The 492,149-nt window shown below is 35.5% G+C and overlaps 7 protein-coding genes across 8 annotated transcripts; 5 read left to right on the forward strand and 2 right to left on the reverse strand.

Moving 5' to 3' along the window:
• Window positions 1-1,559: 1,559 nt before the first annotated feature.
• Window positions 1,560-1,958, forward strand: LOC145661707 (uncharacterized). The gene has a single exon (XM_081727039.1). The coding sequence runs from the start codon at window positions 1,560-1,562 to the stop codon at window positions 1,956-1,958; it is 399 nt and encodes a 132-aa protein (XP_081583165.1).
• A 692-nt stretch (window positions 1,959-2,650) lies between these two features.
• LOC145662883 (inhibitor of Bruton tyrosine kinase) lies at window positions 2,651-80,193 on the reverse strand. The gene is made up of 18 exons (XM_081728847.1): window positions 80,007-80,193; window positions 69,589-70,864; window positions 68,891-69,112; window positions 67,193-67,396; window positions 59,944-60,177; window positions 57,835-57,965; window positions 54,317-54,478; window positions 49,945-50,096; window positions 40,781-40,926; window positions 38,973-39,095; window positions 36,840-37,048; window positions 33,713-34,169; window positions 30,373-30,689; window positions 28,034-28,233; window positions 18,547-19,138; window positions 16,039-16,254; window positions 8,280-8,466; window positions 2,651-6,136 (listed from the first exon to the last, which is right to left on the reverse strand). The coding sequence occupies exons 2-18, from the start codon at window positions 69,940-69,942 to the stop codon at window positions 6,005-6,007; spliced, it is 4,038 nt and encodes a 1,345-aa protein (XP_081584973.1). The 5' UTR covers window positions 69,943-70,864; window positions 80,007-80,193; the 3' UTR covers window positions 2,651-6,004.
• A 26,263-nt stretch (window positions 80,194-106,456) lies between these two features.
• On the forward strand, window positions 106,457-225,473 carry LOC145661709 (uncharacterized). The gene is made up of 7 exons (XM_081727040.1): window positions 106,457-106,645; window positions 137,141-137,236; window positions 140,122-140,319; window positions 147,161-147,223; window positions 154,089-156,186; window positions 201,055-201,244; window positions 225,162-225,473. The coding sequence occupies exons 1-7, from the start codon at window positions 106,532-106,534 to the stop codon at window positions 225,316-225,318; spliced, it is 2,916 nt and encodes a 971-aa protein (XP_081583166.1). The 5' UTR covers window positions 106,457-106,531; the 3' UTR covers window positions 225,319-225,473.
• Window positions 225,474-244,583: 19,110 nt separating this feature from the next.
• LOC145662884 (uncharacterized) lies at window positions 244,584-246,679 on the reverse strand. The gene is made up of 2 exons (XM_081728848.1): window positions 246,475-246,679; window positions 244,584-245,748 (listed from the first exon to the last, which is right to left on the reverse strand). The coding sequence occupies exon 2, from the start codon at window positions 245,744-245,746 to the stop codon at window positions 244,970-244,972; it is 777 nt and encodes a 258-aa protein (XP_081584974.1). The 5' UTR covers window positions 245,747-245,748; window positions 246,475-246,679; the 3' UTR covers window positions 244,584-244,969.
• A 16,011-nt stretch (window positions 246,680-262,690) lies between these two features.
• LOC145662885 (uncharacterized) lies at window positions 262,691-306,047 on the forward strand. Its single transcript, XM_081728849.1, has 7 exons — window positions 262,691-262,965; window positions 266,781-266,876; window positions 271,782-271,979; window positions 288,076-288,138; window positions 295,816-297,238; window positions 299,631-299,820; window positions 305,740-306,047. The coding sequence occupies exons 1-7, from the start codon at window positions 262,852-262,854 to the stop codon at window positions 305,897-305,899; spliced, it is 2,244 nt and encodes a 747-aa protein (XP_081584975.1). The 5' UTR covers window positions 262,691-262,851; the 3' UTR covers window positions 305,900-306,047.
• A 51,101-nt stretch (window positions 306,048-357,148) lies between these two features.
• On the forward strand, window positions 357,149-416,577 carry LOC145662120 (uncharacterized). Its single transcript, XM_081727455.1, has 7 exons — window positions 357,149-357,417; window positions 368,784-368,879; window positions 374,716-374,913; window positions 386,077-386,139; window positions 397,155-399,078; window positions 404,883-405,072; window positions 416,336-416,577. The coding sequence occupies exons 1-7, from the start codon at window positions 357,304-357,306 to the stop codon at window positions 416,493-416,495; spliced, it is 2,745 nt and encodes a 914-aa protein (XP_081583581.1). The 5' UTR covers window positions 357,149-357,303; the 3' UTR covers window positions 416,496-416,577.
• A 12,866-nt stretch (window positions 416,578-429,443) lies between these two features.
• Window positions 429,444-474,455, forward strand: LOC145662886 (uncharacterized). 2 transcript variants are annotated; one of them, XM_081728850.1, is made up of 7 exons: window positions 429,444-429,735; window positions 433,786-433,881; window positions 438,693-438,890; window positions 442,259-442,321; window positions 457,534-458,908; window positions 462,984-463,173; window positions 473,984-474,455. In XM_081728850.1, exons 1-7 carry the CDS (start codon window positions 429,622-429,624, stop codon window positions 474,141-474,143), a joined length of 2,196 nt encoding a protein of 731 aa, XP_081584976.1. In that variant the 5' UTR covers window positions 429,444-429,621; the 3' UTR covers window positions 474,144-474,455. The 2 variants fall into 2 exon arrangements, with proteins under 2 accessions (XP_081584976.1, XP_081584977.1); XM_081728851.1 differs by lacking the exon at window positions 462,984-463,173 and having other exon boundaries at window positions 473,984-474,126.
• Window positions 474,456-492,149: the final 17,694 nt, after the last annotated feature.

Below are 492,149 nucleotides of genomic sequence, written 5' to 3' on the forward strand. Positions count from 1 at the left end.
TGGCCTCCCAAAATGGTCCTGTATCAGATACAATTTCCAGTACTTATAAACCAGAAACGGCTGAGTAGAAAAAGATGAAACAAAATATGAAAAAGGAAAAAGCCATAGGCAACGTGGAATGGTGTTGTGGTGTCCCCAGGGCCCCCATCATGGGGCCCCGGGACCAACTTGAAAATTTCAAATGGGAATATAGTTCGAGTGATACCTTGTTTGGTAGATCGTGGAAAACCAAACAGCTTAGTACAAAATTTGTTTTGATTTCGGGCAAGCCTGTTTCAAAATGGCCACCAAAAATGGTTTCCCATTCAGATACAAAGCACAATGTTCAAACTGAGTGTTACACGCCAATATCCCGCGAACTATGCATCAAATAAGAAAAGTGTTAAGAGTTAATGTACAATACAGACGGCCTAAAATATGGGTTAAACACAAGGTTCCCCGCCCGCATTTTGGAGGGAGGGGTGTACGTGGAATTTTCAAATGGCAACATAGGACGAGTGATACCTTCTTTAATAGATCGTGAAATACCAAACAGCTTAGTAAAAAATTAGGACCTCGTGTTTGACCCATTATTTTTAGGCCTTTGTATCTGAATGTGGAACCATTTTCGGCGGCCAATTTGAAACAGGCTTGCCCGAAATCAAAACAAATTTTGTACTAAGCTGATTGGTTTTCCACGATCTATCAAACACGGTATCACTCGACCTATATTCCCATTTGAAATTTTTCCAGTTGGTCCCGGGGCCCCTTTTTCATTTTTTGTTTCATCTTTTTCTACTCAGCCGTTTCTGATTTATAAGTACTGGAAATTTTATTTGATACAGGACCATTTTTGGGGACCATCTTGAAAACGGTGCCCCATATCAAAAATTGTTTCCTACAAAAATTGTTCAATTTTCCAAGCTCTTTCGAACGAGGTATCACTCGACCTATGTTCCCATTTAAAAATTTCACGTACACCCCTCCCCCTAAATTGGGGGGCGGGGGAACCTCGTGTGTGACTCATTTTTTAGGCCCCTCTGTTTTGTACATTGACTCTTAACATTTTTCTTATTTGATGTATAGTTCGCGAGATATTGGCTTGTAACACTTATTTTGAGTCACCCTATATATATATATATATATATATATATATATCTACACGTAGTTTTGCCATAAGATACTGCCCCAACTTTTCAGGGTGGCTGTACTTCCGCCCGTACAAGCAAGCGACGTCAAGAGCGGTATCGTGAAGCGTGAGTCATTGCTGGATGAGCTGAAGAAGTGTAAAGCTGTTTACTTGTAAGTGATCAAGATGGAATGGGGCGAGTATGAAAATCGTGTGGCCATGGTACTGTTGCTCAAGGTAGACATATCACTAGCGGAGATTTTCAAAACCCTCCAGAAGTTGCAAATTAGTTAAAAATAAATAAATAATAATGCACTGTCCAGCGCTTTGTTGAGACTAGAAGAGAGAAAGATCGCCCGTGGAAGAAAGACCACACACAGTACGAACAACGGAACTTGTGAAAGCAGTAGCAGCATGTGCCTGACGAAATCCAGTTAGAAAACAGTCAATTATGGCTCGTGAGCTAAAGATATCGAAAATGTCTATGTCTTGTACGTTAAGCAATGACCTGGAACTCCATGCTTACAAACAACGCAAAAGACATCTAACAAATGAACTGAAGCACCAGATGCTCCTAAAAGCAAAGCGTTTACTTAAGCGTTATGCAGCAAAAGGGGACCGTCCAATCATTTTCATTGATGAAAAGATTTCCAGTGTTGAGGAGACTTTCCATGCCCAAAATGACAGGATATATAACACATCGTCTAGAAAATCTGATGAAAAGGTTCTAAGGATTCAGAAGAGTCAGCATCCTGCCTCAGTTATGGTGTGGCAGGGTGTGCAGAACGGAGCTCCATTTCTGTGGAAAGGGGATCAAAAACCTCAGCCAAAATGTACCAGGAGAGATTAGACAAGAATCTCACCAACACTCTCTTCCATGGACACCACTGGAGCTTCCAGCAGGCCCAGCACACAAGGGGCGGACAACCCAGTAGTGACTGGAGGCAAATGTTCCACATTGGCCTTCTCCAAGTCCGAACCTAGACCCTTTGGACTACAAATTGTGGTCCAAGCTTCAAGAGATGACTTGCAAGAATAGACATCCCAAGGTTGAAAATTTAGTGGTCTCTTCGGAAGACAGCTGCAGATTTTCCAGTTGATATGTTGCTTAATGCAATTGAGTGGCCACAATGACTTAAAGACTATGTGCATGCTATAACTTTCATAACTTTCATGTCATGTCATAACTTTCCTTACATTGCGCACTTTGTCTTCTGTCCTCGTATATTTTTATTGTTATACTGTTGTGGTAATGCTGTGTAAGTGTGATCTTAATTCTTCCATTTATCTTCTTTCTGTTGCAGATATATCATGGCTGCTCCATTAGAAGTTTGCACCAAAGAGGAACAACGAGCAGTGATCCGATTCCTCTGGTCGGAGGGTGTCAAAGGGTCAGACATTCATCGCACACTATCATCGCAATATGGGAGAAGTGCACTATCACGTAAAACTGTGTTAATTTTTTTTTTTTTTTTTTTTTTTTTTTTTTTTTTTTTTTTTTTTTTTTTTTTTTTTTAGCTCGAGAAGTTTAATAGCAGTCAAACAAGTGTAACGCATGAAGAGGGAGCAGGACGACCATCAACCTCCACTATAGATGACAACATTCAGCAAGTTCGAGAAATGGTTCTGGCAAATAGGCGAATCACTATCAATGAGGTAGCAGCTGTTTTGAACATCAGTCATGGCTCTGCCCATCAAATCATCCACGACGAGCTCGGTTTTCATAAAGTCTGTGCACGGTGGGTACCAAGAAAGCTTACTGCAGAACACAAGCTCACTCGTGTTAGGGTTTGTCAACGCTTACTCACTTGCTTCAACAACGAAGGTGATGCATTTTTAAATAGAATAGTCACCGGCGATGAAACATGGGTTCATCACTGAGCCAGAATCAAAGCGCCAGAGTATGCAGTGGAAACACACTGGATCTCCGACGAAGAAAAAATTCAAAACTGAGCCATCCGCAGGAAAGGTTGTAAACTTTGTTTTGGCTCACAATGGCGGAATTGAGTTGATTTTTAGTTTAGCGTCCCTTTCAGCAGCGAGGCTATATGAGACGTGGACCTACTGATTAACGTGGAATCCGAACCACATGAGCTCCCGCCGGGAATTCACAATGGCGGAGTTTATAAAAAAGGGAAAGACGATCAACAGTGCGAATTACAGTGAAATGTTGGAAAAGAACCTGAAGCCGCAATTCACAACAAACAGCGAGGTTTGTTGTCGAAGAAAGTTTTGTTGTTGCATGGCAATGCACGGCCACACACGGCTCATCACACCATCAACAAGCTGAAATTTGAGTTATTGGAACACCCTCTCTTCAGCCCAGACCTAGCTCCACTTGTTTGGGCCACTCAAGGATGCTTTGCGTGGTAGCCGATTTGCCTCAGATTTAGACGTGCAAAATGCGGTGCAAAAGTGGCTTCACGACCAATCGAAAACCTTTTATTTGGAAGGAATACGTAAGCTCGTTGACCGTTAGGCCAAGTACATTGATGAGGAGGGAGATTACGTAGAAAAATGATGTGCATAATATAACCCTAGTTTCATGTAAATAAACTGTAGAATGAAAAGTGTAGATAATTTTTGACTCGCCCTCGTATATATTTCTACATTTAACTTCCTTCAACAAACGGGAAAGAAGTTCGGTTTCTGCCCATTCCAACATGCAAACAAGGAAGTAATTTCATGACACAGTTCTATGTTTTGAACAGTTTATGATGCGTGTGTGTTATTGCCTCTTACTTTTCACGCATGGAAGAATGAATTAAGAACACTCTTGAACTGCTCACACATTTATTATTGGACGATAAACCATTTCTTTTTTATTCGTCATAGCGTTTTTGAGATAAGTCTGAGAAGCTGTAGATTAAACAATAAAACTGAAGAAATAAAGTCAAAAACTGAAACTTATTTGGTAGTGAAACTATTAAATACTGAAACGCATTAACTATTTAGCAACTTGGTTTACAACTTGCTGATTGATATATATCTTTCAAGACAACTTCAATTAAACAGTAAGAAATGTAAAATTATACTGTTTTTCTTGAATTCCCATTTCACGATAATCAATAATGAACACCTTAAATGTTTACCTGCATACACACCTTAATGTACTAGAGTAGTTAACTGTATTTACACAAGTTACAATTACAATCAATCTGAATTGATCTTAAGACAATATTGAATACAAAATAATTCCTAAATGCACCAATCAACAGACTGTCTCCCGAAAACAAACCGCAGCCAAGAATGTTTGGTCCCATGCTTCCTAGTTAAAAAGCATTCCCACGCATTTGTACACTATCTTGTGCAAAAATGATTCCTGTTGAGTTATCCATTACAGGATCTAACACTTACTGTGCACGCAGCACGAGGCTATTATAATGGGTATATATTTTTGTAAATTAAGTACTTTTTTTTTTTTTTTTTTTTGCTATGTGTCTACATTATTTTTCTAATGCTGTTATCATTAATAGGAACAAAGAAGAAAAATAAACTATTAGCTAACATGAACTATTGTTTCGAGTCATTTGACCAGTTTTCATAATATCTGAAAAGAGTACCTATTTACAAATATGAAAGCAAATATCCTTTGGTACTAAACAGATATATTTACAGATCAAATTAACAACTAAGCGTAAGTTCTCACATGTAGTAGGCTACTACTGTACTCATTGTACAGTCACAACAAAAAATATATACTTTTAAAAAGGGAAAATAATAAGATCTACATTGAAACATTATAACAACAAATGAATGCAGTATGCATGGCAAAAAATACAAAAAAATAAATTATTTAAAATTAAACGAAATATTCTTCCATTCTTAGAGTATGCGTGTATTTAATTTTATTTTGTAAAGTTCTTCTCTAAAGGGATTCAGTTCCACAAAAAGAAGTACAAAGTATGTCGCTGTCACTAAATATTTGGGTTGGCTTCAAACTTTAGATTTTTTATTTTTTTATAATTAAACGACGCAAATATACCTGCTGAAACTTCAGTCGGCAAGTATTAACAGGTCGAAGAAATAACCCAAATCATATTTTCTGTGATTATAACTTTCCTTCCAAAAAACCGATTAAGAAAAAATAGACAATGCCCTTTCTTCTTCATTTACACTTGTCACATTGAGCATACACAGTTTTTGGAATAAACAATTCAAATCAAACATGCTGCTCTTATGTAAGATCACACTGTACTAAACTCGGGAAAAGCAAATTAACTTTGAAGCTAAGCTCAAATTAAGTTTTAACGTATGAACGAGTCTTCACATACAGTATACTCTAAGGAAGAAAGAAATTACAAAAATAACCTCTGAATATCACGTAATCTCTAAACACTACCTCTATAACTACCTGCAAAGATAAAACTAAACTATTAAGGCAGAATACGATCTGAATATTGCTCATACATCATTTACACTAAACAAATTATACACTGTATATACATAAAATAATATAAAGGAAAATTTACAACCTCTTATTATTTCTACAATCACGTTTGACGAGCACGATCAAACCGTTTTTAATTCACATTCCACCAATGTTGATATGTTTTAATTAATAAAAAACAAAACCCTGACACAATAATCCTTGTTAGGAAGCCATCTGGGACCAAGAGCTCAACGATAAAGAAGAAACATTTCAGCAACTATGAAGAAAAGAAAGACATACACAGTCATTACAATATAGGGATGATATTCTTTTATTAACCATGATCAATCACTCCGCGGTCTCACATTATAATTAATGTTAACAATCCTATATGTATACGAGAAGCCTGATAAACACCTATTTACGGACGAAAAGGAAGGATTTTCTTGAATAAAGTAACGCAACTTAACACAATAAACAAAAAATGTCATATTTTTCCTGAAACAAAAAATTCTATGCAAAAATTAATGATGGGAAGTAATCCACACTGGTGTAGCAACTGCTCCATGTAAATTACGCCGCACAGTGATGCGCTCCTCAGTAGCATTTGCAGCATTATAAAACTGCAGTAAATCTTCCATGGCTTTGTCTTCCATCTGTAACAAAGCAAGAAATATCTAAATTGAAATACTACAGAATTTGACCGTCTACATCTTATTTTTTTATATCATTATCATTATCGTACAATATAGTTCATGATTATCTAAAATTTCTTGAAATCCTAGAAAGGTTCTTTCTCGATTTGCATTTTAAAACTTATTTCATACATTACAAGACACAAATCAATGTATATGTCCATTACGAAACAAACAAATAAATAAAAAGCTATTTTACGTTTAGTGAGAAAAGGTTCATAGTAGTCATAGTAGTCCTTATTACAATATACATCTTAGCTGCTCACAAATCCCTTGTAAAATGCTTTCTATGTCACCATTTTAAGTTACCAGAGGATACATCGAAAAGTCTGCACCTACTGATTTATTGCAAGATTACACACTACAAACGATGTATATAATATTCTATGCACTTTTGTCTATTTTCCCACATAATCACCACAGCTGTTGGGGTACTTGTCCTACCGAACTACAAGTTTCTCGATTTCCTATTCGTAAAAGGCGGCCCGCTGAATACAGAACCAAAGACGAACTCTGTGACTTGGTGCTGTTCGTGAACCTCTTGTTTTGCCAGGAACTGCTTCAATGGAGAAAAAAAGAAAAAAAAAGTAATCACTAGGGACAAGGTCTGGATGTAAGGGAGATGCTCCATAATCTCCCAACCTCAAGAGTGAAGTTTGGCGATTGTTTTGTTCGCTGTGTCAACACGCGTAATGTCCGGTGTCAGCGAGAATTGAAGTTTCCCCGATCGCTTATTGTTCTGGTCATTTTTTGGGCCATTTTCGAACTCCCTGCACCACCAATGCACACTCTGCACTGCTAAACATTTGTCCCAATACAGTTGCTCTATTTTCCTGTGGATATCTGTGGCTGTCTCTCTCTTTGTGTGTTAGAAAACGAATAATACATCACTACTCACATGGCGTGAACGTCCTAAGTACTCCGGCCATCTTTGCCAACTGATGTGGAAAAAATTGGAAGTTACACTGAGACCGTTTGAAGAAAAGCCTATTGCATTGTTCGAATTTATATTAAAATGTATTAAAATAAATAAATAAATAAATAAAAAAACAGTCTTTTCGAGTTTTCCTCGTATTACATTTACACAACTAAATACGGCAAATATCTTTCCTCAGTACCGGCATTATATAAATGCTTGGACATGCCAGCTGACCTATCGTTCGTGGCATTTATATATTTTCTTACAATTTTTCACAAGATATATCCATATATACTAAATTGGTCCAACATGGTCATAAAGCGGATTTTGAAAATTTAATAGAGAAAATATTTATACGAAGGTTGAAGCTGATTGTAGATGTCCTCTTATTGCCTAATATTACTGTGTAGTTAACGAAAGCTGGCCTCTGACAGATAGACGTGCTGTAAACGAAACAAAAGGGTGGTAGTTCGCAAATCACTGCACTATGCTTTCATGCTGTTCTAGCCAACCAAGTTAGTGATTGCGCTGTTGCCAGTAGTTGAGAGCTGAATCTTGTGCCAATAGTTATTTGTGGTATGACATAGTAGTGTCTGGTTAATAGTTGTTAGCACATGCTGTTTTAAGTGTTCTTTCCGAACTACTGATAATTGTTAATTGTGAATAGTTCAGTGTGTGCTATGTTTACAACAGAAAGATAAATATGACAACTGAAAATGCTGGAGCAACAACGGATAAGGCAAGTGGTAATATATAGAATTCAGTCCCTGGAAATGACATGATGCATCATGCTATGTCGAATATGAGAAAGGAAATAAAGATCCCCCTTTTCCCAGTAAAACAGACGCTCAAGCGCACTTCTAATGTTTTTGAGTCAGTGAACGAAGAAGAAGAAGAAGAAGAAGTAGTAGTAATAGTAGTAGTAGTAGTAGTAAAATAGTAGTAGTAGTAGTAATAGTAGTAGTAGTAGTAGTAGTAGTAGTAGTAGTAGTAGTAGTAGTAGAAGAAGAAAAAGAAGAATATATTTCAATCTCTTTTCAAGGAAGATCGATACGGTTGTGAATAATTCACCGTTGATCAAATTGTTACTGACAGTGTGTTCATATAGGTCAAATAGGATTCTGATACCATAGAAGTAACAGTAATTGTTAAATACAGAAAAAAATGTATGTATTAATTTCTTACCTGAGTTAGTTCTAAAGGTTTTGCTTTTACTCGCCGCAAGTTTTCCCTCTGTTTTTTCTCATCTGCAACAATGTCACTGAAATTCATTTGAGTAGGTGAGGTGGGAGACATGGAACTGCCTCTTAGCCACGGATTGGCATTAGTTTGTGTAGGACTTTGATTTGTTAAGCCGGACATTGATCCTGAGCTGTAAGAACAATTACAATTAATTAAGTTCTAGCTTACTGCCATATGAGAACAAATCTGAAACTAATATGGAAAAGATTCCAAATACTAATTTTTTATTAAGATTATTATTACCATATTTGGTCATGTAATTTACACCACCGCGTATTTTACATACATAATTCTTAAAGGATGATTTTGAACTTTATTTATGCTTAGTGTATTTTACACACAATTTTCGTAACTTATTTTCAATTATCCGTACACTAATTAACGGCTTATACTCATAGAGAATGCTACGTTTATAAACTTTGCATTTAAGTTATTATGATTATGATAAATCTAATTGTTCAAAATTCAATATTAGTCCTATTTCAAAATTATAATAAAATAGAGACGAAAGTATTGTATTTTAATTACTATGTAGTAGAATAAACAGAATAAAAACGAAATGAGCAGAATAAAAAATAAGCCTATTTTACACACCCTGCTTTTACAGTGATCAAAATAAAAAGTTCAATAACTCGAAGCACTTGCCTAGAAGCAATTGAAATTTTGTATACTCAGGTTATTAAATTAATACGGTGTATGGTAAACATTCTACTTAAAGGTTTATGTGATTTCTGAATACCACTTGCACTTCCAAGCTTCCGACTGTCCCATGCAGTCTTGGTCACGGAGGATTAAAACGAGACAAAAAAATAAATACATCAGGAAACATAACATTGTGATCAGATTATCTGCAGTGTGACCTAGGGTTTTGAAAAAAAAAGTGTCTCCTGGATCGCTTTACCCTGGGTAAGTCCGTTCTTGTTATTCTACCTGATGCTTTTATTTTTCTATTTCCTGTTTTTACCTTCCGTGACCAAGACTCCACAAGAGAGTCGAAAACTCAGAAGTGCAAGTGGTATTCAGTTATCGCATAAACCTGTAAGTAGAATAGTTATTAGAATTTCTGTGTGTGTCATTATAATACGGTAAAGTTCGTAACTGACACGTGTTGTTATGTACAGGGAACTTACTGAAAAATGAGTCTTACTTATTAATGCTGACATCAGATGTGAGACGCATTTAGCTTTTTTAAAGTTTCCACCGCAACCGTTATGGGATATCAATAAAGCACGACGCACTTTTGGGCAAGTTCATTTTGTTATTAAATCAATTATAAAGTCTTGGAAGAAGAAGAGATTCTGCAGTATGCAGATTTTGCAGGTCAATCGAAATGCACAAATGCTACAACATATTAATCCGGCCCAGTGCGAGAGCATTAAAATTTAAACACATTATAGTGGTTCGGATTCCACTTTAAACCGTAGGTCCACATTTTATATAGCCTTGGTCCTGAAGAGACGCTAACCTTCCACAAGCCATTCAAAAATACAATTTGAACATCGCGGACGAGCAAACTGTCATCCTGCTGCTTTGGGAACCCGCAGTAAATTCCTCTTGAGATGATGCACAAAAAGACTCCAGCAGCAGTATATAGCCCTTCTCACCTGCTAGAGATTAAAAATAAAATACCAAAAAGGAGCCATCGAATCGACCTTACATTTGGTGAATATATAGTGTACAATAGTACGATTATTAACAGTGAAGTTCCGCTACGAATTACGTGCTGACAGCAACCGGATACATGCCAGACAGCCATAGTTCAGTAGAAGGCAAGTGTTGATGTGATGTGTATGTAAGGACCGTTGAACAATGCCTCGTCGTCGAATAAGGCAACAATTCCAGCACCTATCGGTCTTTCATCGTAGAGAAATTGTGTAATATACTTCCGCAAAACTGGTTTACGTGTAGGACGGAGTGCAACCACAGAGACGTAAATATCGATTCGATTGCTTCAGTAAGGCAATACAAACTACGTGAACAACCTAACGGCCGAGTCACATACTAGACCAAGAACAGTGACGTAGGACACTTTTGCGGGCCCCCCGCAAAGTATTGAGAAGGGGCCCTAGTTGTAAAGCCGATAGAAGTAAGATTGAAGTTCTACTTCTTTAAATCTTTATTCATAGCAAGACTTCCGGGCCCCCTATACCTCGGGGCCCCCCCGCACTGCGGGGGTTGCGGGGGCAGCTGCTACGCTACTGACCAAGAACAAACTTTCTCGCTGTGATGGATCGGACAGCAACATCCTGAACACCAGCGTACGTACGAATTCGGGGCTAGAGCGGCTGGGTATGTCTATTACCGTTTCTCCTTTTGACTGTACAGTCGAAGTATGTGGTCGAAACGGTGATGCAAATCTCATGCATGAAAAACCGAATCGCACATTTTTTATGAACCCTGCTTCTGTTTGCAACATTATGATGGTCGCATCCATGTTTGGCTGTACTGTGTTAGCATACTGGGCAATCCACTGGCCCGGCAACAGGCATGCCAGTTGAGAGTGCCATTGGATTCGTTGCCCGCTAGTGTGTAATAGACTTTGAACAGGTCTCTGTACCGTCAATGGCACATCTGTGAGATGTTTCATAAGGTTGTCTCTTCATTGCTGGTCCTGGATAGTAGAATAACAGGCCACACCATGTTCAACAAAAGTTACTTTGTGAATGGAAATGATGTTCCACTGCATATCTGGCCGTCTACTGCTTTACCTAATCGTCCGCAGACTGAACCCTTTGGCATCTCACACACCAGAAACCTCTCTCAGCTACAGTCTACAAGTTGCAGATATATCTCTAGAAGGACATCCAAAGCTCATCTCTATACTTGGTCGTGTCTCTATACTTGTCTTGTACGTTCTGTAACCCCATGATGAATCCAGGTGAGACTGTCCTCTGGAGTTTCTGTTGCACATACAGACCTTTTTATGTGCTTTTGTTTATCAAGTTTTCGTTTAGTGACGTCAGGGTGTGTGACGTGTATTACCTTACGCCCTCTAGTGACACACACACAGTTACAGTTCATGTTTTGTATGAGTGCTGTGAGCTGGAAGTTGCTGCTCTGTAGGAAGCAGTCGTATGCAACTATCGTAGAGTGCGGGCAACACAGATCGTGTACCTGTCTAACACATGAGTTTAATAGTAAGTGAAGTGAGTATAATTACGTGCTCCGGTGTGATTTTTATAGCTACTGAAAGTTAGTGCTGCAGGAAGTTGGGACGTGTATAATATTGGACTTTAGCCTGTGCACAGGACTGACAGACAGTGTGAAAATCACGTAGAATCTTCTAGAAGATAGGAAGATCAAAGGGAGCATTACCTATATATATATATATTTTTTTTTTATATATATATCCAAGACGACGAACGGAAACCACGCTTGCGGAAATTGAGGTAAGGTACTCACGTATTCTATTTAGTTTTTTTTTTTTTTTTTCTTTTTGTAAAATTTCCAACATACTGGTTATGGGCCCAGTGTGCTTACTGAAATTTTCCGAAACTGCTGTGTCTGGTTTTAAGTGCTTGAATAGTGCGACGAACGGCTTACGCATTATTTTAGGCGTGCTAGTGACATATGCATATTCTAAGTGTAGTGCAACTAGTGTGGTGTGAAGTGCAAATAGATTTATTGCATTTTACGTTTCCTAGTAGTAAAAGTCGAGACGTTTGTATTCAAATACACCTAGTAGGTTAGTTGGTCTGTGTCAGGTTTGTTTTCTTTCTTTAAACACGAAGATGGATTTGTTAAAGAATATAAAGCCGTTATCGTGTGAGAAAGAGTGGCCCGTATGGAAAAGAAAAATTAGGGACTTATTAGAATACCATAAAGGGACACTAGAAGTTATCGATGGCAAGTTGCGAAAACCGGAACCGTTAGAAGATTCCGCTTCAGAAGCTCAAAAGAAGAAGTATAGAGCAGAGGCTGACGTTTACCGGAAAGCTAATAGTTATGCGAAGTCGATGATAACTAGTGCAGTAACGGACGAAGTCTACCAGAAGATAATGGAAAAAGATACGGCTGAAGAAATGTGGTTAGCTTTAAAGAAGCTATTTGAGGCAAGTTCCACAGATCAATTGTTCAAGATTTGTATGGACTTTTTCGCCTTTTCTTGGAGTGAAAGTGAAGATGTTTCCACACACATAGCTAAATTGAACAGTTTGTGGATGGAACTTAACAGTGGATTGAAGGACAAAGGACATACTGAATTACCGGATCTTTTGTTGATCTGTAAAGTGTTACATATCCTACCCAGTACTTTTGAAACTTTCAAATCAAGTTGGATGTTGCTGACCAAAGAAGTACAACGTTTGACGAATTGACTACACAATTGTGTATGTTCGAAAGGAACTTTGTACAGCGGTCACCAGTAGGCAAGTACAAGGGTGCGCCTTCAGAGCAAGAAGCATTAGTAGTGAATCCGCCGAAGCAATTACAGAAGAAGGTGAAGAAAGACGATATTTGTAATTACTGCAGACGTAGAGGGCATTGAGTTCGAATGTGCAAAAAGTGGATTGCAGATGGGAAACCGCCTAAGAATAAGAATAAGAAGAATCAGAAATCTAGTGAAACCAAGTTGACAATTGTCTATTCTGCGAACGAAGAATGTTCTACAGAAGAAAATGGACCTTTCGTTTGGTGGATTGACAATGGTGCAACGAAGCATGTAACACACACACCCGATTTCTTCCTCAATTATCAGAAGTTTGAGAACCCGAGTAGTATTTCAGCAGCAGGTAAAGAGAAGCTGCTTGCATTAGGGAAAGGTGACGTCAAAGTGCTTTCAAAAGTGAAAGGCAAGAAAGTTGACTTAATCCTTACGGATATGTGGTACGTTCCGAATATTACGAAAAATCTGTTCTCAGTTTTGGCCGCACAGGATAGGAATAGGAATAGTAAATTTACGTCCTCTACCACAGAGTGTTTGTTAGAAATGGACGGAGTTGCTATCGTTCATGGCAAAAGAAAAGTACAAGGGGCATTGTTCAAAGCGCAGTTTGAACCAGTACCCTCAAGTAATAGTGAAGAAGTGAATGTTGTGATGTCTGATAAAGCTCTTTTACAATTGTACCATAGCAGATGGGGACATCAGGACAAGCAACATATCAAAGATTTAATGAAGAAAGAGCTGAATATTTCTGTGAAAGATGAAAATGTTCTCTGTGACTCTTGTGTTTACGGAAAAGCGCACAGACTACCGTTTAGTAGTAGAAAACCTTCATCTTCAGTGGGACAGTTATTATCAGCAGATGTCTGTGGTCCCTTTAGTGAATCGTTTCAGAAATACAAGTACTTAGCTATATTCAGAGACGATTATTCAAAGTACAGGTTTGGTGTTTGACACAACATGAGTACCTTCTTTCGATAGTAATTCTGGCAACAAGTATCGATTGCGATGTTCACCAGTGTTGGTATTCATATGACATACCTTCCTATATATCAAACTTCTCTGATGCTGTAGTTTGACACGGTCATATGCAATAATCCATTTTGCTTATCATTTAGTGATGTCTAGTGTGCGGTTCGTTCTACCCGAAGCAGAAGACACAGCGTTTGTTATAACCCACTATTCGTCCGCCGATCTTGTATCTAATGTCCTGGAGTTAACTACATGACATGTTAAACTGTATGCTTAGCCACTTTAGTATATATGTGTTTAAAGGAAAGTAGTGAAAGTGAAGTCACACACACACATATTATATTATATATATTATATATATATATATATATATTATTGAAAGCGACTGTTTGTGACTCTTAATCTCTTGAACCGCCCGAACGATCTCGATCAAATTTTTAACATAGATGCGGTTCTGGCCTGGGAGTGTTTTTAGCTATTTACTTTGACGGTACAACTTAGGGAAGGGGAGGAGGGGGACAGACAAAAATAAATAAAACTTAACTCTTGAACCACCGGACCGATCTTGATCAAATTTTCAATGTAGATGAGGTTCGGGACTGGCATGATTTTTATCATTTCACTTTGATGGAGCAGCGTAGGGGAGGGGGTGGAGGGAGATATACAAAAATCAATAAATATAAAAATAAAAGTGACTATGTTCGTGAATTAATTACTTTTGAAACACCCGATCGATCTCAATCAAATTTTCAAATATATGAAGTTCAAATCTGGGAAGTTTTTTATCTTTTCATTTTGACAATAGATCTTAGGAGAGGAGGGGAAATATATGACAATGTCTAAAACTTAATAACTCTTGAACCACCTGACCGACCTCGATCAAACTTTCAACATAGATAAGGTTCGGGCCTGGAATGTTTTCTTCATTTCACTTTTACAGTGCAACGATGGGGAGGGGGAAAATATATGTTTAAAAAAGTAAAAATAAAAGTGACTGCCTTTGTGACTTCATCACGTTTAAAAAACCCGACCGATCTTAACCAAATTTTCAACATAGATGAGGTTCAAATATAAGGTGTTTTTTATTGTATCAATTTAACGGTAAAACTTGGGGGAGGGGAGGGGAGAAATCTATAAAAAATAAGTGAAACTTAACTCTTGAGCCAAACTTAATAACTCTTGGGCTACCAGACCTATCTTGATCAAACTTTCAACATAGATAAGGTTCGTGTCTGGGATATTTTCGTTATTTCACTTTTACGGTGGTACCTAGGGGAGGGGAGGGGGAGATAAATGTAAAAAGAATAAAAATAAAAGTGGCCGTCTTTGTGACTTAATCACGCTTTTACCACAGGACCGATCTTAATCAAATTTTCAATATGGATGAACTTCGGACCTGGGGTGGTTTTTATCATATCACTTTGACGGTAGACCTTGGGTTAGGGGGAGGAGGGGGAACAGATATATAAAAATAAATAAAACTTAATAACTCTTGAACCACCCAACCGATCTCGATCACATTTTCAACATAGATGACGTTTGGGCTTGGGACAATTTTTATCATTTAACTTTGACGGTGCAACGTCGCAGATATATGTAAAAAAAAAAAAAAAAAATAAAAATGAAGGTGACTGCCTATGTGACTTCACTCTTGAACCACCTGACCGATCTCGATCAAATTTTCAACATAGATGAGATTCGGCACTGGGATGGTATTTATCTGTTCACTTTGACGATAGAACTTACGGGAGGAGGTACGAGAGGGAGATACGTATATAAAAATAAATACTTAATAACTCTTGAACCACCGAACCGATCTCGATCTAATTTTCAACCTCGATGATGTTCGAACATGAGATGATTTTTGTCATATCACTTTGATGATGTAACTTAGAGGAGGGAAAAGACATTTACAAATGATCGAAAATGACCGATATTACTGTCGAATCTATAGTTTTTGAGGTCGATGAGATGAACAGTGACACTTCTGATAATCCAAATTCAGCCCCACAAAAATTGTGGGAGGGTATATATATATATATATATATATATATATATATATATATATATATATATATATATATATATAAAATCAAAATGACCAATATCAGTGTCGAATTCATACTTTTCGGGGTCGCTAAGATGAACAATGACACTTCCGATGCCGTGGCCCGCAACATGGAGAGGGGAGGCGATAGAAATATATAACAATCTTCGAAAATGACCAATATCGTAACAATAGTAAAAGGTTACTGACTAACGAAACATATTACTATTTTTTCTTAATTTAAACCAGCGAAACGGAGAAATTGATACTAGTACTATCGCATTGTTTTTAACTAATTTTACCTGAGTTGCCTAGGAATTTCTCTGGGAATTGGAGATGGCTTCCTTGCATTTTCTATTTCTTTCTTCATAATTTCCGAAACTGATGAAACTGAGCTCTGAGAGAGATTTCCCCACGCAGACTTCGGTTGCATTACATGATTAGTTTTATCTTGTTCTTGTTCAGCTGCCAATTTCTTCCTTTGCTTCTGGGATAACTTTGTGCCTTTCTTCGAATCACTGAAACACAATTCAAAGAGCCACAGTCTGAAACCATTTTGTAGATTTTTCGAGCAGCATGTACATAAACTGTAATTTCCCTAACATGCTAGAATACTTTAAAAGACTGATTTTTAGTAAAATGAAATTCATAAATACTCTGTTTTGGTACGAGAGTTACATTATATTCATAAAAATTCTAATCAAAAGTTCCATAACATTTATTACACTACATAAATAAATTTACCACTGAAATTTATCGCTTTCTTTCCTTCTTGGTGGAAAAGTTAGTGATTCTAAAAAATATATTGCATAAGTTTAATGTTGTAAGTAGTAGGCACGAACAATAACTGGAGCCATATGGTTTAGTGGCAAAAAAAAAGGCCAAGTTTAGAGTGCCACTGAATTTATTGGTTAAAAGGACAACGGAATAATTATTGAATCATAAAATTTGTTATTTGATGGATACCAAGACAAGATATTGGATGATACAGTAATCTGGATATTTCTGTTAGAGGATCGAATGTCTCGAGTTACTAAATCAATGTTACAGACTCCCAGTCGTACGTTGTTATAAGGAATTGTATCAGAAGAGTACATGAGTAGCACTGGAAATAATCTTATTTTCTAAATGGTAACAATGATAGGTATGGAAGACATCTTTTCGGACACGTTAGTTAACTACTTTATCAGTAATATCAAAACTGTTTTAATTTTTTAAAATATAAATTTAGATTTCAAACTGTAGAATTTCTCCATATTTTTGGTACCTTTGAACTTCGTAACAGTATATATATATATATATATATATGCTTATTAGTTTCATAATAAACGCTTCGGACTTATATATTAATAATTAAAATATATATTAGTTGTATCTACTGTATCTGGTTTCGAAGAACTTAAAAGCAATTGGAAATAAATCGGTTTCTGATATTATCTCAACATCACGCGGCAGTATGTTTTCTTCTGGGGCAGTACAAATTTGCGTATTCTGACTTTTGTCAGGGCACATAATTTTTGTTAGAATAAAACTGTGCTGAGAGTTCTTTCGAAATACCTAATTTTATTCTACTTATTAGTCCACCAATTACGCATTTCAAATAATTCATTTGCCTTTATCATCGTCTCTATTTGTTTAAGATGCATGCTTGTGTGTCTAGATTCTTAAGAAATATATTCTTTCAATCATCATCAGGTTGGATTGACAAAATCCTGGAATATACTCACTAGTAGAATTTGAATTAATAGAACATACCGTATAACACGCTATTATTATTTTAATAATTGTATTCTACCAACTCACATAATAGCAAAAAAATCGAATATGAAATTTTATAGTTTATCAACGTGTAATTTTTAAAAACTTATGACGGGATTAATACATAAAAATTACACCTGCAGACTATAAGTGAACTGCATAGATGCAATGCTTCATAATTATAGAATAATTCCAGACTACGAAAACTTTGAACTTGTTCTCATTTACACAAAGAAAGGGGTGCTTGTTTCACGGTGGATGTATCTCACAGCAATTCAAGTACTGACGGTGAATTGTTCCTGAAGAGCATTCGCCGGAGCCAGAAAGGATGTGATGCTGTAAACATCTGTGTGAATCATCCTATTATTACAATTTCTCTATACTGTAAACACAAAGATCAAACTTTACACACGATAGATTTCTGTGACTGACTGACCCACTCACTCCAGAGGTGAGCGGTCTACCACTTAGCCACCGCAGCCCCACTGATTGTTCGTTACCATAAGCAACATTCTTTCACGACTGTTACACACTGTTGAATTGTTCTAACAGTCATGCCTTTAATTCAAGAAGATGGGTGTTCAGAGAATAACAGCACCAGACTTTCATTCTTGTTCACTATTTTTATACTTTCCAAAATACGCCTGAAATGTAAGCCTCTTTTCAACAATAATATCAATTTCTTTTATAAGCCTTGAGAATTGAGAACTCGAGGTGCAGGACTGAATTTAATGACTTACAGGTGTAATTGTCATTCTGGTTTTATAGTTTGTAAAAAGATGATGAAATTATATCGGCTAAAACATAGGTCAATATAATAAAGTTCATAATAAAATGTTCAAATATCGTATTTTGGGAACTTTGAGTAAGAATATACTAGTACTTTCAATTTATGTATCCTGAATGTTAGTCCCGACTGAAAACTAAGAAATGCAGATTGGGGTTTTATTTACAAATTAACACAACTACGCATTCAATAATAATTTGTCTTACATTTGTACACGTGATTTTCATTAACTTTTAAAACAATAACAACAATAAATAATACTAACCTTTGTTTTATTGTCGGTCTCGTTATGTCTTGCAGATCTGCCGTTTTCTCATACTCTGTTTGCTGTAGAATATTTTTCTTCAATCCAGATACCCTATACACTTGATCGAGAGAAGGAAAGGCATTCTCAATGCAACTTCTTTGGGGACTACCCAGATGATTTGGAATTATCTGTGTGAAGGATGCAGCATATGTTGTAGTAGTAGGGATGTTCTTCGGTATAATTACCTTAGGTTTTGACTCTTGTTGCTGAAGCTGTTTGTTGACCAATGCTTTGGCCCATGGTGATTCTACTTTGCTCAAACTAATACTGTGATCTTCAGGGGACGATAACATCCTGTTTAGTGAAATTAATTCCGCTGAAGTTGGTGATGCAGCTTCAATACTGCTGTCATGATAAAAATCCCTGTCAGTTTTCTCCTGCAAATCCTCGAAGGAAAGAGCATGAACGCTGTTATCCACATCATCTGAGCATAATGAGGCGTTAGAACTTACAGATTCGTTTCTTACTCGAGGTGTTCGATTCTCTCCAGCACTGCTTTTCCTTGTGCGTTTCTTCTTCACTTTGTTTTTTCGATTGCTTACATCGTAACCTGTAATCAAGAAAATTGTAATTTAAGAACACAGTATGTCGAACTTTAGAAAATCATGGTAAAGACTATTTTACATCTGCTGAGATCAGATTATCTGACAAATCAGAAGAAAGTAAAATTTGGAAAACTTTTTAACTCAAGCTGTTTAGCCACATCAAAATCTGAACTCACCTCGCAATTGTTACCTGACTCTCCTGTAAAAAGAATAGTGATTACACAACAAAAGTTACAAGAATGGAACTAAGTTTACTGTGCATGGAACAAAGAATTTTTTTTCTTTTGCAATATCATTAATGTAGTCTTTGAAGCTCCAAGGTACGAGAAAAATTAGTCAATTTTATAATACTTATGAATTAAATATGTTTGAGATAAACCGTGTGTAAAGTTCCTGATGGCAGTTTCCGTAAATGTGGAGACAAGAGGAAGAACATCAACGGCTGCTTGATTTCTATTTTTTTTTCTTTTTTTTTTTAAAGTGAATTGTAAAACGAAGAACAGAAAAACTACTACGAGAAATGACATGCATTGCCAGGAAGAAGTAATGATTTCTAACAGGATAGTGAGTATGGAGATACTGACAGTTACCAAGCTGGTGCAAGAATTGAAAGTAATGACGCTTTGGATGGAAGAAGAGGTACGGAGAGCAATAAAATAATAAGTTTACTCTTATTGTGGTTGAACAGAAATGAAAGAGTTCAAATACAAGAAAGGAATATTAATATCAAAACGACAATATGATATAATAGGCAAAAAGTAGAAAATAAAATAAGACTGTTGAAAAGGATTATTATTCTTACAAAAACGTAGAGGATTTGTCTATGGAATCCTATTCTGCCTCGACATAAATAATATTTAGAAAAAATGGTTCTTCTTTACACAGTACTAAGATACATGATTGAAATTTAAAAAAATAGTATAAAAAGAAATTTTACAGTGCTAGTTCAGTAATCAACAAAAATTTCCCAAATAATTGATAATACATAAACAGTGTCTGATAATAATGATAAACAGTCCTTTATTCTTAACCACCATTAGAATGTGGCAAGTGTAGAAGGAATCTACTATATCTTCAGTTTTTGGAATTCTGAATGAATGAAAAAGCAATCGAAGAGACAGCCAGACACGAATTACTGCGGGTCACGTACGTAATACGAAGTTGCTGTTGATAGATTTCAATATTTAAATTTGACTAAACCAGGCCTTTTTAGTGAAGAGAAGATAATTTTGTGAATGAGTGTGTATAGTATGTTTTTAACGGATGGTTCTGGACTAATTGTAAATTGCGTGAAGTTGTTGTTTCTGAAAGGAAAAAAAAAAACAAAAAACAACAACAGTTACTTTGTCTTACACTACAAAGCACTAAAAAACACAAATCTACACGCAAATCTGTAGTGTAAAGGTTCAGAACCTTCTTCAAAGATTCACGAGTTCTGTATCGCGTGAACAAATTATCTTTGTAAGGCTCTAATTTATATTATTTCTTCGTGAAGTTAAAACAGTACTTCTTTTAGAAATTTTCTCGAGAAATAAACAAAACAAACAAACAAAAATTCTAAGCGAATAGTCCTTGAGAAAGACTTACTATGATAGAAATATATTGATTTCAATTCATGAAATATGCTATATGCATTAATTATAGGGTGAATGTGCCAATAGTCGTCACTTTTTGATTGCAACTTTGCCTTTTACTTCATAACTTTTAACAGATACAGGTGAATGCTTAAATTGTACATTGGTTCTAATATTTGTAGCTTATTGTGTGATACAGGATCATTACGTTTGATATAAAACACATAGAACAAAGTTTACAAATAAAACAATCCAAACATGCGAAAAATGCCTATAGTCGTCACAAAAATTCTCAAAGTCGTCACCTTAAACTTCCAGTGTTCGTCACTCTTATAAATTCTTATAGTTCAAGCTTATGCAAGTATTAACGCTTAAGATGAGTGGCTAGCATGTAAAAGACGGTCAATATCATCATCACTATCACGCACATCGAAACAATTTTCGCACATAAATTCCACATCTGAATCAGAATCATCCACAACTGGGAAAAATTCTTTGTGTGATTTGCTAATACAATTAGCGTGAAAGATTTTGTTGCATTTGATACATGTAGGGTTATCAGTAAGTATTACTAACTCATTACACTTGGCACATAACTGAGATTCATTGCGTGGCTTTGTAATTGTTGTTTTCTTTCTTGTTTCAGCTTCGAGTCTTTTTCGTTTTCTTGTTTCTTGAGAGAGAGATTTTTCTCTTTTCTCAGCTTCCTTTTTCTCATAGAATTGCTTCCATTCACCAGACGAAACAGCTGATGGGAACTTCTGAGTTGATCCTCTGGTCTTCTTGCGTTCCACCTCTCTTGGCCACCAGAGATGTTTCTTAAACGGAGAAGGAACAGCGACTTGTGATTTGACAAGAGAATCTCCATTAGAACTGCCTTTCTTCACGGGAGTTTGCGATGGTTTAGTTAATATTGGCTCACTTCCCACACTCACAGACACAGAATCTTTGAGCAGATGATCGCTTATTTCTGCTTTCTTCTTAATTGATTCCCAGATATTGTAGAGCTTTTGGTCTTCAGGGTCGAGAGTAGATTTTCCTCCCAAGACGTCGTTAAATTTAACAACTGTATCATGACCGATTTCATTCTGTAAAACATTAAGAGCCGTGTGATATTCTTCGATACTATACTTCTTAGAGATGGTGCTTTGAAGTTCGATAGTTTCTCCCCGTGTGTGGTGATCCAAACATTTCGAATAATCAACTGCATCTACATTTAAAGGGACAAGTCCACACACCCAAAAGCTATTCTTTATCGTCTCCGGTGTGGCTTTGGTTTTTACAACGTCCACTACAATTGGTGCACAATCTGCTTTGGTCACTGTTCGATTTGGATTAAGCTTCTGCCAGTCATAAACAGCTTTTCTCCAATGTTGTTTTATTGGTTTATAAACCCCTACATCTGTAGGCTGGATTATATGTGTGGCATTTGGATGAAGAGCATAAAGAACAATTCCATTCTTGCTGCAGAAATCAGAACACTCTTTGGTAATTTGAGATTTATGTCCATCAATGAAATATAGAAAGGGAAGTCTGCTAGTTTATTTTAAGTAGGGATACAAAATATTTGCAATGTATTCAAAAAACACATCTCACTTCATCCATTCAGATTCAGAGAGTCCTATTCCCCACGATGCCGGAACGGATTCACAAACTTCTTTAGGTGGCTTAATGTAAGGGTAGACAATCATTCCCGGTAAAACTTCTCCATCCGCAGAAAATGAGCACATAACTGTAATGGTTTCCTTTCCGTTTCCGTGTTTTATTTCATAAAAGTTTTTCCACCCTTTTACTCCAATAACAGTTCCACTTTTGGGGCATAGTTGGAAATTTGTTTCATCCCCATTTCCAACTTTCCTTGGAAATCCTTTCTTTGCAAGATCTACCAACCATTTAACAACAATGTCCTCTTCTTGTGGTAGTTTTTGGGCCCATTTTTCTTTGTTCAGGCACTTTTCCACTAACTTTATCTGATAACGTCATTCGAGGAACACCAAAAATTGCAGCAGCCTTCTTGATACTCATAGACTTTGACCGTACTTCAGAAATGGCTTTGTGCATCGCATCTTCAGAATATTGTAAAATCTTCCGTCTTTTGGTATTTTCGTTCATAGTTACAGCATCTGAAAATATAGAAAAAAGAATATTAATATCGTAGGTAAGAAAAAGTCAGGTTCTAAGACGTTTCACCAACTGCCAATAGCTCATAGATAAGCGAGGTAAGATCTTTAAATAAAACGGGAATTAAATTCAAAATTCTGGTACTAATGAAAACATGGCAAAATGAAACAGTTAATTTGCTTTTCTTAAAATATTATCTCGTTATAAGACAATTTTAAATTTATACATTTGAAAATCAGTTACAGATATGAAAGTTCTATAGTTTAGTTACCCCGGAGAGGAAAGAAGGCAAAATTATCCAAAAGAAATAAATTATTCCTAATTACTCTGTAGTCGTCACCCACTCAACCAGTGTTCGTCACCCCTATGACGCCCTTTGGAAGGATACAAGATATTAACCCCAAAATTTTGTAGCTGATACCTTTCACCCCAACAAAAAATTTAAAATGATTTTGAAGCTTCTACTAACATGTTCGTTAAAAAACCCAGTCTTCGGCATATCTGACGAAGTAAGGAAGATCACAAATTTTCTTAAACCTATAGTCGTCACCCCACTGTTTTTTGTTCAAATATGAATTTCAAAGACAAATGAATGGTAAACATTTAAAAGAGACTTAGGTTGATAAAAATAAATAAATATCTTACCTTTTAGAGCTTCAACTGCGCCGTCCTCTGCTGTTTTTCAACCGGCAGCAACAAGTTTTTTAATTTTCCAAAAACTGCAATTAGCACGCAAAACAACAGCCTTTGCACTTCAACTGAAAACAGAAAACAAAAGACACCCGACTCGGTGTTAACGCAAGGCGGGCTAAAAACTAAAACCATAGACGTTAGAGATGAGCCAGCTTGTATTCGTATAACCATGACTTACGGCATCTTATGAACGAATTAATTTGGCCATGACGACCATTGGGGGTATGACGAAAATAGGCGCATTCACCCTATCTAATAGTAACTGGAACTTCGAGGAAATGGGGGAAGCCACAAACACGTATATGATTTTATCAGAAGTTTTCCAAAAACAGGTAAGTGTATAGGTTTTTACAAAATCCATGCCATTCTGTTTGAATTTTGTAAACCAAGAAATTTATAAAACATGAAAGAGGTCTTCTTTTTAACACACATAAAGCCACATACAAGAAAAGCGAACCAAAAGCCCTTAAAGGTTTTATTTCCAAATATGTTGAGTGTCACCTTTTGGCATATGCGCTATGTAGAATTTCGAGGAAGTGCGTTCTCATTTTCTCAATGTTGATCTCTTGTCCAATACGAGAAAGATATTTCTGAAACTCCATTCGCGAATCATCGTCTTTCGTGAGATGGTCCCTGAACTTGCTTCCACCGCAGACGTCTTAATGAGATATGGTACATAGATTAGAGCTGCTCTTTTTTATGATAACTTTGAACCAGTACAACAAAATAAACTTCTAATGAAAACGACACGTCCTCAAAATTTACTTAAAAATCTTTGAAAAAGGACCTAGCTTTTACTTCTACATATTTTACTGAAAAAGAACCTTGCTTTTATTGTTACATATATTACATTATGCTGTTACGTCAGGCACTATATCCAGTGATCGTTGATTGTTATACGTGGTGACAAGGGTGCGCATATTCGGCAAAAGTGTGATTGTGATGTAAATGCTGATCCAGATTTGAAAGCAATGAATATTGTTAGTCACTCAGGTGTTGTGTTTCGATGTTATGTAATGTTTCGTTTTAATAGGTCAGAGGTGCAAAAGTCCATGGATGATGCATCTGGTTATTTAACAGAGATGTGTCTAAATGGAATAGCATTGATACTTGTTTCCTGTTCCATACAAGCCACGAAGGCCATTGTTGTTTTGGTGGTATCACTGCTATAAAAAGCAGAGACAAGTTGGTGGTATATGATATCTAGGACGTGCTGAATATAATAAGCGGCATTTACCTTCACATTAAATGCTACTTTGTGTATAGGAAGCTTCACCTTAGTACAGAAACATGCCACTACCATAAACCCTTGGGTAACTTAACTTGCACGTACATATTCACTGTGAGTGCTCCTTCCCATCAATAGGACTTTGGTAAAATCGCACGCACTAGCTTTCACCTGCTCATAAAGAATCATGCTTCATTTAGGGTGACACATACACAGTTGCCCGGAGAGCGAAAAAGACGGACAAAATTATTTGCAGAATTAACTAAAGAAATGGCAGCATATAATTAAAAATAATAACTTGTAATTCGCTACACTAGTGAATAAGTACTCACGCAAACTTGAAGTCTCTAGGAATTTGGTCTAAGTCGCATTCGGAAGCAGGATTTATTGAGTTCTCATTATCTTTTTTCTCCTTCACCTCTTTAGATATGGAGAGAACAATTACTTCGAAAGGTTGTCTTCTATTCTTTATCTTTAGAATTTCAACTCAGCTTCACATTAGTGAGCTAGAACTTAACATTAACCTGTGAAAGAGGTCCAAATTGGTGTCCCTTCCTGAATCTTCACGTAACCTTCTTTATATTTTCTAACATCTTTGTTTCAACGAAGTTTAATGGCCTCTTCGGAATGCTCTCCAATTTGTACAATGGGTGCTTGAACAACTACCGGTTTGTCGATAAGAATTTTATGTACTGTTGGTAGCATACACGAGGAGGCAATCTGACGAATAACTCAATCGTTTTCATGTGTTAGGTTTGGAAAACTGTTGTATTAATTTTGTGCCCACGTGAAATTGTTAACATATTCCGAAAAGAGATTAGCTTTTCATCTATTTGTCAATTTTAAACCTTACATTTAAACCTTCAGGTTTCTCAAAGAACCTTTGAGCAGTATTGTCATCATTTGTAATACAATTACCAAACGTAGGCACATCCATAGCCCCATTCTACTCTTAAAGGTATCTTGGACAAGTTACTTCTTTCTTTCTAACATTTCTCAGACAGTGAAGGCATGGGATATTTTACCACCAACTATTGACAATGTTAAAGAATAATGTAAATCACATTGTTATTTCTCTGCTTTTACATGTATCCCCTTTCTACTTCGATAACAAGAGTACTTTCATGAACCCACTGGAAACAAATAGGTCTACAGAAACTGATTGATGATGGGCGTTCCTTCTTCCATGGATAGTCTTCCGTTTCATTATCCGATAATAAAGAAACAATAGATGTCAAATAATTTTTCGTCACCACTGCCATTTTTAGCCCATATCTCTTGATATCTGGAAGGACTACAGCTACCGTCAAAACACCATTTGCAATATAAAACGTTCCGTTGTTAGCTGGTCGCTCGTTGTCCGGTAGAAGTTTCAAAATTCTGGTTGCTACATGGTCTAATAAAAAATAAGTAAATAAAAACTGTATTTTAATTTGACATTCAGTCACTAACATTATTTTTTCTCTTTTCATGATAGGTTGAATCTTACCAATAACTATAAATACATATCTGGATATGGGTAAATAACGTTTTGTGTTTCATTGGAAGTTTTCTAATCGTCATGTACTAGTGTTTTGTTAAATTTACAAATGTAATAATGAATAAAGCTTCTTGTTTTGATAATTTCTTTCTTCTTTCTTTCCAGTAAACATGTATCGTGAATCTTCTTATCTCTTGCACGTGTTATTGTCGTAACTTCTAACAACAATTTGCTATATCTTTATTATCTTCGGCCCTCAAATTCAACATTGTGAGTTCAATTGCACTCGAAATTCTCCCCGGGAAATTTAAATTTTCATCTTTAACGTTCGTTACTAAATTCCTGAAATTCTTTCGATGGACATATGTGCCTCAACATATGTAGAGGTGGGCGTGTCATCTATTATTAGTACGTCCCTATCTTTCTATAACTAGTTTACATGTTTACGATCAAATGCATATTCGGTGCTGTGATACTTGTCCCAGTGGTGATGATATGGAATTAAAAACGCATTCTTAGTACATTATGTAGAGATTTTGAACTACTGCTATCTGTGTTTAATCATAATTTGTTATTACATATTGCTCAGCACATTCTTTTCGTTGGACATAGTCTCTTTCTTTTAATTGTGTCATGAAGTTTTTCGCGAGACAACCAAATTAGTTTTTATTCATTACACTACGCAATGGGCAGAAACAAACTATACAAAAGATAGATCTTCACAAATTAAAGTACTCGAGTTCCTTCCATGTTACAGTTACGTAGTCTGTTTCACCATTAAGGTAAACGTCATTGTCCGAAAATGTTTATCGTACACACTTGTTGATGCGAGAGGTGCAAGATGATGTTTCCAAGATCTTATTTCGTAAAGCTGACGGATGCTGACAATGTAACCTTTTGTGATTTTTTTTCTACCGATTTACTGTTTACAATGTGTAAATTTGGTAATATTCTTTTGTATCCTTTAAATAATAATAATAATAATAATAATAATAATAATAATAATAATAATAATAATAATAATAATAATAATAATAATAAAAACATTTTTCGCGAAACTTTGCTACATATTACATTATCAGAGGCTTGGATGCAATGAAAATTGCTAATTATGTATAATTTTGTCGTGCATACATACCATAGCCTAAACATAAAAATATTTAAAATTCAATTACCGAATACGAAATTGTTGAAAGGAGTTGGGCTACTTCGGCACGCGTAACTACAATAACCATTACAAAATTGCGAAAACAAACAAACAAAATAATAATAATAATAATAATAATAATAATAATAATAATAATAATAATAATAATTTCATTGTAATAGACTGTAGCAATGACTTCTACAATGAATTTGAGTTTCTAATATATAATTCGAAAAACGACTTTTGTCCATGTTTTTAGCGATTCGTATCGCTGTGTGACTAACACTATTTATCACCCGCTAGGAGCGCTCACCCAAACGTTTGTATGAACTTTTGTGCATTTGGCCTATTAAAACGGAACATTGCAAAAACGCCGAACCACAATACGTGAGGGACTCTGGAAAGTATGCAAGAACGAATGAACTAAACTGGATCATACTGTGCTAAATAAGAGTTCCCTTTAATCGAAGCTCCGATGTCGTGCAACTGTTCATTAACCAAGATAGGTATTTTGAACATGATCGGTGGTGGAAAAGGAGTTTTACAGCCTAGGCGGCTGTAATTCACCATTAACATTGTTGGTGAAGACGAAACTATCTTTCGTATCAAGGAAATTCTAAAAAATTAAAGATCTTAAATCATTTCATCAATACGTACCATCTTTCTTAGGTGGCTCACTCAGTTCTTCACCTGCTTCTTCATACGACACTGGGTGGTTATCGTAGACAGACTCTAATTGCTCAAATGTTGGCCCATCCGAGTATGGGGTAATTATTCTCCTTGACATAACAGGATTTAGTTCACAATAAAATTTGGTTAATTCTTCCATTACTTCATCACTCACAACGTCCAAGGTTCTGAATGAAAACAAGATAAAAGGAAAGTCAATTTATTTATGTAAAAATTAAGTTGCTCGAATGAGCACTTCCACCATTTTGAAGTATTTTATTAATGCATTTATAAGAGTATTTGCTTAAAGACAATAATTGACACATACTTAACCTAACTAGCTGTTCTCCCTAAGCCTTCGGCTCACTGTGCACAGGTTAAAATCGTGCTTAATTACACACTAATTGTTTATATTTAACTTTTTAAGTTCCCACAAATCACCCCTAATCCCACACCATAACTATGCAATTGTTAAAGGACTTCGTTACACACAACACTATATTGGTTTAAATTATTGAGTAGCAAGCAACATCTATTACGACATTTATTAGTGTGACTGTTTACTATTACGAATTAGCTTTTTATTATTAAGATTGTTAAGAAAATAAGTGAAACATCTACTTCGTTGATTAAGTCTATCAGAGTTGGTCTTGTATGGTTGTTCTGCGCTCTTGTTTACCAGGTTAAGTCATTCACATGAAAATCGAAACATTTTCTGAACACATTTTGCATAAAGTGTTTAAAACTGTATAGGAAGACTTACAGCGTCACGATCAACGAAGTAAACGTTTCACTTATTTCCTTAACATTATTTAGAAAAGGCTAATCACAGTATTGAAATCTTCACACTAATATGCAAACCGTTTGAAGAAAGATATTTTGAAAGGGTTTTGTACTTCGACGAAATATACTAAGGAATAAATAAAAAAACTTTACGCATATTAACATTTTAAAATAGTTTGAAATTTTTGTGAGGAAAAATGGGTTAATTTTCAAAAAAAGAAAAGTACTTGGATGACCCTTTTGAACCGACGTGAAAAGATTCCTGTTCTCCATTAGTGGCGTGTTAAAGTGTTATGAGCCTTTATCAGTTCTTCCACCTATGCAACCGACCACGTATGTCCATGCCATGTAACTTCGTCGCGGACTTTTATGGGTGACACAAGCTGCAGAAGTGCTGCTTGAGTCCCTCCGTCACTTGCACTGCAGTTGCGCGACGATTCTGAGTGACAATCCGCTTTGCTCGGAAGAACCTGTCACTGAGGGATTTCTTCCGACCGTGTATTTTTCTTCGCTGATGTGGTTTTCCCGTGAGTTTCGTAGTGCGTCATCGCCTTGGACATTGTTCCTCGCGACACAACCAACACACTTGCCACTTTCATCATGCTCACACTATGTAACGAAGCACCAACTAATCAGAGAAGGAAATTAGCTCTCTTTGCAAACCAGAGGTGACCCTTTACACTATCACCGTCTGTTCAGTTCACTGCACACTGCCGTTCTACTGTCTTTCATTTAGTACGAAGTTTGCCCTACACACCACCACCAACAGTCCTATGCTGGGGTCGCCGCCTGATTGTGGCTCACCCAGACATCTGACGTTTCCAACTCTATATATTTTCATTGATAAGTCTCTCTCTCTGTGTATATATATACCTAGGTACATAAATGACGTTTTTATTTTGTCTATGATATTTCTATTGTACATAAATGCGTACATTTGTACACAAGCCTGCATATGATGTAGTATAATACTTTATTATTACTGTTTATAAAATTGGAACATGCTAATGTCTGTATAGCAATATTAATCAAGTTTAGTGACATCGTTCAGTCTTCAGTAACTTCAATACTTGCATCTTAGTGCAGCAATAATATTGTCGTTTGATCATTTTTATTTTCGGGCTTACACATTATAGCTTCAAATATAACACGACTGAAAGTGAGCTGATTTTAATGAAAAAATATCCAGCATCCAATATTATATACACACACTTTGAAAAAAAAGGAAAACTTACAAATATACACCTCTTTTTAAGATACTTGTATAAATCTGAATCTTTATTGTATCTTCTTCTTCTGGTGGTTATTACTTCCACTACAGTCCTGTGTGTTATATATTTCAGCTGTAAAGGGTGGGATGTGAGTATAATACGAATATATTTTACAAATGTGTTTTTGCACTAAAAATATAGCACTATATTCTGGCCAATACGGTAATTAATCCTAATACGAGTGGGCTAATGATTTTTATACCTTCATTTAGAACAAGCAAAAGGACGATCATAATACTATTATCGAAACAGGCAATACTTAATGATACCTACCGACTCTCCAGAACTGCCGATAGATTTAAACAGATATACTGCATACAACAAGCTTTCAACTGATTGGCATTGTAAGTGGCTGCGAATTGCATGATTTCAGAAACATTCTTCAAGGTGAGTAAATTGGCTAGAGTAACTTCACAGATTTCTTTCAGGCGTTCAATGAAAAGCTGATCAGCAACCACCAAGACATTACATACGAACTCTATATCTTCACTCTGCTGAATTATGGGAGACTCGTCCTGATAGAGGTAATTAATAACAACCTCTAACACATCTCGAGGAAGTGGAAGAGAGAGATTACTGCTAGCTGAAGTCTGGAAATAATGTTCAGAAAATTAGTTTTAAGTACTCTGAAAGTTTAAAATGGTTTCTTTGTTGGAAGTTAACAACCTCTTTCCTTCCTTACTCATGGCGGAGATCCAATCAGAGAATCACTCGGCTATTAAAACTGGAATTTAACATATAACCAACGGTACTACATATATCAGGGCACGATATTTCCGGCCGCCAGGTCATAATTGGCGACCAAATATTTTAGTGTGCAATAGACATTTGATCTTTACTTTGTTTACCTTAGAAAACACTCTCCCTAATTTGACTACTAGAGTAAGACCTGAAATTTAATGCTCTGATGTGTACCGTACAGATATTTTATTAATAATTTTCTTTTATTAATAATAATTAGTATTCAATTCTTCATAACAAAAGCTATAGCAATCACTTGAAGCATCTCAGTAACAATTCAATCGCAGATATTTCAGCGATAAATTTTCGATACCATTTATATGCACACACCTTACGTTACTCGAAGATGTATACTGTTTCAACGTTTATTCACTGTACGTCTGGATAGAGGTAATGAAAAGACATCATACTTTTTTTTTTTTTTTTTTTTTTTTTTAAATATGCACTGATGAGGCAGAAATTTATTGCTGAAAGGTATGCAATTGAATTGTTAGTAGGATACTTTAGCTGAATGTTGAGCTTTCGTTATGAATTTATTTGCATCTTATTACTTCATTAATATAAACTATGTTTTAATTACAACGTCGTAGGCGTAGACAACGGACTGGGCAAGAGTGAAGATCATCTTCAGTTCATTAAGCAGTATTTTTACCAGCAGCAATAACGCATTCCAACATCGATGGGCAAAATGTGTTGACTTGTCAGGGGACTATTTTTAAAATAACACCACCCATAAACTATCTGCTGCCCCGTCCATACGTAGGCTTAGAATTTTTGTAATAACCCTCGTATATAAAAATCAAAAATACATGAAAAGTCTAATGAATACCTTTAAACTTCAATTTTCTTCAAGTTTACTGGCTTTGAGTATAACATTTTCCCATTGTTTGCCAAATTTCAAACAATAATACGAAAAAGATTTTTTTCGTAGATATAAATTAGTAGATTGATTTACTCTCATGACTGTGAATCCTATTCCTCAGCAAAGTGTATGCTAAGATTAATGACTGTTTACTTATGATATAAACATGAACAACGAAGATTAAAACCAATTCTGTATTTGTCGTCTTGCCTTCCTAGCTGGTTTAGTGGCTAGTACGCACACCTTTGATGTACGGGGTCACGGATTCGGGAAAGCTTTGGAATTTGAATGCATTTTACGGGCTTCAGTTCCCATCTTACACTGTAAGTCCACGTCTCATATACCCTCTGTGATGAAAAGGGACGTCAACTCCAACCAACGTCTTGTACTTGGTTCTAATGTAAATCAAAGGAACGAAAGAATGGATAAATAACAATAACTTTGTGAATTCAAGATTTCGTTATGATCCATTGAACGGCACGTGTGCCAAGCCTTTGAATTAAAAAAATGAATGATTAACAGACAAGCGAAAGGACAAACATGGAACATTCACTTATTTGAGAACATATCTAAAGCCCTTTTGTATTACAAAGATAGTGAGTTAAGGTTATTATGTATAATTCACATTGTAACCTCTTAATCTTTTAAGTCCCGGATTCGATCTTCGGCCAAATAAGTTTGTGGTTGAAACATCGTATCTGTAGGTTTTCTCCACGTACTCCTATTTCCTCGCACTTTCTCATTCTACTAATTTTTTCATTATCATTCATCCTTACCATTTTTCCATTTGCCTTAATCATCGTCTCCCTTAGCCTAAACAGCATAAACGTGGGACGTTAAACTGAAATATTTCATTTCACTTCATTTCCTTTTATCTAATAATGTAATTAATAATTCTGAATACAAAAATTTCGATATATCAAAAGACAAACAAATGTTCAGGCATTTATATTTCTATATTACACGTTAAAATATAGAATATACTTTTTTTTTGGGGGGGGGAGGGGTCCCTCGGTCTTGTATTATTCGACAGTACTTTACAATCTATCTAACAAAAATGAAATTAAATATTTCAGTTTTACGTCCCACGGTTATGCCAGCTAGGCTACAGGAGACGGTGATGATGAGAAATGAATGAAATGGTGGAATGAAGAAAGTGGGAGGAAAAGGGACAACCCCGAGATAATCCACGCACACGGTGTTTGTCCACCACAAAGTTCACTTGGTGCAATCTAGGATCGAACCAGGGATCCCATGCACCAGAGGTGAACGCTCTACCACTAAGCCACAGCGGCCCCAATCTATCTTACAACCCGATATTTTTTGTACATGAACGATGGAATGTTTACGTATCAACAGTAATACCTATTGAAAATTCTTCTCGCCAAACTTATTATTATTATTAATAAAAGAATACATATACTACAGAGAAAGAAACAAATAGCATCTATTTATTATTTCCTATATAGCGATATTTAGGAAAAGATTACACACAACAGAAATCTATCACAGAGAAGACATTGTAGGTTTGAAGATATGATTATTACAGATCTTCACATTCCTGCACAGTTAATGCAAATACCTGGAAGATTTTTTCAGGGTATATCGTTTCACCATTTTGGATCTAGATTAGAAGAAAGAAAAAAAAAATATTGTAGAATTAGGTGCATTAAGTGACCAAGGATAAGATCACGAGCGGTTCTCGAAATCATATCACTGGAATGAGTATACTGCCATTGTAAGGTATTTAGTTAAATCTTTTCTCTCTCTCTCTCTCTCTATTGTTCGAAAGCAAGGATACCAAAAGATAAATGTGCATGCATTTATGTTTCTATATTACATGTTACAATAAAGAATGTAATTTTTTGGGCTTCATCTTGCATCATTCGATGGATGGATTTTACAATCTACCTAAGTCGCTTAGAATTCCCCAGTGGTTTGTGACCACGAAGTTCAAAATAGCTTATCGAAATCAATAATAGTACATAAAATAAAAGAATAACTACTTACCTCAATCCAGCCTCTGCTTAGCATGCTATGGAAATATTCTAGCCTAGCAGCTAAGATGCATTTATGTGCTCTCAATTCACATCCATCTTCACATCGAATGTTGACATCATAAAGATCTTGGTGCTTCTTTGGGTCAAAGAAGATTCGTGCTACTTGAGGAGTGCCACTGTGTTTGGCTTTAATATACCCATCTTCATAAATCATACCATCTAACTTTTTACTAAGAGCATGGATTCCAAATTTCCTGGCTGCATCTTGAGTCATTCGTACAGGATCGGAAAATGTAGGCTTCTTCTCAATATTATTTGATTTCTTCCCTTTTGTCTTATTTCTCTTTCTATTGTCTGAATAAACCTCAAAGGCTGACAACGATTTCGAATTTTCATTGGATAAGTCAAACAAATCATCTACTACTGAGGAATCGTTCAAATGTTTATTGTCTTGTAAGTCTTTTATCCTACAAAAAAATAAGTGAAATTAATGACAGCAATAATAATAATAAAAATAATAATGCCACTTCATTTAGATAAATGGAACACACACACACACACACACACATGCATATATATATATATATATATATATATATATATATATACACAGGGTGCGGCAGCGTTTATAGTAGGATATTAAAAACACACTATCAGGCAGTAACTGTAATTTATTTATTACTTCTTATGTCATTTAATAGTTAAAGGTATGCCATTTACTAATGTGTAAGTCATTGTCTATTGCGTGGATTACTTTTTGAATATGACTCCTGTCAAATGATGCCTCCTCTGCATAACACATTCATCCAGGCGGCGTTGGAAGCTTTCCATAACTCGGCGTAACGTATTCCCTGGGACATTGCCGACGGCAGTTCTGATGTGATCCTTCAACTCAGGAATGGTGGCTCAACGTGTTCGGAACACTTCTTGCTTCAGGTAGCCCCAAAGGAAAAAGTCTGCACATGAAAGATCAGGTGAGTGAGGCGGTCAGGAAATGTCGCCAAAACGGGAAATTACTCTACCTGGAAATGTCTATCGCAAGAAATCCATGCAAATTCTGACTGTATGCGAGGTCGCTCCGTCTTGTTGAAACTATAATTGTTCCACATCCACATCGACCATACCTAATTGGGGAAGAACGTAGTCTTGCAGCATCTTTAGGTAGCATTCACTGGTGACAGTTACAGTCACACCGCTGTCATCCTCAAAGAAGTATGGGGCAATAATCCCAAAGGAAGCAACTCCACACCGCACTGTGACACGAGAACTGTGCAAGGGCTTGATGTGCAGTTCATGCGGGTTTACATCACTCCACTAACCCATATTCTGTTTATTCACTGAACCACATAACTCGAAACGAGCTTCATCTGACATCAGGATGGTGTGCAACATTTGTGGATTTTGGCGAAGATCACGCATGGTTAAGCAGGATGTTTCTCGTGAAACCCAATCGCGAGGCCTAATTTCCTGAACAATCTGCAGCTTATATGGGTGAAAATGGAGATCTTCGTGCAATATTCTCCTGAATGAGCGATCGGACATATGCACAGTTTGCGAATGACGACGAGCAGATCTTTTTGGGCTACGCAGTATTGCAGCACGAACAGTTTTCACGGCTTCTGGTATCCGCACAGTTCTTTCACTTCTTCCCGGTTTGCCATTGCAAACAGAACCTTTTGTTCGAAATGCACGTACCCACCTCACAACGGTCCGTCCATCTGGAACTTTCCCATGACGTCCCAAGTTGAAATGTTGCCGAAATAGACGCTGGGTAGCAATAACAGAGTCGTTATTCTTGAAATAACTTTCAACACCAAAGGCACGACGCTGTGCACTCCACCGCTCCATATCAGTCACACTCGAAATGGCAGCTCATTAGTACACGAATGCGGCACGAGCTGGCGCGCATTCATGCAGTGCGTCATTGTACTACGCGAGTCAAATTACGCTATGAACGCTGCCGTACCCTGTATATATATAAACTTTCCTGCCGTAAAATTGATAAAAATTGGACCGTGAATTCGATTCTTTAGTTAGGGAAGGGGGGCGCAGTTAAAAGTAGCCCTCATCCCCTTTGAATGCGAATGCAAATTTAGACTTCTGAAAATGAGTACACATCTACAACAATGGACAGTTTATGACATTATCGATTGTTAGCATTCTTCAGTCAGCATTTCAGTTTATTCCATCAGTGAAGTTAGATGTTTCTCTTTGCGGTCTGCAAAATGACTTCTCGATAGAAGAAACAACTGAAATTGTGGAAGCATATGTGAAAGCAGGTTCGATTAAGGAAACTCGTGAAATTTTCGGGGTCAAGTATCCGGATAGAGGACCACAAGCAAAGAGAGCAATATAGAGGCTGTACAAAAATTGGCGCACCTACGGATCTGTGCACAATGTAGAATTCCTTCAGTTCGCACACTACAAGTCATTGCAGACATTCGAAGAAGAATTATTCAGAACCCAAAGAAGTCTACATGTAAACTGATGCAACAGGCGCATGTAAGTAGGAGGAGTTGCTCTTCGTTTCAGTAATTTCACTGCATTTCTTTATTCTTACACGAGTTACTTTTATCTGCGCCACCTTATATATATATATATATACACAGCCAGATAGATAGACGTAGATAGATTACTGAAGTGAATGATTGTCAAATTAATTTGTGAATGTGCTTACCCAAGGGAAATCGAACCCGAGAGCACGTGCATCAAAGATATATGCGATATATGCGCTACTCATTATACGAGTGGGTAGGGGGCTAATATATAAAGATGATGCACGTATTAACAGTTAAGAGATTGTTTCACTTAAGATAATTTAACCCATATCGCAGACGAGGCTCCAGTCATAGCACAATGCCATGTTGACATGAAAAATTATGAAAAGGAAAGACATTGTGTATCAGTCTGTCTGAGAAAAGTGATTAACCTAATTTTACGGTAAAAGGATGAATACTCCCCCATTCCAATTATTTACACAAAATACTTCAATATATAATATTATGAATCTATTTCCAGTTGATATATTTTTATTCACGAGAGACGAAAATTACATAAAATTAGAATTAATATTACAGGAAGAAATATTGGCACCTAACGTAGGGTATGTATTACTATGCTATATTTCAGATACTTACTTGACAGGACATTTACCAGGCTTAAGTAAGCCGCAGCTATTTGTATATATAAACTGAAGAATCTGTTCAAATATCTCTGGTTGAACTTGATTCAATTTGACTACAGGAGTACCATCATACTTCGACATCTCTTCTCCAATCATTTTCATAAGTGGTTCGCTTCTCGATGCTATGATACACTGATGTGCTGCAAATCGTCGATACCCAACCTATAACAATATGACATAATAATATACTGTTATATTCATAATGTAAGGGTGTAATTCACTGAGAACAACTACTGTATTCATATTATATCTAATATTGATATAGGCGATTCAGTTAAAATCACCGAACTAAAAACGGGAATACAGTAATGTCAAAAGAACAACACTACTAACAACACTACCCAATTCGCGAATCTCAAATTTTTAGCTTTGTCCAAAACAAAACAGAGAAAAACACTTGAGGTGGTCATACAAGTAAAAGTCACCTGATGATTTAAAAAAAGTGATCAGCGCTAATATCCCGCCTTATGCAGAGTCGTTTTGACATATGATTAGCATGATACTAAACATCTGACTACCTGCAGGAAACATATCTTAGTCGAACTCTTTAGTATGCCGCTAATCGCTCGTCATTACGACTCTGCATAAGGCCCATCGAGTCCAGTATGTTCCGTTCGCTAGCCGAGAGACGCCTTCCCTTAGATTTTAAAATTTAAATATATAGATTGCTTCATACCTTACTACTGGTTTCTTCTTAAATATCACTTGATTCTTTAAAAAGAGGCATGTTTCCCTGTTTCAATATAAATGTTCTACTCACTAAAATATCCATATACGAACTTAGAAAAACTCTCAGCATCATTTCCTCTGTCCTGTAAAACGTAATCGCCACTTACTTCAGTGGCTACTATTCATTCCGCTCTGTTGAAATTATACAGAATCACATCTGAAGAACCGAGTTTCCATTTGGAAAATGGCATGATTTCTTCCACTAAAAGGATGATCACTCAACTAATATGTCAACCAAATCATTGGAAGATAAGAAGAAATGTTCTTGGCTTCCAAAATAATTCTGTAAAAGCGCCAGTGTAATAACTGAGTGGCTACATTTTTGAATGACTGCTTCCATTATCAAACTTGAAAACAAATTTTGAAAAAAAATGAAATGAAATCTTTAAGTTTTACGTCCCAAGCTTATGCCGGTTAGGCTAAAGGAGACGGTGGTGATGAGAGATGAGTGAAATGGTGGAATGAAGAAAGTGGGAGGAAATGGGAGAACCCCGAGAGAACCCACGAGCAAATTTTGATTTATTTGGTAAATTCCTTTAATCAATTATGTTTATAATGATGTCCTGGCATCTTACTTAACTGTAGGTACATGTCTGTATCCACATATAAATAATTAGTTTATGTGCAAACACTTCTTCTGCATTTTCACACACACACGCACAAAATAGCACAGTTTCAATATTTATGTGTGTAAAACTATAGATGTCAGTGCATAAACTAATTGATCTACGACAGTTGTATTTGGCATGAGAAAGAAAAAAAAACTGTAATAATGTATTATGAGTTGCACGGACATTTTATTAAATACACACAGCACAAAATCTCCAACACTGTGATTGGGCAAAATGTTTATTGTGCTGACGAAATAAACAAAGACGATATTTGAATAAACAAGGGGTTGTGTCGTACATACCCCAGATCATGATATATATATATAATCACCACGAAGTTCCAATACGCATTCCTACCAGGCGCACACACCCTCAACTCTTTGAACAATGCTCAAGTATTCAGACTACACGAAATGTATCAAACCCCGAAGGGCTTAAGCCGACCACCCGGCGATTTGAAATCAGACTATGAGTAGACAGAACATCGCTAGTCCTTTTGCCGCTGCTGCTGGGTTTCCTTGGTCGAAGTCCGCTATCTGTATCCTTGAGGTAGCTCTCCAACTGTTCACACTACTCTGGATGAATGCCGCAAAACATCTGATTTTCCCAGCGGTCGTGAAAGCAATTGGGAGCTATCTGAAGAGAGGCAGCGGACAATGAAAATAAGACAGAATGGAATAAATTGCTCGAATATTCGCAACAGTGTACTTCAATTCAAGAAACAAAGATTTATAATTAGATCTTACCTCAAATACAACGTCATGGATTGTATCCTCTTCATGTGACTCTTGTAATAAATCAAAAAGTTGCTCTCTCATTTGTGAACTCTGCACTTGGGGGATTTCCCACAGGGCTGATTTTGGATGTGCCTGCAATGATAAAAGAGCTCAGTTGCATACTGTTTCATGTCTTGATTGCTTTTTGTCGTTCTTCATTATTTTTCAGTCTAAACAAAAAATATGTAAGGAAAATTAAAGCCATAACGTATTTGTGTGGATACTATTTAAAGATTTTCTCTAAATTGTAGTAATGTTCTGTTTCTAAATATCATCAGTTGCAGAACAATGGTATCTTCTGTTATTATTGATTACCCACACATGCTTAATAAAATAATGGAAACACCTGTAGTTTGCAACGTGTGTAAGTGCTAATAATGATGTGTGTGTGTGCAGAGCGTGTCCGTTGTTAATGTGTGCTAGAGTTAGACAATCGTCTGTATCATGCCAGGTGGGATAGAACAAAGGCGTGTATTGAAGCGGACAGGCGGTGATGGTGTAAAATAAGAGAACCTTCTGCGTTCTAAAGAGGCGAAATTGTGGGCGCAAATGTATCTAAGGTGACCAATGTATTACGTGTGTCGCAAGGAACAAAGTCCACGGTGATGATGGTCTATAGCCTGCAGAACTCATGGCAAAACATTGGCAAAGAATATTAGTGGACGGAAAGGAAGTTTCAGTGACACGAATCGCTGAGCATTGAAGAAGACTATCACAAAGGAATGTTCAGCAAATACTGTTAAAAGTAAATGCATAACTCAATTAACACCTGAAACAGCCTATTACAACAATTTACAGTTCGACTCGGGTTGCGTATCATTTTGCAATATCTGGGGTCGGACTGCAATTTCCAAACAGTTGTTCAACGCCAACAAGAGGACCGATGATCAAATTATTTCCAACAAGAAACCGTGTTTACGGTATGTACGGCAGATGGCCAAAGGAGCTTATACTAAGTCCAATCTCCTCCCAACCGTGAAACATGGTGACGGCCCTGTAATGCTGTGAGTTATAATTCCTTGGTATTCCGTGGATCCTGTAATGACGTTCGCACGATATTTTACTGCCAGTGAGTACGTGAACATTTTAGGTGACCACGGTTTCCTATGGTCCAGTTATTGTTTATAGCCAATGACAATTTTTCAAGAAGAGAATGCGCAAATTCCCACTGCTGGAACTGTTTAGGCGTGTTTTCATCAACATCAAAATGAACTACAATACTTCCTCTACTTCGGCATTATTGAACACCTGTGCTCAGTTCTCGAATTAAGTCTTCGGAGTACACATCCTCCTCCATCCTCGGTGACGGAACTGAGTACTGTACTGCACTTTCTAAAGGGTTTCCATTATTTGGTAACGATATTTTATATTACGTATAGAAAACCAAGCTTTCACCTTAGCTTCAACCTTTTAATTCTAATTAAAAACAATATGACTAATATATAATATACTATATATGTTGTTTGGGAAAGGAATTCTCGTTCGGAGACATAAAGAGTTCACTTTAAGGTATTATGATGATTTGTGCAAAGGGAAATATGTACACACAAAATAAACTAGTTTAATATTTCTAATAATTATATGTGCAGTCAGAGAGAGAAAAAATTGCAATCACCTTATATGTGACAGTTGATTCAATAAAAAAATAATTTCAAAGAAAGAAGTAAAAAAGCGTATTTTACGACTCCAATGTGATCGATGAAAACATTATATTATAACCAGAAACTGATTTACATTACACGATTTGTAACAACTGAAATATTTTAAAGTTAACTAACCTGGATAACTGCGAAGTTTTTGCCCTTTGGATCACTCGATATAGCAACTGCTCGATGCACATGTGGGATTTTCTTTATTCTTATCATTTCGCATTGATCCTTATCTAAGAATTCATGGAAATTGCTCGACTTCTGAGAATTTACAACTGTAAAAGATAAAAGACAAAGCCATATGTAGTTAAGCCGTCAACTTAATATAATTATCGTAAAACACTGCTTTAGTTAACAAAAAGCAGTAGTGCAATTGGAAACAGAATATGAGGGGAATATTATAACCCATCAGACGTTACTAATGTTGAAGAGGTGAATCAATATAATAACTTGGCACATATGTAACAAATGAAAACAACGATGAGGAAAGAGACAAAATAGATTAATTCCTTCACGTACTGATTATAAAATTTCATACATGTAGTAGTAAGTGGCAACGCTCCTAGACTTCTTTTCCCTATTAATTTCAAAAAAGTCCTAAGTCTTGAAGAAAAAGAAATTACCACAAACTAGAAACTTTCGGTAACTGTATTTTATGTTAAAAGTGTTTGGAATGACTTATGCATATCCTCGTAGCGTCTTTTTTCTTTTCTTTTCTTTTTTTTTTTTTTTTGTGTGTGTGTGTGTGTGTTTGTAAGAACTGTCGCTACACTCTTGATCAGACAGATTGGGGAAGTATTTAAGAGAAAAGATCAATTAATACATCATGTTAGAATGCAGTAACGAGATTATGTATACTTTTGTGGTCTAAGTTGAAGGCAACTTTGGCATTAATCTCGCTGCAGCATAACCCCAAGCGCCTAAATAAAAGCAATTTTATGAAAGAACACTATCTTTGTCACATCCTTCTTTGTTTCGTTTGCACACTGTGTGAAGCGCACGGCACCTTGTGTAGTGATCTCCAGACTCGGATAATTAGAATCGAGTTAATGAGTCATTCTTTGAGACCATTATGTTTCAAAATATAATCGTTCTGAACAATAATAATAATAATAATAGTTTATTAGGCAGCAAACAGCATATACAGCCACAGGTTACCCACGCAGTAGGTACACTCATGTCCAAAATGATTGTCGCATATCTATAACTGTCTTCTTGTACGAATATAATATGATAATGATTTTCCAGGGTACTTTTAATACTGATACTATATGTATAATCGGGAAATGTACATTTGTGATAAATTGCATAGGAAAAGAATTATAAAAACGAAAATTAGAATGAGTAAAACAAAATGTTTCTAAATGGATTAGAAAGTTTTATTTTCGATTTATTGTTCTTATTTACTGCTCTTTTGACATGAAATTTGCCACATACATGTCATTGGCGATTATACACATACTAACATTGTAAGAAATAACGGGCGAATTCGTTATCAAATTATATTCTTACAACAACATATTTATAGAAATGCGAAAATAATTTTGGACATGAGTGTACAAGACACATGTAACCAAACCCATACAACAATGGCACAGAATATATCTGACAACAGGCAAATTACACTTGCAACACATAAGCTGCACATGCAGTCGAAATCATAAAAATCAACATACACGAAATGATTATTCTGGGATAAAATGACATATCATAAATAAAAAACTCGTATTAAAAAAGATAAAATGAGGTCATTCAGTATCCGATCATGAAAAAAAAACTTCCACCTAGAAGAAAAGGAAAAGACGAAAAAAAAAAAAAAGAGAGAGAGAGAGAGAGAGAGATGGTTAAAATTCAAAACCAACAACTCTTACAAAGAAAAAACTCAAATACCATCACACTAAATCACATAGGTAGCATTAAAAGTTCTTTAATAACTGAATAAGTTCTGAACGAACTTTAATAAATTTAGTTTGGAAAATATCTAGAATAGAATGCAATTTATTTACAGTAACAATTGTTTTATAAAAAAATATTTCAAAGCAGAAGCTTCAGAGACAAAAGGAACAAAATTTCTCATGTTACAGTAAGGAGTTCTTATGGAATCCCATCAATAAAGAATATTTTGAAAAGAAAAATCGAATTTGTACTGCCTATCGGCTAAAGGCAAAAGATACAGTTCTTTGGATATACTAGACAAACTCATTTTTAAAAAAAAAAAAAAATCTCTGAATTTCTACTGTAACCAGAATAGGAAGTTATTCTGAATAAACTCAACAGTATGTACAAAATATTTGGCTTCATTGTTTCAAATCACCGTACCATGTTCCAAATGAGAACGCACATTATACTTGTGGATGATTTTGCAAGTATTAATATTTGAAAAATTACGGAGCGGCAAGGTTAATTTTTTTCAGGCCTTAGATGTAATTACTCGTAAATGTTTTTCAAATAATAATTTGTTATCTAACATTATTCCTAAATCGTTAATGTAAGTTTATAAGACAAAGGATCAGTTTTCCCGGAAAAAAGTTATAACTTGAGTTTTGGCAATATTCAAAGGTAGGAAATTATTCTCTGACCATTTAGCTAATAAATCAATGTTTTCTTGCAATATAACTTGATCTTGAACAGTATTAATTTCGTTAAAGACTTTAATGTCATCAGCACACTAAATTTTTACAGGTTAATTTATCAGATAAATTATTTATATAAAGTAAAAGCAGCAAGGGACCCAAGTTGAAACCCTGAAGTACTCCAGATGTTACGTTATAAATAAAGGAAGTACAGCCATGATACCTAATTCTGAATCACCTGTTATTTAAATATGAATCTAGCCATTTTATTATATGATTAGACAATTTATATTTGAACATATTAATAAATGATGAGGCAATTTATCAAATGCTTTTGTAAAATCAAAGTAAATAACATCAGTCTGTCTACCAGATGAAATAACAGAAATGCCAAGTTTGTAATAACTGATTTATATTTATAAACCCACATTGATTAGAATCCAACTTATCATAGATAATGCTCTATACAAGAAATTGCACATTATTTTTCAAAAATTTTAGGAATAACATTCATTACAGAAACAGGGTTATAATTAGAGTCTGGATTTTTATGTAATATCAACCTCCTAAATATGTAACAAAAATCGCTTAAAATGTAAGAAATATGTAATATTATATATGTTACATATTTATGAAAACGTAATATTAACACGCGTATGGGTATGCAATATTTAAACGAATTATGAAAATAAAAAGGAAAATCTACTACACTTTTTCCTGCCTAATGCAAGTCCCCCAATGAATGAAATGCTTGAACAGCTGAGACAGCCATACGTCACTGACGTGACTGATTGCAGGATAATAAAAATCAGGCGCGAATGAAGGAAGATGTGAATCGGCTAGAGAGAAATAGGAAAGCCCCGAGAAAAGCAATGCATACGGCATTTATACGTCAGAAATCTCATGTGGTGTGGTGTGGTCCACTTTCAAATCTAGAACCTTTTACACTAAATGCGCATCCGTCACCACGGCCAAAAAATTTAAATACTAAAAGCAACTTAAGACGAAATGTATTGTTTTATATATATATATATATATATATATATATATATATATATATTTCATGCAGAGAAAAGCAGTCGTATATCTTTTAAACAATACCAGCTAAACTAAGATTGAAGAACATTTCCACTAATGAACATTTTTAATTTGAAATAAAGTACTTACAAAAGATGTGCCTGCAGTTCAACTGTGTGTTGTTGCACAATGGGTTACAAGGTGCATTTCCAAATGAACAGAAGTAAAATTTTGTCGGCGTTCGGATAAAATATTTTTATATGCAGAGAATGATCTCTCCACATCACATGAGGTAACAGGAGCGTATTTCAACAGGGGAATGTAGTTGGGGGAAATATCTTCAGGGGGGGGGGTTCTTGTATCATCACTGAGAATCTCAAACACTGCCAATAGGCTGTCGTAACCCGGGTTTCTTTCCAGCACTGCATTTAGTTTCTTTCAAACTTTTTCTCCTACATCTCTACACACACCTTGCAGCAGTCTTTGCATCATCTATTATTTCCATGGATTCCGGAAGAGGCCGCCCAACAGTCTCTAGCTTTTTAATGCTTGTAGGTAGCCAACCAAAATTGCTGTCTATGTATGCGATATCACACGCTACTTTTGAGTCATTAAACAGTTTCTGAACAATGCCAACTGACACAGCAGACTCCGATGGAAATGAATGAACAACAGGCTTAATTTTTTGAAAATGTTCATTGTAGAAATGTATTGCCTGTATCGAAGTGCCCCATCGCGTTAGCACAGGCTCCGGAGGAAGTGGCACGTCTGGCAGTTGATCTCTGTAAACTGGAACACGTTGTGGCGCCTTAACAAACATTTTTTTCGTGGAAGAAACTAGTTCATTTACTTCGTAAAAGTTCTCTCACCTCTTCAGCAACACGCTGAGGAGCAATGGGCCATACAGGTGAAATGAATTAAGTGAGGGTAAAAAACTGTTAAGTGCTCTAGCCGCTTTTAACATGTACGCTGCACTGTCTGTATAGAGAAAAAGGACTTTTTCTTCCTGAACTTCTCCCGGCCACAACACTTTAAGACCTCGTTTACAAAGCGTGCAATCGTGGAATGATTCGTGCGTTCCAGCAATTTACTCGCAATAAGATAGGATTTAGATGGAGCATCTTCACTTAACTTTCCAATCATTAAATTTGCTACACAACGTCCCAAAACGTCTGTTATTTCATCCACAGAAATCCAAATATATGAACTACCTATTTCTGCCCTAATGGTATCTATAGCTTCCCCATAACAAACTTCGAGATAATACTTTCGAAGAGTGGATTCGTCAGGAATTCGACGACCGCAGTACTTCTCCAGAAAAGCATGGTATTTTGTCACTTGAACTTTGTTCCAAGGAATGTTTGCTGCTATCATTGCTTGGCACAAGTCTTTGAATAACTCACACACTGAAGTATCTTGATGCATTTGTGCCAAGAGTACTTGTTTTTCTTGCAGTTCGCAAATTTTTATTTCTTGCATGGAGTGCACTTCGTACATGTTGTTCTAACTGAGATTTCATTGAACATCCATTTTTTTTTTTTTTTTTTTAAATCAAACACTTGGCACAACACCATTTTACCGTCCGTAGTAAACGCATCTTCGATAGTTACCCACGACCGCAATTTCAGCGGCTAAAGTTGAGGCAACCGGAGCCATTTCTAACTTCGACGGTCAATACAGAACACGCGCGTTTTGCAACTGCAATACTAGAGTACTGTCCTCCTGTCATTTAGTTGAACAAGCGAAGTTCTTTGAAAGCTTAGGTTACTTGCTATGATATTGCCATTGTCGCCAGCTTCTTAGAACGAACTTTTGCAGTAAATTCCTGGAAGCACACTAACATACAGTTTTAACTTGAATTGCAGTCTTTTTCATGAGATCTTTTTTATCTTATCTTGCTTTTATCTTTTTTTTCCCGTCCGACCTCCGATAACAATCAAATAGGCTTCATTTTAGAAATTTCCTGGCCAGTCGCCTGTCAGGCACGTGATCTGTCTTCCTCCAGAGTTGAGAATAAAGAGCGCTGCTGATGTACCTCAGAGGGAGGATTTTTACTTGTTTCTTATATTTCTTTTGTTATCGGCGAAAATTCTCCGAAACATGGTATGACAAATAATAATAAAAGGAGATATTTCTCTTCCGGTAAAGAAACGAAAAGACACAGTTGGAGTTTATTTATTTTTTAAAAAAAATTTTAAATTAAAATTTCAGTAAACGTAAAATTTTAAGACAGTTTTATGTAAAAAAAAAAAAAAAATGTAGAACCAATAGAAATATGTAATATTGGTCAAAATATGTAAAAATATGTAATACGAAACTTGAGTTGAAGCACCCTACAGGTGTGAATCACAAACATTTAGGGATTTAACGAACCTACATATGAAGGAAAAAATATGTAATTACATACAAATCCGGACATTACTTATAATCATTGATATTATCACCATTAGTCTTGGGTATGCGTTTTATGGCCAGGACAAATATTTTCCTTTAAGATCCAATTAAACACGGGAGAAATTACTTCGACCACTTCTTTTGTAATGAAAACACGTATTCCATCTATTATCAGATGCAGATTTGATCTGTAAGGATTTAATAGCATCTCTTACATTTTTAGTTATAAACAGAGATAATTTCTCTCACAGAAGGTTTCCGATGTCAAATAATTATTCGTATTATCAGTAGTTGGAAACGTTTGATAAACTGATTTAAGTAACTGTGCCAAAAACCTACAAGTAATCAAGAAATTATTTTCACCAATTCCGGGTGAAATTTTGTTAATACTTTTCGATATATACAAAATTTCTCAGGATCACTATTTAACTGATTTTCTGTTCTGCTGTGATAATTACGTTTGTCATCTTTGAGTTGAAGCTTAAAGGCTTTATGGAAACAGACAAATAATAAATGGTCTTCATAATGGGAATAATAATAATCTTTTTTTTTTTTTTTTTTTTTTTTAAATCTTTTTCGACTTATCTAAAGTTGGCGTTCCTGATGAGTCTTCTCCTTAAAACCCTGGCCCGGAATTTTTCCCTTGTTAACACTCAAGCACACGCGCATATTTTTGGGCGTAACCACACGCGGTGCGGAATTTCCTCACTCTGTAAATAAGTACCCATAGATTTCTACTTTAAAGGTATTTCTTTTAGAAATGTTCACTACAGTATAACATATATACGGTATCTATTTGTTAAAAACATAAGGAAGTTTCGTAACTGTTTCTGTGCGAGCGCAAAACAATCTTTTACAAATATATATATATATATATATATATATATATATATATATATATATATATATATATATATATATATATATATTTTTTTTTTTTTTTTTTTTTTTTTTTTTTTAAGAAAGCTAAAATTCTTAAAACGTAAGCACGCGCGGTAACGAGGATTCCCCGCACTTCAGAAATTTATTCTCCTCGTAACATCTAATGCTGTTTTCCAAAAGCTGTCTTTATTCTTACTTGAAACTACGTATGCAAAAGTAGATTATACTAAATGAAAACAAATGAAACATTTCCATGTAAACACATTTGGAAAATAAATATATTTGTAGGATCATCCACATCACTACACAATCTGCATCATCTTCACGATCTACCATAGGAAAAGATGGTTTTGATAGTTCAGCTGTCTTCACCTTCATCTTCTCTTATTGAGTTAAACAGTTCTAAACCCCTTCTCTGTTCTTCATACTCCATTCTGATCACTGATATAAGAAAAACGAGTGCAGTATGATCATAAAAAAATAGTAATGCATGCCTTTCCCCGCAAAACCTTTTCTTTCCACAACGAAAGTTCACAGAAAACTGAGTGTGCCATTTACACACACAAGAAAACAAATTAGGAAGATGTCAAGCGCTTCAGCTACGAGCATAAAGCCATTGTAAAGCAATAACTTTTTTTTCTTCAAATGCGGGAAATTTCCGCTAGCGCGTGTGCTTAAGTGGTAAGATATTTCTCACTGAAGTAATTCTTCACTATGTCCATTCATTGCCTTATAGTAAGTTTTTTCTAGCAACTAGGCAGGACTATCACGAAAAAAATATATTGCTGCAGTTATTTTTGAATTATTTGCTTTACAAATTCGTAAAAAACCTTGAGAATTGGATAATTAGGATCTAGTCAGTAAGGCATTCTCTTCAGTATTTTAAGTACTACGGGAAACTTTTCAAAAATTATTAAAGTACAAGGTTCAAACTTGTATCTTTCTTTTTCGTGGAGTTACCCTTTACTGGAACGGCGTCAGTTTCCAAAAGCGGAGAAGCTAGAACCTTCATTATTCACCTTTTAAAATTTTATCACATGACCTAGTTATTATGCTGCTACTTACAGGTTTATACAATTCCTGAATATCACTTCTACTTCCGAGCTTTCAACTCTTTCCTGGAATCTTGGTCATAGTGGACAACAAAACAAGGAAAAATAAATGACCCAGACTTAAAGGAAAATGATGAGAACACAAATTATGAGAACTCATATGACGTGTGATTTTGTGTTTAAAAAGGTGACTCTAGCACTGCTCTACCCTAGTTAGTCCGTTTCTTTTATTTTTCCTGACTTAATTTTTCTTGTGCTCTTGTTGTCCATGTGAACAAGACTCCAGGGCAGAGCCGAAAGCTCGGAAGTATAAGTGATATTCACAAATTGCAAACTTGAAGTAAAATGATAATTAGATTTCCTAAGCGTGTCATTAAAATGTCTGTAATTATTACGCGTCATACGTATCTCTGTGCAGAGAGAGGACTGCGAATTCCTTTCATTACTTACTGTGATGTCAGACATTTGGCAGTGTTGCCCGAGATACTGCTTTTTAGTGAAATTTCTTACGTATGCGTAAGTTTTCCAAGAAAACACAAAAGGATAAGTTGAACCTAATCAAATTTGTGTAAGAGCAGTCATGTATATACTTTAAGTAGTTCTGCGTTGAATATGTATAACTTATTTGACACGGGATAAAGCATTAAACTATCAAGATGATGTGAACTTAATTGTCCTGTATGAAGAAAGAACTTTTTAAATAATATTTAAAAATTGCATTAACATTAATACGTCGGGTTTTATTCTTGATAACATTTCTACACAAAATATTCTAGAGAATATTTTTACAGTATTGGACCAAATTACTTTATGTAGCTATGTTTCTGGCGTTTCCATTTTTTCTTCAAATAATAATAATAACTTCTACAATCGCCTACAGTAACGAAGAAGGGACAAATGATCTATGTCTACTGTCTTTGTACCCCCCCCCCCGACTTCTTGGAACCCCCAAACGAGCTTAAGTTTTTCCCATGGAATTTCGGTCTTTGGAAGAAGTCCAAACAAGGAAAGTGAGCGAAATATCAGGAACAGTAAACGTTTGTAAATTGGAACGACAATTCTCTTAATATTTATTAGATATTGTAAGTATTGTATTGTAATCCACGCGACAAAATAGATGAAAAACTACTTTTCACTGTATATACTAGTTGCGTAAAAAATGTATTCTGTAACATTTTATGTTACGTATATGTACATCTTGGCCCAAAGCTTCTTAAAAGAAATATACGAATTAGTAACATCTGTATTTCCAGAACACTTCTCGTTAAGCAGATGGTGGGCGATGTTGCAAATACATAAACTTAAATTACTGGTATAACCGACTCTTACATTCAAAGACAATAGGAGTCTTGTATTAAATTCATCAGTATTTTACCTTTATCTGAATGGGATTCGGTGATACTTTTCTTCTTCTTGCCTTGAAATTCTCCTTGAAATGCTTCTCCATCGCGGGTGACAAAAAGTAACTGGTTTCTATTGAATGCAAAATCAGTAACTATAAGTAGTCGATTCATTGAAAATATGCACCTGCAATGACAGAGATTGTTATGAGACTTTCTGAATGAATTACCGGTACACCAGCACTTTACTGAACACGTCAAAAACATGTAAACTAATGTTAGAAGCAAGAACCATTAGCACAGAATCTATTAATCTCAGCAAAATAACACATCTAGCTCTTTATTAAGACAGTAGGTTATATTTACAACCGAAAACAGATAATGTACACTGGCCGATCGGGAAAGAATCAAGGCTGTAAAATATTTAACCATCTAGTTAGATTATATCATTTCTTTTAGTTTCAGGACAGAGGACTTATAACTCAGATATATAAAAAAAATCTTTTTTCAACTATCTTACTTTTTTTTTCAATATTCATCAAGGAATAAAATACCAATAGGAAAGAGAAGGAATACTAAGTGACGAGAATCATTTGTATCACATAGCAAAAAATGGTTGAAAAATTAAAATAAATGAAGAAATTATCAAAAAATAATACAGAATAATAACTAAAAAATTAAAAACAATATGAAAATGAAATAAAGATGGGAAATAAGACCAAATGAAAAGTGTGTGTAGGAGAAATAGTTATAAATAACAATATGTAAATAATAGTAAGTCTGGGGAGAATGATTTTAAGAATATAGTTGTTCCCTTAAGCTTTCGGCTCGTTCTATGCAATAGGTTAAAATCGAGATTATTTAAAAAGTTGTTTTTGAGTTTGCCCCTCTACCTTGCGGTTACACAAATATTAATGCTCGAATCTACATAGGTAACGGCCTGTTAATGGTAGTATGCTTGATGTGTACTGGCGGCAGAGCTTATTTAATATTGCACTGTCCTAAAGATAAACAAGTAACAATTGTTTGAGTTTATATACTATGTTCACGTTGCGCAGTTAATAAATTATATTGTGCTCAACATGGAATTAATACTTGTGGATTCTATGTAAGTAATTGCGACCTTATTTACATTTAATATGATCCTTTTCTTAATCATGAACAGCAAATTTTCAAGTAAAGGCAGACAGCGAATGTAGGAGAGCGGTAGTCTTAACTATTCAGAATTAGCGTTATTCACAGAATGAGACGAATCTGTATCATAAATAGATACAGGTTCAAGAAGGAGTAGTCAAATGCATAGCTGTGATGCGTTCTGGGACAAGTAGATGGAGAATTTGAGCGCTGCGGAAGTATCAATACTTGCTTATGCAAATCGAAAGAGGAATTTCGTCAATCTAGAAGGATGAATTTGTGAATGTAAATTAGGTTGAAGGAATCAAAACTATAGCAGTGAGAGAAAAGGGATGTAACAAACGATGGCACAAAATGAATGTAACACACATATAAACAATTACACACTATAAGTACACTATAATCACATTCGCTAAATCGGTACATCAGGAACGGCAAGATTGGAAGAAAAATAAGAAAGAATTGTGAAATATCTAGGTAGGCGTCATTTTAGAATTTAGGGTCCCACTTCAACATGGTATCAACCTCCAGCCTCGACGCTTCTGTTTAATTTTTTATTTCATTTTTTCTTTTTCTTTTTGTCCTTATCTCATGAAGAATTTTAACAGACAGAGAGAGAGAAAAAATTATTTTCACTATTTTCTGGTACGTAATATACAGTCCAATGCCAATGATTTGACCTAGCAAACGACAAGCAGATTCTTTCAGACATCTCAAATGCATCGCATGCTGTTATAGAGGAAAAGTGACTAATCGAGAGAACGTCATACAAATGCTTGCAATCGAAATGGGCGGACTGCGGGAGTTAAGTGCAGATAAAATGGGCATGGTTTGGACTGAAACCCTTGGTGAGGTGCCTGCCAACCCAATATACGAGGGTCATTCGGAAAGTAAAGAACGTTTTGCGCTAGCGCGTGCGCGTGTTCCCCCACCCCCGCTGCCGCTGGGTTATTGACCTGGGCATGCTTTAGCCTCAGTCTGGCACCAGCTGCGATCCGCTACGGTCCGTTAATTCTTCGCTGTGTGACTGTAAAATGTGCGATACAACTACTGATCCCGCCAAGTGTGAGGTTCGTGGTGTGATAAGATTTTTGAATGCAAGAAAAGTGCGTCCGATAGAAATTTATAGACAAATCACTGAAGTGTATGGAAATGTAATGAATGAAGCATCAGTTTGTAAGTGGTGCATTATGTTTAATGACGGACGGACGAATGTGCACGATGAGGAACGCTCGGGCCAGCCTTCTGTTGTGACTGACGAACTCAAAGGAAGAATTGAGCGGAAAATTCTAGAGGATAGGCGATTCACTATTGATGGGCTGCACGAATTCTTTCCTGAAATTTCAAGAACTGTGTTGTACGAGATTGGTGATGATGAACTTAAGGAAGCTGTTAGTGATTGGTTCAACAGTTTGGCGGCAACTGTGTATGCCGAAGGCATAGAAAAACTTGTACCACGGTATGACAAGTGTTTAAATTTACACGGCGACTATGTCGAAAAGTAACTTAAGTATCACATAGTATGTAACACAAATTTCGCCTTTGTATATCAGTTATTAAAGTGTTTATACAAAAACGTTCTTTACTTTCTGAATGACCCTCGTAGATCCTTCTGCGTATTCTTTGGAAACTATTTAGTAGTGTACCGTTTGTGTTTCAACATGCCATGCCACCACAGAGAGTTTTGAGAACATGAAGATGGAAGTACTAGACTGGTCGGTTCAAAGCCAAGATCTAAACCCTACTTAACCTTTGGGATTAGTTGGGGCACTGGTTCAGCGCCCAACCACAATGACCCAAAACTATAACCGGTCTGTTTGCCAGTTTGCAGGAAGAATGGAGGACAATACCTGGCGAAGTCTACCGCAACCTTGTGGAAAGTCTTCCTTAAAAGATCAAAGTTACTACCATTGGGAATGGCGGACGTAAGGCATCCTAACTTCTCAGTACAAGATGAACAAGTTCTCAGCGGTGTTCGGTCATTTATTTTTATTTATTTATTTATATATTGTTCTCGGCATTACCGGCATCCATACTTTTAAGCCCGTCACGTATGACGGATGACGTCCCTCAGCAAGCAGATTATCTGAGGAAGAGAAAGGAAGAAAGTGGCCTAGGATCTGTAGATGAGATATAAGGATGGCTGACCTGAAATAAGAGTGGATCAACAAAGCAAGTTCGCTAGCAGCAGAAATGTACACTGCATTTCTTAAATAAATAAATAAAATTTAAAAAACCGACACCCTCTCTTTTGACCAGCGAACAAGAGGATTTAACGTCAGTTGAAGCTGTCGAGTAATTTCCCTAGACAGATCATACAAGCTCGTTCGAAAGCAATAGTCTACTTAATACTGCGCCCTTTGACGCATGCCATCCTGCTGAAAGTGAAATTTCCATACTCTGCAATACAAATCCTGTGAGGTTGGACACATGTTTATTATTCCTTCTTGGTGCTGCAATTTTCACAAACAGCAGTGTAGGGAGGAAGTTTCACCTCACTATATCCTCTGTATATAGGTAAATGTAATATATATATATATATATCGGCTCAAAACTGTCAGTCTTGATCACGAAGATTTGACGAGGTTATTCACATTTTTTTCAGCTCAAATATAAAATAAATAAATAAAATTGACGTCTCATGATTATGTTCTTTACGCTAAAGGAAAGGAATGATAATGAAAGTGAATGCTTATAAAATTCTACATTATTATTGGTGATTAATGAAAAAGAAATGCCCAAAGACGAAATATAGATATCATTAAGCTGAACAAAACGATATAAAAGCTCATGAGTAGTTTTCGAGGAAAGCTATTATTTTTGTAAACATAAAAATTGATGTACAAGACCCTGCCAATTATTCAGGTGAAACTGACCTAAAGTAAACCCTCATCAATCTCTTTATTATGACGCTAGCAAGATGACACTGTCTACAGTACTATTACTGAGATAAAACCAAAAATTTTCAATTCTTAAACTTTAATTTCTGTTGAAATAAAATATACCCGGACCTCAGTCACGCACATACTACTATTAATTGGTGGAATGAGGAAGTGAAAAAAAAAAAAAAAAAAAAAACAAGGAAATCCAACGAACGCGATGTTGTCCACTCCCTTACACCTAAGTAAGCGCTTTATTACTGAACTATCATGCCCCATTCTCCCTTCAAATATTGGAGAAATTACATACAATCGCATATAGAAAGTATAGTGAAGTAAGATGGTTCATCGATTTTGCATCTTCATTGCGTGTAATGAGTTAAATGAAAGTTACCTTGTTAACTGCTGTGTGGATTCTTGCCATAAAGTCATTATTCCAGTTTTTCTGAGCACTAGTATTTTGAGTTCATCTCCACCTTTCTCTTTTAGCACATCAGTGTCAAGACGAGGATCTAAGTGTCCACCAATGACTGCAATTTTCTCCACATCTAGTTGCCTGGAAAAAATAAAATAAACATTAAATAAATCCTATCAGAATATGATCAGACTATTAAATAGTAAACATTCAATATGGTTGACCGTGACAGATGACCAGATTTAGTGTCATTTTCCTTTTTCACTTCTTTGTACACTAGTGGTTCAAAACCTGGTGGGCACAAGCTACTGACAAATAAACTGTAAAATTATGAATAAAGCCCACTTGTAATGACCATTTACAATTTAGCCTTATCAAACTTTACAGACACTAGGACTACATGTTTGATATTTTGTCTTTGTCACGAGGAGGGGAAGAGGGAAGCGAACATGGGGGATGGACGAATGTTCGCATACCTCATTTACTTCTACACAAGTAAATGAGGTATGCAAACATTCAGTGTAATTACACAAATATTGTACAAAAGTTTCATCGTATATCAAGATACAAAAGAACCATTAAAATGCATTACAAATACAAAACTGCGTATATGGTTTAACATAAAATTTGAAAGGGTTGTTTGTGAACATTTTGTAGCTAATAATGACACAACGATCTCTTTTAAGCGTCTTGGATAAAGATTCTTGTTGTAGACTCGTATGTTGTATCTTTTGACATTACGGTTTTCCTTCTTTCTTTCTTCAGAATTCCACGATAGAATGTCAAGTGGACAAAACTGAGTAATTCTGAAATTTGTTATTGTTAGGCTTCAAAGACTCCTGAAGCTAAAATAAGCACTCGAGGTGTCATACAAGAAGCTCTTAGATAATTCATGAATCGATAATGTTTAAAATGCTCACCAATTGCTCTACTTTTTTCATGCAATCGAGAAAGGTAAAAAATAGGTGAGCGAACGCCTTACGCTTTGTATGCACAAACGGTGAAAGGTAGTGTCACCACTTCTACATCTACTTTCATCAGGCATCGGCGTGTTCAAGAATAACGTCAACCCCTTCTGCGCCACCACATCGTAAGAAAAGAACAATAGTAAATTATATCAATGTTGAACAATATAAACAAAAGCCTTTCTTAAATCATACAAAGCATTATTGGGGGATGAAATACACATCACGTGATTGGATAATCATAACCTTTATCTAAGAGATTTAAGTTTTTTATGTGCGGAACATAAAACAAAACTGAACGAGAGAAATTTTTCCAAGTCCAATAAACCTGAAACAGACAAAAACGTGGTATAAGGAAGTTGGATCATAGAGCAAAAAAACTAGAGAGAATTAGCTTCTACACACAAGACCTTTGTTCAATCGTATAGCGCTCACTTCATATGCGTGCTACGACAACCAAAATATATGGAATATTCGCTTTAATCAAAAATATTTCAGAAAAATCGGAAGAAAAATGACATTTTATAGTCTCCGTTTCATTTTCGAATTATCTGTAATATTTTGCTTAAACTTTCTTTCTTCTGTAAAAATTGATGATAATGTAGTCTAGAAATATATTATTATGCACCTTACTGAATTTAATTGTTACATTGGAGGGGAAAAAAAAGTACAAATAACATTTCCGCAATCACTCGTCCACACTTTGTTTTCTTGCCTTGGTTTAATTTCTGAAGTTTCAACAAGCAGAAAAATCTATTTCTCAAAAATTTTTAAATAGATAAAGTGATAAAGATATAATTAAATATGATTTTATAGTTTTACTTCTACTAGCTAAATCCACTTCGATTGTTATATTCGTAATTTCCTGTGAATTACTTGCAGATAAATTTCCCATCAATATTAAAATCTTTCAAAGCATGAGAATTTTTTCAAACACAAATATTCTTTGTTCAAGCTAAGTTGTAGTTAAACGATGAGTTTTTTCGTCTTTTCTAGGGAGTATATGCATTAGATTCTTGTTAACTATACTGTGGTTCGCTTAAACTGTATTAACAGCATGGAAACAGAAATTATATCTTTTGTTTCAGTCTATGAATAACGCGGTTAGATGTTGAACATTAGACTTTCTTCTCCATCAACTAAAGGTCAAAGCATACAACTCTAGCGCATGAACCAAAAATTTCTAGGAGCCATTAAGACCCAAACGCAGTACAAGACAAATTTGCCTTAAAGTTAAATTTCGTATACTGTGTATTGATGTTGGGTAAAAAAGTTACCGTTACAATCGTTTAGAGTAACTATACATTTGGCTCGAAGTTATGTTAGTTTTCTGTATCTCAAGACCTGGACTTCAAACACAAACGAAGGCTAACTATACCTTGGTTCACTACGAATACCTTTCAATTTTATGTGTAGAAATAATTGCAAAATGTTCTTTTACCCATTTGGTACCCTTAATGAAACCACCAGGCATAAGGTTACTCAATGTTGTCTTATACCCGTTATTTCACTGTTGAGAATGAATCTGCGAAACTCTGGAAACGGAGAGAAGTGGTCTCCGAAGTTAGCTCTATTGATTGATTGGGATGTTTTTCATGTAACAGAAAAAAATGTAAGTAGTGTAACTTTAAGACTACAACTTACAAACAAACAGTTGGCAATTACTTGACTACGTCTGTACTTTCCTCAACGTAGAAAGATTATTGCTGGTTGTGTATCTTGTTTTCTGATTAGAAGAACAACTTCCCAGAATGAAGACTGTTTCTCTTGTTCTTAGATTAGGAGTTTTAAGGTCATATTTATCTGAACTTCCTTCCTTTATTTCAATTTATGAAAATTATCACCTCTACTGCACATCGTATATCCTGCCCTCTTAAGCGTTTAAAACAAAATTATAGACACCCATCACTCATATACATAATTAATATAAACAAAACTGCTTTTATTACTGACATCTGAAAGCATTACTATTACTGTTAGTGTATATAATATTCATAATTATTTTCTTCTTTTAAATATGCCAAGCAACTTTACACATTCATTTCCTTAAATGGTCCCTCACAATGAGTCTTGACTTCTTATCCCCTTTCAACGACTCTATTTCGAACTTCAAGAGTTAAGTTACAGAGAGAAGGGAAGAAGTAAAACACACTTTGCTGTTTGTATTTCAAAATTCCAATCGACAACGAAGTTACCAAGTGGATGTTGTTAAATATCGTTTGTAAATAAACACTTAGAGCATGCAGCCAAACCACGATAAAATATTCATTATTAATTATTATATTAGTGGCCTGACAGCGCAAACGCATTATTGTTAATAATAAGCTTTCCCGAAACTCGAAAACAGCATAAACAACTGATAAACATCTTTTGTGTTGCTCATAGTACAAGGTTAATAGTGCGGAAACACATACCTCAAAGCCAAAGTTCCAACGTGTATCTGTAAAACATAACGCTATGGACAGAGTCCAACTCAATCCAGGTCCTTCAAAATAATATGCTAGTATAGCAAACTACAATACAAATAATTACCTCGAAGCTATTTTCCGACACTGGTATTCATGTAACGCATAAATGTCGCCCTTTTTCATGACCACCACAGTAGCTCCATCACTTGCTGCAACATTAGTTATATAGCATTCTTTATGTTGAAGGGTTGAAACCTAGTGTGAGAGGGGAAAAAAGGAAACAATAAATAAATAATAAAATGAAAACAAACATGGTTAAGCATGATGCGAATCTGGCACAGAACCAACTACAATGAACTCATTCCCTGTTCTGAATTTCCGAAAATATTCAGTTGACCTCTCACATTCGTCTACCGGATTATGAAAACTACGAATGGCTGGTCAATTTCGGAAAAGGTAAAGGTGAGTTGTATTGAAACAGAAAGGTGACTGAAGTTCAGTTAGTTTCATAATTACGTATACATATAAATATCTACATCTGCTTCTTCATAGCAGCATTTACAATTTTATATGCAAACTAGCCTTTGGCTAGCTGGGGGCTCCACCCCCAGACCCCCGACTCTGCACGGCCTACGGACTCGCATTTCTTATCTGTCAGCCTTTTTATCAACAGTGAATTTCGTGAAACTTGCTCTTCATGTTTCCTGAATCTGCCCATCCGGGGGCTTCGCCCCCACACACTGTCTTTGCTCGGTCTATGGCCTCACACCTCTTGAACCTACAATTCTATCGTTTCTTTTCCTATTTCAACTATCTAAAAGACAAGATTTTGTATCCCAAGAAAACGCCCTTTAAATAGTATGGGAATTTCTTCACCCCCTTTAGACCTTTAAAATATTAAAAATATTCACTTTTGGCAATTTTCCTGTCGGTTAGTCCTTGAAGGCTACAATGTTGCTAAATTTCATAATTCCAATGATGTTAGAAGTGCCTATGGGGTAGAAGACGTCCCATATAAATAACATGGGAAAGATTTTTCAGTTTCCCATAAAACCACTCTACGGTTGGAAATTTTTATTTCTGATGATTCACTTAGGTAACGCTAACAAAAACGTACAAGCATACCGAATATCAAGTTTTCATTCCAATTCTAAGTACCTAAAACATGAGATTATAGGGCCAATAAAAGGCCCATTTAAATAACATAGGGAAATTCTTCATCCCCTCTTTAGACACCCTAAAAATTAAAAATATTCACTTTTGGCAATTTTCCTGTGGTTTTGTTCCGAAAAGCTACAAGCATGCCAAATTTAATCATTGTAGCCCTACAGGAAGTACTCAATAATTTGGGGGTGTAAAAGGTGTTCCATATAAATAGCATGGGAAAGATTTTTCAGTTCCCTATAAAACCACTCTAAAGTTGGATTTTTTTATTTTTACTGATTTACTTAGGTAGTACTAACGAAAATGTACAAGCATACCGAATTTCAAGTTTTTATTCCAATTGTAAGTACCTTAAACATGAGATCATACGTCCAAAAAAAGGCCCATTTAAATAACATAGGGAAATTCTTTACCCCCCCTCTTCTTTCCCCTCTAAATGTAACTGGTAAAATCACTACTCACATTGGTACCCAAAGAGTTAACTGTTCTTACAGCCATCGAAAAGGTTGACTCAGACATTCGTCAATTACGGGTTTCAAGTTGAAATGACCCAGTTTTCTTTAATGACACAGGCATATATATATATTAATAGTACCACAATTTATTATTTTATTTATTATTATTATTATTATTATTTTTTAATGTCTAGAAGTAGTATTCTGGGAGACCGTTTTGAATGTATATAGTGGAAGAGAAAAATAAGTTGAGCTCTTCTTTCATACAACTCTACCTCCCTCCAGATTACTCCAAATAGATGAGTTCTTTTTGTCTCCATTAGGTTCTTTGCGTATCCCAAAGTATTCGTTAATTCTCTTTTAACGTAATTACTTTATAAAGCAATAAGAAAAATAATAAGCAATTATGAACAATGAAAATTAAAATCTGTGAAAAGTGAAAAGATATTACACAAAATAAAGTTTACTATTGCGGACCATTTAATTGATTGTGGTGTAATTTATTCATATTGTGATACCCAGAACACTTTTTTTTTTTTTTTTTTTTTTTTTTTTTTTTTTTTTTTTTTTAAACTTCAATATGAATTACAGAAAATATTTAGTCTATAATTTACCTGTTTTGGAATTTTCTGTGTAGGTTCTCCTTGGTTATGTCCTAACTGTCCAGCATTTAATCCGCAAGTATAAACAGCATCGTGAGTCCAGATCACTGTATGAAACCGTGTGGCGCACACACCAACTACCTCGCCTTTTATTAATTTCTGTGATATAGTCCTCGGTGATAGAAGAACATTTGGAGGTGGGTTATGACCTAACTGATGGTATGTATTCATCCCACATGTTGCCACCTGCAGAAGTACAATATATTATAGATCAAGAGAAGTTTGTGAACACGTTATGGGGATGTATGAAGAAAGAAAAAAATCACAGATACTGTATGTATTGTACAGTTAGCATCAAAAGTCTATTTGCATATATCCTAAATACACGAAAAACAACACAACACAAGGCAATTAATTTAACGAGCTGGTAGTGAAAGGGGAAAATATAATAGTATGCAGGAAATCAGTACAGCAATATTTCACACTAGCTAGACACAATTTTAATGTGCGTGTTGTAGGTTCGATTTCAGTCGAAATCATCATTAGTTTTCATTGAGATGTTTCCCAAGATTTTGTTGCTGTAAATCATTACATTTATATAAAACGTTCATGATTTCATTTTATTTTACGGGACATATACTGATATAAAATGAAACTATTTTTCCTTAGAGTTACGTGTTCCTTTCCTATTCAGACTTGAATTTGTACTTACTATATTTCACACGCTGAAACTTCTGCAAATTTCTGAGCAACGCAATTTCAAGTAGTAATGCGCGCGAACTTCCTACATTTTATTTTAATCCAACTTATTTTGAACTACATTTAGCAGTTTCAGTACAAATTGATTCCAAACAGAAAAAAGTATGCAACTCTACGGTAAAATATTTTCATTTTTTACGCATTTTTATAGCTCTTTGAGAACAGTTGTGCACAAAAAATATTGATGAACATATTTGGTTAAACTCTCGTAGTTATAATACTTGCAAATTCTATAATAATCGATTAACAATATTAGTAATAAGGAAGCGATATCACAATCCTGCATTGAACGTTGAAATTAAGCACTCAAAATCCCAACACAAATTATATTAATATAATGAACACGAGTTCTACTTAGAGCTTATCCGTGGCTAAGCGGTTAGCGTACGTGCCTTTGGCGTGGGAGACCCGCGTTTGATTCCCGGCGGGAGCTTATGTGGTTCGGATTCCACGTTAATCAGTAGGTCCACGTCTTACATAGCCTCGCTGCTGAAAGGGGTGTTAACTCAATCAATTCAATAAGTTCTCTTTACAAATTATCCGAAATGTCAAGGAAACCAATTCATTGTAAGACACATCTTCCAGTATATTGTAAAACTGTCGGTGACATTTTCTTTTAAACCGACTATGTTGAAATGAAAACTCAAGTCATAGGATGAGGGACCGGGGAGATTATGATTTTTTGCCGGATGTTTAAGGCCTTCTAGCTACAGTGGTTATACTCTTAAATATGTGCACTTGTGTCTTTCAAGTAACTCAAGTTTTGCCCTTATATTTCTTGTAATTACAACTTCAACACTAAGTAGAAGACTAAATTAAAAAACAAATAAATAAAATACGTAAATTAATTATAATATACACTATAATGTAAACCACTTGAAGAGCCGTCTTATCCATAAATTCAAGGGTACTATTAATCCTTTAAATTCACATACAGAATACATCAATGTATGTATATTAACGCACATAAAAGAGCGAATATTGTTATCTGCTTGGTAGTCAACGGTTATTACTTTTCTACTACTAAGCATATATATATATATATATATATATATATATATATATATATATATCCTTCAGCTACTTGGTAAAGTCAATCGAAATAAACCACAGCCATATTCCTATTTGTGCCTTCCACTAGTCGTATCAGGTTAAGAACAGCTTCTGTTAGAACACTAATATCTGAATTCTGTCAGGATTCCTTCCCTTATAAATGAACGCGTTACCCATACAAAAAGTTTTTGAATCACAAAGTGCTAATATTTTGAACCCTTATTTTGCAGATTTATTTTTGATTATGTAAATTTTAATTCCTCATTTATTCCGAAAAGACACAAGTATCTCATCAATAGTGGCGTTGTCACTGGGAGCAAAATCTGTCTGACAGTTGACCATGAAATTATTCCACACATCTGTTATTGCTTCAAGCTTTTTTTTTTTTTTTTCACTTCTCTTGTAACACCACAATCAATGCGTAAACATGAAAGTATAAAAATAAACCTGGACATATTCATAATATACCGAAAAGTATCTCGTCCTGTTTTATCTGAGGGAAAGAAAATAAATAAATAAATTAATTAATTAATTTTAAAAAAATACTTGTACTGCCCTCATTTCATCACTTCTGAATAAAGAAGACCTGTAAATGCTCGCAATTTTATCACACAATTTGCGTACGAGGGCTTGGGATCACGAAATGTTCCATGCTATTCTTCAATCTTCACATTTGTGTTTCTCACAATGCATTGTAACATATTCTGGAGAAAATTGGTTCCCAACAACCAACATGTGTTCTGAGAATACACTACTTGCACGCTCTTTTGTTCCAGGTACGTGCACAATTATATTCCATGACTGATACATCATTTGCTAAAAGCACTTTTATTCCATTTTTAAAACTTATTCTTTCCATAAAACAAGTTGGATCATTCATCGTTGTCATCATCAGGTGATGAACTGTTTTAACTTTGTTCGGCATGAGAAGAATGATAGCTTTTAGTGTTTAACTCACTATCTGCATTTGATTCAACTTCAGATTCTATCTCGTTCTCAAGACAGTCGTGATTTCGCTTTCATCTACAAGCTTAATATAATGGTAACCATATGCCATATTACCGGTGCAAATGCAAAAATTTATATATTACAATTCAGGCAAACAAATACTTAAAACAAGAGCGAGTTTAATGTAGAAAAAAAACTTGCGTAAGTACAGGGTGTCCACTCTCAAAGCGTTTTGAAATTCCCGGTTAATTCCCGGTTTTCCCGGCTCTACTAGATAAATTCCCGGTTATAACAGGCATTAGTTCCCACCCGAACAACATAAAATTATACTATCGAAAGAAATTATATTTTCTTACCTGTTTTCATTACTTCCCGATAAGTGCATTGATTTTTTCTTCCAGAAGAGCAGCTTCTTTTTTTGCCTCAGCAATTACCTTTACCTTTTTAGCTTCCAATTCCAGACTTTCTCGCGTCACACGTTTTCTCTCTCTTTCCATCTTTTCCTTTTCACTCAAATCCTTCGCCTTTTTCTTCAAATGTTCAGTATACCGAGCACGTGCATTTCTGGCCGCATGTATCATATCTTTGTTTATTTTAATTAACTCCAATCCACCTAATGCACTTACACCATCATACACTTGTCTCATGGCAATAAGGCTCTCCTGTTTGATTCTCAAAAATGCATTCAGAATTTACAGAAAATCTTCTCTCTACTGATGCATTTCCGTGTGACAGTATCAAAATACATTGTATAAAATCATTGAATTCTTGTACACTGTCCTCACTGAATACGCTAAGAAGTTCAACATAAAATGCATCCAGACGCTTCTCCTTTCATAAACGTTTTGCACTGATGAATAGATTCAGCTGACGAAAATACCTTCCAATATTGTCCCATAATTTTATCTGTTTTGCTTCCGTAAACCATTGTTTAGCTATCATCTCCTCCAAAGATAATGTCAAACGCTTCTCCGCTAGTGTCAAGTTGTGACCAATAAGCACAGGGTCGAGACACGAAATAGCTCGAGTAAGTTTGTATTTCAATGGTGACCTATCCATTATTTTACTAATCATCGCTGCGATAGCTTCTCTGCACGTTCGTCGCAGTGTTAGCTTGTCTAGATCCGTTATTTCCTTGATTCCACACATGGCATCCCTAGTTGCAAAGCCTATGTCCACATCTCTAGCAGGAAGAAGATTGTTTGGATCTGATATATCTATTTTTTGAACAGATGCACCTGCTTTATTAAGAACATCACCCTTCACTATTTTTTCCATTAATCTTTGTACGAAAGAAGTGTGCTCTTCATGCAAAAAGGGTCCCATGGGTTGGTCTGTTTGAAATTCGGTCAGAAATGGTTCCACCAATAGCTGAGAAAAATGCTAATTTTGGTGCTAGCATTTTGTCGTGCAATTTTTTTCTCTACAAATGAGAACGTTGTAGAGTTAGGTGTTTTCTTGTCCTTCTTGACACACGCAATATTATATATATAAATGAGGCAACATTAATAAGGCTCGAGATGCAACGTCACTGTTTTCTACCCATCTAACAGCACAAAACTTCTTTGGGAAAATATCAGATTCAGTGTAATAAGCGTAGTCCGACCTTCGCGCTGGCGAGTCTTTGAACAAATAAGACAAAGCACGTAAAAACCCCACTAAGTCCCAATCTGTCTTCTGCATGTCGGTTTTGAACGCCCCATTAACTACATGAAGACCGCAACTACAAATGCTTAACAATACTGGACTTCAAATATGTTGCAGTTCAAGTTGCAAATCTGACAATAGTTTAAAATTGACACTTGGCCCATCCTGAATAAGTTTCACCTGAATGAGTTTCTTTAAAACGTTTGAAGATACCTTTTCACTGATACCTTTTAACACATCTGACGCTGTTGAGTATCCGAGAAAAACAGATGTAAACATCTTGTTGTAACAAGAGATTTATTTGAATCCCAAAATCGTACATGTAAATCCATTTGTTGCCTCTAAAAACTTTATTCAGTGATTCGTCGAAACAGATCATAACGTAGGTACAGTGTTTTAATAACTTCTGAAGTTCTCGCTCGAAATAGGGTGCTAATCCAAACACTACTGTGTACCCCACTTTAGTTCGATGCTATTGCATTATTTCTGCAATATCACTGTCAGAAAACATCAATTTAAATGTTGATGCACAACGCTCAGCTTCTCGGAGAGACATATGGTTCATCACAATTTGTAAACACCAAAGCACTTCAGCTTTAGTAACTGAATCTGCTAATAGGTAACGTTTAATAGTCGGTTAAGAAGTAGAATGAATACTGCCTGACTGACAAGAAAAAGATGTGTCATTCTCAGTCGAAGAAGCAGAAGCTGACGCTTGACAATGATCAGTGGACGAACTTTGCTTACTATTAGTGTCGGACGAGTTTTTATGACAGTGATCGGTGGATGTACTTTGATGACTATTAGTTTTGGACGACTTCTTAAACGCAACATGAGTTAATCCATTCACAACGCAAATGAAAGTCCTCCAGCTGATTTTTCCACTGTATTAGGCAATAAAAATAATAAGAAAGCATAATAATATCTCAGCATATGTCGGCCTGATAGGGGCCAGAATTTCTTACCCAAAAAAGTTGCTTTTTTAAAAAAAAAAAAAATGCCTAGTTTTGGTTACATAAGGTCAGTTTTGGTTAGGTTGGGTTAGGTCAGGTCTGGTTAGGTTAGATTTGTTTCGTTATTTATGTTTGTACTAACTATCACAGTTTGTATAGATTGGCCCGCAAGAATTGGTGCAAGAAACTTCAATATTTCGCTTACATTAAAGTGGATTATTACCGGGACCGGAGTGGCGATTGCTCATCAGACGCAATCCCACACTCGCTGTTTCATACATGTTCATGAACAATTTATTTATTTTCTGTGGTGTGGAATCACTCTAACAAAAGCCTTTCTACTGTTATTCCATACTGTTAAGAAAATAATGACCATCAATACGTATTATGCTCCCTTGTATTTATTGTGCTGATGTTACCACGCGTGATAAAAAAGTTGGATTAATGACTTTCTTACTGACTATTTTATCTTTTTTAGTCACTTCTTGATGCAGAAGTAACTTTTACCTAATCTAGAAAATTAATGCCCCCCTTTATTTTGGCATTCCGCACCTGAAAACTGCTTTCGTTTTACATATTTGCTCACATCCGTACATTTGAAGTATTTTTAAAACCAGTTTTAAAGATACTCAATAAACTTGTACGCCATCAATAAATGTTTTATGAGAACCAGTCCTACAATCTCCTGATGCCGCTTAAATGTCAGATAACGGAATGATCACAATATTAATATATTATATAAAATGAGAACTACTGCCGCAACATCTTGCTAAAAGTTTTAAATTACTCAATAAAGTTGTATACCAATAAATATTCCCTTAGGGCAAGCCCTACAATTTCCTGAAATCTCTTAATCGTCAGATAAGATAATGGAATGATACAACTTACCACAGTACTAATGTGTTATTTTACGTAAAATAATAACTACTGCAGCATCATCTTGCTAACTTATCTGGTGGTTAAAGATAGAAGATTGTAGAACCAGACCTATTACTAAACAAGCAATCATAACTGCCAACTAGACAATCTCATTCCCGCCATTTACTATTCGCATTCATCTTTACATTGCTATTTATTTTAAACAAAAATAATAAAGAATATATCAAAGAAACAATTCGTGCTACTTAAAGTTGAATTGTAGTTAAATAATTATCCATATTCTTTTTCTTAAAAGACCAAGGCCAAAACAAAAGACCGCACACATGATTGTTAACTACAGCACAGCGCTCTTTCAGGTTTCAAACAATCCCTTTTCACGCATCAATACTCTATTCTTTTTTTAAAAAATACAAAACATGGTCGATACGCGAACCACAACGTAGGATTCAAGCGAGCGCCTGTTTCACCGTTGCAACGTTGCGATTCATCATTGATCTGAATTCGGACGCCCCAAACGGTGGATACGGACAGGATGACGCTGGAACCGACCCAACGAATCATGAATTCAGAAGCGCCCAGTGACTTATCGGTAGAAAACAATTGAGCTACGCCTTGCGTTTTTAAATTTCGGCCTTCTTCGGCTATTATCGTCGTGTTTCCCGGTTCTTTGGAGAAATTCACGGCTTATTCCCGGTTCATGAAATTCCTGGCTATTTCCCGGTTTCCCGGTTTTTTCCGGTGGGTGGACACCCTGAAATATACACTTGGGATATTCTCGAACCTCAATAACGTAGTACTGTTACTTAAAAGTATGCATGTTTGAATGTAGTATCACATAAACAAACACTGTAAAGTAAAATAACCATGGACGACGACAGCATGTCAAAAGCAAGAAAATGTACGTTGTGGGGTATTTATATATATATATATATATCACCATTACAGTTAAGGGTTAATACAATCTTGGAGAAGTGTATTTGTTAAGAGTTTATTAATTATTATATACATTCAAAGTCACTTACCTGTCCACTCTCAAAAAGAAGCACTGTATGATCCCGTCCCACACTCGCCTGTACACACATCTCATTACCTGGAATCTTCATTTGGCGAGGTGCAAGGACAGCTTGTTCTACATCAACGCCCAATCTTCCTCCTTGTCCATGCCCACAGGAAAAAACACGACCATCATGAGCTACGAACACCGAATGGAATTTATGCATTGCAACCTAAAATAAAATAACACAAAATACTTTACTGTAGCAAGCAAAATATTTTTAATTTCGTTAATTACAAACGCTTTCTTTTGAATGCAGTGGTTATATTTTTAAAGCAATCCTCTACTTCTAAAATTGTCTTCAACATTTCAAAGTCTGAAAAATAACATTACGTTGTTTTTCTTTTTACAAAAGCAGAATTTTCCACCATCTTATCACCGAGTATACTCCAATTAGGCCGTTATCTTCAGATTACTAAGAATTACCACTTTTCATTAGTATCTAAATAACTTAATTTTTTTTGTGTTGATGTCTTATTCTTAATTGGAATGTGCTCACGAAGAAGATATTTATATGGTTTTAGAACTTAAAAGTTATCAATTATTGGAGTACAATTATTAATATTTCCCTCCAGTTCAGAGTAAAGCAAAACTAATATGAACTTAACCATCTATACCTTAAAATCAAGCGTTCAGATCACAATATAAATTTGGAGTAACCGTGTAACTATCAAGCTCTATTAGAATGTCTATAAGGTTAATTGATCATCGGTTGTCTTACAATGATCACACTCATTATTACTTCAAGTCCATTGATATATTCGTGTTAGATAAAATCAATCATGAATTAACTATATTTCTTCACTAAATACTCAGCGATATACCTTTTCTTACATTATAGTAAAATATTAATATATCCTAAGCGTCATCAGATTACGAAGATGTATTGAAAAGCAACGCTTTCACAGTAAAGATAGAGTAAAAACTGCATACTACAAAAAGTGTAGTTCACTTAAGTACTTCTCAGTAATACAGTGCTTATGTATTTCAGCTAAGCAAACGACTGAAGCAAAGAGTTCGTTAGTAAAGACAAGAATTCAGTTCAACCGAGCTTGGAGGAGCAAGAACGGAGTGTCATCAGAGTCATAAAATTTCTTCATAGATGAACTAGAGAAAACAGATAATTCAAATAGACTGACACTCATACTCTAGAATTTCACACAGAAGAATGTATCACGTTATTTGAAATGTCCTGAAGTACACGAACATGCGTGTGCCCGCGCGTATTGGATGCCATAAATCCTTCTTCCCGATACGACGAAAGTGCCATCTTTCTCCACAATAGGAGTGCCCGCAAAGAGAATTAAACGCAAAGATCGTCACTGAAATATATATATATATATGTAAACCAGTCAGAAACTAAAAACATGTATAAAACGTATTACAAGCAATATTTTCTTTCTTCATGAATTATAGAAAAATGGACACCACTGCTAAGATTGTGGCTGGAATTTTCTTGGTTCTCCATGCCTATGAAATATCTCAACTGTCATCGTTTCTCTTAGGTAACTGTAGCAATAGAATTAGAAGATTTTAAGATATCAGTTCACAATTAAATCTGTGGAATCTACGATCTTTCTTAAGCAATGAAAGCACTGTATTCCAGTATACGCTTTTGTATTTCCATACTTTCTTTTATATTATAATACACAGAAAAAGTACTTACTTGTTTAATACTAATATTTTCTTTTCTGAAGTGCTCGCAGAGTTCAGGATACTGTCTATTTTCCTGATTAGCTTGACCTAAATTGTAATTTGTGTTTACGCCCCACACATACACTTCGCAAGGTGGAGATAAGGTATATTCCACGATTGGCAGATGGTCTTTCATTGCATGATCAACTGGTGTTAAATCGTCATGGTCTAATGACAATAGATTTGCTCCCATCTGAAAATGAAAAATAATGAATGGCAATGAAATTTATAGCCCACCGTCGACACTATTGGAAATATGTTCAAATAAAATAAAATAAAGTAAGTTAGAAAATCCCAACTTTACTGGAAATATACTTAAAAATAGTTTCTGTCAGTCTGAGGACAAGGTTTATCTCCAGATATATATAGCAGTAACAGAAAGAAATTCTCTTTCATCTTGTTTGGCTAACAACGTTTTACACTTCTTCGAAAGCAAAATTTCAAATAAACGTGAGTTTCGCTTTTATAGACACTGACATTATGTTATGATATCTATTTTTACATAAAGACCAAGAACAAATGATATTATTAAAAACTTAATTTCGTTCATTCAACTATCAAAGTTCCTAGACGATGGTAAGCTCAAAGATCACCTATTCGAAACATTGGCACAACGTATATTCAAAAGAATAGACTGATGAACTACTTAAAAGTAGACCAAAATCTTACCTTGATAAGAGTTCTTGCCACATGAAGTTGTCCATAAAACACGCTGCGATGAAGAGGCGTGTAACCAGACTCCATGTCTTTAGCATTGATAGGGGCATCTTTGCAGCGCACCAGCCATTCAACTACCTTGCGTTTTCCACAAGCAGCCGCAACATGGAGTGCATTTCTTCCTAGAGAATCTGTTATATGACTGTAATTCGAGCACAACCATTCTAAATATGACAACACTTGATCATCTGTTCCTCGTGTGATAGCAGCCATTATGGTGGCACCATGAAGTTTGGAACGGCATCGTCGAGTACACTCGGGTTCGTGGTGAACCGCCGTTGATGCACTTAAACCAGACTGATTCATTTTTGCCACACAACACTCCTGTAGTCCCTTTGAATCACACCCAACCAGTGACCGTAAACTACTCAGTTTACACTACATGAAGATAAATAACACAGCACCATACGTAAGAATAACATTCACTCACCCCACGCTGTATACCAAAAGAAGAACAAGGGTACAACCAAAAATCCATACTTTTAGCACGAGAAAACGAATACAATATGGTTCTACTGCTACGCAGTTATTGGTGCAAAGCGTACATTTTAAAGTTTTCGATGTATAAAAAATACAATTCCGTCTTTCTTGATATTTAAAATATATTACTCGAATATCACAGTTCAAAGCTGAAATATTTCAGCTACACTCTGTTGGAAGATGTTCTGAGACTAGAAAAAGCACCAAAAATTTGTTTTTATTATTCTGTTGCACGAACATTAAGTCAATGAAACGAACGAAAAATAGTAATAATAATAGAAGGTTGATGTGAATTTATACCAAACGAAACACACGAAAAATAGAATTACTGCACAAAAAAGTAAAATTCACAATAAACAGAATTATACAAATACGAAGAAATAATAAACTTCCAAGAAGTTGTCCATGCAACTCTTTTGGGTTTTATCTACCTCAAAAGAACCTTCTATCGGACTTGTGTTGGAACACGGCCCAGAAGGTTTATATACAAAATTAACTCTTACATGGGTAGATTAGGCCACTCAGTCTTCAAGGATTTGCTCACCAAGTGAGATGTCATGTTTCAAAAGAATATTACAACCTGTTGATTATAATTAGAGGTCCAATGGAGTCTATTTCAAATGCACAAGGAAGCAAAATTTAAACGTTCAGCTGCTTTCGCCGACTCGTGTGGAGCCCCCTATTTGCCCCCAAAAAGGGGGGCAAAAACACCAATAGAGTTTAAGCGGCCATTATCAGTAAACAAAACCTGAAACGAGAGAAAATAATAAATATAAAAGGAAACGAAGAACTCACAATAATAATGAAGCTACATACTCAGGTAACTCACTATCATAATTAGCATGCATATTTGTAAAAATCTAGAAGTCAATAAAGTTTCTTGCCCTGTTAACGCTGTCAACGCAACTGTGACTTCCTATATTCTAGTCCACGCTAAAACGTATGCAGGATATGTGTGTGTTGTTTCCTTTTCTGCAATAATTATCTTGAAACCATTAAGTGTCATCAACATGCATACACACAAATATAATTACAAGCGTACTTCCTGTAATATAATCTCTAACGAAGTATATAAAGCTCCGTTAAAAAACTGAACACCCTTTTCCCCTTATGATTCGCATTTTAATCAGGGTGGATTGATTTAAATCAGTCTGATTTAAATCACTTGATTTTTTAAATAAAAATCGTTGATTTAAATCAAATTCCGAAATAATTTAAAGTGAAAATAAGTAAAGTTTCGTTTCTCTTCTGTTATTTCTTCTATTATGGAAGATGATAATCATAATACAGTGAGACTCAAATGTACAGTATGTACAGCATTGTACGAAAACAAGTGTCATGCAGAGGATGATTAGAGAAAATCTCGTTTTGAACGGGTAACTGGACAATCCTGTTTTCTTCTCTTCGTAACATAGGGTTTATATTGTAAATCGTTAACTATTCCAACGGGCAAATCACCATCGACATTTAAGACGAAGATTCTTTTGTGTGTGCGTCTATATATTTGTTCCCAAATAATAGGGCGTATCTAGAAGTGTCCTATCCCTTCTCGAATTTTTTTTTTTATTTTATAACTTTGGGCAAAATTTATGTACCGCAAGCTAGTTACAATTTCCTTAAAAATATGCCCCTGCCAAATATCAGTAACTTTTGTGAAAAAAAAAAAAGTGTCACTTTGATAAGCGTTGCTGTACTTTTTCCTTAACGCTTAAACTTTTAAATTAAATTATATGCTTTCACGCCTCCTGCGTCAAGACATAGGATGTGATGACGTCATAAATTTAAAAAAATATATTTTCTGTTGTGCCTATTTTAAATATTTTTTGGCGGGCCTACGTTTTGCATCAGAAGACAAATTCTCCATACTCGTTCAGTTCACCCTTAGTATTTTTTTTTAGATGATTTCAAATCTCTGCATGAAAACAGGGGGGTCTAGAGGGGCAAAAATGTAAAAAAAAAAATGATATTTTTTAACAAAAAATAGCTTTCTTCGCGATTTTCCCGCCTAAGATGGAGACATGTGAATGGTACCATCTGAAAGGCTGTTCTATTCTGAAGAGAATGATGTACGAACCATGATCTTAGGATAAATAGGGATGTCTCAGGAAACTGTTACCTGAGATTCTGTTTTATACGGGAATCAGGAGATATTATTTTTCGCGGGCTTGATTTTGCGTCTAGAAGTTTGAAATTTTGGACACTCATTCACTGCACCCCTTAGTATTTTTCAGATTTGTTTCAGAACTTTGCCTTTAAACAGAAGCGGTACAAAGGGGTAAAAAGTAAAAAATGGGATATTTCCTTTCCTGAAATCCCTTTTCTCGTGATTTTCCACCCCCAGATAGCCTACACGATGGAGACATTTGAATGGTACCGTTTGAAACTTTGTTTTATTCTGAAGAGAATAATGTACAAATCATGATTCTAGGGTAAATAAGGATGTCTGAGGAAATTTTTATATTACATCCGGGTCATCTGGGGTATTGTGCGGATGTTCTTAGCTCATTGTTAAATATTTTTCTCGTCCTTACTATTCAATATAGAAGCTTGAAATCTTGTACACACATTTACTACACCCTTAGTTTTTCCGTTTTTTTTTTTTTTTTTTTTTTTTTTTTTTTTTTTTTTTTTTTTTTTTTTTTGAGATCTGTGAGTTAACATAGGGGAGTTCAGAGGGGATCAAAATTTGAAAAAAAAAAAAAAAATCAGAAAAAATCCCGACTTCTCTCAAAATTTTCCGTTTCAGGGACATGATAGGGAAAATGTGAATGTTATCGTTTTAAAGGCTGTTATATTCTGAAGAGAAGGAGGTATGAACCATGATCCTAGGATAAATAGGAATGAAGATTGACTAAAAGTCTATAATTTACAAAAAAAAAAAAAAAAAAAAAAATGTTAAAAACATTGTTTGGGATTGATATAGGTTAACGATTGGGGATTAATTCAAAATTCAATCCCAATACTTTCACTTAAATGGCATAATTAACATTTAATACCTAATGTTTTTTCTTCAGTTCGCGACTTGTATTATACGAGGAGAACGATTTGATTTAAATAAAAAAAAAATCGATTTAAATCAAAAAAATCATCAAAAATGATTTTTTTTAAAAAAATCCTGATTTTTTCCACACTGATTTTAATCAATGTGTAATGATAAAAGTCAAGATGGCAGGGTTTGCCCAAGTGGGCCCAGCCCGAAAAAACCCACCGGGTTTTTTCGGGTTGGACCCACCTGAAAAAACCCACCTGGGTTTTTGAGCTTTTTGTTAATATATTATTGATACAACTAAGGTGATCATATTGAAAGTGATTTTTATCAGATTTTGGACTTTCCTTGGGCGAATTGAATGCTTTCACGTTAAAGTATGCAACAACATTCAACAAAAGACCTTTATAAAGTTCTGAATGCACTGAATGAATAAAAAAAATTAATAAATAAAAAAAAAAAAAACTTACCTTAGCTTGAGATAATTAAGTAACAAATTAATGTATGGATTATGCTTATAGCCTATTTGAAGGGAAAAAAAATGCAATTTTATACTTTAGAAAATACTTTCTGTGAACAGTGTGCTCGCCAACTCGGCGACGCCGAGGGACGCTGTCCCTCATACGTTTAACGCGTTTAAAGCCATAGACGCCAGTATTACCAGTAAACATGTAGTGCATTAGTAAAACTATTAGTATTATTTCTTACCTTGGATGGTAACGCAAGTATTCTTCAGTAAAATTTAGTTTTCCAACAACAGTTTAGTGCAGTTATTTGTAGGTACTCTTCAAATAAGCATTCTGTAGAATCAGCACCAACAAAAGCGTAAAAATTCGTCAAATTTAAAAAACTCGATGCTCAGAGTTCCGAACTACGTACAGCTTACTATTTCAAGTACTGAATTCGAACTTTCGTACTAGTGGAAGTTTCGATGTACAGTAAAGGGAGCTGTATTTTCGAGGGAGGAGGGAAAGAAAACACGTCCCGAAAGAAGTTCTCGGGAAATTCCCCCAATTGAACGCACAAAGCATAGGAACTGAATACTTCAACAATAAAACTATTAATAAAATAAATTTATTTTATGCTGGAAAATATTTAATTTCATTTAAGATTCTGAAACATCCTAACTATATATAAAACTACATGAGCTGACAAATTATTGAGCACTTCCTGTAGGGCTACAATGATTAAATTTGGCATGATGGTAGCTTTCCGGTACTAACCGACAGAAAAATTGCCAAAAGTGAATATTCTTAATTTTTAGGGGGTCTAAAGAGGGGATGAAAAATTTCCCCATGTTATTTAAATGGACCTTTTTTGGACCTATAATCTCATGTTTTAGGTACGTAGAATTGGAATAAAAACTTGAAATTCGGTATGCTTGTACGTTTTCTTAGCAGTACCTAAGTAAATCAGTAAAAATTTAAAAATCCAACTTTAGAATGGTTTTATAGGAAACTGAAAAATTTTTCTCATGTTATTTATGTGGAACACCTTTTTACACCCCCAAATTATTGAGCACTTCCTGTAGGGCTACAATGGTTAAATTTGACATCATTGTAGCTTTTCGGGACAAACCCACAGGAAAATTGCCAAAAGTGAATATTTTTAATTTTGAGGGGGTCTAAAGATTGGATGAAGAATTTCCCTATGTTATTTAAATGGACCTTTTTTGGACATAATCTCATGTTTTAGGTACTTAGAATTGGAATAAAAACTTGAAAATCGGTATGGTTGTATGTTTTCGTTAGCGTTACGAAGTGAATCATCAGAAATAAAAATTTCTGACCGTAGAGTAGTTTTATGGGGAAATGAAAAAACTTTCCCATGTTATTTATATGAGTCGTCTTCTACACTCCAAAATGCTTAGGCACTTCCGGTAGGATTAGAAAGATGAAATTTTGGCATGACTGTAGTCTTCCACGACTAACCGACAGGAAAATTGCCAAAAGTGAATATTTTTAATTTTGAGAGGGTCTAAAGATTGGATGAAGAATTTCCCCATGTTATTTAAATGGGCGTTTTCTTGGGATACAAAATCTTATCTTTTAAATAGTTGAAATAGGAAAAGAACGAACGAACGAACGAATATATAAAAAATAAATAAACGAATTATTTTGGAACTAAGTTTTTGTGTTGTATTCAGAAAACAAACAAAAAGTTTCTGCTAAATTGCGGTTCTCAAATTAAAATATCGCAGACATTCGTTGATACAGTACATGTTGGTTACCAATCTTCGTAGAACTTGGAATCGTTTAACATGAGTTTTACGGAAAGAAACGCATATCATTTAGAGCAAATTTATTACAGTAACTCAACCTCCATCAGATAAGAAAACGACCATACGAGCTCGTTGCAAAACGTGTAAGAAAGAAATAGTTGGTTTAGCTCAAAGAATTTTCAATCCTTACGAAAAATGCAAGGGGCTGTGAAGAAACTGGAAACCCAAACAAAACAGATGGTAGAAGTGTTGATCTGAAAATTGCTTCTGATGATTCCAATGTCAGTGATGTGGTTGAGATGTAACCGGGAACTGTTGTATCATCAATTTCTTTCTCATTATACAGTATTATGAAAATTTTATTTCATACTCTCACTCACCTCCGTTCTAAATTTTCTTAAAAACTCTATACCTTGGCACACCTTGAAGGGATCAGGTAAGAAAACGCAAGGTACGGCAGTTACCCCTATTCCATAAAGCTTGTCACATCATTGACGAAGGTCAGTGAGGCTCATGGGACGACTTGATTTACATTTGTTTGTCTGTCTGCATGTATGTACACTCATGTTCAAAATGATTGTCGCATTGTGTTCTTGTAAGAATATAATTTTATGCACTTCATATTTCCTGAATCTGCCCACTCGGAGGCATCGCCCCCCACACACTGACTTTGCTCGGCCTACGGCCTCACATTTCTTGAGCCCACAATTCTATCATTTCTTTTCCTATTTCAACTATTTAAAAGATAAGATTTTGTATCCCAAAAAAACGCCCATTTAAATAAGAAGTGAATCTCTTCATCACCCTTTAGACCCCTAAAAATATTTAAAATATTCACTTTTGGCTATTTTCCTGTCGGTTAGTCCTGGAATGCTATAATCATGCCAAATTTAATCAACCTAATAATGCCGAAAGGGCCTAAACATTTTGGGGTGTAGAAGACGTCTCATATAAATAACACGGGAAAGATTTTTCAGTTCTCCATAAAACCACTCTACGGTTGGAAATTTTTAATTTCTGATGTTTCACTTAGGTAACGCTTACGAAAACGTACAAGCATACCGAATTTCAAGATTTTATTCCAATTCTAAGTACCTAAAACATGAGATTACAGGCCAAAAAAGGCCCATTTAAATAACATGGGGAAATTTTTCATCCCCTCTTTAGACCCCCCTAAAAAATTAAAAATATTCACGGCAAATTTTTACTTTGACTCCAACTGTGACTTCAACCGATTCATGAGATCCGGTTCCCGGAGCAGTTTAGGAATCATTCCTAAACTGCTCCCGGAACCGGATCACATGAATCGATTACAAGTACTAACACAGTGAAAGTAATGTACGATGTTAAGAATTATACTATAAGTACAAGGGCCACAATGTTACTATACGATGTTAAGAATTATACTATAAGTACAAGGGCCACAATGTTACTATACGAAGTTAAGAATTATACTATAAGTACAAGGGGCACAATGTTACTAAACATCAATTCAGGTGAAGCGGTGACTATGAATTTTGAGATCTAAATGGGGGGCTACCGCCCCCCAACCCCCCCGCTCAAGTACCATAAAAACATCCAAAATAATAATAAATAATCACACCACTACTATAAAGCTAAGCTAAGAAGGGAAAAATTAAAAAAAAAAAACACTCGTCTCTAATCATAAATCAGTGCATGACAAAGAAAAAAAAATTACATCTCAACAAGACAATAGGACAAGCAGCAGCAAACCAAATACTTTGCCTAATACTCAAATGCAAAACAAATCAAGAATAAAAATAATATGAATTAAAAAAAGAAAACACTCACCATTTCGCCATAGGAGAAATCTCATGAATAATGAACTCATAACTGCTGATTCCACACACGAAAAAATAAGATACCAAGAACACATGCACAATACTCAACATTACTGAAAAATGTTCCTTTCCGCACACACGTCGTTTTATTAAACCGAGCACACTTGCTATTATTACAAACAAGAAACCAATAAACGTCCACTTTTAGAATACGTCGAAAATATCTTCAGTTTAGACCACAACTATGATAGGTTTTCTCTAACTCAATTCAACCAATTCAATTACGCGCTCCCGCATGCCACAAACAGCAGCACACACATACATGCACACAGAACATGTGACTACTAACCAACTACCATATGACTACACAGACACCTAGTGGGAAAAATATGAACTAAGCCGTCACACCAAAGGCACGAACAGTTCTAACAAGTGACTCACGCACAAACAGTTCCAGGAAGTAACTGAACCTATAAGAACCGATTAAAGTCACAGTTGGAGTCAAAGTAAAGACTTACCATATTCACTTTTGGCAATTTTTCTGTCGGTTAGTCCCGGAAAGCTACCATCATGCCAAATTTATCATTGTAGTCCTACAGGAACTGTTCAATAATTTATGTTAGCTCAGGTAGTTTTATACATAGAATGATTCAGAATGTCTTAAATGACGTGTTTTTTCCCCTCCTCCCTCGAAAATAGTTGGCGAGCACACTATCACGGAAAGTATTTTCTAAAATATAAAATTGCACTTTTTTCCTTCAAATAGGCTATAAGCATAATCCATACATTAATTTATTGCTAAATCATCTCAAGCTGTGAGGTTTTATTATTATTATTATTCATTCAGTGCACTCAGAACTTTATGAAGGTTTCATGTTGAATGTCGTATACTTTAACCGGAAAGCATTCAATTCGCCCAAGAAAAGTCCAAAATCTGATAAAAATCACTTCCAATGTGATCACCTTGGTTGTATCAATAATATATTAACAAAAAGCTCGAAAACCCAGGTGGGTCCAACCCGAAAAAAACCACCGGGTTTCTTCGGGCTGGGCCCGCTTGGGCAAACCCTGGTGAAAATCAGGTGAAGATAATAGCTGAACTCAAGAAAATTTCTGTTGTTAGTTGTTCTAGATGTTGTATGCGGCACTATATATGGATGCAGAAAGGACTATTTGGCGGAAAGGTACACTTGTTATGTAATGGGAAAGGCAGTGTGGAAATAGTGCGTAAGTGACAAGATTGTGACATATCGTGTTGGACTTTTATCTAGTCATACAAAAATAAAAGAGCATCAGTTGTTGAAATTGTGAAAGGCAAAGTCTAGTAAAGACGCAGTTTGTCACAATTGTAGTAACGAACCGAAACTACAGAAAAGAAGAGGAACATCTAACCAAACCTAACCTAATTTAGTACATTTCTGTACTTGTTTGAATGGCATTTAGTATCTCCCTCAAAGCTGTGCAAACACATAAGAAAAATACTTTATAACATATAAAGTGTTCTTCCACTACTCTTCTTTATGCGTATACCCACCACTGCTGGCGTGCCTGCTCCCTAAGAACTCGCTCGAGCATCTCTGCAGCGCTTGTACTCTGACTCCGTTAGATAGCATTCGTGCCTTTTGGTGGCCACCTAGCACAAGTTGGTTCGTGCTTTATGAACTAGTTTTTATGCAATACGTTCACACTGTATTTGGAACAATAATCACTACCAAGTGAGCCACAGCCACAACGTAGTATTTTGGGGAAGAAGCTAAAAGCTATTCCTTTCTTTTAATTTTTTTTTTTTTTAATTTTATTCTCGAGTAGTCCGGCATGGCAATCCGAGTCTGCTGCACTGAATGGCAATCCGAGTGTCTGTTCGCTAACCACATTGCCAAAAACAAATTACATTGTTATTTACGTGAATAATAATAATATGGAAACAAATAAAACCTTAAATGGTAATAAACACGGTGTATCATTACCGGTAATGCGAAGCGAGCCCCTTTCATGCTCTTGTGGTTCTGATTCTTGGCAGGAGAGTTTTGAAAAACGGCGTTAGGTTGGTTTAGATTCCACCACAAACTGTAGGTAGTCTACGTCTCATATTAGTGCCCATTAGTGTAATTACGATATTTTGCTAGTGAGGGGAATATGGCCCCGTTTCAACAAGCAAGAAATTATGCACACTATTTCCATAATGTCATCATTCGAAAAGGGCTCAGTTCGGATAAGTATAACCGGGCCAAACTTATGCACTAAGTGAAAAAAAAAAAAAAAAAACCTGGCCTAACATAAAAAAAAATCATAATTATCGTACTATGTCGAACGTACACGTCCATTAATAATTATTGCCATGTTGAAGAGCTGGTGGGGTTTAACGGGATAAATGCTTTCGAAAGTGAGGTACAATGCCAAATTAAGCCCGTACAGAAGATCCAATCAGAAGTAGGCCTATAATAGAAACGCTTAACTCATACGGAAGCTTCCTCCATCAAACCGGTCCTGTTAATTACGATTAGCAAGTAAGCTGTAAGTCAATAAGTTTATTTTCCGCCAATATCAAGATTCAGAGAACTGTTTAGCACCCTAATATAGAATTAGGTTCCAAGTTTTAATTAATAAATCTTGGTGATCTCTTATATTAATCCCATAATCCACTCGTACGACATTCCAACCCACTCATTTCCCATACAAACCAACCACTTCCCACTTCATACATTTTAACATATTTAAAACCCAATCCCAAATTATATTTAAACGTATTCTTAATGAAACAGAGTCATTAAGTCCGAAGTTCAGTTGCACATCTTTGCACGTCAACAATTATGAAAGTTGTTGTGGGGACCTGCCAAATTAGTGACAGATGCTAACGAAATGACAATTCTTTAAAACTTACCTTCTCTAGTGACGGTCAACAGTACTAATGTCCTCCAAAGAACAAGGGTGTTCAAAGTACCGACCAAAAGAACTAACAGCATTAATCATGATGATAATTATGCTTTGAATTACCATAACAAACAATTTACAACAGCCAACCTACTAATATGGCGTTGTAGACGACATTCACTGGGTTACAGGTTTTCACCAGTAGATAGCAGCACTAGTCGTACCTCACTCCGCGATATCCACCGTTAGAATTGTATAAATTTAACTTTGATAGTAAAATTAGAACATTTGCATACACGATAAAATGTTCTCAATGACCCCTATGTAGAGTCGTTTTCAGTGTCGTTAAGAATTTACTAACTTCTGTATTTAACAAGATGTTAATGAAAAACGACTTTGCGTGTAGAGGTGACCGCAAAACTATTTACAACTTGTTGTCAAACTTGTATGGTTATTTATGTTTCATTGTAAATGTCAAATATATTAAATTTAATAATTAGACGAAAGTGTAGCAAAAATTCTTGTTAATTTGCTCATAATGCATTATTATATCATATAATAATGAGAATATCCACTATTTAAAAAAAAATAATTTAAAAGAACATCGTTCGAAAAAATAAATACATTTCTATCTTTTTTTATATATGAATTTTATAATTTGCTTTCTGCCACCTGTTAAAGCAAAGTCACTCATGGCGTTAAAATTTTAACTATAGCACTCATGACTGACTTGGGTCTATATATTATCTCAATGGGTCCAGGGTGCGAAATCATTTGAAAATGGTGGGGGGAAGAAGTTCAGCGATCCACACTAATGCTTCGTGGAGCCTCAAAAAAATGGAAATTTAATGGATTATTATTATTATTATTATTATTATTATTATTATTATTACTACTACTACTACTACTACTACTACTACTACTAATAATAATAATAATAATAATAAATGTTCAAACTAGTCGTCATTGTTATTTAAAAATACTGTAATGTTATTTATTCATTTACCCAAAATTGGTAACTTATCTACTGCATTTAATATACACTTCGGTGCGTATGGTCCAGGGTTAGACTCTCGTGGGAGCACAGTACCCTTGTGTGTACCATCATATTGAAGACTGCATTCACGAGAATAGCGGTAGAGATCTATAAGTCAAATATAATAGTCCCTGAGAACCGATGTCCTAACCAAGCATTAGTACTACTAACTCGAAGCGCTCCATCTGGCCAGCCATAGATCCTCATGAGCTGTAGAGTCAGAGTATAGTTATTATTATTATTATTATTATTATTATTATTATTATTATTATTATTATTATTATTATTATTATTATTATTATTATTATTATTATTATTTTATGAAATTCTCGTTTCTTCGCTCCGTATGTAGTGTTTCAGTTTGGTCGTTCAGATATACGGTCACCTTTGTAAGTTTAAATAATACTATGTATCTATATTGTATTATTAGCAACAATATATTATTAAAAATAACAGATATGATTTCAAAACAAATACTTGATAAACAAAAAGCCGTGTTGCCTCAGTGGTAGAGCGCTCACCTCAGGTACGTGGGATCAATGGTTGGATCCTAGCTCGCACCAAATTCTGCTTGTGGTATACAAATAATTGTATGGGGGTTTTCTCGGGGTCCTCCCGCTTCCTTCCACTATCTTAATCCACCCATATAATTCATCTCATCATAACCGTCTTCCTTAGCCTTACTGAATATTCGTAGGACGTTAAACTTTAGAAAATAAAAGCACGAACACTATAATACGATTGATTTGCTGATTTAAATTTAGTGTCCCTTTTCAGTAGCGATGCTATGAGATGTGGACTTACAGTTTAAGGTGGAATCCGAACCACGGTAATCGTTCAAATTTTTGTAAGGCGCTCCCACCGGAAATCGAACCCAGGACCCCGTGCACCGAAGATGGTGCGCGCGTGCTAGCCACTAGACCACCGAAGAGAGCCACAATATTACGAGTATTGAATGATTGTGTTACTGTATTTCTAGACCTAAAATATAGTTTGCAATAACGTATCTTACCTTAGAGAAAAAAAATTTAAGATTAAACTTCACTTTCTTTCTGTGTGTAACGAGAGTTGAACATGTGATGGCCAGAAGAAGCCCACGTATGAGCAGCAGTAACAGCATCCCATAATTTTAAAGGAGATCCACTGAGTTTAATTGTTAATAAAGATTGAAAGGTACTCGCCAACCTACGGGTTCTTTCGAAACTTTTAATATGAACAACACTGCATCCACGTTCACAGGCAGCAGTTGATAATGGCACAGAACGAAGTTTCCGCGTTAAGCTTTAAGAACTTGAAAATCATTTACCGACTTAGAACTTGAGTTGTACTCTCTCCATTCTGACACTGTAGAACCCCCGCTTGGTCTATTGGCTAGCACGTTTGACTTCGGTTAGCGTGGCCCCTGGTTCCACGGTGGGATACAGTTGAACAACCAAAGTGATTCTGATTCCATTATAATCAGTAGATCCACGTCTCCTTTAGCCTAGCAGTAGGGATGGTACCGAGACCGAGACGGACTTTTATATACCGAGACGAGACCGAGACCGAGACAGACCTCTATAAATCGAGACGAGACCGAGACCGAGACAGACCTCTATAAATCGAGACGAGACCGAGACGAGACTTAGGTCAGTCTCGGTCTCGTCTCGAATATTGATATTGATAGATACTAAAATTGCCTTCACTCAAAATGTCTTTCGTTGCTGTGTTAGATAATATGAGAAGAGTTGACTGATGTACAGTGGCGTATTTAGGGGGTGGTTATCGGGCTCAAACCCCTCCCGAAATAAATTTGTGATCATTTTTTTGCATTGCACATACAACGTAAATGTTTCTTAGTCGTTCTTCAAGCCTCTCCCGAAACAAAATCCACTGTTGATGCAAATAGAATTCTCTATCTATCTATCTATCTATCTATCTATCTATCTATCTATCTATCTATCTATCTCTCTATCTATCTACCTATATATATATATATATATATATATATATATATATATATATATAGATAGATAGATAGATAGATAGATAGATAGATAGATAGATAGATAGATAGATATAGATATGGTCGCGGTGCCCCCCAGGGCCGCCTTGCATAGGTTCCCGGGGCCCAACATTAATTTTAAATGGAAGCAAGTGGTGAGTGGTAACTCGTTCGATAGATCTTTAAAAACTAAAAAGCGTTGTGGCAAAAGATCTTTCATATCGGGCACTGTATTCAAAATGGCCGCCAAGACATGTTGCCTCTATCAGATACAGTAAAACGTGCAGTACCACTAATATGAAAACGATTGAACATAAATGAACCGAACAAAAACTTAAATAGAAAATGTCATGTGGCACATTGATTGATATTGTCGCGGAGGCTTCCAGGGCCATCCTTCATGGGAGCCCAGGGCGCAACTTCAAAATTGTAAATGGAAACATGGTGTGAGTGATATCTCGTACGATATATCTTTAAAAACTAAAGAGTGCTGTTGCAAAAGATTGTTCAATGTTTTCAAAATGACCACGAAGACATGGTACCTGCATCAAATAAAACGTCCAGTATCACTAATATGAAAACACTAGAACAAATATTCGAATAGGAAATCACAGAGGTATTTATCATTCTTTAGCTCGGGAATGTTGCAACAGTCGAAAAGATGATTAGAAGAAATCTAACTTTTAGAAATTTATCCTAACCTCACTCCGTGAGTGAGTGAAGCGGAAAGGATCGGTGAAAATGCAAATGAGAGCCTTAGTTTTTGCAAATTGTATCTACGAAACAAAGTTATTTGAAATTTGTTTTTATAAGAGATAAATAAAAACTTACATACTTTTGTAATGGGATAAGGTATGTAAAATTCTTGTTAAATGGTATCTTCCATTTTGATTGCAGGTAATGGTATGATGCAAAAATGAATCAACTGAAACGCGAAACAAATTTGTCGAACAATGCAATTTTAGAACAATGTTTACAAACGTTAGTTTTGTTCAACTGTCGTCTGCATGATATTGTTTCGCTCCTTTTCCTTCTATGTCTTCTTGCATGTGATAGAATATGAGTTTCACTGAGATGTCCACAGTTACATTCCGAATAACTTTCAACGGTAATTTCAGTTTTGATCCTTTGTAACGAAACGGTACATACTGATGCAGATATGTCCCAAAAATCTTGCACGCATTGCGTTAAATTATCAGGGGTGGGCAAAATGTTGTTAAACTTGAATTTCACCTTGTTTTTATTCACCTTATTTCACTTTATTTTTATTCATTATAGTACCAGTCATTTGTACACATAAGTGTTTCAGACAAACCATATCTATTGCAAATAAAAGTGAGGCTCTCATTTGAGATTTTACCATTCATTCCCGCTTCACCTACTTATGGACAAAGATCGGAAAGATAATTTTCTATCATTTCCTCCTTTGCATCATGTCAATTACACTTTAATAATCTTTTTCTCCGTTGCATTATACTCCAGCCGTGATGTGATAAATACCCTCTGTGCTTTTCCTATACGAGGTTTATTCTGTTCATTTATCTCCAACTATTTTCATATTAGGAGTCTAGTGGTACTGGACGTTTTATCGGAAAACAGGCACCATATCTTGGTGGCCATCTTGAATACGGTAACCGATATGAAAAATCTTTTGCCACAACGCTTTTTACTTTTTAAAGATCTATGGAACGAGGTATTACTCGCGCCATGTTTCCATTTAAAATTTTAAAGTTTGGCCCTGGGACCCCATGAAGGGCGGCCCCGGGAGGCACCGCGACAACACCATTCGGTGTGCCCCATGGCATTTCCTATTTGAGTTTTTGTTCGGTTCATTTATGTTCAACCGTTTTCAAGATATCTCCGTGGAAAGATTAAAATGGGCCATCCTTTATATACATATATATATACAGCCGTGGACCCAGAATATGATCAAGGGAGGGGCTAAACCATGGTTTGCCGCTTTATCCAGTGTAAAGAAAGTAGGATTGAAGCTCATTTTATCCAGTGTATACCTGAGCGTTAAGGGGGACTATAGTCCCTATAGCCCTCCCCTAGGAACTACGATATATATATATATATATATATATATATATATATATATATATATATATATATATTAAAAATGCTGAAATTTCGTACCAGTTGGGAAATTCTTCTAAATACTCTGCAATACCACTAGATAAACAAGCAATGTTGCTAAAGCAAAATGAAGTTGTATTTTCTCAAATTGCGCTATGTAAAGTATTACATATTTCTAATTTAGTTATTTAACAAAACTACAATAGCCCATACATTATTTAGTGTAACAAAGGACAACACAGTATCACTAACATCAACATTTTGGAGATCTCTAATAACTCAAATAGCATATCCGGTGCAATCCGCATCAACTGTATCTTAGCCAGTGATGTGCCGTAAACTATAATTTTACGTCTACGCGATTGTCTACTGTAATCTATACGTAATCTACATTACACATTTTCTCGTGTAGACTATGTAGACAACCACGATCAAATGTAAGGAAGAATTTCGTTGCTCGTTTGTTCATATATCCTCATTCAGTTGTTTTACTTCGGTGCAGCGAAAGATTAGGGAAACGACTAACATATAAAAAGTAGAGGGAATTATCTAATCTGAAAGTGATACGGATGACAACGCTGAAGTTGCGCTGTCGATGCTGCTGTAGTGTTTAAGAAAGGTAGAATAATGAATCCTATATCCTTTGTCTTTGCATACCACTTCCTTAGATTTTCCACTTCGAGCACTGCTTTTATAATGAAACGTACAAAACTAATTCTCACCTGTGGGCTTTCAGTCTTGAAGCTGCTGTATTTGCCAATTTTTTCTTGCATATTGTACAAAATGCATAATATTTGTTATTTTCCTTCATCAAGACGAAACTAAGTATTCGAAAGTTACTATTCGCTGGACTAGGTATTTTATTTTGTACGCAATTTCGCAAGGTAACGACAAAAGAAAGCTCCTTTATTGTCCACGACGCCATATTAAATTACGTGTTGTTGACATATTCTACATAGTCTACGTTGTTTACATTGTCTACGCATTGTTGACACGTAAACGTAAACTATCGTTTTTTACGCGTAGACGCACATCTCTGATCTTAGCGTCAAATACTATGATCACGGAATAATATATTTCGAATGAAGGAAGGAACAAAGTTACAAGAAACGGAAAATTTAAATGTTTCTAAAGACTTTACTTCGAAAACGCGCTGACATATCACGTCTCATCATGTAGATGCTTCCAAAAGACTTAAATGCTTATAACGCCCTTTACAACAATTATTTCAAATCGTTTCAGAGATACCAAATACATTGGTAGTGATTGTTATACTGCTTAAAATGACGTATTTGTATTAAATTTTTATAATGATTATTGCTTTCCTTTGCTTCTATAACATTACAACAATAGTTTTTGGTGGTTTTAATTACAACAAGTCGCAGTTACATTATTTTAAGCAGTGTTGCCCATTTAAATATATTGCTAAATATTATTCTAAATATGCGCAAATAACGTAGATAACTGCAAAATATTTTAGAATTACTCGTAATTTGTTTTATGGTGCAAGAATGCTTTCAAGAGACGACGTTCTTCATAGTCTTTGGGCTACTTATAATGTTAATGTTTAAGTCTTCGTTCCAGCAATACATGTAAATGCAAATTGTAACTGAAATTAAATGTAACTGATACATTTTCAGTAACACTATTTGTTCCCCCTAAGCCTTAGGCCTGGTGTACACTTTATATTAAGACCGTCCTTAATTAAAGGTTCTAATTACACCCTAATTATATTTCACTTGTTTTAGTTTGACCACCAACCACCTCAAACTCGATCCATACCATATAGCTATATGCAATTATTCAAGGACCTACAGTTAGTAATACACAGTGTTCATTCTTGTTTTGTTTTGTTTTAGTTTAACGTCCCACAGTTATACTAGGGCGGCTAAAGGAGACGTGGAGCGAATGATTATAGTGGAATCCGAACCACTTCGGTCGTTCAACTTTACCCCTACCAGAAATCGAACTTGGGACCACGCGAACCGAAATCAAGCGTGCTAGCCACTAGACCAATTGGGGTTCCTCACATTGTGTTGATTTAAATCATCAGTCAGTGTTGCCAGATCCGAAGATTAAAAAGTAGCGTGTCTGTGCTCCGAAAGTAGCGAATTCGAACTATTTGTAGCCCAAAATATAGAAATGAATACTGATGGTGCTAATGAAATAATTTAATATGAGCTGGAAGATGTGCTGGACGTATTGCAAGAAGAAATTATGATCGACGGACGAAAACAATTCTAGACTGGATACCACGAGACAAAAACAGACTAGGAAACCTCCGCATACAACAAGGTGTGACGAAATCAAGCACCACTGAGGAGTAACCTGGAAAAGAAATGCTCAAGTTAGATAGTTGTTGGAAAAGACTTGGAAAGACCTTCATCCAGCAATGGATTGATAATGGTTTATTATGATGATGGTGATGATTTTATTATATCTGGACCTCGGAGGTAAACTAAACCAAGTCATAATTTCGTAATTTTAGAGAAGCGAAAAACCGGTTTCTCAACTAAGACCTATAGTACTGTTTTTGAAACTTACTAAGTAGTTACAAAGTAGTAAGATGCTTTCAGAGTTACATTATTACACCACTAGAAAGAACATAGTCTATTAAAAAAGTATTGTTAACTCAATTTCAACCAAAAAGTGACCTTTACTAGGTAAGGTAGGGTAAAAATGGATCCAAAATTTAATGAAAGTCGTAGAGCGAAAAAAATATGACTATTCAATCCATCATATTGCAGCAAAACTACGAAAATTAATACAAAAGAAAACTAGAAAGTTAAGAATCACTTGTTTTGGCAAGTGAGAAAAAATAGATACAGATAACTCTATTTACCTATATACTTATCTAATATGTATGTTCAAGTTTCGCAAGTAATTTTCAATCAATATAAAATTTCAATGTAATGAACGCACGATTAGTTTTCTCGAATAAAGATTACATGCACCGTTGAGAGCTCAGGAATAAGATTAATCTATGTTACGGCACTGGATATGTGCTTACCTAATGCGTTACGCCCTTATGAACTTGTATAAGAAAGAGAATGCACTTAAAATGAGACGCGAACTATGCGAAACATCGGACTTTGAATCTAACTTGTTTTGTGATCCAACTTGAGACCTCACATAGCAAAGATGAGTGTAGTAGCTCCAACCACAAAGTTCAGGACGTTCGTGTTATAAAGTGTCAATTAAACACGGAGATGTGAAACGGTAATAAAGCATTTCATCAATTTGAAACAAAATACGTATATCGTAGTAATAATCTACCCTATTTGTTAAGATAATGAACGTTATATTCTGTTTTTAAAATGACAGTCAAAGCAGAATCTATTAAATAATAAATGAGAAATTGTAAAATTTCAATTTCGGTACGATTTAATACATTCGTGCTGCAATGTGTTGTGTTATCCGTTAGGAGGTATTGAACAATTCTGATTAAAAGGAAGGAAATAACCTACTGGATAGTACTGGAGTTAATTTAATAGAGTTTAATTGTATAGGCAGTTCTGAGGCTATATGAGACAAAGTCTATTGCTGAAAGTGAAATATGGGTTACGATTTGGGTTTTAGGGTGATATACCCACTGATCATTGAATCTGGAATACACACATGGAAAGCATTAGCACAAGCAAATTAGCTATGAAGAGGTACACCATACCATAATTCTAAGTCAAAGTGAAAGGAAAAAATGAACGAAAACGACAGACCATACGAGAATAATACTTTCACTATTTTAATTTCACACTATTTATTTCGAGACTTTCGAGACGAGACCGAGACTTGGTACTCAAGACCGAGACCGAGATCGAGACAAGCATCTGTTGACCGAGACGAGACCGAGACCGAGACGGTGATTTTTTACCCGAGACGAGACCGAGACCGAGACCGTTATTTATCAACCGAGACTGTACAAAGCCTCGTCTCGTCTCGTCTCGATACCATCCCTACCTAGCAGGCATAACCTTGGGACGTTAAACTAAATCAAACCAAATCATTCTGACACTGCAGTATCAAGATTCAATCCAAAGAATTAAGCTGCTTTATATACGTCTACGTTACCGTATAAACCACTCAGGCTGTTACGATCTTTATTTTCAAACATTGAAAAGCACTTTAGCTCATCATTAAAAGGAAATCTTCTTTCCACTTCGTCTATTAAACCCTGGATTACCTGCCCCCTTATTTGATCAAACTCATTATCATCACTCCCTGTATCAGATGCTTGTCTGCAGTGCACTAAATACTTATCTTTACAAAAACTTTGGTAGACATCATCTTTCATACGCATTTCTCTCAGAGCTTGGATTGTAGGGTAAATTTTTTCTCTATTTCACTGTACGAAACTGCTTCCTTTTGCATCGTTTTACTAATATTAGACAGAATGGACGCAATATCCAGAAGAAAACCGAGCAATAGAATGTTCTTTTTCCCCGACTTTTTTTTTTTTTTTTTTTTTTTTTTTTTTTTTTTTTTTTGTAAATACCACTCAGTTTAAAACTGTCTCTGTTGAAATGGTCAGTATTTTCATACTCCAAAAGTAGGAATTGCATTATACAAGAAAATTATGTAAAGACTGCCAATAATGCATCCTTCTCATTTGAAATCCAACGTATGTGGAACAATCTTTTGATTTTCAGCAGTCCTGAGGCATCTGTGACTGTCGCGATACTTTTAAGTGTTGCAGATGTAGATGACTTACTGAACACCTTGTAAAGTTCGCCTAACAAACATTCAAAGTTGTGAACAGCATTCACAACACCAAAAACTCTTTCAGAAACAAGATCAATTCGATGTGCCATGAAGTGTACGCTAATTAGGCACGGGTTGACATTTCTTCTAATTTGAGCAGCAACACCTTCGTTTCTCTCAATAAACACTGCATTCCCGTCCGAACTAAATCCAACAAGTTTTTCTTTAAGATTAAAAATATCTATGCCATCTTCGGAAAATGCTTGAATAATTTTCTTTTCAAGGGATTTTGCATCGGTATTTTCTACAGGCACTAATTTATAAAAACGATAACAAGGCTTATTTTCTTCGTCCACATATGTTCATATAACAGCAAGTGCTTGTCCTCAAACCTGTTTGTAGATTCGTCCACTGAAATTGAAAAACAATCTGTTTGTTTGAAAAATTTTACCAATTTTGCATGCAACTGGTACGCTAGAGAATAAAGGTCTTCATCTCGTCAACAACCGAACAACCGAAAAAGTTAAACACCTGATCCTTTTACAAATAAACTACTTTTTTAAAACAGCATGCATTTAAAGTTATTGTTTCTCTGAAAATTTTCATTATAGACCTACGTACTTATATTTTCCTATTAAGGTGTCCCCCCTTACAGATTTTGGTGAGGGGGAAACGCAAGTGTAAAATTTTTGGTGGGGGGAAATCTCTCCCGTCCCCCCCCCCCGGGATTTCGCACCCTGAATGGGTCAGTTTGATAGAATGAACTGTTCTCTTAATTTTACGGTTACTAACAAGACAGGTTTAAGTTATGTTACTATACAAATTGTTGAATACTTCTCATTGTAGCTATGCAATATGTGATTATTGATCATATACAAACTGTAAACATTGCCGGATCAAACTTATCACGAACGATTTGTTAACAAATTAGCTTTGCACTATCACAGCTATAATTTATATTGGCTTCCATTTTAAGCTGTAATTTCATGAAATATAATTTAAATGAGCGGTTCTAGTTTACATAATGGTAAACGCCACTTACAGTGTATTTAATTTAATAGGTGGAATGAGTTGGGATTGAACCATAGAATAGTATGTAGATCGTGTAATTTTAGAAATGCACCTACAAATCATATGGGAAGCTTGTTTGGTATGTCATTGCATTCAATTGAATAGGAATGTTGAAGCTTCTTTCCTAGTTTACCCGAAAGTTAGAAAATGAGACATACGATTGTGTTTCCCTGAGTCTCTCAAATCATAAAGACCACAATTACTACTAGTAGTGCATAGCTATAAGTTTATATTATGCATCAAGTGCAAAGGACAAACACACTACTTCACTTTCACATCACGCACATGTGTGTTTCAAGTATAAGCAAATTTTATATCGTAAATTTTCGTGAAATTAACTTTATTCACGAATTTAAAAGAAAAGTAGATTCGTCCTTAAAAACCTATTACTAAATTCATGCAGAAAATGGAGAAAACGAAATAACTCCGAAAAAAACTCACGCACACGGTGTTTATCTACCACAAAGGTCACTTTGCACGAACTAAGATCAAAGCAAGGATCCTATACAGCAGAGGTGAATGCTCTGCCGTGGGCTACCGCGGCCCTCCCAGAGATTCGAAATATAAAACCATATTACTCGATTATCAAATAATAATTAATAACATGTATTTGAAGTTGTTTTTGAATAAATTCTAGATATAGGTAGCTGGTTCACTTATCTCTTCGTAAAAACGGAACGAAATTAGTTTAACGTCTCATGGTTATGCCTTTTAAGCTAAGTGAGACGGATGATTGTTGAAAGTGAATGATGATGAAATTAGAGTTTTGCATTCTCTCACTGAGAATCGAACCCGGGACCATGGGCATTAAACGCACACGCGATAGCCACTAGACCAGCAAGGGGGTATCTGTTCGTCTTTCAGTTCAGTTGAGTTTAGTTCATCATTCTAATTATGAACAGTTCTTAGCGTGGGTAAGAAACTCAATACATCTGCTTCGATACCCACCGTATTTTTTCCTATTTAAGCTCCACAGTAATCGGTATTGCGATGAATCAGTTTTTAGAGAAATTCTTTTATCCTAACTAGATGCAGTATCATATAAAGGTATAGTTATGCAGTTTTGCACATTGTCTATTCTTGGCAAAGGTAGGCGTTGATTGCAATATTATGACGTGGACCAACAAAATTGCGTTCTTTTAGAGAGAGAGAGAGACAATTCGGACAGGATTTCTTTCCGAGATATCCACAAAAATTGAAAAGTGTTAGAAGAAATATATTAAGGGACATTTGTATCAATGTTTTACATTTATTTTTGGATTTAAATGTTAAATCCGTTTTTTTTTATTGGCGACACTCTTGCAAAAGACATCACTTGTTTAAATCAAACGAGTCCTTTTTGTCTGTTGGATGGATACTGCTCAAGAACCTGGTTTTAAAATTCTTTACTTGGAATATCCTCTCCATCAATAAAAATTCTCATGCAGAGATCCAATGATGAATCTCGATTTCTTATGGTATCATTCTATTAATTGTGTTGAAAGATCTTCCAACGGAGTTAAGACATGCACATTTACTATTTTCAGGGGCGGACTGGCCATAGTGAAGTTTTGGAGTTTTCCACAGGGGCCGGTCCATTACAATTTCAAGGGGCCGGTAGATCTAAAAGACTTTCAGAGAGTACAGTATGACCAAATCAAAAGACGTAGGCTATATCTGTAAAACATTTTAAAAATGTAGGCCTATTGAACAGTCAAACTCCAAAGCAACTCTATTTGGGCTTTTAAATGTTGCAGCATTTTTTACGAGATTATTCTCCATGAGTGTATGTATGGGAAAACGCAAATGAAGGGGTTGAGCATCGAAAATGTTTGAATCTCATTAGAGAAACAAGTGGGCAAAGGATAGCGCTCTGAAGAAAGTTTTCGGATCAAAGGGCAACAAGGTATCATCTCTTTTTGTTACTCTGTAACACTTGACCCAATCGAAAACAACAACCTAATGTCACCAGACACTAGACGAAAAGCAGCATCACATAAAGAGAGTAAGTACTCAAAGTTGACAATATTTTGACAGCTTTTATTTTTTTGTACATTTTTGAACACACATCAATTCTGTCTAAATATTTACAAACAAATGGTATGGATATAATGAAAGCATTCAACATGGTAAAAGTGACTTCCAAAAAGTTACAGGAACTTAGAGAATGTCTTGAAACAATCAACAAATGAAGCGAAAGAATTCATTGAATGGACAAAAGCTGTTATTTGAAGATCTTATCATTGCTGTTACTAGAGGAAAGTGGGTGAATACCGCGCACTTAAGGCTTAATCGCGAATTACGCAGACATTTTGGGATGAAAAGAACAAAGAAATCAGGAACATATAATCACATCCTCTAACGTTAAAAGCAGGAGCGTCATTTCAGACTTCGCTTAGGGTGGGCAAGAGCAAAACCGACATAAGACTAACGTTTATGTACTAGTATATTAGTAGACAATCGATTAAAGTATATGTATTCCTCAAACTCTTGGGGGGGGGGGCAATTGCCCCATCCTGTCCTCCCTAAATGACGCCCCTGGTTAAAAGTATATATGACAATTGCTTTACATTGTGAGGAAACAAGCAAAAAAGTGAGTGAGGCAAATACGTGGTATTCAGCAACCCCGTATAGGGTAATAGCGCACAGATAATTTTCTATATTAAATAATCCAATATAACATAGAAACCAAACAAATGTTTATGTATTTAATAATCTACTACGTACTGTAAATTTGAAATACTGAAAACAGAGACAATAAACTTGAAATACTATAGTTGAAATGAAATAGAAATACTTGAAGTAAAACTTGAAATAGGGTCTACTGCAATCATTAAGACAAATTATTGTCAAGTCTACTTGCACAATGCTTCTTCTGTCCAGCTTTTGCGTTTAGTTTTCCTTAAGTGCTTTCTCGGCATCTGCGAAAATAAGAGGGGAAGAAAAATTAGAGTATATTTAGTACCCTAAAAAAAATAAGGGGGAAAACCGCACGCTAATGTAATACATTGCGCGCCATTACTCCATATGCACTTTCATACACACACACACACACACACACACACACACACACACACACACACACACACACACACACACACACACACACACACACACACACACACACACACACACACACACAAATAACTGAAAATAAAACATGGTAATATCGTCGTGTAGTTTTATATATTTTAAAAGAACATAGAATCCTACTTCCCTTAGCAACACAATTTCATTCTTCTTAGAAACACGTTCAACACACAACGTTTTAGTCCCCGGCTATTTGTAGCGTTTGCAAAGCGATTTTATTGCTCCTGCGTATGCTTGAAATACGCTGACCATGTATTTAAATCTGAGCGGCTAAACATGAACGCGAAAGCAATAAAATCGCTGAAAAAACGTCGGCTCGAGCGTATTTGGTGCAGGTCGGAACAATAGACCGCCTGCTGTTTAAAAGATTTCAAAAGGAAGGACAAAAAGGAAAGACGTGTTGCCAGGCAAGGGGATTGTAACAAGAAACAGCTGCTTGGAAGACGCTTTGTGCAGAGATTGGAACTCTGCTGTTATAAAGTATGTGTGTGTATAACAAAAGAAAATTCACAAAAATAGAAGGAAATTCCGAAAAATTAGCTAATTACAGAAAAATCTATGTAACACAATAGGGTGATTTCTCGTGATACACTTGATTGACAGTTAGCTGATGCCATGGTAATCTATAAGCAAAATATTTGGCTTTAGGCAAAAGATGAAACAACGAAATAACTTGAATTTGAGCCCCTATCTCCGAAGCTCGAACTCCACCCCCAAACAGATAACCACAAGTGTAATCACAAAGAGAAATTTTCAGTTGTGTTTGAAAACGTGTCCTGTGTACATATCCAGTCATGGTTAGTGTGTTTAACACAGAGGCGTTTATAATCGAAATACAAAATAGGCCATGCCTATATGATTTAAGAGATCCGAACTACATGAATCGTGACTTAAAAATAAAAATGTGGAGAGAAGTGACTGCGATATTTGTTCCAGACTGGAAGGGAATGGAACGGAATTCTCAGAATGAAGAAGGTAAGAATATTCTTATTTTATGATTTCATTTAATACTATTAAGTAGAGCTACATCGAGCCAAATTGATGTTCACTATGAATAATAATAATAATAATAATAATAATAATAATAATAATAATAATAATAATAATAATAATAATAATAATAATAATAATAATAATAGTAATAATAATAATAATAAATACTTTGTTAAAGTTGTGCCAACTTCCAATATACCTAATATATACCAAACCTTCAGGCGCAACAGTCCGAAAGGGCCAGGGTCGCCTATGCGTCATTTTATGGGGTAGATGATGGAACAATTGCCCTTAGATGGTCTAAGCCATAGATGTGTGCACAGTAGAAAGGCGGAAAATGCCACCTCTAATAGTTTGGTACTTAGGTATATCGAAAATGTTTTAAACAGCAAAGACCATAATTTTAAATTGGGATTCAATACATCTTATTCTCTTTCCAGTCTTTGAAATGACCGAAAAACTACGTTGCCAAATTATTTCAAAACTTAGTTTTGTAAAACAAACACATAATGTTTCAGTTTCCAGACATTTCTTTCCATGCAGCTTAGAAATATTCCCGAGAAAGATATGTTTATTTTATTTTATTTATTTATTTTAACTGTAACTGCTCGTGTTTTATCAACTTTGTTCTGAAACTGAAAATAAGGTGCTAAAATTGGAAGAGAGTAGGAATTTCAGAATTAGCCAAAATCATGAGAGGAAAAAAATTAAAAGATTAAACCAGAGAATTGGTTAAAAATATCATGATGTAAATTTTATACTTGGTGGTTTGGAATTTAGCGGTCCTTTCAGCACCGAAGCTATACAAGATGTGAACTTACAGTTTAAGGTGGAATCTAAACTACCTTTATGCGCTGAAACTTTTCAATGATCTCCCACAGGATTCGAATCCGGAACCCCATTCTCCAAAGGCACGTGCATAGCTAGTAAAGTATAAAGTAGTGTAAATGTTGGAAGTTATTGATTGGGGTCTAATATTTGTTTTCGATACAGAGGATATCTTTAAGAAAATGCCTCTTGCTTCGTCTCTTTCGACTATATCAGCGAGGCTACATCAGACGTGAACTACAGCTCAACGTGGGACCCGAACCACATAACCTCCTGCCTAGAATCGAATCCAGGTCTACCACTTCTGGCGCGGGAAATGAAAAGAAAAGACCTGGAAACCCTGACTGGCTCATAGTATGATTTACAACTTTGGTGAAACTAAAATTACCGTGTAGCCACTTAGGCCGCGTTCACTGTGGGGGGTAACGCTTTGTCGACTAGCCTAGTCCTTAATGGAACCCTAACGCCACTCTGCTTAGCCTGCTACGGGGCTCTGTGGAAATCCTGTCTGCGACCTTACGGTCAAAGACTACCTATATCTCACCGTGCAAATTTAGAGAAATTATCTGTATAGTATTTTTGTAAAATACTGTTTATAGTGGAAATTTTATAATAAAAGCCGGTAGTGCGAGTCGATTCCGGACGCTCTTTTTTATTAACGCTCTATATACACAACCTATATGGGACAGTTTTACATGGTCGAGGCTTTGACCGGTTCAGTTTTGATCTGAATACTCCCCTACCGGACGGTATTTTTCAGTGTTGCCACACTTGGTACAATTGTACCAAATTCAGCCCTTTTTGTCAGTCATCGGCCCGTTGGTACCACGCTGGCATTTTCAGCCCCTTTTGTGAAAAAGTTGGTACAATTCTACCTAATTCAGCACCATTTAACAAATACTGTCACATTTTCTAAAATGTCAGTAAGCTTTTTCCTACATCTCACGTTACTTATACTGTGTGTTGGACTCGTAGAAAAATACTGTTGAACTTGCATCCTGTGGCATTTCACCGCTTAACACTTAGGAACTTTGTGTAGAAAATTCGTAATTCGAACTATACTGGGATACAAATGGTGCTAGGTGGGCGCATGCGCGTCACGCATGAAGGAGACGAGGAGGAAGCAGTGTGGTGGAAACATTATCTTCAAACCTTAAAAGAAATAGAACCATACAAACACGTTGAATCAAATGTTGAATATTCCGAAGAAGACCAGCGTGTACTCAAATACGTCTATAATGTATGTCATTACAAAGATTCTACACCAAAAGATAATAGCACGAAAAATACGTTGACATAATTGCTGGCTTAGAGGGCTAAGTTGTTTATTAGTGACGCCATATTGATGAATATAAAGATATCTGAACATTTCTGCGTTTTATAGATCTATATCGACACATTGATTTGTGATCTTGGAAGAGGGGGGTTGTTCTAGAACATTACCTCTTTCAGTTTAGAGCCGTGTATTACACTGGTATAAAATTCAGCCCTTTTTGCTTCAATTTGGTACTATTTTTCAGCCCACTTCAGAGCTAGGACTGTGGCAACACTGGTATTTTTATTAACTGAAAGTGATTTTTTTCTCATAGGTATGTGATTTTCTTATCTGTGAAATTAGTGACTCGGACTTGACTATATTATAGTGTATGCCTCATGCTAGGTCAGGGGAAAACACTTTCCGAAGGACAGTGCAAACATGAAACAGAATTCTCGCCCTCCTTTCAATATCCCACATATTACTAAACACCCGGAACACGTTACGGAAGACCCTGATAGGTTTTTTTATGCTACTTGACAATTTTGTGTTATTGAATTCATGGAACGCAGATAAAACAAAGAACTGTTACCTATGTATTATACCTTCAGAACGTGGCTCTTGATTTAGTGTTGCAGTTAAAAGCACAAAACCAATTGGATTCACTCAATTACTGTATGAACAATTAAAGACAAAATTAATCGATTTAAGTAGGCCACCTGCATATAGAGCTGAGTTTGAAATTTTTTTATATTCAACAGGGCGAAAACGAACCGGTTGATGCATATTTTTAAAGAAAATTAAAAGTTATTCGTCAAGTTACGAACAGAACTTCCAGGCCACCAACGAGCAGAAAATAAGCACACGATCTAATGAAAAAACGTGATTATGTAGAATTACAGCAAGCAATCTATTCGCTTTGTGATCAAAATCCGCAAGCCAATAGTTTAAATTCTTCGGTAGTTGCTAGCGCTTCCTTTCCCACAAATCACCAACAACCAGCTATTATCCCTTATGTAATCAGACACCCAATTGGCATCACTACCAACAGCCTGCTCCAGTACTTCCTTTACCTTCAGCACCACAACTACAGGGTGCCTTACAAATTCAATTACCTTCAAATCCTCCCTCCCAACTTGGTAATACGCAACCCCCACCCGACCTCCCTGCGCTTAGCACATCTAATACAACGAATACCAATAGTTCATTAGAATTTAGTAAACTTGCTAATCAAGCTCGTTGATACAGGGAGCTCGTTGATTCTGTGGCCGAAATCGATGATTCCCCCAAACACACAATTAATTCCTTTTAACACTAACCTTAGAGGAATTGAGAATTCCATCCTAATTTGCGTTACATAAATAGCTCTAATCAAATTCAAAATTAGCTCAACATTTTCTCATTACTTCCTAATTTTAGAACACGGAGAATTCTTACCTTTATTTGGAGAAGATATTCTAAATCGTTTGAAAGCCAGAATTGACTTACAAAGTAATACATTGTCAGTATATCTATAGGAAACCACGGCCACCGCCGCCGTATCTAACTGAAGTTAATGCTCAGGAAGAATTATCGGCAAGTGCGATTCATTCAATAAAGCAGGATAAGTCGGCTAATGTATTTACCACTCGCAAAGTTACCATACCAGCTAGGACACATTTCTTTCTACCCATTAATATCAAGAATCGATAAATGGATACGGAGTATTTCATTGTCTCTTCACTAGAAAATCTATTGGATAAATACGGATTGCAGACTTTACCTAGAAATAATTTCACACTCCTAATATCTAATCCGACTAACAGGCCAGTAACGTTAGCAAAAAATACACCGATCGCATATGTTGAGGAAGACTTGCAATAAGTCGATATACAGGGAGATCAGCAATTAGACGAACAAAAGGACGAAATTTTTATAAATCTGAACAGGAAATTCAAGATAGACTAGACAAAACTAAATCACTCTTTGATATCAAATTATTTGACTAAACCCGGACCTACCAATGTTTTACAATATATATATATATATATATATATATATATATATATATATATATATATATATATATATATATATATATATATATATATATATATATGAAACTTTAGGGTTTATATGAAGAGCGAGTACTAAAATAGTAATAATAAAAAAGCCAAAAAAATATGATTGATGCAAGGATGTTTTAAAATAGATGATCTGCCTATATGTATCTTCATCCTATAACTTAATTAAATCTAAAAACAACCATCGGCACTTCTGATTGGCTACTCTTGTTTCCGCTATGAATGTTAGCTCAAAACATTACGATCTTATTAGGTGGAGCGGGAATAGTAGGGGGTGGTGATGTGAAGTATTGCTTCACGATTTTGTTGTATAGACCAGAACCCTGCACGGGCCGGCGCGCCCAATGCATATTGAAGGATTGACTTGACTTATCAGACTTGGTTGTTCTCAGGCCGGTTAGAGCCCGGCTCGTTTGTGCCAGCCAGTTTAGGTCCGGCCCGTTTATGCCCGGCCCGTTCTCCGCCCGGCTCGAGCTTCGGGCCGGGCCGTCTTCGGGCCTGGGTTTGCAAGGCTCTGGTATAGACAGGTCCTCTATTTTATAACATTCTTGCATGGATCACACTCATCATAGAACATCATAGCAGTAATACCTCTTCTGTGGATGGAGAGGCTGTTTAGAAACCGTCATCGATGTTGATCATGATCCAGTCATTTGTCTTGGCCGTTTACGATTGTGATAGCAAATTCACTTGTGAACTGAAGTTGCAATCTAATGCAGAAAGCTTTTCTGTGTATTCTTTATACTCACAGAACTAGCCCAGACGTTGACGTTCCTTGACCGGTGTCAACTGATGTAGCACCCAATAATTCGACTTCTTCACCTTACCGAGTTCACGGTGCCGCCTAACGACAGTTATATGATACATGGCTAATTCTTCTGCAGCTACACGGTCACTTTGCCAACCATCCATTTCTACGATATTCCTGACGAGCTTATCCTAAGATGTAAGTCAATGTCCATAGCGATCATATTGCAACGATATACGAGGGTCGTTCAATAAGTCTTTAGAAAAAGATAAAAAGCAAATTATTTTGGGTATCAACATAATCTCCTTTAAGCTCGACATTTTTGTTCCAGCGTTTCTCCAACATTTTTAAGCAATCCAAAAAGTAGGATTTAGGGAAGTCCTCAAAATAGGCATCTGCTTGTGCAGTGACCTCCTCGTTCGACAGGAATCGTTTTCTGCCGAGCCATTTCTTCAAGTTTGGAAATATAAAAAAGTCACTGGGGCCAAATCTCGTGAATATGGTGGATGTTGTAATTATTCGAGTTTTAATTCCACAATTTTCGCCATTTAAACTTGTTTTGATGAAAGAGAATTATTTTGTTTGCCAAATGAGGACTTTTTAAAATTGATTTCTTCTCTCAACCGGTGCAATAACGACGCATAATACTCTCGATTTACGTTTATCCTTTCTCCAAGTAATCAATGTAGATGATCCCGCATACTCCAAAAAACTGTGGACATCACCTTGTTGGCCAATCTCACTGTCTTCTTCTTCAGAGCTGGATCGCCTTTAAAAACCTACCGTTTCGACTGTTTCTTTGTTTCTGGAGTGTAGTAATAAAATACATGTCTCGTTCATTATTATGTATCGAAGCATAAACTAGTCAGGATTAAGACGAAAAAGCGCCAAATCTGCCTCCAAATCGGTCATACAATTGCGTTTAATCTCCACTAAGAGCAAACACGGCACCCATCTTGCCGAGATTTTTTCAAACCCAATTTCTCGTGCAAAATTGAAAACCTTGTGATATGCCTGTGGTCAAGGGCGCCGATTTCTCTGTATTTTTTTTTGGGGGGGGGGATTCAGATGCAAAAGGTATATATATGAAAATTTTAAGACAAATTGCACCCGAGATCGGCGCCCTTGCCTGTGGTCTCAACTATTTCGCGCACTTTGATTCGTCGACTACTCAAAACCATATCGTGGATTTTGTCAATAATTTCGGAGGAAGACACTTCCACGGAACCGTCCCGAACGATGTTAATAATTTGTGGATATACGGCGACGTTTAAACCCATTTATCCAATTGTAAACAGTCGCAACAGGAGCAGATGTACCATGAACTTCATTCAACTCTGTTTAATCTCTTTCAGTGTTCAGTCTTTTAAATAGAATTGTTTAATAATCACACGAAATATTTTTTTTTCATTTTTCTAAATAAACAGAAATTTGTTTCTCCAATCGACAATGACAATGAAACTAACGTGACGGGTATAACGGAAACTTTAACAAGTCTTGTGAGGAATGACGTTTACTAAAAGCAAACCTTTTTCGATACTACGAGTGTCATCTTTCGGACTTTCTAAGGACTAATTGAACGACTCTCGTATCATCGGGAAAAAAGCTGACAAACCAAAGGCGAATGGTATGTTCACTTGCCATTTGTAGCCCAAATGCACTGTTAAGCAGGGGCGTAAGTAAGGGCCCCGCTGACTCCGCATTGCGGGGGGGCCTCAAGTCATCAGGGGCGCCCCGAATCGTGAAGTGGGATGTAGAGAAGGAGCCGCACTCCACGCTGCCTGTGGGGATGCTCTCAAACCTTTAGTTACGCCACTGCTGTTAAGGTTCCTTTCCCCTCAGCTTGCTGTGTGGAATGTCCCAATTCGAATTCCTAAAGTACAACGCTTGGTTGGTTTGGAGTTTATCGGTCTGTTTCAGCACCAAAGGTTGTAGATTAAGAGCTACCGCTCACTGGCAACATTTTGTCGGGCAACTATCTTGATGCTCTGGCTAAATGCATTGAGTCTTATTGGAGTCCGCTCACTGAGGCTACGGCGACAGAAAAGTTGCCGAGGTGTCGCCAAGCAGGGAGAGAGCAAGGCAACAGCTTGGCAACGGAACAGTTGCGCAACATCTAAAAATGCATTGAGTCTTATGGGAGTTCGCTCACTGCGACGACGGCGACAGAAAAGTTGCCGAGGTACCTCCAAGCAGAGAGATAAAAAATAAATGTTTTCTACAAGTTTTCCACATAAGTTTGTTCCGTGTGTAGCGCGTGAAAAGAAGTGTTCGCAATTGAAGCTAATACATGTATGTCTTTAATTATTGATTAAAGATAATGAAAAATTAATTGAGAAAATAGAGAAACGCCCAGCGTCATATAAAAATTAGTATGAGCTTTCCAGCCAAGAAAAAAAAATAACACCGCTAGGTAAATTCGATAATTCGGTAATTGGGTAATTCGATAACTACATATGGCTGTCACACTACGAACTACTATTTTTATCGAATTCCCACAACTAGAAATAATAGAGATAAAATTATAATTCTCAATTTTCTTTGCACTTGAAATATAAACAAGGAAAGCCAAGTTTTATTTTATGGCTATACGCAGAACATCTTAGAATATAGTCATAGTGCAGTCTTGTCGGGCTGCAGCTGTTTCGTTTTGTTAATTAGTTCCAGTCGTTTTATATTTTCGTTGTTATTGTTATATTTTGATTCGAATAATCGTTCCCGTTCGTATTGTAGTTCTTTACGATATACAATGCTGTTATTTTTTGTCGCTCATTCACGCTACCCAGCGCCATAACTTAGATTTTTTCTGGGGGGCAAGCATTAATACGCGTATTTGGGCCCTCTACAAAAATATGTTTTTTCTAATTCTTGGACCCCCTCTTTCCATCTTTCTCTTACTCTTTATTGGCACCCCGGAGCCTGCGGGCCCTCCCGCACGGCAAGATCTGCGGGGACGTTAGTTACGCTCCTGGGCCCGTTTCATACAAATTAATTAATGGAACAATGTTGACAAATATCAAAGCCATATGAATAAATATTATTTCTAGGCTCCTAATAGTTGACAATTTTTACTGAAATGGGCCCACGACTCATTTTTGTTTTATTTAGCTTTTGTGTGTTGTTTTGTTTATGTACTGTAGTGAACCTGTTTGATGCTTCATTTATAATTTCATGTTCATATGGTATACAGACTAAGAAAATTTTGTGTTATAGTGGGTCCTCCCTCGAACGGCGGGCCCCCCGCACATTTTACGGCCCTGATGCTACCTTCAGAACTTTGATAGCATTGGCGTATTTAGGATAATTTTTTGCTTACTTCCAAAAATTGCAAGAACATTGTAGAGATCTTGTTACAATAATGTTATAAATGCCGTCTGAGCCCCTCCCCCGCCCTCTTTGTTAATCTCTTCAAATTATTTATTTCCACATTTCAGATGGGTGCCCCACTGTCGATGAAATGATTCTCAGAACTCTCATGTCCTGCTTTGAACTTCAACACACCCGAAAATATGCAGGCTTATTCCGAGTGTGAATTGACAAAGAACTACCTTTTATGACCATGTTAAATGTGCCCACTCTAGGATAAATGTCTAATAGACCTTTTGTACTAATTTGAGGAAGCTCAATCCATCCAACTTTGAGATTATTTTTCTCCAGACGCGTGGATAGACATGTTAAGAAAAATAGTTCTATTCACTATATAGCGTGTAAAATTTTTCCTTCAGCAGTCTCTCACTGTATATAGGATGTACCCAGTATTTCTTTTTTATTATTTTTTCCTTCTGAAGTTCAGCATTAGCGCACAAATAATAGCATATTCTTTGAAATTCATCGTATTGTGTCTAATCCCGCCAAATTGTGATGTCAAATGCCCGGCAACTTTTCTGTTGCCGTCGCCAGTGAGCGAGGGTGTGGCAATAAAAATGTTTTGTCGCCGTGAAGTTGCAGACTGTAAGCGACAACGACAAGATAGTTGTATGTACAACTGTTTCGTCGCCAGTGAGCGGTGGGCCTAACGTGGTGTCCGACCGAACTACACGAGCTCCCACAGGAAGTCTAACCCTAATCTTTCACATCGAAGGCGTATACTGATCATAAGCCATGAAAGAGCTAAAAAATAAATCAATCAATAAATAAATAAAATGCAATTGTGAATTCTTCATTACACACTTTCACATGGACCTGTTAAACAACGCACTGACTCCTAACCATGTGGGTACCCCAGCCTGTTTGCTGGTCGTTTACAGAACTTACAGAAGATCCGTTTCTACAGCGACCTTAATCCATGCTTGTATTGTGTCGCTGAGGTAGTATCTCACCATATGTCAAAGCGGCCATTTCATTCACACAAACCTAACACAATAATTTTTAATTGTAGCTCATAGTTTTGTAGAAATCAATATTAACATATGGACAGTTCTTCGTTCATTGTTCCTCAAGAATACGACCGATTTCAACCACCTTACTTCGAAATTTATCCATGCTATCATCGTTCAAAATCTGGTCCATTTAGTTAAAAAACAGTCTTGCAGGGAACGAAGAGCGCAAACTACACACATATGAGGCTGAATTGATTAGCACAAGAGTAAAGCCTAAGTATTTATTTTAAAACTATTTTTTTAATCAGAAAGTTGAGAATATTGACTTTCTTTATATTTACACTATGGATTATATTTGCATTTGCAAAAACAGAAAATTCAGATAACTAGACTGAGGGGAAATCGAACCCAAGCCACACGCTTGGCGGACGGATGTTTTCTATAGAGTGATAAGGGACAGTTTATTTATTATATTTGTTGATTATTATTCTCATTAATGACCAAATGGATTCTTGATATTATTTTCTAGAGGTAAATAATATTCTTACAAGTAAACCTTACGTTTGGGTGAATCGAGTTGCTGACTGAGACACATATGAGAAAGTAGCACTAAATGTGGTCAGTATTTCAGTGAAGTTGTAGGTGCGAAGCTCCAGGGGTTTAGGAGATACAGCTACCAGAACATCACATGGAAGTACAGAATAGTCTTCATACAGTTGGAGGTAAAAGCCCTGTAAGAGCTCTTGTAACGACAAAAGGTGAATAACAAATATATGGGTACATATTAGGACCAGGGGAAAGTCATATAGTAAGGGTATACCTGACGGCGGCCATCTTGAAATCCACCATTTTGAATTAAGATTAAGTTTTTAAAATAGGAAAAGGGTCATGTGATACATGATGTAAGGCGCAAATTTAATCAGAAGAACAATAGTGACGCTAATTTTGATTTACGCGCAATTGGTAAAAAGTTACAGGGAAATTAAATATTGTTGCAGCATATGTATTAGTCCTTTACCCCACCTTGTAAATTTTGTGTTAATGATATTAAATAAAAAGCAGCTGGATAAATATTAGGTCTATGGTAAGAGTTGCCTTGATGGCGGCCATGTTCAAATCCGCCATTTTGAATGTGTCAAGTGTAACTCGATTGCCTTTGTCAGGTGTGCTCACTGTGAGCAGAGCATTTGTGCAAGTCATGCACTCTTTTCTGAACTACATATTGATTGTACTAATTGAGGACTTTTCTGGAAGAAAGACCGAAGTTCAATTACGACTCAATTCCACTTTGGTCATTTTTCCTTAAATTAGCAACTTGTTTATGCGATAACAAATGCTGGTTAATGGTAAAGCAAACATGGTTATACCGTTGGATTTATGGTAAAATTTGCTATTAATAAGGTGTCAATGTTATGCGTTTTGTTTAAAACTTTTGTCTGTTTCAAAATGGCGGATTTGAACATGGCCGCCATCAAGGCAACTCTTACCATAGACCTAATATTTATCCAGCTGCTTCTTATTTAATTATTATCATTAACACAAAATTTACAAGGTGGGGTAAAGGACTAATGCATATGCTGCAACAATATTTAATTTCCCTGTAACTTTTTACCAATTGCGCGTAAATCAAAATAAGCGTCACTATTGTTCTTCTGATTAAATTTGCGCCTTACATCATGTATCACATGACCCTGTTCCTATTTTAAAAACTTAATCTTAATTCAAAATGGTGGATTTCAAGATGGCCGCCGTCAGGTATACCCTTACTATATGACTTTCCCCTGGTCCTAATATATACCCATATATTTGTTATTCATCTTTTGTCGTTACAAGAGGTCTTACAGGGCTTTTACATCCAACTGTATGAAGACTATACTGTACTTCCATGTGATGTTCTGGTAGCTGTATCTCCTAAACCCCTGGAGCTTCGCACCTACAACTTCACTGAAATACTGACCACATTTAGTGCTACTTTCTCATATGTGTCTCAGTCAGCAACTCGATTCACCGAAACGTAAGGTTTACTTGTTAGAATATTTTGAACTTGGTTTGCTTTCATTTTATTATTATTGTTATTATTATTATTATTATTATTATTTTAGAAATTACATTGCACCATCTCTTAGTAGTGAAACATATTCTTAGCATTTGAAAAGCCAAGGATGTTATTCCAAATCCAGTTTTACGAGTAAAACATGTACTGTAACAACAGGCAGGCAGATAGGAAGTTTTCCCTGATATCTCCCCATGACGTCATAAACCGGGAGCCAATTAGAATGCTAAACGTGAACTGTTATTTTAGGCCTATTACCTTGTTGGGAGCACTTCTTTAGCTTTTGCCGTTGTGGAATACTAGGGGCTTGTTTAAACTTAAGTACAAATTTACTACTAAATGGATAAATTAAAAGCCAAAGTTCGTCTTGGACGAGTGAAGAAACCACTTGTTTATAAAATCTTTGGACTTGTAACGTCAGTGGCGTTTCAAAGGGCCAAACGCTGTGCGCAGGTAAAGTATATTCAATTTTAGGCAATGTTCAGTGTCAGTGATAAAATACAAGGTAGACTAAAAAGGTAGAAGCTATTATTGGGTTAAATTCCAAAGTTGGGCGTCCGTTTCCAGCAAAATTTTTAAAATTTACAGGAAAGATATGGATAATTTGATCGTTTGTGTGCTTGATAATATATAAGAGTCTCAAAAAATATGTTTATTTGTTATATATAAGCGGTTACAAACATAGGACTATACGGCGAGCGGAGGGAACTACTTGGCGCAAGGTAACTGAACAGATGCATTGTGGGAAAGAAACGAGCATTTATGTTATCAACATGGCGAATGTACAAGGGCAATGAACTACTAGTTTTAACATTTGTGAAGGAATACGTTGATTACGAGCAAAATCTTTTAAAAGTTTGTGAAGAGCACGGATTAGTGAACCTAATAACAAATTGCAGAAAGTGTGGAAAGGAGATAACAGCGAAAAAACGTGGCGAAAGCGGACGCCCAACTTTGGAATAAGTGCCCTATTATTACTTGAGCGTCAAGTATTTCATTTTTACCTTGTGTTATCTCAGATGTAGCTTAACTTTAAAGTGCCCTCCAGTTTCAAACCTACAGAAAGCTCTTAAATGATTAAAAATTGTGGTAAGAGTGCAGTTTGAGCAGAACAAGTGATTTTGTCACAGGATGTGGCATTGTAGGAATTGAATCAGTGTTATTTAGGTTAGGTTAGGTTGAGTACTTACATAATTACAACTCAATAGATGCGGTATGAACGTTCTGCTCAAAGTGCATTTTTGCCTAAATTGTTAGTAGGTGCTCCTCCAGTTTCAAACCTACTTAAAATCACTTAAAAAATTATAAAATGTTAGTAGGTTAGGTTAGCCTGAAACCATCATTGAGACAATCATATAACTTACAACAGTCTAAAATGATTGTTGTTCCTAGTAATATTCGATCCTTTATTATATGTTCAGTAAGTTTCTTGGTCTCTTCTTGTTACTGGCAACACAAAAAAACTTCCCTCCGAACTACGTTCTACGCCACCAAATATTCACTGACCGTCACTCATCGGCCTCTATTGAACTTCCTTTCCCAAATTTAGCTTCCTCTATTTCAACGACTTTTTAGGACCACTGATGTTCGTTGACTTTTTTATCGCCCAGTCAAGACACTCTTCCCTACCACAATTACTCCAATCAACCACTGTGCTGAGGACAACTTCAATTCATGTTTCATGAATGAAAGCCTGTTTGTCTCGTCTTAGAAGGCACCCAGAGCCATAGCTTGATATTTCGGCACCCGGGGCGAAGTAAAATTCGGCGCCCCCTACACTCACCACAAAGCTTTCCCCCCTTTTTTTTGCATAATAGGGAAGCCGCTTTTGTTGTTGTTACATTATATTGATTTTCTTTTTTTATCAAGCAGCTCGGACAGACTATTGCAACAGCCAAAACACGATCATAACGTATTCTTTTACAAATAAGAGCTGTTTTCAAGAGGCGTAGTTTGGACTTCTTGTTAAACTTGACAAAATTACCTTTGATTGGTATGCAGATCACTTATGGAAACTTACAGTACAATTATCTGTAACGTTTCATACTATCGATAAGAAATGAAATTTCAACACATTAGAAACTATGTGCTTTTAAAATGTTCGAAATGGGTGACAGCATTAATTTCCAGTAATAATTTCAAACTTTTGTAATTTTATTCTGCATGTGACCACACAAATAACATTTTAATTTCGGTTATTTTAATATCAGCAATTAAACGGGTTGAATTTGTTATTGATAGACTTTCTTTTATTACTTTTAAGGGTCGGTGGTGTGATATTGTTTTAAATGCACGTGCACCAACAGAAGATAAGGATGACGATATGAATGACACTTTTTAAGAAGTATCACGGGTATTCGAGCAAGTCCCGCGATACCTATGAAAATTCTATTAGAGGATTTCAATGCGAAGGTAGGGTGACAGGATATTTTCAAACCGGTTATATGAAAGAAAGTTTGCATAAGGAAGGTAATGACAACGGCGTTAGTGTCATGAACTTTGAAATATCCAACAAACTTATCGTGAAGAGTACAAATTTCTCACATCGCGACGTTCATAAATACACATGAACCTGGCAAGATGGTGGTCGTTCAGAGGACCTGACTGACACTGATCACTACCTGGTAGCAGTTATCGTTGAATAAAGGAAATATTCAAAATCTGAAAACTAAGAGGGTTAGTTTAAAGAAATTAGGAGAAAACCAGTCTAGAGGGGACTACAAGATTGAAGTGTCGAATAGATTCTCGGTTTTAGAAGGTTTTGAGAGCACTAGTGTTGAGGATACTTGGGTTCAAATTAGGGATAACAGTAAACTTTCAGCAAGAAAAAAATAGAGCACGCGTAAATATGTAGAAACAAACCGTGGTTTGACCAGGAATTCATTAAGCTAGCGAAGGAAAACCAGGCGAAACTGTGCTGGGTACAAAATTCGAACGATATCACTACACAACATTTCGTTGAAATCAGATGGGGAACTTCCAAAATGTATAGAACAAAGAAACGCGATTTTTGGAAGGCTAAAAATAATGAACTTGAAGATTCTAGTAAAAAAATCGAGACATGTGTAAGGGCATCATCGAATTTAAGAAAGGGTATCAACCTCGCGCGTATAATTTAAAGAGCGATGACGGAACAATTCTCACTGATACAGATGGCACCTTGAATAGATGAAAATATTTTTTTGACGATTTGCTTAACTCACAGCCAAAAACTAATGTCCGTGGGGAAAGGAAAATGCACACAGCAGAACCATCGCTATAAAGAAATTAAAGAAAAACAAATCTCCTGGTATAGACGGAATTCCGGCTGAGTTAATTTTAGATGGAGGGGAAAAGTTTGGGTCATTATACACAAACTCATTCTCCTGATCTGAAACAAGGAGGAATTACCATAAGAGTGGAAAGAATGAATCTTGTTCCAATTCACAAAAAAGGCGACAAAACAGCTTGTAATAATTATATAGGCATTTCTCTTCTGTCAACATCCTATAAAATTCTCTCAAATATCCTATTAGCAAGATTGATCCCATACGCAGATGAAGATTATCAGTGTGGATTTAAAAGAAATCAATCAACTATCGATCACATACCTACCATTTGACAAATACTCGAAAGGCAATGGGAATACAACACTCCTGTACATCAATTATTTATTGATTTTGAAAAGGCTTACGAATCTTTTGGATAAGAAACATTAACATTTTTACAGAATTTGGAATATCGAAAAAGCTAGTTAGAGTAATTAAGATATGTTTAAATGAATCCCAAAGTAAAGTTCGAGTAGGAAAGTTCTTGTCTACGTCGAGAATAGCATGAAACAAGGAGATGCAGTGTCGACATTATTATTCAACTTTATTCTGGAGTAAGTGGAAAAATTGTAGAAAGTGGTGCAGGAACCGGATGAACTGTATATCCTCCACTTTCCAGACTATAAGGAAATTTAAAGATAGCGACCAGGGCCTACAGCTAAATGGTATTCACTAGGTTACGGCGTATGCTGATGATGTAATTTGATAGCAAATGGTAGGAGAACAATATAATAATGTAGAGGCCTTATTAAACGCTTGCAGGTTTAGAAGTAAATGCAGAAAAAACTAAATATATGGAAGTTTGCTGGAATCGCAATTCTGCAAATTATGGATGTGTCAAAGTATCAAATATTTTTTTTTCTAATACCTTCGATAAAGTGGATACTTTCAAGTATCTAGGATCAAAATCATATCCACGAAGAAATTAAATGTTGACTGAAAGCAGGAAATTCCTGTTATTATTCAATTCAAAATCTTCTGTCATCGCAAAATTCTGTCGATGAATTTGAAGCTTAAAATATATAAAACGATAATCATGCCTGTTCTGTATGGTTGTGAAACATGGTCACTTGCTTTAAGGAAAGAATGCAGACTGAAAGTATTTGAGAATAGTAGATAGATAATGGGGATTCTGCAGACAAATTTATTATTAGCCCATTTTAACTATATGTCACCCTATCATCTCTAATAACTTCTAATCTACCCCCTAATAATTTGCAGCGCACTCCCTATCCCAAATAACTTCTATCACATCTCAAATAACTTCTATCTTACTCATAATAACTTCTAATGAATTCTATCACTAAATCTAGTTACAAAAAATCACTAAATATGGTTAAAAAATAAAAAATCACTAAATCTAGTTATAAAAATCACAAAATCTAGTAAAATAAAATTAAAAAACACTTTTATGATATTACCATAAAAGTTAACTAAATTCTACATAATTACATAATAGTTACAAATTAGTATATTGATAGTTACAAGTTCGGATATTGATAATGGAATCTTCTGCTAACCTCGTTCTCAATAGGAAACAATGACTTCTTAAACTCTGTCCACTGATCATAATTCAAGCTGAATAGACAACCGTTAATATCAAAAACAACTTGAACTTCGGTCTGCACATTTTTCACAATTACATTGAAATTATTAGTAAGTATAAATTTCTTTTGAGGATCCATTCTATTCACTCCATTTTTTACTTCTGACAACATATTTTTGATCATTTTTATTATTTTTTGGATTCACATACAGAACTCAACAGTTGGATAGTTATCTTTTAAACCAGTGTATTTGATTTTTATTCCATCTTTAACGATCTCATCAATCATTTTATCTGTTAAGTGTTTTGTAAATCTAGGTGGAAGAAATACCTTAAACTCTTCACATTCAACTAAAATACTCTTTCCAAACTTAGTTTTAATCTTTTCCATTTTCACAATCTTATATTCTGTATTTAATTCTAATTCTCTTAATCCAATAACCTGTTTTTGTTCAAGACTTCCAAGTTTATTTAAAAGTTCAATATGACTCGCCATCGTATTTATTATATAGAATTTTTTTCTAATAATCTCGAATTTCGTTAAGTATGTCATTGATTCTGTTAACAATATCTCTTACATTTTCATCTGTTAATTCACCATTCATGAGCTTAATTACATTAAGCTCATCTTTAAACAACCCAATTCGATTCACCATATTTTTATAATATTCTTTCTTTGAAGCTATATTAAACCGTGTTGATAGACCAGTGATAACAGCAGAAGCCGAAGCAAATGCAGTTGTAATAATTGAATACACTGTAACAGGAATAAATACATTGATGAACCCTGTAGAAGCTGATAATAGAATTGATAACGTAATAAGAGTAATATAAACACATTTTATTCTCTTAAACTTCCTTTTGTTTTTCATTAATAACTTCTCAAGATTTAATATAGTATCTTCAATTAACACAATTAAATTCTCACGTGGAATGTTATCTGGAATAGTCATTTTATTAAATAAGTTTTTATGATATTATCATAAAAACACTTACAAACTAAACAAATCTAATAAACATATAATTGGTTTATATCTTCTCAATTATTTTTTCTTTCTCAACATCATACTCTAAATTTTTCTTACCAATCATAACAACATAGCAAATTGTTTTATCTGGTACATCGCTTTCAAAATTAACAGTCAGTTTCAAATTAGTTTTATCACTTACAGTTACTGATTTATGCTTGCTTGTGTTAATTACGAACATCGGCCTATTTTCTAAAAATTCTTTAGGATAATATAACATCTCAGTATTTCCAATTGTAGCTCGCTTATATACCGTATACATTTCATAAACTTTCAAATACTTATGTTTTGCAAAATCTAAGTTTAAAGATTCTAATGGGAAAGATTCATTTCTAGAATTACGAAAATGGATATTCTGAACTTTACAATGATCAAAATAGCTTGAATCTCTTTCTTGATTATCATTTCTATCAGTTTGGAAAAAGGCAATTACAAAATTAGGCATATCAAATTCACTTGAGTTAAATTGTGTGGTTAAATCGAATTCTAAATATTTACCACTAACTGATTTCTGTAAACATTGATACGTGTTAAATGAAATAGGAATCTTACCTTCTTTTAACATATTAGATCTTAACAAGGTGGCATAGTTAGGTTCATAATTAACAATAGGCATTCTTAACTCCATATTTGTAATCTTAATTTTACCTGGATGTGGTTGATCATTCTCATATGTTCCATCCTGCTTTTTTGTTTTCCAAATAGCAAATGCATTATCATCAGAACCACTTCTTTTAAATGTATATTTCAATCCTCCCTTCCACATAATATCTTTAAAATCTGAACAAAATCCTGGCAAAAGTCTTAGCAAAAACACTATTTCTTCATCTGTTCTTGCCCACGTAATTCCTTCCCATCCACATTCATCATAGTGATTTGCCTCTGGTCTTGAAATCGTACATGTGTTTACAGCTGTTGAAGTTAAACCAGGATAATCAATAATATCTAATATCTGTCCATGCTTACTAACCTGAATTTGAGAAAACAAATGTGGGAAGAAATTATTAATAAGTCTAATATTTTGACCAGTAGTATATTCTCCATCAGCATCTCTACCTCTAATTTCAAAAGTTACATAAATATCAGCATAATAAGGATGTATGAAGCCATCACCCACGTCAATATCTAATTCAATAGACCTGTTAGGCTTATTTAAATTCTCGATTGTTTTTTGATTAGGTTTAAAGGATTGTAATTCATATGATTCTATCTTATCCATATTTATTATAAAAAATATTTGTAATCGTTTTATGAATTAAGCCCATAAAATAAACCCATAAAAACTTAAATATAACTTCTCCAAATATCCTTATTCCTATTCACTTGACTAATAATTTCTGAAAAACTATACCCATCTGTAAACATTTTTAACACTGTAATGCATAAATGTCCACAAATTACCTCGTTAAAATGTTGTATACGGCTGCTATTGTACTCTATATTATGACCAAGATATTTTACGAGTGTTTTTGGCGGATTACCTCCAAATGAATCAAACACATACTTTCTATTTCCTTTTTTCCAATAACAAATCCAATGCGTTCCTATATTTTTAGACGTATCAAAATTAACAATACCACACTCATTCTTCCTTGGTTGTTTAGGCAATTCATCACTCATAAATACACCTCTAAAGTTTCTTATCTTAAGTTTTTTAACACGTTGTATTAGGTCTAAATTACTTAAAGGTTTAATTTCTTCTTTTTCTTTACTGTTTTGGAGTTTACGTCTTTTGAAAGCCTACCACCTTGTTTTTCTTCCATTGCTAAGTTATGTCGCTTTTGTTCCTCTAATTCCATTTTATTCTTTTTTGCATCATCTACAGTCTTAGCAATAGCAGCCGCACCTCCAGCAACAGAACCTAGAGCACCTATTAAAGCTAAAATCGTTGGAATAGTAAATATAAAACCACCATAATGAACTTTATTATCATTTGCCTTCATTTCTTTGTTTATTTTCTTAAGTTGTGGTATAGAAAGAGATAGAGACATACATTGTCCTTTACTTAGTTTTGCTTCCTTTTGTTTAAGTTGTTTGTTAGTTAAAATGTGATCTATATTTAATTGTTTAAGTTCCTGATTAGGAATCGTAAATGTAAAACCTTTTAACTGCATATTTATTATCTAATTAAAAGCTTTTTATGAAAAATGTCCATAAAAAGTACATATAAACCTAAATCTAAAAAATACTTATAAACCTAATCTTACTTTCATTACTTATAAACCTAAACCAAATCTTACTTTTGTATTCATCACTAAAGCAGTTCCAAGAGCAGGTAGTTTTTTCAGTTATTAAATTAGCATCTTTAGCAAAAACTCTTTCCCAAGCTTTATTTTCTAATTCCTTATCTGCAATATGTCTTGATTCTGTATCTTTATTATCCCTATAGTATATATCATGTTCTTTACAAGCCTCATCTAATGGATTAATACCTTTATCACCTCTTTCTAATCTTTCTTGAAGTTTTGTACCCGGACCACAATATTCAAATCCTGGAATATGCAACTCAAATGGAAGTTTATTAATCAAATCATTTACTAATCCTTTTCCATACTTTTCACTATTCCAAAATTTTGGTGGCAGCGTATTCAATATCTTTATCAAATAACCTATACCTTTTGGATCATTAGGTATAAATTGTGCAAGTTTAGAATTAATCATATCCACTATGCCTACTTTCTCATTATAAAAGTTATCATTTCCAGATTTTTCTTCCCCATCAATAACAATCAAGCGATCAATCAGTTTTCTCACATCATCCATCCATATGTATTCTTTCGATAATTCGTTATATACCTTTATTCCTTCTCCAGATTTTGGTGTCTTTTTTGAAGGTGTTGTTGGTTTTATATATTCATCCCAAATAGGTTTGATAATTTCTTTATATTTTTTACCTTTACTAGATTTTTGTTTTCTTGTACTTGGATCATTATTATGAAATGCAACACTAGAATCAATTACTATTTGTTTATATTTTTCTAGATCATCATTATAATTTGTTGGATTATGTTTTGTCAATAATTCCCATAAACCTTCTGTTCCTGTATAATGTCGATTATTAATAACTAAATCATCACCATGAATTTTAACTTCCGCATTTCCTATCATATGTACAATTTTCCCATCATCATCATATGGCTGTATTCCAAAACTTTTATCATCTCTAGTTGCATATCTTGAAGCAATATTACCAAAATGAGTTGTTGCTAAAGATTCTATTCCTTCTACTTTATATTTAATTTGTTTTTTCATGTGTTATTTCTTCTGTTATAGGCGTATCACTTTCATTTATAGGACTATCATACATAGGCGGTGTTTCTAATAAGCTTGAATCCACTCTCGTACTTTTATACACAACTGGAACTAACTCTTGAATTAGATTTTTATTTTCTTCTGCTACTTTTGATATATCTTGCCCTAAATCTTTAATTGCATCAATAACAGGCTGATCTTGTTCTTTAAATTTTTCATACTTACTTCGATTACTTTGTTTAATTTCCTTAAATCTTTTAATAAGTTCTTCTTTTAACTTAATATACTTCTTAGCTTTATTAACATCCATTTATTATATAAAGAAAAAATAAAAACATAACATAACATAACATAACATAACATAACATAACATAACATAATATATACGTTCACCTGCATTCATATACGTTTAGTTTACACTTTTAGAAATTCTTTAATTTTATTTCTATATTTACCATTATTCGCCTTCCTAGTCATATCTATTGTTAAGAATCCATGTTCTTCCCTCCAACACTTGCTACATAATAATTGTAATTTTTCAAACGACATATCAGATGCAACAAATTCATCATATATATGTTTTAAATTTACATTGTCCTGTCTAAATATACAAAGAAAGTTTAAGTTGTCCCTAATTAATTGTTTTGGTACTTTAGAATATGTTTGCCCAAGATAGAAACAGTTCAAACCCTTATGACGACCTCGAGTAAAATATTCTCTAACGTGGTTTTGTTCTTCTAATATGAAATCATCAAATACTACCACAGAATAGTCCTCACATTCATCTAATGGAGTAATCTCTTCATTGTTTCCTTTTATTATTGCTACTGTGTCTTTAATATTACGTTCTATATCTCGAAAAAGTTGTATTAAGTGTTGGTATTTAGGTTGATTTAAACTTTTAGAATATATATAAACATTTGCATATTTTAACCATTTAGGTGCTAACAAAAAATTATCAATCATTAACGTCGTTTTACCACAACCACTAGGCCCAACTATTAAACATCTTATATCATCAGGTAACAACTCACCATTCCTCTTTCTCTTCGCCGCTTCTTCTGTTAACCTTACTTTAATATCCCAATTATCCATATTAGTTATTTATTATATAATAAATGAAGGTATTTAATTTAAATGGTTATTCATCTGTATTAAACATGTCATTGCATTACCCATTTGAAAACGATTTAGAAGTAGCTGTTGCAGGATTTTACACAACATACTTAACTCCAAACATTACAGAAAAGAACAACAAATTAACATTTTGTAATAGTAACACAAAATTTACAAAACAACTCATAATTCAGCCTGGTCAATATAGTTTACAAGAATTAGAAGAATATATTAAATCAAACCTTCCATATACCAACGATCCTTTTAAAAATATTCAATTTACTGAGGATAGAAGGAAAAATAGAGTTAAAATATTTAGCCAGCAATGTAATATAACCTTAGATACCATTAATACTGTATTAGGTTTTAGTGAAAAGAACTTGGCTGAAAATATAGAACATGTTGGAGATAAGGTGCCAATGTTTCATCCGTTTGATACTAGAAATATTCACTGTGATTTAGCAGAAGGTATGATTTTAAAACACAATGATACAACACAGAACGAAACAGACTTAATTGCAACATTTAGAACAAATGCAGAGTTTAGAGAACCAATTATATATGAACCTAATGAAAAGATATTTTTCCCAATACATCACAATAAATTTAATAATTTCAAAGTTTCAATTAAAGATGAGAATGGTGATTTGATTGATTTTGGTGGAGCTCGTATAACTGTTTTACTTGCTGTTAAATAACTCAAATTATTATATAATAAATATGGATATTTTTGGTAATATTAAAAGTAAGGTAAGTGATATTAGTGAAGAGCAGCTGAAACAGTTAAGGAATTTAGATAATGTTGTTAAGAATGAAGAATTTGAAAAATATAAAAGAGAAAATTATTACACACATGAAAATTTAATGAGTCGTACAAATTTTAAATCTGAACTAAATAAAATTTTCACAACAAATTATAGATCATGGATTGATTTTACACAAAAAAGATTAGTTAATATAACTAATGGTATTGATCAACAAGATGCTATTACGTTAAACCAGCTCGAGTCAGTGAAAAGCGATATTAACAACCAATTAGAAAGTGATAGAAACAAATTTGAAGATGTATTAAAATCGTTACAAGACACACATATAAAGAAAGATGATATTGAGGTTTTAAAAGGTGAATATATGGAAGAATTTAAAAAGACCAATAATAATGTTACTATTCTATTTAAAGCAAAAGTTCCTGTTTCAGAATTTAATCAATATAAGTCAGAAATATCATCCCAATTAAATACACTTACAACAAAAGAAGATTTCCAAATGATGAGGAAGGAAACTTTTAATCTAATTATGCAAAAAGAAACTATAAATTTATTATGTCGATTGAGAACTAGAAATGTTCCAAATCCAATCTTCAGAATATTTAATTTATCTAATGATTATGAGTTTCTCTACAATGGAAAAATAATGCATATGGAATTAAGTTTGGATAGATACTTTTTAGATATATTTTTGAACAATACTTTAGTGGTAAATCTTCCTTTAAACATTAAAAAGGGTGATAAAATTATGTTTCAAGCACAAAAAAATTCAGCTATGGAAGAAGGAAAATTATTGGAAGTTATTATGTATATAGAAAGAGAACCTTAATTATTTTCTTTTAATAAATAATGATGTATTGTGTTAAGTGTAAGAAATCAACAGATACAAAAATAGATAACATTAGAATAGAACAGACAAAGAATGGGAGATATGTTAAGAAAGGTATATGTGTTGTATGTGGTACTAATAAATCCCAATTCATTAAAAAGCGCGATTGACTATATGAAGGTGAAGGTATTAGAGAAGATATTATAGAAGAAATTCATAAACCATCTAGAAAAAATTATCCTAGGTTAAGTGTTATTGTTAAAGGTATAGATGATTTATGGCAAGCGGATCTTGTGGAAATGGATAGTGGTGTGTTAAAAGGTATTTCCAAAATCAATAAAGGGTATATGTATTTGCTAACCATTATAGATGTGTTTTCAAAATATGCATTTGCTGTTCCTGTTAAAGATAAGAGTGGTAAGAATGTTACAGAAGCATTTGAATCAGTGTTAAAAGTAAGAAAACCTAATAATTTACAAACTGATCAAGGTAAAGAGTTTTATAATAAAGAATTTGAAGATTTGATGAGAAAAAACAATATCAATCATTACTCAACATATAGTGGTAAAAAAGCTTCTGTTGTTGAAAGATTTAACAAAACACTTAAACAAAATATGTGGAAGAAATTTACTGTTCAAGGTAATTATAAGTGGTTAAAAATATTGCAAGGTTTGGTTGATGAATATAATAACAAAGTACATTGAACAATTGGCATGAAACCTGTAGAAGTGAATAAGAAAAATGAGCATGTGATATTGAAAAAAGTGTATAAGAAAGAATATAAGTCTGTTAAGTTAAAGTATAAGATTGGTGATTATGTTCGTATAAGTAAAATTAAAGGTTTGTTTGAAAAAGGATATACACCAAATTGGTCAGCAGAAGTGTTTGTTATTAATGAGATTATACCATCTAATCCACCAACATAAAAAAATTAAAGATTTAAACAATGAAGAAGTTAGAGGAAGATTTTATGAACCAGAATTATTGAAAACTAAATATAAGGATGAGTATTTGGTTGAAAAAATATTGAGAAAGAGAGGTAATAAAGTGTTTGTTAAATGGTTAGGATTTGATGATTCACATAATAGTTGGATAAACAAAAATAATGTAGTATTGTAAATGTTATATTTTATGATTATTTCATAAAAGGTATAAATTGTTTATTAAATGGTTAGGGTTTATTAAATGGTTAGGGTTTAATAATTGCATAATAGTTAATTAAATAAAAGTAATATAATATTATAAATGTTATAATTATAGTATAATAATTCACATAATAATTAAATAATATACTATTATAAATGTTATATTTTATGGTTTAATAATTCACATAATAGTTTGATACGATAAGGAAAATGTTGTAGTGTAAATTTAATGTGTAACTTTTATGGTTATTCATAAAAGGTAATAAAGTGTTTGTTAAATAATTAGGGTTTATTAAATGGTTAGGGTTTAATAATTGCATAATAATTAAATATATAAAAGTAATATAATATTATAAATGTTATCTTTTATAGTTATTTCATTAAAGGTAATAAAGTGTTTGTTAAATAACTAGGGTTTATTAAATGGTTAGGGTTTATTAAATGGTTAGGGTTTAATAATTGCATAATAATTAAATAAATAAAAGTAATATAATATTATAAATGTTATTTCATTAAAGGTAATAAAGTGTTTGTTAAATAACTAGGGTTTATTAAATGGTTAGGGTTTAATAATTGCATAATAATTAAATAAATAAAAGTAATATAATATTATAAATGTTATTTCATTAAAGGTAATAAAGTGTTTGTTAAATAACTAGGGTTTATTAAATGGTTAGGGTTTAATAATTGCATAATAATTAAATAAATAAAAGTAATATAATATTATAAATGTTATCTTTTATAGTTATTTCATTAAAGGTAAATAGGATAAGAAGGTGAATGATAATTATGAAAATGATTCAGTTTTTATCATATTAATAATGACTTTGATGGGGTGATCTCATAAAAGCCCTATACTAACACAACACACTAATATATGTAGACAATGGCAGGAGTGTACAAGTATTAGCAGTTGTGTTAGGAAAAATAAGTATGCTAATGTTGGTATATATAACATGAGAAAAATATTATGAAAATGAACTAAAAAATTTGGTTAATATATAAATAAACGATACAGTATTTTTTCATATAAGATGAGTATAAATAATGTTAATTTTACTGGTGAGGAGATGAAGGAGATGTCGATTACAAAACTAAAACTAATATGTAAAGTCAAGAAAATCCGTAACTATAGTTCTTTAAATAAGAGTGAATTAATCAAAAAAATCGAACAATATCAAAATGAACCAGACGAATTGAAAGTTATATACACAATGAAAGTTGATGAATTAAAAAACCATTGTAAAAGGAAAGGAATAAAAGGTTATTCTAAATTAAGAAAGGCTGAACTTATTGACCGTATTAAAAAATATGAAGATGAACAGAACAGATCACAAATTAGAAACATATTTCCATTTAAACAAGATGTTTTTGAAGAATCGAAACCACAACGAATACCAATTAAAGTAGAAACAAAGGAAACAGCAATACAGAAACGATTACAAACTATCACAATTGAAAACATAGGAGAATATAAAGATCCAGTGAAGTTTTTAAATATAAGTGGGAAAGTAGTTATTAACAAAATCAAGGAAGAATTAAAGCACCACCCATTAAAAGTCAACCTTGTATTCATTTGTGATTATATTAAAGATAAAGAAATACAAGAACGCAATTTTAAAACTATGAATGAAAGAATATTACAATCTACTGACTTAGATGAATATATAACCCATGCTAAACAAAAACTATGTAGAGAGATGGAAGAATTTCAAGTTAGAGGATCAGGATGGACATTACATCAAATTAAACATTTAGAAATCAGACTAAATAAATATGTACCATTACGAGCTTCTTCCTATATTGACCTTCCTAAACCAATTAAAGATAAGAAAGCAGTAATCAATATTAAAAATCAAGATAATAAATGTTTCTTATATTCAATTGCAAGTTATTTAAAACCTATTGATAGATGTTCTCAATATCAACGACCTTCACACTATACAGAAATTGTGAATGAGTTACAAGATAAATATTGTAATGGTATTGAATTTCCTGTACAATTAAAAAATATAGTAAAGTTTGAAAAGAGAAGTAACATATCCATTAACGTGTATAGTTATGATGATGAATATAATATATACCCACTTCAAATCACAAAAAATAAGCAGGACAAACACGTCAATTTATTATATGTAAAAGATGAAAATAATAGTCATTTTTGTTGGATAAAGGATTTATCGAGATTAATAAGAAGTCAAGTAACAAAACATAAGGAAAAATTGTACTTTTGTGATAGATGTTTGGTAAGACATTTTAGAAATGAGGAGCAATTACAACAACATGAACTATATTGTAAGGAGCATGAATCTGTTAGAATAGAACCATATAACAATCAAATACAGTTCCAAAATTATAATAGATCATTTAGAGTACCATTTACGATATATGCCGATTTTGAATGTTTGTTATGTAAAATGGAAGTAGAGCATAATTGTTCTAAAACTGTGAAGTATCAAAAGCATTTACCAATGAGTTTCTGTTATTACATCAAATACTCAAATGGTGTGTATAAAAGTCCTGTTAGTTATATTGGTTTAGATGCTGCAAAGGTGTTTGTGGAGAAGTTAAAACAAGAAGCAATAGAAATAAAGAAAATATATAACAAAAAAGTTGAAATGAATAACCTAACTAAAGATGAGAACGAGATATATAATAATTCCAATAGTTGTCATATATGTGAGAGAAACTTGAATGATTTACCACCAGCAATTGAAAAACAAATAAATATGTTAAATAAGAAAATACAATTCGCTAAAGATAATGATAGCATGATTGAAAAGTTAGAAGAATGGAAACATGAATTAGGAAAATGTTTAAAGGATATAAATAAAAATAAAGCAAAAGTAAGAGATCATGATCATTTAACTGGAAAGTTTAGAGGTGCAGCTCACAGTTATTGTAACTTAAGCTATCGAAATCCTAATTTTATTCCAGTATTTATTCACAACTTAAGTGGTTATGATACTCACCTGTTTGTTAAAGAACTTGCTTATGATAAGAATGAAATAAAACTAATTGCAAATAATGAGGAAAAATATATAACATACTCAAAATATGTGAAGGTTGATAAAAAGAATGGAATTAATTTACGATTTCTAGATTCATTTAGGTTTATGCCAAGGAGTTTAGCAGAACTAGCAAATAACCTTACAAAAGAACAATATAGAGAAACGTCAAAGTACTTCCCTAATGATTTGTTAGATTTAGTAATTAAAAAAGGTGTGTACCCATATGATTATATTGACTCAATTGAAAGATTAGTAGAAACAAAACTACCTTCAAAAGAAATGTTCTTTAATAAACTTACTAAAACCCACATCAGTGATGAAGATTATGAGCATGCGAAAAATGTTTGGAAGTTATTCAATATTAAAAATCTAGGTGAATATACAGAACTTTATAACAAGACAGATGTATTAATATTAGCTGATGTATTTGAAAGTTTTAGAGATGTGTGTTTAAAAGCATATGGTTTAGATCCTGCTTGGTATTTCACTGCTCCTGGTTTATCGTGGGATTCAATGTTAAAGATGACTAAGATTAAACTAGAAATGTTAACTGACTATGACAAAATATTAATGATAGAAAAAGGTATAAGAGGTGGAATTTCACAATGTAGTAAGAGATATGTAAAAGCAAATAATAAGCATATGAAAAATTATAACAAAGACGAACCTTCAAAGTATTTAGCTTATCTAGATGCAAATAATTTATATGGATGGGCTATGAGTCAGTACATGCCTTACAAAGACTTTAAATGGGTTCAACCTTACATGAACATAATGAATATTCCAAATGATTCAGAAACTGGCTACATATTAGAAGTTGATTTAGAATATCCAGAATACTTACATGATAAACATGCAGATCTGCCATTAGCTCCAGAAAATATGTGTCCACCAGGATCGAAACATTCAAAATTATTAACAACGCTTTACAATAAAGAAAGATTTGTTATTCACTACAGAAACTTAAAACTATATATGTCACTTGGGATGATATTAAAGAAAATTCATAGAATATTGGAGTTCAAGCAATCAAACTGGTTAAAGGAATATATTGATCTAAATACAAATATGAGAACAAAAGCTAAGAATGATTTCGAGAAATATTTTTACAAGTTAATGAACAATAGCGTATTTGGTAAAACAATGGAAAACATTAGAAAGAGGCCATCTATTACCTGAGAATGTGATCCAATGAGGGTGGAGAAGTTAATAGCGAAACCGAACTTCGATTATAGAACAATATTTACTGAAGATTTGTGTGCGATACATATGAGAAAAGAAAAATTGATCTTCAACAAACCTATATATGTTGGTATGAGTGTGCTAGATTTGTCAAAACTATTAATGTATGACTTCCATTACAACATTATGAAACCTAAATATGATATTGATATAGGCTTATGTTATATGGATACTGATAGTTTTATATATGAAATTGAGACAGATGACTTCTACAAAGACTTAAAAGAAATGGTTGATTTATTTGATACAAGTGAATATGGAAAGGACAATCAATATGGAATACCATTAGTAAACAAAAAAGTATTAGGAAAGATGAAGGATGAAAACAATGGTAAAATAATGACAGAATTTATTGGGTTAAGATCAAAGATGTATGCCTTTAAAGTTGAAAATAAAGAGAAGAAAAAAGCAAAAGGAATAACAAAATGTGTAGTATCAAAAGAGTTACAATTTGATGATTATAAGCAAACCCTATTCAATGATGTGAAAACATACAAAAATATAAATCTAATTCGAAGTTGTAAGCATGGTGTATATACCATAGCTGTAAATAAGTTAGCATTAGATTCAAATGATGATAAAAGATATATACTAGAAGATATTGTAAGTACATTAGCTTGGGGGCATTATAAGATATAGTTAAAATGTATTTATGTGTAGTTTAGTTTTAGGTCATATTTAATTAACTTTTATGTATAGTTTAGTTTTAGGTAAAATTTAATTAGCTTTTATGTGTGGTGTAGTTTAGTTTTAGGTCATATTTAATTAACTTTTATGTATAGTTTAGTTTTAGGTAAAATTTAATTAGCTTTTATGTGTGGTGTAGTTTAGTTTTAGGTCATATTTAATTAACTTTTATGTATAGTTTACTTTTAGGTAAAATTTATATTTTTGTCATAAAAGTTGTTTTTATAATTTTATCCTTAGACATAGGCAACCAGTAACGTGTTAGAAAAAATTATAAGAAAATAGAAACTATTTACCGTTTGAATTTTTAAAATCGGTTAATATTTGACGATGTTATAGCCAATTCAAAATTTCGGGATTTTTTACGGGTTTATTTTTGAGTTTTCGGGAAAATGTTATTCTTTAAAAAAGTCTTAAAATTTTATTTGAATTATGGTAGTATTTTTATTTTTTCGATTTGTTGAAATTTTGTAGAGATATTGAAAAAGGGAAACATATCCTGTGGGTTATGCAACCATCTATGCATTTTAAAAAATTGGTTATGTTATTAGTATTCATTTGCCTTTGAATTTTTGAAATCGGTATTAAATAATAACGTTATTTGGGGGTGGGACTGCAAGTGTTGCCAACTCACTTTTAACAATTATCATATTTATTAGTAATGGGGTGAATTCATCCCTATATGTTTTAAAGCGATATCTTGAAAAATTAAAATCCTGGAACGTTCCGAAAAAATATATTGAGTTGGAGACACTGCATGGTAAAACATTAGTTTCGTTGGCGGGTTTATTTAAACAGTTTCTCGTTCATGCTAGCTAAGTAACACGGAAAGTTTTTTAATTTGCATAGTTGAAGTTGTCCGATCAAAAATTTTCATGAGCGACGATTGTGAATCAAGAAATCGAAGACAGACACTCCGGCAAAGGTTTCATCTGGGTTAATGCTGGCGGAGTTAATGCTGGCGGAGTTGCTTCTAAAAAGAAAGAAAATATGTTGCTGGTGCTCCGGTTGACTGAAGAGAATGTGAGTGTGGATGAGTGTATGATGATGTAAGCAAGTCACGTTCCCATGTTAAGAAAGAAAGAAAAAGAGAGAGGCTATATAAATCTAAATACATGCATGTATGCTGTTGCTTCTCTCAAGCAAACTGAATTGTAAATGTGTGTGTGTGTGCACAAACCTTCTGTGCTGTGTTGGGTTGTATAAATACAGGCGGCAAAATGCTAAATTCGTTATTTTTTATCCGATTTTGATAATTCAAACGACATTTAAAAGAATATGTATCAGAGTTTAAAATGCAATTGTTCATTATTGTTAAATGTTGTTAGATTTAGTAATTTTTTTGTTTTTGTAACTAGATTTAGTGATTTTTTGTAACCAGATTTAATGATTTTTGAAGTCAAAACCGGTTATAACCAGATTTTGGGAACCAGATTTAGTGATTTTTGAAGTCAAAACCGGTTATAACCAGATTTTTATAACTAGATTTAGTGATTTTTGTTTTTGTAACTAGATTTAATGATTTTTTTGGTTTTTGTAACTAGATTTAGTGACTTTTTTGTAACTAGATTTAGTGATTTTTTGAAGTCAAAACCGGTTATAACCAGATTTAATGATTTTTGAAGTCAAAACCGGTTATAACCAGATTTAGTGATTTTTTGTAACTAGATTTAGTGATAGAATGCATTAGAAGTTATTATGAGTAAGATAGAAGTTATTTGAGATGTGATAGAAGTTATTTGGGATAGGGAGTGCGCTGCAAATTATTAGGGGGTAGATTAGAAGTTATTAGAGATGATAGGGTGACATATAGTTAAAATGGGCTAATAATAAATTTGTCTGCAGAATCCCCATTATCTATCTACTGAGAATAAAATCCTGAGACGAATATTCGGACCAAAGGGAACAAGAATGGGCAGTGGCGAAAACTTCATAACGAGGAATTGCATAATGTATACCTTTTACCAAATATTGTTAGTCATCAAATTTAGTAGCCTCAAGGGGGCAGGCCATGTAGCGAAAATGGAAGAAACTAGGAACGCTTTCAAAGTTTTGCTTGGAAATATAATAGGACGTCCATGAGGAGGGCCTAGGCCCCCTAGGCCGCCCAGATGGGAGGACAATATTAGATGGATCTCAAGAAAATATAAAAAAGTAGAAACTGGATCCAGTTGGGTAAGAATAGAAGTCACTGTAGAGGCTTTATGAACGCGACATTGAACTTCCGGGTTCTATTTGCCATTAAGTTAGTTAGTTTTTTTTACGGTAAAAATATTTTGTGAAGTATATCGGATATAGATAAAACACAACTAGATACGTATGCACAGAAAAAATAACCCCTCGATACAATTAGTTGATGGAGAAATGATCCCAATAAATTTCTTTAAATTGGAAGCATTTTAGATGTAAATGGAATAAAGAAAAATCACTAGTAGCTATCAGTTTTTGAAAAAGATAAAATTCGTTGGGTTAAGTTCTGACCCCTTAAATCCCTATTCTACAAGTTGCAAAATGTTATTACTACCCTTCTTTACGTTCATTTTTAATATTCCCACACAAATACTCGAATTCCGGTACAGATTGCGTCTCTTCACTTCTCTCATTTTCATACCTTCATTCTCACCATAGTGATTAAACCGATTGGGTAGAAAAGCGTGGTTAACTAACGAGGAAGGTCCATAAACCGTGAGAGTTGAATTTTGATGAAAATTTGTGACAAGATTCAGTTCGAGTTGCTAAGTAACGTAGTAATAGTCACTCGATGCGCAAATGCTTCGTTGAGCTGCTGCACCGACGCCATCTTGAAATCCTGTAGGCAATGTCCAAGAATACCCTTTTAGCACAAAAATGAAAAAGCTTTTGAAACATCTGACTTCAGTATTGTAAACCAAGGTAGATCATCTATATGTGAGAGTACTTTCAGTGCATGACCGCCATCTTGAAAGGCGCCATATTGAATCGCCGTCAAATATGATAAATGACAAGGGGGTCATGTGGGATATCATATAGCACTGGAATTTACTCCTGAATTCATTTCCGTAACCAAAATTTAGATATCTGTTTTCACTTCAGAGTTAAGAGCCCTCTTACCCACAGGAACATATAAAAACTGTGCGAGTTAAACTTGTGTCATGAAACACGGTCGTGCGAGCACTTGCATGATTTTAACTAATGCAATAGTTAATGCAGTACAATAGTAACTATACCAAGCAGATCTTGAGACTAGTAAGAGAAATCGTTAATTAAATTGAAATTTCTGTCGTGAAAAATGGAATATCAGCATGCTACAAGTTATACCTTTTTCAAAGTGCGATGGAGTAAACTGTTGGTCGATGAAACACATGCCTAATAGTACTGACAAGCAGAGAATACCAAAGGGATTGTTCGGATATATATTAGAAAAATTATATAAACTGGTACATATTAGTTGAACGACCAAAATGGTTCGGATTCCACTATAATCAGTAGGTCCACGTCTCTTTTAGCGTAGCAGGTGTGTGGGACGTTGAATTGTATCAAAACAAAAATCTCTTTTAGGCAATTTTACGTGGTCCATTATAATGTGTTAAGTTTTATTCTCCAATCTAGAAACCTTACGCAAAGACCATCATTGTTGCAGAATATTGCATTCCTTTCCAATACTCATATTTGACGACCTATAATTTACCGTGCATATTACGAAGTTAAAATACTTTAATGTATTTATTGACAGTTTCTCTAAAAACAATCGATTTATTGCTGCCACATTGAACAATGAAGGAGATTTAAATTATCAGTTCACAGCCAATTCTTAGAAGATACACCTGGAAACTTAAAATTCACTTTTCTTTTGTCTGTTCTGCTATTAATGATAAGAGAATGCATGTACAACTGCTAAGAATATGTGGGAGTAAAGATTATTACAAGATTCAATTCCAAGTTGCAATCCATAAAACAAGCCTCTTTCTTCCTTTGCCCTTCAATATAAAATAATTAAATATCTGCATCTTTCCACCTTTAACGATAAAACACTTGCTTATAATAAGGGCAAGACTAGTTTTCATATCAAAACTGTGATAAATAACTGATTGTAGCAGGTGTTCACTTGTTCGGTGTACAAGTTATATGGCAGAATTTTCATAAAGAAAATGCATTCTGTTGTGTATCATCATTTTTGTGCGCCAGTCCTAAAGGACATACTTGCATATGCATAGCAGAAATGTGAGTACGTAACAGGAGCAATAGTTGAGTCATTTACAAATGTTCTGAAGACTAGTAGAAAATAGTGTCTGTGGTCATGAAGATTGTGACAAAAGTGCATTTGTTAAGTGTTTGCACTGCTCCATGATGCTGTGTGCTAATCACTTCGTTTTGGATCTCCATCATCACAATTGAAGAGCAAAAGGTTAGTAGGTTAATATTTGCTTATGTGCAATAGTTTATTTTATTTTTCTAATTTTTTTCTATTAATTTTCTAATAACTTCAAGACAGATTCTTTAAAACCATATGTGCCGTTCCACCTAACTTATATTACAGCATTTAAATGCTATGCATAATCGCAACACACACAGACTCATATATATAGCGATTTTGAAATAGGTATAATTTGTTACAGTGCTGCTATTCCATTTTTCACTACAGGCATTTCAATTTAATTAACGATATCTCTCACTAGTCTCAAGATCTGATTGGTATAGTGGCTATTGTAGATCAAATAACTACTATTGCATTAGTTAAAATCATGCAAGTGTTTGCACGACCGCATTTCATATTACAAATTTTACTTGCTCAGTTTTTGTATGTTCCTGTGAGCGAGAGTGCTCTTAACTCTGAAGTGAAAACAGATATCTAAATTTTGGTTACGGAAATGAATTCAGGAGTAAATTCCAGTTCTATTTGATACCCCACATGACGCCCTTGCCATTTATCATATTTGACGACGATTCAATATGGCGCCTTTCAAGATGGCGGTCATGCACTGGAAGTACTCTCACATATAGATGATTTACCTTGGTTTACAATACTGAAGTCCGATATATCAAAAGCTTTTTCATTTTTGTGCTAAAAGGGTATTCTTGGACATTGCCTACAGGATTTCAAGATGGCTTCGGTGTAGCAGCTCAACGAAGCATTTGCGCATCGAGTGACTATTACTACGTTACTTAGCAACTCGAACTGAATCTTGTCACTAATTTTAATCAAAATTCAACTCTCACGGTTTATGGACCTTCCTCGTAAGCAAACTCATCACCATCACAACGCCGAAAGTAAAAACTTGTTGTGACTCTTATTGAAACGTGTGAATTGCGAATGGAAACAGCAAGAAAATTTTTAACAAACTACTTTCTTTGCAGACCGATAACAATATTGATTACTAGGGCGCTAATACTCATACGGGGCGCTGCGTCGTTTGCTTTTTTCCAATACTTTTTCTCTGTTCTTGTTCGTTCGGTGCCCTTGCTATAAGCAAATAAGTAGGATGGGATTTAGGATTTAGATTTCTGGGCTTTCGGCATCTAAGGTCATTTAGCCCATCACGTTTGAGGGATGACGTCCTTCGGTGAGCACACAATCTGGGGAAAGGAAAGGATGAAAGGATTGGGGAAGGAAGGAAGCGTCCTGGGACCTATAAGTTAGGTACCACCCCGGCATTTGCCTGGTGTGAATGAGGAAAACTCAGGAAAACCTCATTCAGGGTGGCTGGACTGAAAAAGCCTTTTACACTTTTCCGACGAGTGCTCCCACCGGGAATCGAACCCGGGACCGCTCGCACCGAAGATGGAAGAGCAAATAAGTAAAAACTTGTTGTGACTTTTTGAAACGTGCGAATTGCGAGCGCAGCGAACAAGAAAATTTTTAACAAACTTCTTTCTTTGCAAACAGACAAAAATATTGATTAGTGGGGCGTCAATACTCATATGGAGCGCCGGTCGTTTGCTCTTTTCCAACACTTTTTCTTTGTTCTTGCTCGTTCGGCGTCCGGGGCAACCGCCCCGCTCCCCCCCGTAGCTACGGCTCTGAAGGCACCACAAACTTTACGAAGAACAGCACAATGTTCCCTTTGTTGCTGCCTTTTCCCACACACATTTTGTATCTCGTACACCTGCATTACAACGGTAAGTTTCTCTACGCTTCTTAATTTTCACTTTCTTTCTTCCCATACTTTCTACAATGTGTTATCAAATTCAGTAATTCGAGCGCCTCACTGAAATTCAATAAATGCTCTTCATTATTCTTATATAAATCAGTAAAGCTCAACGCAGAAATATCACATTCAAAGCACTGATTTGCCATGCTGTACGACATCCATGCTCCTCAAGCTTCGAAACCTTCTGTATCTTAGAAATAGTAACATGTACGTACAACTTCTTGTATTAAACATAGCTTTACTCCCAACGTTATACACCTAAAGATATAAACTAAAAATATCACAATCAGTCACCATTTCGTACCTCCTTTCCCCTGTCAGTCACCATTTCGTACCTCCTTTCCCCTGTAATTTTTTCAAATTTTAGTAAAAACGGAGGGGCATCATTAAAGTTAACCGATATTCTTAAAACACAGTGAGCCTTATGCAGAGTCATTCTGACGCGTAATTAGTGCCATACGAGTTTCAAGCAGTAGTAATACCTTAGTATGACGCTAATCACACGTCAAAACGACTCTGCATAAGGTGAACTGTCTCTAAATTTTACATTCGGTTTCAAAGTACTGTAACTTAAAAACGGTTAAACATATTTAAATGAAACACCTATAGTTTAAATGAGTGAGTGTTCAAGTTTCATTTGGTTGGAAGGAGATACCACTACTGTGCAGTGGGAGGGGCCCGCTAGTGACATCTCCCGCCAACTGTCTCGCCAAATCCCGCCAGTCTTTAGTGTATGAGAAACACTAGCATATGCAAAGGAGGGAGTTTTTAACCCCCCCATCAACATAATATTATGAGGAAATAAACATTTATCATATTATGGGTTAAATCTTAATCCAGCGATTTATTGTGATTTCCATCAGAAGATTTGTTTCTTCACCAGAACTCGTTTCCATTGAATGGTCACATCATCCTCTGACCAGCTAGTCATGTTTATAATTTTTTCCCCAAACCGTCCACTTTCATGTGTTTATCATAGTTGTTTACCATAGATGTTGTCTTGCCCGAGGCGATAAGATTCACACGATACAATTACAATTATTGATTTTGGCTAAATATTTATTATATATAAAGTTTAAGCGTTAATGATACCTAGTCCAAGTGCTCCCCAAGCCTTCCCACTGACTGCAAATTGACTTCACGCTAGCGACATCTCTTAGCATCAGGAAGAGACATTGCAGATAGCGACAACTATTATCTGGACATGTGAGCTCTTAGAAAATTTTTATGGCTGACAAACTATGACGGCTTGTGTTTATAATAAGATTAAGATAATCTAAATACAAGGCTGTTGTAAATGATCTTCCTGATTTCAGAGTTAAATAACTCACGTTTATTTATTCACATTGACATACGACTTATGTTCAATGAAAGAAAAACTGGAGAATTTCTTTTCTTAAATACATACTTGTTATGTTCTACGTCAAATATGCTCAATACGAGTGCCTCTTGTAATTCTCACACATCAATTTGATAGTCTAATTCTTTTCAGCATCTCAGAGTCAATTGATGCAATGGTTCTTGAATGCGTAATTGATGTTCAGATAAATTGTTAGGTAGGGGTGGCTGATGTACTTGATTTTTAACGTAATTCCACATACATACACACACAAAGACGTACAGAATATCTAGCAATTGTGGGGGCCAAGGAAGTAGAACCTGATCCTCACGGTTGTTCATCTTATCCATTGATTTGGTAATCTGTTTGAGTTCCCTCCTGACAATACAATGTCAATGGGACGGCGCCCCGTCCTGCTGGAAAATAAACTTTTACATGTCCTCTTCCAGCTGCGGCAAAAGCCATATCTGCAGCATGCCAAGGAGGATAGTACGTTTACACTGTTACCCTCGAGAAATATAGGGACTTATACTTTTTAACGAGTGACTGCACGAAACACGTTCATCTCGGGGGAATCGCGGATATATTCTTCATAGCCAAGGGATTTTCCAAAGTCCAGATCCTCACATTTTGTTTGTTTACTTTCCTCGAAAAGTGAAAGATAGCCTCATCACTAAACATGACTGTCTCAATGAAATCATTATCGCAACTCATAACTTTTATTCTTATCAGCAGATTTAAATGAGTGCAACAATTTCAATCAGTGTTGCCAGATCTACTGATTTTGCAGGAGATCTCTTGCTTTTTCTACGTTCTACTGATCTACTGCGACAGAAAATGAAAAGTGAACAATCTCCTGCTTTTTCCTTACTTCGAGAAGTTAAATATATATATACTATTATTAATATTGAATTTTCAATGTTTCCTCACATGAAAAGATGAAATTTCTCTATATTTAATACACAAAGCTCTGTAGAGCATATGGCTATAGAGCTTTACTGTATACAATATGAATCCAAAGAATACAACTGTACGTCATCTTCTATATGCATTATGGTTAGCGTTTTACAAGTAAATGTTGTTTAGATTGGAACTTAGGTTGGAAGAGTGGCTTAGATCATTTCTCCACGATCGTCACCAAGAAATCGTCTTATGCCACGATCACGTGTGACTGTACTATATAGCTACGTTATCGCTATGTGAATGGAAAACATTTTCCCACTCCACTTTGCTCTTTCACTACATTTTACTTCCCACACGTGTGTATCAAATAATATTAATATAAATCGGGACTTTTCCCTTTCATTTGCTCAATGTAGTTCATTGGAAATGAATTCTGGACTGCTTGTTTTGACTACTGTCCCTTAATAATGGCAAATTTTATTGCCTTCTCCCCGGATTTACATTCAAACGCCACCACTGTATGTCTACTGCTTTCTCCTGTTTTTTTTTTAATCTTCGAATTTCCTGCTTTTTCAATTGACTGGTCTGGCAACACTGATTTCAATCGGTATGCGTGAAATTTTAACGTTTTCACAGAATCTTCCACACTGTTGTCTGATTCAAGTACAATTCTTTACTTGTGTGAACCGTTGATTTTTGTGGGCTTGTGTCGAAATTCGCATGCACACGATCAACTGTTTTCGCATCAACTCCTAGCCGATTTGTTAATTTTCTTCTGCAGATATATCGATGTTCTATAAATTATTTGTATCAGTTCCGAAGTGAATCCTCGCTTGGTGGATCTAACCCGAACTTCGTTGAATACTAACTACAGATCATATTACATGAAATTCGAGAAAACAAAATGCTCTTCAGTCTTTCTTTCCTGCCATGTGTTTATTATCACCTTGCGTAACTAAACATCAGCTTTGCCAGCTACTGAAACTTTTTGAGTTTTTCTTGAATTTAGCATAAGTTGCAAGTTGTTGTGAATAAATGAACGTTGAGTTATTAAATTTTTTTAATCGGGAAGATAATTTACAATAGCCTTGTATTTTCGCCTAGGTGTTTATGCAACCTGTAGCGCTTAAATGTTTTGAAGTTTTCATATTAGCTTAACTCAGATATACTTCTTTTATAAATAGGACGAGCCTTTGGCTAGCTGGGAGCTCTGCCCCCAGAGCCCCGAGTCTGCTCGGCCTACGGACTCGCATTTCTTGTCTATCGGCCTTTGCATCAACAGTAAATTTCGTAAATTTGTTCTTCATATTTCCCGAATCTGCCCATCCGGGGGCTTTGACCCCACACACTGTCTTTGCTCGGCCTACGGCCTCCCACCTCTTGAACCCACAATTCTATCGTTTCTTTTCCTATTTCAACTATCTAAAAGATAAGATTTTTATCCCAAGAAAATGCTCATTTAAATAGCATGGGAATTTCTTCATTCCCATTTAGACTCCTAAAAAATTAAAAATATTCACTTTTGGCAATTTTTCTGTTGGTTGGTCTTGGAAGGCCACAATCTTGCCAAATTCTAATGATGCCGGAAGTACCTACAGATTTTGGAGTGTAGAAGACGTCCCATATAAATAACATGAGAAACATTTTTCAGTTCCCCATAAAACCACTTTACGGTTGGAAATTTTTATTTCTGATGATTCATTTAGATAACGCTAACAAAAACGTACAAGCATACCGAATATCAAGTTTTTATTCCAATTCTAAGTACCTAAAACATGAAATTATAAGTCCAAAAAAGGCCCATTTAAATAACATCGAAAAATTCTTCATCCCCTCTTTAGACTCCCAAAAATTAAAAATATTCACTTTGGCAATTTTCCTGTGGGTTTGTTCCGAAAAGCTACAAGCATGCCAAATTTAATCATTGTAGTCCTACAGGAAGCACTCGATAATTTGGGGGTGTAAAGGGTGTTCCATAAAAAAGAAAAAGAAAAACATGGGGAAGATTTTTCAGTTCCCTATAAAACCACTCTAAAGTTGGAATTTTTAATTTTTACTGATTTACTTAGGTAGTACTAACGAAAATGTACAAGCATACCGAATTTCAAGTTTTGATTCCAATTCTAAGTAAGTATCTAAAACATGAGATTATAGGTCCAAAAGAGGCCCATTTAAATAATATGTGGAAATTCTTCATCCCCCCTTAGACCTCCTAAAAATTAAAAAGCACTTTTGGTAATTTTCCTGTGGGTTTGTCTCGAAAAGCTACAATCATGCCAAATTTAATCATTGTAGCCCTACAGGAAGTGCTCAATAATTTGGAGATGTAAACGGTGTTCCATATAAATAACATGGGAAAGATTTTTCAATTCTTTATAAAACAACTCTTAAGTTTGATTTTTTTTATTTTTACTGATTTACTTAGGTAGTGCTAATGAAAACGTACAAGCGTACCGAATTTCAAGTTTTTATTCCAACTTTAAATACGAAAAACATGAGATTATAAGTTTTAAAAAAAAGGAGGCCCATTTAAATAACATAGGGAAATTCTTCATCCCCTCTTTAGACCCACTAAAAATTAAAAATATTCGGTTTTGGCAATTTTCCTGTGAGTTACTTCCGGAAAGCTACATTCATGTCAAATTTAATCATTGTAGCCGTACAGGAAGTGCTCAATAATTTATGTCAGCTCATGTAGTTTTATATATAGTTAGTATTTGGATGTTTGATGCAATAGACGTGGGAGACCTGAGAACACGCACTACGATGACGACCTGAAAGCATTAGTTGAAGCCAACCCTGTCCATAACTGTTCGAGAACTTACTGCCAATAAGAGTAGCCAAAGCAACAGTTTGCAAACACCTTGCAATTCTTGGAAAAGTGGAAAACCTTCTTAAATGGGTTTCTCATGAATTGACAGAGAGGCAGAATCTGCAATGTTTGGGGAACTGCAGATAATTGAATATTAGACAAAAAAAAAAAAAAAAAAATCCGTTTCTAACTCGTCTGATCACATGTGATGAAAAGTGAATACTCTATAACAATCGTCGAAGTTCAGAGCAATGGCTCGATGCTCAAAAACCAAGGCATATGGTACACCCAAGGAAGATAATGATAAAAAATTGGTGGTATCAAAGTGAAGTTCCTAGGGATGGGAGAAACCATTAATATATAGTATTACTATCAGTAAATTCATACAGAGTGGCCCAAAAGTAGGTATACACACCTACATATATAAAATATACGGGACTGTATACCTACTTTTGGGCCATTCTGTATTGTACATCAAACCTTATTTCATAGAACAAGGCTTAGTAAACAGAAAAGACGTAATTGTTCTCCACGATAATGCACGTCAACATGTTTCGCGTGTAATCCTACAGAAACTGAAATATTTGTAGTTTGAGATTCTGCTTCATTCATCACACTCACCATACTTGTTCCCTTCTGACTATCACGTGTTTAAACATTTGGATGCTTTTTGATGAACAAAGAAATGTTTGGGAATTTTTTAATCAAGAACCTGTCAAAACAGCCTTTAAAAAATTGATTGACTCTAAGTTTAAGCTGTTCATTGAAACTGGCATAAATTCACTTTGTAATGACAAGGGAAGTGTATTGATATAGATAGAGCACACTTTAATTAAATATTTTCCGAAGTTATGTGTTTACAATATAAATAATGCCTATGTGCTAAAATGGCCATACTATGTGGAAGAACCTTACACTTGATAGTGTGAAAATACGCTGTAAGATTTTAAAGTTTACTGAAAGCAGTACTGCTAACATGTGGCTTCAAAAATAGCTAAATTGTGCGTAGAATCTAGCCAAAAATGTCAAAATTGATCTAAAATTGTAGCTAATTTATAGCTAACAGAATTTGACAATAAATCAACCAAATTATATCATAGTTTTGCTCTACAGCTTCTGTAACATTGCTGCTGGTATTTTCAAATCAAGTACTGCCGTATGTAATTCATACTTAAAAACTAAAATATTTACAGCACACTTTGCTTACGTCATTGAGAATTGCTATACATATCTTGAATTATTTTCTTCGTCCCCAATCTTTGCGGTAATTTCGATCACATATTAGTGGCATTACTGTTCTAGCACAACATTAAAAATGCACCGTCCACACAGAACATACCGTGACCGTCCACTCAAAAGACTCACTGAAATTAGCTGCGGGAAGGCACACTACTGATTTGGATTCATGACAAACATGAGATCGTGCTAATAAGCGAGAATGATAAATAAGATACTAGATTGTGGTGTGGCAGAGTAAGTACTACTACGAGGGAAGCATTATCAAAAAGCAAATAATAGATCTATTTTTATTCTGTTTTCTTCATAACTTAAGAGAAATTTTGATTGCTGGAAAATATTCAACTGCTGCTAAACACAATTGCTAGAAACTGGCAGGCTAAGTTTTTACTGGCTAAATACCATGTGAATGGCTAGGTTTAGTCATAAAATGGCTACATTGGCAACACTCACTGCAAGCAATTCATGGAGAACTTCCAAATGCAAGAGTCTAAAACTCAGATAAAATGTAGATTTATAGATATCGTAGTATATTTTGTTAGCGTATGCACACTCATGTAGGCTAAAATGGATTACATTCCTTTTTTTACAACAATTAGGTGGTGAGATTGCTTCACTCGAAGGAAGTTGGTGAACCCGAGATAACTCCATTCTTAGAAAGAGATTGGAAGGAGTTTCTGGATGAAAAGAGAAGGGTAATTAACTTTCCGGTAGTGTTTAAAGTAATTTAAAAAAGCAGCTGGTAAGAAAATAATTTTAGATACATGTATAAACATTAATGTTTTTAATGGCTTTGTCTTAGAATGCCTAAATATTAAAATTATCTTTAAAATATCGTTGATACTCAATTTTTAAACAAGATGATACTTACGTACGTATAAAATAAGCATATGGCAGTTTCTATTACATATTTGCTATATATATTCGTCGATTGATCTAGTTATACACAGTCCAATAGAAGTATCATAGAAAAGTCCAATTCACCACATTAATGTAGCGTTGGACAAACTTTCACCTTCAGAACATCTCTGATATGACGTAGAATGGAGTCATAGTGGTCATAAATGATAGCAAGTGGAATATTACACCAATCCTCGTACACTGCATCAGAGAGAGGATGGAGGCATAAATCTGCGCCGGATTCATGTCTTCGAAACGGACCACAAGTGTTCAATTGTGTTCAGGTTTCGGGATTGGGCTGGCAAGGGCAAGTCTTTATCTTCTTCCTAATGTTCCTCACACTATACCGCAACAGATCCAACTGTGTGAGTGGATATGGCGTCATTACCTGGAGACAAATGTATGCAGTCCCATAAATTGGTGAGTAGCATAATCACCGGCAGTGACTCATCCGTTAAGCATCAGCTAAGGAGGCACTGAAAATCAGGATATTGCACAGAGCATCACAGAGCCACCAGCACGTTTCACGATTGGGAAGAGGCACTGTGAACCATAGGCTTCTTAGGACACCCGTAGTTTCAATAACGTGAAAGATGCCTCATCCGATCATATCACACGTTTCCAGTCACCAGCGGTCCATGTTGCATGGCGGCTGCACTATTGGTGTCGTGCTAAAGCATGACGGACCCTCGATCAACGGTGTCACACGTGCAACTCAACCTCGTGTATCCACGTTATGCAAGTCGCTGCTAATAGGGATTGCTGGAACAAGTTCTGAGAGGTGCCGCTTGAACTCCTCCGTCAATCGCACAAAGATTCGGACAGACAATCCGCTCTAATGTTCAGCTGGATCTGTCGCAGAAAGTTTGCTTGCGACGACTGTTTCTCTGCAAGTTTTAATGTGGTTTTCCCGTGAACTTTGTAGGCTTTCATAACTTTGAGAACTGTCCCCTGCGACGTACCCAAACCACTTGTCACTTTCGTTGCGCTCGCACCACATAACCTAGCGCCAAGAATTTCTCATTTTTGGAAACCAGAGAGCTCGCTTATTTTACACTATCACACTGTCTGCTGAGTTCACAACACATTCCATTTTACTGTTTCTCTCGTACTATGAGTTTAACTTTACACACCACAACCAACATCCTGGCAGTGAGATTACTGCCTGACCATTGACAATCCAAACATCTGGCATGTTTAAGGCTTTCTGTGTGTTCCATTTTGAGGTGTCCAGATCTGTGGTTACAGTGCAGCGTGAGTTCTGTGCACGGTTTGGGAAAGGTCCACCACACAAGAATAACATAAATAGGTGGTACCGACAGTTCATGGAAACGGGTGCTTGTGTAAAGGAAAAGTTCTTGTCGGCTTCGTGTGTGTCATGCAAACGTTGAAAGAGTGCGCCAGGAGTTTCACCGAAGTCCTCAAAAGTCACTTAGTATAGCAAGCAGGGAATTGGACATACCAAAGAATATGTTGTGGAAGATGTTGCGTAAGCGGCTATGTTTTAAACCGTACAAAGTGCAATTAGTGCTGGCTCTTACACCAGCAGACAAAGTGAAAGTGCGTGACTTTTGTGAAGAGATGAAGTTGAAAATGGAGGAAGATGGTTTTGTAGAAAGACAAATCTTCTGCGATGAGGCCACTTTCCGTGTAAGTGACAAGGTAAACAAACACAATATCCATATCTGGGGAAGCAAGAAACCACATAACAGATAGAGAATCAGCGTGACTCTCTAAAACTGAACGTTTTCTGTGAAGTGTCCCACGAGAAAGTGCACAGCCCATATTTCTTCGAACAAGAAACTGTGACCGGTGGCTCATTTCTAGGCATGTTGGAAACTTGGTTGTTACCTCAGCTGAACTCCAATTATGATTATTACATTTTGTAACTGACGGCGCTCCGCCCCATTTTCACAGGAATGTACGAGTGATTCTTAACCGTGTTCTTCACGACCGCTGGATTGGACGTGCTGCAACAGAAGACAACACCCTGTTCACCGGATTTAATATCATGCGATTTCTTTCTTTGAGGGTTTATCAAAAACAGAATTTATGTACCGCCAATGCTTGTGTGCCTTGAGGAAGTTTGTGATTGGATAACGTCTGCATTGCAGGCCATTACGGCGGATGATCTAAACAGAGTGTGGGAAGAATTTGATTACCTTGTAGATATGTGTATTGTGACCAAGGGTGCACATACGTAAGGATTGTAATTAACCTCTTCCACTACGATTTATTTTTTGAATTGAACTATAATTAATTGAAATATAAGTTATAAAGGTATTATAGATGGTTTATCATTATATAACTTTCAAAACATCAATATAGTAACCCTACGTGATGCTACAATAGTTTAAATTTTATGACGAGTGTAGCTCATCATTGTGCTATTTGGCACCGGGAGGACCTGACGAGCTAGAGTCGTCATTTCAGTGCAAGGAGTTAATGCATCAGAAACTTGGATATTTGCCGCTACTTATGCTGCAAGGTTTGTCCATATAAAGTAACAAATAGATTTATTAATTTTTTAAACCTCACCATTCATTTATAAACAACTTTCTTGCTTATTATGTTTCAACAACATAACAAAGAGGAATCTGGAGGTAACTAACTACATAAAGAATATGTTGTATCCATAAATAGGATCATTCTTTGGTTTCACTATTTTTCTTTCCTGTAGGAATTTGGCGGCAAATTTTGGGAGCCAGTAAGTCCAGTTGCTGTTTTCTTAAAAGACAAATACATCGGGAATGATGTACAATTCATTGATGCTATGCGGAAGAAATTTAGTTATGATGATGAACAATATCAATATTCAGCAGAACGTTTAGCAAATGAAGCTACTTTGGAGTATTGCAGATACCTAACTCAAAGCAAAGTATGTGAATATTAGTCTATGATTATTTATTAAGAAAACACCAAGCTGAACTAGCAATGTCAAAATCGGAATAGTTGAATATTTTTTAAAAAGAACAAATTCAACATACAAACCATGTTCTTAATACACCATTATTAGGCCATGTAACGCAGACAGCAGTAAATTTTATGAGAAGTAGATAAAGAAAGCAAATAGTATGTTTCCCTATTGCGGAAAATTTTCTTTCTTCATTGATTTTAGCAAATCTTTATTATAAGTAGACACTGTGTTTACAACATAGCAGAAACAGATACATTTACATTTACTTCGTAACTCAGATTAACGTTTAACGTATTTGTTCCGTGGATATTTGTTCTAAATAGCAATTAGAGATTTTTTCAAAAATCCAAACTCCAAAATTGGTGCCCAACATTCGAGAACCAAACACATGGGCAGAAAATATTCCATGTGTTTATTTAGCTGGTAAAGGTCTGCAACTACACAAAGTTTGATAAAAATGGAATGAGTTCACCAGAGAACATATGATTTTTTAGAAGAATTATCATGGAAAGCACTAAAGGACAACACTGTAATGTCTCTTAAGGTAGATAATATATAATATGTTACTTAAATTACTTTCTAAACGTTGAAGATGCCACAATGAAACGATATACCGTATCTTTTGTAACACCGTGAAAGTCTAGGAAAGTTATTCCTTCCATAAGTCTCACTATGGCTGAAATGTATGACACAATGAGACAATATGTGTCATACATTATTCATAAGCAAATTTTAAACATATTATTTATTAATTAATTTTATACTTTCACACATTACGAAGAAATGCTAAAGAGCATTAGGTCTTTTTTGTTTCACAATCAGAAACTCTATGTTTATAATTCGGTGACCACTTATCTTACTTAGACTGTTCAAGGCTTTTTCTCATTCCTCCTATGCAAATACTCGACAGCACCATTAAATGTAGATCCTCGGCGGTTTTCTTCCTCTTCCTTTTCCATTGTTTTTGTTGTCAGTGCTGTTCAGTTATTGCTATATTAAAATGTAATTCGGCTGTATAGGTTATATTAGCGAGTTTTTAGTTAATAAAATAAACAAAACCTTTCCTACTAAATTCCAGGGCAAAACAGCAATGAGAACATCAGCGAGGAAATATATTGATTTTTGCAATAGAGGTTTACTTCCACTCGTAGCTATAGTTCTTGTAAATTATGTCTTCTGTAATGTTTGTTATCAATTTATTTCTCAGTATTATGCTTGTAATCTCACGCACCTAGGTTCGAATCCCCATTAAGGTAGAAATTTTTAGTTTTCTTTATGTAATGGAGCAGTTTTCTACGATTTACGAAATATTGACAAAAACAAAATCAGCTAAAGTATCGGAGCTCATAGAATACGTAGGTAAAACGAAACACATGGTTGTATAATAACGCCAGTCTCGAACCTACAACACTTTCCATTGCTTGATATGAACATCCGCTTTACATTCGACTCAAGCAGAGTGTGGGCATTTACTGTTACTTTTTTTTAAAAAAAATAATTTCTTTCCTTTACGGTCTTAGGAACATTATTTTATAGAGTAGATAAATAAATTTGTTAATTTCTTCATATAAAATATTGGTATATACTAAATTTCATATCTTTCGGGGCTGGCGCTCATAAAATGAAAAAGAAAAATATTCCCATTTCCACCTTAGTGGCTACATTTCTGTAATTATTAGTGAATAACTACATCCAAAGTGTTCGAAATGTAATATGTGCCAGGAATTCACTACTTGCTTATTTAATTAAATGTTTTAGACTGCTGCTAAATTTTTAAAGGTTTCCTAATACAAAGTTAAGTAATTTAATAGTGTCACGAGACAAGACGAGATTGTAGGCTGTCCCTCTGGTCTCGTGCAAAAGCTGTTTCACCTCGAAATTAATATGTCTGTCTCGTCTCGAAGTCTCCGCCCGTTATCGAGACGATACACAATAAATATCTTGTATCATGTCCTGTACACGGGACGAGACACCTTAAAGTATCAACTCGTCTTGAAAATTATATGACTTTCTCGTCCCGAAGTATCACTACTTAATTAAATGCATTATAGAAACTTTGATCTCAATAAATGTTTTCAGAGAAAATTAAACATTTAATAGGGACGTTTGTTATGAAACAAGTAGATAGAGGGGGAAGTTCTATAATATATTTAGTTAAGTAGTGATACCACAAGACGGAGACATCCATACAATTTTCGAGACGATACGTAATGTGAAAATTGATTATAAAGTTTCCTACATTACTGCTTTTAAGAAATACAATTTATCGGAAAACATTCTTTATGCACCAATGAGTATACAGACAATATCTCTGAAACCTTTGCAAACAAAACTGAACAATAGTAATACAGGTGCAAGAATGGCATTTTTTTCTTACTTCGATATCGTGATGAGTTTTAAACATATATAGTAAGTAGTTTAATTGTTTCTCACTTGTTTCTCACATACAAAAAGCAACAAAATAAACAATTCCCAGTAAGCAAGCACGTCTACAGTAAATTTAAGTTTGCTCTTAATTTTCCTTGATAGGCTTAAAATTAGAAATCCTCTCTGTGTATGGCTTTCCCAAGTGTAAATTTGAAGTCATGCTTGGAATCCTGATAGCTTTGACGTATAAACCTATGTGTGCTTAGATCAGATGAAAGCATGAAGGCTGCACAAAAATGCTTGCGTGTTAGACTTAGCCTTAGACAAGGGTGCCGATTTCTCTGTAAATTTGCGGTCTCCATTCAGATGCAGAAAGCATATATGAGGATTTTAAGACAAATTGAATTGAAATTATGCCAAATATTGTATATTCATAGATGTAATGCGGGAAGCACACGAGCTTTGGGGGTCCCGGGACCTGAAGCCCCCCCCCCCCCCCCAAGGATCGGTGCCCTTGATCTTAGAGGTTCTCTCTGTGTAAATTTTACATCATGTTTTACAGGTGTGTCAATTTAAAGGGATTTAAGGCTAGCCTTATATTATGTATTATTGTCAAGTCTGAAATAAGCTTATAATTGAGTAACTAGCAATTTTGGTATAGTCTTGGATATGTCTGCAGCAATGTAAATGCAAACTTATGCAAGCCTATAGACTTAACCTTGAAGGTTTGAGTAAGACTATTAAAAATCTAGAATGCTATTAAGGTTATAATTGTAAAAATTCTGCGTACGGGGCTCGAACCGCCTTCAATCACTTTTATTGATTGGTTTTATGCTCTCACGCTAACCAACTGCACTACCGATTTCTTATACGTTATACGTTTGTTCTACTACAAGACGCGATTTTCATTATCATCATGTTCCAATTTCTCCCTTTTCATAGATAATTTCTACTGTTTCCTTTATTTATATAGAGTCTGCAGATATAAGAAATGTTGGAACTATTTGATTACATGTTTTGTCTGTGGATATGAATTCGCATTGTTCTCACTGTCAGCGACGTAGAGGTCTCAATTTTAAGTTGAATAGCAGAATTTCCTCCCGGTCTAGAAAAAAATCCTTTTTCGTAATTTCGGCTAATTTAAGGGTTTCTTCTCCTAACTTCATTATTTTGAAGTAATATTGAACACCAAATAGATAGACAAATGTTTGTCATTTTAGCTCTTAGTTACGCAAAATAGTTTTTACGTGTATAATTCTGAGTTAAACCATGAATTTGTACTGCTTTTTGAAAGATAGACCTATATATATATAATGTTGCTAGTCTTGGATCCTGTTAGATGTTAAGAAGTAATGTAAAAATTTAAATTGAAACAAGGTTAAGAAAAAAATCTTGTTATTGTGATACAGGGCCGGATCCAGGATTTTCTGACGAGTGGTGCACCAATAACTACAAGTTCATTTGAATTAAACTTATTTTTTTTAAAAAATGCCTTTAGGCATCCGTGGTGTGAATGAGGAATTACCCTGGAAATGCTAAATGTTTTCTTTCGATGAATTCTTTTCCTTCAACCTTCAGAAAGTTGACTTAAACTATTGATTTCGCAAAACTTCGCCTTCTTTTAAGGCCAAATGGAAACATGAGAGCAGAAATTTTCGGAAAGTGATTCTATTTTCACTAGTTTCTCAATTTAAGTAGTTCATATTTAAAATCAGGGGGGCGCAAGTGCATCTTTGCACCCCCCTAAATCTGGCCCTATATATATATATATACAGGCGGGGATCCGAAGGAGGCTATAGGGGCTATAGCCCCACCGTTGACGCTCAAGTATACACTGGATAAAATGGGCTTCAATCCTGCTTTACAGTGGATAAAGCGGCAAGCAAACTATGCTTTAGTCCCTCCCTTGATCATATCCTGAATCCGCCACTGTATATATATATATATATATATATATATATATATATATATATATATATATATATATATATATATATATATATATATATATATACATATAGGTATAATGCTGCGGGAATTGGGAATTCTCCTACTTAATACTTTTGGAGCAAAGCTCCTACTTAATACTCTCTGGGGGTGTGTGAATAAAATTATATTATTATCATCAAAATCTTACAAAATTAATTAGAGTAATTCAAATCTTAAAACACATAAGTAGGCCCAATTAATTAGTGAATTAACGGTAAACCTAATCTTACTTAGCTTAATAATAATTCATGTTTAAATATGTTAATTCACCATGTCGAATATATATATATATATATATATATATATATATATATATATATATATATATATATATATATATATATATATAAGGTACGATCAAAAAGTAAGGTTTTTATTTTTTCAGAAATCTTTGTCTCGGTATGGTGGCGGGAAAGAGAGGGAGGGGGCGAAGGAGACTACAATTAATGGATGATATTAAAGTAGAAAGATCATACGCGAAGACGAAAAGGTTAGCGGAGGACCGTGGAGCATGGAAGCTTCTCAGCTGCGGCAAGTGACCTGCCAATAAAGGCAGAATACCTATGATAATGATGATGATTTGTCTCGATTGCCTATATTGTTACAGGGTATACATGACACTGCGAACTAACATTCCACATAGTCGTTCCGTATTTGTCTAAACATTGGTTCCAGCGGATGCCCAATGCATCAATGCCACTATGGAAGAAATCTGTGTCAAGGCTGTTCAACCAGGTTTTCACTGCATCCTGTGCCTCTTGCACTGTGTTGAAACGTTGCCCTTGAAGATGCTTCTTCATTGGTCCGAAGAGATGAAAATCGCTGGGTGCAAGGTCCGGCCTGTATGCAGGGTGTTCCGAAACCTCCTAATTGAAACGTGTGACATGGTCAAGTATGAGATGGGCTGTGTGCGGTCGAGGATTGTCGTATAACAACAAGACACCCTCCCCTAGTTCTCCAGGTCTTTTCCGACGTATGGCCTCTCTCAGTCTGTCCAGCGTCTGGCAGTAGGTCCGAGCAGTGATTGTGGTAGCCGGTGGAAGGAATTCCAGGTGAATCACACCAAGGTGGTCTCAAAAGACAGTGGCCATTGTTTTCCTTGCACATATTACTGTTTTAAACTTTTTGAATGGGGCGATGAAGGATGTTTCCACATCATAAAGGAACGTTTCAATTCAGATGTCCACAATGAGACAGGTGTTTCATCACCCGTAATGATGCGATACAGAAATGAAGATCCTTCTTGTTGATAACGGATCAGGCGGTTCAGACCAATCCATTCATCTGTTTTGTCCGTTTCTTTGAGATTCCGTGGTACCTAATGTGTGCACTCTTTGCGGTAGCCAAACGTGTTGTGAACAATGCTGTGAACGGAACCACACGAAATGTTCAGTATCTCTGCAATGTGTGACTGTGATTTGAGTATTCTCCCTAATCACCCCTGAACCTGACAAATGTTCTGGTCGCTAGCAGACATTGACGGTCTGCCACTTCGATGCTCATCAATGATGTCAGTCCTCCCATTATCAAACTTCCTATACCAACACCACACTTGTTTCCTCGATAATACGTTGTTGCTATAACACCTCCACAAGTTCCCGATGGATCTCGGCTGGTTTCTTCCCCTTGGCATGCAGAAACCTTATGACACTTCGCACTTCAACATTTGACCATGTTTTAAATAGCCTTGCCATCTTCGAACTGGGATTATCCGCAACTGCGTCACCGTGCTGTGCTATAGCGGTCACCAGGGATATTACCCATCAATACCTACAATACACAAAAACGGAGTTACTAGCATATAGTGGTTCATTTTAGGGCACTTGTTAACTTACTTTTTGATTCTGCCTTATATATATATATAATATATATATATATATATATATAATGTGACCGAGCGAAGTAGCTCAAGTGGTAGAGCGTTGGCTTCGCACTCTGGAGGTCGCGGTTCGATTCCCGCTACCGACCATTCTGATTGCGGTTTTCAGGGTTTCCCCTCAATCCTACCAGGCAAATGCCGGGATGATACCTACTAAAACAGGCCCTGGCCGATACCTTCCCAAATCCTTTACATTCTTGTTGTTAGATATCCAGTATAAAATGGTCTCTGAGCTGTATCTGGTGATTGTTAATATATATTGTTAATATTGTTAATATATATATATATATAATATATATATATATATATATATATATATATATATATATATATATATATATATATGTGTGTGTGTGTGTGTGTGTGTGTGGTTGGTTTCAGAATATGCAAATTCATAACTTCAGCACAAGTTTGAATTTGATTAGCCTTCTCTATACAGTGTACATATTTTTTTTCTCTTTCAGTAATTTTTTTCTGGAAAATAGTTTTGTGATTTTACACCGTTTGCATAAGTATCCGATATATCGAATTATTGTAACATTTCTTATTGAGATTTTTGTATTGCAGAAAACTTACGTATTCCTAGAGATTGGAATCAATTATGAACCAATTGGAAAGATGCTTCTTGAGGTGAGTCACACTATTTAAAAAAACAAAAAAAATGAAAGAATGCATTATAAACAGTAACAAGTGAGTTTCGTTACACAGTGTGATATTACTATAGACTTTCAAATTATGGGAATTCAGTAGTCAAATTTGAAACAGTAAAACTGTAGCTACTAGTTGCAATAGATTAGTAAGATTAAAGATGGAACCTTTTCCTCGGACGTTCAATCCATATCAGAAAACTATTACTCGTCTTGCTTTACATTTTTATTCTATGGCGATAAAAATTGGAACTGGAAATCGTTAATATGAACCACTTCCGTTTGAATAGATGGTTAAAAAAGAAGATGGAACCTAATCTTGAGAAGCTGAATGGGTTGTAAAAAAAACTGCATTTCGATATTTCTTTACGTTTTTGCCCTACGGAAATCAGTATTGAAACCAAAAGTAATAGTAAATTACAACCACTTCCAGTTTTAGTAGAGAGATACGGGTTGTGATGGTATGCTCCCTTGAGACCATGAATCGATAGCAGGAAACCACTTGTCGCTATGTGCTACATTTTTATTCTGTGGCGATAAATGTTGAAACCGGAAATTGTTAATTTTAATCACTTTCGGTTTGAATATAGGGTTAATGGAGAAGGAGGAACCTATTCTTGGGAAGCAGAATTAATTACAAGAAACCGCATTTCGACATCTCTTACCGGTTTTGCGAAATGGAAATCAGTATCGAAACCGGTAGTAGTACTACATTTCAACCAGTTGCAGTTTTGGTAGAGTGTTCAGGATAGTCACGGTACGTTGCCCTGAGATGCAAAAGCGTTTAGGGGAAGGCGTTGTACCTTTGAAACAATGTACCTTTGAACACCTGTGCTTTCTTCGAATTCAGAGTTATCTAGGTGCAGTGATTAAAATTCGTTTGAAAGATTAAATAATAAAAAAGCACTACAAACGCGTTTGGCTGTTGTTTACTGAGTGTTGTGCCAAGTAATGTTCCTTTTAATTTTTTCACCCCCAAAACGAAGATTTTTTTGTAGTTACCTTTTGAGTTTTGTGCTCTTCGGTTTTCGCAACTTGTGATATTTATTTGTCCGAACTTGGGGTAGAATCATTGGTGAATACAGTAATATTTTTAGTTTTAACATCTGTTCAATATTTAAGCTAGTGAAGAACTTTTTTTCGTAATGATGACCTTCTTGTACCTATGAACATTAATGCATCGTGTACCTTTGAACGATAAATAATACTGTTTAAAGCTACACAATGTAAGTAGTTAAAACAATTGATATATTTTATATAGGTTATGTTAGGATATAAAGTTATTAATTATAATTTTAAGTAGTTTCTATATATTCGCTTATTGTATAACATAATGTTAAGAGCTGTATATGCTCAACTTTATTGTTCACAAGTTTTTGTTAGAACTTCTCTTCAATTTTTAATTTAATTAATAAAATTTCAATTCTGGGGAACTTTTCATAGCTAAACCTTTTATTGCAATTTATAACTGTTAATATTTACGGCTTCTTTCTATATTATTGCCTCAGAAACGTTGTAATTATGACTTTGTTCAAAGGTACAAGAGGGTCTGTTCAATGGTACACGACCATAATGTACCTGTGAACAAAACGGATATGCTCTTGTTATATTCCATAAAAGCTAATGTAATTATGTAACACGTTTAAAAAACATCCTATCTGATAGCAAAGAGATGGCACTTCAAATATACGACAAAAATTGGGGAAAAAGTGCTGAATATTAGCACCAAAATTTCGAAGACTCTAAAAGTGTTTGCAGGTACAACGCCTTCCTCTAAAGAAAATGCTTCTTGTTATTTGTTACCGTTTAAGTTGGATGGTGATAAACGTTGAAACCAAAAATGGCTAATTTCAACCACCTGGCTTAAGTGAATGGTTAATGGGGGAGATAGAACCTATTCTTGGGACGCTGAATCGGTTGCGAAGAAACACTTCTCGATATCTGTGATCTTTTTTGCTCTGATACTTGTCGACAGACGAACGGACGGACAAAACCGTTCTATGAGACTTCAACACTTATACATGGCATAGTTTGGAAGTCTAAAAACTAATCAGAATCAATAAAAGCATGTTTTTCTCAGTGGCAGGTCACACTAGTAAATTTGTATTTACTTCTTACAAGTAAAGCCCGGAATTAATATTAAAATGCCATAAGTGCCATTATTGCAATTTTCATATTTCCAGGAAAAGTGCAATTTCACAATTTAGAAGCAATTTGTTGCCATTGGATGATATCAATAAAACGGAGAAGTTACTTATTATTCCCAATTTTGTAGTAGGTACTCTCAGGCCCGTATCCACGGGGGGGGGGGCAAGGTGAGCCGGGCCCCTCCTAAACTTTGGCTTGCCCCCATACAATTTCACGGTAGGCTTGCAAATGAACTATAATATGGTGATGAAGTATAATATGATTGGTTCGGGCCCCCCTAACTTCTACCGCCCCCCCCCTAAATTTTTGGGCTGGCTACGGGCCTGGGTACTCGCATTGATATCAATAAAAGAGAACTGAGCACTACTCGTCACAAACGCGAGTGAACGTTCATAAATCTGGAGCAGTCTAGACCTGAGTAGTGGCTTGTTTTATTGATACGAAATTGAGGGAGGAGATTACTCCAAGTGTAGTTACTCCGATTCTCGAGCAGGACTTCTCACGAGTAGTTACTTATTTTTATTGATATCACCCATTGTCACAGGTTTTCTCTACCACTACTCTTTATTTACTCATGAATAACAGCATACCACAGATCTGTGTCGCTCTTATCTGGCTAAGCGTCTCTGTGTCTGATAATAACAGGTCTATTCCCTTTGGAATGTGACAAGTGGAGGGGCGGGGATGCTAGCGCGTATTCAGTTCTTGGAATTTTGAAGCAGTGTACGGTTCTTGGAATGACAAACGAAGATGCTTACTTTCAAGAAGTAGCCAGGTGGGCAGTTATTGTGAATCTTAGGCGTGCGTGATACAGAACTGGTATTTGTGTGCGTTTCAGTATTTCAAGATGCCGAAAGTTGGTCTTTCTAGGCAACAGAAGTTAGAAACTTTTGTGAGTGAGTTCGGGCGTACTGTGTTTTCAACAGACGGTTCTGTACTGTTTTGTAAGTTATGTGAAACTGTGGTTTCTGCTGAAAGCGCTATTTTGTAACACACCATATAGGCACTGCAAAACATAATTCTGCTAGGATACGCAAATCAGCTGGTGAAAAGGTTCAAAATCTTCTTGGAACAGTCACGAATCCCGCTTCGCGTACTAACAGTTTTGCGAATGATCTGTGTGAAGCTCTAATTAACGCAGACATTCCTTTATGGAAGTTAGAAAATGTTTCCTTTAGAAGCTTTGTCGAGAAATACACAAAACAAAAAGTTCTAAGTGAATCATCTTTGAGAAAGACTTACGTTGATAGCGCATACAGCAGAACTATTGATGATATCCATAAAAGTGTTGCTGACAAAAATATATGGATTTCAATTGATGAAACTTGCGATATCCTAGGACGTTCCATTGCCAACGTTGTAATTGGAACTTTGGGAGGGGAAGAAGGCACACAAATATTTTTGATTGCATCAGAAGTTCTGGAAAAAGTAAATGGCACGGCAACTGCACAGGTTGTTACAAAATCGCTGAGTATTCTGTGGCCAAAATGTGTAAAACACGATAAGTCCTTCTTTTTGTCACAGACGGATCTGCATACATGAAAAGTGCAGCAAAAGCCCTTAACGTTCTATTCCCACGTATGCTGCATGTCACCTATCTGGCACACGCGCTAGAATTGCGGAGAAAGTTCGATCTCATTTTCCGGACGTTGACCTTCTTGTGTCAAATGTGAAAAAGGTATTGCTGAAAGCTCGCTCGCGAACAAGTGCATTTCGCGAATTAGCCCCTGAACTTCCGTTTCCACCACAGCCTGTCTTAACGAGATGGGAATATGGATTACAGCTGTTCTCTATTATGCTAACAACTTTGAACCCATCAAAAGAATCATTGCTACTTTTGATGAGGATGATGCGTCTTCAATTAAGGTTGTTCAAAGTTTGCTTAAGAAGAATTCCTTGAAAAAGGACTTAGTCTTCATTGCAACACATTTTGCAAAGTTACCAGATGCTATTGCCAAGCTTTAAAAAAAAGAACAGACTCTCGCTAGTGCTCTGAAAAACTTCAATGATACTCTCAACGATCTGAGTGTTGTACCTGGTGACAAGGGCGAGTACATTCGGCGTAAGTGTGGTCGTGTTGTAAGTGCTAATCCAGATTTGGGAAAATTGAAGGACATCGCTAGTGTTATGAAAAGTGATGCTGATACAACTATTGACAGTGACATGGATCCTTTCGAAATTACATATTTCAAGTATGCTCCAGTGACATCTGTAGATGTGGAAAGATCATTTTCACATCTAAAGCGAATTCTTTCTGACAGGAGAGAAAGTCTTTCCTTTGAAAATCTTAAAAATATGTTAATAATTTCAGAGAAGAAAAATATGGAAAACCTTTCGTAAGTGAAAATAAACTGCTAGTGTAGTGTAAAATGACTTCTTCACTTTAGTATTTCTAGTGCTTTGAGTGTTTATGCTAATGTAACCCCGTGTAACTAAAATGTGATAGTGTTTTTAAGTTATTGTTTCATTGTTACTACTGAAGAATGGCGAATAAATTGTTAGATGTCGTCCCTTCACGGGTTGCGCAAGTTTCCAGAATTTTAAGTGGTAAGTACAAAGTGCAAAATGAAACATTTTATTCGATTAGTAAACGAATTATAGCCTATTATAACTTTTACATATTTTAGTTTCTATTTTCCCCCAAACTTCGTGATTGCTTGTTTATTTTATTTTGCCAGTTTACCTGGTATTTTTGGATGTTTATTTCGCAATTTTGCCAGCCATTTTCGGGCTTTTATTTCACCATTAATTCCGGGCTTTACTTATAAACTTGTAAACCTTGAAACCTTTGAGTTTTACGTCCCACGTTTATGTCGGTTAGACTAAAGGAGACGGTGATTATGAGAAATGAATGAAATGGTGGAATGAAGAAAGTGGGAGGAAACGGGAGAACCCCGAGAAAACCCACGCACACGGTGTTTGTCCACCACAAAGTTCACTTGGAGGGGGCTGGGATCGAACCCGGGACCCCAAGCACGAGAGGTGAACGCTCTACCACTGAGCCACCGCGGCCCCTTATAAACTTGTGACAATTTGCTAACGCTAGGAGTTAGAAATTTCGTACCTTAGATTGGAGTATCATGTGATTCTTCGTATATGAGGTATGACTAGGAAAATTCTGGGAAGAAAATTGACAAAAAAGATAATCTTGCACATGATTAGAGTCAAATCAACTTTCTTCAGGTTATGAGTGTTATGACATGCAGACACACTTCGATATGCTAGATTTACACAGAAATTGTATTAGTTTCCACAGTGAATCGAACCAAGAAGTACCCATAGTACAGCAAACATACAAACAAATTGTTTGCGTACTCTAAGTCCATATAGTATTTTCAAGATTATTTTTTTTTAATTTTCGTAAGTAGAATTATATTAGGTACGTCAAAGGAAGTTCTGTCGGATTTCCACGCACTTTTCGTTTGAAAGGAAATAAAAAAGAAAGAAGATAAGACATTTTAGAAACCTATTATAACCTGCTTGTTATGGTCGCTATAGTTAAACAGAGACATCAGTAAGAGCAGGTTAACCACAGAAATCCAGAAAAAAAAACATTATAAGGGCTTGTATTTTGAATTTAAAGTGGAAACAAATCTTTGTGGAACAAGTAGGAAAAATGCCATGCATTCGTTAACTGTAGTAAATGATTGGCCAACACAGTAGCGGTTTAAGAAATATGTGAATCCGCGATAAAGCTCTGCAAAATATACAACATGTGGATGCCACAACTCACAAACAATTGACACTCAAGGTGGCTCTTGAGACATAATGGATAAACATGTGAGACATTCGCATGACTACTCTATTCTAGTATAGAATAGAAACCATCTGTCATCATCTCTACCGGCTAAGCAAATAGCACAAGATAGAACAATGAATTCCACAGAAGTTAGCTGCGGCTCAGAAAGATACATGACCAAGTGCCTCTATTACTCTGTTGTCTCATTAGGGAAAGGATCTCTTCCTGAACAAAATACTTACTACGATGTTACTCTACGTTATCGTCATGAATAAACTCTCAAATAGTCAAAACTATTACTGGACCAATAGGTCGTGTTTGCGGAGCTTCTCTGGGTACCACACATCACGAACTGCTGCCACCTGCTCAGGTAGGCAACACAACTGTGTACTTTCAGCACTTGAAACATATGGATGAATAGCTGAAAATCAGGAACCAATACTTGATGCCATATCGCATCAGGGGTGTTTATTTGCATCACGACAACGCAAAGTCTTATGTTGCTAAATTCACACAAACTCCATTACCAGTTTTGTTTGGGAAACGCAAATGAATCTCCATATTCCCCAGATATTGGCCCTCGGATTATCGTTTCTTCCATTCGTTTTGCAGTTACGATGATTCCAAACTCTCGACAAGGTGATCCATACCCTAAAAGACTTCCAAGTTTAGATTCCACTGAGCTCTACTACTGTGGAATCTATAGAATAATCTTGCTAAACGTTACAGACAGGTTATTTCTGCTGACGGACACTATATCTGACTTTGTACATATTGCATCATGTTATAACCTTTTTTCATAGGATCAAAATCTAACAGAAATCTTTTGGGTACCTAATGCTCGAATTCGTGTATTCTCAAATTGTCATGTGAATCGTCTGTTTACGCAAGTTATTCTTAATTATATTTCAGTACAATTTATAACTTCTGTAAAGCCGATACAAGAAAACTTCTTTTACAGCTTCACTCAGACATCTTGCCACGTACTTGCGAAAATTTTCGATCTTTGTGTGCATCAGGGAAGGAGAAGAAAGAAAAGAATATGAGTAAACTGGAGAGAAAGGCAGCATGTCTGAAAGGACTTCGAATAGCAGAAGAAGAAGAAAATGAAGAAGGTATTGAAGAAGAAGAAGAAGAAGAAGATTTAGATGAACGAGAGTCCCTTCTCCGTCAAATTTTGAAAGAAGAACAATATATAATTGTTCAGGAGCAGATGGAGGAAGAGGATAAGCTTTTTGAGCTTCTGGAGCAACAAGTCCAGTATATATTAGAAAAGGCTAAAAGGGAGGAGAAAGAATTATTAGAACAAGCTGAATCCATAAAGAAGGCTTTGGAGGGAGAACAAAGTAGAAGAAATAGTCTTTTAGAAGAAGAAGAACAAAAACTAATGTATTTGTTGGAAAAAGAAGAACGCGAAAAGGAGGCTATTTTGGAAGAAGAAATTTGCAAAGCGAGATCACTAATAGAACGTAGAAATGCAATAGTAAAAGTGCTGAAGACAGAAACTGATCCTGACAAACTGCAAGAAGAAGAACAGCAAATGAGAAATGTTATCTCCCAGTTAAATGACAAAAGAAAATCTATCATAGACGAGCTAAGAAGCAGGCGGACTACCATCATTTCAGATTCAAGAGAAAGATGCCAAAGTGTACTCGCGCAATGTCACGAGCGGGAAAGTGAGCTATACACTAAGTATCAAAAGCAACTTGAGATAGTAGAGGATCACAGGAGAAAACGAACAGCTCTTATTTTTGAGCACGAGCAGAATAGAAAATCTATTGCAGCTGATTTTAAAATGGCAGAAGCTGCGTTACTACAAAGAAGAGCAGCTTGGACTGCACAGAGACTTGTAAGTGTGGCAGAACAAAAGATCGGTGAAGAGACAGTATTACAATGCCAGTGTATACTTGAACTCGAATTAGCTAAGCTGAAAGCAAGCCGAAAGAAATTGCAAAGGGATACTCCGTCTATAATAGCTCTTCAGGAATTGATTAAACATGTAAGAGAAATAAATACTCCATGTATGTGCTGTTACGTAGAACCAATAACAGAAACAGGTGAACAAGTAGAAGAGGAGAGTGGGAAAACGAGGGTTGGAAGAATGGGAACTGGGAAAAGTGGAGAATGGAGAATTGGAAGAAGTGGAGAATGGGGAGCTGGGAGAAATGGAGAATGGGGAATTGGAAAAAGTGGAGAATGGGAAGCTGGGAGAAGTGGAGAAGGGGAAATTGGAAGAAGTGGAGAATGGGAAGCTGGGAGAAGTGGAGATTGGGGAATTGGAAGAAGTGGAGAAGGAGGAATTGGAAGAAGTGAAGAATGGGGAGCTGGGAGAAGTGGAGAAGGGGGAATTGGAAGAAATGGAGAATGGGGAGCTGGGGAAAGTGGAGAATGGGGAATTGGAAGAAATGGAGAAGGGGGAGCTGGGGAAAGTGGAGAATGGGGAATTGAAAAAGGTGGAGAATGGGGAGCTGGGGGAAGTGGAGAAGGGGGAATTGGAAGAAGTGGAGAATGGGGAGCTGCGAGAAGTGGTGAAGGAGAAATTGGAAGAAGTGGAGAATGGGAACCTGGGAGAAGTGGAGAAGGAGGAATTGGAAAAAATGGAGAATGGGGAGCTGGGGAAAGTGGAGAATGGGGAAATGGAAGAAATGGAGAAGGGGGAACTGGGAGAAGTGGAGAATGGGGAATTGGAAAAGGTGGAGAATGGGGAGCTGAGAGAAGTGGAGAATGGGGAATTGGAAGAAGTGGAGATTGGGGAATCGGAAGAAGTGGAGAATGGGGAGCTGGGAGAAGTGGAGAAGGGGGATTGGGAGAATGGGAGTTCGGAAAAGAAGAGTCAGTAGTTTCTGGTATGACAGCATCAGGGACATGTTTGGCGCACGTATGCAGCTTCAAATTAGACGAAGATTTACTTTCATATAGAGAAAGAAGACTCAAGTCCCTAGGAACATTGTTTGCTACAACATTCTTCAGTAAGAGTACCAAGAAGAAACTTTCTCTGCTCAGCTATAGATTCTCCCCTATTCATCGGATTGCAAAGCGTGGTTGGATCGAGGGAGGATGTAAGTATCTTACTTATTTTTTTTATCTATATCTATGATAACAATGTTTTTCTAATACAGGAAAACAAAAAACATTCTTTTTCACCCGAACATATTTTTTCTAGGAGGTAACAAAAAATAATACAATTTATTTTCGTAAAATACCAGGTATCGTATATCCGACGACATTGTAAATATGGCCATTTGGGAACGAAGCGAGTAATGCTAAGGAAAATTAAAGCCGGCAAGTCTAATTTCTCTTAGGATTTTTCTTATTGCTTGCATTTTGTAAACCGACTCGCTGATTAAAATCAGCAGTTAATTTATGTGTTTATTCGAGATGTCTCTGGATTCCTGTGAAAATGGTAGGTAGCAGACGTGTTTCTTCATGGGCGGATAAATGGACACAAATCACTGGTAACAGCTCGGTTACCTTTGGAGTCATATACTTTAAGCCATATCTGTAAACTGATAGAGACTAGAATAGATGACTCCCATAGGACTATTTGGGTTTGAACAATATTGGATCTACCGGCGATTGTCATTGATAGTTTGTGTCGTAGAAGCAATTTTCAAATGAAATGTATATAATGTGAGGCCAAGCGCAAATTTCGAGACCGTAGAAGTAAGTATAGGCAGTAATTACGTAAGGGGGTGGTATGGGGAGAAATTCAGCCCGGGGCATATCTACGATCGTGCTCACATAGGTTACCAATATTCTCGCAGTACTATTTTCACCTTCCCCGTGTACTGAATGTTCTCTCCCGGAGGAAATCTTCTAAACTTATTACGGGTAAAGATACCTGGCGGAAGTGAACTAACATGTTACAACAAACTAAGTGACTGGCATCATGAATATTATGTTGGTGTTTCTCATAAAGGTGGAAGGAGTTGAGAGTGGGATTAGTATGTAGTCAATTGATATTTTATAGCTGTCATTGCAAAAGTTCCTACAATAAATACAAACCTAATTAAATCGATATAGATAAGTGCAATTCACCTACTTTCCAGGCAAGAGAGTGTTTATTGCACTTCAATCTATCACATTACATGCACTGTGCCATTTATGAAATCATGTGCAGTGAAAATGATCCACTGCCTTAAATTCACTTTTCTCTACATTTTCTGGACAAGTACAGATATTGTTTTCCTTTACAATTACGATTTTTATAAAATGGGATATATATTTTACGTTTGAAAATGTATTTTCAGAGTTCACAGTGAATCCAGAATTACAGAGTAAGGAGATTGTCTACTTGCACTCAGGCTGGTCACCATCGAGGATGATCTTCTTATAGACCGGCTTTATAAATGTGGCTAATTCGTAGTGTTCACAAGACTCCAGTAAAAATGCCTTAAGTCGTCAAATCCTCAGTATTTCTTTTTTCCTCAGCCCTTACGATAAAATCGCCCCCTAACGTGAGTGCCTACCATAATACCTAATGACGGCGTTATAAGACAAGCTCACCTTCCCCTTGGTTACCGAATTTCACAGTGTGACCGCAGATCAGGAGAGCTCAATCCAAACCAAGAATCCCAGGATGACCCAGGGAATAGAATCCTAGCCATGCTTACCTACTTTTTGTTCAACCAGCAGCAAGAGGTACCGCGCACATACCCAACCAACCACTTACCAGACTCAAAGGCACGTCTTACTCGCAAAATTGGGAGGTATCCCAATGTCTCCCCTTCCCTAGTAGGGATGACAGGGTCCCATTCCCTGGCTAGCTCATTTTACCGAAGAGCTACGATGTACATTATCGATATTGTTCATCTGCACCAAGCAGATATACCCACTTAGGAAGCACCAATCGCCCTCCTTCGGCGGGAGTGGCTACAATAGCCTACCTCACATAACAACGTTGTGAGGTACCAGGTACACTCCTCAGCCCAATAGTTCCTGTCTTTGATCCTCTTGGAGGGCTAATTGTCTTTTCTGGCTTTTAGGTTAAATGGTTAAAAATGATCTTAAATTATTAAAAATGTTTTTGAGTATCGTTCACTCTCCATTGGTCCTCCCGTGGTCCACCTTGAGCCTTCTCCTTGACTTGGGAGTCATTGATCCCTTGTCTTGGTTCAGGATGCACACCCCTTCATATAGTAGAATGACTATGTAGAATTTTGTTTACTTTAGCACCATTTACCTAATTTTTAAGCTCCCTTCTTCATATGATAGGAATAAGTTAATTAATTTTTTTTGGAACCTATTGACCCCTCTCTTGGCCCACCACGCACCCGTCCTCCGTGGAAGAAGTGGCATGTTAAATTTATTTTTTTGGGCAGGAAATGCCTCCTCTCTTGGCCCACCTCGCAACCGTCCTTTTTGGTAGAAGGGTTAAGTTATACATATTGAGTCCTCTCTTAAGTTTTCGGATTTTGTTCATTCTTTCCTTGACTCCCTCTAACCCCTTGTCTTTCCCTTGAAATACAGTTTTGCTTATTTTGTGACGTCACAGTTGGAGGATGGGTACGAAGTGGATCCAAGAAGGGGTTAATGGTAGAAAAAATTAATAAAATAATGAATCGGATAATGTCTTAGTCTGAAAGGCACTAAGAGGAACGCATACACACCCCTCAATATGGTAGAAGAACTATGCTAATTTTATTAATTTTTGTATCTCATAGCTGAAGCTCACGTGCATCGGATTCTACGTTAAGTTGTAGGTGCACGTCTCATATCGCTTTGAAGTTGAAAGAACGCTCGAGGCTTCACCGGCGGTTTTTGGGCGGTACAATAAACAAAACATCGTCCCCTATATTTATACGAAATGAAAATTGATTCAGTGGCGGAGCCAAGGGTGGGCCTGGGGGGCCAGGCCCTCTTGCTCAAAATCTTGGCCCCCCTAGCGGCCCCCCACACAGAGTGATACTGCTATAGGTCGACAAACGGTGAGTTAATAGTGGCCGCAAGTGAAACTACTACCGAAACATATCTCCACAACCAATTTACCAACTGCAGAATATCATATGTTGCAATAGTCTGCGTTCCGAGCAAAAATCTTCAGGCTCCTTTTTGTTTGTAGTACAGCAAGATCTAATTTATCTAAATCTGTAAGGTGCATGCATTGACCTCAGCATCTGAACGTTCCTTTTAACCTCTGTCCCTTATCTGGTTGTCTTCTTTGTTTTCGACAAAGAACAAAAAAAAAAAAAAAGAAGCAAAATCGGTTTCCATCGATTATGGCGACATAGAACAAATGCATAGCATCCATTAAATAATTTGGTATTATTATTATTATTATTATTATTATTATTATTAAATAATATCGAGAGGTCTTGTTTAATATACAGTAAAAGAAGAGAGCAGAAGTTTTTATTATTTATGTCATTCTCTCTGCTGTTCGTATCCCAATAGTTCGAGAAAATTAAGATACTGAATACTACCAACACCTACTATTTACTACTGGTACTGGTTCTCCTTCTCGTCTACCTTCTGGTCTTGTCTCTAGTACGTCTAATTTCCTAACGCTCTTGGCCGTGGCAACTAAGTAGAAACCTTCTGCTGCGATGTTAATAAGGATACTAGCGATCTCCAAGGAAAGCGGAGTCAGCGCTTGGTGGACCTATTCTACTAACTAAAGTTTGGGGAAATGAGGCTAACAAAAATCAGTGATTCTTTATAAATAAATCTTTCAGAAGTATTTTCTTTTAAACTATTTTAACTCTAGTTTAATCCCAAAACTGCTACTACTAGAGAAATTCCAAAATTTATCACAGAGCCAGTGCTACAATCTCCTGATTACTAACCATCAGGTAAGATACCGAGATGATACAACTTGGTCGCGGCAGTAATGCTGTTTTGTGTAAAAATGTAATTACTCCCTTGACCAGGTTGTATCATACTATTATCTGATGTTTGTGGGACTGGTCTACAGATATTCCATTCAGTAAGTTCAATCAGTGAATACCAATTTTTATAACAGATTTATATTAATTCTGCGTCAAAATATGCATTTCTGAGAAAATCACATTGTAGGAATTATGCAGAACAGTAAATCAGTGGTGACATGGATTTTCAACAAGATATACTAATTAATGACCCTCCTTCAAATCTAATCTCAAAACTTACAATATTAATTTAACATCGACTACAGGATAGTAGCGTTATTTCAACTATATTTTAATTTATTTTAACGCTTTGAATCATCCGAGACTCAGAGGATAGAAATAAGGAAAATTAGTCAATAGGGCCACCGAGGAAGAATCTTGGTAATCTCCTCAGTTGAAATATTTATCCCCGAGGGATAAATCACACCATCTTCCGAATCTTAAGCTGATGTTCTACCGCTGAGCTTTGGCCATTCGGTGTGGGTGTGAAGTGTTTGTGTATTTGAATTCACGTCAAATTCTAAAAAGTAGTGAAGGTAAAGAAACGAATGAAAGAAAAGGATCACATATACTTCTTTTGCTGTAAGGAGTCCCGATTTAAATGTCTGTTCTAACACTGTTTGATATTAGGGAAAGAAAAACATATTTCCTCTTTTTGCTTCAAAGAGTACTCACTTCATCATTTTAATAACGTAAAGGCACATTCATTCTCAGTTTCAGAGCTCAAGGGTAAAAGTAACCAAAAGTAATTGAACTACGGCCAGATCAAAACAAGATCCTGAAACCGGGGCAGTTACCCGGGCGCCAGCAAGCTAATATGTGTGTTTATTGGTGTGGATGTAGATGAAAGGGGTACTAATCGCAAAATTTGCCCTGGGCACCAAATGTCTAGTTTCATTACTGATTAGGCTACCATTTTTTTAGAGCGTGAAATGTTGACATTTTTCTGAAATATTAAGAATACATGATAATTATTGGCAGTTTACTTTAGAGTGAAACTTAAGCTTCAAGAGCAAGGCTTATAATTTAAAGTGGGATGGAACGGAAAATCAGTGTCCTGTTAGAGTTCAGTTCCTGTTTCTGTGCGACCTTTGTCTCGTAAGCACTTTTGTCCTCATACATCACATTTTACTTTATTATTATTATTAATATAGTTTAACTACCAAACAACTATTTATATTATTATGCGGTATTAAACCAAATCTGGAACTTAAGATATTTATTTACTTCCATCATTCCATCTGGGAAATAAATGTCATCTATACGAGATGGAATGTTTTCGGGTAAAATTTAATATTACTGCTGCCTTGCTGTAACTTTGAGCTTCGCCTTATTTTAAGTAGATGCAGACATGTCGGAAGGTTTGATTCTTGTAGATTCACTAGTTCAAACGCTGTCGAAAATGTGGTCTGGAGAATATGACTCTCAACGAACAACATTCGAACAAATTTATAAAGAATATTTGTGGATATGCATAGAAAATGGTCCTGAAATTCCAGATCCGGAAACAGATAGGCTATAGGGGTTCCTCGTGGAAACGAATTAGACATTCCCCATCGAAATATTACAAATTCATTTTGGATTAATCTCTTCCTTCATTGGAGGCAGAAAACGAATTTTCTAAAGATAATATACTAAGAGACATTTTTCTGCCCTAATAAAGCAATTACTGAGACGGAAAAACGCTTTGGATCATGTAGCAAAATCATTAGATCAATCACCACTCTACATCCAAAAGGTGAAAACTTTCTAAATTACAACATTGTGGAGCATATGGACCAGTATTATGAAAGTGATCTGGAAATATTTAAGTGTAAACTCAAAATTCTCCCAAACACAATTAAGTTGTATGAAGACGAGAGAAAACCAAAGTTGATTCCTTGGTGAATTTCGTTGATCTTTGCGTCTACAAAAACGCATTCCTAGAAACCAACAAGTTAGATATAATCTCTGCGACTATATCAGTTTCTAGTGCTACGTGTGAAAGGCCATTCTCATGTTTGAAAATATTAAAGACATATAGGCAATTCATTGACTGATGATAGGTTGAAAAACTTAGGATTATTTTATATTGAAGAAAATTGCTAAATCGTTAGATCTTGAAGAAGTTGTTGATAAGTTTGCTGCTGCCCACAAGAATAGAAAGATCTTCTTTTAAGTAGGGGCATGAACCTCTAAGTTATTTTCTTGACCTGTAAAAGTGTATTTCTCTGTTTCCATTTAAATCTACCTGCCACACATATTTTAAATGCAGTGATTAAATTACTACTTACTTATATTGGAAATCAATTGTATTAATGTATTCTAGTTGTTTGAAGTAATAAATTCATACATTTTCACTGTAAAAGAGTAAAATCATGAACAACAAAGATGAAAACATTCACCTTGAAAACACACACACACACACACACGTATTTTTATATATATATATATATATATATATAATATGAAAAAAATTCATTCATTGGAGATGGCCCCCTTAAAATTTTCTTGGGCCCTTCATTGGCCCAATCTGAGAAAAATTCTAGTTATGCTACTGAGTTGATTACACAGTTGATGATTACTTGATATCAAAGTTACTCTAATAATAGAATGTTTTCGTTGAATATTTGGAAAACAAATAAATAAAAGGGAATGAACATAAATGTAGGAAGAGAAAAATATGACTTTATTATAATAATTTCATTTATAGACTAATGAATAAACATTACACATAATATTTTGGAAATTTAATTAACGGAACCATTTATTCACCTCAAGCGTCACTTGTCACTTGTCAGATAGTTCACCGATATTTCTAAGAGTAATGTTAGAGTACCTACAGCCTACTCTAACCTACTTAGAACAATAATAACTAACTATAACAAGAACAAATGAAGTTTAACTATCACTATAGCTGCTATTATAGATAATAAAAATATGGAACATCAGAAAAGCGAAGGCTAAATCTAGAACTACTGTTCTGAATACAAACCAGGGCCTAAAATTCAACGAAATCACAGCTCCAGACTGGTAAAAATTTTATATAGTATAGAACAACTACTTTAGTCAGCATCTGTTTTGACATGTAATCAGCGTTCTGTCCAGTACATCATGTTACCTGCGACCAAACATTATTATTATTATTATTATTATTATTATTATTATTATTATTATTATTATTATTATTATTATTATTATTATTATTATGTAGAAAAATTTTGGCATCTAGAGCAAACAAAAGGCACATTAGGATACACATTTAATTGTATTTTATTAAACCATAAAATACAGGAAACAAACTGGTAAGAAAAATAGTCACACTGGAAAAAAAAATAACTTTTTCTTACATAAGAATTTCACCGTCATTTTTCCGTGATCATCACGCTGTCTCACTCTGTTTTCTGCCGAGGCAAATACACCGTTATACCAGGGCTGTTCCTTTGATTTCCTACCAGCTTCAAAACGCCTTTCCTTTCTGGCCAGCCATTTCATAACAGCAGGGGTTGGGCTAAAATCTTCCAACGGACCCTTATTTATATTAACGTGAAGGTAATTTTTCACAGTAGTGGGAGCCAAAGAGAGTCTGTTATCTGTTTTCAATGTGTTGTAGTCACTTATAAGTCTTTCAACATCGAAAGAAGATGGTTTCGAAGCAACAACTCGGGCTAGACTTGTTGACAGAGCATGAAATGACTGATTTCCACAGATTTTCATGAGAAGGCTTTTAGCGTCCAGACCTTTCAACATACTGCACGATGATGCCTCTCTATATTGCAATGCGAACTGCAAAAGATCTGTATCAGGACAAATAACTTTGTGGCATTCTCTTAGAGCATCATCAGTTACATCCTCTTGCAAAACACGCAATGGCTTCAAAGCAAGAATACTGTCGTCATACAGCAAACGCTGACTAATAAAGTTAATTATGGAATCCAGGACTTCGTAGCGTACTACAGTAAAATCTCTTTTCTCCCTGACATATTTGTTATGGGATTTATTGCGACGTGTGTTACGATGAAGTTTAATACCATGTAATGAGTACTGTATTTCTTCGTTGACGTTCTCTTGCACACGTTCGTTTAAAAACGTTTTTTCCCACCCGCCTAACAGAGGTTTCTCTTTCATACTCTCCAATTGTGCTACAGTTCTATTTTTATTTGTTATTATGTCCAAAATAAACATTTCATCATTCTCAAACTTGTGCTGGCAGTTCTTGAAAACATATAGAGCGTCTGTTACAAGACACAGAAGATGAAGGCGATCTACTTCTAAACATTTACGCAGATGACCATTGGCTTCATTACATCCATGGGTTTCCGTTTGCAATTAAAGGCAGCTTGGATACCAATTTTTTTAGGAGAGTAGTGAGCATACTGAATGAAAATTCTGTCTACCTGACGTCAAAATATTCTGGGTAGTGCAAAACTTCTAAGTTATTTCCTGAAGCTACCATCGTTAAACTTTTCGTTCGCTGCCCTGAAGAGTGATAGAAAGCACACAGTCCAGATGCTGCTTGTATGACAGATGAAACTTCTTGGACATTCTTGGTGACATCTTTCCATGCTAAATTAATGCGATGGGCAGCACATTAAATGCGGATGCGCATCAAATTGCGTTAATACGTGAAACGAATAAAAATACTCCGAGTTAGTGAAGTATTTCTCCACTGACAAGACCATGTACTCATTTACCCAACATGCCCAACTTGGCCCAAATTTACTGCGTTATAGGCTACTGCCTACTGTACCTGTTCATACTGCTGAATGTGAGCGCGATTTCTCAAAACCGGGTAATATTTAGTCAGTAATGGGTGCCTTTACTAAGAAATTCCTGGAGGGATCCCTGTATAATTTTACTGAGGCTTTGAATTCCAATGTTCCACATAAAAATAAATAGACCTAATGTCCAACGCCCAGCAACATGGAAAATTGAATACCGGTACCCTATGCTGCTTGTATTCACAAAGTACCGGTAAATCAACTAGACGAGAACCATGTGTTAGGTGTAGTGTCTGCAGGCATAAAGACGAACTAAAGGAACATTGGCTTCCCTTTTGTTTCTTTATTTCCTTCCTCTGTTCCATTTTCGTTATTGTTTCTAAAGTAATGGAATTACTTTACCAAAGACAACAATGCAGCATCGTCACCAAACAGCGAACACTAATCTACAGAAAAAAGAATTAACCCGGGCCGGCTAGCGAGATTTTTTTCTTATGAAACTTACGAACGGATAATATTTTCTGGGTTATGATTGGTTGTTGAGAGTCTACCTTACTTCGTCTAAATTTTTGGCGGTTATTGATGTATGTTATCTCTGGTAGTACATATTTCTATAACGGATTCAAAGTATCGTGTAATTTTTATCTACAAAATAACACATTTCATTATGTCGAAAAAGTATAATGTCCTATTGAAACAACAGATAAACGTGTAGTTAGTTGCATATTTTAAAACTATATGAATGTAACCGAAAACGTGTGAAAACTGAATATAGTTAAAAAGTTCCTATACCTCAAAATTGGCAATGGTTTTCCCTGCCTCTAGGAGACACCTATACGTATTAACTCTGGCTTAAAGTCATATACTGGCAGTTATATGGAATTGAGTAACCCATTGCAAAATGAATGTATTGAATCAGTAAGACTTAGTTTGACACACTAAACGCGTTTAAATGCATAATCCAAGAAAAGTAAGGTACTCACATTAATACTACTCCACACTTTAAGAATTATAGTTCCACACTCCTTTCCTACAGTTCCACAAAGTGTGGAGTACTCCTGATACAAACTACAAGAAACCTAGCAAAGCAACTAAAAGTAAGTACACTATCAAGCAAACAACTATAATAATATAACAAACTAGCAGCGTTCACCCCGCTTCGCTGCGGTCACCCCGGAACGCAATAAACTTTGTTACTTAGATAATTTTTACTTTTTCGCTTTCAAGTGATATGATAAAAACCATAGAAGATTGCATTAAATGTTAACATTATATCGCCTGTCATTTATGTTAACCCGCCCCGCTTCGCTGCGGTCACTCCGGAAGTTTTCGCTTTCAAGTGATATGATAAAAACCATAGTAGATTGCAGTAAATGTTAACATTATATCGCCTGTCATTTATGTTAACCCGCCGAGTGACACGGTCATGCGGGTTGCATATAAATACGTTTATTTTTACCTATGATGAACTAACAAAGGATTTGTACGTTATGGACACTTGAATGGTCAATTATCTCAAGACACTGGTAATTAAAAATTAAAGTGATATGATAAAAAACATCTAGGGTCCAAATCCTAATAACCCCCCAAAAATAAAAGAAATTGGTTCAGCCGTATTAGCGTGATGAGGTAACAAAGGATTTGTGCGTTCTCTTTTATATATATAGATTACAGAAGACTAACAACTAAAAATAAAAACTTTTCGATGTTTGCCTATTGATACTGTTTTCTTCATTGGATTGCTACTAATGATCTTGTTCTGAAATTAAAAAAAAATAATAATTGTTACTGAAACGTTGTTATTTAGATTAGATGTATGTGTAAATACTTATTGGAACTTACTTTTATATGTGCTAGTAACTTTCTCTGCTGTAAATATTTTATGTTATAATCCTGCGATTGCTTGTTGAAGCTATCCAATGTTTTTGAATAAATCTTTGTTTTCAGAGCATTCTATAACTCATATTTATTGCTGTAGGTCGAATATTTCGTTTTAAATCATTTCATGAATGTTCAAAAATCGATGTTTACATTTATCCCTCGAATAAATTTCCATAGATGCTCTTCCAGGTAGCACACGTCTTTCAGTCACTGTATCCTGGATTTTTCTGATAAGATTTTAGTTTGATTTTTCCAGGTCACAATTCTGGTGGTGACTCAGTTATAGTATACTTTCGTTAATGTGTACTGAAAGTAAAAGTCTTATCAACGTAATCATTTTATCAACGTTGCGTAGAAAGATCTACAATCAACCTCTACCACCGGAAGAAGGCACAATACTTTAGTCTACGTATCTACTCACAAGGGAAGGTCAGAAATGGGCTCTGATGAGATCCGAACGAGACAATTGTATTTCTATTTGATATGTTATAACTAGACGAATTCCAAAGTTATACCTCCCACCGGTTGCGGTATTATGAGTTAGAGCATATTTTGTAATGTAAAAGCTATTAGCTGGCAGAATACTTTGAACTAGGTCATTTGTTCGGAACGGTTGAGTAGATGGAAAACTCGGTGAACACGTATCCCATCATTTTCAAGGCACACTTTTGGGGTAAAAAAAAAAAAAAAAAAGTTTGCCTCAGAGTTCCCACAGGGTCCCAGATGGGATCCAACTCAAAAGATTCAAATGGCAAGGGGGGTTGAGTAGCACATCATTTGAAAGTCGTTGTGAAATGAAAGAAGATGGAGCAAGTCTCGACTCTCTATGACAGCCCTATGCAAAATTGTGGCGGGTCAAAATGTAAACAAAAACTTAATTGAAAAGTCTATGGCCACTTTGAATTCAAGATGGCCGCTTAAAATCTCTGTCGAAAGTATTGGCGCTCCAAAACGCTGAAGTTAGGAAAACTAAATTTGGTATGAATGTTGATCAGTAAGCGTAGGAGACGAAAAGATACAAAATGTTCAAAAACGTGACACCTTGAGTTCAAAATGTCGCATTATGTATCAGACGCATGTACAGCTCAACTGCTGGAGCTGGAGAAGCGAAATGTGGTATTTATGTTTATTGTCAAGTGTTATCAAACGGTCGGGTCGGGTCAGGTCACTCGGGTCGGGTTGTCGGGTCGGGTCAAATCACTTGGGTCAACTGAGTTTAGGTTGAGCTTAAACTCGGCTGGAGTCGAAAGCTGCTGTTTTTCACTAGCTGCCTAATTAAAAATAGCAATTTTAAATTGATTTTGTAGAAACCATAAATCTATTTTGAACACTTGCGGCTAGTGTTTTTATGGTAAATGCTTATTTTTGTATTTCTGTGTACTTTAATTTTTAAATGTGGAAGATTGATTTTACCAATCGACTGTAATATTAATATCTACGCCAATATGGAGTCTGGATTTAGAACAAATCTAGAAGTTGTTTAAGCAAGGCCAAAAGAAAGATTGGATATGGAAGACCAAGCTCAAGCGGGGCTGCGGTGTCTCAGTGATAGAGAATTCATCTCTGGTGCCTGATGTCCATGATTCGACCCCAGCTTGTGTTAAGTGGGCTTTGTGGTGGAGAAACGCCGTGTAGTGGGTTTTCTCGGGGTTCTTTTGTTTCCTCCCACTTTCTTCATTCCACCATTTCATTCGTTTCTCCTCATCACCATCTCCCTTAGCCTCGGTGCAGAATCGAGGGACCTTAAACTGAATATTTCATTTCATATCACCAAGCCCAAAAACATCGATACAAGACCAAGATAAAGATTGGATATGCAAGACGAAGTGCATAGTAATCTTGCTCTTGGCCTTGTTTTGGTGATCACCAAGTAACGATGAGCGTATTTTCTTGCTTTCCGTATAGTATGAAAGACCATAATAAAAATCACACTTGGTCTTCATTTGTACTGATGAGGCTAGCATTCTTAGCTCTTGTATAGCATGAAAGACCACCAAGACTACGGAATGCAGGACCAAGACTTGACTGTGCAAGACAAAGAATAAGACACAGTATTGATGACCAAGACCCAGGGTGCGAATTGTTTGAATTTCATTTCTTGGGCTGAAAGTGATGAAATAAAATTAGTACTTTATAATTAATTATCATACTGTATTTTTAAATTTTCAGTTACAAAATTCATATTATGTATCTTCTTACTTGCAACTATATATACTGTAAAATACGTTTTAATTACCGAGAAAGAAGAATCAAAGTGGCGCGGGTCCCGGAATCATAAGAACCAGCACGTAGCCAGGATTTCGTAAAGGAGGGTCCGTGGCATGAAGTACTGTAGATTTTACTGGAACATATATTGGTTCGTTTAGCCAGGATTTCGTAATGTGCGAGGGGGGGTAACATGAAATACTGAAGGCCCAGGAGCTCCATCAATCTAAACTACTTTACTGGCCACGTATATTGGTTTGTTAGGACAATAAAATAAGGGTATGTTAGTACGTATTTTAATAAGAAACTATAAAGAAATCTCGAGTAAAGGAATGAAAAATAGTATTGAAAAAGATTTTACAATATTTATGTTCCTTCCTCTGTTAATTCAAATATAACAATTTTCCTTTCATTATGACCTCAACTATTATAAAAAGCACATATTCACTGTTATAAAAAGTACATAGTCAATAATGTCTTGCAAAATATTTTAAAATATTTGATGAATCAAAGTTATCAAAACTTTCTTTTCACATAACTTTTTTGTTTTCATTATTCCGTCAAAACTACTATCTGCTCCAAATGACAGGTTAAAGGAGCAATAGAAAACTGTTTCTGAAATAACATGGTTGATACTGCAGAAAAGCAATATCGAAAACTTATGATAAAAAAATGTCTACGCTGTTACAGAATGGCACTGTGCTTTCGAAAGCTTGAAATAACCCTGACTAGTAGCAGAAATTCTGAAAACTTTTCTAGAAGTTTCAAATTCCCTGACTTTTCAAGGATATCCCGCTCATTCGCCACAACGTATTGCAAATGATACAAATCTCCTCATAAGAAAGAGTAACCTAATGCTTGCTCTATCTTTCTATTTTTAACGTTGATTCTCCTTTCTCTCATTTCTTTTTGTTTCATCCTTCCTTATATTTTTTTCATTTCTGCTCTCGAAGGGGGGTCCACACCCCCGCACCCCTTGCCTACGTGCCTGAAAGAACCTATTTTGCAATGAAAGTTGAAGGGTTGGAAAAAGTCACAGGTATTATCCTATTTCCTCAACCCTTATCATTGTAGTTAAACGATTTCCTTTTGGTTACTGCCTTCCGAGAAGACCCCTTGCCTTCCGAGCAGGTGAGAGCACTGACTTTCAAGAAATATTTCGTCACATAGAACTAAAGCAAGAACAAAAAACAAATTTCTCCCACGTCGGACATTGGTATCAGTTATAAAAAGAAATAACCAAACCTCAAAAGTGCCAAATATTCCCTAAGATGCAATTGGTCAATCCATGCAAAGTGATCGAGAAAAAAGAAAAATTGCCACTCGACCATTTCTAGTGCTCTCAAACGGGTCGGGTCATTCGGGTCAGCTCGGATCGGGGTTGTTAGGTCGAGTCACTGAGGTGGGGTCACGGGTCGGGTCGGGTCGGTCTTCAACTCGACCCGACCCGACCCTTGAGAGCACTAGTAGATATCCACAAAAAGTCAAAGAAATCAAAAAGTAATTCAATATGGTTGCCATCGTGAAAAATGAGTTTGTATATAAATGCTGACAATTATGTTGCATCTGACAAACACAGCTGACAATTATGTTGCACCTTCGTTCATTCGACCCGCTGAAATAAAAAGACCCAACCGAAGTACATACGTTTTGACACCATTCAACAGCTCTAATCGCCGCAGCAGACGATCATAGAACGGAGACTACTATTGTTTTATTTATTTACCATTTGATTATTTCTGATTTCTTTGTTATTCTCACTTTCATTTTCTATCCTGTTTGTATCATACATAAATTAGTCCGTCATTGTGAACTCATCTTCTTTCATTTCACAACAGCTTTCAAACGATGCGCTACTTAACCCCACTTACGTTCCAAACTTTTGGGTTGGACGCCACCTGGGACCCTGCGGAAGCCCTCGCGGAAGATATTTTTACTTTAAATCGTTGTATTTTGAAAATAATGCCACGTGTGCTTTCCTGTTTCTTCATTTGTCTCACCGTTTCCGATTTATAGGGGTGATAATGGACTTTTAAATTAAGTTTTTGTTTACATTTTGACCCGCCACTATTTTGCATAGGGTTGTCGTAGAGAGTAGAGATTTACTCCATCTTCTTTCATTTCACAATGACCTTCAAATGATTTGCTACTTAACCCCACTTGCCACTTGAAAATTTTGAGTAGGACCCCATCTATGACCCTGCGGAGGACCCTAGGGCTGTAACTGCTCCAAATTTTTGCTTGATATATCTTTCGCTTCAACGCAAATTCTGCGTTAGTGTATTTTGTGACGTTCGTTAGAATTCGTACAATTCGTGAGTAGATGTCCCCGCGTATAGAAGGCCGAGTCATCAAAAAATTATCTTGTTTTCCTAGAATTCGGTGTCATTTCCTGGAATTGGGAGGCAAGTTTCGACAAGCCTTTGGTTGCTATGTTCATAGCCTTTTACGGGTAGTACAGAAGCGCGTGGGAAAATTTTGGTTTATTTGAACCCCCGTTACCCCCTACTCCTCTTTAGTTGCTATGTTCATAGCCCCTGGAATTGGGAGGCAAGTTTCGACAAGCCTTTAGTTGCTATGTTTATAGCCTTTTACGGCTAGCACAGAAGTTATCATGATCGAAGCTTCCCAATTGATTGATTGATTGATTTTTGTCTTCAAAGAGCATAAGCGATTTAGCCCCTTGGTCCTATTCCCACGAGATGTCTGGAGAATATGAACTGAAAGCATGATATTCAAATGATCGAAGCTTCTCAGCAGATTGTATGAAATTGGTCTTAGTTGCTAAGGTAAAGATTATATGTCATGATTTTTTTAAAAGCGTGAGATGAGACACACTATATGAGTCTCATAACGAAACACATACTCATGCAAAATCATGTTGATTAGCCCCTTGGCCCTATTCCCACAAAGTGTCTGTAGAAGACGTGATAGTCAAATGATCAAAGCCTCTCACGAAATTGGCTTAGTTGCTAAGGTAAATATTGTATTTCACAATTTTTTTAAAGACGTGAGACATGAAACCAGATATAAGTCTCATAACGAAACACATACCTATACACTCCTTTCCCCCACACCTCCTGCGAATGGATTCCTTTGATTGAGCAAATTCTAATAATGGAAACTTCTCATAGCATATCATATTGTTTAAAACGTAGGGTGTGAAGTGTGTTATATGAATATTCACAGGATGATATCTGCTATGCTAAGTAAATCGATATCACTTCCTGTTTAGTTGTTATGTTCATAGCCTTTGAGAACATCATGTTGCTAGAAACAAGATGAAACATGCCTTTTAGGGTTACCATCAGCTATAGGTTCATGAAAAAACACGCCTTTTCTAGTCGCCTTGTATTGGTTAGCTAATTTGAATTCCCAAGCCCCGCCCCCCTCCCGCAAAGACTCTTGAACGTCTACCGGATCTTCATCAGAGTCCTTTTAGTTACCACGATTGAAACCTACCAATTGATTGTGTTTTCAGCTTAAACTGTAGTGAGTGTTTTGTGCTTTAAGTTCTTAGGATTAAATCCTATCAATTGATTGTGTTTTCAACCTAAAACTGAAGTGTATGTGTGTTTTGTGATACCGCTCGTTCTTATTAAAATAGGTAAGTAAAATATATATGTTCTTTCTTCATTTAGTTATAAAGGCAGTTGAAAGAACAAGTGTATTTATTCAAAGTTCCGTTCATGTTCTAACATTTAAAAAAAACACACAGACACATATGTGAATGTCTGTTTTGTTAGTCTCTTTCTTCCTCTGTTTTGTTAGTACATTGAACTTCATCTTAAAATGGTTTAGTTTCAAGAACAACAGATAAGATGCCATTGTCAAATGTTTTGATGATACGTACTACAACGAGATAACAAGACTGCCCTAGTTAAAAACACATAAGCGAACTTCTATGAAGCTTCTAAGAAAAATGATAAGATGGAATTCTTGAATGTTTTCTGGTTCGCATTGCAATTGTCGCAAGAAGTGTCTGTAGACTTGGTATTTTAATTTTGATAATATGATGTATACGTCTGTCTTTCTGTCTGTAAATGAAATCTTTTAAACAATGAAGAGATTTACGTCCAACAATAAAGCCAACAAGGTCTGTCTGTCTTTCTATGTCGGTTATGCTAATGGAGGCGATGGTGATGAGTTGAGTTGATTTTAGTTCAGCGTCCCTTTCAACAGCAAGGCTATATGAGACGTGGACCTACTGATTATCGTGGAATCTGAACCACTAAGTTTTACGTCTTACAGTTATGTCGGCTATGCTAATGCAGGCGGTGATGATGAGTTGATGAGTTGAGTTGATTTTAGTTTAGCGTCCCTTTCAGCTGCGAGGCTATATGAGACGTGGACCTACTGATTAACGTGGAATCCGAATCACATGAGCTCCAGCCGGGACGATGGTAATGAGAAATGAATGAATGAAATGTTGCATTAAATTCACGTACACGGTGTTTGTCCATCGAGTTTTACGTCCTACGGTTACGTCTACTAGGCTAATGAAGGTGAGGTGATAATGAAAAAATGAATGAAATGATGTAATGAAGAAAGTGGAAGGAAACTGATGAACTCCGAAGGGAAATCCACGCATATGATGTTTGTCCACCACAAAGTTCATAGGGCACGAACTGGGATCGAATCAGGGACCCAAGCACTTGAGGTGAACGCTCTACCACTGAGCCACCGTGCCCTCTGGAACGTAAAATGAAATGATAAGGACGGTTTTCCGGGGACAGTCAATAGCATCTTTTCGTTAAGTTGTAAAGGAAGCAGGGAATTTGTGGTCGCTAAAATTAATGACAAGTATATAGAAAAAAAAGACGTGATTTGAACACGGGGCCTCATGCACCAGAGGTGAACACTCTACCACTGAGGCACTGAAGTTAATTTCATAATTTTCTAATGTTAATAAGAGTGAAATCTAACGTTAAATACACATACACAAGTCAACGAACTGAGAGAGAGTTTCTGTATCTGCAATGTCTACTTGCAAAGAGCAGAAAAATAAGATAACAGAACATGTTTTGTATTTCAATGTTGTTCTCCAGCTGTTGCGTCAACATTATCTTAGGTCATGGTTTCAGACAACACGAAGCGAAGATATGTATGTGTGTGTGTGTTTTAGGTAATATTAAAACAGTGTTTGAGATCTAAAACTTTACAAAACTAGTGTTGCTTATTCATCTCGGATGTCGTTACCTATGTCATATGATGTTGATTGATTTTTGAGTTTAACGTTCCGTTCAGCAGCGAGGCTATATGCACCACAAAGTTCACACGACGAAAGTTAGGATTGAACCAGAGACCCCAATCACCGGAGGTGAACGCTTTACCACTGATCCACAGAACCCCACGATTTCAACATGGGGCACAAATCTTCAAGTTAAAACAATTGTCTATTCTCAAATAAGAGAACATTTCTCCATTTCTTTAAGTTGATCTAGGAAGTTGGACTTTATACAGTTTTCTCCATATTATAGTCTAAGCTGTATGTGATATTACTTTAAAAGGACGAAAGTAGTTAAAATATTCCCTATTATTATCATCAATTTCTTCTAAAAAATGCTCAGAATTCCGTCATAGAATTCGTATATTAGCTATGTACACAGGCGTGCATTAAGAAATTTTTTGTTGGGAAAGGTCCAAGCTTTGGGCGACGGGTCTCAAACACTACAAGCCTCTGTGTAGTATTGAACGCGTATTATTTTGCACTCGAAAAGACAATAAGTACTTGTAAAATACTTTCATCTATATTGTCATAGCGTCCCTTTCAGCAGCGATGCTATATGAGACGTGGACACTAAATCACCAAGGTCCCCTATCGCATCACAAGTGTAGAATTCGTATACTAGCTATGTACACAGGCGTGCATTAAGAAATTTTTTGTTAGGAGAGGTCCAAGCTTTGGGCGACGGGGCTCAAACACTACAAGCCTCTGTGTAGTATTGAACGCGTATTATTTTGCACTCGAAAAGACAATAAGTACTTGTAAAATACTTTCATCTATATTGTCATAGCGTCCCTTTCAGCAGCGAGGCTATATGAGACGTGGACACTAAATCACCAAGGTCCCCTATCGCATCACAAGTGAACGCTTTACCACTGATTCACCGAGTCCCCTTAGATCAAAGTACAGTACTCATGTAATAATATTATGTAACATAAAGTTCACTTGTCGAGGGGCTCCCTGGGGGTAATATTCATACACGTAAAATATTTTAAAATAAACAATATTAGTACCGATTCCATAGTTTTCGAAGGTGCTGTATTCAATAAAGACACTTTGAAAATAGTAACATGACATCTAAGGGGTAAAAAAAAGTGGTGAGCTCACGGGGGGTAATATTCATACACGTAAAATATTTTAAAATAAACAATATTAGTACCGATTCCATAGTTTTCGAAGGTGTTGTATTCAATAAAGACACTTTGAAAATAGTAACATGACATCTAAGGGGTAAAAAAGTGGTGAGCTCACGGGGGGGTGATATTCATACACGTAAAATAATTTAAAATAAACAGTATTAGTTTCGATTCCATAGTTTTCGAAGATGTTGTATTCAATAAAGACACTTTGAAATCAGTAACGTGACATCTAAGGGGTAAAAAGTGATGAGCTCGCGGGGGTGATATTCATACACGTAAAATAAACAACATTAGTATCGATTCTATAGTTTTCGAAGGTGTTGTATTCAATAAAGACACTTTGAAATCAGTAACATGACATCTAAGGGGTAAAAAGTTGTGGACTCCCGGGGTAATATTCATACACGTAAAAAATAATATAAAATAAACAATATTAGTATGGATTCCATAGTTTTCCTAGTGTTGATTCCATATCGTGACAGGATTCCAATCTGTGACTTCCCGTGCACTAAAGATGAACGCTGTATCACGTAAGAAAAAGAGATGAAATCTTTTAGTTTAAAATGTCTTCCATCCCTCATTCACACGTTAAGGGGAGCATATGAATAAGACACATGTAGGAACGGTTTTCCGGGGAAAGTCAATAGCATCTTTTCGTTAAGTTGTAAAGAAGATAGCATTGAATTTGTGGTCGCTAAAATTAATGACAGTATAAAAGAAAGACATGTAGAGAGGAGGAGGAGGAGGAAATATGGATTTCGCGTTCACTAAAATTAACGATAAAATTCTAAAACAGAATAAGTATAAAAGGCCGTGTAATCTACATATCTTCATTAGTTAATACATTTGAAAGAGATTGTGAGCATACATTTGTTTCACTCCTCATTCCGTGGAATAGGAAGAAAAGTTAAAAATATTTAAAAGGTATGATGAGAGATTATTTCATTGCCATCATAAAGTTCTGTCTTATATAGTATATATTTATATATCTAATATATATTGATTTATAAGTAACAAAATTCATTTCTTTTTTTTTTATTTTAGGTTGCATACAAATAAAGATAAGTGTAATCCTTTTTCCTATTCCTGTTGATATTATTATTATTCCTTTTTAATTACTTATATATTACATTTTTACTTATTCGTATATTCTTTTAAACACTTATATATCCTTTCAAAATATTTATATACATATATATATATATATATATTCCATTTAAATAAGATTTATATATCCTATTATATATCATATTCATATACCATTTACACATATTGCATTACGTATATACATCTGAGGAAGAAAAATGGCAAAAGAGAGTACGCAAGATTTACTGAAGGAGATTACGGTCTTCATTAATGACATTGAAGAAGAAGAAGAAGAAGAGGTAGTGGGCGTAAATAACGAAACGCAAGTTCTTTTAAGTGAAATAAATGCCATAATCGGGATAGAAGAAGAAGAAGAAGAAGAAGAAGAAGAAGACGCAAAAGAAGAAATGGAAATAGATCATCATGAAAAAATGCAAGAAGAAGAAGACGGAGAAGAAGAAAGAATAGAAGAAGCAGCAACAGAAGAAGAAGAAGAAGAAAGAGAAACTATTGAAATTCAAATTCCAGTAGAAAAAGAAGAATATGATGAAGAAGAACTATTACAAATATTGAACAGTGCTAGCAATAGAACGATAACAGAAGAAGCATCAGGCCGTATTAAAGAAATTATAAAGTGGTTACAAGAAGGAACAGAAGAAGACGTCGAAGAAAGGAGAAATGAAGAAGAGCTGCTAAATCTCACGTTTTCTCAAATAATAGGAGAGGATTACAATAAAGAAGAGATGAAGATAGAAGAAGAAGATGATAAGTTTTACACGAATGAACTAGAAAATTGGATTAACAATTTGTTTCCCGATCCCAGAAAAGAAGAAGAAGAAGTAATATATCCCTCAATTATGGAAATATTAGCAGAGACTAGTGTAGAACACGAAGAAATGGAAGTCGATTTAGACGTCATAGAAAAAAGAATGGACGAATTGCTAGCCGTATTTCAAGCACAACGAAATTCAAATATACAAGTAGGATTCGGAAATAACAACCGTAATGATGGACCCAATAGATTTCATATAATAGAAGAACGAAGAAGACAATACAGAAGATACAATATGGAGGGTAGAATGCTACGATTCCGTCTAGCCCCCGTACGTGCAGATGAAAACCCTTTTACGGCAATTGAAGCAAGTCTACGGGCACTAATAGATTATTTACTACGTAATGTGGACCAGCATGATTACGTAGGAATAACAATTACAAATGAGAGAGAAGGACATCGTCCATTTTGGTTGTCATTCAGAGAAGCAAGAAATCTCTCAGCAGAAGTTCTATGGATAAGTTATGAGAAAGTACTGCAAAGTAATGCGGCTTTTCTTATAAATGAAGATTGCATCGTGAATTTTCATCATGTACGTATGCCAAGAGGACAAGGTCCTTTGAAACAACATGTTATGAATACTGAAGAATATGTAAAGGCAAAACGTGGTATTATCACAATTAAGAATAAAGACACAAGATGTTTAGCACATGCAATCGTCGTTGCCATAGGACTGAAAAAATACAAGGGAAGAAATCAAACTGAATATAATAGATATGTAAAAACTCAAAGTAAATATATCATAGAAAAAGAAGCAGAAGAACTGTGTGAAGCTGCCGATGTAGATCTTAGTCATGGTGGTGGAATTCCTGAAATTCGTAAATTTCAGGAATATTTAAAGGATTATAAAATCACAGTGTATAGGGGATTTTCAGGAAGTGATGTTATGTTTGAAGCACCACCAAGTGATAACGAGAGAATTGCTTTAAATTTACTGTTTATAGATAACCACTTCAACGTCATTGAAAGCTTGACAGCATGTTTTAGCTGTAAATTTTATTGCGAAAGTTGTCATAAGAAATATGAAAAAAAGCATGAACATTTGAAACATTGTACAGCTGTATGTTTTCGTTGTCATCAGAAGCCACCATGTGATTTTAAAGAAACCCATATTACATGCAATGATTGTAATCGAGAATTTTATGGCCAGTCATGCTATGACTATCACAAGTCAGCGCCGTATCAAAATGGAAAGCCTTTATGTTCCATTGTGAAATGCTGTGCCCAGTGTTTGAAAATTTATGTAGTGAAAGAGAAAGGTTCTCACGTATGTGGAGAAACTTATTGCAACATTTGCTATGCTATAGTACCACCCAATCATGAATGTTACATGAAAGTGAATGAAAGAAGAAAATCGAAAAAAGCCAATGAAAAAATCATCATGGAGAAGAAAGCTATGATTCTGTTTTACGATATTGAATGCACACAAGATACGAAAATAGAAGACGAGGACGCAAACATATATGAACACATACCTAATGTTTTGGTTAGTCAACATGTATGTTACCAATGTTATGAAGATAACAACATCAAGAATGATTGTGTCATTTGTGGAAAGCGAGAAAATATTTTTGACGGAGAAAATGTAATAGAAGATTTTCTAAAACATCTTCAACAACGTCGACCAAACATTAAATCAGTAATCTGTGTTGCCCATAATTCAAAGGGATATGACGCACATTTCATCATTAAGACCATGGTTGAGAAGATGAATTGGACTCCAGAAGTAATCATGAATGGAGCAAAAATTCTCTCTCTTAAAATAGGAAACGTAACCTTCATCGATTCACTAAGCTTTCTTCCTATGCCCTTAAGTAAATTAAGTGGTGCATTTGGGCTTCAATCGTGCAAAGGATATTTCCCACACTTCTTTAATCGACGTGAGAACCAAACCTATGAAGGGCCGCTTCCAGACATTAAATATTATGGAGCAGATACTATGAAAGTAGACGAAAGACGCAAGTTTCTCCAATGGTATACCGAACATCAAAACGACACCTTTAAAATGAAAGAAGAACTCATCAAGTATTGTGTACAGGATGTCGAGGTATTACGTCAAGCCTGTATTTCATTTATGAATACATTTGAATCTGAAACTAATGTCAATCCCTTACTTGAATGTATTACAATTGCCAGTGCATGTAATTTGGTATATCGTAGAAATTTCTTAAAGGAAAATACAATTGGTATCATACCAAAGAACGGATATCGATGGAGAGATGTACAATCAGTTGAAGCAGTACAATGGATAGCTTGGGAAGAAAAAACCAGAAACATCCAAATTACCAATGCTGCACGTAGTAAGGAAAAACGAATAGCATCAATGAAAGTAGATGGTGTATGGACAGATCCCAATACAGGAAAAATACACGTCTGGGAGTATGAAGGCGATTTCACACATGGTTGTATCTACTGCTACCCTAACGACAGAGATAAACCCATCTATAACAATACTACAGATACCATGGAATTTCGATATGAAGCAACAAAGAAGAAAATCCAAAAATTAAAAGATTTTGGCTGTGAAGTGCATGAAATATGGGGTTGTGAATTTAAAAAACAATTGGCAGGAAATGAAGAGATGAAGAAGTATGTTAGTAATCATCCGTATACAAAGAAAACACCATTAAAACCTCGTGACGCTTTTTATGGAGGACGTGTGAATGCCATACGTTTGTATCATAAAGCACAAGAATCTGAAGGAGAGACCATAAAATACAAAGATGTTATTTCATTGTACCCATTTATCTCTAAGACTAAGAAGTTTCCAATTCGTCATCCTACTATCTACCTGCCTGGAGATTCAAATATTCCCACCATTGAAGAAGTAGAAGGATTAGTTAAGCTCAGTATTTTGCCTCCAAAACAACTGTTTCATCCTGTACTCCCTTATAAATCAAATGATAGATTGATGTTTCCACTCTGCCGTACATGTTGTGATGAATTAAACCAAGCACCTTGTAATCACAACGATGAAGACCGAGTGCTACATGGAACATGGGTAGCAGATGAAGTAAGAAAGGCATTAGAAAAAGGATACAAAATAATAGATATTCATGAAATATGGGCATATGACGTTGTTCAATATGATGAAAAAACAAAAAGTGGTGGCTTATTTGCAGAATACATAAACACCTTCCTGAAAGCAAAAACAGAAGCAAGTGGATGGCCAGCATGGTGTGAAACAGATGAATTAAAGAAGAAGTACATTCAGCAATTTTATGAAAAGGAAGGAATACGTCTAGATGAGAACAAAATTAAACATAATCCAGCACTTAGAAGTTTAGCTAAATTAATGCTAAATTCATTTTGGGGAAAATTTGGTCAACGTGAGAACATGGGTCATGTCAGCATTATTAATGAACCCAAGGAATTATATGAAAAATTAACATCTCATGATATAGATGTTCATCAAATATTCCCAGTAAATGATGACATGTTATATGTATATTGGCAATACACCGATGACGTTCCTGTTTCACTACCAACAGTAAATGTTGTCATAGCCGCATACACAACAGCACAAGCAAGATTAGAATTGTACAAATATTTAGATCAGCTACAAGAAAGAGTATTATATTTTGATACTGATTCCGTCATTTATACGCAAAAACCTGGTGAAAGTACAATTCCAACTGGTGACTTTTTAGGCGATTTAACAAATGAAGTCCTCGAATATGGTAAAGAAGCCTATATTTCAGAATATGTATCGGCGGGCCCGAAGAATTACAGCTTACGTATTTTTGATCCCAGCACGAAGAAGGAGTTTCAAGTATGCAAGATACGAGGCTTTTCATTAAACTATGAATCTTCAAAACACCTAAATTTTGATGTAATGAAGAAAATGATAGTAGATAATGAAGAGGATGCAGAAGAAGAGGAAGAATCTCGTCCCACGGAAGTAAAAATTACCAATGAGAAAAAAATTTGCCGCAGGAAAGACCATACTATCGTCAGCATGCCCGAAACAAAAATTTATAAGATAAATTATATTAAACGCCGTAGAATACCAAATTCATATGATACTCTTCCATATGGCTACACTACTTCCAACAAAAGAAGAAGAGAAATGTAATAAGGCCCTTTATAAATATACGTATGAAGAAAGAATGATCATATTCTTTAACATGGACACGACGTGGAAACATCCCTTTTCATGTATTGTTGCCGGACCAAGTGGATGTGGAAAAACTTCCTTTGTAATACGTTTCCTGTCCAATTTACCACGTATGGTTAATACATCGTTTCGTCATATTTATTGGTACTATGCAGAATGGCAAAATGCATACAGAGAAATTTCGACAAAAGTACAATTTATTGAAGGATTACCTCGAACAAAAGACTTTTTACCTGAAACTGGACCACATCTTATTATTATTGATGATCAAATGTGTGAAGTGAACCGCAATATAGTTGATTTCTTTACAAAGGGTTCTCATCATAGAAATCTTAGTGTACTATTTATTACACAAAACATATTTCATCAGGGAAAAGGAAGCAGAGATATGAGCTTAAATTGTTCTTATCTCGTATTATTTAAAAATCCAAGAGATAAATCACAAATTAAACATTTAAGTTATCAATTAACTCCTGAGAATCCAAAATTTCTTCAAGAAAGTTTCAACGACGTAACAAAGTTACCATATGGATATTTCTTTATTGATTTAAAACAGGATACGCCAGATGAACTTCGTTTTCAAACAAATATTTTTCCTGATGATATTTATCATTACGTTTATGTTCCATCGAAATAGAAGAAGAAGATGTGTTTATAATGTTTGTTTTAAACTGTGTTTCTTCATTCTGACAATATGTCTCCAAGAGTAAAACACGGAGATCTTCTTCGTACACTGAGCAAAGCAAATCCTAAATTACGTAAAGCTATATTGGCCAATGCAGACTCTTCAGTGATTCGAAGTATTTGCGAATGTTGTTATAATGTGTTAAAAGGGAATGTACCTCTTACAAAGACACAGAAAGCAAGATTAAAGCGATACAAGAGGACGCTTCGATATCTTGTGAAGAAAGGAAACTCCATCCAAAAGAAGAAGAAGCATTTATTAGTACAGCAGCAGGGTGGATTCCTACCGGCATTATTAGCTCCTATTTTAACTGGTGCATTATCAAGTTTACTATTCCGTTAGTACAATGGAACACGCAAAGAAGATGATTTTAGTTCCACCTGAAGTTCTGAATCGTATACAAGCACCAACATCATCATCATCATCAGCCCTGGAGAAACGTGAATCTAATTTGGATCAAGAAATGCAAGAGATTTTACAGTTATCATTGCTTAGTGATGAAGAAAAGTGGAATCAGTATAATAATATTCTTCAAAAATATTTACATTTAATACGAAAACAAGAAGAACCTGTGACACTTTCAATTACGTCAACTAAATCAGAGAAGCCTGAAGTAGAAGAAGAAATATTATTATCCATACCCAAAATGTTTCGTAAAAGAGCTGAATTACTACTACATAGAATGAAACATGATGATAATATCACGTGGGATAATAAAGGAACTGTTTACATCAGAGGTGATAAACTAGAAGGATCTCACATTGTAGATTTAATTTCTGATGTGTCGCGACCCCGGAAACACACAAACCCACCGGGATGGGAGAAATTTTGTAATTATTTATCTTCTAATAACACACCTCAAGAACTTATTGGAAATCCAAAACGTTTGTCATATATTTTACGACGAACTAAAGCATCACCAACAGCATCATCGTCAAGGGAAAAAATACCTCTGAAATCGTTTGCAGAAGACGACGAAGAAGAAGCAGAAGAAGAAGAAGAAAAGGAAAAAGTAATATCTCCTATAAGGAAAAGGAAACGTGCCTGTAAACGTCCAGTATGGTCAAGGTGGAAACCGTAAACAAACAGTTAAGCAAGATTTACTACAACCCTTCACATCCTGCCTCGTTTTCAACTGTTAAAAAATTGTGGATAGCTACAAAGAAGAAAATTCCTATACATTGTATAAGAAGATGGTTACTGCAACAAACAACATAGATAAAATCATACGTACAAGAAGAAAAGGCAGCAGAAAAGAATATCTTGTTCATTGGAAAGGATATCCTTCTTCTTTCGATTCCTGGATACCTGCATCATCCGTAAAGAAGATCGAGAAGTACAATGGAACCTGATGGAGATTTTTACGTTACGCTTCCCAGTAATAGTTCTATGGAATATTTTCCTGACAACACCTTAACATCATACACTACGAAACTTCATCAAAGAATGGAATTCCATGAAAAGTGGGAAGTGGCTATTGTTGAAATTCATTATCCTCATTCAATATTAAATATTAATGACGAAAATAATAAAATTTTTTACAAACCTGCAAAAAGTGATGAATGGAAATTTATAACTATTCCTGTACGTTATTACACTGACATATCAGAATTGATAAAAATAATAAATACGTACAACAGATTCACAAATTTACATATTTCTTATACTCGTGAGAGTAATACCTGTTTTATACGACGTCTTCATAAAGACATAGATGTAGACGTTGCATTATCACCAAGTGTTAGTGCGATGCTGGGGTTTGATCCAAGCGTTGATTTAAAGGATATGCAACAAGGCCAAAGCATTCCAAATTTACGTTTAGGCCTTCCATCTACAATGTATGTGTATTGTGATATAATTCAATCTGTATTTGTTGGAGATACAGTAGCACCATTATTACGTATCATAAATATGAATCCTGTGAATCATACATTTGGAAGTAGTGTTATAGAAATTTTTAATCCTCCACATTATGTGCCTATAGAGAAGATGCATTTTGAACACATCAAAATAGATATAAGAGATAGTACAGGCTCTCCACTGGCATTCACTTTCGGAACTGTATGCGTTAAACTACATTTTCGACCAGTGCGTCAACATCGACAAATATGAATAATCCATATTTACAATATTATCAAAAACAAGCTCTTTCTGGAACTGGTAACGTCTATGTTGGTTCCCCTTATCAAGTTGGACATGGTATTGGAAGTTTCCTTGGAGGATTATTTCGTTCTGTCATGCCACTAGTAAAACAAGGAGCTAAAACAGTAGGAAAGGAATTATTAAAATCTGGAGCAAACGTTATTACTGATGTCATCATCGACAATCAACCTATTAACGAATCCTTTCATCAACGAATGGGTGAAGCGAGATCCGTCTTGCAAGACAAAGCAAAAAATAAACTGAAATCTATGCTAGGATCTGGATATCAACGAAGGAAAAGAAGAATTACACATCATTCCATCTTTAACCCTTCACCATTACACATCATCAAGCGCAAGAAGAAGAAGGAGAAGGGCAAGAGGAAACGTACACAGAAAACAAAGAAATATCAGTCTTATAAGAAGAGGAAGTTATCACACGATATCTTTGATTAAACCATCACCATTATGGCTTTCTTACATCATCAATCCTGCGAGTGTGTAAAAAGTGAACTAGATATTTTTTCTACAAAACCAACGCAAACCAGTATATTGGATAATCATGTCGTTACATACAAACCAATCAGTTCACTAGCTGATAATGCTCCTATAGAGTTTGTCATCCCAGGAACAAGTGATGAATACATAGATCTACCACATACTCTTCTTTACATCGAAGCTCAAATCGTTAAGCCTGATGGATCGGCATTTGGTGAAAGTGATAAAGCTGTGGCTCCTATTAATGACTTTTTAAATTCTATGTTCAGCGAAGTGGAAGTGTATTTAAATAACAAACTGATTTCATTTCCATCTCATAATCATCCATATCGATCATACATTGAAAAACTGTTAAATTATGATGATTCTGCTAAAAATACTCATCTTCAATGTGCATTCTGGTTTCAAGATACTGCTGGACATATGGATGCAACATCTAGTGGTAATAAAGGATTTCAACAACGTTATGAATTAACAAAAAAAAGTGCAAAATTCGACATGCTTGGACATCTTCATTGTGACATTTTTAATCAAGATAAATTTTTAATCCAAGGAGTAGAATTACGTCTCAAGTTAATTCCTGCAAAGCCAAACTTTTGTCTCATCGCTAGTGATGCGTCTGTTGAGGCTAAAGTGAACATTTTAGACGCTGCTTTACATATTAAAAAGATTAATGTTAGTCCTACAATAAAACTAGCACATAACAAGCTTCTACAATCAACAACAGCCAAATATCCTCTCACAAGAGTGCAAATGAAGTCGTTCGTCATTCCAAAGGATCTTCAATCAAAAACAATAGATAATTTATTTATGGGAGTATTACCAACTCGAGTGATTGTGGCGTTTACACAAAATGATGCCTATACAGGAACAATAACTTCAAATCCATTTCATTTCAAACATTTTGACATCAATTTCTTCTCTCTATACATTGATGGAAAACCTGTACCTTCAAAACCATTACAACCAATTTTCGAAAACAACCTCTATGTTTCCTCATATCATACCTTATTCTGTGGATCAGGCATTCACTTTTCCAATCATGGCAACAATATTCCTCGCCTTGACTTTCCTCAAGGATACACTATCTTTGTTTTCGACATTACTCAAGATGGAGAAGCCAGCGCTGTGCAGCATTGGAATCTTATACGTCATGGGTGTGTTCGTCTGGAAGTTCATTTTACGAAGCCTCTACCAGCACCTATCTCCTGCATTGTGTATGGAGAATTCCAATCTCTCTTAGAAGTGGATCATCAGAGGAACATCATCATGGATTTTTAAAGGTACGTTATTTAAATATCATATCATATATGTACATGTCTGCATTTTTATACATGATGTCCTCTACACTAGATTTATTGAATGCTTTGCAAACAAATTCTTTATTTCACAATCATTTCGTTGGCGTATATGCAGCCAATGAATTACCAGTACATGTTCCACTACCTGCAGCTATCATCATAAATACAGATCCCTCGAACAAACTTGGCACACACTGGATTTCCGTATATATTCATACTGATGGCCGTGCCCACTACTTCGATACATTTGGATTTCCTCCATATGTAATGCATCATATTCAATTTCTACGTAGAAATTCCACTTCTTATACATTTAATAATAAACAAATTCAAAGTGTAAAATCATCCTTATGTGGGCATTATTCATATCTTTTCCTATGCTTCAAAGCTAAAGGAAAGTCCTTAAATGAATTTCATTACACTTTCTCATCAACTCCAGAAAAAAATGATCGTCGTTTGCTGTATTTACTTTTACAGGTAATCATGTCTTCATTCTTCTTCTTCTTCGTTTGTTTTGATTACTTTCTTTTTTTTTCATATTATTGCAGGTAGCCATTTCTTCTTCTTCTTTATTATTATAATGTGTTTGTATGTATTATTATTTGTTCATGATTATAGATAAAATAAATTTTAAGTTTGTTTTTTCAATTTTTTTTCATTTCAGAGAGTAAAAGATCGTCATCGTGTGTATGGACATCATCTTCAATGTTCAGATTGACTTGTATCTACGTTTCATCATCAACATCAACAGCAGTAGTATCATCAGTGAACAGTATATGGCAGTTGTAAAGTTATCATCACAGGAACAATGGAAAGAAAATCTAACGTTCTTTTAAAATGTACTATACTTACCGTCGTTTTAATTGTGTAAATAGTTTCATCAGCAATAAACAATTTGTATTATTTTTTCTCTTTGAAAACAAATGTTTTATTTCTTATTTTCTCCGTTTCCTAATAAATAAATATGTTTTATGATCAGTTATGTAATTAAATACACATATCATAAAACATGTTTTTAAGTCATTGAATTAAAGAATTTCATAGTGATTTAAAAAAAAAAGATTCTAAAACTGATTTTTAATTCAATGATGTAATCATATAACTACATAATAATAATAATGAATTCAAATACTTAATCAGTTATTCTTTCGTAAATTAAATCAAGTATGTGAATTCAATATTATTATTATTATTATGATAGGACTTTTGTTTTTTAAAATTTTAATATTAATTATTTGAGTTCCTTTTTTAAAAATTAAAAAAAGTCTTATCATACTTAAGACAAAGTTGTATAATAATAATAATTTCAAATACTAATTTTTATTTTAACATTCATTTCAAGAATTTGAATTCATTATGATTATTATTATTATTATTATACGTATCACTTATAATATACGAGGAAAAAATATGTTAGGATTTTTTTCTTATAAAAAATTTTAAAATCCTAACATATTGAGGTGTATGAAACGAACACAAAACACACACACAAATAAAACATTTCACTTTCCACTATATATATATTTTTATTACATTTAATATTACGTTGTTTCGTATACATGAAAAACAAATCAATTTCTCCTTCTTTATGAAGAGTCGTTCACTTCATTGATACCCTCCGAAGGTTGAGTTTCGGTTTCCCCCCACCATGGCTGTGTCGATACACTATCAAATAAATCAGCCATTATTGAATCTATGAGTTTTTGTTTGCAAAATACTTTCATTTCCAATTTTAATCGTTCACCATCAATGTTCACATCACTGTTCTTATCAAGAGAGACACTTGGAAAACTGATGTTCATACCATTAATAATACTCTGTTCATCTACACAGGTATGGATTCCGGCAAGTCCTCTGCATGTAAGACACTGTAATTGTACATGATTACGAATAGTATCTGTACACAAGTCAAAATATTCACGTAGCACAACACTACAAACTTTACTGTTTTTCACAGCATGTTCAATACACGGTAATATTTCCAAGAAATAAAGCCAATCACTTGAAGATAAGTACACAGTGTTTCGAGGAGCATGAAGTGTTCCTTTCTTCTCTAACATCACTAATTTTTCACCCATTAGTTTTCGTACCACCAGTTCGTTTTTTCGACCAAGAGATTTTATAAATGTAATTTCCACTTGAGAATTTAAATAGTCCGTAACAAATGGGGTTAAATGTACAAGTTTCTCCCACTCTGCCAAATTTAACTCCACTCCAAACACAAGTCCTTTGCCAACACGAATCACTGGTTCAAATGTATCACTATCCAGACCAATGCAAATTAATTTGGTTTTCATTGAATTAAGTCCATATTCAACATTTAACAAGTACTCTTTCTTGGTATCCATAGTTGATGCACAAGCACTCAAAGACATGTTACTTCAGTCGCTGGTCAGCACAGAATAACGACACTATGCATACAGATGACTGCGCATGCATGAAGAGGAGGGGCGAAGAGGAAAATTCATGTTTCATCTTGTTTGTACATGTCACCATACACTTACGATGAGTAAACCAGTTCAGTAAATTCAAGATCGTGCATGTTACGTCCAGATACATTAATCTTCATTCCTTTATATATTAAACAGACATTCCCACTTTGTAAATACGTTAATAATGCACCATTATCTGCTTCCAATTTTTCAGTACAACGTCCAGGTAAAATCACTTTTTCACCTCCTTCAAATGTCACACAGGCCTTCCTACCATATACCGTTGTAATTATCTCACAGTTTACAATACGAAATGGTACTCCAATCTCCAAATCTCGCATTTTTGTAAAGGGTACCATTGATGGCTTATTAAGCTTATCTAATAAACTCATTGACGATGACATCTTTAAAATTTTTGACGTTTCTTCCTTTGCAACAGCTGCTAACAGAATGATCTACACAAGCACATACGTTCCGCTTACGCTCTTCGCAGGAGGGGTGAGGGGTTTGGGGATTCAAATTATTAACCAATAAACGACAAGAACACGAAAATTCATGTTTTATCTTGTTTTCTACATCTAGCAGGCGTCCAAGACTATGAGCATAGCAACAGCAAATCAACATTTTCCCACGGGCTTCTGTGGTAACCGTAAAAGGCTATGAACATAGCAACTAAAGAGGAGTAAGGGGTAACGGGGGTTCAAATAAACCAAAATTTTCCCACGCGCTTCTGTACTACCCGTAAAAGGCTATGAACATAGCAACCAAAGGCTTGTCGAAACTTGCCTCCCAATTCCAGGAAATGACACCGAATTCTAGGAAAACAAGATAATTTTTTGATGACTCGGCCTTCTATACGCGGGGACATCTACTTCGTGTGGTGTATGCCTTCCGTTGATTGTGCTGCCACCTGGTGATACTAAAAGAAGGAAGAGTAGGAGAAAAGGAAGAAGAAAACAAGGAGAACTGCAGACATGTAAACTAAAGTTGGTGTGCAAATGTGTGTGTGCGAAGAATGACTCAACAAAAAAATTTTGAACGAAGTCGAGCCTCAACGCCAGTTTCATTTTTAAAAATATATGAATTGCGCTATGCTTTAGAAAAGCTATAGGTGTATCCAAACCGTGAAACGTGGGTTCCTGTCACCACGGCATGCCGCGTCCTCAGGTTGCGGATCGAGGAGAAGGCCTCTAGATATAGAGGTTAGCTGCGAATATACTGAATAAGCAGTCGCGGACAGCCGACTAGGAGTGGTCCTCCAGCTTGGGGGTTTGGGTAGGGCTAACAACCTCATCCTGTGAAAAAAAAGCACTTGTTCAGAAATATTCACAAAAGCCTCGGACAAGGACTGATAACTTGGCACGACCTCAGCAAAAGAAAATGAACACGAGATTTGGAAATTGGAATATTAGGAGTCTTTATAGGGCAGGCGCGTTAAAATCCGTAACGAGTGAGTTAGAGAAATACAGGATGGACGTAGTAGGAGTTCAGGAAGTTAGGTCGGATGGAAATGGATCTGTGAATTCCGGAAATTTTACGTTCTTTTATGGGGAAGGAAATAAAAATCACCAGTTAGGAACAGAGTTTTTCGTTCATAAACGTATATTACCAGCAATTAAACGGGTTGAATTTGTTACTGACAGACTTTCTTTTATCACTCTTAAGGGAAGGTGGAGTGATATTATTGTTTTAAATGTACATGCCCCAACTGAAGATAAGGATGACGATATAAAGGACAGTTTTTACGAAGAAGTGGAACGGATATTTGACCAACTCCCGCGATACCATATGAAAATTCTATTAGGGGACTTCCATGCGAAGGTAGGACGAGAGGATATTTTCAAACCGATTATAGGGAACGAAAGTCTGCATACGGAAAGTAATGACAACGGTGTTAGACTCGTGAACTTTGCAACATCCAAAAACCTAATCGTGAAGAGTACAAAATTCACACATCGCGATATTCATAAATACACTTGGACATCACCAGACGGGAAAACACTTAATCAAATTGATCACGTTTTAGTAGATAGAAGAAGGCAATCTAGCATAATTGATGTCCGGTCGTTTAGAGGGGCTGATTGTGACACTGACCACTACCTGGTAGCAGCGATAATACGAGAGAGGTTAGCGTTGAATAAAGGTAATATTCATTGTCCGAAAACGGAGACATTCAATTTAAAGAAATTAGAAGAGAGCCAGGTAAGAGAGAAATACCAGATTGAAGTTTCGAATAGATTCTCGGCTTTAGAAGATTCGGAGTGCATTAGTGTTGAGGATGCCTGGATTGAAATTATAGATAGCATTAAAATTTCAGCAAAAGGAAAATTGGGACACGCGGAAATACGTAGGAACAAACCATGGTTCGACCAGGAATGCATAAAACTAGCAGAGAAGAGAAAACAGGCAAAATTACGCTGGCTACAAAATCCGAATGAAATAACTACACAAAATTTCGCAGATATCAGGCGGGAAACTTTCAAAACTTTTAGAACAAAGAAACGCGATTTTCTGAATGCTAAAATTAAGGAACTTGAAGATAATAGTAAAACTAAAAACATCCGGGACATGTATAAGAGAATCAACGAATTTAAGAAAGGCTATCAACCTCGTGCTTATATATTAAAGAAAGATGACGGAACAGTTCTCACTGACACGGATAGCATCTTAAATAGACGAAGAGATTTCTTTGACGACTTGCTTAACACGCAACCGAAAACTAGTGTGCGTGGAGGAAAGGAGATACACACCGCAGAACCGTATATTCCAGAACCCAACCGAATAGAAGTAGAAACCGCTATAAAGAAATTAAAGAAACACAAATCTCCGGGTGTAGATGAAATTCCGGCTGAGCTAATTTTAGCTGGAGGTGAAAAATTGTGGAACAAGATACACAACCTCATTCTCCTTATCTGGAACAAGGAAGAATTGCCACAAGAGTGGAAAGAATCAATCATTGTTCCAATTCACAAGAAAGGCGACAAAACTGACTGTAATAATTATCGAGGCATTTCTCTTCTGTCAACATCCTATAAAATCCTTTCAAATATTCTATTAGGAAGACTGACCGCATACGCGGATGAAATTATTGGAGATTATCAGTGCGGATTTAGACGAAATCGATCAACTATCGACCAAATATTTACCATTCGCCAAATACTCAAAAAAAAGTGGGAATATAATACTCCGGTGCATCAGCTATTTATTAGAAAGGCGTACGACTCGGTTAGAAGAGAAACATTATACAACGTTCTTATAGAACTTGGAATACCGAGAAACCTAATTAGATTAATTAAGATATGTTTAAATGAATCCCAAAGTAAAGTCCGGGTAGGAAAATTTTTGTCAACGAGCTTTCACGTCGAAAATGGCCTGAAACAAGGAGATGCGTTGTCGTCATTATTATTTAACTTCGTTCTGGAATACGCTATAAGGAAAATCAAAGATAGCAACCAGGGCCTAGAGTTGAACGGTATTCACCAGGTTATGACATATGCTGATGATGTAAATTTAATAGGGGATGATAGGAGAACGATAGAAAGAAATGCAGAGATCATATTATACGGTTGCAGGGACATGGGTTTAGAAGTAAATGCAGAGAAAACTAAATACATGGAAGTACGTCGGGACCGTAATACAGCAAATTATAGATGTGATAAATTTTAAATAATACTTTTGATAAAGTGGATAGTTTCAAATATCTAGGATCAATATTAACAGAGGAAAATCATATCCTCGAAGAAATTAAATGTCGACTAAAAGCAGGGAATTCGTGTTACTATTCGGTTCAAAATCTCTTGTCGTCGCGAATTCTGTCGAGGAATTTGAAGCTTAAAATATACAAAACGATAATCATGCCTGTTGTTTTGTATGGCTGCGAAACATGGTCACTTACTCTGAGGAAAGAACATAGACTGAAAGTATTTGAGAACAAAATCCTGAGACGAATATTCGGACCCAGGAGGAATGGGAATGGGGAATGGCGGAAACTTCATAACGAGGAACTACATAATTTATATGGTTTACCCAACATTGTTAGGGTCGTCAAGTCTAGGAGGCTTAGGTGGGCGGGTCATGCAGCTATATAAGCGCTTTCAAAGTCTTGCCAGGAAGACCAATCGGAAAACGACCATTAGGAAGACCTAGGCGCAGATGGGAGGACAATATTAAGATGGATCTCGCAGAGATTGGAATACAAAGTAGAAACTGGATGCAGTTAGCTAAGAATAGAAGTCAGTGGAGAGCTTTTGTGAACGCGGTATTGAACCTGCGGGTTCCATAGGCCATAGAGTTAGTTAGTTAGTTAGTTATAGGTGTATCCAAAAGTTTATAAATAATCTGTAAAAATTGTAATGGAGATATTAGTGTTTTGACAAATATATCGTAAGTTTTTACTAAACTAAATCTACCCCATGAAGTACTTTATAACAAGAGGGGTGTTGTGAACGAGACAGTAAGTTGAAAAAAGGACTCGACGAGGTGTACCGTAACGGAATGGACGTCAAAAAACTTCAATTAATATGAAGGATTATTGATTAAACCAATTTCTTCTATCGAACTCACAATATAATGTAGTTATCATGTTCACCAGGGAATCCTGCTTCATAAATCATCAAAAGCGAAGTAAAGGACAATTATTGCAAGAAGATTCATCAGATTTTAAATGGAAATACTCTAGAGTTGTGATCGCGAACGATAGTGCACTTCGATGGACTAAGACTTTGTTCTTGTGAGAAACGTCAAAGTACTTCTACGAACCAACTACGAAATTGGGGTAAGGTAAATTGTAAAATATGTACAATGTTACAGGTACGTTCAATTAAGCATAATAAATGGCACTGAAAATATTTAGGTTTGTTTGTTCTTTTTTCAGGTTGCATGACAAGGCGAAAACGTGGTTGTTGAATTACTTGTAATTGATCTGTGAAAGTGGGTGATGTTCTCACCTAATTTCTTTATCCCGCCTTAGGTCTCCTCTCAGGTGATTCCGTCCGATCTGGACCGTTACGGTAAGGTGAACCGTGCCTTCCTGGACTATTAGACGATTGTCGAAGGGACAAGCTTTCTGAACCTACAAGTAATATAGTACAAAGCTGTATTATTTGAAGGTAAAGAGTTGTGAGTTCTCTACGGTAACCGTCTAAAGCTGGTGCGTACCGGGCCGCGCGAAGCTGTACCGTAATAGGGCAAACTTTTTATCCCAAAAAGTGTGCCCTTGAAAATGATTTGATTCGTGTTCGCCGAGTTTTCCATATACCCAACCGTTTCCGAACAAATGACCCGGTTTAAACTATTCTGCTAGCTTTGTAGCTTTTACATTGCAAAATATGTTCTAACTCACGATATCCAGACCGGTGGCAGGTATATCTTTGGGATTCATCTAATTATAACATATCAAATAGAAACACAATTGTCTTGTTCGGATCTCATCGGAGCTAGTTCATGAGCTTCCCTTGTGAGAAGTACAGTACTGTGGATGACAGGTTTTATATGCTTGCTCTTCCTACCACCTCGTTGCAACTTTGAACTAGAGAAGAGGCAAGAGTGAGCCACAAGCGACTCACTGCACGGGGTTAATTGTAGTCTTACTACAAAAGGTGTTATAGAATCATTGAAATTAAAAAGGTTGTAGTTTTCAAACCAGCCAATGGCAAATTACTGTAGTTTGATCGCATATTACAGTTTTTTTTCTAAATTTTCAACCTGGTAAAAAAAATTCCATTGAGAAAGCATACTAAGCAAGAAGTGCGATTACAACCACAAGATTGGGTAGGGAGAGAAGGATGATTGTTTTCAATACATAAAATTTATAAATTTAGTTGTGTGAAAAACTAGCACTTCGAAAAGATAGCATAAGTATGAACCAGAACGATACTATTCCAAAGCAGATAGTAGTGTGAAATATTGATATCAAAAGACTACCACAGAAATATCGTCGAGCAATTTTTTGTTCTAATGTGAGAACACATTCACAATATTTCTTTAAATGTTTTGAGTTATGAACTACAAATCTTGTCGGCACGTATTCTTTTTTAAATGTAGATTATTTTTAAAGGTTATGATTATTCGCATGTAACTAAGGAAATCGAAATTGAACATACCATGTGCCTCCCTGTAGCCAAGCGTTAAAGTGTGTGATCATAGGTCCAATTCCAAGTGTGAGCTAATGTATTTTGATCCAGTGTTAAGGTGTGGAAAAATGACAAATGAACCCAACCCAACTAATCAGTTAAACTAGAAATACAATATTACCAAGGGATTGAAGATACGTTATTAATATTGGATTGGATCGACTGAAATGTTCAACTGACATGTATCACTTTCAAAGGTGAAAATGAATACCAGGTTGGTCATTGGTATTGGTATTGGTATAAACTTTAGATATTGTTCAACCACACGTCAGACTTTCTGACGAAAAAAGTCAGTAGTCTATGAGGGCAAAACATGTTGGTAACCGCAGGTCGCACGGGCCGACATCAGAGAAGTTCTTCCCTCCCAAGAAGTAATCGAAATGCGAGAAGAGGTAGTTGGTTGAATAAGAGTTTAAAATCTCTTTCAGCAGCAAGGGTACATAAGATGAAGACCTATAACTTAACATGGATTGCAAACCTGATTAGCTCCCGCCTTGAACCGAAGTCCGTCTCCCGCGCCGGAAGAAGAGAGAAAATGTGAGGAGAATACCTTAGGTGAGGAAATATTTTAAATGTAGATCATGTACAGTCTGCACCATTCTTTTAGGGCATGCATTGAAGAAAACTGAACAACACATATGGTGAACGTCATTGCTAGATCCTTCGGACAGATTTGCAGGCATATGACAGAGTTTAACATTGTAACGATCCGCAACGGTGGTTTCACCTCGATTGAGAAAGATATGATGCTAGCATAGATCAGGATAATAGCAAGAAAACCTTCTGTGGATGGAGGAATGGTTTCGGAAATCATCCTTGGTGTTGATTACGATCCAAAAAACTGTATACAATTGTCATAGCAGATCCATTTAACCAGACGTGACAATGCAATGCAGGATACTTTCCTGGTTATTACGTACATACAGGGAATTGCACAGCTTGAGACAGCGGTAGTCCAGTAAGCTGGTTCAACTTATGTGGAAACCATCATTCCAGGTGTTTCACATTGCCGCATGCACAGATCCGCCGAACAACAGTCATATGGTGTATATCTAATTATTCTGTAATTTCATGAATACATTTCTGAGAATCCGCTCCCGCAGTGTTCTTCAAGAAGTAATGAGAACATGCTGTTTGTTGTTAGCTGTTGGCCTCAATTTTCATGTCGCGTCACGGGCTCGAAATTTTATAAAGCAACTGCGTATTCACTATTATTGGTCTAATTCCACTCTTGAGTTTTGTCGCATTTAGATCTACAGAATAATCCAGTTTGAACTCCTAAAGGAAAAACATTCGGAATTGTGTATTCTTGACAGAAAGCTTTATATGACCCTTGAGAACAATACGGTGGCTTCTGAATGATTGGGCAGCCCAGCATTTTTCTGAACTTGTACAAATCTTGTAACATAATATGCGTGACCTCAGTCCATCCATTGGTTATACTATAGAAAATGGCTTCTCACTAGATGTAAATTGGACATTCAAGTGGCAGCAATCCAATTATGGATTATTTTATCAATTCACAATCATTGATCTTTCTTATTTTGTGAACGTGTTATAACCAATTCTCTTTTACACAATAAATCTGTGTATCTACTAGTGTTTAAATAAAATCTTCCTTTTCACAAGTCACGAATGGTTTAGGATAAGAAAAGAATGTATCATAAATGGGATAGGGAAAATTCAGAGGACACATCGAGTTGAAACCTCTGATTGCCCTAGAACCCCAGTATCATGGAACCCCGAGGAGACACCCAATACTTTTAAATAGTGGGGATTATATATTTTTAAATCATTGGATGGATCTCCATTTGATGGACCTTCTGATATTTCCTATCTCACATTTTATTTTATCCTTTCATCTAAATCGTTTGCGATTTATAATCAATGAAGGTTCTATCTATATCTGCAAGAACTCACAATTAAATGGTGACTACTTCATAAGTGGTACGAGAAACAAAACAAAAAAGTCTACAAAAGTTGTTTTTCTCATTATCTTTTCAATGATATAAAAATGCCTTATTTTTAAAATTTCTGGGAGGGGCTATGTGGGGCAGGCAGAAGTATCCATCTGATGCACTCTCTGATATATTCCCGTCTCATTTTTTGTTACTTACTTGTATCTCCAACTATTTGTGATTTATAGAAAATTGACTTTTCATCTGAAGCGCCCAATGGAAAGAATGCAATTTTTTATTTATTTATTTATTTTATTAATTATTATTATTATTATTATTATTATTATTATTATTATTATTATTATTATTATTATTATTATTATTATTATTATTATTATTATTATTATTATTATAGCGTGACAGCGAATTGATTAGAGACAAACCATCGTTCCTGAAAGCTTCTAATCTTGCGATAAAGGAAAGCAAAATACGTATGATGAGGCTTGGTTATAAAGACATAGATATGGTCTTATATTTATAAGAAGAGCAGATAATAGGTTATCGGAACTTTCTGTGAAAGAGAGGGAAAGCAAGATTAACATCATTATTATAGACTGCTAAATATCAGAAAGTTCCGACGTCCCTATCTGTAACTATTATTTGCTCTTCTCATAAATTTACGACTCTGTCCGGAATTTACAATCCACACTAATGTATTTTAATAGAAGAGCTTAAAGTTGAAATTCGACACTTCTGTTCTATTTAGGAGTAATGTGGAACATTATTTTGAAATATCTTGAAGATCAGCATCGCTTTGTGAAAGGGAGTTTTCCAATGTAGACACCAAAACTTTTCCGAAAGAATATTTTGTAGAAATTATCGTATAATAGAATATATTGAAATCTCTGATTATATAAGAATCTAAATGAATTTTACACGTAGGACAGTAACGTAGATTTATGGGAAGTGGAGCGAAAGTGAATTGTAGGAACAATGATATAGGCCTGACTTCATATCAAAAATGATATATATGTATATATATATATATATATATATATATATATATATATATATATATATATGTATTCGCCAACCTTGATCTTTTTAATAATATCCAATATGGCGGTATTAGTCTCCTCTTATTGAAAGTTGGGATTATGCTTCGTAATATGTTAATTTCTGTTTACAATTTCTGTCGAATTCATGTTAATTTCTGTTTACAATTGAACATTTTGAAATTTACAGTTTACTCCTTAGAGGAACTCTGATTATTTCGGGAGTTTAATACGATAATCCAACGCTCTTCATCAATTACGGCTGAAGACCTGACAAGACCTTTCAATAAGCCTTCTTATATAATTCAGATTTTATTCCGACCGCTTTTCAACTGACTTCCACAAATCATCTTGTGTGGTTGGAGCTGGTGAATGTTACATATTTCTTATTATCCTCTTAATTTACGACCATACATTTTCGATTGGATTCTGAGTTCCTCTGGAGGCCAATCTAGGACACCTAGATTTTCATATCAGAAAGTCACCCTTCTTTCGTCAGAGAATCTAATGATTGGTTGAACGATGTCTAATGTGTGTCGCTTTAGCCTGAGACTACTGACTAATATGGTATTGTTGTTTTCATTTTTCACCTTTGAAAGCGACACCTGTCAGTTGAATATTTCAGTCATCCCAACCCATACCTTAGTAACATTTTGTTTTTAGTTTGACTGATTACTTGGATTGGGTTCATTTAGCACTTTTCTTTTCGACGATGTGATACACACACCATAACTCAGGGTCAAGATACATTAGCTTACACTGTGAATCGGACCCGTTATGGCACACTTTACCCACTTGGCCTCAAAGAGGCACATGGGATTTTCAGTTTCAATTTTCTTATTCATATTGCGAATAACCTTAAACATATTTAAGAAAGAATACATATCGACCAAATTTGTAATCCATAATCCAAGCAATTTAATGAAATATTGAGTTGAGTTTGAGGTTAACGTCTCTTTCAGCATCCTACAGATTAACGTGGAATCCGAACCACATGAGCTCCCGCCGGGAATCGAACCCGGGTCACCCACGCCAAAGGCGCGTACGCTAACCCTTAGCTATGAAGGAGCTCTTAATGAAATATTGTTAATGTGTCCTCACACTACAACAAAAAGTTGCTTACGACATTATGTGGTAGCCTTTTAATGTGAGTATTTTACACTACTAGCTACTTCATAGTAGTATAGTTCTAGTTTTTACTTAGACTATCCTTTCGAAGTACTCGTGTTTCACGCACCTAAACCTATAAATTTTATGTATTAAAAACGGTCTTCACTTCCTACCCAAACTTGTGGTTATGGTCATACTTCTTTCTTACTAGTTAGTATGCTTTCCCAACGAAAAAAATATTTTTCAACATGCTGAAAATTAAAAACACGTAACTACAGTAATTTGCCATTGGCTGGTTTGAAAACGTTTTCTATTTCATTGATTGTTTAACACGTTTTGTAGTAGAACTGGAAATGATCCTGTGTAGAGGGTCGCTTGTAGCTCATTCTTTCTCTTTCTCATTATCTGAGTTCGAAGTTGCAACGAGGTGGGAGGAGGAAGCATACAAAACCTGTTACCTATATTAATGTGTTCCTAAGTATATACTGTATATATAGGCTTAAGGAATAACTGAACAAAAGTTACTTTCTTATTATATTGTTTTAGTTCCTATGAATTTGAAAACCTTATGAGTATCAAACTATTCTAAGAAATACAAAAAGAAAGGAGAAAACAGAGAATCGTATTCGATCTGCTGTCAAAAATTAGGCGAGTTTGCAAGTTTGTAGTCTTTCATTCATTTACCCACTGTGACTTCATCGGATAAATCCCCTGCTTTTTATACCAGTATTCAGACTTTCTACCCATAGCGTGTCGCTTTGAGCCTTAAAAAAATGTTCTATTTCTATATTTGCGTAGATTCTAGATACTAGATTTAAACCAATAGTTTCAACATTTTACTCCCGTCCCCCTCTTCCTTGCGTTGCTTGTCATCTCCTGTAATAGAAATTTTGAATTTCCATTCGCTACTACAAAAATCCCTCAAAAAACACACCGCCATTGTAAATATCTAATCAAAAATTCGAAACAAGAAGAAAAGAGAGAATGAAATGGTACTTCAACAAGTGCAGTGATGGATGTTATGCACAAGACAAACACACATGGTCTGAGGGTCAAGTTATCAATCTTTCTTACCATAGCTGTGTACTCTAGCATAGTTTGTAGTTTTCCAAGTCACACATGCTCTGGGATTAAACAAACTCCCTTTCGCCTTAGAGGTGAGTGCTTTAATTTGATTTTTGGTAAAAAGGGTACCGTACCTAAAGTTAAAAGAGGTTTAATTTTGATGACAGTGAACTTAGATTTTGAAGGCATTACGATGACTTCAAGCCAAAGCCATATGCGTTTCTAGTATAGAACATCATGTTTATGGATTTCTTCTTAGATTTTTCTTTTCCCTCCCACATTCCCATCTCACAAAATACGTATTTCGTATCATAATCTTTGTTTCGAGATGAGTTATAAGAACTGTGAATGCGTTAAATTAATACCGTATTCATTCCGAAACAAAAGCCAAGGAAAAGAGCTTTGAGTGGGTGTCCATATTAGACATTATAATCTCTCAGATCCAGCTGTCGCGAAAGTGTATGCTTTGGAAAGGGATACTCTTAATACACAGCAAAGAAGTTAATGCTCCAAAATAGAAGATCTACAGTAAAGTCTAATCTAAATCTGAGGCAATCTTAAACTTTTACCGGTACTGTATTTCTGTATTTCCCCCCTCATTCTTTTTATCCTCATCAAATTATCTGTTCCTTTTTTTTTTACTTTCATCTCTATCAAGTCTCCCTACTCCTCTTTTATTTCCTCCTCCTCTTTTCTTAGTTCCTCTTCTGATTCTGTACTCTAATTTCTTCTTATCATATCCAGTTCCATCTAACTGTTAATGAAAAATTTTTACATCATCTTCCGCTCTTCCTTTAATCCTCTATTCTATGTTGCTCACGGAGTTTCTTTACGTCAAGTAATCTATGACACTATAACATGACAGTAGTTAGCAGACGTCCAACTTTTATGATATCATTCCATGATTATCCTCCCTTCCTTCTTCCTTATCTTCATGTCTATGAATACTATGCCCTCTTGCCTTTCCACTTTTAGCTTAATTTCATGCTTTTTACCTTATGTTTAACTTGTTTCACAAGTTTCTCAAGTTGTCGCTTTGTCCCTATTAACATCTCTACTGTCTGATAAAGCCAATGGGCCTTATGCAGAGTCGTTCTGAAGCGTAATTAGTGCTATACTAAAGAGTTCGACTAACATATGTTTCCTGCGGTAGTCAGGCTTTTAGTATTCCTCTAATCATACGTAAAAACGTCTCTGCATAAGGCGGAATATGTTTAGTTGGTGAAACTGTTACATCATATTTGTTGATAATCAAAGTAGGTTTGCTCTGCTCAGCGATTAGTTTATTAAATTAAAAAAATCATGTTACCATATTTGTACTTTCATATAACATACTTTCAATAATTATTTATTTATTTAAAGGAACAACATAATATATGATTACCGGTGAACATGCAAACTATGGTTGATTCAAAGCTGTAACAAACAAGCATTACGTTTAATTATTTATTTCAGTCTTTATACATTTGAATGTACTACTATCTGATTTTGACTATGTGCTGTATTTGAGCGAACGATGTTACCATTATGATGTTTATTGATCTTTTGTTAATTTCAGATTTGTATGACATAAACTACCGAGCAAGATCCATCTATGGTCCGGCATTTGAAGATGAATGTTTTGCGATTAAACATGACAAGGCTGGAATTATTGGTATGTCGAATGAAGGAAGGCATACAAACTCTTCGGTGTTTTATATCACACTGAAGAAATCACCGTGGATGGACACAAGATACGTAGCTTTCGGGTAATTATTATATTTTTCATATATAGTTTTTTGTCTGATTATTGAGTATAAATTTATTGGTTACTAGCGATACTTCACTAAAGTCCTAGTTACCCGAATTGGCGTAGGTATCAGCCAATAAGCTCGCAAGTGCGCAGTTACCAAACCATCAGTGACTAATCTAGTCATTTATGATTGTCCACAAATACGAAGAAAATCAATTAGGAATTATAAGATTCCTCCCTGAAGGTTTAGTAACAGCGCGCTGCGAGCTTGTTGGCTGATGCCATACGCAAATTCGGGTGACGCAGACTATAATCTTTATCTATACTAGTACAAAGAATAGAAGTGACTGGCTGATCATTATCTAGGCCGTACTCTCATAGTTAGAAACATGAAATTTTGGTAGAATACCCTCCTTGTCACGGAAGCAGCAGGTAAGAGAGGATTTTTTGAAATATGTTTCCTAGGAGATATTAAAATTTTACTGCGAAGACTGTAACATCTCACGAATACCTGAGGTTAGGGAATTGAAACTTGACATATAAACTCTTCACGTAAATAGGAAATACATGTTTCAATATTTTCAAAATTCCACTTCTAACAGGCTACATATATGGAGTATGCTAAAACTGGCGCCCGCTATGTGTGGATGTTTACGGTGTGGGAGCACCTGGAGCAAGAGAACTGTCAGAATAACACCCCCTAGCACTCTATGGGGGAAGAGGGTGATATACCTAGAAATGATAGAGAATGAGCTATATTACTGTCGAATCCGTAGTTTTTGGGATCTCTGAGATTAACAGTGACAATTCTGATGCCTTTTAAATCCAAATTCAACTCCTCTTAGTACTCCCGAGTGAGGGAAGGTGACATGTAAAAATAATTTTAAAAAATGACCGATATTAGTCAAACCCATAGTTTTTGGGATCCCAAAGTGAATTGGTGATAGTTTTGGCGCCCTTTAATTCCAAAAGTCAGCTCGCAGTTGGGGTAAAATTCCCTAGAACTCCTAGGGAAGGGGAAACATATAAAATGATCTAAAACAATCTATATTAGGGTCGAATTAATAGTTTTCAAGTCACTCAGAGAAACAGTGACACTCTGGATGTCGTTTAACTCCCATTTAAGGCTTCATTGGCACCGGGGGTGTTTGAAATGGTGATATGTAAAATTATCGAAATCGACCGATATTAGTATCGAATCATTAATTTTCAGCGTCGGTAAGTTAATTAATGGCAATTTTGATACTGTTTAAGTTCACGTTTAGTCCACAGTGGGGCAAAGACCCCTGAGCACTCCTAGGAGGAGTGGAAGGGGCAAACATGAAAATGATAAGAACCGACCGATATTTGTTTCGTATCCATAGTTTTCGGGATTTGCTATATAAACAATGACATTCCAGATGCAATTTAAGTACAAATTCAGCTCCATAAGCACCCTGGGGGCGGGCGAAGTTGTGGCATGAAAAGAAAAAATAGTTGAAAATGGCCTATTTTAATGTCAAATCCATTGTTTTCGGGGTCGCTGAAATGAATAGTGATGTTTGCCGTTTGAGTGCAAGTTCATTATCATTTGCAAAGAAAGGGGTAGGAGAGATAACAAATAAAATGTGAAAAAGAACTTAGATTTGTGTCGAGTTCATAGTTTTCCGGGTCGGGAAAACGTCTGACCTGTTTTAAATGACTTTTGAAAGATAGCCAGTACCATTTCAAGTTGGTTTGTTTTAATCATAGCAATTTGACTAAAGATGTATTCTGTGGAGGTAGGTTGATTTAATATTTATGCCAAAAGTAGAGTACCGTAAAACGGGGCTACTTTGACATTTAGGGTTACTTTGACATAGAGTGGGGCTACTTTGACAGATGAGCAATTTGTGCTTCCTGTGAGAATTGTTGCATATACTTTCATAGATAAAGGCTGATATGGTGTCCACGGTGCGAATTGCCGGAGGGGATGAGAGATTTCTCCCATTGTATTTCTACCCCCTCTCAATATCCTTCCTGTCCCTCAATATATAATATAAGGACTTCTAGATCCGCCACTGTTTATTCCCCCCAAAATGAATAATCTAATTCGCACTCTGACGTTATATATCAACGTGTTGTGGAAGGGTGGAAGAGAGTGGATTCAATGTGTCCTGTGCAAAAAATGGGTGTGTGGGTTTTGTAATGGTGGATCAAAAAATCCTCAGTATGCTTGTTACGACTGTGATGTTGACGACTAAGGTTTTTCTTTCCATTGTTACATTTAAAGATAACATACGGGTACATATGAAATTATGTTAAAAGTAGAGTAAAGTAAGAAATAGAATAAAAAATAAAGTAAGAATGTAAGGTAAAGCACCGTGATGTTCAAAGTAAAAGATGTTAAAAGTAAAGCTTTAGAAAAACTTGTATAGTGATGTATAATGATGTACCACAACAAAATAAAGATTTCGTGCTTATCAAGTATACAGCATACCGTACCTTACACGACCAAAACCGCGTTTTATACACTTTACATAAATTCCATGTCAAAATAACTCCATACGTTGAGTAACTTTGACCTTATACAGTAAATACATAAGATGTCAAAGTAGCCCCACCCCCGGGGCTACTTTGACCGGTATTTCTTGATTTATTCCCGCCTAAACTTACTTGTAGAGACTTAGGTTTAGTAGTGGATGTGATAGCCTAGATACCTATTGTTATGATGAGAATAGTATCATTCATTGTTTGCAGAAAGTGTCCCGTGTACACATCTAAACTAGTCCAAAACCTGTCAAAGTAGCCCCGTTTTACGGTACTTTTGTATTTTTATCACTACACTTTTTTTAAAAATAAATGTTCTAAGGAGGAAAGGGATTCAAATATTTCTCGTAAACCCATTCTCCCCGTGCGAAAAAACGGGTATTTCAGCTAGTTACTAACAAAACTGTCTTACACAGGAGGGTCCCACAAGTTGTCGCTAAAATCTGATTGTCACATAGCACATCTGATAGAGCATCATGAGAAATGAAAATGAGCAAAATTTAAGGTGCTATAGACCAGAAAGATAGGAGCTGCGGGACTTCAAAATTTGAATATCCAAAGAATTATATCATGGAATTATGTAGGTTAAAAGTAAATATCTTGAAAACCCTTAAAGCAATCGAAACAAAAGTTGCACAATATAATGAGAACAAAATGCCCTATCGAAAACCATAAACAACGTTTCCATAGGTGAAGCAGTGTTGCCAACTCAGCATAAAATATTTTGTTTGAAATAGCACTATATACAGATTTAAAATGCAGTATTATCACAAAACATAACAGTGAAGTGTAGTGGTACAGTGTTGCACCCTATTGGAGCTATGTGTGCTGAAAATGTTCAATGGAGAATTCTGATATGTGGCAACAAAAAGTAATAAAGGAATGCATTAGAAAAAAAATGAGGATTTTGTATTATACTTCTGTAGCCCCAAAGAATAAGCAGACAACTCACGAAAATAAAACGATACACGCGAGGAAAGAAACACGTGTTTTCTAATTCTGTAAACTGGTTCTCAGAAATGGCTTTAGGATTTTAATTTTGGGTAGGCCCGCTCCTTCGCTTATGGATACATATACATATTTGATTGATTAATGACAGTATAATGACAGTAGGAAATTATTTTTACAGTAGTAGTTGATGACATTTGTTAAATAATTATCTACCATTAATATAAATAATGGAAAATATATTTACTCTTTTTTGTATCTTTTAACGTTCTCTCCAGTCGTCGTCTTCAGTTTTCAAAATTTTGGGGTAGGCCCGTGCCTATCGGGCCTACGCGTTAAAACCACCACTGATGATTTTCCAGATTATCTTATCAATATTTGGAAGAGTACTTTCTTGGTTTATGTCTTTCGTGTTAAGTGACATATTCTTTTACTTCCTCTCCTACATACCATATGATTATGTTTGTACACTGTAATATTACCATATTCACATTGGAAATAGATGTTATTTTATGACTACCTCATCTCGTCTTTAGTCGGCCCGGATGGCGGTGTGGTCTAGAAGGCATCGCGGCATATTAGGCATCGCGGGTTCCAATCCCGCCTCGGACATGCCTTTGCTGTACTTTTCACCTTACATTTCATTGTTATCTTTCTTTTTCATAGTGAATCGGATCTCACTTTACACTCCTATATAGCTTCGGAACTGACACAGGACGTAAAAATGGTATCACCCAATTTCGTTTTTCAAATACATCAATATTTTGTGACACTGCTGACATTTTGCTATGTTATACTGTCAGTGTGATGCATTTGAACGAAATTCATAGTATGGGATCCAGATTCCTTTATTATCATATGTTGCCACATATCAGACTTCTTCATACATTTTCAGCACACGTAGCTCCAATAATGTGCAACACTGTACCACTACACTTCACTGCTATGTTTTGTGATAATACTGCATTTTAAATCTGTACACACTTGTGTATAGTGCTATTTCAAACAAAATATTTTATGCTGAGTTGGCAACACTGCTTCACTTATGGAAACTCTGTTTATGGTTTTCGATAGGCATTTTGTTCTCATTATATTGAGCAACTTTTGTTTTGATTGCTTTAAGGGTTTTCAAGATTTTTTCTTTAAACCTACACAATTCCATGATATAATTTTTTGGCTATTCAAATTTTGAAGTCCCGCAGCTCCTATCCTTCTGGTCCATAGCACCTTAAATTTTGTTCATTTTTATTTCTCATAATGCTCTATCAGATATGCTATGTGACAATCAGATTTTACCGACAACTTGTGGGACCCTCCCATTTTAGTAACTATAACAAATATCCCTTGTACCAATTCTTTCAAAAATTATTGATGACTGTACGAAAGAACAACTAACGCAGCACTTTGAAAATTATATTTCAATTAACAGCACATAGACTAATACTGGCTTCCGAAAGATATGTCTATTATCAAAGCTGTTGAAAAAGTTGTGTCTGTGATGATTAATGACTTTAAATACGCTTTATTCTCTTGCACAACATAACTAAACTTAAGTAAGGAATTTAATACTTGTAAATATATAACACAAAAATATTAATATTGTCCCCGCGTAGTGTTGTCGCTAACGCTCTTGTCTTTGGTTCAAGTGGCCCGGGTTCGATTGCTAAGGATGCACTCGGTCGGAAAGACGTAAAAGCTTTTTCAGGCCATCTATCTCAAGTACGCTTTTTCCTTGGAGCACATCAGGCAAAAGCCGGGATAGTACCTAATATAAAGGTGTCAGGACGCTTCTTTCTTTCTCCATTTCCGCGGTTCTTGTGCTCGCCGATAGACATCATTTCTCATACGTGACGGACTCGAATGATCACAAATGCCGGAAGCCCCGAAATATAATTCTAATTCCTCATTCCTAATGAAATATTGATTAACCCAGTAAAAATAGATTTGAAGGTGGAAATTTGGAATAACAAGCTGAATTTTTCAGCATTAATTCTCTTGTATCTATAAATAAACATAGTAAAAGTCCCAAAAATTCCATTTTAGTAAACGGACGTCATCAATATGGCTGCCAGCCGAACTAGTCTCTCAAATTTCAAACTATAATAACTATAGATCATTTTAAGATAAGAACTTTGCTCTTGTGCTGTTTATGAGACAACATATCGGAAAGTGTTTTCCAGGCAGAAGTGTTTTTATTTGTTGCCATCATTTTTAAATATGGCGCCATAAAATGAAAAAAAGGAATATTCTCCGCTACGAATTCTAAGAAACAATGTGAAACAAACATTATTGGATATTTTAAGAGCTTTCAAATGAGGTATGTATCACTGATGTATCTTTAAAACTAACGTAGCTAATAGCTTTTATATAAAGGAATGTGTAATGCATACTTTTCCGTGATGCCAATAATAGTGATAGAATCAGATTCAATAATTTAAAAATTTCGAGGAGTTTTCAGCAACATTCTGAATATATTCTATAATATCTTTATAGTTATGACAATATTTTATTGTTACAATTCTGTTATAGTAAAAATGATAGTCTAATTACAGTTGTAATACAGTAATGGAAGCCTCTATCTTCAGGTATGCATTGCAATTTAAACATTTACACACTAATAAGAAATTATACTACATTGATCGTGCAGTTTACTCTTAATTATAAATATCGATAGGTAATAATCACTTCATCAATAATTAATATACATTTTAAAAATAGAAATACTAAATTCTCACTTGTAGGAAAAACTAACATCTTCATTGAAGCTCTGGAGTTCTAAGGAAAGAGTTCTGTGCTTCAATCAATTCTGTGACGGCGATAAGATGGTTCAGCAGTCTCATTTTCATTTGCTTCTTCATCATCGGAAGAAGGTAGATTAGCTAAGTCTTCCTCTTTTACCACATCACGATTACTGCATCTATAGGCAGTACAATGACCACAAAAGTTGATGCATATAAGCTGGCGTCTCCAACACCTGTATCTGAAGTTGCAATCTTCTTTCCAATTACATGATATCAAATTCAAGAAATCGTCAGGTGCTGGCTTTTGCTGAGACATAACAGGCTGATCACAATTTCCTTCTTACTTCTAACTCCTTTCAGTTGGATCTAGTTTCATATCTCTCCACTCTTGTATTCGGTAATAGGCCATGAATGAATGTTCCCATGTAGCAGCAAATGTTGGAGAGAGGTAAACAAGGTTGAAATTAGTATTAATTAGTCGACGTCCTATCACTCTCATGTACATTAATTATCTCTTCTTATTTAATATATCATTAGAATTTCCTGGGTGCATCGAAGATAGAAGCAATTAAATTACGACAGGCAACAGGACTCTTGGAAATCTCCACTGTTCTTTGTAATGAACCCATTTGTGTCAATTTCTTGAAAGCTTTTCTTTTCCTCAACTTGTAAGGTGCAGAATTTGTATCACATGAAGGAAAAGAATATATTAGTGAACTGTCCTTAGTGCTTCCTGCAGAAATTTGCAGCTAAAGATCTTTTTCGGGATTAAATTTGATCCAGACATTAAATAGAAAAAATCTTTAGGTATGATGGCAATGGGAAGTACCAGGAGATCTGTATCCTGGCCAAAAACTACCTACCAGCCTCCGCTTTTTGTAATTTCTTCTACTGTTTGTATAATTCACCAGTAGCCTGATTAAGAGCTACATCAGCTTCGTGTTAATTTGTGATTAGCAGATTTACAAACCTGCCTTATTATTAGCATGTGTAAGAAACATTCTAGGTCCCACAGCACATTCATTTTCAACTACTATATCTGGACTTGTCCCTTTGCCTGAACGACGAATATGTTCCACGTAGTTTGTTGAGAACTCTACATACTCATCAAACACCATTGCTGAGTTATTGCCGTATTTTTCTATAACGAGGAGAACAAAATCTTTACAAATGTTATCAAAGGTATCTGTTCCTGCCCAGTATCCACAATCGATTATGTAGAGTGGATTTGACTGTAACTCAATGTCAGGCTGTAAAATTTCTAGTTCTTTTATGAGCTCTGATTTATTTTCTTTCCTCAATGTATGTTCATCAAATAAAGCAGGTAGAAGAGTTGATAACTCATATCTGAGATAATTTGCAAGTCTCCATTGCTTTTGTCAATGCAAATCATGCGATGGAATAGCTGGTTTGAATTAACTGTTCCTAGTTTTTCTCGAATAAATAAACCATTCTTTGTCCTAGTAATTTCATTTTCCGTGATAAACGTACGTCACTGCAGGGGCGGATCCAGGGGGGGATCGGGGCAATCGCCCCCCCCCCAGAAGAGGAAACTTTCTTGTTTTATATATAGCTATAAATAAAACCCATCCCAGAGTTTGGAGCCCTTAAAAGTAGCATTATGACAACCCACCGCCCCCAGAAGTCGGTTCTGAGGCGGATCCGCCCCTGCGTCACTGTAAGATTTTCCTCCCATTAAAGTGACAGATCTTGTGCTTTCTTTTAAGGTATTGTTACAATTTACTTTTACACTTGCTATGACACCAGTAGTTTGAGATACAAGGAGCACGGTATTCCTCTGGAAAGGATTGTGTAGCCAAAGCCAATCAACAAATGCTCCAATATTTTTCATATTTCTAATTTGGACTTCTGACCAAAACAAAGAAACAGATGCAAATTTCTTCATTGCGTGTATAACGCTGGCAGTCAATGGGATAGACTGTACTCATTTTGCTAGTGTAGAGTTTCCAATTCCTCTCCCATGGATGAGTCCACCACTAGTCTTGACATCTCTCATGTCACTCCAGAACTTATTACTACGCCCTATGCTGAAATATCCTTGTTTGGTGAATTTCTTGAATCCTTCAGAGGGAAGTTGTGCCACATAGTTCCCATAATTAATATGTCCAGAAGCATCCAAATATGGAAGCATTTGCTAGACACTGTATAAATGTAGATCCCAGTCACCTGATCTCTCGGCTCTTATAGAAAGATGAGTTATATTTACTAGCTTGAAATACTGAGCGAAAAGTTTTCCTTGGCGAAAATATTGAAATTAAATCTTTTAACTTTTACGTTTCACGATTATGCTCTTTAGGCTAAGGGAAACAGATGATTAAGGTAAGTGAATGATGGTGGAAGAGCTAATAAAATGAGAATGTGGGAGAAAACGGGAGTACCCGAGATAACCCACGGACACGATGTTGTTCTCCACAAAATTACTTGGACGGGGACGTTAAATTATACGTAGCTACCGGAAGGAGGAGGCTTTCATTATCCTGTTCAAGGTAATATATCCCAAATTGTAACTAGAAAATCTTATCATAACTAAAGATATAGAATCTATTCAGAATTTCAAAGCTATTTCTTCGAAATTTTTAAATTATTAAATCTGACGCTATCACTACTATTGGTGTCACGGAAAATTATGCACTACATCTTCCATTACATAAAATTTATTACCTACGTTAGTTTTAAAGATACATTAATGATATATACCTCATTGAAAGGTCCTTGAAGTACGCAATAATGTTTGTTTCAGGTTGTTTTTCGGCATTTGAAGGGATTACGAAGCTATTTGAACTTAAATATCAAAACCAAAATGAAGGATATTCCACTTTCCACTTTATGGCGCGATATTTAAAAATGGCGGCAACAAATAAAAACATTTTAGCCTAGAAAACACTTTTCCATGTGTCCTGTAATAAATGGCGCAGAAACAAAGCTCTTATCTTAAAATGACCTATAGTTATTGTAGTCTGAAATTTAAGAGATAAGCTCAGCTGGCAGCCATATTGATGACGTCATATTTCCATTTTCTCAAATGGGATTCCTTGGGACTTTAGTATGTATATATAGGTATAGTAGAATTGATGCTGAAAATTTCCACCTTTAGCCCAATTTGGAGCTAATTTTACTGGACTAGATAGGTGAGAGGAATTAAACTGTTATTGATCAGGTCCTATTTAGAAAGTAGAAAACAGATGTACTTATAAAATAAACATTTAATCATTTTGGAGGTATTAACTGCAATGCCTCAGAGCACTAACGAATAAGGATCGTTTGGAGGGGGCGGTTCGCTTCCTGAAAGATGAGCGTAGCCTCAAGGTGACCAGAATTTTAATTTGCAAGAATGGAACGCATATAAATCTGGGGCTGGAGTGGGGTGTAAACCTAATTCCCAGATTCCATTTTGGAACCCGAACTTGTAAGCTTTTTTTTTTTAATGAAAATATATTCTTTCTGTAAATTTAAATTAAATATGCACTTCCGTTTCGGAGGTGTGGCAGTGTTATGATTTACTTCACATATAATCATCGCGATATATCAGATGAGTTGTTTTACACAGTACTTGCACAAAAGAAAATACTGTATTGAATATGTCGTTCATTTTAACGCAAGAGTGTATAATTTGCTCTAATCAGTTATATTTTGAATAGCAATTGCGGGACGACAGTTGAAAAAAAAGGCTCGGTCTACGCAAAAATAGATACATGCATAAAGAATGACACAAAATATCAACAAATAACAAATTATATGATATTTCTATGTACATTTCTTGGTAACTTAAAAATCATACAATAATTAATTACAGTGATGTTTAATTGTATATTGTACACAGTGTTCCAAGTAGACCAAAATATAAGGGAGCAATCTTTATATATTGCTTTCTTTTCTGTTTATGTCAGGATATAATTCAGCAAATTGAAAAGAACAAATATAATATTCAAACTGAACTCCAAGGATTTTTAGTGGCTCCGTGATTATTCCAGCGGTAGAGATTGTCAAAACATGAATTTCGTGGCCTTTCCCGAAATAAGAATGTTATGTTTTTTCTCTTAAAAGAACTGGCCTGCTCACTCAAGGGCACAGAACAAGTACAGGAGAATGAAGTGGATACACTGTCTAATACATAATACATAATACTGCATTTAAACTTGTGTTGTACTACTAACAGAAACCCAGAGCGACGGTTTGAAGTTAAACTACAGCAATAACATATAGAGAAATGAATTGTGAATATAAATCCTATAGCTATAGCCAAATATAATATATTGCAGTACTCCTTAACCATATAAATCACTACGAAGGTAAACGCACAATTTATTCAATAAAATACTGCAAATAATGTAATAACAAACGTCAAAATCTACTTAAAAAAATACATTTACTGTGCTATAAGGAAATTGATAATGCCTTCGAAATATCGGAACTTATAGGTATAAGACCGTAAAATCCTACAATTGCTTTATTAACTGCATCATGGAATACTACTGGAAATTATTGATGTAAAATCGTGATAATCTCTTTGTCACAGACTATGAATTCCGTCTAAAGCTTTAGATTCATACATTTGGAGATGTCTTCACTTGCTGAAAATGATATTTAAACAAGGCCTTCCTATGATTAAATGATCTACTTTATCATTAACAATAATTACATTTAACTAACTTGAAAACTGTTCCGTTTCTACCCGAACAGTGATTTGATCATATTATCCAAGGTGTGTCCTCTGCCGCTTTTAATGAAACCGCTGTCTGATCTAAATTGACGTTAGGAAAGTGTTGATATATGAGTGTTGACATTTGAAATTGCTGTAGCAGCTGTTCCGGTGTGTACTTCAAACTTCACAGATACGTCATTGCATGTGAAGTATATCCAACATATATTAACTTTCTTGCTATTTTTGTTTTTGTTTTGTGGTATTCCAAATGTGACTAGTCCCAATCCAATTATTGCAATTTTACTACCGATTCGTTACTTGTTTTACTAGTTTACACTGCTCGTAACGGGGACAAATACCCTTGTTGTTGACGTTGCCAACAATTCATTCATTCAGTGCTAGTTACACCGCTAGATTCGATCATATAATTATCATCGCTAGTTAAAAATATGCAATATTTGAAGCAGTAATTTACAAATAAGGATTAAGTTAATATAAATGTGATGCCCAGAAACACGACAACTACGGATATGACTACATTAATAAACAATGTACCATTTCACAGCAATAATCCCAATTCTACAGAACAAGTCATTTTCTTCATAATTTTATGCTTATTGAACGTTATATCCACTTTGCATCATTAACGTATGTAATCGTTACCGGGGATGCAAATAAGTAACAAAATTTAACTCGCCCAAGAAGAAAGTTACTAGCCCACATCCCACAATAGAAATCATTTTCTTACCTTCGGTATCATATTAAGTACTCGCTCGCACCGATCAACTACCGGTACTCGCCGCGGGCGAATGGTTATTTGCATCCCTGGTATAAACATTAGGGACATGTATAAGTTCATCAATGAAATTAAGAAAGGCTATCAACCTCACGTTTTTATGTTAAAGAAAGCTGATGGAACGATTCTCACTGATACAGATAACAACTTGAATAGATCGAAAGATTTCTTTGGCGATGTACTACTATGAGCAAAATTAATGACGCGTCTCTTTATTTTGAAGTTTTTTGAAAATATCTCCGTTTTCTTTATATGTTCGAAATTTCGGAAGGTTTCCCCAGCAGGACAGGTTAATAACAAACCCGTTTTTAATATTTGTGTTAGATATTAGCTTAAAATAAATAAATTAGAAGCAAAAAACATTAAACCGACAGAAATCTCGAGAATTACCAACTCTGCTAAAGTGGAAAATTTTCAAGAACGCGAGGGAATTCTGCAGTTCAACACGAAGCAGCGACATCTATGTCATTGAGAGAAGCATGGATTAGATCTACAAACGAAAATTTTAACGAAATATTTCTAGTATGTCTTATTATATGCATTATCAGCGAACTCCAAATATATGAATCTATGCTAAGTATTAACGTATAGATAGTGCAAATAGTGGAAATTACCTATGGAAAAAGACGAATTGTTAGCCCAATCGTAATGAAAAATCGTCTTTACTGTAGAATAGGTTCACCTTACGTAAGAAAGCAAATAGCTCAGTTAGATAAAGCAACGAATCTGTATACCGAAGGTAGATGGTTCGAATCCCGTGGAAGTACTGTTGTCATTTTTATCACTAAGGTTATTTTATTTATTTTTTATTTGGGAAAGAATCAAATTGTAACATATGTGTAAAACTCATGACGATACCAAAAAAAAAAAAAAAAGAGAGAGAAAATATCGTCGCATTTGCATTAGTGTCTCTAATTTTTGTTTGCAAACAGATTCGTAATTATTTCCCCTGTGCTCACTGATGCATAACGAATATTTTCCAGTAAATGTTAATTCTAATTTGGAGAATTTTATAGTTTCACAATGTTTCTCACTACATAGTCTTCTATCTACGTGTTTGGATATTTTGATAACAGATTTCCCTATTAAATGTTTAATTTTCTCTATAAATATTTGTCTTAAATTGAAATTGTTTTGAATTTACTACATAAGCAAAGTTGCCCGAAGGAGGAGAGCTCAAGTAATAGATATTCTACGTAAAAGCAACCTATTGTAGAATGATGATGCTTCTTACCTTCAGCACATAATCTTAACATTAGAGAGTCAGAGAGAGAAAAATCCTATTTTTCCTCCCCTATGACCACTCATCTTAAAGCTCTACCTATAATGATTCGTGTCACATAATTTCGGCTCTCCAAAGACATTCATATATTATTATTATTATTATTATTATTATTATTATTATTATTATTATTATTATTATTATTATTATTATTATTATTATTCCTGAATATGCCACCCTTACATAATGTAGTAACTTTAGACATCTTAGTTTAAAATGCTTTCTTTAGTAATAATTTGAGCAACCACGTCACAAAATTTAAAATGTATGAGGGGGCACGACGTTTTATTTCCCCTCCTCTCTTTTCAGCACCCTCCAACAGAAGGTATATAATTTCTGAGAAGCAGGGCAGACAAAATGAATAAGAAATATGTTTAGAGCATCCTTTCCTCCTTCGTGAATGGAATATCACGTAGCATTTTTTATTCTACTGAAGACGACCCTAGGCCGTTATGGTTAGGTAACAAAAGAAATACCTAATATATTTATAGCGCCTCTTAGCTGTAATATTACCTCTTCTTTATTTGTTAGAGGCTTCCCTACACAACCAAGGGTGACAAAAAGAATAGGAAAAGTGTCTAAAGATTACAAAAGACTTTATATTTTGTCAGAAACAAGGCAGTATATACACAACATTGCTTTCGTTAACAAGTGTTTCACCCTTAAGTCGCTTATAAAATTAGGCAGAATAACTTTTGCCGATCATTGTTCTAGAGGGATTTGTCCAGGATGGTTTGGTGTCGAGCTAATAAAGATGAGTATGTTTATTTACATCACTGTTAAAGAAATAGCAAACTTTCTGAAAGGAACTTACTTAGGAAACAGATCTTCCTTCTACTTAGCCAGAGTCCACTCTGAAAAATTGCATCTGGCGTTCTGAGTGAAAGTTCTATGGGACTATTAGAAAAATATATTCCCGTTTCCACGCTGATGGTAGAATTTCTTAAACAGTTATTGAATTACGTTCGAAGGGTAGGCGTAAATAGCGCCCCCGCAACAATGTGGCGTGGGGACCGCACAAGCTGCAAGGCCAAAAAATATACAGAAAGTACGCAGGGGCGGAGCAGGTCAAATTTTCACACGGGCAAAGTGACTTTTTGGCGCCCTTCCCCTAGTAGTAGCCTATATTTTACATTTTATCATAGTGTTTTTAATAGTTTAAACCAGGAGCGTCATTTCAGATTTTGCTTTGGGGGGGGTAGACTCTTGATATAAGTAAAATTTCGCGTTTTTCACTGATTTACTACTATTCTAATGATAAAATCTATATACATCTCAAACTCAGGGGGGGCAAATGCCCCTCCCTGCCCTCCCTAAATGACGCCCCTGTTTTAAACCCATTTTCAAAAAGAAATCCATTACCTAGGAAAACTTCACAAAGAATATGGCCCGCTATAAACAATACCAACTCCACACCCCTGGTCTAGTGGCTAGCACGCCTGCCTTCTGTGGTACCGGGTCCAATTCCCGGTGGATTACTGTTGAACGATAAAAGTGGTTCGAATTCCACTATAATTAGTATCCACATCTCCCTTGCCCATTAAGGCATAACCGTGGAATGCTAAACTCAAGCAAACAAACAAACAATACTTAATTCCCGGCACTCTTTATTCTACATGCCATCTCTCCATTTTTCGATACAGGCCCCTTAGTACTATGAAACTCTCTTCTTCCATAGTGAAATGGAAAAAGATCATATAATTGCCACTACTTTACAAGAATATAAACCAAAAACGTCAGTAGAAAGCACATTATAAAATTTACTTTTTGAGGCGCGTTTTGGTGCCCCTCTTTCTCTGGCGCCCGGGCAGTCGCCCGGCCCTTAGTCCGCCCTTGAAAGTACGGACGCATAACTAAGGACTGCGGAGGAGAGGTTAACCTTCATGTTATGCCACTGGCTTGACATGTTTGAAATGTTCAGTAAGTGATCGGTTAGTGAAATAATTTCGACGGTTACTGATGTTTAAAGTTTAGCTAAGACAAAGCTACCTAATCAAATACATTTGATATCGCGATGTCACAATTTGATTTTTCCTCACATAAAAAAGATAAAAACAATAGTAATAAAAGCCCTTCCTCGTACTGGGCTCCTAACTAACTAACAACCTAATTCGTACAGACTAGTTGCTCTGACCAACTGAGTTTCGATTTCTTACGCGAAAGAAGTCTGTTATATTAAGAGGCATGCTTTTCATTATCAAAACTGTTCGAAGTAATACGAACATGGCTTAAGAACAGAGACGGAACTGAATTACCACTCGATTGACCTTGAGGGCAAATCACCAAAGCGTAGCTATAAACGTAAGTTCGGCATGCATTTCTCTGGAGTTGTGTTCAGTATTCCTATCTGCCAGTCATGCTTGTTCGTAGGAGTAATATGTTACAAACCTAATCTTTCGATAGCGCACAATAGCAGAGAATCAGAGGAAAGGAATTCTTGCCATTGTGAGCGTGGGATACCACCATGTGCAATAAAACTGACGCGTATCTTTGAAGTGATATTTCATCGAAAATAACTCGTTTTCCTTTATATAGTCTATCCGAAGTTTTTGAGTGTTTCAAAATGAGGAAACGTTACTGACAAACAAGGACGCATTTAGGGGTGGGTCCAGGGGGTCCGGACCCCCTCTGAAACCCCAACTTTTCTGTAAATTTAGCCTAATTTTGGGGATTATCTTTTAAAATTTTAGTATAATTTATCCTAATATTGAAGTCGGACCCGTCCCGAAATAAATTACTGCATACGTGTCTCTGACAATTTTCAATATATTCGTTAAATAATAAAGTAAAATAACTAAATTAGGAGCAAAAAGCTTCAACACGGGCTAACTTTTGTCCGCTGCCAATATTGCTAGAAGGGATATTAATAGCAAAAACTGCTAGTCAATGCTAAACCTTGGAACGTCATCCCGAACAACAAGTCTATTATTGAGAACTACATATGAAACATGTTATTAAAACTTATCCAGCTTTTTTCTGGCATGAAATTAAAATGCACTCTCCTAAAATGTGTATCTAAACATTGCTCTACGTATCTACGAAGCAATGAAAATTTTTTATCGAAATATGTGAGCAGGAAACTCTAACAGCCAGCCAATTTATTTAAATCGTAATAAACCCTGTAACCGTACGTTAACGTGAAGACAAAGCTTGATCCATTGGTAATGTGTTTGAAGAATAAAAACTCAATGTTCGTAGGTTCGAATCTATCCAATCACCACATTTTATTCTTATGTGTAACGATGAAATAAGAAAAAAAAATGTATAACCGTTAAGACAAAACTTCAACCAAGTCTGAAGAGAACAATACTAAAATAGTAACACAATGACGTCAACCAAAAATTATTTCATGTAGCGTTTGGACGAAATTACAGCTGTTAACAATTGCAGAAGTAAAAACAGGCTGATGGCTGTAATGCAGTCTAGACTTCTCGTCATTAGTATGCCGTTAATCATTGTAAAACCTTTCAAATGGAAGTGAAATGACACAAACTAAAACAGTTTTAAATCAATAAATGTCTATGTGTAAAAGTAGGTGTCTCTTATCTGTAGTTCTGAGTTCCCTTTACTTTGAAGTGACAAATGAGAGAAGAAAGTATGGTGTTCGAAAAAAAAATCAAATCTGAGATTTCAACGAATTTACACGTATTATAGCCCCTAACACCGAAAAAGTTATTTTTCGATACATGTCTATCTGTTCGTCCGTCCGTTCGCTACACTTTTCTGTGCACTCGCCTAGAGGCCATACCGTTCAACTTATCTGCACCAAATTTTAGTTTAAGATTTTCATAGTATTTCCTATAGTTTTTTTTTATTTCCCTCCTACTCCCAAAACAAGGGTAGTTTCCTGTACGATGAAAATAGAAAAAAGATATTTTCTCATAACTGACTCTAACGATCTTGTTTTCTTTCTTTTTTTATCAATCAATATTTAATTAGTAACCCTATTTTGTGGTATAAGGCATTTATCTGAGAAAAATCTACAAGGGGTAGTTTATACTAGGGGGTGAGTTTTTTCTCAGTGATTTTCTCAAAATGGACTCAACTGTTTTCGTTCATATTTCATAAATAAAGATTTCATTAATAACTTATCAATATGGCATAACTCGTTTGTCCTAAAAAAAATGCGAGGGGTAGTTTATTCTTGGTGGAATGTTGTCTGGGCGATTTTCTCAAAAACGACTCAAAAGAGTTTATTCATATTTCAAAAATAAATATTTCGCTAATAACCGAACAATATGGCAAAACTCGTTTGTCCTGAAAAATATGCGAGGGGTAGATTACTCTTGGGGGTGCTTTTCCTCCACGGTTTTCTCAAAAATGAGTCAAGCAATTTTGTTCGTACTCAGAAATAAATATTTCATTAAAAACCTAGTAATATGGAATAACTCGCTTACCCTGAAAGAATCCTCAAGAGATAGTTTATTCGGGGAGTAATTTTTCCCTCACGATTTTCTCAAAAATTACTCGGACAATTTTATTGATAATTCATAAATAAGTATTTCATTAATAACCCTATATTTTAGTATAAGTCATTTCTATGAAAAACAATTACAATGGATAGTTTATTTTTGGGGTCAAGGTTATTTCCCCGACAATTTTCTCGAACGACAGGCGATTTTGTTCAAATTTCGCAAATAAATATTTCATTAATAACCAAAAGTATATCTTAACTCATTGTTCGAAACAATTCACAAGATGTAGGTTACTCCTGACGTGTTCTTTTTGAACGACTTTCCCAAAGTGACTCATTTGATTTTTTCATATTTCATAAACAATGATTGCATTAATTGGTCTATTATATGTCTAATGAAAATGTGCTCAAAGTGTGAGTTAGTTTTGTAATGTGGATTTTCTTCAATCGAAGTTTTTTATTCGATAATCTGACATTCGATGTATTTGAATAGTACGATAATTTTATTCGTATTATCCAAATACACACTTCAGTAACAACTGCGGCCTAACACAGTTAAGAAATTGAATTGAAAAAGTTTAGTGCGGTGGCCCTGTAATTGAATATTTTTTGAGAAACTCCCTAGCTTTTTGTGGTAAACTCAGGCTTTTCTTTTTCGAGCGACAAAAGAGAGAAGAAAATATAGTGATTGTGAAAATAATATCAAATTCAGATTTCAACGGATTTACATGTTTCATGGCGTCTACATACCGAAAATGTGAGTTTTCGCACCCGTCCTTCCGGTACGTCCGGCACACTTTTATATGCACTCGCCTTTAAATCACAAATGCCGTTATTAATTTTAAGGCAGAGAACTACTTCTGAGAGAATAGATCTTGAAAAATAATTTTAAAACTTAGACTTTTGTTTTCGAGACATTCCAGACAAGACGAGACATTTTACAAGCTATCTCGTGTCCAAAACATTTGCCTCGTATTATCTTGGATGTCACAAAGCGCGTCTCGTCTCTTTCTCGAGACATGTCTTATCTCGTGCGCATTCGTTAACACTTGGAAAGGATTATCTTTCTACTCAAAGCATTGTTGTTATAATGGTTGCATATTTATGATAATTGCTGTCCACATAAATTACAGTCCTTTCAGTTGAATTAATTATTATTATTATTATTATTATTGAAATTGCAATATCTAGTTTAACGTTGGACGATTATGCACCTACGCTAAGGGAGAATGATGATGAATGAAATGGTGAAATGAAGAAAGTGGGAGGAAAATGGAAAATCTCAAGAAAACACATACCCATGCACACGGTATTTGTCCACCTCAAATTTCACTTGGCACGAAGTGGAATCGAGCCACGGACCCCCTGCACCAAAGGTCCCTGCAATGCTTTATTATTATTATTATTATTATTATTATTATTATTAATAGAAATAATAATAATAATAATAATAATAATAATAATAATAATAATAATAATAATAATAATAATTGAAGCGAGCTTAACGAGTTTCAACAGTATGACTCAACCAACGTTTGGGTGCCTGTTCGTTCGTCTGCTCCTCTCATAAAAGACATTTCATTTTAATGAAACTAGTAAGCGCCTTCTTTTAGCTCTGCGAAGTAACTATTGCTTGGAATATGAATCTGCAAAACATAAGAGTTAAAATTAACCAAATGGTGCAAGTTTCCACTCATATATACAAAACAATTTTGCAATATCAACTACGTGAATCTTGTCAAATAAAGAAGCCGAAACCCCTACACCGAAGAGCCCTCCGAGATTTGATCATTGTCCACACGGACTGAAATTGTCATTTGAAGCCAAGACTTTAATATGAAGCCAATAATTTCTTTAAAATAGACGGAAAATTCGGAAGTTATAAGCATTTTCATATTTTTGCCTTTTCCCATAAGGGAGCCGTAGCCCCCTATATTGAAGAGCCCCCCCCCCGCAGATTTGATCATTGTCCACTCGGACTGAAATTGTCATTTGGAACCAACACTTTATTACGAAGCAAAATATTTCTTTAAAATAGACGAAAAATTCGAAAGTTATAAACATGTTAATATTTATGCCTTTTCTCATAAGGGGGCCGTATTAGCCTACACTGAAGAGCCCCACGAGATTTGATCATTGACCACTTGGACTGAAATTCTCATTTGAAAGCAAAACTTTAATATGAAGCCAAAAATTAAACTTTTACATCAATTTAAACTGACTGGGTTCCGGTTCACCCCACTATTGTTTAGTTTAGTTAAGTGGTAATTTGTGACAGCTTCACATCATCAAAAGAATGTTTCACTTCCCCGCCCCTCCCCTCCCCCAGGAGTTCGTGCTGGATCCACCACTGGAATCAATAGACACTCTTCCTATTCTTTTTGTCACCCTTGATTGTGTAGGGGCTCCCTCGTACAAATAAAGAAGCGGTAATATTACAATCAAGGGGCGCTATATATTTGATATTTTTTTAGTTACCTACCCCTAACCGCACAGGGCAATCTTTCGTAGTATAAAAAATATTACGTGATATTCCAATCATGAAAGGGGAGAGGATGCTGTAAATATATTTCTTATTCATTTTGTCTGTCCTGCTTATCAAAAATTACTTTCTGTTGGAAGGGTACTGAAATGAGAGGGGCAAAATAAAAAGTCGTACCCCCTCCTACATGGTTGCTCAAATAAGTACTAAAGAAAGCATTTTAAACTAAGATATTTAAGATTTAAACTAGAAAACTAAGATATCCTTACATTATGTAAGGATGGCATATTCAGGATTATTATTATTATTATTATTATTATTATTATTATTATTATTATTATTATTATTATTATTATTATTATTATTATTATTATTATTTGAATGTTTTTGGAGCACCGAAATTTTGTGAGACGAACAATGATATGTAGAGGTTTCAGATGGGTGGTCATAGGGGAGGAAAAACCAGGATTTTTCTCTGTCTGACTCTCTAACGTAAAGATTATGTGCTGAAGGTAAGAAGCATCATCATTCTACAATAGGTTGCTTTTACGTAGAATATCAGTTACTTGAGTTCTCCTCCTTCGGTTTACTTACCTTATGTAGTAAATTCAAAACAATTTCAATTCAATACAAATACATTGTAAAACTTTTCCGTAATTAAACATCTAGGGAAAATTAAACATTTAATAGGGACATCTGTTATCAAAATATCCAAACACGTAGATAGAAGACTATCTAGTGAGAAATATTGTGAAACTTTATAAAATTCTCCAAATTAGAATTAACATTTCCTGGGAAACATTCGTTATGCGCCAGCGAGCATATGGTGAGCAGTGAGCACAGGGAAATAATTACGAAACTGTTTGCAAACAAAATTAGGGACGCTAATGCAAGTGCGACAACGGCATTTTTTCTTTTTTAGGTATCGTCATGAATTTTACACATACGTTACAATTTGATTCTTTCCCAAATAAAAAAATAAATAAAATAACCGTACTGTAGTGATAAAAATGACAACGGCACTTCCATGGGATCGAACCCGCTACCTTCAGCATACAGACTCGCTACTTTAACTAACTCAGCTATTTGTTTTTTTTTTTCGTGAACTGAGCCTGTTCCGGTAAAGACGATATTTCATTTCGATCGTCCTACCAATTCGTCCTTTTCCATAGATAATTTCCACTATTTGCTCTATCTTTATGTTAATACTTAGCATATATTCATATATTTGGAGTTTGCAGATAATGCATATAATAAGACATACTAGAAATATTCGTTAAAAGTTTAGTTTGTAGATTTAATCCACATTTCTCTCAATGACATAGATGTCGTTGCTTCGTGTTGAAATGCAGAATTCCCTCGTGTTCTTGAAAATTTCCCACTTTAGCAGAGTTGGTAATTCTCGAGATTTCTGTCGGTTTAATGTTTTTTGCTTCTAATTTATTTATTTTAAGCTAATATCTAACACAAATATTAAAAACGGGTTTGTTATTAACCTGTCCTGCTGGGGAAACCTTCCGAAATTTCGAACATATAAAGAAAACGGAGATATTTTCAAAAAACTTCAAAACAAAGAGACGCGTCATTTATTTTGCTCATGGTAGTACCTAACAAGTAGCCAAATACTAGTGTTTGTGTAAAAAATGAAATGAACACAGCAGAAACATATATTCCATAGCCTAACCAAACAGAAGTAGAAATCGCTAAAAAGAAATTAAAGGAACACAAATCCCCGGGTGTAGACGAAATTCCGGCTGTTAGCTAGAGAGAAAAAACTGTGGAACAAGATACACAAACTCATTCTCCTTATCTGGAACAAGATACACAAACTCATTTTCCTTATCTGGAACAAGAAGTAATTATCACAAGAGTGGAAGGAATCAATCATTGTTCCATTCACAAGAAACGCGACAAAACTGATTGTAGTAATATTGATGAATCACTCTTCTGTCAACCTCCTACAAAAGCCTCTTTCTATTAGAAGATTGATTGCATACGCAGATAAAGTTATTGAATATTATCAGTGCGGATTTAGGTGAAATCGATCAACTACCGACCAGATACTTACCATTCGACAAATATTCGAAAAGAAATAAAAATACAATTCCCAGGTAGATCAATTATTTATTGATTTTAGACACCTACGACTCGGTTAGGAGGGAAACATTGTACGACATTCTTACAGAATTTGTAATACCGAAAAATCTAGTTAGATTAATTAACCCTACAATGCATAATGTTACATTTTGTGAAAAAAGTAGTTTTGCAAGAAAAAAGAAAAATGAGTAACGGAAGTACCGGTACGCTTAAAGTGCAATTTAAGAAGAAACTGTGGAATTACAAGTAGCTTCGAACGTTCCCAATCTGGTTCAACATGCATTAGCAACTACACACCCTTATGTAGGAAAGCACAGATTACATTACCTACTATGACCCATATCTATCCCACTATGCATTGTACAGTTAAGATGTGTTTAAATTAATCCCAAAGTAAAATCTGAGTAGGAAAATTCTTGTATACGAGCTTTCAGGTCGAGAATGGCCTGAAACAAGGAGATGCGTTGTCACCATTATCATTCAACTTTGTTTTGGAGTATGCTATAAGGAAAAACAGAGGAAAATTCAGGGCATAAAGCTGAATGGTATTCTGCAGTTTATGGCGTAATCTGATGACTTAAATCTCACAGGGGATGATAGGAGAATAATAGAAAAAGTGCAGAGGTCTTATTAAATATTTACCGAGACGTACGTAGGTTAGAAGTAAATGCAGAGAAAATTAAATACATGGAAGCTCGCCGGGATAGTTATGTTGCAAATTATGGATGCCTCAAAATATTAAATCATACTTTCGACAACCTGGATACTTTCAAATAACTAGGATCAATATTAACAGATCAAAACTATATTTACGAAGAAATTAATGTCGACTAAAAGCAGGGAAATCGTGTTATTATTCAGTTCAAAATCTCTTGTCGTCGCGAATTCTGTCGGGGAATTCGAAGCTTAAAATATATAAAACGATAATCATGCCTGTTGTTCTGTATGATTGTGAAACATGATCGCAAGAACGCAAACTGAAAGTATTTGAGAATAAAATCCTAAGACGAATATTCAGAGCCAAGAGGAACGGGAATGGGGAATAGCGGAAACTTCATAACGAGGAGCTATATAATTTATACCGTTTACCAAACATTGTTAGGGCATCAAGCCTAGGATACTAAGGTGGACAGGTCATATAGTCAGAATGGAAAAAAGCAGGAATATTTTCAAAGTTCTAACTGGAAATCCAATTGTAAAATGATCATTAGGAAGACCTAGGTGCAAATGAGAGGACGATATTAAAATGAACCTCGCAGAAATAGGAATACAAAGTAGAAAATTGATCCAGTTAGCTAAGGACAGCAGTCAATGGAGAGTTTTAGTGAACACGGCATTGAATCTCCGGATTCCATAGACCAAAGAGTTGGTTAGTTAGTTAAGAGTGCTGTATAATTCTGTCTCAGTGAGGTCCATCGTATCTATATAGTTATCGGTGGAGAGACTAGGGTTCGGTTTCCGGCGGGAGCTCCTATGTTTCGGATTCCACGTTAATTTGTCCACGCCTCATATAGTCCTGAGACTCAAAGATATATTAAATTCTAATGCATCCAATTCTGTGTCACTATTGTGGAAATGTTGACGTTAAAGTGCATGTAGGAAGGAAATGTTGTATTCTTGTTATTCGTATGTTTTATCAGATAACAAATCAAGTATAAGTAAGACAAAGTACTAGAAAATTTAGAATGCTTGTGTGTTACTGTTTTTGTTTTCGCTAATTAAAAGAAAAAAGTGCATTTCCCCTCTAAGAGATCTGCGGGAATTGGGAATGATCTAGGCTCACACTTAAGGACTTTAAAACTGAAAAGTCTTCTAGGGTTTGTAACTAGGAAACTTTGTTTCTTTACGTAGTTCGAATGCAATTTAATATTTTTCCGACTTAGATACTTTGAAAAATAATCTAATTTCACATCTCAAATATTATAAAGCTTCCAGGGACAAATAGTACCCAGCTGTAACTTGGAAACAAAACCAATTGATCGTATTATTATTATATTTCCAGACGTGTTGTAGAAGGAATGGACGTACTTTCTGCAATTGAAGCTGAAAAGACATATTACGAGAAACCAGAGCGAGATGTCCGGATACTAACCTGTGGTGAACTCGATGTTAACGCCATTCTAAACTCTATTAAGTGTCCTGCATTGGAAGAACAATAGTGATATAAATTTTCGTTTATTCTGGCGTTAATCTTCCTGAATAGAACAAAATTTATATTTAAGTGCAGTTCCGGTTTTACGTTATTCAAATAATAACGTAAAAATGTTGTATATATATTTTTTTTTAACTAAATAAAGTAAGAAGAAAAACTTTAGACGAAGAGTGTCATTCTATGGTAAAATGTTTAGGGCCTACGTATATATTCTTCAGTATTTCTAAGTTAGTAACATTTTTAAATGTTGTACGTCAATGTGCATGCAATTGCAATATTCTACATCAGTGAGGGAATGGATCCGTAACCTATGAGACCCAGAGGCAGTCAGACCCATGACACACCAGACCGAGTGACCTGGAGTGACTCAGTTTGATCCGGATATACCCATGACTCGGAGTGACCCCGATGTCACCTGCATAAACCCATGGCCCGGAAGCGAAAAGTCGTTATGCAAATCGGGAGTATGTTACTCTACTAACGCAATTCTAACAAACATAATTTTCTCCTCTCTCTCTCTTTGCCTTTTAGCTAAATATAATTCTCTTTCTCGCTTGTTATTTGCGTCTCTATCAAGCATTGCACTAAAATGTATCTACAAGTTTTATCAGAGTGCAAATACATCAGAATCATAGAAAAGGTGATTTGTATGTTTTTCGGAGCTTAATCGACCTGCAAAACTTGTCGCTTAGAACAGTGCTATTTAACCAGAGCTACTCGAAGATGTTTCTGGGAGTACGTAATGCTGCTTCAGGGGGTCTGCTGAAAATGTCCGTCGACAGTTCACTGCAAATGAAATTCGAAATCAATAAAATATCAATCAATCAAATCATCAATAAAAACAAAGCACAGAAATGGCTTGAATCCACAATCAACTCCGATTCTTGCACTCTCGAAGATTCGACCAAGAATCGAGGAGTTGGCATTCCGGAAACAAGCTCAATCATCTCATTAACAGGTTAGTTTTAAAGTTACTCTTAGTTTTTGAATTTTTCACATGGTCCTTAGTGTGTGAATTATCAGGGAGGATGAGGGGAAAATCCCCCTCAGTAGAACTGGATGTCTTCCATATGTTTTGAAATTTCCCATGTTAATTTTTTTGGATGTGCACTTTATCGCCCTGTAAATAGTTTTTTGATTGGCACACTGATTGTTGGGTCTATTTGTCCCCGTTTATAATTAACAGAACATGTGTATTAAGTTTAATAAGATAATTTCGATTTAATTTCTTTGAAACAATTTTAGGAGTACACAATTGAATGGCGAACTGTGTTTCGAGGTCCGCGAGAATAAATGATTCTAATAGCACTGTCTTAGAATATAAGTTATAAGATACCATTGAGCCTAAACAATATTTTGTTAATTCTTTTTGTATAGGCTATGTTTAAATACCACCTATGGGAAAACAAATAAACATTAAATTATATTTTTGAAAGCATGAAATATTCAAAACTGGTATATGTCACACCGAGAATGAAACAAATGAATGTTGCAACTCGAATAGTGAACATGATTAATCAACATTTGCAGTAACGTTGCAGAGATGCTATTTGGGCTGCTTCAAGGGCGCCGATTCTGGGGGGAGGGCCCGGACCCCTCCAAAGCTCATGTGGGCTCCCTATTGTATTTACGAATATACAATATTTGGCATGATTTGAGTGCAACTTGTCTTAAAATCCTCATATATCCGCATCTGAATGGGCTCCCCCAAATTTAAGAGAAATCGGCGCCCTTGGGCTGTTTCCGGGTCGTCGGATCTGTTCGGATCAGCAGGTCTGTCTGGGTCTCCAGATGAGTTTGAGTCAGTGAGTCTGAGAAGAAAGAATCAGATCGGCTGACCCGGACAAAAGTCGTGACTCAAGTGACCCGGTGACCCATTGTGTGATATTTTGCAATATTCATAGAAGCGCACCCATTCAACTAGAAGGATAAAACTAGATAATATAAGACGCTTCAGGAGCATTCACTTTGCCCTGCACCCCTCGACAGCATCCTGTATCGGTATGGGAAATCTTCACTCCGACAGTCTACGCACCGTGTCATTGTCAGGGCTGTACTCGAGGGTACACGGCGGTACAAGCCGTATTTCCTCTGCATAATCTTAATCATTAGAGTGTACCTTCTGCTTCAAAGTGTATAGTACTTTCTACTTTTGTTTCGTTTATATTTATTTATTTAATTAATCGGGCCATGACTCCAGTGATAAAGTGATTACACATTTTTTTTTCATATTCTTAACACGTGTTCAAATATATGTCATTTAAAAAATCCGGCGCGACCTTTTCTGTTCCTTTTCGGAGTGAGTTAGTTCCTTCTTCATACCTACACCCATTTATGTTATTAATAGTGTGATTGAAGTAAGGAGTGTTATCAAGGAAATAGCATGAAATTATGCTTTTAGACCAGGGATGCAAATAACCACTTGCCTACTCGCCCGGGGCGAGCGGTTCGTCGCTGCGGGCGAGTATTTATCATATCGAAGGTAAGTAAATGATTTCTATTGTGTGATGTGGGCTAGTAACTTTCTTCTTGGGCGAGTAAAATTTTGTTGCTTATTTGCATTTCTGTTTCAGACTATAAGATAGTAATGTATTCTTTATATTTTAATTGAATTAATTAATACATACAACTTACATTTGTTCATTAAAATGCCTTCAAGTCTCTTACAACAGTCATAAATTATCACAAAACAGCGTATACCCTCTGAAAATTTTAGAGACTAGAGCAGTGGTCATTGTAGTAAAACGCACTACATCTAACACAATCGTATATGAACATGGAGTTGATTGAGTTGATTTTGAGTTTAACGTCCCGTTCAGCAGCAAGGCTACATGAGACGTGGACCTACTGATTGACGTGGAATCCGAACCACATGAGCTCCCGCCGGGAATCGAACCCGGGCCTCCCACGTATATGAACATGGAATCTCACGAAGTAGGAATAAATAAAATCGAGCGAGGTGAAATGGGCTCGTCGCCATCAGAGCTAACTGGCTCTGAAAATAGAGTCAGATAAAACTATCACGAGCTAATACGTGTCCAGGTCCTTGACGTCGTTACAACAGTTCACGAATTGGTTGTAAATTAAATATTCGCCGTACACAATTTCTATATACAAGATAACCAAAAACGGTCTTGCAAGAAACATCTTCCGAACGGAATTTCTGGAACCAATGCCTGTTGGTGAGGTGCGTTCATTTACGGCATCCTCCTCAAATCCTGGTATATGCGGAAATTTGATGCGGCAGCTGACAAGCCTACCACACACACACACACGCACACACACACACACACACACACGCACACACACACACACACACACACAAAACGCGAACAAGCTTCTTTGATTCCTCCATTTCTCTTCGACACTGGGCGAGCTATAACTACTGTAGATGCGCAACCTGCCAGTATTACTGAAATTTGATTGTCAGACTAACTCCTGATCGCTTGGCAGCCATGTTGGGTCATTTCATTTCCTCTCTGTGAGCGCAAGATTAATGGGACATCCAAAACGACAAGAACTTTTTTGGTTACCTTGTAACACTAAACTTAGATTGACAATGTTACCACAAACAGAACATACTCGAGAATATAATTTAATGTAAGCATATTATCTAGGGTAATTCCAGGAGAGTTGCCCCAACTAAGGGATATTTGTTTTAAAAAGAAATATTCACACTCAATTGTTTTTAAAACATATCACATTCAACCTTTGGTATGGTGGCCACAATATACAATCAAACAACTTACGTTTAAGAATGAATAGCCAAAGTTATAAGTCTTCACAAATATGCTGCATTTGGGCATCTCTCCTAACAGTCAAGGTGAGATGCCCCAGAGGAAAAACAAATAATATTTCAAAATTGATGAGAAACAATCTTACTACTACTAAAGCAACACTTGTAATACATAGTGACATGTTCTAAAATTTACTACGTTACTTAGCTAATAACAAAAGATTAGGCGTACAAGGTATACCTACATGTTAATGTGTACAATTCGGCCCATAACTTGTAGAAAATTAAACAAAATATTTCACAAAAACAAACCAAAGTTTCTGTTTCTTTAGTTTTCATGTTCTTTATCTTATTCTTTCTTCCACACACATTGCATCTAACGTACATACCGTGCATCTTACAATCAATGCACTGAACCAATTCAACAGTAGAGGGTGTTTTGTAATATTTTTTTAGACACTCTAGGTATGTATTTTCATAATTCTATATAAAGGGTGTCTCAAAATTCCCATGATATATGGTAACTCTGTTATTATCAAGAGTTACAACAAAATGTAAGAGAGGAAACCGTCTCCAAATATGATGTTTTCAATCTAAAGTGAAGGATTTTTTTAAATCGGACTAGCCGTTTGGGTTGTACTCTCTTTATGTACCCAATGTTAAATGAAAATGCAACGTTGCCATTTACTTGGACTTGGACATTTACTTGTCGGGACTTTTGAGACACCCTGTATATATGTCTGTATCTTCATTTATGTTCTATAATGTCTATATAGTTTCTGATGAAGGATATGTTAGACATCCAAAACTGTATCATATTATAGTTTAAAATACAGTGTGTTGAAGCTTTAGTCAGTGTTTCTTTTGTTACAATATTCAATTCAAGCCATGGATAGTGTTGTTATGTAGTTTCATCTTGAAAGGAGTCGCTGAGGAAAGGTTCAATTTCAAATTCACGTTCACTGTCACTCTCAATACTGATCTTCTTTCCTGCTGTCTTCTTGGTTAGCGTGGATTTCTGTTGAAGTGTAATTTTCTCAGGCCCGTATTTATATATTGTGCTCCCCCTGTACTCTAAATAATTTCCGCCCCCTCTCCCCCCGAAAACGACCAATATTAGAGTTGAATTCATAGTTTTTGGGGTCGCTGAGATGAATAGTGACAGTTTTAATCCAATTCAACTTCAAGGTCATACTCCACTCCCAGGGAAAGGGGCGAGATTTTAAATATAATCGAAAATGACAGATATTAGTGTTGAATTCATGGTTTTCAAGGTCGCTGGGTTTAACGGTATCAGTACATTTTATTGGTTATGAGTTGTTCAGCAGATAATGCGCTGAGGCAATTCAACAGTGTAAATCACCAATTCTATCATTAGAACAGAGGACACAAGACAAGACACAGTAATTTCAGTTTAAAAAAGACTAGAATTTTCCTCTTCGTTTGTTAATATAGCTAAATGGATTTTTCATAAAGGTAACCAAGAAAGTTCGTCGCTTTTTGTGGAGGTCTGTGTTCCATTGGCCCTCACATCATGAGTTGAATGCGAATGAAGATAAGGCGAAGGTCAGTTGATGGTGTGGGTATATCCAACATACAACCTGGCTGTGGCAGTTTATTTACACCTGAACTTGCGTAAGGACAGAGTGAACATGGGACCTCCACAGAGCATCATAAGGGCATGTATGCTGTACAAGTTCAAACTGAAGTCAAATGCCGCTGCAGCGGGACTGGAGATTGAGGGTGTCGTGAGTACGCGGACAGTGCAGCGGTGGTTTAACAAGTTTAAGGACGGTGATGAAACACTCGAAGACGGACCATGTGCTGGAAGACCAACACATGTACACAATGAAGATCTTCAGGCAGCAACTGAGGTGAACAGTGCCCAGACATGTGAGGAACTGGAACTACAATTCAATGTGAATGAAGAAACCATTCGGCAGCACCTCCATCCACTTGAGAAGCACTACAAGTTGGGTCGATGGGTTCCACATGATTTCACTCCGGAGCAGAAGCCAACGCGAGCAGAGACCTCTGATTCTTACTGTCTCGTCTGAGGAAGAATCCATTTCTGGACAGGGTGTTGACATGTGATGAGAAGTGAGTTCTGTACAAAGCTCCACGGCTGTCATCATTGGTTAGCATCCAATAAACCGGTTCCAAAACAGCCGAAACCAGCACTGCACCAGAAGAAGGTCCTCCTGTGTGTTTGGTAGACTGCTCGCAGTATCGTGCATCGAGAACTGCTACCAGCTGATCAGAGCATCAATGCAACTGTATACTGTCGGCAGTTTAGCCGTGTTCAAGAAAAACGCAAAACTCTGGAGCCAGCACTTCTGAATCGCAAAGGGATCTTCCTGCTACAGGACAACGCTAAGCCCCACGTGGCTAAGATGGTCTCGGACACCATTCTACGCCTCGAATAGGAAACACATTCCATCCACCATACTCCTCGGTCATTGCACCGTCCGATTATCACCTGTTCATTCCTTGGACAATCACCTTACGGGATACCAGTTCAAATCCATAGTAGAGGTACAAAATGCCCTTGATATTTTCTTCGCTTCATGGCCCACCAAGTCTGCCGCGATGAAATCCATGGCCTTCCGGAACGTTGGCAGAAGGTCGTCGATGTTGATGGGGACTATTTTTGATCTTTCAGGTACGTTTTAGGTGACATATCGATGTTCGAAAGTAGTAGGTGAAAAATGGAAAGAATTTTGTTAGTTACCTTTATAATTGCAACAGCGAGTATACTCAATGTTTCCTTTGAATTATAATCTGTGACGGCAAAAAGTTTCGGAACTTTCTGTAGAACCGGTTGCTCGCATTATTTGCAAATACATTTTTGGGAGAGATTGGCAACTTTTGCCTAAGGCCGTCATATTATCCCCTCGCCCTCTACACAACTTGGAAAAGGCAGCGGCCAGGGCTATTTCAGTATATGTACCACCCCAGCATTTGCCTGGCGGGACCGAAGAAAGTCCCTGTCAGGATGACAGATCCGGGAATTTAACCCAAAACTGCCGAATGCGATCCAATACTTTACCAGTTAAACTGCGACCGATCGGTACCGTTAATATCAATGCCATTAATGTCCGCAAGTAGAGAGAAAGATGTCGCTAAAATGATACGAGAATTTTCAAAAATGCATCAGTGCTTTCCGCTCTTATAAATTAATGGAAGCACCGCTATTAATGTTTGTCCCGGGTGCCATGGATCCTGTTTGCGACTCTGATATCACTTCAATATCTGCAGACCGCTGATCCTAGTAACTGTAAACAAATACGAATGATTATATTGATAGTACAGTAGGACTGAGAGGTGACTGACCTTGAGAGTTCGTTTTCGAATCTCCCTTCAGGACACTCTTTGAACACGAGCGTCTCATGTGAGTCACCTCTATCACATGTTGGTTTCATAAAGTATTTCTTATATTTATAACTTGATCTATGTTGTAGATTTGATTCGGAAAAGTCGTCTATGTTCATCTCTTGTATTTGTAAAATGTTGCTTGTGTTTTACCTTACCTCATAAGCTTGAGTTCCTTTTAGACCAAAGCCCGGCCCTTCCAAAGCTTTACAAAGACCTTCACGCCGCCAGTAAGTAGCTACTATAATTAAAACCTACTTGAGCTTAAAACAAACACTTTTTAAGCTCTATCCTGTGGAGTACACTGATTGAGGCCTCTCCAAGCCATTGACAAGTTCCTCTTGCTCCTTGTCAGACAAAATTTCTAATTGCACCATCGTACTCGAAAGGATTTCTTATCCTTGTATTTTCTAAATCTAAGAAGGGAAGTAATCTCTGAAATTAGTCCCCAAATCAATCAGGTTTCAGTGTTAGAAAGGTGTTAAGACTACCATCAGCTTGTGTTGCCCACAGATGCATTTTTTATAATTGAAAGGATTAGAGGAATTCCTTCAATTATAAACTGGTCAACAGTTTTCTTTTTTCGGTAACATGTCCTTTGATCGTTTCTGAATCTTTTCATCCAGACAAGGAGTCTCTTAAATTAGCTTTGTGTAGCAAGAATAACACATAACAGTTTCATTCACGACCAGATCTAATCGTTTTGAGAAATGTAATATGATAACTTTATCCTCTAACGCCTTCAGTTCTTTCTTAATACTGTCTATAACATTAACAATGTTCTACTACTACCTTGAAGACTAATATTGAGTGCTTCAAGAATGAAAAAATATCTGCTAAGTACACTATTCTACACAATCGATACAATTTGTTCAACTGATTACACGGAAATTTAGTATCACTCAGAATCAGTCATATTTCAGTGTTAAGCTGCAAAGAATCGCTGCAAAATGTTTCCTCTGAATAGGCAACGCATTTCTGCAAGCGAAAGTAATTGATTACATCGGCTTTGAATTTATTCACATAATTTTGAGATTCTGAAATTCAAGAGTCGAGATTTGATTTCATCAAGAACTTTCTTTCAATGGTTATGGTATCTTCTTTGTAGCCAAGGCTTCTCGATGAATATAGCACTGGTCCTTTCGCATTAGGCATCACTTTTCTCACTCGAGAGACAAGTTCAGTTTTTATGCCTGACAAGCATGTGAACCATATGTAGGAATAACAACACCCAAATTTCTTCTATCCAGTGACGACGCCAACTTTAAATTCTTAGGGGGGCAAAGGAGGGGCAGATACATTTTCGGGGGGGCGGCTTTTTTCCACACCAAAAATGACATTTATTATGTTTCACGTACTTTACATTACATTGTGTATTTCGTTGTTGTTTTTACATTAGACCTATATGATTTCAAGTAAAATTTGTAACCAACAAATAAGTAACGTCTGCACAACTAATGCAACTTTTGAAGCCTAAACAAATTGAATTACTTTCGCGTATGCTACAAGTAACATATTCGTCTAGTACTATATGCTACGCATATATATAGGGTGCGGCAGAACCGACTAAGCAGTTTCTATCGATTACCGCGAGAGATTAAATTAAACAAAAATAATTTAAACTATTGTTTATATACTTTTTAAAGTGTATAGTAAACTCACGATATACTTATTATAGTCTGAGGTCTGGCTGCAACCCCCTTCCTTAGTTTTTACCGTCTCAGCAAAACTTCTGTCAGAGATTGTTGTCACTTCTTTGGAACGCGTCGGTATCATAGTTCAGAATGGCTTGGGTATGTGCAAGTTCTCGACATAATGGGTTCCCAAGAAATCTGTCAGGAGAATAAGAGTGACGGCATTAAGAGAAGTATTCTTCCAATTTGACTGTAATGCTGATCATTTCGCTCACGAATAGTAACCATGGACGAAATATGGTTGTACCACTATGATCCTGAAACGAAACAACAGTCAATGGAGTAGTAGCACTCATTTCTCCCTCGCCCCACGAAGTTTAAGACACAGACGTAGCGGAAAATGAAAAGAAAGAAATTATGTTCCTTCAGGAGAATACACCTGTCCGTCAAGTCCCTGCGAACACAATTGGCATTGCATAATGTAGGATTTGAATATCTAGATCATCATCCTTATTCCCCAGATTTAGCTCCGTCTAAATATTGTCTGTACTTATTTCCCAACTTAAATAACACTTGAAAGGACGCCATTTTAGATCTGATAAGGGTAGTGCTACGAACAGTAGTGCGAGGAAGTCTCCAGGGTTTTTTTTTTTTTTTTTTAACTTTTCTGCAAAAAACTGGAACACTGTATAAGGCAGTATATTGAACTCGGGGGAAGTGTAGAAGACCACGTGCACTCCTTCAGGATTGGGCTACGAATTTTTCAGCAGCTCCTCGTACATTTCTAGTCAATATGGTAAACGTCGTCAGTACTTTGAAACTAAATAAGTAAGGGAGCACTAGTGCATACCAATTACTAACTAAAGATCAGCACTCTGACAATACCTTTTTTTGGGAGCTAAATAAATAATCAATTTAATTCCTACATTTATTATTGTTATCATTTGCAGGAAGGGAAAATACAATACAACTCTTTTTATCCTCTTCAAAAAAATAAGCCCTGGTAGTCGCAAATGAAGCTGTTATAAGCCCATCCTCTGAATATTGAAAGCCGAGAATAATGTTTCAGGAAATAGAAGTATAGGACCTTTAAATAAAACAAAATATGAAACTGAAAACTTCAAATCTCGATAAATACAAACAAGTTATGTAATTGGTTTTACCTTTCTTTTGTTTCTAACCGAAGTTGATCCAATGAGAAGAAAACAAATGGACCAAATCTGCTATTGTTCGCTAGGCACAATAATTAAAATTCATAAGAAAGAACTATAACTAAAATTTACCGGAAAAGGCGCTAAATTAGAAAACAGAAATATGCGTGCATACTCAGACGCTCAAAGAAGGAAGCTTGAGGACTAATCTGCTACATAGTAAATACGTAGATAGTACGATCTGACAATGAGATTGGTTATGAAACTGATATAAAATACTACATGTAGAATGTTTTATGATTGTAGGAGTCGGAGGGGCAGTCTGGATGGCAGTCAGGGGGGCAGGAATAGCCACTAGGGGGGCGCTCGCCCCCCTTGCCCCCCCTCTGGCGTCGTCACTGCTTCTATCAAATAGAATTCTCCTAACAACAATAACAACAACAAGATATTTAAGATCATAAAAATGCACTTTGCTCTACACTGCAGGAGTTTACTTGAAAACAAGAAAACTTCCATAATTCTGTTCTCCCATAACTAGCATATGAAAACTAACAGGATAGATTTGCTTGTGATGTCAATACTTTCATCTATCTGCAATTTTAAAAATATGTTGCAAATATTTAACCTTGAAATGATAGTGTTAACAGACATTTTCTTCGATTCACTGTGTTGTCTGATAGAGGCATTTCTCTGATTTCACTAGAGCCGACTCGCCAAGTATATACATATTTGCAAATAGCTACACAAGCAGAGAGTATCAGTTTCTCGTCTACAGTATGATCTATTTTTTGTTTGGAAATTAATTTTGAAACGTCGTAAGAAGCCAATGTCTCATTCTCTTGAGTATTCACAACAAAATGTTTTGCTTCCTTTTTCTGACCTTTTATCAAACTCTGTTGTTTTTATCTTGAAATTTTCTGGTTACTTACTGTTGTTATGAATGTTGAGTTTCCAGAAGTTACCAATCTGGCTTCCTAGATTCATTAACAAGGATATGATAGAATAAATACACATTGGCTTTGGCTTTAAAAGTAATCTTCGCTTAGCTTCAATGAAATCATGCTTAAAATAATCATTATCGTACTTACATACTTCAGAATTTTTCTGTATTTTACATGTAATAGAAATCGATATACTGGTGGTAAAAAACTGCACTTGAACAACAACAACAACAACAAAAAACAGTTCAGACTCCTCTTCTTCTGCTGCGGATTGCTTCGTCTTTTTAAAGAACTAATTTTCAATTATGTTTTCATGTTAATAAGAGATTAAAGACAACTGCCTGTATAATGAATGTGATGAACTCAAGAACCATATACGAGTAAAGGTTCTGTCTCATATGAGGGACACTATGTACTGACCAACATTAAATTTGTTTTGAGCGTATCTTAGTTCATCGGGCTAAGGAAGTTATGCTGGCTTTAATAGTAACTTTTTTTAATGAAAGACTAGCTGAACCTACGCTCTCTACACAGCGCATCATTCACATATGAGCATGAATCTCCTTGTCATTCCTCACAACATCTGTACACGTCCCTTTACAAACACAAGTGAAAGACGACTTGATAAATATCGGCAAGGGTATAATAAAAGGGGATATTTTTCGATTATTTTTTTCAATATTATTCACCGTTTGCAAGATTTGGGCCTTCTTCCGGTTGGAGTTTCTATTTCATGTATTTAAATATGATCAGTGTTTTCTTTCTTCTTGCTTGGAGTTTGAATGAGCAAATACATTACACACACAATTAATTATAATGTCAGTGATATATGATGTTTATTGGGCAAAACACTCCAAACAGAAAAGATTCGTCTTAGACTGGAGAAATAGTTAACCTTCGTTTCCCATTATCATTTGTCCCTGAAACAAACGACTGACACATATACAATCTCTGTAAACAACTATGTGGTTTTGGAATGTAACACTTCCAGTGTACTCTTAAAAAATGTAATAAAGAAATAATGGTCATATTTTTTAAATATTCAATTAGAACTGGACAATTTACACAAAATTTGGAATGGACCAGTGAAAACGGTACGTTTCTAGTACTTGTGGTTTTCGAGATTTTGTCGAAAGGATTGGGGACAAACATACAGGTAGGCCTATAAACCTAGCATTTTAATACATAGACAAGCTGAACTTGCGCTGTCTACTCAGCGCGTCGTTCTGTTATGACCAGAAAACTTGACCCACGACCCACTGACCCACCACCCACCGTGACCCACTGTGACCCACCAGCCACCATGAACCACTCTCATCCACTGTGACCTATTCTGACTCACCAAAATCCATCGTCATCAACTCTGAACACGATTCACTGCCTCTTCTGTACTGACTAAAGAGTTTACACTTGTAATAAAACAAGACTGTGAAATTGTAACTAATCGGAGTTTGAATTTCTAGTCAATCGCTCAAGCACCGCTCTGTCAGAATAACTGTGGATCTGATCTTTATGATATAAAATGGTAAAGTGTTTGTCAGTGAGAAAATTGAAACAGTTCGAGGTGAGGGGAAATTAGGGTGTGCGTAAAATATACTTGCTTTAAGATAGTATTCTTGCAAGTGCTAATTTCTCAACGCATTCCACAAGAAACTTCTATTCGCAGGAAAATACCCCTGTACAATATGGAAAAGGTTATGGTTTCTCAGTTCACAGTATTTTTCTCACAAAAGACTTGAAAAATCAGTTTTTCATAGTGTATAAAGGTGTTCGGGTACCCTATGTGAGAGCATCTCCATAAAGTATGCTCATAATTGTAATTTGTGTAATCACTAAACACCACGTTAAATTTAAGTTACAAATGTGCATAATTGCAATTATTATGAATATTTATTCAAAGTAGTTTACCTAAAGTAAAGAAGAGACTTACTAAAAAATAGGTACAAAGTTGAATAACACAAATAAGCCATTAGTAATACAAGTAGGCCTATACATTTTCTATAACTTGTAATTTTCCACTTTAAAACAAATCTGAAATCGGATTTATTTCCTGTTGGTAACTTTTTCGTGGTAAATCATCCGCAGCGGAATAATGTCCATCCTTCAGCCAAGAAATAAATAGCTCGTCTACTTTGAGCTTGTCTAGCGGTGGGCCATTAACATTGATGAACAACAAGTTAGACAATGTTTGAGCACTTAGTTTATTTCTGATATCAGTCATCTGTAAATTCATAAGGGGAAGTCCCCGTTCGCACTCTGTCGTGGAAATTGATAATACTTCTACCCGATTTCTGCAACTCCTTATCGACAATCTGCTGGTTAGAAATAAGTCTGATAACGATTTTTCTTGGCCAGTTTTGAAATACTCAGCAAGAAGTATCATCTCTCTATCACCATACAACATCTTTCTAATATCGACCATGTCAATTGGCAATGTCGGCTTATGGAGAACAGAAACTTCATCTACCACGCCTTCAATAGGGAATCTTGTGAATAAATTATCAATTAAAGCCTGATAAACTGAAGATTTCTTATTTGTTTATAAATTTAATTTTTGTAATTACACATGAAGGTTTGATGCCATTACGAAGTTCCCTCTCCCGTCTAGAAAGCGAAAGAGAACGTGGTTCCTAAAAAGTGTTCAGAGGTGAATGGGAATTTCTCTCCTTCTTCCCCTTCAATTACCACACTGATGTTTGCCATGTGCCAAATTACGATGAATTTCAATTAAATTATCATAGTATAATTCTTTAATTCTTGAATTATCATAATATAATTATTTCCTTGCTGAATTATCAATACTTTTCAGTGGAAAAAAGGATGAAATTTGAAAGTTCCAAATCAAGGGAAGTAAACCAACGTAAATGGAAAAAAGTGTCAAGTTTTCCATATAATTATGCGTACAATCCAAACTTAAAATTTCCGTGTAATTAAGCTTACAGTACAAATTTTATACCTATTTTAGTCACAAGTTTTTGGGTTGATTGCCCTGTGCTGTAAGCGCTCCATATAATAAACATAAGCTTCAGCAATTATTGTAGTAGAAAGCAATGGATATATGAAGCCAAGCACTGTAATTTTTGTTTCTGATTTTCTTTTCTTAAATAACAGCGATCGTTTTCGATTATTTTTACAAACCAACTCACTACCAATTTTCCATATATACAAAGTGCCCCCCTCCATAAAGGAGAATTTAAAAATATGCTAGAACACATTCTGTTTATTTTCAATAAAGAGTTAATACACTGAATTTCAGCTCCTTAAGTTTAACGGTTTGCGAGATACTAATTTTTTTTCGCTAAAATTCGGATCCTCACCCTCCTTAGGATATGTAGCTATTATAATGAAAGCAATACAACATCCCAATTTGGATTAAGGCCTAACTACATACCAAAAGTATTTTCATTTGACTTTGCAATTCGGCCGTGATGATCAGGCACACATAGTTACCTTCAATTTTTTATATAATAATTTATATATTACAGTGATACAAAAATGTATTTTTTCCAGTAGTTAGCTCCTCTAAAAACTCAAAGATCTCGAAAGCCAAGTTGTAGTATAGGTCTTATTGTTATTATTACAATTAAAAATATCAATATCGAAACGCGCCTGAAGTTCTTTTTTCACTTGGTTAGATATACTCACCTCAGGTAAGTAGACAGAAACAAGTGAAAAAGGAAGGGAAATGAAGGTCTTGGAAGTAAAACGAAGACAAATTTACCAGTCCTCAGAAGATACTGTCTACAATGCAGTGAGCAGACAGAGTCGGTAGATCATACTGAGTCGGTGGGTCAGGTTTGGGTACAAAATCTCGCGGCCAGAACCTCGCGGCGACAACCTCGCGGACCAAAACCTCGCCTGGCCAAAACCTCGACTCCCAAAACCTCGCGGCCCAAAATCTCGCCAGGCCGAAACCTCGCCTGGCCAAAACCTCGCCGCCCAAAACCTCGCGGGACAAAATCTCGCCGGACCAAAACCCCGCCTGGTCAAAACCTCGCCGCCCAAAACGTCGCGGGCCAAAATCTCGCGGGGCCAAAACCTCGCCTGGCCAAAACCTCGCGGGCCAAAACCTCGCCGGGCCAAAACCTCGCGCCCCAAAATATCGCCATACCCAAAATCCCGCCTGACCAAAATGTAAATGTTTCAACAGATGATAAGGATGACGGTATAAAAGACGCTGTTTCAGAAGAAGTATCACGGGTATTTGACCAAGTCCCGCGATACCATATGAAAATTCTATTTCTGTATTAGAGGATTTCAATGTGAAGGTAGGGCGACAGGATGTTTTTAAACTGGTTATAGGGAATGAAAGTCTGCATAAGGAAAGTAATGACAACTAACGATGTTAGTTCCGTGAACTTTGGAACATCCAAAAACTTAAAATTTTAACAAAAATCTAATAATATTTATGAAAGTATGAAATAATATATGAGTTTTTACGACGTCCCTTGATTATGTCCTATAGGTTAAAGGAGACGTAGATGACCAGGATGAAGGAAATGATCGAATAAAGAAAGTGGGAGGAAACGGGAATAACCCGGGAAAGCCCACGCACACGATGTTTTGTATCTTCTTCTTCTTCTTCTTCTTCTTCTTCTTCTTATTATTATTATTATTATTATTATTATTACTATTATTATTATTTGTAATGTGGAATTGCATATTAGGAAACACATTGGGTAAATTTTAAAGAAAAGTTTCATTCGCGGCGAGGTTTTGGCCCGGCGAGATTTTGGGCGGCGAGGTTTTGGCCCGGCGAGATTTTGTCCCGCGAGGTTTTGGGCGGCGAGGTTTTGGCCACGCGAGGTTTTGGCCCGGCGAGATTTTGTCCCGCGAGGTTTTGGGCGGCGAGGTTTTGGCTACGCGAGGTTTTGGCCCGGCGAGATTTTGTCCCGCGAGGTTTTGGGCGGCGAGGGTTTGGCCACGCGAGGTTTTGGCCCGGCGAGATTTTGGGCGGCGATGTTTCGGCCGCGAGATTTTGTCCGTATACCGGTGGGTCATGGTGGGTGGTGGGTCGCAGTGGGTCACATGCCGTTGACCCACGACCCACTGACTCACTCAGAAAACTTGACCCACCAACCCACTGACCTACTCAGAAAACTTGACCCACTTGACCCACTGACCCACTCCATCTCTGGTTATGACCATGAATCTCCTTCACATTGTGCATGTCTCCTTACTCACACAAGTAAAGGATAGGAGACTCACAAAGAAGTGAATTGCTATCTATAAATGTTGGAGTGAGTTTGTAGCAAATTTGGATCAAGTGGACACGAAATGAAGTGAAAATACTTTTTTCTAATAAATCCATATCTGTCCGAGTACGATTCGCTACGTCTCTTGAGGCCTTTGAAGTTGCCAGTATGCAATAGTTTTGCCATTCAGATTTAATCAAAGTGCCTGCAATGTTCGTCAACCTTCCATACGTAACTTCTCTACTGATTGCCTAACACCATAGTTCCGGCCTAATGGGATCAAAACGGCCCTAAAATGTTGAATAGAACAATAACGACACGGTTTTTGATAATTTTAATTAGAATTAGACAATCTACACAAACCTAGCATTTTTAATATTTAGAGAGCATTTCGAATGAAAGCAACAATGTTTTTACATCTCTTGGAACGGTTTAGTGACCCTAAATCAAAACTTTGAATCCAGGGTTTCAACCTCTTTTCTCCGCTAGCCTATGTGAAAACTTTTTCATTGCAATATTTATTTTCTTGATTTTGTTTATCTTAACATTCTATTCATGTTAAGGAGTCAAGACAACGAGCATTTGGTTGATCATAGGCCAAAGTGAAGCCATTGAAGGTTTTTAATTTGTAATATATATATATATATATATAAAATTGAAGATCACTATGTTTGTGACTCTAAATCTCCTGAACCGCCCAACCGATCTCGATCAAATTTCTAACATGGATGAGTTTCAAGACTGGACTGGTTTTAGACTATTCACTTTGATGATAGAACTGAGGGATGGGGGAAGGGGAGAGGGTATAAAAATATAAATAAAACTTAATAACTCCTGAACCACTCGACCGATCTTGATCACAATTCAACATATATGAGGTTCAGGCCTGGGATCGTTTTTATGATTTGACGGAGCAACGTGGGGGAGGAGAAGGAGGGGAAGATATATAAAAATCAATTTGTATAGGACTGAAAGTGACTATTTTTGTAACTTAATAACTCTTGAACTATCTGACCGATCTTAATCAAATTTTCAAGATATATAAGGTTCGGATCTGGAATCATTTTTGTAATTTCACTTTAACGGTACATCCTAGGGAAGGGGGAGGGAAGGGGGAAGTATAAATAAAAACTAATAAAACCTAATAACTTTTGAACCACCCAACCAATCTCGATCAAATTTTCAACATATAGGAGGGTCGGGCCTTGGGTGTTTTTTCACGTTTCACTTTGACGAGCCAACGTGGGGGAGGGGGAGGGGTGAGATATATGTAAAAAATAAAATAAAAATGACTGCCTTTGTGACTTCATCATTCTTGATCCACCTGACCGATCTCAATCAAATTTTCAACATACATGAGTTTAGAAGCAGGGATTACTTTAGACTATTCACTTTGACGAATTAACGTAGGGGAGGAGGAGAGAAATTTAAAAATAATCAAAGATGACTAATATTAGTGTTGAATCCATAATTTTCTGGGTCGATGAGACAAACAGTGACACTTCTGATGCTGTTTGAATCCAAGTTCAGCTCTAATACTTGGGGAGAGGGAGGGTACAATGGAGGGGAGGGGTTAAACATTTAAAAATGATCAAAAATGACTAATATTATTGTCGAGTCAATAGTTTTAGGAGTAGCTGAGATTAACAGTGACAATTCTGATACCGTGTGCCGCAGCACGGAGGAGGGGGAAGGGGAGCTATATATAATAATAATAATAATAATAATAATAATAATAATAATAATAATAATAATCGAAAATGACCAATATTAGTGTCTAATCCATAGTTTTCGGGATCATTCTGATGAACTGTGACATTTTCGATCCGGTTTAAATGCAAATTCAACCCCACAACTTGGGGGAGGGGGAGGAAGAGATATTTAAAAATTATCGAAAATGACCGGTATTAGTGCAGAATCCACATTTTTCGCGGGTCGCTGAGATGAACAGTGACACTTTCGATGTCATGGCCCGCAACATGGGGGAGGGGGATATATACATATAAATGACCGAAAATGACCAATATTAGTGTCGAATACATGATTTTTGGAGTCGCCGAGATGATCAATGATCTTTCCGATGCTGTTTAAATCGATGCCATTAGAAACGAAAACAGCATATTTCACAGGGTACTAAACACATGAAATACGGAATTGTGCATTTAAATTTTCATTTCAACCCAGCGAAGCGGGTAATATATGCTAGTGTTCATCTAGATACTCTTTCAATGTGATCCGTTAATGTAAAGATTTACAAAAAATGTTGAATTGACGTTGACCTCTTACTTCTTTCGGTCGGCCATAGACCTACGTAAAACCACAGAAAGCTTTATGAGAACTTTGAAGGACACTGTAACGCATTGATTAACACATGTCTTGACTAGAGGGGCACATTATATTGTAACGTAAGTCAAAAAAATTAAATATTAAAGAAATCAAGATCAAAATGAAAGAGTGCAATTAAACTAATGGTTGCAATCTCTTGTTGTCATAAAAAGACAATATTTTATTAATGAAACAACTGACTTACAATGGTAGTATAGTGGATATTTTTGTAACAATATAAATTATTTAACAGTGAGCATCCAAGAGTACTGAATTCACAACCAGACATAGTATGTCAGATTAATTGTATAACAGATCATTATAATTCTACTCAATGCTTAACCAAACGGAAATAAGTTAAATATTTAAACATTCAAATCTGCCTGTCACTTTCAGAGTCCTCCTAATTTCATGTCACATGCAAAATAGACAGTTAAAGTTCTCTGTAGTCATACTTTATCTCATTGCATAATTCGCTTGGTCTTGGCCGGACAATGGTCTTTCTTGCGGTATTTGTAATTTCGTATAGACCATTCCATTGCGATTCTGGATACAGGACCCAGAATGCAGAATGCAGAATCATTTTTACTTGCAAACTTTGTCATTTTATATGGACTATTGTCCTTGTTTGCCTTAATTATTTTTTCTTTTTATTTTGCCAAAAGCCAATATAAAATTTTACAAAATCTTAGGAAAGTCCTAATTACATTTCCTGACAAAATATTGTTGTTATCTAATGATGTAAAAATAAGTATTTTTGAATTTTAATTTACCCTGAGGTTTTCTTTAATCTTTTTCGTGATTTTATCCGAATTATTAATTACTACTGACAAGCAATGTTATTTGACTACAGGTGATTCTTGACTATTTTGCTTCTGCTTCCAACGATTTTTTGATTACAAGTACTGTCCTTGTGAGTTTTAAAAATAATGTGATGCATGTATCCAAAAGTTAAAATATTACAGAAAACTTAGTTCCATCTTCACCTACCAAATTGCCATTATAATTTTTATGAAAAAATGATTTTTTAAATTCTCAGTTCATGGTTTCATTACATTACCCCACCAACTGGAAGAAAAATTCCTGAACAGTACCTTTAGCGTATGTCATTAGTTTTTAAATTCTCAGTTCGAATAAACATTGAATAAATTGACAAACACTAAACACTGTGGAAAAACACTGGGGGGGTGAACATAATGTCCACCTGAATGATTGTGGTCTCACTTCAGAACACTGGGAGTTTGAAAAACCGAGTCTTCTAATTGTCCTCATTGTGGCCATCGATAAACGAAGAATGTCCCTAGTCACTCCACAGAAATCGAAGTGAAGACTGAATGAAATGGTAGATGATGTGAACTGCAACTGGGCCTCTGTAAATGCAGACGCTGAGAACTGCGACTGACAGTAGGCAACCGATGAAGGTTCCTATAGAGGGTCCTCTTCTTGATATGTACTCGGGACCGTAGTGAAGGATGATGAACAGCTACACATTTGGTGTGGCATTTGGGCGTCACCTTTTGCTGGGAGCTGCGAATTAACGATGTCCTGGCCAAACCAAGGACCCTTGATGACGGATGAAAAACAGCTTGGCGTCTCGGTGTCCGTCGTGTGGACTGGAGGCGAGCTAAAGCTGCGGAGATTGGTTTTCCGAGTTCTGGAATCGAACCCTGGACCTTTATGATGATGGTGCAGTTGTGGCACTGGAACATTTCAACAACAACTGGAGCCAAGGTGCTGCTGAATGATGAAAGTGACGATGTATCCGTGGTGAAACAGGAACGGGAGGAGATGCTGGCTGTTGTGGTGGTGATTCTGGAACAGCTGACGTAGAAGCTCGGCATAACTGCAAGGACTAGTTGACCATTAGGTGTTCTGGCTCTGGAGAAAGATGGCTGGATCTGCATGTGAGAGGCGCTGGAGAAACAGAAGCGGGCAGGCCAATGCTGGTACAGGAACGTCTGGAAGATGACCCTTGTAGAGGCTGGACGTAGCATCTGGAACTGGACCATCTCGAAGAAGGATGTGCCCATGCTGGTGGACTGCATTGTGCTGGAGAAGGAACTGGCCTCTTGCAGTGACATCTCTTTGCAGTTGCATAATGACAAAAGAAATTGCATTAGTTTTTTTATTTTTTTATTTTTTTTAAACTTTTCGTGTTTTTGTCGTATTGCAATGTAAGGTAAAGTCAAACAATATCGAAAATTTTGGTGGAAATATGTGTATAACATTTATATTAGTATTATTATTAAAAATATATTCTTTCTGTAAATATTATATAATAGGAAAAAGGAAATTTTCATAGCAACTGTGTTTGTTTACTTGTGGTTAATGACCCAGAAACTAAAGAATGACACTCCAACCGTTATTAGATGGAATGTTATGATTAGAATTGTAGCGGAAGAAAGTGTGTTTTTCTGAAAAGTGAAAAGTGTCCTATGATGTTATGTCCTCGTGAGAATGCGATTGCCTGTGCGTAAATGTTATTGTTAGTGATTTAACTTGTGCTGATGTGTCATAAAAAGACAATATTTTATTAATGAAACAACTGACTTACAATGGTAGTATAGTGGATATTTTTGTAACAATATAAATTATTTAACAGTGAGCATCCAAGAGTACTGAATTCACAACCAGACATAGTATGTCAGATTAATTGTATAACAGATCATTATAATTCTACTCAATGCTTAACCAAACGGAAATAAGTTAAATATTTAAACATTCAAATCTGCCTGTCACTTTCAGAGACCTCCTAATTTCATGTCACATGCAAAATAGACAGTTAAAGTTCTCTGTAGTCATACTTTACCTCATTGCATAATTCGCTTGGTCTTGGCCGGACAATGGTCTTTCTTGCGGTATTTGTAATTTCGTATAGACCATTCCATTGCGATTCTGGATACAGGACCCAGAATGCAGAATGCAGAATCATTTTTACTTGCAAACTTTGTCATTTTATATGGACTATTGTCCTTGTTTGCCTTAATTATTTTTTTCTTTTTATTTTGCCAAAAGCCAATATAAAATTTTACAAAATCTTAGGAAAGTCCTAATTACATTTCCTGACAAAATATTGTTGTTATCTAATGATGTAAAAATAAGTATTTTTGAATTTTAATTTACCCTGAGGTTTTCTTTAATCTTTTTCGTGATTTTATCCGAATTATTAATTACTACTGACAAGCAATGTTATTTGACTACAGGTGATTCTTGACTATTTTGCTTCTGCTTCCAACGATTTTTTGATTACAAGTACTGTCCTTGTGAGTTTTAAAAATAATGTGATGCATGTATCCAAAAGTTAAAATATTACAGAAAACTTAGTTCCATCTTCACCTACCAAATTGCCATTATAATATTTATGAAAAAATGATTTTTTAAATTCTCAGTTCATGGTTTCATTACAATATTATAAATACACTCCTGAAAAATGTTGGTTAAAACTCACTAATTTGCAATAAAGAATGAATAAAAAGGCGTTCATAAAATCTTGGGTTTGATTCCTAAACCAATCATCATACAATGTACAATTTTGGTTTCTCACCTTAATTGCAGGGACCTCAAATCATTGACATTTCCTTGTGTTGAGAAGTATGACCAAAGTAAATTCCGTTCCGTTTGATTCTGTTGCTTCCGTTCCGTTCGATTCTGTTTCTTCCGTTCCGCTGTAATTGATTCCGTTTGCTTTTTATGATAAATCGCCTGGCCAACTATAGCTTTTTAAACCGAAATTTTATTTCTTAATGACTATTACTCTTTTGTTATCATGAGGAGGCTACTCAAGATCAAATGTTTAAAGTGCAGAGATGGAGTGGGTCAGTGGGTCAAGTGGGTCATGTTTTCTGAGTGGGTCAGTGGGTCGTGGGTCAACAGCATGTGACCCACTGTGACCCACCACCCACCGTGACCCACAGCGACCCACCACCCACCATAACCCACTGTGACCCACCACCCACCGTGACCCACTGCGACCCACCACCCACTGTGACCCACTGCGACCCAACGACTCAGTATGATATACCGACTCACTCTGCTCATTGCATTGTAGACAGTATCTTCTGAAGACTGGTAAAGGAGGGGTGGCGAAAAGGGCCAAAATCGGCCCCCTTGATTTTTCAATCCATTTATGCTATAATGGTAGTACTAGAGCAGATATGTATGAAAAACAGAATTTTAACCAAATATATTTTGCAATTAAGGTTTTACACAGCATCATTTGTTAACAAAAAATGCACAATCGTATTATATTGTAGGTAACATGGACAAGAAACTAACATTACTGATGAAAACGAAACAAAATAAATATTAAAAAGACAAAACGTTTCCTTTTTTTATGTTGTCAAAACACTATTTGTGGTATCGCCTATTAGAACTTCCTGATACTCGTATAAGCCTACTACAGAATGACAATATCACAATAGTCATTTTATTAGTTTGTTCTTCACAGACCACTCAGTGCCGTAACACAACATGTAGAGAGACACACGGTTCTATTTTCGCTTTCCTGTCAATCTGAGTCACCTGCTTTGTCATCATCAGCATCTTCGTCATCAGACCAGCCAACTGCAGCATCTTATATAAAATCTTGATAATGTGCGGAGTGTCTTTCTTGTTGTTGATGAAGGTGTCGATAGTAACCAAGAAACCACAAGACAGAAGCAATGTGAGCGCAGCATCCAACAACACCTGCTCCAACTTTACACTGGCAATACCAAGATCCAACTGTAGCTATATTATACTGTATCCATAGAGTGTGTATCTTGGATGATGTGTGTCGGCTCTGAATTAAAACTCTTATTACATTTGAACATTCTCTGTGTGAGAACAACTTGTAAAGGCCTAGTTCATCTCTATGTTCAGCTGTATAAGAGGTCGCCTGTTTCAGCTGATATATGCCCAAAGCCAGTTGTTTAAGTTCTTCAAGTGTTAAACGAGGGAAGTAGGTCAAAGTGTCAGCAGTCATTTCTTGCCAAATAACACTTTTTCTTAACCACTTTTCTGCAGTCACGCGGTGTTGCAACTCATTGGGATGGAAGTGCAATGCTAACATTCTTTCTCCAATTATTTTTGCACTTTCATCATCTTCCATTATTCGAGGAGGCCCAAATGCATTGCAGATGCTACTTACAATTTTGGCATAGTCTCCTATGTATGGCACTTGAGAATTGGGCATGACGTGGACTAGTGCTTGAAAAGTTTGTAGTAAACCATTTGAGGCTTCTACTACCCATCTCACTGATGTAACTAATCTCGACTCATTAGCCTCTTGTGTATTATGTTGACTTTGTTTCTGTAGGAAATGTGGCATCTTTACTATTAGATTCAAGTCTTCCAAAAGATTCACACTGTCTCGGAATCCTCTATCTACGATGATGACATCATCCTTATTAAACCAACGTCTTAAACCCTCTGCTTGTTGTCACATATGCGCTGTGATAATAGAGGCATCGTTGTTCTTCCCAAGGGGGTGGGTTTCATTTTCACTATGAGCGCTGTGGAGTACTGTGGCCATTTTTACAAATGTTAACGCTCATCCACTCCTACACAACATACTTAAAAATCATTTTCGTACTCCGTTGCGCTATATACGTAATAACTTAGTAAATGTCGAAAAACATCCCCTTTTCAAGGATTTTCTTGCAACAAGCCTCCTTCCACAAATATTTTCCTATAAACCACTCTGCACTGTATGAAAATGCTTATTATTTTTTGACGTTTCATATCTTATAGATTGCTCATATAGGTCAAATTCAGTCCGTACTACTACTTTAAAAACGACCCGCTGCGGGGGCCGATTTTGGCCCTTTTCGCCACCCCTCCTTTGTCTTCGTTTTACTTTCAAGACCTTCATTTCCCTTCCTTTTCCATTTGTTTCTATCTACTTACCTGAGGTGAGTATATCTAACTAAGTGAAAAATGAACTTCAGGCACTTTTGGATATTGATATTTTAATTGTAATAATAGCAATCAACATGCACGGCAGTGCATGGCAGCCAAGTTCCGCGAAGCAAATGAAAACTGGCCTACACTGCCGTAAGCACATTATACACGAACAAGAGTTTTGGGTAAAATCGCTGATTTCGAGGCTTTGTAAAAACGATTCTATTAAGGGTAGAAACATGAAATTTAGAATATAAGGAGATACCTCACAGATGTACTCATATGCCAAATCTCACGTTTATACCTTCAACCATATTCGAGTACTGGACCTCCAAAATATGAAGTTTTCAGGCTCACTGACTCACTCATCAAATTGATTAGGTACTTCCCAATTAGATAGAAACGTGAAACTTTGCATAAAGGTACCCTATAACATTTTGAGTGTGGAAAAAGTCCAAAATCTCAGGAATGTCCTATGGAAAATATTTTATAGGCAAAAAACTGTCCTTAGCCAGGAAAAAAATAGTTTCACTCACTCACTCATCAAATTGATTAGGTACTTCCAAATGAGATAGAAATCTGAAACTTTGCATAAAGGTACCCTATAAGAACCTGAGTTTGGAAAAAAATCTGAAATCTGAGGAATGTGCTATGGGAATTCTTTTATAGGCAAAAAACTGTCCTTAGCCAGGAAAAAAATCGTTTCACTCACTCACTCATCAAATTGATTAGGTACTTCCCAATGAGATAGAAATCTGAAACTTTGCATAAAAGTACCCTATAACAATTTGAGTATCGAAAAATCTGAAATCTGAGGAATGTGCTATGGGAAATTTTTTATAGGCAAAAAACTGTCCTTAGCCAGGAAAAAAATCGTTTCACTCACTCACTCATCAAATTGATTAGGTACTTCCAAATGAGATAGAAACCTAAAACTTTGCATAAAAGTACCCTATAACAATTTGAGTATCGAAAAATCTGAAATCTGAGGAATGTGCTATGGGAAAATTTTTATAGGCAAAAAAAACTGTCCTTAGCCAGGAAAAAAATCGTTTCACTCACTCACTCATCAAATTGATTAGGTACTTCCCAATGAGATAGAAACCTAAAACTTTGCATAAAAGTACCCTATAACAACCTGAGTATGGAAAAATTCCGAAATCTGAGGAATGTGCTATGGGAAATTTTTTATAGGCAAAAAACTGTCCTTAGCCAGGAAAAAAATCGTTTCACTCACTCACTCATCAAATTGATTAGGTACTTCCCAATGAGATAGAAACTTGAAACTTTGCATAAAGGTACCCTATAACAACCTGAGTATGGAAAAAGTCCGAAATCTGAGGAATGTGCTATGGGAAATTTTTTATAGGCAAAAAATTGTCCTTACCCAGGAAAAAAAATGTTTCACTCACTCACTCATCAAATTGATTAGGTACTTCCCAATGAGATAGAAACTTGAAACTCTGTATAAAGGTACCCTACAATAACTTGAGTATGGAAAAAGTCCGAAATCTGAGGAATGTGCTATGGGAATTTTTTTATAGGCAAAAAACTGTTCTTACCCAGGAAAAAAATCGTTTCACTCACTCACTCATCAAATTGATTAGGTACTTTCCAATGAGATAGAAACTTGAAACTCTGCATAAAGGTACCCTATAACGACCTAAGTATGAAAAAAAGTACGAAATCTAAGGAATGTGCTATGGGAAATCTTTTATAGGCAAAAAACTGTCCTTAGCCAGGAAAAAAATAGTTTCACTCACTCACTCATCAAATTGATTAGGTACTTCCAAATGAGATAGAAATCTGAAACTTTGCATAAAGGTACCCTATAAGAACCTGAGTTTGGAAAAAAATCTGAAATCTGAGGAATGTGCTATGGGAATTCTTTTATAGGCAAAAAACTGTCCTTAGCCAGGAAAAAAATCGTTTCACTCACTCACTCATCAAATTGATTAGGTACTTCCCAATGAGATAGCAACCTGAAACTTTGCATAAAAGTACCCTATAACAATTTGAGTATCGAAAAATCTGAAATCTGAGGAATGTGCTATGGGAATTCTTTTATAGGCAAAAAACTGTCCTTAGCCAGGAAAAAAATCGTTTCACTCACTCACTCATCAAATTGATTAGGTACTTCCCAATGAGATAGAAACCTAAAACTTTGCATAAAAGTACCCTATAACAATTTGAGTATCGAAAAATCTGAAATCTGAGGAATATGCTATGGGAAATTTTTTATAGGCAAAAAACTTTCCTTAGCCAGGAAAAAAATCGTTTCACTCACTCACTCATCAAATTGATTAGGTACTTCCCAATGAGATAGAAACCTGAAACTTTGCATAAAAGTACCCTATAACAATTTGAGTATCGAAAAATCTGAAATCTGAGGAATGTGCTATGGGAAATCTTTTATAGGCAAAAAACTGTCCTTAGCCAGGAAAAAAATAGTTTCACTCACTCACTCATCAAATTGATTAGGTACTTCCAAATGAGATAGAAATCTGAAACTTTGCATAAAGGTACCCTATAAGAACCTGAGTTTGGAAAAAAATCTGAAATCTGAGGAATGTGCTATGGGAATTCTTTTATAGGCAAAAAACTGTCCTTAGCCAGGAAAAAAATCGTTTCACTCACTCACTCATCAAATTGATTAGGTACTTCCAAATGAGATAGAAATCTGAAACTTTGCATAAAGGTACCCTATAAGAACCTGAGTTTGGAAAAAAATCTGAAATCTGAGGAATGTGCTATGGGAAATCTTTTATAGGCAAAAAACTGTCCTTAGCCAGGAAAAAAATCGTTTCACTCACTCACTCATCAAATTGATTAGGTACTTCCAAATGAGATAGAAATCTGAAACTTTGCATAAAGGTACCCTATAAGAACCTGAGTTTGGAAAAAAATCTGAAATCTGAGGAATGTGCTATGGGAATTCTTTTATAGGCAAAAAACTGTCCTTAGCCAGGAAAAAAATCGTTTCACTCACTCACTCATCAAATTGATTAGGTACTTCCCAATGAGATAGAAACCTGAAACTTTGCATAAAAGTACCCTATAACAATTTGAGTATCGAAAAATCTGAAATCTGAGGAATGTGCTATGGGAAATTTTTTATAGGCAAAAAACTGTCCTTAGCCAGGAAAAAAATCGCTTCACTCACTCACTCATCAAATTGATTAGGTACTTCCCAATGATATAGAAACCTAAAACTTTGCATAAAAGTACCCTATAACAATTTGAGTATCGAAAAATCTGAAATCTGAGGAATGTGCTATGGGAAAATTTTTATAGGCAAAAAAAAACTGTCCTTAGCCAGGAAAAAAATCGTTTCACTCACTCACTCATCAAATTGATTAGGTACTTCCCAATGAGATAGAAACTTGAAACTTTGCATAAAGGTACCCTATAACAACCTGAGTATGGAAAAAGTCCGAAATCTGAGGAATGTGCTATGGGAAATTTTTTATAGGCAAAAAATTGTCCTTACCCAGGAAAAAAAATGTTTCACTCACTCACTCATCAAATTGATTAGGTACTTCCCAATGAGATAGAAACTTGAAACTCTGTATAAAGGTACCCTACAATAACTTGAGTATGGAAAAAGTCCGAAATCTGAGGAATGTGCTATGGGAAATTTTTTATAGGCAAAAAACTGTTCTTACCCAGGAAAAAAATCGTTTCACTCACTCACTCATCAAATTGATTAGGTACTTTCCAATGAGATAGAAACTTGAAACTCTGCATAAAGGTACCCTATAACGACCTAAGTATGAAAAAAGTACGAAATCTAAGGAATGTGCTATGGGAAATCTTTTATAGGCAAAAAACTGTCCTTAGCCAGGAAAAAAATAGTTTCACTCACTCACTCATCAAATTGATTAGGTACTTCCCAATGAGATAGAAACCTGAAACTTTGCATAAAGGTACCCTATAACAACCTGAGTACGGAAAAATTCCGAAATTTGAGGAATGTGCTATGGGAAATTTTTATAGGCAAAAAATTGTCCTTACCCAGGAAAAAATCGTTTCACTCAGTCACTCATCAAATTGATTAGGTAGTTCCCAATGAGATAGAAACTTGAAACTCTGCATAAAGGTACCCTATAACGACCTAAGTATGAAAAAAGTCCGAAATCTAAGGAATGTGCTATGGGATATTTTTATAGGCAAAAAACTGTCCTTAGCTAGGAAAAAAATCGTTTCACTCACTCATCAAATTGATTAGATACTTCCCAATGAGATAGAAACTTGAGACTTTGCATAAAGGTACCCTACAATAACTTGAGTATGGAAAAGGTCCTAAATCTGAGGAATGTGCTATGGGAAATCTTTTATGAGCATAAAACTGTCCTTAGCCATGAAAAATATCGTTTCATTCACTCACTGATCAAATTGATTAGGTACTTTTTAATGAGACAGAGACGTGAAACTCTGCACAAAGGTACCTTATAATTACTTGAGTATGGTAAAAAGTCCGAAATTTGAGGATTGTTCTACGGGAAAATTTTTATAGGTAAAAAAAATTACCCTTAGCCAAGCAAGAAATCGATTCACTCACTCACTTATCAAGTTAATTAGGTACTTCCCAATGGCATAGAGACGTGAAACTCTGCATAAAGGTACATTATAATGACTTGAATATGGAAAAAGTCCGAAATGTAAGGAATGTGCTATGAGAGTTATTTATGGGCGAAAAACTGTCCTTAGTCAAACACAAATCGGTTCATTCTCTCCCTCATCAAATTGATTAGATACTTCCCAATGAGATAGAAACGTGAAACTTTGAATAGAGTTACCCTATAATGACTTGAGCATAGAAAAATTCCGAAATGTGTGGCATGTGTTATAAGAAATTTTTTATTGGCGAAAAACTGTTCTTATCCAAGTAGAAATCGTTTCATTCTCTCAATCATCAATTTGATTAGATAATCCCGAATGAGGTATGGACGTGAAACGTTGCATAGAAGCACCCTATAATGACTACAGTACAGAAAAAGTCCGAAATGTGATTAATGTGCTATGGGATTTTTTTATGGGCGAGAAACTGTCCTTAGCCAAACATAAATATGTTCGCCTTCTCACTCATCAAACTGAATAGGTACTTTCCAATGAGATAGAGACGTGAAACTCTGCATAAAGGTACCGTACCTTATAATGGCTTAAGTGTAAAAAAAATTCCGAAATGTGTGGAATGTGCTATTGGAAATTTTTCATAGGCGAAAAACTGTCCTTAGCAAAGCACGGTTCATTCAATCACTCATCACATTATTTTGTTAGTTTCCAATGATGATGACGTGAAGCTGTGCATAAAGGTACCTTATAATGACTTGAGTGTGAAAAAAGTCTTAAGTGTGAGGAATGTGTAATGGGATTTTTTTATGGGTGAAAAACTATTTTTAGCCAAGCAGATATCGGTTCATTCATTCACTCGTCACATTGATTAAGTACTTGTTTATGAAATATTGACGTAAAAGTCTGTATATTGGTACCTTATAATGACTTGAGTATGGAAAAGGTTTGAAATTTAAGTAATGTACTAAAGGAAATTTTTATGGGTGAAAACTGTCCGTAACCAAGCAGAAATCGGTTCACTCAATGATTGACTCATTCATAGCATTAATTAGGTACTTCCCAATGAGATAGAAGGATGAATCTCTGCATAAAGGTACCTTATAATGATTTGAGTATGGAAAATGTCCGAAATTTAAGGAAATGCTATGGAAAAATTTTATGGGTGAAAACTGTCCTTAGTCAAGCAGAAATCGGTTCACTCACTCGCTCATCACATTGATTTTGTATTTCCAATGAGATAAATCGTGAAACTCTGCATAAAGGTATCTTATAATGACCTGAGTATGGAAAAAGTCCGAAATGTGACGAATGTGCTATGGGAAATTTTTTATAGACGAAAAAAAATGAAATCTTTGAGTTTTACGTCCCACGGTTATGCCGGTTAGGCTAAAGGAGACGGTGATAATGAGTAATGAATGAAATGGTGGAATGAAGAAAGTGGGAGGAAACGGGAGAACCCCGAGAAAACCCACGCACACGGTGTTTGTCCACCACAAAGTTCATTTGGCGGGAGCAGGGTTTGAACCCGAGACCCCTAGCACCAGAGGTGAACGCTCTACCACTGAGCCACCGCGGCCCCCTTTTTATAGACGAAAAATTGTCCGTAGCCATTAGGTACTTCCCAATGAGATGAAGATGTGAATGTCTACATGAAGGTAGCTTATAATGACTTGAATATGAAAAATATCCGAAATTTAAGGAATGTGCTATGGAATTTTCTATGGGTGAAAATTTGTCCTTACTCAAACAGAGATCGGTTCATTTACTCACTCATCATTTATTAGGTGCTTTTAAATGAGATAGAGATTTGAAACTCTGCATAATGGTACCTATCTTATGTAATGACCTGTGTAAATAAAGGTTCCAAATTTAAGGAATGTACTATGGGAATTTTTATGGGCGAAAAACTGTCCATAGCCATTAGGTACTTCTTAATGAGATAAAGATGCGAAACTCTCCATAAAGGTACACTATAACGGCTTGGAAATGGAATTTGAGGAATTTGCTACGGAAATTTTTTCATTAGCAAAAAAAAAAAAAAAAAAAATGTCCTTACAATCAGAAATCGGGAATGATTCCATTATTGAACACATCATGTGCATAGTGATAATGTTGTCAATCGTCTGAGTGGTCGAGTTGGTGCCCTCCTCGCTGGTGTATTGGCTATACTTAACATACGTTATCCATATGTTACATACGCACTGCCCTCTTTCCCGCCCAGGATGTCTGATATCTAACAGTCATCCGTACATTACGTACGTCAGCTATAAGTTACATACGGCCATCTGTATGTGAGATCCTGACCGCCTACATACAGTCTTTTCGTTTGTGTGGAAAGTACGTTTATTCGGAACACTTATACGGAAAGTACTTTCAAATATACTTTTTCAGTATACGTTTAGTGTACGGTAAGTCCAACAACTACAGGATTTAGACATGTAACAAACGTTTTTACGTACGCCACATACAGTTTTTCTCAGTGTGCGAGTAAAATAAGGGAAAGCTAGTAATAAGTAGTCAAACAAGTTAATGAGGCACGTTCTGTGAATCAGTTAACTTTTAAACCGTGGGCTAAGACACGTACATACGGCCGTAAATTTCGTGGTTGGAAACCCAGACAAGGAAAGTCAATATTTTGTCTTTTTTCGGTGAATATTTTTCCTTTATTGCAGTCATTCCTATTAAATAGATATTGAAATTAATTTGATAAGTAAGATAATGTAGAGGTGAGAATGTTTAAAATTAATGAAGTTTTCGAAGAAATGAGAAATCCAATTGTTCGAATTTATGTGAGACCAGCAACAAAATGTAACCGATTTCGTAAATATATTGGTACCAGAGTTATATTATAGTTACCACAGTTGTTATGTAAAAATGTTCTTGATACTTCGTGTCTCTATCTGTGAACAGTGTGAGAATCTCTTACGTATCAGACTTTTCATCAACAGTGAATTTCGTGCCTTTTGCTCTTCATATTTTCTGAATTTGCCCTTCGGGGGTTCGCCCCCACACCCTCGCCTTTGCTCGTCCTACTTCCTCACACCTCTTAAGCTTACAATTCCCGAATTTCAAGTTTCTTTTCCTAATTCAACTATTTAAAAGATAAGATTTTGTATTCCAGGAAAACGCCTATTTAAATAACATGGCGATTTCTTCATCTTCCCTTAGACTCCTTAAAAATTAAAAATATTCAATTTTAGCAATTTTCCTGTTGGTTAGTCCCGGGAGGATACAATCGTGCCAAATTTCATCATTCTAACCCTGCCGGAAGTGCCTAAACATTTCGGAATTTAGAAGACGTCCAATATAAATAACATGGAAAAGGTTTTTCTGTTCCCCATAAAACCACTCTAAATTTGGATATTTTCAGTTTTACTTACTTACTTAGGTAATACTAACGAAAACGTTGAAGCATACCGAATTTCACGCTAGTATTTCAATTTCAAGTACCTAAAATATGAGATTATTTGTCCAAAAAAAGGCCTATTTAAATAGCATGGGGAATTTTTTCATCTCCCCTTTAGACTCCCTAAAAATTAAAAATATTCACTTTTAGCAATTTTTCTGTCGGTTAGTTCCGAAAAAATACAATCACGTCAAATTTAATCATTGTAGCCCTAAGAAGTGCCGTATAATTTTTGGGTGTAAAAGGTGTCCCATATAAATACGTACCATGGGAAAGATTTTACAGTTCCCCAGAAAACCACTCTAAATTGTTTATTTTTACTGATTTACTTAGGTAATACTAATGAAAACGTACAAGCATACCGAATTTCAATTTTTATTCCAATTCCAAGTTCCTAAAACATGAGATTATATGTAAAAAAAAAAAATTAAATAACATGGGAAAATTCTTCATCCCCCTTCACCATTTCAACTTTCCACGTCAACCGGAAGCACCCCTTTAATTTATGTCAGTTCATGTAGTTTTATATACAGTTAGGATATGTTGGTGGCAAATATTATAAAGTTTACAAGCTATTTGAAAGGTGTATATCATTGGAAGGAAAGCTCGAGGCAGTATGAAACTGCGCAACATGCGCGTCATGTAATGAACTCCGCAATTTCGCAATGTGAAAAGGTACAGAACAATTAAGTATATTGAAACACCAGCTATGTCTAGTGATGTAGCAGCGAGGATTCAGCATCAAGGGTTTTGGGCCCTGTTGATACTCTTCGTATTTAGGTAATGAAAAATGAGATGTTAGCGATCGTGATTTTGTAGTTCGGGTAAATGAATTGGAATCTCGTTTGGACATAACGCTCTGACAGATATTTGATAGAATAAATCCTCCCGGCTGTTCTAGTGGCTAGCATGTGCGCCTTTCTTGTACAGGTCTTGGGTTCGATTCCCAGTGGGAAAGCCCTTGGGAACTAATGTTGTATGTGGCACATTATGACTCCTTTAAAAATGTACAATTTTAAATTTAAATCCAGCAATATGCCACAATTGAGAATCCCAATATACGATATTGACATGGCGAACTACAAAAAGAAGTGAAATATGAACAAAAACACCAGAGGTGCAAAAAGTGCAGCCAAGTTCGTCAGCCTTAAAAAGTGTTGAGATGAGGATGGATGAGCCAAGTTTCTTGGCCACTGCATCTGAAAGGAACACTGGAACTTGGCGCGAGGTGTCAAGGAAAATGATGTTAAGGAACCTTAGGGATAGTGGTGGTGGGCATGGTGGGTTTGGGACTACCATCAACCTTAGGAATATCAACTTTGCTAATAAGCTAAGGCACATATACAGAATACTGCAGTAAGATTGGTGGTTCGAAACCCAGACAAGGAAAACTTATATTCCTCCACGAAGTGTCAAAGTAAATGATGTTAACGAGCCTTAGGAATGGTGTTTGTGAGCGTGGTGGATTTGGGGGTCACCACTAGCCTTAGGACTGAAATGTCCCGGCCGTGAAACTAGGAACAGACATCTTAATGTATTCGAATATGTTAGACACCTCGCGCCAAGTTTCAGTGTTCCTTTCAGATGCAGTGGCCAAGGAACTTGGCTCATCCATCCTCATCTCAACACTTTTTGAGGCTGACGAACTTGGCTGCACTTTTTGCACCTCTGGTGTTTTTGTTCATATAGGACTTATACTGCTACTTGGCTTTCGAGACCTGTGAGTTTTCAGAGGAGCTAACTACTGGAAAAAATACATTTTTGGATCACTGTAATATATAAATTATTATATAAAAAATTGAAGGTAACTATGTGTGCCTGATCATCATGGTCAAATTGCAAAGTTAAATGGAATTACTTTTGGTATATAGTTAGGCCTTAATCCAAACTGGGATGTTATATTGCTTTCATTATAATGCATAATATCCTAAGGAGGTAGTGAGGACCCGAATTTTTGAGAAAAAAATTGAGTATCTCGCAAACCGTTAAACTTAAGGAGCTGAAATTCAGTGTATTAACTTTTTATTGAAAATAAACAATGTGTCCTAGCATTTTTTTAAATTCTCCCTTATGTGGGGGGGGGACTTTCTATATATGGAAAATTTGTAGTGAGCTGGTTTGTAAAAATGATCGAAAACGATCGATGTTATTTAAGAAAAAAATCAAACAAAAAATACAGTGCTGGGCTTTATAATATATCCATTGCTTTCTACTATAATAATTGCTGAAGCTTATGTTTATTATATGGAGCGTTTACACCACAGAGCAATCAACCCATAAAATTGTGAGAAAAATAGGCATAAAATTTGTACCATAAGCTTAATAACACGGAAATTTTAAGTTTGGATTGTACGCATAATTATATGAAAAGTTTTACACTTTTTCCCCCTTTACGTGGGTCTACTTACCTTGATTTGGAACTTTCAAATTTCATCCTTTTTTCCACTGAAAAGTGTCGATAATTCAACATTATGATAATTTAATTGAAATTCATCGTAATTTGGCCCATGATAAACAGCAGTGTGGTAATTAAAGGGGAAGAAGAAGGGAAATTCCCATTCACCTCTGAACACTTTATAGGAACCTCGTTCCCTTTCGCTTTCTAGACGGGGTAGGGAACTTGGTAATGGCATCAAACCTTCATGTGTAATTACAAAAATTAAATTTATAAACAAATAAGAAATCATCAGTTTATCAGGCTTTAATTGATAATTTATTCACAAGATTCCCTATCGAAGGCGTGGTAGATGAAATTTCTGTTTTCCATGAATCGACATTGCCAACTGACATGGTCGATATGGAAAATATGTCGTATGGTGATAGAGAGAGATACTTCTTGCTGTGCATTTGAAACTTACCAAGAAAAATCGTTATCAGACTTATTTCTAACAAGCAGATTGTCAATGAGGAGTTGCAAAATCGAGTAGAAGTATTATCAATTTCCATGACAGAGTGCGAACGGGGACTTCCCCTTATGAATTTACAGATGACTGATATTAGAAATAGACTAAGTGCTTAAACATTGTCTAAGTTGTTGTTCATCAATGGCCCACCGCTAGACAAGCTCGAAATAGACGAGCTAGTTATTTCTTGGCTGAAGGATGGACATCATTCCGCTGCGGATGATTTACCACGAAAAAGTTACCAACAGGAATTAAACCCGATTTCGGATTTGTTTTAAGGTGGAAAATTTCGAATTATGGAAAATGCATACTTGTATTACTAATGGCTTATTTGTGTTATTCAACTTTGTACCTAATTTTTAGTAAATCTCTTCTTTGCCTTAGGTAAACTACTTTGAATAAATATTCATAATAATTGCAATTATGCACATTTGTAACTTAAATTTAACGTGGTGTTTTAGTGATTACACAAATTACAATTATGAGCTACTTTATGGAAATGTTCTCACATAGGGTACCCGAACACCTTTATACACTATGAAAAACTGATTTTTCAAGTCTTTTGTGAGAAAAATACTGTGAATTGAGAAACCATAACCTTTTCCATATTGTACAGAGGTATTTTCCTGCGAATAGAAGTTTCTTTTGGAATGCGTTGAGAAATTAACACTTGCAAGAATGCTCTCTTAGTACAAGTATATTTTAGGCACACAGTAATTTCCCCCCACCTCGAACTGTTTCAATTTCCTCACTGACAAACACTTTAGCATTTTATATCGTAAAGGTCAGATCCATCGTTATTATAACAGAGTAGTGCTTGAGCGATTGACTAGAAATTCAAACTCCGATTAGTGACAATGTAAGTCTTGTGTAAACAATTTAGTCAGTACAGAAGAGGCCGTGGATCGTGTTCAGATTTGATGACGATGGATTTTGGTGAGTCAGAGTAGGTCACAGTGGATGAGAGTGGTTCATGGTGGGTGGTGGGTCATGGTGGGTCAGAGTGGGTCACGGTGGGTGGTGGGTCAGTGGGTCGTGGGTCAAGTTTTCATTGACCCACGCCAACTCTGGTATTGAGATTCCTAGTTGGGACAATGAAAGATAATCAGTATTAATGAAGTTTTTAAAATTAAAAAAAAATGATATAGCGCAGATTGAGAGGTATACAGAGATTAAATATCAGTGTCCTTGTACACACGGAAAAGAAAGTATTTACCAGTTGATAAATTTTCTTTCGCCAATAACTCGGAAACAACTTAATTTAATTTGGATCTTTTTGTTGTTGTCCTTAAAATAGTTATAATTTGATAACTTGCCAAAATCAGTGCTCTAATAGATTAATTTATTGTTTAGTTATAAGGAAAAGAAATTTTGTCAACTGAAGAATACTTTCTTTCGTGAATGTGCTAAACACTAACACAATAGGCCAGTTACTTTTTTTTATTATTATTAAATCCAGGTACCAAATCCAAACTTAAAAAAGATCGATTGGTGAACGAAGTAGAGTCAATATTGAATATATCAATACAAATGCCAACTAAAAACGTTTTGCATACACTGAGAAAAAATGTAGGGGGCGTACGTATTTAAAAAGGTAAGTTACATGTTTAATTCCTGTAGTTTTTGGTCAGCAGACGTATAAATGAAAACGCATGTTTTATAATACTTTCTGTTATAAGTGTTGCATCTATACGTCTTTCCGTGTGAAACAATAAAGGCGGTAAGGATCTCACGTACAAATCAACGTATATAACATATAACTGACGAATTTTACATACGTATATACGGAAAACTGTTAGATGTCAGACATTCTGCAACGGCATGATATAACATCTAATGACAGTACGTATATAGCGTATGGATAACGTATACTCCATACTGATTTCTGTAGTAAGGAAGACGATTCCGTATACTTGTACAATATACCGCTGTCCGGAGAACGGTTTCTCAGTGCATCGCCGGCTACGATCTCTTAAGAGATCGTAGCCGGCGATGCTCAGTGTAAATTGAGAGAAACTTACCACATTATTTTGGTCAGCATTGCTCTTGAGGGGGAGGGGGAGGTAGCTTTCCGGCCACCCTGCATTTATTTCGAAACATTAGAAAATTGATATTGTTTAGTATTGTGTTAATTTTATCGTTTTGTACAATCAAAAAACCCACGTTTTATTCGCCACCTTGGAAACATAATGAGAAAGCTGTCTACAAACAATGCTCACATATTTATATTGAAGAAATTTATTTCTAAGGTTACAGTGTACTACACTGCAAAGCAGAATATACATCCCTAAGGAGGTGTGAAAAGTGAATAGCGAATTGAAGCTTCGAAAGAAGAAAGAAACATTCGTCATTTATTCCATCGAATAAAGTTTACAACTTGCGTTTGTTCCTGTATCTAAACTTAAGTGCAAATTTAGCACTAATGGATGAGTTAAGAGCTAAAGTTCGTAATCGAAAAGTGAAGCGACCACTTGTTTATAAAATCTTTGGACTTGTAACTTCAGTGGCGTTCCAAAGAGCCAAACGCTGTGCTCAGGTAAAGTATGTTCAGTTTTGGGTAACAGGATGTCTCTAAAGTTTAGATAGAGTATTTGAGTCTCATTTAGTTTGTGCGAGATGTCGCTAGTGTACGAATCCTAGATGTCCCCGAGGAAATTTTTCGGAACGCCAAAATGTCCTGGTTTCTCTCCACAACATAAGTTAATATTCATGCAATGTTAAAAGATTCATTGGTACTCAACTGATATAAATAAATCTACTTAGTTCGTAATATTACGAAGCGACGTAGTCTACTTACAGTACGCGAATAACAGTTCTCAATGACAGTTAGTGGTGGGTGGAAGCTTGTTATGAAATCATACTTTAAAAATATAGGTTATTGTAACCTTCACCGTGAAAATAACTTTAAAGTATTGACAGAGTTGTTCTCACCGTCATGCCGAGAAGACGGTAATTCTTCAAGCAATTTAAAAGCATAGCATTAATACATGAAAGAGTTCTATCAAATTAACTCAAAAGTTAAGTGCATTATTCGCAGAACAATATTTAGCATTGATCGCTGAAGTAAGTAAGATATTGTGGACCATATCAAAAGTAAGAAGTATAAACTTGCTGAACCTGCGAAATGCTGAAATCAGGTACTGTCTACATTCTTTAAATACAAAAGTTATAATTAATGAAGAAAAAAACTATTAACAAATATAAATTGTAAATTTTCATACTGTCTCTCAAAATTTTAGCCTAGAAACATGGAAGCCTAATTATTACTATACTGTAAATTTTCATAGGGCGACCATTTTTTTACTGTAAATTTTAGTAGGATTTTATTAAAAAAAAAAAACCCTGAGAGTCCTATGCTAGTGTGCAGGAGCAGTGACCACTAGTGACACCTCCTGCCAACCATCAGTCAATTTCAATAGTCTATTAATTTTGACCGTACAGAACTTGGCTTACAAAGTTTAATTTTGTGTTCGTTTGTACGTATCATATTATTTCATTAATTGGCTGCATCAGTACAGTACCACGTTCAACAGAACATGCGCGCACATAGTTAATGTAAATATGTTAATGGTTATTAGCTAAGAATTTTATTTATTTATTTACGTAATGTGCATTCACACTAGTTGAGTAAGCTCGTGTTGTAAGTGTACCAAAATAGCGAACTAGCAATCGGAATCTAGTTGTTTTCATCTTTGTTTAAGTTGGATCTAGTTTGATTCCACTTTTCTTCTTTTTACGTATATAATATTAATCCAGAGTCGAAAAAGCCACAAAATTATCCCATATACCCAGTGAAAATATTTGAACATTCTGAAGTTTATATATATACTGAAAGCATAGTTTTAATTTAGCTATTGATAAAAACATTAAAAATAACATAATACAAAAAGAACGTGATCGCTCAGGAAAAGTGATGCAATATTTCAAGCTTAATTTATCTATGAAATATTAACAAAATTTCCTGAATTGTTTTTGACAAAAATGGTCCAGAAAAACACCCCTAAGAGTAAGCAACCCCTTCTGGATTTTTTCCATGGAAATGAATTTTAGCACAATATAGGGATGTTAATAAAATATGAATAAAATCTTTACAGACCGAGACTGTTCTCTAGAAAATACCGTTTTTTAATTTGTAATCATCTTTAAACTATCCTTATTTTTGGAAATAGAAAGAGCTTTCTTTTTTAAAATAAAATGAGAATCTTAAGTTTAAAATTTGGTGTCGATACATTGAACATTATGGCCTCTGGGCAAGTGACATCTTTACATCGGAACGAATGAACGAACAGATAGAAAAACATTCAAAAATCATTATGTACTGGCAAGGGCGCCCATGTTGTGGTTTCCAAGGGGGAACAAGTATAAGCGAGTTCAAGTTTCCAAGGGGAGGCAAGTTTCAGATATAGTTTCAAATTTTGGTGTAACTAATGTAAAAATTCTATTGGGTTTTCGATATTCCCAATTGCCTTTTAGGGGGCAAGCGCCCCACCTTGCCCCCCCCCCCTGATGGGAGCCCTTGTGTACTGGCGTCGAAGGCCTTGACTGGCGATGAAACGTGTAAATCCGATGAAATCTCGAATTCGATTTTTTCCACAATCACCATAGGGTGTATCAAAAATACTTTACAAGTTTGGAAACTCATATTAATTTAGGCCTATTCATTTATATTACAAACATGGTTTTGGTGTCATTTTGTAGCAAAATACATCAAGTTTTGACTCACGTGGTACACTAGTTCAGAAACAAGCCATCGCAAGCGTTAGCGGAAGTTGCAGCAAAGACGGCTGCCTTTACTGGTCCCGAGCGTGTTAGCTGTGTTTTGATTCGAAGAACCCAAGTCTGCAACAACCATGCAACGTAATTTTCGCACAAAGTGTAGTAAAGATCCTCCCAGTAGGCCTAATATTTATTAGTAGCATAAGTGTTTTGTTGAAACTGGATGTCCGGTAAGACACAACAAATCTTCACGTCGTTCCTATACGTCTGAAGACGTTGTAGAGCAAGTGAAACTTCAGATGTTATGTGTGCCGCATCGCCAGTGCAAGCCAAATTGAACCTCTTTAGGTATAAGGTTAAAAAGGAAACTTGATATATTTTACTACAAAATGACACCAAAACCATGTCTGTAAGCTAAATAAATAAATCAATATGAGTTTTCAAAGTTGTAAAGTCTTTTTGATACACCCTGTATAGTTTTTATAGTAATGAAAATAAACTTCCGTTTCCCGTTAAGTCCCCTTGGCTACGTACCTGCTGCTGGGAAATTTGTCTAAAAGAAACCTACAATTACTGATACTTCCACTTAGCTCTATCTTTGAAGAAATTAAGAGTCTTCATCCCGGCGAAATTAAAATACCGTTAATTTTACAGTAATTATGTGATATCTTCAAATAGATAAAAGGTAATTGAAATATGGAACAAGAGCGCCCTAGACAATATTATATTGCGTGAGGTACCGTTATCACAAGTCACCTAGCGGCTTTCCGTTTCCAGTTGTTTAGAAACTCGAAAATAAATGCCGATCTTCAAAATGGCTGGAAATCGAAAGCAGATAAGTGAGTCGTGATAACGGTTTCTCATGTAAAATAATATTGTCTAAGGCGCTCTTGTTCCACATTTCGATTACCTTTTATCTATTTAAAGATATCACATAATTACTGTAAAATTAACGGTATTTTAATTTCGCCGGGATGAAGACTCTTAAAAAAAAACTACACACAGCTGATAAAATAAAAATTGTAAATCTCCTTATTGAGCATTCAAATTTACTATTATTCACATTTCATTGTCTTGCATTGGCTATCGTACTCATAAACATAAATAGCATAACACAAACACATACACATTACTAATGTTAGTAAGATATTATTTTGTGGAGAACTTAATCTGTATACAAAATACACTGAAACTAAAAGTACAAATCGCTGAGAGAGAAAAAAATATTAAAAAATAATAAATATGTTACAATTAACTGAACTGTATTTGCTTCATTAGACTCAGACTGTCTCAGTGTCTGATGAAGCCAACATATTCAGTTAGTAGGCAAAACTGTTTCACATTTATTATTTTTAAATAAACTTTTTTTTTTTTGTTTTGTTTTTCGCTCAGCGGTTTGTACTTTTATTTTAAGTTATTTAAGACAGCAAAGCTAATATGCAGCAGTTAGTTAAAATACACCATTATAAGATTTTTAAGTTAACTTTGCAAGCATTACATCGAGGTCCCGTAGGTGCAAGATAGTAAGACTGAGATAAAATGTAGATTTTACTGGTATTGTAGTACATTTTGTTAGCATAAGTACACGTACAGACACAGTTAAAAATGAATTATATTCTCTTTCACAACAAACAGGTGGTGAGATGGCTTCACGAAAAGGAAGTTGGACAACCGCAAATAACTCCACTCTTAGAAAGAGATTGGAAGGATTTTCTGGATGAAAAAAGAAGGGTAATTGAGTTCCCCAAAGTATTTAAAGTAATTTTAAAAATTCAGTTGCTGAAGAATAAGTTTAGATAGATGTAAAGAAAAACAATGTTTTTAATGATTCTGTTTTAGAAAGCTGAAATGTCACAAGTATCATTAAAATAGCATTGGTATTTAACTTTTTCAGTGATTGTAATAATACTTACGTAGGTATCTGCTGTGTATATAACTTATTTTAACACGCACACATTAAATTATAAATATAAGAACCATGCAAGGGCGACCATCAGGGGGGCAAGGTGGGGCGCTCCCCCCCCAAGAGGAAATTGTACTTGGGAATATAGAAAATATAATAGAATTTTTACATCAGTTACAGCAAAATGTGAAACTATATTTGAACGTTGCTTATACTTGTCCCCCCTTGGAAACCACAACATGGGCGCCCTTGCAACCATGCACAGTTTCTTTAAAAACATTCCGTTATTAACTAACTGACTAACTAACTCTATGGCCTATGGAACCCGGAGGTTCAATGCCGCGTTCACAAAAGCTTTACACTGACTTCTATCCTTAGCCAACTGCATCCAGTTTCTACTTTGTATTCCAGTCTCTGCGAAATCCATCTTAATATTGTCCTCCCGTCTGCGCCCAGGTCTTCCTAATGGTCGTTTTCCGATTGGTCTTCCAGTCAAGACTTTGAAAGCGTTTCTACTTTCTTCCATTCTAGCTACATGACCCGCCCACCTAAGCCTCCTAGACTTGACGACCCTAACAATGTTGGGTAAACCAAATTATGTAGTTCCTCGTTATGAAGTTTCCGCCATTCCCCATTCCCGTTCCTCTTGGGTCCGAATATTCGTATCAGGATCTTGTTCTCAAATACTTTCAGTCTATGTTCTTCCCTCAGAGTAAGTGACCATGTTTCGCAGCCATACAAAACAACAGGCATGATTATTGTTTTGTATATTTTAAGCTTCAAATTCCTCGACAGAATTCGCGACGACAAGAGATTTTGAACCGAATAGTAACACGAATTCCCTGCTTTTAGTCGACATTTAATTTCTCCGTGAATATGATTTTCCTCTGTTAATATTGATCCTAGATATTTGAAACTATCCACTTTATCAAAAGTATTATTTAATATTTTAACGCATCCATAATTTGCTGTATTCCGGTCCCGACGCACTTCCATTTATTTAGTTTTCTCTGCATTTACTTCTAAACCCATGTCCCTGCAAGCGTTTAATAAGATCTCTGCATTTCTTTCTATTGTTCTCCTATCATCCCCTATTAAATTTACATCATCAGCATATGCCATAACCTGGTGAATACCGTTCAACTCTAGGCCCTGGTTGCTTTCTTTGATTTTCCTTATAGCGTATTCCAGAACGAAGTTAAATAATAATGGCGACAACGTATCTCCTTGTTTCAGGCCATTTCCGACGTGAAAGCTCGTGGACAAAAATTTTCCTACCCGGACTTTACTTTGGGATTCATTTAAACATATCTTAATTAATCTAATTAGCTTTCTCGGCATTCTAAGTTCTGTAAGAATGTTGTATCATGTTTCTCTCCTAACCGGGTCGTACTCCTTTCTAAAATCAATAAATAGTTGATTTACCGGGGTATTGTATTCCCACTTTTTTTTCGAGTATTTGGCGAATGGTAAATATTTGGTCGATAGTTGATCGATTTCGTCTAAATCCGTACTGATAATCTCCAATAATTTCATCTGCGTATGGGGTCAGTCTTGCTAATAGAATATTTGAAAGGATTTTATAGGATGTTGACAGAAGAGAAATGCCTCGATAATTATTACAGTCAGTTTTGTCGCCTTTCTTGTGAATTGGAACAATGATTGATTCTTTCCACTCTTGTGGCAATTCTTCCTTGTTCCAGATAAGGAGAATGAGTTTGTGTATCTTGTTCCACAATTTTTCGCCTCCAGCTAAAATGAACAAAATTTATTCTTTCTTAAATTTTATGTAAAGCTCTATAGTAAAATTATAAGGAAAAGGAACACTGAGAGAAGATGTGAAATACGCATTTCTAACGCACAGTATTCGCTTATTTTTATAAGAGAAAAGCTTCTTCATGCACATTTGGTAGAAACAAAACTAAAGAATTTTGTTGTCCACTCGTACCCTTGAAAACAAAGTTAAACGTAATATCATTGTTGTCTCCTCTAGTTAAGAGTATTCTAGATTCTTGTCCTCTATTCACATTGTTCTTCTTGCTTCTGCTTCTAACTTTTTCTAAACACTGTCATATTTTCTAGCATGTCGAAGACCTGAGGATATGTGAAGGTAGTTTCCATCGGGGCTTTAAATATTCATTATCTTTCATTGTGTCTCTTACACATCTTACCAGTCAATCTTTTTTCTGAGTTTATTTTAGTCATTGTTCATTGCCGAATACACGGAACACATAGCACCATAAAAGAAAACCTCACACTCAATGAATATTCAGTTATATATATAACTGTTATAATTTTTTTCGTGTCCTCTTGGACTTCGAATTAAAGAGACTTCACTCTATATATATACAGTGAAGTCTCTTTAATTCGAAGTCCAAGGGGACACGAAAAAAATTCGAATTAACCAAAAACTCTCATTTTTAACTAAAATTAAGGAAACAAATGGCCTATGTTTAGCAGAAGGGGTCCAGCTCTTTTCTATAAAAAACGTTACAATTTTGGTAATTTCTCTTCACATTCGGTTAGTTTAGAGTAGGGTTGGTTAGTTTAAGTTAGGTTAGGCTAGTTTAAGTTACGTTAGGTTAGTTTAGTTCATGTTATATTAGTGTAGGCGTCCCGCATAATTTCCTAAAAATGATAGAATTTCGCTTATTTCTACTAATATTACGTTAGTTTAGGTTAGTTCAGGTTAGCTTACGTTAGTTTATGTTATGTTAGGTTAGATTTGGTTACGTTATGTTACGTCTAAGTACTTGCATCACTCATTTCTCCTGTAAATTTTGTGTTTTTTACGTGCTTCTGGACCCCTTGTACTAAACATACCCCAAACAAAATAATTGTTCTGTATATGAAAAACTAATTAAGTAATTAACACCTTACCTTTAAAGCACCACGTTTTTGTACGGAATTAGAATATGAGCTGCGATTCGACATTGTGCATAATGCGCACCAATAGATCACAAACGAATCTTGTTACCTTTTTGACACTGCTTTTAGTTCAGTTAAAAAGAATTGCATAAATGTCTCGTACAAGTGATTTGTTAGTAGAGGACAAGGTTTAAGGTAGTTCACACTTCTGCAGATGGCATGGACACTTCCAGGTTATTGAGGAGGAGGGGAGATGCATACCAACCATCTTCTGTCGGATTCTCTATAGCAGGAGGGAGTCCAGCGGAGATGGTATTAACAAACGAAGCTTTCCCTTACCCACGGCTGCCTCTGGGTAAGATAACAGATAAACAAGAACCAGTTGAAATTGCATTGTTCTGTTTCCAATCTGTCGGACACTGTAATTTTTTTCGTTGTAAATATTTCGAATTATCCAAACACAAGGTTCAAAAGTTCGATTTATCCACGATGAGTGGTTTGGCCAGTGCAACACGACCCCGTAAGTTCATGTCATGTAATTCGCGGCGGACTGTGATTGTCGAAACAGGATGGGGGAGGTGCTCATTGAGTTCCTCCGTCACTTGCTCCGCAGTGGCACGACGGTTCTGCGTGACAATGCGCTTTAATACCCGGCGTGACCTGTCACTCATGATTTTCTTCCGCCCACTGTTCCGCTCCCCGGATGTGGTTTTCCCGTGTGTTGTGTAGGCCGTCATCACCTTCGACACTGTCCCACGCAACACACCTAACACAATAGCCACTGCCGTCACACTTACTCTACATAACCGCGCACCAACAATTTGCCCTCTGAAAATCTGAGAGGTCTCCCATTTTACACTACCTCCGTCTGCTGCAGCCACTGGACACTGCTGTTCCACTGCGCCTGACGTAGTATGGAGACCGACCTCACACACCACCACCAGCGGTCCGGCGCTGCGGGCGCCACGACACCACTGCCAACCCATACATCTGACATGTTGCCAACTACAGGTGTTTCCATTTTTCTGATCACCATCTGTATATATATATATATATATATATATATATATATATATATATATATATATATATATATATATATATATATACCTACATGAATATGAATATCTACATCTATGTACTTTCCTATGAACGTCTGTGTAGATATATCAATAGATAGATAGATACAAAATAAAGATTGGATGAAAACGCTTGTGAGTCAAATTTAAAATTTTCTTTATCAATAGTTTGTAGATGTGCCGAACGATGTAAAGATTACATTTTCTTATATTCAGAGGAAAAATTGTACCATTCATTTGGAACTTATTTAGAAAATAAAAACAATTATCTGGGAGAATTAAAATTTGTACTGGACTGTGTACAACAGTACATGGCATTCTCAAATTTGGTTCATTCTGACATAAGTTATGTTTTTAGTGTGCTTCTACAACACACTAGAAGTAATTACCTCTTTTTCACCCTTAGCCAACATTCATATTCTATCTCGCAAAGTTCATTGTTTTATCTTTTATTGAGAAAAATATTTAATGATTAAAATCAAGCATCCTTCAACCTTCTTCAGTAAACAAACACCATTTCATTCATTTACGAAACAAATTTTATTTCTTAAATTTAGGTACAATACGTGATCTTTTGGGTATTTTTTGTTAAAATGTTACTTTTTTTTCCCTTTTTATGTTACCAATTTACGTTTGGTTTTTGTTTACTTTTCCTCTTGCCATGTTCCTACGTAATATGATAAAGCGAAATATGGAATCAATAACTAACTAACTATACGTTTAAGAAATAAGTTAATTCAATGAAGAGTAATTGACTTTAGTTTCACTATTTTTTCTCTCTCGTAGGAATTTGGCAGCAAATTTTGGGAACCAATGAGTCCAGTTGCTGTCTTTTTAAGGGACGAATACATCGGGGATGATATACAATTTATTGAAGCTATGTGGAAGAAATTTAGTTATGATGATGAAGAATATCAATATTCAGCAGAACGTTTAGCAAATGAAGCTACCTTGGAGTATTGCAGATACCTAACCAAAAGCAAAGTATGTGAATATTAGTTTATTAATTACCACATAACTATACATCATTCGGCGTAAGCTCTAAACTGCGATAAACAAAGCCACGTGAAACTAAATCTCGCTGATTTGCTGTTGTACTACCGACGCTTGTACTCCTCCGCAAAATAGTTCATGTGATTGCATTATTACTTTTACTATGAAGCTTCATATAAAACTGCTATATTATTATAAATGACAAAAAATATAATACGGATTATCTAATAATACTGCAATCGAGTGTGGCTAATGAAACAATAGAAATAAACACTACGCATGCGCAGTAATTATGGCGTCAACTCAACTGTGAAGGCGCGTTCTGCTTTTAAAGTCTGAAAGATGACTGGCATGAATCCCAGTTCCGCGAGTGTTGTGGTGAAACACCAAGGCAAGCCTTTACTCACTAAGCAACAATTGTTTACGAGCGAAATTCAAATTCCTTTTTTTTTTTAATCTTTCGAGTTTCTTTTTTTTTTTCTGCTGCTGCTGTAAGTATCTGGACAACACGAGACAGTATTGTCAAAATGGACGTGTATAATTTGCTTCTCCCCGTGGGGAGTGGGAGTGATACATCATTAGCCAATCATATTTGTGACAAGCGGAAGGATACAAATATTTTGTTTATCGGAATTTAGAGCTTACGCCGAATAATGTATAGAAATACTGAAAAAAAAGTTCCTGAATACTCTTTAAAATATACAACACATGTTCTGAATGCGTTCTTATTAAGGCATGTAATGCATACGCAGTAAAATTAATGAAATTATGTAAAAACAATTAGTAAGTTTTTCTATTGCAGAAAAGTTCCTTCCTTCAATGATTTTACGAAATGTTTATTATAAGCTCACACTGAATTTACAACAAAGCTGAAACAGATGTCTCATTATTTTCTTCATGATCCAAATTAACATTTGTCATGTTTGTTCCGTGAATCTTTGTTCTGAATAGCAATTAGATGTTTTTTTTTCTTTTTTTTCAAAAGTCTAATTGCCCTATAACTCGGAAACCAAATACCAGTACAGAAAAAAAATATTTACTAGGATGGTCAAGGTCTATCACTTATTAAGTTGCATGAAGATCTGAAAATGTTTAGCGACATATTTTTTTTTTTTTTTTGCCCAATTTCCACTAAGTCGAAACCTGAACTTTGAGGCACTACCTCGGCAACCAAAAGTTTGGTCTGTAAAATATTTCATATGTGTATTAAGTAGGTTGAAGTCTAAGGCAGCAAATGACTAATATAATAAACACATTGTTTTAAGTAAATAAGTGAATTCAGTAAAATCATGCTTTATATAACTAATTAACTAACTAACTAACTCTATGGCCTATGGAACCCGGAGGTTCAGTGCCGCGTTCACAAAAGCTCTCCACTGACTTCTATCCTTAGCTAATTGGATCCAGTTTCTACTTTGTATTCCTATCTCTGCGAGATCCATCTTAATATTATCCTCCCATCTGCGCCTAGGTCTTCCTAATGGTCGTTTTCCTATGGGTCTACCAGTCAAGACTTTGAAAGCGTTTCTACTTTCTTCAATTCTAGCTACATGACCTGCCCACCTAAGCCTCCTAGACTTGACGACCCTAACAATGTTGGGTAAACCGTATAAATTATGTAGTTCCTCGTTATGAAGTTTCCGCCATTCTCCATTCCCGTTCCTCTTGGGTCCGAATATTCTTCTCAGGATCCTGTTCTCAAATACTTTCAGTCTATGTTCTTCCCTCAGAGTAAGCGACCATGTTTCGCAACCATACAGAACAACAGGCATGATTATCGTTTTATATATTTTAAGCTTCAAATTCCTCGACAGAATTCGCGACGACAAGAGATTTTGAACCGAATAGTAACACGAATTCCCTGCTTTTAGTCGACATTTAATTTCTTCGTGAATATGATTTTCGTCTGTTAATATTGATGCTTTATATAACAGTAGAGTTAAGTTGACTTTAACGTCTCTTTCAGCAGCGAAGCAGACCCGTATCCACGGGGGAGCAAGAGGGGCCGGACCCCCCTAAAATTTTCTTGGCGCCCCTAAAAGTTTCATGGGAGGCTTGCAAAAAATCTCGATTAATTCTATGCGTAAACACTAAGAATAAAATGCAATAAAAAAGAGATTATTCCAAGAATTTTTACATTTTAACTCTTTGATGAACACTTCTAAACATATTTTAAAGGAGTGAAAGTGTTAAAGTAAAGTTTATCAGTCTTCTCGAATCTTGATATGAAATGACACAATACATATTGAAGCAAGTTTTTACGAAAAGAAGGAATATGTTCATAATACTTCATACCACAGTTGTAATAGCGATCTGGGAGGTAGGAAACGAAGTGTGAAGTGTTTGTTGCAAGCCAAATCATAAAAACAGGAGCATGAACAAAGAAAGCGTTTATCTTTTGTCGATTGCAGTAACGGCGGTAGGTTATTGTTATTCTATTGTGTAGTTGTAGTACATACATGCATTGCAAAATCCTCGTCAACAGCAAACCTTAGATTATCTGTGGAACAATTAGTTGTGAATTGAATTAAGAGCTCCGAGTTCCGTTAAAGACGATTGATTCTAGTAGGGTCCAAATTATTGTGGAGTGATATGTAAAACAAGAACTGTGGTGGAACATTCACCGAAAAAGTAATGATTGCAAAGACTTTCATATGTTTGTTCTCGTAGAAGAATAAAGTTAAGCTAAATTACCTTAATTAGATGAGTAACTGAGCAAGTGAACATATTTAACATTTAAGTTTAAGAATTAAATTCCGGGTTGTGGAGCCAGGGCTAGTAAAAATTTGCAAGACTTAGAGGAGAAATTAAGTAGCAAAATGTTTTGTATTGTAGGTTTACTTGGGGTGGCTGATCCCGTGGAAGTAGCTAGTTTTCACATAGAAACGTTGTAAATTGGAACTATTTCTTAGTTGCGTACGCGTAATAATGTTGTAATTCAACATGAAAGAAGCAGTGATGCTTTTACTCGATACTAGATGGGTGTAGCGTTTTACTTACATTGAGAAAAATCCGTTCTCCGGACAGTGGTATATTGTACAAATATACGGCATCCTCTTGCTTACTACAGAAATCAGAACGGAGCATACGTTATCTGTATGCTACATAGGCACTGCCCTTAGCTGTTACATCATGCCGTTGCAGGATGTCTGATGTCTAACAGTCTTTCTTATATTATATACATATATGTATGTTACCTTCGTCAGCTATATGTTATATATATGTCCATTTGTAAAAATGAAATGAAATCTTTAAGTTTTACGTCCCACGGTTATGCCGGTTAGGCTAAAGGAGACGGTGATGATGAGAGATGAGTGAAATGGTGGAATGAAGAAAGTGGGAGGAAACGGGAGAACCCCGAGAAAACCCACGAGCACGGTGTTTGTCCACCACAAAGTTCACTTGGCGGGGGCTGGGATCGAACCCGGGACCCCAGGCACCAGAGGTGAACGCTCTACCACTGAGCCACCGCGCCCCCCATATGTCCATTTGTATGTGAGATCCTGACCGCCTATATTGTTTCATACGGAAAGTATGTATAGGTGGAACACTTATACAGAAAGTATTATAAAACATGCGTTTTCAGTTATACGCTTGCTGTATGCAGTGTTGGGAAGTAACGTAACGCAAGTAACGCGTTACTTGTAACGCGTTACTTTTTAAGTAACGTTTCCTAGTAACGCGTTACATTTTTTCCAAAGTAACTGTAACGGTAACGCGTTACAAATTTTTAAGTAACGTACCTAGTTTGCGTTACTTTTTCCGCGTTACATTTCGGATGAGTAACTACAATATATGTATATATATTTTTTTCGGAAACGTTTCTTTCCTGTAAGTGAATTTCTCAGAATGAAACAATCGAGCATGAACTACGTATGTCAATGACCGACAGTCACAGACACACAGAGAAACAGATAAGTTCGTAGTGCCACTTGCTGTTTTCTGAAGATGAGGACAGCCTTAGGGAAATCACGTATACTGATTGCAAGCACCTGGAAGATTTTGTCGTAGATTTTGACAGCTCCAAATCAATATCTTCAGTGAGTGAACTGTGAGTGCAATGATACCAGTAGTCTATTTTACTTTGATTGGTGTTCTTTTTATAAAGATGGAGAACGAAAATATTTTACCGTTCGAACATTTGAAAGAATACTTTTTTCTTAAGAGCTGAAGATGATGGTGGACAGAATTTAAAAGTAAAGTGTCTGAAGTGCCCCGGCGGAAAATATTTATCAACAACTTGGGTGCCATAATTAACGATTTACAGTAAGGGGTTAATATGAATAAACCGTGTTTTGATGAGCAGGCCTACTTTATTCCTAGAAAATAGTTTGTTGATGGATGTAATATTGCAGTTCTTTCAGATCAGTTTGCTTATCCTAGAGTCCCGTTGATTATAGAGTAGTGTAATGTTTCTCTATATTCTTTATTTTTAATTTTACATAAAACATTGTTATTATTATATAATTAGTTTATCAGAATAATAATAAGCAACCATTTTTTCTAACGCATAGGGATGAACACGAGTCAAGCTAAAACTCGACTCGACTCGAATTCAAGTCGAGTTTCGAGTCAAGTCAAGGGTAATATCCTCGAGTCGAGTTCCGAGTCGATTCAGTTTTTCGCATCAAGTTTCGAGTCCAGTCAAGTTTGATAAATGGCTCGTTCGTTTTAAGTCGTCTTGAAATCATGGCCTGATTACACTGGAAAATGAAAGCCATGGAATAGTTTTAGTGTTGCTCCCGAGAGGGAACACTGCTCGCATCTCGTCTCGTCTCGATAACGAGACCACAAGAGATTTTTTATAACAAGCTTAGCTCGGCTCGGCTCAACTGAGAAGATGGCTCGAGCTGGCTCACTTGGGGTGAACCATCGGCTCGAACTGACCTGGTAGGGATGAGCCATTTGCTCGGTTCGGCTCAACTAAGACAAGGGCTCTAGCAGAGTCGGTTGGGTGAACTGTTGGCTCGGCTCACTTTTCTGTTAGGGTCGATAGTGAATGAGTTGTGAGCCGTGTCGCTCGAGTCGTTGACAATTCTAAACCCGGACCGAGCAGTTTTGAAGATATTTGGCCAGTGCCCTATAACTTTTAACAGTATCTGGCTCGAGCCCGAATACTCAACCTAGACCCTCAACCCAAATTCAGAAGCTCGTGAACAATGTCCTTGACTCCTAGACTTCACGACTAGCGAAGTTGGCAATCAACTAGTTTTTAGTATTCAAATACAAATCGCCTATCTCTCTTTTTATGTACAGTGTTGTTATAATTAATAATAATAATAATAATAATAATAATAATAATAATAATAATAATAATAATAATAATAATAATAATAATAATAATAATAATAATAATTGTAGTAGTAATAGTGTCATTGATAATAATTATAGTGTCTATGTAATATACTTGAAGAATGTACTCGAAACTACACACCGGATTTGGCTCGAGTCGACTCGGAACTCGACCCCAATTCGAGTCGAGTTGGAAGAAATTTTTCGGGTCGAAGATGACTGTTTCTAGTCGAATCGAGTGTCAAAGAAAACTCGCTCGTGTCCATCCCTACGAGTAACGCAGTATGGCATTTTATCAGTTACATTATATGAAAATGTTCATATATCAAGTAAAAATTTGTCCTTGCATTTACATATAGCGATTCAGAACGTGCAATAATAATAATAATAATAATGATAATAATAATAATAATAATAATAATAATAATAATAATAATAATAATAATAATAATAATAATAATAATAATAATAATAATAATAATAGCGATAGTAATAGTAGTGCGGAAAATTGAAGTCAATTTTTTTCCACATTTTTAAAGTTTCGGATCTAAAAGTAACGCGTTAGTAACGCGTTACTTTTGAAGTAAAGTAACAGTTACTTTTTGGGGGCAAGTAACGCGTTACTAACGCGTTACATTTTAAGATAGAGTAAAGTAACTTGTAACGCGTTACATTTTTACAAGTAACTTTCCCAACACTGGCTGTATGTTAAGTCCAAAAACTACAGGATTTACAAATGTAACCTATGATATTACGTATGCCGCATACGTTTTTTTTTCTTAGTGTAGCTTTGAATAATATTATAGTATTTTTTTTCTAGCTGTTTTGGTATGTGTCTTCTTGGTATTGTGTGCAGGTGGTTCATTTATAGAAAACAAGTTTAATTTAAGATATTAAACAAGAACTTAGTATAAATATTAAAAAAAAAAAATACAACTGTAATTGTAAACAAGGGAATTACTTCAAAGTTACCCGTCCGCCTAATTTTCAACAAAAACCATAATAAAATCTACAGTCTTCAATTTCTACTTAAACTTTACTCATTTTGTGTTCTGTTATGTTACCTCGAGGGTGTGAGTACGGGGGAGGAACCACAATTGCATATGAAAATCCATTATTAACCTAAAGGGATGACTGGCGGGCCGCGCGGACCATGGTTGTGGGTAGTTAATGGGGAGTGCGGAGTTGAGAGGGAAGAACGAGCGAAGCGAGAAGCCGAAGTAAAGTGGGATAACGCACTACTAGGTTACTTAGGTTAGGTTATGTCTACTTCGCACTTACCTTAGTACGTACTTAGGTTTATAGAGCTCTCCTATCTCAAGCAGAAGCTCGTGAACGATTGTTGGTGCTCTTTGTTCTTTCATTTATTAAGCCATGAATATTCAAAAGATTAACCTCATTATTAACATCATGTTTTACAAATGTTAGTACTGTCAATTCACATCCAGCGCAAAGACCCTGTACTAGAGACCTGCACGGGCCGGGCTTGGCCCGAGGCCCGAAGCCCGGCCCGGCCCGCGGGCCGGGCTTGGGCGGGCCGACTCTGTTATTTCTTTGGGCCGGGCCGGGCTTGGGCGGGCCGACACTGTTATTTCTTTGGGCCGGGCCGGGCTTGGGCTGGCCGACACTGATTTTTCTTCAGGTCGGGCTGGGTTGGGGCCGATCAATTGCAATTCTTTAATAATCATTGACTTTCGTTAAACGATAATTGGAATAAAGCCAAACGTTGAAGAAGTGTGTCCGTGAAAAATGTTACAAAGAATGCAATAGCTATTTACAGTTTGTGTTGCTTAGCAGCTCCACTTTCACTATAGAGGATTGCAGGCATTATGCGCTAAATTGAGCTCTGACCTTGACCTTCACTGAACTCAAAATATAACAAGAAGGGGTGGGAATGGTTTGCCTGTCCAAAAATCAATTAAGTTAGATTTTTGTTACAGGGAATGGAGTTTTTGTTCTCTCGATGACAGCCAAAGTTCTAGGAGGCAATGGTACCATTCGGGAGGCAAGCGTTAGGTTGTAAACCAGAGTTTAGAAAATGTTTCTAAGGTTAGGTCAAATTTAGTACTAAATTTTGAGAAAGAGTGGGGCTTGAGCTAATTTTTTAAAAAAATTATCGGGCCGGGGTCGGGCCAAAAACTTTTAAAATTTATTGGGCCCGGGCCGGGCTTGGGCCAAGAAATTTAAAAAACTTATCGGGCCGGGCCGGGCTCGGGCCGAAAATCCCCAAAACTTTTCGGGCCCGGGCTGGGCCGGGCCTAGGTACGTTCGGGCTGGATTGGGCTCGGGCCGAAAAATTCGGCCCGTGCAGGTCTCTACCCTGTACACTTGCAGGCATGTTTACTCGAAAATTATCGACAATCCAACCGTCCTGAACCTAGAGACAAGTAGTTCCCTCTATTTGTGAATTAGTCCCGTCTTTATAACCGCTTATCAAAAGGTATTACACATAAATTACGCTTCACTTACATGTTATCAAGCACAAAAGCAATCAAATTATCAATTTCTTCTAGGTAAATTTTAAAAATTTTGATAAAAACGGAAGGTCAACTTCGCAAGTTAACCCTAAACAAGAGCCTAAGTAAAGTTGAATTTCCTTATTTCACAGTAGATCATCTATCGTTCTTGATCTTAATGTTAGTATTACATGTGGCACTATTAAAACATTTATATTTTAATTCTGATTCGTGTAGTTAGTAATACCCATTTAATAAAATTCACGTTTTTCTCATGTAGATTACAGAATGTTAACTTAATGTGTGTGTGTGTGTGTGTGTAGAGGGGGATAATAGAATTAAGTAGAAAAAATACTTAAACATTCAAGAGCAGATATGATGAATTACTGATGTTACTATTTGATGAACTATAATATGGTTGGCTCGGCCCCCCTAACTTCTACCGGGCCCTCTCTATATTTTTGGGCTGGCTACGGGCCTGCAGCGAAGCTATATAAGACATGGACCTACTGCTTAATGTATAATCTGAAGTACGTGAGCTCCTGCCAGGAATCGAACCCGGACACTCCAAGAAGAAATAAGTCTTGTACAGATCCACAAAAATGGGATATTTTAACTCTGAAAACACTGTGTCCATACTCTTCGCACGAACACTTAAACTACCACCGCAATAGATCATATAATACAAGTATAATTGACTGTATACAATTTTCCGTAATAATTTTGTAATATGTCATAAAAAAGTATTTCAGTTAACATTCTCAGTGGGTTTAACATGAAATTCACTTAATAAGTAAAACTCATGACGAATTGGAATAATACTGATAACGGACCCATTATAATGTAAGATATTTAAACGTAAAGTCACTTTCGTATTTTAGTTGTTAGCCGTTTAGTGGTCAGATGAGTCATTGTTCACCTTATTTCAACCACGGGTCATGTTTAAATGTGACGAAGGACCAAAGAATTATAATGTCCCTTTCACATTATCCGGCGATTTGCCGGATCCGGTTCCGGCGAATTGCCGGACGAGGTAGAAAGACATTGCAAGCAATGAAGCTCTTCACATATGTGCGGCGGTCCCCGGACATTCATCCGGCGAGCAAAAACAGCCGGATCTCCCTGCTAGAATCCGGCGCGGCAAATCGCCGTGTATAGCCAAGCGGGACATTACAAGCAATGAAGCTCTTCACATATACGCGGCAAACTACCGGATGGGTGTTGGGGGAGGAAGCAAGTGTTGCCAGGAAAGAGCAGAAAGTGGCTGCTATAATATGGGAGCGTGTGGTTTTGTGTGTTATTTGGAGTGTGTTTGTGTATGTGGTTATGTTCTAGCCCAGTACATCTGGACTAATTAACCAAACCTGTATATACAATATATGGGGAAAGATGACATATAAAATTAATTGAAAACGACCAATACTACCGTAGTGTCGAAATCAACATAAATTATTATTTTTCTATGTAATAGAAGATTGGGAGATGTCCGTGTAGCACTGGACAAATGACCTTCTATAAATTTGTGGTGATCCAAAATTGAAATATACACTATCAAATATTTCAGCAATACAGTCTTTTGCTATATATTTATGTACTATTTTGCTACGCAAAGCAAGAGAGAATTTATGATGTGATATTTGATAAATATACCGTACTTTATATATTTTATAATTATCTGGCTGTAATTTCTTGAATAGTCCTCTGAATTCAGAGACTAGAGCAGTGCTTTAAAGAGACTTGAGTCAATAGTCGGAACGCTTAAAACAGCCGAATAAATCCGAAATTGTATAATAATAATAATAATAATAATAATAATAATAATAATAATAATAATAATAATAATAATAATAATAATAATAATAATAATAATAATAATAATCTAATATAAATAAAATAAAGAGTTTATGTGTCTGTCTGTCTTTGTGCGGCCTAGGGACCATACGAGTGGACCGAAAGTTACCAAAATTTGGTCACGGGTACCTTGGTCCAGGCTCCAGATCAAACCGATGCGTTTTTTTCAAAATTCGAAACAGGAGGTCTCAGGAGGGCGTTTACCAGAACATGTAAAAGTAGTAGAAAATGACCGATATTAGTGTCAAATCCATAGTTTTCGCGGTCGCTGAGATCAATGGTAACACTACCATTAACGATGACTTCAGCCACCATTTGTATGCGGGCCGGGGATCACCAGACGGGGGGGGGGTAGAATTTCGAGACATGTAAAAATAATCGAAAATGACCGATATTAATGTCAAATCCATAGCTTTCGGGGTCACTGAGCTCAATGGTGAAACTCAAGATAGCGTTTACTTTCACATTTAGTCCCCATCAGCTAAGGAACTTGGGCCAGGAGATCACCAGAGGTGAATCCTCTGCCACTTACTCACCACGGCCCCCTCGTTTTATTAAAGTGAAACAATTTAACATTAACTTATTTCTTCACAATTCTTTTAACCCAACAAATGTTCGTCGAAAGTTATTCGCGTACTGAATTGAAAGAGAGACAGTATTTAAAACAAAATATTTGATTAGGATTTAAAACTTTAATTTATAACTCCTTTCATCGTAACTTAGTCGTGATAATCGGTCCTGACTCAAAAATACGAATTGTAGGGGGGAAAATATGACCTAAAATGTGTTAAAAGGTCTTTCTAAGAAAATATTAAAAAAAAAAAAAGGTTGCTACCCATTTTTCCAATTTGCCTTTTGCAGGTCAATTTACGGTCGAATCTGAGGATCATGTAGTATTTGCTTACTTTCAACAAGTTTGGACCTTTTTTTTCGATTGGAAACTTATTTTGCCCTCAAGAGTAATCCAAAATGGCCGAGTCTAACATTTCTAACTCAAAAATACGAATTGGGGAGAAAATTATATTGACCAATCTAAAAAAAGTAATAATAAAATAACAAAATCAAAAATTTAGAATTAAAACAAATTGAATGAATTGGTCCCGAAGTTTTGAATTAGTAGACCTAAGAAAAAAGTCCCCTTTTCAAGGTGTCGTCCCACTTGCGACATTTCTATTAGCGACAGGAACTGTTAACTGTCCCATGAGCGACCGATTCAATCTGTTAACTGCTCTATGAGTCGCCGATTCGTTCATACTAAGATAATGGAAGAAGACAAGGTTCTCTCTTCTTTAGCTTGTTTCATGCTAATGTGATTTAGAATCTAACAAAATGTACTATGAAAAATTTCGCTCTACCTGAATTTAATACGTGAGAATGCTCTCATTACATTAACAATCTTTTATACGTTTTTCCTAATATATTTTTGAATTAATTTCTATGAATACATTGACTATATTAAGGGGAAAACTAATTAAATATTTAGAGTAGCCTTTGTCTATGATTCTAATATAATTAAAAATTTCATGTTAAAATGATACGGAGCATAAGTTTAGATTGAATGTGTTTATGGCATAAGAAAGAAATCAGAAAGAGATAGGGGTGCCCGAAGAAAATTTTCTAGGGAAGGGCATCTCCATGGTTGCTGTATCACGTCTGGTATATCTGGTATTTCATATACGTGGCTTGCTATATTACGTATACATTTTTGTGAGCCAGGGGGGGCGACCCCTGCCTTCCCATCGGGCGCCCATGGAAAAAAGGTGTTCACCATTTGAGGATATCAAAGAAATCTAAAAACACGGTGTATTCGAAGAAATTATTACATAAGTTACAAATCTCTCGCGTATACGTCAAAACAAGTGGAAGGCAAATTACGCAATTAGTTTACGTTTTGGTAGCTTACAACAAGAGGAGGAGGTAATTTAAAAGGTTTGTTTACCTTTTAGATTGTTTAGACTGTACTGCATTATAATTGGTGGGATTAGTTGGGAACAGCCAATCAAATGTAAGAGATCTCAAATGCTGTCTTTTATTATTGAAATGTTTTTGTCATTTTATTCAGAGAACCTTAGGAAGTGTAAAAAGTGGATGGTTGACGAAAGTGTTACACGTTTAAGTGTTCTAAAATAAAATGCATTGCTTTGCTTAGTGAGTAATTAGACTTGAATCAAATTAAGTACAGAAAACAGAGCTTTCCAAGAAAGGGGATATTACAACTGGATTTTCAATAATTACATAGGAATATACTTTTCATGGAAATGTACTTGTTGTCTCGCAAAGTTATTTGATATGTTTTATGTCAAATCTAACTCAAAATTAAAATAAGTTTTATTTGCACTCACTGTAGAGGGAAAATATATTTGATGAACTGTATTACTGGCACGTACATTTTTCGTAGCAAGGTTGTTCGGGCGCTAATAACGCCAGAGGCAAACATATTTCACGAGAGGGAATCATATCATCTTCCATCATTTCAATGTAAATGAATCGGTCGCTCATAGGACAGATAACAGTTCCTGTCGCTAATAGGACTGTCGCTTCTGGGACTAATTCCTTTTCAATGGTCTTTGAAAAAAAGACTTTTTGGCGTGAAATTATTCCCCTCCCCCTTAGAATTCGAAATTACCACAAGGAAAAAGGGGCCCCGGGAAAAATGTTATAGAAATGTTATACTCTGCCTAGCCATACATTATTATTTTTATTACTAATTTAGGCTAAATTCAGTGGCGGATCTAGAAGGGAAAACATGGGGGGCTGCCAGAACCCAAGCTATCACAGATATATCATGAGTTTACTATAAACTTACAAAAATATATAAATAATATGTTAAATTATTTTTGTCACTCAAAAAACTGGGGGGCCTAGGCCCCCTGGCCCCAGGCTAGATCCGCCACTGGCTACATTATTTTATTGATTGCAGAAGGGACCTAGATCCATCAGCTTGGAAATTCAGCTGTGAATATATGTAAAGTACTATTGATAAAGGAATTAACTTCTTGTGTTGAGTGTTTCGTCTCGTATATTGTAGTGAAATGTTTTAACATGTTTTTTCTTCAATATCTTATGACTACACGAAATTGACTCAGATCCTTTCTTCAACCATCTATTCAATTACATTAAATTTAACGTTATTTATGTGTATAAAAATACAAATTATCTTACCTTAATGTTACAGCCAACATTTCTAATACAGTTCTTAAATTTTGAATTCTGCCTCTGCAGCTGGGTCCGTACGCGATCCAACAACTCATCAAAAGATGCGATAGACATACGAAAGTAATTAAAGAATTTTCCTTCGTCTTCCCTTAATTGTGGAAACAGTATAGAAAAATCTCCTTCAAGATACCGCTTCTCTAAAAAAGGGTGAACCCATATGTGTCTCTGACGTTTTTTTTTTTTTTTCTGTCTGTGTCTTAACAAGGCGAGTAGAAAAATCATTTTGCGTCTGTCAATTACAACCACCACAACACGACAAGAGTCACTGAGTTTTGTTTCTTCAGTTGCACAGCAACCCTGCTCGCATATTTTTCATCCACGGCAAAACGCCGGATAATATGAAAGGGGCCGAAACCGGATCCGGCAAACAGCCGGAACCGGATCCGGCAAATCGCCGGATAATGTGAAAGAGGCCTAAGATCCGCGCTGTCTCCCCCCAATCTCGATGCTGGTGGCCGCTCTTTATTTCTTTTTCTTTTTTTTTTTTTTATACGTGTTGCAATTTCTGTTTTCCACACTTTTAGACGGCTTTAACCTTCAAGCAGGCGCGCATTACGCCATAACACCAGCTGGCGCGTTGAGCACTTTCTGAGATATACGGTAATACTGACAGTATCAATTAATTTTAACAGAAAAATATGTTTTTTGTAGGTCCCAACTATCTATGTATTTCTTCACGACAGTAGCATAGAAATATTATACAGTGAAACCTCTCTAAAGCGGACAGCCGTGGGGAATCAAAAATTGTCCGCTATAGAGAGGTGTCCGCCTTAGAGAGGTTTCAATATCTTCTTACGTAAATTAGTAGGTCTACAAGGTACTATGGAATTAGAAAAAATATGTTTACATGAATCATGTATTTACGAATATTAGCAAAATGTTACTCTACCTGCATTATCTTGCGCCATCCAATACTCTTATGTTCGAAGTACAACATGGAAATAAGATGTTATAGATCTCTGCACTTTACACTTATCGCTACTTACTACGTTTTTGGTATGTTGCTTTAATTTGTGAGTTAATTGCAGTCCAATAATGACTTTTGAGACAATATATGCGTACCCGCAGTCAAAAAGTACCAAACTTGTCTGCTTGGTTAGAGATTCCAGCGGGACAGTAGAATAACTTGTCATCCCAAACGGCGGGCAACTGTCAATCACTTTTGTGTCTAAAACAGGTTGGGTGAGAGTGAAATGCAAGCAAAGGACATGAGGGTGTTGGTAAACGGAGACCTTTCCTCTGAGTTGCAGAACATACAGTTGAGGAGACAGAATGTTGTCACACCCTCATGTGTTTCCTTGCTGACATACGTATTAATTACAAAAAATGTATTTTTACATTACTTTTCAAGTTGTTTAAGAGAAATTGTCCGTAATACGGAGGTAAATAATACCTATAAAAGACAGAAAAGACTGTCCGTGTCCGTACTAGAGAGTGTTCGCTTTAGAGAGGTTTGCCAATATGCTTTTTCCTATTACAGTGTTTGGGAATTACAAAATATGTCCGTTATGGGAGGTGTCCGCTTTATAGAGGTGTCCGTTAGTAGAGGTTTCACTGTATATGACATTGAAAATTAGTATATGAACACAATATACTAAGTACTTGATATAAATTTTTAATGGAGCTATATTTCAGAAAACATAATTATATTTTCACTGAATATTCAGCTTAGAAGATATTATAATATGATAAAGTTCGATGTACACTACCTCTTTCCTTTACTCGAAGACATATAACCTATTCTGTACACCTCACAGATTATGAAAGCTGATGTTCTCTTGATTGCCCTGTATTTATGCACAATCCGAATCATTTGCATTGAATTCAACAGAAACAAGGACTTTTGGTGATTGCTTTCTGCAGTTGAATGAAGAGCACATGGTGCACTTGACTGTTGTAGAAGTAGATCTTATAGCTTGGCAGTGCTCCAACTATCTATAGATGGTAAATTTCCATATTTAGTGTCAGACACTTCTAGTTCTGAGTTACTGTCATATTCATTTGATTTATATATTTTCATCAATTAGGCCACTATTACTATCAATTTCATGTTCTACGTCATCATATGACAGTTCTCCAGAACCCCTCGCACATCACTCGCCAGTAAATTCTTTTCCTCCATCATAAACACGCATTTACCTCAGACGAAAAACAGAATACTACGAGCGGTCGCCCTGTGTATTATGTGCGATACAATTCTCTTCTCTCCAATAACACGTAATAAACAAAAATTAACGCACAGAATGACAACAAATGACTACTAGGATACGTATCTAAAAACCTCTATGAGGAATAAAAAGAAAACATGTTTCGTCCAAACTGATGAAATAACTGCATTTTTTAAAATTACATTTGTCGCACTTTTTGCGCAAGCGTTCCTGCTCGTGAGTTAACTCTGAAACTATGCACTTTTCTCCACAGGTCCGTATAATCGTTTCTGTCTTTCTTATTTTGATATGAGAAATCATCTCTTTCAGCTTGTTGGTGTGGTTAATTAATACTCTGTGTATATATGTAATATACTCAAGACTACCCGAGCTAATGTGGCGAAAGGACAGACAGAAAAACAAAACGTCGAATAAGCTAGAACTCTATAAATACTCACTTTTTGCTCCACCCATACCATTAACACAAAGTTTTATACCGAAACCCGTTCTTATTCATATTTGTTGACCTCTTAGTATAAGCCAGTGCTTCATATGTATTTACTATGGATTGAAGTGTACGTTAAAAAAAAAAAAAAAAATACAGAAAAAGGAAATGCAAGAGTAAAAATATTGTACACATTTTAAGATAAATTTTATAATGTCTACCTTAATTGCAGGAAATATAACGTGATGTACATTGTATATGCATACAATTTTAAAATAACAAAGCATTAATGTAAATGAATTCCTAATTCTTAAATACTTTAAATGATTCAAATTCTTCTCATGTTCATTGATAAATTACTACCAAAAAAAATGTGGAAAGGAAGGCCCAAAGAGTCAAAATTTATAGCTTTTAGTTTTTGAAGAATTTCTTGATAGATGACTGCTTTTCTTTGGTAAAGTCGCGGGTTTATGAAGAAGTTACAAGTCGAGAGAATCGTTCAGAAAGAATACAAGTATTTTATCATTTTATTACGGATTTTTTGATTTTTTATTTTTCTTTCTTCTTATTTTTCGGAACATAGTAGGAGGTCCACGAGCCGGATAATCGAAAGTATACTATCATACATATAACAAATTATAGGTTAGTAATATTTCATATTGAGACATTTTCTGTTACAGAAGACTTACGTATTCCTAGAGATTGGCATTGACTATGAACCAATTGGAAAAATGATTCTTGAGGTAAGCGTACAAATCATTAATATTGAATATTTTATTTAAGAAATAATTCACTATAAACAATAGAAATTAATCAGAATCAATAAAAATTTATTTTCTCAGAGTGGCAGATCACGTGAGTAAATTTACGTCTGGCAAGTTTGTGACAATTTATGAATACCAGGGTTGAAAAAAACATGTTTAAAAAAAACACAAAAAGAACATTTTTTATGTTTAAAACATATTTTTTTTTTGTTTAAAACGTTTTAAACGTTTAAAACAAAGTACTTTGTTTTAAACAAAAGAACATGTTTAAAATGTTTATTTTGTTTAAAACAATGATCTAAATAGGCATACCTCTATATATTACATTTTTACACTCTTAGGTATTGCTTGCCATTTATATTCAACCGCTAGATCAAATTTCGGGAACTTCCCTAATCTCGATCCGCCCAAATGTTCAATTCCGGAGAAAGAAATCGGGATTTTCCCAATCTCCGTTCACAAAATATGTAGTTTAGTTTCTTTGTGTTACGTTCTACTGGTCGTCTGGATTCTTAATCTTTAAACGCCCATTGACGCAGCTGCTGTGTCAGGGCTTTAAACCTCAATGGCTCAGTCTTAAACCTCAAATTAAGGCTGGAAGATGGTTTTGGTACCAATTTATTCCTGAAAGATGCAGCTTTGCTGGTGTGCATTTCATGTATGTGGGAGGAGGGTAAATATCGTGTTTTTTTCAACAGTTTTATTGGGGACCATTCCCCTTCTTGGGGGATAGATTCATAGAAATTGTTACGTGAAGCAATGAAGTAGGCCACTACATGGTAATATCGTGTATTTGTACTTCTTGCTTATATGGAGAGCAGGGAGGGGGCAAAGTTAGCCAATTTTTTGAGCTTTGGAGTTTAAGTTTTTTGACGTAAATAACATTTATTTTTACAACAAACATCAATAACTCAGTCCTTAATTAAGCTAGAAAGATGATTTGGTACCAAAGTATTTTTGAGGGATAATGCTTTCCGTCAGTTGCATTTTATGTATATAGGGGGTATTTTATGTATATATGTACGGCCGAGAAAGGGAGGATGAATTCGTTTTTTAATTTTTCATCAGGTTTTGGCGGGTATTCCTCCCTCCTTTGTGGTACATCCATAAAAATTGGTATGTGAAGCAATGAGGTAGTCCCTACATGCTAGTAACCTGTATGTGTACTTGTTGTTTATAGAGGAAGAGGGGGTCAAATTTGGTTAATTTACATTTATTTTCGGGACGGTCCCATATAACACAAGACATATTTCACTGAAGTGGTCTAGAAGCATAATTCTTGTTCGTATACATAATGTGTGCAGCAAAAATGATTTGCATATGGACGTGGTACTATAGTGGGGGAGGGGAGAGAATGTCTAATTCAATGAATGTTTTTTCTGCGCATATTTTTTAAAAATATTTCCTACATAAAACGAATTCATTACGCAATGGCAGCGATGGCTACCATTTCTTATATTATTGTCACAAGTATGTGGCCTACACATTAGCATCATTTTGTCATCGTAAGGTGACTGCAAGGGTTGCCAGGGCCCCACAAAGTCAATATTTTCATATTTTTAATGATTTTTATGTCTGTTCTTTTTCTACGAATACGGCGGGAATTTCACGAATGTTACCTCGTTGGAATTTGTGGTCTATAAGCTTTCCAATGGTGTATAACTCATGACTCTGTGATAATTAGGAGGGTCACCAGAGCCCCGAACGTGAGAGTCTACCATTTTGTTAAAATCCCTGGCGGGTGTCTAGAGTTAATTGTGTTGTTATGCCGTAGACACTAATCATTATTAGCTACCCATGTTGCAGATAGAGATGTATCTTGAAAACTATTTAGTTAAAATAAGTCATTTGCTCCTTGTAGGCTAGTCACTGCTCTTTTCTATGAGTTGATTTGTCAGAGCATTTCTTCTAGCTTATGATGTGAGAACTGTTCATTATTATGGAAATAATAGTGATCAAAAAATACCCAAGTTTTGAATTTGTGAATTTGGATCTTAGAATAGTGTATAGTGTGTTTAACCTCCGTTATTCTTGGAAATTAAGAAATGTTCAAATACTTCACTTGAATCTCTGATGGTTTAGTTATACGCACACTGATGTGCAGAATTTCGTTCAGTAATTGTTATAATAAGAATATAACTCTGCTTGTAATTTACTTCATGCACAAATCCTGCGGAGGATTGGTTGTTTGTTAGAAAATTAAATTAGCTTCTTCAATCTGATATTTTAGTTGTTTTAAACATGTCCAACTAGCATCGAAAAAAAAAAACACGTTTAAAACAATTTGTTTAAAACGTTTAAAACAAACAATAAAACAACAGCCCTCGTTTTAAACATTTTGTTTTAAACATATCAACCCTGACGAATACTAAGTGGTAGAAATTCAATACTGTAGAGTGGAGTAGTGCATCATTCTTCGTATATGAGGTATGACTAGAAAAATGCTGGTGAGGAGGGGGAATCAGGAAGGAAGACAATCTTCTACATGATCAGACTCAAGTCAACTTTTTCAGACATACTTTGAGATGTTAAATGTGCACTGAAATTGTATTAGCTTCAACAGGGAATTTAACAAAATAGTACCCATACTAAAGCGAACATACAAGCAAACTATTTGCACACTCCAGTTCGAGGTTTTTTCGAGATCTTTCCAATTTTATTTTTGTAAGCAGAATTATATTAGGTATCCCAAAAGCAATTCTGGCGGAATTTCGTCCTGTCTGCGTAACTTCGTTGTTTCATTAGGGAAAGAAACTGCTTTTGAACGTTGACTGCGATGAGTCTACGTTACCATTATCATTTGTTGTCACCACACAAATAAACTCCCAAATAACCAAAACCTCAACTGCATCAATAGAAGGTCATATTTGGGGGACTGCTCGGGATGTCATGCGTTACGAACTGCTGCCACCTGAGCAGGCAATCAACACAGCTGTGTACTGGCAGTAATTGGAATATGTGCATGAGTAACTGAAAACCGTGGAGTCAATGCTTATGAATCTTAAAGGTATTATTCTGGTTCAGGACAACTCAAATCTTCATGTTACTAAGTTCAATTGCACCCTTTACCAGCCTTATTTAGGAAACACAATTCCATCCCCATATTCCCTAGATTGCACTGTCGGATTATAATTTGTTCGATTCGTTGTGCGATTACAATGATTCTGAACTCTTTGTCACTACGATGACTTCTTGGTTCAAGTTCCACTGAGTTTTACTACCGTGCAGTGGCGTCGGAAGTATTTTGCAGCTGGGGGGGCAAACTGTTGTCTAGAAAATAGACACGGGAATGTAACATAGGTAAGATAATACGATTATATGTTTCTAATGTAACAATAATTTGATTTGATTGGTTAATAATAATAATAATAATAATAATAATAATAATAATAATAATAATAATAATAATAATAATAATAATAATAATAATAATAATAATAATAATAATAATAATAGTAATAATAATAATAATAATAACATAATGAAGCTGTAAACAGTTTCGTGAGAGTGAAATTTCCATCTATTAGAGGCATCTCAGTTTATATCTTTAGATTAATTATTCCCGTATCAGTTTTGTGCTGGATTTTGGTCTGGTGCAGAAATTTTCAACCACTGAAATCAAAATTAGAAACATATAAAATTGTAAAATTTGTACTGCTCACAATGACTGTTTGTAAGTACAAATTTTACTATCTTATATACTGGTACATACTTTTAACTGTATTGGACATGGTCACACGGACACTATTAAAGAATCTTAAAGCTACTTAAATCACTTGGAAATGAGGAAATTAAAATTATATTTTTAAAAATCCAGTTCTAGTGTTGCAGTACACTGTAATGTTAGAAATTGGTATTTGGAACTACAAACTTTGTAGCACCTTGTAGTAGAAAGTAACTTGTAAATTATAAAACAGGCTACATAATCAAGTAAAAAATAAGAAAAAATATTTTTCTACCTACTTGACTTCGTACCAGAAATGGAAAAATGGAATTTTTACTAAAGACTTTATAAAATTTATATTGAAAATTCAATTACACTAATTAACCAGAGTTATTTGTATTTTTTACTACACTTATTTGAGTATATCCAGCTTGTTATTACATTCATTTCTCTTCCTAATCTCATTATATTCACTTCACTTCGCACTAATGAAGTACGACACAACTAATAAGAAATAATTCAAGTTTATATTGAATTTTAAGTGCTATTTTGTAATTTAAATAATTGGTTATAATACGCATAATATTTTCACTTTCGTAATTCTACATTTATTTTTTTTTTCAAAATTGACCAATAGTATCTTTTCTTTCGCTTGTCTTTGATATGAATTCTCTTGCAATGCTGTTTAAATCTGGTCGCTACACATATGCAACAACAGCAGATGAGCCAATCTTTCCTGCGTCATGGACGTCCTCAAATATGTCTTTAGACTACGCAAACAGTAGCTTCATTTCAGATTTGGCTTGGGGGGCAAGACCCCTTGATATATGTAAAATTTCGCGTTTTCCACTGACTTACTACTATTCTATTGATAAAATCTATATAAATCTCACTCAGAAGGGAGCAAATGCCCCTCCCTGCCTCCCCTAAATGACGCCCCTGTACGCAAATAGCTGAATGATCTTTCGCAAATGCTCAAGAAGCTGGCATAGTGAGAACGAAAGTCCCTAGACGAACAACTTGGTCGAGAAGACTGCGAACAGTTGGGGTTTCAGCACTAATAGTTTTTAATATTCTGATGGTCATCAGCGACTCAGTCGTCATCAAGGTGGGTGGAAGCAGCCTGAGTTGAGCTCATAATCTATCCAGGTTAAAATCCGACAAGTGAACTCCCAATTCCTGCTTCAAATATTCTCTTGAGAGAGACCCACCAGCACATATAGCTCCTCCAGAAAGTATCTTCTAGAGTTTTATGAGTTGTTTGAGGCGTGGCTGATTGAAACGACGCTGCACTTCATTCAACAAAGAGTCAATGATTTCGAAGTACATTTTTCGAAGATCTGATACAGGTTCTAGGGTAGCTGCTATAGAAGGATTATCAGTCTCCTCCAACCTAATTGGTGTTCTCTTTGATCTTGATGAAGTGGGCAATTTTAAGTGTAGTATGTCTGCATTTTCCTTTGCTTCCTTATAGATGTTTTCAAATGCACTGTCCGTTCGTAGGTTTCTCAGTGTGTTGCTGCTCTTTTAGCTCCAGAAGCAGAAGCTTCAGAATTTTGAAACACTTTCGCCAGTTGTCCGCAAGGTACAAAAGCACGTATACTGACTATCAGAAAAAATATCATTCCGAATTTGTTCATTCTTTTCAAATGTCTTTTTAGAATTACTTTTTGATCATCGTTTGGACCACTTGTATTACTGATGATTCTTTTCGAACGTGATTTGAATTCGTTTGTAGTAGATTGAAATCTGATTAGAGATTTTCGCCTAACACACCAGCGAGTAGGACAAACAGGCAATAAATGTTTAGGATTACTTTTGTTGATAGTTTTACAGGGTTCAAGAACAATGCCGGCGTGCGTATATTGTCTATCGTTTTGCAGAATCCAGGTTGATGTTTCAAACGTCTTTGACTATGGCCCGCACGTCACACAAAGGTTCGCATTTTCGTGCTACTTCTTGCAATGGAAGATCTAATGCATGATTATTGCAATGAATGTATACAGCTTTCGGATGTTGAGTCGAAGTTATCTTCTGCACACCACTCACTCGTCCTGACATGATAGCTGCACCATCATTACACTGTTCGCGTATATTTTCTGCATTCAGGTTAGGTTTCGTTAGAATATCTTGGATCGTGAATTCTGTTTCCGATTTTGTGCCATGTGGGGTGATCATTTCCATAAATATTTTGTTGGGTTTCATGAATCAGAGTCAATACAGCGCACACAGATACAACTGTTCTTTCTTTGAAATATCAGTCGTGGAGTCGGCTATGATTGCATAAAATGGAGACTCTCTAACTTCTGCTACCAAGTCTCTCTATATTGCATGTCCCATAATCTTTAAAATTTTTCAATCAGCACTAAGCCAGTTATCCTGTCGATTAATCCATTGGTTGAGAACAGGCACATCCATTTTTCTTTCATCCAGGAGTGACATCAAATTACCCGTACTATGCAAATGTCCACTGATTGCTTGACCACTGCGAGCTAAATATCTAACACTACTAGTTATTAGAAGCAGTGACTGTCTTTCTTATTGTTGTTTACAAACTTGGTCTGAAAGGAGAGCTGAAATAGAGGTTCTGTTTCTGCACTCATATCTGAACCCTTTCATTACCACTGGGATATATGTGTCCCACGATACATTCTCAGAGAACCCCTGTAATTTACCACATTTTATTGCTATGAAGCCCGCTAATGGTTCACAGAATTCTTATTAACATTATCAAATATACAGTAGTGGAAGTGAACGTGAACAATGAAAGTGATAATGGAACAGATGAAAGTGAGGAACAGTGTGCTAGTGATAAAGCAGTGGTTGCATGTACTGTAATTTGGAAAAGGATTCCGAAATGTAAAATATTTCTAATCATAAATACGACCCAATTGTTTTTCTGACGATATACATTTCATAATTGAAGATACAAGATGATCATTCATGTCAATACCACTGGGACATAAAGGTCCCACGTAAAAATATCAGAGGGATACATAATGTCCCACCCTTCCCACATCGAAAAACGAAACGGTGGAAAATATTTTTTATATATATTTATACATTTGAAAACAACTTAAAATAGCCATATATTAATGTTTATCACTCCGAAAAAAATGGTAATGAAAGGATTAAACGAACGGAACGACAATAGAGTTCGCATTTTTCATATGCTCTGAATTATTAGACCCTAATCCTACCTTATACATTTTTCCTCCTCACTATAAATCTTACTGCACTCTGCATATTGTTTGTAAGAACATTAATTTAACTTTATGGAAAATGTATTTAGTTCCTAAATGTCCTGTTACTCATTTAAACTGTTATATTTTTCAAACTTTAAAATCTCGCTCGACGACTCGTTTCATATTGCAGACTTACGATTACTTAAACAAAAAAATTAAAAGAATTTACAGTGTTTTGAGAATGTACACCAATGGAAATAGATAATTTTCAATTCTTTTTCCTAACTCTTTCTGTCTAACATAGGGGCAGAAAAAGCGCCCGGTCTCTTGTTTCAAAGAGAAAGATGAATCTGGAATAGATATTTTTTTTTCACATTACTATAAAAGGCAAAATTTAGTTCATACAATCAGTGTTGTGTGATGTTTCTACAGTCAGAAAGTGAGGGGGCAAAAAGGGTATCTTGCCCCCTTTGAAAATTTCAGGAGGGGCAACTGCCCCCCTTGCCCCCCCGGTTCCGGCGCCCCTGCTACCGTGGGATACAAAATCTTCTTAAGCATTGGACACAGGTTATATTTGTGCTAATGGAGAATATTTCTAACATTGTAGGTATCACTGCATCTTACTAGCTTTCTCTTTGTAAGATCAAAATACAATAGAACTTTTTAGGGTATCTTACACTTGAAATCGGGTACTCTAAAATTGTCACCATAAAGCTTCAGTTTACCCAAAATACTCTTAACTGCATTTGAGTAAATCGTAAATGTTATAACTTCTGTGAAGTTAATACAAGAAAACTTCTTTTACAGCTTCATTCAGACATCTTGCCTCGTACTTGCGAAAATTTTCGATCTTTGTGTGCATCAGGGAAAGAGAAAATAGAAAAGAATATGCCGAAAGTTGAGAGAAAGGCTGCGTGTCTGAAAGGACTTCGAGTAGAAGAAGAAGAAGAAAGCGAAGAAGAGAGTAGCGAAGAAGAACAAGAGAAGGATTTAGATGAACGGGAGTCCCTTCTTCGTCAAATTTTGAAAGAAGAAGATGAGATAGTTCTTCAGGAGCAGATGGAAGAAGAGGATAAGCTTTTTGAGCTTATGGAGGAAGAACAAGAACGACTTCATTTAATATTAGAAGAGAGTGAAAAACAAGAGGAAGAACTATTAGAACAAGCTGAATCCATAAAGAAGACTTTGGAGGAAGAACAACGTAGAAGAGATAGTCTTTTAGAGGAAGAAGAACAAAAGCAAACATATTTATTAGAAAAAGAAGAACGCGAAAAGCAGGCTATTTTGGAGGAAGAAACTCGCAAGGCGAGAATATTAGAGGAACGTAGAAATGAAATAATAGAATTGATGGAGACAGAAACTGACCCTGACAAACTTATGGAGCTACAAGACGAAGAACAACAAATACGAAATGCTATCTTACGGTTAAATGACAAAAGAAAATCTATCATAGACGAGCAGCGAAGAAGGCGTGTCACTATAATTTCGGATTCAAGAGAGAGAGCCAAAAGTGTAATCGAGCAATATCGAGGCCATGAAAGTACGTTATACAGTAAGTATCAAAAACAGCTTGAGATGTTAGAAGATCACAAGAGAAAACGAATGTCTGTTATTTTTGAGCACGAACAGAGTAGAAAATCTATCGCAGCTAATTCAGAAATGGCAGGAGCTGCGTTTCTCCGCAGAAGCACAGCTTGGACTGCGCAGAGACTTGTGAGTGTGGCAGAACAAAAGATCGGTGAAGAGACAATATTAAAATGCCAGTGTGTACTTGAACTCGAATTATTTAAGCTGAAGAAAAGCCGAAAGAAATCACAGAGAGATACTCCGTCTATAAGAGCTCTTCAGGAACTGATTAAACACGTAAGAGAAATAAATACACCATGCGGGTGCTGTTATGTAGCACCAATAACAGAGACAGTTGAACGAGTAGAAGAGGAGAGTGGAAGAATTGTTGAAGAATGGGGTGTGGGAGAATCGGAGCTCGGAAAAGAGGAATCAGTAGTTTCTGACTCACGTGCGACAACATCAGGGACATGTTTAGCGCAGGTATGCAGCTTCGAATCAGATGAAGATTTAATTTCGCGTAGACAAACGAGACTCAGAACTCTGGGATCGTTGTTTGCTACAACATTCTTCGGAGAGAGTGCCAAGAAGAAACCTCTTCCGCTCAGCTACAGATTCTCTCCTATCCATCGGATTGCAAAGAGTGGTTGGATCGAGGGAGGATGTAAGTATCTTATTAAGTTTTATCTCCATATTTTAAATATGCTTAACAATCTTTCTGTAATACAGGAAGACAGGAAAAACAAGCATCCTATTTTACCTGTAAAATTTTCTTTTTCTAGGAGGTATTAAAGAAAGTTAGTTATAGCGCAGTTTATTTTCGTAAAATGACAGATATTCGACAACATTGTAAATATACCACACGAAGTTTAATTAAGATTAACAAATTTCCTGTGCAGAATCAAGGTTACCTGTTGAAGTCGGGGAAGGATATCGAATAATGAATAAGAACGCAGCTTCCTTGACGTTCATGCCTCTACTATACGTAGTTGTCAACTACCAACAGCATTATTTTTGCATTAGCTTTATTATTAATTAATTAATTAATTAATTAATCTTGAAACTAATGATCCTTTGCGCACGAGGCGATGTTAGTGTTAAGAATCTCAGGGTATAATAATAGTAACGGGTCATGTCTAATGTCATTGGACAGCTGACAGTTGAAGGTAAAGCTGTACAAAGTATTCTTATATTCAGACGAAAGTTATTGGTCTGTGAGGATCAGCAAACTTTTCGAAAAATTCAGCTACATTTTACAATTTTATTTCAATAAAGGTATAAATTCTGCGCAGGGCCGTGAAGAAATTTGAGATGTTTATGAGCAAAATGTTACCAAAATCAGCAGTCTAAAGATGGTTCAGTCGTTTTCATCTTGGAAATTTTTTCATGTACAAGATGTTCCTTGCAGTGGACAAACAATCAGAAAAAAACGGATGATAAGCTGGCAAAAGTTGAGCAAGACTGCAATGTAAGCAGTCATGATATCGTCAATGACTTAAACATCAATCACGAAGCAGTGTTAAATCATTTAGAGAGAACTGACTGCAAAAAAAGCTCGACGTTTGCGTGCCAAATAAACATATACTACATCGAATTAGTGTATGAAAACATCTACAGATAACGTAACGATCACGAGTAATGAAAAGTGGATAACCTGCGATAACAATGTGCTAAAAGGATCGCAGGAGATGCTCAACATTTTGTGACAAAGCCCATACTTACGTCCACGAAGATTATTCTCCACTTTTGGTGATATTGGAAATGCGTTGTGTATCTTTAGCTGCTGCCGCCGGGAAGAACGGTAGACTCGGACCTCTACTATCGACAATTAGTGCGACTACGAGTGCCAATTCAAAAAGAAATGACCAAGAACAGCTCAACTTAAAGGATGTTGTATACCACACTGATAATATACACTGCATACATCTTTAACGACCCGTCAGAAATTGAGAGAACACGGTTGGAATTTTTTAAATGCATCCATCGTGCAGTCATCAACTGGCACTGTCAGACTGTTATTTGTTTTGATCTCCGCAGGACTCATTGAATGGTGTTAAGTTAGTTACAAAAGATACCTGTGAGAAACACGTGTCACAATTTCTTTGATCAAAAACCACAGAAGATCTGTAGTGACGAAATTATGTGTTGCTGGAAAAAACGGCAGATCACCAAATAAATTAGTACATAAAGATTTTATAATATTACTTTCAAATACAATAAATTAATTCTCAATTTTAACCTTCAAAGGCTTAATACTGTTTAGACAACCTACTATTGTTATTATATAATACAAAAAAAAGGTTTACCAAAACCAGTGGTGGATCTAGACCAGGGCCTCAGTTTTTTGACTGACGAAAATAGCCTAATTGAAGCTATTATTTGTATATTTTTGTAAGTTAATAGTAAAATCGTGATATACCTATCATAGTCGGGGATCTGGCTGCCCCCTAGTTTTTACCTTCTAGATCCGCCACTGACAAAAACACTTGTTTTAACACTAGATACAATTTTACCTTATGAATAATAGAAAATATTGTTAACATTTAGTTTATTGAAACATAGACAAATGCTACTTAATCGGACTCTACTACAAAATTTGGGCACAAGTACAACAACAAAAATAGTAGTATGAAACAAAAATATAAAATTGTTCAGCACTTACATAGTGCGAAACTTTTAATTGAAATTCCAAATGTTAGAACAAGACAAGACATGATGTATGTCAATGATATATACAGTAGGTCCATTATAGGTAGGTGCAAGAGAATAAAAAGTTGAGAAAGCACCTTTATCAAAATTTTTAACAAATTACCAAAATTTTCCAGTAATTCCACTTACATATATTTGAAGGAACATATATTAGCGGTCAACATGTAGATTATGATTTATTCAAGCCTGAAACAAGTAAGCGAACATTTTATTTATTTATTTACTTCAGTATTTATACATTGGAATGTACTACTATCTGATTTTGACAAATTGCTGCATTTGGACGAACCATGTTATCATTACATCATGAGTGGTTATGATGTTTCTTGATCTTCTGTTAATTTCAGATTTGTACGACATAAACTACCGAGCAAGATCCATCTATGGTCCTACATTCGAAGATGAATGTTTTGCTATTAAACATGACAAGGCTGGGGTTATCGGTATGTCCAATGAAGGAAGGCATACGAACTCTTCAATGTTTTATATCACATTGAAGAAATCACCGTGGATGGACACTAGATACGTAGCTTTCGGGTAATTATTATACTATATTTTTCATATATTTGTTAGATAAATTAAATATGAAATTATTGGTCTCTAGCGACATTCTAGATTCTACTGATAGTTCACCTATATTATTATATAAAAGAGTAGAAGTGACCGATCCATCATCGCCTAAGTCATATTAATATACTTAGAAACGTGAAATTTGGGTACAATTCTCTCCTTGTCACGAAATAAGATGAGAAATGACTTTTTGAAACACATTCAATAAGAGGGGTAAAAAAGAAGTTCAAATTTTCTGCCAAGATTGCAGTCTGATGATTGCAGTCTGCAATCTGATGAATCTCTGAAGTTAGGGGGATGGAACTTGACAGATAAACTCTTCATATAAATAAGGGAATAAGAGTTAAAATAATTTCGAAAATTCCGCTCCTAAAGGGAGAAAAACAGATATATTCCTTAATTCTGGTACATAAAAAACAGGACAAAGTCTGCCCTCATAACTAAAGATCAGTATCTCTTATACCAAATTATTAAAATATTATTGGACACTGCAGTTAACCTAATATAAAATACCTGACATTAAAAATTTAATTGATTATGTACACTACTGAAAGGTACGTCCACAATCAAAGCTTTGAACAAGTTATGGCTGAAAGAGTTGGTTCCTTTGAAAACGGTTCATTTGCTTGCAGAGCATTACTTGATTTAGGAAAGGCATTTAGAACTCTTACACATGTAATACTGATAGGAAAATTAAAATAATATGCACAGAGAAAAATCCGTTCTTCGGACAGCGGTATATTGTATATACAAATATACGGTATCCTCTTGCTTACTATAGAAATCAGTACGGAGCATACGTTATCCGTATGCTACATAGGCTCTACCCTTAGATGTTACATCATGCCGTTGCAGGATGTCTGACATATAACAGTTTTCCGTATATTACATACATATACTTATGTTACTTTCGTCAGCTATATGTAATATACGTCCATTTGTATGTGTGGTCCTGACCGCCTACATTGTTTCATACGGAGAGTACGTATAGATGGAACACTCATACAGAAAGTATTATAAAACATGCGTTTTTAGTTATACGTCTGGTGTACGCTAAGTCCAAAAACTACAGGAATTACGCACGTAACCTATCTTTTTAAATACGCCACTTACAGTTTTTTTTTCTCAGTGTGAGGGGAAAGAAACTGAACTATTACTGATGAAATTCTATTTGGAGAGTAGGAAGCAGATAGTGTGCTTACAAAATAAACAGTCAAGCATTATGTTAACATACTAACAGGAGTGTCGCTGGATAGCGTAATTGGTCTCTTTCTTTTCCTGATAAATATCAAAGATTTACCCGATTGCTTGCTAGAAACCACTGTTATGTATGCCGATTAAAAACATACAGAATTAGTAATAATAATAATTTACAAATAAGGATTGCGATCATGTAAACGTGACACTCAGAAACATAATAAGTACGGATTGCCACTACTGACTTGACCACATTAATGAACATTATACCGTTTCACAGTAATAATCCCAATTCTACAAAACAAGTTATAGTCTTAATAATTTTATGTTTGTTCATCGTCATTTTCCCTATGCATCATTAGCATGTGCGTAAACCTGAAGATGATTAATTTAAAAGCAATTATACACGTCCTACATAATGACGGCTCGCTTACAACAAAAGAAACTTAAACGATTTTTACAGCTTCTTTCTCTTCTTAATTCTCTATTCGATTTATGCTAAATACTAATGTCTTTTCCATCCCTAAAAAATTCCCCCCATTTTCAATTAATCTTAGCACGGAGAATATCAATCAGGTCACAGTATATGGAAACTTCTAAATGTGTAGAAGTGACCTACTGCACACTGGTTCTACCTGTACAAGCAGTGGTGCTATTCTAATTTTTTAACAACCGGTTATATATATATAACAACTTTTTTTTTTTTTTTTTTTTAAGATTTTCACTTTTGCTTAGCAAATTAATTTGCATCGCAATTTTGAAGTTTTGTATCGCACTCTCGGCTAAAAGGAAAAATATTATTACCGGTATTATTTCATACAGTGAAATAGTAAACATTTTCTATACTTCACAAAGAAGTATGATAATAAAAATTCAAGTAAAGGAAAAGTAACAGCAATTATATTTTTTAAAAGTTTTAACTTTGACATTTTATAGATTGTTAAAGCTGGTAACTGTTTCCGAAAGTGTCCATATACATTTTCCTTTAATTCGTAATGACTTGAAGAAACGGGTAATTGCAATTATACACCACGAAGTCAAGTTCATTTTTTACGATAAAACAAAATAACTTATTTCACACAAAATTCAGTTCCTAATTCTAACCAACACCTACTCGGGTCCAATTCATTTTTCATATTTTAAACATTTTACCGAACACTATTTTTCACCGTAACTTCAATGTAAAATAAGCGAGCGAAGCAAAACAGATATATCTATATATTTCTAGGTCAATAGTATGTAACAAATATATATATATATATATATATATATATATATATATATATATATATATATATATATATATATATATATATATATATATATATATATATAGGAAGACAGGAAAGAGTATTGCTAAGGTCCCGTATTTCAGCTAGTAATCTAGTTTTGAAACGTAAGCTCGAGTCTTGGATTTGGAGAGTCGATTGAGCCACTTTCTTTACAAATAGAGTAAAGTGTGGAAGAGAATATGGTCTCTGTCATCAGTTCTACGATCTGTTTCCAATAATTTGATTTGTAGTCAGTAGTAGATTGTGTTCTTGACAGCCAACAAGCACCTAAAGATAAACGTCGGGTTTCCAAGAAGATTAATAACTGAGCTTTAACTGTACCGTATGTAAGATCGAAAGCGAACCATTCTGTCATAAAGGAAAGGCCACTTCGGTAATAAATTATGATCATACTGTAGATGCATCGCATTTTGCGACACAATTTTTCGTTTGTATCGCATTTCCAGGATTTTGTGTAGCAAACTACGATGCGATACCGTTTAAATAAAAACGCTGATATATATGTATGCAGGGTGTTTTAAAACAACACGACAACATTTGGGAGGTGATTTCTGACAGCACGGTAAGATAAAAAGTATAGACCAACCTGAGTGCACAAATGCTTGCTTTCAGAGTTGTATGCTGCCGAAAACATGAAAAAATGAACTTTAAAGGTCCATAGCTTCAAAACTATGGGACCTATCATTGTCGGCGCAAGACTTCACATAGGAACTAGTATGTGGCCTTTCCAAATATCCAAGTTTCAGAATCCTGCGGCACTTCCGCAACAATTTTTGTAGATGTAGTTGGTGAGTACTTCAAATTTATGCCTGTAACCAAATACCCTCTATAAAATTGTTGCGTGAGTATCTTAGGATTCGGAAACATGTATTTTTGGATAGCGCACATATTAGTTCCTAAGTGAAATCTTGACCCAACTATGGTAGTTCCCATAGTTTTAGAGCTATGAACCTTTAACGTTCATTTTTTCATGTTTTTGGCAGTCTATAACTCCGAAAGGAAGCATTTGTGCACCCAGGTTGGTCTATACTTTTTGTGTTATCTTGCTGTCAGGAATCATCTCCCAAACGTTGTCTGTGTTGTTTTGAAACACCCTGTGTATATACATAGAGTAGTAGATAGATATAATTCTATTAGGAAACAAATCATAACAAGGTAGACAAAACCAAAGTTTTTACTGAATACCACAAGTGACAAACAGAGACCTACACAGCATCCTAATACAAGGTGTTGTGATGAACTTATGTAGCATTGCGAATATATTGAAAATGAATTATCCAAGTTAGTTGATTGTCCAAAAGTATTGGGAAAATCTTCATCCAGCAATGGGTTGACAATTGCTGATAATGGTATATATGTGTTTCAAATACAAATAATGCTCACCACTTCACTCATATAACCTCAATTCTCATTCTTGATATCTCAGCATTTGAGATTAAGGAATAAACGCTTATACCTTGGTCTAAGAGATCATATGTTTAACCCTATAGATATAAGAATTTTTAAAAACAAACACACTTAAAAATGAAATTTACCGTTCCCCACCCCGCCATTAATCTTCTGGTATGTACAGAGCAAAGGGAACAATTTGTATCCAAACAATCTCTCCCTTCCAGCTGCATGTATGCGTAAATTCGACTTGGTATAACAAATGGTTCTGCGAACTCGAAATGTTTTAACAACCGGTTCTAGCGAACCGGTACGAGCCGACTGAATAGCATCACTGTGTACAAGTAGTTGAACGATATTATAATTATTTGTTCTAGTACCATAGTTCTAGTGATCGTAGGAAAGTGTAACATGGAGAACACACAGGTGTAGGTGATTTTTCTTTACGAATTCAAACTGAAACATTCTGCACAGCAAGCCGCCAATAATAATAATAATAATAATAATAATAATAATAATAATAATAATAATAATAATAATAATAATAATAATAATAATAATAATAATAATAATAATAATAATAATAACAGTGCATTTGGGGCATGAATGGCGAATGAAAGCTTATTTTTTTGTTGGTTCATCAAAATTCGTACTTCAAAATGTGCCCTGCAGGGACCAATCAATTTCATGTTTAGATGAGCTTCTCGGGAATGACGTGGAAGCACATCTTTGGGAAACTGTTTCTGCCCTTGCAGACGAGTTATGCAAGCATCATACCATTGTCGTTCGGCGACTCCGTGCAATTGATAAGGTAAAAGGTAAAAAAGTCAGACTCATGGATGTCACATGAGTTGATACCGCCCAATAAGAATCGCCATCCAGAGGTATGTAGTTCTCTAAGTGTAAAGTTTAAGCGGGAAACTTTCCTGCATTAGATTGTCACCTTTGATGAGAAATGGATCTGCCACAATTATTATATGCAGTTAACACAGTGGCTGGATCTTGATGAAAGTCCATACATCATTAAAAAACATTTTCGTAGGTGAGTCATTTTAGTTGAGGAGTTTTTCCTTAGTCACATCAGAAGAATTCTGAGATATGGCCTAAACATACACATCTTTCCATGCTGCTTATTTCTTGCCCTTACAGAATGCTCAATGAGGTACGTTAGGTCAGAGTTGAGATAGACTTAAGTCACATACAGTTCAGGGGAATATACACTAAATAGAAAGGTTCATTCACAGGACCATGAATCAAATTATACTATTTGATAGTACCAGTCAGTTCTCCTGTTGCCTTTTGCTAATGCGTTTTATAAATTCAAGAAAAGCTTAAAGCATTTTCCTCGTGGATATTTAGGTGTAATAAGAGTACACTATAATTCAGTTTCAATGAGCTTCCTCGTGCCTATGTGGATAGCATACGTCTGCGGTGCAGTAGAACATGATTCGATTTCCTGCAGGAGCTTCTGTAATTCAGATTCCAGATTAAACTATAGTTCTCAGTCTCATATTGCCTCGATGCTGAAAGAGACGTTAAACTCTAATGCAGCTAATAATCCTGACTCACTCATGTGGACACTTTGATATTAATATGCCGTATTCGATTTGTGTGTTCTATCAGACAACGAATCATGCAAAAGTAATTTGATTGATTTGATTTTGAGTTTAGCGTCCCTTTCAATAGCAAGGTTATATGTGACATACACCTACAGCTTAACATGGGATCCGACTCCAAGAATCAAAAGATATAGAAGCAAGACAAAGTTGTTGAATATTCAGAATGAACGTGTTTTACTTTTTCACAAATTGAAGGGAAAACACATTTCCCTTTGAACAGATCTGTGGGAATTGGAAACGAGCTAGGCTCACAATTAGGGACTTTAAACCTGAAAGATCATCTAGAGTTTCTGACAGGTCTGTGCAAAGAGTACTTTGCTTCTTTATTTAGTTCTAATACAATTAAATGTTTTAATACTTTCTGGTAACAAGTATTATTACCTTTCCAGACGTGTTGTAGAAGGAATGGATATACTTTCCATAATTGAAGCTGAAAAGACGTACTACGAGCAACCAGAGCGAGATGTCCGGATACTAACTTGCGGAGAGCTCAAAGTCAACGCCATTCTCAATTCTATAAAGTGTCCTGCGTTGGAAGAACAAGTATGATATCAGTTTTCGTTTAATTTGGCGTTAGTCTTCCTAAATGGAACAAAATTTATTTTTTGTATTTCTTGTTTTACGTTATTCAGATAATGACGTAAATATATTGTATATGAAATTTCTTCTAGTAAATAAAGTAAGAAAACAAAGTTTAGATCAAGTGTATCATTCTAAGGTGAAATGGTTGCATTCAGATTTGTTAATACTTCTGACTAAGTTTGTAACGTTTTGAAATGTTGCACATCAATTTTGCATTGCAATTGCAGTATTCTGTGTTATAGTGAGAGTTTTAAATAAACAACCTGATTTGAGCTAGCTCATTTTCGAGATTTCTATCATAAGCCAGCTCGATTTAAAAAATGTGAGCGTGAGTTGAGTTTAGCTCTAAATATACGTAAGTTTGAGTGTAAAACTGCGCTCAAATCGGGCTACTTTTATTTCTACAAAGCATCGTAATCAGTCACTTGTAGCTTTGCTGTTGTCCGAGCTTTGAGAGTGAACTATAAATACTAATAATGCCACGAACCAAGTTGCGAATGGTTAGAGAGGAAAGAAATGGCTCGAGACAACTGGAGGTCTACTTATCTCATTTAGTTCAAGTGATATTTGTTTAGTTGGTGGAATTTATTATAGATTATTTATGTTTGTGCTATATTGCGCAAAATTATAAGACGATAATTATTTGAAAACCAAAGACAAGGAAAATACATTGGCTTGTGTATAATAAAAAGGGCATTCAGTAGGTTTTGCACAGATCGTTATTAGTTGCAATATAATGATGAAATTTTAGGTGAACATACGTTGATCCTTTGGCTACAAGACTATGTCACTCAATGTAACATCCACCTGCTTTAACACATCTCGTCCAACGTTCTTTCCATACCTTGAATGTACTTTGGTAAAATTCAGGTGTCTGACTTTTACACCATTCTTTCATACAAGTAATGAGGGCCTTGTCACTATCAAATGTTTTTTCCCGCAGGTGGGTCTTCAGACAATCAAACAGGAAAAAAAATCGAAGGAGCCAAGTCCAGTCTATAGGAAGCCTGAAAGATGACTTTCCATTTCATTTTCATAATTTTCAGCTGTGTCATTATGAGTATGAGGCTTGGCATTGATTTGATGGAATTTGATAACCTTACCTTGCAGCTCCGGTATATTGGTCTGGAAAGCAGGTAGTACCTTATCCAATAATAAACAATAACGCTCTTTGTTAATTCTGGATCAATGTTCCAATAAGCCTATGAAAATGATACCGAACTGATCCCAGAGAAAGTAGGTCATAATTTTCTGGCCTGATCTGGAAAGTCTAACCAACGTTGGATACTGGCGCGGTTCAATGTGTGTTCCCCATGAACAGTAAGCAATTTTCTATGAATTGATGTGGCTGATTCATCAACGGTTTTGAACAGGAATTCCATTATCGACCGTTGTCAGGTCGTGATGCCTACTTCAGTGTCCATTGTGGTTTACCTGTGAACAATAGGAAACAACAATTACTACTATTTTTTAAGCCAAAGGATCAAAATATGTTGGCTTAAAATTTCATAATCATATTGCAACTAATAAATATATTAAACCTATCTGTGCAAACTTATTGAACGCCCTTTGTGGTTTTTAAAGAAGTCAACAGAATGGAGGTAGTTGTAACCTGTAAGTTTTGCGTGAAAAAACTCATTTCAGTGTAAAAATTTCATATTGATATTTCATAAAAAAATCAATTGACGCACTCAGAATCAGAAGTTGCTAAGTCATTATTGCTAGATTTTACAGGAGTGCGCTTTGAAGTTTATAGAACTGCGTCGAAATACCAATATATAAATACAATGAACTGAAATTTCGTATGTTGGTTCGTTTCGATTGGTGTGACATTGTATTCAGGGGTAAAAATGGATCTGAAAAGGTAGAGGGACAGTGGTAGCGATATGACGTCACGCCATCCCCCTGTCTATCTTTGTCTATAGTATTTTTTTTTTTTTTTTTTTTTTTTTGGAACTGGGGTGACACCGTGCATATTGTTTGGAGGTTGGGAAACAGCGCCCCCCGCGTTTCCCTCACTTTTACCCCTGGTTGTATTACAGTACCAGATGCGTATAAGGTAAGGAGAATGTTTGTGACCAAAATTTGAAACCTTGACTTAACTTTTCTTATGAAACGAGTGAAAAGTTGGTCAGTCAGTGTACTTAACATCTTCTGTCCCTCACTGTTAACACAGATGCCACAATAATAAAAAAAAAAAAATAGATAAGTAATACGAGACATAGCTACGAACTTTATTTTTAACAGCCATTTGTATATTCATTCTACATCACCATTAACATCTCTAGCAGATACCATTGCATTGTAAAATGTAGTCCGTTCTGGCAGAGATATATGTTCCAGCAGCAAATGTACATAATCACATTTCTCTTTCTTAACCGGTAGCAACTGATCTGGGGTCTGTAGAGCACCGTCATATGCATTTTGCAAGGCTTGTAATCGCACTCCGCGTTTCAAAATTGGCGAAAAAGAGTTGAAGACATTTTGTGAGGAACTTCTGGTACACCTCCTCTTTCCAAACATACACCACGAATTCCAGTAAAGTCAGGAACACTTTGAATAAGAATGTCATTAAAGGCCGCTTTGAAATGAAATACGTCAACAACTAGAATGCTATCATGTTTCCTATTATCAGTAAGTGGTTTTTTGACATACACAGTAGTGCTCTCAACGGGTCGGGTCGGGTCGGGTTGAAGACCGACCCGACCCGACCCGTGACCCGAATTGACTGACCCGACCCGATGACCCGACCCGACTGACCCGAACCGTCATCCGATCTGATTGACCTGACACGATAACCCGACCCGAGCTGACCCGATTGACCCGACCCGACCCGATTGACACGACCCGACAACCCGACCCGAGCTGACCCGATTGACCCGACACGACAACCCGACCCGACAACCCGACCCGAGCTGACCCGACTGACCCGACCCGACAACCCGACCCGAGTAGCCTGACCCGACAACCCGACCCGAACTGACCCGACTGACCCGACCCGACAACCCGACCCGAGTTGACCCAACCCGACCCGAACTGACCCGACCCGTTTGAGAGCACTATGGTCACGACACTGGGTGAACGCCAAAATGCACTCACATTGGGAAACTAGTTTTAAAAGCATAATTTTAGAAAATAAAGCATAAAGCATAATTTAAAATATATAGCACAATTCTTGGAAAATTCTCTTTAACTGAAAGTTTAACATACTGTGTTAATATTTTTTAAAGCCAATATTTACAATGCAAAATCATTGAGAATATAACAATGCAACAATGAAAAGCTTATTTTCATTTCTGTAAACTTTTCGGTGTAATCCTTTGATGTGGAGAAAAGAAAGTAAAAGAAGAAATTTTTCCTCCAACAATGAATAGTATGCAAGAACTCCATACTTAATTGTTACAGTGACGACGCCAGCTTTAAGTTCTTAGGGGGGCAAAGGAGGGGCAGATACATTTTCGGGGGGCGGCTATTTGCCATACCAAAAATGACATATTTTTTACGTTTGACTTATTTTACATTACATTGTGTATTTCGTTGTGTTTTTATGTTAGATTTATATGATTATAAATTAAACTTATTTCAAATAAAATTTGTAACTAACAAATAAGTAACGTCTGCACATGAAATATTTTTCAATGAAACTTTTGAAGCCTAAACATAAATTGAATTACTTTCGCGTATGCTACAAGTAACACATTCGTCTATATGCTACGTATCTCTCGCTCTCTCTCTCTCTCTCTCTCTCTCTCTCTATATATATATATATATATATATATATATATATATATATATATATATATATATATATATATATATATATATATATATATATATGTGTGTGTGTGTGTGTGTGTGTGTGTGTGTGTATGTAGAGAGAGAGAGAGAGAGAGCCAGAGAGAGAATTTACGAGGTGCTGCTGAAAATGTCGTAGTCCAATCCAGAAGGAGTGTAGGTACTAGGTAGAAAAATGAAACCGTAGTTTAGAAAAACATATCTCTGTATGTACAAATATAAATTTTCATATTAATAATGAAATTCTTATTGTTTCTCAGGCCTCTGAAGTGATTGTGTGTGCCCAAACAGATAATTTCACGAACATCCAGATCCTTACTGTTATAACATTTTTGTTCCACCAAGGAAGGTCACCGAAGTAAATTAATTAGGAAATCAGTGAAACACCACGGGACTCTCCTCCGTTATATATAGTTGTGAAGAAGTAAGTGGCTTAGTATAAACGTAGCAATTCCTCAACAAATTATGCTTTACATCCAGGATGATTAAAAGCAATGACTCTTCCTGGAATCATGGATGCAATTTGTGACATTATTCTTGAAAATTGCTGCATTTCAGCCAGTGGTGGATATAGCCCTGGGCCGGAGGGCCTATGCCACCCCAGTTTTTGTGTAACAAAAATAATTTAAGCTATTTATATTTATTATAGTCTGAGGTCTGCACCCCGCTTTCTCAGTTTTTACCTTCTCAGCAAAACTTGTGTCAGGGATTCTGGGCATTTCTTTGGAACTCGTCGGTAGCATAATTCAGAATGGCTTGGGTATGCGCAAGTTCTCGGCATAATGGGTTCCCAAAATATATGTCAGGAGAATAAAAGGGTAACGGCATTAAGAGAAGTATTCTTCCAATTTGACCGTAATGCTGATCAATTTCGCTGACGAATAGTAACCATAGATGAAATATGATTGTACCACTATGATCCTGAATCGGAACAACAGTCAATGGAGTAGTTGCACTCATTTCTCCATCGCCCCAAGAAGTTCAAGACACAGAAGTAGGTTGAGAAACTGTTTGGAACATTCTTCTGGTATAAGTATGGAGTGGTAGACTACCTCCTCAATGGTCAGATATTTAATCCAGAATCTCTACATTACTTACAAAACTGAAAGAAAAATTCAAAGTTCAACGCTGCGGAAAATGAAAAGAAAGGAATTCTGTTCCTTCAGGAGAATACACCTGTCCATCAAGCCCCTGCGAACATAACTGACATTGCATAATCTAGGATTTCAATGTCTAGATCATCATTCTTATTCCGCAGATTTAGGTCCGTCTAACTATTACGTGTACTTATTTCCCAAACTTAAATAACACTTGAAAGACGCCATTTTAGATCTGATAGGGGTAGTGCTACGAACAGTGGTGCGAGGAAATTAGATTTTTTTAACTTTTCTGCAAAAGCTGGAGCACTGTACAAGGTAGTATATTGACTCTCGGGGAAAAAGAAGAAGAAGTAAAACTTCACCAATCCACGTGCACTCCTTCTGGGTTGGGCTACGAATTTTTCAGCAGTTCCTAGTCAATATGGTAGACGTCACGTCAGTACTTTGAAACAAAATAAGTAAAGGAGCACTAGTATAAACCATTACTAACTAAAGATCAGCACTCTGACAATACATTTTATTGGGAATCAATTTCATTCCATAATTTTATTATTATCATTTGCAGGAAGGGAAAACACAACTCTTTTTATCTCCTTCAAAAAATTAAGCCCTGGTAGTTGCAAACTAAGCTGTTATAAGCACATCCTCTGAATATTGGAAGCCGAGAATAATGTTTCAGAAAAAAGAAGTTTTAAATAAAACAAAATATGAAACTGAAAACTTCAAACCTGGACAAATACAAACAAGTTACGTAACTGGTTTTACCTTTCTTTTGTTTCAAATCGAAGTTGATCTAATGAGAAGAAAACAAGTCGACCAAATCTACTATTGTTCGCTAGGCACAATTATTAAAAATCATAAGAAAGAAGTATAACTAAAATTTACCTCAAAAGGGGCTAAATTAGAAAACAGAAATATGCGTGCATTCCCAGACGCTCAAAGAAGAAAGCTTGAGGATTAATCTGCCACATAGTAAATTCATGGAAAGTAGGGCCTAGACTACAATTTGTCAATGAGATTGGTTATGATACTGATATATAATACTACATGAAGATTGTACGAGTCTGGGGGGGCAGTCTAGGTGGCAATCAGGGGGGCAGAAGTAGCTACTAGGGGGGCGCTCGCCCCCTTGCCCCCTTCTGGCGTCAGCATTGTATTGTTATGTTTACTTTTTGAACTTAAGCACTTTCTGTACTTTTTGGTGGCATCTTTTACTTTCCCTTTCTGTATATATGTACCTGTAAGGCGCACACAAATGATAGAAAAATTTATTCGAGCAAAGCACATCTCTTTACAATGAATTAAGTAGAAAGTTCATTAAATATGAGAGAAACTAGTTGCAAAAAAATATCAATAAATAGATCAAGATATTTAGAATATTTGATGTATAATAAATATACATTATACACGATTAATGTAAAATAATCACTGAAATTAACAATAAAGCATAATTTAAAAAAAGCATAATTAAACAAGAAATAATGTGGGTTGCTCTAACAATTAAGTTGTATGAAGACGAGAAGAAAACGAAAGCTGATTCCTTAACGAATTTCGTTGATCTTCTTTGTGTCTACAAAAACGCATTCCTAGAAACCTACAAGCTAGGTATCATCTCTGTGATTATATCAGTTTCTAGTGCTACATGTGAAAGGTCATTCTCTTCTTTGAAAAGATTAAAGACTTGTATACGCAAGTCAATGACTCATGATAGGTTGAAAAACTTAGTGTTACTTTATATTGAGAAGAAAATTGCTAAATCGTTAGATCTTTAACAAGTTGTGGATATGTTTGTTGCTGCCCACACGAATAGAAAGATCCTCTTCAAGTAGACGCATGAACCTATAAGTTATTTTCTTTACCTGTAAAAGTGTATTTGCTTCCACTTAAGTCAACCAGCTACACATATTTTAAACGCCATGATTAAATAACTATTTACTTATATTAGAAATCAATTGCATTAATGAATCCTAGTTGTTTGAGGTACTAAATTCTTATATTTTCACTGTTTTCCAAAGAGTAAAATCATGAACAATAAAGATGGAAACATTCACCTTGAATACACACACACACACACACACACACATATATATATATATATATATATATATATATATATATATATATATATATATATATATATATATATATATATATATATATACTGACAGAAATCGTCGGTGAAGGGCGAAGTGGCGTAACTTGAAAAATTACGTTTTTGAGTTATGACTACCATTGATATATGCCTAACCACCTCTGTTATCTGTCAAAATTTCGTGGCTGAATTCCCACTGGTTCCGGAGATAAAGCATCTAGCTCTTGGCGTATCTTGAAATTTTCGATATAAAAAAAATCTGCGAAGGGGCGTAAGTAAGATAAGCCCGTTCGCCATTTTTTTGTTTCTTCAGTAGCTGCTAAGAAATAAAACCGCGTACGGGCGTAAGCTTATATTCGTAAAGTCTTTGTCGGCAATGCCGCCACAGAAAGAGAAAAAAACATATTTTTCAAGCTTTGTTGACAATCCGCCAAGGTTTCTTTTGTTTAAAAGTGCGGAAACAATTCAATCAAAGTAACAATAGAATATTTACGTAGTAGTTTCCTTCAGTTTTCTGTACTGATGTATGATCGTATTCCAGTTTTCTTAACTTAGAATATAGAATAATAGCATTGTGCAGCTGGCTTTTGTTGGAGGAAGTTGTTACCAAGATGGATGTGCTAGTAGAGTGGGATACTGGAGGACTGAACGTTGTAGCAGATAAGGAATTGGTGTGTGTTTCAGGGAAGGAAATTACTGTTGGTTGTCGTGTGAAAATGTATTGGTTACCGGATAGAAAGTGGTATTGTAGTGAAAGACACAGAGTGTTTCGACGTGTCAATGAGGAAAAATGTAACTGCAACAAGTGGTGACACTGAAAGTGAGAATTCTGAAGATGATGTTCCCCTTATACAATTAATACAAGGAAAGAAAGTAAACGAAAATTTAAGTTTAAATCCCACTGATATTCTATATTGTGATGGGGACAACTCTGACCTTGATCCAACATATAAAGCGGAGTGTGAAGTACGAGGTTGTGAAAGGGAAGTGTTTAGTGCATGTCCGTTGTGCAGTATGTTGTTGTGCTGGAGACATTTCGACAAACCATTGAATTGTGAAAATCAGCATGAACTCTTTGAACATTCGTGTAATGTGAAGACACAAGTGAGAGAGAAATGCGGAGGTGATGTAAATGTGGATCCACAGGCAGAAAGTTACGAAATGGAAGGATCTCCGAGAGAAGAGGAGCATTTATTGAGTGAAGAAAAAGGTTGTCGGAAGAGAAAAAGAAGTATTGCCAAGGATTTACGAAGCAAGGGTGAATCGTATGTTAGCCCATACACAAAGAAGTTAGTTCCGGGAAGAAATGTGAAAGCAAGATGTGATGGAAAATGTGAAAAGTTTGGTAAAGAATGCTTTAAAATCACAGATGCGGAAAGACAAAAAATTTTTCAGGATTTTTATGCGAGTGGTGACCTTCAACTTCAGCGAGAATTTATCAACAGATATGTAAAGATTTCTGACGTTAAACACAAAACTGCGCAAAATGAAGAATCTCGAAGATCAAAAACAAATCATTACTTTTTACCAAAGATGGAAGAAGAAGTGTCCGTGTGTAAAATCATGTTTTTAAACACAATTTCAGTATCAGAGAAAACTGTGCGAACTGCTCTAGCTAAAAGAAGAGACTCAGGTATCATTGAAAAAGAAAAGAGAGGAGGAAGACGTCAGAGCCAACTAGAAAGGGATAAACTAATAGAGAAAATGATAACAGAGCACATAAAGAGATTTCCAAAAGTCGAATCTCACTACTGCAGGAAAGATACGAAAAGACAGTATCTGCATTCAGATTTGACAAAAAGTAAAATGTATAGAATGTTCACTCATTATCATAAAGATGAAATCACTCCTTTGCCAACTTACCAGACATACAGAAAAATCTTCAAAAGCATGAACCTTTCTTTTCATCGACCGAAAAAGGATACATGTGGTCTGTGTAGCAACTTTCTGGAAGGAGATGAACAGAAGAAAAGTGAACTAGCTGACAAATATCAAAAACATATCGCCGAGAAGGATGCAGTAAGAAGGAAGAAAATGGAAGCTAAATATTCACTGGACTTCCAATGCAAGACTGTTGCTGCAGTGTTTGATTTGCAACAAGTCATTTATCTTCCAATTTCAAATGAAAGCAAACTATTTTATAAAAGACGACTATCAACATACAATTTGACTGTGTATGATCTGAAGACAAGTGAATGTCAATGTTTTGTTTGGCACGAAGGCTCAAGCCATAGAGGTGCATGCGAAATCTCCACTTGCCTACACAATTTTCTTCGTGAATTTGATGAAAAACAAGTTGAAGTTTACTTGTTTGCTGATGGTTGTACAGGGCAGAACAAAAACTCAATAGTTGCAGCCATGATGCTCTACACTGTTACTACGGCGCAGCATATCAGAGTAATAACTCTAAATTTCTTTGAATCGTACCACGGACAGAATGAAGGAGACTCTGTTCATTCAACCATTTCGACGGCACTAAAAACAGCTGGAAATGTCTTCATTCCAGCACAGCTACTACCAATTTTTAGACTTGCACGATCTGCTAAACCATATACTGTGCATTCTCTTGGATACAATGATTTCTTGGATTTCCGAGATGTCGCTTCTAATCTGAGGATCCTATCTGTAAGGAAGGATGATAATGGTGAAGGAATTGACTGGACAGGCATACGAGAACTAATGGTGAACAAGGATCAACCAGACAAGATTTATTTCAAAGACAGCCATTTAAATATGGTTTATCGAAGCATCTCGCTACCAAGGAATGTTATATTCACCAAAACTCCGAAGTGTCTTCACTCATATCCCCCCAAGATTCCACCACAGAAGTATGCGGATTTAATGTCTTTGTGTGAAGGAGATACGCCTCTAGTGAGAGACCCCGAGTTTGCGTCTTTCTACAAAAATCTTCCACATTGAAAGTTTTTTTTTTTTCAAAAAAAAAAAACTCTTTAAAATTTGCTATTGTAACAGACTTTACAGTAATATAGTTTTTTCTCAGTTTTCATGTTACAATTGTACTAGTGTTACTATATCTTGAATTTCGTTATCCATTATTCATTTATTTCAAATACTGTGTTCAGCAGCACTGGTAATAGATATGATTGTATGAATCGCCAATAAATAAATGTGTGAATATAATATAATTATTATAATAGTTATTACAATAACAATTATAATAAAAAGTTATAATAATAGTAAAAATATATTATTATATTATAATAATTATTAAATGCTTCTTATTAACGGAGAAATTTTAGTAAAAGTATCTCTACATACCAGACCAATCTTATTTTTTACATTTATTTGTGGGCGTAAGTGATTCCAGCACATTCCAGCAGAGTTTTCCAGTAGAAATTAAAACATTTTTAGCACGTAACTTTTTCCTTAGATGTAACAATAATCATACTCTTATTGTATAAAATTTGAAATTTATATAATAAAAATCAAATGAACACGAAGGTATTATGTTCAACAAAAAACTTTAAATCGTTCTCCTGAAAAATCGCAAAAATCAAGATACGCCACTTCGCCCCTTCACCGACGAAATATGCGTATGTATATATATTGGAGATGTCCCCCTCAAAATCCTCTTGGGCTCTTCATTGCCCCCCCCCTGAAAAATACTCTAGCTACGCTACTGGACACCATGCACCAGAGATGAATTCTCTACCACTGAGCCACCGTGGCCCTGCTTGGGCTTGGTCGTCCATATCCAATCTCTCTTTTGGCGTTGCTTAAACAACTTCTAGTTTTGTTCTAAATCCAGACTCCATATTGGCGTAGATATTAGTAATATTACAGTCGATTGGTAAAATCAATCTTCCACATTTAAAAATTAAAGTACACACAAGTAGAAAAATAAGCATTTATCATAAAAACACTAGCTGCAAGTGTTCAAAATAGATTTATGGTTTCTATAAAATCAATTAAAAATTGCTATTTTTAATTAGACAGCTAGTGAAAAACAGCAGCTTTCGACTCCAGTCGAGTTTAAACTCAACCTCAACTCAGTTGACCAAAGTGAACTGACCCGACTGACCCGACCCGACAACCCGACCCGAATAACCCGACCCGACAACCCGGCCCGAGCTGACCCGATTGACCCGACCCGAGTTGACCCGATTGACCCGACCCGAGCTGACCCGACTGACCCGACCCGACAACCCGACCCGATTAGCCTGACCCGACAACCCGACCCGACTGACCCGACCCGATAACCCGACCCGACCCGAACTGACCCGACCCGAACTGACCCGACCCGTTTGAGAGCACTAATACACAGTCAATGGGACTTTTGCGTAGAGTTTGTCTCATCAATGGAACCCATGCGGAAGGCACGAGGGTTTGATCTTTTGATCGCTTCTTCTTTTCAATATACCCAAAAATTATGTCAAGGGTCATGAAAGAATGTCCTGGAGTGGGGAAGTGTAAATAAACACACTGAAAACAGGCCTGCGAAAGATGCAGTCAAAACGCAAACATATATCTGTTCTCTTGTGCTGCACAATTATCCTTAAAAACATGTAGTTCCCTGACTGAAGTAGGCACGTTATTATCAATATACCATTTCATACAGCTCATAACTTCATTTCGTGTTTTGATACTAAATGTTTCCGAGTACCTTAATATTGTCGCATTATGTCGCATACACCAAAACAGTGCAGCCATAGTTGCCTTTTATAATATTCTTTCCAACTATTAGTTACTGGGGGACGAAGATTTTTCTGATAATCAAAACAAATACCCTGCATAGAGGAGTTCTTCTGCGATGTTTCCTTCACCTCCCTTAAGTAGGTATAAAAGTGTTCGGGTTTTTGATAATGCACTGTCTTCTCTAAAAAGAGTTTTCTTTTGTTTCTCTGTGCGAGCAGCCTTGCGTTGTGCATCCATTTGCATGCAGTCATCATACATATCTTTCATTGATTGACCAAATTTTAAATGAAAATCATGTTGAAATACGTAATTAAATAACTTATATTTGACATCGAGACGCAAAGCTGAAGTTTGCACTCTAAAATCTTTATGTGTCAGGTAGATATTGGTCAGTCGGCGATTTAGCACGGTAGTAATGACTTTTCCTTGTGGTGGAAATGTTTGCAATAAAATCGCGAATATTTTGGCGCACATACTTGGGCTTTTTATGTTCCGGCAGAAGCTTACATCTCTCATCAGTTGACGAATAACCCAAACTTCGAACTTTCCGATCCAGTCTTCCTCGCTTTATTTCATGCAGCTCATGAAATGCCTTCATACACATTTTAACTTGCACCGTATCACATATGATATAGCATTCATAGTACTTTTTGGCTTCTTGGCATTCAGCTTGCGAGTATGACGAGTCTTAACAAGCTTTTGCAGAAGGCACCCCTGGAGATAAACATTTTGCTGCTCGTGACAGCCCAATTTATTGAAATTGGTAAATATCCTGTCTTTCTGTTCCCCAGAGAATATTTTTGCATATCCACACTTACCTTAGAAATCTTGAATTTGCATACGCGGGCTCCTTGCGCACATTACGTTTCCGTTTTTCCGGAGCTCTTCGTGTCTTCCTTCCACAGGCGGGAGTGTTCATTTCATTAGATGTTGATTTTGACAGTCCAGTCAAAAAATGATTTAACGATTATTTTTTAAAATTTTCATTAAACTTCTTTCATTAAAATAAGATTGCCCTTGTACTTATACAGATCCATAGCAAAAGTAATAATAATAATAATAATAATAATAATAATAATAATAATAATAATAATAATAATAATAATAATAATAATAACTAGGAATGCAATGTATATACCCGATTGCAATGAAATGAGCTGAGCGAGCTTAAACTACGTAATCAGGAGGCGTTTTTCGGTGATTATTCCTCGATGGTACATCGGATTTTTGATTTCGACCTATGTTGTCACTCAGCACGACATACTCTATCAACGTGCTAAGTTTGGTTGAGATCGGCCAAACGGTCTAGGAGGAGTTCGCGGACAACCAAACGGCTAACCCGAGTATAAGAGCTTCGCTTCGCTCAGCTCAATAATAATAATAATAATAATAATAATAATAATAATAGTAGTAGTAGTAGTAGTAGTAGTAGTAGTAGTAGTAGTAGTAGTAGGAATGGGTTAGATTGCAATTCAGCATTCATTTGTTTCCGTGCGATGTTGCCAAACCTAATGCCTTCTGGCTAGGGCTGAATGTATTTCGAAAATATGCGACTCGTACACACCCACGAAACACACTGCGTTCGTTATTTGTCTTCTGCCCACACGACACTCCAATCATAGCAGTGTTGCCAGTTCGAGTTAAATTACCCTCGTAATCACCTGTCTTTTCCAAATTACTACTCACAATTATTCTATACACAGTTAACACAAATGAAGCCCCACATGAGACGTATAAAGAATGTGAAAGTTAAGAAAGAAGAGCTGCCTAGCCCTTATTACAAATTCCGATTTGTTTTGCTTAACAGGTCCTAAACATTGCGCCAATTACGACACGCCCTAACATTTATGATATATATATATATATATATATATATATATATATATATATATATATATATATATATATATATATATATATATATACATACTTTCTTCTTCGTTGCGTCACAAAAATTTAGCAGTTGGGAAGGAAAATACATTTACATTTACGCTAAATTCAGAACGATAAACAAAAAGTAAATCTCTTTAAAGACTTACGCAGGCTCTCCAAAAGTTAGACAGAAAAAATATCCGATATCAAAATTAAACAGACACGCCTTTATCTGTTTAACTGCCACTTCTTGTGCTAGAGTAAGTTGTTACGGAATTTTAACCTGAGAATACTGAAAATCTTGTCAGAGAAAGAAAAAATATAAATGCAAAATTATTGAATGTTATGCATAGCATCTTTAGAAATATTTATCTACACATGGGAAAGTATATTAGACAACTTTGTTCTGTAATCGTTGAAGTGGGATTTCAAATGAAACTTCGAAAATTTTCCGTTTTTATATGAGACATAGGCTACTAGTTCTTGCTGGTTGAATTTTTTCGATCTGAAGAACGAAAACCGGGATAAACAGGCGTCCCAAAAGCCTTTTTCGGGATAGTTAATTCTTTCATTGAAAACCAGGATTATCCCAGGAAACCGGGACGTCTGGCAACCCTACGCTTGGCAGCCATTATGGGGGATGCGGCACAGGATCGACACGGCACAGGATCGACACGGCATACGACCGACAATTCAGCTCAGAAACCTGTTTCGGTCCTGTGCCGTGTCGATCCTGTGCCGTTTCGGTCCTATGCCGTGTCGATCCTATGCCGTGTCGATCCTGTGCCGTTTTGCTCTCACGCCGCTGCTCTGAAATAATTTAACTTTTAATCATGTGCCTAAAAAAATAATATTTTTATTATCTGTTTAATCTTTGCTCTTACAAATTATAAACTCCTGTCGATTCTATGCCTGTGCAAGTTATATGCATAGAATACGTACGATCGAAACGGCATAGAGCCGACACGGCATAGGACCGAAACGGCACAGGATCGACACGGCATAGGACCGAAACGGCACAGGATCGACACGGCATAGGAACGAAACGGCACAGGATCGACACGGCATAGGAACGACACGGCACAGGATCGACACGGCACAGGATCGACACGGCGCAGGACCGAAACGGCATAGGACCGAAACGACGCACGATCATCCCCACTGCATAGTATCTATAAAACCAAATATTTATTTCTCATAAAAGCAATCAGAGACCTGTCAATTGATTTTAAAATATAAGAATTATAAGATATTTACTATATGAATATTAATAATTGTGAGTGACAAAAGAATGATAGTGCTAAATGGACAAAATATAATTTCTTGTGTGCTTGGTCAAAAGCATTTCTATATGTATGGAATACTTATATTTATTATTATTATTATTATTATTATTATTATTATTATTATTATTATTATTATTATTATTATTATTATTATTATTATTATTATTATTATTATTATTACGTTTTAACTCGTTTTGAAATCATGGCCTGATTCCACTAGAAAGCGAAAGCCATGAGAAATGTAAGCTAAGTAGTAATATGGAATACTTTTAATGTTGCTCACTAGAGGAAACATGCTCGCATGTTTTCTCGTCTCGATATCGAGACCACAAGAGACTTTTTTAATAAGAAGCTCAGTTGGGAAGTAATAACTGAGCCGATGGCTTGAGCCGGCTCGCTTGGGGTGAACCATCGGCTCGAGCTGGCTTGGTTGGATGAACCATCTGCTCGGTTCGGCTCATGTGGGCCGAAGGCTCTTGCTGACACGGTTCGGTGAGCTGTTTGCTCGGCTCACTTCTCGGTTCGGGTCCATAGTGAGTGAGCTGTGAGCCCAGCTGCTCAAGTTGTTTACAATTGTAAACCCGGGCCGAACAGTTTTGAAGATATTTGGCCAGTGCCCTATAACTTTTAACAGTGCCCGAATACTCAACCTAAACCCTCAACCCAAATTCACAAGCTCGTGAACAATATCCTTGACTCCTAGAATTCACGACTACCGAGGTTAGCAATCAACTAGTTTTTTAGTATTCAAACACAGACCGCGTTTCTTTCATGTTTAAACACAGTGTTGTTATAATTATAATTATAATTATTATTTATTATTATTAATAATAATAATAAAAGTTGTACTAGTAGTAGTACTAGTATCATTGATAACCTATATTGTCTATGCAAGATACTTGAAGAGAATACTCGAAACTACAAACCAGATTTGGTTCGACTCGACCCGAATTCGAGTCGAGTTGGAGGAAATTTTTCGAATCGCGTTCAAAGATGTCTGTTTTTAGTCGAATCGAGTTTCAAAGAATACTCGCTCGTACTCACTCGTGCCCATCGTAGGATGACCACATCCTAACAATCGAAAAGTAGAACACAAGTATAATAGTACTGTATATGATATCTTACTGTGTCGGCAATACGCATATCATTATTTCAATTAATGTTAACCTTAAGTTAATGAACATTTTTGTTAAGAAGAAGCACTGAACAAAATTATTAAAGGAATTAAACACAACTCCAAATGCTTTGATGAATAACAAATTGGTTTATTTTATGAATGTACAGTCAAAGTTCGTGTTGGGCTAAATAATAATAATAATAATAATAATAATAATAATAAATTTCGAAGCGTGGTATTATTTTAAGAAATGAAAGAAAATTTAGACCGGCACAAAGGAACTTCTATTTAACTTGGTTAGCATCACTGTCATAAGTTCAATAAGAAACCTTTCCTACTTTACCGATATCTCAACAAGGCCTTCTCAGTAAAAGCGATGTATTGTAAAAAATGGTTTGTTGATTGTTCTCCATCCCTAGTCTTCTGAGGAGTGTTAAAAAACACAGCGGTTCATCATTCAGGAAAAGAGTGTGTTTGATTCAAAATATTGTGAATAAAGAATGAAACATTAAGATATTGCAAATAAATTAACTCTGGACATTTCGCAGGACATTTTGAAGAAGAAGGATATTTCTCGATTTCCTAGACATCTTCGCAACACGCAGGACAGCTCTTTGAAAAACAGTACTGTACTGCGAAAATCAGTACGTCTGGTTACCCTAGCCCATCCCTACGAGTAACGCAGTATGGCATTTTAGCCAATGTTACCTTATATGAAAATATTCATAACTTATAGCTGTCAAGTAAAAATGTGTCCTTGCATTTACATAAAGCAATTCAGAAAGGGCAATAATAATAATAATAATAATAATAATAATAATAATAATAATAATAATAATAATAATAATAATAATAATAATAATAATAAAAGCGATAGTAATAGTAGTACGGAAAATTGAAGTGATAACATTTGTTCACATATTCTAAGTTTCAGACCTAAAAGTAACGCGTTACTTTCGAAGTAAAGTAACAGTTACTTTTTGGGGGCAAGCAACGCGTTACATTTTAGGGAAAAGTAAAGTAACTTGTAACGCGTTACATTTTTACATGTAACTTACCCAAAACTGTCCATGGGAAAATTGTTCACTGCTCGGGCCAAGATTGTTTCTGACTGTCGACAGATGGATGCCGTTTATGGCAGACCTTTGCCTGAAGTACTGCCCAAAGTTTGTAGTCCAACGGGTTAAGATCCGGGCTGCTAGAAGGCCAATCAGTGGTAGAAATGAAGTGAGGGACGTTCCGCGCCAGCCAGTCCTAAGTTGGTTTCGCTGTGTGGCCTGGAGCGGAATCCTGTTGGAAGGTCCACCTTTCTCCAGGGAACATGGTAGCAGATAGTGGTTACACTATAGGTGTTAGCACTGTGTTCTGGTATACCTTGGCAGATGTTTTAACACCTTGTTCGCAAAAATACAGCTGGGTTGTGCTTGAGTAGCTCACTCCCCACCAAACCATCACTGAGGCAGCATGATGTGTCGGGTGTCATCCAGAAGTCCTAAACGGCAGAACTCCTAAAAATATAGGCACTAGACCTGAATTTTAGTACTTCTGCAGTTTAGGACTTGTGGCACGGTATGATTTTTAGGATTTCTGCCGTTTAGGACTTGTGCCGCGATATGATTTTTAGGACTTCTGGCGTTTAGGACTTCTGCCTTTTAGGACTTGTGCCGTTTAGGTCTTGTGCCTTTTTCATTCACTTGCTTTAGTTCTGAAATTCGCCACCACCCCACGAAATTGCGACGATGCAGCAACTAGTTGGCAATAATGTCACGAACGTAGCTAATTCCAACAATAACAGCTATATTTGTACTACTAAGATTATTATTATCACTATCTGTTCTGCACCTATACGTGAATTACATAATACAACTTATTTCATTCTAAGAATTAATTACATAATTAGTTAAGAAATTCGTTTCTTTCGAATGGAGATACGAGAATCCCAAGACAAATTCCTAAAACAAAAATAAATAAATAAAAAATTGAAGAAATGTTTAAAAAGCATATTTTACCAGACTTCTGAAAGCAAGAAAACATTCAGAATTTCAATATATACTGTGTGGAGCGAATTTTATTAAGAGTAAGACAAAAATCCACCAAAGTTTACTTAATTAAGACAAAAGCTCACTAGACATTTCACGAGTGAACATTAAATACCAACGGTATACATAAAGAACGCAGTAGATTTAAAATTGAACAAAGAACATTTACTATGCAATACATTGGGCGACATTCATAAGTTCTAAACGGCACAAGTCCTAAAAATATAGGCACTAGACCTAAATTTTAGGTCCTGTGCCATTTTTGCAGAAATTACTACATAGTCATTTAGGGGTGTAGCCTGCAATTTTTTCTAGGGGAGCTTGATTTTTATATATTAAAAGCAAATCAAAAGTTTATTTTCAGATTACGAAAGCTTCAATAAGGCAATAAATTTATACATATTACACATGTACATAAATACATAATATTATTGTATTTCCAGTTACTTCCTTTTTGAAACCTGGACCTTGACAGAGCGTAAATTTAAAACCACAGCTTGTGGGAAATGTACGAATAAGTTAGTTATAAGAAATCGGAAACTGTTCATGGAAGTCCATTTGTTTGACTGTATTTATCTTCTGTACTCTTATATAAAAGAGTAAAGATGAGTGATTTTTGGGCATACTACTACAAGTAGAGTCGATAAATTTTAGTTATAAAATATAATTTTCTTATGAAAGCAGTACATAAGAAAGAATTTTTGGAAATAAGTATCGTAAAAAGGGTGGGGTAAGATTTTTTTAAAGGGTAGTGTATCTCGCAAGTTTCTAAAGCTAGTAAAATAAAACTTGGCATATAAGCTTTCCTATTTAAAAAAAACAAAAACTGAAAATTGAAAATTGAAAATTGAACACATAAAAGGGAAACAGCAAAGGGAGCACATTTTTTTATGTTCGATTTCCCCATTACTTACTCAGAAAATATGTAAATAAATTAAGGAAGGATTTGTTTAAGCTAGATGCGTGAAACTCGGCATTTGAACTTTTAACTAAAAGTAATAAAATACTATATGTTTCAGCGTCTTGAAAATTACACTTCTAAGCGAAAGGAGGGTCAGTTTCTATAATATTAAAATATCCCACTGCTTATGAGATTTGGGCAGAAAACTCTTTTTCCTTTAGGCCTCGGTTCATCCAGTTAAGCAAACGAGAGTACAAAGTGGCTGATTAATTAGGTTCTTTTAATTATTTTAACATGTTGACGTAGTTTAATTCTTTTAAAACTGTATTCTTTCACATTCTATTATAAACATATTTCATTTGCTGTAATTATTAAACACATTTAATAAACATAAAACAGACTAACCTCCGGTCCCGGCCAGAATATGTTTTTGGTATTAAGCCATCATTTGCCGTCCGTAACATAACCTTTGATTTAAACTTCACGTACTATCAAGACTCAAGTCTCAGAAATGTAGCATATATGAAATATACTACTTCTACTACTACTACTATACTACTACTACTACTACTACTACTAAATATTAATAACAATAATAATAATAACAACAATAATATAATAATAATAATAATAATAATAATAATAATAATAATAATAATAATAATAATAATAATAATAATAATAATAATAATAATAATAATAATAATATGTACTTCTGAAATACATATGTATCTATGTGTTATTAATTCTTTCATAATCTTGAAAGAAACTTTTGATTTGTTTTTAGTTTGTAAAAATGAAGGTCCTCTAGAAAAACTTGCTGGCTATACCCTGAATGACTATGTATTGGTTTCTGTACACGTATTGTGTTATCACTTACTAGTCTAGTGTTATTTTTAGAACAAGACAATGGTTCTTGTCTTGGAATATTACTAGTTTGGTTTGGTAGTACAGTGATAGAGTGTGACCTATGATTTTATTTCCCTGTATGGTATGCTATCTGCAATGCAATAAACTGTATATGCTTCTTCTTCCTAACAAGGCTGGGCGATAAGCCCCTGCATTTCCATTACAAATAAGGACGATATTATTTTATAAACTACTTGGTGAACCTTTGTTAATATAACGCTATTAGTTCTTACAACCTTTGGTTAATCTTATTTAACAATTGCAAAATGGAATAAGAGAGAAAATATATAATGATGATGATAGTTTATTTACATAAGGTATACATACAACAAAAGGGAATCTGTTGGTCACTACTGTGTATCTGCTAAACCAGGGTCAAACTCTGTGTGTCACAAAGGTTAGTTTAACAGAGTTTAAAATAATAATAGATATTTTGTTTGACTTACAAAGATTATCATATTAGCAAAATGATTTGAAATAACACGCCAGACATAGGATAAGCCTTGGGCTATATCGCTTAGAATTGTTTTAAGAGTAAATATATCATTTATGCATTAAATTTCATTACTGGCTACTTACACGTTTCGGCCTCGTATTGGAAGTCAGCTTCTCGTGTTCTTTTCATATTCCACGATAACTGTTTTAATTGCACACTCCGCCAAATTACCTTTCCGACCTTACAATACTTTCTTGGAAAACTTCGGCTAACATATATCACCAGACGTTTCGAAAACCGACATCCTTTACTTCAGGATACAATGCGTTATTTAGCACTTCACCCAACACCTCACCGTTACTATCATTCTCCACTTTCGCTCCTATAATCTACCACCGTTAGATCCCTCTTTACTTATCATCGCCGATTATGTCATTCATGAACATCTTCCTCTCATTCACCCATCATTTCCAGCACAGTGATTACCATTATTTACTAACATGGGACTCATTCATTTTCATCATTGAATAGAGCAGCCTCTAGGCTAAAGATAAGCTCATTTGTCTAACTAATATCACCCACGTGTTGTCCTGTGTATGCATCTCGCCACATCATTCACGCCCATTACTATATCATACGTATCGTGCATTCTATACCTAATCCTTCGTTATGATCATTAATGTTATTTCCTTATAATATACTGCCTGATTATTTTCTTATTTATCTTCTTACTAATAACAATCATATATATGTAAAGTAACTTGGCTTCAGTTATCGCATCCTTATTGGTATGCAACCGTGCACATCACATTGCATCAGTTTGAGGGAATATTATTGATGAATTGGCAATGGCTTTCATGTTCTTGACGCTAATCCTTACATTTCCGACGATTTGAACTCACGTTTACTGAGTATGAGTGCATTCTGGGGATTTTTCGTAAAGTGTTTCCACACATTTGAATCACCCTGTTTCACTGTTATGCTCTACCGACACTGCAGATGTCTTTCTAGAGCATTTGAGTACAAATTCGCTATACTTAATACTCAGAACATCACTGTTGTCCGGCATCCATACCTGGCGATTATGCAACCACACACAACGGGCATGCTGTCCGCCATTTTATATTTGTTCCAGATATCGACTTAATACAAGCGAATTATTGTTACCTGGTACAAGCCTATCAATTCATATCCATTTAGACCAAGTTTCACTTGGAAGATTATCCGGGACTCCCTACGTTCCTTTGGGGAACCCTTGCGCGTGCATGGTAGGATTGTGAAACATGCAAAATTCAATGGAGCAGGTATGACTTCTTCAGTGAATTTTTTACCCGCCCTCTTTATGTTGGTTAGTTTCCGAACTATTGGCGTCCGAAACTCATTTTTCCACGCTTTGTAGATCCGAAACTATGTCCGATAGCCGAAAGTTCAAGAGAACTTTTTTTCTTGTCTCAGTGGCAGGAGTCACCTCTCAAGAGTTGTAACACTTATTTTGCAACACTCGATATCTATCTATCTATCTATCTATCTATCTATCTATCTATCTATCTATCTATCTATCTATCTATCTATCTATCTATCTATCTATCTATCTATCTATCTATATCTATATCTATATCTATCTATCTATTAGGGATGCGCTCGAGTCGAGACATGTCTCGAATCTCGACTCGACTCGACTCGAATTCGAGTCGAGATTCGAGTCGAGACACACTTTGTAAAATTCGAGACGAGTCGAGACAAACGTATTTCTCGACTCGAATTTTCGAGTCGAGTCGAGACGACTCTTAAAAATCTCGACTCGACTCGAATGTCTCGAAAATTTTTCTATAATTTTTAATATTATTTTGAAGAAAGTATTCACTCAGAAACAGCCTTGAAACTAATTCCAGCTTTTATTCCTTCAGAAAGGTACAGAACGCATAAAATTAATAGTTAATCTTTAAAGATCAAGATTTAATTTTCAGCTCAATTCAGTTAATTAGAACTAATAGTTAATGTTGTTGTATTTGGTTGTACTGCAAATATAATGATAATAATAATAATTGATTATCTAGTTTGTATAAAACTATTATCCGTAGTTTAAATCTAGTTTGTATAAAACTATTGCGATAAAGTGAACTTCATAAATTCTCTGAATGAGCAGTTGATAGTCTATAGTAATTTAGCATAGTTATAATTATTGTTTTTATTCCCATGAACGCAATAGGGTTACGTAACTTCTGGATTATTCGCTTGCCCAACTATTTTGAGGCTTTAATATGTTGCAGCATATCAAGAGCTACGGATAATATATAATGAAACATTTGTTGTACATCACATATTGTGATACGAGACTATTTTACATAGTATATCTTATCTAATATAAATAAAATAAAGAGTTTGCTTGTGAGTTTGTCTGTCTGTTTGTGTGCGACCTGGGGACCAGACGAGTGGACCGAGAATTCCCAAAATTTGGTCACGGGTACCTTGGTCCAGGCCCCAGATCAAGACGAAGCGTTTATTTTTAAATTTCGAACCAGGGGGGTCTCGGAGGGGACGTTTACCGGGACCGACCTGGGGACCAGACAAGTTGACCGAGAGTTACCAAATTTTGGTCTCGGATACCTTGGTCCAGGTCCCAGTCTAAGGCAAAGCGTTTTTGTCAAAATTGTAACCAGGGGGGTCTTAGGGGGGCGTTTACCGAGACATGTAGTAAAAGTAATCCAAATTGATCGACATTAGTATCAAATCCATAGTTTTCACGGTCGCTGAGATCAATGGTGACACTTCCATCAGCGATGACTTGCAAATTCAGCTACCACTGTATGCGGGCCGGGTGTCAGCGGGTGAGGAATACCGAGACATGCATAAATAGCCCATATTGATTGATACTAGTGTCAAATCCATAGTTTTCGCGGTCGCTGAAATGAATGGTGATACTTCCACAGGTGTTGACTTCCAAATACAGCCCCCATGCGAAGAATGGGTATATTAAGCTAGTATTACAATAAATGGACTGCTTGGATGCCAAGAACTAGTACAGATAAGTACCTTTCACTTCTGTGAATAGCAGGGTTGAAAAAAAACATGTTTTTTTTAAAAAAAATCATAAAAAACGTTTTTTATGTTTAAAACATGTTTTTTTTGTTTAAAACGTTTTTAACGTTTAAAACAAAGTACTTTGTTTTAAACAAGAAAAAACATGTTTAAAACGTTTATTTTGTTTAAAACAATAATCTACATAAGCATATATATTACATTTTTACACTCTTAGGTACTGCTTGCCATCTATATTCAACCGCTATATCAAATTTCGGGAACTTCCCTAATCTCGATCCGCCCAAATGTTCAATTCCGGAGAAAAAAATCGGGATTTTCCCGATCTCCGTTCACAGAATATGTAGTTTAGTTTCTTTGTATTACGTTCTACTGGTCGTCTGCATTCTTCATCTTTAAACTCCCATTGACGCAACTGCTGTGTCAGGGCTTTAAACCTCAATGGCTCAGTCTTAAACCTCAAATTAAGGCTGGAAGATGGTTTTGGTACTAATTTATTCCTCAAAGATGCAACTTTCCTGGTGTGCATTTTATGTATGTGGGAGGAGGGTAAATATCGTGTTTTTTTTTTTTTTTGTTTTCAACAGTTTTTGGGGGCCGTTTCCCCTCTTGGGGGATAGATTCATAAAAATTGTTACATGAAGCAATGAAGTAGGTTACTACATGGTAATATCGTGTTTTTGTACCAGGGTTGGCTGGTTTAAACCAAAAAACGAAAAATGTTCCTAAAAGTGTAAGTGTTTGTAAAATCTTTATGAACACACGTTTGTGGGTTATCACGTTTCACTCCCGTATATTATTCGTATTATATTCAGACCTAAATTCCCCATTCATTACTCAAAAAGATTATACTGCATAAGCAACTTTATATATATTTGTAGTTGTTATTATTGTTTTTATTTAATTGCAATCAAAGAAAAATTCTAAATATTGTTTCGTTTTAATGTTTACTATTGATAAAATACATCGAAATGCCGTACTTTTTGTGTGGGGGGGAGGGGGGTCAGACCCCACGAGAGACATTTAGTGAAATGAGAAGTCTCTTTGGTATTTATTTATGTATAAATGAGTCTGAGCCAAAGTGGACTCAAATAATTCGTATCTTTATTCACTTTTCTTACTAATATGCAAATTAAGTCGTTGTATTTCTTTAATTTGGACCAATAAAAGTTGTTGTTAACTAACTCGAACTAAATTAGTTCTTCTGTACTCCGTAGTACTTTGAAATTGTCCATATGTAATTCTGTATAATGCTTTCACTTGTGCAACTGTTTATCTTTTTGTCCTTCTGAAATGACTCTTGACAGTTATATTAAGAAGCATGTAAAGATCAGTACAACGTATTTTTATCAGGATTCCTTCGTGAGTGAGTCGGCAGACGTATCGCATTTGTGGCCAATTAGTCCTGGTTCCGAGTTCAAATGGAGGACAATTTCTCTCGGATGTAACTCGAGAAACGATTTTTATTCCGCTTTAAGCTTATGTGATCCCTTCCAGCATAACCCGGTAGTTGCAAAATAACATCAAGGCGAAACAAACTTATTTCTGTCCATATATGATATGAATATATAGAGCAAATTATTTAAACCAAAAGAACCTGGTTTAAACCAAAAAAACGTTTTTTTGTTTTTTCAATAAAAACCATGGTTTTTGTCAACCCTGATTTGTACTTCTTGCTTATTATGGGGAGCAGGGAGGGGACAAAGTTAGCCAATTTTTGGAGTTTCAGTTTTTTGACGTAAATTACATTTATTTTTACAACAAACATCAATAGCTCAGTCCTTAATTAAGCTAGAAAGGTGATTTGGTACCAAAGTATTTTTGAGAGATAAAGCTTTCCGTCACTTGCATTTTATGTATATACGGGGTACGTATGTACGGCCGAGAGAGGGAGGATGAATTTTTTTTTCATCAATTTTTTTTCATCAGGTTTTGGCGGGTATTCTTCCCCTCTGTGTGGTACATCCATAAAAATTGGTATGTGAAGCAATGAAGTAGTCCCCTACATGATAGTAACCTGTATGTGTACTTGTTGTTTATAGAGGAAGAGGGGGTCAAATTTGGTTAATTTACATTTATTTTCGGGACGGTCCCGTATAACACAAGATATATTTCACTGAAGTGGTCTAGAAGCATAATTCTTGTTCGTATACATGATGTGTGCAGCAAAAATGATTTGCATATGGACGTGGTACTATAGTGGGGGAGGGGAGAGAATGTCTAATTCAATGAATGTTTTTCTGCGCATATTTTTTTAAAAAAATATTTCCTACATAAAACGAATTCATTACGCAATGGCAGCAATGGCTACCATTTCTTATATTATTGTCACAAGTATGTGGCCTACACATTAGCATCATTTTGTCAGCGCAGGTAACTGCAAGGGTTGCCAGGGCCCCGCAAAGTCAATATTTTCATATTTTTAATGATTTTTTATGTATGTTCTTTTTCTACGAATACGGCGGGAATTTGACGCATATTATCTCGTTGGAAGTTGTGGTCTATAAGCTTTTCAATGGTGTATATCTCATGAAATGTTCAAATACTTCACTTGAACTTCTGTTGGTTTAGTTATAAGCACACTGATGTGTAGAATTTCGTTCAGTAATTGCTGTTATAATAAGAATATAACTCTGCTTGTAATTTACTCCATGCACAAACTCTGCGGAGGATGAGTTGTTTGTTAGAAAATTAAATTAGCTTCTTCAATCTGATATTTTAGTTGTTTTAAACATGTCCAACCAGCATCGAAAAAAAAAAAACACGTTTAAAACAATTTGTTTAAAACGTTTAAAACAAACTGAATAAAACAACAGCCCTCGTTTTAAACATGTTTTAAACACTTGTTTTAAACATTTTGTTTTAAACATATCAACCCTGGTGAATAGGTATTTTTTAAAGGATTTTTGTAAACACTAAATTATAAAACAATGAACTACATACAGTAGTTATGGTTTTGGTTCCCAACATAAAAGAAATATGAATTGTTCATGAGATATTGAACTTTAACTTTCACTCCTGGAAAATTTCAATTTTGGAGTTAGGCCACTTCGCATCGAAGCAGTTCACTGTAAGATAAATACATTCCGCACATTAGTAACATAGTTGTTCAGGAGCCTTCGATTTCCATCCTCTCAAATGAAAGCTGAACGATTGCTTGGTACATGCTGACTATATAGGAGAAATAGTGTATTAAGTTTTCGAGCTTTGGTGCGTATCCGTATTTACACTCTGATATAACTTTAAGTTCACACTCAAATCGAGCTAATTGTTTAATACATTTCGAAAGCTTTTGTTTATATGCAGCTCATAAAGGAAAATCTATTTCATAATCGTAACATTTATGTACTAAGAAACTATGAACGTAAAATGGACTCGACCTAGCCTCGTGGCTGCTGTGACTCAGTGGCACAGCTTTCACCCTTGGTGTGTGAGGACTCTGTATCTGTGTGTGTGTGTGTGTGAACTCCGTGGCTAGTGTACGCGTCTTTGTCGTGGAAGACTCGGGTTCATTTCCCGGCGCGAGCTCATGTAGTTCGGATTCCACGTTAATCAGTAGGTCTACACTTCATATATCCTCGCTGCTGAAAGAGACGGTAAAGTCAAAATCAACTCAACAATATATATGTGTGTGTGCTTATGTGAATTTCCTCGTGGCTGTATGGTTAGCACATACACCTTGATCGCGGGGGACTCTGGTTCGATTTACGGTGGAAGCTCATGAAGTTGTTACCGGTACCCCACTTTAAACTGTAGATTCATGCCTCATATAACCATATATATAATATATATGTCTTTGATACACTTATTTTCCGACTTGGAAGCCATCGAAAATTTCCGGACACAGAGTCCCGTAGACCGAAAATGAGAAACATGGCTACAGAGTAAAACTGCCATAAAAATTTAAGCTTTTTAGGCTAACTTAATCCTTATATATAATGCAACTAGCTTGGCCAAGCTATAATGAAGGAAATGCTATCATTTGCAACACTCTGAGAATAGAAAATGTTCGCCAGGTATTACTATCCTCCCCTCTCCTGCAGAATGAAAACCCTGACTAAAACTCAATATTATATATATATATACAGTGGCGGATCTAAGGGGGGCTATAGGGGCTATAGACCCCCCCCCTGACGCTCGGGTATACACAGGATAAAATGGACTTCAATCCTGCTTTACACTGGATAAAACGGAAAAATATGGTTTAGCCCCTCCCTTGATCATATCCTGGATCCGCCCCTGTATATATATAACTATTTTGTGTAATGTAACAAACAGTGGCGGATAGTATTCATGTTTTCTTGCAGAGGTCCTTACGAGGGTTCGCTTCCATCTTCCTCTCCCCAAGAACTAATAAATTAAAAAATTGCGATTACTTGTTAATCTTGTAAAATTGCGATTACTTGTCAATCTTGTACAAAGGACGCAATTAAAGTCCCAGTGTAACACCCCTTCACATTTAGATTTTTGCCCTGGAAGAAAACCAGTTATTATTGTTTCTTGATTTCTCAGTCTCACCTACATAAACATACGAATAGAATTAAAGGATAGGACATGTTTAGAGTGCTTGCACGTGACATCTAACTATATTTCTCATCAAATGTGTCACAGATGAAAATGTCCGTTTGTACTGCCTCTATTTTCTGGTACACATGTTTCATTTATGTTGCTAAAATTCGTTAGGAAACAAGTACAGACTGCGCCTGTGTGCCTGACAAAACATAAATGTACTGGATAATTATTTCTTCACTTTCTTAAAAAAAAAAAAAAAAAGTAACCCAAAAAAAGTAACCCATCTCATGTCGGCTAACAAAAGGAGGTAGCGGACCAAAGATAGCCGTTGTTTACCTAAGGCCGTTACACAGCAGGGGTTTCACTCAGTCAGAGAGAAAAAATAATAATTTAAAGTTTCTACATTTGTTTTGAACTGCAATATACTTCTTCCTTTTATTTTAAGAACCATTTCCTTGTCATTTGTCTGCATCAGAAAAAAATGCAAAAAAATCACTAGAATGTGCCTATTTACCCAAAGTACGTACTAGATCACTAGTTCAATAGTAAAATCACTAAATCTAGTATTATACGAAATCATAAATGTGGCATCCCTGGGTTGGAGCGAAAGTAATTGTTGGAGTAAAAACTAGTCCGTATTTCTACTGCGTTCTGTTGTTGAATTCACAGAAATGTTCAAAAATAAATTCAAGAAGTAAAACACGATCCTACAAAAGACTGTTTACTTGCTCACTGGTTTTAGTATTGTGAACTGAAACTCAAGTCGCAGTCATGTTGAATACTTCCGTCCCTTTCTAGTAGTTTCTACTTTACCACTTGAGGTAGGATGAGGGTCGAGTCGGAAGCGGTATGTATTGTTTATACTACTTACAATGTTACCCCCCCATAAAATATAAATTTACTCTTTCTCCCTTCCCTTTTTCGAATACAATGAACCGACTCTTTTACTGAAGAAAGATGCTAAGAGAAAATTGAAACATCTGTGTCTAAACTTTCTTTGAAGCGCATTCTTTTGTATTTGTAGGGTTTTGCGAGTGTTTTCACGTCAATATGAAGAGATAGTTAGCCAAATCTTTTACCATGGACTCCTGCTGCGAACTGACCGTGAGTAAACATAAACACCCGATCTCGCTGTGCTCAATTTCTCTCGCACACGTGAAATGGGTGTTGTTGTTTCCAAAACAAATAGGAAGTTATCTTGTGCTTTTGCATTTCTGCACGCACACAGGTACCATTGCTATATTTTAATGATCAGAAGAAATATCAAAACCATCCAATATATATGATACGAAACAGCTAACAGAGGGAGGCAAAGATTATAGTATACCAAGTTTTCCGCGTGGTACCATTATGGAGAATAAATATTTGATAAAGTCACGTAGATGCGCTTAAACCTATTCCATCTGTCCTTATAATTTTTCTGGTCTCATCAATTTCTCAGGAAAATACGTACAACATATGTCCAAATTCCATATATACTATTTCTAAACTAATGAGTAAACTCATTAAGAACACCAACTGATATCAATAAACAGGAAAGAAAACAATACTTTATACTTCTATCATTTGGTACACATCTCTATGAAGCACAGCTTGTTTCTTTTCGAAATAGCTCCTTCGTGTCACAGCTGTGGTTAGTTTTGTTTTGTGTTAGGATGAAAGAGAGAAATGCAACATTTGCTTTGCGGTGAAGTTATATATATTATTAAGATGAGCGGTGATAAGCGAGGTTTAACAAAGAGTGCCTTTCGGATGCACAATTTAACGGGTAGTTGCAGTCCGTGTTGAGAATCGAACCAAAGCTATGTAAGACATGTCAATATTGAGCTATTTTGTGGTAAAAGTGAACTTCAGAAACACACAAAAGACTTGAAACATCAAGCTAATGTAAAGCAATTGAAAAATAGCCTACCTATCGCTGCATCTTTTCTGTGGCTAGGAACATGCAGTGTGTAGCAACAAGAATCGTGTTTAGGACTTTTTTTTTTCGAACATAACATTCCCTTCCACACCATAAAAGACAATATAATGTTTGTTAAAAGAAAGTGCACATAATATTTTTAAATTTTGTTTGTGATCCTATCATGCATAATTATAAATAATGCCTTTCATACTACGAGAATGAGTTCAACTATACGTCATGGCCCTTCTAAAGCGGGGCCGCGGTGGCTCAGTGGTAGATCGTTCACCTCTTGTGCTTGGGGACCCTGGTTCGATCCCAGCTCGCACCAAGTGAACTTTGTGGTGGACAAACACCGTGTGCGTGGGTTTCCTCGGGGTTCTTCCATTCCTCCCACTTTCTTCATTCCACGATTTCACTAATTTCTCATCATCACCCCTCTCCTTTAGCCTAACCGGCATAACCGTGGGACGTAAAACTCAAAGATTTCACTTCATTTTTTCCTTCGAAAGCGATATCTTTCAAAATTATTTATTGTTAGATATTGTAAATTTACGGTATCTATTTTAGTGGACGGGAAACTTTGCATCTAATCGGATAATTTCATGGCTTCTAACAGGAATTCGCAGTTACGAAATTTGCATCACTCTCTTTTGAAAGGATGCCTAGAAAAAATACTACTAGAAAATAACTGAAAACACAAAATGGATTTGATAGCCAAATTCACGTCATCTTGGTTCGTCATCGTTTTTCTTTAAATATTTGTATTTAGTATTAGATTAGAGTTTAGTGTCCCTTTCAGCATCAAGGCTATATGAGACGTGAACTTACAAATTAACGTGGGTTCAGAACCATAGGAGTTCCCATCGGAAATCGAACCTAGGTCTCCCGCACCAAAGACGCGTACGCTAGTCATATGGACAAGGGTGTTCGATATTTAGTAATGTGTACATAAAGTTGTGAAATTGCGCTTGTATAATGGAATGCAATTCCTTCTACTGACATAAACCTTCACAATACTTAGCTGGACAAAGTATCTTTAAAAAGAAAATGTCACTCTTTATGTTTCAGTTCCTGGTTCGACTGAAGGATGGAACAAATTGCAATGAGCGTTTTTGGATCCTACTTTGTGTAGTTGATTCATCATAAACTTGGTATTTGATACGGATATGAACTATTACACTTATTTGGTGTTTATTTCTAAATAAGTCCTAATACAATTTCATAAAGTTGTAATTCTTCTTTAGTTTGTATCACTTTACACAATGACAAATCCAAAAGGTGTGTTGTATTGGTGCAGTGCAGTTTTTCACGTTTTTCAAAATGTTCCAAAACCCAAAGAATAATCTTTAATTTCTGATATTTTAGTCGTCACAAATTACAATTTTATAATGTAGTCAATGTAACGTCCCGTTCAGCAGCGAGGCTATGTGAGACGTGGACCTACTGATTAACGTGGAATCCGAACCACATGAACTCCCACCGGGAATCAAGCCCAGGTTTCCCACGCCAAAGGCAAGTATACTAACCGTTAGCCACGAAGGAGCTCCACCATAATTTTAGTGGGCGATAAGAAATATTTCGCCAGTGCTTTTACAATAAATAAAATTTTATAAGTATTAAAGAATAGTGGTAAGAGATTTTATAATAGCTCTTTTATTTATGAGATATGAGTATTTAAAAAAACAACAACTAAAGAATAGGTTGGCGGAACCACAAAAGACTCGTAAAATAAACTTTCTTATAAATACATACGCACCGTACTCACCTTTTATAATTCCTATGCTTACGTTCTCCATAAAAATAGAAATTATCTTTTAATGATACTTTACACAAGATCATGAAGTGGGTTCAAATTTAATTAAAGGCAAAATACAATACAATAATCCACAAATATTGCCTCAAGTGAGTTTAAAGATTTCTAAACACTAGTGCGAAACCGGGCTCTGCCGTTGCGATCGATTTACAGGTCTTGAGACGAAAGTAAGAAGGGACTTACGCACACAGTAAGTAAAAACAATTAATATGCCTGTAACTTTCCCCCAAATGGGTGTATCTTAAAACTAACCTCACCATTATTTTTCTAATTAAATTCTAGCCCGAAATCATGTATCATATTACCCTATTCCCATTTTGAAAACTTGACTTTAATTCAAAATGGCTGATTTCAAGATGGCTGCCATCAAGGACATATCTACCATACGACTTTCCCCCAGGACTTATATGTATCCACATGGTTTTTCTTCACTTTTCTTCATTAACGCTCCGTTTACAAAGGGTAGTAAGGGACTTCTGTAGTAATCTCTAATAACCACATCACAACTCATAAAAGTTATTTAAAAAAAAATAGAAAACATGCACCATGGCAAAAATTTGTCATCACAAGTAATGATGCATACATGCCTTCTATCAGCAAAAAAAAAGTTTCATTGAAATTGGAGCCGTACATTTGAGTGATGTCCCTTGTGGGATGTGATTGAACGTGACGTCAGAACACATCGCCCCCCTTCCCGGAATTTACGGGAATTAGGTGACCTGAGTGAGCACATGTGGTGCCAGCTCTCTCCAGCGACCTATCAAGGATCATTGCGTGTATGCCAAGACGTGTCGCCGTTTTTATCCATGCCAAAAGTCGACATACTGATAATTAGGTAGGTAGTCATGATGGTCTGGCTGATGTGTGCGTATATTTTAACTCGTACATTTTGTCTCGACTCGAATTTCGAGACGTCTCGACTCGAATTCGAGTCGAGTCGAGACAGAGACTGTCGAGTCGAGACACGAGTCGAGACAGAAACATATTTTCGAGTCGAGACACGAGTCGAGACAACATTTTCTCGAGACGAGTCGAGACAGGCTTAAATCTCGACTCGACTCGACTCGAATGCATCCCTACTATCTATCTATCTATCTATCTATCTATCTATATATATATATATATATATATATATATATATATATATATATATATATAGTAAAGATCTAAGGGTTTACTTGTCCCTACCATAAATCCTTCATTGTAACCAGATTCCGGCGTTGCCGCTCTAACTCAGGTAGAACTGTATAAAGCTCTCAGTATGGCTAACCCCATTACGGTTATCATAGTAGCCCGAGCCCGTGCAGACCTATAAACACATTACCCCACAGAAATGAGTGCCATAAGTCCATGCCTTCTAAAGGCTGTTGCGCCATGAATTTAGTTATCATTATTATTATTGCTAATATTAATATGTAATATTAGTAATAGGCTTAATAAAGATTCTGCCTGTTTATGTGCTCTGCTTGTAAGTATATTATTTCTAACTTTAAGATATAGTTATAGAGGTCACTATATAATTGATCAGTTTCTTTCTAATGTGATTCGTCACGTATATAAAAACTGGACAAACTACAAATTAGAATACTATACACAGGAAATTAATAATGATAGCTTTATTACTCAGATATTAACCTGCATACATTAATACATATGAGATTTAGATACTTAATAGAATGCTTTTTAATCATTTCTTTCTTTAAAAATAAAGTTTTAAATTGTCATTATAGACAGATGGCCTGTCGAATAATAATAATAATAATAATAATAATAATAATAATAATAATAATAATAATAATAATAATAATAATAATAATAATAATAATAATAATAATAATAATAATGTTTTCCCAGGACATTGAACAAAGCTACCGTGTCTTGCAAAATATTTTTGTTGGAGACAAAGATCATGTTGTCATCGAGATAGTTCAATCGTCCTCAGAAACTGAGGAAAACGAAAACGAGGACATGTTTTGAACTCTTGAAGTGTTAAGTTCCAATTGTTAATTTTATCTATTTATATGAGAATTTTCAAAATAATGTTCAATCAGGTCTGATATAGTACTTTATGTGAGATTGATTCTAAGTTGCATGAAGGGCATAAACAAATAATAATAATAATAATAATAATAATAATAATAATAATAATAATAATAATAATAATAATAATAATAATAATAATAATAATAATAATAATAATAATAATAACATTTATAAGACTAACATTAGTGCATCACGCTAACTCCTAATAGTAAATCACATTGATGCTCATTGCAATAATATAATACAATAATTTAGATTTGAGCATTTATATTTATGTATCCTCAAGTTCGTTGGTCGGCTACCTAAAAAAAGAAAGAAAAAAGTGAATGCAAACAATTAGAGCTCTTAAGTATTGACTTTAACCTATAATTAGTGCTTGAACTTTTCGGGTAAACTGTATCCGCCCGATACCGATTGCGTTTGGTATACTCGATCCTTAGACCTGATAAACCCGTTTGACCCGTGTTTGTCCTGTTTGGACCGTTTGTACCGATAGACTCGTTATGAGTTCGTACATGATAATTAGAACAATTTGTGTTATGATAATAAAGTGAAACAACACATCATTTACCATAATGACAGACTAAGCTTGTTTTCATAAAAACGGGATTATCAGGTCATTCCTATTCATACGGTTCAATCGGGCAAACCCGATTCATACGGGTAAAAATATAATATCGGTCCAACGTGCGGTCCAGTTTCTATTCTATTTTCCGAGCATTACCGCAAATGCACAGTACCCGAAATGGCTCGGACGTAAAAACTATCATATTATTATTATTATTATTATTATTATTATTATTATTATTATTATTATTATTATTATTATTATTATTATTATTATTATTATAGGACAACAGTGATGGCTTTTTGCTTGCAGTGCCTAGTAGTAGTTGTTTCCTTTCATCTTCTCAGTTAGAACTTCAGACTGCAGGTCAAAGTGAGCTTCATGGATCACCTGCAAATGCATCTAAGAAGATAGTGTAGAATCCTTCAGATGATCTCCTGAACATGTATGGTTCTATCCAAAATCTGGAACTAGAAAACTGACAGCTCGGAAAAGGAAGAGATGTGCTATTCTCACAGACACTCTAGAAAAAAGTACTTTCGAAATGAAAAAGAAGCATCTAAAAGCAACCGAAAACGTAAAATCATCAGCTGAGAAGAATTTATTCTCAAGTCGTCTGTTTGGTTTCTGAAGAACCGTACGAAGAACAGGATACAGAAGAAGACTGGGTACTGTGTTTATGTTGTGAGAAGTGGTCTCATTGGTCGTGTTCCGAGAGAAATCCGTGCTACATCTGTATAGATTATAGACATTGACTGCCACAGTGAAAATGAGTGAAGCGATGTTCAAGCTGTAGATTTAATAGCATTAAATTTCTGAATCAAGTCCGATTGTTGCAACTTACCCCAGATGATGTTGCAATTTACCCCATGGGTGGGGCAAGTGTCAACAGTCGGACTTAGTTCAAAAAGTGGATGCTATCAAAACTGCCGTTCGATGTTTTGCACTTCTCTTTTTTTGGTATGTAGTTAAGGCATGTACCTTTTAGTACACTCAATATAGTTTTTATATCTATAATAATTTTCGAGTAAAAAAACAGACCTGAAAATTGTTGCAACTAGCCCCATCTTCCCCTACAATCACTTTTTCAAAAAAAAAAAATGTATAAAGCCAGTAAAGCAATTAACATGTAGGTCTATTTTCGAAGATAATATAGGAATTTTTCGTGCTGCTAATTATTTATTTTTAAAAAATCAGATGCTGAAACCAATCGATATAGCGCAGTTTAAGCAATTCAGTTTGTTTTATTTAAAAAGAAAACTCTCTATTTACAAATTTGATTGTTCCTATGTATTAGAGCAGTCTTCGAAAAATCAGTGCCTATTGTATTTCTAAAATATAGCTGGAGCCGCGGTGGGTCAGTGGTAGAGCGTTCACCCCTGGTGCATGGGGTCTCGGGTTCAAACCCTGCTCCCGCCAAGTGAACTTTGTGGTCGATAAACGCCGTGTGCGTGGATATTCTCGGGGTTCTCCCGTTTCCTCCCACTTTCTTCATTCCACCATTTCATTCATTTCTCATAATCACCGCCTCCTTCAGCCTAACCGGCATAACCGTGGGACGTAAAACTCAAAGATTTCATTTCATTTTCTAAAATATAGCTGTATTGATTTATTGGTATATATTTACCTTCAGTTTGTTTGAGAGAAAATTATTACAAGAACTAAAAAGTGTTTCTCTAGTAAATACGTTTTCATAGTTTAGCTATTTACGTTACTAAACAAATTTGGTTTTTTAATACATAAAATGGCGCCCGTATATATATAGGGTGTAACTTAATTAATATAACAAACGTTGTTAGGTGATTCCTGACACCGAAATAAAACAAAAACTATACAACAACCTGGGTGTAACACCCGAAAATTTGTCGGAAAAATGTATAAACCGCCATAACTCATGAACAAAACGTCGGATTGAAGTCGGGCAAAAGAATGTCCATTGTTTTTAGTCGTAGATTCGATTAGTGTACAGTGACGATGCAAGGATGACTTCCAAATAAACTGGAGTATTCCTTTGAGTATTTTATCAAACGTTGAATGAAGAAATGATCAATCAAGTACAAGATTTAACATTAAAAAATAATAGTGCATCGTTCAAGTTAGAAGAACACTCAGAATTCGAAAGAAAGAGAGATACACATGTGTGATTCATCTATTTTGTCTCAGTACATAATGACGTCTCGGAAGAAGATTTTAAATGGAACGAAGTCTTTAACGTATCACACTTATATCTTCTAGGCTAATGGTAACGGATGATAAATGAACGGCTTCCTGTCCAAGAGTGTGTGAAAAAGGAAAAATAACTTTGATCCTGATTAGGTTTAAAACGACTGTGCATAGGACAGTCAGGCGGCATGTAAATAAATATAACATCGAAAAATGCAAAGATCATATGTGAAGAACGAGTGTACAAGGAATTCTCCACATGACCCAGGGATTCCAAATATTGTGTGAATAGATATGGGGCAAAAGTAAGCTGCATTAAACGGTTTCTTCCTCGTAATATGTAATTCCGTGGAATATGGTACTTCTGTGCACTGAAGCAACAAAAGTGGAGAAACAAGGGATGTTGTACACGTTGCATAACGATACCAAGAAGTGCGCTGGAATAGTATACTTGATTTATCCGTTAGATGAATCTTCTCCCAGGAATACTTTTGATGGCGTTTTCCCCTTCCTTCGAGTTGGCAAACCTCAACTTTTCCCTGAGCTATGAAAAACTTCATTGCTATTGTGAATATACCAAAATACTATCCTAGTGTAGACCACTTACATTTTGATTTTATCATTGCCGGAGAAATTTTCTCAAAGGAAGCTCGTTGAAAGTACATTTAAAAAAAAGGATAGTCTTTTTTCGACATTCTAATGTACATACCTTAGAGCTGTATGGAATACCTACACGGAGGAATACCTACGGAACTATCGTCCCTTGTGTGCCAATTGCGAGTGGCTTACAGAAGGCTGTCTTGAAGTTTTATTGTGGAATGGCTTCAGTTAGCATGGTTGAGTTGTAATAAGCATCTACGCAACTTGTGAGTGATATACATAGTCAGATGCTCTACTGTTACACGTGTAATTGCTGTATAACAGGATGGGAAATGTTGTGTTCAACGGTAGAGGGTTGTGTTCAGGTATTTAAGGTCGTGTAAAAGTGTAGACGTTGGTGTTTAAGTAAAATTGATTGTGTTAACCTGTACACGCCTGCGCGATGGAAGATTACCCTGTCCACGAGCTGGCAGATATGCAACTCATTTATGGAGTAGCAAAGGGCAATAGCCCAGAAGTGAGGCGTTTATATAGTGACCGTCGCCCTCAAAAGAGAGTAACTTTCCTTGTATTTTTCCACGCCTCCATATTCGACTTCGAGAGAGGGGTCCCTTCGGTTTCTCGTACGTGAAATCGGAGGAAATAGCCCCATATGGACAGCTGAACTTGAAGACAGCGTACGTCGAATGATCAAAACCGTCTCGAAACTATCATGTGTATGGCGTAAAAACCCACATGCAACTCTAGTAAACGATCAGCAGTAGAAATTTGGTGTGGTGTGGTGGATAATTTTGTGGTAGGATCTTATTTATTATCGGTCTGCCTGTGTGGGAGTACGTATCTTTTATTTTTACGTAATTTTCTCCCAAAATTGATAGAACATGTGCCCTTGAACATAAGACAGCAGATGTGATTTCAGTATGATAGTACACCTGCACATTTTGACAGGAATATGCAGACTTACCTAAATGAAACATTCCCAGATTGGGAGAGAAAAACCTGTGTTATGACAACCTCGTTCATTCTACCTCACGCTGCTTGATTTTTTATTTCGGGGATACGTATGAAACTCCGGCCACGACAGTCGAAGAACTTGTAGCTCGATGTAATATAGCTGCGGCAATCATCTACGAAATTTCAGATGTGCTTGATCACACGCGGAAAAATTTGCTTCGCCGATGTCATCTTTGCAATGCGGTCAACGGTCGACAATATCAGACTGTGAACTGTTATTCTTCATAGCTGTCTCGTGTACACATACTGCATTGCACAAATACTGTACAAGGTACCTCTGAGTATTTCAGTTATCCTACCTTCTCCGAAACAGAATAAATCGATAATTTGAAATTGTATTTCTTTCTTTTCTTGTGCAACACGCGCAAAACCTTGAGTATCGTCGAGTTTCATTCCTTCTGTACTCGTAGTTATTATCTTCCACGAATTTACGCATTACGGGGAGGAAATCTTTTAATCTAGCTTACTTTGGCTCAAATTATATTCACATAATTTGTGGGAATCACTGTTTTTATGTGAAGAATCCCTTATACTCTAGTTCATCGTACATGATCTTTTGCCCCTGACTGTCTTATGCACAGTCGTTATAAACCTACTCTGGATCAAAGTTATTTTTTTCTCATTTTTACACACTCTTAAGTTGAACAGGAAGCCGTTGATTGATCATCCGTTACCATTGGCATAGAAGTTATAATTATGATAAGCTAAAGACTTCGTTTCATTTAAATTCTTCTTCCGAGTCCAGGAATCACCTCCAGACGTTCATTACATTAATGAAGTTACACACTATATATATAATGATAAAAAATAATACCGATATTAGTGTCGATGAAATAGTATTTGGAGTCACTCAGATGAACAGTAACACTCCCGATGCAGTTTAAATCCATACTCAGATTCCATTGCCCTTTATGCTCAAAATGAAACTATTCTCCCCGTGCGAAGAACGGGTATTCTGTTAATAATTTATTATTAAACATCACACCATAAAATACAAAGTGTATCACGTAATGTACACGTTATACTGTTACTTGCTTAATGCATAAATGGAGGATGAAGGACTATTATTGGATCAAAAGATCCAATATATTTCAGACAATAAATTTCTTGTAGGCTTTATATCTGGAGAACAACATATAGTGTACCCAAACCTAAACTATGACTGAACTCAGTATGATGTGCTTAGTGCCTGAATAAAACGAAAGCTCGATTTAGGGGCCATTCAAAAATTCTGTTGCCCTTGATCCAAAAAATCTAATATATTTCATCCAATAAAAAAAAAATCTTGTACGTCTTATATCTGAAGAACTACATATAGTGCAGCCAAACCAAAACTATCACTTAACTCAGCATGATGTGCTTATTCCGAAAGTAATACGAAACCTTGATTTAGGGACCGTCCAAACGTTTGTAGCCCCTGATCCAAAAAGTCCAATATATTTCATTCAATCAATAATTTTATTGTATGTCTTATATATGGGGAAATACATATAGTGTAACCCAACCCAAGATATCACTTAACTCAGTGTGATATGCTTATTGCGTAAAAAATATGAAAAGTCGATTTAGGGACCGTCCAAAAATTTTGTGGCCCGTTATAAAAAAAAATCCAAAATATTTAATTAATCGAAATTTTTCTTGTACTCCTTATACCTGGAGAACTACATATCTGGAGAAAACTCGATTTAGAGACCGTTCGAATATTTTATGGTAACTGATCCAAAAATTAATATTAGCCAAGATCATAATACTTTGATCCATTTTTTAGATCATTCCTAAAATTCTTGTTTTTATCCAATCTTTCTTTTAAACAGTATCACTCTCTTTGTTCTCAATTTGAAATGTATCAAGCAATTATAAAGCATTGCTTATTATCCAATTTGTATTCGGTGTAGAGCTTCAATTTTCTCAAAGTTTCAAATAAGATAATAAAATATGATTTACTATCGGAATTCGTGTCAGGTATTATTATTACTTTTATTGGTGTTTTCCTTTCTTTCAATTGTTAAAACAAGAAACTACCTTGCACTGTCATAAAATATGTGCTCTTTTCCAATAGCATAATAAGTGCTCATATAATTTTGAACTTTAAAATTAAGGATTGAATCAGTACAAGAAGTACAATTTGGATAACGAATGACTTATAATTGATGTTTAGTGGCGTACTGAAGTAAAGGGATTAAGGACTTTGAAACCCCCCTTGAGCAAGGTATTATGCAAAATTAAGCACGTTTATCATATTAGCACGTTTATATATATAAACACTTGATATTATATAAACTTGTGTTCCTAAAGCCCCTGAACCCCCTAAACATTTGCGTAGAGTACTGATTGTGTTTCTCTTATTATTTTAACCGTTTTATGCTTTGAACGAAATTTGAAGTACAGGAACCCTGTGAAGGTGACCACCTTTACTATAAAAATTTCTTTAATGGTTCTTAGTTTTTCTTCAAAACAATCAATAACGAACGAAAAATAAATGATTGAGTTTGATTTTAAATCGAAATTTGAAATACCACCAAAAAGTTGGCCCACCCAACCTTATTTTGTAAATGACTCTTAATAATTTTCAAAACAAACTATTTCCTCTTCAAACCAATCAATAAGAAAGGAAAACATGTTATTAGCTTGAGTATTGAATCGATATTTAAAAGCAGAAAAAACAGTATGAAGTTGACCACCAAATGTATCCTGGAAATAGATATATTTTACTGGTTGTTTTGAAACAAGTGATTTTTTCTTCAAAATAAGCAAACCGCCCCGAAACAAATCACCTTCATCAACATTATTTCTTAATTATATTCTTATGTTTTTCGAATCAAATTACTTTTCTTCCAAACAAGCAACAACAAATCCATATCAAACGATTGATTTTGGTCTTGAATCGAAATTTGTAAGTAAAGGAATCAGATTGAATTTGATCACATTCTAAATTAATTTTGTAAATCTCTTTCTCTATTTTTTCGAAACAAGCGATTTGCTCTTAAAAACAACCAATAAGAAACGCTTGGCTTCGGTTTTGATTCGAGACTTTAAAGTGGAGCCAATATGAAATTCCATCACCCATTTCTCTTGAAAAGACTCTTTATGTTTTTCGAAACAGACTATTCTTTTTTCAAAATAATTAGTAGCATACGCATATCAAACAATTGATTTTGATTTTCAATCAAAATTTTAAGTGGAGGAACAAGGGTAAATTTGGCCATATACCAACTTTATTTTGTAAACATCTCTTTATGTTTTAAGAAAGATACGATTTTTACTATTTTTCTTCAAAAAAGTCAATAACAAACGAAAAACAAACGATTGGCTTCCGATTTCAATTCGAAATTTGAAAGGAGGCAACTTAACATAGGTGCATTGCTTCGCTTAAAAAAAAATCCAAACGCAAATTCTAAGCCTACAGTTTTAAAATTGCAGTTACATGTACATACTTCAACTTAGTATACATAAAAAATTACAGCATTATAAAAATATCAGACAAATAATATTATTTATTCGGTATTGAAAACCTCGAATCAACTATTGGAGTTATTTAGGGTATTTTTTTTAATATCACAAAATTAAAGGTGTATTTATTACGGCATGGATATATTACGCACAATATTTTTATACAATTTGTATATATATATATATATATATATATATATATATAATTTTTTTAAAAAATAGACCATTTAGAATTATTTATCCTTACAATTTTTTATATCCACAAATTCAAGGTGAGGGATATGCGATATTGATATTTTCAGAAAGTGTTGACCACCCTACAGAATGTCGATCCTGTGCCGTGTCGATCCTATGCCGTTTCGGTCCTGTGCCGTGTCGATCCTGTGCCGTTTCGGTCCTATGCCGTGTCGGCCCTGTGCCGTTTCGGTCCTTTGCCGTGTCGATCCTACGCCGTTTCGTTCCTATGCCGTTTCGATCGTATGACGGTTCTCTCCTATATATCCTTGAGAAAATAATTGTTACTTAATATTGCGTAATTATAAAATAATGTATTTTTTATTATTTCGATCGTATGAAAGTTCTGCTGTCGATCCTATGCCGTGTCGATCCTGTGCCGTTTCGGTTCTGTGCCGTGTCGATCCTATGCCGTGTCGATCCTACGCCGTGTCGATCCTATGCCGTGTCGATCCTACGCCGTGTCGATCCTATGCCGTGTCGATCCTACGCCGTGTCTGTCCTGTGCATGTAACCCGCCATTATGATCATTACCTTCACATTTGCGGGTTCTTGTTTCAGTTCATTTGTGTGTAATGAATTCATTCATTTCAATTCAATTTCGTGGGATCCATCCCACGTTTCATCAATTGCAATAATGCGACAACCTTGTCTTAACTTTCCTGGTGAGTGCGTGCAGATTCCATTCTGCGCCACTTTCTGCACATTGGTATGTTGGTATGGTACCCTTTTCGCTGATATTTTACGCATCTTAACCTCTGGCAAAATTTATAGTGAAGTGTTCAATATAACTTCTAATTTTTATATGTCTATCGGTGGTCATATTCGAGCAAAGTGTGTCCAGGTGATATGGGCATGTTACAGTACGAGGGTGCCATTCACTGCGTCGTAGCCACTTCGAAATAGTCTTATGGATTTAGTGTGGTACAGTGGCCTCACCACAAGTCTCCTGCAATATCTTCTGAATTACAATGTGCAGCTTCTTACTTTACGAATATTCGCTGTCCCTGAAATGGAAACATTATTTAGGATAATCACACACACACACACACACATACACACACCAGTTTCACTAATAATACGCTAATACGCTCTAATACGCTAATACAAAGTTATAAACTGCAAAAACCATGTAAACACTATCGCGGAACTCGTTCGTAACTTGTCACTGAACCACTACACGAAATATTCAAACAGTTCCAGATTAAGAAAAAGTCCCCCGTAATTACAGAAAGGAATCTACTAAAATAAGCCTTTAATGGTACGACCAAGGTTGTAATAGAAGTTTCAGGGTTTGAGTCCCGTAGTCAATCATCCTATTTTTCTCGGTTATATAGGGTGAATGCGTAGATAGTATCTCTAAATTTAAGCCCTGACCGACTCCCATCCAAAAGTTTCTTTCTGCCTTTTCATTGTTGATTTTTCTAGTGTACAATGGACTAACACAAACTCTGCCTAGTACAAATTGTAAATAGTTTCTCATTTAACAATAATGTCTTCAAAATAAAAATAATTTAATACATTTAGTCATGAATCAGATAAACAGAAACAATGATCATATTTAATATTTAGAGTTGAATCTTTATTATTATAAAGTATAATAGTTAGTAATAAACATAGTGTGTATACATGTTAGTTTAAGGAAAACTGAAAGGTGCAGTACACTTTTTAACTCCACTGTAGTCGGTCCTCAGCCCGGTTGAGGAAGCAGAAGAGGATTTGTACTGTCAAGCATTTGAAATAACTGAGTGGACTACTGTGGAAGAGATTTTGTCGCAGTCTTCATAAAAGTTTCGCAGCGAAAGTACAATCATCAGCTCTTTAATACAATGATTTTTTAAAAATAAATATCTATGATCAAATTGTGAAAACCATTCTTAAATATCTTACCTAATTCTATTGAACTGTATCAGATAGGAAAGATACAAAAGTAAATGTAAAATATTCATGGAGCAAGTATCGATGGAAACAGGATAAAGAAGAGTAACTGAAGAAAAATTGAATAGAGTTTATTATCATGGAAAGTATCTACAGTGTGAGAGACTTCGTAAAATATCAAGGTACAATTTAAATTTAAGAAAGCAGAACAAAAAAAAACTTAAATTATATTTGTTACTAGACTTCAAAAGAGATCATTTGAAATTTTATGAATTCACAAAAAGATAAATCCTGACTTCTAAGAATCCATTCTTTCAACAGATGAATGGAAAAACAGTATTTAAAGTAAATCACCTCACCATAATTATTCTTATTTGGATAACAATAATAAAGTAACTTCGCCGACTGCCTCGAAATATTAAAAAAAAAAAAAAACTGTTTTCTGAGATATATAACCATAATTGTATATCTCATGTAAACAGGCCCGTATTTAAGTAAGTGCTATTCTGGGTTTGAGCACAAGGCGGCAGAATTAAGGAGGCGGCAAAATTTTAGATTTTTTTTAAAGATTCACAATAAAGTAATATTTAAAACTAGCAAGCGCGAGAAAGTATGTTAATGTGTTTAATTCGATGTAATTATAGTAGTTACTAATTAACTAGCGAATCTGATTATTTTTAAGAAGTCATCCTCTCCTACTCCCACCCCAAGAGGTGAAAATGAACTTGAACATCATGAAAACTGATACCGTTAAACCCAGCTATCTCGAAAACTATAAACTCAACAGTAATATCTGTCATTTTTGATTACATTTAAAATCTCGCCCTCTCTCTTGGGAGTAGAGTTGAATTGGATCAAAACTGAAGTTGAATTGGATCAAAACTGTCACTATTCATCTCAACGACTCCAAAAACTATTCAACTCTAATATTGGTCGTTTTCGGGGGAGAGGGAGGGGCGAAAAATTATTTAGAGCACAGGGGCGCACAATATATAAATACGGGCCTGCATGCAAGTACTGTATGTATTATGTGTTTGCATTTTAACATAGGGACCAAAGGTAGAGCGCTCACTAGAAGTTTCACTATATTTTCATTTTTAGATTTTAACATACCTTTTCATCGCAGTAGAATATGAAGTGATAGTTTAATTGAAGATCCAAACTTATACAGCAGATGCACGGGTAACATTGGTAACACTTGGTAACGGTGTTCGTGAACCAGAATTATCTTTCCCGTGAAATTATGTAAATACAATTAAAACGTTATAGTCATAGAAATACGGTATCAGATGTACTTTCCACATTTTTAAAAGTTTTTTCTGTGATGATGAATGTAGAGCAAAAATAGCACAACCAAATATCACTAAATTAAACAAAGCATTATATGAGTTAAAATACACAAAAAATAAAATGAACAAAAAATAGTTTTCGAACAGAACACTTTAACAGATAGTGTTTACGGTAAACGCACAAAAGCACTACTTGGTATTTACAATTGTGAGTGCAGGCATATTTGTGCGTTTGTACTCTGAAATATTGTTCGTAAGCTGAGGGAAAAAATGTTCACAAAACTTCTTTATAAACCTATCTGTTCATGAACCGCATGTTTGTACTATACCACAAAGAACCTAGGACAACTTGTTCAGAAAACACTAAGCTAAAGGATGAGTCAAAATTACTTTCTACAATTGGATCGCCTCGTATATAGAAAGGTATGTATGTTTAAAACAGTTTTTATAATAAGTGTGGTAATAAAAATTCACCTCTGAAATGGTAACAATGGAAAGTAAGTGCACGTAAAATGAAAACTGCAAGTAATCAGATTAATCCATCATTGGAGTCAGATTTAAAAGCCCTGCTGTAAGCACATGATAGCATATTTAGAAGCAAATCCGTAACCCAGTTGTCTCTTCTGTAGTAGAAAGTGAATCCAAGAGACATATCTCCAGAGGGAACTGCACTACTTTCGTTTATATTGACCGGCTATACTTTGCGATTTCTGGTTGTCCCATGGTTTAAACATTTAAATACTTTGTGTACACACAGTCATAGTGCACACTTAGGCATGTGATTTCAGTGGTTTAAATATCCTAATACAATTTTTCATAACGAATGATCAGAATTGAGAAACTATCAGAAACTCGACATGAAATTCATTAACCAAGCTCTAACATCGTATAAAAAATTGGCTGTATTAAATACAAACAGCCGTATGGTTGACATTTGGTGATCTGCATCACAAAAAATAGCAATTAGAAGAGGAAGATGACACAAAATTCGTGCTTATCAACTCCACAAGCCGCCGTTCGAGTTAAGACAAACGAAAAGCTGGAATAGTGTCAAAAGTAAAGGTACTTATTCCATTATACAAATTGAAAAAAAGATAGATGAGCTGTAAGAGGATCTGTAAATTATTATTAAAATTAATTCAGATTCCATTCTCTGTGATACTAGTCAAGTTCCATGAGACAGTTCTGGTGTAATGTTGACATCACTTGCTTTTGTGTGTTATGTGTATGTGTGTATGTGTTTGGTGTTCGCTATTATTATAAAATATTGACCTTGTCCTGAAGAGTTTTTAAAATTATTGTAAAATTCACAATTCTACATCTAGTCTCGTAGCCAGCCTGACTTTTTAGGGAGGGCAGAAATGAATACTAAGAAAGCAATGACAAAGACATCAAAGATCACCATAAAATTGTACATTTACTTATTATTTACAGAATCTGTATTTATTTTTGAATTATTGAAAACGTAAATTTTTGTTGCATTTTTTGTGCATAATACAAGCTCTTTGCGAGGAACTTTGTTTCATATTGATAATTAAAATTGAAGTATTTATTTTTTAAACATTCGAACAAAATTATATTACAGCAATTTTAGATTATATCAAAATAAAATAGAAGTATATGCTTTATTCAACGTTTGCACTCAATTTTCTACCTTCCAAAATAAGCGAGGCACTACAGTTTATTAATATTCACAACTAACGTTGTGCTTGTGGACTATGATACTCTTGTTTGGAAGTGCATCTGGTATCCTTGGATGCTTGTCATAGTTGCAATAATAAGGTACGGTTTGAAATCCTTGAAATGAGTAACGGCAATGGAAGATATTTGATGCATCTAGCAGGCACGTAGCCAGGATTTCGTGAAGGGGGGGGTCCGTGACATGAAATACTGTGGTCATCACAAAAGGTGCTCGATCACTCTAAACTATTTTACTGAAACATATATTGGTTAGTTTAGACAGTATTTCGTAACGGGGGGGGGGGGGGGGTGACATGAAATTGTGAGGGCCCAGGAGCTCGATCAATCTAAATTACTTTACTATCAACATATATTGGTTTGTTAGGACAATAAAATGAGGATATGTTGGCAAGTATTTTAATAAACTATGAAGAAATTTCGAGCAAAATAATAAAAAAAAGCATTGAAAAAGATTTTGCAATATTTACGTCTTTCTGTTTATTCAAATATAACAATTTTCCTTTCGTTATGACCTCAATTATTATAAAAAGTACATACTGAATACTGTCTTGTAAACTGTCTTCTAATATAAATAAAATAAAGAGTTTGTTTGTGTGTTTGTCTGTCTGTCTGTGTGCGGCCTGGGGACCAGACGAGTGGACCGATAATTACCAAATTTTGGTCAGAGGTACCTTGGCCCAGGCCCCAGATCAAGACCAAGCGTTTCTTTTTCAAATTTCGAAACAGTGGGGTCTCAGGGGGCGTTTACGGGAACCGGCTTGGGAACCAGACAAATCGACAGAGAGTTACCAAATTTTAGTCACGAATACCTTGGTCCAGGCTCCAGACCAGAGTTAAACGTTTTTGTAGAAATTCCAACCAGGGGAGTCTCAAGGAGGGCGTTTACCGGGACATGTAAAAGTAGTAGAAAATGACCGATATTTATTTGTTTAACAATCATCAGATACAGCTCAGAGGCCATTTTACATTGAATATCCAACAACATTAACAATGGAAAGGATTTGGGAAGGTATCGGCCAGGGCTGTTTAGTAGGTACCATCCCGGCATTTGCCTGGTAGGACTGAGGGAAACCCTGGAAAACCTCAGTCAGGATGGTAGGCAGCGGGATTCGAAGCCACGACCTCCCGAATGCGAAGCCAACGCTCTACCACTCGAGCTATTAGTGTCGAATCCATATTTTCGCGGTCGCTGAAATCAATGGTGACACTTCCATTAGCGATGACTTGCAAGTATGCGGGCCGGGAGTCAGCGGGGGTGGATACCGAGCCATGTAAAAAATAGCCCAAAATGACCGATATTAGTATCAAATCCATAGTTTTCGCGGTCGCTGAGATCAATGGTGATACTCCCACAGGCGTTGACTTCCAAATACAGCCCCTGTGCGAAGCATGTGTATATTCAACTAGTTTTACAATATATGCGTTCCTTTCTCTGTTGAATCAAACGCTAACAGAACTTTCTTTCAACATAATTTTTGGTTTTTATTATTCCGTCAACTACTGTCGGTTCCAAATGACAGGTTAAAGGAGCAACAGAAAATTGTCCTTGAAATAACATGTTTGATACTGCAAGGGTGCGATGACGAAAACTTATGATTTAAAATGTCCACGCTGTTACACAACGGCACTTATGCTTTCGAAAGCTTGAAATCTCCCTGACTAGTAGCAGGATTTCTAAGAATTCCATAACTTTTCTTGAAATTCCAAATTCCCTGACTCTTCCAGAATACCCGCTTACCTCGCCACCATATTGCAAGTAATACAAATCTCCTCATAAGAAAGAGTAAGCAAAAGCTTCCTGTAGTTTTCTTTTTAATTTTTAACGCAGGTCCTTCTTTTTGTCATTTCATTTTGTTTTATCCTTCCTTAATTTTTTTCATTTCTGGTCTCTAAGGGAGGGGGGTCCGGACCCCCCGGACCCCCCCTTGGCTACGTGCCTGCATCTAGTAAGAAACATATAATTTTACACAAAAATGAGTAGAATTCGCAAAGTTGAACTTAATTTGGTAAATATAATTGCAAGAATTTCACTGGTTTTGGGTCAGTTTGAAAATTCGCTTCAGCGTTATTTTATAGAGGAGGCAAAAAATAATTTATAGGGACAATGCCCCCTCTAGCCTCTCCCAGGCTACAGGCCTGTCTAGATCAAACAAGCAACAATAGAGATTTTAAAAAAATGCTAATTTATGAAAGATCACGTTTCAAGGCTGGTATTTTGCTCTTTTGTGTTTCACTAAAATCAAATGTTAAGCAAAGTACTGAATGTTTTCTCATGAGGTGTTTCGTTATTGTCTTGTCTTTTACTATGAACATCGATCACTTAATTTATATTTTATACATAGGTTAATTCGTTGATCGGAGTTAAGCGCCTCTTTTCAATACTCGGGCTAAATCGCACCTCTGCTGCAATACCGTCACAACTTAACTTTTTACATTGTGATATATTACCGTTTGAAAGTTTCAACGCGGAATTTGAAAGTAGAGTGACAAGAAATATATAACTACAATATAGCCTCTAAATATTGAGACAGACTTTGAGTAACTTCTGATAATAAAAGTAGGCCATTCAATGTGTATTATATCAAAAAAATATCATTTTTCTATTCTTTTAAGTTGTGGTATTGCAGCCAAAATGCGACATGTGATATCGAACTACAGTTTAAAAACGAATGCATTCTAGAATTTAAGGATCATAAATCTTTTCAAAGTCAGGTGAATATTTAAGTACGATAGGACTGTACACAACTGAAACAAAACGGTTAGTTGTATCTGAAATATATCTTCGCTACAAATAAAATACGAGAAGTTTGGAAGCTTTCCAACTATATTACTGAATTAAAATCAATGACTTTCAAAATACACGATTACAAAAGAACATTAATTGTAAATCTTGACTTTTATGATTAGTACAGAGATACACCGGGGTTAATACAAGTCAAAAACTGTCGAATACTTAGTTACATACATTTTTGAATAGAAGAAACAATATCTCTATCTACTGACATAAAAGATTTAAGCTAAATGCATTCACTACGACACAATTTGAAATTTAAACGGCCTCAAGTAAACTTTTTACGGCTCTGTTTGAAATTTGAGTTTCCTTTCCATCATGTTGAATAATTTTGATCCAACAGTAATCATGTTTACCACCGAAAGTTAAAACTTAAAGTTAATTACATTACATATTCTATAGATGTTATGACTCGAGACTTCTACAAACTATCCAAGTTACCTATAATTTTAGTGACTGAAATAAATTACAATTCTTTTCTGCTAGGATCAAATAATGCAGTGCTCGGGTTCGACTCCCGGCCCGGCGGGATTTCATGTAGTTCGGATTCCACGTTAATCAGTAGGTCCCGCTGCTGAATATAGCCTTGCTGCTAAAAGGGACGTTAATCTCAAAATCAACTCAACCCAACTCAAATCAGGATAGAATAGTATTTAGTAGGAAAATCCGTTATATAGGGAAATCTGCTTCTCACTATGAAACAGGTAATCAAATAGGAAAATCGCAAACACCATAGGCTCTTAGTCTCCATCACTGAATAGTAAGATTAATTAACTATATCGGACAAGGCGTATGCGAAAACCTGCCTTCTTAGTGCTCGAAACCGAAACCTAGGATTCGTCAACAAGTTCACCTACAGCCTGCCTTACTAAAGACCAGTCTCACTCGAGAGCTTAAATACTCTCAGAAACGTACAAAATCCAATGTCCATATTAGGAGTAGGATTAAACATTACAAATCTCTAGATCTCTCTAAAATAATGATCTAAATTCAAGGAAGAGTCTATCAAGGGTAATCCTTACTAAACCTATCTTTGAAGAGAGCAGTCTCATATTACAAAACTAATACTCTTAACTCAGACCTACTCATCTAAGTTCTACAAAATTAAAGTTACTAGGGACCCTATAATTCCCTACTACATGCATCATTAAGGCAACAGTCAGCAAAAGTGCTGTGGATCGATCCAACAAGCAGTCTTTACCGAATGATTCTCTAACGTCAATTGAAGATATACTGAATAGTTCCCAGTCGCTCATATACTCTCCCCAGAGGGGATGCCTTCTACCCTTCTCTAAGAAAAAGCTAGTCAAGAAAAAAACTACATAGTATAGCAAGGAAGAAGTTTTCCTGGACGGAAAGCAATATATTCCATCTCTTCCTCCTATAGGCGAATGGGCTGGCTTTGCTTGAAACAGAATCTTATTTTTCTAGATGGATAAACTAAAAGTAGCAAAGAGATTCTTTAAGCTAAGTAGGAGAATAAATGCTCTAAAGGAAATACATGTAGAATATACAAAGTATATACACATAAATAATAACTTATAAACATCTTAACTCGAAATAAATATTATCCAAAACTAGAATTACTCTGTATAGGCTACCCTTAATTAACTTTATGCTAATTTTCATGTGTATTTATTTAAATTAACTATTAACACTAATAAAATACAAACTGTCACTTACAATCCATAATTCTACATTGTGAATCAGCAATCGTTAAATTAGGAATGTATGTAAATAATTTATATTCACAATGTGAGGTAAATTAAAATGCAAAGCCTTTTTAGAAGATACAATTTTACGTGCCTCGTATTTATTTTAAGATAATACTGTTCATGTTTCGGAACATTAAAAAATTAGTATTGTTCAGTACTTTTTAATTTTATCGTTATACACAAACTGAAAATTCACATTTTGTTCGCCAACTTGGAAACAAAGTTCAAGAAATAATCTACAAACAATGCTGACATATTTTTATTGAGGAAATTAATTTCTAAGACTACAGTGCACTAATCTGCAAAGCAGAATATACTTCCACAAGGAGGTGTGAAAAGCGACTAGCGAATTGAAGCTCTGAAAGAAACAAAGAAAAATAGAATTATCCCACCGAATAAAGTTTGCAACTTGCGTTTGTTTTTTGTGTGTCTAAATTTACAAGGAAATTTACTTAATGGATGAATTAAGAGGCAAAGTTCGTCTTCGAAGAGTGAAGAGACCACTTGTTTGTAAAATCTTTGGACTTGTAACTTCAGTGGCCTTCCAAAGGGCCAAACGCTGTGCTCAGGTAAATTATATTGTTCAAGTAAAGTATATAGTATTTTGAGTATTGCTCTGTGATGAAACATAAGATAAAGGTAGAAACTATTACTCTGGCTTCAAGTGTTTCCATTTCTAGCTCGACCTATTTTAAGTAATCTTAAATTATGATCGTAGTACAGAGTGTATTTAAAGTCTTCATCCAATTTAAAAGTGTTGTAGCTTGGTAACGACTAATCGTACTTGAAGAGAACACTTACAGTTCGAAAGAGAGAGTTAAAGTTTCACTTAGTTAGTGAGGAACTGTCGCTAGTGGTAAGAGCGTCGCGCGCTGGTGATATCTCCCGCCGACTATCAGTCAACTCATCCCGCCTTATGCAGAGTCGTTTTGAAGTACGATTAGCGTCATACTAAACGACTGACTAGTGCAGGAAATATACGTTAGTCGAACTCTTTAGTATGGCACTAATCACGTATTAAAACGACTCTGCATAAGGCCAGTTTTAGACGAAAGCATTTATCGTAGCATTTCTCGTAGCAGATGTGCTGCCAAAAATCTCGTATAATGTTCTATGGCATCAAAAGTATATTGTGCTCTTACACGGTAGCATTTTGATAAGCATTTTGTCGTGACGTAGCAAACAAATCACTGGAGAAGAGCGCACTTATGGCTCCAAAACTAAAAACAGATATTTCAGTCACTATTTCTTCTAAAGCCCTTTTTCGCACATGGTTATTATGATACAAAGGACTTTTAACGGTGCAGTTATACTATACAGATCCATAGATTTTAAAATTTACAGAAGAAATTTCTAATGTTTTAATAGAGTAGTGTATAAGTAATGGAAATATGGTGTGCACTTACATCTGAGATGCGTATTTATGTGAAAATATAGAAATTAAAGTCGAACCTGAAATGCACGTAATTTTCAATAAGCTGCCATAAAATTTTGGCAAGTCTGTAATTTCCCCATTTTGTATCGAAAACAGAACCCAACCATCCCCTTCAGGGCTTCTAACCCATTCCCATTACTGCTGCTACTACTACTGCTACCACTACTACTCCTATTCCAACTACTACTACTACCCGTTCCTACTCCTATTCCTACTACTATTACTACCCGTTCCTACTCCTACTCCTATTCCTACTACTACTACACCTACTGCTACTGTTACTATTACTAAGTACTCCTACTGCTACTACTTCTACTACTATTACTCTTACTACTACTACTACTACTATGAATACACCTACTACTACTTACTCCTCCTCCTACTACTACTACTTATACTATGGATCCGTATAGTAAAACTACACGTTACCACCTGTTAAAGTGAACCTGCACCGGAGAATGCAAGAGCACACCTATAAATGAAACGAAAAAGTTTTTTTTTTTTTTTAATGAAATTCTGTGTGTATCCGTATAGTGAAACTGCACGCTTTTAACTTTGTACAAACAAGGATGTTTCTCATATTTTTTAATCAACATAATAATAGTATCCCTACTCCAACTCATTTATCTTTACTACAATTCAATTTCCCACACATCGCTTCCTTTTAACACACCACGGCGCTGCAATCGGAGCAGAAATGCTGGGGAAAATGCTACGAAATAGAGCAGGTTCTATCGACAAGAAATGCCATAGGATATGCCATGGCATGGGAAATGCTATAGCATTTGCTACTTTACACGGTAGGATGTCGATGATACGATTTTTGCTACGAGAAATGCTACGATAAATGCTTCCGTCTAAAACTAGCCTAAGGCCCATCAAGTCCTGTTAGTGTAAAATACATGAGAAGAGTGTGACTATTGATTGATGTGTGCCGGAGAAAGTTACATTGAACATTTGTGAACTGAGAACTTGTAATTACAATTATTTTGCATTTTATAACAAGTTTGTATTATTTCCTTAAAGTGTCAATATTGCACTTCAAAATCGGATGATACGAACTTGGAAAAACTCTCTCATTCGAAACTATGTGTTTCATTCAATCACTGTTAGCTGTTTACAAGCTATAACATTTTGAGATCAGATCAAGACCTTAGAGGTCCTGTATTTCCCTCCATTAATGTCATACTTAAATTTAAAATTAATTAACTTTAACACAGCATGTCCTATATATGCTGTAAATTGAAAATTTCACATTGGTTAGTATTAGTTGTAACCAATCAACATCTGCTGACCGGCAGGTCGTGAGGTTTAAATTTTTAAGGCTGGCGATCACAAGAGTTTCCGTTGTCAGTTAGAATCTCGTTCAGGACATGAGTTATGTATCGTCCTTTCACTCTTCATTACACGATAGGAGACCGCTGATACAACATGATGCCGCAAACATGCAACATGGACCGCTGATGACTAGAAACGTGTGATATGGTCGGATGAGTCGTCATTTACCTTATTTCAAACAACGAGCCGTGTTTTTACGTGGCGAACGCTCAAAGAAGTGTACAATCTGCAGTGTCTCCACCCAATCGTGAAATTAGCGACGGCTCTGTGATGCTGGTTTTTCAGTGGATCCTGTGCTGATGCTTACTGAGTCTTTATTGTTCGTGATTGTGTCGTCATTTTAGAGTACCATGTTCATCCTATGGTCCAGATTACTTCAGGGCAATGACGCTATTCTCCAGTATGATAATGCGCCCATTCACACAACTAGACCTGTTGCGGTGTGGTGTGAGGAACATCAAAACGAAGTTAAGCACCTATCCTGATTCATCCTATCCTGAAACCTGAACGTAATTGAACATTTGTAGTTCGTTTGAGAGACAAGAATTCGGCAAAGATTTCTAACTCCATCCTCTCTAATGAAACTAAATGATGTATTGCACGCAGAATTGTGTAATATTACACTTGCTACTTTTCACGACGTCTATGACTTCATTCTACGTTGCATCAGAGCTGTTCTAAGGGCGAAAGATGGTCCAATGCTATATTGATTTCATACATGACACTTTTCTACGTTATTTCCATTAAAATATTAACTATCTGCCTATATAATGGCTACAGATCAAACCCTAATGGTCTTGTTCCTCTGAAACAAAATTGATTAAAGACGAAACAGATCAGACATTTAAAATATGTAATATTTTGTGCATTTGGAAGGGAGTCGCCTTGGAGGGCACAAAATAACGAAATTTCACTTTTCCAACAAAAAGATTTGTCCCCTTTTGTCCACAAACAACTACTGTAAGTTGAGTGCGCAAACAACCCATATAAATATGTTCTGCTGAACCGCCTTCGTGGTTAACCTCGGGCACTTGCTTCCACATGGGGTTCAGCTACTTTTAGAGCTAATGTGGGTGAGAAAAGGTACTTTTATTGAAAATAATGGAAACCGTCTTCCTTACTCCCTAGTTCAAACATGTTTCCCATAGCATATTTTTAAAAAGAAATGATTAGAAAAAAAAAGAAACTACTCGATCAGCCACACATTAACAATCAAAGCAAAAATATATCTTTCAATAGAGAAAAAGAATAATATTAAGGAATTTACTCAGCAATTGTAAAGTAACTTGATATGTTTTCGGTAACATTGGGCATACAGACAAGTAAATTAATCAATCTGCAGGGTAAATGCTACTTGATACATTAAGGAAGGTGTTCCCAAGAGAGTATTCCTATCATATTTATCTTTCTGTTCCTGACTTGAAACATCAAAAAAGAGAAAATATTTGCAGGATATAGATCCTCAACATCAGTGAATTCGACATATCTTTTCCCTCTTCTTTTTTCATCGTTCTTGCCTTTCCCGCCCTTTTTAGCGAACAATAATGACATTCGCACTTTACTATCCACTGTTATAACCAGAGGCTGCCAACTAAGATTGTCAACAGTATTTTAAAATTATACGTTAAATGAAAATGAAATTTTAGAGTTTTACGTCCTACAGTTATGCTGTGTTGCTAAAGAAGACTATGATGATGCGAAATGAATGAAATGGTGGAATGAAGAAAGTCAGAAGAAACGGAAAATACCGAGAAAATCTACGCACAAGATGCTTGTCCACCATAATAATAGATCATTATATTATTATGGATCACTATATTGCAAAGAAGCGAAAATAGGAGGGAGGAAATCTCAAGTGACTCCAAATACCGGTTAAATCACATGTTTGTGTTTAATACGATACGAAGTGAACAATGTGACCACCAAAAAAATGTTGTTATTCTCGAAGGGTCTGAGGTATGTCAAATGAAAACTATTACAGCTACTTATTACTTGGAATAACTATTACCTAAAATAACTTGGGATTTCTAAGGCTAATCTGGTAAATAGCATAATTGACTGTGGTAGTATGTAATGCGAGGCATTTGTTACGCACAATAAAAACACCGAAATCTCCATGATCACAGTGAAGATAGAACACCTGCCTTTTCACAAGAAACATGTAAGTTTTCCAACTAAACCATTTATAGCGTGAATCAATTTGGCAAGCATATTTTTCTGGCAGTGGAAAAATCCAGGTAGTGTACCATAACTTAGACCTGACATACATATTTAAATAGTGATTTTTTTTAGGAATCATAAGAGATCTCAAGCGATTATCTGCTAGCTGCATACGCAAAGTTCGTAGTAATAGGTATTCGTAGGAATGGGTTGGTTCAGTAGTGAAAGAAATACCTAAAATAGTCCTGTGGGTCGTATGATCAAACGATTGGGACAGGTGGTCAGGTAATAAAGTATGAAAATTATTTACAGAAAGATCCGTTGTTTTCTGCGCGTTGAGGTTAAGACCACTTGCATGAAAGAACAACCCTGATTGATGTGACACATACATGAGTTGTTGAGGACTCGAGCAAGAAATAGTCAGATCATCCATAAAGGGAATAGCGGTCAATTGGCGAAAGGGATGAGTGTCGGTCATATAATGCGTATATAATGAATGGATTCAAGGCTCGAGGGCAAGATAAAACAGAAGACCTGAAGGCAAACATCTTTGAGGAACTCCTCGTAGAGCCTCAAAAGGTGGAAGACGGTGACAATTTATTTGTAATTGCGAAGTTACTTTTTTTTTTTCGGGGGATACGCAAATCTTCATTCCACTAATTCTTCCAAAATCATTAAGTATTATTAATGTCTGTCTCCAGGTCGTAACTGTGGGTCATAAATGTGCAAATGTAATGATTTTATTTAATTTAATTTTATCCACTATCATTCAGTCCCTGTTGTGGTTATGCAACCACGCACAACACACCAAAAATCCTTCGCCATCTTGATTTTGTTCAAAATATTAATAGTCTGTAATCGACTTCTTGTTACTTGCTGGGACGTCGTTCCATCTTTCATGAATCGGATCCATCTTTCCTAACGGAATATCCGGGACACCCCACTTCCTGTGGTGGACTCCCTTGCGCCGCCACTGAACGATTCAGAATTATGCATTTTTGGATAGAGCAGATTACATGTCTAAGATAATAACATGCCGCCTCAGCTCAGTGACTAATAGTTTCAGAGCTATTGGGCCCCAAAGTTCATTTTCCCACGGTTTTGGACAGCCCTAGCTCTGAATATGCAATTCTGATCATAGGTCCACAGGCCCGTAGCCAGCCCAAAAATGTAGGGGGGCAGTAGAAGTTAGGGGGCCCGACCCAACCATATTATAGTTCATTTGCAAGCCTACCGTGAAAATTTTAAAGGGGGCAGTGAAAATTTAGGGAGGCCCGGCCCACCTTAGCCCCCTCGTGGATACGGGCCTGGGTCCATATGTACTTTTTTCCTTAGTTTGATGTGAGGAATCATCTGTTTTCTTGGTCTAGTTTAGATAGCATAAAATGTTAAACATAGTAGTTTAATATCATAACTGCCTTCTTATAGTTTCTTTTCTTGTACGCTTCAGCATCGTCTAAATAACATAGGTTACCTGATGGTGGTAGCACTTCTGTGGCTGTCACGGCAGCCTAGTCATAATGTATGTAGCACTATACACGCAAGCACCCTGTTATTAGCTATGTGAAAGAAAGGTTGCCACTGCTTTTGTCTTTGTGACAAACGAAGTTTGCCAGTTCACATCACGGAAGTAGTCATTATTTCACGATAGCTGTGCTCTGTTGCTTGCGATTCTTCTTTTCTTTTTTTCTTCCTTGTTATTTTCTTTTTTTTTTTTTAATGCGTGGGACATTCCCAAATCCATACCGCTGTATGAATGTTGTAGAACTATTATTTGCCCTATTATAGTACGTAAAGTTTTAATAAGTTACTTCAACAACCTACCGATCTTCCCCTTGGTGTTAGGGAAGTCCAACACTTCTCCAAGGTTAGTTTTAATTGTGGCTCCACAATAGCTCATTGTTTTTGTGTGACATGTATTGTGTCTGTTAACTTGTTGAAACAGTATGCATAATCATGGGCTATAAATTGTTTCTTTAATAATTCATTACAGAGCTCTTACAAATCTGGAAAACAGGGAAAGCAGGGAAAAGTCAGGGAAAATAAAACGAAGGGCAAATGTCAGGGGAAATTTCTTGGAAAACCTAGAAATCAAGAAAAATTGGGGATTTTTCTCAGGAAATGAAACTATTGTCCGTCTTATCTATTTGTTAAGATAAGCCAGAAATTCAGTCATTATTTGTTGAAAGAAGAACTACAAATAAATTATTTTCGTTGAGTTTCAAGAGTTATATTTATAGTAGGCTATGTAAACTCGTTAAGTAAAGTACTGTAGTTACTACTTGATGTATCGTTGTACACAACATTATTTCTAATATTAAGAATGTAATTCATGAAGATAGTTTGATTTGTTACACTTCGCGTTATAAATGGTGACTTTTTTTCTGCTGAGAACATAATAATATAGAAGTGCTGTTAAGCAAATAAGGGCAGTTTGCTACTACTGTATGCTTTTTCACAGCGTAATAGACTGTAAACATTTTTTATTTTATTTTATTTTATTTTATTTTAGAATATATAATAAAATTTAAATGCCGATGCCAATGAAGAAAACTGAGGACAAAACATGCTCCAGTGTGCCGTAACAAACACTGTTGTTAGCATTTTCTTTCAGGAAGCATTTTGGGAACTTTTTTGTACATAACTTGGAGCTTGGATCGAAGATTTAATATATTATATCCTGAAATTCAGGTGGTAATTTGTAATATTTTAAAGGAACATATGATTTTTTTTTCAACTGCAAAGATAGTTACAATTCGTATTAAAACGATGGCTTTCGTTTTCAGACTGTTTCCAGGCAGTATCAATTTTCACATGGGGCCTGTTAAATTTAACTACACTATGTGTTATGGTATTGTCAAACTTACAAACAGCTTGGAAAAATGTGAATATTTTATTGTAGCGTTTTACAAAATTGCTGGGAAAGGTCAAATGGACCTGCATGTGCAATTTTGGGATAAAATTGAATATCGTGTTACAACAAGGTACTTGACCTCTTGCTTTTTTTTTTTTTTTTTAATATATAGCGCAACTGCAAGTGATTTATTGTTGAAATTTAAAGATGCTTCCTCAAAGGGTTTTGATTTGACCAAGATATTCCAGATAAGCATGGATGGACTCAATGTCAATTGGAAGTTTCTAACTTCTCTATAAACTGAAATATATATATAAATATAGGAAAGTGAAACCAAGCTTCTACAGATTGGATCCTGTGGTTTGCATGTGCTACTCGATACTCTTTTAAGGGGACATTTAATGGTTGAATGGAACCTCAACAAGTTTTTACGAAGTCTTTATTACTTATTTATTGAATCACCAGCCCAAAAAGGAGTGTTTGTCTCATTTTGTACGAACAGTGAAAGTTCAGAGGAAATTCTGTTTCCCAAAAAATTTTGTGATGTTCGATGGGTGGAAAATGCTGATTGTGTAGACAGAGCTTTAAAAATGTTTGAAAATTTGAAAGGTTTCATTGAAAGTCCTGACACTAAACTTCCCAAAATTGCACCGTGAATAAAGTGAAATCAGGTGTTCAAGATCCTCTCATGCCTGCTAAACTTACATTTTTCAAATCTGTGGCGTTGGAGCTAGAACCATTTTTAAACTAAGTTTCAGGCCGAAAAACCTATGGCCCCTCTCTTATATGAAGAATTGTTCACTGTTATTGTAAATTTATTGCAGCGTTTTGTAAAAGAAGAAATTCTTCACTTGGTCATAACGGCAAATAAGTTATGGGACCGCAGTGGCTCAGTGGTAGAGCGTTCACCTCTGGTGCTTGGGGTCCTTGGTTCGATCCCAGCTCGCGCTAAGTGAGCTTTGTGGTGGACAAACACCATGTGCGTGGATTTTCTCGAGATTCTCCCGTTTCCTTTTACTTTCTTCTTTCCACCATTTCATTCATTTCTCATCATCACCGTCTCCTTTAGCCTAGCCGGCATAACCATGGGACGTAAAAGTTACAGGTTTCATTTAATTTCATTTTGTTTACTAAATTTTCAGGAGCGGGTCTTATTTTCTTCGAAATTAACAGAAGCAATTTGTTGATATTTTTTAAGAATTCATAAGTTACAGCTGCTCACTGGGAAGAAGGTTGCCCTTTTTTTTTCTTTCTTCTTTGAAGAAGTTTAAAGTTAATGTATAATATTATTTGAAGATGTCTTATAGAGTTTCTTCACTAGCTCAAATAGCAGTTCTTTGATTAGCTTACGCTGGTTTGCTTGTCTACTATTATTAGCCTTTTGTATGGCTCTGTGACTACTGTATAGTGTTGCAAACGGAAAGTAGATGATCTTTAGCAGCACACAGGTTGAGAACCACTGGCCCAAACCTTTATTTTGCTCTTACAGGCATTCGTCATCAGTACACTGTTATCTTATTAAATGCCGTGGGTCAGGGAAAATGGTTGGTCTTGCATCTGGAAACCAGGGAAAAGTCAGGGAAAATGATAAAAGTAATTTTGTAAGAAACCTGTCATTACCATCGTCTAGTAGTGGTAATCCTTAGAGTGTCGGTATTGCCCCAAATACAGTATACAGTTTGTATGTAGAACATACTATTTCGTTTTGTTTATGAATCTACAGAAGATTTTTGCTGTCGCTGCTGACAGAGAGGTCGTGAGATTAAAAAAAACTAAGTAAATCGAGGATACTGATTCCGAATTTGAAGTCCCTAACTCTGTTCGTACTTGAGATACAGAACTATACTATGACAAACAGACAAACAAATATAAATTTGCTTTTTGTTTTTCGTGTCCTGACGACGCTATTAGCAGAGATGACATTAAAAAAGGCCGAAAAATGGTGAATATTGATTCCGAATCTAAAGACCAATTGTCAATGTCACTTTCGAGTTTTTCGAAATTCAGGACATTAAATAATCATGAAAAGTGAATCTGCAAACTACTACAAAAGAATACATCATTTTTAAAATACAGTGCGCCATTAACTCCATGAAATACAGAAAAGTGAGTGTGGAAACGGCTTTGTCCGTTTACAGGAAGCAACACTGACATAGACTGAAAACAGTGAAGTGAATTGGAACCACTAAATACTGAATATTCACAAACAAAATTTAAAAAAGGAAAGAAAAGCAAAAATTTCAAATCCTTATTTCAATTTCACATTTAAAACAATATGCAACGGAGCGAAGATAAGCATACGAAAGGATAGTTTGCAGTTTGAATGTAGATAATACAATATTGTAACATTGTGATGAACTATGTAGTCTAGTCGTAAACATAGCACTTGTTTATATTTTTAGAAGAATTCAGTTTGCATGTATTTAGCTGCCATCCTCTCTATTTACCATATATCATATAAGTTGATAAAAATTATGGAACAAGGAATTTTTTCCATATATTCGAATGATAATACATCTCACAGCTTTATTGTTATTATTAAATTTATTTTATTTTATTTGTATGAATCTTGTTTATACATGTAATTTCGTTACATAAATATTTTATACTATTTAAGACGATTTCTCATCTGGTATTGTCCAACTTTGTACTTCCTCTGTAGACATAAGGTTAGATTACAAGTTTAAATAAAACAATAATTTATTTCTGTTTTGTAACCATGAGTTTGATTTTATGTACTTTTTTTTTTTCAAATTATCGATATTACAAAACGGAGACAGTGTGCAGATTAGTGTCTACTTATCACATTTGTTTCTTCATCCATCATTTGATAGATTCAATTTGACGCCGTCACTGTCTGACTTCTTGACCACAAAATACCAATGTTACGTCGGAGGAATATTAATTCACATGTGTATGTGAATATTTGGATTGTGTAGTCATTAGTAGTATTCACCTTACTTTTACGTTTTATCCTTATCCCTAACTTCAATCTATCTACTCATTCTAGTTTTCTAATTTCCAGATTGTATGTACTCTTAACAAAAGGAAAAATGTTGGCCATTCTACTCCTGCTTTTGTGGTCTATTAGTTTCCGGTATTCAGAGATTGAAAGCAATTTCACGAATCTAGGGAAATTTGGTAGCAAAATTTAGCAAATCGAGCAAAATAATCGAGTTGAATTCAGATTTAATTTTATTGACTGTTTTTCCTGTATCTTTTATCAAGAAGCATCGATGTCTCCGGTCTGTTTACAAGTAGTTCCATTCTAAGTTTCTTTTCAAATATTGGGAAATAATTATCCCTTCTCCCATGTTCCAGTTGGCCTATCACTACACTCGAAGAGAATTATAGCATTGAGGGAGGAGATACACCATAAAGGCTACTTAAGGTCGAAAGTGATGCGTTCCCAAATTTCACAGTTTCGTGATTTTCCTGTCCTAATTGTCGTCTTCGCCAGGAATAGAGATCGAGAAAGAATTATGTAATTATCATAATTTTATTTCAATGCATATGCATGAAATTATATTGGAAAGTAAAACGGGATTATTTTGAAAACCGTTCTATTTGGTAATTTCTATAATTTAATGAAATACATTTTTTGTATGTGTAATCGTAAACCAATGTTAAGTGAGCGTGGAAAGACCGCCATTTACAAAGTAGGAAGAATTTAGCTTTTAGAAAAAGGGAATCTTTGTGTCAGTGTTGGGAAATTTGTCTAAAAGAAATCTACAAACTCTGGTAGTCTCGCTTTCCTCTGTATTCGATCTAAAAACACACACACACTTAGTTGATTAAGCAAAATTTGTAAACCCCCATATTGAGCATTCAAATTTAATACAATTCACATATCATTATCTTACATTTGCTATCTTATTCAGGAACATAAATAACATCATACACCAGTAAATTAGTAAGATATTATTTTAAGGAGAACTCACTCTTAATTTGTATTACTTGATAGTGTAAAAATTCACTGTAATAAGATTTTGAAGTAAATCTGCAAGCATTCTATCGAGAACATGTACGTGCAAGAATGTAAACTTGAGATAACATGTAGATTTTATTGATATTGTAGTACATTTTGTTAGCATAAATATACGTGCAAATCCGTTAAAAATTAATTATATTATCTTTCACAACAATAGGTGGTCAGATGGCTTCACCCCGAGGAATTTGTTCAACCGCAAATAACTCCATTGTTAGAAAGAGACTGGGATGATTTTCTGGATGAAAAAAGAAGGGTAATTGAGTTTCCCAAAGTCTAAAATAATTTTAAAAATGCAATTGTTAGAGAATAATTTTAGATAGATGTAAATAATCAATGTGTTTAATGATTTTATTTTAGAACGCCGAAATGTCAAATTTGAAAGAAACTGTCACAAAATAATGTGTCAGGAAATAGAAATATCGTAATCTTACATCTATTATTATTCAGAAATATATCCTTTACTAAAACAAAGTAATTTTCGAAATTAATGATTCGAAAAATAGTCAAAGATAAATGAACAGTAATAGTCGGGAAGATTTTAGTTGTTAAATATTTGAATTATAGTGTATCTTATCACTGAATTAGGAACTTTTGTACCTTTAGCTGCTACTTTCAATTCAAGAATATTACAAGAATATTTACAAGCATTAGTTACAAGAATATTTACTCTATAAGTGAAATTACTATTTATAGTCTTTCTATTAAAGTTCATATTGTCATGTTAAACAAAATCGTACTTAAACTCTTGTGTGATCTAATGATTAGCAGGCATGGTCCTCTGTTCAATTTTCAATTGAGGCTTGATATTCCTCGGTGTCAACCCAGTATCAAGATCATGTAGAAAGCTACGTTTAACAAAGAAATATCAAACCATTTGTTTAAAATGACAGCTTGATACGTTGATTCATTATGCGCCATACAGTGGAGCGTGTACTAATTAGATACATTTTGAAGAAATAAAATGAAACAGTTTAATTTTATAATGTTCCTAACTGTTTCAAATGTAAGTTATTTATTTGTCCAGAAGAAAAGGATAGAAAAAATTACGTTACCAAACTTGTTCTGAAATCCTTGAATAATGTAGCTGTTGATGTAGGGGCGTATAGTCTCGATCCACAAATCTAAGGAATTTTAGCTCGTGTAGTTTAGTGTTTACAGCAAATGAGATATTTAGTGAAGTGTCTGAAAAACTCTCCGACAGATCACAAATCTACCGATATATACTGAAGTTCTGAATAAACAGAGATCATCGGTAGATCTATGATCTGTCGGTTAAGTTTAGGCTTTCATTCTCTTCAGACATTTTATACATTCACGTACAAAACTTTGAAACCATTGCAAGATAATGTGGTGGAGGTCAACGTGGAACATCACCGTATGAGGATCGTTATCTGGTCTTGTATTCCCTAAGATCAACAAACGCAGTAGATACACTAGTTCTTGCAGTTGCCTATGAGTCTCACGTCTGACGTCAAACAGTATACCGACAGTTACAAGAATGCACATTGTATACCGCCAGGTGCATTCCCTTCATACAATAAGCGCACCAGCCACGCCTACAGTGGTGTATAGCCCACAGTGATTGGATCTCAGAACAGTGGATTAGTGTAATCTTCAGCGATGAGTCACGATTCTGTTTCGAGAAGGATACTTGCTGTCTATTTGTTTGAAGACACCAGGAACATGTTACCACCACCAAGTTGTTGAAACGGACACGTATGGAGGCCTTGGTGTCATGGTATGGGAAGGCATCATGTTAAGAGCCATTACACCACTTCATATGCTCCAGCAGTAGACGGAAACAACTGAGGTCTAGAAATGTCATCCTTGAACAACAAGTCCGACTGGATACTTTGTGCTTCATGTGGTCTTGAATTTCGTTTTATGGATGATAATGCACGTCCACATAGGGCACAGTTGATGGAAAATTAACTGCAGCGAGAGGATATGACGCATCTCTAGTGGCAAGCGTGGCCACCGGGCCTCAGTTCCATTAAGAGTGCATAGAATGCTCTCGGACGACGAACTGCATCCTTAATACCTCCACTATAGAGAATTACTGAATTGCACAGGGTGCTTGTGCAAGATTGGGATGGTTTATAACAGGACCTCCTTCATAGTCTAATTCGTAGTATGTGCAACCTGCATAGTTGTTCGCTGTAACCCCACATCATACTGAACATTATTGCCAACAAAAATTCGAAATTGGGACGATTGCTGACCCACATGACGTAAGTGTAGTTAGTCAAATTTTTCGATGTTCACGTGCCATTACATGCGTTCTTTTATCGACAAGGATCTGTTCTACTCCTCTGAGTGAAAAGAAACATTTTTGTACTAATTGCATTGTTCATGATTGTCACTGTTATCCGTACAGTGCCTTAAGTTTTGGATACAAATGTATATATATATATATATATATATATATATATATATATATATATATATATATATATATAAAGATTTGTTTGTGGTCGTTTGTACTTCCTAGAACGTCAATTCTCTACTCTTACCTGTACGAAATGAGATCAAGGATCCATAAAATATATCAAATGATGCGCTGAACAACTGTATTAATTATTTAGCTTACACACAATATCTCTGACTGGTTAGAGTTTGCATTCACCACACTGGTAACCCAAAGATCCAGCATGCTTTAACTTTAGTATGAAAATGTTTTTGCTTCATCAGATAGAAATAATTTAGACATAATCACTTTTCATAATCCAATAAAATGATCTATAACTTTCATTAAAAATTAATGAGCCATGATAACATGTAGAACATTTAAAGTGCACCTCTGCATTATAGAAGTTATGCATCACAGGTATCAAACTGAATATACAATCTCTGTTTATTTGAAAGAAAATATTTTGTCAAAATAATTACTTTTCAAAATACTGCTCATTCCATTGCTTTGCTTAGTATTAAAGGAGTTGCAATTATTTGAAGAGCTAAGTGACCTCTAATTGCTATATTACGTATCTTATGACGATGCTGATGTATGACTTATTGAAACTTTCCAAAGTGAATTGCTTTATTTGATTCTGGTTTCCGTTCTAAAGAGACTTGAATAAAGCATCAAAAGGAAGTCGTTAATAGCTTGAATCTAGCTGACCTTAATAACTCGCAGAACTATAGTTACTCCTGTTGCGTATTATGTGCTTTCTGCGCAATATATCCTTGGATCAATGCCGCAGTAGTGTACAGCTGTTCTCTGCATTAGATTTTTACCACTTATGTCAATGAAGAATGCAGTCTGGGTAATTTAGGACAAACTGCGGAAGCTGTCATAATACTTTGACTCTCTCGAAAAAACGAAAACGAGCAGGAGGGTAGAAGTTAAAATCTATCTACCAGAAGATTAAAGTAAAATATTCAAAATTCAAATATGTGCAGAAAATATCACTGTCTAATGGATTAAACACCTAGGTGAAAGTAATGTAATACTTCTATATTACTGTGCAAAGGACTGGGTATATACTTCAATGTTCTGTTTACTTCATGCAGTATTATATGTTCTATGAAATATAAGCACGCAAGAACGAAGCTTGCTCGATGTTGCTCTTGTAGTCTATTTGCTCGATGTTATCCTGGTAGTTGTACGACTCATTGTGGAAAATTTCTGTCGTAACGAAAGAGTTAAAATGGCTCTATTACCGTATGACTAATGGAAATTTTGTAATTGGTTAACTGAAATATTTAACAATAAGAGATATCAAGTATTAAACTCACCAATGAAATAATAGGATTTTGAGCTGTATTGTCACTAATGAATAAAAAATTTAGTAAAAACAACAACTATAAAATCATACTTCAACAATGATTAAAGTAAACTGATCTAAACTAAATATGAAACCCGAAATTTAAAATAAATGATTAAAAATACTTTGAAATTCTTCAAAATTACTACATTTTTGTTTGTGCTAGCCTTACTTAGGTATCAAAACTAACATATAATAAACGAATATGTGAGAATATAAGAATATAGAACAGTGGTGTCCAATTATAATGAGTCTGAGGGCCATAACCAATTATAATGAGTCTTTACTAGCAAAGTGGAGGGCCGCAGCTAAATAATAATAATAATAATAATAATAATAATATAATACCTATTATTATTATTATTATTATTATTATTATTATTATTATTATTATTATTATTATTATTATTATTATTATTATTATTATTATTATTATTATTATTACGCTACAAAAGAAAAATATATAAAAGGTATTTGAAATATTACCTATTCAATCTGTGACAAACGAGGGTGACTAGCAGCGTTTACAAGGGTTAGGATATCTACATCCATTCCTGTTATTGTGAGCCACAGGAGATGTAAAAGAAAAGAATTTCCAAGACAGTTTCTGAAGCGACTCTTCACAATTTTCATGGTGGTAAATGCACTTTCACACAAATAAGTACTATCAAACATTGACACTGTTTTCCGACCAAACTCACAGTTTTTAGGGAAAGGTGCTGCCGTGGATATCCGCGCCTTTTTGTTGTACAGAAGCGCTAAATGGATGCGTTATTTCGAAAGATGAGTGGAAACATTAAACGAATGAACAAATATAAATGAAAATACTGTCAGTAATAAAAATCGTGAATTGTGAAAGCTTCGCAGAAAATGGTTTGGCGGGCCGCCATTTGGACAGCGCTGATATAGAATATTCCTATACCTCAAAAATATAGTATGTACAGGAGAGTAGAAATATAAGTTAAAAGGATACACAATGTAAACATTAAACAAATAGCACATAGTATAAACTAAACGAAAATATGGACTTTAATGTAATCAATATTACCAATTGTAGAAAAAATATATTTCATTGTCAGTGAAACATACTATTCATTCTCTCTTAAAATTTATGTACCAGTCGGTAATAAAATTGTATGAAAAAAATAACACTGGGAGAAAATATAAAGTACACATATCTAAAACAGTCTATTCGTTTATACTTTTGTAAGAGAATAGCTTCTTCAGACAAGTTTGATGGAAACATAAAAGAACTAATGAAGTTCGTTGTCCACTCTACGCACATACTTCAAAACAAAATAATGTTAAACTTAACATCATTGTTGTCTCCTGAAATCAAGGAGAGTTCTAGACTCCTGTACTTTATTTATATTGTTTTACTTACTTCTACTTCTAACTTTGTCTAGAAGACTTAAGGATATGTCAAGTCAGTTTCCACCGGAGCTTAGATATTCATTATCTGTCATCGATGTCTCTTATACATCTTACCAGTCAATCTTTGTTCTGAGTTTATTTTATAGTCATTGTCCATTGCCGAATACACGGAACACATAGTATGATAAGGAAATATCTCACACTCAGTGAATATACAATTCATCCAATGTATATATATGAATATCTATATCAATATTTATATCAATATATAGATACGTGTGTGGTGTAAGTGTATCTATACAGATAGATCGATAGATATAAATCACTTATTGAAACGAAACCTTGCAGATTTAGATTTAAAAGGTTTTTCTTATATTTTATCTATCAATAATTTGTAAAAAACTAGAACTATGTAAAAGTATTGACAGAAAACTAGGCACAAAAATTGTTCCAGTTATTTAGAACTTACTGGGAAAAACATTTATATGGAAAAATTCGGTTTTGTATCCTACGGTATACAATAGTATATGGGCTACTCAGACTTGGTTCATTCCTATTTGAGTTATGCTTTCAGTGTGATCATGTAGCACACTATAAGTATTTACTTTTTCTCCTCAACGAACATTGATTTTCTATCTCCCAACGTTCATTGTTTTACCTTTTCTAAAAGAAAATATACAATGTTTACCGTCAACTATAATTTTCTTCAGCAACGAAACACTATTTCATTCATTTATGAAACAAAATTTCGTCTATTAATCCATTAAACGTGGTCTTTTGTGTATTTTTGGTTAAAATATTTGTTTGTTTTACTTTCCTTCATATTATGCTTCAACATGACAATGACAGAGCGAAATCTGAAATTTAGCTCAACAACTAACTAGCTTCATAAAGAATAAGTTAGTTAAAAAGAGAACTGTTCTTAAGTTTCACTATTTTTCTCTCCCGTAGGAATTTGGCGGCACATTTTGGGAGCCAATGAATCCAGTTGCTGTTTTCTTAAAGGACAAATACATTGGGGATGATTTACAATTTATTGAAGCTATGTGGAAGAAATTTAGTTATGATGATGAAGAATATCAATATTCAGCAGAACGTTTAGCAAATGAAGCTATTTTGGAGTATTGTAGATATTTAACTCAAAGCACAGTATGTGAATATTAGTATTTGTATATTAATTAATAAATCTCCATAACTAACTAACTAACTCTATAGCCTATGGAACCCGGAGGTTCAATGTCGCGTTCACAAAAGCTCTCCACTGACTTCTATCCTTAGCCAACTGGATCCAGTTTCTACTTTGTATTCCTATATCTGCGAAATCCATCTAAAAGTTGTCCTCCCATCTGCACCTAGGTCTTCCTAATGGTCGTTTTCCGACTGATCTTCCAGTTAAGACTTTGAAAGCGTTTCTACTTTCTTCCATCCTAGCTACATTACTTGCCCATCTAAGCCTCCTAGACTTGATGACTCTAATAATGTTTGGTTAACCGTATAAATTATGTAGTTCCTTGTTATGAAATTTCCGCCATTCCACATTCTCGTTCCTTTTGGGTCCGAATATTCCTCTCAGGATCTTGTTCTCAAATATTTTCAGCATATGTTCTTCCCTCACAGTAAGCGTCCATGTTTCGCAACCATACAGAACAATAGGCACGATTATCGTTTTATATATTTTAAGCTTGAAATTCCTCGACAGAATTCGCGACGTCAAGAGATTTTGAACTGAATAATAACACGAATTCCCTGCTTTTAGTCCACATTGAATTTCTTCTTGAATATTGTTTTCGTCTGTTAATATTGATCTTAAATATTTGAAAGTATCCACTTTATCAAAAGTATTATTTAATATTTTAATGCATCCATAATTTGCCGTATTACGGTCCCGATGCACTTCCATGTATTTAGTTTTCTCTGCATTTACTTCTAAACCCATGTCCCTGCAAGCGTTTAATAAGATCTTTACATTTCTTTCTATTGTTCTCCTATCATCCCCTATTAAATTTACATCATCAGCATACGCCATAACATGGTGAACACCATTCAACTCTAGACCCTGGTTGCTTTCTTTGATTTTCCTTATAGAGTATTCCAGTAATAAATCACCATGCACAACTAAAAATTAAAAAGCCAAAATATTTGAATAATTTTACGAAAAAAAATCAATCTACATAGTGTGTTCTAAATACATTCTTATTAGGCTACGAAACGCATAAAGCAGCAAAATTTATGAAAAGTAGATAAAAGAAATAAGAAACAACTAGTAAGTTTCCCTAAAATTTTCCTCCTTCATTGATTTTAGCAAATCTTTATTATAAGTACGCACTGGATTTACAACCCAGCGAAAGCAAACATTTCATTATTTACTTTATGGCTCAACGTTTAAAAAGTTTATAATGTTAACTTTATGACGGACGATATGGTAAAATGTTCGTCGTTGCGGGTAGGAGCTTTTGATTTGTGCCCATATTAATTCTATGGAATTAAAATGACAGTGGTAAGGAACTCACTCATTTTCCTTACTTCTCACGTGTAATGTCCGGATTTGTATGTAATTACATATTTTTCCCTTCATATGTAGGTTCGTCAAATCCTTAAATCTTTGTGATTCATACCTGTAGGGTGCTTCAACTCATGCTTCATATTACATATTTTACATATTTTGACCAATATTACATATTTCTATGTTTCTACATATCTTTTTATACATAAAACTGTCTTAAAATTTTGCGTTTACTGAAATTTTAATTTAAAATTAAAAAAAAATAATAAACTCTCCAACTGTGCAAGGCTTGCATCTAGATTCAATTTTGTCATATCTATCTTTTAGTTTCTTTACCAAAAGAGAAATATATCTCTCTCTTTATTATTTGTCAAACCATGTTTCGCAGAATTTTCGCCGATAACAAAAGAAATATAAGAAAAAACAAGTAAAAATCCCCCCTCCGGGTTACATTAGCAGCGCCCTTTATTCTCAACTCTGGAGGAAGACAAATCATGTGCCTGACAGGCGACTGGCCAGGAAATTCCTAAAATGAAGTCTATTTGATTGTTATCGGAGGTCGGACGGGAAAAGAGATGAAAGCAATTCCTGAAATTCAAGTTAAAACTGTATGCTAGGATGCTTCCAGGAATTTACTGCAAGAGTTCGTTCCAAGAAGCTGGCAACAGTGGTAATATCATAGCAGGTAACCTAAGCTCTCAAAGAACTTCGCTTGTTCAACTGAATGACAGGAGGACAGTACTCTAGTATTGCAGTTGCAAAACGAACGTGTTCTGTATTGACCGTCGAAGTTAGAAATGGCTCCGGTTGCCTCAACTTTATCCGCGAAATTGCGGTTGTGGGTAACTATCGATGATGTGTTTACTACGGACGGTAAAGTGGTGTTGTGCCAAGTGTGTGATAATAAAATTGGATGTTCAATGAAATCTCAGTTAGAACAACATGTACGAAGTGCACTCCATGCAAGAAATAAAAATTTGAGAACTGCAAAAAAACAAATGCTCTTGACACAAATGTATCAAGATACTTCAATGAGTGAGTTTTGCAAAGATTTGTGCCAATCAATGATAGCAGCAAACATTCCTTGGAACAAAGTTCAAGTGCCAAAATACCGTGCATGGTCTTAAAGTGTTGTGGCCAGGAGGAGTTCAGGAAGAAAAAGTTCTTTTTTTCTATACAGACAGTGCAGCGTACGTGTTAAAAGCGGCTAGAGCACTTACAGTTTTTTTACCCTCACTTAATTCATTCCACCTGTATGGCCCATGCTCTTCAGCGTGTTGCTGAAGAGGTGAGAGACAACTTTTGCGAAGTAAATGAACTAGTTTCTTCCACGAAAAAAATGTTTGTTAAGGCGCCACGACGTGTTCAAGTTTACAGAGATCAACTGCCAGACGTGCCACTTCCTCCCGAGCCTGTGCTAACGCGATGGGACACTTGGATACAGGCAGTACATTTCTACAATGAACATTTTCGAAAAATTAAGCCCGTTGTTCATTCATTTCCATCGGAGTCTGCTGTGTCAGTTGGCATTGCTCAGAAACTGTTTAATGACTCAAAAGTAGCGTGTGATATCGCATACATAGACAGCAATTTTGGTTGGCTACCTACAAGCATTAAAAAGCTAGAGACTGTTGGGGGCCTCTTCCGGAATCCATGGAAATCATAGAGGATGCAAAGAGGCTGTTGCAAAGTGTGTGTGGAGATGTAGAAGAAAAAGTTCGAAAGAAAATATATGCAGTGCTGGAAAGAAACCCGGGTTACGACAGCCTATTAGCAGCGTGTGAGATTCTCAGTGGTGAAACAAGAACCCCTCCTGAAGATATTTCCCCCAACTACATCCCCCTGTTGAAATACGCTCCTGTTACCTCATGTGATGTGGAGAGATCATTCTCTGCATACAAGAATATTTTATCCGATCGCTGACAAAATTTTACTTCTGATCATTTGGAAATGTACCTTGTAACCCATTGTGCAATAATACACAGTTGAGCTGCAGGTACATCTTTTGTAAAAACTTTATTTCAAATTAAAAATGTTCATTAGTGGAAATATTCTTCAATCTTAGTTCAGCTGGTATTGTTTAAAATAAATAGGACTGCTTTTTCCTGCATGAAATAAATATATATAAAACAATACATTTCGCCTTAAGTTGCTTTTAGTATTTAAATTTGTATATTGCATATAATTCAAGATTGGGCCGTGGTAACGGATGCGCATTTAGTGTAAAAGGTTCTAGATTTGAAACGGGATCACACCACACCACATGAGATTTCTGACGTGCAAATGCCGTATGCATTGCTTTTCTCGGGGCTTTCCTGTTTCTCTCTAGCCGATTCACATATTCCTTCATTCGCGTCAGATTTTTATTACCCTGCAATCAGTCACGTCAGTGACGTATGACTGTCTCAGATGTACAAGCATTTCACTTCATTGGGGGACTTGCATTAAGCAGGATAAAGTGTAGTAGATTTTCCTTTTTATTTTCATAATTCGTTTAAATATTGCATACTCATAAGCGTGTTAATATTATGTTTTCATAAATATGTAACATATGTAATATTAAGTATTCTTATATAATATTACATGTTTCTTACATTTTTAAGCGATTTTTGTTACATATTTATGTACATATTTAGGGGGTTGATATTACATAAAAATCCGGACACTACTCATGAGGTATTGCATGCTCATTTTCAGTAGCGATCTTGTCTATGACGTAGGTAGAGAAGTGAAGCTTGATTTTTTGAAGCAGTTCCATGAATTCTGCTTTTTGAAGGCCCTCTCGAACTGTTGACATTCTGCCGAATTAAACACTGGAGGATATCACTTTTTTATGACCATTGTTGCAGTCTTGTTATAATCACTGAATGGCATTTACCATTGTCCATTATAATAATGGATGGTGTATGTAGGTTGGGAAGAAGAGATTCCTGAAACAATTTAGGAAATGTGGCTTGATTCATCTCTTTATGATAGTTTCCTGTTTCTTGTGGAGGTGATCAGAAGACAACAATTTGGCAGGAATCCAGAAGGCGCACCAGCATCAAGAAGTATAATCCTTTCTTTTACCTAATGGCAATACCATTGTGTCCTCAAGCCTACCAGTCCACCCTTTAACAGTGTGATTGACGTTCACCCACGTTTCATCAAGCCACACTATTTGATCAGATTTATGCTTGAGTATTTCTCACAGAAATCTAAATCGCCGTGCAGAAATCTCTGGCTTTTAAATAAGAATTTTTGGTACATTTACTTCTCCTGCATTAAAATCTCAAATTTTTAACGATTATTCTAAGCGAACTTTTGTTGCCCTGCAAAAGTTCAGCTTCTTTAAGTGGCATGTAGAATTTAGATAGTATGGGATATTCCTTTCTATATATAGTTAAAAGTTACATACCTTTCAGGATACCGGTATTATTATTATTATCATCATCATCAATAATAATAATAACGTCCAGTAGCGTATCACTGCAGTCTTGTAACTACAAACTCTTACGTACATATAGGCTACAAGGGTCGTTCAAGGTTGACCGGAACTTTTATTTCTTCAGAGGGAACAGATAGCACAAGAAGCACCAAACTATGTCAGCTTTTCAAAGTATTCTCCGTGCGCGTCGAGGCACCGTTGCCATCGTTGTGACAGCTCCCTAATTCCTTTGGCGTAGAAAGAACTTGGTTGTTGTTGTAGCCACTGGAGGACATAGTTCCGCAGTGCTTCATCTGTCGTGAATTTCTTCCCTCTCAAATTGTCTTTAAGGGGTGAAAAACAAATGGTAATCACTGGGGGCCAAATCTGGACTGTAGGCGGGATGGGGCAGAACGTCCCAACGCATTTCGGTCAGAGTTGTTGTTGTCACATTGGCCTGTGAGGGCGGGCATTGTCATGAAGAAGAATGACATTACCAAACAAAATCCCAGGTCTTTTCTTGCGAATGAACTTTCGTGCAGCACCACTCAATACTGGGCATTAATTGTGCTCCTTTTGTCCAGAAAATCCTCATTGATAACACCCTTCATGTCCCAGAAGACACTTTCCATTATCTTTCCAGCGGACGGCTGCGTTTTGCTTTTCTTGGGCGGCGGGGAACCTTTATGCCGCTACTCTATGCTGCTTCTTTTGGTCTCTGGGGTTGAATTGTGCAACCATGTTTCATCACACGTGATGATGGATTGCAACAATTCATCACCTTCGGCTCGAAACCGATTCAGAAGCTGTTCACAGACCGTCATGCGTAACCACTTCTGATCAAATGTCAGCTGGTGGGGAACCCACCTTGCACAGATTTTGCGGAAGCGTAAGTAGTCGTGAATGATTGTCTCAACACTCCCGACACTGATATTCACCTCGGAAGCAATATTCCGCATTGTTACTCGCCGGTTCTCAAGAATTATTTGCTTAACATGCGATATTCACTGGTGTGACTGCAGTCGGGCGAATATGTCCATGCGCTTCATTTGTCACCAGCTCCCGTCCTTCACGAAACTGTTCACACCATTCGTACACTCTTGTCCATGACGTCGTTTGTTCACCATACTGTGCTTGCAATCCTCTGAAAATCTCAACTGGTTTAACTTTCTCCTTCACAAGAAATTTGATTACACACCGCTGCTCCACAGACACACTGATTGCCGCCATGTTCACTGCAACTGCTGCGCATGCGCCAAATACGTCATGCCAGGAGCTAGTTACTCGAGAAGGAATACATTATGTCACCCGCAAGTTTCATCATGATCCACCTATTCATCGATGATTTACATACGAAAATCCCCATCAACCTTGAACAACACTTGTATATAAAGATGCTTTAAAAATGTCTGATTCTTACATATTATTTTATAATACAACATACGTAATCAGGGGCGTAAATAAGGGTCTCGCAGACCCCCCATTGCGGGGGGGCGAATCCATCATGGGGCCCCAAATCGTGATGTAGGACGTAAAGAAGGGGCCCCATTCCACGTTGTCTGCGGGGTGGCCCTTAGTTACGCCACTGTACGTAATGATAATCAATATTTTTTTAGTTATTTGTTTCTTGCTTTTTTTTCTCTTTTTGTAAACGGGCGAATGTAAGCTGCTATTGTTTGTTTCTCAAAGACACCAAGAGTTCCACAAATGCTGAATTTAAATAACAACACACATACATTAAATTGCTCATATAATGTTCTTGAGAATATTAATCATGCCACCAGAATGTTCTACAAACCTCTAATAATGAATAAACTTTGCGAAAAAAAAATCTAGGAGATGTTTTCACTTGATCCTCTTTCTAAAAATGAATAAAAACAATTAATTGGATACATTAAAATATGAATGAGCAAAGGCTTCTCTGCGGAGAAAATACAGAGAAGAATTTTTGTACTGGCTTTCAGTTTAGTTGAACTTCAGCGACAGGCAAATTTGTTGGGATTATTTCATTGTGGGAAGTCAGTCTTTTCAGAAATAAGTCTGGTTGGTTTAGAGCATTTATGGTTTATATCAACGTGGGAAAAACGAATGAAAAAAGGAGGCGCGAGGACGTGCTAGCGAACGAGAGCACGGGCCCAAATATTTCTAGTCCCTGAATACAATTAACTGACTTCAAGAAGAAACAAAGATTCTCTAAGAAAAAAAAAAAGAAAAACAATAAAAAAATCTGATTTTCAATAAAACTATATATTTACTATTTGGTAGTTTCGAAATTTCTCGTCAACCCATTTTTTTAAGACAGAAGAAGAAATATTCCGTTCTCGTTGAGATGCCGGTACGCCATACCGTTGCGTACAGCCAGAAATAAAACAACCTACGCAGAAAAATGACAAACATATATAAGAAAACGATAACAAAAATCACTTCCTGAACGGATGGATTCCTTCTACGTCAATCGACATTTTGCTTCTGAACACGTGGCACAAGGCAGCAACATTAGAATGTTGTTCTCCTTTTCTAAAGACACCCTCCTTTGCAACTATTACACTGATATTTACGATTGGCCATTCTCTGTCTAACTTTAATGACCCCCGTTACGTACATTCCTTTCACACGTTTTTTTGAAGTGTCAATTTGTTTCTTAACTTGGTCCGAGTTTAACCCTTTTCTTGACAATGTATCCTTTGGGATACATAATTTTTTTGAACATTTTCCGTTCTTTGACTACCTATTTTGGCAATGTATCCTACAGGATACATTACATCACAGCCTTGTCTAAATAAAATATGTAACTAAAATGTGCAATTATCTATTATTTTATAATGACACGGAAGTCGCACCCAGTATTTTTTCTGAGCAACACAAGTCTCCTTGCCAAGAAAAGGGTTAATTACCTATAAATGTATATGAGCAATGTCTCACTATAACCCACTCTCCTATAATCCACTCTATACATCATAATTTTGAAAAGATTTCTTCACAAAAGTTATGAAATAAAAACGAAAGGTTAACATCAGAACGAATTAATAATAGCAGTAAATAATATTAACAGTAGAGGTACCAGGCAAAATTATTAAAAATACATAAATGATACAAGAATCTTACTAAGAAAAATAAAGTTATTGTTAAAAATTGACATATTTAAGCACACTATAGTTAAATATATAGTTAAATGGTAAGCACACAATATATTGGGCCATTGAATAGCTAAAATCTTCAAGAAAAAAATATAGTAGAATATTTCACAGGCTTTTGTAAATATAATGAACAGCATTAAGAATATAATGAATAATATAAGGTGCAATGATTCTGAGTCTTAATGTGCATATAAGCAGGCACGTAGCCAAGGTCCGGACCGGACCTTTCCCCCCTTCGAGACCAGAAATGAAAAGTTAAGAAAGGATAAAACGAAATGAAATGAGAAAAAGAAGAATCAGCGTTAAAAATTAAAAAAAAAAAATACAGAAAGCTTTTGGTTACTCTTTCTTACCAGGAGATTTATATTACTTGCAATACATAGTGGCGAGGTGAGTGGGATATCCTGGAAGAGTCAGGGAATTTGAAACTTCCGGAAGTTACGCAATTCTGAGAATTTCTGCTACTAGTCAGGGAGATTTCAAACTTCTGAAAGCATAATGCCGGTTGTGTAACAGCATGGACATTTTTTATCATAATTTTTCGTCATCGCATCCTTGCAGTATCAAACATGTTATTTCAAAAGCAATTTTCTACTACTCCTTTAAGCTGTCATTTGGAACAGACAGTAATTGAAGGAATAATAAAAACAAAAATTTATGTGAAAAGAAAGTTCTTTAACATTTGATTCAACAGAGAAAGGAACGCAGATATTGTAAAATATTTTACAAGAAACTATTGAGTTTGTACACTCATGTCCAAAATTATTGTCGCATGTCTATAAATATGTTGTTGTACTGTAGGAGTATAATTTGATTACGAATTCGCCCGGTATTTCTTACAATGTTAGTATGTGTATAATCGACAAAGACATGTAAGTGGCAAATTTTGTCAAAAGAGCAGTAAATAGGAACAATAAAACAAAAGTAAAACTTTCTTGTCCATTTAGCAACATTTCGCTTTACTCACTCTAATTTTTGTATTTATAATTCTTTTCCTATGAAATTTATCACAAATAGGGTGTATACATTTCCCGATTATACAGATGGTATCAGTATTAAAAGTACCCTGCAAAATCATTATCAAATTATATTCTTACAAGAAGACAGTCATAGATATGCGACAATCATTTTGGACATGAGTGTACTTTTTATAATAGTGAATATGTACTTTTTATAATAGTTGAGGTCGTAATGAAAGTAAAATTGTTATATTTGAATAAACAGAGGAAGAACGTAGTCTATATATTGTAAAATCACTTACAATGCGTTTTTTTTTTATTATTTTACTCGAAATTTCTTCGTAGTTTGTTATTAAAATACTTACCAACATATCCTCATTTTATTGTCCTAACAAACCAATATGTGTTGATAGTAAAGTAGTTTAGATTGATTGGGCCTTCAGTGTTTCATGTCACGTCCCCCTCCCCCCGTTACGAAATCCTGGCTAAACGAACCAGTATATGTTCCAGTAAAATAGTTTAGAATGATCGAGCCCCTGTGATAACCACAGTATTTCATGTCACGGATCCCCCCCCCCCTTCACGAAATCCTGACTACGTGCCTGAAAGTATAATATTGTTGAATCAATAATGTAGTTAAGAGTAGTGATTAAACTTCTCTAAAAAGAATGCATGGACCTTAGTTTGATCTAACACAACTGGGAATCGTAGTACCTTTAGATTTAGGCTATATTTTTAAAAAATCAATAAAATTTAATATTATCGTTTAATAGCCATTTACACGTAAAATATTAGAAAATTTAATTGTTTAAATGCCTGAATATTCAGCAATACTATACTACACACATTATGTTCTACAGAACAAAGTTACCACTAGAGAGGATCAAATATGCTGAAAAATAGGCCTATAAAGACAAAGTAACAGACGTTACGAAAGATAATATATATATATATATATAGATAGATAGATAGATAGATAGATAGATAGATAGATATAGATAGATAGATAGATAGATATAGATAGATAGATAGATAGATAGATAGATAGATAGATAGATAGATAGATAGATAGATAGATAGATAGATAGATAGATAGATAGATAGATAGATAGATAGATAGATAGATAGATAGATAGATAGATAGATATAGATATATTTTTTTCCAAGTTAATTATAAATAATGTTAGCTTCCTTTGCTAAAAGTAGTTTTAAAAACTATACACTGAGATTATTTTTCTTTCCCAAAGCTCCAAAAATTACTACTATTATTTGAGAGTATTCTAACTATCCAATGAAGTAGATACTTACATAATTTTCGTAGGATGGTATTTGAACTTTATATAAATGCATAATTGGTTGCATATATCATATTTTGTATTTGTGCTATTTCATTTTATACTGATTAATTACCATTTCTTAAATGTATTTAATTATTTATTTATTTATTGGTATGCTGCAGTGGCGTATGTAAAGGGGTTTCGAGTTTTAACTTTCCTTCAACAAGATGTGAAAACATGACATTTTTCATGTGAAGATATGCATACATAACTTGCACATGTCTCATAAAATATGAACTTAAGAGCTTAAAGGTTAATTGATGGAATTCTGTGTACGCCATTGATATATTGTAAAGTGTACTGGACTATTTTATGTACAGAATATAGTTTAGAAAATAATTTACAGAATCAATAAAGTTATATAAATATGAACTACACTGAGAAAAATGTAGGTGGCGTACTTAAAAAGGTAGGTTACATGCGTAATTCCTGTAGTTTTTGGACTTAACGTACAGCAGACGTATAACTGAAAACGCATGTTTTATAATACTTTCCGCATAAGAGTTCCATCTATACATACTTTCCGTATGAAATAATATAGGCAGACAGGATCTCACATACAAATGGACGTATATAACATATAGCTGAGGAATGTAACATAAGTATCTGCATGTGATATACGGAAGACTGTTAGATGTCGGACATCCTGCAACGGCATGATGTAACATCTAAGGGCATTGTGTATGTACCATATACATAACGTATGCTCCATACTGACTTCAGTAGTAAGCAAGAGGATTCCATATATTTGTACAATATACCGCTGTCCGGAGAACGGATTTTTCTCAGTGTATGCTCTGTATTTGCGGTCTACATGTATTGTTAATTAATGCAGAATATTTTCACTATTTACAGGAATGGAGTAGAATCAGTATAGTTCGAAATTAGATAAGAATATATATATATATATATATATATATATAACGAATTACAGTCAATTTTCTTATTGAGATTTTTTTTTCTATTACAGAAGACTTACGTATTCCTAGAGATTGGCATTAATTATGAACCAATTGGAAAAATACTTCTTGAGGTAAGCGTACGAGTCATACTAACTATCGTTTTCTTTACTTTTTGAAAAAATAATGCATAAAAACAACAGAAACTAATCAGAACCAATGAAAAATTTATATATTCTAGTGGCAGATTACACGAATAAAATTATGTTTATTCTTGTAAGCTTGTGACAATTTAGTAATGCTAAGTGCAAAAATTTATTCATTTAAATTGCGTTAGTGCATCATCCTTCGTACATTATGAATTACTAGTTGAAATATTCGTTTCTCGCACAGGGTGAATATGTTTACAGAAAATATTTGAATCCGCTTTTCTCTTATGATACCCATTTCCATAAAAGAGTAATGATAAAAATCCCATAAGATACTCTGTTTTTGACAAAGTTTGAACCTTCCATCCCCTTATGATACGCCATGTGATGAAAACAACATGATAAAAGACACCGTTGGAAATTTAGACGAAAAATTCAAACGGATAAAATTTAAAAATTGAAGTAAAGGTAAATTAATTGATTAAACTTAAAATTAACATCACAAAACAGTAAGGCTTAAAATTAAAATCCATAGATTAAATTTATTCAATTAAACTTCAAAATTCATAGATTAAAGTTAAACTTAGAAGTGGCAATTTTCACTATTATGCAATGAAAATTATTTGGAATTGTGAAAGTCAATGTAAAACTCAAGTAATACAATTAAGAGCATAATAACGTTGATCAATTATTAGACTTCCAAACTATGCTATGCATAATTGTCTTGTAGAACAGCTATGGCCATCCGTCCTTCCAGCTATGTTCACCACGTTGAGATCATTTTGGGAAAGAGGCTTGCAGTAATCCATTTCTGTAGTGGAATCGGCGATTAAGCTTTTTTTGAAATAAACCACAAAGAAAGATCTTGCAGAATAACAATTTTGGTTTTCGAGAAAATAACACTTAAATGATAACGTTATGATTTTTTAATTTATTACTAGCTGAACCTGCGCTGTCTACTCAGCGCATCGTTCTATTATGACCATGAATCTCCTTCCCACTATGCATGTCTCCTTACTTACACAAGTAAGGGATAGGAGACTCACAAAGGAGGTGAACTGCTGTGTATAGATGTTGGGGTGAGTTTGTAGCAAATTTGAAGAAGTAACACGATACCAAGTGCAAATATTTTTTTCTAATAAATCCATACCCCTCCGATACGCCTCATTTCGTTTCTTGAAGCCTTTGAAGTTGCCAGTATGCAATAGGTTTTGCCATTCAGTTTTAAGAGCTTGGGTTTTTGGGGTATTTTTTAGACTTTCAGTCAAGCTGCTACTGCATCGTCACTATTTACTCTAGAATCATGGTTCATACTTCATTCTCTTCAGAATAGAGCAGGCTTCCAAATAGTGCCACTTACATTCCCATACCATATACCAGGGGAAGGAAAAATTGAGGGGAAAGGGGAAATTTCCAGGATTTTTTGTCACATTTTGGGCACCTCTGGAACGGCCCTGTGTGAACGTAGAGATTTGAAAAAATCTGATGAATACTACCCGGTGGACTGAATACGTGTACCAAGCTTCTATCTTGAATAGTAAGGGCGGAAAAATATTTATCAATAATCCCCACAATGCCCCAGATTACCGCAAAAGACCCTGATCTCAGGTAAAAAATTTCCTGAGACATCCATATTCATTCTAGAATCACGGTTCGTCCATCACTCTCTTCAGAATAGAACTGTCTTTCAAACGGTACCATCCACATGTCTCCATCGTGTATCTGAGGCGGGAAAATTGCGAAGAAATCGATTTTTTGGTTAAAATATCCCTTTTTTAAACTTTTCACCCCTCTGGACCCTCCCTGTTTTAACGCAGAGATCTGAAAAAGAATCTGGTAAATACTACTCGGTGGATTGAATGTTTGTGCAAAATTTCAATCTTCTAGGTGCAAAAGTAAGCCTGCCATAAAATAATAAAATTAGACCTAACCAAAAGCAATTTTTTTTCAGGGTCTTAGGTAAACATTTCCTGGTACATCCATATTCATCCTAAGATAATCGTTCGCTCATCATTCTCTTCAGAATGGAACTGCCTTTCAAACGGTACCATTCACATGTCTCCATCATATATCTTAGGTGGGAAAAATCGCAAAGAAAGGGATTTTTTGGTTAAAATATCCCTTTTTTAAACTTTTTGAACCTCCGGACCCTCCTGTTTTAACGCAGACATCTGAAAAAATCTGATAAAAACTAAACACGAGGTAGATAGTAACAATGTTTCAAAACTAATTTAAAACGGATCAGCTGTTTCTTCATGATACGATCACAAACAGTGGCGTCGGAAGTATTTTTCAGCTGGGGGGGCAAACTGCTGTCTTGAAAATAGATACGGGAATGTAACATAGGTAAGATAATACGAATATATGTTTGTAATGTAACTAAATTGATTTGATTTGTTAATAATAATAATAATAATAATAATAATAATGTAATGAAGCTGTAAACAGTTTCATGAGAGTGAAATTTCCATCTATTAGAGGCATCTTAGTTTACATCTTTAGATTAATTAATCCCGTGTCAGTTTTGTGCTGGATTTTGGTCTGGTGCAGAAATTTTCAACCACTGAAATCAGAATAAAAACATATAAAATTGTAAAATTTGTACTGCTCACAATGACTGTTTGTAAGTACAAATTTTACCGTTTTATATACTGGTACATATTTTTAACTGTATTGGACATGGCCACACTATTAAAGAATCTTAAGGCTACTTAAATCACTTGGAAGTGAGGAAATTAAAATTATATTTTTAAAAATCCAGTTCTGGTGTTGCAGTACACTGTAATATTAGAAATTGCTATTTAGAACCACAAACTTTGTAGTAGAAAGTAACTTGTACATTATAAAACAGGCTACATGGTTAAGTAAAAAAAAATAAGAAAATATATTCTACCTACTTGACTTCGTACCAGAAATGGAAAAATGGAATTTTCACTAAAGACTTCATAAAATTTATATAGAAAATTCAATTACACTAATTTTCCAGAGTTATTTGTATGTTTTACTACACTTACTTCAGTATATCCAGTTTGTTATTACATTCACCTCTCTTCCTAATTTCATTATATTCACTTCACTTCACACTAATGAAGTACGACACAATTAATAAGAAATAATTCAAGTTTATATTGAATTTTAAGTGCTATTTTGTATTTTAAATAATTGGTTATAATACGCGTAATATTTTCACTTACGTAATTCTACATTTATTTATTTTCAAAATTGACCAATAGTATCTTTTCTTTCGCTTGTCTTTGATATAAATTCTCTTGCAATGGGGTTTAAATCTGGTCGCTACACATGTACAAAAACAGCAGATGAGCCAATCTTTCTTGCGTCATGGACGTCCTCAAATATGTCTTTAGACGACGCAAATAGCTGAATGATCTTTCACAAATGCTCAAGAAGCTGGCATAGTGAGAACGAAAGTCCCTAGACGAACAACTTGGTCGAGAAGGTTGCGAACAGTTTGGGTTTCAGCACTAATAGTTTTTAATATTCTGATGGTCGTCAGCGACTCAGTCGTCATCAAAGTAGGTGGAAGCAGCCTGAGCTGAGCTCATTATCTATCCAGGTTAAAATCCGACGAGTGAACTCCCAATTCCTGCTTCAAATATTCTCTTGAGAGAGGCCCACCAGCACATATAGCTCCTGCAGAAAGTATCTTCTTGAGTTTTATGGGTTGTTTGAGGCCTGGCTGATTGAAACGACGCTGCACTTCATTCAACAAATAGTCAATGATTACGAAGTAAATTTTTGGAAGATCTGATACAGGTTCTAGGGTAGCTGCTATCGAAGGATTATCAGTCTCCTCCAATCTAATTGGTGTTTTCTTTGATCTTGATCAAGTGGGCAATTTTAAATGTAGCCTGTCTGCATTTTCCTTTGCTTCCTTATAGATGTTTTTAAATGCACTGTTTGTTCGTAGGTTTCTCAGTGTCCTCTAGATAGAATCACGGCTGATCTTTTAGCTCCAGAAGCAGAAGCTTCAGAATTTTGAAGCACTTGCGCCAGTTGTCCGCAAGGTACAAAAGCACGTATACTGACTATGAGAAAAAATATCATTCCGAATGTGTTCATTCTTTTCAAATACCCTTTTAGAATTACTTTTTGATCATCATTTGGACCACTTGTATTACTGATGGTTCTTTTCCAACGTAATTTGAATTCGTTTGTAGTAGATTGAAATCTGATTAGAATTTTTTGCCTAACACACCAGCTTGTAGGACAAACAGGGAGCAAATGTTTAGGATTACTTTCGTTGATAGTTTTATAGGGTTCAAGAACAATGTCGGCGTGTGTATGTTGTCTATCGTTTTGCAGAATCCAAGTTGATGTTTCAAACGTCTTTCACTATGGCCCGCACGTCACACAAAGATTCGTATTTTCGTGCTACTTCCTGCAATGGAAGATCTAATGCATGATCATTGCAATGAATGTATACAGCTTTCGGATGTTGAGTCGAAGTTATCTTCTGCACACCATTCACTCGTCCTGACATGATAGCTGCACCATCATGACACCGTTCGCGTATATTTTCTGCATTCAGGTTAGGTTTCGTTAGAATGTCTTTGATCATGAATTCTGTTTCCGACTTTGTGCCAAGTGGGGTGATCATTTCCATAAATATTTTGTTGGGTTTGATGAATCAGAGCCAATAAAGCGCACACAGAGACAACTGTTCTTTCTTTGAAATATCAGTCGTGAAGTCGGCTATGATTGCATAAAATGGAGACTCTAACTTCTGCCACAAGTTTCCCTATATTGCATGTCCCATAATCTTTAAAATTTCATTCTTTCAATCAGCACTAAGCCAGTTATCCTGTCGATTAATCCATTGGCTGAGAACAGGCACATCCATTTTTCTTTCATCCAGGAGTGACATCAAATTACCCGTACTATGCAAATGTCCACTGATTGCTTGACCGCTGTGAGCTAAATATCTAACACTACTACTCGTAGTTATTATAAGCAGTGACCGTCTTCCTTATTCTTGTTTACAAAGTTGGTCTGAAAGGAGAGCTGAAACCGGTGTTCTGTTTCTGCACTCCTATCTTAACCCTTTCACTACCACTGGGACATATGTGTTCCACGATACATTCTCAGAGGACCCCTGGTAATTTACCACATTTTATTGCTATGAATCGATGTTCCACTGGTAAAGAGAAGCCTGCTAATGGTTCACAGAATTCTTATTAACATTATCAAATAGACAGTAGTGGAAGTGAACGTGAACAAAAAGTGATAATAGAGCAGATGAAAGTGAGGAAGAATGTGCTAGTGATAAAGCAGTGGTTGCATGTACTGAAATTTGGAAAAGGATGCCGAAATGTAAAATATTAAACTAACTAACTCTATGGCCTATGGAACCCGGAGGTTCAGTGCCGCGTTCACAAAAGCTCTCCACTGACTTCTATCCTTAGCTAATTGCATCCAGTTTCTACTTTGTATTCCTATCTCTGCGAGATCCATCTTAATATTGTCCTCCCATCTGCGCCTAGGTCTTCCTAATGGTCGTTTTCCTATGGGTCTACCAGTCAAGACTTTGAAAGCGTTTCTACTTTCTTCCATTCTAGCTACATGACCTGCCCACCTAAGCCTCCTAGACTTGACGACCCTAACAATGTTGGGTAAACCGTATAAACTATGTAGTTCCTCGTTATGAAGTTTCCGCCATTCCCCATTCTCGTTCCTCTTGGGTCCGAATATTCTTTTCAGGATCCTGTTCTCAAATACTTTCAGTCTATGTTCTTCCCTCAGACTAAGCGACCATGTTTCACAACCATACAGAACAACAGGCATGATTATCGTTTTATATATTTTAAGCTTCAAATTCCTCGACAGAATTCGCGACGACAAGAGATTTTGAACCGAATAGTAACACGAATTCCCTGCTTTTAGTCGACATTTAATTTCTTCGTGAATATGATTTTCGTCTGTTAATATTGATCTTAAATATTTGAAAGTATCCACTTTATCAAAAGCATTATTTAATATTTTAACGCCTCCACAATTAGCCGTATTACGGTCCCGACGCACTTCCATGTATGTAGTTTTCTCTGCAATTATTTCTAAACCCATGTCCCTGCAAGCGTTTAATAAGATCTCTGCATTTATTTCTACTGTTCTCCTATCATCCCCTATTAAATTTACATCATCAGCATATGCCATAACCTGGTGAATGCCGTTCAACTCTAGGCCCTGGTTGCTATCTTTGATTTTCCTTATGGCGTATTCCAACACAAAGTTAAATAATAATGGCGACAACGCATCTCCTTGTTTCAGGCCATTTTCGACGTGGAAGCTCGTGGACAAAAATTTTCCTACCCGGGCTTTACTTTGGGATTCACTTAAACATATCTTAATTAATCTAATTAGCTTTCTCGGTATTCCAAGTTCTGGAAGAACGTTGTATAATGTTTCTCTCCTAACCGAGTCGTAAGTCTTTCTAAAATCAATAAATAGTTGATGTACCGGGGTATTGTATTCCCACTTCTTTTCGAGTATTTGGCGAATGGTAAATATTTGGTCGATAGTTGATCGATTTCGTCTAAATCCACACTGATAATCTCCAATAATTTCATCTGCGTATGGGGTCAATCTTGCTAACAGAATATTTGAAAGGATTTTATAGGATGTTGACAGAAGAGAAATGCTTCGATAATTATTACAGTCAGTTTTGTCGCCTTTCTTGTGAATTGGAACAATGATTGATTCTTTCCACTCTTGTGGCAATTCTTCCTTGTTCCAGATAAGGAGAATAAGTTTGCGTATCTTGTTCCACAATTTTTCGCCTCCAGCTAAAATTAACTCAGCCGGAATTTCATCTACACCCGGAGATTTGTGTTTCTTCAATTTCTTTATAGCGGCTTCCACTTCTATTCGATTGGGTTCTGGAATATACGGTTCTGCGGTGTGTATCTCCTTTTCTCCACGCACATTAGTTTTTGGCTGCGTGTTCAGCAAATCGTCAAAGAAATCTTTCCATCTATTTAAGAGGCTATCCGTATCGGTGAGAACTGTTCCGTCAGATTTCTTTAATATATAAGCACGAGGTTGATAGCCTTTCTTAAATTCGCTGATCCCCTTATACATATCCCGAATATTTTTATTTTTACTATTATCTTCAAGTTCCTTAATTTTAGCTTTCAAAAAATCCCGTTTCTTTGTTCTAAAAGTTTTGGAAGTTTCCCGCCTGATATCTGCGAAATTTTGTGTAGTTGTTTCATTCGGATTTTGTAGCCACCGTAATTTTGCCTGTTTTCTCTTCTCTGCTAGTTTAATGCATTCTTGGTCGAACCATGGTTTGTTCCTACGTATCTCCGCGTGTCCCAATTTTTCTATTGCTGAACTTTTAATGCTATTTCTAATTTCAATCCAAGTATCCTCAACACTAGTGCACTATGTAAATGTAAAATGTAAAATATTTGTACTTATAAATACGACTCAACTGTTTTTTTCTGACAATATACGTATCATAATTGAAAATACAAGATGATCATTCATGTCAATACCATTGGGACATATAGGTCCCGCGTAAAAGTATCAGAGGGATACATAATGTCCCACCCTTCCCACGTCGAAAAACGAAACGGTGGAATTTATATACATACATATATATATATATATATATATATATATATATATATATATATATATATATATATATATATATATATACGTTTGAAAACAACTTAAAATAGCCATATTTTAATGTTTCTCACTCCGAACAAAATGGTAGTGAAAGGATTAAACGAACGGAACGACAATAGAGTTCGCATTTTTCATATGCTCTGAATTATTAATCCTACCTTATACATTTTTCCTCCTCACTATAAAACTTACTGCACTCTGCATATTGTTTGTAAGAACATTAATTTAACTTTATGGAAAATGTATTTAGGCCCTAAATATCTTGTTACTCATTTAAACTGTTATATTTTTAAAACTTTAAAATCTCGCTTAACGACTCGTTTCACTTTGCAGACTTACGATTACTTAAACAACAATTTTAAAAGAATTTACAGTGCTTTGAGAATCAATGGAAATAAAGAGAATTTCCAATTCTTTTTCCTAACTCTTTCTATCTAACATGGGGGCAGAAAAAGTGCCCGGTCTCTTGTTTCAAAGAGAAAGATGAATCTGGAATAGAGAATTTTTTTCACATTACTATAAAAAGCAAAATTTAGTTCATATAATCAGTGTTGTGTGATGTTTTTACAGTCTGAAAGTGAGGGGGCAAAACGAGTATCTTGCCCCCTTTGAAGATTTCAGGAGGGGCAACTGCCCCCTTGCCCCCCCGGTTCCGGCGCCCCTGATCACAAACAACAGAGAATGTCACTTACAATATGACGACACAATGTAGAAAATTCCACATACACCATTAAAACAGAAATTTCCAAAAGCACTGGGACACATTTCCGTTTATTTTTAATAAGGACTTTATATAGCGAGTCTCAGTGCTTAAACTTAACAGACCGGTGAGATACTCTATTTTTCGCATAAATTTGAAACCCTTTTACCCATTAGGATACACCTTTTAATCAAAGCAAATGAAATAAGCAGGTATCCGCTTATTTCTAGTAAGGAGTTAGTTCTAGTCTGTTAGGAATATGCTCTTGATAAAGTCATGCTGCTTCACGCCCTTTATCATCTGCACGACCGTACATGAATACCATCTCGGCCTGTTCGCGGTTTGGATAACGCACCATGTTTCAGTCGAACAATGCTACTTGTTCTACTCAACGCTCACAGCACAATGACCACACTCCTGTACTACAGCATCTTGAACACAGGTGTCACCTGGTGTGTGAACCGAACAACTACGTATTGAACACCAGCGCCTCATCTAGGCTTTCTAGACCACCATCTCTAATTTTATTGGTTTTCGATATCTAGCCCTTCGAATTTACCGTTCCCGCGCTTTCGGCCCTCGCTAATTCTCCCAATATGGCCAATTTGCTATATGTTCATAGGGCCCTTCTTGCTTATCTCGGTGTCAGGATTCAACTCCCGACGTTTGTTACATTAATCAAGTTACACCCTGTATAGAAATGGGCCCAAACTTAAAATGAAGAACTGACTACTCAGCGGACCAACCTGTTGAATTCTATTACTAAGACACACACACACACACACACAAAAAAAAAAAACTAAATTAAGAGCCATTAATTTTGAGTTTAATCAACGAATTGCTATACAAAAGTTTGATCCAGTCACAAAAAGTAGCACCAAAGCCATAGGCTTGGATACAGTTAAATAAACATGTGTGGTTCATTCTGTCAAAGGCATTAGAATAGTCCAAGGCAACTAAGGCTGCTTCACAACGATCAATATCTTGATAGTAGATAATTACATAGCAAAAATTTCTTGATCTCGTTTATGTGACATTCCATCATACTGTAGAGAGCCGATAAGTCGTGTAATGACAAGTTGTAATCATGTACAAAGACATCAGCTAATAATTTTCTGATCGCAGCTCAAGGACGAAATAGATCGATAATCCGCCATTATACTGGGGTGAGGCGTCTTCGGAATTAACACAATGACAGCAGTGCAAGATGATTCGGGCATAGATGAGGTTCGGGCCTGTGATGGTTTTTATCTATTCACTTTGGCGATAGAACTTAGGGTAGGAGAGGAGGGGATTTAAAATATAAATAAAACTTAATAACTCTTGAACCAAACAATCAATCTCGATCAAATTTTTAACATAGATGAGGTTCGGCTCTGAAATGTTTTTTTATCATTTCACTTTGAGATAGAACTTAGGAGAGGAGGATGGGAGGGGGAGATATATAAAAATAAATAAAACCTAATAAATCTTGAACCACCAGACCGATCTCGATCAAATTTTTAACATAGATGAAGTTCGAACTTGAGATGGTTTTTGGCATATTACTTTGACGATGTATCATAATAGGGAGGGGGAGGGGACAAACATTTAAAAATGATCAAAAATGACCTATATTATTGTCGAATCTATAGTTTTCGGTGTCGCTGAGATGAACAGTGACACTTCCGATGCTGTTTAAATTCAAATTCAGCCCCACAGCTTGGGAGAGGGGGAGGGGAAAATATACAAAAATGATCGAAATTGCCAATATTAGTGTCGAATCCATAGTTTTCGGAGTCGCTGAGATGAATAATGACACTTCCGATGCCATTAACTTCAGCATGGAAGAAGAGGAGGGATATATAAAAATCATCGAAAATGACAATATCAAAGAGCGCTTTAGTAATAGTAAAAAGTGATTGACTAACGAAACATATTACTATTTTTTTTTCTTAATTTAACCCAGTGAAGTGGGTGATTCATGCTAGTATAGTATAACACAAAATGATACAGTATTGTGTAACCTTCACAATTACAAAAAATGTTACAAACTTATTCTAATTCTTTGAATAGATGCTCTAAGGCTTATACTACAACCACACATGTAACATGTCAAGAATACAAAGAGTATTGTAAGAGTAATTTACAATGGCGATCATCAGTAGCGTCAGTTCAGATTTTGATGGAGGGTTGCAAGATTATCCAGTTCATACAAGAATTTTACGTTTTTTTTTTTAATTAATATTACTACACACTTGATTAAAACATATCTATTTTTTTAAACCCAGGAGAGGGCAATTATTCTCTCCTGACTACAAATAACGCTGGCGAGAATTAAGAATCAAACGACTGACTTCTTGATTCACGTTCCTCTGAGACCTACTACCATATGATCCATAATCTTCCTAAACATTGGAGACAGGTTATTTCTGCTGATGGATAATATTTCTGACTTTGTATAGGTATTACTTCATGCTTTAGGCATTATTTTACTTTTCTCTCCATACAGTCAAAATCCAACATAATTCTTTTGAGTATTTAGTACTTGAATTTGGGTAATCTAAAGTTATCACCGTCAAGGTTCCGTTTACACAATTTTTCTTAACTGTATTTGGTTGCAAGTTATAACTTCTGTAAAGTTAATACGAGAAAACTTCCTTTACAGCTTAACTCAGACATCTTGCCTCGTACTTGCGAAAATTTTCGATCTTTGTGTGCATCAGGGAAAGAGAAAAGAGAAAAGAATATGCGGAAAGTTGAGAGAAAGGCTGAATGTCTGAAAGGACTTCGAGTAGAAGAAGAAGAAGAAAGTGAAGAAGAGAGCAGTGAAGAAGAAGAAGAGATAGATTTAGACGAACGGCAAGCCATTCTCCGTCAAATTTTGAAAGAAGAAGACGAAATAATTCTTCAGGAACAGATGGAAGAAGAGGATAGACTTTTTCAGTTTCTACAGCAAGAACAACAACGAATTCAGTCAACATTAGAAGCGGCTGAAAGGGAAGAGGAAGAACTATTAGAAGAAGCTGAATCGATAAAGAAGGCTCTGCAGGAAGAACAACGTAGAAGAGATACTATTTTAGAACAAGAAGAACAGAAACGAAACTATTTGTTGGAAAAACAAGAACATGTAGAGCAGGCTATTTTGGAAGAAGAAACTCGTAAGGCGAGAGAACTAGAAGAACGTAGAAATAAGATATTAGAATTGATGGAGACAGAAACTGACCCTGACAAACTTATGGCTCTGAAAGAAGAAGAACAAAGAATGCGAAATGCTATCTTACGGTTAAATGACAAAAGAAAAGCTATTATAGAAGAGCAAAGAAGAAGAAAAACCACCATCATTTTGGATTCCAGAAGAAGATACGAAAGTGTAATGGCACAATATCAAGGCCATGAAAGTGAGTTATACAGTAAGTATCAAAAGCAGCTTGAGAGAGTACAAGATCAGAGAAGAAGACGAACAAATATTATTTTTGAGCACGAACAGAGTAGAAAATCTATCGCAGCTAATTCAGAAATGGCAGGAGCTGCGTTTCTCCGCAGAAGCACAGCTTGGACTACGCAGAGACTTGTAAGTGTGGCAGAACAAAAGATCGATGAAGAGACAGTATTACAATGCCAATGTATACTTGAACTCGAATTAGCTAAGCTGAAGGCAAGCCGAAAGAAATCGCAAAGAGATACTCCATCTATAAGAGCTCTTCAGGAATTGATTAAACATGTAAGAGAAATAAATACTCCATGTATGTGCTGTTACGTAGAACCAATAACAGAAACAGGTGACCAAGTAGAAGAGGAGAGTGGGAAAACGAGGAATGGAAGAAGGGGAACTGGAAAAAGTGGAGAATGGGGAGCTGGGAGAAGTGGAGAAGGGGGAATTGGAAGAGGTGGAGAATGGGGAGCTGGGAGAAGTGGAGAAGGGGGAATTGGAAGAGGTGGAGAATGGGGAGCTGGCAGAAGTGGAGAAGGGGGAATTGGAAGAAGTGGAGAATGGGGAGCTGGGAGAAGTGGAGAATGGGGAATTGGAAAAGGTGGAGAATGGGGAGCTGGGAGAAGTGGAGAATGGGGAATTGGAAGAGGTGGAGAATGGGGAGCTGGGAGAAGTGGAGAAGGGGGAACTGGAAGAAGTGGAGAATGGGGAGCTGGGAGAAGTGGAGAATGGGGAGCTGGGAGAAGTGGAGAAGGGGGAACTGGAAGAAGTGGAGAATGGGGAGCTGGCAGAAGTGGAGAAGGTGGAACTGGAAGAAGTGGAGAATGGGGAGCTGGGAGAAGTGGAGAATGGGGAATTGGAAGAAGTGGAGAATGGGGAGCTGGGAGAAGTGGAGAATGGGGATTGGGAGAATGGGAGTTCGGAAAAGAAGAGTCAGTAGTTTCTGGTATGACAGCATCAGGGACATGTTTAGCGCAGGTATGCAGCTTCGAATCAGACGAAGATTTAATTTCAGGCAGAGGAACAAGAATCAGGACTCTGGGATCATTATTTGCTACAACATTTTTCGGTGAGAGTGCCAGCAAGAAACCTCCTCCGCTCAGCTACAGATTCTCTCCTATTCACCGGATTGCAAAGCGTGGTTGGATCGAGGGAGGATGTAAGTATCTTACTAAGTTTTCTATCCATATTTTCTGTATTCTTAACAATCTTTCTCTAATGGAAGAAGACAGAAAAGTCAGACGCCCTCTTTAACCCGGACATATTTTTTTATTCTGGGAGGTAATATAACAATAACGCAGTTCATTTTCATAAAATGTTATGTATCGTATATTCGACAATATTGTAAATATACCACACGAAGTTTAATGAAGTATAACACAAACTTCCTATACACAACCAGTAAGAACGCGTGTTTGTTAACTTTCATGCCTTTATTGTAAGTAGTTGTCCACTGCTAACAGTATTATTATTATTATTATTATTATTATTATTATTATTATTATTATTATTATTATTATTATTATTATTATTATTATTATTATTATTATAAATTGTGAGAAAACAAATATCATATACTAACAAAACCCAATACTACGTGAGCATATATATATAGTTAATAGAGTAACTTTGCATAAAGCCGAACAGAGTAAAGATTTGGGTACGAAATTTACCTATGATATTTATAATATAGTCCAAAGGACTAGAAGAATAATAGGGTTTATTTTCAAACAATGGCCTCAGTTTAGAAATGCCAGTTCATATGTATATTTATACAAGATGCTTGCAAGACCAAGATTAGAGGTTGGTGTAGTCGTTTGGAATAGTATAGGTATTACATTGACAAACAAAATTGAGTCAGACCAAAAATGTTCCAGTAGGTTACTATGCCATAAAATGAATAGAGATTACTACTCACGAGGTTATGAATACTGGAATCAATTTTGGGGATTACATACATTAAGTGACAGGAGAAAATTTATTGAAAGGGACTTTATTGAGAAAATACTTGACAACAGATATCATAGTGAATATTACTTTCATTACATAGGTATAAGGGTATGATGTATAATGTGACACATGGATCAACCTTAGTTCCTTTGTACCCAAAATCTGTCACTTTAAAAAGAATGACCAATTCTTTTAATTTAGATTAATTTATTTTATCAGTACAGAAGCATGAATTTTAGAGTTTGACAAATATTATTTTTAGTATTTTTGACGATGTATCTATTTTGAGACTTAAAATATTTTATATTAATTTGACAAGGAATTATTAATCCGATACTACTTAATTTTATCATTATGTTTTATTCTTTCAGTAGGTAGGTTACATTGTATGCAATATATGTTTATTTTTGTCTGATAAAGTGCTGTATCTTTTGCCGTTAGTGCTGTATCTTTTGCGGCACAGAAATAAACATTATTATTATTATTATTATATAATGGAAAAGAAAGTTATCAAATAATTATGTCCTAATGCCACATATGATTTTACCACTTATAATTATCAACAATAGGGAAAACTTTAAAACCATGTATTACTGAAAAATAGATGCTGTTACTTAATAGGACACTATGGCTAAGTAGTTAGCGTACGCGCCTTTGGCGTGGGAGACCCGGGTTCGATTCCCGGCGGGAGTTCATGTAGTTCGGATTCCACATTAATCAGAGGTCCCATCTCATATAGCCTCGCTGCTAAAATAAACGCTAAACTACAAATTAACTCATTAATCGGACACTAGTACAAAACTTTAAAAATAATAAATTGTCTAGCACATATATAGTTCAAAACTTTTTGTTAGAAGTTCGTAATGTTACGAGAAGACAAAGTATGACGTATGATGTAATATAATATATATAGCAGTCTATTATAGGTAGGGTGCTAAGAAATTATAACTGAAAAAGAAAAACTTAACGAAAATTGACAAAATATGAGGCGCGGCCGGAGTGTAATTTCCTAATTAACACAAAGAAGACACAGTGACCTTGAAATACTTATTACTACAGATAAAGCACAGATAAAACTGCTTATCAACATAATTACCACCGGAATTCAAACACTTGTCGCACTGTGGGATCAACTTTTGAATTCTGTCACATACTTTTGCGCTGAGCTTTCCTGAAATTGACCCTGAGATAAAACCTGCCAAAAAGATTATCAATTATAATAAACAGATTAACTGAGTGGGACGTGAGACAACGTAAAAAAATCTCTCTGAAACTTGCATTTCGCAATTTGTTAGGTATGGAAAACGACCTGAAAGAAAATAGATAGGAAATACGCTCTTTCACATCAACTTCACGCACAAGAACAGAATTAACCTCAATGGAAGATTCAGGGTTAGAAGAGGAATGAAAACTATATTTAGAATTGACTTTTTAATGGGTGATATAAAAAAATGGCAAGTTACAAAATTTGGCTATAATATACAGAAAAAAATCAAAGTCATTAGTTTTTGGAAAAGGTTTGACTTATTCCTTGTTTTAAAAATCGAAAAATGATACCATATAATAATTCTTACTTGACTTTAGATTTTAATCGAAGTCATAAAGAGTCTATCCGGATGCAATGATGAGAACATACTTTGGAGAGATGGCTGAAATTTAGCTCAAATGTAAAATAAACTATTTAGATTTTATAATCCAAAAGCAAATTGTCCTAAAATGGATGGAACATGTTAAAAAAAAAAGCACAAAACATTAACATTAATGTCGATGCAAAATCAATGAAAAACAAGTAATTCCTCCACTTATCTCAAAAACCAAACGAGGGAGACAAGTAATTCCTCCACTTACCTCAAAAACCAAACGAGGGAGACGAGTTATTCCTCCACTTATCTCAAAAGTCAAACCAGGGAGACAAGTAATTCCTCCACTTATCTCAAAAACCAAACGAGGGAGATAGCTGAAATTCAGCTTAAATATAGAAGAGACTATTTAGATTATATATTCCAAAAGTAAAATTTCCTATAATGGATGGAACATAGTCAGAAAGCAAGAAACATTAACATTAATGTCAATAGAAAATCAATGAAAAAAATGAAGTCGTCCACATTTCTCAAAAATTATAATAAAATGGCAAATTGAAAGCTTATTGCAAAGACATAATGAAGACCTTGAAAACGACGTATAGCACGAAAGGTAAATATGGATAGAGCATTTTCAAAAGTCAAATTGTTTGAGTAAAATCGATAATAATGATAAAGTATATGCATCTTCTGCAAATTACCCAAGGTGCCCCACGCGGAGCTTATGTGCTTGAAATATCTCACATCTGGACTTGAAATCTCCAGACTCGATTTAGCACGTAACGTGACTTTTGACTTGATCGCGTGACATAGTCTGGTCCTTATGGCAAACCTAATAGGCCCTTTACAAGTTTCATTTTTTGAAAATGTTAACACTCTAATGTAAAATTCCAATCTCTAAATAACTTTTGAAACAACTTAGCATGTAATTAACTAGACAAATACTATAGTAAACAATTTAATGAGGGACGGAGTATTTATGAAAAATTTTAAGTTTTGTATTTTAACATTTTATCTTGAATTGGTTAATTCTATCACTCCTTCTACCAAAACTACTACTAATACTGTTTCTAATTTTAATGTTGGTACTTACCAAACTCCATTAGGAAAATTCAGAGAAGAAAAATGAAAACAACTAACCATATTCTCCAGGATTTCGTCTGCGAAATGCTCTGTCTAATCAACTACTGCAATAACTACAGTGCTATTTATTTCCCGATTTTAATTAGAACAAGGATTTCAAACTTTTATTAATATTTTAGAATTTGGTTTCTAAAAGTGCTACGAATTCCTTATTTAATCTAACGTTTACAGTCCCCTCCTGACTTGCCAAATTACCTGTACTTTAATTTTATTTCACTAACAATTTTACTAACAAATAAGAAATTAACTAAAATTACTAATAAGTAAGCTTAACTAACAATATGGTAGGCCAACTATAGTTCAATTAAACAAATTACCACTTTTATTATTATTACGCAATCTTCAAAATTACTATTTTTATTTAGTGTCGATAATTTGCAAAGAATTATTCAAAAGCAGTATGTTTACAACAACCTATGACAATGTAATGATTGAATGCTACTGAAAAAAATTAATTTTTTATTTATTTAATAAACCATTTGCACTAGTTATTTTAGTGTAAAATATTTTACAGCTTCGCTAAATAAAACTATTTAAAACAAATGTACTAATTTCACGAGCACGGTTATAGATTAACTACATAAACAGTTTTGAACTTCTAACGTCAGTTAAGTAATGTAATATTTTTAATAAAAACGGTCAACATTTTTATAACTGAATTATGAAATTATTAACTATTTTTCACTTATTCAATTTAACCTGCTTTTTACCAGATTAAATTAAGCACCGTAAAAAGTAAGAAAAATAGAACAGGAAAACAGACCCATTTCGATAATTCAATTCAATGTGCAGTTGCGTATCACAGAAAACAAGTTTTGCTCGTAGCTCTTCTGACGTGAGTCATAAATACTTGCATCCAAAAATAGGCATTCGAACCACGAAATTATTAAATGTTAACGCTAGCGGGAACAATTAGATGTTGTCTTTCCCATGCTCAAACCTTTAGTTCGACATGAAAAGACAAAATTCTCTGTAGATCAAGTGTAAGCTCAATCTACAGTGCCACACGGGAACGAGACTTTAAACTCCTAATTGGAACTTCACGAATATTTACGACTGGTTACTTCGTTACATAACTCAACCAAACAGAGAATCTTGAGCTCTAAATATCATTATTAAAAAAAAAATCGTTTTAGAAAATACAAAAAGACAAAAATATGAACTCTGCAGAACAGAACATAAAAGACTGAAAATAAACTCTAAAGAATATAAATAATTGTGACGAGCTATTGCACGTTACAATTTCGATGTCGCAAAAATCAGCCCTCTGGGAGTGGAACCAGTGTATTACAGCTACGTGCAATTAATCACTATCAAAATACTTTCCGAAAAGGAATTTCTTGAGGTGTAAGAAAACATAAAAATCATCCTGAGTAAGATCCGAGTTGTACGGTGGGTGGTCACACACGTCCTAGTTAAACGACTGTAGAAGATCGGCTTCACCTGCTTTAAAGTCCGGATCTTGCTCCGAGCAATTTTCATATCTTCTTACACCTCAAGAATTTCCTATGTGGTAAGCATTTTTATAGTAATGAACAATTGCAAACGGTTGTCATACAAAGGTTCCATTTCCAGGCGGTTACGATGTCAGAATACAAATACGGTACATAATAACAATTGTTCGAATTCCGGTAGTAAATGTATTGAAACGAAGTGTCACCTGCGCTGCATCTGTGACAATAAATGTTTCAACATCACTGTGTCTTCTTTGTGTTTGCCACCCTGGGGAAACTTACTTTTTGGACGTGCCTTGTAACGTTAGAGTAATTGTACTTTCACACATTTCAAGGAACAACACAATATGTGATTAGCGGTCAACATGTAAATTGTGGTTGATTCAATGCTGTAATAGGTAAGCTAACGTTTTCTTTTATATATTAATAAAACAATCGATTTAAACTTATTTTGCACACCAGATCCTCTGTTGGTGCGAATTCAATAACACACAAAGAGTGAAAAAGTGAATGACTGGACCGCGATTCGAACCTAGGGTCTCCGGCATACCGTGCCGATGCGCTAACCACTACGCCACCTATCACCCCACTAGGTAGCGTAGTGGTTAACGCATCGGCACGGTATACCAGAAATCTCGAGTTCGAGTCACGGTCCAGTCATTCACTTTTTTTACTCTTAGTGTGTTAAGTTAACATTTTATTTATTTCGGTATTTATATACTTGAATATGTACTACTATCTGATTTTGACGAAGAGCTATATTTGACCGATCGACGTTATTATTATTATTATTAGTTAATGAGTAGCTATGATATTTATTGATCTGTTCATTTCAGATTTGTACGACATAAACTACCGAGCACGATCCATCTATGGTCCAACATTTGAAGATGAATGTTTTGCGATTAAACATGACAAGGCTGGAATTATTGGTATGTCCAATGAAGGAAGGCATACGAACTCTTCAGTATTTTATATCACACTGAAGAAATCACCGTGGATGGACACTAGATACGTAGCTTTCGGGTAATTGTTATATTTTCTCATATATTGGTAGGATTAAATTACACTATCTAAGGAATTTTAACCTTTGGTTTGTCCTTGGGTTCTTATGGTTATTTTCCAATTCATACAGTCTGACCATGACCGAAAACAGTATTTGTTTGCCTGAAACTTTGGTTTTGTAAAGATAGCCTTAAAATTATGCTATTTTAAAAGAAAATATTCCGCCTTTTAGTTACAAACACATAACTCTATTGGATTTTGTACAAAAAAAATTATTTGTACCTTGTTGTATTAGGAAATAAACAGGCTTTTAATTGGTGTATATTATCTTCCAATATTTTACACAAGGGGGAAACTAGAGCTGAATGATTTATGAAAATAGTGTTACTTTTTCAAAATTGTCATTAAATTTTTGATATACTCGCAACCCTGATGTTTTGTAAGACTAGTCGACGTTGCCTAATCACCTTTTTGAAGTACATTTAGGGTACCGATGGTAAAATTTGTTCGTAGTGGCAAACCATTATTGCACTAATGTGTGTTGGTGCCCCTGCTATCCCAGAGGCAAAGATAGCAAAGGAGCTTTGTAAAACCTTCCTGCAAACCTTTTAGGATTGCGATAACTTTAGTCTCCGATCACCTTCCATCCACACTTGTCATAAGACAAGGCCTGCAGTACTGTCTTTACGTTGTAGGCTACTCCTCCTTCAGATGAATAGAGGGAGCCAACGGAAGAAACAGATACTTATTCCCATTCTGAAGCAGTGCAGTTTTGATTTTACAGAAACTAGCAATGAACATGTTTCACTCGTTAGGGTTACAGTGGATATCAATGTATTTTAACTTCTCGGCTATAATCATTACAGAACCACAGTAATCTTGCACAGAGATAAAACATGAAAAAAGGCTTGTGGTGTGACTTCTGAAGTGTCATATTTACCGACTCATGTAATAAATTCCACTGTTTCAGCCTAGAAGTTATAAGTTTGCAGTTAGCTAAATGAGTTCTATATCTCTGATCAATCCATTCATATTATCCTGTTTTGTCTTCTGATCATCACCTTTGTAATCAACATTTTGTGTACCTTCATCAGTCTCTGAAGATTCCTGTCCTTCTGATGTTTTCTGTCACTCAGATGAAGAGGGTACAGGGTACTGAGAACTGTATGGAACGGAAGCCATGGAGGAAGGATATATCTATAACTGGTGGTACATTCTTGCCATGACGGCGTTTTATTAGGTTTCCCATACAGAAATAGCAATTAGTAGGAGCCATTATGGTTTGTGGGTTGTCGCCAAATTCGTAGTATTGCAAGTCTCATTGGTTCTTCTCTCTGTACAATTGTGTCAAAATAGAAGAAACGTTATATAAAGTAACGTTCAAATTACATTTGTAAAGTAAATGAAATAAACTTTAGAGACAACAACAATATAAACATTGAGGAACGCAAAGCATATAGCAATACAGGAGACAAGCTTGGATTATATTATTTTAATAGAGACATTCAATAGTTATCTTCCGAGGTTCTGAAGTATTCACGCAATACATGAGTGGCTATGGTTTGTCCAGATCAATAACAGACATTCCAAAATATGGCTTGCTAGCCTCACACATCTTAGAACATGATTGTAATGTGAAATGATTTCCCCTGCATTTTATGAAGTCGCCACAAGCGTAGCGAAATGAGTTAGGAGAATGCTTCAACTTTGATATTATCTCTGAAACAGAGGACATAAGTACATGTTTGTCATCTGATGCTTTCCTTGTACCTTGAATGTACATACTTGCATACAATTACGAAAATGCTCTAATGAAAAAATAAGAAACAGAGTTCACCATACGTCTGCCATACGAAATATTAACAGTCATTAAAATGTGATAGTTCGAAAGGTTGGCAACACTGTTATATATATATTTTGTTCTAGTAAACCTACTGTGGAACAGATCTAAGTTTCCAACGTGATTTTCAAAAGCTTCAACAGATTAAACTAGCATTCTTGCTAAATGAAAACGTACAATACTTGTTTCATACATAAGCATGGCAATATAACTGACAGTCTGATGAAAGAAAACAATTCCATATACATACCTGAAGACCTGACAGTTTCGCTAAAACTCTTGCTTCGTTGTGTTACAGTAATCATCCAGTTCCAAGGTGTAACCAGTTCAGATGAAAAAATATCCGAAGTATCACCTCAAAGACGTCCGCTATTACAAAGCCCATATTGCTAATTTAAAACACATATTTCATCGTGGAAGTCGCAAAACCAAAGTTCATTAGTTAAAATATCGCATTTCTGTCTTTTTCATCACACATTATTGGAAAGCAACATTTACAACCCAAGGACAAAATGTGGGTTACATAGTGTTATTGGTCTCTATCAGCGATTCTACTAATAGTTTATCTATATTATTATATAAAAGGGTAGAAGTGACCCACTCATCATCGCCCAGTCGGCGTTAGTATAGCCAGAAACGTGACATTTGTGCAGAATACCCTCCTTGTCACGGAAGCAAGAGATAAGAAAGAAATTTCTGAAACACATTTCCTCAGATGGGTAAAGAAGGTTCAAATTTTCTGACCACGTCTCACAAATCCCTTAAGTTAAAACTATGAAACTTTGCATACAAATAAGGAAATATGTGTATCAGCATTTTCGACAATCCCGCTTCTAAAGACAAAAAGGCAAACATTTCTATAATTCTCAAATTTCCCTTTGTATATTCAGAAAATATTGAGTATAAGGGTTTGCTTAAGTTGGAGGTTTGTAATTTGGCGTATAAATTCTTAATTAAAGTAGCTCTTAATAAAACTAAAATGAATTTAGCGTTCTCATAAATTCCGCTCCTAAGGGGAAAAAGATGGATCATTTCCATAACACTTAAATTTTTCTTTCTTTATTAAGAATGTGCCTAATGTGAAGATTTGCTTAGATTAGATATTTGAAATTCGCTGCATATTATTTTTTTAATTAAGAAGGGAGATTTTTTTTTTTTTTTTTTTAATATTTTCGGAAATGTTGCTTCTAAAGGGGGAAATTTCTGTAATATTTAAATTTTCGATTTCTTATTCAGAAGATGCTGAATGTTTTTCGTATGTTGCTAAATGGGAATTCGATTAGGTTTTTAGTATGAAATTCGGTATCTAAAGTCTTAATTAGGGATAAGAGAATACGTGTTACAGCGTTTTCAAAAGTATCACTCTTAAGGGAAAAATCAGTCCTAATTTCTGTAATATTTAAATTTGACTTTCCGTATTCAGAAAGTGCTGAATGTGAGAATTCCCTTAAGTTGATGTGAAGTTCATAATATGAGATCTTAATTTAAGATAAAGGAATTCATGTTCCAACGTTTTCTAAAATTCCTCATCTAGGAGGAAAAAAGGACTATTTCTATCACATTCAAATTACCGGTTCTTTATTCAGAATATGTGTAATGTGAGGACTTATTCAATTTGGAGGTATGAAAATTTATATGTAAACCCTTAATTAAAAGTAAAGGATTACATGTGTTGCAGATGGTTATTTCCGCATTGATTAAAAGTATTGCGGAGTAAGTCATACTTTGTTCCGAGATATTCGGATGTTTTTGGACTAAACAGAGCTAAATCTGTTGTGACCCGTGTGTGTCTGAAATATTTGTGGATCAAGAATCTGAATGAGATGAGAACTATGGAATATTGTATTGATATATTTGTGTATCTGCTTGATGTAATTTGGTGCTTCTGATAATAAATAAGTATTGAGTGGGCTTACTTCTTTTTGTTCATTGGGCTTACGAAGTCTCGTGTACATTACATATAGGGATAAAATCTATCGTGAATTCTGTAAATTGCAAAGCATTTGTATACGCTCCCATGTCTGAAGTTACTCAAATTTATAAAAACACAACAATGTGTTTCAGTATTTCGAAAATTCCTCCTAAGAGGTGAAAGGATTCTATTTCTATAACACTTAAATGTCCCTATCTATATATCTATAGCGAAGATGTCTTTCAGTGTTTTTGAAAATATCGCTTCTCGAGGGAGAACCGGCCAATTTCTATAATATGCAAATTCCCGGTTTTATATTTATTACATCTTATTCTTCACGTGTGAAGAATGGGCACTTGTGCAAGTAATATATAATATGGCTATCATGGTAGTGTTCTTTATTGGAAGATAGTACTTTAATTTTAAATGTGAAATTATTCATGGTTAAGATAAGCTGTGTAAGTTGGACTAAGAATCATGTAGTGGATTTCGGGTTGTATGTTTGAAAATCTTCTAGGCCCTTTTTAAGCGGGATGTTGGTGTATAATGAAGTTACATCTATGGTGATTAGGATGGTGTTAGAAGTAGAGGTTCGGTGACGGAGCAAATAATGAAAAAGGAAGTCACTTTTGTTTGAGGTATGATGAGAAAGGCTCGGCGTAGGGGTGGAGCTGATAGTTAAGCAAAGTAAAGGTGAGTTCGCTGAGGCTACCAATACTGGAAACAATGGGTTTTGGTCGTCCGTTCGTTACTACTTTCCAACTAAGGATCCCTTCAACCTTATCAACAAATAATTCAGTCTCGTAAGAAAAACCTTCGAAAAATCTTTTACCCCAAATTTCCTTACCTAATAATAAAGATCTAGAGTAACCTAAAACGTACAGATTTGATCAATCGACGTGAGTTTTAAGCACATAAGAATATTTACTTTTTATCTTCAACTTAATTACACTATTTATAACAGAAATCCATTATTTGTTACATGTGTTATATTAAAGTAGCAAATATAATTCATTTCGACTATATAAATGCTTTGTATCCAAATATGATATATTATCTTTTTATGGTAGTGGATGTGTTCTTAGTAAACACACTGCTCACCAATAACTAACTGCGTTATTAGTGAAGTTTGATTAATTGTTATTTGCACAATGTTTAAGTTCCTTAAGATTACAGTAGAACCTAGCTATCATCTGGAAAAAAGATTTTAAAATTTTTTCCAATGTTAAATAAAATTTAATTATTTATATACTTAATGATAATTGTTCATATGTTATCTTATTTATATATGTTGAAAGTAATAATGTAATAGTTGATAAGATGTTCATCATCTTTAGTTTATTAAATCATGTTTCCAAGACTTCAAGAAGATTCTCCTTCTTTCTTCCAAGAAGATTACCAGACAGTGCTGTTTGTGACCATGAATGCAGTGCTAACAGTACCGCAACTAAAATTATACAAATATTATTCTCCGTGATACTTATACTTAGAAGCTCGTGAACCACCAAGTGAACTTTGTGGTGAACAAACACCGTATTTGTGGGTTTTCTCGTGGTTCTCTCCTTTCCTCCCACTTTCTTCATTCCACCATTTCATTCATTTCTCAGTCTATCCGGCATAACCGTGGGACGTGAAACTTACAGATTGTATTTCATTTTCATTTTGTCTCATCATTGAACGTTTTGTTCTCCGTAAAACGCTAATACCATTACATAATTTACTAGCCTTCATTTTGAAAATATTTATTATTTTCTGTAGTTTCCTCGTTAACTCATGCCTTTGTTTTATGTTTCAATCCTTTTTTTCGTAGATTATGCAAAAATTTTCTCTTTTTTTCTCTCTCTTCTCTTCATTCCTTTGCTGTCTGATTGGTTCTTACTGACCCAGCCATCTCATTAGTTTTATCTTTCTCCACTAAACTTCATTTACTTTCAATCTGGTAACATTATTACGTGACTACATGATTATACAATCTAACATGATGTTCATCTGAATCCTTTACAGCTAGTGCTCTTCCTCCCTATGTGATGAAACATTTAGCGAAAGTTCTTATAGTGTTCATTTTTAGTCTTTGTGATTATGTTTTAACTGTTTTCTAGTGTGTAATTCATTATACATACCTAATTTATAAACATGACAGTGCTTTTTTTTACTGGCAGTAGCAATAGTATGCAGTACCGGCACATTCTTCTGAGGTTTTAAAAAATTGCAATATTTCTTGCTAGACAGCCAATCACAACACGTAGAACAATATATCAGGAATAAAAGCACTGATAAGTATAATAACTAAATGGATATATCTTTAGAAGCTAGATTCGAGATACAATATAGCAATCCAAACTACATGATATAGTAAATTGTGCATCGTGTAATTCAGTAATAGATTATACTAAGTCATGTTCACAAATTACATTTTTGTTTTGCACAGCCACAAGTTCTTATAAAAATATATGCTGAACTCTGAAGGAAAATATAAACATTTTAATCTTTATTTATCTATTGTATAATAAGTGGTAGTACTACGTGTACACCACGTGAGGAAGTTTGGTTTGTATGGTGTGATATTTTCTCAATATTGAAACTAGAAGTTTTAGTAGTTTTCTATCACTTTCGGTTTTAATAGAAAGATTAGAGTAGAGATGGAATATCTTCGTGGAACGCTTCGTTGTTTGCAAGAAACCGTTTCTTGATATTTATATCGTTTCTACTCTATAGTGGTCACCATTAAAACCGGTAGTGGTTTATTTTATGTCACTTATAGTTTTAGTAGAGAGGTGAAAGTGGAGATGGAATATCTTGGGATGCATAATTGATTACAGAAAACAACTTCACACTATCGATTATAGTTTTAATTCATGAGTTCAAATTGAGATGTAAAACTGCAGAAATTGCTCTCAATATCAACTAAGCATATGGTCAGGGGGGGACTATCAGTGAACGTACAGCTCAATTTATTTCCAAAAATTTCGTCAACTAGACAACCACCTGGAGAATGAGGAGGGTTTTAGACGTATTTCTACAATTGAGGATGAAGAATTCAAAGTCATTATTTAGGCAGACCCACACAAAGCAACATTGCAGATGAGATTTTTCATGTTGACCATTCAAGTTTTTCAATATTTGTATCAAATGGGAAAATCAGAATGGGGAAATCAGAAATGGAAATCATGGTGCCTCACGACATGAACGAAGACCAAACACTTCGCCGATACGAAGTCTGCTTTGCACTTGTTCGTTGAGCAAAAAATATCCATTTCTTGATAGCATTGTGACATGCTACGAGAAATTAACCCTATACGCAGTGGCTGGTGATCAATGAGGCACTAAAGCATTTCCCCAAGTTGAAGCTCCATCTAAAGAAGGTAATGGTCGCTGTTTTGGTGGTCAACGCTTGGAATCATTTATTACAACTTTCTGAATTCTGGCGGAACTATCACATCAGAGAAGTATGCCAGGAATCGACAGAATGTACTAAAACACTGCAAAATTTACGGTCTGCATTGGTCAATTGAAAGAGATCCATTTTATACGGGAACGCCAGACCAATGTTTCACAAATGACTGCACAAAAAATTAAAGAATTAGGATACAAAACTCTACCTCAAGCAGGTTACTCACCAGACCCATCTCCCACCAATTAGCACTTTTCCAAGTGCAAAGGCAATTTCCTGTAGAAGAAGGTGTTCAATAACCAAGCAGCAGTCGGAAGCCCCTTCGGTTCTAAAGTATAGGTTCCAGATTTTTATGCTACCAGAATCAATGGACTTATTTTGTTGTTGGCAAAAGTGCATAGGTTCTAATGGTTTTTATTTTGATAAACAAATTTGATTATACTCTTATAAATATATATATATATATATATATATAATTGTATATTGGAAAAAGAATTGTAAGAGCGATCGTTACGTGATAATGCCAGATGTAGATTTTAAAAACATGTATGTGTATCATAACTGGGCAATGAAATACGCTGGATACTCTATTATTGGAAATAGAAGTGCGAGAGGTCCGGCTGATGAGTCAAAGTTAATATTATCAAAATCGTATGGATTTGATATCTGATTTTAAAAATAGGTATTAGCATATTTTCTACATTATATTGTTATATATATATATATATATATATATATATATATTCAACCTTGAATCATTTTCGTGATAAGTGCAGATTTTAATAATCCTGAATATATTATGTGAGAAATGCGGAACATTGTCTGAATACATCTCAGTATATTTTTTACGTCTTGTATACGTTTCTGTGGGCTTCAGATAACATTTGAGATAGTGCAATACCCGCAACTTTCAGCACTCGTTTTTGAGCACTCTATGTAGTGTATACTTATCTGAACATATGGTTTAAAATTAATAGCAACAAGGTTGACAGAATTAAAATAAAACGTTTTGTAACTATGATAAACAGATCATGGATGAGGTAAACCGAAACAAGGAATAAGAGATAGTTAACATGAACAAGACTCGTTTTCATATTTTCCAATTTAAATATAGTTGTTGTAATTTTTGAAATATTAGCTGCACTGCTTTTTTGTTTACTCTTGTCCTCCGCTTGACCAATGCCTTCGAAGATTTAAAGAGCATTTTGGTATCTGTTAAAAATGTCTTATGAAACCGTTAGCATATTAGATAGCAGTTTTCCAGCTAAGTGCTAGATGCGTTAAAATACTGAAGTATAAAGTGAAGACAGAGAAAATATGTATGTAGGTGATCGGTAATTGACTATGGATCTTCTCACTATGAAGCGGTTCTTCTAGCGACTCAGCAATCAACTACATTACAAGTTATTTTTCTCTTCTGTCCCTTTAACCTGATCAGAGTTTTATATCCATGAGACAATAACCCGCTAATGGAAATGCATTGGTATCAAGCACGTTTTCATCATTTTACAGGAGTTTCACCTGCAAACGTTGGGAGACACTGAAATATATACACTAACGTCAATATAACAAATATAAGCTATAAATAATCAAGGATATACGTACGTGCGATTTGAAAGGAATGATCATGTGATTACCACTCCATTGCCATAGACCACAGACCATGCTACAGTAGATACATGAATACTTAAGACCTCACCGCTATCAATGCTAATACAGTACCATTATCTGTACATTTCGAATTTCATCACTATTGAAACCAGAACACAGGGCAGTGAGACTGGATAATCAGCATAGCTTGATACGAGAAGGTTCTCAGTTTATCACTGATTGGATTGACTCACAGTGAATTTTCCACCCAGCTTAGTTGCAGATTTCTCGACTAGGGTGATCGCTACAGACCCATGTTACAAGTAGGATAATTTGATATGCCCGTTGTGCGAAAAGTCGAAGCCAATCTCACAGTTATACCTACTGTGGAGAGAGCTCCTCTAGCGAGTTGAAGTCTCTTGGGATGTCCAGTGTTGATGCCACAGCGTTAAGGTAAGCACACATCCTCATTTCCACATCCAGAAGTATCGTCAAGTACCGAATCACACTGTATGACCACAACGCTGTAGAGCCCAACCCATTTGTGGGAGTTACAGGAAAACAAGATATGCTAAGTTCCAGCCCTGCCTATCTCAAGAAACGTTAGAACTTAAGGTACCACGCACACTTCTTCTAAACCTAATGGCATTTGTTAGTCGGCTGTTTGGGAAACGGGGCAAATCTCTCGTTCCTCAGTAGAATTGGCAGTTTCTCTTTCTATATGAGGTGAGAAACTGCAGTTGGAGAATTGCTGTACCCCCACCTTAAGAGATTTCCAACACAGATTCAGAATCTGCTCTCCAGATAGGGGAATAATCAAGGAAATGCAAATAATTATGTGTAGCAATTGGTACGAGCGATTACGAAATTGATTTCCTATAAACCTAGGTTGGAACATTTTCGCAATCCAGCTATATTGTTTGAGAAATTGTAGACTGAATATAAAATCCATGCTAAGTGCCAGAACGAAAATATTGAGTAAACAGCCGAGATGTTATTCAGAACTGATGGGACATATAGGCACGCGCGTTCTTCTGGGGATTATTTGAACTACTACCAAAGTGAATACTAGATAGCCAGTTTTTTACTGAGTAGTGTTAGGCACATAGGCCACATTTTTACATTAAACCGACTTTTCCATTTTAGGCACTTAGCACGGATTTTATATTCAATCTACAATTTTTCCCTCAGTCACACCAGAAGAATGCAGAGACTTTCTGAACATACTGATTTATGCCGCCCATTTTTCTCTTTGATGAAGTATGTTACGTCAGATTTGAGATGGACTTACGATATATAGGTGCTGGTTACAGCCAAGGAATATAAATTAATAAAAGTTTCCTGTAAATATGAACAATGAATCAGCCTATACTAATGCAATAATGCCAGTCAGCTGTTGGTTTTAGCTTATGAAAATACACACACATTAGAGGTCTGCACAGACTCGAGCCGAGCCCGCGGGCCCGACTCGGTCCTACAAAGCATGTATCACTTCGGGCTCGGGCTGGGCTTGGGCTGTAAATTTTTATATATACAACCATATTTCTCGGGCCTTTACGGACCTACTTTGTAGATATACTATACAACGATATTTATTGAATAGTCCTTTCTGAAGAACTTTTAAAGCACAACTCCAAAATTAAACCTCTAATTGCTGTAAATAAAAATACAATTTTGCGTCAATTATTAAGTTTCTGTAATAAGGGCTTATTTCGGGCCCATTTAATTACCACAAGGGCTCGAACCGGGTGCGGGCCTAAAGGCTAAAACATATTTCGGATTCGGGTTGGGCCTTTGGGCCGAGCTGAGCCCAGGCTAAAATTTCCGGCCCGGGCAGACCTCTAACACACATACACAAACTTAAAAAAATCTCTACATCCGATTTACAATTCAACAAAGTACTTTATAATACTGTTTCACTGAGCTCTCTCGTGGCTATATGGCACGCCTATGCGTCTTCTGAACGAACGACAAGAGTTTGATTCCCGACGGAAGCTCCTTTTAGACGCTACGTTAAGCTGTAGGTTCACATCTTATATAGCCTCGCTTCTGAAATAAACGCTAAACTCTAATGCATCCAATTCTATCTCAAGTGTGGTCATGTTGACATTGACATGCCGTGTAGGAAGAGATATGTTGTATTCTGTGTGTTTTATCAGATAATGTGTTTTATCAGATAATAAAAATAGAAGTTAAGCAAAGGAGTTCACAGTTTAGAGTGCACTTGTGTTGCTGCTTTTCACAAATTGAAGGGAAAATGTGTTTCCCTTTCAACAAATTTGTGGAAATTGGAAATAATCTAAGCTCACATTTAAGAACTTTAAATGTGAAAGATCGTCTAGGATTTGTGATCACATCTGTATATAGACTACCTTGTTTGTTTGCGTAGTTCGAATACATTTCATTTTTGCTGAAGTTAAATACTTCAAAAATGATCCATTTTAGAACATCACAATCTCAAATATTTTAATATATCCTGTGTTTTTGGAATAAATAGCAATTAACTGTGATTTGGAAACAAACCAATTGAGTACTATTATTCTATTTCCAGACGTGTTGTAGAAGGAATGGACGTACTTTTCAAAATTGAAGCAGAAAACACGTACTATGAGAAACCAGAGCGAGATGTTCGGATACTAACCTGTGGAGAACTCAAAATCAATGCTATTCTCAATTCTATAAAGTGTCCTGCATTGGAAGACCACCAATGATAGTAGTTTTCATTTAAAATAATGACGTAGACATATTGTATATGAATTTCTTCTACTAAATAAAATAAGAAGACAAACTTTAGACCAAGAGTATAATTCTAAGGGAAAATGGTGACAAGCAGATTCTTTGCATTTTCTAAATTTCTAACACTTTCAAATATTACACGTCAATTTGCATGCAATTGCAATATTTTGCTTGTTACAGTCATGATGCAATAATTCCACATTATATAATATTTTTCATTATTCATAGAAACGTATCTATTCAACTAGAAGAATAAACCTAGATATTGCAAGATACTCTAGCAGCCCTAAGAAAGCTTCACTTTACCAGATAACGATAAGGAGGAATATAATGGTATAAAGGACATTCTCTTATTTGCAGCTCATTGTTTTCATTTCTCTGGCTTTTTGATTTTGATTTTGCTTCTTTCTTTCTTAAATGAAGAGCATAATTCTGAAACTTCCTAGCAATGTAAAGATCTATAACCACATTTGACAAACTATCTTGACAACTGGCACTTCTTTAATTTTTTAAAGTGCAGTTTCATTCCCATTTGAAGATGGGCGGGAACACTAGTACGTAGGATGTTAGTTGAGACAAGGGTGTTAATCTTCTGCTCTGGGGCTACTCAGAACGGGTTTATACACTTGGAGCCTTGTTAGTTAGCGACAAAGAGTGTTGATGAAGTTACATGCAATCAATGAAGGGATGGCGACAATAAATGCGATGATGGGTGTTATAGAAAACAGCGGTCTGCTCACGTTTGTGGATAGCAACAAGATGATTTATTGGTATAGATAAGCATAACGTGGTAAAGCTGATGTCTGGTCTAAGAGTTCATGAAAAATCGGATGAGCGTTTGATATGCGGGGTTGAATGTAGCGAGAGTGGAGGCTGTACATATGACAAAAGGGTGTTGATGTTGTACGACGGCAGATCTCGGAGTCGGAATGCGTGGTGGCAATGAATAAGTAAGGTGTAAGGCATGACACTCCAGAACTTGAAGCTTGTCATAAAACTTTTGTGCAGCTGACAACCAGGCGACATGTCCATGCGTAAGAGCAGGACGAACAAAAACTTTATATGTATAAAGAACGAGTTTGGTCTTAAGGTCTCAATTAGTGCGTTTCAAACTGCGTAACAAGTTGATCCGACGGCGAATATTAGCTTGTAAATTGGAAAGATGAGCGTTCCAAGAGAGATGTTTGTCGAATGTGACACCAAGGTACTATTTTGTAACGGTATTGACAAGCCTAGTAATGTAATATTTAAACATTCTGGATTTCGTGTTAAGCAGTACTTGTTGCGTTTAAGTTCAAATACGTCATTTGTGTTTTAGACGGATTTAATTGAAGTTCCCATTTGAGACACAAACGGAACATTTTATCAATTGCTGGTTGCAATGTTACTTTATTCGGTCTACTGAGGAACACAAAGCGAGATATGCCGTATCACCAGCAAACTGAAGTACATAAATTATATATCGTAATTAATATTCTGGTACGATGTATCAGGTGCAGCAGAACCTTGTTACGGGAAACTTATTCATTCAACCTCTCCTTTAACCTTCCTTCTTATCGATGATGAATCACACAATAATTCTGTTTTATTTAATGAGAAATGTAATTGTTTAATGATTTATTTCCCTGCAAATATCGGCTGCTAATCACTTTTTTTTTTTTTTTTTGAAGAAAGTAATACTTAATTCAATTGTTAGAAGTGCTCATTTCCATTGTTTTTATTATTATTTGAATTTAATGTCCCGCGACTATGTTTTGAGGCTAAGGGAAACATTGATGATAATGAACGACATTGTGGAATGAAGAGAATGAAAAGGAACGGCGGAAAACCGACGCACAAAGTGTACATCCACCACAAAGCTAACTTGGCGCGAGTTGAAATCCAATCATGGGTCCCATCCCGAAATGAGCTTTCTACCACTGAGCCACTATGGCCTCTGTGCTCATTCTGTAGACAACGAATATCTCACAGAAGTCAGTTGTGCTATATTGCAAATAATCCAATTTGTTGTACACCATCTGTAAGAATGGTATGTAACTGGCCTGAGAAAGGTCTGGGTAATGTAAGACGATAAGTCAAAAACCTGGGTTCGTTCCCTCATCCAATCAAACAGATTCAAATATTTGAGCTTTATATCTCAGTATAATAGGTTATTCACTGATTCTGGAATTAAAAGTCGTTGATTACACCTTACTGAATATGTATGAAGGCGTTCCTCTGACTTGGCCGTCAATGTTCACTGAATGGGTTACACGTTCTTTTTCTTACTTGAATACCTTTGACGTATAGATTGCAAAGTGAGCAATGGGTCGTACGGTTAAGGATGTGCATACAAAGGAACGGTGGACATGTTGAACATGTCATGTGATTATAATTGTCTCATGTGTGTTAGCCCTCTCTTTTCCTTGTTTTTTAAAGAATACTAATGTGAGATATTACAAAGCTTGTTTTCCACTTTATCTTTATCCTTCAATTCGAAACATCGCACAGCACATTTCACACATTACCTATCCTAAATCTATTCACAACTTCAAAACAGTTGCAGATTTTGGAAAAATAACTTTATCATTGGATTTCTCTTCGAACGAGAATGTTGTTATTTAAAACAAACAAGTTGATTCCAATATGGCGGCCACCAAGATGGCCGAATGACAACCTTAACCACGTAATAATGTTTCCCCCTCCGACCAACATTGATCCCAATTGACTTTGGATCGACTGCATTTACGGTTTCTCAAATATTTAGCCCGTTCCAGATTTTTGGCCACACCCTATTAAAGTTTCAAACTACAAAGTATCAACCCTCAGTTGGCGTAACTCTCTCAGATTATATCCTGATTCCTGGAAGTACAGTTCATTTTCATTTGAAGAAACACAATGGAAATTTAAAGTAATGTCTTAGAGTTCTTGCCATGAACGCAGAGCTACAGAAAGTTATTCCTCCTGAGAAATTCGGAGATTCATTAGTGCGATATGTGGATGACATGCAAATGATAGGCGATGCGTTTGAGCAACCTCTTACGTATTTATGGATTCTGTTGCAATGTTTTCGTCATGTGGTTTACTTCTCAATCTCAGAAAACCCTCCTTCTCTAAGAACATAAGAAAATATATATATATATAACAAATAAAGATAAAGATGTATATATAATAACAGATAAAGATATAAGAAAGGATGAGGAACTGAAGTTGCAATTCGACCAATCGCAAACTATCTTCGTCCACACAACATTAAAATTGACCAACGTTGGCTAGGATTTGTTCAGTTTTATCAGCTTTTCATAGAAGAATTCGAAGAAGATGATAGACCTTTACACAATATAGTACAAAGGGGACTGAAGTGAACATGGAATGAAGACTGCGAAAAGACATTTGTTAGATTAAAATAAAAAATAAAAAAAGATGTTTTATTATTACATCCAGACTTAAATAAAACTTTTCTACAGTATTAAGTTTGCATGCTTCCTATTTGGCGCTAGTAGCGTGCTTAACACAAAATGGTGAGATCAAGGTCATCCAATATGCAAGCAGATCCCTCTAAGCCTGATGATAAGAATTATTGCTCAACAGTATCAAACTGTGGTCCACAGAAGCAGCGGTTGCAATATCAAAGGTATGAAGGTATATGCGTACGCGAGTGTGTTGTCCCTGGCGTTCTTGAGTATTATCCAAATAATATTTAGGAAATATGAAGAGGAAAGTCTCTTCAAGCTCTATTTATATATTTATTGATCTATGTAGGCTTACATATCACAACTCGACTCTGTACAACATACGAAAGACGGGTTTAATGATGAGCTTACGTTATAATGTTAAGATTTACAATTCTATGTAATAAGGGCCCATAACGAGAAACCATGTTTTGAGAAAATTGCTTGTAAACATTTCAAACATAGATATATCTTCTATTTAACGTTTGTACATGTGCACCCTACAAGAGAAACATAGATTTATTCTTTTTCTTCTACAAAATACAAAGAAACTGACAGTTTATTTCACTATAACATAAATATGAATGTTTTTTTTAAAAAAAAAGCTTACATAGTCCCCTTTTTAGAGAGAACGACTTTGCAGGATTCTCGCGTATAAGTATCACAGCAGTTGTGTAATACACTGTAGGAAAACGAACAAGGAAACGTAATTGTAAAGTAAGGAACACAGTATAAAGTAAACAGAACAATATATGTGTGTAACAATAATACATTAAAGTAGTCAATTTATTATGTAGAAACTGGACATGTAACAGTCCTGGACACTACAAACAGTTTGTGCATTATCTAGGACTGGTAAAACATATTCCTGAGGATAATCTTCTACCTCCTCGTTATGTGGTTTTTCGTTTACGGTTTGGGCTTGACAGAACACTTCCTCATACCAATCAACAGCATCTGGGTCCAGAAGAGGGAATAAACTCCGTACGTCTCGTTCTTGGCTCTGTATGTCTACTCTGTAGTGTGTCTGACAGCAGAGCATCTTGCTGATTCTTTGAACCACTTTCGTAAAATTGAGCAAACGACTATTCTTGTTCCCCAGCATTTAAATTCTTGCAACATTTACCTCTACAACACCTGTCCACTAATGCAAATTGCTTTTCGGGAATATCTTTGCCACTAATGGTTGTACAGATTTCTTTTAACTTCCTTTTCTCTTTCTTTACATTAGGATCCTTTTCTTACTGTCTTTTCTGTATCTTCGGATTATAAACGAACTCATGCAAACTAGTGCTAGTATCCTGTGACATGTTCAACGTTGTTCAAATAACTTTCTCACCAACGTAACTGCAGCAGATACTCGCTTTCGTCTCACGATGACCTTTATTCCTTCACTGTAGTAACATCAAGACTTAAGATATCGGAATGAAATTTTGCAGATGTATACAATTAATACCAAGGAATTTAAAAATGCAATCTCTCTAAAAAGGGCCTATTCCGGTATGGGCCCCTATTACGTAGAACTCCTCAATTGTATTTGTGCAATGAAGTTACTTTTTTAAACTTTCGTTTTTAGCTCAAAATGTGTTATATGAAACTTACAAGTGGAAAATAAAGTTAAATTCAATTATATTTTCTACAAATAATAATAATAATAATAATAATAATTGAAAAGAAGCTCTTAAAGGATTAAGACGTACCTCAGTTAAACGTTTTTAGTTATAACATACACACATAATTACTTGTATTTTCTCGTATGTCTTAATGTTACTAGTCTTAATGATGTCTAGTCTTCTAGTATGTCTTAATGATAAGTCTTAATGTTACTAGCAGGTACACGTATTGCAAAAGCTCTATTAGGTAATACAAGACAATTACACAGTTCTGACTACTACTATTCTTATTTTTATTAGCCTTCTCTTCTGATTCAGTGGCTAGCTCGCTTTCCTTTGGTGCACGGGATCTCGGGTTCGATTCCCGGTGGGACAGCCTTGAAAACTTTGAACGCAATACGGTGGTTCAGATTCCACCTTAAAGTGTAGATCGAGGTCTCGTGCAGCCTCGGTGCTAAGAGCTCGAAAGCAACCAATCAACCAACTTGTATTTATGTCATTCCTGGAGTTTTTATTCTCCTTCCCAGGAAAAAATGTTCCAGAACAGAATACCTGTTACAATCACTTCATTTCATCATGAGAAATTATCAGCAAGCTCTACCAGTGTAAATTTTTCCTTGGTTGATCATTTCATACTTTTCACTTGATATGCAGCAAGTGCAGGTCGGGATGATATGGGACAGGTCCAAGGGGCCCACGGGCTGTATGAAGGAAAAGGCTCTCATGCTTTCTTAATTTCGGCGCATAGTGGGTAGGTAATGTAATTAGGATCATTCGCCGGCCACCTTAGTTTTCCCGGTTGTTCAAGATACTCAGCCAGGTTGCTTGCAGAAAGGCTGGGTAAGCATTAGAGCCGCATTATGACGAGAGTAGGATGAGAATTTTGTTGGTCGCAATGGGGATCGAACCCGGGTCTCTTACTTGACTACGCTGCAGTAGCTCTTAAAAAGAGAGAAGAAAGAATATCTACTTATTTTTGAAGATAACACCCAATATTGCAACTTGAAGATTCAACATTAGATATTTCTATTGTTTCTCAATAGGCATTTTACCAGTAATTTTTATGAGTATGTAGATACAAAAATAATTTGTCAGAAATTGCTTTACAAACCTAAAATAATGAAATTTTATATATTACTATTTTGTGATTTTATGTTTTAAATAAAATATTCATTGCTAATCTAGTAACAAAAGAATTATTCAAACACTTATTTCCAATGACACAAAAGTAAATTACTAGTGCATATATTTTATACATCTGGATATGACTGGATATTTATCATATTCCGTATCATTCACCTGGAACCAAGCTGTAAATCACCGGTGGTCCACGGACTACTTTTTGAGGAACACAATTCTTTACATTGAAAGTAAATTTGATAATTGTGTAATGTACTATGATGTTACTACCTTTCTCTCAACTATCAGGATAATTTTAAAAGCAAAAGCTACGATTTGTGATAATAATAGTTGTTACTTACGTTTGTTAACATCTTTTTATTTATTTAGCTATTTCTGCAGTAGCCTGGACTCTCTCCTCTCTTTCAAACTTATTACACTCATTGGCATGATACGTTGAATAACGTCGCTTGACGTTAAGTTTCTTTAAGCAAACCTGATGTTTTTCCACATATTCGAAACATATAATACTATTTCGGTCTTGGACAAAAAAAAAAAAAAAAAAGTACAAGTTCTCTCAAGAGGGGCTAAATGAGCTCGGGAATAGTGTCTTTCATTTCATATAAATAGTATGTTCACTCAAACTAGATGTCATTAATATCGAAGTGGAAATACTGACAGGCAGATGGCAGTTTGGTTCATAATAACTTCTGGCTGCTTGCATAAGCAAATCGACTCATGAGGTTTTTGCGGACGAGCAGAAACTTGGAGGAGCATGCCTGAGCTATGAACATTTGAAACTAACTCAATATACCCTGCATTTAACAATCGGCCGGACACCAACGACGGAACAAAAAGTTAAAATATCTTTACAATTAAAAGGTAGTCTCGAGTCAGGTATATTATGGAGGCCAACTACACTACACATGGAGTTATAAAAAGAAGAAATTGTATATTTTTCATTTTTTGCTTGCGAGCCAGATGAAAGGTCCATATGGTCATTACTGGGATACATAATATAGCGATAGCATTGAGTTTGTTTTGGTTTTAAACGTAATTAACAATTCATCAATTTAAGTTACTAGTTTATTCGTAACATAATTAACATGCTACGTGCAACTGATTTTTTCCAAAATAAACTGAATTGCAGAATCTCACTTCCCACACTTTTATGCAAATAAAATTCTGTTAATAGGTTCACAAAGATTTTAAAAAAAAAAAAATGTTATTTGGCTCTAAGAAGTTACCTCTATTCGAAGAAGAAGAAGAAGAAAAAAGAATGACGACTCAATAGAATAAATGAAGCACTCTATGTTACGAGAAGAAATAAAGAAAGCTATTTGTGCTATCATTCAGTATGCATATTTTTTTTTTTTTTTTTTCACGCTCGACTCTAGCGATAGGAACTAAATGCACGTTTCTGATTAATTTCAGTTTGCGATTGTTCAAACCTTCTGGTGTATGTATTGTGTATTATAGTAATAGAAGAAAATTGCCACTTTGTTGAAATTGAAGAAGAAAATTGAAGAAGCAACTGAGGTTAAATATATATCATGGGAGTCAAGGTGGAACAAAACGAGCCCTGCGGGGCTTCTAACCTGTTCCTCCTCCTTCTCCTCCTCCTCCTTCTCCTCCTCCCCCTACTACTACTACTACTACTTATGCAACGGATTCGTATAGCAAAACTGCACGTGTAACGTAAATAAATCACTTTTTGAGTATTATTTTTTATCTTATTTTAATGAAAAAGTGTTATAATTTTTTTTTCTAAAAATACAAAATTTTTCTTTGAACCGGGTTTGAACCCACGCCAAAAGCTATTATTATTACTAGCCCGTTGCGCTTGCGCGCCCGGCTACGAGAGCCGACAGCAGCAGGCGTTTGATTTCTGCTATATACAGAGTGTTTCAAAACAACACCGACAACGTTTGGGAGGTGATTCCTGACGTATAAATAAGACGAAAAGTATAGACCAACCTGAGTGCACAAATGCTTCCTTTTGGAGTTATAGGCTGTCGAAAACATGAAAAACTTAAATTTAAAAGCCCATAGCTCCAAAACTATGGGACCTACCGTAGTCGGGTCAACACTTTACTAAGTAACTAATATGTGCTCTATTCAGAAATACATGTTTCAGAATCCTGCAGTACTTCCGCAACAAATTTTTATAGAGGTAGTTAGTGAGTACTTCAGATTATATGCCCGTAACCAAATTGCCTACACAAAAATTGTTGCGTGAATACCTTAGGATTCTGAAACATGTATTTTTGGATAGACCACATATTAGTTTCTAAGTAAAGTCTTGGTCCGACTACGGTAGGTAGGTCCCATAGTTTTGGAGCTATGGACCTTTAAAATTCATTTTTTCATGCTTTCGACAGCCTATAACTCCGAAAGAAAGCATTTGTGCACCTAGGTTGGTCTATACTTTTCGTCTTATTTTAGTGTCAGGAATCACCTCCCAAACGTTGTCGGTGTTGTTTTGAAACACCCTGTATATGCTACGTGGCGAGAAACGAATAAATTCAACCAATCAGAACCGCGTATTTAGCTCCTATAGCTAGGGACGAGCGTGATTTAAAAATATGCATTCAGTATTCGTCTTATGTCAAAAGCAGTAATTAGTATGCCCTACTCAATGATAATAGTATAAATCAGTCGTCTGGTTACGAACAGATGAAACAGATAACCATTTTTATTGCGCATTATTTTTAAGTACTGGTACTGTACTTTCCATAAGATCTTGAAATAATGACTAAAATTTAGGATAGTGTCCAGAAATTCTCAAATTTCCCCTTTTTCCGACATTTATTAAATAGAAAACAAAAAATTTATGCAATATATAATTTTATACTGCGACTCAGAGATTCTTCATTTAGATACGTAAGTAAATAATATACATTCACAATATGAGGTAATTTTATATAAATAGACTCTTAAAAATACAATATTACGTACTTCTTATTTATTTTTATATAATGTCTTTATTGAAAATCATTAGAAAATTGGTACTGCTTAGAATTGTGTTAATTTTATCATCGTATGCAGTGAGAAAATGTGCAGGGTTAAATTGCCAAAATTCGGTTGTTAATAACCAAGTTGCTTTGTCAATATATAGGACACTGAGCTCTCGGTTACAGCAACCGAATACTACTTAGCTAGTTAATCTTCACTCATTTAATGCGTAGTTGACTAATTCAACCGAGGAGATAAATTAATGAAGTATGTATAGGGTAAAGATAACCGAATACAAGTATTTAATATAGCGAAAGCAGTTTGTAAAAGTAACCTTCTTTGGCCAGCTGATTTAACTATTACCCGTTACAAAATATAAGAACCTTGTCTCACACCACTATCAAAAAGAGCAACCCTTGTTACAGGGGTGTAGCCAAGGGGGGCATCGGGGCCAGGTCCCCCCAAATGGTTTCCTGTCCCCCCCAAAATGACCAGCTTTTAAAACATCATAGTAAAATTATCTCGCTTCATTCATTTAAAAGTAACAAAGTTTATTGCAAATTAATAATTTATGGTAAAATAGTATGGAGAAATATTGCTTTTTCCATACCGATCGAAAAATAGTATAGTATTTCTTCCTTATACCGATCGAAAAATAGGATATTTTTTGTGACAGCAGATTACACAATTTACTGCGATTTATATTTGACAGTTTGAAGACATACGTTTTAACAAGGTACTACAAATATAGCCATAAAAAGGTACTAAACTGATTTGTAAGGGCAGTATATTTTTATATGCTTTAACAAGTGTTTTAAAGACATAGAGGATGGAAAATTTGGTGAGAAACAATGATTTTATTCAATTTGAATTTCATTCGCTCTCCCTTTTATTTCTACTCAGTGTAATAAAATAATTATGTTTTTCTTAGTCACGAATAATAAATAAATATTTTTGTCAGGAAACCGTAAAGAAATTAAGTGAAATTTCAAAGAAAATCAATCTTGTGTAGATAGGTTCTGTATATAAGGTCTTGAATTTAAATATGAAGGTAACCAAGAAAAGTTTTGTTGCTTTTTCACCCACCACCTTCGAACATCGATATGTCACCTAATCTGGAAGATCAAAAATAGTCCCCATCAGCATTGACGACCTTCTGAAAACATTCTGGAAGACCATGGAATCCATCGCGGTAGAACTTGGCGAGCCGTGAAACGAAGAAAGTATCAGGTGCATTTTGGACTTTTACTAGGGATTTGAACTGGCGTCCTCTAAGATGATTGTCCAAGGAATGGAACAGGTGATAATCGGACGGTGCAATACCCGGGGAATATAGTGGTTGCAATATTGTTTCCCATCCAAGGCGGAAAATGGTGTCCTGAGTCATCCTAGCCACGTGGGACTTAGTGTTGTCCCGTAAACGAGGACACATTTGCAATTCAGAAGTGATGGCTCCAGAGTTTTGAGTTTTTGTTGAGCACAGCTCAACTGCTGACACTACACAGTTGCATTGATATTGCATTGATACTCTGACCAGCTGGTAGCAGTTCCCGATGCACGATGTACCAAACACATAGAAGGGCCTTATTCTGGTACAGTGCTGGTTTCTGCTGTTTTGAAATCGGTTCATGGGATACTAACCAATGATGACGGCACCGTGGGGCTTCGTATAAGACACACTTTTTATCACATGTCAATGCCCTGTCCAGAAATGGCTACGAAACAGTAAATAAACACAGGCGACTGCCGCGTTGCCTTCTGGCCCGGAGTCAAAATATGTGAGACACATCGACCCAACTTGTAGTGCTTCACAAGTTGATGGATGTGCTGCCGAATGGTTTCTCCACACACTGAATTGTAGTCCCAGTTCCTCTTTGTACTTGTGTTGGTCTTCTGTCACGTATTGTTTTCGGGAGTTTCGTCATCGTCCTTAAACTTGTTAAACCATCGCTGCAATGTCCGCGTCGTCACGACACCCTCACCAAAGGCCTGGCATATCTTCTGTCCCGCTACAGCGGCGTTTGACCTCCATTTGAACTCGTTCAGCACACATGCTCTTATGATGCTCTGTGGATGTCCCATGTCCCCTCTGTCTTTACGCAAGTTCAGTGTCTGAATTGCCACAACCAGGTAGAATGTTGGATATACCCACACCAACAACTGACGTTCGCCTTATCTCCACTCATATTCAACTCACGGTGTGAGGTCCAATTGAACACAGACCTCCACGAAAAGGGACAGAACTTTCTTGGTTACCTTTATAGTTATGCGTTTGGTCACGGGCAGTAGTTCTTGATTAAGCATAATAAAAACTATCTTGAATATAATTTATGGATAATAATAATAATAATAATAAGCTAAAATAGTGTTTTTAGTTTTCCAGAAGAAAACCAAAATTTTCCTTTCTTTCAGGCCTCAAAAACACTAGCAGCAAGACTTTTTTTGACTTTGTACATTGTAGCTGCTCCCCCCTCAAAAACGACGCCCCCCTACACAAACCTGCTGGCTACACCCCTGCCTTGTTAGTACGGTGGTGGTACTTTTTGTGATAAATTTAATAAAAGAAATCTGGAAGAAAGGGTACGTTTGACAGCTTCTTTTCCTCTTTCTATCCAAGAGTGGCCTATTGTTTCCTTAGATTTGTGGCCTGTTGACAAGGAATAGAGTCATGTAAGTGTTCCGTGGATTACCAAGAACTAAGGTTCTCTTGTTGTGAAACCGTCTTTAAGTATATTGGTTACTGTAGTCAAAGTAATTGGTAAAAATAACCCTCTCTACTTAGCAGATTTAACCACTTGTATGTCATTAAGCAAGAAAAAATAAAAGGAATTGAGAAGATTCGAAGCACTGACCTAGGGATCCGTAGCATAAGGCCTTAACATTTTTTTAAGTTGACTGATTAATCGAATATTTCTCAGTTGTTTGATTTACCTAATTTTACCCGATTTCACTCTTTTACCATTTTCTACTTAACATAACAAGAACACGAACACAGAAATATCGAGGACGGTTAAAATTCCATATATGCTCTCTCCCCAGGAATCGAACCCGGAAACACGCTCACCAGAGGCGCAAACGCTAGCGACTAGACCACTAGATCAAACAACACGCTCAGTTATCAAGGCGGAAAATCAGGTCATTCTTGCTTTTCTACATTCAACATATGGCACAGATACTTTTTTGTTTATTCCCATGATCCTTCACTTACGCATCGTTAATCTTACCGCGAAACGTGTACAATAAGCAAGAGAATTATTAATAACAGCTATGTTAAAAATAAATAAATAAATAAGCCGGGACACACCAATCTACCCTGAAGAAACGGTTATTGCAACTGTAGAAGGAAGTTCAAATAGCCAATTTAATCGTCTAAAATAAGCCAAGTACTCGGCAATTGTAAAGTGCGATAGTTAATTACCAAGAGCAAACTGCTATTGATACGAGAGAAGTTAAATACTTCCTTTTATTTAAAGTAACCGACTAAATTTGTTAAAAACATTTTTGTCAATTTTCTCGGTAACTAGTGGACATAAACAGGTTAAAAGAGCAAAGTATGATTTAACCGACTACTGTTCAGTTACTAGTGACCCAGAAGATTTCTTTGGAAAGGAGAGTACTAACAGAAAATCGACTACTAGAAACCCAAGTTTCATTTAATCCTCACTCAGCAAACAAACGATTTTCTCAGTACGCAAGCTAAAAATTCGTTTTGTTAGCCACCTTCAAAACAAAATTCAAAAAATAATCTATAAACAATGATGACATATTTCTATTGAGGAAATTTATTTCCAAGACTACAGTGTAGTAAACTGCAAAAGAACTGGGGATAATAAAAAACAAAGAAAATTATATTTATCCCATCGAATAAAGTTTTCAAGTTTGTGTGTCTGAACTTTAAGTGCATTTTTTTTATTTTTATTTATTTATTTATTTATTTATTTATTTATTTAATTTTATTTATTTTATTTATTTATTTACTATCAATGGATGAATTAAGAACCAAAGTTCGTCATCGAAGAGTGAAGACACCACTTATTTATAAAATCTTTGGGCTTGTAACATCAGTGGCTTTCCAAAGGGCCAAACGCTGTGCTCAGGTAAAATATATTCAACGTAACGCTCTATGCTGAAATATAAGGTAGAGTAGAATGGTAGAAGTTATTATTCCGGTTTCAAGTGTTTTCATTTTTACCCAGTGTTATTTCAAATGATCTTAAATTATTATCTTAATACTCCCTAAAATCTTTATCCGATTTGATATAGTATTATAGCTTTGAAACGGCTAATCATATTTGAATGAAACGCTTACACTTTGAAAGAGAATGTGTTCAAGTTTCATTTGGTTGGTGGGATATGTCGCTAGAAAGAAGAAGCGACGCACACATGTGAGATCTCCCATCAACCATCAGTCAATTCATTAATTCCCGTCAAACTGCATGATATGGGAAGAATGCGACTATTGACTTGATGTGTCCCAATCAGTATGAGGAGGCCATATTGAATATTTGTGAACTGAGAACTTGATGTTATTACAATTACTTTGGATTTTGCATTGTTTTCTTATAGCCAATGCAGCACTTCAAAAGCGGATGCTGTTTGTATGAACTTGAATACTCTCTCATTCGAACTGTATGCGTTTCATTCAAATACGATTAGCCGTTTATAAGCTATAATATTTTGAGATTAGATGAAAGCTTTAGAAACACCACGTATTTGCCCCGTTAATGTCATAATTCAATTTAAATTGACTTTAGTAGAACAAGGCATGTCATATGATAGTTCCACGTTGGTTAATATCAGCTCTAATAATTATATTATCCGCCGATCTGTAGGTGGTGCATTCTAAAATATTAAGGTTGGCGAATGCAAGGGCTACCTATTGCTACTTCGAGTCCCGTAGAGGAGATGAGAGTTATGTGTCGTCTCTTCACTATTCATTTCATTTTTATCATTCATAGCTCATTGTCTGCTTTAGCCTAAATTGCAGACTCTTGGGAAGTAAAACTGAAATATAGATAAATAAAACATAGGAAAATGAAATGATATGTATCAGTTCACGCCCAATAATTATGTCGTGTAGGCTAATTAGAGGTGGTGATAATGAGAATAAAAGAAATAGTGCAATGAAGAAAGTAGGAGAAAACGAGAGAATCTCGAGGAAACCCATGTTCAAGATGTTTCTTTACCACAAATCCCACTTAGCACGAGCTAGGATTGAACCAAGAATCTCGCATAGCATGGGTGAACGTTTTACTACTTTTTAAATTGTATTTGTTTAGTACTGTATATAATACATGTGCTACATCTGCATGAAAGGCAAAAATATACCTACACACACACACACACACACACACATATATATATATATATATATATATATATATATATATATATATATATATATATATATATATATATATATAGAGAGAGAGAGAGAGAGAGAGAGAGAGAGAGAAGTCTCACCAAGTTATCTCGCCTTGCTGGGTTCAGAGACTTTTTTTTTTTAATACAAACAACATGCTTGAATCAAGAGTCATAATTACACATCTAAAACATATGAACAAGGGCAACGGTCATAATATGACTAACATTACCGATAAACATTAAACATCTAAAGTTACCTGGAGAAATCAAGCGAACAATCGTTGCTCATCTAAGAAAGTGAACTTTTTTTTTCCAACCGCGGCTCAGGTAGACCTATCCCAAGTAGAGATTTTGGCCACAGAATAAATAAATAAATAATACAGTAGTACTGATGACACAGGGGTTGCTCGTTATTTGATGGGTGGAAATCACTGAAACTCTGGAAATAAAAGATCAAAGGTGAAAGATCTCCCTCAACATTGACAAATCAGCCCAAGAAAGGAACAGAGAGTTTGCTACACAGGGCGTGTAGCCGTGTATCGCGTGCAGCGATGTTCTAAAGTGTTCACCTGCGAACAAAAATCATATATGCCAGACGTATACCTACCAATCCGTTAAAGTCAATCTGGTCTTTGTGACAGTTAGTTTAAACGACAACTTTTTTCATTGCAGCCGTAGGATCTATGAATACATTTTTTCTCACTGCCACATTGTCAGTCATCGGAAAGAATCTTTTGGCAAAGAATATTTTCCTAAGGGGACCAAAACATTTCAACAAATGTTTAATTACGACATTGTGTATCAATTTTTATATTTCAATTTCCTTTATTCTACATCCGCATAACCTTCGTTTTCAACACTTGTATGGACTTCCAAATACGTATAGCATTTAATTGACAAACAACATATGCTTGTACGTTTGTAAGAAAATTAGAACACATATCACAGATATGCAAATAGTAATTGAGAGCCTTTAAACAATTACAACTCTTCATTTATAATATACCTATATACTATTATTCAGAAAGAACACAGTTAGTCTAGCTGAAATACTTGTTCATGTTAGGAGAAGAATAGGCTTATGGAATATATTTGAAAATCTATTTGACCCTCTTTCTTTCTCTTAGGGAGCTTACTTGAATAGAAAATGAAATTGTAAATTCCCAGCTCATACAAAGCGTTAACTATGTTGTAAACTTCGTTTTAAAAAGTTGAACATTTCCCCGTAATATTGGAACAGATAATGTTGATGTTATTTTGATATATTCAGAAACATGTTGTAGAAATTGCTGTATCTTCTGCTTTTTCCCGTTAAAAGAGCAAGTATTGTAAACGCTAAGTATATCCACTTAGCTCAATAAGAAGTTCACATACCAAGTTTCAACTTTGTAATATGTTGGGCTCAAGATGAACTCTACTTATGGTATAAATATAGAATCCTCTTCCTCTTCCCTTAATGAAGGTGATATAATAAAAATCCTGCACGAGTAAAGTGCTTGTTCAGAAATTTATTTCAAACTGTTAGCACTGTTTCCATAATAAGGTAACAAACAAATTTGATTTAATTTGCACATACCTAGATAATAACCACCTAATATTCCAGTATTTCGCTCGATGGTAGTCATTGTGTAGGGAAATAAATGGATACTATATTATCAATATTCATATAATGGAAGTTTCCAGTAACCTCTACGGTCCTATGTTAAAGGGTTCTGAGAGGTAGGCAAAATATTCCACTCGATTACTCCCTGGCATTTTTCTATTTTCGTTTGTGTTTCATCTTTTTCTCCCAAGTCGTTTCTGATTTATAGGCACTGGACGAATTTCCAGACTCACCCTGTATATACAACGATAATCGTTAATCGTAAAGAAGGCACAATGACTCAATGATAGCACATTCCCCTCTGGTGCGTGGAGTTTCTGATTCAGCTCCGGCCATACGAGTTTGGTATTACACATTTTAAGAAGCAGAGTTTAATTTCGCAGTGAAAACAGAAATAAATGAAGTGCAATATATGTAAAGTAATATATGCTAGGAAAAACTACTACAATAATTCTCTATGGTACACAGTAATGCATTAACAGCAACTCAAACTTTGGCTCCTTCTTAACTCCGCCATGTTGTCCTTCGCAGTATTCTCCCTCTTTTGAACATAAGACGATCACATTCCGAAGCAGCTACATATCAGCAGTAATGTTACGTTTTACTTAACATTTGAAAACAGCAGTCATGTACCTACACCAATATCAATTTATTCTTTTCACTTCAACAAATAGTAGTCGTAAACCATTGTTAGGTGAGCGTGGAAAGACCACCATTTACTAACTAGGAAGAATTTAGGTGAACAAAGGGAATCTTTGTGTCAATACTATGAAATTTGTCTAAAAGTAATATACAAACACTGGTAGTTCCACTTATTTCTGTCTTCGAGGGAAAAAAGAAAACACACTTAATTGATTAAAAAATTTTGTAAATCCACTTATTGAGCATTCAAATTTAGTATTATTCACAGTAAATAACATAACACATACACACTAGTAATGTTAGTAAAATATTTTGGGGAGGACTCTCACTTAATTTGTCTTACGTGATATTGTGAAAATAAACTATAATAAGATTTTGAATTTAACCCTGCAAGCATTTCATCGAGGACTTTCACCTGCAAGATAGTATGATTGAGATAAAATGTAGATTTTATTGATATTGCATTGCATTTTCGTATCATAAGTACACATACAAATCCAGTTAAAATTACTTATATTCCTTTTTATACAACAAATAGGTGGTGAGATGGCTTCACTCGAAGAAAGTTGGTCAACCGCAAATAACCCCATTGTTAGAAAGAGACTGGAGGGATTTTGTGGAGGAGAAAAGAAGGGTAATAATTTTAAAAATCCAATTGTTCAACAATAGTTTAGATAAATGTAAATAATAAATGTATTCAATGATTTTGTCCTTGGATGCCGAAATATTACTATTAAAATAGTATTGGTATTATTTTTTAAAAGATAACTAGTTCAATTCACGAATATTTTGAAGAGAACAACATATAAATAGTATAGATGGGTTTTCAATTTAATCGTCACTGGCTGAGAAACGTCACGTAACCGGATTACCTGGTATGACGTCATAGGGGTCTAGGCTTTCTTGATTTTGGCTGGATACTTTGTCCTACACCCAAATTTTGGAAGGGTGTATACCACCACCCTCCTGAATTTTGGAAATTGCGATATTTAAAAAATTAGTATTTTAATATAGGACAGGAATATGTACAAGAATAGGAAAAACAGAAAGAAAGAAAAAAGAAAATCGTATCTCCGTAGGTTTGGTTGGTCCATCTTGTCTCCTCTTTTGGGTAAAAATTGCCAAATATTCAAATTTCGGAAGTTGTTGAACTGTTTTATACGAGGGTGACCAGATTCTGACAAGCGAAAAGTAGAAGACAAATATACAGTAGTGTATGATAGTTTACTGCGTCAGCCAGGGGTGCCCACAAGGGGGGGGCTATGACGCAAACTGCGTCATTGAAATATTGTGGGGGGGTTAAAAATCCATATAAATATGTTTGATGGGGGGGGGGTAAAATTAATCGAAAAGAAGATTTTTTTCATGGAAGAACACCTACGGATAGACAATTGGGGGGGTGCGTCATGGACATAAGGGGGGGTGGGCCCCACTGGCGTCAGCAATACGCATGTTCTTATTTTATTTAACGTTAACATTTAGTTAATCATTCGGTTTTTTTTTTGTTGTTTTTTTTTAAGTACTGAACAAAAATATTGAAATAATTCAACACAACTCCAAATGCTTTGATGAATGACGAAATGGTTTATTTTTATGAATGTACAGTGAAACTTCATGTAGTGCTAAAGACTTTTCTTAAAAATCGATTTTCGGAGCGTGGGATTACTTTAAGGAATGAGGGAAAATTTAGACCACACAAGGGAACTTCTACTTAATTTGCCTAGCATTACTGTCGTTAAATTGAAAAAGAAATCTTTCCTCCTTACCGACATCTCAATAAGCCCTTCTCATTGTCAGTAAAAACAATGTATTGCAAAACAATTGTTTGTTCGTTTGTTGATTGTTCTCCTTCCCTAATCTCTTGAGGAGTATTAAAAAACACAACGGTTCATCATTCAGGAAAAGAGCGCTCTGATTCAAAATGTGAATAAAGAATGAAACATTAAAATATTGTAAATAAGTTAACTCAGGACATTTTGCAGAACATTTTTAAAAAGGAAGAACATGTATCGATTTACGGTGTCTTCACAACACGCAGGCCAGCTCTTTGGAAAACAGTACTGCACTGCGAAAATCAGTACGTTTGGTTACCCAACTTTATACTCTTATATGAAGCTTTATTACTTATGTAATTATGTGGATGGGTGCAGGGATCCAATCTCTTTCATAAGAGATGGGTACATTAATGCCTCCCTCTTAAATTTTGGGAGGGGTACATTAGCCCACCCCTTAAATTTGCGAATTATCAAAAAAAAAATTGTAAATGTTCTCCAGACTCGAATATATAACTTTTTATATGTGGGTAGTCCTGCATATTCTCTTCTATAGGTAAAAATTGCCAAAATGTTCGTATTGGTATGTGCTCACCATATAATCGATTATTGACTCAATATATCTTCTTCCATGAGTCTATAAAACGTTACATAGTTTATGAATGAGTACAGTGGTCTATTCTCTTTCATAGAACACGGGTATATTGATGCCCCCTTCTCAGAATATGAAAGGGAGTTGTTGGATCACTCTTAAATTTGAGAATTGTCAAAAATAAAATTCTAAGAAACAAACTAGAAATCTCTGTTTTATTAGCATCCGTTCTTGAGCACGAAGGTTTATCAGGGCTATAAGGATAACATTGGCGTCTCAAGCAGTTTTTCTTCAAAATTTAAAACACTTCTTAGTAGACGAGTTCCCATGTAAAATTCATTCCCTTTTTAAGTAAGCTCTGTAATGGGACCACGGTTTGGACGTACTTATATAAAAATTTCCTGCCAAAATTACAGAGGCCTAAACAAGAGTGCACTGCTTTCGTCAATTTTGGGGTGGGATACATCTCAATTGCCTTTTACACTAGGTCTGAAATTTGGTAGTCATAACGAGATACTCGATTTTCAAGAACCAAATTTTCTTGACATAAAAGTTGAGACTTTTCTACTGATATTCTGAGTCCAGATTTTCTTAGGCGTTAAAAACATCTTTTGAACTTCCAATAATTCGTTCCTGTGTGTAACCATAAAGGTACAAATAGTCTACATACCATATTATGAATACCTCTACTATTTATGTATCCCTGAGATGTAACACAATGCTGAAAAGACCTAAGTGACGGCAGAGAAAAGGCAAAATATAGATTTGAATCTACTGCTAACTCTATATTAAGATGTCTCGAAACATCTAAATTTACATAGCATAGTGACCAGCTATAGATGAAATTATGCCATGAATTGGAGGCAATGCAAGAGAATGATGAACTACCTTGGTGTTCGATAATCTCATATCCGCTATCTTTCTCAATTTTCCTGGTAATTTTCTTTAAAATAGCACAGACGAATTGAGTGGAAAACATGACCGTTCCACTACATCTTTCTATATCACGGTATTCATATATTCATGAAGTTCTGCTTGCAAAGCTTTCAGAATTTAATACCGTATTGCATACGTGGAGTAGAAAGCTCTGATTTTAATTGTACCCTGTATTGATATCCTCTCGTGGGCCACAGCTAATTAGGATTCCAAGTGAAGATACCAGCAAATCCAAAGCGCAAATTTAGTATTTTCTGTCTGGACTTGCTTTTCATCAATTTGCAATTTTGCGTAAAAGAGTCATTGTCCTTCTTTCAACAATATTCTTAATTTATATAATTATCATCTTCCAATGACGTATTAAAATCCATGAGTTGAATTTACACATCTTCAGCTTTTTCCACAACTAAATTTGCATTTAACACCACTTTATGTGCTAACGCATTTATTATCTCAATAGGTGGAGAGTTTTCCGATACAAGAGCACGCAGAATGAAATCCCTAATTTTTCTGGCAATTCCTGGTTTCACTCCAATTCAACTTTCTTTATTTGACTTAGATTGTTGTAATTTCAACGGAATAATAATCTTAGATCTAACTGACAACATAGACCTTTTCTTTACTATATATTTAGGTGTCAAAGTGTCCTCAATCAAAAACAAAACTAATTTGACACTTTATGCTCGATATTCATGTTTATTTCTACATTCTTAGGTAGTAAACCATATCTAGTTAAAGTTAAAAGACTCTTTGCTAAGAATAAGGTATCTTGGTGAAAAATTAAGAAGTCATTCTCAATAAAGATTTTTGGTTTAAAATGTTTCAGTGCCCAAAATTTGTGGCGAAAAGTTTTCCGTTAATACAAAACCTGACAATCGCCAAATGATTTATGACAGCTGGGTTCTGAGATACACCCAGCACCTTAGTTTGACTTTCAATAAGTTATATAGTATTTCTAGGTAATAATGACTTTTCTATGTACTAATTGTGGAATCTGTTAGCAATTGCAGGTACTATTTTTGAATTTATGTCTATAGGATATTTTATTAAATACGATAAGTACACTAAAATAAAAAAATCTCTTTATCAAATTTTGTATCATACTACATTATTCACATGGTTTTCCTTGTATGTCTTTCTAAATATTGTCGTATTATTTGACATACAGAAGATGTGAGGATATGTCAAGTTAGTTTCCATCGGGACTTAAATATTTGTTATATATAATCGGTGTCTCTTATACACCTTACCAGTCAATCATTGTTTATAGTTTATTCTAGTCATTCTTCGTACTTGAATACCGGAACACATAATGTGACAAAGGAAGATCTCACCGTCGATAAATAGCTAATGTATATATGAATATCTACAGTAAAGTGCGGACAAGAATAAACGACCAAAAATGCCATTAAAATTAATAACAAATTTTAGTTCGTTTATTTTTGTCCCCTACTTTTATATCTATCTTTCTATATATGTACGTGTGCGTATCTATATATTTCGAGATTTAATAAAACAAATATTGAACGCCTGTACGCTCACGTAATACACTATAAATAATTACTTTTTCCTTAACCAACATTGACTTTCTATAACTCATCATTCATTGTACCAATAATTCGTGAGTTAAACAATGTAAATATGGTACATTTAATGTGTTAAATTAAATTACATTTTCTTAAATTCACAGAAAATTATGCACAAAAATTATACCATTCATTTGAAACTTAAAAAAAATATATCTAAGAGAAATCAGTTTTGTACTCGACTGTAAAAAAATAGTATAATAGTATATACTCCGACTTGGTTCATTCTCCGACTTGGTTCATTCTCCGACTTGGTTCATTCTCGCGTGAGTTATGTTTTTACTGTGCTCACACAACACATTATAAGTAACTTAAGTGCGAAACAAATTTTATTTGTTAAACTCTCTTAAATCTTTTGTGTATGTTTTATTAAAATGTTAGTTTATCTTCTTTATATTATCATATTTTGTTTGTTGTTTTACTTTTCCTCTTATTATGTTTCATAACATGACAATGTCAAAGCGGAATCTGGAATTTCGTCCAATAACTAATGAGCAACATAAAGAATACAGAAAGAGAAGTATCCTTTAGTTCTAGCTACTATCTTTCTCTCCCGCAGGAGTTCGGTGGCAAATTTAAGGAGCCAATGAGTCCAGTTGCTGTTTTCGTAAAGGAAAAATACATCGGGGATGATATACAATTTATTGATGCTATGTGGAAGAAATTTAGTTATGATGATGAAGAATATCAATATTCAGCAGAACGTTTATTAAATGAAGCTACCTTGGAGTATTGTAGATACCTAACTCAAAGTAAAGTATGTGAATATTAGTCTAAGTTTATTAATTAATGAACTACAATAGAACTAACAATAATAAAGGTTGTTAAATACTTTTAAGAAAGGACAATTTTACTATACGACACATGTTCTTAATTTCTTATTAGACCATGAATTGCATACAGCAGTAAAATTTACGAAAACTAGGTAATATATATATATATATATAGTAAATTTTCCTGTTGTAGAAAATATTCTTCCTTTATATTGATGTTAGTAAATCTTTACTATAAGTACGCACTGCATTTACAACATAGCAGAAACAACCATTTCATTATTTACGTCACGATTCAAATTAACGTCTAACAGGTTTGTTCTCTGTAGTCTAAGTAGCAATAAGTTTTAGTTTTCGAAAACATTAATGAGTCCAAACTCCAACTTTAATACCCCATAACTCATGAAAGAAATGTCTGCACACGAAAATATTTTACCTGCGTACTAAATACGTCAAAATCTACCACTATGCTAAATTTAATTAAGATTGAGTGAGTTTATCTTCGAACATTTAGAGAATTCGTATTGTATTATTTTCTCGAAAATTCCATTAAGTCCAAATCCCAACTTAAATTACTTATAATTCGACAACCAAAGGTGTCCACAGGAAAATATTTCACATGTGTATTAAGCTGGTCAGGGTCTAACGATTTGCTAAATTAGATTAACATTGAATGGGTTCATTTGAATATATTTAACTCTACTAACAAGCAAACGTTCAAATGAAGCAATTTTTTCTTCTTTAATTCTATTCAGATATCAACATAAGTGCTCATGCAAATTTTTGCAACTCGACCGTCATTGGTTTGGCAGAAAATATATTTGAAATTTACCCCATTTCTGAGATTTTCCACTTCTGCAAAGTTGTTATACGCATAAACTCAAGTCCTAATTGATGTAAAAATACATTCAATCCCCATTTGAATTTCAATTTACTAGGCTTACCTGTGGTATAAGTTTAGTTTGAGTGCTCTCAAAAACAGGGAAATAAGAGAGGGGAGGTTTAAAAATTTCCCTGCGAAAATATTTGTTTCTTGAATTTATTCGCTTATAACTTGGCAACATTGTCTCGAAAGAAAAAGCCTACTCCATTATATTTCAAAGACACTTTATGAGTGTTGTATTAATTTATTCAATGGAATCTAAAAGACAAAATACAGTGTATTCTCGTGTGTAATGAGAAAGTACGAAATTAAAGGGCCTATCTGGTTGCAATGGTGTGAACAGACTTTGGGAGATGGCTGAAATTCAGCTCACATGTAGAAGATGCTATGTAGATTCTATATTCGAAAAGCAAATTGTCCTAAAATGGATGGAACGTAGTCAAAAAAAGCACAAAACCTTAACATTAATGTCAATAGAAAATCGATTAAAAACAAATAATTTCTCCATTTATCTCAAAAACTAAAAGAGAGAGATGGCTGAAATTCAGATTAAATATGGAAGAGACTATGTAAATACTATATTCCAATAACAAATTGTCCTAAAAGGAATGGAACATAGTCAAAAAGGACGAAACATTAACATTAACGTCAATGGAAAATGAATGGAAACAGATAATTTTCCACTTATCTCAAAAACCAAAATAGGGAGATGGTTGAAATTCAGCTCAAATGCAGAAGAGACTACATAGATTGTGTATTCCGAAAGCTAATTGCTCTAAAATGGATGGAACATAGTCAAAAAGCGCGAAACATTAACGTTAATGTCAATGGAAAATGAATGAAAACAAATAATTGCTCCACTTATCTCGAAAACCAAAACGAGGAGATGGCTGAAATTCAGCTCAAATGTAGAAGAAACTACGTAGATTGTACACTCAAAAAACAAACTGTTCTAAAATGGATGAAACATAGTAAAAAAGAATCACGAAACATGAACGTTAAAGTCAATGGAAAATCAGTGAAAAAAAATGAAGTCGTACACATATCTCAAAAATTATAATAAAGAGATGGATAATTGAAAGCTTATTGCAAAGACAATGAAGAGCTTAAAAACAATGTATAGCAAGTAAGGTAAATATGGATAGAACATTGTCAAAAGTCAAATTGTTTGAGTAAAATCAATAATAATGATAAAGTATATGCATCTTCTTGACAATGAGCCCCACGCGAAGGTTACTTGCTTGAAATATCTTACATCTTGATTTGGAATCTGTAGACTCGATTTAGCCCGTAACGTGACTTTTGACCTGATCACATGACACAGTCTCTGGTCCTTATGGCAAACCGGATAGGCGCTAGTAAAGTGGAAGATAATGTTCATCCATACACGTTGTATTTAGTGTAGGTACAACCAAGATATATCTCGTTTGAATTGTAGTTAAGTGGACTTTCTTTTAATATATGTATGCTTCGACACAACATACGAAGAAGTGATAGAATGATTCTTTCAAATTTTCTAACAAACATCACGGGTTCATAATTTATTTGGCTAGTACTTGGCAACCATGTCTCTGTGCCACTTAAAACAATTAGGCCATACCCTTTTATGTAAGAAAGATATCCTGTAAGTTTTTATTTTTAAATTTATTTTATTTTATTTTATTTTATTTTATTTTATTTTTTTATTTTTTTTATTTATTTTTTTTAAAGTTTAATGTCCCACGTTATGCACCGAAGCTAAGGGAAACGGTTAAAAGTAGTGTAAGAAATTATAGGAAATGCTGCATATGTCTGTACTATTCTTACATATTTTAGAACGATTCTTCAATGTCTCATCAATTTTTACACTGAGATCATTTTTCTTTCCCCATACCTCCAAAAATCACTATTATTGAGAGTATTTTATCTATCTAATGAAGAAATATTTACGTAATTTCTGTACGATGACGATTGAACTTTATAAATGTACAATTGGTTGTATATATCATATCTTGTGCTTGTGCTATTTATATTATACTGATTATTATTTTCCAGTACTTGAATATATTTATTTTGTTGGCGTGGTAACTATGCTGCAGTGGCGTACGTAAAAGGCCTCCTCTTCAAAAAAATATGAACATCTTCCATGTTAAGATATGGATACAAGAGCCACGTATGTCGCAAAAAATATGAACTAGAGAACTTAAAACCGTTCATGAAATTTTGTGTACGTCACGGTATCTTGTATTATGTACTAGACTACTTTATGTAATTACAGTATACATGATAATTTGGAAATATTTTACAGAATCAATATAATTACATGCCTATGAGCTATACTCTGAAATTCTAGGAGTTCTAAATGTATTATTAAGTAGTATATTTAAGCTATTTAAAGATGTTCGGTAAGAACGAGATAATTAAGAATTAGAGAGGAATATGTCTTACGAATTATAGTCACTTTTCTTACTGAGTTTGTTTTTATTACAGAAGACTTACGTATTCCTAGAGATTGGCATTAATTATGAATCAATCGGAAAAATACTTCTTGAGGTAAGTGTACGAGTCATACTAACAATGTAAACATGGATTTTGTTTAACTTTATGAAAAGAATGCATTAAAAACAATAGGGATTAATCAGAACTTTTTTTTTCTATGTGGCAGGTCACATCAGTAAATTTATATTTACTTCTTGTAGGCTTGTGACAATTTACTAATGCTAAGTGGGAGAAATTTAGTACTTTAGACCAGTGACGACGCTAGGTTTGATTTCTTAGAGAGGCGCTCTCCTTGCCACTTTCTAGTGTTGTCACTACTTTAGATCAGTGGCTTCTAAACGATGTGTTGCGCAGTCCTATAGTGTGTATGGCGACATTTTAGAATTTAAAAATCATGAAGCATTTATTAATTAGGTAAAATCAATTTTGAGACAAACTGTTCCAGTCAACACCTCCAGCGTCAGCAACAATGCGCAGCTCAGAGTCACAACTTTATAGAAACTTATAGTCTTATACTATTTTTAATAAAAGAAATCAAACAAGTGTGGCAGGTGTCGCAGGTGTTCAGCAAATTGCATTGTAAGTAAAAGAAAGAATGAGAACCACTGTCTTACATTGCAATAGTGCATTATGCTTCGTATTTGAGGTACTAGATAAAATGATAATTAAGAAACAAAAACCCAATATTCGTCCTCAAAGACAATTATTTAACAGTTTTAACATAAAATTAGCTTCATCTCCGTCTCCAAACATACAAAAATCTGTTTCGTTTCACAAAAAGTATTTTGTAAAAAATCTTGAAAATCCGGATATGTAAAATATATGTAGTGTCATGTCCATGTGAGGAAAAATATGTTGAGCAAACAAAGACTACAATTTAACAATTTGATTTTATTTGAGTTTAGCGTCTCTTCCAGCAGCGAAGTTATTTGAAACGTGGATCTACAGCTTAATATAAGATCCGAACCGCATAAACTCCCGCCGAGAAACGAACACGTGTGTCCCGCACCAAAGCCTATCCGCATAGCCACAAGAGAGTTCATAATTTTAAAATGAAAGAACATATGAGGAACATTAAGCATGCTGAACAAAACCGGTCTCTAATGAAACGCTTAAGTGAATCCAACCACCCAATAGCAAAATCAAAATTAAAATATAAATTCAGAAATTCACCGAATACTTTAGTTGCTGAAACCATTTTCATTGTGAAACAGGACTCATCTCTAAACCATGGTAATGGTAGCATTTCTAAGGAACTTATTCCGATTATTAAAAGATATATCAAAACTTCTGTAAAATAAAGGCTTTGGGGCCGTCCACATATTACGTAATGCCATTTTTTTTTTTTTTACCAATTTTTACTCACTCCCTTCCCCTTGGCACACTTCGCAACGCAAGGCCGAACCTCTCCCCCCTTTGTTACGTAAAACTTTTTGAGTTTTGTTTTTTCACTAATTTTGCTTATTTTGAGGGTTATTACAATAAAAAACTATTTTCAAAGGTAGAACTTTTTACTACAAATGATTAAATTCTGAATATATTTGTTTATTTTCTGTAACAAATCAAAGTATTAGAAAATGGTGGAACCGTAATTGTATTTTAAGCCCATAAGGTTGTTTAATTAACCAGTCCTAATTCTTCAAAACTGCATATTGTCGTTTTCCCATGGAGATTGCACCCATCCCTTTAGATAACCGATGAGGAAATACTGCCGGAAGATGCAGATAAGACAGGATCTAAAGAAATGACATCGACCTCTTTTTCAGGGATCCAGGATGCTTCGTGCATTTGAAGTTCGCCATTGTCGACGATGCAAAATTCTCTTCTTCGTCGACCGCACATTCGAAGTGGCTGCACACTTGAAGGAGCAGAGACATATCGTTTGTGAAGAAGTTTTCGAGTAACTTCTTCGGACTTTGGGCTTAAGTTTAGCCCTTTTTAAATTATTCTTATCCTAAATCAGTTCAAGAATACGAATAAACTCGATTTCTTTGGAAATATTCAAATTCAAATATCTAAAAATTTAGTACGAGGTTAATATCCGACGAATTAGGATTTAAATATCTTATTTTGGTCTGCAAATCGTGGATTGTTCCGTCGCGGAAAATATTATTTCACGAAAAAGAGTTTCTTCTGTTTCACATGCGAAACCCTTTAGAAGAAAAGAGTGGTTAATGATTCAAATAAGAAAAATAATAATAATAATCACAGAAATAGGGATACGAGTGAGAACGCGAGAGCGTTTTCAAGCGGTGGTTAAGTACTAACAACTGACTCGAGAAAAGTGTGTGCCGTAAATGCAATGCTGCAATAGCCACAAAACGGAGTTTTATTGTATTGTAATACACGCAGGGTTTGTCACCAGTCATAAAAGTGCCTATGTTTGTAACTTAATTATTGAACCATCCATATCTCGATCAAATTTTCAACGTAGATGAGGTTCAGTCCTGGGATGTTTATCATTTCATTTTGAAGGTGCAACTTGAGGGAGGGGGATATATATATATAATAGAAAATGACCGATATTTGTGTTGAATCCATAGCTTTCGGGGCCGCTGAGATGAACAATGACACTTCCGATGCCGTTTAAATCTAAATTCAGTTCCCATTAGTACTCCTAAGCGGGAATGGTAGCATGTTAAAATAATTGAAAATGACCGATATTACTGCCGAATTCATAGTTTTTGGGATTCCTAAGTTGATTGGTGACAGCTCTTTATGTCCAAAATGAAACGTATTCTACCTGTGCGAAGAACAGGTATTCTGCTAGTTTATTTATAAACAAGAAAAGAACAAACAAAATTATTTGTCTAAATGATTGCACATAAATCTCAGAATAAAAAAAAATTATAGCAAAAAACATGCGTTACGTAACGAAGACGTAAACCCCCTCCTTCCCCCTTGTCACTTCGTAAAGCAAGGCTGAACCTCCTCCTCTCCCTTTGCTGCGTTACGTAATATGTGGACGAGAGTTACAATGCAGAAATTTGAAAAAAGATGTTGTTCGCAATTTAATAGAAGAATTGTACATATTATTTGTTCCAAATTGAGTTTGAACATGAAGTTGTATCTTCTATATATCTATATATCTATATCTACCTACCTATCTATCTATCTATCTATCTATATATATATATATATATATATATATATATATATATATATATATATATAATATTTAGTGTATTGTCATGTGTTAGTTACTGTGAGTTTATTGTTGATAGGTTGAAAAAGAGCTCTGTTGATGAACTTAAAAAGTAAAAAATTATTAAATAATGGTTTTTGAAGACGAATATTGGGTTTTTCTTTCTTAATTATGATCATGTGTCTTCGCATGTCCCTTCAATATTAATGAACTATATGAAATGTTTGTTCATCACATTGTAGAATATGTTTACAGAAAATACCTGAATCCTCTTCCCCTACGATACGCGTTTCCATAACAGTGTTATGATGAAAATATGTAAAATTTTTGCCATATTTTGACTCTATTTTTAGCATAAATTTAAAAGTCTCCTATTGGTTTTAATATTCCCATTGGTAAAAGCTATTATAGAAAAAACTTTAAAAAAATAACGGATTGAAATTAAAAATAGAGTTAAAGAAAAATTAGTTGATGAAATTAAAAATTAATATCAGACATTAATATTAAAAGCAACAGCTAAAATTAACTTCAAAATTCAAAGTTGAAAATGAAAAAAGAAATGTAATTCTCACTATCGTACAACGGGAATCGTTTTAGCTCTGAAAGTTAATATAAAATTTAATGGATAAAATTAAGGGCATGGGAAAGTTAATGAATTGTTATGGAAAGTTACTCTTTTCAAACGAAACTGATAATAATTAATAGAAGTAAAATAAAATGTCATAAAATGAAAAAAAATCAATGAAATTACTTTTTTAGATTTTTTTAAAACGATGTTATGCATTGTTTGTCCGTCCTTTTTTTCGACGGCTATCAGAACAAAAACGATAAGAGATATTGAGATGCGAGTTTTTGCAATTGGTTCAGCGTCCAGTGGATAAGTTCTACAAGGTCTGTATGATAAGTAATGAGACTCGCCGCGCCGCGGCGCGCGTGTCACTGGAGCGGGTTTGTCGGTGATGGAGGATGTAGGGGGGGGGGGTCCGAGCAAAGCAACGCACCGCGCGTCAGTTGGCTCCGAGCCTTAGTGGAGCGCGGACAAGCCTTGGACAAAGCCCTTGTGAACATTCTTGTCACGGCGGAAAATCAACAAACATGGAGGGTTCCATCGAACAGCGTTATGCGATCAAATTTTGCGTTCGCCTGGGGAAAACGGCTACTCAGACGCTTTCTCTCATCACGGAGGCCTACAAAGAGGAAGCCCTATCCAAAGCCCAGGTGTTTCGTTGGCACAGTGCGTTCCGGAACGGCCGGGAAAGCGTTGAGGATCTGGAGAGGGCTGGACGCCCGACAACAGTGACTACGGACGAAACTGTGGCAAAAGTGAGGGATCTCCTGAACTCAGACCGTCGATTATCGTTGAGATTGATTGCTGATGAACTTGATATGAACCACACAACAGTGCACAAGATTGTGACGGAACAATTGGGAATGAGAAAAATCTGTGCGAAACTGGTGCCGCGAGTGTTGACTGACGAACAAAAGCAACGACGTGTTGATTGTTGTCAGGAACTGTTGAACCTCATGAACAGTGACCCTAACTTTGAAGATGACGTCATAACAGGTGACGAGTCGTGGGTGTTCCAGTACGACCCTGAAACGAAACGTCAAAGCGCGGAGTGGCACACTCCTGCGTCCCCGCGCCCCAAGAAGGCCAGAATGTCGAAGTCAAAGGTGAAAACAATGTTGATTGTTTTTTTTGACAATGTGGGGGTGGTCCACAAGGAGTTTGTACCCCAAGGACAAGCCGTCAACGCCGCCTTCTACAAACAAGTCCTTGAGAGACTGCACAGGAGCGTCAAGCGGAAAAGACCGGCGATCGCTAGCCGGTGGAAGTTGCATCACGACAATGCCCCTGCCCACACCGCCTTCTTAGTGACCTCCTTTTTGACCCGGATTGGGGTGGAAGTCCTTCCACAACCACCCTACAGCCCAGATGTGAGCCCGGCCGACTTCTTCCTCTTCCCGAAGCTGAAGCCACGCTTGAAAGGAACCCGTTTTGCAGACGTCAGAGCCATCCAAGCAGCCGTGACCACATTTCTAAAGGACATGCCGGCTGCTGACTTCCAGGGGGCGTTTGCAGCGTGGAAACATCGATTGCAGAAGTGCATCGACGCAAGAGGAGAGTACTTCGAAAGCTTTTAAGTCCCTGTACAGATCAGATCAATAAAACAATGTTTCCAGACCTGGTCTCATTACTTATCATACAAACCCTGTATCTCTTCCGTTAGCTCTTTATTCAACCGGAAGTAGTTCAAATCAGTCATTCGATCACAGACAAGACTTTTTGGATCTAGTTGTCACGTACAAACCTCGAATTGGGTTTTATTATGTTATTTTAGTTAAAACCTGTATCCTAACGGGAAAGTGAGAAGTCAAAATTTATGCTAAAAATTTAGTATATCTCGACTCTCTCAAGTTAAGAAGATAAAACTTGGTATATAAACTCCTCATTTAAAAATAACTGGACATCTGTTTCAGAGTTTCTGATGATTCCTGTTTAGAGGGAGAACGAGTGCATTTTTCATAGTTTCTTTCTTCATATTGGAAACGATCTTGCCTGTTGTTTGTGATCGCACCACGGGGGAAATAGTTGAACAGTTCGCCATGAATTTTGGAAGACACTTAGTACCTACATTGAGATGGGTTTTTATCATGTTTCTTTGATTCAAACGTTAGGGGTTAGAGGAATTCAAAATTTATGTAAAAATACAGTCTGTCACGAGATCGTCAACCCAGGAAGATAAAACGCAAGATATAAACTCTTCATTAAAAATAAATAGACACGTGTCCCAGTGTTTTTGAAAATTTTCCATTTAAAGAGGAGGAGGACATTTTCTATAAGTCATTTCTGTACATAGAAAGTAATGTAGCCTGTTGTATATGATTGTGTCACAGGGAAATCGTTCAATATTTTGAAATGAGTTTGAACATAGTATCTATCACCAACTAGGATTTTATCATGTAATCTTGATTAAAGGATGTGTCCTAAGGTAGTAGGAGAGTTCAAAATTTATGCCAAAAACAGAATATCTCATCGGATTTTTATTGTTACAGTTTCATTGATAAGTGTAGCCTAAGGAGTAGAGGAGGCTAAAATATATTCCACAACCTATTTTCCCCGTGCGAAGAACTAGTATTTCAGCTAGTTTATTATATAAAAATGAAACTTACATTGTTTGTGATTGAGTGACGGGAAAACAGCTGAATCTATTGAAATTTTATATATATATATATATATATTAGATGTGGTTATCATATACCTCTAGCTGGCTTTTCATTATGTTACTTTGATTAAACTGTGTATCCCAAGGGAGGAGCGGGTGGACAATTTATTCAAAAAATTGAGTATCTCACTATCCTGTCAAGTTAGGAAGATGGAATTTACTATATAAAGTTCTCATTAAAAATAATTTGATCCGTGTCTCTGTGATTTTGAGAATTACTCATTTAAGTAGTGGAGGAAGCATTTTCTATAATTTCTTTCTTTATATTGAAAGCAAAATTGCCTGTTGTCTGTGATCGACTCATGGGGAAATGGTTGAACAGTTTGAAATTAATTTTGGGACATAATTAGTACCTACCTCAAGTAGGATGTTTATCATGTCACTTTGATCAATGTGCATATTCTAAATGAATAGAGGGTTCAAAAATTTATACCAAAAATAGATTCTCTTACGAGTTTTATCAATTATACTTCTATTGAGATGCCTGTCCTAAGGGGGAGGAAAGAAGTTCAAATACGTGCGACGAACAGGCATTTCAGCTAGTCTATTATATAAAAATGAAACTGACTTTGTAGATAATCATATTACAGAAAGACTGCTGAACTGAATATACTGCGCCTCTACTTTCTAATTGTACTGGCCAATTACATAACATTAATATCTGTTGTTTATGTTTGTTGTTTCCTCATTTTATTGTGATATTTTCTCTTCTGCATGAAATAAAACCTCGAATACGCAAAACACTCTGGAACTAGGCAACAAGGTTTCGAGCTCCATTTTATTTTCGGAGCGAAAGAAGAATAATTTTTAAAATATGTACTAATAAAATCCAGAAGTTTGATGAAATATCGTACAATGTAAAAGTGTTCCAAATTGCATTTTCGTAAACTTTTGCGATTCCTCAGGCGTATTGTACTTGCTCAAACTGATTGGAGAATATTTCTTGCATCAAGCAAAAATCTTAATATAAGGAGTATATAAGTTAGATTTGTTATTAGAGTAACCGAAATAATTATGTATCGCTTAAGTTAAATTTACAGTTCAAGAGAGACTCTCTCTCTCTCTCTCTCTCTCTCTCTCTCTCTCCAATATTTTCCACCGCCAATTCATCTAAATTCAAATGTCTAGGACAAAGTAATAGAAATTTCTATTATAAAATTAATCAAAATTCCAGTTGACATTTGCATCTCCAATATGGTATTATATGAAATCCTGTATTATATTTTGAACACAGTAATCACTGTTGCAATCAATTGAACGTACCAACATAACAGTTGGAGCGTCTTTTCAGCCGGTATTTTTCATAAGCTAGAACTTGTACTGTCTATATGAATCATATACTTTGACTCTATGTGAAGGTTTTGTTAGTGTTGTGTTGGAAGTCGACTTACCTGCAATTAGGAAAAGTATAAAACAAGAAAAGATAATAAATTAATAAAGTAATATAAAATAATACAGGGTGTACCATAAAGGACTTTACAACTTTGATAACTCATATTGATTTATTCATTTCTCTTACAGACATGGTTTTGGTGTCATTTTGTAGCATTGTTTCAATCATCAAGTTTTGACTCACGTAGTACACTAGTTCAGAAACAAGCCACTGTAAACGCTAGCGGCAGTTGGAGCAAAGATGGCTGCCTTTACTGGTCCCGAGCGTGCTAGCTGTGTGTTTTGGTTTGAAGAATCCAAGTCTGCAACAACTGTGCAACGTAATTTTCGTATAAAGTATGGTAAGGATCCTCCCAGTAGGCCTACTATTTATCAATGGCAGAAGTGTTTTATTGAAACTGGATGTTCAGTTAAGACCTTGCAATTAAACAAGTCACACCTGACATGCTGCAGCGGGTTTGGGAATAAATCGACTTCAGGTGGAATGTGTGTCGCATCACGAATGGAAGCCACATTTGAACCTCTAGGTATAAGATAAAAAATTTGATGTATTTTGCTACAAAACGACACTAAAACCATGTCTGCAACAAATAAATAAATCAATATGAGTTTTAGAAGTTGTAAAGTCCTTTGTGATACACCCTGTATATAATATATGTGGAGAATCAAATGAAAATGTATATTCATGAAAATTTATTAAAATCTGTATCCTAAGGAGAAAGCGAGGGTCATAGTTTATGCAAAAAATTTAGCATCTCACGAGACCGTCAAGTTAGGAAGATTATGTTCGCATGACGAGTGAACAGCTGAACAGTTTGAAGTGAATTTTGAAACACAATTAGTGCGTATCTCGTGTTTAGTTTTTTTTTTTTTTTTAATCACATCACTTTGATTCGAGAACGTATCCTAAAGAAGATGTACGGAGATAGAAGTGTTTCTCAAAAACTGAGTAACTCATGAGCCCCTTAAGGTAGCAACATGAAACTCGGTATATAAACTCTTCGTTAAAAATAAGCGGAGATGTCTTCCAATGTTCTTAAAATTTCCTGTTTTAAGAGAGAAAGGGACTAATAGCATTTTCTAATTTTGTACATCAAGCTGATTTTTTTTTTTTTTTTATCGTGTCACTTTGATTAAAGGGCGTATCTTAATATTGTAGATGGATTCAAAATTATTGCCAAAAGCAGAATAGCTTATGGGTCTTCATCATTACATTTTCATTGAAATTGTGTACCCTAAAGTCCCATGGGGAAAGAGGGTCCAAGTACTTTCCAGAAACCTATTCATCAGTGCTAAAACGTATTTCACATGATTTTTGAGAGAGAGAAAATAACAATTAATGTTTAATCGTTATGTATTTTTAACCACTATAAAATAAAAATGTAACCCTAGCTTAATTTCATTTATTAAATTTATAATTAGAATTTTAACTGATTGTATTGTATTGTATTGTATTTACTTTCGTCCTTTTTTCATACATTTAGCACTGTGTACAATGCATGTGAAGTGGACACGTCATTTATATATAAACACAAAAGTAAAAAGAAATAATAATAATGTAAATTACATACATTAAGTTACTAATTATGGCTACATTTTGGATGATATCATTATTACAAATAAAGTTACAATAAGTAATTATTACTTGCAGTGTATGTAGAAATCCTTCCATATATATCTAATCTTAAAGACAAGTAGTGACACTGATTTAATTAGATCATAGATTTTTTTTTTCAGTTAGCTATTCATGTATTCCTCCACGAGTAAAAGCAATGTTGTAATAAAAAGTTCTGAAGTTCTTTTTTAAATTTAGCAACAGAGTCCTGAGTCTTTATATTTTTGGGAAGTTTATTGTACAGCATGACACCCGCATATTTACACCCTTTCTCATATAATACAGTTGTATGTTCTACAATGGAAAGGTTTCATTTGTTTCTTGTATTATAATTATGTTGTTCTACTCGCGTAAGGATACCCTCCAGGTGTTTCTTTACAAATATCAGTAAATTTAAGATATACAAACATGGTACTGGAAGTATACGAAGTTTTTAAAATATTGGTTTGCAGTGATTTTTTGGTTTAGCAGTTGCCATCATTCTTATTCGTTTTTGTATTGTAAAAATGATTTGGCTTTCTGTGAGTTTCCACAAATTATAATGCCATATGTTAAATTCGACTGGAATAATCCAAAGTAAATTGTTTTTAAAGTACTTTAATCGCGAAGAAAAGCGATTAATTTCTTACTAATGCACATCCCAGGAAAGATTTTTATCTATCCAAATTCCTAAGAACTTCGTTGAATTCACGTAGTCTATTTCATTATTCTCAATTAAAATATTCATGGGCTGTGCATGTTTGTTGGGCAGATGATGAAAATTGATTGCATGCGTCTTTTCAATGTTTAATTTAAGTTTATTTTCTAGAATTCAGTGAGATAGTTTACAGAGGATTTCGTTTGTACTACCTTTAACTTCCTCATTTGTTTTCCCTTTTACTATAATATTAGCATCATCTGCATAAAGTGATAGTTCTGCTGGAGCAACATTACTTGGTAGGTCGATAATGTATATCAAAAATAATAATGGACCTAATACGGATCCTTGTGGCACTCGACATGATATTTCTTATTTCTCCGATATGTGGTATGTAATTTGGTTTGTTTCTCTGTTATTGTATTTAACTTCTACTACTTGCTGCCGATTTTCCAAATACGATTGAAACCATTTGTACGCAATGCCTCTTATTCCATAATCTTCAAGCTTTAAAAGAAGATTTTTGTGTGACACTAAGTCAAATGCTTTGGAAAGATCAAGAAAGACACCTATACATTTCTCTTACTATCTAGACTTTTATGTACAATTTCTAGGAAATTATATAGTGCAGTTTCCGTTGATTTACCTTTTAAGAAGCCATGCTGTTCGTCTGTTATTATATCATATGTGAGTGAAAAAAAGATGCTCGGACATTCATTGTGGTTTCTAGAATTTTTGAGAAAGTTGAGAGAAGTGAAATAGGCCTATAATTTGTAAGCGCTGATTTGTCGCCATTTTTCTATATTGGTTTTACTTTCGCAATTTTCAGTATACTAGGGAATTCTCCATTTAAGAATGACATATTTATAAGGAAACACAGGGGGTCGGAAATATATTTAATGCTTTTCTTTACAATATTTGGCGATATACCATCTACGCCAGCTGACCACTTACTTTTCATTCTCTTTACCACTTTTAATATTTCTGTGTTGGTAGTTGGATGTAGATACATTGTATTGTTGCAAATTTTGTAGAATATTTTCGAAGTGGACAATGCTGGTCCATTATTGTACGTTTGTGATAAGTTGCTGTAATAATTATTAAATAGGTCAGCTATTACACGAGGATCTTTAATTATGTTGCCATTTTTAATTGTCCCTAAATTGTCTCAACATTACGACAGTTTATATTTAATTCGCTCTTCACTAGTTTCCACAACGCTTTCGACTTATTATCTGAATTGTTAATGGTTATGTCGTTGCGTAACTGTTTTGCTGCTTTCAGCACTACTTTATATATGTTCTTGTATCTTTTGTAATATGTCTCTGTACATGATGATAGATTTCCTTGTGATTTAGCCATGTTAAGAAGTCTCATTTTTTACTTGATATTCTGATCCCTTGTGTTACCCAGGGTTTTTACTGTTTTCTTCAAGTTACACATTTTACAACAGGGAATGCTAAATTGAAATTGAAAGTTATGGTGTCAATGAAGCAACTGAAAGCTTCATTAACCTGGTTACACATATAGATCTCGTTCCAATTTTCTTCCCTGAGAAGGTGATTAAAATATTGTATATTTTCATTATTAAATTTTCTTTTGTAACTTACGTTAGTTGCTCTTGTATAACAAAAAGTTTTATTGGGGGTTTCATGTATATCGAGTACTTGGGCAAGGTAGTCTGAAAAACCAGTGTTGAGGACTTCTACTGTGGGTATTTAAGATGTTTGCTCACTATGAACTGATCAATTGACTTTCGGAGTATTTTGTAATACACGTGGGAACATTCACAATTGAGTCCATCTTAAATGAATCTATTCTCTCGTGTTTTATCGGCTGTAAACAATCAATGTTGATATCCCCAACAATTACGACATTCTTCTTGGACGAATTAATTACAAGTATGATAGAGACCCAGATTGAGGTAGGTACTAACCATGTTCTAAAATTCTCTATGTTCCATTTCAAACTGGTCAACTATTTTGCCCTGATGCATTACAAACAACTGACAATGTTGATCCCAATGTTTCGAAATAATTATGAAGTTCCCCTTTCCTCCCTTAAAACAGAATTTTGGATAAGGTTGGAATACGTGCCCGCTTATTTGTGATAAGCATCTAATATACCGAGTTTTATCATCTTGAGGGGTTTATGAGATAAATATTGAAGCTTTCACATAAATATTGAAGCTTCATAACCATTACAATATAGGCTACTTTTTAATCAAAGTGGTGCCATAAAAAAAAAAAAAAAAAAAAAACACTCGAGGTAGGTAATAATGATGCTTCAAAATTCTTTCCAAACGGATCAGTCGTTTTCTTATGGTACGATCATAAACAACAGACAATGTTATTTTCATTGTGGTAAAAAAAATGTAGAAAATGCTCCCACCTAACACAAAAATTTTCAAAAACTTGGAATACATATCCGCTTAGTTTTAATGTAGAGTTAATCGGGGAAAAAATGTTAAGAAGAAAATAGGCGCAAATGGGAAGACAATATTAAGATGGATTTCACAGTAATAGAAATACAGATGACAAACTGATTTCAGTTGGCAAAGGACAGAAATCAATGGAGAGCTTTTGTGAATGTGGCATTGAATCTTTGAGTTCCATGTGCCATAGAATGAGTGACTAAGTTTATATATATCGGTGGGGCAACCATAAAGCATAAAAAGCAATAAAAGCATAATGGAATTTTTATAGTTGGTACCATATCTGTGATTTTGGCCATTTTACATATCCAAATTTGCTAATCTTATAAGCATAGTAAAGCATAATTTACAGAAATAAAGCATAAAGCATAATGCTTATGCTTTTTATTCCAGAACCTTATGTGTAAAATAAAGAAAAATTATTAATATATTTTGTGCCAAACAAACAAACAAACAAAAAGATCAATAAAGGCTGTTATCAATGCCGGAAACAATGAAAATCAATTACCAACGCGTAACAATGGAAAGTTCGAATTCCTCTTCTCTCTGCACCTTCCACTCAGAAGGATCTTTTTGTTTCCTCACTTCGTGTTAAAAGTTAGGCAAGACTGGTTGTGCTTATTCAAAGATGTCAAAATCAAGAGTAAGAGTACGGGAAATCTCAACTGACCATTTCAAAGTAGAAAGCCTGGGTCGTAACTTGTGGGGGCAGGGGCAACTGTTCCCCAGGGAAGATCCCCGCCGTTCGAGGGGGCCCACTTTAAGACAAAATTTTCTTACTCCGCATACGATACGAACATGAAATTATAAATGAAGCATCAAATAGGTTCACTGCATTACATAAACAAAACGGCACACAAAAGGTAAATAAAACAAAATTGATTCGAGATCCCATTTCAGTAAAAAAAAAAAAAAATGTCTACTATTAGGGCCCTAGAAATAATATTTATTCATTTGGTTTTGATATTTGTCAATAGAGATAGGTAAAAATGAAGTATAATTCAAGAAACAGCAAATTAAGGCGTAATTTAGGAAAAAGCATAATAAAGCATCATGTAAGGAAAAATAAAGCATAATATAGAGCTGTATAAAGCATAAATTTGGTTGCCCTATATATCGGGTTTCATTGTCCTAATTTGACTGGCTCGTGAGATATTCAATTTTTTGCATAATTTTTAACCCCTTCTACTCCCTTAGGATACGTCCTTTAATCAAAGTAATATAGCAAATATCCTAGTTCAACGTAGATACTAACTACGAGCTCGTAGCTAGCAATCAATGTAGCGAAAAATTATAGGAAATGTTCTCTTCGCTTCTTAAAACGGGAATTAAAAAAAAAAAAAACACTGGGGCCCATGTCCATTTATTTGTAATGAGGAGTTTATATACCGAGTTACATCTTTCTGATTTAGCTTGGGAAAATCAAGAAAAAGACCATTTTGTACATGACTAAGAGTTGAATCGACCTTTTAGGGCTATAAAATCCAGACATATTTCAAAATATTAGCTGTACACTGAGATTGTATTAGTTTCCACATGGGATCAAACCCAGAAGTACGCATGCTAAAGCAAACATACAAAGAAATTACTGGCATACTTCAGGACTACATAGTATTTTTGAGATTTTTTCCCTTTTTTCTCTGATCTTTGTTAAAAGAATTATATTAGGTACCTTGAAAAGAGTTCTGTCGGATCTCCACACACATTCCCTCTATAATTCATTTCGAGGCGAAAAAAGAAAGAAAAAAATGAAGGTAACGCGTCTTAGTATTTCCTATAATAATCTGCTGGCTGTGAATGGTACACAACGTCAATGAGAGCAATTAAAGCATAGGATCCCACAAAAAGCATAATGCGGGCCTGTATCTGTGAATTTAAAGTGGGAACAAACGCTTGTACAACACAAAGAAAATATGCCAAGTATTCGATGAAGATACACTAAATGAGTGGATAGTACAATGTTGGTTTAAGAAATTAAGAATCCCGATGAATTTCTTCAAGCAACTCATAAATAACGAGGCTCTCCAGGTGACTATTGAAGCAGACAATGGCCAAACATGTGGAGCATTGGGGGAAGCATCCAGTTCTGGCATAGGATAGAAATCACTTGCAAACACCTCCACCAGCTAAGGAAATAATATAGAATGGGACAATGGTTTCCATATAAGTTGGTTGCGGCTCAGAAAGATACATGACCAAGTGACTTTGTTACTTTGATGTCTCATTAGGGAAATGATTTGTTTCAGAACAGAGCACTGATTGCGAAGATACTCTGCGATGCCGTCAACATTGGACGGCACCACACGAATAAACCATGGAACCAACATTTGTGAATCGCAGGGTGTTGTTTTGCTTCACGACAACGCAAAGTCTTATGTTACTATGTTCACCTGCACCACATTACCAGTCTTATTTGCAAAACGCGAATGCATTTTATACTTCCGGACATTGTACCGTCATATTATCGTTTTATGCATTCGTTCTGCGTCTACGATGATTCCGAACTCTCAAAGAGATGATCCACGCACTGGATAAATTCTTCGTGGGACCATCGTGGGATCCATAATATTCCTAAGAATTGGAGACAGGTTGTTTCTGCTGATGGAGAATATTTCTAGCTTTGTAAGTATTACTTAATGTTATTATCTTTCTCTTCGTAGGATCAAAATCCAATAGAACTCTTTTGGATATCTAATATTTGAATTTGGGTACTCTAAAACTGTCACCGCGAAGCTTCCGTTTACGCAAATTACTCTTAAGTGTATTTGAGTTAATATAACTTGTGTGAAGTCAATACAAGAAAACTTCCTTTACAGCTTCACTCGGACATCTTGCCTCGTACTTGCGAAAATTTTCGATCTTTGTGTGCATCAGGGAAAGAGAAAAAAGAAAAGAATATGCCCAAAGTTGAGAGAAAGGCTGGATGTCTGAAAGGACTTCGAGTAGAAGAGGAAAGTGATGAAGAGAGCAGCGAAGAAGAAGGAGAAGAAGACGTAAATATAGATGAACGGCAAGCTCTTCTCCGTCAAATTTTGAAAGAAGAAGAGCAGCTGATTCTTCTGGAGCAGATGGAAGAAGAGGATAAGATCTTTCAGCTTCTGGAGCAGGAACAACAACGAATTCAGTCAATATTAGAAGAGTTTAAAAGAGAGGAGGAAGAACTATTGGAAGAAGTTGAAGCTGTAAAGAAGGCTTTGGAGGAAGAACAATGTAGAAGAGATGGTCTTTTAGAAGAAGAAGAACAGAAACGAATCCGTTTATTGGAAAAAGAAGAACGCAAAATGTTGGCCATTTTGGAAAAAGAAACTTGTCTGATTAGAGTACTAGAAGAACGTAGAAATGTGATAGTAGAATCGATGGAGACAGAAACTGACCCTGACAAACTTACGGCTTTAAAAGACGAAGAAGAACAAGTACGAAATCTTATCTTACGCTTAAATGACAAAAGAAAATCTATCATAGAAGAGCGAAGTAGAAATCGAACCACCATCATTTCGAATTCAAAAGAAAGATACAAAAGTGTAATTGCACAATATCAAGGACATGAAAGTGAGTTATACAGTAAATATCAAAAGCAACTTGAGAAGTTACAAGATCAAATAAAAAGACGAACAGCTCTTAGTATAGAACTTGAGAAGAGTATAAAATCTATCGCAGCTAATTCTAAAATGACAAAAGCTGCGTTACTTCGTAGATGCACAGCTTGGACTGCGCAGAGACTTGTAAACATAGCAGAACAAAAGATTGGTGAAAAGATGGTAATGCAATGCCAGTGTGTACTTGAAATCGAATTAGCTAAGCTGAGATCAAGTCGAAAGAAATTACAAAGAGATACTCCATCTATAAGAGCTCTTCAGGAACTGATTAAACATGTAAGAGAAATAAATACTCCCTGTATGTGCTGTTACGTAGAACCAATAATGGGGTTAGTTAAACATCAAGATTGGAAGTTGAAAGGAGAAGAGTCGGTGGTTTCCGGTATGACAAGATCTGGAACATGTTTAGAGCAGATATGTAACTTTAAAGCGGACGAAGATTTAACTTCAGGTAGAGAATCAAAACTCAAGACTCTGGGTTCATTATTTGCTACAACATTCTTTGGTGACAGTGTCAACAACCAAACGCCTCCACTCAGCTACAGATTCTCTCCTATTCACCGGATTGCAAAGCACGGTTGGATCGAGGGAGGATGTAAGTATCTTATTAAGTTCTCTCTATATATCTTCAGTATTTTTAACAATATCTTCTTTAATACAGGAACAGAAAGACTTTTTTACTCAAATATATTTCTTTCTTTTAGGTAATGCAAAAATAATATAGTTTAGTTTTGTAAACTGACAGGTATCCTAGTAAATGTACCATACTGGATTTAATCAAGTTCAATACAAATTTCCTGTACAGAACCAGGGTTGAATATTGTAATCAAGAAAGGTTATCGAAGAAATGAATGAGAAGGCATCTTTATTGACGTTCATGTGTCTATTGTACGAGAATTGCTGAAAAACGTTTCTGCAAACTACCACTTACAGTAGCGCTGGTATTTTGCTATTGTTACTAATCATGGGCGTCTCTGGTGAAGGAATGAGGGGGACGCGTCCCCCCAATATTTTGAAGTACTAAATATTCAATATTTTATTCTAATTACTAACGACAGAATAACATATAAATAATAAAATTATATTTATTTGGAATATAATATTCGGGCTGTGAAACGATTATAACAAAGTTCTTTATATACCTCAGGGGGTCCGTGAAGGGAATCAGAAAGGTAACAAATAATGGAATCGAAGATAATAAACATGTTGGGCTAGGTAGTACCATTTAAATCACTTTCTTTGATTCCACCCCCCAAATTTACATGCCAGAGATGCCAGTGTACGTAATATTCGGTAAAAACAGACGTTCCTTTGTTCGAATTATTATCATTGATTGTTATTTGTTTATTTTCACAGCTGAAGTTTGAACTAGTTTGAAGAAGTAATTTGCATGTGATATTTTTTTTTTCGTGGACACTTTCGGGCAACATATTTTTATATGCTTTCAAATGTAGTTTAACACCCCCCCCCCAAAAAAAGCATCGAGCGACTTCATTTGACTTTTGAGAATGAATTACCATCCAATAGGATTGTGTGCAATTGATTTTCTGAATTCCAAAGTGGCCGCATATTTCTCAGTAATGAATTTCGTAAAAGTCTTCCGTGCGCATCTGTTGTTAGTAATGTTGATGCTGTACGTGAAATGATTGAGAAAGGTCGGGATATGACATACTATGAGATTCAGGCATCCTTGAATATTATCATGAAAGCAATATATACGATTTTGCGTGGTCACCTGAACGTACGGAAACTTTCTAACCGTTAATCACCGAAGCTTAAACAGGCATTAATCAGTGTAAGAATGCTCAAAAACTACAACCGAGGTTAAGTCAAATTTGGTGTACTATATCGTTACAAGAGGAGAAACTTTGATCTATTAATACGAACTCGAAACTCAGCAGCAATCCATTGCTTAGGTGTTTCAAAGTAAGCCGAAACCAACAAAAAACTTGTTCGTTTTGGAGTGCTGCCAAACAAATGATTGTTTGTTACTTCAGATATATCGAACATGCTTTAGAAGATAGGATTACAAATGCTGAGTGATATACAGTACAATAATTTATTAGAAGTCATAAAGCAATCCCAAATCGTCGTATCATTCTTCACTACGACAAAGCCAATTCCCACTCAGCACACCAAACTATTTAATTTTTGTCCAGCAAAAATATAAAGTTGATGAGTCATTGTCCGTTTTCACCTGATTTATCACCTAATGAGTACTTTTCGGCCCCACACATGCAAAATGAGATGCGTGATGAGCTATTTGTGTCACCTGAAGTAGCTTTTGATACATTCTAAACAGCGACTTCTAAGATAGCAGCCTCAGAGTGGAAAAAATGCTTTCAAAATTGGCTTGAGCGTATGCAAAAATGTATCGATCTTATAGGTGAATATTTTGAAAAAACAATAAAGACATTTTACTTTTCATATTGATTGAAGAAACATTTCCAGCAATACTTACATGGTTGTCCACTACTTACAGCATTACTTTTAGAATTTATATTTGCATTAGTTATTATTAAATGAAGAGGTTTATCATACTCGAAGAGGTTTCCTGAACAACCTGAAGAGGTTTATCAAATACTTAAGATAGGCATATAAAGGAAATAAAGCTTATAGTTATCAACAATGGGCAGTATTTTAAAAACTTGTTTTACTGAAAAATAGACACTTGTTACTTAATCAGGCACTAGTACAAAACTTTGAAAATAATAAATTGTCCAGCATTAAATAGTAAAAAACTCTTTTGTGAAAGTTTCTGATGGTATGAGAAGATAACGTATGTCGTACGCTAACACATATAGTATGTCTATTAGAGGTAGGTTGCTAAGAAACTATAACTTTAAGAAAAACTTACAGACTTTATCAAAATATGAGGTGCGTCTAGAAAGTAAGATAGTAAACACAAAGAAGAAACAGTAACATTTGACACAAATACAGTACAGGTGACACTACTTTTCAATGTATTCACCACCGAAATACAGACATACCATGGGATCAACCTTCGTATTCCGATGTGGTAAAAGTCAACCGCCTGGAAATGGAGCCAGTGTATGAGAGCTGCTTGCAATTGTTCATCACTATCAAAATGCTTACCGAACCTAACCGGTCCTTCCTGAAGCAAACTTTGGGCTGTACGGTAAGTGATCACACACGTCCCAATAGAACCACTGTACAAGACCGGTTGTCACTTGCCGCCCAATACGGATCTTGATCCAAAAAATTTTTGATGCCTCACCTTAGGACATTCCTCTCCGGCAAACATATTATAGTGATCAATAATTGCAGAGGACCGTCAAACACTGGTTCCATTCTCAGGCAGCTGACTGTTGAGAAATCGGAAAATAAATCCTGATCCCACGGTATGACAAGTGTCCGAATTCTGGTGGTGAATATTGTAATGAACAGCGTGCTACTGTATACAAACAATGTCATGTGCTCTTGTTTGTAAACATCATCACATGGATTTACTACACACCTCGTGGGCTTACTACGAGCATCAGACGATGAACCACTGGCACCTTCTACGAAGCACATGGCAAAAGGAACAACAGCAGTGCCACCGCCGCTCTGGACGCCTATAAATACAGCAGCAACCAGCGGACCAGTACCAGTTCTCTGGTGTCTCTACTGCTTGCCTTGAAGCGTTAGGAGTTACCTATCCCCAAAAGCCTCTAGTCTGCTTCGGGTCTCTTTGCTATTCCTTTCCTCCTGGCTTAGCCAACTCCAGGGCTCTGTTGGGAATCCTACCTCAGTTGCTTGCCAGCTTCGGGGCTCTGTGACTTCTAATCCCCTCACTACTTGCTTCGGAGCATTGGGGTTTCCTTCGCCACCCTGCTTAGCCTGCTTCGGGGCTCTGTGGAGATCACTTATTTAAACATTCCCTTACGGTACTAATTAACTATAATACTAACAAATTAATTCTATAGCCTCAAACAATAGAACTCATTATTCTAAATAATAATTTCACCTAAAAATAAAAAAAACAAAGCCCTTCAATTCAAATTTATAACTACACCTTAACCACGGTCAAGGACTACCTAATTTCAACCTGATAAATTAGAAGAAAGCACTTTTGTAGTATTTTCTGTAAATACTGTTATTATAGTGATTTTTTTTATACATATAAATAAGCCGGTAGTGGGAGTCGATTCCAGACCTTGCTTTTATTACCTAGCTCTACCTACCAAGAGGTTTACCATATGTTGAAAAGTAGTGTACGTATGTTGTATATGTGGTAATAAATATTTCAAGGCCAGTCTTTTAATGTTAATGTCTTCTTTGTGTTTACCGTTTCTGGACAAGCCTCGTAATGTTACAGTAATTTGTACGTTCATATACTTAAAGGAACAACATAATATGTTAACCGGTCAATACCTAAATACGTATTGAATTATGATTGATTCAATGCCGTTATAAGTAACTAACGCTTTATTTATATATTTAAGTATTTACATATTTGTATATGTACTACTATCTGATTTTGACAAAGTGCTGTGTTTAATTGATTGATATTATTATTATTATTATTATTATTATTATTATTATTATTATTATTATTATTATTATTATTAGTAGTAGTAGTAGTAGTAGTAGTAGTAGTAGTAGTAGTAGTAGTAGTAGTAGTTCTTGAGTAGCTATCATATTTATTGATCATCTGTTACTTTCAGATTTGTACGACATAAACTACCGAGCACGATCCATCTATGGTCCTACATTCGGCGATGAATGTTTTGCGATTAAACATGACAAGGTTGGCATTATCGGTATGTCAAATGAAGGAAGGCATACGAACTCTTCAGTGTTTTATATCACACTGAAGAAATTACCGTGGATGGACACTAGATTCGTAGCTTTCGGGTAATTATTATATTTTTTCACATATTTATCACTATCTAAATATATGGAATTTCGCCGGGATCGTAATACTACAAATTATGGATGCGTTAAAATATCAAATAATACTTTCGGCAAAGTGGATACTTTCAGATATCTAGGATCAATATTAACAGACGAAAACGATATTCACGAAGAATTTAAATGACCACTAAAAACAGGGAATTCGTGTTATTATTCAGTTCAAAATCTTCTGTCGTCACGAATTCTGTCGAGGAATTTAAAGCTTAAAATATATGAAAATCATGCCTGTCGTACTGTATGGTTGCGAAATATGTTGCTTACTCTGAGGGAAGACCGAAAGTATTTGAGAATACGGCCCTGAGACAAATATTCGGACCCAAGAGGAACGGGAATGGGGAAGGCAGAAATTTCATAACGAGTAACTGCATAATTTATACCGTTTACTAAACATAGAGTCATCAAATCTAGGAAGCTCAGGTGGGCAAGTCATGTAGCTAGACTGGAAAAAAGTAGAAATGCCTTCAAAAGTTTTAACTGGAAATCCTATCAGAAAACGGCCATTAGGAAGAACTAGGTGCAGATGGGAGGACAATATTAAGATGTATCCCGCAGAAATAAGAATATAAAGTAGAAAATGGATCCAGTTGGCTAAGGATAGAAGTCAGTGGAGAGCTTTAGTGAACGCTGTATTGAACTTCCGGGCTACATAGGCCATAGAGTTAGTGGGTTAGTTATCGGTTTTTGAATATGAAAATATCAGTAACTAATGATATTCTACAATCTACTACGAAAGAGTAGAAGTGACTGAATCATCATCGCCTAAGCTATGTTAATATAGGTAGAAACATGAAATGTGGACAAAATACCTTCCTTGTCACTGAAGCAATAGATCAGAAAGGAAAGGATTTTTTGAAACGCGTTCCATAAAGGGGTTTTTTCTACTAGTATCTCACGAATCCCTTAAGTTGGGAATATGAAACTTGATATATAAACTCTGGAAAAAATGTGAGAATACATGCAAGACTTATTTATTTTTTTTTTAAAAAAAAAACATGTTTTAACGTTTTCGAAAAAAAAAGAAAAAAAAACTGCTTCGAACGGGAAAAAGGGAGCCATTTCTATAATATTCGAATTTCTCTTACAATATTGAGAAAGTGCCTAATTTTATTATTTGCTTAACTTGGAGTTATGGAGGTTAGTGTATAAAGGACTGACTAAGAATCAATATATTAAAACGCTAGGTTTATATGTTTGTGGCCAATTCTTTTGGCAATGATATCTCGGAAACCATAACCTCTAGAAAGTCGCTAATCGATTGTAAATTTTATGTAGATTGTTCACTTCTAATTGATTTTTTTTTAAATGGCCGTTATTTCTTTATTACATTTTTAGGGATACACTGGGAGTATTGAAATTTCAAACAGTGAAGTACCTTTTCCTACAAGTTATACATTCCAACACCACACATTTGTGTACGGGGTTAATATATCTCTCCGGCGTTTCTTTCATGACCAAATGATAGTGAAAAACGAAGGATAACCGTTTCTCTAGTTAAGATGAATCATTATTGTTTAGAGTGTTTTGCCCAATGATCATCTTATATCTCTCATATTATAATTAATTGTGTGAGTAATGTATTTACTTATTACATACTACATACAAGAAGAAAGAAAACACTGATCATACATGAATTAGAAACTTCAACCCGAAGTAAGCTCAAAACTTGCAAACGGTTCGAGATATTTAAAAAAAAAAACTTCCCTTTATGATACTCCTTGCTGATTTTTATCAAGACGTCCTTCACTTGTGTCTGTAAAGGGACTTGTACAGCGGGGGACACTTCTAAATGGTACAGCCATATGGAGATTTACGGCTAAGGTGTAAGATTTAGAAGTGTCCCCCGCTGTACATATGTTATGAGGAATGACAAGAAGATTCATGCTCATATGTGAATGACGCGCTGTGTAGAGAGAGGAGGTCCAGCTAGTAAGGAAATATTTTGGTTGAGCGTTTTCAAAAATTCTGCTCCTAAATGAGACACTTCCTAATATTTAATCTGACAATTTATTATTCAGAAAATGCTAAATGTGTTAGTTTCTACTAGTTTTATCTGTGAAATTCAGTACTTAAGCTCTTAATTGACACATCTTAATAAGTGAACACATGTTTCAATGTTTTCGAAAATATGACCTCTAAGCGAAAAGGATTCACTTCTCTAATATTCAAATTTCCTTTTTATTCATAAAGTGCCGATTGTGAGAATTTGCCTAAGTTGGAGATGTGAAGTTCAGTATGTAAACTCTTAATTAAGGGATTACGTGTTTCAGCGTTTCCAAAACTTCCTCTCCTAAGAGACAAAAAGGAGGCCATTTCTATTCTATAATATTAAAATTTTCCTCTTTTTATATTTGTAGTGAAGATGGCTTCCAGTGTTTTCGAAAATTCCACTTCTAAAGGAAGAAACGGACCCAATTTCTAGAATATGCAAATTTCTGCTTTATATACAGATGGTGATCAGAAAAATGGAAACACCTGAACGAAATTGCAACTTACCAGATTAATATGGTGTCAGGCCACCTTTCGCCTTCTGAACAGCCTTGATGCGACGTGGGATGGAGGCATAGAGGTCGTGAATGGTAGCAAGTGGAATTTTACACCATTCCTCGTGCAGGGCATCGGCCAGTTCTGTGAGAGAGGATAGAGGTGGAAATCGTCGTCGGAGTTGTGTTTCCAAGACGGACCACGGATGTTCAATTATGTTGAGATCTGGGGATTGGGCGGGCCAGGGGAGGTGTTGAACTTCATCCCGATGTTTCTCAACAACGCCAGCTGTGTGAATGGGTGCATTATCATCCTGGAAGATGGCGTCATTGTCCGGGAACAACATTCGGACCATAGGATGCAAGGGGTCTCCTAAAATTGCGACATAATCGTTGGCAGTGATTCGTCCGCTAAGTGTGACCACAGGACCCAATGAAAACCATGATATTGCGGCCCACAGCATTACCGAGCTGCCGCCATGTTTCACAGTTGGGCGGAGACACTGCAGATCATAAGCTTCTTTGGGCGTTCTCCACACACAAACACGGCCCGTGGTTGGGAATAGGGTGAAGGATGACTCATCCGACCATATCACACGTTTCCAGTCCTCAACGGTCCAAGTTGCATGGTCGCAGCACCATTTGCGGCGTGCGAATGCGTTATGGTCCCTGATGAGCGGTTTGGCCCGTGCAACACGACCCCGTAAGTTCATGTCATGTAATTCGCGGCGGACTGTGATTGTCGAAACAGGGTGGGAGAGGTGCTGATTGAGTTCTTCCGTCACTTGCTCCGCAGTGGCACGACGGTTCTGCGTGACAATGCGCTTTAATACCCGGCGTGACCTGTCACTCATGATTTTCTTCCGCCCACTGTTCCGATTCCCCGATGTGGTTTTCCCGTGTGTTGTGTAGGCCGTCATCACCTTCGACACTGTCCCACGCGATACACCTAACACAGTAGCCACTGCCGTCACACTCACTCCACATAACCGCGCACCAACAATTTGCCCTCTTTGGAAATCTGAGAGGTCTCCCATTTTACACTACCTCCGTCTGCTGCAGCCACTGGACACTACCAGTATGGAGACCGACCTAACACACCACCACCAGCGGTCCGGCACTGCGGGCGCCACGACACCACTGCCAACATATACATCTGACGTGTTGCCAACTACAGGTGTTTCCATTTTTCTGATCACCATCTGTATATATATATATGTATATATTTGCCCTAGTAATATACAATGCAACTCCCAATGAGAGTGTTTTTTATTTGAAGATAGTAGTTTATTTTCAATTATAAAATTGCTCATGATTAGGACAAGTTGGATAAGTTGGATTAGGTATTCTGACTGGGTTGGCGAAGTTCGGGTTGAGTTTGGGAATCTTCTAGAACCTTAGGAGGTGGTGTTATAGTCCTCATCACCCGAATTGGCGTGTGGCATCAGCCAATAAGCTCGTAGTACGCTGTTACTAAACCTTCAGGGAGAAATCTAATCATTCATAATTGATTTTGTTCGTATTTGTGGATAATTATGAATGATTAGATTCGACACTGAAGGTATGGTAACAGCGCACTGCGAGCTTATTGGCTGACGCCATACGCTAATTCGGGTGACGCGAAGTATAGTGTATAATTAATCTACATCTACGAGGGCTAGAATGGTATTAGAACGTAAAGATTCGGTGATGGAGCAAATGAAAGATAGGAAGTTATTTTTGTTTGTCGTATGATGGGAAAGGTTCGACGTTGGGCTGGAGGTTGTAGTCAAGAAAAATTAAGGTGCGTTCGGCAGGGTTATCAATACTGAAAATAATGGGTCTTCCTGTTTCCAGTATTGGTCTTCCGTTCCTTACCATTCTCCAACGGGGATCCTTCAATGTTACCAACAAACAATTCAGTCATGAAAAAAAAAAAAAAAAAAAAAAACGAAAATACCCGGTGCTGTAAAATGCACTTCTCCGAACTTCCTTATTAATTCATTCTTCTTAAATATCTCGGGAAACAGTAACCTAAAACGTACAAGTTTGATCAATCGAGTTTTAAGCACACACACACACACACAAATATATATCAAACCTTACTAAAGTTGCGGATATAATCAATTTCGACTATATAAAAAATTTAATTCTATCCAATTATGATATATTATCTTGTTATACCAGTAAATATGTCCTTAGTAAACATACTGGGTGCAGATATACTCTACGGATAAACATATTGAAATAATATTTTAATAGACCAAGACCAGTGTGTAAATAATCGAAATATATTGTGTTCTTACCTCGAGATACGTATCTACGTAAAAATACATTAATAAAAATCGAACCTGCTAAGCATGAGTTCGTCCATAATATAGCCATTAACATCGTATGCAAAATGAAATGAAGTGAAGTATCTGAAGTCAGTGTTAGACTCATAGCGCACAACCATAGAAGTGTCTGATAGTTAAGGGATCCATATATTTGTGAAATTTACGTTAGTAATTTGTTTTGTTATTTTCGAACGAAAACGTGTAAGGGTCAATCAAAATTAAATCGAGCAATGATGGTTGCTGACAAAATTTAGTTTTTGATTAATTTTTTACCTAAGTTTGTACCATATTCTGGGAGTTGAAAACGAGTATTCATTTATTTTTTAGCCGCGCAGGTTTTGTCGTAGCGGCCATTTTGTATAGGCGCCTGAGCGTATTTTGAACTTTTCAGAGGATTCCGTTAAACGCTTTAACTTTTTAGGTTTTAAAGATATGGTTGAGTTCAAACCAAAACCATATGAAAGATAATGAAATTGACAACATTCTGTGTTCTGTGGACATTGAGACGTACTTTAGAACGTCGGTGAAAAAGCTCTGAACATTGATATGTATATTTTGAAATGTATATTTTGAAACGAAATAAATGAGACTCACCTTCAATGTTTTGTCTACATAGAGACTAGATAATAGACAACGTCCCAAACAAGTTTCAGATCTGAGAACCATATACTTGATTGTTTGGAAATTTTTAAACATTGCGAATTTTCGGAAATCGTGTATTTTCACTATCTTATATCTCAGGAAGGACGCAAGTGAAAAATCTGAAATTTGTCCAAAATACACGATAGTTTTGCAGTAACAAATGGGTAAAATTGCATCACTGAGACTTGAGTGGTTTCGCTACTTGTGGTAAACACATTTAATTTTTCAATCAATTTGTATTTCAATCATAGTACTTTCCTGCAGCAGTTCCTGATTCCTAACAGTCGAGCAAACGTTGAGCACGATGTGTTAACTTTGACCCTCTAAATCTGACCACCATTAGTAATATCTGCTGCTGTATCACAACCCGTCTTTTATACGCCCAAACCCATTTCCCTGCAGAACGTCATATTTTTCTACTGTTGTTCCCGTCATCTGTGATTTCTTTGTGACTCATTACGAGTACAATAGGTACAATTCCAAGCAACTTGATTTTTACTTTCGCAAAGCTAGATTGTGCATTTCGTCCAGTGTACGACAGTCAGAAGGCAATCCATTGTTGAACAGGGTCGTGTAAAAGTACACTATGCAGAACGCACAATTGGATTTGAATATTCTTTACGAATTCAAACTGGGGCATTTGATACAGTAAGCCGCAACAAATATTAACAGTGTATTTGGCCATGAATGTGAAATGATGTTGAATATCAAATGGACGTACCATTCGCCGTTGTTTTATCACATTCCGTTTCGGTGGTTCATCTCAAAATGAGCCTCTCAGGCACCGACCGACATCATGTTCGGATGAGCACCTCAGAACATAGTGGAAGCAGCTAATTCTTGGAAAATTGTTCCTCCCATTGCAGGCAAGTTATGTACACACCATACTACTGCCGTTCGGCGGCTAAATGCAATAGGTAAAGTGAAAAAGTTGGGCTCATGGGTGCCATATGAGTTGATACCACTCAAGAAGCGCCATATAGAAGTGTGCAGTTCTCTGAATATAAGAAATAACAACGAAAACTTTTTGCATCAGAGTATCACTTTTGATCGATTTGGTGCGACAATTGTAGACGATCAGGACAGACGTTGGGTCTTAATCAAAGTCCAGGATGGTTCCAAAATCCCTAGAATATGTGTTGGTGGTATGGTAACCTATGGTAAGATTGACCTATCATGTCTTTCTCCGTCAGGTAAACCATTATTGACTGCGCATCATCATAATGCTGAACTCAATGAAACGCAGTGTAATTTTTTACGTAAGCATTCTCAAGTATTCAGAAGACATGCTGTCCTTATGTTGCATGACAATGCACATGGAGATGATGTTCAAAGAACGTTGCAAACTCTCCATGACTTGCAGTATGAAAAATTTCTTAATCCACCGTATTTTCCTTCCGTCCATTACCATCTCTCCTTGCATTTCAAGCATTTCTTAGGAGAGAAGTCTTTTCCTAATGATTGGGCAATGAAACAAGCGGTTGAGGTCTTCTTCGCATTGCAGACTTCAGACTCCTTCCGCCACGGATTCAAATAGCTGATTAAGCCAGTGGTGCCCACCCCCCCTTATGTCCATGACGCACCCCCCCCGCAATTGTCTATCCATAGGTATTCTTCCATGAAAAAAATCTTTTCGATTAATTTTTACCCCCCCGTCAAACATATTTATATAGATTTTTAACCCCCCCCAAATATTTCAATGACGCAGTTTGCGTCATAGCCCCCCCTTGTGGGCACCCCTGATTAAGCGATGACGAAAGTGTGTGGTTACAGACGGCGACTATTTCGATTAACAAGGTATTGTAGTTTTCATTTTCATTTTTTAAAATTTAATTTAATTTATATATTTATTGCCTTTAGAAATGACGCACTTGTTAGTGGCCATTTCCTTCCCACCAACCTAATACTACCCCTTCGCCTTTTGCCTACCTTACACATAATGAACAGAAAGCAATATGTCGTAGAAAGATTTTCAGCTTGAATACTAATATTCCACTATTATTAGCAACGTTCATCATCTTACATAAGAAATCGACCATTACATCATTGTTGTACCAAATTAATCCAAAGAAAACTACGTACATATAAAACATGGATTTTATAGTTGAAAAATCCATAGTTGATTCTATAGTTGAAAAGAAAATCAGATCGTGTATTCTAAGATCTCAATACTACCAATAACGTATTCTTGCTTCTGGTCGATTTGTTGCTTGGTAGAACATAAAACCTACAATTGTGTAAGATCTGGATCAAAAGTAGTTCCCTCACATACTCAGAACGGATGAAATATTTTTTTTTGGGGGGGGGGCAGAAGTGTAAGAGCGATCATCACGTGATATCTCCGATATTGTATTATTGAAATTGCAAGTGCAAGATGTCCGGCTGACAAACGAAAGTGAATATATATCAAAACCGTACGGGATTAACATCTGACTTTAAAAAATATACATTAGGATGGTTTCTACATTATAGTCCTATTGGTTTTGGATTTTCAACCTTTTATCATTTCCATAAAGAGCGCGGATTTTAGTAATTCTGAATATAATATGTGAAATATGGCGAATATTCTCTGAATACTTTTCAATGTATTTTTTATCTCTTGTATACGTTTTTGTGGGCTCCAGATAACATTTGTGGCACTGCTGAAGCCACAACTGCCACAACTCTCGTCTTTTAGTACTTTATGTACTGTTTACACGTAATGAACATGTGTTTTAAATTAACAGCGACAATGATAACAAAATTAAAATAAAAGTTTTGTAATTGTAGTAAACCGAAAAAGATAAACCGAAACAATGAATAAGAAAATAGTTGACTTGAACAAGACTTGCTTTTATGTCCTCTGATTCAAGTATGGTAACAGTAATATTTGAAATATCAACTGTACTGCTATTTTTGTTTCCGTCTGTCTTCCGCTTACCAATGCTCCCGGGGTTTTATGGGTGATTATGCTATCTGTCAATGATATCTTACGAAACTTAAAACATATTTAATAGCAATTTTCCAGCTAAGCGCTGGATATGCCGAAAGATTGAGGTATAAAATGAAGGCAGGTAAAAACTATGTAGGTGACCGGTTATCGACATGGATCTCCTCACTACGAAGCGTTCATCTAACCATTCAACTATCAATTATACTACATGTTATTATTTTCTGCTGTCCCTTTAGCTTGGACAGATTTTTTGCATCCATAAAACAGTAGCTTGCTATTGGAAACGCATCGGTGTCAAGGTCGCTTCCATCACTTTACAAAATTTTTAGTCGTAAACGTGTTTGACACTGAAATCAATTTAACGGATATCAGCTACAGTGGATACATGATGAGACCCCACCACCACCCATAATAATACGTTGCCATTATCTGTACAATTCAGTATTGAAACCCGAGTACTGTACATTCAGGATGACTAACCACGATGTGTCTCATACGCGAAAGTTCTCAAAAATCCCTTTCTCAGAGCATCACTGATTAGAGTGACTGCCAGTGAGCTCTTTACTCAGCTCGGCTGCAGATCTCCGGCCTGAGCTGGTCGTTACAGACTCATTACAAGTAGGGTAATGGGATACACCCATTGCGCGAAAGGCCGAAACCAATTTCCAAGCTATACCTACTGCTGGAGGGAACGCCCCTAGTGAGTAGGAATGTCCAATGTCAGTGCTGGAGTGTTAAGGTAGGCTCACATCCCCATTTTGGCACCGCCAGGTACCGAATTCCACGGTATGATCACAAATTGGCAGTCCAACTCATTTCTGGAAACTTCTGGAAACTTGAAGGGGCTAAGTCCCACCCCTGCCTATCTCAAGAAACGTTTGAACTTGCGTGCTAGGGTGCAACGTACATTCTTCCTAGACCCAATGGCACGTGTCAGTCGCCCATTTGGGAGACAGGACAGGCCTTTCCTCGACAATAGGGTATCTTTCATCAGCTCCTCCACTGACATTATCTCCATAAACTTGTCTTTCTGTATAAGGAGAGACAGGGGTTGGAGAATTGATCTTGCTTTCACCTTAAGAGATTCCTAACACAGGTTCAGAATCCCAGTTTCTATTTGGGGAAAATAATCAAAGAAAAGTTTTTTTTTTTTTTTTTTTTTTAATTTTTACTTACTTATTTATTTACTATCGTCAATTACCCGTTTCGCTGGGTTAAAGTAAGAAATATTAGTAATATGTTCCATTAGTCAGTCACCTTTTACTGTTACTGAAGCGCTTTCTAATATCGGTCTTTTTTTTTATTATTTTTATATATCTTCCCCCCTCTCCCAAGTTGCCGGTCTGAATTTGGATGTCACTGTTCATCTCAGCAACCCCGAAAACTATGGATTCGGCACTAATATCGGCCATTTTCGATCATTTTTATATATCTTCCCCCCCCCCCCAAGTAGCACTATCAAAGTGAAATGATAGAAACCATCCCAGGCCCGAACCTTATTATGTAGAAAATTTGATCGAGAGTTGAATTATTAAGTCATAAACGTAGTCACTTTCATTTTTGTTTTTGCCTTCGGTGCGAGCTATTAATAGTTTGATTCCTTGTAAATCGAAGTGAAAAACATTTCTGCATGCCAGCCACCTCGGTTGAGAAGTTTTCCCCTCAGTCACACTAGGAAAATGCTGAGATACTTCCAGAAAGTATCGGTCCATGCCGGTTATTTTCCATTTTTTGGCTCTGACAAATTGCCGAATGAGGTACATTACGTCAGACTTGAGATGCACTTAAACCATGATAAAGAGAAATGATGAACCAGATTATACTCACGCGATATTTCCTGTCAGTTTAGCTGTTCGCTTTTGTTTATGCAGTTTCTAAGTACACAAAAACTTAAAGCATTCCCCACACAGGTATTTACATGCAAAGAGACTACTAACAGACTGGGCATATTACTGTTGACGTGCCGTATAAGAGGAGACATGTATTCTTCTACCCATGTGTTTCACAAGACCAAGTAGAAGTAAAACAAAAAAGTTAAAAGTTTAGAATGCACGTATGTTACTGGTTTTTTCACAAATTAAAGAGAAAATGCATTTCCCTTTGAACAGATCTGTGAGAATTAAGAATGATCTATACTCACATTTAAGGAACATAAATCTGAAAGGTTGTCTAGAGTTTGTAACCAGGACTGTACGTGGTTTTTGTTTCTTTGCATAATTCGAATAGAATTTGACTTTTTTTCGAAGTTAGATACCATCCTTGAAAAATGATCCATTTTCGAATATCATATCTCAAATATTTTAATATTTCCTGTATTAATAAGATAAATCGCACCAAATTGTAATTTTTAAAAAATAATTGTATTATTTCTGCATTTACAGACGTGTTGTAGAAGGAATGGATATACTTTCCAAAATTGAAGCTGAAGACACATACTATGAGAAACCAGTGCGAGATGTTCGAATACTGACCTGTGGAGAACTCAATGTCAACGCCATTCTCAATTCCATAAAGTGTCCTCTATCACAAGAAGAATGGTGATTATATTAGGTTTCGTTTAATCTGGTGTTATTTTTTTTTTTTTTCTGAATAGAGCAAAATTTATTATGTAGTACACTTCTTTATCTACATTATTCAAATAATGACATGAAGATACTGTTTAGAACATTTTTCTACTTAAAAAATGTAAAAAGATAAATCTCCAAAGACAAGACCAAGAGTATCATTCTGAGACAAAATGGTTTTACACAGATTCTTTATTATCCCTAAAACTTTGTAACGTTTTTAAATGTAGCATGTCGATTTGCATGCAATTGTAGTACTCTGTATATTATAGTCACTTTTACTAATAAAATAACGTGTATGTGTGTGTCTGTCATCTTATTTTCATATAGAGAAAAGTCACTTAGAGCTACCAAAGTTTATATACAGTAGATCTTCACCAGAGCTGATCGCGTACGAAGACTTTTTTTAAAATATTTTTGAGAGGTTTGCGAAGGTCAAACTTTATAGTACGTATATGTACTGGGGACCATACTTTCTATGAGATTGGCAACCCACACGTTTTTCCTGCCGTTCACGTTGCATCTCTGATTTTTTAAAGGTCTTTCACATCAGCATCATTGTTCTCGTGCAAAGAATGGGTAGAACTCGGACAAATCCTCCAACGATCAGAACGTAAAAATTCGAGAAACAGTTCAATTGCCCAAAAATATAGTCACAACGCCCACAAAAACTTTCAGAATATCCAAAACTAGAAACACAGTGCCACAGAGATCTACATGCAAGTGAACTTTACCGAATATGTGTGACCCGGTGAACAAAGCCGCGTACAACTAAGCGGGCTCATATCCATTTTCCTTGATTGTATGTTTACTGCATCAAATAATTCATATATTTTCACTTTTACGTGAAAATATATGAATTATTTGATGCAGTACGATGGACTGAAGGCGGCCAACCTGCATGGAGAGAATTTAAGCAATATTTATTTATTATTTTTTTAAAAAAAAAAAGGCTCGTAAATGGGATATATGCTTAAAAAGAGAACATCTTGTTGGCTTGATATATATATATATATATATATATATATATATATATATATATATTAGTATATTATTATTATCTGTATTACACTAATTATGCTATTGATTAAAATGTATATATATCAAACTCAGGAGAAGAGAAATTTTACCCTCCCAAAACCCAAAATTACGCGCTTGATTTAGATACTTGGAATAAATACCTATGTAAACTATTAGTAGCAAGAGGAAACGAGAATTTTTTAAGAAACTCTTTGTAGGGAAAGACATTTCGAAACAGTTTCCGGATTTTGCTGGTGGTATCATATAAAATAGTACAGATCATTAAAACAACTTTTCAAATCACAATTTACGGAAGAAAATTTTCGAATATGCTTACATTATTACTTCTCACGAAATTATTAATTCTTTTTTGAAAGATTAGAAATATAGGCGTATGCTATATATATTACAGAGGGATAAGAGTGGAAATCTCTCTACTATGAAGAAACACTGAATTCAGATATAACCTGAGGAGTTGTTTTTTTTTTTTTTTTTTTTTTTTAAAGGAGGACTCCACACACATTATTAGTATTATTGTATGTGCTGCTCTGCAATTTATCATTCCAGGGATCGTTACACAAAATCAGACATCGAACTTAAACTTTCGAACTCTAAACGTATGCAATGATGTTAAAGCTATGTGTGCATATGATTATTATAATTATTTTCAAGATTTCTTCAGTGATCTTCAGCAAATTGAAAATTGCTCTTCCCTTGTGCTATTAGACTCAAATACACTTTGTTGGCTCTAAATTATTTTAGAATCTTTGTTTTCAAGATATTTCTCGTACAATTCACTTATATTTTCGCTCATTATTTGAGTAAGCTGTCATTAACCAATTTACCAATTATGATAACTCATAGTAACAATTAAAGTTGATGTGTTAACGAATGAAGGGATTTATCACCAATATATTCATACAGGTTTTAATATATTTTCAATTATTAGGGTCACGCTGTGGAACTTATTATCTTGTAAGGTTACTACGTTCATCCATCCATTATTCTTGAACAAAAGCAGATTTTTTTCCGATTGATAAGTAGGCGACCGCTATTATACAGATGGTTATCCAAATCTCATTCCTTCATAAACGCACATTTCGCATAGTCACGCTGATACCTACAAAGTTATGCAACCTTCAAAGCATTAAGGGTTGCATAAACATATAAGCAAATATGTTTGTATCGCATTATCCTCTTTATTGTCTTTAGCAGAATTTATTAATGTAAGTAACTTTCCCATGTGGATCACCACCCAGAAGACAGTACAGATTTTAGTTCATTCCCTTAACTACTGTGCAATGAAACATTACATATCATAAATATTGCACTATAAAATAGTTCTGTTTCAGCTGCAATAGAACATACTTATTCATTTGACTATGTATTCTGATATCGAAAAAGGTGAACAAACGAAAAACTTGATTCGTTTTACAACGAGCATACAAGATGGTACTTGTTAGTTTTTACTAGATCTGTGCTCATTTTGTGAAACTTTATGTGTAAAGTATTTTAACCCTTTTAGAATTTATGATATATTTTTATATCATTGCGTAGTATCGTCTTTGACCGCTTATTTAAATTTCGATAAAAGGTATTAAGCCGTTTTTCATTGGTCAAGTCAAGGATGGACCAAAGAACATTCTAGATACGTTTTGGAACCGGATGTTCAACTTGGCGGCGCCAAGTGGGGGCAGAAGAGTGTGACATTTGTTTTTAATTCTTAAGGCAAATTTCAAAAATTGTACACGTCTTTAGTTTTCAAGATATCAAATTGAAACTTTGCATACGGATTGTGTGTACCTTTGGGTATTTCTCAAAATTTTTTGAGATCCCTACGTGAATTCCGGGTCGGGACTGTGGGACGCAAGTGTTCCGAGAAAGTGATTTTTTCAGAAAAAAATCTGGTTTTTCACGATTTTTCCCGTTGAGGTGTATGATACGGACATGTGAGTGGTACAGTTGGAAAGGGCTCATTATGTTGAAGAAAATGGCGTTCGAACCATGACCCTAGGGCAAATAGTAATGGCACAGTACATTTTTAAGTATGAAAAATATGTGTCACCTTCAGACTTTCAAAAATTTCTCCCACGTTAGTTTTTACGATACAAGGTTGAAAGGGTCTTTCCTAGTAAGATAGTGAAATTGGCCCTTGATCCAAATCGGGTTGCTATTGACCCAAAAGGTTACCCTTGACCTAAAATTATTTCAAAAACAATTTTGACCCCCTACCCCCTCTCCTTACCGAATTATCGTATCATATATGCTCAAAAATTAATATTTTTTGTTTTGGTGGGCGTGGTCCAAAATTTTTGCGTTTCACAGATTGTAGATACTATCTAGATGTAACTGTGCAATTTTTTTTCAAATCCATCAATACGTATTTTCTTTATTTTTTTGCGTTTTGAAAATGTCAAAAATGTAGGGAAAAATTGGGAAGGGGGACAAGTCACTGATGTCTTGGTTAAAAAAATTTGCTATACCCTTAGATACAACATATATTTTTTTCGGGGCCTGAAAGTGATGATAACATTGTCAAAAAGAAATAAAACTGAAAACAAACGTGTTTTTCGCACAGTTCCCACAATTTTAGGGCCCTCAAGGTGAGATCCCCTTCAAACAATCCTTTGCCAAAGTTCACAATTTTCATTTCTCTTGCGTCCCTTCCGCTTCTGTCGTTCTTCGGCTGCTTCGATTGTGTCCATTTTGGAATAGAAACATCAAATATATCTCCGTAACAGTGCTTCCACTTCAACCGACTCTTGCACAACAAAGTTACGCAGTTCGCGGTAAAGAGCACTACCTTTAGAGGGCGCCGCTGTGTGCGTGGCCAGTGAAGCAAGCACTGATAGATACGAGGAACCGACGCAAGGTGTGTGTAACTTCGTTGTGCAAGAGTCGGTTGCAGTGGAAGTACTGTTTCTATTTGGATATATTTGGTGTTTCTATTGCGAAATGGACACAATCGAAGCAGCCGAAGAACGACAGATCGGAAGGAACGCGAAAGAAAGGAGAATTGTGAACTCTGGCAAAGGATTCTTTGAAGGGGCCCTCAGTCAGAAAACTGCGCGAAAAACACGTTTGTTTTCAGTTTTATTTATTTATTTATTTATTTTTGACAATGTTATCATCACTTTCAGGCCCCGAAAAAAAATATATCTTGTACCTAAGGGTATAACAAATTTTTTAACCAAAAAATCAGCGTCGTGTCCTCCCCCCAAAAATTTTCTACATTTTTTTGAAATTTTCAAAACGCAAAAAAAATAAAGGAAATATGCATCGATGGTTTTGAAAAAATTGCACATTTATATCTAGATAGTACCTACAATCTGAGAAACTTTCAAAATTTTTCGACCACCCCCCAACCAAAATAAAAAAATATTCAATTTTGAGCATGTATGATACGATAATTCGGTAAGGGGAGGGGATAGGGATTTAAAATTTTTTTGAGGTAGTTTTAGGTCAAGGATAATCTTTTGGGTCAATAGCGACCCAATTTGGATCAAGGGTCGATTTCACTATCTTACTAGGAAAGGCCCTTTGCACACGTATTAGGTACATAACAACGTATTTGTTTTTTAAAAAAATCAGATCCGTACGTGAAACCAGGCCCGGGCCAGAGGGGCGTAAAAATTTCGAAAAATCTCCCGGCTTTTCCCGATTTTCCTGTTTCTAGTGTATAATACAGACAAGTGAGCGGTACTGTTAGAAAGTGTGCTCTATCCTTGAAAAAAAAAAAAAAAAAAAAAAAACCGAGGTATGAACCACAATCCTACGATAAATAGTAAGGAAGCAGTAGCTGTTCAAGTGAGTCTAAAATTTACCTCAAAAAGTGGAAATACTAAACGGGTTAAAGTAACGGTCTCATTATGGAATAGGTATATTGTTTGACTATTTTTCGTGTTATGTTTCGCATTTTATTTCAATAATAAGCTATATTTAAAGATATAGATTTTGAGAAGAAATTTGCGCAGAACACCATAATGCGTCGATACCATATTTGTGCGTTTACTGTGGTAGGCACAGTAATGAAGTTCAGTAATGATCGTGGTAAGGGTGGAAAACTAATTTCACTAGTGAAAGGCTGCTCTGTTGATATATACTTACCATATTACAAATATTTCATAATTACGTTGAGCAATAGACAGAATGCTACTGCATACCTTGAACTTTATCAATCATTTATCGTAACGTGTATGTTTTAAGGGGTTTGGATTACCAAAACTCCTTTATGTATTTATCTTGTCCGTCCGTCCGGGAGACAAAAAATATCAAGAACTACTCGATCAATCATCACCAAATTCCGTCAAACTATAGGTCAATAGGAATCGATTTCGTTTCCGGAGCCGATATTCAAACCGAAAATGATATAATTTAACCATTTCCGGTTTTAACGTTCATCGCTATAGAGCAAAAATGGTAATATATAGAAAGATGCGGTTTTCTGCAGTCAATTAAGCGTCCCAGTAATACATTATCTACCTTTCTTAAATCTTTACTAAAACCGGAAGTGGTAGAAATCCATTAAAACTCCAGGTTTCAATATTGATTTACATACTCTGACAGCATAAATTACATAGCAGGCATATGCCTATCATGTTCCCTCAGGTACATGAGAATGTGTCCTGTATGTGCCTTATGCACTTCTGAGAGAGAAATCACGTGGATTGTATTGTATTTATTTCGTCCTTTTTTCATACATTTAGCACTGTAATACAATGCATATGAAGCGGACACGTCATTTATATATGAATACAAAAGTAAAAGAAACAATAATAGTGAAAATTACATACACTAGGTTAGTAATTAAGCCTTACTTCTTACATCTTATTACACTATACATTTTACATGACATCATTGTTAAAATAAACTTAGCAATTATTACTTGCAGTGTATTTAGAAACCCTCCAACAAATATGTAATGCTAAAAGCAAGTAATGACATTGATTTACTGTACATCCTGTAACGTTTCTATTTACTTAGCAGTTCATGTATTCCTCTACCGAGTAAAAGCAATGATGTAATAAATATTTCTGGAGTTCTTTATTAAATTTAGCAACAGAGTCCTGAGTTTTTATTTCTTTCGGAAGTTTATTGTAAAGCATGATACCCGCGTATTTACACCCTTTTTCATATAATACTGTTCTGTGTTCTACAATAGAAAAGTTTTCTTTGTTTCTTGTATCATGATCATGTTGCTGTTCTACTCGCGTAAGGATACCTTGTAGGTGTTTCTTTACAAATATCAATAGATTTAAAATATACAAACAGGGTACTGGAAGTATACGAAGTTTTTTAAATATTGGTTTGCAATGATCTTTTGGTTTAGCAGGTGCCATTATTCTTATTATTCGTTTCTGTATCGTAAAGATTACTTTGGCCTTGTGTGTATTTCCCCAAAATATAATACCATATGTTAAATTCGATTGGAATAATCCAAAGTAAATTATTTTTAAAGTAGACTCTCTTAAAACTGTGATGGCAAGTGCTAGTCACAGTCTATGTCCGCCCCTAGGCATATGCCTGACACGTACCTGGGGAATGTGCCTAGTGTGTTCTAGATATTTTCCCATGACGTAAGCGTCAATGAATCACAAAATTAGTACCCCAAAATATGTTAAATCGCCTATATGCGCAATTTGTTTACATTAAGGTGAGTCTACAAAACACTTTAAGCAAGCAAAAAAACGTACCCCAGGGTGTGCGCGAACCACCAACCTTTGCATTACCAGCCGCGTGCTCTTCCGACTTAGCCACGGAGGCGATGAACAGAACATCGCTTGTAGAGGAATAAATTATTGAGGTCTTTTGAATTTGGCTAATCAGAGTGCTCCTTTAACCGCGTATATTCGACGATAACGTTTGGGATTAGATAAAATCTCTTCGTCATGTAACAAAATGACGAGTGTCTACTTTATTTTATGGTTCTTCCATATTCACTTTCAAATGATCGGCGATCGACCATCTAATAAAGTTGATGCGTTTGTTGCTTCTAGTACACAATTGCTTAGAAAAAGAAGCAACAAATGCATCAAATGTAGGGGATGAATTTAGAACACCTAAATGGTGAACGCCTAGCGCATCTTGTGCTGTTAGGGTATCTGAAACAGTATGTACCTAAAGGACATACCTAGAACATGACAGATATATGTCCCAAGTGACGAATAAAAACAAATGATTGTTAAAGTGCGAAACGGCCAGGAATATAAATGCTATATTTGTGGTATTGTTGCAAATATCAATTAGATGTAACAAGTACCTAAAACTGTAGGTAGCTGAAGTACATACTTAGCACATGAATATCATATATGCCAAATGTCGGGTACCTAACAGGTAGCTGGGACACCTAAATGGCACATGCCTAGCACATCTTGTGCTGTTAGGGTAGAGCAGAAACAGTAACAGATAGTGAGAAACAGTTTTTTGGAATCAATTTAACATTCTAAAAATGGTACCATCTTCTTTGTTAACCCTGTATTTAAAAGAAGAAGCAAAATCAATCACTTCCGGTTTTAACGTGAATTGCCATTGAATAAAAAAGCGTAATAGATGGGAGAAGTGGTTTTCTATAATCAAGTAAACGTCCCAAAAATATATTCCAGTTCCATTCTAATCTCTAGACTGAAAACGGAAGTGAAAGAAATCAACCACTTCCTGTTTTCACGTGGATCGTTACAGAGTGAAAATGGTAACAGATAGAAAGATGCAGTTTTCTGCAACCGATTAAGCGTCCGAATATCCATTATTAACCAGTTGCTAAAACCGGAAGTGGTAGAAATCCATGAGGACTTCCGGTTTCAATATTAATTTACATAGCGAAAACACAATAACAGATAGCGAGAAATTGATTTCTTTTTAAATCGTATCATTCTCTCATTCTATCGTACTTCCGGATTTAACGTTAATCTCCATAGAATAAAAACCGTAACAGATAATGAGAACTGGTTTCCTGTAATCAATTATCATAATATATTCCATGTTCATTCTAATTTCTCTACTGAAAAAGGACGTGGCAGAAATCAACCACTTTTAGTTTTAACTTCGATCCATATAGAGTGAAAACGGTAACATATAGCGAGATGTTGTTTTCTGTAATCGATTAAATGTACCAAAAATATATTTGATTTGTTCCCTAATTTCTGTATTAAAACCGGAAGTAGGGAAAATGATCTACTTTCAGTTTTAACGTTGATGGCTATAGACTGAAAATGATCATACATGAATAGAAGCTGTTCCTTGTAATCGATTAAGCGTCCCAATAATACGTTCTATTCCTTACCTTAACTTTCTACTAAAATCGGAAGTGGCAGAAATCCACTAAGACTTTCGGTTTCAATATTGATCTACCGGTACATAGAGCAAAAACGCTAAGAGATAGCAAGAAACGTTAACCACAGAACACTTTTTAAATATTGTGAGAGGTGAAGGCATGGCTGGGAAAGAGTAGCGTCGATACGAGAATGAAGTATGGTGATCCGGAACTCCCCTTCCAATTGCCCTCTCCTCTCATTTTGTCTACAAAATATATTTTAAAAGTCTTTGAATACTATTTTATTATTATTATTTTGTAGTGTAGCTTGGGTACAGAACATGAAAATTCGTCGTCGCAGAACCATTAGTTTGGGCTATGATCTATCTTTCTAAGATCTTGTTTAATGTTAACCTTCATACTTCTCTTTGGCCTACCCAAAGATCACTTTCCAACAGGCTTCCTGCATGCTACTTTATGAATGGCGAAAACTGTATTTACGTACAATGCGTGGACAAATAGAGTAACTAATTGCTACAATTCAATTTAAAAAAACAGGTCCCTCCACCCGTAATTTCTGGCTTTATGAATCACAAATGGATTTATTCTCGGCTTTCTATAGTATGAATAATTACTCAATTTTAGAGTTGAACCCTAATAAAATCTGCACTCCATATAAAATATTAATATTTGCAAGATGCAGACTTACGATGGGAGAAAAGAAAGTGGCAAAATATCAATGTTATTTCAATGTCATGGTTAAAATTTTGTTAAATCTTTTGGTTGCATTAGTTTCTTGAGAAAATATTCATTCACAGTGGAAAATAACAAAAGCATTGGAAGTTTTAAATTATCTCCTAAAGGAGAAATTCCATTGATTTTTTTCCCCTGCAGACTTGAAAAGTAATGTCTGTGATCGCAAAGCAAACAATCGACTAAACCTTTTGGAATATATTTCTTACTTACCTTAAATTGCATTTTGACCATGTTGTTTCTTAACACTGGAAATGGAATTCCATAAGTAAGGTGACGGTTACTAGATAGTTTGATCGAGTTACATCTTGGTGTAACTCTAAAATTACGTTTTTCCTTCTTTATTTCTTGAGCACTTACTAAGGGAACGCCATTCCCTCGCGTTCTCATTTCCATTCCTGGGCCTCACGGAAAGAAGGGTTGAACAGTTTGAAATTACTTTTTGAACAAAGTACCTGCCTTGGACTGCTTTTTGGCCTTAGGCATTTTTTTTATTACTCTTATTAAAGAACGTACCTTAAGATTAGGGACGATTCTAAATTTATGCAGAAAATCGAGTACGAGGGTGGATCAAATATAAACGGGATTTTTTAAAAATTTAAATTCATTTATTGAATACACAAGGCACTTACTATTTATTTTTCCACATAGTTTTCTCCTTTGGAAATGCATTTGTCCCAGCGTATGGGCAGCTTTTTGATGCCCTCATCGTAAAAAGAACAGGGTCGTGTCACCAGCCAATTGCGCACGAACTCTTCCACACTCTCGTCATCTTCAAATCGTTGCCCTCCTAGAGCTTTTTTAAGCGGTCCGAACAAATGAAAATCGTTGGGCGATAAGTTCGGGCTGTAAGGAGGATGTTCAAGTGTACTCCAGTGCATTTCCTGTAGCTTCGAGACAGTTAGAGCTGCAGTATGGGGACGCGTATTGTCCTGCAGGAGGAGGATCTATCAAATCGATTGGTCTCGTCTTTTGCGGCGATATGCAACTCTCGCCTTGTTCAACAGCTCGCAGTAGTATTCACCATTTATTGTGCGTCGCTCAAGTAAAAAGTCAATCAGCAAAATGCCTCGCCAATCAAAAAAAAAAAAAAAAAAAAAAAAAAAAAAAAAAAAAAAAAAAAAAAAAAAAACGGTTGAAAGAACCCTGCCAGATGACAGTCGAGTTTTAGCTTTCATTGGTACTGCCTCCCTTTTCCTCCGCCATTCCTTACTGGCTTGTTTGGATTCAGGAGTGTAGTGGTGAACCCATGTTTCGTCGCAGGTGACGATCCGACTCAAAAAAACATCACCTTCTGCCGCAAGCCTTGCTTTAAGCCTCTGACAGACCTCCAAACGTCTCAACTTCAGATTTACGGACAAATGGTGAGGGACCCATCTGGAACACACTTTACGGAAGTATAGGTCGTTTTTGATGAAAGCTTGACAACTCCCATAGCTGACTCCGATTTGTTCTGCAATTTCTGGTACTGTTACTCGTCGATCGTCGTCAATAATGCCTTTAACCGCACGAATGTTTTCGTTCGTAATGCTGGTCCGAGGACGGCGATCGTGTTGCTGATTTTCCACACGTTCACGTCCTTCCTTGAACTTTTTATGCCAGGCATACACATGTGTCCTTGACAATGTTTGATTCCCGGACTGTGCAGTCAATCTCTGGCAAATTTCTGCCGCTGGAACTCCTTCACGAGCAAGAAATTTTATAATTATGCGTTGCGCAGTGGAGGGGTGCACCTGTTGCTCCGACATCATGAGTGGTACTGACGAAATGGCGGGAAACATCTAACAGCACGCTCTCTCCACTCCCAGCGGTCCCGCCTAAACATAGCAGAAGCGCCCGGCCAGTCCTACCAACTGTTGATGTTCAGGAACAAAAAACCCATTTATATTTGATCCCCCTCGTATCTTACAATTAAATCAAGTTAGGAAAATGAAAGTTAATATAAACTTCTCATCATAGACGAATGGACATTTGTCCCAGCGTTTTCCGAAATTTCGGTTTTACTGAGAGGGGATTTTTCAATATTGTTTGCACAGTTAAATCTACATTATCTGTTGTCGGTGATTTCATCACGTAAAAACGGGTGATCCGTTTGAAATGACTTTTGGAACGTATTAGTAAATACCTATCACAAGCTAAATATTTGTTATGACAATTCGATTATTGGGTGTGCTCTAAGAGGGTAAGGGGACTAGAGTATCTTCCTCTTTAGATCCAAAGATCCAATATATTTCAATCAAAAATTTTCTTGTAGGTCTTATATCTCGAGAACTACATATAGTATAGCCAAACCCAAACTATCAGTTAACTCAGTATGATGTGCTTATTCCGTAGAAAATAAAAAACTCGATTTAGGGGCCGTTCAAAAATTTTGTAGCTCCTGATCCATAAACTAAATTTGGCCAAGATTGCAATCTTTCGATCCATTTTTGGATCATTTTTCTAAAATTCTTGTTATCATTATACCTTTATTAAAATGTGCATCCTAAAGGACATGTAGGTTCAAATATTCTTTATGGACCTGTTCTTCCCGTGGGAAGAACGAGGATTTCAGTTAGATCTTACAAAAATTTTTAAAAAATGACGTATTCATACATCATAACAGTAAAACGGCTGAACAGATTAAAATGAATTTTTGAACATAGTACCTACCTTGGACTGAGTTTTTGTCACTTTACTTTTATTAAAATGGGTATTCTAAGATGGAGAAGGTTTTAAATATATTCCAAAAGTAGAGTGTCTCACAAAGAGCCTCATGTTAGAGAGACGAAACTTGATATATAAATTCTCATGAATACGAAGGGACGTGTTTTAGAAAATTCCACTTTTAAGGGGAAGATGAAGAACAGTATCATTTTTTTCTCAATATATAAAAATGATACCAAAGTTGTCTGTCTCATCACAAAAACGGGTGAAGCATTTCAAATGATTTTTTGAATATAGCTAGCACTTGATTCTGGCCGGATTTATAATGTAATTTTCACTAAAATGTATATCCTAAGGGGCAGAGAAGGTTCAAAATTAATGCCAAAAACAGAATATGCCATGAGACCAATTCGATGTGTAAGCTCACCATTAAAAACAAGCAAATACTTGTCACAGCCTTTCTAAAAATTCCGCATTTAAGGGGCGAGAATCGTACAAACGGTACATAGCAAGAAGGTAATTTGTACAACTTTTTCCTCCACATTCAAATCAACATTATCATTATGAGAAAACGGTTCAATCACTTTATATTAATGTTTGAACATAGCCCTGTTCTTAAACTGGCTCTTTATCATGTCACTTTTGCTTTATTAAACTGAATATTCTAAACAGGGAGTGAGGTTCAAAATGCTCGGGAAATAAGAATATCCACTAGCCTCTTAAATTTCAAGTTGAAACTCGACGTCTAAATTCATTTAAAAAAAAAGTTAATAAATGTTCCAGTGTTTTCGAAAAGTCGCTTCTAAAAGGAAATGTGGAAAATTTCTATAATATTTTAACTTCTCATTTTATATTTATGAAAGGGTCAAACAGAGGAAATAGTTAATCCATTTAAAATCAATTTTTTGAACATAGTTAACAATTACGACTAGATTTTTACATTTCACTTCGGTTGAAATAGATGTCGCAAAGAAGCAAGGGGCTGTAAATGTATATTTCCATATTTTCCATAAACTTTTTCAGTTCGTGAAAAAACGGGAGTATCAGCTGGTAAAATATATACGAAAAAATATCTGTTTTAAACATGAAAAGCTAAGACTAATGCTTTAATTGACCTTTTCGAAGAAATACTTTTAAAATACTTTTACTTCAATATGGCTCCCCAAAACGATGGAAACATAATCTGACTATGTCTTTGGCGCGAGCTGTCCCTTTGTGAAAGTTAGTTGAAAAATTGAATCAAGTTTGTCATGTATAAACGATAAAACTACTACCTGCTTTTGTTTTCGTAAAAAGATATTATTCTTTCGAGGTATACTCATGTCCAAAATTATTGTAGCATGTATATAAATATGTTGTACGAATATAATTTGCTTACGAATTCTCCCGGTATTTCTTATAATGCTAGTATGTGTATAATTGGCAAAGACATGTATGTGCCAAATCTCATGTCAAAAAAGCAGTAAATAAGAACAATAAAACGACAATAAAATTTTCTTCTCCATTTAGCAACATTTTACTTTACTCATTCTAATTTTCGTATTTATAATTCTTTTCCTATGAAATTTACCACAAATATACATTTCCCGATTATACACATAGTATCAGTATTAAAAATACCCTGCAAATTCATTATCAAATTATATTCTTACAACAAGACAGTTATAGATATGCAACAATAATTTTGGACATGAGAGTACGCATATGTTATGAGGGGAAACTGTTAGCAGACGATTTGCCACGAATACCCACTCGCATAGTCTGCAGGTCATGCTTTCATAAACCATGGAGCATCGAAGTCAAACGATTGGTGAGCAATTCCCTGCTCTTGTTGAATATCACAGTGGTGTTTCCGGTGTTACAGCATTACTTGGTGGAAGTACATTTTGTTTACTAACGAGTAACTTTTCTTTAAGAAAAAATCATTCACTTATTTGTAATGTTTGTGTGATATATTTGTAGTGACGACATTCTAACGAGCAAGGAGAGCATCCAACCTGGCAATGCTGTTTAAAAGAGACTGAAATCGGTACCATAAAAAAAAAAAAAAAAAAAAAAAATGCAAACTAATAAACTACAAAAATGTAAAGAAACTGTATAAAATATTCACAAAATAATGAAACTAAACGCAAAATTATGAGGAAAAGATTTAGTTTTCTATCACTAGAGTACAGAGGTTAATTAGGTATAAATAATTCCTTCAGTGGTACATTTGTCAGTCACCTGAAAAATGTTTTGTATAGAAAATTCTTCCTAATGTAATCAAAAAGAGTTCTTATAAATTATAAAATATATCACGACTATAAAGTACTTTTCAACATACATATTTCCTGAGCAAAATTGCAACTCTGAAATGTATACACTTGACGAGAAAGGAATATAGAAAGACTACCTAAAATACTTATTCTTTGCATAAGAATAGATTTGTAAAAAATATTTGAAATATAAATTGAACTCCTTTTCTTCCCCCTTAGAATGTGCACTTAAATTGAAATTAAATTGTAAAAACCAAGCTCGGCCTAAGTGCTAACTACTCCAAAATTCATCTGAAAAAGTTTAAACGTTTTCTCGTGATAATGAGACGCAACATGTCAATATCATATTTACATATTGAGAAAAATATTAAAGAACTTGCACTTTTCGCCCCTCCTCCTTAGAAGTGGGATTTTCGGGAACATTGAATACATCCATTACTTTTAATAACACGTTCATATTTCAAGTTTCAATTCTCTAACACGAGAGCTCATGAGATACTTCATTTTGATATAGATTTTGGACCTCCTCCTACGCCCTTACGATAGGTATTTTAATTAAAGTGACATAAAAATCACAGTTCGATGTATACGCAAAGTACAATAGCTTTTCAGCGTACTTCTCATCATCATTCTGCTCCTAGTAGCCATTCAACCGCCTTACATGTAACTCCTAGAACCGTTCAACGCATCTTATATGAGAATTTAACGTTCCGTATCTAAAATTTAAATAGAGCAACACTACTTCCTTGTGATTTGAATCAGTGAAAGTTGCATAGCCGTGACTCCTTTGTCGGTGGGTGTAGACCATATCCTTCAATTAGCTCCACAGGAAGAAAACCGCATAGTGATAAAACAGGCGAGCATGGAGACCATTTAACATCTCCAGAACGAGTTGACGTGGTGCGGAAACATTTCTCGGATGACTGTCATTGAGTTTCGTGCTGTAAGGACTTACATTTGAACAGAATACTCCTTTTGTCACAAAATCAAGAGATAAAAAGTTTTATTGAAAAAAATATTCTACGGGGGCATAAAGGTAGAAGTAAATATTCTGCCAAGAATTGAATATCTCACAAACCCCCGAATTTAGGAGTGAAATTCGGCACATAAGACTCTTTAAAAGGAGGGATTATATATCGATCAGCTGTCGGCATCTTAGCATAGCCATTTTAGCCCATCATGTACGAGAGATGATATCCCTCGGCAATCACACTGCCCGGGAAGTGGGAAGGGAAGGAAGCGGCCTGGAACATTTGTGTTAGGTACCACTCCGGTATTTGCTTGGTATAAATTAGGAAAACCCACGAAAAACCGCACTCAGGATGGCTGGCCTGAAACTGCTTTTACATCTTTCCGACCGGGTGTATCCATTGGGAATCGAACGCGGATCGCACCAAAAGCCTTAGCGACTCTACATTTTTTTAAAAAAAAAAGAAAACATATTTTAACCTTCTCGAAAATTTGCTCCTAGAGGCGAAATGGGTATCGTTTCTATACTACTAAAATTTCTCTTTCTTTATTCAGAATGTGCCGAATGTAAAGATTCGCTTAAGTTGGAAGTGTGGAATTTGGCATATAACCTCTTGACTAAAAGCAAGGAAATATCCTCCAGTGTTAAAAATAAATAAATAAATAAACAAACAAACAAACAAACAAACAAACAAACAAACAAAATACCTGCTCGTAAGGGGCCATTTCTATACCCAAATTTGCCTTTCTTTTCTTTAGTATCGAATATGAAAATTCGTTTCTTAAGATAGAGGTGTGAGATTCGGCAAATAAATTCTTACTTAAAAATAAGGAATTATGTGCTTCAGTGTTTCTTAAAATTCTATCTCTAGGGTTGGAAAGAACATTTCTATAATACCTAAACTTCATTTCTTTTAGAAAATGCCCAATCTAAAGCTTAAGTTGGAGATGAGAAATTCGGAATATAAATTTTTAATTAAAAGTACGAGAATACATTTTCAGAGTTTTCGGAAACTCCGCTCCTAAGGAACAAAAGGAGAAAATATATTTTAAAAATTCAAATTTCTTTTTCTTTATTCAAAAAGTTTCCAAAGTTGGAGATGTGCTCTTCAGAACATAATCTGCTCATTAAAAATACGAGATTCAGTTAGTTACGAAAAATTCCGAATCTGAAGGGAAACAGGGGAGGGAGGATTTCTACAATATTCAACAATGAAATGAAATGAAATCTTTGAGTTTTACGTCCCACGCTTATGTTGACTAGGCTAAAGGAGACGGCGATGATGAGAAATATATGAAATGGTGGAATGAAGAAAGTGGGAAGAAACAGGAGAACCCCAAGGAAACCCATGCACACATGTTTGCCCACCACAAATTTGACTTGCGGACCCCATGCACCAAAGGTGAACGCTCTATCACTCTTACAATATTCAAATTTCCAGTTTATTTATTACATCTTATTCTTACTGTACGCTGAATGGATACTTCTATTAGTTTTGATATACCTAATTAATTTAACAACCATTTATTTTCTTACACAATGATTCCTTTTGCAAGAAATTAATTCCAAGGACGAATATGTTCCTTTTTTTTTTTTTTTTTTTTTTTTTGTTTTGTTTAAGAGTAAACATTAGATTATGCTGTATGGAGTTTAACGCCCCTTTCAACATCGAGGTTATATGAGACCTGAACCTGTTGCTTAACGTGGAATCCGAACCACATGAGCTCTTGACGGGAATCGAACATCGACCTCCTGCGCCGGAGTAAACGTTAGAGGCAAGAGAAGCAGCTTGATTTTGAGCTGGGATATGTTTATAAATTTCTTACATTCAAACATGAATGCTCTTTGACAGCAAAATGCAGATCCTTTATTTAAAAAAATAAAGTAAAACAGATTATGTAGATAATATTCAAGCCCATGCTAAAATGAACATTGGTACGTGAATTCGATATGTTATCCAATAGATCAAGAGCAATAACTAGCCTCCTCCGTCTCTTCTGTTGATGGTGTATTTTCCACAGGCTTGAATTTGATATTATGTAATATGCCAGTTTTTAGACTGTTATCTTCTTTTTTGGGCATATTTTGTAATTGTTTTTTACATACCACTTGAATATTTACTTGGAGGCAATGTCCAGATGGTCTTTTTTTTTATTATAAAATACGCATGTTGTTCTGTAACAGAATGAAGGAAAAGTAGATATCCGCAGATCTGAGGGTCGCAAGGATCTAGGTTCAACTCTTTGAACTTAAGACTCTTGAAGGCAATATCGGTTTTTGTGACCAGAAGTGTATCAGAATAGCTGAACAAGTTGTTACTTCCACAATGGCGAACTTATACTACCCAAAGTGAAAACCAATGCAGTTTATTACCAGATGAACATTTCGAAGCATTATACTGCCATGATATTTGATCCTCCATCACCATAACAGTGATACATCTAGCGTTGTCATTCACCAGGATAATGCTTCCAGTCATACAGCGAAATCAACTGTGACGTACATGAAGCGGACAGCACGTGAAACGGAAATTCACGCAATACCTTTTAAGTCATTCTTGTGAAATCTCCTGATTCATCCTCCAAAGATTATTGTGAGTTTCCGTTATCGAAACGAGTGTTGAACCGTAGACACAGCGCATACTTGATGATCGTTGAAAATTTTGTCTAAGGAAATGATCGAACTGTGCTTCAATCAGTCTCCTTCAGTGGAAACTAGGATGCAGGAGACAGGTAACAGATAGAGCTTGAACATCGAGCACAACCAGCTGCGGTGGAGCGATATTTCTTAAACTATTGAAGGTATAAAATTCATTGTCATAAAGCTGAAACAACCGTTTCCATATGAAGTATAATTTTTTGAACAGGTATTTACTAATATATAAAATATTAGAAGAAAACTATAGATAACATGAAATTGTAAGTTTAATGGTATGTATACATTACAAAAGACTTTCTGAAGTTCTTTTGAATAATGATAACTTTGAGATAATGAAAAATGTTTCGAATTCATACATAAAATGTAAAAAGGGAATGTGAAACCTTCACACAAGCTCTTACTTTTCCTATACGAAAACAAGTACAAGTCTAT

The sequence above is a fragment of the Thermobia domestica genome, chromosome 10 (genome assembly GCF_964235325.1).
Source record: "Thermobia domestica chromosome 10, izTheDome1.hap1.1, whole genome shotgun sequence".
In the NCBI taxonomy this organism is placed as follows: Eukaryota; Metazoa; Arthropoda; class Insecta; order Zygentoma; family Lepismatidae; genus Thermobia; species Thermobia domestica.

What these genes read in the sequence shown, in the direction of transcription:
- LOC145662884 (XM_081728848.1), bottom strand. Translation starts at nt 245,746, where the DNA reads ATGTCACTGCAAGAGGCCAGTTCCTTCTCCAGCACAATGCAGTCCACC.
- LOC145662885 (XM_081728849.1), top strand. Translation starts at nt 262,852, where the DNA reads ATGGATGAGTTAAGAGCTAAAGTTCGTAATCGAAAAGTGAAGCGACCA. An exon ending in TTGGAAAAATGATTCTTGAG is followed by an intron (nt 288,139 to 295,815) that starts GTAAGCGTACAA and finishes CTTCTTTTACAG; the next exon opens with CTTCATTCAGACATCTTGCC. An exon ending in ACTAGATACGTAGCTTTCGG is followed by an intron (nt 299,821 to 305,739) that starts GTAATTATTATA and finishes TTACCTTTCCAG; the next exon opens with ACGTGTTGTAGAAGGAATGG.
- LOC145662120 (XM_081727455.1), top strand. Translation starts at nt 357,304, where the DNA reads ATGGATGAATTAAGAGGCAAAGTTCGTCTTCGAAGAGTGAAGAGACCA. An exon ending in TGGTTGGATCGAGGGAGGAT is followed by an intron (nt 399,079 to 404,882) that starts GTAAGTATCTTA and finishes TGTTCATTTCAG; the next exon opens with ATTTGTACGACATAAACTAC. An exon ending in ACTAGATACGTAGCTTTCGG is followed by an intron (nt 405,073 to 416,335) that starts GTAATTGTTATA and finishes TTCTATTTCCAG; the next exon opens with ACGTGTTGTAGAAGGAATGG.
- LOC145661709 (XM_081727040.1), top strand. Translation starts at nt 106,532, where the DNA reads ATGGATAAATTAAAAGCCAAAGTTCGTCTTGGACGAGTGAAGAAACCA. An exon ending in TTGGAAAGATGCTTCTTGAG is followed by an intron (nt 147,224 to 154,088) that starts GTGAGTCACACT and finishes CTTCTTTTACAG; the next exon opens with CTTCACTCAGACATCTTGCC. An exon ending in TGGTTGGATCGAGGGAGGAT is followed by an intron (nt 156,187 to 201,054) that starts GTAAGTATCTTA and finishes TGTTAATTTCAG; the next exon opens with ATTTGTATGACATAAACTAC.
- LOC145661707 (XM_081727039.1), top strand. Translation starts at nt 1,560, where the DNA reads ATGGCTCGTGAGCTAAAGATATCGAAAATGTCTATGTCTTGTACGTTA.
- LOC145662886 (XM_081728850.1), top strand. Translation starts at nt 429,622, where the DNA reads ATGGATGAATTAAGAACCAAAGTTCGTCATCGAAGAGTGAAGACACCA. An exon ending in GGGCCAAACGCTGTGCTCAG is followed by an intron (nt 429,736 to 433,785) that starts GTAAAATATATT and finishes TACAACAAATAG; the next exon opens with GTGGTGAGATGGCTTCACTC. An exon ending in TTGTGGAGGAGAAAAGAAGG is followed by an intron (nt 433,882 to 438,692) that starts GTAATAATTTTA and finishes TCTCTCCCGCAG; the next exon opens with GAGTTCGGTGGCAAATTTAA.
- LOC145662883 (XM_081728847.1), bottom strand. Translation starts at nt 69,942, where the DNA reads ATGAATCAGTCTGGTTTAAGTGCATCAACGGCGGTTCACCACGAACCC. An exon ending in TTCTTTTTGAGAGTGGACAG is followed by an intron (nt 60,178 to 67,192) that starts GTAAGTGACTTT and finishes GTACTTCTGCAG; the next exon opens with GTGGCAACATGTGGGATGAA. An exon ending in TCGGCAGTTCTGGAGAGTCG is followed by an intron (nt 28,234 to 30,372) that starts GTAGGTATCATT and finishes GTTTTCATTCAG; the next exon opens with AACCTTGGACGTTGTGAGTG.